At 39.6% G+C, this 576,716-nt stretch overlaps 8 protein-coding genes, 3 long non-coding RNA genes and 4 pseudogenes across 21 annotated transcripts; 9 read left to right on the top strand and 6 right to left on the bottom strand.

Moving 5' to 3' along the window:
* Window positions 1–15,701: 15,701 nt before the first annotated feature.
* Window positions 15,702–105,910, bottom strand: TDRD5 (tudor domain containing 5). Of its 3 annotated transcripts, XM_060142161.1 has the most exons (17): window positions 105,679–105,910; window positions 104,660–105,067; window positions 102,326–102,516; window positions 77,466–77,549; window positions 74,378–74,434; window positions 58,815–58,968; window positions 56,628–56,800; window positions 54,893–55,113; window positions 52,381–52,593; window positions 51,739–51,805; window positions 40,072–40,272; window positions 39,414–39,572; window positions 37,002–37,166; window positions 27,528–27,710; window positions 26,625–26,768; window positions 20,554–20,764; window positions 15,702–16,074 (listed from the first exon to the last, which is right to left on the bottom strand). In XM_060142161.1, exons 1-17 carry the CDS (start codon window positions 105,908–105,910, stop codon window positions 15,827–15,829), a joined length of 3,111 nt encoding a protein of 1,036 aa, XP_059998144.1. In that variant the 3' UTR covers window positions 15,702–15,826. The 3 variants fall into 3 exon arrangements, with proteins under 3 accessions (XP_059998144.1, XP_059998146.1, XP_059998145.1); XM_060142163.1 differs by lacking the exon at window positions 37,002–37,166; XM_060142162.1 differs by lacking the exon at window positions 37,002–37,166 and having other exon boundaries at window positions 104,642–105,067.
* A 9,918-nt stretch (window positions 105,911–115,828) lies between these two features.
* Window positions 115,829–134,192, top strand: NPHS2 (NPHS2 stomatin family member, podocin). 2 transcript variants are annotated; one of them, XM_060142164.1, is made up of 8 exons: window positions 115,829–116,102; window positions 120,005–120,108; window positions 123,576–123,648; window positions 125,249–125,331; window positions 127,690–127,893; window positions 130,841–130,896; window positions 132,238–132,316; window positions 133,369–134,192. In XM_060142164.1, exons 1-8 carry the CDS (start codon window positions 115,829–115,831, stop codon window positions 133,645–133,647), a joined length of 1,152 nt encoding a protein of 383 aa, XP_059998147.1. In that variant the 3' UTR covers window positions 133,648–134,192. The 2 variants fall into 2 exon arrangements, with proteins under 2 accessions (XP_059998147.1, XP_059998148.1); XM_060142165.1 differs by lacking the exon at window positions 127,690–127,893.
* Window positions 129,933–134,613, bottom strand: LOC132515810 (uncharacterized). The gene is made up of 2 exons (XR_009539192.1): window positions 133,256–134,613; window positions 129,933–130,860 (listed from the first exon to the last, which is right to left on the bottom strand). It is a non-coding gene; the product is annotated as an uncharacterized LOC132515810 (long non-coding RNA).
* A 6,323-nt stretch (window positions 134,614–140,936) lies between these two features.
* Window positions 140,937–218,537, bottom strand: AXDND1 (axonemal dynein light chain domain containing 1). The gene is made up of 26 exons (XM_060132423.1): window positions 218,455–218,537; window positions 217,904–218,093; window positions 216,283–216,455; window positions 215,757–215,860; window positions 213,028–213,148; window positions 211,915–212,000; window positions 209,739–209,795; window positions 207,939–208,041; window positions 206,563–206,684; window positions 196,449–196,589; window positions 195,648–195,752; window positions 192,165–192,285; window positions 188,121–188,222; window positions 186,799–186,962; window positions 185,198–185,273; window positions 182,723–182,957; window positions 181,520–181,721; window positions 180,624–180,717; window positions 175,121–175,320; window positions 174,171–174,267; window positions 157,961–158,071; window positions 152,683–152,796; window positions 151,109–151,213; window positions 145,182–145,264; window positions 144,089–144,297; window positions 140,937–141,237 (listed from the first exon to the last, which is right to left on the bottom strand). The coding sequence occupies exons 2-26, from the start codon at window positions 217,980–217,982 to the stop codon at window positions 141,167–141,169; spliced, it is 3,075 nt and encodes a 1,024-aa protein (XP_059988406.1). The 5' UTR covers window positions 217,983–218,093; window positions 218,455–218,537; the 3' UTR covers window positions 140,937–141,166.
* Window positions 218,538–226,764: 8,227 nt separating this feature from the next.
* Window positions 226,765–284,854, bottom strand: SOAT1 (sterol O-acyltransferase 1). Of its 3 annotated transcripts, XM_060132434.1 has the most exons (17): window positions 284,702–284,854; window positions 272,390–272,518; window positions 271,883–271,939; window positions 258,372–258,430; window positions 241,500–241,648; window positions 240,272–240,331; window positions 239,436–239,543; window positions 238,287–238,569; window positions 237,262–237,340; window positions 236,622–236,703; window positions 236,044–236,089; window positions 234,893–235,022; window positions 233,195–233,292; window positions 231,986–232,084; window positions 230,816–230,951; window positions 230,064–230,209; window positions 226,765–228,537 (listed from the first exon to the last, which is right to left on the bottom strand). In XM_060132434.1, the coding sequence occupies exons 2-17, from the start codon at window positions 272,508–272,510 to the stop codon at window positions 228,481–228,483; spliced, it is 1,710 nt and encodes a 569-aa protein (XP_059988417.1). In that variant the 5' UTR covers window positions 272,511–272,518; window positions 284,702–284,854; the 3' UTR covers window positions 226,765–228,480. The 3 variants fall into 3 exon arrangements, with proteins under 3 accessions (XP_059988417.1, XP_059988426.1, XP_059988435.1); XM_060132443.1 differs by lacking the exon at window positions 271,883–271,939; XM_060132452.1 differs by lacking the exons at window positions 233,195–233,292; window positions 234,893–235,022.
* Window positions 284,855–285,006: 152 nt separating this feature from the next.
* On the top strand, window positions 285,007–331,859 carry LOC132515811 (uncharacterized). Its single transcript, XR_009539193.1, has 3 exons — window positions 285,007–285,388; window positions 303,596–303,747; window positions 331,693–331,859. It is a non-coding gene; the product is annotated as an uncharacterized LOC132515811 (long non-coding RNA).
* LOC132516427 (transcription elongation factor A protein-like 8) lies at window positions 286,317–299,731 on the top strand. The gene is made up of 2 exons (XM_060142864.1): window positions 286,317–286,418; window positions 299,363–299,731. Exons 1-2 carry the CDS (start codon window positions 286,317–286,319, stop codon window positions 299,729–299,731), a joined length of 471 nt encoding a protein of 156 aa, XP_059998847.1.
* Window positions 331,860–343,026: 11,167 nt separating the features above from the next.
* ABL2 (ABL proto-oncogene 2, non-receptor tyrosine kinase) lies at window positions 343,027–443,488 on the top strand. The gene is given in 13 exon segments (XM_060132512.1): window positions 343,027–343,388; window positions 343,390–343,469; window positions 424,526–424,588; window positions 425,822–425,992; window positions 429,449–429,744; window positions 432,786–433,058; window positions 434,143–434,227; window positions 435,265–435,442; window positions 436,059–436,243; window positions 437,230–437,382; window positions 438,266–438,355; window positions 441,071–441,244; window positions 441,789–443,488. Coding segments are annotated over 13 exon segments (3,522 nt in total). The 5' UTR covers window positions 343,027–343,314.
* Window positions 443,489–454,284: 10,796 nt separating this feature from the next.
* On the bottom strand, window positions 454,285–492,031 carry TOR3A (torsin family 3 member A). Its single transcript, XM_060132580.1, has 6 exons — window positions 491,705–492,031; window positions 490,456–490,569; window positions 489,620–489,885; window positions 487,840–488,018; window positions 455,740–455,864; window positions 454,285–455,166 (listed from the first exon to the last, which is right to left on the bottom strand). Exons 1-6 carry the CDS (start codon window positions 491,970–491,972, stop codon window positions 454,916–454,918), a joined length of 1,203 nt encoding a protein of 400 aa, XP_059988563.1. The 5' UTR covers window positions 491,973–492,031; the 3' UTR covers window positions 454,285–454,915.
* LOC132510438 (uncharacterized) lies at window positions 473,415–475,852 on the top strand. The gene is made up of 2 exons (XR_009537303.1): window positions 473,415–475,162; window positions 475,196–475,852. It is a non-coding gene; the product is annotated as an uncharacterized LOC132510438 (long non-coding RNA).
* On the top strand, window positions 476,186–480,518 carry LOC132510434 (cytochrome c oxidase subunit 2-like; annotated as a pseudogene).
* On the top strand, window positions 477,690–481,441 carry LOC132510426 (ATP synthase subunit a-like; annotated as a pseudogene).
* On the top strand, window positions 479,951–484,048 carry LOC132516428 (NADH-ubiquinone oxidoreductase chain 5-like; annotated as a pseudogene).
* LOC132510420 (cytochrome b-like) lies at window positions 483,887–485,187 on the top strand (annotated as a pseudogene).
* A 3,833-nt stretch (window positions 492,032–495,864) lies between the features above and the next one.
* Window positions 495,865–537,513, bottom strand: FAM20B (FAM20B glycosaminoglycan xylosylkinase). Of its 6 annotated transcripts, XM_060132547.1 has the most exons (10): window positions 537,396–537,430; window positions 534,401–534,445; window positions 524,078–524,586; window positions 518,788–518,874; window positions 515,123–515,232; window positions 505,258–505,429; window positions 504,849–505,040; window positions 502,606–502,665; window positions 499,611–500,091; window positions 495,865–496,545 (listed from the first exon to the last, which is right to left on the bottom strand). In XM_060132547.1, the coding sequence occupies exons 3-9, from the start codon at window positions 524,452–524,454 to the stop codon at window positions 499,860–499,862; spliced, it is 1,230 nt and encodes a 409-aa protein (XP_059988530.1). In that variant the 5' UTR covers window positions 524,455–524,586; window positions 534,401–534,445; window positions 537,396–537,430; the 3' UTR covers window positions 495,865–496,545; window positions 499,611–499,859. The 6 variants fall into 6 exon arrangements, with proteins under 6 accessions (XP_059988530.1, XP_059988548.1, XP_059988514.1 ...); XM_060132565.1 differs by lacking the exon at window positions 534,401–534,445 and having other exon boundaries at window positions 524,078–524,369; window positions 537,396–537,513; XM_060132531.1 differs by lacking the exon at window positions 534,401–534,445 and having other exon boundaries at window positions 537,396–537,508.
* Window positions 537,514–576,716: the final 39,203 nt, after the last annotated feature.

Raw genomic sequence — 576,716 nt, forward strand, 5'->3', positions numbered from 1 at the left:
GGAGGAGAGCACAGCAACAGGGTGTGGAGAGCAAAGCGGAGAGATTCCCGCACAGAGGATCAGGGCCGACCGGCACTCACCTGCCTGAGAGGCTTGTCTGCTCACCCGCCGGGGCAGGCGGGGCTGGGAGCTGAGGCTCGGCCTTCGGTCGGAGCGCCGGGAGACGACTGGCGTTGGCGGCGTGAACACAGCAGGGGGTTAGTGCGCCACAGCTAGCCGGGAGGGAGTCTGGGAAAGAGTCTGGAGCTGCCAAAGAGGCAAGAGACTTTTTCTTCCCTCTTTGTTTCCTGGTGCGCGAGGAGAGGGGATTAAGAGCGCTGCTTAAAGGAGCTCCAGAGACGGGCGCGAGCCGCGGCTAAAAGCGCGGACCCCAGAGACGGGCATGAGACGCTAAGGCTCCTGCTGCCGCCACCAAGAAGCCTGTGTGCGAGCACAGGTCACTATCCACACCCCCCTTCCGGGGAGCCTGTGCAGCCCGCACTGCCAGGGTCCCGGGATCCAGGGACAACTCCCCCGGGAGAACGCATGGCGCGCTTCAGGCTGGTGCAACGTCACGCTGGCGCAACGTCACGCTGGCCGCTGCCGCCGGAGGCTCGCCCCGCACTCCGTGCCCCTCCCTCTTCCCGGCCTGAGTGAGCCAGAGCCCCCGAATCAGCGGCTCCTTTAACCCCGTCCTGTCTGAGCAAAGAACAGACACCCTCCAGCGACCTACATGCAGAGGCGGGGCCAAATCCAAAGCTGAGCCCCTGGGAGCTGTGAGAACAAAGAAGAGAAAGGGAAATCTCTCCCAGCAGCCTCAGAAGCAGCGGATTAAAGCTCCACAATCAACTTGATGTACCCTGCATCTGTGGAATACATGATTACACAACGAATCATCCCAAATTGAGGAGGTGGACGTTGAGAGCAAGATTTATGATTTTTTCCCCGTTTCCTCTTTTTGTGAGTGTGTATGTGTATGCTTCTGTGTGAGATTTTTGTCTGTATAGCTTTTCTTCCACCATTTGTCCTAGGGTTCTATCCGTCCGTTTTTTTTCTCTTAATAATTATTTTTTATTTTAATAACTTTATTATATTTTATCTTAATTTTATTTTACTTTATCTTCTTTATTTTTTTCCTTCCTTCCCTCCTTCCTTCCTTCCTTCCTCCCTCTCTCCCTTCCTCCCTTTCTTTCTTTCTTTATACTTTTACTAATTCTTTCTACTTTTTCTCCCTTTTATTCTGAGCTGTGTGGATGAAAGGCTCTATGTGTTGCAGCCAGGAGTCAGTGCTGTGCCTCTTAGGTGGGAGAGCCAACTTCAGGACACTGGTCCACAAGAGATCTCCCAGCTCCACATAATATCAAACGGCGAAAATCTCCCATAGATCTCCATCTTAACACCAGCACCCAGCTTCACTCAACGACCAGCATGCTACAGTGCTGGACATCCTATGCCAAACAACTAGCAAGACAGGAACACAACCCCACCCATTATCAGAGAGGCTGCCTAAAATCATAATAAGTCCACAGACACGCCAAAACACACCTGCAGACGTGGACCTGCCCACCAAAAAGACAAGATCCAGCCTTATCCACCAGAACACAGGCACTAGTCTCCTCCACCAGGAAGCCTACACAACCCACTGAACCAACTTTAGCCACTGGGGACAGACACCAAAAACAACAGGAACTACGAACCTGCAGCCTGCAAAAAGGAGACCCCAAACACAGTAAGATAAGCAAAATGAGAAGACAAAGAAATACACAGCAGATGAAGGAGCAAGGTAAAAACCCACCAGACCTAACAAATGAAGAGGAGATAGGCAGTCTACCTGAAAAAGAATTCAGAATAATGATAGTAAAGATGATCCAAAATCTTGGAAATAGAATAGAAAAAATGCAAGAAACATTTAACAAGGACCTAGAAGAACTAAAGATGAAACAAACAATGATGAACAACACAATAAATGAAATTAAAAATACTCTAGATGGGATCAATAGCAGAATAACTGAGGCAGGAGGACGGATAAGTCACCTGGAAGATAAAATAGTGGAAATAACTACTGCAGAGCAGAAAAAAGAAAAAAGAATGAAAATAACCGAGGACAGTCTCAGAGACCTCTGGGACAACATTAAACGCACCAGCATTCGAATTATAGGCGTCCCAGAAGAAGAAGAGAAAAAGAAAGGGACTGAGAAAATATTTGAAGAGATTATAGTTGAAAACTTCCCTAATATGGGAAAGGAAATAGTTACTCAAGTCCAGGAAGCATAGAGAGTCCCATACAGGATAAATCCAAGGAGAAATATGCCAAGACACATATTAATCAAACTGTCAAAAATTAAATACAAAGAAAGTATATTAAAAGCAGCAAGGGAAAAACAACAAATAACACACAAGGGAATCCCCATAAGGTTAACAGCTGATCTTTCAGCAGAAACTCTGCAAGCCAGAAGGGACTGGTAGGACATATTTAAAGTGATGAAGGAGAAAAACCTGCAACCAAGATTACTCTACCAGCAAGGATCTCATTCAGATTTGATGGAGAAATTAAAACCTTTACAGACAAGCAAAAGCTGAGAGACTTCGGCACCACCAAACCAGCTTTACAACTGCTAAAGGAACTTCTCTAGACTAGAAACACAAGAGAAGGAAAAGACCTACAATAACGAACCCAAAACAATTAAGAAAATGGAAATAGGAACATACATATCGATAATTACCTTAAATGTAAATGGACTAAATGCTCCCACCAAAAGACACAGATTGGCTGAATGGATACAAAAACAAGACCCATATATATGCTGTCTACAAGAGACCCACTTCAGACCTAGAGACAGATACAGACTGAAAGTAAGGGGATGGGAAAAGATATTTCATGCAAATGGAAATCAAACGAAAGCTGCAGTAGCAATTCTCATATCAGACAAAATAGACTTTAAAATAAAGACTATTAGAAGAGACAAAGAAGGACACTACATAATGATCAAGGGATCGATCCAAGAAGAAGATATAACAATTGTAAATATTTATGCACCCAATATAGGAGAACCTCAATACATAAGGCAAATACTAACAGCCATAAAAGGGGAAATCGACAGTAACACATTCATAGTAGGGGACTTTAACACCCCACTTTCACCAATGGACAGATCATCCAAAATGAAAATAAATAAGGAAACAGAAGCTTTAAATGATACATTAAAGAAGATGGACTTAATTGATATTTATAGGACATTCCATCCAAAAACAACAGAATACACATTTTTCTCAAGTGCTCATGGAACATTCTCCAGGATAGATCATATCTTGGGTCACAAATCAAGCCTTGGTAAATTTAAGAAAACTGAAATTGTTTCAAGTATCTTTTCTAACCACAACGCTATGAGACTAGATATCAATTACAGGAAAAGATCTGTAAAAAATACAAACACATGGAGGCTAAACAATACACTACTTAATAATGAAGTGATCACTGAAGAAATCAAAGAGGAACTAAAAAAATACCTAGAAACAAATGACAATGGAGACACGACGACCCAAAAACCTATGGGATGCAGCAAAAGCAGTTCTAAGAGGGAAGTTTATAGCAATACAATCCTACCTTAAGAAACAGGAAACATCTCGAATAAACAACCTAATCTTGCACCTAAAGCAATTAGAGAAAGAAGAACAAAAAAACCCCAAAGCTAGCAGAAGGAAAGAAATCATAAAAATCAGATCAGAAATAAATGAAAAAGAAATGAAGGAAACGATAGCAAAGATCAATAAAACTAAAAGCTGGTTCTTTGAGAAGATAAACAAAATAGATAAACCACTAGCCAGACTCATCAAGAAAAAAAGGGAGAAGACTCAAATCAATAGAATTAGAAATGAAAAAGGAGAGGTAACAACTGACACTGCAGAAATAAAAGAGATCATGAGAGATTACTACAAGCAACTCTATGCCAATAAAATGGACAATCTGGAAGAAATGGACAAATTCTTAGAAATGCACAACCTGCCAAGACTGAATCAGGAAGAAATAGAAAATATGAACAGACCAATCACAAGCACTGAAATTGAAACTGTGATTAAAAATCTTCCAACAAAGAAAAGCCCAGGACCAGATGGCTTCACAGGCGAATTCTATCAAACATTTAGAGAAGAGCTAACACCTATCCTTCTGAAACTCTTCCAAAATATAGCAGAGGGAGGAACACTCCCAAACTCCTTCTACGAGGCCACCATCACCTTGATACCAAAACCAGACAAGGATGTCACAAAGAAAGAAAACTACAGGCCAATATCACTGATGAACATAGATGCAAAAATCCTCAACAAAATACTAGCAAACAGAATCCAACAGCACATTAAAAGGATCATACACCATGATCAAGTGGGGTTTATTCCAGGAATGCAAGGATTCGTCAATATACGCAAATCTATCAATGTGATAAACCATATTAACAAACTGAAGGAGAAAAACCATATGATCATCTCAATAGATGCAGAGAAAGCTTTTGACGAAATTCAACACCCATTTATGATAAAAACCCTACAGAAAGTAGGCATAGAGGGAACTTTCCTCAACATAATAAAGGCCATATATGACAAGCCCACAGCAAACATCATCCTCAATGGTGAAAAACTGAAAGCATTTCCACTAAGATCAGGAGCAAGACAAGGTTGCCCACTCTCACCACTATGATTCAACATAGTTTTGGAAGTTTTAGCCACAGCAATCAGAGAAGAAAAGGAAATAAAAGGAATCCAAATCGGAAAAGAAGAAGTAAAGCTGTCACTGTTTGCAGATGACATGATCCTATACATAGAGAACCCTAAAGATGCTACGAGAAAACTACGAGAGCTAATCAATGAATTTGGTAAAGTGGCAGGATACAAAATTAATGCACAGAAATCTCTGGCATTCCTATATACTAATGATGAAAAATCTGAAAGTGAAATCAAGAAAACACTCCCATTTACCATTGCAACAAAAAGAATAAAATATCTAGGAATAAACCTACCTAAGGAGACAAAAGATCTGTATGCAGAAAATTATAAGACCCTGATGAAAGAAATTAAAGATGATACAAATAGATGGAGAGATATACCATGTTCTTGGATTGGAAGAATCAACATTGTGAAAATGACTCTACTACCCAAAGCAATCTATAGATTCAATGCAATCCCTATCAAACTACCACTGGCATTTTTCACAGAACTAGAACAAAAAATTTCACAATTTGTATGGAAACACAAAAGACCCCGAATAGCCAAAGCAATCTTGAGAACGAAAGAAGGAACTGGAGGAATCAGGCTCCCAGACTTCAGACTATACTACAAAGCTACAGTTATCAAGACGGTATGGTACTGGCGCAAAAACAGAAAGATAGATCAATGGAACAGGAGAGAAAGCCCAGAGATAAACCCACGCACATATGGTCACCTTATCTTTGACAAAGGAGGCAGAAATGTACAGTGGAGAAAGGACAGCCTATTCAATAAGTGGTGCTGGGAAAACTGGACAGCTACATGTAAAAGTATGAGATTAGATCACTCCCTAACACCATACACAAAAATAAGCTCAAAATGGATAAAGACCTAAATGTAAGGCCAGAAACTATCAAACTCTTAGAGGAAAACATAGGCAGAACACTCTATGACATAAATCACAGCAAGGTCCTTTTTGACCCACCTCCTACAGAAATGGAAATAAAAACAAAAGTAAACAAATGGGACCTAATGAAACTTAAAAGCTTTTGCACAACAAAGGAAACCATCAACAAGACCAAAAGACAACCCTCAGAATGGGAGAAAATATTTGCAAATGAAGCAACGGACAAAGGATTAATCTCCAAAATTTATAAGCAGCTCATGCAGCTTAATAACAAAAAAACAAACAACCCAATCCAAAAATGGGCAGAAGACCTAAATAGACATTTCTCCAAAGAAGATATACAGAGTGCCAACAAACACATGAAAGAATGCTCAACATCATTAATCATTAGAGAAATGCAAATCAAAACTACAATGAGATATCATCTCACACCAGTCAGAATGGCCATCATCAAAAAATCTAGAAACAATAAATGCTGGAGAGGGTGTGGAGAAAAGGGAACCCTCTTACACTGTTGGTGGGAATGTAAATTGATACAGCCACTGTGGAGAACAGTATGGAGGTTCCTTAAAAAGCTACAAATAGAACTACCATATGACCCAGCAATCCCACTACTGGGCATATACCCTGAGAAAACCATAATTCAAAAAGAGTCATGTACCAAAATGTTCATTGCAGCTCTATTTACAATAGCCCAGAGATGGAAACAACCTAAGTGTCCATCATCGGATGAATGGATAAGGAAGATGTGGCACATATATACAATGGAATATTACTCAGCCATAAAAAGAGACGAAATTGAGCTATTTGTAATGAGGTGGATAGACCTAGAGTCTGTCATACAGAGTGAAGTAAGTCAGAAAGAGAGAGACAAATACCGTATGCTAACACATATATATGGAATTTTAAAAAAAATGTCATGAAAAACCTAGGGGTGAAACAGGAATAAAGACACAGACTTACTAGAGAATGGACTTGAGGCTATGGGGAGGGGGAAGGGTAAACGGTGACAAAGTGATAAAGAGGCATGGACATATATACACTACCAAAAGTAAGGTAGTTAGCTAGTGGGAAGCAGCCGCATAGCACAGGGAGATCAGCTCGGTGCTTTGTGACCGCCTGGAGGGGTGGGATAGGGAGGGTGGGAGGGAGGGAGACTCAAGAGGGAAGAGATATGGGAACATATGTATATATATAACTGATTCATTTTGTTGTGAAGCTGAAACTAACATACCATTGTAAAGCAATTATACTCCAATAAAGATGTTAAAAAAAAAATCAGATCAGAAATAAATGAAAAAGAAATGAAGGAAACGATAGCAAAGATCAATAAAACTAAAAGCTGGTTCTTTCAGAAGATAAACAAAATTGATACACCATTAGCCAGACTCATCAAGAAAAAAAGGGAGAAGACTTAAATCAATAGAATTAGAAATGAAAAAGGAGAAGCAACAACTGACACTGCAGAAATACAAAAGATCATGAGAGATTACTACAAGCAACTCTATGCCAATAAAATGGACAACCTGGAAGAAATGGACAAATTCTTAGAAATGCACAACCTGCCAAGACTGAATCAGGAAGTAATAGAAAATATGAACAGACCAATCACAAGCACTGAAATTGAAACTGTGATTAAAAATCTTCCAAAAAACAAAAGCCCAGGACCAGATGGCTTCACAGGCGATTTCTAACAAACATTTAGAGAAGAGCTAACACCTATCCTTCTCAAACTCTTCCAAAATATAGCAGAGGGAGGAACACTCCCAAACTCATTCTACGAGGCCACCATCACCCTGATACCAAAACCAGACAAGGATGTCACAAAGAAAGAAAACTACAGGCCAATATCACTGATGAACATAGATGCAAAAATCCTCAACAAAATATTAGCAAACAGAATCCAACAGCACATTAAACGGATCATACACCATGATCAAGTGGGGTTTATTCCAGGAATGCAAGGATTCGTCAATATACGCAAATCATCAACATGATACACCATATTAACAAATTGAAGGAGAAAAACCATATGATCATCTCAATAGATGCAGAGAAAGCTTTTGACGAAATTCAACACCCATTTATGATAAAAACCCTACAGAAAGTAGGCATAGAGGGAACTTTCCTCAACATAATAAAGGCCATATATGACAAGCCCACAGCAAACATCATCCTCAATGGTGAAAAACTGAAAGCATTTCCACTAAGATCAGGAGCAAGACAAGGTTGCCCACTCTCACCACTATGATTCAACATAGTTTTGGAAGTTTTAGCCACAGCAATCAGAGAAGAAAAGGAAATAAAAGGAATCCAACTCAGAAAAGAAGAAGTAAAGCTGTCACTGTTTGCAGATGACATGATACTATACATAGAGAATCCTAAAGATGCTACCAGAAAACTACTAGAGCTAATCAATGAATTCGGTAAAGTAGCAGGATACAAAATTAATGCACAGAAATCTCTGGCATTCCTATACACTAATGATGAAAAATCTGAAAGTGAAATCAAGAAAACACTCCCATTTACCACTGCAACAAAAAGAATAAAATATCTAGGAATAAACCTACCTAAGGAGACAAAAGACCTGTATGCAGAAAATTATAAGACACTGATGAAAGAAATTAAAGATGATACAAACAGATGGAAAGATATACCATGTTCTTGGATTGGAAGAATCAACATTGTGAAAATGACTCTACTACCCAAAGCAATCTACAGATTCAATGCAATCCCTATCAAACCACCACTGGCATTTTTCACAGAACTAGAACAAAGAATTTCACAATTTGTATTGAAACACAAAAGACCCCGAATAGCCAAAGCAATCTTGAGAACAATAAACAGAGCTGGAGGAATCAGGCTCCCTGACTTCAGACTATACTACAAAGCTACAGTAATCAAGACAGTATGGTACTGGCACAAAAACAGAAAGATAGATCAATGGAACAGGATCGAAAGCCCAGAGATAAACCCACGCACATATGGTCACCTTATCTTTGATAAAGGAGGCAGGAATATACAGTGGAGAAAGGACAGCCTCTTCAATAAGTGGTACTGGGAAAACTGGACCGGTACATGCAAAAGTATGAGATTAGATCACTCCCTAATACCATACACAAAAATAAGCTCAAAATGATTAAAGACCTAAATGTAAGGCCAGAAACTATCAAACTCTTAGAGGAAAACATAGGCAGAACACTCTATGACATAAATCACAGCAAGGTCCTTTTTGACCCACCTCCTACAGAAATGGAAATAAAAACAAAAGTAAACAAATGGGACCTAATGAAACTTAAAAGCTTTTGCACAACAAAGGAAACCATCAACAAGACCAAAAGACAACCCTCAGAATGGGAGAAAATATTTGCAAATGAAGCAACGGACAAAGGATTAATCTCCAAAATTTATAAGCAGCTCATGCAGCTTAATAACAAAAAAACAAACAACCCAATCCAAAAATGGGCAGAAGACCTAAATAGACATTTCTCCAAAGAAGATATACAGAGTGCCAACAAACACATGAAAGAATGCTCAACATCATTAATCATTAGAGAAATGCAAATCAAAACTACAATGAGATATCATCTCACACCAGTCAGAATGGCCATCATCAAAAAATCTAGAAACAATAAATGCTGGAGAGGGTGTGGAGAAAAGGGAACCCTCTTACACTGTTGGTGGGAATGTAAATTGATACAGCCACTGTGGAGAACAGTATGGAGGTTCCTTAAAAAGCTACAAATAGAACTACCATATGACCCAGCAATCCCACTACTGGGCATATACCCTGAGAAAACCATAATTCAAAAAGAGTCATGTACCAAAATGTTCATTGCAGCTCTATTTACAATAGCCCAGAGATGGAAACAACCTAAGTGTCCATCATCGGATGAATGGATAAGGAAGATGTGGCACATATATACAATGGAATATTACTCAGCCATAAAAAGAGACGAAATTGAGCTATTTGTAATGAGGTGGATAGACCTAGAGTCTGTCATACAGAGTGAAGTAAGTCAGAAAGAGAGAGACAAATACCGTATGCTAACACATATATATGGAATTTTAAAAAAAATGTCATGAAAAACCTAGGGGTGAAACAGGAATAAAGACACAGACTTACTAGAGAATGGACTTGAGGCTATGGGGAGGGGGAAGGGTGAACGGTGACAAAGTGATAAAGAGGCATGGACATATATACACTACCAAAAGTAAGGTAGTTAGCTAGTGGGAAGCAGCCGCATAGCACAGGGAGATCAGCTCGGTGCTTTGTGACCGCCTGGAGGGGTGGGATAGGGAGGGTGGGAGGGAGGGAGACTCAAGAGGGAAGAGATATGGGAACATATGTATATGTATAACTGATTCACTTTGTTATAAAGCAGAAACTAACACACCATTGTAAAGCAATTATACTCCAATAAAGATGTAAAAAAAAAATAAAAAGCAGGAAGGAATCGCAAACAGGAAAACTAGAGATGAAACTAGGTGATGCTCACTGCATACAGTATCCTAAGTGGTTAATAAAATAACAAACGATGGAAGCATGACTGCTTCCCATCTACCACGACCCCTCCCTTAGCTGGGAATTGGGCATCTATGCCAGGCTATAAATAGTCTCCTGTTCTGGAACCTTCCCCGCAGCCCAAGCTCGCACCAGTTGCCAGTACGTGCCATCCAGTGGCTCTGCAGGAACACTCATTCTCTGAGGCAGGAGGACCTCAAACACTGGCCCCTTTCTGAAGTCCTAGGAGGGGAGAGAACTGGGTACCTCTGAAAAGGCATCAGGTAGTGGCAGAGCACTCCCCATGGATCCGAGGCAGGAGGAGTGTGCACTGGGTGAGACCCTAGGAGAATACACATCTTGGACACTCAGTCTATCTGTAGGTGCAGGGAGGAAGGAGCTGCCAGGTGTATGCATGTCACACTGCCACTTTTAAGACCTCGGTTTGGGCTGTTACATTCCCAGGAGCTACTCCTGCTTTGAAACCTTAAACCCTAATGGCCCTTCTCTTGAGTACAACCTGTCCTTTGTCTCCCTCTCCCCATCATTCTACCTGTACCTGTTCTTCAGCCTCAAATAGACCTGGTAACAGTCATAATCGTCATCACCACCATCATCATTGCCATCCTCAAGGCTACCACATACTGAGTGCTTACAATTCACCCAGCACTTCGAGAAATTATGTGGATTGATTCCATTAATCCTCCCAACAACCCTAAACCAATAATAATAGAGTTTTTAATCCCTTGTTCCCTCATTTAAAAAACATATATATATATATTTATTTATTTATTTGGCTGTGCCGGGTCTTAGTTGCAGCATGCGGGATCTTTAGTTGTGACATGTGGGACCTAGTTCCCTGACCGGGGATCGAGCCCCGGGCCCCCTGCACTGGGAGCACAGAGTCTTAGCCACTGGACCGCCAGGGAAGTCCCCCCTCATTTTCTTCCAGGCTCTTTCTGGATTCTTTTCCTTTCCTAACCAACTGTACTGCACAAGCCAAAGAGTTCTGAGTGCCTGCTTCCCCCAGAGCCCTCCTCTGAGGAAAGTGGTTACAATGGTGGGGGGCGGTTCTTGTTCTGTCTTGTGTCATATCACTGGACTACGCTTCTGGTGCCAGTGGTTTAGTCTGGGGGTGGGACCCAAGCCCAAAGTGGCTATGGATAGGCTGGACATCAGAATGACCAACCACCCATGATACGGGTCTGTGAGAGTCTGTCTAACAGAGATGCTCCATATTGGATAATGACAACGTCACCCAATCAGGTTTCCTCTGGAGGGATGAATGTGAGACGCACACCGGGACAATGAAAGGCAGCCTCCACAGAGATGACAAGATGACAGATGATAACCATGGTAACTATACGTACCTGGATTTGTGTTTACTAAGTGCCAGGTGCCCGGCTGAACGCTTCTCAAATTTTAGATTATCTTTCAGCAGTCTTACAACATAGATACTATTAGCACCTCCATTTTACAGATAAGAAGACAGAGGCTTAAGCAAGTTAATCCATTTGCCATTGGTTACACAGCCATGGTAGGGAGGAGATCCAAACCCAGGCAGCGGGACTGAAGATATTAGTCTATTTCTTTAAATAATAAACATTTTTAAGTTTTAAAAAGATTAACAGGGCTTCCCTGGTGGCGCAGTGGTTGAGAGTCCGCCTGCTGATGCAGGGGACACGGGTTCGTGCCCCGGTCCGGGAAGATCCCACGTGCCGCGGAGCGGCTGGGCCCGAGAGCCATGGCCGCTGAGCCTGCGCGTCCGGAGCCTGTGCTCCGCTGCGGGAGAGGCCCGCATGACGAAAAAAAAAAAAAAAAAAGATTAACACTTGGTTGTCAGGGGAAGGGGGTGGGGGAAGGATGGATGAATAGGCAGAGCACAGACGGTTTTAGGGCAGTGAAGCTACTCTGTATGATACTATAATGGTGGATACATGTCATTATAAATTTAACCAAACCCATAGGATATACAAAGCCAAGGATGAACCCTAATGTAAACTGTGGACTTTGGGTGGTAATAATGTGTCAGTGTTGGTTCATCGACTGTAACAAATGCACCACTGTGATGGGGGATGTGGATAATGGGGAGGCTGTGCATGTGTTGGGGCAGGGGGCATATGGGAAATCTCTGTATCTTCTGCTCAGTGTTGCTGTGCATCTAAAACTGTTCTAAAAAATAAAGTCTATTTTAAAAAGAAAAAAAAAAAAAGAATGGCAGAGTTTAAAGTATTCTGGTTCCAAAAGGCTAATGACAACAAGAACTTACTAGGCCAACTGGTGACTGACTAAATGAGACAAATGACACCTGTTAGGAACAGGGCTGCGTTCAAAGCAAACGGACAAATTTAGCTGACAGGCGCCTTGGTTGGCATCTTGGAAAACGTCAAGATCTGAACGAGCCATCAGAAATGAAATCTTTTAAATGTCTTAGTGATGGCTCCTGCAAAATTATGAATAATGTGGCACTGTATACATAAGTAAAATGAATTTAATTCTGAAAAGATACCAACAGTTTGTTAGAAAGGCCTTGCTACCTAGTATAAATGTTAATAGGAAGCCTCAGAAGGACTGCTCTGTAATATTTTAGTTTCTCAACCCCGAAGATGCCCCCCACCCTGATTGAGATTCTTCAGCTGTATAACTGGCCCACTGTTATTTAATCTATCCACATTCAAAAATATGAGATCTTTGTAAATCAATCCCTCTCCCCACCAACACCAGATAGCTGCTCAGCTATCTATCAGAACCACCATTCTTTTGGACTTATGCCCAAACTGTGTCTTCTGGCATCATATCATTTACATGACACAAGATGATGTTGCAATATTTTTCCTGTGGAAAGGGCCCTGAGGAGCTAGGAGTCAGCAGAAATGGGAATTTAAGCTGTGTGACCATAGGCAAGTCAGTCTTTCCAGGTTTCAAATTTCCTCATCTGAGGTCCCTTCTACACCAAAATTCTACAATTCTAAGTCTTTAGGTTAGACATAGTCTGACTGCAGGCAGAAGTCTCTAGTTATCCCCATACCTTGAAATGGACAACTGGCATCTCAAATGTGTGAGAGAGAGAGGGAAAAGGCATGGCTCACTCAGCTGGAATGGCCCTCTTTTGATACCCCACGGTGTGTTTTTGGATGGGAAAGGGGTACTGGCACAAGCCACTGGAGTTAAAACCTGAGTGGCTAATAGTAAAGCCGCTCTCTCTTCTACCCCTAAGCAGTTTACAACCAGGATTCTCCTGTGTGTTCTCACCCCCATTCCCTCAACACACACCTCAGGCCCCCACTTCCCAGTCAACATTTCTTGGGGACCATCACTACGTCTAATAGATCCTTAACACCAAAAATATGGGGGGGGGAGGGCCTGTTCTAAGTATAGTAGATATCAACCCATCTTTTGTCAATAAAATATAATTAACCCTTAACCACGAGCATCTCCCGATCTTTTGAACATTTCTTATTGTTATCTCTGCCCATATACAGAAACCTATTTATTCATTTTCAAATGATCTATTGAATTCGTTTGATGCTTTGAGCTATTTCAGTTAACTACCAAACAAAGCACACCTTCTGGGAGAAGGTAGGGAAACATATTGGCAGATTGGCTGTCCTAGTCAAAGTCAAGTAGTCAAAATGTACGAGCCTCCAAAGGTTCATTCTTTACTCTGCTAATTCAAATAGGATCTTAACTATTCGTTACTAAGTAGGCTTCTGTCAAAGTGTGTTGACACTCATTAGTCTGACATGGGTCTGTCTAAATGATTCTCTGTGTGGTCATTTGCAAATGGATAGGATTCTGAAAGAGCCTTATTAGCACAGTGATTCCATTATCCCATCTAACTGGCAAAGTGTGAAATTAGTTGCTGTCAGGTTACCCGGTGTTGGTAGAGTTCCTGCTGGTGGTTTTGTGCCATTATAGAGAGGGTTACAGTTTGACCTACTAAATATGTAAATACTGCTTCTACCAGATTCACCCTGCCGGAAACCCAATAATTGTCCATCTTGAGAAGTGATGAATATAACTCAATATTCTGGATTTTTTCTCTAAAGAATGAATTCTAAGAAGCATCATCCAAAATGAATTTTCTTCTTTAGAAACAAATTGTGGATAATTATCTAAACTTGTATGAAAAACAGCTTTTCCAGTTCATATCACGGTTGAGTATCACATACGAAATTTAACTGTCATGTGATATTTAACTGTTCATTGATCCTCCATATAACTATTCAACTGTCTTCTCCAATAAAGATGTCTGATGGAAAATCACAAAAACCCCAATGGGAAACCTGTTCTTTCCGGGTCAACTATCACTGACGTTTCCAGACTACAGTTTTTTGGTCAATTAGTATACCATCATTCTTATAGATATGTTGGAATTAAAGGTAAATCTGGATTTTAAAATTTTACTGCAGTTAACATGTTTTCTCTAAAGTTTTTGCACCAAAACACTCAGTAGTTAGAGACTTTGGGTTAAACTTTGTTTCATGATCACTTCATTCTAAGAAAGAAGTTTCAACCAGTAATACTCTACATTGAAATGCACTCTGATATTTACTCTCATCTCACTCCCTTCCTCAGTGGACATTTTGCTGATTAAGTAACTGAGAAGGAAAGAGGAGACATTCCTTACTGTAGAAAGAGAGAAAGGAACTAGGGGCCAGTTCTGCCATTTAACGCCCAAACAGGAGGCCTTAGAAGAGGGGCTAGAAGGGTGAGAACCTAGTCATAGGCAGCGTGCCAGTAATTCACACCTCTTTCTCTGATTTTACCACTAAGAAATGCTTCTGTATTGGATTTTTTACATTTGGGTATAAGTCTGGTATTTTATCACAAAGAAATTTGTATCACTCACATTCTTTAATTTCACCTTTCAGTCTTTTCTCCTGATGGTTTATACTATGAGCTAAACAGAATGTCACATAATAAATTGGACTTCAGAGGACATCATGTTATATAAATGCTTAAACAATACCACTGTTTAACTATTGTTACATTAGGCTCCAGGGAACTATGATGACTTACAGAGATGGCTCAGCTAAGTTTCAACAATCGGTCTCTATAATTTTGCTGTCAGTCTTCAAGAAATTGCCTACATTGAAAGATAGCTTAATTTTTTTTAAATGTAAAAGGGTTCACATGACCAAAGCTTCATGGTGTGGATTTTCTTACTGATCCTAGTATTTCAAAGAAATAATGATGGTAAAGATTGGAGCCCTTGATTCTATGATATAGAAGTTTTCAAATGAGAAAAGGCAGCCTTAAAACTCAGACATCCTTTTTCTGGAAATAGGGATGTGAGAATTTTTGTCTTACCACATATGGATCACAAAACATTAGTTTTTCAGTTTACCTTTATCAGTCATGATATATACAAGAAAAACATTTATACACTGTTATAAAACAGAAACTAACACACCATTGTAAAGCAATTATACCCCAATAAAGATGTTAAAAAAAAAAACATTTATAGAAACACAAAAACTCCTTTAAACTACTACATTGAACAAAGGTGAACAAAACCATACAGAAAAAGTAACATCCACAAAAATGAAAATTAACATTAAACATCAATACTTACACAACAAAGGGGACTGTTCGCATAACAAAGGTAACAAAGAGTCACACAGAAAGACAAAAGCATCAACTATCAAAATACTACTTTGTCTCAATACCTCCTTCTCTTTTGGCCTGGGAGGTCACCAGGCCCTAAGCATCTAGTTTATTTTTTCCTCCCTGCTCTCTCATGCTTCCATCCTTTTCACACTGGGGTACCAGTGCAGGAGTCTCCTGGATGTGGCCAGCCGCGCAGCAGCTCCTAAGGCAGCAGTGGCTGTGCTTCGAGGAATGTAGAGCTTCTGAGAAATCTGGTGCTCAGGAGACAAAATCAAAGACAGCTGGTCCATGGCTCCCTGACTCTTATCTTTGAACACTGTAATAGCATGGCTACTAGAAAAATCTTCATTCTCTAGGCTCTCTGGAGAGCTTTCCACTGAAAAAGAAAGAAAACACAGGTCTTTTCAAGAGGTTCTCACACTCTCCCATTCTAGATCTTTACTAACGTGTGTTACAACCATCTTCTGGTTAGGTGGTGCCAATTACCAATGGCAAATCAGAGAGAAAGAGACTCAGAAACCAGTCAAAAAATGGAAAGGAGATGAGGATGGGGGACCATGCACTGCGATAAAATAAATCTTGTCAGGATGAGGGCAAAGAAGAGAGGAAAAAATATCTACTTGTGAATAAGGAAGGGAAGATCTCTTTCTAGGACATCAAAAAAATAAATTGGATATAATTCCAATTCCAGGGAAGAATCCTTAAGCTCCCTTACTTCCTCCTCTCAGCAGTGAGCAAAATGGTGTCCCACGGGCCTTCTCTATTGCGAAAGTGGTCCCAATTCCAAGTCTGCCAGCATAAAAACAAAACTGACCAAACTGACCATAAAAATGAAAATTAACATTAATTAACATTAACTGTGTTTGCTAAGAAATTCCAAAAGCCAATTATTAGCCACAAAAAGAATTCCTTGGGAATTAGTTTAACTAAGAAGAAATAATCTTTTCAATGGAATAAACTGCTGGGAACTCCATGCTGAGAGTTCTTAATAGCCACGGGAGTGGATACTAGCATCCTCACATGTGTACTCTAGACCAGGGCTACTGAAGGAGCTGGTCTATGAATTGTGTGAACCTGCCTGCAGTGAGAGAAGGAGCTTTTGCCAACATATAAACCAACACACTGCTTCTTTCAAGAAAGTCCTCGTTTAGGAAAAAAAAAAAATCTAGGGGAGCTAAACAATGCGCTATTGTGTTGTCCATCATCACAAATGCTTCACAGACTAGTACCGGTATGCTGACTACATTCTGAAAAGCACCGCTCTAGACCTTAAAATTACAGATTTCAAAAATTCAGAAAAATATCAGGCATAATCCAATATCTTATTTTGCATCTTTAGCATCTAGCAGCAGTAGCATGTGGTACACGTGCCATATAGGTATGATAAATTAAATTAAGGAGAATTTTACAGGGTATTCTAAAAAGTAAAACTCTGACCGCAAGACTATAATTAATGCCCACTAGAGTGGAAAAGAGACAGTGAGTTCTAGTGAAGTAATGGGGCTTTACAGGAAGTCGTTGGTGAGCTCAGATTTTAAAAGGTATAAAAACATGAAAGCAGGGACACACGATGAAAGAATTTAAAAGAGTAGCAAAACTTCTGCTTCCAGACATGATGCTAATTAAACAGGGATTGAAAAATAATCTCTCCTGCTTTAAACAACTGAAAAACTGGACAAAGTATATAAAACAACAGCTTTCAGACACTGAACAACAAGCTCAGAGGACAGTGCTCCCTGAGAGACGGGAAACAAAGTGAGCCCTACAAGTGCCTGAGCTCACTGTCAAGATAAAGCCCAGGCTGCAGTACAGGGAGGGAGAGTCCACATTGAGCCTGGAGGTCTCCCTGTGCTGAGAAGACAGAGTTTGGAATTCATGGAGGCCAGGTGTCCGGAATTCGTGGGGGAAAAGTACAAGTGAAGAGGCAGCTGCAGAGGGAGAAGAAGCCGGGGAGACCTGCAGAGGTCGCTTTGAGTCTTAGGCTAGGTAGCGATCTGGCTCACGTATGTGAGGGGACCACCAAGGCCAGGGAGAAAACCAACCTGAAAGGAGTAGGCAGAACAAACACTAGGCATTTTATACTGGGGCAAAATAGTTTGTGTTCCCACCAGCTACAATGTAAAGACATCCTAACACATAGGACATCAAGTCCCATCAATACCCTCAGAAAGGTACTGCCTAGCAGGGCCAACAGACTTAAGGCTTTTCTAAATCAGCCTAATGAAACCTAAAATAAACACAGAAATAATCAAAGCAATTTCAGGTAATTTAATTACATTCCTACCCCCCCCCAATAAATTATACATAGACAGCAGGGAGGGAGGGAAGGAAGGAAGAAGGAAGGGAGGGAGGGAGGGAGGGAGGGAGGAAGAAAAAGAGATTCAGCCAACAATATATAATTCAGCATCTCCCATCCAATAAAAAATTACCAGATACACAAAGAAGCAGAAAAATGTGACTTGTAATTAGGAGAAAAACCAATCAGTAGAAGCCAATTCAGAAATGACAGATGACAGAATGCAGAAGTGATACATATGCTAGAATCACAAGACAAGGGTATTACAATAGCTGTCATAAGAACACTCCAAGTATTCAAGAAGTGAATGATGAGTATGCTGAAGAGAAAGATGGAAGATAGCAAAAAGACCCAAACCAAATCCTAGAGAATATAAATTGAACTTCTGAGATGAAAAATATACTGGATGGGAAAAGAACATATTAAACACTGAACAAGAAAAGGTTATATTATGCTCATAGATCAGAAGACTCAATATTGTTAACATGTCACTTCTCCCCAACTTGATCGAGAGAGTAAAAAAAAAAAATCCCAATAAAACTTTTAGCAGGCTTTCAGTAGAAATTAAACTAATCCTAAAATTCATATGGAATATGACCTAGAAAAGCCAAAACAATTTGAAAAAGAAGAACAAATTTATATGATTTCAAGACTTATTATAAAGCCACAAAAATCAAGACAGTGGTATAAAGGCAGACGTAATAGTAATAGAACAGAATGCAAGTCCAGAAATAGACCCTCACATATACAACTTAATTGGCTTTTGGCAAAGACATCAAGGCAGTTTAATGGAGAAAGGACAGTCTTTTCAATAAATCATGCTGAAACAGCTGAATAATTATATGTAATCAAAATAAACATTGATCCTTACATCACACCATACACAAAAATTAACGAACTGGATCACAGACCTAATGCAGGACCTAAAACTATAGAACTTTTATAAGAAAATGTAAGAAAAAGTCTTAGTTACTTGAGTTAGGAAAGATTTCTAAATAGGACACAAAAAGTTCAAACTATAAAGGAAAAAACCCAACAAATCTGATTTCATCAAAAGGAAAACTTTTGCTCTTCCAAGGATGCTGTTATGGAAATGAAAAGGCAAGCCACATACCTGAAATATTTGCAACAGATGAATCTGACAAAGGTTTTGTATCCAGAATAAAGAATTTTTACAAATCAATAAAAAGAAGATAATCCAACAAAAATGCACAAATACTTGAACAGGTAATTCACTAAAGAAGATATACAGATGGTACATAAACACATGAAAACATAGTCAACATCACTGGCAAATAGGGAAATGTAAATTAAAACCACAGTAAGATACCACCACACACCCACTAGAATGGTAAAATTTTAAAAGACTGGCAATATAATATGTTGCCAAGAAGATGAAGCAATCAGAACTTACGTATATCGCTGGTATGAATTACCAAATGGTTCAGCCACTTTGGAAAACATTTTAGCAGTTCTTAAAAAGTTAAACAGGGGCTTCCCTGGTGGTGCAGTGGTTAAGAATCCGCCTGCCAATGCAGGGGACACAGGTTCCATCCCTGGTCCGGGAAGATCCCACGTGCCGCAGAGTAACTAAGCCCGTGCACCACAACTACTGAGCCTGAGCTCAAGAGCCCGTGAGCCACAACTACTGAGCCCGTGTGCCACAACTACTGAAGCCCGCACATTTACAGACCATGCTCCGCAACGAGAAGCCACTGCAATGAGAAGCCCGTGCACCGCAACGAAGAGTAGCCCCCACTCGCTGCAACTAGAGAAAGCCCACGCACAGCAACAAAGACCCAACACAGCCAAAAATAAATAAATAGATGTAAAACAAAAAAAAAAAGTTAAACATGCAGTTAGCATATGACCCAGCAATTCCACTCCAAGGTACTTGCTGAATAGAAATAAAAAACATACGTCTACACAAAGAGCTGTATGTGAACACTCACAGCAGCTTTATTCATAATGGCCCAAATCTGGAAACAATCCAGACGTCTGTCATCTGGTGAACAGATAAACAAATTGTGGTATTTCCATACAACTGGGTACTACTCAACAATGAATAGGAACAAACTTTAGACACCAGCAACAACATAAATGAATCTCTAAAAATCACGCTAAATGAAAGAAATCAGACATAAAAACTACATACTGTATGACTCCCTTTATATGAAATTCTAGAAAAGGAAAAGTAACATGCCAGAAGCCAGAAAGGAGGCGGAGGGAATGACTGCAAAGGGATATGAGGAAGCCTTTTAGACTGGCGGAAATATTCTATTATCATGACTGTGGTGCTTCTTACAAGACTGTACACATTTGTCAGAACTCATAGCATTGTACACTTAAAAACTGGCAAGTTTTACTGTGCATAAACCTGACCCCGCCACCCCACAAATTGCAGAAAAAAAAGAAGAGTGGCAAAGTGAAAGGGAACAATTGGAGGAGTTCAGACAAATGCTAACATCAGCAATTTTTCAAGTCATGTTCTGAAAAGATAAATGAAGGTTTTTAACAACATGGCAAACCATTGCATTTGTCAACTGTATGTCAACCTACCTGAACCAGAGTGTTTTTGTGAGGAATCGACCACTGCAGGAGTTGAGTTGAGCGCTGCTGTGGACAGCTGAATTTGCTTTGGACAAGTCTCAATGCTGCTAGGCTCAAACTGGCCACCTTCTGCTGACTGCTGTGACTGGATAAGAGAGATGTAGAACTCCTCCAATTCGGGCAATGTGGGAGAATCTGAGGAACTCTTTAAGTTTGGTTGCTACAGAATGGGGAAAACGGGGCAAAAGCATGAAAAGTAACTGTTAGTTCAACAGTAAGAATTAAGTCTATTTTGTTTCCTTACTTATATACAATAGAATATTTTCATATCATAATTAATAAATAAAACTCCCCACTTTTAAAAATCTAGATACTCTCTGGAAAACAAGTCCTTCTCTAACTTAGTGACCATTAATTCAAGAAGCATGTATTGAATGCATATTATGAGCAAACATGGTACTGAGGGCTGCCAAGGAAGAACGGCAGGAAATGAGAGAAATAACATTCACTGAGCACTCATTGTCAGGCACAATGTTAGGTTCTTGGCATGTGTTTCTTCAATGAAACATCAGAACGTTTTTCTAGGTTAGGTGTTGTTACATCTTTATTACCGCTTCCTTTACTTAGCATAATGCTTTTTTACAAGAGGCTTACCAAGTTATCCAATGTCAACCAGTTAGTGACAAGGCAGAGAGATGAACTCAGGCTAGCCCATGTTCTCTCTGCTCCATCACACTGCCTCCCAGTAAATACGATCCCTGTCCCTAAGGAGCTCACAGTCCTCGGCTAGGGAAACAGTACACGTGCTGCAGGTGGCCACGAAGAAGGCATTAACTGCATTCCACAGCATCAAAAACATGTTAGGAGAACACAAAGGACTTAAAGGAGGGCTCCTCAGAAGAAGTGACAAAATGGAGTACTAAGAATCAGGGTTTGAGAGGAAAAGATGAACTTCCCAAACAAAGCCTCGATTTGGGCTAAAGCGAATGAAGTGCCAAATTGTAATCAATAGATCCTATATCCTACCACAGAGCCGCTGCTGAAATAGCTACAGTTTGCAGTGACTCAGAGAATTTGTCTTCTGTGATGCTAACTAACTGGCACTGACGATTAAGTGGGCCCCGTCAGGACCAGGCCGTAATGAACCAACCTAAGTGGCTTACAGCCTGGGATCTGCCCAGGGTAAACTGAAACAAAATTTATACAAACAGAAAATGTAGCTTTGTGTGTTCTTCAGGCTGTGGAGTAGACATTTAATATTAGCTGGCATTCCTTTTGCATTCCTTTTTTCTTCCATTACGAAACACCTTGTTCATTTTCAAACATGGCTGGCATGGATGTGACTGATATATAATTATGTCATATACAAATGGCTGTGCCCCTTTATTTGGCAGCAAAAATGAAAACTCTAAAAGTCCACATAGCTATCCTGCCACACAATATGCTACTTCAGGAGAGCAAAGAGCTGGATTCAATTTTTTGCTTAATTTATGCAACTTCATGTATGTGCTTTAGCTACCCTTTAAGTTTATTCTCACCGAAAATGAGGTTCTTTCAATAAAGCTTCAGTGATAATTAAGTAAATATTAATATGGCAAACTTTTAGAGCTGGAAAGATCATTAATCCAAATCAGTCCTTGTAGATGGATAAACTAAGGCCCCAAAAGCCAACTTGTTCAAACTTGTGGTAAAGACTAAGCCACAGATGACAGAACTCCCAGACAGGTGTTTTTTACACTAAGCCCTGCTGCCTATTTTCAGGAGTTTAACAAAATCAAAATCAGAAACAGTTTTTTTAAAAGCTGTATCTTTTTTTCTTTCCTGATAAATATGATTTTGAAGAAAGACAAATTGTTAAAACATATTTAAATGCATTCTGACAGCTTTTCACACTGGAAAAAAAGAACATAGGTGAATGCCTTCTAAATGTGTATGCCAGTACTGAAAGCAAGTACCTGCAGTCAACTTAAGCACTTAATTGAAAAGTAAGAGTCTCTTCCTCTAAACAGTGGTTTAGGGTGCTGCTGCTCAAAATGTGATTCACCATCAAGCAGCTTCAGCATCACCTGGAAGCTTGTAAGACAGGGAGAACCTCAGTCCCCATACCAGATCTGCTCAATCAGAATCTGCATTTTCACAAGATTCTCAGGTGATCTGTATGAACATTATAGTTTGAGAAGCATTGCTCTACCAGATTTATCCCTCTGTAGTTATCAACTACTGACTCCCTCGTAGTTGTCTGAAAATATACCTTTATGGAACTAGAGGTTAGTGGCAGATTTTCAGGAAACATGTTCATAATTTCTGAAACATTAACTTATGCAATCAAAAGCATAGCCCCAAACCACAACATACAACTTCATGCCCACTAGGATGGCTATAATTTTTTTTTTTTTTTTTTTTTTTTGCGGTATGCGGGCCTCTCACTGTTGTGGCCTCTCCCGTTGCAGAGCACAGGCTCCGGACACGCAGGCCCAGTGGCCATGGCCCACGGGCCCAGCTGCTCCGCGGCATGTGGGATCCTCCCGGACCGGGGCACGAACCTGCGTCCCCCCTGCATCGGCAGGCGGACTCTCAACCACTGCGCCACCAGGGAAGCCCCCTATAATTTTTAAAACTAGATAATAGCAAGTGTTGGCAAAGATGTGGACAAATTGCAACACTCTTATATTGCTGGTGGGAATGTAAAATGTTGCAACTGCTTGGAAAAGTCTGGCAATTCCTCAAAACACTAAACACAGAGTTAACATAGGACCCAGCCATTCAACTCTTAGGTATATACCTAAGAAAACTGAAAACGTATGTCCACATAAACACACATACACAAATGTCACAGCAGCACTATTCATAATAGCAGAAAAAACAGAAACAACTCAAATGTCCATCAGCTGACACATGGATAAACAAAACGTGGCCTATCCATACAATGGATTATTCAGCCACAAAAAGAAGTAAAGTACTGATACATGATACAACATGATGAACCTTGAGAACATTATGCTAAGAAGCCAGACACAAAAGGCCACACACTGTACTGATTCCAATTATATGAAATGTCCTGAAGAATAAGTAAATCAATAGAGAAAGTAAGATGAGGGGTTGCCTGGGGGGAAGAGGGTTGGGGAGTTTGGGTGGGGGTGACAGCTGAAGAATGCGTTTCTTTCTGAGATAATGAAAATGTTCTGAAATTCTTATGGTGATGATGGAGGCACAATATGCTAGTAAACTAGTGAATATACTAAAAGCCGTTGAATTGTACACTTTAAATGGGTGAACTGTATGGTATGTATATTATATCTCAATTAAGTTGAGGAGACAGAGGATGGAGTCTGAGCCCCACGAGTGCGGAGGAGCGTTGACAAACTCCTGAGGCTTTCAGCTGAGATCTCCAAAGAATCATGCTTTAGGAGTAAGAGCCACATTCAAGGACTAGGGACAAAAGTGAAATACAGCAGTCCTCACCAAACCTAAACCAAGCCTCAATATGTGTGAAGGTGACTGGCTGGAATCTGCCAGCCACTAGACAACTGAACCCTCTTTGGAGAGGAAGCTATTTCATCCAGAGCCTCTCTAAATTCCATAATGTTCAACATTCAATTAAAAAGAACCATGAGGTATGCTCCGCCTGTCTTTCCCCTCCCCTGAATGCCCAAAACAGGATCAAATGACAAGATCAAATAGAGAAAAAAGACAGTAAGAACACACTCAAAGGTAATTCAGATATTGAAATTATCTGCGAAAAACTTTAAAATAACTATGATTATTAACATGTTCAAGAAAATGGAAGTTACAGACAAAATTGAGGAAAATATGGAGAATTTAAACGGAGAACTGGAATCTATAAAATAAAGAATCAAATGGACATTCTAGAACTGGAAAATAATATGTTTGAAATTAAGAGCTCAACGTGTGGGTTTAACAGCAGACTGGATCCTGTAGAAGACAGGACTAGTGCACTGGAATAATCAATATAAAACCTCCAAACAGAGGCATTGCAAAAGAAAAAAAGAGAGCGAACAAGAAAACAGAGCCCAAGTGGGACTCAGCCAAAAGTTCTAACATACGTAGAACTGAAATGCCAGCAGGAAAGGAGAGAGATAATGAGGCAGAAGCAGTGTTTGATTAGATGAATGGACCAGAATTTTCTAAAACTGATGAACAGTATCCATCTGCTGATTTAATAAGCTCAGTGATACATATGCACAATAAATCCACAGGAAATCACATCTAGATAAATAATTATCAAAATGCTGAAAGCAAAAGACAGAAAAATCTTAAAAGAAGCCAGAGGGGGAAAAAAAAGACATACCTTCAAAGGAGCAATGGTAACTGACAACTGGCAATTCAACAGAAGCCAGAACATAAAGGAATGACATCTTCAAAGCATCGAAAGAAAACAGTGCCAACCTATTATTCAATACTCATGGAGAATATCCATCAGAAAGGAAGATTAAAGTCAGAAATATGGGAAATTAAACATCATACTCCCGAACAACCAATGGGTCAAAAAAGATCAAAGGTAATTAGAAAATATTCTGAGACAGACAAAAATGAAAACACACAGTATACCAAAATTTATGGGATGCAGCAAAGGAAGAATTAAGAGGGATGTTTCTAGCAATAAAACATTAAAAACACATTAAAAAAGGAAGGAAGATCTCAAACAACTCAATTTTACACCTTAAGGAACTAAGAAAAGAAGAACAAACTAAGACCAAAGTTAGCAGAAGGAAATAGTAAAAATCAGAGCAGAAATAAATGAAATAGAGAAAAGAAAAAAATCAATGAAACTAAGAGTTGTTTTATATATTGAAAATATAAACAAAACTGAGAAACCTTTAGCTAGACTAATGAAGAAAAAAAGACTCAAATGATATCAGAAAAGAAAAAACATTACAACTAATGCCACAGAATTGAAAAGGATTTTAAGAGACCATTACAAACAACTGTACACAAACAAACTGGATAACCTGAAAGAAATGGATAAATTCTTAGAAACATACAGTCTTGCAAGACTGAATTAGGAAGAAATAGAAAATCTGAACAGACAGATTACTAGTAATGAAATTGAATCAGTAATCAAAAACCTCCCAACAAAGAAAAACACAAGATAAGATGGCTTCACTGGTAAAATTCTACCAAACATTTAAAGAATAATTAATACCAATTCTTCTCAAAGTCTTCCAAAAAACCGAACACTCCCCAACTCATTTTACAATGCCAGCATTACCCAGATACCAAAGGGATAGTGGTTTTTTTCTGAAGGGGTGATGAAAATGTTCTAAAATGGATTATGCGGGTGGTTGCACAAGTCTGTGTATACTAAAAGTATTTGAATTGCATACTTTAAGTGAATTACATGGTATGTGAGTTATAGTTCAATAAAGCTATTATATCTTAAAGAAAAACTACCTGAGAAACAAAATATAAAAGTTTATTTTATCCTAAAGCTAAATCTGTGCTTTAAGTAACCTACGTTTCTGGAACAGACTGTTCTATGTAATGCAGCATACTTTTATCAATGATCCCATGCAAAGTAACCATATTCTGTAGAAAATATATCACTCAGAAGGTTCATCTTCCACAAATCTGCTTTTCAACAATTCTCCTAGACTTGAGTCCTTCATTTTCAATGTAATGCACAAAAGTACAGAGACCGTTAGCCAAATTTCACGATTCACACAAACAGTCCTGCTGTTTTCAGGATGGAGAAACACAAAACAAACGGATTTTGCTCCAGGGTTAGTGTTTTCTGCCAAAGCAACAAAAAGAAAAAAACTGGCCTAGATGATAGGACAGATACAGAACTTAAAATGTATGATTAAGTGAAAATACCTGTTTTCCCTATCCCTAATGTAGAGGCTTCATCAATCTTTTAATTCTAGTCTCAGCATTTTTTTCTGGAGAGATGAATAACTACAGTAAGTTAACTGAAATTTATTTTTAAATAAACATACATTTTTACGTATATGTATTGTACCAAATGCTAAGAGAGGGATCATTAACCAGAATTTTACTTTCTAAAAGTGAAAGTATTTCCTCATGAAAACTTGTAACAATAATATTCGTTAGACATTTACATTTTGAATTCCGGTTGTGCCAGTATTTTTTTCTTGAGCACCCAGTCCTTCTGGTTTTTCAACTTCTACTTCCTTCCCACTCACAAGGCCTGAAGGCTGCCATGAATCATCCCATATAGCTTTGGGTGTAGAAAAACACCAATCCTATAGAGAAAAAAATTGCAACAATAAACTGAGACATAGTGCCATATGATCCAAATGGAGGATAACTTGGGCAAGGTAAAGGCAAAGAGGCAATGTATACTAAACAAGAAAAGATATTTATTAACTTTCTATATCAGTGTGAGTTTTCCCCCTTGCTTCACTGGTCCATGCTCAATACACTGAATTCCTTTGAATACACAGATCACATTAAAAAAACACAACTCTCTTTGTAGTATTTTCTTCAATACTGTTTTCATGGTTAGATGATTTTCATGATCATCCAGTATTTAAATGGCACAAATAACAAGGGGCAACTTAAGTGTTGATAGTTCTTCTAAGAGCTGGAGGAAAATAAATTAAAATTCAAATATGTAGGGCCCAATATTAGTAAATATATTCACTGCAGAGATCCAGACATAATATTACAAGGCAATGCAATAAAAATTAAATTAGGGAAAACTGTTTATTTCTAGATCCTAAGGCTGTGACTGGGTGCCAATGGTAAAACAAAAATCATAATGATTGACAGAATAGATAGCCACAATAAGTCCATGGTTTACTCTCCCCTGCTTCATCCTGCCCCCATCCCTAACACTACCATCTTTGGTGGGGGGGGTGGGTGGGAATACATTCTTCTGAATTATTGTCTGATTAATCCCCATGAAATGCAGAATGCATAGCTTTTTTGAGGCTTGGACAATTACATTAATACTTCCTTTTGCAGTAGTGATTTGCTTTATGTTTTCCCAAGGATCTAACCTTCTGTGGCATTTCTTTACATGATGAATATGGTTTCTTTCCATCAAGCCTTGAGGTAGGTAAGTGGGAGGCAGCATCACTTCCTTCTCCCATTCCAGCCTGCAAAGGTATCCAGTTCTCATCCCATATATCATCATCTATGGTTACTGACTCCAGGCATGGCATTCCAGTGGGAATCTCATCCTAGAATGTATCAGGTGACAAATAAAACTTTAATTTATGATTCCTGTATGTATTTTGAAATTTAGGTTTAAAATTTTTCCTAACTCCAGGTAAAGATGGAAGTTTGAGTACATAATTTATTACTCTCTCTCCTGACACATCACCAAAATAAAATAATTTAAGGTATAAACTTAGGGTCAAAGAGAATGTAAAAGGAGAAAACATCACCTATGTTCTGGATACAGGAAATCAGACAACTGACAACTTATTATGCAGTCCTGAGAAAGTGGAATCCTGAGCCTGGAGCAGGAAAAACTGAGAGTCAACCCAAATTTATACCATAAATACTGCAAAAGTTCAGGAATTGCTCCTACAGAGTTTTTGGAATTGAGGGTGTAAAGTGGGAATGAAAACAAGAGCTCTCGTTAAAAGTCTGTGTAAGAAGCAGTTAGACCTCCAGGTACCCTCCCCTATTTAAAAAACCCAGGAAACTACACCTCTTCCTCCTGCTGGAAGACTAGAGGTCTTCTGGAGGGTAAAGCTGAGGACGGTGCAAATATATAATAAAAACAGTACAATTAAATGAAGGGTTGTTTTATACTGAATATAGAGCTCTGTCACTCTCTTTTTGATAGCAGGACAGAGATGAGAGTAAAGAATGCACAAACTTGAAGATAGATCCAATCTGATTATCCAGTCTGAACAACTGAGAAAAAAACTGGGAAAACAAACAAACATACATACAAAAATAGAGTCTCAGGGAACTATGGGACAATACCAAAAGGTTTAACATTTGTGTCGTCAAAGTCCAAGAAGAAGATGAGAAAGAATGCAGTGCAGAAAAGTTATTTGAAGAAATATGTCTGAAAACTTCCCAAATTTGGTTTGGGAAGACACAGACCTACAGATTCGAAAAGCTTAGCAAAACTCAAACAGGATAAACTCAAAGAAATTCGTGCCTACATAGATTACGATCAACATGGTGAAAACTAAAGACAAACAAATACCCTGAATGAAGCCAAAGAAAAATTACACATTATTATAGTGGAACAACAATTTCAACACTGAACATCTTGTATCAGAAAACATGAAAGCTAGAAGGAAGTGAAATGGAATTTTTAAAGGGTTGAAAGAACTGGCAACCTAGAATTCTACATCCAGCAAAAGCATCCTTTAAGAATGAAGATGAAATAAATACATTCTCAATGAAGAAAACAAAAATAATTTGTTTTCCACAGATTTGCCCTAAAAGAATCACTAAAGGGAGTTCTTTGAATAGAAAGGAGATGATACCAGAAGGAAACTTGGAATATCAGAAATAAAGGAAGAGCAACAGAAAAAGTAGATATCTGGGTAAATATAATAGACTATTCCCCTCTTGAATTTTTCAGAATGTTTGAAGATGGAAAGCAAAAAATATAACATTATAAATTCTCAATATACATAGTTATTATACATAGTAGAAAATAAAGAAGGTGGGAAGGGGTAAAGACCTATATGATAGTAAGATACCTACATTCCACTTGAAGTGGTAAATATTAAGTCCACTGTGAAAAGTCAAAGGTGTATATTGTAATTCCTAGAGTAATCAGTACAAAACCATACATATACAATGAAAATGTAATAAGTAAATTAAAATAGGCTACTAAAGAAGAATGCTAAATAATAAAAGAATACTACCAAAAAACAGGAATACTAAAAGAAGAAAGGAAGAGCAAAGGAATGAAAAGCTGGGGAAATGAATAGAAAAATAATAAAATGGTAGACCTAAAATCAAAACATATTGATAATTTTATTAAATGTAAATGAACTAAACATACTAATTAAAATTCAGATTGTTGTGCCTGGACCTAACCCTTCCCACCTGCAGGCTGGAACCAGCCCTGGGACACCCAGAACCATGCAGCCAGCTGTGCTGGAAACCAGCTCCACCACTAGCAGACTGGCACCGCAGAACCAGACGACCCAGAACCTGGCCCAAGCCACCACACAAGGCAGAGCCTGGCAACCAACCAGGCTGAGAGCCAGCCTTGACTACAAGTGCACCCACAGTAGTGGGCCCAGTCACAACAGAAGGGCCCATGCAGCCCACATGGGGGCATCCCTATAGAATATAGCTCTGGTGACCAAAGGGGAGTGTGCTGCTGGGCCCCACATGACGTCTCCTATATAAGGCCACTTTCCAAGAGCAGGATATGGAACAAACTAACCCAATACTTAGATATAAACACAGAGAATTAGGCAAAATGAAAAAGAGGAATATGTTCCACATGAAGGAATAAGACAAAACCCTAGGAAAGGAACTAAGTGAAGTGGATATAAGCAATTTACCTAATAAAGAGTTTAAGGTAATGATCATAAGTATGCTCAACAAATGCAGAAGAAGAATGCATGAACACAGTGAAAAGTTTAACAAAGAATTACAAAATATAAAGAAGACCCAAACAGAGCTGAAGAATACAATAATGGAAATAAAAAATACACTGGAATATCAACGGTAGATTATATGATACAGAGGAACATATCAGCAAACTGGAAGACAGAGTAGTGGAAATTACACAAACTGAACAGAAAAAATAATTTTTTAAAATGAGGATAGTTTAATAAGAGACCTCTGGGGCATCAAGCATGCTAACATTCACATTATACAGGGGTCCTAGAAAGAGAAGAAAGAGAGAGAAAGGGGCAGAGAACTTACCTGAAGATGTAAATAGCTGAAAACTTCCCTAATTTGGGAAAGGAAACAGATATCCAGGTCCAGGAATCACAAAGAGTCCCAAACAAGATGAACCTAGAGGTCCATATCAACACACATTATAATTAAAATGATAGAAATTAAAGATAAAGGGAGAAGCTTAAAAGCAGAGAGAGAGAAAAGCAACTAGTTACATATAAGAGAACTCCCATAAGACTATCAGCTGACTTCTCAGCAGAAACTTTGCAGGCCAGAAGGGAGTGGCATGATATATGTCTACAACCAAGAATACTCTATCCAGTAAGGCTATAATTCAGATTTGAAGGAGAGATAAAGAGTTTTAAAGACAAGCAAAAGCCAAAAGAGTTCAGCATCAGTTTTACAAGAAATGTTAAAGGAACTTCTCTAAGCAGAAAAGACCACAACTAGACATATAAAAATTATAAAAGGAAAATCTCATTGGTAAAAGCAAACATACAGTAAAGGCAGTAGATCAACTACTTATAAAGCTAATAGGAAGGTTAAAAGATAAAAGTAGTAAAATAATCTATAACCACAATAAGTAGTTAAGAGAGACATAAAACAGAAAGATGTAAAATATGATGTCAAAAAACACTATATGTGAGGTAGGGGGAGGGAGTAAAACTGCAGGGTTGTTACAGTGTGTTTGAACTTGAGATCAGCAACTTAAAATAACTATATATATGGGCTTTTAAAACTTTACATATATGTGTGTGTGTATATATATATACATATACACACACACATACAGAGAGAAAGAGAGGGATAGGGAGGGAGGAAAAGGGGGAGAGTTAGTTTTATATAAACCTCATGGTAACCCCAAACCAAAACTCTATAATAGATATACACAAAGAGAAAGGAATCCAAACATAACACTAAAGATAGTCATCAAATCACAAGGGAAATGAGCAAAAGAAGAAAGGAACGAAAAGAACTACCAGAACCAATCAACAAAATGGCAATAAGTATATATCTATCAATAACCGCTTTAAATGTAAATGGACTAAATGCTCCAATCAAAAGATGCAGAGTGGCTGAATGGATTTAAAAAAAAAAAAGACCCATCTAAATGCTGCCTACAAGAGACTCACATCAGATCTAAAGACACACACAGACTGAAAGGGAGGGGATGGAAAAAAGATATTCCATGCAAATGGAAATGAAAAGAAAGCTAGGTTAGCAATACTTATATCAGACAAAATAGACTTAAAACAAAGACTGTAACAAGAGACAAAGAAGGATATTACATAATGATAAAGAGATTAATCTAACAAGAAGATGTTACAATTGTAAATATATACACACCCAACACTGGAGCACATAAATACATAAAGCAAATATTAATAAACATAATGGATTTTATTATAAACAATAATAGTAGGGGACTTTAACACTCCACTTACATCAATGGACAGATCATCCAGATAGAAAAATTAATAAGGAAACAATGGCCTTAGATGACACAGACCAATTGGACTTAATAGAGATATATAGAATATTCCATCCAAAAGCAGCAAAATCACATTCTTTGGATGTGTACATGGAACATTCTGCAGGATGGATCACATGCTAGGCCACAAAACAAGTCTCAATAAATTTAAGAAGACTGACATCATATTAAGCATTTTCTGACCACAATGGTATGAGAATATGGAAGTCAACTACAAGAAAAAGCTGCAAAAAAACCCACCAACACATGGAGGCTAACCAATATGCTACTAATCAAAAATGGGTCACTGAAGAAATCAAAGAGGAAATTTTACAAATACCTGGAGACAAATGAAAATGGAAACACAATGATCTAAAAAATCTATGGGAGGCAGCAAAAGCAGTTCTAAGAGGGAAGTTTGTAACAATACAAGCTACAAACAAGAAAACAAGGAAACAAGAAACATCTCAAATATACAATATAACCTTATATCTACAGGAACTAGAAAATGAGAAACAAACAAAACCCAAAGTTCGTAGAAGGAAGGAAATAATAAAGATCAAAGTATTGTAGAAATAAATGAAAGAGAGACTAAAACAATAGAAAAGATCAATGAAACTAAGAGCTGGTTCTTTGAAAAGATAAACAAAATTGATAAACCTTTAGCCAGACTCATCAAGAAAAAGAGTGGGCCCAAATAAACAGAATCAGAAATGAAAGAGGAGAAGTTACAACTGATACCCCAGAAATACAATCATACAAGACTACTAAGAACAATTATACACCAATAAATTGGACAACCAAGAAGAAATGGATAAATTCCTAGAAACATGCAATCTTCTAAGACTGAATCAGGAAGAAATAGAAAATCTCAACAGACCTATTACTAGTAATGAAATTGACTCGGAAGTTAAAAAAAAACTCTGAACAAATAACAGTCCAGGACCAGATGGCTTCACAGGTGAATTTTACCAAACATTTAAAGAAGAATTAAAACCTAGCCTTCTCAAATTATTCCAAAAAATTGAAGAGGAAGGAATGCTTCTGAATTAATTCTATGAGGTCAGCATCACCCTGATACCAAAACCAGACAAAGACACCACAAAAAAAGAAAATTACAGGCCAATATCACTGATGAAGCACTAAACTTGTAATTACCATACAACTCAACAATTGCGCTCCTGGACATTTATTCCAGAGAACTTATGTCCACACAACAACCTGTGTACAGACATTCATAGCAGCTTCATCTGTAATAGCTAAAAACTAGAAATAGCCCAAATGTCCTTCAACAGGTCAATGATGAAACAAACTATGACACATACATGCCATGGAATACTACTCAACAATGAAAAGATCTAACTATTGATACATGCAATTACTTGAATTATACTGTGTGAAAATAGCCAATTTCAAAGGGTTACATACTATATGATTTTACATAGCTTTTTTTTTTTTTTTGTGGTACGCGGGCCTCCCACTGCTGTGGCCTCTCCCATTGCGGAGCACAGGCTCTGGACGCGCAGGCTCAGCAGCCATGGCTCACGGGCCCAGCTGCTCCGCGGTATGTGGGATCCTCCCAGACCGGGGCACAAACCCACGTCCCCTGCATCAGCAGGCAGACACTCAACCACTGCACCACCAGGGAAGCCCTTACATAGCATTTTTAAATGACAAAATTTTATAAATGGAGAACCAATTAGTGGGGAGAGGGGTGGTGGGAGGGAGTGGGTGGATGGATATAAACGGGGCAACACAGGGACCCTCGTGAAGACAGAATTATCAGAACCTTGACTGTGCTGTTGCATACATGAACCTGCATGTGTTAATACTGTAGAGAACTAAATATACATACACACACACACACACACACACACACACACACAAATAAGTACAAGTAAAACTGGAGAAATCTGAACAAGATTGGTGGATTGCATCAATGTCAATATCCTGATCGTGACACTGTACTACAATTTTGTAAAATGTGACCACTGGGGGAAGTGGGTAAAGATTACATGAGATCTTTCTGTATTATTCCCTATAGCCGCACATGAATCTTTTAGTTACCACAATAGAAATGTCAATTAAAAAATAAAAAAGAAATAAAACTAATTCAACATTATCTTTTCCAGAAAACAGAAAAGGAAGAAATGCCTCTAGACTCATTTTATGAGGCCAGCATTACCCTGGTACTAAAACCATACAAAGATAGTACAAGAAAACTACAGGCCAATATCCTTCAGGGAAATAGACATAACAATATTCAACAAAACATTAGCAAATGGAATCCATGGTGTATAAAAAGACCATGACCAAATGGGGTTTATCCCTGGAAAGCCAGTTTAATCCAATTTTTAAAGATCAATTAATGTAATATACCATATTAATACAATAAAGGAGAAAACATGATATCAACATATGCAAAAAAATCATTTAACAAAATTCACATCCATGCATGCATGATAAAACTTTTCATCAGGATAACAAAGACATCCTCTCTCACAACTCCTGTTTAACATCGTGTCTGAAATTCTAGCCAGTGCAATAATAAGGCAGGAAGGAAGATAAAGACACATAGATTGGAAAGGAAAAAATAAAGCTGTCCCAATTAGCAGACAACACTATTGTCTATGTAGAAAATCCCAAAGAAATCTACAAAACACCTCCTAGAACTAATAAATGAATTTAGCTAGTTCACACCATACAAGGTTAAAACACAAAAATCAATTTCTACATACTAACAATGAAAATATAGAAACTGAAATAAAAAGATAGCATTTATAATTGCTCCCAAAGTAAATTAAATAATTAGGTATTACCTAAGTTAGCTTAATCTTTGTTAGCTTTAAATACCTAAAGATAAAACATGTTCTGTATATTAAAAACCATAACACCTTGATAAAGGAATAAAAGAAAACCTAAATAAATATATATACTGTGCTCACAGATTAAAGATGTTAATTCTCCTCAAATTTACCTACAGATTTAATGCAATTCCAATAAAAATCCCAGATACAGATAAGTTGATTCTAAAATTTAAATGGAAAGGAAAAGGAACCATAATATTAAAAATAATTTTGAAAAAGAGTAAAGTAGGAGGAATCATACTACCTAATTTTAAGAGGTATGAATCTACAGTAATCAAGACAGTATGCTACTGGCAAAGAAAGAGACAGATCAATGGAGCAAAATAAAGTCTAGGAATAGTCTCACACAAATATGGACATTTGATTTTTGGAAGGTCTACAAAGACAATTCAATGGAGAAAGCATAGTCTTCTCAACAAACAGCACTAGAACAATTAGACATCCATATGCAATAAAATGAAACTTAATCTAAATCTCACACCTTATAGTAAAATTAAGTCAAGATGTCTTGACACTGAAAACACTGTACATAAAAGAAAAAACCTGATAAACTGAACTTTCTCAAAATTAAAAACCTTTCCTGTATGAAAGGCACCATTAAGAGAATGAAGTTACAAGTGGGAGAAAATACTTGAAAATCGCAAAACTGACAAAGGGCTATCCAGAACATATCCAGAACAAAAACCCAACAGTAAGAAAGAAAAAAAACAATAAAAAAATGGGCAAAAGACTTTAATAGGCATTTCACCAAGAAATACATGTGGATGGCAAATAAGCACTTGGTAAGATGGTCAGCATCATAGTCATTAGGGAAATGCAGAGTAAAACCACACTGGGATACTACTACACACCTATGAGAATGGCTAAAAATAAAAATTACTGACAATATCAAGTGCTGATAAGATATGGAGCAACTGGAACTCACACACTGCTGGTGGGAATGCAAAATGGTATACCCAGTCTGGAAAACAGTTTGACCACATAAACCAGCAATCCTACTCCTGATTATGTTTATAAAAAAACCTGTACACAAATATTTATAGAAGCTCTATTCATAATTACCAAAACCTGAAATAACCAAAATGTCCTTCAGTGCATGAATGGATATACAAACTGTGGTACATCCATACAATAAAATACTAGTCATCATCTAAAGAAATGAACTATTGACACATGCAACAATTTGGATGAAGGTACTATGCTGAATCAAAGAAACCCCTATTGGGAAGTTACATACCGTATAATTCCACTTATATGATAGTTCTGAAAAGGTAAAACTACAGTGACAGAAAACATAAATGGTTGCTAGGGCGTTAGGGATTTGGGGAGATGTAATTATAAAGGGGTAGCACCAGGGAGCTTTTTCAGATGATGGAAGCATTCTGCATCCTGATTGTGGGGGTGGTTACATAAATCTATACGTGTATTGATAGGACAGTACTCCGAATACAAAGTCAATGGTGTACTGTATGTTGATTTAAAGAGAAAGAAATATTAACACCAGAGAAAATAAAAGTTATGCAGGAAAGGAAAACTTGCCATAACATACTCTTGGCTGTAAATAGCATTTACAGAGTCATAGCAATAAAATATTGAATGGTGATCTAATGGAAAGTTTGATATAACTATATTAGTAAGATGATGGTGGGGGAACAGAAAGGATATTTTTGTGGTGGGGGAGAAGGGATGAAAGAGAACTAAACCCTCATCTCTAGTAGTAAGAAGGGCATACATACTTAAAACTGAAGAATCAGGAAATAACATAAGCATGCTATTTAATGAAAGAAATCGAGGTAAATTCCAAAAAAAGCAGCTAAAAGAGATGAAAATGGTTGCTCGGTGAAATAGGAAATGTAGGGGAAGGGGTTATAGGGAACTCTAAGCTGTGTGTACACAAACATTTGTTTGTTTTTTTTAAAGCTGTGAATACATAAACATTTGATTAAAATAAAGTATATCCTTCAAAAAAGTTGTCAACATTTTTCCTGATGGGTTTTCTTAATACCGTTTCTCAATACTAGTTTCCATTCACTGCATAATTCTTGAAGACTGTCCAGAGCGATGGGATAGTAAAACACATCGAAGTCAAATAATGGCGTTTCTTTTTTTGTGATCAAGGCTATATTGCTGCAACTTTGGTCTTGGTGACTGTTGAAGAATTTGTAATTCATCTGTGGGAGATGCTCTGATGGCACTGGAGCAGTAGGGTTTAAAGAGCTATGTTATTCCAGTACCCTTCACTTATGAATTAATTACATTACAATAATTACATTTAAAAAAACTACCTTCCCTTCTCCTACCTCATTTTCTTCCTTCAGATCTTGTAGCTCGGAGATGGAACACTTTGGATCGTCTTCACAGCTGTTCTCTTGGGTTTTCAAAGAACTGAATTCAGAATCCTTTAACGGCTGCTTTGAGGTGATTGACTTAAGGTGACTGAAAGCCTTTTCATCATTAATATCTCGCTAGTAGATAGGAAAGAGAAATTATTTTATTTTCTATACTATTTCTAAAATCTACTTGCCTATAAATTCTGAGGGGAATTTTTTGCTATGGTTCATGCATATGCCATATTATTTTCTAACTTTATGCATGACCCTAGGTCTTCCCATCCTACTAAACTAGTTCAGGCCGAAAAACATTTATGGAGTACAGATTACGTAATGTGTACATGGTAGCTCTGTGGATATAAAGATGAATGCAACAGGTCTCAGCTCTAAAGGAACTCAAAATATAGCAATGAAGACACACAATCAGATAATCACAGCACAACCTTCAGTGTAGAGCCAACACAGAGATATGACCAAAATATCACTGGGGAAGGAGGATGTCTGAGAATATGCAATAAAGGAGATAACACAAATTGTTAGGATGCCTAAAAGAAGAGTAGGAATTACAGGGAACTCGGTGTATAGAGGTAGGTGTATGTGTGTGTATCTGTGTGTGTAGCATATGGGAGTCTTGATATGTTAAAATATAGGCTGGGATAGGATAGAGGAGCTTTGGACCGTATCTTTTTTGCAGAAAAGATGGCCTTATTTCATTTTCAGGACTGAACTATGATTATTTAAAGACATCAAACAGTGACGATAAGATATTCTAAAAACTTTTAAGGTTGAATTCAACTCACTATTTAAGAATCAGGAAATATAACTGTTCTAATCAAGTAATAACAACTAGCAAAAATTCAGGTTTCAGAAAGCCAAACAAGCCCAATTAATTTTAACTAATTTTATTTTATTATTATTTTTAAATAAATTTATTTATTTATTTTTGGTTGCATTGGGTCTTCGCTGCTGTGCATGGGCTTTCTCTAGTTATGGCGAGTGGGGGCTACCGTTTGTAGCAGTGTGTGGGCTCCTCATTGCGGTGGCTTCTCTTGTTGTGGAGCATGGGCTCCAGGCGCACGGGCTTCAGTAGTTGTTGCGCACGGGCTCAGTAGTTGTGGCTCGTGGGCTCTAGAGTGCAGGCTCAGTAGTTGTGGCGCAAGGGCTTAGCTGCTCTGTGGCATGTGGGATCTTCCCGGACCAGGGCTCAAACCCGTGTCCCCTGCATTGGCAGTTGGATTCCTAACCACTGTGTCACCAGGGAAGTCCACTAATTTTAAACTAAAATGAAATCTAAAATGTTGACATCATTTTAAACATGCAGCAGTAAACATTCATACATATTTTTCAGAGTAGGTTAATCTCTCAGTAGTCAAATGGCCTTTTAAAACATTTTTTTAATTGAAATATAGTTGATTTACAATGTTGTGCTAGTTTCAGGTGTACAGCAAAGTAGCCTTTCCTTTTTATCTTTTCTAATAGTAAAAGTCCACTAAAAAAATAACATCATCTCTGTAATTTAAAAAGTCAGATATATAAAACATACTTACACAAAATAATATTTTCATATTTTATTCAAAGAAAAAAGCTTTGCTGTGTCCAAAAAAATAAATTTTGGGCTCTCAAAGTGAACCCAATCTATATTCTTAGCCCAGTATTTGTTGCCATGAGGAATATGAGACTCAGAGGACATGTCTATTTATCTGCTCATTTGTTGAAAAATCATTTAACTTATTACTTACTAACGTGCTTCACTTTACTTATATCTAAAATAGGGATCTTAAAGCACCAATCTGGTAAAGTGGCTGTGAAGATTAAATTAATTAGTACATGCAAGTACTTAGAACAGTGCCTGCCATGCAGTATGAGTTCAATAAGTGTCGGTTATTATTTTTTTATTATTGGTACTGTGGGATGGAATAATACATAATATTATTATTACTGTGGGTAGAAGTTGCCACAAGGTTTACAGAGAAAGTAAGAAATGAGAATACTTCAAGAAGAATCTAAGGAGTGTAGAGAGAAGAAAAGCATTTGGGTCAGTGTAGGTGAGGTCACAACTGCAGCAAGGCAGCGGTGGAATTCAGTGTATGAGAGAAATCATACAGGAAAAGCATGGCTGAAGTAAAGGTTTAAACCAGCAAATGATGAGAGACAAGATAACTGTTAAGATTACTGCATAGTTTCCAAACTCTCCTAGGTTAGGAATGCCTCAGTTTTGTCATCAGTAAAATAAGGTTAATTATAGTCACTACATCACAGGGATTTTATAAGTATTAAATAATATATTTAAAGTGCCTTTTATAGTGTTTGGCATATAGTAAGTACTCATTAAGTATTAACAATAATAAAAAGAATATGATGATGTTTGCAAAAACCTCTTACCATGGTATATACTTCTCTCTCTTTTGATTGTGGATTTATCTCTCGATCTTCATTAAAATAGTGCTGCTGGGAAGGAAAACCCAGTTCTGTCAGGACAATGTCCTCTGGCCCTGCACTGGATTTAGTGTATAAAGTTAAAGGGTTGAGGTCTCTGAAACCCTAGGATTAAAAAAATACGAAGGAAATTTAGTTTCTCAGAGAAAAAGTGAAAAAGTTAACACTTCATAATTTTCAAATGTGGAAATGCATTATCTTCTAAAATTTAATAGTCAGATTTTTTTCTATAGTGATAGTTTTTGCTAGCCACAAAAATTATCAACATCAATATTAATGAAAATGTAGACACTGCTATCAATAATTACAAAATAAAGAGACTGTTGCACTTCCCTAAGAAAACTTCAGAAAATTAAATAATTGGGGGTAAGACAGAATCCTCAATCAATTATTTAAAATAAAAGTATATTCTAAAGGAAAATAAGCCAAATGTAGTTTTTTGTGATCATGTGAAAATTAAGAAAGTGCTCTGCATTAAGAAGGCAGGAATCTCACAGATATCGCTAAAGAATAAATCAAATAACCTTCAGTATTAAATTCTCTTATACCTTAAACTGTTGAGATTAAATACAATACATTACAAAATACATCCAGACTGCTCCACCTTAGAAGGGACATTTTCTTGGCATACAATAGCATGGCCCTCTGTTCTCAAGACATGATGGAAATAGATGTCTTCATGTGAGGACGTATCACACAGAAAAATGTTAAGGATTCCATCTACATATTCATCCACTACCCCCACTAATGGCTTCAAACCACACAACTTCTGGAACTGCAAAATAGCTCCGGATGTCCAATGTTCCTGAAACACAAACAAGATATGAGATTCAGATGACAGATGCAAACATGAATTATAAAAAACATATACAAAAATGAATTCCTAATGAACTACAGATTTTAGTGGGAAAATCAAAGCATGAAAATACTAAAATAACACAAATCATAAATATCCTCAAATAACAAAATTTGAGGATATTTATGATTTGGGGATGAGAAAAGTCAGAATAAAGGAAAAATGATGAAAATGGGATAATGGGAAAAAATTTAATGTGATGAAAAACTTTCATGTTTGGAAATGTTTGAGTTAGATTATTGGAACAACCCTCCTACAGAAACTAAATATTCTAGATAAAACATTTTTTAAATATGTCCCCAAAGCATCAAAGAACTGACAAAAGTGTAACAAATTATCAGGCCAAAATTAAAGGGAAAGTGGGAACTATTTTTGCCTTCAGGGTATGTGCTAATCCAGGCAAATCTTCACTTCGGTTTTGATGGTCTCACAGGTCAAAGAGGACAGAAATCAAAGCCAGTAACCACCCAGAGTAGGGAGTGGAGAGGAGGACTTTCCTTTATTAAGCTGAGTCCCTAGGGGTTCATGCTCAGGATAAGGAGGAAAAGAAATAAACTAGCCTTCACATGGATTTGCAGCTCAATTTTCACATCACCTGGGTGATACACAAATCCTCAGGTTGTTCATTTAAATTAACATGGCTCCAGACTGGTCGTACTGCTAGATACCTGGCAGAAGCGAATGTAAATCTCTCTGGAGGTAGGCAATCTCAATCTGTATTCAACCATTTTTACAAAAATTTTTAAAAGTCAATGAGCAGTACACAGACAAAGATAAAAAGCATATAAAGAGGGCTTCCCTGGTGGTGCAGTGGTTGAGAGTCCGCCTGCCGATGCAGGGGACATGGGTTCGTGCCCCGGTCCGGGAAGATCCCACATGCCGCAGAGCGGCTAGGCCCGTGAGCCATGGCCGCTGAGCCTGCGCGTCCGGAGCCTGTGCTCCACAATGGGAGAGGCCACAACAGTGAGAGGCCCGCGTACCGCAAAAAAAAAAAAAAAAAAAAAGCATATAAAGAGACAATGAATCACAAGGAAGAACAAAGAGAAACAACATAACTAATACAAAACCTCAAAAACTTTAGATATTTGAATTTCCAGATGAATTATAAAAGAACTAACATACTATGCTTAAAATAAAAAAACAAAATTAATTTGAAAGCTTCTGCAGAGACCTGCAATCTATTAAAAATTGATCTAGCAGAATTAAAGAACCAAGAGAACTTTTAGAAAGTAACAATATAATAACCAAAATTAAAAACTTAATAGGTTTATTCAATAGCAGATTAGGTAGAATTAAAGAGTGTATCAGTAAAGTGGAAGGTGATTTGGAAAAGTTACCCAGAATGCAACACAGAAGACAGAAATATGTAACATACAGAAGAGAGGTTAAAAGATATGGAAGGTAAATTGAGAAGGTTTAACATACTTTTAATTATCATTCTAGAAAAAGAGAGGCAGAAACAGAGAGAGAGAGAGGGAATATAAATATGAATATAGGGAAATGACAATAATTGAAGAGATAATGGCTGGGAATTAGCCAGATTTAATGAAAAGTAACAATGCACAGATAAAAAGTCCAATGAACCACAAAGTAGGATAAGTAAGAATAAATCCACACATAATCATATTAAAACTGAAGAACACGATTTTCAGACTTCAGAAACATGTTAGAGTAGAAAAACTACCTTTGTCTTCCCCTTTCAATCTACATCCAATGAAACATCCACAACTCAACAAAGGTGTCTCCGCCCAACACAATAGGGCACTGGAGAATTCCACACATCTGCACAGCCAAAGCTGGGTGTACTGGAACGCACAGTGGGGGCGAGGGAACCTCAGAGCCCGTGCCTGCAATCCTGGCCCTCCAACTGAGGCAGCGGAGCCCATAGCTTCAGAGAACCCAGTAGCAGCAGGGAAGGTGGTGCACACACTGTGGCCACCTGACCACTCCCGGCACCCATGACCACAGGCAAGTGGGGAGCAGCGGCAGTGGGGTCCGCGACCCTGTCCCTCCAGCATCTGAGGCGCCCATGACCCCTCCTCCCATCCCCCTTTCCCCACAGAAGATCCTGTGTCTCAAGGGATCCCAGACACAAGGAAAGAGCCAACCGTCCTGCTGACGACAGCGGCTCTGGCAGAAGCATGGCAGCAACGACCCTGGTGGCACAAAAAGCAACAAAGAAGGCATAGAGCCACACCTATTACAGGGTAGGTGGAGGCTGAAAAGTGCTAACTCTCAAATATGACCAGAAGCAGCTCAAGGAAGAGAAACCGAAAACTTGTGTGATGGTGCCACCTACCGGAGGGAATTTAACTTCTAACCTGTCATTTAATACTAAATGCACTGGCTCAAGAACACTTCATCAAGCAACATGAAGGGCCACAGTGACATGGTACCACAAAAAGACAATGACAATTCTCCAGAAACCAAAGTTATGGAATGTTCCAATTTAACTGATAGAGAATGCAAAATAGCTGTTGTGAAGAAATTCACTGAGCTAAAAGAAAACTCAGAAAGGCAGTTTAATGAGCTCAGGAATAAAATGAATGAACAGAAGGAATACTTTACCGAAGAGACTGAAACTTTAAAAAAGCACCAAACAGAAATTCTGGAGCTGAAGAACTCAATAAATGAGATGAAGAATACATTAGTCTGGGACTAGAGCAGACCATATGGAAGAGAAAATTAGTGAGCTTGAAGATAGAAATCTAGAAATGATACAAGTAGAAGAGGAAAGGGAAGATATTTAAAATGAGGAAATCCTACAAGAGCTCTCCAACTCTTTAAGGACAGGCAATATTAGGATAATGAGTATCCCAGAAGGAGAACAGAGGGAAAAGACAGCAGAGAGATTATTTAAAGAAATAATACAAACCTGGGGAAGAAACTGGATATACAAGCCCATGAAGCTAAGAGAATATCTAATTACCCCTATGCAAAAAGACCTCCTGCAAGACATAATATTAAAATTGTTAAAAGTCAATGACAAAGAATTTTAAAGGCAGCCAGGGAAAAAAGGATGGTGACCTACAAAGGAGCCCCCATTAGGCTACCAGTAGATTCTCAGCAGAAACCCTACAGGCCAGGAGGGAGTGGAATGACATTCTCAAAATACTAAAAGATAAAAACTGTCAGCCATGAATACCCTATTTCAGCAAAGTTATCATTCAGATATGAAGGAGAAACAAAGACTTTCCCAGACCAACAAAAGCTGAAGGAGTTCATCAACACTAGACCTGCCTTACAAAACATGTTGAAAGGAGCTCTTCAACCAGAAAAAAAAATGGCAAAAATACAAAAAACTTTGAGCAAAGTAATAACAAGACAGAACTGGAAAACTGCAACTCTCTATCAGAATAGATTTTTAAACACTTTATTAATAAATAGTATAAAATCTAAAGGGAGAAAAAAAATAAAGGAGAAAAACAAATATAGCTCTCTTAGTTTGATAACAACTCACAACATAAAAAGGGGTAATTTAAGAGAGCAAAAACAAATTTCATAGGGGAAGAGGAAAAGGACGGCACTTGTATAGGTAAATGAATATAAGATGCTCTCAGCAGAAAATGGACTATTTTAATTGAGATGTCTCATACAAACTTCAGGGTAAACACAGAACATAAAAATAGAGCAGAGACACAAAAAACAGCAAAAGAGGAAGCTAAGAAAAATATCTTAGAAAACCACCAAACCAAAATGGCAGACAGAAACACAAGGAAAAAGAAACAATGGGGGAAAAAAAAGAAACAATGGGAGATTTAAAGCAACCAGAAAACAAAAGCTAAGAAGCCAACATCCAACTATCAATAATTGCCCTAAATGTAAATACACTAAATCCACCAATCAAAAGACACTGAGTGGCTAGATGGATTACAAAGCAAGACCCAACTAAATGTTCCCTCCAGGAGACTCGTCTCAGCTCTAACTACAAACATAGGCTCAAAGCGAAGGGATGGAAGATGATTCTCCAAGAAAACAGCAGCCAAAAGAAAGTAGATATAGCCATACTCATATCAGGCAAAATAAACTTCAAGTCAGAAAAGGTAACAAGAGACAAAAATGGACAGTATAATAAAGGGGAAAACACATCAAGGAGACGTAACAGCGATTAATATATTTGCACCTAATATAGGAGCACCAAAATATATAAAACAATTATTGACAGATCTAAAGAGAGAAATTGGCAGCAACATGTAATAGTAGAGGACTTTAATAACACCCCACTTACATCTATAGATAGATCATCCAGACAGAAAGTCAACAAGGAAACACTGGCCTTAAATGAAACAACAGACAAGATGAATTTGATAGATTTGTACAGAACATTCATTCCACCCAAATGCAGTAGACTATACATTCTTCTCAAGTGCACATGAAACTTTCTCAAGGATAAACCGTATGTTGGGATGCAAAACAAGTCTCACTAAATTTAAGAAGACTGAAATCATATCAAGTATCTTCTCTGATCACAATGGAATGAAATTAGAAATCAACTACAAGAAGAAAACTAGAAAAGTCACCAATACATGGAAACTGAGCAACATGCTACTGAACAACTATTGGGTCAATGAAGGAATCAAAGAAGAAATAAAAAATTACCTGAAGACAAATGAAAATGAAAATACAACATACCAAAATCTATGGGATGCAGCAAAAACATTACAAAGAGGGAAGTTTATAGCAATATAGACCTACCCTTAAGAAACAAGAAAAATCTCAAACAATCTAACCTTACAGCTAAAGAAACTAAAAAAAGAAAAACAAAGGGCAAAGTTAGTAGAATGAAGGAAATAATAAAGATCAGAGCAGAAATACATAAAATAGAGAGTAAAAGGACAGTAGAAAAGATCAATGAACTAAGTGCTGGTTCTTCAAAAACATGAACAAGGGCTTCCCTGGTGACGCAGTGGTTGAGAGTCCACCTGCCGAGGCAGGGGACACGGGTTCGTGCCCCAGTCCGGGAAGATCCCACATGCCGCGCAGCGGCTGGGCCCGTGAGCCATGGCTGCTGAGCCTGCACGTCCGGAGCCTGTGCTCCACAGTGGGAGAGGCCACAACAGTGAGAGGCCCGCGTACCACAAAAAAAATAAATAAATAAAAACCATGAACAAAATTTGACAAACCGTTAGCTAGACTAACTAAGAAAAAAGAGAGAAGGTCCTGATAAATAAAATCAAACAAAAGGCAGAAATAACAACAGATATCACATAAATACAAGATTGTAAAAGAATATTATGAACAGCTATATACCAACAAATTAGACAGCCTAGAAGAAATGAACAAATTCTTAGAATCATACAAACTTCCAAGACTGAATCAGGAAGAAATAGAGAATCTGAATAGACTGATCACTAGCACAGAGACTGAAACAGTAATCAAAAGCTCCCAAAAAAACAAAAGTCCAGGACCAGACAGCTCCACAGGTAAATTCTACCAAACAGTCAAAGAAGATTTAATACCTATCCTTTTCAAACTATTCTATAAAACTGAAGAGAAGGGAACATTTCCTAACTCATTTTAAGAGGCCAACATCACCCTGATACCAAAAGCAGACAAAGACAACACAAAAAAAGAAAATTCAGGCCACTATCTCTAATGAACATAGATGCAAAATCCTCAACAAAATATTAGCAAACTGAATTCAACAGTACATCAAAAAGATCATACTGCATGATTAAGTGGGATTTATTCCACACAAGAATGGTTCAATATTCACAAATCAATCAATGTGATACACCACATTAACAAAATGAAGGATAAAAACCATATGATCATCTCACGGGATGCAGAAAAGGCATTTGACAAGATTCAAAGCCCATTTATGATAAAAAATCTCAATAAAGAGGATACAGAAGGGACATATCCTCAACATAGTAAGGGACACATATAACAAACCCCCAGCTAACATCACACTCAAAGGAAAAAAATTGAAATCTATTCCCCTAAGATCAGGAACAACACCAGGATGCCCATTCTCGCCACTTTTATTCAACACAGTGTTGGAAGTCCTAGCCAGAGCAATCAGGCAAGAAAAAGAAATAAAAGGCATCCAAATTGGAAAGGAAGGGGTAAAACTGTCACTATTTGCAGATGACATGATTTTATATAGAGAAAACTCTGAAGACTCCATCAAAAAACTCTTAGAAATAATAAATGAGTGAAGTAATAGGATACAAAATCAATATATAAAAACGTTGCATTTCTGTATGCTAACAATGACCTAGCAGAAAGAGAAATTAAGAAAACAATCCCATTTGCAATTGCAACAAAATAAAACATTTAGGAATAAATTTAACCAAAGAGGTGCAAGATCTGTATATTGAAAACTATAGGGACTTCCCTGGTGGTGCAGTGGTTAAGAATCCACCTGTGAATGCAGGGGACACAGGTTTGATCCCTGGTCCAGGAAGATCCCACATGCTGCAGAACGGCTGGGCCCGTGGGCCATGGCCGCTGAGCCTGAGCGTCCGGAGCCTGTGCTCCGCAACAGGAGAGGCCACAACAGCGAGAGGCCCACGTACCGCAAAAAAAAAAAAAAAAAAAAAAAAGGGCAGAGGAACAGAATAGACATTTTTCCAAAGAAGACATACGTATGGTCAACAGGTACATGAAAAGATGCTCAACATCACTAATTACTATGGAAATGCAAAACAAAACCATAATAAGATAGCACCTCACACCTGTCAGAACGGCTATTATCAAAAAGGCAAGAAATAAGTGGTGGCAAGGATGTGGAGAAAAAGGGAAACCTGTTGGTGGGAATGTAAATTGGTACCTCCACTATGGAAGACAGTATGGAGAGTCCTCAAAAAATTAAGATTAGAACTATCATATGATCCAGCTATCCCACTTCTGGGTATTTATTCAAAGAATATGAAAACACTGATCTGAAAAGATATCTCAACCCCCATGTTCTTTGGCATTATTTACAATAGCCAAGATATGGAAACAACTGAAGTGCCCATCAACAGACGAATGGTAAAGAAGATGTGGTATATATGTACATAATGGAATACTGCTCAGCTTTAAAAATATATACATAAATGTCTTGCCATTTGCAACAACATGGATGGAATTTGAGCATTTTATGCTAAGTAAAATAAGTCAGATAGAGAAAGAGAACTACCACATGATGCCACTGATGTGGAGTATCAAAAAAGCCCGAATAAACAAACAAACAAAAATAAAATAATGTACAAACCAAACCAAACAAAAACAAATACATATATATGGAGAACAGAGTAGTGATTACCAGAGGGGAAGGGGAAGCGGGGAGGGCAAAATGGGTAAAGGGGGTCAGGCCAACTACGGTTACAGATGGAAAATAAATTTTTGGTAGTGAACATGTGGTAGGGTATCCAGAAGTAGAAATATAACGTTGTACACATGAAACTTATATAATGTTATAAATCAACATTACCTCAATTACAAATAAATAATTTTGTTTCCTAAAGAGTAAATTTACAAGTTTCAATTTCATTAGCAGATAGTTTTAATGCCATCCTGAAATTGTTAAAAGCATAGTATCCTTTGAAAAAATATCCTAGGGCTTCCCTGGTGGCACAGTGGTTAAGAATGTGCCTGCCAATGCAGGGGACACGGGTTCAAGCCCTGGTCCTTTAAGATTCCACATGACGCGGAGCAACTAAGCCTGTGTACCACAACTACTGATCCTGCGCTTGAGAGCCCGTGAGCCACAACTACTGAGGTTGTGTGCCACAGCTACTGAAGCCCGCGCGCCTAGAGCCTGTGCTCTGTAACAAGAGAAGCCACCGCAATGAGAAGCCTGCGCACCGCAACAAAGAGTAGCCCCTGCTCGCCACAGCTAGAGAAAGCCCGTGCACAGCAACAAAGACCCAAAGCAGCCAAAAATAAATAAATAAATATATAAATTTATGAAAAAGAAAGAAAGAAGAGATATCCTGGATTATTGAGGTCTTTCTTCTATACAGATAGCAAATATCTATAAAATAAAAATCTATCCTGCTTTTTAAAAAAGCTGAAGAACACAAGTAACAAATACAAAATTTTAAAAACAGCTACAGACAAAAAGGATATTGCCTTCAAAGGAACATCCATTAGATGGACAGCTGGCTTAAATATCATAAGGGAAACCAGAAGCCAGTGTAATGATACCTTCCACGTAATGAAGATAGTAACTACCAACCTAGAATTCTATACCTACTGAACATATCTTTCAAGAATAAGCACAAAATGATATTTTCAGGTGAACATAACTGAGTTTGCCATCAATAAACCCTTACAAAATGAAATCCTAAAAGATACAGTTCAAATAGAAAGAAAATGTTCCCAGAGGGTTTGAGCAGCAAGACTGAAGAGCTAAGAGACTGAGAAATACGTGACTAAATCTAAATGGATTTGTTATTATTACATGCAGTTATTTTCTTGAGGGGTTAAAAACAATAACGTTAATTACAAAACAAAAATAGATCAGAAGAGGACATTAAAGAAATTCGTGTTCTAATGTCCTTGTATTGCTACACACATATGCTGTACTTCCTAGAGTAATCACTGAAATAACATAGTGGAATGATTAAAAACCTCTTCAAAATAAGGCGTACAAGGTGAGAAAAATAATAGGTAAGCCAGTGACTTTTCACTAGGGCCACTGGGTTCTCTTCAGTGCTTGCAAAGTTTAGTTGTCATCTAAGGATTTGGGCGGATTTTATATCCGTACAATGATTTTGGAACGCATCCATTCTATGGCTCCCTCCCTTTAAGTATTACACCCTAACTTCTAGCTGTTTTGCTATTCCCAAACAATGTCCTCTAATCCTGCAAGCCAGCAAGGCTGTAGACTGGGGAGTGACCTCAGGAAAGAAGCTGAAAAATTCCTGACTCACCTATTGCGGTTTGACTTCCAAGGGTAGACTTCTACTTTTCTGCCTGCTTTAGATTTTGTATATGAGAGTATTAGCTCACCAAACCAGAAAAAAGATATAGAAATAAAGACATGAATGAGATACATTCAGTTAAAAAAATTTATTGAGCACCTACCATGCACCAAACATTGATCTAGGCACTGGAGACACAGTGGTAAATATGACAGACAATATCCCTGATCTCAGGAATTACAATGTTGTATGTGAACAAACAATTAAAATAATACCAGATAGTGTTATAAAGATAAAACAAGGGACTTCCCTGGTGGTCTAGTGGTTAAGAATCTGTCTTGCAATGCAGGGGATGCCAGTTCGATCCCTGGTTGGGGCACTAAGATCCCACATGCCATGGGGCAGAAAGCCCGTGCACCACAACTACTGAGTCCATGTGCTCTGGAGTCCGTGAGCCAAAACTAGAGAGCCCATGTGCCACAACTACTGAGCCCGCACATTCTGGAGCCTATGCACCACAACTAGAGAGCCCGCGTACTGCAACTAATGAGCCTGCACACTCTGGCGCCCGCACGCCACAACTAGAGAGAAGCCCACACACTGCAACAAAGAGCCCGTGTGCCTCAACTAAAGATCGCGCATGCCACAACTAAGACCTGATGCAGCCAATAAAGAAAGAAAGAAAGAAATATTAATGGTACAGATGAGCCTATTTGCAGGGCAGACATAGAGAATGCACGGGTGGACACAGTGGGCGAAGGGGAGGGTGGGATGAATTGGGATATTAATTTTGACATACATACACTACTATGTGTAAAATAGATAGCTAGTGGGAACCTGTTGTATAACACAGGGAGCTCAGCCCGGTGCTCTGTGATGGCCTAGGTGGGTGGGATGGGTGGAGGAGGGAGGTCCACGAGGGAGGGGATGTGTGTATTCTTATGGCTGATTCACTTCACTGTGCGACAGAAACTAGCACAACACTGTAAAGCAATTATAGTCCAATTAAAATAAATAAACATTTTTTTTTTTAAAAAAGATAAAACAAAATGATGATGAATGACTGAAGAGGAAGAGTGCACTTTAAATTGACTGGTCAAGGAAGTCCTTCTTGGGGAAATAACATTTGGGCTTAAATTTGAACGACAAGAAGGAGCCAACCATGAGAATTCTTTGAATAAGTTATTTCAGTGACCAGCATGGGCAAAAGCCCTAAGGCCAGAAGCAGTTTAGGAAGGAAATTGCAAAGAAAACGAAAAATGGAAGCCACCTGGCTGATATGAGAGTAACGGACATTGGCTATGAGTGGGTCACAAATTTAGCCCTGACCTCCCTGATGGAAGTACTAAAAAGAAACCTAGTCAGGGCTAAAATGCACCCTAGAAAACAATGCTGAGTAGTGACTCGCACAAAAACCATACTTTGCATAATTATTTATAATACTCAAAAATCAGAAGTGGACTGAATTAGTCTAACAATAAAGGGACAGTTAAACAGGCTACAATGCACGTTTAGCTAGATTACTTATGTACCTATTAAAATTGAGAACGATAACATGTAAATGTATTTATGCTATAATGTTGAGTAGAAAATGGAATATAAAATAATATGATTACTATTTTACATAAGCCTAAAAACCCTACAAAACCCTCATCCCCAACATCCAATAAACTAAACTGAAAAACTCATTTCAAATTTCTAAATTGAATGCATTTGAATGGTGGCATTACAGATAATGTTTTTTCTTCTTCTTTTCTCTTTATCGTGTTTTTCAGATTAAAAAAAAGTAAGGAATAATCCACGTATATGTTAGCAACTGATAAGTTATTTAGGTTAAACAGACAAATATGGTGTAATAAATGTGTATGGCATGTATAATTAAGAGTTCTGAGGGAAAAAACATAAAATTAGGTGCATAACTATAGCTACATAAACCAATGTATCTATATGGATGAAAATGCCTCCTGCTCCATCCCACTCCAATCATCTCCCACCACTAGAGAATTCTTTAAAAAACATATATCTGATTGTGGCAGTTCCCTTTAGTCGCTCCCCAGTCTGGACATTGCGTCCAGACTCCTGCACATGGCTATGGGTCTCCTCCTTAGTTTACTGTCTACTTCTCTGACATCATTTGCCATGCACCAATTCCAGCACATCCTCTATTATGCAGCCAAACAGAACCACTTAAAATTCCTCATATTTGAGATATTTCATGCTGCTCTCCCTTTGCCTGAAACGCCTTTCTTTTCTTGTCTGTCCAGTTGTAGAACTAATCTTCCTTCAAAGTTTCATGCAAATGCCACCTCTAGTATGGGGCCTTCTCTGATTACCCCGAACAGAGACGAGCGCTCTTCCTTTTGCATTTCTACCACACGCTGCAAAATGTTCTAGCAAATATGACACAGCACTATTATTTTTGTCTACGTGCCTATCTTTCATACTGTCTACAATGATTTCTTTGAGGGCTCATTCTATGTTTTATTTTTGTATTCTGAGAACCTAGAATTGTTCTTGGCATCAAATGTTTGCTGATTAAACAGGAAACAAGCAAACATACCTCTACTGGTCTCACCCAAGCCAAAGAACAGGGGATAGCCTGAGCTGGAAGCCTGGTGTAGCAGCACCTGCAACAGATAACCAAATATATGAATAGTTAATCATATTTCAAAACTGCATTTTATGGAATCTCTTATCCACTCCTTGATTTAAGCTTTTCACATCATTTCAGAGTATTTTACTCATGCATTTTAAAATTAATGTCTTACACTTTAAAGTAACCTAAGAAATACACTTGTAAAAACATAATAGTCCTTGAAAACCATGCAATTAAAATACAGGTAGGATATGTATAACTGAAAATAAATAAAATATAGGTAGGAACAGTTCAACCTTCATGCTATATAAATGCAACTCTTCGCATGACCCAAAGAATGATTTTCTTAACATAAGATTGAAATTTAGTCTCATGGTTCATTCAGATTCACGGTCATGTGAAAGAAGACGTGAGAGATTATAATCCAACTGTGATTATAATGACCAAATGACCATTTGCCAAACCTGCACTAAGATGAAAGGGGGTGGAATGGAGGGTAGGATGGAGGGAGAGAGGCAGGAGAAAAGGAAGAGAGATCCTAAGCCCACAGAGTTTCAGCATTACAGCTCAAAACTTAAGTTGTCCTTATTCAGTTTATTAACTCACTTGAGGAACCTCAGGGAGGACTTCTGAACAGTTCCAATATTTCCAAAGTCTGGATAGAACACTTCAACTTCCTGTTTCCCAAGAATTCGATGGATAATGACCCGATACCACCACTTATCCTCAGAAATCCTTACACAACAGAGACGTCCCGGTTGGATAAAATACTCTGGCATGGCATATCGATCAGAAACCAGCTGATTAGAATAACAGCGCCTGCGGAATTCCATAATACACAGAAACCCATAGGGAAAGAAAAAATTAAAGATCATTTTTATTGATGTATCAAGAGCAGCAATGTCTTGGCAAAAAGCAAAGAAAAAAACCCTCACTTTTTCTGATTTGGTAATGCTTATTATTAATACCAATTAATTTTCTTTTTCTTGTCCAAATCCCTTCTCTTTATCAACAAACTTCTTCCAATAGAAACTTACTAAGTGATTATTATGTAACATTATGCCAGGTGTTCTTGGGTGGTAGGTGAGTATATAATGTGGTAAAGTTAGAAAAAAACTTTTGGAGAGATACAAAGTAAATTATTCTTGTATGTGGCACCAATGTAAAAATCAGACATTTGTTGTACATGAATAAATCTAAAGTAACTGAAAATGTAAACATTTTACATAGTGTTTACTAACAAAGGACATGATTTTTCACTAGAGAAAAGATAATTTAGAGCAGTAGCTCTCTACGTGTAGTTCACAAATCCCTGGGACCCTGATACCCTTTCAAAAAGTTCCTAAGATCAAAGCTATTTTAATATTTTAGTAGTATTATGAAAATAGTTATTTGCCCTTTTCACTATGTTAATATTTGCAATGATGCTGTAAAAGCAAGGGTGGGTAAAATTCCCGGTGCCTTTGCTAAATCAAGGCAGTGGCATCCAACTGTACTAGTAAACATTTATTTTTCACTGCCATGCATTCACATTAAATAAAAAAGAAAGAAAAAAGAGGCTACTTTCACTTAAGAATATCCTTGATAGGGCTTCCCTCGTGGTGCAGTGGTTGGGAGTCCGCCTGCCAATGCAGGGGACGTGGGTTCGTGCCCCGGTCCGGGAGGATCCCACGTGCCATGGAGCGGCTGGGCCCGTGGGCCATGGCCACTGGGCCTGCACGTCCGGAGCCTGTGTGCCATGGCGGGAGGGGCCGCAGCGGTGAGAGGCCCGCGTGCCGGAAAAAAAAAAAAAAAAAAAAAAAAAGAATGTCCTTGATAAAGCAATAAAAATTATTAAGTTTATTAAATCTCAACCACTGACTATCTTTTCAATATTCTCTGTAACAAAATGCAAGTACAAGTAAAATACTTCCCAAGTTGTCTTAATGAAAAGCACTTTTGCATTTCAGTTGTGAACTGAATGAGCTGCTTTTTGTGTGTGTGTGTAGATTTACTTTTACTTGGAAGATGAACTAGACACTATTTTCATGGAATACCATTTTTGCTTGAAAGGCCACTCACAAACTATGTTTATTCAGACTTGCATATTTGCCACACATTTTCTCAAAAATGAAGCAAGCTTGCCACTTCAAGGAAAACATTGACAGTATTTATTGTCAATGATAAAATTCAAAAGCTTTCAAATGAAAATTAGGATTTTGGCAACGCTGCATCCACCACCGTAAACATGACAGCTTCCTAATACTTAATACTTTTCTGATGCAATCAGTGATACTATTAATGAATGTGATTTTTTAAAGATATATTGTGTGATGAAACAAGTCAACATCCGGAAGATCTATATAACTCAGTGAACCAGTATTTTCCAAAAGACCAACACATGATGTTTTAAAATCGTAGATGGTGGTAAAATTCAGGACCAGTTCCATTGAGTCCACACTGACAAGTTCCCTATGCTTACTTTAATGTTAAGCTACTGCTGTCTTGAAATTCTTAATACTTTTTAAACAAGGAGTCTTACATTTTAATTTTGGACTGGAGCCTGCAATTATCTAGCTAGTCCTGGATCCATTCAAAGTGCAAAGGCAGAAAATGTATTTTAACATAGTAGAGTTTGCAAAGTTCAAATTCCACACTGAAACTAACTTCAAGAAACTACCACTTGTCAAGTTTCAGTACACTATCAAAGAGTATTCACAATTTTCTGAAAAGGCTATTAAAATACTCCTTTTCACAATTATGTATCTGTCAGAGGCCAGATGTTTTCATATACTTCCACCAAAATAAAGTATTTCAAGAAATTAAAGACAGAAGCAGATACTGAAATCCAACTTTCTTCTAGTATGCCAGATATTAGAGATCTGCAAAAATGTAAAAGAGTACACTATTCTAATTTTCATAAAAGTTATTTTTCATAAAATGTTATTTATATTCAGAAAAATGAATTTATTGTTATTTTTAAACAATATTTTTTACAGTTTTAATTTCTATATGATAAATATTGATAAACAAAAGTTCTCTTCGGTCCTTAATTTTTAAGAGCCCTGAGACCAAAATGTCTGAGAACTGACTTAGAATGAGATACATGAAAAATACATTGAAAACAACAGATTCCTACCGCATTTCAATCATCATGTCTTCAAGTAACTCTGATGAATCCCTGCTATAGATTCGGATGTAGAATTGACTAGGAGAGATGATACACTCCACAAAGACCCCCACGAGGGTACTGGTACCTAATGGGGGTAGTTTGCATAATTTCTTGTCCCGTACAGCATCAGGTGGGATATCATGATTTGCCATTGCCAAGTTGAGCTGTGATTTGTTAATTTCTACTTGCTACAAGTTAAAAAAAATCAAAGAAACCACTATAAATCTTTGAGTAACATTTCAAACTCTATGACAACGTTTCTTTTTTTTTTTTTTATGACAACGTTTCTTAAAATATATTTCATGAGTCACCTTTATCAGAATCACCTGGCAAATAATAAAAATGAAAATTCTTAGGCTTTAGCCCAGACTCACTCACTAGAAGTGAGGCCCAAAATTATGCCTTTAAAAAAATTCCCTAGGTGATCCTTACCTACATTAAAATATTAAAAGTACTGTCTTACGATATTAGGTAAAGAGTGAAAAGTGTGTCACACAACTGCCCTATATAAAATTGAAAACATCGTACTTCAAATACTTAGGCTGAACTAAGAGTCTCATCCTACCCAGTTCTACCAACAAAGGCAACTTTAAAGAATGGATTAAATTTCAGGGCTTCCCTGGTGGCACAGTGGTTAAGAATTTGCCTGCCATTGCAGGGGACACGGGTTCGAGCCCTGGTCTGGGAAGATCTAACATGCCATGGAGCAACTAAGCCCTTGTGCCACAACTAATACTCAAAATTTTTAAGTACTTTATACTTTTAAGTCTTAATACTGAACCTGCACTCTAGAGCCTGTGAGCCACAACTACTGAGCCCACGGTGCCACAACTACTGAAGCCCGCGTGCCTAGAGCCCGTGCTCCGCAACAAGAAAAGCCACTGCAAGGAGAAGCCCGCGCACTGCAACAAAAAGTAGCCCCCACTCGCTGCAACTAGAGAAAGCCCGCACGCAGTGACAAAGACCCAACACAGCCAAAAATAAATAAATTTATTAAAAAAGAAAGAATGGATTAAATTTCAGACTAGTCTTCCAATCAAAAATACGGTTTCTCAAACACTCTCATTCTCAAATATATTATTTTCCTTCAGGCCTTTCTATTGTCCTCTAGAAAATATAGCAGGCTCTCCAAACAAAATGTTTTCCTTCCATGAAAGAAGCCAGGTGTAAAGGGCAGAAGGCAAGAAGAGTAAGCAATTAATTCCTTAGTAACTACAAAATAAGTAACAGGAGATGAGAATACAAAAAGGGAGAAGTGTGTGTGGAGATATAATAAAGGAGAAAAACAATAAAGGCACCCTCTAACTGAGGCTAGGTGCAGGGGCAACCTGCAGCAGTGCTGAGGCATCCAGCTACAATAGAGCTCCTCAATTCTTCCCTCAAAAGTCCTGGAGGGTTGTGAAGCCTACTGAAACACATGGACAGAGAATCAGCAATGTTATCCTGAAACAACTGTTAAATCTTCGAAGACAACTGAAAAGCCTGAAATGAGACTCAAGGAAAGCTAGTTATACAAAAGGCTGAAAACCAGAATAAATGCTGCATAAGGTGACTTCAGACCAAAGTTCTGGTCTAGCCTAAGAAATCATACATCTAGAAATAAGACCTTTCTCAAACAGAATTTTTGTCTAAAGAAACATTCATTCAGTTACTTTCCATAATGCTGAATCTCCAGGGCACAAAGCCATCAAACCTTACTCACCAGCTGTAAAGGCTTTACCACCAGATTAGGCTTCTTGCAAATCTTCTCTTCTGGCTCTTTGTGGTTTTCTGAAGGGCAATCCTGTGTAGTCTCCTTGATAACAGTAGTAGACAGTGAATTTCTAGGGGGACTGGACACACAAGCTTTGGCTTCTATTTTCTTATCTGATTGAACTAAACATGAATTTCTGACTGATGACACAGCTCCATCTGAAATGACCAATAGAGGAGCCTATGTATATCTATTAAAATAATTTGGAAACTGTTAATAAGCACATTCTATGTGCCAGGCACTGGGTAGATAATGAGAGATGAGAGATATGAACCTGTCTTTGCAGACCTTTCAGTATGGAGAGATGTAACAGAAGTTCCAGATGGGAACAAATCTTACGTTATTTATGTTGGGGGGGGCAAGTCTGATAAGGTTTTTTTTTAACTTTGGTGAAAGGTTTTATTTTACAACATCCTGATTTCAATTTATTTCTTGTTCAGCTTTAGCTGTGAACATTCATTTGTTGCTTAATGTACAACGTATGTGACCACTTAATAGTCCATAATACAATGCCTTAATTTTTAGGGAATTCCCAAACCAATCACATATTTTGACCATACAATCACACAAATTTACACGTGTATGATGATTATAGGAGGCTGACACATTAAAACAGACCCCAGATAGACATAAAACCATAGTGGCTCCTAAAGAAATAAACTAGTAACTGTACAAAGATGTAGGTACAAGAATATTTATCACTGTATTTTTTATAATGATAAAAAAAATGGATACTCTCTACATGTCCATTGACAGGAGACTGGTTAAATAAACTATAATACAGTTACATAAAATAATTATATGTAGTCAAAAAGGAAGAAATAAACTTGTATATGCTGTTATAGAAAATTACCTCTATGAAGTATAAAAAGCAAGGACTTATATAATGTTTATACAATACTGTTTTGTGGAAGAAAATTATACATATGATAAATAATTATAGAGAAGAGGTCCAGAAAAAAAACACTAAAACTATCACTACTAGTTACTACCTCTGCATTGCTGGAATTGTTTAAACAAGCAAATACTGCTTTTGTAATTTTTTTCTAAGTGCAGCTAGGCCCACATATACATTTTAAAAAGTCTGGAAGGCTATATAAAAATTCTAATGGCAGTTTTGGTGGGAGTAAAATGTAGAGAAATATTCACTTTCAACTTTTTACTCATCTGTGCTATCTGAATTTTTTAGAATGAATGTAAGTTATTTTAATCAGAAAAATCAATAAAGATACATTGACATTTTGTAAAAAAAAAAACCCACAGCTGTCCACTTTAGCCACTTGTAGAAACTTATCAAAATGTAAGTATCATACTGTACTATAGATGGCAAGACATTACCATTATGGGAATTGAGGAAAGAGTATATGGGATCTCTCTGTGTTCGTTCTTAATAACTGCAAGTGAACCTACAATAACCTCAATAAAAATTTCAAAAGAAAAAAACCACTAAGCCAAACAAAAACAAAAGTCAATTGCCCTAAATGCAATGTGATATCCTGGAGTAGATCCAGAAACAGAAAAAGAACAAAACTGATAAAATCGGAATAGACTCTGGAGTTTAATAAATAGCAGTGTACCAATGTTAATTTCTTAGTTTTGATAAACATATCATGGTAATGTAAGATGTTAAAATTAGGGGGAAACTGGATGAAGGGCATATGAGAACTCTGTACTTTCTTTGCAACTTTTCTATAAACCTAAAATTATCTCAAAATAAAATGTTGTTTTTTTTAAATTGCAACTGCTGAGTCTCAATGCACACCCATTTATTCTGAACGTCCATATATTTCTAAGAACCTCCATATATTTCTAAAAAGAGTTAAGAACCACTGAACTATCTAGAGCTTCCCCCTCAGAACACCATTTCAGAAAATTTATTTCTTCAGAATTATTAAAAAATCTGGACAATGAAGAAAGTAAACTTAAAAAACTCAGATTTTAATACAGTAACCTCATTGCAACATATATCACCAGAAAGGAGGTCATTATATACAATACATTTCCAAGGCTAATGTGTGATCTGTTTGGTTGATGTGGTTACAATAACGCCTATTTATATAACCAGTGCTTTCTTTTTCCTTGTTCTTACAGAGACAATTAAAAATCAGGTTTGCATCATATTGTAATTCAACTCACCAGGTGGTAGAGGCTTCATATCAGCATCAAACACCAGCAAGTCTTGTTCTCCTTCCCTGAACTCAACATGGAGAATGTCACTAAGAGCTCCAACAAGCTCGGTCACATTTAAGAAGCCCAGATTTTTGGGTGAAAGTTGCTCTTTAAAAATTACCTGTCACCAAAGCAAAACCAAAAACCAAAAAAAAAAACAAAACAAGAATATAACATATACAGATGCCCATGGACAATGCTTTAATTTGGACTTAGCCAAACTAAATTTGTAAGGGTGAATTAACTCAGGCATTACAACAAACCCTTGCTTCCATGCAAGTATAATACAAACCAAGAGACCTATAATCCCTCACCATAAACTTCTAGGCCAACTTCAAGTTCCTTTTACAGCATATGTTAAATTGAAAACAAAATTAAGGGACATTTTTACCTCTCATTTTACACAATGTCTGATTATAAAGCAAAAAGTCTTTTTTAAAAAAGAGGGGAACACACAAAATACAAAAATCATAATAAAACTTGATATTTCTCTATTTTCAGAGAAAGAGTATTCACTACCACTTTCCACATGCAATAAAATACTATTTTTAAACATTTCCTTAAAATTTTTGTTCATTATTTCACCCTGGAAGTTGGGATAAATAGGCAGGTGTCTATGTATTTCCTATAACTGTCTGATTTTCTCGCCTTGGAAAAGAAGAACTATACCAAATACAGATAGAAGAGAATATATATAAGATAGATAACAAGTATGTTTGGTTTAAACTGCACAGTGAATTGGTAAGTTTGCCCTTGTTAATAAAGACGTCCCATTAAAATGTCTGAATTCTTAAACTTTTGTCTCCATAACCAAGGTAAAGCAGTAGAGCTAACCGTAGTTCTTGCTCTCTTCCTCTTGACTAGGTGTTAGTAGGAAATAAATCCCTGCCCTGACTTAATCACCTTGGGGAAGACCAACAGGAACACAGAGGGCAAACAGTTCTAAAGGACTGACCCTTGACAAAGGGTGGGATTTCTGCACTGCATACTTCTTGTTGGTATAGTAATGTTCTGAGACCCAACTCAACTCTTTATTGACTTCTCCCAGGACACTTGTAAAACTGGGGCCCAGCGTCAGTCAAGTCACGGTTTAAAGGGTCATTAGTATCACATCTATAGCCAATCACAGATATCCCAAGAGAGAAAGAACTGGTAGAGGACAGAAGAAGGGTGGTGGTGAGTTATATTTGGTACTTCTACTTACTTCCTTGTACATTACACATTATGGCTTCTTTTCTTTTTATGTTCATCAGTCTAATGGCTTCTTTACCTTCTCGGTAAGTGCCCAGTACTATGAATGTGCAATTCAGCTGAACACATGACTAGGTTGGGAAGGATTCTTTTTAATGTAAGTTATCGATTTTTTGAATAAGTGATATTCAGAAGTTTTGAAAAGGTACACAGCAAAAACTTAGTCTCCAGCCCACTCCCATCCCTCAGCTGACCAGGAGATCACCTCCTTGGAGGTAACCATTACTACTAGTTTCTTATGCAAACCATCACCAGCAGATTCTTGTGAAACTTTCCAGAAACTGTCAAAACTTGAGCATGCATCATGCTTCAACGTAATAGATTACACCTGTTGTATTTTTTATGAATTAATACGGAGGTAATTCCAAATCCTTATATGAAACACAGTTGAGTAATCTTATCTCAGAAGCAGTTTCTTTTAGTAAGTTAGTTTGGTCCATCCATTGATATGTCAAATACACTGCCCTAGGTCCTCTGTTATGCTATCTTCTTTATATACTCCCAACCATAAGCAAGAAAGTAATTGGTGTGTATTTCTACTCCCACTCTCTTACTTCTCTTCCATCTCCAATCCATTCTGGTTGTTTTATTTTTTCCTTAGAGTTTATATTTATGCCTTCAAATGTATGTATATATCCTATTACATGATTTCATTTCCTCATGGAGTAGATTTTGTAGATGATACACTCATAGTGCAAACACTTTATTTTCTGCAAATTGGCAGCTGGACCCAGCGGCTTGATCAGACTCATGCTCCACCCCTATGACAAGACTATTGGTGATGCCATGTTCTAAAAAGAGGCACATATAATGTCTGGTTGTCTCTTTTTTTCTTCTTGGTGTTGTTAGGAGCCATTACTGGTCGATGCGTGATCTACTATTTTATTGAGAGGCTTAACATAGTGATATTCTAATTCTATAAATTCTTTTTTGTTATTTAGTTGGAATATTTTATAGAGATATGCTCCCCTCATCTGCTATTTGGTTAACCAGTCCTACCAGTTCATTCAGGAAAGTGAGGTAAGTGACTGGCTCTTTCTCTTTATTTACCATTTTCTAAGGTAATGCATTGGTTCTCTATCATCTTCCATGATAACCAATTAGCATTTTTCTTTTTTAATTAATTAATTAATTTATTTAGCAGGGGCTACTCTTTGTTGCGGTGCGCGGGCTTCTCATTGCGGTGGCTTCTCTTGCTGAGGAGCATGGGCTCTAGGCACGCGGGCCCAGCAGTTGCAGCATGTGGGCTCAGTAGGTGTGGCTCGCAGGCTCTAGAGCGCAGGCTCAGTAGTTGTGGCACACAGGCTTAGTTGCTCTGCAGCATGTGGGATCTTCCCGGACCAGGGCTCGAACCCATGTCCCCTGCATTGGCAGGTGGATTCTTAACCACTGTGCCACCAGGGAAGCCCACCAATTCGTTTTTAATATCATATGAACTCATAGAATTAAACATATTTGATGGGCTTCAAACCACTGCAATTATTATCCTTATTGAAACCTGAAATAACACTTCACATGGATTCCTAAGCCCTTCTAATGTGAACCTAGTCTTTAATAGTCCTTGCTGGTCTGGAATTGTAAGATGTTCCAGGTTCAATTTATGCAATTAGAAATCCTTGTACATACAATTAAAATTATCTCATAATTACCCCCATATATCCCATAATAATAATAATTATTATTTTTTTATTTTTTGCGGTTCACGGGCCTCTCACTGTTGTGGCCTCTCCCGTTGCAGAGCACAGGCTCCGGACACGCAGGCTCAGCAGCCATGGCTCACGGGCCTAGCCGCTCCGCGGCATGTGGGATCTTCCCGGACCGGGGCACGAACCCATGTCCCTTGCATCGGCAGGAGGACTCTCAACCACTGCGCCACCAGGGAAGCCCTCCCATAATTGTTAATATGCTCTATATCAGGGGTGCCCAACCCCCGGGTGGCATACTGGTACTGGTCTGTGGCCTGTTAGGAACAGGGCCGCACAGCAGGAGGTCAGCGGCCGGCGAGCCAGCGAAGCTTCATCTGCTGCTCCCCACTGATCGCATTACCGCCTGAACCATGCCCACCCCCGATCTGTGGGAAAAATGTCTTCTACAAAACTGGTCCTTGGTGCCAAAAAGGTTGGGGACTGCTGCTCTATATCACATTACTCAGTAGTCTCAGAAAAACAGTACTCACATTACCATCACCAGTATAATTAATAAAAGCAGTTTACATTTTTTTCCTATGCTCACCCCTTCTCTTTCTACCATTTTGTGTAACTGTCCTTTATATTGTCAGAGTATATAGCCATTATATACTATATTCTCTTCTTTCTAACCCTCATTTGGTCTTAGTTTTATAAGTGGTGCTCATGTTCAGTTCTTTTGTTGCTGTCCCTCAAGTGATTTTGGTTACCTGAAGTTCATTCTTCAGTAGACCCCTTGAGGTCTCATGGGAACAATGGTTCTTCAATTCTTGCATGGCGGCAATAGCTTGTCTAGTTCTGTATAGCTGAAAGTCAATTTTGCTAGCCATAAAATCCTTGGCTCACATTTTTTTTCCTTGAGTGTTTAAAATATGTTATTTTTTAAAATCCCTTTTCTTCTAAACATGAGAATGTTTAGAAGAACACTGAAGGGGGCTTCCCTGCTGGTGCAGTGGTTGAGAGTCTGCCTACCGATGCGGGGGGCATGGGTTCGTGCCCCGGTCCGGGAGGATCCCGCATGCCGCGGAGCGGCTGGGCCCGTGAGCCATGGCCGCTGAGTCTGCGCATCCGGAGCCTGTGCTCCGCAACGGGAGAGGCCACAACAGTGAGAGGCCCGCGTAGCGCAAAAAAAAAAACACTGAAAATGTTCTATAACCTAATTTTGTCTCCTTTATAGGTCACTTGTTCATTTGTTCAAAGGATTATTTTTTTCTTTAAGTCACTGGTTCATTTGTTCAAAGGATTATTTTTTTCTTTAAGTCACTGGTTCATTTGTTCAAAGGATTATTTTTTTCTTTAAGTCCAATAATTTGGTGTTTGTCATTCTGGGTTGATATTCTCAGGTATGCAGTGTGTTCTCTCAATATACAATTTCAAGTCTTCCATTTCAGTAAAGTTCACTCAAATTATAGTTTTCAACATTTGTTCTGTTCCATCATTGGTTTTATTTCATACGTTGGCTCTTCTCTGCCTGTTTTCAATGCCTGTTACTTTCGCTTCAATCTTTCCTGTTCATTTTTTCCTAGTATTTTCTTATGAAAATTTTTAAACACAGGAAAAGGTGAAAGACTTGGACAGTGCACATCCGCCACCTAGGTTATATAATTATTAGTATTCTGCTATATTTCCTTTATCATCTATATAGCCATCTACCTACCAAACCATCTTACCTTTTTTATGCATTTCAACACGAGCTGCAGACATCAGTACCCTTTACCCCAAAATATGTCAGTATGCACATAATTAACTGAGTTCAATATCTGTTAGTTTTTAAACATAAAATTTACATACACTGAAATGTATAAAACTTAAGTTTATCATTCAATTAGCTTTGATAAATGCACACTGTGTGCCGCAAACTCACATTTAAGATATAAAACATTTTCATCACTCAGCAAGTTCTTTCTTTCCCAGATAAAACCAACTCTCTTTTTCCACCATAAATTAGCTTTGGCTATCCTAGCAACTCAAATAGAAGGTATCCTACACTGTGTACTCTTCTGTTCAGCAGCAAGTGTTTCTCAAATTCATCCATGTTGGGTCATCTATCAGTAGTTGATTTATTCTTAATGCTGAATAGTACTTCATTGTAAGAATATACCACAGGGCTTCCCTGGTGGCGCAGTGGTTGAGAGTCCGCCTGCCGATGCAGGGGACACGGGTTCGTGCCCTGGTCCGGGAAGATCCCACATGCCGCAGAGCGGCTAGGCCCGTGAGCCATGGCCGCTGGGCCTGTGCGTCCGGAGCCTGTGCTCCGCAACAGGAGAGGCCACAACAGTGAGAGGCCTGCGTACCGCCAAAAAAAAAAAAAAAGAAGAATATACCACAATTTCTTTATTCATTTTCGTACTAATAAATAATAGAGTTGTCTCCAGTTGTGGCTATTAAGCATAAAGCTGTTACAAATATTACTGTACAAGTCTTTTGGGGGAACAGAGGCTTTGATTTCTCTTGAATAAACAATTCTGGATCAAAGAGTATAATTCTGGATCAAAGAGTAAATATACATTTATTTTATAACAAACTGTCAGAACATTTTCCAAAGTAGTACCATTTTATACTTGAACCAAAAACGTATGAGTTTACTAGCATTTGTGTTTATTAATCACTCATACATCTACATTTGTGAAGTGTCTGTTCAAATCTTTCTTTAACGGAGCTGTTTGGCTTTCTGTAATGGAGATATAGAAGGTTCTCTATGTATTCTGGATATGAGTCCTTTTTCAAATGTATGATTGTATATATTTCTTCCCAGTCTGTGGTCTGCCTTTTAATTTTTAAATGGAGTCTCCTAAATAGTAAAATTTTGATAAAGTCTCATTATCAATTTTCTTTTAAATGATTATTGCTTTCTATGTTCTAAGAAACTCTTAAATATCCCCAGATCGTAAATAAAGTTTTCTTCTAGAAGCTTTAATTTTGAATTTTTCCCATTTATGCCTATGATATATCTCTAATTTTTGTACATGGTGTGAGGTTGGGGTTGAGATTCTTTTTTTTTCCCACATAAGTAGTTGTTCCAGCATCATTTGTTGAAAAGATTTTCCTGTCCCCACTGAATTCCTTTGGCATCTCCATCAAAAATCACTTGAGTGCATAAGAACTGAACTCCTTATGTACTCTCATATATGACAAACTTATGGATTTGCCAGTATTTACAAATAGCCTACAAGAATTATGATGGAGACAATACTGAATCTATAGATTAATAACAATACTAAGCTTCTTACCCATGAGTGTTACAGCTCTCCATTTAGTCTTCTTTAATTTCTCTCAGCAATGTTAGTATTTTTCAGTACAGATGTCTTATGTTTCTTTGTTAGACTTATTTTCAAGTAATTTCACACTATTGTAAATAGAATTTTAAAAATTTCATTTTCCAATTGTTTGCTGCCTCCATATGGAAATATAACAGATTTTTATATTCATCTATATTTTTATTATTAAGCTATATAATTAATATACAACTTTTTTATATTCTTAACTTTGGCCTTAATAAATTCACTTATTAGTTCTAATAGCTTTTCATGGATTCCTTAGTACATTCTATGTAGACAATCATGTTTTCTACAAATAATGACAGTGTCACTACTTCAAGTTTTTGTGCCTATTTTTTTCTTATTTTATTACACTGTCTAGGACCTCCAGTAAAACACTGAATTAAAGCCATGCGAATGGACATGGTAGCCCTGATTTTAGGGGGAAAGTGTCCAGTGTCTTACTATTAAGTATGACAAGCATAGGTTTTTCATAGCTATCCTTTACCAGGTTGAGGAAGTTCTATTCTATTCCTATTTTTCTGAGAGTTTTGATTACAAATGGGTATTAAATTTTGGTAATTCTTTTTCTGCATCTACTAAAATGATCATATGGTTTTCTTCCTTATTCTGTTAACACGGTGAATTATGTTAATTCCTTTTGAAATGTTACTCCAACCTTGTATTGCTGGGGGAAAATACCCTCTTGTTCACATATTGCTGGATCCAATTTACTATTATTTTGTAATATTTTTGATGCTATGTTATGATAAACATGATCTAATTGGGTTTTTTTGTAATGTCTATGTCAAGTTTTGGTAGCAGGATAATGTATTCATAGAAAATACTCCCCAACTCATTCTATTTTATGAAAGAAACAATGTATGATTAATATAATTTTCTCCTTAAAAGTTTGACAGAATTCACCAATAAAACCATATGGGCCTGCAGTTTTTTCTCCTTCTCCCTTCTTTTGTGGAGAGGTGTTTTTCTTTCTTTTGTTTTTTTTAAATAACAAAAATCCATTTCTTGATACTTACAGGGATATTAAGATTTTCTATTTCATCTTGCCTCAGTTGGGTAATTTGTGTCTTTTGAGGAATTTGTCCATTCCATCCAAGTTGTCAAATGATAGGTACAGTTGTTCATAATATTTCCTTATTGTCCTTTCAGTATCTGTAGAATTTATAATGATATAATCTCTTTCCTGATATTGGTGTTTGTGTCCTCTCTTTTTTTCTAATTTAACTAGTTAATGGTTTACCAATTTTGGTGATCTTACAAAGAATCAATATTTGGCTTTGTTAATTGTTGCTATTTTATTAATGTCTATTCTTGATTTTCTTATTTCTTTTCTCCTACTATTTTGACTTTACTTCGCTCCTCCCTTTTCTAGACTTCTTAAGGTAGACCTTCAGGTCAATGATGATTTTATACCTTTCTTTTCTTCTAATTTAGGCATTTTAGAGCTATAAATTTCTCTTTGAGCACTGTTTTAGCTGCATCTCACAATTTTTGACATGTTATATTTTCATTTTCAATTGGAAGTATTTTCAAATTTCCCTTGTGATTCTGTCTTTAATAAGTTATTTAGCTACATTCAATATCCTGTAATAAACCATAATGCAAAAGAGTATGAAAAAGTACACATATATATGTATAACTGAATGACTTTGCTGTACACCAGACACTAACACAACATTGTAAATCAACTATACTTCAATTTTTAAAAATAAGTTATTTAGTAGAGAACTGTTTAATTTCCAAATTATCTAGAGGGTTAATTCTTAGGTAATTCATTGTATTGATTTTTAATTTAATTCCATCTTAAAGAACATACTCTGTAAGATTTCAGTATTTTGAAATTTGTTGAGACTTATTCCATGGCCAACTACATGGTCCATCTTGGCGAATGTTCCATGTGTACCTGAACAGAATGTGTATTCTGCAGTTGTTGGGTACAGTGTTCTATAAAAGTCAAACAGATCATGATGGTAGAGAGTGTGGTTCAGATTTTCTATGTCCTTATTCATTTTTTTTGACTATTTTATTAAATGCCAGAAAGAGAAAACCCCTATAATTGTGGAGTTAACTCATAATTAATTCTGTCAACTTTTAGATCATTTATCTTAAAGCATTATTAGGTGAATACACATTTGACTGTTGTGTCTTCCTAATTAACCATTTATCCTTATGAAATGTCCCTCTATCTCTGATGATACACTTTGCCTAGAATTCTGACTTTACCTGATTTTTTTTAGTCACTTCGATTCTTTTATGCTTACTGTTATGTATGATATATCTTTTTCATCTTTTACTTTCAACCAATCTGTATCTTTTTACTAACAATGTATTTCATGTGGACAGCATTTAGTTCCATCTCATAACTTCATTAATTGTAATATATACTCCACTACATTTGTGAAATTATTAATATAATTGGACTTACAGGTACCATTTTTTAAATTGAAGTATAGTTGGTTTACAATGTTGTGTTAGTTTCAGGTGTACAGCAAAATGATTGTTTATACACATATATTTTTCAGATTCTTTTCCTTATAGGTTATTACAAGATATTGAATATAGTTTCCTGTGCTATACAGTAGGTCCTTGTTGTTTACCTATTTTATATATATTAGTGTGTGTCTGTTAATCCCAAATCCCTAATTTATCCCTCCCTCCCTTTCCCCTTTGGTAACCTATATAATCTATGTTTGTGAGTCTGTTTCTGATTTGTAAATAAGTTCATTTGTATCATTCTTTAGATTCCACATATAAGTGTTATCATACGATATTTGTCTTTCTCTGACTTACTTCACTTGGTATGATAACCTCCAGGTCCATCCATGTTACTGCAAATGGCATTATTTCGTTCTTTTTTATGGCTGAGTAATATTCCATTGTATATACATACCACATCTTTTTTATTCATCTGTTGATGGACACTTAGGTTGCTTCCATGTCTTGGCTATTGTAAACAGTGCTACAATGAACACTGGGGTGCATCTATCTTTTTGAATTATGATTTTCTCCAGATATATGCCCAGGAGTGGGATTGCTGGGTCATATGGTAGCTCCATTTTTCGTTTTTTAAGGAACCTCCATACTGTTTCTCAATAGTGGCTGCACCAATTTACATTCCCACCAACAGTGCAGGAGTGTTACCTTTTCTCCACACCCTCTCCAGCATTTATTATTTGTAGACTTTTTGATGACTGCCATTCTGACTGGTGTGAGGTGATCCCTTATTGCATTTGCATTTCTCTAATAATTAGCAATGTTGAGCATCTTTTCATGTGTCTGTTGGCCCTCTGTATGTCTTCTTTGGAGAAATGTCTATTTAGGTTTGCTGCCCATTTTTTGATTGGGTTGTTTGTTTTTTTTATAATGAGCTATATGAGCTGTTTGTATATTTTGGAAACTGAGCTCTTGTTGTTCACATTGTTTGCAAGTATTTTCTCCTATACAGCTAACATTTTTGCTATTTAATTTCTGCTAATCCCATTTGTATTTTGTTTCTCTCAAACTCTGTTCCTTTGTTGTCCTTCAAGCAAAACAGCTGAACAGTAAACCCCGTCTTCCTTTGAGTTTACTATTTTTTTTTTTACTGAGTATTTTTATACAATTCCATTTTAATTTATCTATTGGCTTTATAGCTAACTCTACATTATTTATTGTTCTATACATCCTTAACTTTTCAGTCTTACTGTACTACTTCACATAAAACACAAGAACCTTGCAAACTATAGTTCCATGTACTGCCCCTCCACTCATTATGCTATGGTTTTCACAAATATTACGTCTACATGTTACAAACCCAATTATACAGTGTTATAATTTTTGTTTTAAACAGTCATATACTTAATTGATTTTTTAAAAAGTCTTTGATATATACCCACACATTTACCATTTCCTGTGCTCTTCAATCCTTCCTATAGATTCAAATACAATCTGGCATCATTTCCTTCAGCCGGAAGAATATTCTTTAGAATTTCCTATAATGCAGGGCTGCTTACAATTAATTACCCATTTTTGATTATCTGAAAATACCTCTACTTTACCTTCATTCTTCAAAGTTCTTGAAAGATACTACCAAGATACTATACTACTGGAAATAAAAAATTGGGCAGAGTGGAGTTTTTTTGAAAACTTTAAAGATGTCATTCCACTGTCTTCTAGCCTTTACTGTTCCTAATGAGAGGTCAGCCATCATATTTAACATTGTTCCCCTCTATGGCAATGTGTCATTTTTCTTTAGTTGAATGATTTTCTAATTACTTTGAGTTTTCTGCAGTTTGACTACAATGTGCCTGTGTAAGATTTTCTTTGTATTCATTTTGTGGGCTTTTCTGGGCTTCTTTTTTTTTTTTTTTTTTTTTTTCCTGGGCTTCTTAAATCTGTAAACTCTTTCATAAAATTTACAAAATTTTCAACCATTATTTTCTCAAGAATTTTTTCTCTTTTCATTTTTTCTCCTTACCATCTTTCTCTCATCACAATTACACATATGTCAGGCCACTTGGTATCATCCCACAGGTCTCTCAGACTCTGTTTTTTTTTTTTTTTTTTTTTTTTTTTGGCCACGCCACACGGCTCACAGTACCTCTCAGTTCCCCAACCAGGGACTGAACCTGGGCCACGGCATTCAAAGCACCGAATCCTAACCACTATACCACCAGGGAACTCCCAGATTCTGCTTTTAAAAAAATTTTTTTTCATTTATTTTCTCTCTCTGTTCTTCAGATTGGATCATTTCTACCAATCTGTTTTGGGGTTCACCGATGTTTTCTTCTGCCATTTCCAATTTGTTCTTAAGACACTGCAGTGAATTTACTTCAGATATTTTATTTTCAACTCTAGAAAATCATTTGACTTTATAATTTCTTTTTCTCCACTGAGGTTTCTTATCTGTTCATTTAGTGTGAACATATATTGCTTTACACTCTTTTTAATGTGGTTTTAAGAATTCTTTAAAACCTTTTTGCTAACTTCAACATCTGCATCATCTCAGGATCCGTTTCCATTATTTTTCTCTTCACCAAGGGTCACATTTTCTCTTCACCAAGGGTCACAACAAAAACGTGGGTTCTTGTTTCTTAATCTATCCAGTAATTTTGGTTTGTATCCTGGACATCATAATAGGTAAGCTGTAGAGACTGTGGAATCTTTTACAGGCCTTCTAAGAGTACTGCTTTTCGCTTAGTTTTAGCTGGGAGTTAACTTGACTAATCTTAAGTTCTGACTCCCTGTGGTGGGCAACAGCTGAAATAGATTCAGTTCTTTTAGCCTTACTAGGCTGCTTTGAGTCTGCCCCAGGCATGTGTAGTTCAACAGTCAGAGATTTCAGCAGAATTTATGTGCAGAATTTGATGCTCCCTCTCTGTAGCTCTCTCCATCCTATGATTTCTCCCCTCATTTTTCAGCTGCTTATGTAGCTCCAAATCAGAAGCCGGTAAAACTTCTGATTTCTATCCAATCTCCAATTCCAAACAATGTATGGGGCCTGCCATCAGGCCAAAATCCAGGCAAACAAAAAGGTGCCATTCCCTCCTCCAGGTGCTGACTCCTTTCCAGTTTCTGCCTGCTTTTGGACAATTTCTAGTACCTTCAGAGAGTGATTTTGCATATTTTGTCCAGAACTTATAATAATTATCTTCACAATTGTTCCAAAATAGGCTACTCAGACATAATATTACCTTAATTTGTTGGCATGCCTGGGTTTCTCACTAGATTTCAAAAACCTTAGTGACACAGCCTTTTACGCCTAGATCCCCAGTGCCTCCCTCATTTAGTTTGACTTTCAGAATGCTCCTCGTTTTTACCTACCGTTTTTCTTAGGGAATTAGCTGTTATATTTTTTGCTCTTGTAATCTTTGAAGTTTAATCTTCATTTCTGAAATGATTTTTCCTTTTATTTATAATTCTTCCCTGAGTACTGTTCACCTTATTTCCAAATTCGTGTAATTCAGATTTATGTTGTTCTTTCATGTTTTGTATCACTTTCTTAATATATTTTTTTGAAAAAGTAGGTTTCAATTTTGATCTTTATTAGGGACATGTCTTTCTGACATGCCTTTATTGTCAGTAGATACGTTATTCTGCTCCTTATTCTCTTTTTTTCTTAAGACAATGATGCAATTTGACCCTGATCCTCTTCTGTTGAAATTCACGGAATTGTGCAATTCATTTTCCTGACTTACAGGACATCATTCTGGATTGCTTTCTGCTTCACAGAGCTCCTCCTTCCATTGTTTTCATATACTGTTTAAAAATACAGTAGGGGGCTTCCCTGGTGGCGCAGTGGTTGAGAGTCCGCCTGCCAATGCAGGGGAAATGGGTCGTGCCTCGGTCCGGGAGGATCCCACATGCCGCAGAGCGGCTGGGCCCGTGAGCCATGGCCGCTGAGCCTGCGCGTCCACATCTAAGACTTCTCTTTTTCTACTGTCCGTATCCTGCTCAATTTTTCATTAGTGTCTGTAAGGGAGCTCTGGCTGGTCAGTTTCAAGAATTCACAGGAGCTATGATGCTCCAGCCCTATTCAACTCTTACCATGAAACATTCTCTGCTATTAGATAAGTCAAATTATCATCCAGTTTCAGCTGCTGTTTTCAGAATGGCTTGCTGTACATTCTAGTGAATACCTGATGGCTATTTTGCAATTCTTTTGTCCCTAGGTCCATCAGACATTGGCTCTCTTGCTTCCCTGTTTTCTCCTGGCACAGACATTGATATTATGAGGCTCTTGCGGCTGCTGCTGCTTACTCTCCAGCAATTCTTCATGGGAGACATATTACCCAATTTTGTTATAAATATTGTCTGTGGATTTTTTGTTTTGCTATCTAGTTTCTCTGACTGTTGTTACGTGGCACTTCAGGAAGATCCAAAAACTATGCTGCCACTGCACTATCTTCCCTTCAATTAGCAATTTAACAAAGGATCTTGAAAGAATGGCAGGCGGGTGCCCAGGTATTTCAAGAGGACAAATCACACAGGTAGCTTTTATAACATGTTGGATAAATGAAGGGTTAGTAAGTGTTACTACAAGTTAGAATAAAGGTTAAATTAAATCTATAATTATTATATATTTCTAATAATAACGTTGAATTTCTGCCGAAGTCTTTTTACTAAGAAGGGCAAAGAGCTTCCCTGTAACATTAAAAGCTTTGTTGATTCACAGACTTAGAGAATGAACTTATGGTTAGCAAGGGGGAAGGTGGGGTGGGGGAAGGATAGATTGGGAGTTTGGGATTGACATGTACACGCTGCTACACTTAAAACAGATAACCAACAAGGACCTACTGTATAGCACAAGGAACTCTGCTCAATATTCTGTAAAAACCTAAATGGGAAAAGAATTTGAAAAAGAACAGATACATGTATATGTATAACTGAATCACATTGCTGTACACTGGAAACTAACACAACATTGTTAATCAACTATACTCCAATATAAAAACAAATCCTATTTTAAAAAAAAGGTTTATTTTAATTTCTCCAAGATTGTTGACTTTTAATCTTAACTCCATGAATTTTTATTACAGGAAGCTACTTTTGCTAAAATGTTAGTTGTAGAAAACTATTCACTTTGAGTTGTGAATCTAGCATAGGAAGTTTATTTTTACTCATAAATTTTGTGACAATTAAGTCATATTCTATTACTTTATTACTCTATTTTACACTTTATTCTTTTTATTTATTTATTTTTGGCCGTGTTGGGTCTTCATTGCTACGTGTGGGCTTTCTCTAGTTGTGGCGAGTGGGGGCTACTCTTCATTGCGGTATGCGGCCTTCTCATTGTGGTGGCTTCTCTTGTTGCACTGCATGGGCTCTAGGCGCAGAGGCTTCAGTAGTTGTGGCACACAGGCTCAGTAGTTGTGGCTCACGAGCTCTAGAGCACAGGCTCAGTAGCTGTGGCGCGTGGGCTTAGTTGCTCCGATGCATGTGGGATCTTCCCGGCCCGGGGCTCAAACCCATGTCCCCTGAATTGGCAGGCAGATTCTTAACCACTGAGCCACCAGGGAAGTCCCTACACTTTATTCTATAATTTCATTTTTAGATAAGTGACTTGACTTGTTAATCCAAAAAACATCAAGACTCTTTGTTTTAGCTTTCTCTCATGGGCCTATTTGAAATAAACTTTTTGGCTCTAAAAGATTCATTTAAATTCACAATGTGAAATTAACTTTTCTCCATCACTGAGGGATGATATGCATCTTTTCTAAGTTTTCTTTTTTTTATTCTACTATGAGTTTTAACAGTTATCGAACAATTACTATGTGGCAGGCACTGTTCTAATTACTTTATTTTAAGCCATTTAAACTTGACAAAACTCTATAAAGTAGGTAATATTATTCTGACTTTACATATCATCTATGAAATAGCACATAGAGGTGATGTATCTTAACCATTATGCTATGTAGTATCTCACAACATCCGTGTTCATATGTACAAATATGTGATAGTGTTCATGACATAGTAGTTAAGAGTTAGGATAGTGAAGCCAGACTGCCAGGGTTTCAAATCCTGGCTCCACCCATTATTGGCTACCTGACCCTTAGGCAAGTTACTTTTCTGTGCCTCTGTTGTGAAAACAAATGAACTGCTATAAGAAAGGCATTCCAAATAGAGACTGGCACGCCTAACCATTTTTAAAAATTGGGTAGATGGCAGTATCTGAATTATCATTCTGCAATGTGATTTTTTTTCACTAAAACATAATTGTTCCAAAAATGATTCATGTTGCATGGATGAAATCTAGTTCATTTATTTTATCTGCTACATATTACTCCACTGTATAAGTGTCAATCTCAATTTATTTATCCATTCTCCTACTGATAGCCATTTAATTTGTTTCCAGTTTTTTACTATGCTGCAATGTGCGTGTCATGTGTATGTCTTCATGTGCACATGTTTCAGAGTTTCTCTAAAGCGTATCTGTAGAAGTATTAATAGAACTCCTGAACCATCAGGGGTGCACGTCCTCAAGCAAAGTGATATTGCCAAAATGCTCTCCAAAGGGGTTTTGTCCCACAAGCAGTGTATGAGTTATTCTGTTTCTCCATATCCCCACTGACACTTAGTATTATCAGGCATGAAAAATAACTTTTATTCTAATAATATAATAATAGTGGTAAAAATATTCTTCCTGTGCATAATGAAGTACTTATTAAGAATCAGATTCTTAACTCTTTTAGTAAAGAAGAGGCCACCAAAATGCAAAGCAAGATGTTTAAGTTCTAGAGCATAGACTTGGAGGATCCAAGGAATAGCAACAAAATTTCTATCAATCATAAGCAAGCCATAAAAAAACATGGCTGGTGAAAAAGAAAACACTCACCTCAAACTCTCCAAGAAGCTCAGAAATAAGTAAACCCTCTGGAAACTTGGATACAACCTAATAAATAGAAAATTGAAATACAATATAAATAGACAACACTGGAATGCTGGGTGACAAAATATCAAAATAAGAAAGTATAAATTTAAAAAGTAACAAGGCAAAAATAATATTATTATTGAGTGAATGAATTTAGGTCACAGTATTGTTGTAAAAATCAGTTTCCAGGTTTTTTTTTTTTAATATTTATTTATTTGGCTGCACCGGGTCTTAGTTGTGGCATGCGGGATCTTCGATGCAGCGTGAGGATCTTTAGTTGTGGCATGCAGGATCTTTTTAGTTGAGTCATGAGGGATCTTTAGATGTGGCATGTGGGATCTTTTAGTTGTGGCATGTGGGCTTTTAGTTGTGGCATGCAGGATCTAGTTCTCTGACCAGGGACTGAACTTAAGCCCCCTGCACTGGGAGCACAAAGTCTTAACCACTGGACCACCAGGGAAGTCCCAGTTTCCAGTTTTAAAAAAAGTTATAACAACCAAAAAAGGCAGTGAATTCCAACATTTCCAGAGTTGAGAAATCATTCTTGCATAATACTGCAATGCCACAACTCCCCAGAAATTCCTAGACATAGTTCTTTAGCTCAGCTAACATAATTAGCTTTAGCTCACATAAAATAAATATTCTATGGCATAATTTCAAGCATTCTAAATGGCAGAAAAGAAATACAATGCACACTATAGAAAATGTTGGAAAACATAGTTAAGCAAAGATAGTAGCCATTGTTGTCCATATGCACATAAAAATACCTTTACTGAATATGAAAATAAGGTCATTACTTCTCCAGCTTTTTAGTATCATACCACAGACTTCTTTCCATATCAGTAAATATAGATCAACATGTTTCCTAGTGAAACTGAGCAGGACCCTGTTGGGCTCCTGGGCACAGAAGCCTTTCCATGTCCCCCGTTGCTTGTAGGGAACAGACTCCAGCCTCCACGACCTTACTGAGTTCCAAAGGGCAGATATGAACAGCTGCTAATCCGGGAAGGGAAGGGATGCAGAGTCAAGGGAGAAACAGCCAAGAAAAAACAGTGCAGCCTTGGAACAGAGTCCTGGTTCTGCCTCTAAGGATACACATAACAATGTCTTTAAGCTCTTCATAGAATTAAAACATAACAAATGGAAGATGTCAGCATTCTTCATACCAGAGAAGACCACCTGAGGCCAGACTAAAGGAACCAGAAAAACTCATCAAGATTACCTGAGACGAGATTAAAGGAATGCAGCCCCTGCACACACCCTAATCTTATCAGCAACCCCACCCTTGAACTGTTGCCATAAAACTCCTCACCAAACTCCCCTGGGTTGGGACACATAGTTTTCAAGGCACGAGCCTGCTGTGTCCCCCTTTGCCTGGCAAAGCAATAAAGCTATTCTTTTCTACTTCACCCCAAACTCTATGTCTCCGAGATTCAATTTGACACAGGAGTACAGAGGCTGGGCTTTCAGTATCATTAGCTACAGTTTCTTCAAATAGTCAATATAATAAAATTTGTTTATTTAATTATTTATGGCTATTTCCTATTTCTCATCATCACAAATATTGCAACAATTATCTTCATACTTGCATTTTGCATACTTGTGCAAATACTTTTAGGATAAATTCCTAGAAGTGGACTTGTTCTATCCCAATAAGGTATAAAAAGCTTTGTGTTTTCCTAGACCTTTCCAGATATTATATCTTATTAAAAATTCTAATTCAAGCTTCAGAAAAATATAAAGTAAAACTTATTCCAAAATCCTATGACCCAGAGACAGTTGTTGCTGCATTTCAGAAAACATCCTTTCAGGAAACTTTTTATGCACATACATACTCACATTACAGTTTTTACATGAAAGGACAATACTAAACGTGCTATTCTATAAAACCTGTTTTTAAAGTCCAACAATATACCAAGAAGATACTTCCATGTAAATTAATCGAGATACACCTAAACCTTCTTATGAACCACATGATACTCCCTAGTTTGGGTAGATAATGTAAGCAATTCTTTTTTCAATGAATGCTTAATTTTTGTCTAGTTTTTTGTTACCATAAAAAAAGTCATATTGAACATCCTTAAATAAATAAATAATTGTTAATAAGTAAATAATTGTTGGACACTTTAGTCAAATGTCCAAACAAAAAAACAGGGTCTGAATGCACCAAGGTTTTTGCATTTCTCCCAGTAAAACCACAACAGCTGAAACAGAATAAAATAAGGCAGTAAGAGTTGTAACGATACTCTCGACCATTCAAATCAGAATTAACAGCTACCACCAAAATTTTAAGCATACATACCCTTTGGCCCAACACAAAACAGCCAAAGAGCTTTCACAAATTAATGAGGAGAAACAATAAATTAGGCCAAGGACATGAACATGCAATTCACATAAGAAATGTAAATGGCTATTAAGCATATGAAAAGATACTCAGTGTAAAAATCAAGAGGTATAAGTTAAAACAACATGATTGGATAGTGACATTTTACTGTCAGTGGGAGTGTAAATTTGCTCAAACCTTTTAGAGGACAATTTAGTAATATTTATCAAAACAAAAATATTCAATACCTTTGGCAACTCTACTTCTAGATAAATGTTCAAGGACATTAACTGCAGCATTTTTTAATAGCCAAGGCTAGAAATAACCCAAATGTTAATAACGGATCTCATAAGTGAAATACGGTATACCAACACAATGGGATACCATGCACTGTTTAGAATAATACTTGACATACATACATATAAAACTGGTATTGGAAAGATCTTTAACTTTTAACAATGATTTATTGGGGTGAGGGGAAGAAAAGAGAATTTTTGGAGGAACTTACATTTCCTAAATAATTTTGAGAACATTAAAAATGTTTAGGAGTATGAAATTTATTTTTTTCTAATCTTAAAAGATTAGCCACTCCATTTGTAATATATTTGAAAAGATCAGGAATAAATATAAAACTAAAATATTTGTAGGCAAATTAAAATTAACCACAAATGATACCCAAATGTATAATCAATTATTCTCATCCATTTCCCAGAAACAGCAAACACTTACAAGTTTTATCTTATGTTTTAGCTCTGGATTGATAGTCCCTCCAGGTCCAGTTTGTGCAATAACTGATTTGAAGGTATTCTCCAACTATGAAAAAAAGGGGAAAAAATTTTCAAGTTACAGTCAAAAAAAAAAATAGTCAAAGATAAATCTGAACAGTATTAAAGGAAACATCTATCAAAGGAAACGTACGTCAATCAAATGGAAGAATAGTGTTCTTAAGAGGCACTGTAACATTTCATACCCTATAAAATACATTTAGAGTTGATGGACTCTTTTTTTTAATATAGTTTTTTAAATTTTTATTGGGCTATAATTGACTTACAATGTTGTGTTATTTTCTGCTGTACAGCAAAGTGAGTCAGTTATACATATACATATATCCATTCTTTTTTAGAGTCTTTGCCCATATAGGCCATTACAGAGTACTGAGTAGAGTTCCCTGTGCTATACAGTAGGCCCTTATTTGTTATCCATTTTATATAGAGTAGTGTGTATATGTCCATCCCAATCTCCCAATTATCCCTTCCCCACTTCTCCCCTGGTAACCATAAGACTGTTTTCTACATCTGTGACTCTATTTCTGTTTTGTAAATAAGTTCATTTGTACCATTTTTTTAGATTCCACATATAAGCAATATCATATGATATTTGTCCTTTTCTGTCTGACTTACTTCACTCAGTATGACAATCTCTAGGTCCATCCATGTTGCTGCAAATGGCATTATTTCATTCTCTCTTTTTTTTAACATATAGACTTTTTAATGTAGAAAGGTTTGAGGGTTTTTTGTTTGTTTGGGTTTTTTTGGGCCACGCAGCTTGTGAGATCTTAGTTCCCTGACCAGGGATCGATTCTGGGCCCTCAGCAGTGAGAGCGGGGAGTCCTAACCACTGGACCACCAGGGAATTCCCTCGTCCTTTTTTATGTAGTTGGACTCTTTATAAAACTAAACACTGAAAATTTCCAGGATAATTAACATTCTCTGTAACAATTAGATTGAGTCTTCAATTACAAAATCCCATACTCTTTTTTTTTTATGCTTTTATTTATTTATTTTTGACTGCATTGGGTCTTCACTACTGCACGCGGGCTCTCTCTACCTGTGGTGAGTGGGGGCTACTCTTCATTGCAGCGCACGGGCTTATGTGGTGGCTTCTCTTGTTGCAGAGCACAGGCTCTAGGCATGCGGGCTTCAGCAGTTGTGGCTCGCAGGCTCTAGAGCGCAGGCTCAGTAGTTGTGGTGCACAGGCTTAGCTGCCCCATGGCATGTGGGATCTTCCTGGACCAGTACTCGAACCCACGTCCCCTGCACTGGCAGGTGGATTCTTAACCACGGCGCCACCAGGGAAGCCCCCAAATTCCATACTTTTACCCAGTAAAGATTTTTGTTACTAATTTTCTTCTGTTTATACAATTATTCAATGTTTATTAAACACATTATTTAATGCAGGTTAGAGGTGGGATGGTGGAAGGTCCCTGGGAGCCAGGAATGCGAGTGAGCCAGGGCACCGGTGGAATGTCTTGCCTTAAGGAGACAGGAAGGAGCGCTCTGCTGTTGTAGTAGAAATGAAGAAGGACCAGTAGGGATACAGAAAGGCTCTGTAAATGTGGGGTCAGCAGGTGGAGAGAGTTACTATCTGATAGCTTCAGTATTCTCTCTGTGAGTTCAGAAGCAAGGCCCACTCCTGAGAACAGCAGGAAAGGAAAGGGAGCTCAGACAGCTGAGAAAGTGGAAAAATAAAGTTGAGGAAAAAAATGGATGATTATCTAAACTCAACAGGTAGGCAGTAAAAATAGGTGAGGCCTGAGTTAAGATAGCAGGGGTCAGAGGATTTTAGTAGAGAGAAGCCAATGGCATAGAGAGGCCCCAATACGGTAAAAAGATGATGCATGGGAATAACTGGAAAAATAAGCTGGAAGCACAGGAGGTTAGGAGTAGAGAGTATCATGGAACATATCCAGACACCAAGAGCCACAGAGTGGAAACCTAAAGTAGAATGAAAGGGTGGGAGGGAGACACAAGAGGGAGGAGATATGGGGATATATGTATATGTATAGCTGTTTCACTTCGTTATAAAGCAGAAACTAACACACCATTGTAAAGCAATTATACTCCAATAAAGACATTAAAAAAACAAACAGGTGAATAAAATTTAACAGGAAAGCAAATAATAAAATTCAGGATATTTTTAAAATTATAAAAAGTAGAATGAAAGACCATGGAGTTATGTTTAGAGCTGATAAGTAAATGTAAAAAATATACATTAGAAAAAACACAAAGATATAAAGAAAAATACAAATTACCTAAAATCCTATCACATAGACATAATCACTATTAATTTATTCCTTCTAAACTTTCTATTTTTTAATATTTCTTCATATTGCCACTTGGCCTGTCATTACTTACAAACTGTGTGACCTTTTAGGTTTCAGTTTCTTCATCTGAAAAATGAAGACAATCTCATTATCTCCTAAGGCTGACATGAAAGTAGGATCTGAGAAGGGGGAATTAGATTCCTAAGGTTATATCACTAACTTTCACAAAATGCCTCAGCCCTTGGTCTTAGGTTCTTTACATTTCTTCTGGATCTGCCATGAGATAATTCCCTAAAGCTCTCCCAGTGAACAATGGGAGAACCTAAAGATAATTGATTTTTCACATCCCACCATTTGAAGATTCAATACAACCACTTATTACAGTAAGTCCCCTACATACAAATGAGTTCCGTTCCAAGAGCACGTTTATAAGTCCAAGTTGCTCGTTAAGTCCAACAAAGTTAGCCTAGGTACCATATAGTACTGTACTGTAATAGGTTTTTAATACTTTTCACACAAATAATACATAAAAAACAAACACAAAAAAGTAAAGAAAACATTTTTAATCTTACAGTACAGTACCTCAAAAAGTACAGTAGTACAGTACAACAGTGGCACACAGGGGCTGGCATAGAGTGAACAGGCAGGAAGAGTTACTGACTGGAGGAGGGAAAGGAGGTGGGAGACGGTAGAGCTGAAGGATCGTCAGCAATAGGAGACAGAGGGCAAGCTGCAATTTCACTCACACCGGACGCTGGTGGAACGCACGTTCGCATCTTTGAAAGTTCACAACTTGAAGGTTCGTATGTAGGGGGCTTACTGTAAATTACCACTGTGCTAGGTGTTTCAGGGGACAAAGAAAGGGTCACTTTTCACAGCTACACAAAAATTCACCAATTCTGATAAGTTTTTTTTTTAATGCACGTTGATATGACAGCTGTCACAATACAACCTAACAAAATTGTTTCAAATGAAGCTAAAGACAACTAGGTGCTACTAGAGCCATCTTATGGAAAAAACCGAACGAACTTTTTAGCCAACCCAATATTTGCCAAGCCTGGGTTAAGATGTCAAAACGATAGGCTCTTAGCTAGGAACAGAATGCATCTCAAGAAGATAAGAAAAAAATGTTTTTTGCCTCAAGCTAGATGAGTAAATCAAGCTGACGTTAAACTGAATGCGGTGAGGGAGATTTTTTAAAGTCCAAGTAATCCTGGGACTATCCAGATAAGTAGATAAGTAGAGGGTAAAAGTTATAATGTTGTGGGGGAGAAGTAGGAGTGGGAGATAATCAGTGATTGACATGAAGAAAGTAATCAAGAGGACACCCTGATTTCAACGATGCTTTACTGTCAGATGCCTACATACCAAATAGAAAAAATGGACAATAAATCAAGTGAACAAAAGATCATAAATAGGGGTATAAATAAAGATGGAAACTAACCCACTATATATATATATATGCCATATTCAGATAGGAGCCTACAGAACCAGAGAAGGGGCAGAGAAGAGCTTTGAATCAAAAAGATATACTCCTCAGAAAAATGGATGAAGATATGAATAGGCAATTGATTAAAAATTAACACTAGCTAGCCAATAAAAGCATAAAGTTCAACCTCTAATAAACAGACATTAATAGTCAGATATAGTTATTTGCCTATCAAATTGGAATATTATTTTTACAATAACGCTCATTTATTCATTTAACAAATATGTACTGAACACAAACTATGTGCTTCACATTGTACTCAGCACTGAATATACAGGGGTAAATAAACTAGGTATGATCACTGCCCTCATGGAACTTGCAGTCTAGTGATGGGAGACCCACATGAGACAGTCATATAACTACATAATTACAATTATGATAAACATTATGAAAAACCCACAGAGTGTCATGATAGAATACTATGCCTGAAAGTGTTAGGAAAGCAATGTGAGATCTAACTTAGACTAGGGTTGGTGAGGAGGGAGAGGTCAGGGGAGGGCGTTCTGAAGAAGTGTCCATTTATACTGAGTACTAGCAAAGGTACAAGGAAAGAAGCACATACACATGCATCTCATGTGAGTGTTAACTGAAACAACTTTTATGGAGGACAACCTAACTGCATACATGATAAGCTATAAAAGTACACATTCCTTTAGATGTAGTGATTGCTCCTCTAGAATTTTATCCTAGGGAGTAACAGAGATATCTGCAAATTTGATCAAGATTTTCATCAATAAGGTTATGTTTAATTGCAAAAATAGCAACAGCTTAAATCCCCAAGTTTATGTGGAATCTAGAAAAATGGTACAGATGAACCAGTTTGCAAGGCAGAAATAGAGACACAGACATAGAGAACAAACGTATGGACACCAAGGGGGGAAAGAGGGGGTGGGATGAATTGGGAGATTGGGATTGACATATATACACTAATATGTATAAAATAGATAACTAATGAGAACCTGCTGTATAGCATAGGGTTTCTACTTTGCTATACAGTAGAAACAAACACAACATTGTAAAACAACTATACCCCAATAAAAAATAAAACATTAAAAAAAATCCCCAAGTTAAAAAATTATGGCATATCCATAGTGCCATTAAAAATTATGTTGCATTACAATATTTAACAATGTGGGATGTTCATAATTCTGACTAAAAAATCACGTCACAAACCTGAACCAGAATGATGCTAAATTTTATTTTTTTAAAAAAGAAAAAGTCAACTTTTCTGGGTGATAAAAGAATATGTGATTTTAATTTTCTTCTGTGCTTTCCTGTATTTCAAATCTTTTGCAATCTATCTGTATTACTTTTGTAATAAGAGAAAAATTTTAAAAACATAGACACCTGGGTGATATTTAGAAACATGAGGGTGGAAGCATTTTGGAAGGAAAATACATGAAGCTAAAAGCAGAAAGGAACAGAAGTTACGTCTCAGAGGGATATACAGCAGACCTTTTGGCCATATGGTAAAACATTAATACATTTCTGATAAAGATCACAAAACTGGCACAGACACACATACAGGAGTGACGCTTTCAACTGCTCAAATATTTGCTAAGTATCTCATTTGACTAAAAACTAGGCAGTATGAAATTTGACTTGCCAAACTAAAAATTTCATCTGAACTCATGGGAAAATAGGCAGGGAACAGCTACTCTAAGTTGGCCAGAGAATGCAACTTCCAGAGAATTGCACTAAAGAACTACTGAAGGGCTCCTTTTGACAGTAATTGCTTAATAGATCCAGTTACTTGTTGAGGACACTCTTAATAGACACTGGAGCCAGGTCATCACGTGAAATTTAAAATCCTTCTTTTCTTATATTCAATACAAATCACAGCATCTAATTCATGTAAAAACTATCAATTATTTGAGTGAAAAAGTGAGTTGCAAACTAAGACCCAGCCCTGATTTTTAATTCATTTAAGACCAGAACTTCTTTTATAATTCCAGGTTTACCTACTTTAAATCTCATGCTGAATATTACAATAAATTTTCTAAAAGTAGGGTAGGATGGGGTACTGATGAAATAATGTTACGACAGGACAAGAAAAATTAAACATAAAATTCTCTCTCTGTGCATTTGAGCCACTACCTGCTTTACTGTGTATTGTGCATCTGCAGTATATATTAACTAGATCCCCTTAAAAGACACAGGAATGCCTACTTGCCAAAAAACAAAAATAAAAGCAAAAAAAACCAATTTCCTCCTGGCTCCAGCAAAGTAACTCCTTAGGAGATAAAATTCCTTTCTCAATCCTGTGGGGGGGGGGTGTCACAACAACCTACTAATTGCCTTGTTGAACTATGTAAACTGTCAGTATGTTACTTTGATGTATAACCCTTTGTCTCAAACACTGATGTAACTGTGTCTTGACCTCTAACAGGTGGAAGAGTTTTCAGAGCTTTCTGAAAGACTGCCTTCTGGGTTATAATTCTCAGGCTGGCTCGAATAAAATTTCCCATTTCTTTCTTAGATCGACTATTGATTAATTTTTTTCATTGACAGTACTCTTAGTTGTAAGGCTGGAGAACAAAGAAATGTCAGATCCCTGTTACTTTGACCAAACACTCTTATGGGCAATAACCTGTTAATGGGAAGTGAAGTAACATCACTGTTAGCTGTAGTCTAGGTCTACACACTAAGGCAGAGAATTCTGAAGAGCTGGGCTGGACAGTGTCTGAGGCTTCATTCATTAGAATGATAACAGCTAATCCATACTTGCCCATTCACATTTTCATCCCTCATCTAAACTTCCTCTGAAGAGGTCAAAATAAAGGAAATTGAATAGAATGTGGTAAATAGGTTATTCATGTCTTGCAAAAACAGGGTTTAAATTTTTCTAACCATTTGCTTTTGTGAAATAAAGCAGGAAAATGGGAAAAGGTAGGATACTAATGAACAAGCCTGCCTGTTCCTCTTGCAGGTGAAAAAGAAGCTCCAGTCCTCATTTTACAAAGGAGAAACTGATTGTGTTTTAAATGTTTTTTCTATGACAAAAATAATATACGTTCACTGAAAAAAAACATAAAATACAGATGATCAGATGAGAGGCTGTCTCCCAGGCTATAGTCCTCAGTAAGATCCCCAAATAAAACATAACTCACATACAACTTTTAGGTTGTGCATTTTTTTTCAGTTGACACAGTGTAGAACTGGCACAGAAACACAAAATTACACACCCCAAATTATAATCCAGCTAGATTAAAACTTTAAGTTTTCTTTTTAGCCATGAATCAAAGAGAAACCAATTTTTTTTAGAGATTAACTATGATGCTATCATTTATTGAGGGTGTACAACTATCAAGAACTATTCTACACACTTTACAAATCTTAACCCATTTATGCTACAAAAGTTATCCACACTTTACAGATCAGAAATCTGAGTTACAAAGAAGTTAATCAATTTGCCAAGTTTACATGGCTAAAAAGTGGCAGTGGTGAAGTTCGACTCAGTCAATCTAGTTCAAAACTTCACTGTCAACCATTCCCCTCTACCAAGTCCCACACAGGTCAACTCAAATCTCACTTTCCCCTGGAAGACAGTCTTGACTACTTTAGTCCTTTCTATATCCCACATGACAGAATTAGCACCTACATTACAGAATGTTCTATATTCTTCATTCGTATGCAGCAGAAAGCATAAGCCACCAGAAAACATGAGATGTGGACCTAGGGGTGGAAAATGTATTTTGGGCTGCCCTGTTCTAGCTGTTTGTCTTGGGTCAACTTAACTTCTCTGGGTCTAGTTTTCTGCCATAACAATATTTTTCTCTTGAAGTTCTCATGAAGGTCCAATAAAGAAACATAAAAGAACTTTGTAATTTTAAGGCACTGTCCCAATATTTTTCATGCCTCTCATTCTCTTTCTCTCTGAGTCTGTACCTAATTAGATTATGTCTCAAATTCAGGGCAATTCTTATCTCTTCCTTTTTTCTCTCACAGCTTTCACAATTTTTCTTTGCTTATGACCTTTGCTAGGACATTGGTTGCTAAGCAGACTTGCTGAATACTGAAACATTCAGGGTCCCAGTCTTTATTAACCTCCAAAGCTTTATTTCCCAATGGACCCCCAGCCCAAAGATGACTCAGGAACCCAACAGGTCTTCTGGCCCTGGAGACTTGCCTGGCCTAGCACTCTGAGAGCATTACACAGGAGGCACAGAACACCATTTATATTAAAGTCACATTGATTTAGATTCTACTTAGTTACATCATTTAGACATGGTAAATGTGCTTCTAACTCAGAATTTCGCCTTGGGCAACATCACAAGCTTGGCAAGTTTCTCTCTGGTGTCTAACCTTGTCACTTCTCTCCCCTCCAAATCAGCATGTAGAATTCCCATGATCCTTGGATCTTCTTTAAGGTAAATTAATCTTTTGATTTGTGTATATGCGTGTGTTACTATAAAATGGAGGTTTATGTTTTATTTATTCTTAGCGCAGATGAGCAGTTTAATTGAAGTCTTTGGATGACTATAATTTTGCGTAAGGCATTAGCACCAACAGTGGAAATGTTAGGCATTCCATTGCTGTTAGGGTCTTAGACGAAGGGAATTTGAGACAGATAAATATTTCAAAACTCATCAGAACGACTAGAAAACAGATAATGCCTACTCTGAATAATTATTTCTCTTGTGAACTTTCAGAATTTTTTCTGTACAAAAAAAAAAGTGAGCTGATCCTAATTTAAAGTTCATTGCTGCATTGCAATTTGAATAAAGCTTCTAAAGGCTATTATTTGAGACTTCAGCTGGAAAAATGACACATCTAGTTGCCATGTGTTCACTACAGTTAAATTTCCTAAGACTTATTGAGCATCTGCTTAGCACAGTAGGTTATTTAAGCTGAAAAAGATATGAGTTGTCTCCCTCTAGATGCTTATGCATATGCAAAACCATGAAGAACAATGCGAACGGACAAATCTGAGTTTAAGTTTTTGCAGTGAAACTTTCTAATTAAGAAATTATTTAACCTCTCACACCTCAGTTGCTTAGTCTGTAAAATAAGAATTGTAAGTCTAATATCCCAGATATCCTGTTTTATGAGTAACTTAAAATGAGACAATATAAGAAAGTGCAGGGCATATCATGGTCTCTCAAACAAATAACAGTTCCCTTTTTGTCTATAATATACTGCAGATTATGATGAGTGAGAAACCAATTTTAAACCTTCAAGCGGGGAAGAGCTTTGTAGGTATGAGATCAGAGGCAGAAGTAAAAGAAAAAGACTAACAGATTTGATATTCCTAACTTGTGAACTTCTATTTCAAAAAAGGAAAATGACAATTTAGAAAAATACATTTCTAGCCTATGACAGCCAAAATTCCTTCACTTCACTAAGCAAAAATTGACTAAGCAAACTTTCTTCCACTCATTAAGATGAGCATATCTCAAGAGAAAAATAGGCAAAGGAAGAGAACAGATAATTCATCAAAATAAATTAAAGTGGCTAATAAACAATTTTAAAAGCTCAACTTTGTCAGTAACCAAAAATGGATATGAAACAATTAGACTATGTGCAGCTTTCGGTCAGAGAAAATATTTTTGTATTTAACCCTGTTTCAAGAATTAACATTTGAGTTTTTAACAACCACATGAAATCCCATGGGTTATATAACCAAAAAGTATGGAGAAAACAGACACTAACATACCATTAGTTGTACAACTTTTCTGGATATCAGTTTGGAAAAAAATCATTTTTAAAAATGAAAATATTTTTTGATAAAATTAATGGGGCTTCCCTGGTGGCACAGTGGTTGGGAGTCTGCCTGCCGATGCAGGGGACACGGGTTCGTGCCCCAGTCCGGGAAGATCCCACATGCCGCGGAGCGGCTAGGCCCATGAGCCATGGCCGCTGAGCCTGCGTGTCCGGAGCCTGTGCTCTGCAATGGGAGAGGCCACAACAGTGAGAGGCCAGCGTACCGCAAAAAAAAAAAAAAAAAATTAATGAAAAAGAGTCCAACAGTTAGTTCATTGTAACCTTCTGAATTTCAAAGATAAAGACAGGAATTGACAAACATACAGTCAGTTTATCTACCAAGGAAGATGACCATGCTGGTGTCAGGTCTCTCCAGCACAGGAAATGTCAGGAAAAACAAAAGAAATCTAAACAACAGGGAAATCACTATGAAAGGAACAGGAGTGAAAACTATCTTTTGGCATTAGGACTGTGAGTAACTTTCTTAGGGCTGAGTTTTCTGTATTAAGAAAACTTCATCATTCAAAACAAAGTTATGGCTCCCACCGTCCTGCCATAAACAGGTGGAAAATAATGAGTTACAGATGTTAAATAACAGTGCTGCAACTGAGCGGTGAGTCTTAAACTGCCTCACCTGACAGCCTGGAGAGTTCAGTCTGTAGCACAGAAAGAGGTAATAGAAACAGATGAACTGAGGAGACAGATTCCAGTTTGGGGAGGAAAAGGATGCTAATACACAGGTAGGTATGGAGAGTAGGGACTGGCACAGAGAGATATAGCTCTGCAGGTCTGCAGAGGGACCCCTCAAGTTTCTGGATGAGTACTGATGTGTGCATAAGGCGGGGGAAGGGGATGTTCTCTGAGGCTGGGGAAACAAACGATAAGAAGCAAGAGGCCAAACAATACCCAGAGCTCACAGAGAGCTGAGAAACATTAAGTGCTCCCACTAAGGCAGACTGGAAGGACCTCTTAACACATCCAGGTGAATCCTCAGAAAGGTAATGCCTCAGTGGTGGAGCCAAATTAGCTCTAGGCTGAAGGTTTCTCTGGACTAGCAGTCTTAGCCTGCTAAGGGTTCTATAGCAAAATAACTTAGATTAGGTAGCTTTAAACAACAGAAATGTATTTTCTCACAGTTCTGGAGGCTGGAAGCCCAAGATCAGGGTTCCAGCTAAGAAATAAAATATCGCTTGCCATATCAGTAAATAAAGGATGTCGAAGTCATCAGCAATTGTAGCTACCCCAGATGGTGAGCCCTGATGGAACTCAGGATAAAAACAAGGAATGCCCACCATCTAGCAGCCATCGGACTGCAGCTACTTCCAACGGTGCAGCCTGAGGAAACTCAGGATGGGAAATCATAGGATACTGGCCCCAGATAGCTGAGGTGCATATCAAAGGAATTATTTCAGTGAACCCAGACTCTTGCATCTTCCCCTACATAAAAAAGTGCTAACTAAATTCCATAACTTGAGATATCTAGTTTTGTTTTATTTAGAGTAGTTCCAACTACCTGGTATTGTTATAAAACAATAAATTGTTATAAAACAACTACCTGGTATTGTTATAAAAACTCCTATATATCCTGGTTTCCCCCCCTTCCTCTTCAGAACAGTTTTCTCAGCGTTTATCTGAGAGGCTGTCTCCCAGGCTTGAAGTACTAAGAATGTGTGCTGAATAAAACATAACTCTCTACTTACAGGCTGTGCAATTTTTTTCGGTTGACACAGCATAGTTGGATCCTGGTGAGGATTCTCTTTCTGACTTGCAGATGGCTGCCTTCTTGCTGTGTGCTCTCACAGCCTTTCCTTGGTGTATGCACATGGAGGAGAGCAAGCTCTCTGGTTTCTCTTCTTATAAGGGCACTAATCCCATCACGAGGGCTCCACCCTCACAACTTCATCAAACTCTACTTCCCAAAGGCCCCACCTCCAAATACTATCACATTGGGGGTTAGGGCTTCAACATATGAATTTTAAAGGAACACAATTCAATTGATATTACCCGCCCTAACAAATCTTAAAAGCAAAACTCAAAATGATCGATTCCAAGTAAATTAACTGAGTGAAGCTCAACAATTCATAATGTCTAGCAGCTAATCAAAGTTACCAGCCATGCAAAGAGGAAGGAGAATGTGACCATATCAAGAAGGAAAATAGGGAATTCCCAGGCGGTCCATTGGTTAGGGCTCCGTGCTTCCACTGCAGGGGGCACAGGTTTGATCCCTGGTTGGGGAACTAAGAGGCCACATGCTGTGGTGCAGTCAAAAAAAAAAAAAGAAGGAAAATAAATTCAAAACCCAGAAATGATGGAGATGATAAAATCAGCAGTTAAGATCATTAAAAGTTATGATAAATCTTATAAATATGCTTATGTATATAAAGAAAGTATGAACATAATAAAGAAATAAATAAAGGACATAAAAAAGATCCAAGTGGAATATGTAGAACTTAAAAATATAATGTCTAAAATGAAAAATAATCTGGATGGGATTAAATGCAACAGAAGATCACTGAATGTGAAGACAGCAAGAGAAAGTACCTAAAATGAAGCACACAGTGGGGAGGTGGAGGGGAAGAGACTCAGAGAAAAAAAAAGAACAGAGCCCCAACAATCCACAAGGAAATAAGAAGCAGTCTAATATAGGCATCCTAGAAGAAGAAGAAAGGGGAAAAAATATTTGAAGACAAAAATTCTCCAAATTTTCTAGGAGGGTAGATCTTATGTTAAGTGTTCTTATCACAAAAATTTAAAAATAAATAAAAATAGGGAATTCCCTGGTGGTCCAGTGGTTAGGGTTCTGCATGCTCACTGCCAAGGGCCTGGGTTCAATCCCTGGTTGAGGAACTAAAATCCTATAAGCCACGTGGCATGGCAAAAATAAACAAATAAACATATAAGATAAATAAAATAAAATAAAAATAAAGAGGGCAGGTGATGAATATATTTATCGTATTGGCTGTGGTGATGGTTTCAGAGGTATATAATTATCTCCAAACTTATCAAGTTGTATATATTAAACATATACAGCTTTTTGTATGTCAATCATACTTCAATAAAGATTTTTAATTAGAAATAAATTTCCAGATCTCATGAAAATTATAAAACTCATCTGCAAAAAGCTCAGTAAATCTCAACCAGAACAAATAAAGAAAACTCTACCAAGGGACACCAGAATGAAACTGCAGAAAAACAATGATAAAGAGAAAATCTTGAAAGCATCAAAGGGGGAAAAAAAACCACATTATGTACAGAAGAACAAAGAATGACTATAGATTTATTGTCAGAAACTATGCAGACCAGACAGCAATGAAACTGTCTCTGAAGTTCTAAAAGAAAAAGAACTATCACCCCAGAATTCTATACCCAGAAAAAGTATCACTCAAAAATGAAGACAAAGACTTTTTCAGATGAACAAAAGCTGAGAATATTCATTGCCAACATATTTATGTTATAGGAAATGTTAAAATTTTCCAGGCAGAAGGAACATTATACTGAAGGGAAATTTGGGTGCAAAGGATTGGAACTTTTAAAAATAAATAGGTAATTTATTTTAATATTTTTATTACTTAAATGTTGCTTATTCAAAATAAATACTTTAAAGCAAAAATAAAAATGCATTAAGGAGCTTATAACATATACACAATTAAAATGTATCACAAAAATGGCACAAAGGATGGGAAGAGAGAAATGTAAATCTATTGTTCTAAAGTTCTTAATCTACATGAAATAGTATAATATTACATGAGGATCAACTGTGATAAATTAAAAACATATGTTGAGAACCCTAAGGCATCCATTAAAAATATTTTTAAAGAGTTATAACTAATAAACAAATAACAGCAACAAAACAGAACCATAAAAAATACTTAATCAGGAATAAGGTAAGGATGTCCCCTCTCACCTCTGCTTTTCAATACTGTTCTAGGAGTCCTAGATAATTCAATAAGATAAGAAAAGGAAATAGAAAGCACAGCTGACCCTTGAACAACATGGATTTGAACTGTACAAATCCACTTACACACAGATTTGTTTCAGTAAATATATTAAAAAGTTTTGGAGGTTTATGACAAGTTGAACAAACTTGTAGGTGAACCGCGTAGCCTAGAAATATTCAAAAAAATTTTAAAAGGCATGTCATGAATGCATAAAATACATGTAAATACTGGTCTATCCTTACATAGGCATAAGATGAGTGATATTTAATATAAAAATAATGTCTTCATTTTCTTACTGTTTTATAACTGTGCTTTCAAAGAATTATATTACTGTACAGTATGTCTCTCGTAATTGGAGAAACTGCTCATCAGCCTATCATCACAGGTAAGTGTTTTTTAAAAAAATGAAACAATGCTTCCAATACTGTATTATGAATATAATACTGAATGTCATAAAAATTTTATAAGTCATTTGTTAGTTAGGCTAGGCTACCATGAAGGAATCATATCGATTACTTTAGGCTATCATAAAGCAATCACATTGCTGCTTCTACAACATCAATGCATGAATCACTGTACCTGTAACTAATATTATTTTCTGTTTCACATTATCTTTTCATTTCTGATGTCTAGTGTTAGTAATATGTATAATATATACAGTGTTTTGTATCATATAAAACAATATTGATATAAGTACTGACAGATGATTCATCTTGTTGATAAATATAGTAGAGTTCTGTAAATGTATTTTTCTTATGATTTTCTTAACATTTTTTCTCTAGCTTCCTGTATTACAAGAATACAGTATATACTAACATATAATATATAAAATATGTTAATCAAATGTTTATGTTATCAGTAAGGCTTCTGGTCAACAGTAGGTTATCAGTAGTTGTTTTGGGGGAGTCAAAACATATATGCAGATTTTTGACTGTACAAGGGGTGAGCACCCCTAACCCCTGCAGTATTCAAGGGTCAACTGTATAATAATTCAGAAGGAAGAAATACAACTATCTTTGCTTGAAGATGACACATTTGTCTACATAGAAATCCCAAAGAATCAACCAAAAAACTGGAATGAATATGCAATTATAGCAACGTTGGAGAATACAAAGTTAATAATACAAAAGCCAATCACTTTCCTATATACCAGCAAGGAACAAGTGGAATTCTAAAGGAAAAACACATAGCCATTTACATTAGTGTCCCCAAAATGAAACACTTAGATATAAATCTAACAAAATAGGTACAATCTATATGAGGAACAATACAAAACACTGATGAAAGATATCAAAGAACTACTACTAAATAAATGGAGAGATATTCCATGTTCACAGATAGGAAGACTCAATACTGTCAAGATGTCAGTTCTTCCCAACTTGATCTATAGATTCAATCCAATCCCAATCAAAATCCCAGCAAGTTTTTTTGGGGGGATGTAGTGGGATAACTGAGGACATGGAAAGGAGACGTGACCCATGAGCCCCCCCCCAGCAAACTGGGGGCTGGCGAATAAGCCAGAACTGCAAACAGTCCTGATTGCTTTGAGCCCCCCCCGGCAAACCGGGGGCACGCGAATAAGCCAGAGTTGTGAACAGTTCTGAATGCTTCGAGCGCCCCCCCGCCCCCGGCAAACCGGGGGCCTGCAAAAGAAGCACTGAGTGCTTTGGGCACTGATCCATGAGATGTCCTCAGTATAATCAGAGTGGTGGGAACGCAAGGAAATGTCCTTGTGCTACTTCAGTATAATCAAAATAATGGTGGGAACTTTGTGCTGTTCTTGCGCTCAAGGACGAAGCACGGCAGGTGCTCACGAAAGCCAATTATTGCTTGTATAATTAATAAAAACATAGGTTGCTGCTTTGGCACTTCTGAAATGTTAAGAAAACAAGTCTTAAAGTGTAAATCTAGATAATGCTTTAATAAAAGTTACCACAGCAAGACAGACGGCGCTGTTTTGCCTGAGCGAGCGGCAGCCCTCTACTGCTGTGCTTTGGCACAATTCATCTCGTGTGATGAGCTTACTTTCGGCCCTGTCCTAAGAAACTACAACAGGGGGATATCAACAAATCAATTCGAAAGTTTATACGGAGAGACAAAAGACCCAGAATAGCTACCTCGATATTGAAAGAGAAGAACAAACTTGGAGGACTGACACCATCCGACTTCAAGATTTACTATCAATATAAAGCTACAGTAATCAAGGCAGTGTGGTATTGGCAAAAGAACAGACAAATAGACCAATGGAACAGAACAAAGAATGCTGATATAGATCCACAAAGATATAGCCAACTGATCTTTGACAAAGAGAAAAGGCAATACAATGGAGAGAAGAGAATCTTCAACAGTAGTGCTGGAAAAACTAGACATCCACGTGCAAGAAACTGAATCTAGACACAGACCTTACACCCTTCACAAAAATTAACTTAACATGGATCACAGACCTAAGTGTAAAACAGACTATTAAAACTCCTAGAAGACAACATAGGAGAATACATAGATGACCTTGGGTATGGTGATGACGTTTTAGATACAACACCAAAGATATGATCTATAAAAGAAATAAGTGACAAGCAGGACTTCATTAAAATTAAAAACTTCTGCTCTGTGAAAGACAATGTCAAAAGAATGAAAAGACGAGCCAAAAACTGCTTAAAAAAAAAACTGCAAAAGACATATCTGATAAAGAGTTGTCATACAAAATATACAAAGAACCCTTAAAACTCAACAGTAAGGAAACAACCTAATTAAAAACTGGGCAAAAGATCTGAACAGACATCTCACCAAAGAAGATATACAGATAGCAAAGTAAAAGATGTTTTACATCATATGTCATTAGAGAATTGTAAATTAAAACAACAGTGAGATACCACTATATACTTAGTAGAATGGCCAAAATCCAAAACACTGACACCACCAAATGCTAATGAGGATGTGGAGCAACAGGAACTCTTATTCACTGCTGGTGGGAATGCAAAATGATACAGTCACTTTGGAAGAGAGTTTGGCAGTTTCTTGAAAAACTAAACTAAACGCTTATCATACGATAGAGCTATCATGCTCCTTGGTATTTACCCAAAGGGGCTGAAAACTTACGTCTACACAAAAAACTGCACACAGATGTTTATAGCAGCTTTACACATAACCAAAACCTGGAAGCAACCAAGATGTCCTTCAGTAGGTAAATGGATAAACTGCAATATATGCACACTATGGAATATTACTCAGCACGAAAAAGAAATGAGCTATCAAGCCATGAAAAGACACAAAGGAACCTTAAGTGCATATCATTAAGTGAAAGAAGGCAATTTAAAAGGCAACATTTGTATGATTCCAACTATATGACATTCTAGAAAACACAGAACTATAGAAACAGTAAAAAGATCAGTGGTTGCTAGGGGCTAGGGAGGAGGGAAAGAAGAGCAGATGGAGCACAGAGGATCTGAAGGGCAGTGAAACTATTCTGTGTGATACCACAATGGTGGATATATGTCATTACACATTTGTCAAAACCCACAGAATTTACAATACCAAGAGTGAACTCTAATGTAAACTGTAGACTCTGGGTGATTATGATGTGTCAATGGAGGTTCATTAACTGTAACAAAGGTACCACTCTGCTGCAGGATGCTCATAGTAGAAGAGGCTGCATGAATGTGGGGGCAGGGAGTATATGGGGACCCTCTCTACTTTCTGTTCAACTTTGCTGTGAACCTAAAATTGGTCTAAAAGTTTTATTTTTAAAAATTAATCCAGGGCTTCCCTGGTGGCGCAGTGGTTGAGAGTCCGCCTGCTGATGCAGGGGACATGGGTTCGTGTCCCGGTCCAGGAGGATCCCACATGCCACAGAGTGGCTGGGCCTGTGAGCCATGGCCACTGAGCCTGCATATCTGGAGCCTGTGCTCCGCAACAGGAGAGGCCACAACAGTGAGAGACCCACATACCACAAAAAAAAAAAATAATAATTAATCCAAAAGAAAAAAATAGGAAAAAACCCCACAAAAATTAGACTTAAATCAAACCATACCAGTAATTACACTAAATATAAATGGTATACACACCCCCATTAAATGACAGAGATTGACAGATTAAATGAAGAAGCAAGACAACCAAATACTCTCTAAAGGAAACACATTTTAAATATAAAACAGGTATGTTAAAAATAAAAGTATATAAAAAGATACACAGTGCTAACATCTAAAGAAAGCTAGCATCACTATGGTAATATCAAACAAAGTAGACTCCAAAACAAGGAACATTATGAGCCATAAAGAGGGACATTTCATAATGATAAATAGGGCAATTCATCAGGAACACATATCAATCCTAAATATGTATGCACCTAACAGGGATTTATAATATCTGAAGCTGAAAGGTAAAATAGACAAATTCACAATTATATTTGAAGATTTCAACACTGATCCTGCGGTAATTAATGGAAAAAGTAGGAAAACATCAGTAAAAATATAGAATTCCTGAATGACACTATAACCAACTTTACTAATTGACATTTATAGAACACTCTAACCAAATATAGCAGAGAACACTCTACCCAAACATTCCTTCAAAGTAGATATGAAACATTCACCCACATATATATATTTTGGGCCACATAAGTCTCAATATATTTTCAAGGAATGAAATCAGACTATGTTTTCTTAACACAATCAAGTTAAATTATAACTCAACAACATCTCTGAAAAGTCCCCAAGTATTGGAAATTAAACAACATGCTGTTAAATAACCCATAAGACAAAAGAAATCACAAAGGAAATTAGAAAATATTTTGAACTAAATGAAAATACATCACATCAAAATTTGTGAGATACAGCTAAAGTAGTACTTAGGGAAAATCCATAGCCTTAAATGTTTATATTAGAAAAGAAGGACCAAAATCAATGACCAAATTTTCTTTTCTTGCTCTTAAGGTAAATATTAACCCAAAATAAACAGAAAGAAGGAAATAATACAGATAAGCACAGAAATAAATGAAATAGAAAACAGGTGGGAAAAATCAAGAAAACCAAAAGCTGGTTCTTTGAAAAATCACTGAATAAATCTTTAGCCAGACTGATCATGAAAAAAAGAGAAATTATCAATATTAGGAATGAAAGAAGGTGCTTCACCACAAATCCTACAGATCTTAAAAAGACAATGAGTGAATATTATAAACAAATTTATTTCAACAAATTTGACAACTGAGATGAAATGGACATCTTCTTGAAAGACAAAGTATCAAAGCTCATTCAAAAAGAAATGGATAATCTGGGACCTCCCTGGTGGCGCAGTGGTTGAGAATCTGCCTGCCAATGCAGAGGACATGGGTTCAAGCCCTGGTCCAGGAATATCCCACATGCCATGGAGCAACTAAGCCCATGTGCCACAACTACTGAGCCTGCATGCCACAACTACTGAAGACCACACACCTACAGCCCATGCTCTGCAACAAAGAGAAGCCGCTGCAATGAGAACGCTGTGCACCACAACGAAGAGTAGCCCCCGCTTGCCGCAACCAGAGAAAGCCCGCGTGCAGCAAGGAAGGCAGAACGCAGCCATAAATAAATAAATTTATTTAACAAACAAAGAAATGGATAATCTGAATAGCTCTTTATCTGTTAAAGAAACTGGGTCTGTAATTTAAAATCATTACCCAAAAAATCCCCAGGTCCAGACTGCTTCACTGATGAATTCAGTGGAATGTTTAGGGAAACCTAATACAAACTCTTGCCAAAAAAAAGAAGGAAAATGTCCCAACTCAGTTCAAAAGGCCTGTATTACCATGATTCCAAAACCAGATAAAACATTACAAGAAAACTACAGAAAAATATACCTTATGAACATTAACACTAAGGTCCTTAACAAGAAAACAGCAAATCACATCCAGCAATATATAAAAAGACATGATGACCAACATGCTGGATTCATTCAGCAACATAAGGTTCCTTTAATGCTAAAAAAAAAAACCAAATCAATGTAATTTATCATACAAAGAGATTAAAAAAGAAAAAGCTCTACAGAATTCTGACTCCAATTACAATGTGTGTGAGGGTGTTTCCCCATATCCAAGCAATTCTTCAACACAAGCTGGGTGTCCTACAATTCAACTCAATTCTGACATGGGCGATTGCATTCAGATTCCAAGGTTAAGGGCCAAGTTCTACAAGACTGAACCCCCACCCCATCCTCTGACTTCAGATGACAATTGCAAGTCCAGGTTGTTACCTGAGCTTCTGATCCAGTGGCTACAAATCAGGTTTCCACAACCCTTTCCTTGGGTTCAATTTAATTTGCTATAATGGCTCAAAGAACTCAGAGAAACATTTTAATTACTAGATTATGGGTTTATCATAAAAGGATATAACTCTACACCATACACAAAAAGTAACTCAAAATGGATTAAAAACCTGAACGTAAGACCAGAAAACATAAAAATCCTAGAAGAAAACTTAGATGGTGAGCTCCTTGACCTCGGTCTTGGAAATGATATTTTGAATTTGACACTGAAAGTAAAGGCAGCAAAAGCAAAAATAAACAAGTGGGACTACATCAAATGGCACAGAAAAGAAGACCTCAATAAAATGAATGGGAGAAAATATTTGCAAATCTTATATTTGATAAGGGGTTAATATCCAAAATATATAAAGGACTCTCACAACTCAACATCAAAAAAACCTAAATAATTCAATTAAAAAATGAGCAGAGGATCTGAACATTTTCCCAAAAACATACAGATGTCCAATAGGTAAATGAAAAGTGGCTTGATATCAGTAATCATCAGGGAAATGCAAACCAAACCACAATGAAATATCACCTAACACCTGTTAGAATGACTATTATCAAAAAGACTAGAAATAACAAATGTTGGCAAAGGTGTGGAGAAAAGGGAACCCTTGTGCACTGTTGGGGGGAATATAAATTGGTGCAGCTACTATGGACAACAGTACAGAGAAACACCATATCATCCAGCAACTCCACCACTGGGTATTTATCCGAAGGAAACAAAAACACTAACTCAAAAAGATATCTGCACTCCCATGTTGCAGCATTATTTACAATAGCCAAGACATGGAAACAACCTAAGTGTCCATCGAACGATAAATGGATAAAGAAGTTGTGGAATATGTATATCAGCCATAAAACCAGAAGGAAATCCCACAATTTGTAATAACAATGGATGAAACTTGAGGGCATTATGCTAAGGAAAATAAGTCAGACAGACAAATACTGTATGATCTCCCTTACATGCAAAATCTGTTAAACAAAAATAACAACAACAAAAACCCAAACTCTTAGAAACAGAAAACAGATGGGTGGTTGCCAGAGGCAGCATGCTGGGGGCGGGCAAAATGGGTAAAGGTGGTCAAAAAGTACAAACGTCCAGTTATTATCAGTCCTGGGGATGTAATGTACAGCATGGCAATTATTATTTATATACATATTAATTGTATATTAATAATAATATATATTCTATGTTAATAACAATATGTATTCTATAATTAAAAGTTGCTAAGAGAGTAAATCTTAAAAGTTCTCATGACAAGAAAAACAATTTGTAACTATGTGTAGTGATGGATGTTAACTACACTTACTGTGGTGATCATTTCACAATACATACATATATCTAATCCTGTTGTAATCCTGTTGTACTGAAACTAATATAATGCTATATGTCAATTATATCTCGACTTTTTAATGAATGAAAAATAAATAAATAAAAAGATATAACTCAGGAAAAGTCAAATGGAAGAGATACATAGGGCAAAGTATATGGGAAGGGGCAAAGAACTTCCATGCCTTCTCCTGGCATGCCATTCTCCCCAAATCTCTAGGTGTTCACCAACCTGGTAGCTCTCTAAACCCAGACTTTTGGGGTTTTCATGGAGGCGTCATTATATCAGCATGACTGATTAATCATTGGCTATGACTGAACTTAATCTCCAACCCTCTAATTACATGGCTGACTCCAACAGCAACCCATCCTTAGGTGATTTCCAAAAGTTACCTCATTAAAATAACAAAAGATACCTTTATTACTCTCTTTACTTAGGAATTTCCATAGGTTTTAGGAGCTCCGTGCCAGAAAAGGATGAAGACCAAATATATATTTCTTATTATAAATCATAGTATCACATCCTATAATCATCTCAATGGATGGAGAAAAATTCAATATACGTTCATGGAAAAAATTCTCAGAATCCAGGAATAGAAGAGTATTTCCTCAATCTAATATAGGGCATTTATAAAAATGCTACAGTTAACATAATAGTTAATGATGAAAAAATGAATGCTTTTCCCCTATAGTTAGGAACCAGGCAAGAATTTTTACTCTCACCACTTCTATTCATTATTAAACTAGAGAAACTAGCCTTTGTCATAAGGTAAGAAAAAAAAAGTCATATAGATTGAAATGGAAGTAAAACTGTCTTTACTCCCAGTATAAACTAGAGTTGAGTTTATCGAGTACCTTGATTCAAGGTCACAGGATACAAGGTCAATATACAAAAAAAATTGATTTTCTACATACAAGCAATAATTAACTAGAAAATAAATTGACAATACCCTTTATAATAGTATCAGAAATATGAAAAATGTAGCTGTAAGTTTAACAAAATATATGCAAGTCTTGTTTACTGAAAACTATAAAACAGTGCTGAGAGAATTTACAGATCTAAATCAATGGAGAGCTATACTGTGCTCAGGAATCAGCAGATTCAATATTGTCAAGATGTCAATTCCACCCAAACTTATCTATAGATCCAATGCAATTCTCATCAAAATCACAGACAGCATAATTATTTTTGGTAGAAATTGACAAGCTGATTTATATCAAGTTAAGTTTATATGGAAATTCAAAGAACCTAGAATAGCCAAAGCAATTTTTTTTTTTTTTTTTTTTGCGGTACACAGGCCTCTCACAGTTGTGGCCTCTCCCGCTGCAGAGCACAGGCTCCGGACACGCAGGCTCAGCGGCCATGGCTCACGGGCCCAGCCACTCTGTGGCATGTGGGATCTTCCCGGACCGGGGCACGAACCCACGTTCCCTGCATCAGCAGGCAGATTCTCAACCGCTGCGCCACCAGGGAAGCCCGCCAAAGCAATTTTTAAAAGAACAAAGCTGTAGGATCTAACCATATAATTTCAACATATTATAAAACTACGGTCATCAAGACAGTGTGATACTTGCAAAAAGACAGATCAATGTAGATCAGTGGACCAGAATAGAGAGAGAGAGACAGAGAGTCCTGAAAGAGACCTACACATAGATGAGGTCAACAGATTTTACAGAAGTGCCAAAGTAATAAGGTAGTCCAGTGAGGAAAGAGTGCTTTTCAAAAACAGTGCTGGGGATTCCCCTGGCAGTCCAGTGGTGAAGACTCCAAGCTTCCAATGCAGGAGGTGTATGCTGGATCCCTGGTTGGGGAACTAAGCTCTCACATGCCATGCCCCATGGCCAAAAATAAATAAATTAAATTAAATTTTAAAATAATAAAAAATTTAAAAATAGTGCTGGAATAATTGGCTATCCATATGCAGAAAACTTTGATCCATACCTGGTACCTTACACAAAAATTAACTTGAAATAGACCTAAGAACTAAAATCAAAAAACTTATAGAATAAAACATAGAAAAATATTTTTGTGACTCTGGATTAACCAAAAATCTATTAGGTAGGCAAGAACCAAAAGAAAAAAATAAATAAATTAGATTTCGTTAAAATTAAAGACTTCCCCACAAAAGACAGGATTCAGGAAATGAAGAGGTAAGCACAGACCAGGAGAAAATATTTGCAAAACATGTCTCAATAAAGGACTTGTGGGCTTCCCTGGTGGCGCAGTGGTTGGGAGTCCGCCTGCCGACGCAGGGGACACGGGTTCGAGCCCTGGTCTGGGAGGATCCCGCATGCCGCGGAGCGGCTGGGCCCGTGGGCCATGGCTGCTGGGCCTGCGCGTCCGGAGCCTGTGCTCCGCGGCGGGAGAGGCCACGGCCGTGAAAGGCCTGCGTACTGCCAAAAAAATAAAAATAAATAAAATTAAAAAAAATAAAGGACTTGTAACCAGCATACATAAATAACTCTTCCAACTCAATACAAAGAAAACTCGATTTTTAATAATGAGCAAAAGATATTATTAGACACTTCAAAGAAGATATACAAATGGCAAATATACTTACGAAAGGATACCCAATATTATTTATCATTAGAGAAACTTCAGTTAAAGCCATAATGAGATACTACTATACACGCACTCAAATGGCTACTGTTTTTTAAACTGATAACATCAAATGTTAACAAAGATGCAAGTGGAACTCTTATACATAGCTCATGAGAAAGTAAAACTGTACAGTCACTTTGGAAACAGTTCGGCAATTTCTTAAAAAGTTAAACTTACTGTCTGACCCAACAATCCTACTCCTAGGTATTGACCCAAGAGAAATGAAGTCAATGTTCATACAAAGTGTAAGCAAATGTTCATAGCAGCTTTATTCATAATACCCCAAACAGGAAACAAATATTATCTAATGGTGAAATAACAAATTGAGGTATATCAGTACAGTGGAATGATACTCAACAAGAAAAAGGAACAAAACACTGATACATACTGGATGAATCTCAAAAGCATCCTGTTAAAGAAGCCAGACACAAAAAGCTAAGCATTATTTAATCTCACTTATATGAAACTCTTGGAAAGTCAAAATTATACTTATAGAAAGCAGTGGTTGCCTGTAGCTGTAGTTGGGGAAAGATATCAACTACAAAGTGGCATGAAGGAACTTTGGGGAGCTGACGGAAATGCTGCTTCTTGATTTTGATGGTGATTACACAACTAGATACATATGTTAAAACTCAAAGTGTACATTTTCAATGGGCAAATTTTACTATATGTAAATTATGTTACTAAAGCTAATTTTTTTAAGTTACAGAAATCAAGCACTTTTATGTCTTTAATTTCCATGTGCTTATTTTGAGCTCTACTTAGGTTGTTATCTTGCTAACATAATCAGGCTTTTGTTGGCTTTATTCTAGTAGGTTTTACTCAAAGTCCTTCAGCATCATAGTCACAGAAAAATACCAGGATTGCAGTGCTCAGGGCCAGCCATTCAGGTGAAGATATTCATGAGTTAAGTTGCAAATATGCTTCTATAACTTTGGTGAGAAGCTGGAACTAGAGATACAGATTTGGGAGTCATCTGCAGAAAATAGTTGAAACCACGGAGTTGATAAAATTGTACTCTTTTTTCACTGCCACCTCTCACTTCTTAACTAATCCACAGAACCACAGAAAATGCTTAAGTTAAATGTGAAATAAGTGAACGACTTGAATTTTAAAAGGTCAGCTTTTCCATGAGAGCTAAGTAATAGCCACTGAATTTAAACACATTTTTGGTGTATTTATAACTCCAAAGTCGGATATCTCACCTGGTTTAATTTTTCAGTGTGATTCAGCCTTGAAGTCTCCACATTTGACCTAGAAGTATTCTCCACGTCCAGTATTTGCTTCAGTGGTTCCATGTTTGAAGTGGGTTGTGAAAAGCATGCCATTGCTACTGGGGAGCCTGTGGGATGTGACCCTTGTTGCTTCCTTCTAAAAGGCTGGGGAAAAATTTTACCTTTTGCGAATAAAAGAAGAGGAGAGAAAAATTATCACTAACAATTTCTAGTTTTCTGGTATTTATATATAGAGGCTAGGCCCTCAACTTAGAACTAAAAATTAAGTAAGCTTACATTTTTATATTAAGCCAATAAAATTTACATACAAGGGAATGATTAGTCACCTACAGAAGAAAACCAAAAGATCATAAGTGTGTTACTGAAAGGTTGGGGCTATCTAAAACTCCACTTAAGGACACCTGAATATAATTACAAAGAGGCAGGATTCAATAGGTATAAACCTAAAAAGCTGTATCCTGTTTAGGAGACCAAAAAGTCTTCAAATAAGGAATCTGCTTGAATTATGCTTTTCAAACTGGATAACCATCTAGTGGTATGGGGGGAGGGGTGGGGAATGAAAAGCTACAGAATAAAGGATATTCTTCTAGAGTATAGATTTTTTTTCTTCAAGATTTGTATGGAGGGGAATACTACAGGAGAGGTATATTCTGTTATACAACATGAAAGACAGATCACCGGACCCCACCATGGCCTAGCTCTTTCTTTAACCTAAGATCAAGCTCACACACACAAAAAAATTACTTCCAAGATATCCTGATGAGGAATAAGGTACCATGTATGGGGAAAATGAACAATTCAATCACTGGGAAGGAATATCCACCCCCCACAAGTCAATAAGTTGGCAAACTGCTTTATACAACTCAATCTCACGTAAGTTTAATAGCATGAGTTACTCTCCCAAAGTTTGAGCAGCGTAAGAATACTGATACAGGGAGTTCCCAGGTGGCCTAGTGATTAGGATTCCGGGCTTTCAAGGCCGTGGCCTCGGTTCAACAGCTGGGGGTCAGAGAACTGAGATCCCACAAGTCGCGCAGCAGGGCCAAAAAAAATTGTTTTTAATTTTTAAAACAAATACTGATACGGTTGAGGTTTAGACTCAAAACACTCAGTGGCCCCTACAGCCTTCCCTGACCAGAGTCTGTAAACCCCCTAGCATATTCTTGTCAAATTACACTTCCCACCACAATTTAAATATTGGTTTGTAAATTCATGATATTCTCACGGTTCACCTATATTAATCTAAATACAAATTTTGAGAAAAAAAGAAAATCATTGAAACAGGCATAGAATTCCCCAAATAGGCAGTGTATAGATTCTATACAGTCAAGGGTCTAGAGGGACACTATACAAATGATCACATCAGTTTTCTGAGCCCTTAAGGGAGACAGTGATTGGGTAGGAAAAGCTCACTGAATGAGCAGTAGTAAGAATTCAGTATCTAACTCTAGCTGTACCACTTTTCAAGTCATGAAATTTTCAGAAAGTCATTTAACTTTCTTGAGCTTTGGCTTCCTTAACTATAAGGATAAGATTGGGTTACTCACCCAACTTGTCTATGGTATGAGAATCCAAGGTAAATTGCTATACAAATAAGGTGGTTATCATTACACTACATCAATTACTACAATGCTTGCTAGGATATCAAAGATCAGTGTTAGCAAAGATCAGATGGCAAATGCTACAAACTAGTATTATTATTATTATTTTGCGGTACGCAGGCCTCTCACTCTTGTGGTCTCTCCCATTGTGGAGCACAGGCTCCGGACGCACAGGCTCAGTGGCCATGGCTCACGGGCCTAGCCTCTCCGCGGCATGTGGGATCTTCCCAGACGGGGGCACGAACCCACGTCCCCTGCATCAGCAGGCGGACTCTCAACCACTGTGCCACCAGGGAAGCCCTAGTATTATTTTTAAAACTTTTCATTTTCCATGTTATATCTTCTTTACCTGAACACATATAACTAATGTTCTTTTTCAGTACTCTAGAGAGAGCTGATCTTGTGTTTTCATAATAATAGCTACCACTTATTATGAGCTTACTAAATGCCAGGCACTTTACAGACCCCCATCTCAGCCTGACTCCAAGAGGTAAGTATTATTATTCCTATTCTAGAGATGAGGGAACTAAGACTTAGACATTTTAAGTAACTCGCCTGAGATCATATAGCTAGCAAGTGGTAGAGCCAGGATGCAACTTCAACAAACTGTTGAAGCTTAGCCATTACATACATACGTACATATGTACTACAACTGCTCCAAAGTCTGCTGATCTGCAATAGTTACCAGTGCTAATATGCTTACCTGCTGGCCATCCTCTCTGCTTTTCCTCAGATAGGCTCTTCTTCAGCATCAACAAAGAACCTGCTCTGGTCTGTTCTACAGAAATGACATCTGCAGCGGCATTCAGCGCCTCAAACATAGAGAAGAAGCCATACTGCACATACTGGAATGATCGTCCAAATCGCTTGGCAAATGCGTTCTCAAAATCAGAAAGGAGAATAGGAGATAACGTCAAGAGGTCTTTCAACTCACTCTTCACGACAGCTGGAAGAATAGGGGGCACCCTTCCTCGGTAAGGTACTCGCCGTTGAGATCTGGGCCCAAAGCGAACACTGGCCCTTCCCTTCTGCATGGAGTTTCGAACCTTATGGCTGCCCCTCTGTTTTGCAACTAAACTTGCTATTCCTTTGGTGGATTCATCTGGAATGGCTAAGGAGGTGTGAAAAAAGAAATCATATTTAGGTGAAAACTTACTTCCTTCTTTATTCTTTGCATCTGTGGTTATATAATTTGTAACTCTCCAAGGAGCTGTGTATATAGGTGACATGATAAACACGAACCCTTGCTTGCTCCTTTTCTTGCATTTTAGACAACAGCTTGTTAGCTTCTCTACTACAGGATGAAGAATGAACAGTAAAACCCAATTTATTATCACTGCTGCTAATTAACTCCTGAAAGATCTGAAACCCTGGAGATGAACAATAAACTTCCCTACAATTATGTTTCTGTGCTTTATGAAATTTTAAACGTGATTTCATAATTTGAAGTCCCATTGTTAAGTTTCTCCTGACTTAAGGTGCAATAATATTAAATCACATGCACAATGTAGTTTTTGTGAATGCACAGTATTCTGGGGAAGGTTTCTTGGTTGTGCTAAAGCTCTAACTCTGTCCACAACCTCTAAGGTGCCTATGATCCCTCTTCTCCCTCACAAAAGTAAAATCCCCTGCTGGGGATGCAGGATAATAGCAGAGCTAGAACAATTCTTTACTAAGTGATTATTATTGCAAAGTTCAAAGACCTTCAAATCTTAAACCTACCTTTCAGTATTACAGTACCGTCCCCACAGGGGTAGACACTGACAACATCAGGCATACCCAACACCAGCTCCATGGTGGACCGATACCCAAGGTTTCGGAGTGGTAAACGGTTGCCAACCATAAAAAGGTACTCCTTTTCCAACTGCTCTGGGGTCAAACCATCTTTGGTGGAAATGAGAAGTGACCTTATTTCCTTCCTCAGGCATTCCTGTATACGCTCTTGTTCAGACATTGCGCCCTACAAGACTTAAGACAGAAACACTGCTCGTGAGGAAAAGCAGGCAAACACAAGATGGAAAAATAAATACAATAAGAAGTCTAAAATGGCCAATAGTGGAATACAAACAACTGAGATGTGACTTCTACAGGTGATGAGGCAGAAGCAGTACCTCGAGGGTGCTCTGAAACTTCGTTTAGCAAAGCCCCCATACAATTCAGGCTTTATCCCAACCTGTGTTGCTTAACCCGTGTGCATCGCAAGAAATCCCTGCCACGGCCTAGTGTGTGAGAAGTCCGACTTCCTGGCTCGTTTTTCGGTGAAGCGTTAACTCGGATTGCTCGGGGTCTCACTCTACACTGCAAACTTCGTATCAGATAAATCTTTCGTCCACTCTTTGGGAACCAGGGCTGGGAAGGAGGCAAATGCAACACCCCTTTCCCAGCGCGAGGACAGGGCTCCACGTAAAGACGCTCGCACCGGAATACTTTCTCCACCCCAAACCTATGCGGAGGATGCCCGCGTCCCCTTCCGAGTCAACGACCTCATCGTTGCCCACCCCCTCCCTACTTCACTCGGGCGACGGGTGGAGGTGGGGTCCCCTGCCCCGCTCCCAACGTCTCTCAAGGGCGCCGGCAAAATGGGGACTTGTCCTTGCGCCTGCCCCGGGGACTGCCCACGACCCAGGGTAAAAGAGGCAGGCCGGAGGGAAGCAGGCGAACCGCCCCTCACCCTGGAGCTGGCGCCTGCGCTGCCGTTGTGGGCCTAGCAAAGTCAAAGGCGCTCCCTTAACTAGCGGCCACGTAAGAGGAGCTGCGAAGCGGCTTGCGCGCTTGCGCACTGGTGCCGGAGGCCCCGCGTGGCGCTCCCATGGCGCCGCGTTCCGGCCCCTCAGGGACGGACGGTCGGGCAGGTCCTGGCTGCTCCGGAGTCTAGCCTGGGTTCCGCCCCAGTCCTGGGGCCGGTTGGCCGGGCTCCCAGGCAGCGTAGGTGGCCTTCTGGGATATCCGGCGCCTGCCTCTTGCAACGTGTTTGGAAGACACGCGGTGCGGCAGCGCGCAAGAACCCCTCCAAAGACCTCCCAGCCAGGGTCAGGGAGGGTCAGTCCCGCCCTACGGACGGGCAGCCCGATAAGGAGGCTGCGAGGTTCTTGGCCTCGGTGTGCCTCTCATTCACCCGTGGAGCTTATTTAAGGAAGAAAAATGATGCCCAGGTCTGATCGGCAGAAATTCTGATTCAGCAGGTCTAGGTCTATTGGGGGAAATTTTAGGCAATTCTGGTGCTTGGTGGAGAATCACTGCTGAGCTAGATAGATGCAACGTAGGCTCCCGGAAGAGAGGAATGGGTGAGGCAAGGAGGGCTACTTTTTTTTTTTTTTTTTTTTTTTTTTTTTTTTGCGGTACGTGGGCCTCTCACTGTTGTGGCCTCTCCCGTTGAGGAGCACAGACTCCGGACGCGCAGGCCCGGCGGCCATAGCTCACGGGCCCAGCCGCTCCGCGGCATGCGGGATCCAACCGGACCGGGGCACGAACCCGCGTCCCCTGCATCGGCAGGCGGACCCCCCACCACTGCGCCACCAGGGAAGCCTGAGGAGGGCTTCTTGAATGACTGGAGAACATTCCAGGTGCCCCTGGAGATGAAAGAGCTGGGAAACTAAAGAAGAGGATGTATTTGAGCAAACAACCTGGGGGTGTAGTTATTGGATAGGTGGAAAGAGCCAGATTTATAAGGTGCTAGAAAACCAGAAAACAGTATATAAGAGATGTAGACTAGAGAGGCATAGTATGAAGACTTTTACCTTAAAATATACAATCTAATTAAAGGAACAAGACAAACCAAAAGATAACCAAGGAATTCGAATCAAGAAGGAAATCAGAGCACACACATCTACTTTAGCTTCCATCTAAAATCCCATGACATTAAAAAAAAAAAAAAACCTCTAAAAACAAAATGTTCCATCAATGAACCAGGAATATTTTCTAATCTCTGAAAGACAGAAAAGATTTATGGGCTGGTTTATAGCAGAACGGACAGGGCTAAATAGCACAAATTAACAAAAAGGAAAATTATGAGACATGAAGAATGGATCCAGCCAGACGTTCCAACATCTGAATGACAGATGTTACAGAAACAACAGAATGGTGGTGAGGGTTGGACGTTTAAAAAGAAGAAAATGTCTCAGATTTGAAGAAAAACACAAATTTTCAGATTAAATGGGCCATCTGAGTCCTTAGGATAACTAATGAAACTAAGATCCCATCCTAGACAAAACCTAGGAGAAAAAGAAGAGCTTTTATATAGAAATAGGTTACCTATAAAGCAATGGAAATTAGGCTGCCATTGGATTTCTCAATGGAACAATATCTTCAAAGCTGAAACTGGAATTCTTTACCAGTCAAATCAGCATTTAAGTGGAGGAAAAGACATTTCAGACACGCAGAAATTCTGAACGTTTATCATCTCGCTAAACAACTTGAGAATGACTCCAGCAAAATGAACAATGACATCCCAGATTTTCATCCCCAATTATCTAAGATAATAGGTAACACCTATGGAGCACTTACTACATGCTCTTTGCATAGATTATCAAGTTTTCTTCCCGATTACTCAGAGAAAGGTACAGTTATGATCCCCACTTTAAAGAGAAGAAACTGATAGAAATGAACAAGGATGTAAGAGTGATAGGCAATAAAAACAAAACTTTTGATTGAATATAGAAAGTTATTGGTGAGTAATGTAAAAAAAAAAAAAGGATTTTTTACAAAGATATTCTGGAGCTAAGTCCCAGATCAATAACTGCTGAGTGTCAGGGGCTGAGTTTCTTCAATAAGGAGACCCCCTTTGGAAGAGTAGCTACAACTGGAATTATCACTTGCTTGGGTTTACAATAATGCACTGTCATTCTCTGAGACCTGTCAGACTTCTGTGATGGCTAAACTGGGAAGTAAATGGGAATGAGGTGGGAACCATCACCCTAGCATCTTTCACGCCTTTGATGGTGACACTCACCTCTGGAATTCTCCAGGTATGTGGTAATGCTTTTGATCTACTATTTTGGCACTCCACTTGGCATTTTCTTCCAGAATAGCCCTTACTCAATGAGTGAATGTGCCCATGTAGGAATTCTAGCAGTTGCTAAGATTACCTATTCCAGCCATTTACTTGGCAAGTAGGGTACTAACCACAGGATGAATTCACAGTCCCACTAGCCCTGCCCAAAGGTGAACTTGGACCAGAATTTAATTAATTTATCACCTAACCCCTATAAGCTCAGAATGCTGACAGCAAACAGTGACGTTTGTGTTTGTTTGAAATTAGTGATAGTTACTGAAAAGTTTAGTTCCTCCTTTTCTCCAGATCAGTTATCCATAAGGGACTGCAAGACCTTTGGGGAAAGGCTGGAGAAAAGGTTTGCAGTCCTTAGGTACAGTGTTTCAGCAGCATCCTTCTTTAAGAATATTTAGGCTACACGCAAGATGCTCTGGGTCTGGGATCTGATTTAGTTCTTGGAATAGGATTGACAAGTCATGTCGCTCACTCACGAGAGGCCTCTGTTCACAAAGACCAAGAATTGTTTTGTTGGTTTGTTTGCTTTTGTAGTTACACAAATCAAAAAGACTTAGTGAGTCCTTTGTTGAGTTCATTCCTTGGGATCCTACAATTAATTACCACAACCAGAGAGCTCTGTGAGTCAGGCCAATGTGTTTGCTATCCTGCAGCCTATTATGATGACCAGAGCCCACTTTTCTTCTGGTAATTAACTGTCTCCATCTGGTCTCCTCCCATCCCTGCTTGTATCTGGGAGTATATTTCCATTGCAGCTGCTCCTACCAGCATTCCTGCCTTAGAGAACTGCCAGTAACGAGTTTCTGTGTTGTGTGTTTTAAGCCTCTGAAGCTTTAATATATGCCTCATGACAAGTATGAGAGAATCTTTTGAAAACACAGCAAAGGAGTAGGTGAGTTAGAAGCTCCTGATAGAACTTATACAGCATTCCTACCTCCCACAGTTTTTTAACATTATGCCCAATTTGGGGCCATGTGATGTCACCGTTCAATTCTATTTCCCACAGCAATTACTCTAAGCCTTTGCCATCCCTATTAAACTTTTTTTTTTAATTTATTTATTTTTGGCTGCGTTGGGTTTTCGTTGCTGCACGCCGGCTTTTCTCTAGTTGTGGCCAGTGGGGGCTACTCTTCATTGCAGTGCGCGGGCTTCTCATTGCGGTGGCTTCTCTTGTTGCAGAGCACAGGCTCTAGGCATGCAGGCTCAGTAGCTGTGGCGCACGGGCTTAGTTGCTCCGCAGCCTGTGGGATCTTCCTGGACCAGGGCTCGTACCCGTGTCTCCTGCATTGGCAGGCAGATTCTTAACCACTGTGCCACCAGGGAAGTCCCCTATTAAACTTTTACACACTCCTGCCTCACCACTAGAAAGTGACTTTGCTCCGACTCCCAGAGACACACAGAAAGAGAAAGGGAGAGAGACAGAGAAATACTTTCAGCCATTCCTTCCTGGCCAAATCCTTGAATAAACTGTCCACGCTCATTCTTTCCCACTTTTTCATCCACCATTCCCTACTCAATCCAAAGCAATCAGCCTACTACCCTGAACGTCTTAAGTCAGTCTTACCAAAATCATCAATGACAAATCTTCTAACTGACAAATCTTAAAGACTTTTCAGTCTTTTCATCTTAGATGATTTCTGCTGTTTACGCTTGGTGTCCCCTCCCTTTCTGAAAATCTCTCCTCTGTGGGTGTCTCGGATGCTGCTGCACTGAGCTTGGCACCTAGCTTTCTGCTCTTATTTCCTATTTCTCTTATTCCATTAAATGTCCATGCACACCAAGGTCTGTCCTTGGCCTTTCTCCTTTTTACTCTTTCCCCTCTTCCTGAGCAAGCTTTTTCACTCTCATGGCTTCAGCTTTGTAAGACGCCTTCCAAAACACGTGTTCTTTCAAGCAACAAATACCTTTTAGTTCCCACTATGTGCCAGGCACTGTTCTAAAATATGGAACTATAAGAGCAAAACAAAGTTTCTGTTCTCCTGAACCTTACTAAGGACAAACAAAAAGCAGATAAATATATATAATATCAAGTAATGATAACTGCTCTCAAGGAAAATAAACCAGGCTAAGAGGGAGTGAGAAGGGGCTGGAGTATTTAGAAAACACTTTGTTTAACTTCTATGAGAGTGATTCTCGACTTGTAGTTCCAGAGCAACAGAATAACCTAGGAACTAGTTAGAAATACCAATTATCAGACCCCATGCCAGACTTGCTCAACCAGAACCTGGGAGGAAGCGGGTAGAAGGAACCCAGCAATATGTTTTAATAAGCCCTGCAGGTGATTTTGATGCCCTCTAACGTGAGAACGGAGCTCCTCCTGCTTCATCTACCATGAATAGGTTACAGGTGCGGTCTAATAGACTGATTTTTCTTAGCCCATAAGGGTAGCTTGAGGGTTCGGGGAAAAGGAGGTGCTGGGGACCCTCCAGCCAAAAGTAACCTCCACCCACACTTTTCAGAAGGCAGCCAAGTGGGGTCAGCTGGCATGCCCACGGGCCTCCAGCGAGCCATTTGTTACTCACTGAATTTGCTGCGGGAAGCCGTGCGCTGCCAGGTATCGACTTCTGCCTCCGGGACCGCCCCTGCGAATCTTCGGGGGAAGTTCCCGTCTGGATGCGCACGGAGGCTGCGCAGCCGAAGGCGAGGCCCAGGGAGGGCGGGGCAGGGAGCCGGGTTCCTGCGCGGCGCGCTTCCGGCGCCTACAGCCGCTTCTGTACCTGAAGTTTCATCATTATTTTGAAGTACTCGTTAGGAAAAAGTTTGACTGGGTTTGAAATCCACTTGTACCATCAAAGGAAATATCAAAATCACATTTGTTGATGAAGGAAAAGATATTCAATTCTTTGTTCCACTGGTGTAAATTGTGTTGTAAAAATGGTTTTTAATCATTTCACAGTATATATATATACACCTTAAATATGTACAATTCTTACTGCGATAAAGCTTGAAAATCAATGACTAAATAAATAAATTTAAAACAAAACTGTGGGGCTTCCCTGGTGGCTCAGTGGTTGAGAGTCCGCCTGCCAATGCAGGGTACACATTTCGTGCCCCAGTCCGGGAAGATCCCACATGCCGCAGAGCGGCTGGGCCGTGAGCCATGGCCGCTGAGCCTGCGCGTCCGGAGCCTGTGCTCTGCAACGGGAGAGGCCACAACAGTGAGAGGCCCACGTACCACAAAACAAACAAACAAACAAACTGTGAACACGTTTCTCATCCACGGTAACAAAACTATTGAAAGCTTATCAAAAAGCCTTGATTAGGAATTTCATGTAGGCGTTTGATCTGACAGAAGGCCTAGTTCTTGAAGTCCATCTGAGGATCACCTGGCTACCTCTTAATATGGCTCGAACTGGGTCTCCTCTGACTCCACCCAGGTAGAATTACTTACCCCCTCCTCTGTGTCCTCGTGGTAACATGCAGATCTGTGGTTCTCAGCCCTGAGCAGTTTTGCCCCCATGGGACACCTGGCAATGTCTGGAGACACTTTTGGTCACTGCAGCTGTTGGGGAGGTGCTACTGGCATCCAGTAGTTGGTAGAGGCCAGGGATGCTGCTAAAGATCTTACAATACATAGGAAAGCCCCCTACAACAAAGAATTATCTGGTCCCAAATGTCAACAGTGCTGAAGTGGAGAGACCCTGCTGTAGGTCCTTCTGTCATAACATACACTTTATCACATCTATGTGTTTACATATCTGTTTCTTCCTGTTAGACTCTAAGTTCCTCAAGGGCATGTCTTACCTTTACATCCTCAGAGGTGAGCAGTGCTAAACGTATAGTAGGTGCTCACTATGTATCTGTGGAATGAATTAATGAGAGAGGAGTCAAGTCAGTTTTATCTGCACCTAACAAGTGGACAACTGTGTCTCCAGGCAAAGAAGGCCAGAACATAAAACGCTTGAGAGCAGTATAATTAGGGGAAGTGGGTCTGACAGAGATGCCTGCAGTTATGACCAACTGCTCAACCTCTAAAAGTCAAAATCTCTTAAGTCTTCTATCCCCTCACCATCCTCCCCCGCCCCTTCATAACCCCATGTGGTCACCAAATTCTGCTGATATTCTACCTCAGAAATATTTCCTGAATCTAACCCATTCCCATTGCCAAAGTCAGCTCTCATCAGCATCACTTTCCTAGACCACTGCTGTGCCCTCCTGGTTGGTTTCTCTGCCATCTACAAATTGAGAAAGTCAAATATAACTCCCTGTAATCTCTTCCAGCTTTCAAATGATAAGATTTGCAATTTCATCTAATGATAATGAATTCCAGTTTTTCCATTACATAAGTCATATAAATCAATATTCACTCTCTTCATTATGGATATAAAATTTCAAACCACTAAATGTGAATAAGTATATTAATTTAGAAAGCCTTGAAATCTATCGTGACCTTTGTTTTAGAAACAAACTCATAGCCAGCAACTTTAATTGGTCCTCCCCCTCTCCTAGTAACTCCGTTCCCACAGATGTCAGCCTCGTAACAAACCCAAACAAGGACTAAAGCGTTAAGAATTTAAAGATGTGTACATTAATATTTTCAGCAAAGGGATGACCAACACTTTCAATTAAAAAGGAATCTAAAAGAAAACAGCAACATCATTTTAAGAGTAGATGAGGCCAGCCAGCTAGAGACTCGTGCTGCTGCCTCAGCACTCCCCAACTCCTCCACCTTCGAGATGCTGTGTTGACTTTTTTAACATGGAATGTTACACATTTTATCAGATATTGTCATTGTCATTCATAATCCCAACAGACTTGTGTTATAAGCAAGTGCTTGTGTTACTGTTATAAATGGATATAGAAAATGAAGTAGTGATGATATAACAGCAAAGGAGATGAGAACAAGTACCCAACATGGGCTCCAACACCAAGTATGGCTTTTTCTCATCAATTTTTTTCCTACAAGAAATCCCTCTATCTTATTGGGAGACAGGGTACAGCTTTTTTTTTTTTTTTTTTTTTTTGCAGTACACGGGCCTCTCACTGTTGTGGCCTCTCCCATTGAGGAGCACAGGCTCCGGATGCTCAGGCCCAGCGGCCATGGCTCACGGGCCCAGCCGCTCCGCGGCATGTGGTATCTTCCCGGACCGGGGCACGAACCCACGTCCCCTGCATCGGCAGGCGGACTCTCAACCACTGCACTGCGCCACCAGGGAAGCCCCAGGGTACAGCGTTGAGAATGTCATTTGGCCAACTATTCTGCCAATTCTTGGATCAAAAATTGAGGTACAATTTTAGTTTAAGAGTTTATAGCTAGGACTCTAGATCAAATTAATTCATAACAGAATCAAAGGCTGAGAAAAAAAATCAATAAATGCTACAGTTTCATGCTTTTCCAAATAGAGAAATCTTTTCAGGATGATAAAAACACTAATTATGTTAAATATCAACTATTAATTTTGAGTGAATACTAAATAATCATGATACTTTTCCCCCTATGGGCCAAATGCAGCTTCAGAATTTTTTTCAGTGTAGTGTTCTGGGCAGGAACTATTAATTGAGTCAGGCCCTTGAGAGGAAACATTTGTTCTCCCTATAATAATAATCAGGTTTAGAGAGTAAAAAACAAATCTATTTAAGTTACTTTATTACTAATCTTTTCATTACTTTATTCCCAGTGGCCTAGCATGGCATATATGGAAGAAAGTAATGGAATGGTTTTTCCAGAGCCAACTTGAGTTACTTCAGGTCCTCATTCTTTAATAAAACTTTTTGAGAGGAGAAAAAGCTATCACTATGTGAACTCAATAAATACTGAAAAATTTAAAGTAAGTGAACAATACAATAATGTGATCTGAGCTATCTGAGTCATAAATCTCTACTTTGAATGGTTGTCTAGACCAACCTAGCATTCAGTGAGAAATTACTGATAGAGAATAAAAAAGAAATAGATCTATTCAATGTTTCAATTTCCTCAGATGCAGGTGGGGCAGCTACCCCAGTTTGCTGCTGGATGGAGCATGGCCAGTGAACCTTAAAAAAGCAACACTCCTGCCTTCATCAAAGAAGCATGGGAACAGAGCCTAGCCAAGGACAAAAGTGTTCCTTTCCTAAAACAGAAGTTAAATCAGATCCCTTCCCTTCTGATTCTTCAAGAAGTAACATCATTAACAGGCTTAAGCATTAGTAAAAATAATAATAAATTAGTAAAAATAAAGAAATATACATAAGAGAGAGAGAGAGCAGAGGTCTGGAGAGAGAGAGAGAGAGAGAGAGAGAGAGAGAGAGTTCTGGGAGAATTTTCCTCTCCTTCCCCCTTTTAAAATGTAAATGTTCCCAGGAGTAGTCAGTCAACACCTTTACCAGTGAAAATCTCAGCAGAAAGAGTAGGGCCAGGATATAAAATAAATTAGGAGAAAGAGGAAGGGTAACCTTGGGAAGATCTTAAGGGAGAAGACGGGGTTGCTTGGGGAGAAGTTTCTAATTTTACCTTAAAGTTACCCTAACTGGACGACCTTTTCTTTCCCGTAAGCTCTTTAGTCTTAAGCGAGGACCACATACCTCATTCTATACGATATTTACAAATCATAAAGCAAAATGCCATCGCACCTTCAGCGGTTTGCGGGCCTCCGTAGTATTTCAGCTCAAATTTTCGTCTCTAGAAACACATTTTAAAACGCCATAAATTGGCACATGGGTTTTCACAAAAACTCAGTGTTGAAGGTGGCACCAAGTCTCAGGGGTGGCGCGCCCTGTCCACAGCTCCCCTGAGAAACAGCTGCCGGGTTTCACCCCGAGCAGAGCCCCGCCTGCCCACCGCCCAGGTCCCGCCCCCGCCCAAGGTCATTATAGTCCCCCCGGGACGCGCCCCGCATCCCTGCCAGCGACTTTGCAGGAACGGCGCTCCTGGATTCGGTCGTTCTGAGGATGGAGAAAAGGGCTCGGAGCTCCTCCAGGGAGGCCCACGGGAGAGGCAGCGGGTCCGCCCACAAAGAGAACAAGAGGGCGAAGGCCGAGAGGGGCGGCAGAGGCCGCGGGCGCCGGGACGCCGGGCCGGAGCAGCCGGCCCTTGGGCGGGCAGGGAGCCCGGGTGAGCCCCGAGCGCCTGCAGCCACCGTGGTGGACGTGGATGAGGTCCGGGGCTCTGGCGAGGAGGGCACCGAGGTGGTGGCGCTGCTGGAGAGCGAGCGGCCCGAGGAAGGTACAGCGGTCAGGCTGAGGCCCCGGGAGGGGGTGCGGCCTTTCCAAGTGGTACCCAAGGGATGTCAATTAAGGTGCAATGAGGCACCGCACTGAGAGCTTCCGAGGCCAGAGCAGCCTGCTGGACCTGCTCAGCTTCCCAGGAAATGAAAGACGCGAGATAGGACCCACCGACCCCTCAGTGGTGGAGACCAAAATGCATCAGAAGAAATACAAATAACATCAGCTAAATACCACTGTTCTCAGGGGTCAGCCAAGGATGGGAGGTGGGAGGGAGTGTGATCCAGGTTGGGGACCAATCAACATGGTTCAGGGCAACTATGTAGCTTATTCTCCTCTCCTCATCAGACTTTCCTAAAAGTATTTTACACTTTGCAGTGATCATACTTTCTAAAAAGTAGAGGCAGCAGAGCCAAGTAGAGAAAAGCTAGATCTCAGTTTGAGTCTTAGCTAACTCTTTGATCATAGTCAGGGACTTAACCATGTATCAAATGGGGACAGCAATAGTACCCACCTCAGAGGGTAATTGTGAGGATAAAATGAGATAAGACACTCAAAGCACTTATCTTGCACAAAGCCTGGAGGGAAAGAAAAAAAACGCCCTTGCAAGCTAAAAGAGGCAAGTTAGACCAAAGGGAGGGAAGCACAGGGAAAGGTGTCTCTTTAGCTTCTGCAGGTGAAGGAACTCTTAGGAACAAATTTATCTGCTTCCAATCCTCTCTATAATGAGTGGAAGAAAAAACTCATTACACCTTAATTTCAGGGTGAGGGAGGTTTAAAGGAAGGTAAATAAGGAATAGTGTGTTATACTACTTTCTGCTGACTATGAAATTTTAACATTTCCTGGCTACCAGCACTGCCCTATATGCTGTAGCACTGAAAGATATGACTTGAGAAAGATTCCAGCAATTGGGATGTAGTTTCTGTTGACCATGTTAATGATGTTTTGCCTAACTGATGCCCTTTCATGGGTCAGAAACTTCTGGTCATTAAAGGGTTATTGGATTCACTGCTACAGTAGTGCTGAGGTTAGAGGTCTGTAAGTATTGTGCTTCAGACCACATCGGTGGGGTAGGGAAGGAAGGGAGCCCCATTTTTGGAGCTCCTACTGTGTGCCAGGCACATGTTAGGTGTTTTACTGAGTATTATCATTCCCATGTCACAGATGAGAAAAAATGCTGAGAAATTAAATAACTTGCCGAAGACCTACAGGTGGGAAGTGGAGAAGCCAGCATTCCAGAATAAAACAGTCTTATTGAAAAGTCCATCCTTGCAGGGTGCTGCCCCTGATTTCTGGTCATGGTTCCAGCACTGCCACCAACTAGCTGTGGCCTTGGGCTAGTAGCTTCACCTTGTGGGCCTCACTCAGTCTGTTCAGCTATAAAGTGACTAGAGCTTCAGGCCCCCCCAAGCAATGGATGAGCCCTTTAAGGATGAGACACCCTTGCTGAGCCCTTGTCTGGGAGGTTTGTGTGGCTCCCAGAGGAAAGGGGAACAGACACATCAACATCCCCTCTCCTCCTCACTAGTACCACACTCCCACAGCCAGGCTACCTAAGATTTGGGAGAAACTAAGAGAAGCTTCATTTTACTGAAATGTTGAGGATTCTCAGACTGTCGTATCTCAAGGCGCTTCCTGCTTTAACATGTAGTGTTTCACTATTCACTTACACTAAACAAATTGGATATTCAAGGAACTCATTCTAAGAGAATAATATTTTGTGAGTAAAGCTTCAAGTTAGATTTGGGTATACATATTAGTTTTCTGTTCACATCCCTAACTATGGTATGAAGGAATTTTGAGGACTTTCTTCACTTATAAAATATAAATTTTGTTGGTATGTGCATTTATCTATTTTTACTTACCGTGGTTACCACTGGCAAATGAAATATATTTATAAGCTAGCAAACATGGCAATAACACTGTTATTGCTCTTAGGGAAGAATATTGCAAAAACTAATATGATGTTGATAGAAACACCTCTCCCAAAACTGCATCTCCCAGAGTAGGTTGCATGAGAAATAAATTCCATAGAACATGAAATTGCTTGGAGAAGACATCGCCTGGTCAAATGTTTGGGAAATACTAGGTTAAACAAAACAAAGAATGCTTCTTTGCTGCAGGGATTCTCCTAGCTTCAATATGCCAGTGACTATTGGGAAGCTCCAGGAGTGGGATACAGTACACAATATTTCCTAAACTTGTTTGCTCCAGGAACACTTGCTTTGTGGAGCACCCTGGAGGATTAGTGTTCCATGGGACACCATTTAGGAACTGCCATACATTGGCATTTAGCACCGAATTTGGTTTTGTGCTGGTGCAGCTTGTATATCTGCCCTCTTCGAGTAATCTGCACATCAATTTGGTGATGACCTTTCCAGTTATTTTGCAAGCATGGAAATCAAATTTTCAGGCCTACTAATTAGTTATGCATTTCCTTCCCATCCCTTAAAAATAGACTTTTCACCATTTCTCATCTTTAGTCACCTTCTATTCCTCTATAAGATTTTTAAACTGACAAATAGTATCCCTTTGGCCAGTTTTCTAGTACCTGTGGATTAAAATTCTTGAGATTTCTATAACCATTACATTTAAATCATTTTCAGTATCCACTTCTCCTTCCTTCCTACATTCAACAAGTATTTATTGAGCACCTGTATGTGTCAGGCACTATTCCAGTCCTGGGACACGGTTTAAACAAGACAAGGCCCCAAGAAGCTTATGTCCTTGAGACTGAATTTTCCCTGATACCATTTCATTTATCACCCAGGCAACCTGGATGGCCTGAACTCCAGTTCCATATCACTTTTTTATAGGCACAAATGGGCTAATATTACCCCATATAGGTGATTTTCAAAGACTGTCTAAAGATCCACACCTGAAGCCAAAGGGGCTCTCATGGAGGAATTTCAGATATTGGGGCAAGTGGTAGATGGAGCTGTAATTTCAGGGAAGATGAACCTCTGGACACATGTGGTTTGAACCACTTCAAATAGAAGAAACTATGCAGAGAGGGACAAAGGGTCCTGTTTTTTCTCAAAATTATACTTCTAGAGGATACTAAGGAAATATCACCTAAGAATGGCTGTGTGTGTGTGTGTGTGTGTGTGTGTGTGTATGTGTATATGCCTTTTTGGCACATGCATATAAAAGGAGCACATCTTCTGTCGTCTAGTTGGAAATGGATAGCTCAAAAGTAAAGCCAATCGTGTCTAACAAACTTGACAGGAATCTGCTTTTCACACTGAAAAATAAAGACTTAAATGGAACCTTTGTAATGCTAAGAGCCTTTGGAACATAAATCTATTTTGTAGCAATTTTATTGATCGTGTATTTTTAAGGTACCTCTTTAAGAGGGGCTCAGATAGAAAAAGTACTTTTGTAGCAGTTACCACTAGGTAAACATGAGTTTAAAATGACAACACCAGACATGTAAAAAAACACAGTTTGGTGCTTTTATGTTTATATGTCATTTCATTCTTGTGCCAGAGATATGAGCTATTCCACGAGATAGTTATTATGAAATAGTTATGCAATAGCATTTCCTTGAATAGATGAGGAAACTGAGAGGTTGTGTACCTTGCTTAAGGTCATTTGGACAGAAAATGGTGGAGCCAGAACCAGAACCCAGACCTTCTGCCCAGATTCTGTGGTTGTTCCAGTGTACCCTCCACTGCCTTTCCAGGAGCCTGCTCCACCTTCCATCTGCCCACAAAGCCCTTCACACAGACCGCGCCCCCGACTCTGGGAACTGACCACGCTGATATCCAGCTCGTTCCATTATTTCCAGCAAAGTCGGCAAACTGCTCTGACCCTAATACCAAGGACTGGACTAGAGGTGCTAGTCAGTGAATATGGTGAAGTTCCAATATAATTATTCTTTTGCTTTTTTTTTTTTTAAGGTACCAAGTCTTCCAGTTTAGGGGCTTGTGAGTGGCTTCTTGTCCTCACATCCCTGCTCTTCATCATTGTGACCTTCCCTTTTTCTATCTGGTTCTGCATAAAGGTGAGATTCCATGAGGACCCAATAAGTAATTTCCTGGTGCCTCTCATTGACCGCACCATGTCCACTCTCATTTCTGTGTTTTGGTACATGCTGTCTGCTCTGCATGGAATGCCCTCACTCCCACTCACCCTCCAGGAGAGCTCTTACTCTTTATACCTGCTCAGAGATAACTGTGAAGCCTTCCTTGACTCCTCCAGACTGTCATTCCCTTCCTTGTGCTCTCGTGTCATCCTACTTTCACATCAATTCTAGCAATTACCACATGTATAATATTTGTGGATACACAATCGCTGCCATTAGACTGAGAGCCCCTTCAGGACAGGAGCTATGTCTAGTTCATCGACACTCTATAACACAAAGACCAGCCCAGAAGAGGTCATGATGCCTACTCCTGACACCTCCAGGAAACTTCTCAGGCAGCTTCTATAGACCACAGATGATAATTACCTTGGGCCCACAGGTGGTTACACATGGCTGTCCCTGAAGTAAATGAAGACCTGTGTCAGTTTGGGAAGCACATACCAAGATGGAATTAGAAGTGCAAGAGATTTATGGGGTGGCATTGTCTGTGAAAGATTAAGGGGAGAGAGAATAAGAGTAGGCAGGGAAAACCTTCAGAGGATGATGCAGATCTGACACCTGTGATATGAGAAGGGGAAGGAAGGATTGGACAGAGAGTGCCTCAGACTGTGGGATACCTCCTAGAAAGTCTTGGCCAGACTGAAAGGGAACTCCAGAGCAAAGTTTGCCTCACAGATGAGTCTCACAATGGGCAGAAATGGCCAAGCCCTTGTATCCCTGCCATTCTTAGTCATTGGCTGGAGCTGTCAGGGAAGAGCATGTCCTTGGCTGGAACACTACAGATGCTGCCGGGGCTGTGGCCGATTTCACTCCCCACACAAGCTCTCCTTCCTCTTCTTCTCCTTCGTCCTTGTGAAAGGGTGTTGGATTTTGTCAAATGCCTTTTCTTCCCCCATTGAGATGATTACATGGTATTTGCCCTTTATTCTGTTAATATGGTGTATTACATTCATTGAATTTTGGATGTTAAATCAACTGTGTATTCCTAGAATAAGTCCCACTTGGTTATGATGTATAATCCTTTTTATATGTTACTGGAGTCAAGTTGCTGGTTGTTTGTTGAGGATTTTTGCATTTATGTTCATGAGAGATACTGGTCTGTAGTTTTCTTGTCTTGTGATATCACTGTCTTGTTTTGGTATCAGGGTAATACTGGCCTCAAGAGAATGAGTTGGAAAGATTTCCCTCCTCTTCTATTATTTGGGAGAATTTGTGAAGAACTGGTATTAATTCCTCTTTAAATATTTGGCAGAATTTACCAGTGAAGCCATCTGGTCCTGGACTTCTCTTTGTGGGAAATTTTTAAACTACTAATTTAATCTTTTAATTCTGGATCTTTTTCATTTTTCTTTTTCTTCTCGAGTCAGTTTTGATAGTTTATGACTCTGTAGGAATTTGTCCATTTCACCTGTTATCTAATTGGTATATAGTTGTTCACAATATTTTCTTTTATAATCTTTTTTATTTCTGTAAGGACAGTAGTGATGTCTCTGTCATTCCTCTTTGACTCCTGATTTCAGCAATTTGAATCTCCTCTCTTTTCTCTTGGTCAGTCTCGCTAAGTATATGTCAATTTTGTTGATCTTGTCAAAGAACCAACTTTTGGTTCAGTTGCTTTTCTCTGATGCTTTTCTATTTTCTATTGCATTTATTTCCACTCTAATCTTTATTTTCTTCTTCCTGCTTACTTTGGGTTTAGTTTGTGCTTCTATTTCCAGTATATTAAGGTAGAAAATTAGGGTATTATTTTGAGATATTTCTTCTCTTTTGTTACAGGCATTTACAGCTATAAATTTTCCTTTAAGCACTACTTTAGTTACATCCCATTTGTTTTGGTATCTTGAGGTTTTGTTTTCATTCATCTCAAAGTGTTTTGTTTTTTTTAATAAACTTTATCATTGTGTTCTGAATTTACAGCATTTTAAAAATTTATTTACTTTTTATTTATTTTTGGCTGCATTGGGTCTTTGTTGCTGTGTGCGGGCTTTCTGTAGTTGCAGTGAGCCAGGGCTACTCTTTGTTGCAGTGCACAGGCTTCTCATTGTGGTGGCTTCTCTTGTTGTGGAGCATAGGCTCTAGGCACGCAGGCTTCAACAGTTGTGGCTCGCAGGCTCTAGGGCGCAGGTTCAGTAGTTGTGGCACACAGGCTTATTTGCTCCATGGCATGTGGGATCTTCCTGGACCAGGCTCGAACCCATGTCCCCTGCATTGGCAGGCAGATTCTTGACCACTGCGCCACCAGCGAAGTCCCTCAAAGTGTTTTTTAATTTCTTTTGTGATATCTTCTTTGACCTATCAGTTATTTTAGAGTGTGTGATTTGATTTCCATATATATGTGAATTTCCCAAATTTCCTTCTGTTACCAATTTCTAATTTCATTCCATTGTAATCAGAGAATATACTTAGTGTGGTTTCAATCCTTTTAAATTTATTGAGTTTTTTTTATGGCCCAGCATATGGTCTGTCCTGGAGATGTTTCACGTGTGCTTGAGAAGAATATGTATTCTGCTATTGTTGGGTGGAGTTATGCATAGCTATCTGTTAGGTTTAGTTTGTTTATAGTGTTGTTCAAGTCTTTTCTTTCCTTGTTGACCTTCTGTCTAGTTGTTTTATCCATGATTGAAAGTGGGATAGTAAAGTCTCCAACTTTTATTATTGAATTGTCTATATCTACCTTCAGTTCTTTTGGTTTTTGTTTTATATATGTTGGAACTCTATTTTTAGGTACATATATGTTTACCATTGTTATACTTTCCTAACACATTGGCCATTTTATCATTACACAATGTCCCTCTTTATCACTAATAACATTTTTGCATGTTTGTTTTAAACTTCATTTTGTCTGATATCGGTATAGTCACTCCTACTCTCTTTTGGTTACTCTTTGTGTGGTATATTTTTTTCTACCTTTTTACTTTCAACCTATTTGTATATGTAAATAGAAAGTGTATCTCCTACAGACAACATATAGTTGGCTACAGGCTCTTCCTGAAGGGTGATCTGAGCACCTGCATGGCTGCCGTAAGGTCTGTAAATAGGTAATGAGTGATACATGTAAAAGCTCATAATGCATCGATCACAGCAATATACAAGATTAAATACGCTGTGACTACTTTGATTTGGTGGAACCAATTATTTTTTAGATAACCATGACTCTCTAATCAAAATTCTGTCCACAGTCTCAAAAATTTTATACTTTTTCATTGGTTTCTGAAATTCTTCATTTACTAAGTATATATTTTAGAAATGTAAGTATTAACAGAAATTTTTTCTTGGTTCTCAAAGCCAAAAATTTCTGATACCTAGGATCACTCTCACACCAGGGTCTTCTGAAGACTTCATTTTAATCTCTTGGAGTGATTCAAAAGTATTAAATTTTCCGTTAGGTTATACAGGAGTATGAGAGAGTAATTATATTCCGACTGGGACATCTGCTTCCTGGAAGAGCCAAAGGCCCTGGTAAGAATGATCTTTTTTACCCCTCCAGAGACTTGCCAATTTCTTCAATCCATGCATGTTTGTAATACAGACCTCAGATTACATGAAGTAACTTGATTCATGATATCTTCATTTTTCAATCTGTTACTTGTAACACAGGTTATTAAGAAATTCTTCAGAGAGCATTACTACCAGGTCACAGTGACCAAAAGAGAGAGTGGATGCAAAAAGCTGAATGCCAGGGCCAGGCTGGCTGGAGTAGCAAGTAGGCTAGGACCTAAGACCAGGCACTGGTTTGAGTAGAACATGTAAGTGGTCTGAGTCCTGTGAATTCTCAGAGCAAAACTGAGCTAGTTCAGGATCCAGGGAATCAGAACACAGCAGGCTAGATAGGCAAAGTTCAGCATCCAAGTAACAAATTGGCCTTCAGTTCATGGAAATTTAAGAAACATAGATTAAGCACTTCCCGTGTTTCATTGTTTAACTACAAAGGATATGAAGATGGATGAATTAGACATGGTCTCTAGTCTCTAGGACCTTAAAGTCTTATAGAGTTTGTATCCAGAAGTCCAAGCTGATTATGGGGCACAGATAGAAGTATCGTTAGTCTGAAAAGTCTAATAGTTGGGGTTTGAAGAGCTAATCCAGGAAGACATGAGAAGAAGCAAAGTCCCACTGTGCACAGATTGGAAAGGGTCCAAGTTCCAAGCCAGCTCTACAGAAACAGATAGGGAATAGACACCAGACTAGGAGACACAAATCAGTTTGAAGATTCAGAGCCAACAGATTGGTTCACACAAAAATAGAACCAGACTCTGTAGTTCCAGAACAGGGACTGCCTTGTTCTGGTTCTAGTTTTTGGTATCCTTCTCGATTGGGTCTGAGAAGGGCTAGTAGCTGGGTGGCTCCTCAGGGAGATCATGGGTGCTTGAGGTACTGCTGATTCCAACAAAGCTTTGGCTCTTGTACAAGCCTACAGTGTCCAATGGTCTCTCAGAAAATCTCAATAAATCAGTCTAAAATACTGATTGCACATTGACCCTATACATTATATTGGGTGGGTGAGGACTAACTAGCCAACCAGAAGGCTGGTATCATGATGTTGCTATTCTGATTCCTTTGGGGCTCACATTTTAAGAAATACCACATGGAGGTTTCTGGCTCTAAAGTTCTTACACACGTGGATTCAAGAAATAGTTTTGCAGAGCACCTAAAAGGCACTAAGGCTAACAGGAATGCATAAGATGCTCTTGTTATAGAGTTTAAATCTAGTGAAGGAGACAGATGTGTAACCCAATATCTGGACAGGTCAGTACCATGACCAAGGTGACCATACAGCCCATTTTGCTGGGGATAATCCCTGTTTATGCCTGTTGTCCTGGTGTAAGTCATAATAGTGCTCTCCTTTCACCCTCAAAAGTGTCCCAGCTTGAACAACAAATTATTTGGTAGCCTTAGTAACAACAAACACACCATGGGTGGAGGTGGGATATGGGGAGGTCTATGGGCAGTTGGAGGCTAAGAAAAGCAATGCAACATGCAACTTGACGCCAAAAGAGTGAACCCCAAATGGCCTCCATGCTAGCCATTCACCTGTCACTTCCCCTGCCCCCTCTTCTAGGCCTTTTCTTCTTTTTGCCCTGCCTGGATACCTACCACAAGGTTGACCTTCGCCTCCAAACCTTGGAGATACCCTTTCATGAGGTAAGCCAAGTGGTGGATTTTGCTTTCTTTCTACATTTTCCCTGGCCGAGCTACCACTTCTGGCCCAGAGGAAAATGACTATTTTTGCTCAAAAGTAGAAAAGAAAAAGAGATATGGGCTACATCAAAATTTAAAACTCCTTTACAACAAAGGACACAATCAACAGAATGAAAAGGCAACTTACAGAATGGGAAAAAAACTGCAAATACTATATCTGATAAGAGGTTAATATCCAGAATATATAAAATCTTATAACTCAACAACAAGAAAGCAAACAATCCAATTAAAAATGGACAAAGGCCTTTGTGATGGTTAATTTTATGTGTCAACCTGGCTAAACCATGGTACCCAAATATTTGGTCAAATACATCTAGATGTTGCTATTAAGGTATTTTTTTTAGATAAGATTAATATTTAAATCAGATGACTTTGAGTAAAGCAGATTGTCCTCCATATATGGTAGATAGTATATATACTTGACTTGAATAGACATTTCAATACAGACTTGAATAGACATTTCTCCAAAGCAGATATACAAATGGCCAAAAAACACATGAAAAGATGCTCCACATCACTAATCATCAGAGAAATGCAAATCAAAAACACAATGAGATACCACCTCACATCTATCAGGATGGCTCTTATTAAGAAAAAAACAGAAAATAATAAGTGTTGGCAAAGATGTAGAGAAATTGGAACCCTTGTATACTGTAGGTGGGAAGGTAAAATGGTGCAGCTACTGTAGAAAACAGTATGACAGTTCCTCAAAAAATTAAAAATAGAATTACCATATAATCCACCAATTCTACTTTTGGGTATAAATGCCAAAGAATTGAAAGCAGGGTACTGAAGAGACGTTTGTATACCTATGTCCATAGCATCATTTTTTTTCACAATGGTCAAAAGGTGGAAGCAATCCACATGCCCATTGATGGCTGAATAGATAAACAAAATGTATATGCCGACAAAGGAATAATAATCAGCCTTAAAAAGGAAAGAAATTCCAGCATATACTACAACATGGCTGAACCTTGAGAAAAGTATGCCAAGTGAAATAAGCCAGTCACAAAAAGACAAATACTGTATGATTCCATTTATATGAGGAACATAGAGTAGTGAAATTCAGAGCAACAGAAAGTGAATGATGGTTGCGGGGACTGCCGGGAGGAGAGAATGGGGAATTGTTCACCAGTTTTCAGTTTTGCAAGATGTAAAGAGTTCTGGACGCTGGTTGCCCAACAATGTGAATGTACTTAACACTACTGAATTGTGCACTTAAAAATGGTTAAGATGGTGAATTTGATGTCTTGTGTATTTTACCACAATTAAAAGTTAAATGTAGAGATAACATCTAGACTTTCCTGTTACTGATTCAGATTTATAAGCCTTTCCTAAACTGTCTCCCACTTTCAGTCTGAGGTTATTTCTCATTCTTTCTTTTGGTAAATGGAAATGTGAATAAAAATAATATACTTTTAAAAGGCTTATTTTATATAATAAAATATAAAAAGGAGTAAAACTTATACCTAACCCTATCACCCATAGAGTTGATATTTTAGAATGTTTCCTTTCAGACTTTTCTATATATGTGGTTGTAGTTTCAGACATATATATGTGTGTGCATTTGTTTGTATATATATATATCACACCATACATACTATTTTGCAACATGTCTTTTTTCACAATCTATTGTTATCACTTTTTCATATATTACCTATGTTTCTACCTCTTTGTTTTAAACAGACACACAGCATTTCATTGTATGGATTTTACTCAACTAATTGAGTAACTGGAATTTACTTAACTAATTCCCTATTGTTGATATTATTTCTACTTTTTTTATTACAATAAGCAATACTATGAATCATATCCTTGCAGCTAAACCCTTGAAATATATCCTTGTGATTAATGTCTAAAAATGGAAATGTTGTGCACATACATCTTTTAGGGCTTTTGATATGTATCACCAAACTGCCCTCTAGATGCACACTCAATACATTTGAGCGCTTGTTTCCCAGAACATGTTGCTCTTTTAGGAGATTTTTTTGGCATCGGTTTTAAAAGACCTGATATACAATCAACTGAATGTTTTCATGTAAGAAAATTATTCCTGATTTTTTTTTACAAAAGGATTTATAAGATTCCTTGAAATTGTGAGTTCTTTAGTGTATTTAATACAAACTCCATAATTAAAAAAAAAAACCGTCTATTTTGATTAAAGGGCGAGCCAACTACTCTTTCTTCTTACCATCATCTTACGCTGAGAAAATACCCTTTGAACATATTTAGCTCCTCTATCCTCATGTGGGAAAGGAACCCAAGAATCAGGGTTGTCATCCAAATTTTTTTTCTGCTTAGGTTGTAACCAAAGACATGTTTGTAATGGAGATAGACGCCATCTGCTACTACCGAATGGAAAATGCCTCTCTTCTCCTAAGCAGTCTTGCTCATGTGTCCAAAGCGGTCCAATTCCTTGTGCAAACCACCATGAAGCGTCTCCTAGCACATCGATCCCTCACTGAAATTCTTCTAGAGAGGAAGAGCATTGCACAAGATGTAAAGGTACTTAGATGAATTTAACACCAAGTATGCTGAAGTATCCCTTTATCTTTTATTCCTTTCTTCATTGCCATTTACTGAATCTTCCATGTGCCATGCATTCAAAGGTACCGTCCTGTAAGGAGCTGACAGTTAAGAGGTTGCCAAATTGACCCTGAGCCAATCATAGGCACCAATCTGTGCTGATTAGTCAGTCATTGCCACAGTTTTTGTTCTCAAAACAAAAAGTGGCTTTAGACTCATTGTAAAGTGCCCACATAGCACAAGGTGGTGGGGGTGGCAGCTGGCAGGGGTGGTGGGGCTGGACAGGGTGGGTTGGTGGGACACAGAGATGATAAGGAATGCATCTTGGGACCTTACAGTCTAGTTGGGGAAACAAGCAAAGTTAGATAATGATAAGTTCAAATAAGACTTTCAGATGAAAAGAGGTAAGATGTCACAGACCCTTATGTGATTCATCACCCAATCCATCACCTAGGTTTGATTGAGTTGGAATGATAGGAGGGAGAGAAAAGCAAGAGCTGCCTCACAAGCAGCAGCGTCTAGGCCGCAGGCAGCAAGCTCAGCAACCTTGCCCACAACCAGGGTAGGCATCTTCACTTCTTACCAAGACAAGCTGGCAAAGGTATTCAGAAGAGAGATGAGAACAAAGCAGCATTCTAGGCAGCTGGCCAGTCGGGTGGCAATTACCACCAGTGACGGAGCCTGTCATTGAGGCCATGAGGCACCCAAGCCCAGAACTGAGTTCGGAGGCTATGACTCGAGTCTAGCTGAAGGAAGACCTCAATAGAAGGAACTAAGGATCGAAGGCATTGATAATGATTGTGCCTGATGGGGCCTGAGCAGACACAGCTGAGAAGATGAAGTATCCAAATGTTTGTGACATGTCCAATTCATCACTGATAAAACTGGGACTAGCATCCTAGTGGAAAAAGGAAGAATTCAGGAAATAAGAGAAGCTGAAAGGAGAAGAAGTTAGAACAAGAAGACACAGGGGAGTTGCTGCTCTGGAATTTAAAAACCACTCACGTTGGGCTTCCCTGGTGGCACAGTGGTTGGGAGTCCGCCTGCCGATGCAGGGGACACGGGTTCGTGCCCCGGTCTGGGAGGATCCCACGTGCCGCGGAGCGGCTGGGCCCGTGAGCCATGGCTGCTGGGCCTGCGCGTCCAGAGCCTGTGCTCCGCAATGGGGGAGGCCGCAGCGGTGAGAGGCCCGCGTACAGCAAAAAAAAAAAAAAAAAAAAAAAAACCACTCACGTTGCTCCCCTCTGCCTTCCCTTCAGCCTCTCTTCCTGTTCATCCCTCCCCTCCAAAGGATAAAGGATAAGGTCCAGACACTTGACATTCAAGCTTGCCCTTGTTATGTTGAATTATAATTTATGTATTTACACATTTTTCTTCCCATGCCATGAACTCCATAATGTCAGGGGTCATATTTTATTCATCTTTTGTCCTCAGTACCTGGCATGGGGCTGTTACACAGCAGCCAGATACTGGGTTTTTGGATGAGCGGATAAATGACCCAACTGTTGTAGCCTCACCTCTTGCTGTCCTTCCCCCAGTGTATCTAATCCTCCAGCGGACTTAGTGTTTCTCCAGTGTTCAGTGAGTCTATGCTTCCATGCCTGCTCTTAGGCTGTTCCTCTGTACCAAATATTTCCCTTTTCCCTACAGGCAAAATCATATTGTTCTTTAAGATGTCACCTCCTCTATGAAGTCTTTTTCAACATTCCTTCCTCCCATCAACCCCCTAAATTAGTCTTATCAGGGTTCCCAATGCACTATTTATCTAGCCACCAAGAAATCATCAGAAATAAGTTAAAAAGGAAAAAGAGTATGGCCCGCATATTGCTCCATGCCCTGCCCCCCTTTCCAGAACACACAATTCATTTTCTTCCCACTCCTGGGATGGGGAGGTGGGGAAGATGCGTGCCACCAACAAGAAGTGAAAGCACCTGTAAATGAATATCATATGGAAGAGAATATCATATGAGAGAGAGACTAAAGATTTTGGTTCTCTAATAAATGCATTTTAGAACAAATTTAACAAATATACCATCTCTATTATTTCCTATTGCTTCTGTAACAAATTACCACAAACTTGACAGCTTAAACCACCACCAATTTAACCTTACAGTTTTTAAAAAAAATATATCTATTTATTTATTGGCTGCATCGGGTCTTAGTAGTGGTGCGCAGGCTCTTGGTTGTGGCGCACGGGCTTAGTTGCCCTGCGGCACATGGGATCCTAGTACTCTGAACCCGCGTCCCCTGCATTGGAAGGCGGATTCTTTACCACTGGACCACCAGGGAAGTCCCAACCTTACAGTTTTGAAGGCCAGAAGTCCAAAAGAAGTTTTACTGGGCCAGAGTCAAGGTGTCAGTCAGCAGGACTGGTTCCTTCTGGAGGTTTTGAGAGGAGAATTCATTTCCTTGCCTTTTTCAGCTTCAGGTGACCACCTGCATTCTTTAGATCATGGTCCCTTCCTCCATCTTAAAAGCACAGCACTCCAACCTCTGCTTCCATCATCACACCACCTTCTCCTCTTCTGTAGCCAGATGTCCCTCCACTTCCCTCTTATAAGGACACTTGCAGTGGCTTTTAGGGCCCACCAGCAAGATCCAGGATAAACTCCCCATTTTAACAGCCTGGAACTTAATTGCATCTGCAAAGTCTCTTTTGGGGTAACACTCACAGGTTCCAGGGATTAGGGCATGGATGTCTTTAGGAGCCATTAGTCAGCCTACCACACCATCTTTAATTCCACAAATATTTGTTGAGTGGCACTGTGCAAATTAAACAACTTTTGCAAGGCCCTATAATGTTAAAACAAAACAGGGAAGTACATAATGAGAAATGTGCTTTCTCAGTGCAATGGCCATCGGTGCATAGGGGTGCTCTCCTCCCACCTGGAGGTTCTTACTGACATCTAAACTCTTCCCTCCACAGGTTGCCTTGGATGCAGTGACCTGTATTTGGGGAATCAAAGTGGAGAGAACAGAAATGTGGGTAGGAAATTAACCAGGAAGAACAATATGATAAAGGGAGATATTTAGGTTTTATTCAAAACTTCTATTTGAAAAATTACTTTCATTGAATGAGTACTGTAGCCATATTAGCATAAATTTGGAAGAAAGAAAAAAATTTACCTATTATCTCATAGCCATAACATAACCACTGTAACATCTGGGCAAATTACTTTCATATTTCTATGGATTTAAACATTTTTAAAAGATAAAATTCACATAACATAAAACTCACTATTTTTAACCATTTTAAATTACAACTCAGTGGTTTTTAGTATATTCACAGAGCGATGCAACCACCACTACCATCTAATTTCAGAATATTTTTATCATCTACAAAAGAAAGTCTGCATCCACTAAGCAGCAATTCTTCATTGCCTCCTCAACCCCTAGCCCCTGACAACCACTAATCTACTCTCTGTCTCTCTGGATTTGGCTATTCCAGAAATTTAATATAAATATTATAATCACACAATCCGTGGCCTTCTGAGTCTGGCTTCCTTCACTTACTTTAATGTTTTCAGCATCCAACCATGGTGTAGCATGAATCAGTACTTCATTCCTTTCTATGGTCGAATACTATTCTATTGTGCAGCTGGCTATACCACATTTTGTTTATCTACTCATCAGTTGATGGACATTTGGGTTGTTTCCACTTTGGGACCATTATGAATCATGCTGCAATGAACATTCATGTGCAAGTTTTTGTGTGAACGTGTTTTCACTTCCCTTGGGTATATACCCAGGGGTGGAATTACTGGATCATATGGTAACTCCATATTTAACTTTCTGAGGAACTGCCCATTTTTCTGTCTATGTATTTTTTAATAGTTACAATCAGGGGGAAAATACAATTTTGTATCTTTCATGCAATACATTAAGTATTGTTCTCATTTGGTCAGTTCTACCCTTTTCAAAATCAGTTCTCTTTTATAAACTTAGATGACTTCCCTCATTATTAATAGTACGGCTCTTCGAGGCTGTTCTTCATTATTGAAATTTAACAGCCGGGATTTAGATTAAACCTTAAGTGGGAAAATGTTCGTAGTATATCAACACAAAATTTGTTTCACTTGTAAAGAGAAAACCATAACTCTACTATAGCGTCAGTGATAAGCAAAATCAGCCTTTGAGGCACTGCCCTGAAGCTGCTCTTCCCTGCCCACTGTCTGCGCAGAGGTCGGGGGCCACACACGCTGCTAAATCAGGATTCGCTGTGCGTCATGAAATGACAGCAGGGAAGGTGGCAGCTCTGTACGAAAGCTCCGGCTGCTAAAAGCAGTGCTGCACACCTACCTACCCATGCCCTTTCTCTTTCAGTAAGGATGTGAGGCTGCCAGCCGGGCTGCAGCACTCGCTGGCGGTGGAGGCCGAAGCACAGAGACAGGCCAGAGTGCGGGTGAGCCAGCCCTGAGCAGGCCGTCCTCCTGCACGGCTGCTCCTTGAGGATCCCCAGAGAATCCAAAAGAAGGCCTCCTCATGGAGAACATTTCCCCTTCGCTCCTCACCTATTCATCCAGGCGCTGGGGGGAATCTGGCTCATACCCACACCACTCTATTAAAATTGCTCTCCTCAAGTGTGTTAACAGCCTCCTAACTGACCAACGTAAGGTCTCTTTTCCTGTTACTCCCTCTCTCTGAAGTTATTGGTAACAGTGACCTGCTCCTTGAATCTTGCCTTCTCCCTCTCTCCCTAAAGGCATCTCCCCGTGCTCCATCCCTCTTCTCTAGCACTGGCATTTTTCCCTGGGTAATATCAGTCACCTGTCACCTCTAGGTTAATGACACCCCGACCTGTATCCCTAGCCCTGCACAAGCTCTGGAGGGACAACCATGATCAGGGCCCAATTCCCTCAACGCCAGAGCTGAGAGAAGGCTGTGCTACTCATAGCCTCTACTCAGGCATGCCAGGGAGAAGGTGTGGCTGCCGGCAGCTCCTGAGGATTGAGGTGTGGGCGGGAACGGTGTTGGGAAGAGAAAATGAGGACTGGAGGGGAGGTGGATTTTCCTTAAAGAACAGAACGTAGGTAAAGAAAAGCCCCTAACTATGTAAGAGGGTGGATAACTTTGGAGCTTTGGTGGAGGAGGAAGGCAGTCCTCTGGGCAGAGTTGCTTCTGGATCTCTGAGTCCAGTGCCCTTTGCCCACTTTAAGGCGACACCTTTCCTCTAAATGGCAAAATCCTACTACTCTTCCAAGGCCCACCAGACATAGTAACTCCCCTAACACTTCCTCTATACTTGTCATGGCCCTTAAAAACTTCTACCCTAAATTACAATTAACAGTGTAATCTCTCTGCCTAAATCAAGATCCTTAAGAACAAAAGATAGTCTGCTCACCTATCACACAGTAGATACTAGTGCTTGTTTGTTGAGTCACGCTAAGTAGGATTAAAACCTTCATGGAGCGAAGAAGAAAAATCACTTTGCTTTTCTTCACATCCCTTGTCTAGATGATCGCTGCGGAAGGGGAGAAGGCTGCGTCCGAGTCCCTGAGGATGGCAGCCGAGATTCTATCAGGCACTCCAGCTGCTGTTCAGCTCCGGTACCTCCACACCCTGCAATCCTTGTCCACAGAGAAACCTTCCACAGTGGTTTTACCTTTGCCATTTGACTTGCTAAATTTCCTGTCTTCTCCAAGCAGTAGAACTCAAGGAAGCATCCCTTTACCAAATCCTTCCAAACCTGTTGAGCCACTGAACCCTAAAAAGAAAGACTCTCCCATGTTATAGGAGGAAACAAGGATAATGTGACTGCAAAGAGGGCTGCCATATAACAGCTACAGCCCTAAGCAAGGCCCTCTGTCCTCACTTCCTGCCCTTTGGTTGCCATGTGGAATGCCCTTGGAATGTATGAAGTCACAATGCACCAACACACGAGAAGACAGTGAAATCATGTAATGACAGAGAAGCCATATAACATGCTTAGGTGGATCATCTAATCAGAGTAATTATGGGAAAGAGCTTTAGCCAGCATTCTACTTTGGAAAGAATTTTGAGTCTATATGTGGCTAAATTTTGACTTCTGAAGATGTAGTTCAAACGTCCTTTTCTCTGTATGCCCTCTGGCCCCTTTGGCAAGGTCTTTGTTGCTCCCACAGCCCTTTCTACATGTCCCTATCATTATGCTTATCACACTCTGTTGTAATCTTGAGATGCAGGCTTCTCTCCAACTCTCCATGCAAGTGACACTTCCGTGTTTCTGAGTGAATGAAAGAAAAAGAGATGTATTTGGGCTGGATATAAAATTTACACCTAATTAAAGAATTTAAAAGGAATTATTTTTATAGAGACTCTTTTTTTTAAATAGAGAAATAAAAGGACAAAAACATTTATCTGGTATATGTGGCTTAAAATCTGAGGAAGCATCACTATAAATATGGGGCTGATGTATTTTCAGGGTTGGCCCATACCCATCCCAGTGTACTGGTTTATTGGAGTTAAGGTGGCATCAAGGGTTGCTGGTCACTTTTCACCCCCACATGGATGGTTCCTGATTTCAGGTTGGCAAATGTTGGCAAGAGCAATGAAGGAGGAGGTAGGGCCATGCTGGTTCAGGCATAACCAGAGGCAGGAACAGAACAATAAGTGAATGCCAGGGTAGTAATGCAACAAGGGCCTTTATGACCCTTAATAATTCCTTTTAGCAAGGTTCTTTCTGTCAAAGGCAGATTTGCCTATATATCTGAGTGTCTGTGGTATCACCCATTGGTTGGTCTCCTCTGATGTCTGTCTCTAGTCAACATTTAAATTGCTCATTACCTTGCAGAGGCACCTTCCAGATCTGCTTGAGTAGTCTACGGTAGCTTTAGGTACTTCCCAGCTGTTAAGGTAGGAGGGCTTAATGGGAAAGAATAATGGGGATAAGCTGCTATGAAACTGTGTGCTAGGTGAAAGGGTATAATGAATAGTCAAAGGCAAATTCTTCAGAGACCAGTTAGGTGAGTTGATAGTGTTGTCCACAAGGTCCTAGCAGCAGAAATCTTCTCTTGAGACCCAGGTGCTGTATTCCAACTGGTTACTGATCTTGAAATGATAGGTAGAGGACAAACTGAACAGTATAATCCAAATCTAGGATACATACTAGGGATACATACAGTTTTTCGCTGGAAATTTACAGAGTGGCAGTGTCTGAGTCAGCTCAGGCTGCTATAACAGAATTCCATAGACTGGGTGGTTTATAAACCACAGAAATTTATTTCTTACAGTTCTGGAGCCTGGAAAGTATAAGATCAAAGATGCCAGCAGATTTGGCATCTTGTGAGGGCTCACTTCCTGGTTCATAGCCAGCCGTCTTCTCACTATATCCTCACATGGCATAAAGGGGAAGAGAGTCCTTGGGGGTCTCTTTTATAAAGGCACTAGTCCCATTCACGAGGGCTCCACCATCATGACCTAATCACCTACCAAACACTAATACCATCACCTCCTAATACCATCACACTGAAGGTTAGGATTTCAACATATGAATTTGGGGGGTGGGGTGGGGGGAGGACACAAACATCCAGTCTATTGCAGGCTGTAAGCTGATAAAAGGGATAACATATTCTAACTTGGTATTGGAGTACACCACAACCAAACAACATGGTTGTAAGAGTGGAACAAGTCTATGACAGTGGTATTCCAGGGCATTTGGGGATTGACAGTGACTCTGGTCTAGACCTGCACTTATTGCGCAGGCATGTGACTTAAGGGCTGGTGTACTGCAGGTTTTTGGACTCCAAATCACCAGAAAGAGGTCATCCTTTTTGACAGGACTAGAACAAATAATCCTAAAATTTACATGGAACCACAAAAGACCCAGAATTGCCAAAGCAACCCTGAGAAAAAAGAACAACGCTGGTGGCATAACCCTCCCAGACTTCAGACTATACTATCAAGCTCCAGTAATAAAAACAGTGTGGTACTGACACAAAAATAGACACATAGATCAATGGAACAGGATAGAAAGCCCAGAAATAAACCCATGCACCTATGGTCAATTAACCTTCAACAAGAGAGGCAAGAATATACAATGGGGAAAAGACAGTCTCTTCAACAAGCGGTGTTGGGAAAGCTGGACAGCTACATGTAAATCAATGAAATTAGAATACTCCCTCACACCACATACAAAAATAAACTCAAAATGGTTTAAAGACCTAAATGTAAGACATGACACCATAAAACTCCTATAAGAGAATATAGGCAAAAAGTTATTTGACATAAATCATAGCAATATTTTCTTAGATCAGTCTCCCAAGGCAAAAGAAATAAAAGCAAAAATAAACAAATGGGACCTAATCGAATTTAAAAGCTTTTGCATAGCCAATGAAACCATCAACAAACTGAAGAGACAACCTATGGAATGGGAGAAAATATCTGCAAATGATGAGACCAACAAGGGGTTAATAACCAAAACATTGAAACAGCTCATAGAACTCAAAAAAACAGAGAGGGTCATCCTAGGGGGGCTTAGCAGGGCTACCTTAGAACTTCAAGGGCAACCCCAGCTCACCAGCATATCAGGGTAATGCTGGAGCTCTGCAGTTTGGACTCCCCTATATCTGGGAGGCCTAGCAGGTCATTCTGCCAATGCCTCTGTGTTCCATATTCTTGGGGATCATGTCTGGATGATAAAGTATGTTCCTCCTCATTAGATTGCTCCTGGCTGCTACAATGTTCTTTGGCAGAGTCTATCAGGACTGTGCAGGTTCTGATGTCCTCTAGAATTCTGCCTTGTGTGTCAATGCCATTGCTGAGTATTTGAGCTGAGCAATAAGTAGAGAATGTAGAAGTCAAATTCCTTCAAAGAGGGTTCATCAACTGCGCTTCTAGCTTTTCCTGAACTTGGGGAGGAAAAGTAGCACTGTTACTGAGAGCTTGGACTCTGCTGTCAGATATACCAGATTTGATCCAGACTCTGTAACTTATTAGATGTTTAACCTTGGACATGCAACTTATCCTGACATAAATGGGGATAAAAGTAGAACCCATCCCACAGAGTTGTTGTGACTAAATGCGATAATACATGTGAAGTGCTTAGCACAGTGCTTACATGAGGTAAATGCTCAATAAACCTTGACTATTACTATATTTCTGGTTTTAGCCCAGTAGCTCTAAATGACAGTAATTGGGCTCATCCAAATGGGAGCCTGGCCTCGTATACAGGTTGTTGTCCCCATGCTTCAAAGGTAGCCCCAATGGCTAGGAGCTCCTGTCCCCAGGGTTGTTGTTCTTGGACAGAACCAGCTTAAGAGTTTGTATATGAGGTCTCCTGTATTAGAATCCTCCCCACAATATTTCAAGCATTTGTTTCAAAGGTGTAGAGCTCTTTAGCATGATAGTAAAGCAAAATCTAGACAGAAGAGAAGAGTTTCTTCTCTTGATGAGCAATAGTTCCGGCCAGAAATCAGATACACTCTTCTTTCTTACCTGGGTTTGACTATTTGGGTGGCCAGAGTGGAAAATGGGAATGGATTACCAGCTGTACCTTGTGAACTTCAGGATCTGCTGGACATCTGGGATGGAAATATCTTGTCTGCCAAAGAGCAGTTTGCCTTGGCGAGACAGATGATGGGAACTGTTAATCTTATCTTCAGACTTTCAAAATTGTTTCTCACAGCTGGCCTAGAGATAGCCTGAAGTATGCCTCTGTCAGATCAGGGGCTCATGGAACCCAACCCTTGCAAGTACAAGAGGATGCCCTCCAAACAAAAGCCACTGCAATCCAGAAAGGCATGCAGGAGCCCTTTCACCAGCCATTCCAGAACAACAGGAACACTGCCCAGGCCAAATGACATTGCTGTGTACTGGGATTGTCTAGGGAGTGTCTGGAAGGCTGCCTTCACTGGTCTTGCTCTCAGATGCACCACCTAAGAAGTCCTGCTTTCTGAAAAGCTGTACGTGGCAGAGCCCATCTTTGAGGTCAGGGGGATTGGTGGACTTGCTCAACAGTCCTGAATAGGAGATTGTCTTGAGGCTGTGGCAGACCTGGCTGGAATGAACTCTCCATTCTCCTGAGGCAGAGGTAGAAGTCCTGATGAATTCTAGACACTGCTTCCCATCAATATGGCTACAGAGGACCTCAGCCTCAGGCACAGATAGCAAGCACTCCTGTTTTGGAGGTATGCAGGCCCTAGGCAACAGGGCTACAGCAGTTAGACTCCTAATTTTAGAGCAGCTCCTCTGCTTCCTGTGGGGAAATGTTTGCTGGTAGGTGGCACACTTATTTAAAATTCCAGAAGTGGGCAAATAGTGCTCTAGAGATTTGGGGCCTACAAGCAGAATTCTCAGCAGTCTTTGAAAGTGAAATGCAAAATGTAGGTTCCCCAGGCAATATCAGAGTCACTGATCTCCAGCTAGGAAAGGCCAAGAACAAGAGGAAAGCCCAGTCAATGTGTGCCAGAAAGCACCTGACAAGTGACCTGACCACAGTCAAGTCAGTAGGACCATAGCAGAGGACCAGAACTCTTGGGAGAGAATCACACAGTGCCCACATGCATGGAGTTGGTCTGGGTGCGTGATGAAGAACCAGGCCCGGTGGACTGGGGACTTGCTCCAAGTTCTAGGATTCCTAAGACACTACCACCTTGGCTTCCCAGGGACGTGGACCACATCACCACTGAGACTGGGGACTGGGACCCAGTGGAGTGTGATGAGGCACCTCCAGTCAGCACGGCTGTCTGGACATCTGAACACAGAGTGGCTGGTCTCCTTCAACACAAGCACAACAGCCTCACCTGGCAGCCCCACGGACAGAGAAGTGTAGCAAGAGCTCCTCTCTCCACTCTGCTCAGGAGACCACCTCAGGGTGACCTTGAGATGTGGTAGGACTCAAGGACTATCTAAAACTTCCCACACATCAGCTACTTGGGAAAGTGGAGGCTGCCCATGATAACTTTCAGGGAGCAGCAGTGCAGAGGCCTTCTCTGTAGCATACTTTTTTTTTTCTTTTTAACCACCTAACATTCATGATGCCTTCCTACCAGCCTCCTGATTCTCTTTGGGCATTTCCTTCCCCCAGACTGTGTTCTGTCTTGGTGGAACAGCAGAGCAAGGTGTCCTTGCTTCCCTTTAAGGAAGCTAAAGAGATCCCTGAAGTCTTCTCACCATCCCTGGTACATCCATGGGGTGGTCTGTGACTACGAGGTAGCCTTTCTCCCTCATGGGACTTTAAGAATAATGTAAGGATGGAAGAGATGACTGGTGTTCATTTGGTGGTAGCAACTGGGTGAGATGGTGAAGCAGTTCTTGCTTCTGAAATCTAAAACTACCTCATCCTATCTGTTCCTAGCCTGATTCTTTAAGACTTTCCTTCAATCTCCTGAGCTCCCCAACGTGCTTTCAATAAATTATCCTTTCGCTTGTGGTAAGAATGGCTTTTTGTGGCTCACAACCAAACCACCCCAACTAGGTCTATGGTACCAAACATCTCATTCTAATCGTAGTGGCACCAGGCATAACTCTGACCTTTAAGACAGCCTTCCACCCGATGGAGCGGACACATTCTGAGGGGCGAGACGCTCATGTTCAGGGATGGGGGCTGCTGGTTTGTATGGAAATGATGACTCATTCCTACAAAGTAGGAAATTAATTTTTTTAAAAGTAGGCTGAAATCCCACTAAAAAGCCCCAAATTTGCTAGAATCATTCAAGAATCTCTTCAGGAAAGTGAAAAGGGTAGGGCTGGCTCTGCCCCAGCAAGTGGTAACTGGAAGCACAAGCCAGTAGCCTGAGCTGTGGCTTTCAGCTGGGCCATGAGCCTAGTCAGCTGTCTGAAGAATTTCATGTTTTCTTTCCCCAGAATTAAGAAGTCATCCAGTAGGCTTAGACTGACCCCAAACATTTTGAGACCCACCTCACAAACACTTTGATATGTGTGGGCAAAGGCAGGCCTGACCAGTGGTTGGGCTTCAACAGGGCTGAGGACTCTGGAGTCAGAGGGTTTCTGAGGTTCAAGGAGCAGGCAAAGGCCTACAGTTCCAGGAGATAAATCCAAAGGAACACCAAGTATGCGGAGCCAAAGCAGGTGCAGAAAGCTCGGAGGTGTTTGGAGCCAGGGGGAGATAAAGCAAATGCAAGTGAGCCAGGAGCAGTGAAGTAGGAGGGGCCCCTGCTGAGCGACTGCCCAGACGTCCATTTGTCATTTGCAACATATTTTTGCAGCTTAGTCCATCTCTAAGCCTAGATGCATCCAGGGTCACGAACAGAGCAGACAAATGAGGCAACAAAAGTTAAAAATGGAGATTCTGGGTGAATCTTCAGCAACACTTAGCCCCTGTGAAGGAAGCCATCTGAGCAATGGCCTGGTGGCCCATCGCCATTGTCAAACAATCCAGACACAGGTCCAGCAAGCTGGGGGCTCTGGCACCAATCAGCTCTGTGACCCTGGGGAGTCTTATACCCATTTGGGGCCTCTATTTCATTCTGAGAAATGGGGATAACAGTGTCTCCTCCACCTACTTTGCAGGGTTATTGTGAAGACCAGATAAATCTTAAGAATGCCTGAAATAAGAAATCTGAAAATGCTGCAGAAACCTAAGGGCATTATCAGGATCCTCTCTCTCTCCCTTTTTTTTTAGTTTATTTATTTTATCTATTTATTTTTGGCTGCATTAGGTCTGCGTTGCTGCACATGGGCTTTCTCTAGTTGCGGCAGGTGGGGGCTACTCTCTTCATTGTGGAGCACGGGCTCTAAGCACGCGGGCTTCAGTAATTGTAGAACGTGGGCTCAGTAGTTGTGCCTCGCCGGCTCTAGAGCATAGGCTCAGTAGTTGTGGCGCACGGGCCCAGCTGCTCCGTGGCATGTGGGATCTTCCCGGACCAGACCTCGAACCCATGTCTCCGGCATTGGGCAGGCAGACTCCTAACCACTGCACCAACAGGGAAGCCCAGGATCCTCTCTTTAAATTGAAAAAATAATGCTTTTTATTTGCCACTCTTCTCTGCAGAGTTCAAAGTCCTCAAAAAGCATTATTTTCTTGACAGAAACTGACACTTTTCATAGACTTCTGCTGGGAAATCAATTGAAGAGGCTAGAAAACCTTTGCACAGCCTATTTTTAATCTTGGAAATAAGCTAATACACCGATTCCTTACAGCCATCACTGTGACTTTTAAAGAGAAGATGTCCCTGAGTTGTCTGTCAAGGCTTTTCTGGTAGCTGTTGCAAAGGGAGTCCCTTCAATCAAGCCACAATGTCCACTCAAAAGTGCAGAGATATCTGGGGTGGGTACAGTGACAGAAGCCATGGTGAAGCCTAGTGTCCTATGTTTGCTATTTGGATTTCATCCTGTAAGTGGTTTTAGTCCGAGTTCTGGATTTAGAACTCTCCTTGCGCTGTACCTCTGAAAAGACAAAAACAATTATTGTAGTAACAATATATTTACTGAGGACTTTTAACTTTATAAAGCATTTAAAAAATTCTGTTCTGCATGAGTAAGCCCCAAGCTACAAACTATTTGCCCAAAACTTGACTCTACATTGGTTATTGGGATTGAGAATGCATTTTCTCAAAGTTTCAGTATAGTCAGTTAGTGGGTCCTGGAAAAGAGCAGTATGTGGTCAAGGAGAGAAGAGAAAGAAGAAGAATATTTCTTCCTTCCAGTACATACCCCAAGCTTGGTGGGAAAAAAAAAAAATTCAAATAGAGCTAGTATCCAGAATCCTCCCAAATCCATCACTGTAGCCCTTTTGTATCTCCTGGTCCCTCCCTCCAGTGTCCCGTGCACAGACCCTACACAAGCCCCACCCTTGGGATGGGTGCAGGAGGACTTCTGCTGTCAAGCCTGCTCTCCCTGGCTGCTCCATGACACCAAGGTTCTCAGCTGGAATCCTTCCAACTGGTGCTGCCACCTTCATCCCACATTTGACAGTCACCTTGTTCATACCCTGTCTTGCCCCCATTCCTAAATCATAAGCCTCACTTTGATCAGAGACTAAGCCATATTCATCCGTGTAAACTTCCCTCTCGATTCGTTTCTTCATTAATAACTCAGAACACAGTGATTTACTAATTGTTAAAAATGACATAAAACAAAAATAAATGTCTTCCTACTCTATCCAAATCTCTTTACTCAGCATTCACAAGGCTCCTACCTTTGCCATATGATTTTCCATTCCTTCACTGCACAACTATCAGGAGAGAAGTGATCTCCCCGCACTAACTCATATAAATATGACCCAGTATATGCCATATGCATGTCAGATTGCTCCAGGGGTGTCTGCATTTTTTAAAGGAGCTGCCTGCTAATTCTAAGAAATGTCTAACTTGTGGGTTTTTCAGATAAATGTTCAGGTCACCGCATGGCATGGGGACTGCCTTGCTTAGCAGCCAGTTTCCCTAAGCTTTGGAAGGCTTCTCATCCTCTACTTTTGAGCCCCTGGCAATGACTTTGATGAGGGTGTGGAGGAGGGGAAGAGTGGCAGTAACCTAACCTTGTGTAGGTTATTGTTTGCAGGTTGGGGCCTAACTGTATATCGTTATCCTCTACCTAAAATTATTAAAACCTTTAAATTCTGGATTTAAACTAATCCCCAAGACTTTTATGGAAATGGACAAAACTAAAGTCACTCATTCCATGTTGAGGTAACCGCTCTAGTTTAACACATAGACCTTTTGTGTGGTTTGCATACAGTATTTAGTTTTCTGTAAACTGGAAAAAGTCTAGTTTCCAGATTATCAGGATAAAATTACACCACAATAGGAGAAGATACAATTTTTTTTTTTAATTCATGAAAACTCCCTCACATATATTCAGACGTAAAGCTAAAGGATTTTCACACCTGTAATGATTAACATTTTACCAGTTCAGAGTTAACAGAAGGGGAGAAAATGGGCTCACACTCCTCCTCCAACACTGATATGATATACCATAGCTGGGCCAGAGACTGTGAGGGGTTGGCTAACTTACTGCTTTTGCTGGGGGGGCATAGGTAGAGACAGGGGTGACAGAGAAAACAGAAAGTAGATATCTGCCCAGTACTACCCCTGGCACCAGGACTTGTCCTAGGAACTGACGCAGGTTGAAGATGAAAGCAAAAATCAAAAAATAGCCTCCAATATTGGGGATATTAAGAACTGCTTGAGGGCAGATTATAGATTAATTACAGGTAAGAAAATGAAGAGTTAAATTCCTTTTCCTATAGAATAAAGAAGATTATTTTCATCATAGACAATCCACTAAGTACTAAAAACTAAAGACAAAATTCCCCACAAACCTCTATCAACCAGAGACAATATATACCAATGTTTGGGCATATTTTGTTCTGGTTTTTTTTCTAGCTTTAAAATATTGTATCATATCCTGTTTCCTGCATTTGATATTTTAACATAAGAATTTCTCATGTCTTTACAAATTCCTTGTAAATACCATTTTAATGGTTGTATAATATTCAGGTATTTTAACGTAGCATAATTTATTTAATCTTTCTTCCATGATTGGAAAGGTAGGTTGTTTTCATTTTTTCTTCTTAGATACAATGATACACTGAACATCTTTGTGCATTAATTTTTGTTTCTGTATTTAGGATTATTTCCTTAGACTAGATTCTCAAGAGTGAAATTATTAAGTCAAAGTATATGTGTATTTTTAAGGCATATCCATACATACACTCAAATTATTTTCTGAAAGAGCTATATCTGTCTGTCCACCCACAAGTATTATTTGTAAAACTAATTACTTTGCCCCCTCTGGCCAGCATTGTATTCTTTGCTTTTAAAAAGCTTTGCCAGGACTTCCCTGGCGGCGCAGTGGTTGAGAGTTCACCTGCCGATGCAGGGAACGCGGGTTCATGCCCCGGTCCGGGAAGATCCCACATGCCACGGAGCGGCTGGGCCCGTGAGCCATGGCCGCTGAGCCTGCGCGTCCGGAGCCTGTGCTCTGCAACGGGAGAGGCCACAACAGCGAGAGGCCCGCATAACGCAAAAAAAAAAAAAAAATCTTTGCCAGTTTTATAAGTAAAAGTTGTATCTCATGTTAGTTTATTAGTTACCACTGTTAGTCATTTGGTTTTCCTTTTTGTGACTTGTCTGAACAAGATAATTATATAATTATATGTGTGCGCATTCCTAGGAGAAGTACGAACTAGTAGATCATCACTAAAGATATTGATACTCTTCTAAAATATTTATGACCCAATCAAATTTTTGCTCATAAATACAACCTAAATGAAGCAAAATGAGAAAGCAATCCTCACCTTTCTTTGGAGATTTTGAGGCTCTTTCTACTGGCCTGATTTCTTCTTCTTCATTTTCTTCTTCTTCTTCAGATTCCTTCTCTTTATACTTCATCAGTATTTCCTCTAGTTCTTTCTCCAGTTCTTTATTTCTTATAAGGGTATAATGAAGTTTTTCATTCACATCATCAAACTTCTCCTCTGCTTGTCTGGCTCTGCTTTCAACCTCTCTGATGTAGACAAAATCCAGAGAAACATAATAAAATGGAAAGGTTTGGAAAAGTGCCTTTCATATCTAGAAACTCATCCAAAAAAGGCAGTGGGATTAGAAGAATATATCTGAACAGTACAAATAAGGGAAGCAGCAGCATCAATGTTTAGCCAAGAATTGGGGGCCTAGGGGCTACTCTGGATGGTAATGTCAGAGTGCAGACATGGTGTGATTTAAGAATACAATATATTTATCATTTCTTAGTGAAATCTGACTTTTGGGTATTTGGAATTCTCCATCAATAGCCAAGGAACCCCTTTTCAGTGGTTAATCTTGGCTTCTCTTTATTGATGTGATCCAACAAACAAATAAAATAGTGTCCCTTCTTTTCCAGCACCTTTAAAACCAGATCTTACAATCAAGAAAACCAGTTTGAAGTGTTTCTTTTTTTTTTTCTGAAGTGTGTTTCTTAATTACTAGGGCACATGTTGTATGTCTATATTCTCTTCTCGTAGCTTTCTTAGCTATTTAACTCTGTTGTCATTCCTACAATTTGGGTTATGTAACCTTCTTTCCTGCACACAATAGCTTCTCCCAGTTTCATATATTTCTCTAGTTCATCTCTTAGAAACATACTGAGTTGGATCCCTCCTAACACTCTACTCCCACCCCAGATATACACATACACACTTGACTTCCTCCATCTTCACGGTGGCTGAGGACAGATGTCCCTCCTGGAGCAGTGTAGTTCTGCCTCTAGCAGAAGATTTGAAGATACCCATCCCACTTGTAAGGAAAAAGGAAGCAGGAGAACCAAAGGTAAGCCAAGAAGCGTGCATTTCTCAGCTAGACCTCCTGGTCAGCAATCTTTGTCTTCTTACCATTGTGGTGTCTCATACTTACATTAACTTCTCCTGCATGCGTTCAATTACAGCCATTGTTTCAAGATACCTTGGGGCCAATGTACCTTCATTAGCTGATTCTCTCTGACAAAGAAAGTAGTACTATGAATGAACTGAGAGTCCCAAAGATAAATAGCCTCTTTCTTCAGTATGTTCTGGACCAAGCCTTCTTTTTCTACTATTCATGTTTATATAGCAGATGATTAAGCACACTCTTTTTTTTTTTTTTTTTTTGCGGTATGTGGGCCTCTCACTGTTGTGGCCTCTCCCGTTGTGGAGCACAGGCTCCGGACGTGCAGGCTCAGCGGCCATGGCTCACGGGCCCAGCCGCTCCGTGGCATGTGGGATCTTCCCAGACCGGGGCACAAACCCGTGTCCCCTGCATCGGCAGGCGGACTCCCAACCACTGCGCCACCAGGGAAGCCCTAAGCACACTCTTAATACCAAAGAAGAATAGGGATTTCCTGTGGCCAAACACCATACCAGCTTGCAAATTATTCACACTCTGGTGGACATAAATTTGATTAGAGTTGTAAAGAAGAAGCAGGGAGAACAATATCAACAGAAAGAAGCAGGGAAAGAAGAAAAGGTTTAAAAAATAAAGAGAAGGGTTAACATGTTTCTTTAATTAAGTTAAAGATCAAGGAAATTAACTATATTTATCTTATTAATAATTTACTTCATTAAGCACATAACAAATTGCAAATTGCAAAATTCAATAAGATCTTTCAGTTCCTTAGGGAACTTCATAAATATCAAGGCAGAGAAAATATGAAAAAAATAAAACAAAACCTCTTTTACTTATTTTGACTCTATATTCCAGAAAACAAAATCAGAGGAAGACAAAAGAGAAAATTTAGAAGACAAAAACTATAAGCATATTTTAAAATGAATATTATGAGATATTTTCCTAGAACTGTGTACTTTTAAAAATCTCATTTATTCATGTTTCCCAAACAGAGGCAAGTAAAAGTTAAACCCCACCTTACAGATGGAAAGGGAGATCTAAGAGGATAGGCAGCCTGCCATAATCACAGAATGATCTAGCTGATTAAAGCAAAACCCTCATCTAGGCCTCTCCATCCTCAATCACACATTCCGTTGCACTATGCTCGCTGTTTCTAAAAGCGAACCAGCGAAAAGAAACTGTATCAAACATTTTCACTTTTACTCTAGCTCTTTTACTCTCTTCTTATTTTCCCAGTCACATATTTTCCTCTTTCTGTTTTGCTTCCCCTTTGGGCAGTTTGTTTGGGAAGTAAATGCTGTCATTGTTCAGCCTGGACCAGCAACCTGTGATGTGGCTGTGCCTATACAGCACATACTACTAATTTATTTGTTCTTTGAATCCAAAAGAAAGGCTTTCAGAGCAGAGGCATCTGGAAATGCAGTTCCACACATGATTTATATAGCTGCATGAAACAGTTTTAACTGTAGGTGGAAACCAAAGTAAACCAGGACTGTACTCTGCTAACTGTATACATTTGAGCCTTCCGACACTCTACTAATTCAACAGATAGATATTTAGTTACAGTGTGCGAGGAAAACATCCCTCTGTTTTGACACCAGCAAGTACAGATTAATGTTCTGTGGTCCATTTCAAACCCTCCAGCAGGAAATTCCCATGGTCCAAAATGCTGGACGTTGGGTTTCTAGAATTATGGCCTCCTCTATGTATGCCAGGTGACAACCTTCCCTGCATCACCCATGTACCGACACAGACACCTCAAGGCTTATCACAGATACTGCCTTGGGCCCTCTTCTCATATTTTGAAGCTTCCTCTGGCTTTTATGCTCTTTTACCTGCTGTATAATAGAGACAAACGTGGGCCGCACGGCTCTTGGAAGCAATCGCATTAGACCTTTCTTGTTCGTGCCAACCTGCTGTAGCTTGGAGCTAGTCTCTCTCTCTGACTCCAATTATGCCTTTGGCCTTCTTGGCTTGGTCTTCCTGAGGTTTGACTCTATTAATGGACTTTAGATTGGACTAATAGCTCTGGCTTGAGCCTATCGCAGGGAGGAGCTGGCTCTAGACCCAGTTGCTTGGAATCCAACACTCAGTACTGAACTCCTAGCCAGCCACAGTGGCCCTGTCACCTTTGGACATATTTTCTGGAACCACCAATTCCAAGGACTCTTCCCTGTTGCTGTTATAAGATGGGTAAGTTAGTTACTGCTCTTAATACCTATGCCTGGGGTACATGGTATTGTGGGAGGAAAACACAGGCTTCTAAGGGCCTCCTTCAGCTTGGTGAAAAAATACTGCTGATCCCCCAAGTCTGGCCCCTACTCTCCCTTCCAAAGGAGTTCATAGGTGATCCAGCAAAATCTCCCATTTTCCTCATACTTACAACTCTTTACAGACAGCCAGGACCTATGGTTTGAAGATAGGCCTAAAAGAGATGGTTTCTAACATCTTGCTTGTTAAAGTAGCTGAGCTGTAGGCAACCCAACTCATGCAGCCAGGCGGCAGTGCTTAGGGTCCACTGTAGCTCTGAGCACTTTGGGTAGCCTCAGGGAGAGCCTGCTGAATTTAGTCACCCCATACCTCCGCCATTCGGTTGCAGTGTTAGAGCTCAGCTGCTTCTCCTCCAGGGACAACTTTGGAATGAGTCCAGTTCAGAGAGGGCCACAAGGGGTGCCCTGCAACAGGATCTCAGACCTGATTAAACTGGGCTGCACCTGAAGGCAGAGCAGCCTTTCCCCAGGATGAGCAGAGGCAGAGTCAATGCTGCTTACTGGGGTCACTTGATTCACCAGTGAATCAGGCAAGTGTCAAATTGGGTATTGCCTGAAACAGGCACAGCAGGCCAAGCTTTGTACACGGTTCCTGCTTTAAGTATGGTCTTCAGGAATTCCCACAAAGTCCTAATTTCCAGCGAATTGAGGAGAGTTTGGAATAATTGATAGTTCACCCCTTCTCCTCCTAGTTATGGTGGACACTAGGGCATCAGGTAACGATATGAATGAGGCCCTGGTTTAGCAGGCCAAGCAATTAGCCTGTCCAAGGTGGTGGTGACTTACCACCACTACTCCTGTTATCACTCATATCTCAACCCCCAGAAAATCCTGAGCTGGAGTCATTTGAAGGAGGAGATACGAGGAGCAACTGGAATTCTCCATGCTCAGGTCCCTAGCCTCCCAGTGGTCTGGAGCTGCTTCTCACTAGAAACCCAGGACCCAGCTATCTCTTGGCGCTCTCCTGCTCTATAACTCAGCTCCCAGAGACAAGACAAGTTATACCTGCAAACCACAAGGTTTCTGCTTCCCTATCCCTTCCTTCCTTTTCTCTTTCCTTCCCCAGTGTCAATCAAACATACTGCCTCTTGGGAGTTGTTTTCAGACCAGAAAGAGAGAGTGCCACTGCCCAATAGGACTGGTGCCTTGGATCTGTATCCTTGCTAAATGGTTGCTTATGTTCTTAGGGCCAGAGGCTAAGTGTCTGTCAAAAAATAAATAAATTTTTTTTTTTTAAATAAAGGAAAAACAAACAAGCAAACAAAAGCAAAAGAAAATTTTACAGTGAAACTTTAAACTGCCCTCAGGGAGCCCCAATGTCTTTGTGAATGGAAGAAGCACAGAGCCAAGGCCCTTCCTGCCCCATGAAGCCTGCAGTACAGTCCAAATCAAGATAGCACTTCCCCCAGCTCCGCTTCCTGCCCCGAATCTATGACCTCACAAGCCAGGTCAAGGACTCTCCATTCTCTGGGTACCAACATCTCCAAAGATCAACCTTGTCTTCACTTGCCTAGCACAATGAGGGCCCCTCTGTTTGAGTACCTCGTGATCCCTTTCTACCTGTCCAGTGGTCCGGCCACCATCCCATAGGATGAATGTGATTCTTCTTTACCTCCAGGAACTTGCAAGTACATCTGGATGGCATCTTAGTCTACTCCCCAGGCCTTATGGTCAATGAGAACCTGGACAGTTTGGTCTTCAGTGATCTACAGTAGAACATTAGCAACTTTTCAAAGCCTAGAGATAGACTTTCTGGGCCCCATTGTCATCAGGTGAGCTAGCCACATAGCACCACACTGCTCCAGATGGAATTCTGGCATCCTGGAGCAGAAGTCCCACACCACCAAAGACAAGCACCACACCCTCCGTTTTGCCCCAGGCTACAGGTTCCTATTTTCCTGTCAGCTTCCTGACTCACTCTGGACCTGACCCTGATGCCTTGCCAGGATAGCATAGCAGGGTTTTCACCTCAGGGGAGCAAATCTGGGGCAGGAGGGCTTTGGGTGGGACTCCTGGGGGGTTCTCAAATAGTAAAGTGCTACCCTTTACCTGCCTTTTTTAAATATGTCTCATGACATTGCATTTGCATTGCTTACCCTTACCTCTTTGCCTCACAGTCTTAACGACTGACATATTAACATATCATTTTAGAAACTTGTTGAAAAGGCATTATTTTGGGAGAATGTGATCGTAGCCTCCCCCCACCCACATGTACCACTCTATCTCCAATGTTGGCAGCTCCTGCCTGACTCTCCACATGGTATCTCCCAGTTCTTCCTCCTAGAGTTGGAGTCTATTTCCTACAACCTCCCTGGACATACATCCCTGCAATCTGCCTCTACTTTGGACCATGCTGCCACTTTAGTGATCTAGCTGCCATCCACCAGGACCCTCACCACAGCTCCTTACCCCTACATGCACCAGTGCCTATTCAGATGCGTCAGACTCCTAGCAATGAAATGGTTCTTAACTTTGGGGTTGAGAAATTTGATGATGTCTATGGATTTCTGGCACATACCCCTCTTCCCCAAGAAAATGCACAGTATGAAAACACATACAAAATGGTGCATACCATTTCAGGGGATTAGTGGGATGAAGCCCACCCAGAGACTCCTAAAGTCATGGCATCCTGTACAGAGAGATACCAATCTAGAGCTGACTTCAGTGTGAATGGTCTTAGAACATTTGTGAAGGAATTTTAAATCTGCTTTCCTACTGAGTTTCCATAGCTACTGTCTAAAGGTTTCCAATTTCCCAATAATTCTTGTGGTATCCTCTCATCACAGTTATCAACAGAGCCTGCTGAATGAATATATTTAAAACTTGGTCAAATACTGACCAAGACATTGTTAAGTTAAGGAAAGGGATGAAATGCTGATTTTAAAGTGAGGTTTAGGACTTCCCTGGTGGCACAGTGGTTAAGAATCCGCCTGCCAATGCAGGGGACACGGGTTCAAGCCCTGGTCCAAGAAGATCCCACATGCCACAGAGCAACTAAGCCCGAGCGTCACAACTACTGAGCCTGTGCTCTAGGGCCCACGAGCCACAACTACTGAAGCCTGAGCACCTAGAACCTGTGCTCTGCAACAAGAGAAGCCACCGCAATGAGAATCCCACACACCGCAAGGAAGAGTTGGCCCTGCTCACCGCAACTAGAGAAAGTCTGCGAGCAGCAACGAAGACCCAACACAGCAAAAAATAAAATAAATAATTAATTAATTTAAAAAATAAAATAAAATGAGGTTTAAAGAAGAGAATGAAAAGTTTTTATAAAGCTAAGGTGAACAAATGAGTTTTTCCAAGGATGATGCTGGGAGAAAAAAATATCTGGAAAATATATTATTCAGGAGTTCCCTTGGAAAAGCTAAAAGTTATGTTAGATCCGTATCATTTTTACAAATGTTAAATTTCCTAGTTTTTTTTTTTGTTTGTTTGTTTTTTTGCACTATGCGGGCCTCTCACCGCTGTGGCCTCTCCCACCGCGGAGCACAGGCTCCGGACGCGCAGGCCCAGCGGCCACGGCCCACGGGCCCAGCCGCTCCGCGGCACGCGGGATCCTCCCGGACCGGGGCGCGAACCTGCATCCCCCGCATCGGCAGGCGGACTCCCAACCACTGCGCCACCAGGGAAGCCCTCCTAGTTATTTTTTTCTCTAGTTTTGAATTTCCTAGTTGAGTTTCAGCTACATACCCAAGAAGGCAATACATCTGTTCCAAACAGAGGTTGGGAATGGACATTTCCGTCTACTCCAATGACTCGAATGAGTTTTTCCTTCTCTGTAGATGTTGAAGGTTTCTAGGGCACAGAAATACCACAGACGTGTTAGTGAGCTGGTGTGTGACACAGTGGCCTGGCAAGTTGCCTGGCACCATGTCTGAAGCTTTCGTTTTCCATTTGCTTTAATCATTCAACAAGCATTTTTGAAGACTTACAGGAAACACTGTGGGAGAAATTAGTGGGGATGGGGAAATGGGGACAAGGAGAGATAACAGAAAAACAAAAAGGATTTCTTCCGGACCTCAGGAACTCACAGAACAGTGGGAGAGATAAGCAATAAAATAATTATGGTCTACATGATTACTTTTAGCATAGAGGTGTATTCCGAGAGCTATGTGCACCCAGAAAAGGGCCCTGCATTGTCTAGACACTCAGGGATTTTTTTACAGAGAAAATGATATCTGAATAGGAGTTTGTAAAATAGAGAGAAAAGGGCCTGAACTAAGGCCACAGAAGAAGGGAAGGAGGGGATTTGAAAGGTATGACAGATTTAGTGGCCAAAAAATAATGTTTTCCATTTATTTTGCCTTTTATATGCCAAGCACTGTACCAGAAGTAAAACAGAAGATGCTGGTGAAAAGAGGCTTCGGTGTTATATAATATTTTTGTTCTGTTGTACTGCATGTAGAGTGAGTAGAGGATCTATGTCACAGCCTGGGGTCATGCCAACATTTAAACTACTCACAGAAGAAACACCCCAGGGAAGTAAGTTAAGACAAAATGGAGAGTGATCATGAGTTCTGAAAGCTAAAGACAATAGTAGTCCACCCAGGAATTAGCAAGGGCTCTTATGCCAGACTGAACTAGGTTTGAATGCTGGTTCTGCAATTTATAGCTATATGATTTTCAGTAAGTCAGTCAACCTTTCTGAGCTTCAGTTTTCTTATCTGTAAAATGGGGGCAATAATACTTACCTTGAGGTTGTGTTGTATAGATAAGAGTTAACATGTGCAAAGCATATAGGTCATGGTAGGCACACCATTATCAGTAGTTACCATTGTATTTTCATTACTATTATTATTACAGATGCCCCAAGAAGGGTTGTTTTTACTACTAATGCCACAGCAGGGGTGGAGACAGGATAAGGAGAAGAGAGGTGTGGATGGCCTGGGGGGAGTGAGAAAAGGCAACTCAGAATGGGAGCTGAAGAAGTGGAGACAAGGAGTTTAAACAACTATTTGAAAAATATGGCAATGAAGGGATAAAGAAACAGCATCAGGGTGAGAGGTAGACTGTGTAGTTAACAGTACTATAGGTGAATGAGGCTAGTGAGAAATGACTGAATTTAGAAAGGAAGAGGAACATCCTATCCTTGGAAAATAGAGAGATAAGTGTGTCTGCAGGTATGATTAAACCTATACGAGGAAAGGAAAGAAGTTGAAGAGTTCACTCCAGATGCGCTATTTCTATTTTCAATGGTGTATATATATATATATATATTCATTCTTTAAAAATATAAAGGAAAAGGAAAAAAATACTAATCTTACCTCTTCTGCTTTCTCTTCTTCCTTTTCCTCCTCAAGTTTCTTATCCTCCATATTTTCTTCATCCTTTTTAAGAAGCTTGCCTGTTTCAGGAGTAGTTACTTCTTTTACAGTATCCTGTGAGACAAAACAATATTATATTATAGCTTAGTGGATATAAATATTTTAGCAGAATACTAGCAATGTTTCCATTCAAAAGTATTTAATGAGCATTAATTTTGCAACTGGGCACTGTGCTAGTGATAAGGATACAAAGGTTAATAATAATCCGTGCCCTTAAGCAGCTTACAATTCAGTGGACAAGAAAATGCTATGGCTACATATAGTCACAGAGTAGGAGCACTTAATCCAGATCTGGTATTGGGCAGGGGTGAAAGAGAGGGTTAATCAGGAAGGTTTCCTGGAGGACATAATGTCTGAGTTTCTTCTTGAAGGATGAGTGAGGAGAAAAAAGATGGCACAAGGGAGTTCCAGGCAGAGAATGTTATTTGTACATGATTGGCTCTGAGAACAAAAGCAGTTCAAGAGGACAGAAACTTAGAGGCAGATGGGCAGGGGCACAATCACAGAGGAAGGGCTAGAATATTATGCCAGGGAGATTGGATTTTATCCTGAAGGCAGTGAGATACCTATAAATCGATTGACCTGTTTTGCATTTTAAAACAATCACTCTAGCAACAGGCGAGTAGATTTAAAGAGGAGGAAAGAAGGGAAGGTGGGGTGATTGATTGAATGGATATGGAATGGTTAGGGAAAGGAAGCATCTTGAATGTCACCTGGTATATACACTATATACCACTACATAGGCCACTGCATAGATGATAATGCCATTCACAGAGATAGTGAACAAAGTTAGATAAGCAAGTTTGGGAACATAGATGAATTCAGATTAGGCTGTGTGAGTTTGAGGCACCACTAGGATAGCCAAGTGGAAATAAGTAAGTAGCTGAATTTGTGGATCTGAAGTTTAGATTGGAGGGATTTTGGCTAAAGGTAAAGATTTAACAGTTATCTACATTTAGTTAAAGCCAAGAAAAGAAATTATATCGCCAAAGAAGAACTTGTGAAATGACTAGAGGATGAGGCCTTAGGACAGGAACCTAGTCACATAAAGGGTCAGGGAAGAAAGAGGAGCCTGCAAAGGAGGGTAAAAGTTGCCTCAGAAATGTGAGAGGGCCACCAAGAAAGCCAAAAGAGAAGAGAGAAGGAGTAAACAGTGTTGAATATCTCAATGGAGTCTGCACAAATATTGACTGAAGACCATCCTACAGAAGTTTATTGAAGCAGTGTTTATAAAACAAAGCTAGATATAAGCTCAATGCCCAAGATAGGAAAATGCATTTAAAAATTATGGTATAAACCATACAACAAGTTATTTTATAGCAATTTAAAATTATGCTGTAGAAATTATATACATGGTATAGAAAAATATCCACAATATATTAGGATATTTTTCCAAAGTGAAAATACCTTGTTTTCATAACATACTACTGATGTAAAATATTTGAAAGCTACAGAGAAATTAATAATCTGAACCCTCACAGGTAACAACTTCTATCACTTTGCTGAACATTCTTCTACTCTGCTTTATATACATATAAACGTGTTCATACAAATGAAATGATAATATACGTTATGTTCCCTAATCTACTTTTCTCAATAACATATCATGGCTGATTCTTATTTCACTACATAATCATCTATTTTATCTGTACAGAATCTTATTATTTGAATGTACCATAATTTATGAAACCAATTCCCTATTGATCAATATTTATATTGTTTCTGGTATTTTGCAATTATAAATAATGTTGTAATTAATATTCTTAAACAGATATATGTTAGAATTATCAGATAGACTACATAGTTATACTTATACTTTTAAAGAAATAAGAGATCGAAACTGTGAAAGATTACAAAAATAATCAGACTTGAAAAAGAACCAAACAGAACTTCAACAATTAAATTTAAAACTCAACAGAAAGCTTTAATAGCAGATTAAACTCAGCTGAAGAGCAAATTAGTAAATTGGAAAGTAAGTCAGAAGAAATCATCCAGGATGCAATGCAGAGAGACAAGGAGATAGAAAATATGAAAGAAGGTTAAAAGACATGGGGGACAGATTCCAATATATATCCATTCAAAGTTCCAGAAAGAAAGGAGAGAGCAAATATAGTAGAGACAATAATTGAAGAGATGATGACTGAAAATTTTCTAAATCTAATGAAAGATACCCAGCCAAAGAGTCAGAAAACCAAGAGAATCCCAAGCAAACTTTGAAAAGAAAATCTTCACCCACATGTATCAGAGTGAAACTACAAAATGCCAAAGACAAAAAGAGTATCTTAAAAGTAGCCAGAGGGAAGAGATGGATTAACTTCAAAAGAACTGACAGGGCTTCCCTGGTGGCGAAGTGGTTGAGAGTCCTCCTGCCGATGCAGGGGACACGGGTTCGTGCCCCGATCCGGGAAGATCCCACATGCCACGGAGCGGCTGGGTCCGTGAGCCATGGTCGCTGAGCCTGTGCTCCGCAACGGGAGAGGCCACAACAGTGAGAGGCCCGCGTACCACAAAAAAAAAAAAGAACTGACAGCTGGATTTTCAGTTGTCAATTTGGTAACAATACAATCCAGAAAACAGTGGAAATAGTATCATAATACGTGCTGAGAGAAAAATCATCCTAGAATTGTATACCCAGAAAAAAAAAATTTAAGAATGAAGGTGAAATAAAGATATTTTGAGACAAACAAAAATTGAGTTTACCTCCAACAGATGCTCACTCATGAAAACGCTAAAGGTTAAGGCAGAATGAAAGAGAAGAATTATTCAATGCAATCAGACAAGAAAAAGCAATTAAAGACATAATAATTGAAAGAAAGAGGTAAAACTATCTCTATTTATAGGTGATTTGATTGAATATCTGGAGAACCTGAAAGAATCTATTGAAAAACTACTGAAAGAATAAAATAATTTAGTAGAGTCACCATACATAAAATTAAAATACAGGAATCAGTAATACATACACAGTTACCAATTAGAAGATATAATGGAAAAGAAGATCTTATTTAAAATACCAAAAAATAAAATAAAATACTCAGGCCTACCTTATAAGCAACGTGCAAAATGAGCAAACTATAAAACAGTACCGAAAGGCATAAAAGTAGACATCCTATATCTCATATTCTTCATAGAACAGCTCAACAGCATAAACATGTCTGTTCTAAGTTAATATATAAATTTAATATCATCCCAGTTTTTAAGAATCATATATTTTCTAGAGGTAGATTATATAGAAGAATAAGTAGGAGAGAATAGCCATAAAACACCTGAAAAAGATCAGTGAGGAAGGGCTGGCCCTACCAGATCTAAAAATGTATCATAAAGCCTCAATAATTAAAAGATTGTGGTGATGACTTGTGAATAGACAGATTAAATATAAAATAATAGAAAACCCAGAAATAGACTTAGGTTGAATATAGCTATTTTCAAATATTAGAAATACTGTAACAAAATAGATGGAAATACTATAATGTGGAAGACAAATCAGCCCTTTCATATCAACCCAGAAGACTGAACTAGGACCAGTAGGTAGAAAAAAAGCTACAGGGAAACAGGTATCATTTAGTTCAATAAAAGAATAATGTTCTAATAGTCACTGTTCACCAAAAACGAAGGGACTAACTCTGAAAGTAGATCTCCATCACTTCAGATACTCAAACATAGGCATAATGATCAAGCATAGGTGTTATACTAAGACTGACGCATCAGATGGTTGGTTGAATTCAACCACCTTTAAAATCCTTTTGTTCTTAAGTCTCTGTGATTCCGTATAGGTTTTGAATTTTTTCCTAGATCTGATGTGCAGCCAAGATCATGTCTATGGTACTTCACTAAGTTTCTAAAACTGTACTGTAATTAAGATGTATAATGTTGTTGAGATGATTCAGTGGTTAATTCAAAATAATTCTGGCCAAGACGTGGGCAGCAAAGAAAAATGAGAATTTGTTAAAGGTGTATAATTTAGAAAGGTGGTGTTTCTTCAGTGTTTAAATGTAAAATAAGGGAGTTCCCTGGTGGTCTAGTGGTTTGGATACAGAGCTTTCACTGCTATGGCCCGGGTTCAATCCCTGGTCGGGGAACTCTCACAAGCCATGCAGTGCGGCCAAAATTCAAAAAAAAAATTTTTTTTAATAAATCAATTAAATAAAGGTAAAATAAAAGTGCTTCAAGTGTGTAGATAGAACCTTCCTTCTTAGACCCAGGAGCATTGACATATATGCCATCAGATCATACCTATATAGTTTATGTCTCTGATAGCAACGGGAGCTTCTTCAGACTTTGCTGGAGGTGAACTTCCTCAAAGAGACTGAAGTAAAAATAAAGATTTGTGACTGCCATTAAGTACATGATATTCATTGACTTGGGATCCTCAGTAAACAGGTAGTTAAAACTACAGGATTAACATAGTAATATGGAGAGTGTAGAATGAGAAGGGAAAACAAGCCAAGGACAGAATATCAACATTTAAGAGGCAGGCAGAGGTCAAAGACTAAAAGAAGGAGTGTGAAAAGGAATAAAGAAGTAGGAGAAAGACGGAATTTTGGTCTTGCAAGGAGAGATTACCAAAAAAGTGAATGGTTAACAGGATCAAATGCTACAGAGAAGTCACGTTAAATATGGGATTGGAGATACTTAGATCTGGCAATAAGGTCATTAGGGACCTTATAGTAGTTTTAGAGTTTTAAGAAAAGTGATTGTGATAGGAAGGAGGGAAAGAAGTAGTAGTAAAGAAGAAGACAATATCAAGGGGCATATTTTTTCAGATGGGAGAGAGACCATGTTTATAGAGAGGAAGGCATTAAAGATACAAAAGAAAGAAGACAATGTGCATGGGATTAAGTACTCAAAGGAAGAAATAACCTTGGATGGGAAGACTGAGACTTCAGTGTGAAGGGAGGAGGGAGGGTGCGTGCAGAAGCAGAGAAGTCTGAGGCTATGACTCAGGAAGTGGCAGGTAACTCCCCTCTGAAAGCCATCCTTTCCTCAATAAAGTAGGAGGCAAAGTCACCCTCCAAGAAAGTGAGGAGAGACGTTTGGGTGATGATTCTCTTCTTTAGAAGGGAAAAGAGTTGCCAATGCTCTTGGTCACAACCAAAATTCTCTTCTCATAGAGCAAATGAATGAGGATTCAAAACATTGACTGGAAAAAGTCACAGTACCCTTATCTATTGAAATACAGAAAGAGCATGAATAATGACCAGTGCTAACACATGGCAAATACCTCTTCTCCAAGTAGGTGCCATTTTTCTTCACGTGTCAGTAACTTTATTTTCCTGCCTTTGAGACCAGAAAGGAGGTGAGAGCATGTGGTGATCCACTCATAACATTCTCTCTGAAAAGAGATAAAAGATAATCACTAAGCAGAAAAAATCAGATTACACCAACTCATTTATTCACTCACTCCTACTGAGGAACTGCTAAGAACAATTCCTCTAAATATAACTCCATTCAATTAACTTTGTATCAGTTCAGTTCAAAGATTTGTGCAGAAGTGATTTTCTATTAATATAGACCTAAATCATATCATCTCTTATTGACAGCGTTTGGGATCTGGGTTGAAATGGGACAAGTAGTGAAGTGCTATAAAACTAGATGCAGAAAGATTGTTGGATTTACTAAGGCCTAATGGTTTGCCTCAATAAATGTTATGCAACTGACCAGGGTCAACTATAATTGTATAACAACAGCAAACACTTACATGGCACTTTATTATATGCCAGACTCTGGTCTAAGTATTGTGCATTATCAACTCATTTGATCCTCATTATGAGACTATTACTATCCTCATTTTTTTTTTTTTGCGGTACACGGGCCTCTCACTGTTGTGGCCTCTCCCGTTGTGGAGCACAGGCTCCGGATGCGCAGGCTCAGCAGCCATGGCTCACGGGCCCAGCCGCTCCGCGGCATGTGGGATCTTCCCAGACCGGGGCACGAACCCGTGTCCCCTGCATTGGCAGGCGGACTCTCAAACACTGCGCCACCAGGGAAGCCCTCCTCATTTTTTAAGATGAGGAAACTGAGGAATAGAGCAATTAAATATCTCGCTCAAGGTCACATATATTACATTTATGCGCTGTGCTTCAATTCTAATCCAGGTGGCCGGGGCTCTTAACCACAACAAAAATATTATTTCCCCTGCCCCAATAAAGTGAATGAGTAAAGAGTTGAAGCACTTTTTTGGAAAAGGTGCTCACCCCTTATCTATTGAGATACAGGATTTCACCATAGCAGGTCTCATCCCTGCAAAGAGAATAGAAAAACTACATTTACTTTACCAAGATCTTCTAACAGCTAAGATCTGGTTTCAATGTTTAAAAGATGCATTATTCCTTATTAGTGAGAAAAAGCAGAGGGAACTAGGAAACATTATTTCCTCTGGGGAAGGTGATCTGTTCACTCACACCACCAAAAAAACTGTACCATGTGGTGAAATAATTACCCACTTTAGGTCCTTGAAATAACCCATAAAAAGCAGTAATACGTCTCACATTTTTCCCATGATTAGACGTATTTATTTATTTATTTATTTTATTGATTTATTTTTGGCTGTGTTTGGGTCTTTGTTGCTGCACGTCGGCTTTCTGTAGTTGCGGAGAGCGGAGGCTACTCCTCATTGCGGTGCGCGGGCCTCTCATTGCAGCAGCCTCCCTTGTTGCGGAGCACGGGTTCTAGGCACACGGGCTTCAGTAGTTGTGGAACGCGGGCTCAGAATTTGTGGCTCGTGGGCTCCAGAGCGCAGGCTCAGCAGCCATGGCTCACGGGCCTAGTTGCTCCGCGGCATGGGGATCCTTCCAGGCCAGGGCCCAAACCCGTGTCCCCTGCATTGGCAGGCGGACTCCCAACCACTGCGCCACCAGGGAAACCCTAAACTTATTTTTAATTGTGGAATTATTGTGAAATGTCAGAGCCAAAAAATTTTAAAAATCAAATCCAAACCCTTGTGTTATGGATAAGGAATGGAAGCCTCTATAGGTAAAATAAGTTTACCACAGCTCTGTTAATATCACTGGTAAGTTTAAATTCTGCATTCAAAGGGTTAGGTTGATGTCTTACTGCATATCAGAAAAGAGGGTCAAACAAGGGAGATGAAAGTGTTAGGTTCTAGTCCTAAGTTCAACTAATTGGTTGTGACTTCTTGAGTAAACTCTTAATAGTCTTCATCTATTAAAAACAAATGAGGTTGTTGGTTTACTCTAGATGACCCCTATGCACTGGGTAGCTGGTAAAAACATTCGCTGGCAGTGGGGGGGATTCCCTAATTTGTAGCATTTGTTGATTTCCATAGTATATACTTCCACTATGGCAATTTCAATGGTATTCATTAATTCAGTATGTTATCACTGAATGTGGAATTGGGAAGAGGTCTGCACGGTCAGCTCTTGTGAGCCAGCATGAGCCTGCATCATACCACTGCTCCTAAAGATCCTTCCAACTACAAAATCTGATGCATATTTTAACTTTATCGTGTGTAGAACAAAAGCATTTGTTAATTTTGCAAATAGTAATTATATTTTAAAAATCTTAGTTCTTCAGGGCTTCCCTGGTGGTGCAGTGGTTGAGAGTCCGCCTGCCGATGCAGGGGACACGGGTTCGTGCCCCGGTCCGGGAGGATCCCACATGCCGCGGAGCGGCTGGGCCCGTGAGCCATGGCCGCTGAGCCTGCGCGTCCGGAGCCTGTGCTCCGCAACGGGAGAGGCCACAACAGTGAGAGGCCCACGTACCGCAAAAAAAAAAAAAAAAAAAAAAAAAAATCTTAGTTCTTCAGAGTTAACTCACCATCCATGAGAAATAATTAAACTATTCTCAGCTGTATTTGCATTTTATGAAGCAGATCCTAGTCATTTTCTTATAAACTTATGAGACATTGAAAATACTACCATAGGACTTCTGATGGGGAAAATATCAGTGGGAGTCTTTTGATAAAAGTTTCATGGTAATCTATAGAGTCAAGCAAATTTTCCATAGAGGTAAGCAAGCTTTCCTTCAAAACCTTCAACATCACCTTTGACCAGCTATAGACAAGGATAGCTTGGTTGCCAATCAATACACGTGGATCTCCTTCCATCAATACTCTAATTCTGATAATGTCTGATTCAGGGCTGTGTTAATAAATGCTTCCTGTGTGAAGTAAAAAGACTAAAATTCATGTCTGGAGTGAAGGAGGATTTAAGAAGGGATGGTCCTAAATGTTAAGCCTATTATAGTGGATCAAAAACAGGAGAACAAAAGGTTACAGGGGTAGTCTTTTATAAGATGATGAGACTATGGTGGTAATGTAGTTATAAAGAATCCATCAGGAGTTCTCTGGTGGTCCTGCAGGTAAGACTCCAAGCTCCCAATGCAGGGGGCCTGGGTCCAATCCCTGGTTGAGGAACTAGATCCTGCATGCATGCCGCAACTAAGAGTTCACATGCCACAACTAAGAAGTCTGCATGCTGCAACTGAGAAAAGATCCCACATGCTGCAACTAACGATACCACATGCCCCAACTAAGACCCGGTGCAGCCAAGATAGATAGATAAATAAACAAACAAACAAACAAATTTTTTACAACTGTCTAAAAATGGTCCACATCAAAAAAAAAAAAAGAATCCAATCATCTCCAGGTCCCCCCAAAAGGGCAGGAAAGCTGAGATCCCTGAGTTTACCTGTTGGAACACTGCAAGAGGCAACTCCCCAGCACCACTCTTCAAAGTCATACTCCTGCTGGAGGGCCAAATCCTGAAACTGGCAGTAGTATCTTGGGCAACATAAAGGCGGTTACTGTAGCCCAAGGTGGATGGCAGGGTCTTGATAGATTACACAGGGCAGAGATGGGAAAGAATGGCATGGAGAGAGTCAATTGCAGCCAGAAGTCAGTTTGGAGGGCACCAGATAGAAGTCTTCTCATTTCCATCACGGTAGGTATTTCTCTGGCATTGAGAAGGATTTTTCCTTCCCACATGTTCTCAGCACTATCAGGTGCTGGTCAATGTGTGTCTTTTACCAGTCTTGGCCTGCTGAAGCTATCTCAAAAATCCTTCCAGGTAGTCTGCTGTTTGCTCAGATTATGACCAAACTTCAGGGCATTAGTGACTCTAAATCTAGACACCTGGCACATTATAGATGATCAACCTAAAGCACTTGGAAAAAGACATCTATCCAGCTTATTGGGGACTAAGCTTCTTCTAGGTTTTCAGCAGCTGCTTTGGCTGTAGCAGACCCAGTGTACTCTCACTGGATGCCAGGACTCTTTGACATAGTCCTTCTAAACCTCAAATGAAAACAAGCAATCCTCATTCCCAAGTGAAGCAGCTGGTATGCACTGAGATCAACTTCTTTCAGAAATAGGCACAGGGGTAAGGATCCCAAGAACTGAGTCCTCTTGGAAAATGATCTCCAGCATTTAACTGTAGCACAGCTGTGTGAGGTCAGATTGAATCTGCCAGAATCAGGTGGGAAGTAAATAGGGTCATTAGTTACTGGACTGCCTTCATGGTCTTAGGGAACTAGATAATCCCCAAGACTTCATGAAGAAGTAATTTATCTAGGTGGTTATTATGGAAGAGTGGAGTTAAGAACCATCAGTAAGAGTAAGCAAGCTCCAAAGGATGCTTACTTAAGAGGCCTTCCACTCCAGAGCCCAGTCCAACATCATGCAACTCTCATTTATCAGAAAGGAGCCCAAGAAATATTAGGTTGTAGGAAACCATCACTAATGTCATTCAAATATCAGTCCAGTATGTTCACAAGATGTTCTTCAGGTGCTGGAATGTAGCTGGGGTGTGCCACAAGCCACACAGCACGTGGGATACAGATCAGGCCATACAACTCCCAGAGTCTGATGTCGTAAGGATTCACATACCACACAGGTTGTTCAGGAGACCAGGGGAAGACAGTAGTAGTCAGGATGCGGATGACTTTGAAATGAAGATAGCCCTAATGAAAGGGAAGCTAACCATTAATATTTTTTTTAAATAGAGAGTACTGAGGCACTCCCAGGGCAGGTGTGTGGCCTGTTGAGCCATAAAATAGTTTGATGTACCCTTGAAAGGCCTCAGCCTCAGGCTTAAAGAGAGGACATACGCATTTGGTAGGAAAAAAGGCCTGAGAATGGGACCAATTAGAGTGTTGCTTCTGGTGCGAGAGCAGATCCTCGGCCTCCTCTGATAACACTTCCCCAGTTTATTGATCTGAAATTGCTAGCAAAGGGTTAGTAAACGGGAAAGAGCTTAATAGAAGACCTAATTAGCCTGGTGGAAAGTGTAGGTTTCTCAGAGATGGTCAGGTCATGGACCTCCGGTCAGGGCCTGGGGTGGAGCAGGCAATGAATGGCCCACTGCACAAAGCTGTCACAAAATCTCCTAATACAGATGGCTTTTTTTTTTTTTTTTCTGGCCACGCCCGCAGCTTACAGGATCTTAGTTTCCTGACCAGGGATCGAAACTGGGACCCCAGTGGTAAGAACACTGGGTCCTAACCACTGGACTGCCAGGGAATTCCCTGGATGGCTTTATATAAGTCCCCAAGATCCCCTTAGGAAGGGTCCCTCAAAATAATGTCCCCCCATGTTGCTATAGCTTTAACTTTAATGGGGAGATACACCTCAAAGCACCCTGAATCCTCATTCTAAAACTGCTCTTATCTGAAAACATTGTCTCACCACATAGAGATCTATCCCCATTTAAGTAAATGAGGACTAAGGTGTATTATGGAATGGGCCAGTGAGTCCCCATTACCATCTATGGCAGATCCAGTCTACCAAAACCAGGATATCCACTACATCTGGGGTGGGTAGCAGTAGGCCTGAGAAGATGAGAGCACATTTCCAGATGCACAGTAAGGGTTATAAGCTCCAACAGACTGTTCAGTTCAGAGGCACTTTAGTCTGTTGTAAACAATACCTCTGAGGTCTTCCCAGAAACAAAACTAAAACTGAGACAAACTAAAACTTCTCCTAGATGAGAAGTGAAATATACCTATAAGAAGATATTTTCGCAGAGTAAAATATTCTTACTCCTCTTACATGTACCCTAGTCATTCATAGTGTTTTATTATTTTAATGTTTTACAGAATGGAATTGCTATTTTAAAATTTGGATTCAGCATCTATAGTTATGAGTTTATTTCTCTTTTTTCTCTTTTATTTCTCTGGGGCTAAAAAAACTTTGCCAGCTATATGAAATAAACTGGGAAATCTTTCAGTCATTACCTATATTCTTAAACTATTTATATAGCATGGGAACTACCTGCTCCTTGAAAGTCTGAACTCACTTATCTATGGAGTCCAGGCAAAATTTTGAGGTATTTTGTCTGTTTTTTACAAAGGCATCAATTTCTTCTCTGAAAATTGGCCAGTTTTTTCCTTCTAAAGTTAATGTTACTTTATATTTTCCTAGAAAAGTCTCCATCTCCTAGATACTTTAAAATTTATTAGTAAGATATTCTACTTAACAATTTATTAAAATCCACTTTTTAAAAATGGTGAGATTGGGCTTCCCTGGTGGCGCAGTGGTTGAGAGTCTGCCTGCCAATGCAGGGGACACGGGTTCGTGTCCCGGTCTGGGAAGATCCCACATGCCGTGGAGCAGCTGGGCCCGTGGGCCATGGCCGCAGAGCCTGCGCGTCCGGAGCCTGTGCTCCGCAACGGGAGAGGCCACAACAGTGAGAGGCCTGCGTACCACAAAAAAAAAAAAAAAAAAAAAAAAAAGGTGAGATCTATCACATATACAGAAGAACATAAAATACATATGTAGAATTTAATGATAACAGTCATTTAAATATCGTACAGGGCAAAGAACAGAAAATTGCCTGCATTCTACATACCACTCCAGATACACCACAATATATTTATCCATTCCACTGTTTATGGGCAGGTCTCAAAATCATAAGCTCAGCTATATTTTATGAAACTAAAAAAGAAGAGCAAATTTAAACACAAAGTAAGTAGAAAAAAAGGAAATAATAATGAGCAGAGTGGAAATTAAGGAAACAGAAAACTAGAGAAAAATTAGTGAAACAAAAAGCTGGGCTGTTGGGCTTCTCTGGTGGTGCAGTGGTTAAGAATCCACCTGCCAATGCAGGTGACACCGGTTTGAGCCCTGGTCCGGGAAGATCCCACATGCCGCGGAGCAACTAAGCCCATGCGCCACAACTACTAAGCCTGCACTCTAGAGTCTGCGAGCCACAACTACTGAGCCCGCATGCTACAACTACTGAAGCCCGTGCACCTACAGCCTGTGCTCCGCAACAAGAGAAGCCACCACAATGAGAAGCCCGCGCACCACAACGAAGAGTAGCCCCTGCTCACTGCAACTAGAGAAAGCCCACGTGCAGCAACAAAGACCCAACGAAGCCAGAAAAAAAAAAAGCTGGGTTGTTGAAATCAAGAAAATTGATAAATCTTTTTATAGACTGATGAGGACAAAAATATAAAACACACAAGTATTCAATAACAGGAACAAAAGAGTGGATATCCTATAATTATTAAAAGGATAATGGGAGAATATCGTGAGCAACTCTATGTCAATAAATTAGACAGATGAAATTACAAATTCCTTACAAGACCATAGTTAATGAGGTCACTCAAGAAGGGATAATAGAACTACAATCCTGCAGCCTGTGGAACAAAAACCACATTCACAGAAAGATAGACAAGATGAAAAGGCAGAGGGCAATGTACCAGATGAAGGAACAGGATAAAACCCCAGAAAAATAACTAAATGAAATGGAGAAAGGCAATCTTCCAGAAAAAGAATTCAGAATAATGATAGTGAAAATGATCCAGGCCCTCGGAAAAAGAATGGAGGCAAAGATCAAGGAGATGCAAGAAATGTTTAACAAAGATCTAGAAGAATTAAAGAACAAACAAACAGAGATGAACAATACAATAACTGAAATGAAAAATACACTAGAAGGAATCATTAGCAGAATAACTGAGGCAGAAAAACGGATAAGTGATCTGGAAGACAGAATGGTGGAATTCACTGCTGTGGAACAGAATAAAGAAAAAAGAATGAAAAGAAATGAAGACAGCCTAAGAGACCTCTGGGACAACATTAAATGCAACAACATTCACATTATAGGGGTCCCAGAAGGAGAAGAGAGAAAGAAAGGACCTGAGAAAATATTTGAAGAGATTATAGTCAAAAACGTCCCTAACATGGGAAAGGAAATAGCCACCCAAGTCCAGGAAGTGCAGAGAGTCCCATACAGGATAAACCCAAGGAGAAACACGCCGAGACACATAGAAATCAAATTGGCAAAAATTTAAGACAAAGAAAAATTATTGAAAGCAGCAATGGAAAAATGACAAATAGCATACAAGGGAACACCCATAAGGTTAACAGCTGATTTCTCAGCAGAAACTCTACAAATCAGAAGGGAGTGGCATGATATACTTAAAGTGATGAAAGGGAAGAACCTACAACCAAGATTACTCTACCTGGCAAGGATCTCATTCAGATTCAATGGAGAAATCAAAAGCCTTACAGACATGCAAAAGCTAAGAGAATTCAGCACCACCAAACCACCTCTACAACAAATGCTAAAGGAACTTCTCTAAGTGGGAAAACAAGAGAAGAAAAGGACCTACAAAAACAAATCCAAAACAATTAAGAAAATGGTCACGGGAACATACATATCGATAATTACCTTAAACGTGAATGGATTAAATGCTCCAACCAAAAGACACAGGCTTGCTGAATGGATACAAAAATAAGACCCATATATATGCTGTCTACAAGAGACCCACTTCAGACCTAGGGACACATACAGACTGAAAGTGAGGGGATGGAAAAAGATGTTCCATGCAAATGCAAATCAAAAGAAAGCTGCAGTAGCAATACTCATATCAGATAAAATAGACTTTACATATGGCAACTGCTAACAGCTATAGAAGAGGAAATTGACAGCAACACAATAATAGTGGGGGACTTTAACACCTCACTTACAACAATGGACAGATCATCCAAAATGAAAATTAGTAAAGAAACACAAGCTTTAAATGACACAATAGGGACTTCCCTGGTGGCGCAGTGGTTAAGAATCTGCCTGCCAATGCAGGGGACACGGGTTCTGGGAACCCTGGTCTGGGAAGATCCCACATGACACAGAGCAACTAAGCCCGTGTGCCACAACTACTGAGCCTGCACTCTAGAGCCTGCGAGCCACAACTACTAAGCCCGCGTGCCACAACTACTGAAGCCCGCATGCCGAAATTTAAGTACATTTAATTTCAGTAAATTTAAGAAAATTGAAATCATATCAAGCATCTTTTCTGACCAAAACACTAGAGATTAGAAATCAATTACAGGGAAAAAAACATAAAAAACACAAACACATGGAGGCTAAACAATACATTACTAAATAACAAAGAGATCACACAAGAAATCAGAGGAAATCAAAAAACACCTAGAGACAAATGACAATGAAAACACAATGATCCAAAACCTATGGGATGCAGCAAAAGCAGTTCTAAGAGGGAAGTTTATAGCAATACAAACCTACCTCAAGAAACAAGACAAATCTCAAATAAACAATCTAATGTTACACCTAAAGGAACTAGAGAAAGAAGAACAAACAAAACCCAAAGTTAGCAGTAGGAAAGAAATCATAAAGATCACAGCAGAAATAAATGAAATAGAAACAATAGCAAAGATCAATAAAACTAAAAGCTGGTTCTTTCAGAAGATAAACAAAATTGATAAACCATTAGCCAGACTCATGAAGAAAAAGAGGGAGAGGACTCAAATCAATAAAATTAGAAATGAAAAAGGAGAAGTTAAAAGAGACACAGCAAAAATATAAAGCATCCTAACAATACTACAAGCAACCTTATGCCAATAAAATGGACAACCTGGAAGAAATGGACAAATTCTTAGAAAGGTATAACCTTCCAAGACTGAACTAAGAAGAAATAGTAAATATAAACAGACCAATCAGAAGCACTGAAATTGAAACTGTGATTAAAAATCTTCCAACAAACAAAAGTCCAGAACCAGACGGCTTCACAGGTGAATTCTATCAAACATTTAGAGAAGAGCTAACACTCATCCTTCTCAAACTCTTCCAAAATATTGCAGAGGAAGGAAAACTCCCAAACTCATTCTATGAGGCCACCATCACCCTGATACCAAAACCAGACAAAGATACTACAAAAAAAGAAAATTACAGACCAATATCACTGATGAATATAGATGCAAAAATCCTCAACAAAATACTAGCAAACAGAATCCAACAACACATTAAAATGATCATACACCATGATCAAGTGGGGTTTATCCCCTAGATGCAAAGTTTCTTCAATATATGCAAATCAATCAACGTGATACACCATATTAACAAATTGAACAATAAAAACCATATGATCATCTCAATAGATGCAGAAAAAGCTTCTGACAAATTCCAACACCCATTTATGATAAAAACTCTCCAGAAAGTGGGCAGAGAGAGAACCTACTTCAACATAATAAAGGCCATACATGACAAACCCACAGCAAACATCATTCTCAATGGTGAAAAACTGAAAGCTCTTCCTCTAACAAGACAAGGATGTCCACTCTCACCACTATTATTCAACATAGTTTTGGAAGTCCTAGCCATGGCAATCAGAGAAGAAAAAGAAATAAAAGGAATACAAATTAGAAAAGAAGAAGTAAAGCTGTCACTGTTTGCAGATGACATGATACTATACATAGAGAATCCTAAAGATGCCACCAGAAAACTACTAGACCTAATCAATGAATTTGGTAAAGTTGTAGGATACAAAATTAATGCACAGAAATCTCTTGCATTCCTATACACTAATGATGAAAAATCTGAAAGAGAAATTAAGGAAACACTCCCATTTACCATTGCAACAAAAAGAATAAAATACCTAGGAATAAACCTACCTAGGGAGACAAAAGACCTGTATGCAGAAAACTATAAGACACTGATGAAAGAAATTAAAGATGATACCAACAAATGGAGAGATATACCACGTTCTTGGATTGGAAGAATCCATATTGTGAAAATGACTATACTACCCAAAGCAATCGACAGATTCAGTGCAATTCCTATCAAATTACCACTGGCATTTTTCACAGAACTAGAACAAAAAATCTTAAAATTTGTATGGAGATACAAAAGACCCAGAATAGCCGAAGCAGTCTTGAGAAAGAGAAACAGAGCTGGAGGAGTCAGGCTCCCCGAGTTCAGACTACACTACAAAGCTACAGTAATCAAGACACTATGGTAGTGGCACAAAAACAGAAATATAGATCAATAGAACAGGATAGAAAGCCCAGAGATAAACCCATGCACCTATGGTCAACTAATCTATGACAAAGGAGGCAAGGATATACAATGGAGAAAAGACAGTCTCTTCAATAAGTGGTGCTGGGAAAACTGGACGACCACATGTAAAAGAATGAAATTAGAACACTCCCTAACACCATAACAAAAATAAACTCAAAATGGATTAGAGACCTAAATGTAAGACCAGGCACTATAAAACTCTTAGAGGAAAACATAGGAAGAACACTCTTTGATGTAAATCACAGCAAGATCCTTTTTGACCCACCCCCTACAGAAATGGAAATAAAAACAAAAATAAACAAATGGGACCTAATGAAACTTAAAAGCTTTTGCACAGCAAAGGAACCCATAAACAAGATGAAAAGACAATCCTCAGAATGGGAGAAAACATTTGCAAATGAATCATCGGACAAAGGATTAATCTCCAAAATATATAAACAGCTCATGCAGCTCAATATTAAAAAAACAAACAACCGGGCTTCCCTGGTGGCGCAGTGGTTGAGAGTCCGCCTGCCGATGAAGGGGACATGGGTTCGTGCCCCAGTCCAGGAAGATCCCACATGCCGCGGAGTGGCTAGGCCCGTGAGCCATGGCCGTTGAGCCTGCGCGTCCGGAGCCTGTGCTCCGCAACCGGAGAGGCCACAACAGTGAGAGGCCCACATACCACAAAAAAACAAACAAACAAACAAACAAAAAACAACCCAATCCAAAAATGGGCAGAAGACCTAAATAGACATTTCTCCAAAGAAGACATACAGATGGCCAAGAAGCACATGAAAAGCTGCTCAACATCACTAATTATTAGAGAAATGCAAATCAAAACTACAATGAGGTATCACCTCACACCAGTTAGAATGGGCATCATCAGAAAATCTACAAACAACAAATGCTGGAGAGGGTGTGGAGAAAAGGGAACCCTCTTGCACTGTTGGTGGGAATGTAAATTGATACAGCCACTATGGAGAACAGTATGGAGGTTCCTTAAGGAACTAAAAATAGAATTACCATATGACCTAGCAATCCCACTACTGGGCATGTACCTAGAGAGAACCATAATTCAAAAAGACACATGCACCCCAATGTTCACTGCAGCAACCTAAATGCCCATCAACAGACGAATGGATAAAGAAGTTGTGGTACATACATACAATGGAATATTACTCAGTCATAATAAGTAACGAACTTGGGTCATTTGTAGACACGTGGATGCATCCAGAGACTGTCATACAGAGTGAAGTAAGTCAGAAAGAGAAAAACAAATATCGTATATTAACGCATATATGTGGAACCTAGAAAATGGTACAGATGAACCTGTTTGCAGAGCAGAAATTGAGACACAGAAGTAGACAAAAAAATGTATGGACACCAAGGGGGGAAAGAGGTGGGGGGTGGGGGTTGTGGTGTGATGAATTGGGAGATTGGGATTGACATGTATACACTGATGTGTATAAAATGGAGGACTAATAAGAAAAAATAAATAAAAAATAAACCTTAAAAAAAAGAGGAGATAATAGCCTTATATCTAATAAAGAAATTTCCTTAACTCCCTTAGAGAAACTGGATAGCCTTATACCTGAATAGCTCTATCTTTGTAATTTAAAAGAAACTTAAATGGCTTCACTGGTGAATTCTACCAAACATTTAAGGAAGAAATAATATATAATTCTAAACAAATTGCTCTATAAAATAGATGAGTAAAAAACACTTCCCAACTCATTCTAAGAGGATAACATTACCCTAATACCAAAACCAAACACTGATATTCAAAAACAAAACAAAACTACATAATCAATATCCTTCATGAAAATCAATGTAAAAATTCTACAAAGAACTTCAACCAACTGAATTTAGTAATATATAAAAAGATAGTACATCATGATCAGGTGGGGTTTATGCCCAGAATGCAAGGTTGGTTTAACATTTAATTCAAAAATCAGTCAGTGTAAGTGGTCATATTAAAAGATTAGAAAAGACAGCTTATTGAACATCTCAGTAGATGCAGGAAAAGGATTTGATAAAATCCAACATTCATTCCTGACTTTAAAAAGTTTTTCAGCAAACATGGAATAAAAATAAAACTTCCTTAATATGATAAAGGGCATCTATGAAAAGCCTATCCCGCCCATTATACTTAAAGATGACAGAATAAATACTTTTCCCCTAAGATGTAACAAGGCAAGGATATCTGTTCTCATCACTTTTACTCAATCTGGTACTGGAGAGTCTAGTTAATACAATAAGGTAAGAAAAAGAAATTAAAGGCATATAGATTAAAAAGGAAGAAATAAAACTGTCCCTATCTGCAGATAACATAATTATGTACACAGAAAATTCTAAGGAATCTGAAAAAAAAAACTTCTTAGCAGGAATAAGTGAGTTCAGTAAGGTCACAAGATATGAAAAAATATATTTTAAAAGTCAGTGATTCAATGTTCATTGCACCACTATTTACAATAGCCAAGACATGGAAGTAACCTAAATGTTCATCGACACAGGAATGGATAAAGAAGATGTGGTACATATGTACAGTGGAGTATTACTTGGCCATAAAAAAGAACAAAATAATTTGCAGGAACATGGATGGACCTAGTATCATACTAAGTGAAGTAAGTCAGACAGAGAAAGACAAACATCATATGATATCACTCATATGTGGAATCTGATTTCTAAAAAATGATACAAATGAACTTATTTACAAAACAGAAACAGTCTTACAGATATTGAAAACAAACTTACAGTTACCAAAGGGGAAATTTGGGGGGAAGGATAAATCAGGAGCTTGGGATGAACATACACAAACTACTTTATACCAGATAGATAACCAACAAGGACATGCTATATAGCACTGAGAACTCTACTCAATATGCTGTGATAACCTATAAGAAAAAAGAATCTAAAAAAGAATGAATACATGTATATGTATAACTGAATCACTTTGCTGTACACCTGAAACTAACACAACATTGTAAATCAACTATACTCCAATAAAATTTAAATGTTTTAAAAATCAATGATAGTTCTGTGTTAGCAAAGAATAATCAGAAATTGATATTACAGCAGAATATAATTTGTAACAGTACCAAAATATGAAATACATAGGGACAAATCTTACAAAAGATATATAAGACCTGTACACTGAAACTACAAAATTTTGTTGAAAGAAATAAAGAAGGACTTAAGTAAATGAAGAAATATACCATGTTCGCAGACTCAAAGACTCAATACTGTTAAGATGTCAATTCTCCACAAACTGATCAATAGATAAAATGTAATCATAATAAAAATCCCAATAGGCTTTTTTTGAAAAATTGATAAGCTATTTTAAAAACTTTAAATATGGAAAGCAAAGGACCTAGAATAGCCTGGTCAAACTTGAAAAAGAACAAATTTGGAGGATTTACATTACCTAATCTCAAAACTTATTTTAAAACTACAGTAATCAAGACAGTTTGATAATGGTGACAATGTTGACACAAAGATCAACAGAACATAACAGAATGTCCAGAATAATATGCACATGTATACGGTCAATAGATTTTCAACAAAGATGAAAAGACATCTTAATAGAGAAAGGATAGTCTTTTCAACAAACGGTGCTAAAACAATTGGATATCCAAATGCCAAAAACTGAACTTCAACCCATACCTGTCACCAGATAAGAAAAAAAATAGGTCACTCAAAATGGGTCACAGATCTGAATATACAAAACCTAAAACTGTAATATTTCTAGGAGAAAATCTTCATGGTGTTACTATACAAAATTTTTCTTATCTACAACATCAAAAGCAAGACCCATAAAAGAAAAAAATGATAGATTGAACTTCATCAGAGTTAAGAAGTTCCCCTCTTTGAAAGATGTTAAGAGAAGAAAAGGCAAGTCACAGACTGAGAGAAAATATTTCTAAATCACATATCTGATAAAGGACTTGTATCAAGAATATATAAAGAACTCTCAAATTCAATAATAAGAAAACAAGCAAACCAATAATAAATGGCCAAAGATTTGAGCAGACATTTCACCTTTTTTCCATAAATAGTTTGTTAATTTTATTTCACTTGTAATGGTTTAAACATCTCAATTATCCACTACCCAAATTATAAAACAATTGCATTTCTTTTTCTAGCATTTTTCCAGTTTTATTGCGATATTATTGATGTATAACATTGCATAAGTTTAAGATGTACAACATAATGATTTGATATATGTACGTATTGCAAAATGATTACCACAACAAATTCAATTGTTGTGGTAACATCCATTACCTCACATAGTTACATCCATTACCTCACACAGTTATAATTTTTTTTCTTGTGATGAGAACTTTTAAGATCTACCCTCTTAGCAACTTTCAAATATAACTTTCACCACAGGAGATGTAATGACAAATAAGCCCATGAAAAGATGTTTAACATCATTGATCATGAAGGAAATGCAAATTAAAACCACAATGGCATATCGCTACCCACTTATTGGAATGTCTAAAATTGAAATCACTGACCATATCAAGTGTTGGTGAGGATGTGAAGCAACTGGAACTCTCATACACTCCTGGCAGGAATGTAAAATGGTTTAACCACTTTGGAAGACAGTTTGAGTTTCTTAAGAAGCTAAAAATACATGCCATATGACTTAGCCATTCCATTTCTAGATACTTATTTAAGACAAATGAAAGCAATACACATGTACAAGGATAAGCGTTGAAGTTTTGCTTGTAATAATTAAAAAATTGAAATTCAAACGTTCATCAATAGAGAATGGTTGATAAATAAACTGTGTATATCCGTAGAATGAAATACTGCTCAGCACTAAAAAGCATGAACTTTTGATAAAAGCAACAATATGTGTGAATCTCAAAATAATTATGCTTAGTCAAAGAAGTCAGACAAAGTTTACATTCCATATGATTCCATTTATAAAATGAAAACTAATCTTTGGTGTTAGAAAGTGGATCAGACATTGCCTCAGGACAGGACGAGGCTGCAAGGAGAGATTAAAAAGGGGTACAAGGAAACTTTGAGTTTGTTGGATATGTACTTTTTTTAATCATAGTGATTATTTTACAGGTGTACGCGCAGTTTGTTGTAAATCGATTAAACCTAAAAAGTCTACTTAAAACAAACAAAACAAAAGTAAGGGGAATACAGAGTTATTACCTTCATCTTATCCAGTTCATTAAGTTCCTTAGTAGGATTTTTTCCTAAGTGATCTGCTTTACTCAGAGCCATAGCTGTTACCATCTCTTTGCAACAACTGGAAAAAAAAAAAAAGAGCACACATACATTTTATTGTTGGTTCCTCTCCTAAGTCCAGATACAGTGGAAGTTTACCATAATAATTAAGCTACTGACTGACCAGAGAATAATTTTGTTTCTTGCTTGGTTTCTCACTCTTGTCCTCTTCCTCCCCTCCCTTCCTGTCACTCTTGACCACTGGTAACACTGAATGGAAATGAAGGGGAAACTGGCTAGATTGTAAAAGCTACTTCCCAAATTTGAAGTAATCATAGTGACAGTATGCTTCCTAGTTAATGAATTACAATTTTTATAGACATCTTCTTGATTTGACAGGAATCTTCTAGCTTTTCAGATATAAGACTTTTTTCAGTTTTTGTTTTTTTAAGAGATGTTTTGGTTGGTGTTTAGTGAAATATGTAAAAGTATACCTTTAACTTTGCATGGAATTACACATGCAAGTTATACCTACTCCCCCACCGTAGGTGCAAAAACGCAAGATGCAACTTATTTATGCAAGTAAGTGATTTGTTTTGTTTTGTTTACTAATTCTCACTCCCACATACATATACACTTCCCATCCTGCCTATGCTAACATTGTTTTCAAAGGAATTCTAAAGCCATTAAGAAAACACCAAAATCTCATATTCCAACATGGTAGTGTTGAAGCTAGTTTAAAAACTGAACTAGCATTTCTTTCAAGGTTTTAAAACAACCTTTTATTGCTGCTACTTAACTGACCTTCTTTCCTCTGCTTTTTTTTTCCTTAATTTTTATTATAGTTGATTTACAATGTTGCTTTAGTTTCTCCTCCATTTTATGTCACATTTAATCTTCAAAAGGAAAGTAATAAAATCACCAGATAGTTTCACCTGCTCAAATAGATGGAATATCGGGACAACATTTTTGCCAGGGCAATCGCATCTAGCTCCAACTTGGCAATTTCTAGGTCACGTTTTTCAGCACTTTCCTCCTCCAACTTTATGAGAGTATCTGGATCAGGAAAGTCAGGTACCATTAAAATCAGAAAATTTACCATCCATTGAACCATGGGTATATGCAATTCATCCATCTGTTTAAAAAAATGATTATAATACAAATGACCCATTTAAAATAAATCGAACAGTAAAAACCATATAAAAACAGAACTGATCATACCTGTGTCCAATTTTCAACAACACTATTATTCTTAATGAAATCAAATCATCACTACTCAACTACTGTAACCTTACTTTCTTTTGCTCACTATACTACATTAAACTACCCTCTTCTTTAGCTTGGTGAAGCATATTAACCAGTTAAGGCCACAGTTCCCACCAGTGTGCACCAAGGCATCCCAGGGCTTCACAGTGAGCTCTCAAGGATGCCATGGGATTTTAAATTCTTGAGGGAGATGATAATGATATGTGACACCTGTCAGACATAGCATGAATTTGACATGATTCAGTTTCAACCTTAGATACACTATATCACTTTTGATGACACCGTATCTTTGAAAGTTGGTTTTATTGGTGGTTGTGTGATTAAAAACAATTACTGTGTGAAAATCAAGGTGGGACAGGAAGTGAGGATGGCAATGTCCAATCTGATTTCAAGGTTAGAGAGGTTTTACAGTGCAAAAGTATATACATTCCATTAGTAAGTAATTTTGATTAAATGAGAATAAAAGGATTTTTTAAGTGGAGGCGGGGAGATGAGTGAAATAGATGAGGAAGATTAAGAAGTAAAAATTTCCAGTCATGAAATAAATAAGTCACGGGGATATAATGTGTAGCATAGAGAATATAGTCAATAATATTGTAATACTTTGTATTTTGACAAATGGTAACTGAATCTATCATGGTGATCATTTTGTAATGTATAAAAATATCAAATCACTATGTTGTACACCTGAAACTAATATTTTAAGTCAATATACCTCAATTAAAGTTTAATTAATTAATAAAAGGGTTTTTTATTTCAATGAAGTTAAACTGAGACACATTAAATTTTACAAAGTATCTTTGGGCAAACAACAATTCCAATTAGGCAGTGCCAAACCCCAAAAATGGTTAGAGGCACTCTGTAGGTAGGAGCTAGGACAGAGATTTCTACAGAGAAGACACTAAGCAAAGCAAAGCAATTATTTAATTGGCTGTAACTTCAATGTTTGCCTTATTTAGGAAAATTTAGTTATCTGGCTGTTATGAGAGTTGTTCTTGAGTTTCATGTTTTCATATTCGAGAGGATCTAGCTGACTGTTTTAGAATTAGTTTTCCTTGAGTTTCGTTTTCTTGGATTCGAGTGCATCGACTCTGGCTTTGGTTTGTTTACACAGGCTACTAAAAGCACTAAAGCCATGTCCAATGGTCTCCTTGTTTACCTATTTTAACACGTATTATAATATTTTTCCAAAAGTTATACTAATATTTAGGACATAAATATTTAGTAAGCTGTTTGAACCTCCCTATGTAATAATAAATTGGACTGTGTGGTAATTTTTTTGGCTTAGGAGTGTGAAAATACTGGGGCACCCTTAGGCACTGAGAAGAGAGAAGTTTGGGACCCTTCGCAAATGGCTTTTGCTGAGGCTGCGTCCCAGAAATAAGATGTAAAAAGCTTTATGAAATGCAAATGTCAACCATTCTCTTCAATGCCCTATGTAGTCCCTTTCTCTGGTGAGTTTCTAAGTGTTCTTCTTGGCTTAAATATAATCTACTTTGAGAAGAATTTTTAACTTTCACTGGACTTAATTTGCTCCTTATCCTATGTTGCTATAGTACTTTGTACATATCTCTATTATAATTGTTTGCATATCTGTCTCCTCATTTAGTCTGTGAGTCTTTTTAAGGCATGGACCATCATTTTATCCCTCAATACCACACACAGTACTTAGCAGGGAGAAAGTGCTTAATAAATGTTTGTTAAATTAATGAATAAAAATGAAGCTTGGTAGTCTATCCTTGTACTAAAACCCAAACTTCCTGCCTCAAAAGAAAAGGCCATAAACGACCTAAAGCAATCTTTTTATAAAAATAAATTTATTTTATTTATTAATTTTTGGCTGCGTTGGGTCTTCATTGCTGTGCACGGGCTTTCTCCAGTTGCAGCGAGTGGGGGCTACTCTTCGCTACGTTGCACGGGCTTCTCATTGCGGTGGCTTCTCTTGTTGAGGAGCACGGGCTCTAGGCGTGCAAGTTTCAATAGTTGTGACTCATGGGCTTAGCTGCTCTGTGGCATGTGGGATCTTCCCGGCCCAGGGATTGAACTCGTGTCCGCTGCATTGGCAGGTGGATTCTTAACCACTGTGCCACCAGGGAAGTCCCTAAAGTAATCTTGATTAGTGTATTTTTACACCTGAATTAACACATCAGGAAAAGGGCAACTCTTCCTGAGAAAGAGTTTAAAAAACCACTACCTTCTTTCCACAAGCCAAAGATATTTTCCCCACTAAGCCCCTGCTGCTACTCAATTACATTAATTCTTCTTAGAGAATTAATTAATTCTCTAAATTGTTCTTTCATATACCAATGGCCTGGATGATACTGTCATTGAAATAACTCTCATTTTCGCTTACAAAAAATATTAATAAATCCTTAAACCACCCCTGTGAAATAAACACAAATATGTGTTATCTTCATTTCATAGTTATATTAGAGAGATTAAATGGTAGAGTCAAGGTCATGCAACAGGTCATAGGTGAATTTAAAATTAGAATCAAAATAAACACACTTTCACTAAGATATGGAATCATTCTCTTTAATTAGATGGAGAGTGAAAATGATAATTTATAAACCAGAGATTTACTGTGATTCTGATATAAAATTCTTAAGAGAAACTTTAAGATTAAGTGTTTTTTTATAAAACGGCTTGTTTCAAATTTACTAATCTTTTCAGGGATGGCAAGTGGCAACACAGCCATCTCCTAGCTGATATAAAAAAAAAATCACACTTAATTTTTCCCTTCAAAATACAATTGATGTTTAACAATGAGTAAAAGAAATTTACATTATGGAGCAGTCATTTTGAAAATGGAGAGTTGGAAGGATTTCCATCTTGGTATGATTTTGTTGCTGAAAATGATATATAGCTCACTTTTAAAAACTCTCAAATTTATACACTTGAAAATCTGGAAATATGTTTCTAATTCTTTTAAAATCTTACAAATAAAGTGTATCAACTGGTTGGGGATCTTTTGTTAGAAAAAAGAAATGCTACATTGCCTAATGTTTATAAGAACAACTGATTGACATTATGGTAGATGGAAGATTTTACTAAACAATTTGTTTTAAATCTTTACATAACTGATTGATGGAATTGAAAAATGAGCATTATTTAATAAATACAGCCAATAATAAACTTCTTCAATTTGCATTGTTCTTTTGTGAGCTATTATTTCAGCAATGACAGTCCTTAAAAACAAGTAACAAAGTAAACTGAACTTAGGAGCAGAACTTCAAATGGCTTTATCACTAAGTATTAACCTGTGATTGTAAAACAATTATGAAGCCTGTTCAATCACATCAGTTTTTTTAAAACCATTACTAAAAATTATTTTAAATATTATTCATTTCATCTCTTTTGACTATTTGTTTTTATTTTATAATGTACCAAAAAGGTTAACAGAGAAATTCTCATAAGTAATTTAGAAATAACTTGTTCAAAGATTTTTTGCTGATAGAGATACATGATAAAAAAAATATTTGAAGATCACTGTTTTAGACTGCCAAGCAGCACAGATTAGATGGAGTAAAGGTATAAAGAAAAAAACAAAACAAAACCAAAAAATCTGGAAGAAAATGGATCAGACAGGAAAATGAATGGTGGGTTAAAAAAAGATAAACTTTTCCATTTTTAAATACTTATACCAGTTAATATGGATACACACAGTTCCTCAAGGAATGTATAATCTTGCAAGTTTTCTAGGCAGCTTAACTATATTATAATGCTGTAGTGTTAAAATACAGAAGTATATAAAATATAAAAATGAGAAGTATATAAAGGTACTTTCTAAATAATTCTATATTATAAAAATTGAATTCCACAATATTAAAAATTGAGAATATGATTCCCCAGAGATAATCCCCAATGGTTAGCTGAGTATCCAATGGTAAACTTACCGAAGAAGGGGTTAATGTAGCAACACCATAAAACATCAACAATGCTGGAATGTTCTTTGTTACTTCATTCGAGAAATATTTATTGAGTTCCACTATGTGAGAGGCACTCTCCTACCCTTTTTCTTCTTAATTTTGGTTGTGTTCTAAGTCATAGAAATTTCTCCCAAGCCTGGGGATCCCCTGGATCCATACTTCCAATCTTAACATATTTGCTCCTCAACTCTTGATGTCTCTATGTTCACAACGTGCTCATAGACGGTGATATAATGCTTCATAAGTAGTATTCCCATACAACATGCTGATCTCTGCCTTTCAAATTCCCAATTTAAGCAATATTAAAATTAATTAAATTCATTTTATCAATTTTGTAAGGTCAAATATTTGCATATTAAGTTTACTTATAATAAGAGATTCCTGTATAAATTTAGATTATAATTAAGACTAGGAAGTGGAAGTAAACGTAAAAAACTAAGACATCCTTTGGAAATTATTATTTCATGATGTGCTAGTTAAGAATTCCACAGGTTTAGTTCTTCAGAACTGCAGGACAATTCCCTATTTGTTCAAATAACTGTAGACCAATAGTATTGTAGCATCTTGTCTTTCTTCTTAGAAACATGTTTCTGTCATTCCTTCAGCCAGTCAAGGGCACCAACATAAATTCTTAAAATGATTAATGCTATTGAGGGAAAATTTTTTTGGTATACCGAGTAAAGAGTAAAGATAATAATTAGATCTCAAAAACTTTTGATCATCTGTGAAGCTTCATTCCAAAGGCAGGAACATACTGCCGTTAAAAATCCACTGAGGTTTCCCTGGTGGTGCAGTGGTTGAGAATCTGCCTGCCAATGTAGGAGACACAGGTTCGAGCCCTGGTCCGGGAAGATCCCACGTACTGCGGAGCGACTGGGCCCGCGTGCCACAACTAGTGAGCCTGCGTGCCACAACTGCTGAAGCCTGCATGCCTGGAGCCTGTGCTCCACAGCAGGAGAGGCCACGGCAGTGAGAAGCCCACACAGGGGAGAGTAGCCCCCGCTCGCCACAACTAGAGAAAGCCTGCGCATAGCAACAAAGACCCAACGCAGCCAAAAATAAATAAATAAAATGAATAAATTCATTAAAAAAATCCACTGAAAATCATTTCAGTAATTATATAAGTTCCCATTTTTCCCTCCCAACCTCCTGCTTCAATTGGATAGGCATGACTTGGTTTTTCCTTGAAGAAAACTCCCAGCCAAGGCAAAAAATAATCTAACAAATTCCTACAAGTACATACTTGGCGCTGAAGTTCCATGTTACCATTGTTAACTTCATTGCCTATCTTCAAAAGCCATTGCTGAATCATGTTAAATATATGTGCTTGGAGTACCCTGAAGGAAAAAGCAAGTAAAATAAAGATAAGTGACTTACTTAAGAGTATGAAAGTAACTATTGGATAAAAGAAAGGGTTTTATTTGGCTGGGGCTAGTAAACTTCAGTGTGTACAACTGTTTGAGAGCTCAGAGAAAGGTGAATCAAATCCCTGAATTATCTTGTAGAATGGCTACTCACTGACAGCCTTCCTAACCTCACGAGGGTTAGGTGTAATGCACTCTGGACAATGCAGACCTTACTTTCAGTGTTAGACCTCTACTGTAAAGACTTATTACACTCACTCCCTTTACATTTACTTCTAGACCACTGAGGCCACAAAATGAGAAGAATGAGTTTTAAAATCCTCTCAAGAGATCAACTTCCAACATGACAGTGGGAGGAGAAAGGTGACCCACTCTCCAGTGAAATTAGTGAAAATTACTAAAACAAAACAAAAACCATTGAAAGCTTCTGGAAATGGTTCTAAGGACAAACAGCAACTGAAGAAACTTATATTCAAGACAATTTATGAAGATTCAGTAGGAAAGGCAAGAGTCTATGGTATTTGAACCGAAACTACTCTCGCTCTTCCCCTTTTCAGCTCAGGGAGGCAGAAACTCCACCCTAGACTGCTGTAGTTAAGAACCCAGGACTCCCTCACCCTCCAGCTCCCAGTCAGATGGCTTTCTTACTTGGAGGAAGAGGATGTCAGAGTTTTTTATCTGACCCCAAATACCCATTGCTGAGGCGAAGTACTGAGAAAATGCAGTTGAGACGTGGGGATTCCCTTCTACCCAGCAGAGAGCTATGGGAACTTACGAGCCAGAATCCACATCTATGTACTGCGGAACAGTACCAATAACGGTTAACGATGCATCCAACTGAGATTTCATTTCATTAATTTTTTCATTAAGTCCCTCCCATTCTTCAAGAAGCAGTTCAGGAAACTCCAGCAGCCTTTTCAACTTGAAAGAACAGAATTCAAGAGAACTAACCAAACTTGGAAGAATTTTAGAGATACCTGGAAAAGTGAGAAAAGCATTAACTTTTAGAAGTATTTGTAAGTCTACTATCAATAATAAATTATGAAATACTCATGGGCAGGGGCATATCTTTTTCCATTTTCTTATTATCCTACAGCTTGCCTAGCAGAGAATCTTGCAAAGAGTAGTTCCTAAATAAATATTTAGTGAATAAAAACTATGTAATCAGTGCTTTTCTGACTGATGGACTATTTCGTTGATAACAGTTTTTACTCTGTCTTCTCTTCTCAGCTGAGAATGAAATGCATTAAACCCAGAAACCATGAACTGCAGTTTCTGTTAAAGGTATTAATTCACTGAGTTATCCTGTTAAGAAGACAATGATGAAAAACAGCTTCTTCATGATTATAAGATAGTTAATAACAGAAACTAGAACAGATATAGTTCTTGAGTCATTTTTTCGGTCATTGTTCAGGTTTACATGAAGTTTATAGTTTTGGTCTGAATAACTATCAAGTTTGGATTCTAATTTTTGACTGATTCACTGTGAGATCATGGCAAAATACCCTCTCTATACTTTTGTCTAAACTCATTTGCAAAGTAAGAAATGAAAATGCTCCCATCTCAGAGATATATAAAGAGAAATAATTTAAAAACAAACTTTTTCTTGTCCTTGATGAAAATATTCTCACTACCTTCATCAGTAAACTTCAGTCTTTCAGGAGTATTCAAAATGATTTGTTAATTTCACTCTCATTCATCATTTTGACTTCCTCTTTTATTTTAAATCATTTACCACCTGGTTGCATATGTCTGTGAATATACTAAAAATCATCGAACTGTATAAATAGATGAATTGTACTGTATATGACTTATATCTCAATAAAGTGATGCTCCATGCTTTATTTTCCTTGATTTTAAAAACTATATGTATTATTTTGTTTTTAATATTAATTGTATTGAAAATAATAATTACTATTAAAATGCTTTCTATTGTCAAGCCATCTCATTATCATTATCATTGTTTTTTTTTCCTTACCATTATCCCCATTTATTCTTATTTCAAATTCTTTGTAGAGTCTTCCTGTACTTTTCACAATTTCCTCCATGTGCTTCTGCTCTGGTGGTAACTTTCCCTCCATACTTTTATGGCGACTAAATATCCCAAGCCCAATATCTGCCCAGCTTTCCTGTAAATGTTTAATTATCTTGAGACAATCATATTTTGACATTAGAAGATCCCCAGAAAATTTGTCTTTTTCTTCAGTCAACATCTAGAGAGTGAAAGGGGGATGAAGAAATAAGCACATTATTCACTGATTTCATCAAAGTCTACTCAGGTGACTCCTAAATATTTTGGAATTACATATCTTATTATTATTTGTCATACCATTTCTTCATATGACATATATTTTATTTTCAAAGTTAAATTTAATCAATTTTGATACTCTGTAAGATAACCCATAGTTTACCAGGGATGAAAATAATTATATTAAATCCTATATAGGTAAAAAAATTAGTGATAGGCAATTAAGTCTCACAGAGCTGAGCATTTTTAATTACTATTTGCTTTGGTAAGGGTGTAATATTTCTGTTTACATGATCCCCACTAAACTGGGAAAGTTCATAGAATGTATAGGTTTTCATTTATCTTTTTAATCCCAAGCCCAAGTGCTATATCTGACATATCAATAAATATTTGTGGAAAAAATAAAGGGCAACCTATATATAAAGCCTGCCATTATTTATGACTCAGATAATGGAAACAAATCACCCACACTTATCAGTAATCAGTATAGGGAAGCACTGTAGCAGAGCAATTAAGGGTAAGAATTTTGGAATTGGAGAGACATGGACTCAAATTCTGACTCAGCCATTTACCATTTACAGATAACTAAGGCAAGTTAACATTTCTAACCTTCAATTTCCACATCTGTGAGATGGGGACTATAAAACCTGCCTCATGTGGATGCTATGAAGAATATGTAAAGCAACATGTGGAAAGCACCTTCAGCCTGACAAGTTAATGAATGAGAATTATTATTATTCCTACTAAAAAAAGAAGCATGATTTTTTTCAATTTTATCTATGCAATGTCAAACAGATAAACAGTAAAAAAAAAAAAGTCACTAAACTAGCTATGTTTTATATATGACAACAAACATCTTCAATTCTTAGAATATTCTGCTCAAATCATTCCAAAAGAAAAGAAAATGGTTTCTGGGATCTGGATGTGATTTCATTAGGTCATGAGTTTGATGTTCACATTGGAGGATTTCAGTATCATATATTTTCCCTTGTCAGACTACTATAACATGATAGTAATTTGATTAATGAAACCTATTTTCAAAGTTTGAACCCTTTTAAAAAGATGTTATTAATAAACAAAGTGTGATATATACATACAATGGGATATGATTCTACCTTAAGAAGGAAGGAAATTCCGATATATGCTGCAACATGGATGAACCTTATGGATATTATGCTGAAGGGAATAAGTCAGTCACAAAAGGACTAATTCTATATGATTTCATTCATATGAGGTTGCCTGGAGTAGTCAAATTTATAAAGACAGAAAGTAGAATCGTGGTTGCCAGGGGCTGGGAGGAGGAGGAAATGGGGAGTTATTGTTTGTTTAATGGGTAGAGTTTCAGTTCAGGAAGATAAAAAAGTTCTGGACATGAATGGTGGTGATGGTTGCACAACAATGTGAATGTACTTAATGCCACTGAACTGTACTCTTAAAAATGATTAAAATGATAAATTTTATGTTATGTATATTTTACCACAATTTTTTTAAAAGATGTTATTAATTTTAAAAGTCCAATTTGTCCTAAAGAAAAAAGCCAGGTAGGGACTTCCCTGATGGCTGGGAATCTGCCTGCCAATGCATGGGTCACGGGTTCGATCCCTGGTCCGGGAAGATCCCACATGCCACGGAGCAACTAAGCCCATGTGCCACAACTCCTGAGCCTGTGCTCTAGAGCCCGCGGGCCACTACTACTTAAGCCCTTGTGCCTAGAGCCCGTGCTCCACAACAAGTGAAGCCACCGCAATGAGAAGCCCATGCACCACAACGAAGAGTAACCCCCGCTCGCCACAACTAGAGAAAGCCTGCATTCAGCAACGAAGACCCAAAGCAGCCAAAAACAAATAAATAAATAAATAATTTATTTAAAAAAAAGAAAGAAAAAAGCCAGGTACATGAGAGGCACAGATGTTACTTATGTCCGACAATTAGATGAGAGAATCAGAACTACCCTAACTGCCACCCAAGTGTCTTTTCCCAATTTTTTTCTGGCAGCCTAACTTTGACTCGAAAATCTAAAATAGAACAGAAAATAGAATCTTTAAGAGTATTTTTAAAAGCCCCTGTAGTCTTGATGCTTTCCTTATCTTTCGTAAAACCTAGTACGGCATTTTTAAAGGATGAGATGTGACTCAGTTGTAGGTGAAGAGTGACAAGTTTACAAACGGCATTTTGATTACCAAGCTGTTTACTAGAAAGTCTTACCTTTTGCCACTGCTTGAAGTCTTGAACAACTGATTCAAATCTATTTTCTTTACTAGGGGATAGAATGTCTTTTCCACTGAAAGAAGGAAAAAGAGCAAGAGCATGGTCTCATAACAATATATAAACAAAGAAAATCATGAATCCACACATTTATAACAATTAATAATGTTTCTCCCTGATGATTTTCCCAAATGCCTTTCAGGTTCAGCCTCTCCCTCATAGGCACTTATTTTTAAATTTACAAATATAAATATAAATTCAGACACTAATCAGATCTGAGTAAGCAAGTTACAGGGTCAGAGGCCATGACAGTATTAAAAGAGTGGTCTCTGGGTCCTCAGCACCCAAAATTAGGTCATCATAAGAATGATTCCTGCTGAACACAGCAGCCAAAACAATATATAAATAGAAAGGAAGCCTAAAGAACAATTAAAACTCAACATTTAGGTCAGGAGCCCCAACTTCTGTTAAGAGTTTCCTTTAATATCTTTTGAAGCCTCACAAGGAGAAAGCTCTTGATAAAGAAGTTCCTGAGGAGAAAGGGAGAAGGGAACCACTGCCACCTGTGCTCCTCTCCCAGCTGAACGTCAACACACAGTAGAAGTGGACAATGGCAGCAGCAACCAGCTTGGATATGTACCAGCTTCAGCTTCCACAACTTCCAAATCTACTCACTGGGAAACCTCTTAGAGCAGGTTTAGATCCAGAGAGGTTGGGTTTAAATCCCAGCCTCCAGGATCTAATGCCTGATGATCTCAGCTGGAGCGGATGTAATAATAATAGAAATAAAGTGCACAATAAATGTAATGCTCTTGAATCATCCCGAAATCATCCCTCCCAACCAGTCCGTGGAAAAACTGTCTTCCACGAAACTGGTCCCTGGTGCCAAAAAGGTTGCGGACAGCTGTCTTAGAGGATATGAAAAACTGAAACCGCTCTTCTCAATTCGAAATGGAAATGGTACCTAAATGTGTTTCCTCAACAGACGAAGCATCTTAAAGTTAAAAAAAAAAAAAAAACTTTAGAAATCACTGAGTCCAGCCTGCATTCAAAGTACGGATTCCCACTAACCTTGGCTGTGATGTAGTCATCCAGCCTCCAATAAACTACTTTGTTAATTAACAAAGGAAGGCAGCTTCTTCCATTATCAAATTTCTCTAATTGTTACAGGATATGATATCCAATCAGAATCACCCTCCTTATAACTGCCAGTCATTGATTCCACTTCTCAGCACATACACTATGCTACAGAATTTGCAGATGGATCCAGATATTCAAGTCTGCCAAGAGTATGACATAAGTTGACTTGATTTTAAAAAGAGAGTAAAGAGAAGAAAAGAAAGAGTTGGACTTAAGTGGAAGCAGCAGCAGTTGGGTACAGGGATCAAGATGATCAGAGATGATTTGCACCAGAAACTGCAAGACCATTCAAGCTCCTAGCAGGATTGTGCCCGTGTAAGGGCAGCTGGTTACCTCACCAAAATCAATGTTAGAGTAATTACAAGGTAAAAGAGAAACAAGATAAAAAGAGAGGAAGAATTGGACTGAGTTATCAAACATGACGTCATATAATCAGAAAAACAAGATTCTTGGAGACCCACGTATTATTTCTGAAGAACTGCTGCCATTTGACAAGGCCATCCTTAACACTTTGCAATTTTTCTCTTGTAGACTCTTCATTTTCTTCCACTTCCTGTTTAAATTTATTCACTAAGTTTCTCCATTTCTCTGTCAACTTCTGCAACAGTGCAACATCTGCAGTGTCCTAGATAAAATGCATGGAATTAAACCACTTATTCATTTATTCATGTAACAAATACTTATTAGCATACACCAGGCCATTATTAATATTGCAATACTAGAGTCATATGTAGGAAATGGATCCAAAAATTGAAAAGATATTCCTTTTTCAAAATATCAGTGACACTATTATACAGTCCCTTTGGTGGTGAATTTTTCCACAATAAAAAAAGCATTAGGAACAAGATTTTTTCCTCTGCAACATGAGCCCAGTTTCCTCATAGGATTTGGCAGGCAGTGCAGTACATTGGAAAGAACAGGAATTTCAAAGCCAGACAGAACCAAATGTAAATCCTAGCTATTGACTGGCTGTATAATCTTGGGGGATATTATTTAACTTGAAATTAATTTTTCTTATCTATAAAATAAAGACTCTAATATATATCTCACAGGACTGTTATAAGAATTAAATGAAATGAGTAGTGTAAATGGTTTGGCTCTAGAAACATACTAAATGCCACTTCCTTCCTTTTCAACCTAGTGTGCTCATTGAATTGTCCCATAATATTGCACAGAATGCATCAATAATGCAATTATTTCAATGAACACAGTTACATTTTTGTTTAAGCACTATAACTCTATAAGTAACATCTGCAGTGTTATTAACTTAGACAAATTGCTTAAATTGCTCTAATTATTACAGACAAATGTAAAGAAGGGCCTTTATTCACTTTTCCTTAGATTTTTCATTTTGCCCCCAATAAAGTACAAATATAAAACTGTATTTAAAATTTAGTCTATAAATTAGGGACTTCCCTGGTGGCGCAGTGGTTAAGAATCCACCTGTCAATGCAGGGGACACGGGTTCGGCGGGGGGGAAGATCCCACATGCCGCAGAGCAACTAAGCCCGTGCGCCACAACTACTGAGCCTGTGCTCCAGAGCCCATGCTCCACAACAAGAGAAGCCACCGCAGTGAGAAGTCCACACACGGCAAAGAAGAGTAGCCCCTGCTGGCCACAGCTAGAGAAAGCCTGTGCACAGCAATGAAGACCCAACACAGCCAAAAGTAAATAAATTAATTAAAATTTTTAAAAATCTATAAATTAACAAAGGCTTCTTGTAGTTTCAACCCTCAACAGTTGAAGTCTCTTTTCCCATGACTTAAGTGAATTGAGCTTTACCTTAGTTGACAGCAGTATGATGAAATGCTTAGTATATTTATTCCAGCCTTTTTCATTGAGGTAAAGTCTTTTAGCCAACATGACTTTATTTCTTTCAATTACCTATTTTTAGAAAGTACTAAAATTAGGAACCTAAAACATTAACAAACCATTGTAATTTATTAAACCCAAACCAATATCACACACCAATTTTTCACTGAATCATTAATTCAATAACAATTTCTTATTTAAATCATGAACTAGGGGCTTCCCTGGTGGCGCAGTGGTTGAGGGTCCGCCTGCCGATGCAGGGGACACGGGTTCGTATCCCAGTCCGGGAAGATCCCACATGCTGCAGAGCGGCTGGGCCCGTGAGCCATGGCCGCTGAGCCTGCGCATCCGGAGCCTGTGCTCCACAATGGGAGAGGCCACAACAGTGAGAGGCCCACGTACCACAAAAAAACAAAAAACAAAACAAAACAAAAAAATCATGAACTTCAATCATAAATCATGTTTTCTAAAACTACTGAACTGGAACCAAATTGAACAAAGTATATAGCAGAGGTTCTCAATTTTATCTCAAAACCCCTTTATACTCTTAAAAATTATTGAAAACTCCGAAGAGCTTTTGTTTATATGGATTATATCTATTGTTATTTATTGCATTGGAAAACTGAAATTATTTAAAATATGTATTTGTTAATTCACTTAAACATTAATAAGCTCATTATATATTTAACATAGTTTTTCTGAAAAATAACTACATTTTCTAAAACAAAAAAAATAGTGAAAAGTACACGCAGTTTCACATTTTTACAAATCTCTTTAATGTTTGCTTTAATAGAATAGAGCTGGATTTTCATTTGCTTTTTAATTCAATCTGTTGCAATATCCCATACCATGTAGCTTCAAGAAAAATCATATCAGAATGAGAATGAAAAAGGCAGAAGATAACTCAGTGTTACAATGACACTAGTTTTCACCTCATGAAGGGTTTTATGGACCTTCAAGGAGGTCCATGGACCATACTTTGAGAACCACTGATATCCTGAATCAATTATATAGTCATTCAGTGAATGACTGACTGTTCAAGACACTGTGCACATATCGGTAAACAAAGTCCTTATTTTCAGGGAGTTGACATTATAGCTGTTATTTCCTATTAGGGATGATCCAACACAAGGCCCCATTAATTCAAGGTATTCTTCTACAGAAATCTCTTACCACTGGTCAGTTAGTTCTCTACTGTTTGAATACTTCTAGAGTGAGGGAACTCACTTGTCATCTTTTTTTCTCCTACTGAACATGCTAGCTCCCAGATTTGTTTCTTTTTTCTTTTAAACTGAGGTATAGTTGATGTACAATATTATATAAGTTTCAGGTGTACAACATAGTGACAGTTTTTAAACGTTATATTCCACTTATAGTTATTATAAAATATTGGCTATATTCTCTGTACTGTACAATGTATCCTTGTAGCTTATTTATTTTATACATAGTAGTTTCTACCTCAATCCTCTACCCTATCTTGCCCCGCCCCCTTCCCCTCTCCCCAGTGGTAACTACTAGTTCGTTTTCTGTATCTGTGAGTCTGTTTCTTTTCCAGGTTTGTTTCTTATGTTATATATTTACTTTCACAGTTGTTTTCTCTGGACATGTCAATGTCCCTTTTAAAGTTCTGCATCAGAATGGAACATCTGTGTCGTAGGTGAGGTCTGACTATTAAAGAGGAAAATGGTATAAAAATTTGAATCTGTTGAGGGTCATAATTTATTGTTAATATTATAATTTCCAGATGTGAAATTAGGCAACCAACCAGCAAACATTTTAGAAAAATAGAACACTGTATTGTGGGACATTACTACTTTCCTAAAGCATCACTATAATTGTCCACAGGCTGCCATATTTCAAGTCAGTTGTCATCTTGGGTACCAAGGTAATAGAACCAAAGAGAGTTATCAAGTGATCGTAATACAGTTACATTATGTAAAAAAAATAAGAACCACTTTCCCTAGTTTACTAGTGTATAATTAAAGTTGAAAGTTTTAACATGTTCACAAACAACAGAAATAGAATTCTGGCTCATACTCATAGGTTCTGGTGGAAAAAAGAGCCCTTAATTGGACAATAGCCAGCTATCCAATAGAGAATAAACAAAAGAAAACAATGTAACTTTTCCTTTTCAAGGCCCATAATAGAATAGCTGCATTATTCATCAATTAAATATACATCTTTGGGCTTCCCTGGTGGCGCAGTGGTTGAGAGTCCGCCTGCCGATGCAGGGGACACGGGTTCGTGCCCCAGTCTGGGAAGATGCCACATGCTGTGGAGCGGCTGGGCCCATGAGCCATGGCCACTGAGCCTGTGTGTCCGGAGCCTGTGCTCCGCAACGGGAGACGCCGTAACAGTGAGAGGCCCGCGTACCGCAAAAAAAAAAAAAAAAAAAAAATATATATATATATATATATATATATATATATATACACACACATACATATACTTCATTTTTTTAAATTTTGTCTACACGGAAACAACCTAAATGTCCATAAGCAGATGAATGGATACAGAAGGTGTGGTACACACACGCACGCACACACACACACACACACACACACACACACACACAGTGGAATATTACTCAGCCATTAAAAAGAACAAAATAATGCCATTTGCAGCAACATGGATGGACCTAGAGACCATGTGAAGTAAGTCAGACAGAGAAAGACAAACATCATATGACATCACTTACATGTGGAATCTAAAAAAAAAAGTACAAATGAACCTATTTACAAAACAGAGATAGAGTCAAAGATGTAGAAAACAAACATGGTTACCAAGGGGGAAAGAAGGGGTGGGAAGGACAAATTGGGGGATTGGGATTGACATATACACACTACTATATATAAAACAGATAATGAGTAAGAACCTACTATATAGCACAGGAAACTCTACTCAGTACTCTGTAATGACCTATATGGGAACAGAATCTAAAAAAGAGTGGATATATGTATAACTGATTCATTTTGCTGTACAGCAGAAACTAATACAACATTGTAAATCAACTATATGCTAATAAAAAATTAATTAAAAAAATTCAAAAATTTTTTTAAGATATATATATATATACACACACACATACAATGAAATATTACTCAGCCATTAAAAAGAATGAAATAATGCCATTTGCAGCAACATGGATGGACCTAGAGATTATCATACTAAGTGAAGTAAGTCAGAAACAAAGACAAATACCACATGATATCACTTACATGGGGAATCTAAAACATGACAAAAATGAACATATCTACAAAACAAAAACAGACTCACAGATATAGAGAACAGACTTGTGGTTGCCAAAGGGTAAGGGGGGTCGGGGAGGGAATGATTGGGAGTTCGGGATTAGCAGATGCAAGCTATTATATATAGGACAAATAAACAACAAGGTCCTACTGTATAGCACAGGGAACTATATTCAATATCCTCTGATAAACCACAATGGAAAATATGAAAAACAATGTATATATATGTATAACTAAGTCACTTTGCTGTACAGCAGATATTAAACACAACATTGTAAATCAACTGTACTTCAATAATAATTTAAAAATAAAATAAAATTTTGGGAACTTCCCTGGTGGCGCAGTGGTAAAGAATCCGCCTGCCAATGGAGGAGACATGGGTTCAAGCCCTGGTCCGGGAAGACCCCACATGCTGCAAAGCAATTAAGCCCATGCACCACAACTACTGAAGCCTATGCACTCTAGGGTCCGCATGATGCAACTACTGAGCCCACGTGCTGCAACTACTGAAGCCCACACACCTAGAGCCCATGCTCCACAACAAGAGAAGCCACCACAATGAGAAGCCCGCACACTGCAACAAAGAGTAGCCCCCGCTCACTGCAACTAGAGAAAGCCCACATGCAGCAATGAAGACCCAATGCAACCAAAAAAAAAAGTAAAAAAAAATTAAAATAAATAAATAAAAATTTTGTCTAGATTATTGAAACTGTAAAATGAAACTTTATCCAGCCAAAAAATAAGTTACGATTTCAGATGAACCAACCTTTACGGACAATTCATATGTGGCTGAGCTCCAGATATCTCTTTCTGCCATTAACTGTTTAATATCACTCTCCATCCTTCCTCTTTGTAACGTATATAAGTCATGATATTCTTCTACAATTCTAAAAGAAAAATTTAAAAACAGCTATATAACTACATATTTAAAAAATAATTTTGTTCTAAAGTAGGCAGTTTGTGCCTTTAAAACTCATCACAAGGTAATTATGGTATAACTTCTGGATATATTAGTAACACTAATATACACTGAAATAGAAGAAAAAATACTCACATTTCATGAATAAATCTTACAAAGGTCCTAAAGTAAAATGTTCAATGTATTGTTCCCTGCTCTAAACACTTTTCATCATATTCTTCTTGATTCACTAGAATTTTCACACCATGGTACTCCAGTGGTATAACAACACTATATCTAATGAAAAATTCTGAATACAAGTAGTAGTAATATAGCTGTTTTTCTTTTTTTTTCTCACAGAATTTAGGATTCTTTATTAAGAAGAGACCAGCGCACAAAGCCCAATAATTGTGAGCTACATTTTAAAATTATATATAATTAGTATAAGATTTAAAGAAATTCTCCACCAATCAACCAAAAGCTTAAGTATAATTAAGTACATTTTTCTTAAATCTTTTTTCTTCTTGTTTACCAGAACATACCTTTTCCTTCTAACTTACACTGAAGCTTCTTTTAGAATTAAAATCCCTTCTGAGGTTAAATACAAACACAGAAGTTAGAAAGTGACTGGTAGCCTTTCACAAACCTTTCGAAAACACTTCCTCCTAAGGAACATTAATTTTTCTGTAAGAATAAAAGGTCAGTGACACAAAATTCTTCTAATTTTGTTGAAAGCCATTAATCGCCAACATCAGTTCCTAAAGCCTCCTTCTATTTGGAGGCATTCACTTGTTCAAACTGAGAAAAAATTAATCACTGTAGGTGGCACACAGATGAATGTACATATAAAAATTCAACAAGCAATAACCTTAAGAGTTATGCACTTTACTATCTAAAAGACCTCAATTTTAAAAAGGGAATTAATGACCCTTATTTATCTTTTTTTAAAATATCTTTATTGGAGTATAATTGCTTTACAATGTTAGTTTCTGCTGTACAACAAACTAAATCAGCTATATGTATACATATATCCCCATATCCCCTCCCTCTTGAGCCTCCCTCCCACCCTCCCTATCCCACCCCTCTAGGTTGTCACAAAGCATCAAGCTGATCTCCCTGTGCTATGCAGCAGCTTCCCACTAGCCACCCATTTTACATTTGGTAGTGTATATGTGAATGAGTCTTATTTATAACAGTCAAAGAAAAAATTCAGAAACAACTTTAATGTCCAACAACAAGGGACTGGCCAAATAAAATATATAATGCAGCTCTATGATGAAAATACTCTGTAGCTAATTAAAGATCATGTTCTTAGGACTTCCCTGGTGGCGCAGTGGTTAAGAATCTGCCTGCCAATGCAGGGAACATGGGTTCGAGCCCTGGTCCAGGAAGATCCCACATGCCACGGAGCAACTAAGCCCATGAGCCACAACTACTGAGCATACGCTCTAGAGCCCACGTGCCACAACTACTGAAGCCTGCACTCCTAGAGCCCATGCTCCACAACAAGAAAAGCCACCGCAGTGAGAAGCCTGCGCATCTCAACAAAGAGTAGCCCCGGCTCACCGCAACTAGAGAAAGCCTGTGCGCAGCAATGAAGACCCAACGCAGCCAAAAATAATTAATTAATTAATTTAAAAAATAAATAAAAAATAAAGGTCATGTTCTTAATACTCTGGTACATAGGAAAAATTTTTGTGTACAACATAAAACAAGAAAACCCAAATGACAATAGTACATATTCAGTTTATATCATTTTTATAAAAAATATATAGAAAAAAGAAAAATATATTGAAATATTAATAGTAGTTAACTTTAAGAGAATTGTGAATGTTTTTAATTTTCTTATTTATGTGTTTCTGTATTTTCCAAATTTTCAACAAAATAATTAGTCACTAAAAGAAAAAAATATTACCTACAATATCTAATCACACACACACAAAATGAACCATCCTACTTCAGAACCATCAATGTTTAAAGAAAATGAGATTTTTTTTTCTCTCTTTTCTTCCCCTTCTCTCTGATTTTAGATGTTTTGTTCTGATAATCGACATTAGCACAAAAGAAATTCTAATTTATTTATTTTTTAAAGATGTATTTTTTTTAATTTTTTTTTTTTATTTTATTTTTAGCTGCATCGGGTCTCAGTTGTGGCACATGGGATCTTCATTGTCGCGTGTGGGATCTTCATTGAGGTATGCAGGATCTTTAGTTGTGGCATGCAGCATCTAGTTCCCTCACTAGGGATTGAACTCAGGTCCCCTGCATTGGGAGAGTGGAGTCTTAACCACTGGACCACCAGGGAAGTCCCGAAATTGTGATTTTTTTAAATTTATTTTTGCTTGTCTGTGTTTTCTAATTTTCTTATAAGGCACATGTACTGCTTCTATGATAATATAATAATATTTTAAATCAACTAAATAAAAATTAAATGCAATCATATATATCTTTTGATACATACCCAAGAGCTTCCTAGTAATCAGAACTCTAACAGAAAACGAAATAGAATATGAAAATGAAATAGAATAGAGGTTAGCAAACTACAGCCTGTGGGTCAAACCTGGCCCACCACTTGTTTTTATATAGCACATGAGCTAAGAATTTTACTTTTTTTATTTTTTATATATTTGATTTATATTTTTAATGGTTAAAAAACAAAAAACAATAGGAGAATAGTATTCTGCACAAGGAAATATTATAAATTCAGATTTCAGTGTCAATAAATAAAGTTTTATTGGAACACAATCATGTTCTGGTATTGTCCTTGGCTGCTTTTGCACTACAGTGGCACACATTACAAAGGAACAGTTGATTGAGTAGTTGCATCAGAAACCATATCTCACCATCTGGCCCTTTACAGAAAAAGTCTGCTAACCCCTGAAATAGAATAAAAACATTAGGACCACAGCAGAGTCACTAAAATCTAAAAAAGAACTACACTCACACTACTAACTAGGAAAATGCAAACAAAAACCAGGTACCTTTCATATCTATCAGACTAATAAAAGATATGAGCAAAAGGGAAATCTCATACACTGATTAGAGGATATACTGGTACAACCACTTTGTGGAGTATCTGGTAACATCCAGCAAGACAAGGCTATGCATATCCTATGACCCGGTAATTCCACTTCTAGGTTTACCCCCCTGGAAAATTCGCACACAAGGAGACACAAGATGTGTATTACAACAGTGTGTGGAAGAGTTAATATATACAATGAACTTTAACATATATTAACTCCTTTAAGCACTGTTGTAATTCAAAAAACTTCAAATGCTTCTAAACATTTTTATTTCTTGAAATAAGGTGTGAAGCAAGTATGACATAATGGCTAACATTCGGTAACTCACCTGGCATTCTTTTCAGCGTCTAAAAGAGCTTGTGCCAAAGCTCTGTGGGCCTTCTCTGCTTCCTTTGTTAATTTCATATCATGTGCCTGAACCAAACACAGCTCCCTGAAATAAAGGAAGCAAATTTTGTATTCATAGTTGAAGATTTTGAAAACGTTTCTACCTAGGAAATCAGATTTATACTCAGGAATCTTCTCAGTTATCATGTGTACATCTCTTCCTAGTTTTTCTACCTTATAAACCAAATCAAGAAATCTAGTGTTCATTCAGGTGGACTCTTACCAGGTTTGGCAATGGAATCAGACTGGCTAGAAAAGGCAGAAAGAAGATGGGGAGGATTCTCTAGAATGGAGTGAAGGCAGATGCTGGCAGGCAAGGCCTTAAGGCTGCTCTGTCCTACCCTCTGACATGCCTATCCTATCCTCTTCATTCTTGTCACTAATCATCTGGCCACAAGGTTGGTTGATCACTAAATGTGATTGCTATTATATATAATGCTTATTCTCTTTGGGATTTGAACCTTAACATCCATAATCATGGTGCTGCTCTGTAAACCAAGCTAAGATAAGCATCTCTATTTTGGAAGGAAGAACAAGAGTCTTTTCCCTATCAAACATACAACAGACCCCTAGTTTTGTGTTAACCTGTGTAACCCATGTCTCTACAGTTACATCCAGGTCTTTCTGGTCTCTTGCAAAACACGAAAAGAGAATCAGAGAGTCCTCACCTTTAATCATTCTACTTTCCCTGAGTATTTTTTACTCTCTTTAGAGACAGGGCTTTGATAAGCACAGTTTTTACCTGATCAGTTCCTCAATAACATTATTAAAATTGTACAGTTCTTCTAAAATGCGCTGGTCCATCACTCGCTGAGTTACCATGTCTTTGTAGAAGTCAGTCATATGCCAGGCAATTTGATCAAGCATTTGTACATACCGCTCTCTGTATGAGAAAGAAGGAAAACAAGACATCATGCAGAAGAAAAGGAAAAACAAGCCAGAAAATATGTGAGAGAGAAAGTAATGTTAGGGAAAGAAATAGCGAACAGATACTCACAAAAGATATGTGGGGAGAAAAAGACAGAAAAAGAAAAGGATCTAGGCTGTGAATTCCTGCCATGCTCATGAATGAATGCGCATTCCAAGTGAATGAACTGTGGAGAATTTTAATCAGAGTCATATTTGGAATATAATGTCTGAGATGTAAAACAAAATAAGGACTTTTTTTATTTCTTCTTCTAAATTATAAACTCTATCAGGATAAAAACTATGTCTTACGTATTTACAAATTTACAACATCTAACAGAGTGCCTTGAATATAGTGGAATTTTTCTAAATAGTTTTTTTTGTAAATAGTTGAATTCATGAATAAAACCACTTTCTCAAACTGACCCAAATGTAAAAAGACACCAACTGTTTAAAAATAAACAAAGACAAAGAAGTCTTTAAGTGCTAAGAAGTAATTTCTCTTGCTTCTGAATAAAACCAAACAAAATATTTGGAAATGATCACAGATGATAAATTATAAATACTATAACTAAGCAGTCTTCATTTATTTTAAAAGTGATCTAGGTATTGTATTCTAAGCCTGAGACCCTAGAATTTTAATATCTTTGAGTTGAAATAATCATTTAGCTTGATCTCTCACCCACTGACAGAAAGAATTATCCAGCCCTTGCTTAAACACTTAAAGTGACAGGGAGTTTATCAGCTCAATGTGCAGCTCATACATTGGGACGTATCAATTTTTAAAACACCTTCTTTAAGACCCTCCCTCATGGCAATATAGAGACAAAATATTCTGAAGGGCCCTCCCATTACAACACAACTATATCCATGATAAAGCATACTTCTTGAAGCATTACTGGGCTCACAGAAAGAAATAGAAGTCTCTAGGGATGAAAAAACAACAACAAACTAAATACGGTAAGCTAACAATGGAGTGTGAAGTGGTAACCAGTATTCGCTAGGAAAACCCAAGGTCAGAGGTGGCCCAGTAAAAATACCAACATTGGGTCCCAGAGGCTAAGTCTTGGGCTTTCTTCAAAGTGGGCAACCTGGGAGTAGGGCTATTGGATGGAGCCAGGATTCCAGAAAAGAAAAAATACAAATCATCTCTTCAGGAAGCATCCATGATTTATACCCTGAGGATTTCATGATTAAGATTAGCCAAATATTAGTCACACAAGCAAAGACTGGAAAATACTCATGTAAATAAACCATCATGAATGAGACACAGAAGAAACAACACACAGTAGATTTAGATACCAATGGTCTTCATATATTAGAATTATCAGATTTAGAATACAATACTATGTATGAAATGTCTGAGAAATAAAAGATGGAATTTAAACATGAAGAAGCAACAAAAAACTTATCAAATATGATGAGACAGATATGGACACAAACCAACAGAACTCTCAGGGGAAAAATGTAATTATCAAACTGTAAAACTCAATAGATGAGTTACAGCAGAATAGATGTAGCTAAAGAGAGTATTAATGTCCTGGAAAAAATACCCAGAATGCAGCACAGAGACAAGGAGGTGGAAATTATGAAATAGAGATAAAGAGACGAAGAGCATAGAATGAGAAGATCTAATATAAGTCTAATCAGAGTTCCAGAAAGAGAAAACAGAGAGAATAGAGAACAGACATTCATCAAAGAGATCATCACTGGTACTTCTCCAAAACTTATGAAGGACATTAATTTATACATAGGATTGTGGTACAGATATAGGTGCAAGAAATAAAAAAAGAAATCCAGAGGAAACAAATACACTCTCCTTCCTAAAATAACAATGACAACAACAAAAAAAGACACAGTATGTGAAACAATTTTTGAGACACTGGGTATCAAGCAATGAAAGAAAGTGATTCCTGAGACACCAGAAATAAATAAGGTAAGCACTATGATTGCTCCAACTTGCTGGCCTGAGAGAGTTTTCAGGCCATGCAATAAGGAGATGGAACCCATGAGGACCCCACTGGACTCCCTAATTTAAGGAGACAGAGCTAAGAGTCTAGAAAGATGAAAGTGGCTAGAGTTCAGAGGACAAGCTACCAGGGAGAAAAGAGCTGCACAGAGAGCTCTGGAGGTCTACAGAGGGTCCCCCTCAAGTATTCAGCTAAGTAATGATCAGGGCATAAATGTGAAGAAACTTTCTGAGACCAGGGAAAGAACCATCTGAAAGGATCAAAGGTAAGAGTGCCTGGCACTCACACATGGCTCAAAATCATGCCTGTTCCACCTAGCCAAACTGGAAAAATTCATGATTCATGGGGCAGTGGATAGAATACAAAGAAAAGTCTAGTCTCAGTATTCAGGAATAATTAGCCCTAAATTGAGCACTGTTCTGGTCCTGCCCAAAGGTCCCAAAAGGTCAAACTGTTTTCAAGTAACAGTTGTGTCCCAGAATAAAGCTCAAGAATATTTTTAAGAGTACAAAAATACATAGTATCCAATAAGGTAAAATTCACAATGTCTGCCGTTCAATCAAAATTACCAAGCATGCAAAGAAGTAGGAAAACACAACCATGAAGTGAAAAATCAATCAATCAAAACTGACCCAGAAATGGCATAAGTGTTAGAATTAACAGATAAGGACATTAAAAGTTATCATAACTATATTCCATATGTTCAAAAAGTTAAGGAGCATAACTGATTCACTTTATTATAAAGCAGAAACTAACACACCATTGTAAAGCAATTATACTCTAATAAAGATGTAAAAAAAAAAAAAAGTTAAGAAGACATGGATAGTATTTTTTAAAAGACCCTAACTGAGCTTCTAGAAATGAAAACTACAGTGTCTCAGATGAAAATACCACTGGATGGGATTAAAAGCAGATTAGATACTGCAGAAGAAAAGATTAGTGAAATTGAAGATACAGCAATAGAAGCTATCCAAAATGAACAGTAAAAGAGAAAAAAATAAAGATTTCAAAACACCAGTGACCTGTGGGATAATTTCATTATTAGTGGCCTAATATATGTGTAAATAGACTCCCCTGAAGAGGGGAAGGGCAGAAAAAATACTCGAAGAAAAATGAGCCAAAAAATTTCCATATTTGATGAAAAATATAAATTCACAGATCCAAAAATCTCAATGAATACCAAGCATAAGAAACATGAAGAAAACTACACCAAAACACATCATAGTCAAATTGTTCCAAAGCATATCATTGTTCCAAAGCAATGATATTCTGGCATTAAATGCCCAGAATTTAATGAATTCCACAAAATAATGGTCAGGAAATTTTTCATCAGATTAAAATTCAAGTGAGAGTAAAGAAACCAGTCTGGAAAGACCACATAACATATTACCTCAACTGTATGATGTTCTAGAAAAGAGAAAAAGGATAGAGACAGTAAAAAGACCAGTGGTTACTGAGGGTTCAGGGTGAGGGGGGATGGGAAGGGAGGAGGGATAAATAGGTGATGCACAAGGGTTTTTAGGACCATGAAACTATTCTGTATGATACTGTAATGTTGTGATACCGACTGATACCATATTTTGAAATCAACATGGACAAATTAGTGTGCTTTCCATGTGTAGTATATTTCACTAAGAAAACTTGAAAGAACTGGGGATGTTTAGCTTAACAGAATGCATAAGAGGAAGACAAAAAGCCTGTTTTCAAATATTTAAAGAGCTATAAGATGAAAGGAAGAATGGACTTCTTTTGAGGATTTTTAGAGTACAAAATTAGGATTAGCAGGTAGAAGTTATAGGAAGGTAGATAACACTTATATAAAAGAGGTGTTTAAATTTTTTCTTATGTGAAATTTGATACACAAAGTAATATCGGCAATGTAAATGAGGAATCACAATGATGAGATGACTACTAAGGAACACTTCGTAATTTTGATTAAGATATAATTTACATGCCATAAAATTCACCCTTTAAAAGTGTACGATAATGTGTTTAGTATATTCACAAAGTTGTGAAACCCTCAACCTATCTAATTCTGGAGTATTTTCATCATCCTCAAACACCTCTTAACGGTACCCGTTAGCAGTCACTCTCCATTCTTCTTTCTCTCATTTCCTGGCAACTACTAATCTACTTTCTGTCTAGATTTGCCTCTTCCGGACATTTCATATAAACTGAATCATACAGTATGTGATCTTTTGTGACTAGCTTCTTTCACTTAGCATAATGTTTTCAAGGTTCATCCATGGTAAATCATGTATCAGTACTTCATTCCTTTCTATGGTTGAAAAATATGCATTTGTCAAAACCCATAGAATTGTATAACAAAAGAATAAACCTTAATGTAAACTATGAACTTCAGTCAATAATATTGATATATTGTTTCATTACTTATAACAAATATACTACATTAACACAAGATGTTAATAATGAGAGAAACTGTATACAGAGGACAGAGGGGTATAGGGACACTCTCTGTATTATCTGTTCACTTCTTCTGTACATCTAAAACTATGTTTTTTATAAATTTATTTTATTTATTTATTTATTTTTGGCTGCGTTGGGTCTTCATTGCTGCACGTGGGCTTTCTCTAGTTGCGGCGAGCGGGGGCTACTCTTGGTTGCGGTGCATGGGCTCCTCATTATGGTGGCGTCTCTTGTTGAGGAGCACGGGCTCTAGGTGTGCAGGCTTCAGTAGTTGTGGTGCATGGGCTTAGCTGCACCATGGCATGTGGGATATTCCCGGACCAGGGCTCAAACCCGTGTTCCCTGCATTGGCAGGTAGATTCTTAACCACTGCACCACCAGGGAAGTCCTAAAACTATTTCTTTTTAAACTTTTTATTTTTTAAAAGAAAGTAAGGTGAACACATTTTTTAAAAAATGAATAGGTAAGTAACAAGCTGGGTGAAAATATTAAGTATAGTCAATCCTTGAACACTGCAGGGGTTGGGGTGCCCACTCCACTGCAGTTAAAAATCTGTGGACAGTCATCCCTTGGTATCTGTGGGGGATTGGTTCCAGGATCCACTGTGGACACCAAAATCCAACGATGCTCAAGTCCCATAGTCAGCCCTCTGTATCTAAGGTTTCAAATCCACAGATTTAACCAACCATGGATCATGTAGTACTGTATTTATTAGAAAAAAAAAAAAATCCATGCTTAAGTAGGCCCATGCAGTTTAAACTCACATTGTTCAAGGGTCAAATGTATGTATGTTTTAAAATACATTAAAATATATGTAAATATAAAATAAAATTATATATATAACAAAAGACTAGTTTCTGAGATGTATAAAGAACTCCTAAAGCTCAATAATAAAAAGACAAACAACCTGATTTAAAACTAGGCAAAAGATTTGAACAGACATTTCACGAAAAGAATATATGGTCAAGAAGCTCATGAAAAAGTGTTCAACATCAAAAGTTGGCAGGGAGGGACTTCTCTGATGGTCCAGTGGTAAAGAATCTGCCTTGCAATGCAGGGGAGGTGGGTTCAATCCCTGGTCAGGGAACTAAGATGCCATATGCCATGGGGCAACTAAGCCTGTGTGCCACAACTACTGAGCTTGCGTGCCTCAACTAGAGAGCCTGCATGCCACAAATTACAGAGTCCATGCGTTCTGGGACAAGCACCACAACTAAAGAGCCCACCCGCCCTGGAGCCTGCACACCACAACTAAAGAAGAGAAGAAAAAAAAACCCGCATGTCACAACTAGAGAGAAGCCCACGCATCACAGCAAAGAGCCCACGTGCTGCAACAAAAGATCCACATGCCTCAACAAAAAGATCCCACGTGCTGCAACTAAGACCTGACACAGCCAAAAATAAATAAATCTTAAAAGAAAAAAAAAAGAGTTGGCAGGGAAATGTAGGTTAAAAGCATAATAACATACTATTATACATCCACCATAATGTCCAAAATTAAAAAGAACTACATAACTAAATGTTGGCAAAAATATGGAGCAACCAGAACTCTCACACACTGTTAGCAGGAGTATATAATGGTATATACTGTATATAATGGTACAAACACTTTAGGGAAAAGTATGATTATCCTCCTGCATGCCGTGAGGCGTGGCCAATAAATAAATAAATAGATAAACTTACTTTATCATGTTTTGTACAACATGGGGAATATAGCCAATATTTTTGAATAAGTGTAAATGGAAAGTAATCTTTAAAATTTGTGTAAAAATAAACAATTTTTGAAAAAAATTAAAAAAACCAAACTTATGAACTAGCAATCCCATTTCTACATATTTACCCAAGAAATGAAAGCACATGTTCACAGAAAGATTCTTACAAGAATGTTCACAGTAGCTTTATTCATAATAGCCCCAAACTGGAAACAGTGCCCATCAATAGGAAAACAGATAAACTGCATTTTGTTCCATTCATACAATGGAATACCACTCAGCAATAAAAAAGAACAAATTGCCCATACATGCACAATGTGGATGAATTTCAAAAACATGCTATGTGAAAGAAGCCTTACATAAAAGAGTATATACTGTATGATCCCATTTGTATGAAGTTCCTAAATAGGCAAAACTAATCTAAGATTCAAAGAAGTCAGAACTTCTGGAGAAGGAGGGGTGGGCATTTCCAGGGAAAGAGCATTAAGGAACTTTGTGAGGTGGCCGTTATACCCTATATCTTGATAAGCGTTTGGGTTATTTAAGTGTATGTATCTGTCAAAAGTCAACAAATGCAGACAAGATTTGTTCTTTTTTTTTTTTTTTTTTTGCGGTACGCGGGCCTCTCACTGTTGTGGTGGCCTCTCCTGCTGCGGAGCACAGGCTCCGGACGCGCAGGCCCAGCAGCCATGGCGCACGGGCCCAGCCGCTCCACGGCATGTGGGATCCTCCTGGACCGGGGCACGAACCCGTGTCCCCTGCATCGGCAGGCGGACTCTCAACCACTGCGCCACCAGGGAAGCCCTGTTCATTTTATTATATGTAAATTTTACTTAAAAAGGAAAAAAAGGCAAATAAATAATGCACTCTGATTAATGACAGACACACTGAAGTATCTGAGGGAAATACACTGATGTCTGCATTTTACTTTGAAGTACATGAAGTTGGTGGATAAACAGAAGCATGGCTAGATGGACAGACAAGCAATAAAGTGAGAACAGTATAATGTTAACGGCAGAATCTAGATATATGTGTGCTTACAGTAAAATTCTTTCAAATTTTATATGGGTATTTGGAAATTCCCTTAATAAAATATTGGAAAAAATGAAAATAACAATAACTGAAAAATGTCAGATGCCTGCATCCAAAGATATTTATAGTGTCAACCAAAAATAATTACTGCAGTAGCCCTACTTCTGTGTAATCTGAGTCTTATTCAGCTTATAACCAATCTGTCATTCTTCCCTCTATAAAAAATGGTTATTATGAACCTCTGTTTCATATGAAACCCTCCTTCTACAGTAACAGGCCTAAGAGACAGTCGCATGAAAAGCAGAGACACACACAAGCTGATCAGAAAGACACAGAGCAGGGACTTCCCTAGTGGTGCAGTGGATAAGAATCTGCCTGCCAATGCAGGGGACATGTGTTCGTTCAATCCCTGGTCCAGGAAGATCCCACATGCCATGGAGCAACTAAGCCCATGTGCCACAACTACTGAGCCTGCGCTCTAGAGCATGAGAGTCACAACTACTGAAGCCTGCGTGCCTAGAGCCCGTGCTCTGCAACAAGAGAAGCCACTGCAATGAAAAGTCTGTGCACCACAACAAAGAGTAGCCCCTGCTCTCCTCAACTAGAGAAAGCCTGGGCACAGCAACAAAGACCCAATGCAGCCAGAAAAAAAAAAAAAAAGACAGAGCAGAAAACTATAGTGACAAGCAAATGGGGCTGATATAGAGTATTTCCAGGGCATGCATGGTGTTACCATTTATTGGGGACAGCTACTGGATCCTCACAACAATCCTGTGAAACAGGGAGGACTTTAGAAGATACCAGGCTCAGGACAACAGAAGTCTTCCTCATTGAAGGTAGGCCCTAGACCTTCAAAGAGCTCCTAACACAACAAAATGCCGGACAATAGATCATTCTGGACCTACTGAATGTTTCACCATTTCACAAACACATCATGAATGTTTGCAGCAACCACCCTGAAACCTCATTGCTTATCCCCACGTACTGTGTATCCTTAAACTCCAACTCTACCCCATTCTAAAATCTTAGCTTTGAAACCCTATTCTGATCCTAACTCTGGCACTTTAGAGTTAGTATTTTTGTCTCCCTAGTGTCTGGCTCAATTTTTCTTAAAGAAATTTGGCTTTGACTTGCCTGCCTATCTCTTTCTGTCTAGACTTCCTGGAATAGGGCCCCACCCTATTTTGGCCCCTAGAAGCTAACTCCTGAAATCAGCTGGAAGAGTCCCACTCACACCAATTCCTCATTAAAGGAAGGTTTGGATACACAGTTAGTTATCTACTTCCTCTGCAATGATTCCTCATCTATCTCTCCTGGCTTTGTTCTTAGAGTGACAACTGAGCCTTTAGTTGCCCCTATCCTCATTCTAATTGGGCCTTCTGAAGCTCTTGATGGTGTTCCAACAACTTACCCCTTAGTATCTATTCTTGACCAGTCTCCTATTAATGGCTTTGCTCCTAGTTTCTCAGCACTGTCAGATAGGCAGACTCTGTTTCCACAAATCAGATAGTGGCTAATAGGGCAAGTTCATATTATTAATTCCCATTCAGGAGAAACAGATATTCAGAGAAATCTAATAATTTGCCTATGGTTTCATGGCAAGGAAGCTACAGATGTGTAATTTGAACCCAGTATTCTAATTCTACTATTCCTTTCTGCTTTTGGAAAGTGCCATAGTCATAAGGAAAAGAATTATAGTAATAATAGTTATCATCATCATCTATAATAATTATCGTATTGAGCACCTACTTCTGTGCTTGCATTATTCTATGAAGCATCTTAATGCCTGACACAGAGTAGAAACTCAGTAAATATCATTTAAGAATGGAAAATTTTCACATAGTGGGACTTCCCTGGTGGCACAGTGGTTAAGAATCCACCTGTCAATGCAGGGGACGTGGGTTCGACCCCTGGTCCAGGAAGATGTCACATGCCACCGAGCAGCTAAGCCCGTGCGCCACAACTACTGAGCCTGTGCTCTAGAGCCCACGAGCCACAACTACTGAGCCCACGTGCCACAACTACTGAAGCCTGTGTGCCTAGAGCCCGTGCTCCACAACAAGGGAAGCCACTGCAGTGAGAAGCCCACACACCACAATGACGAGTAGGCCCCGCTCACCACAACTAGAGAAAAAGCCCGTGCATAGCAATGAAGACCCAATGCAGCCAAAAATTAACTAAGTAATTAAATTAATTTTTTTTAAAAAAGAAAAATTTTTACATAGTTATTGTCTTCATTTACAAATAAGCAAACTAAGGGGTAGACTTTTACCAAGGTCACACACCTAGATGATGATTTAAAATCAGACTGGTCTGTCTCCAGAATCTATACTGTTTCTACTTTTCCATGTAGCACTTCACTCCCAATCAAAAAAGAATATGGTGCCAAACATCCCAACAGAAATCACCTTAAGGAAGTTCTCAACTAATATATTTTTACTATAGAAAATATAATAGAAATGCACTTAGGTCCCTTATTATCAATAGAGAAATTACTTCTGTGATTTTCTTTTTTTTTTTTTTTTTTTTTTTTGCGGTATGTGGGCCTCTCACTGTTGTGGCCTCTCCCTTAGCGGAGCACAGGCTCCGGACGCGCAGGCTCAGCGGCCATGGCTCACGGGCCCAGCCGCTTCGCGGCATGTGGGATCCTCCCGGACTGGGACACGAACCCGTGTCCCCTGCATTGGCAGGCGGACTCTCAACCACTGCGCCACCAGGGAAGCCCTGTGATTTTCTTAAAAGCAGATATAAATATAATTCTAATATAAAATTCAGGAGGAAACTGGGGTACTCCAATAACAGCTCTAACCTGATTTTGGATAGTAGTTCTCCTCTATCTGCACAGTCCACACTGACTTGTCGAATAAGTTCATGAAATACTATATTATAAATGGTCTGTTCCTTCTTCAATATATGAAATAGTTTGTGCATCTGGCAAAAGATAAGTAAGATAATCAGTATTTATTACAGTCTTGCCAGTAAAAAACATCTTAGGAGGTAAGCACTCAATGTGAATAAGTTTTAGAAACACCTTGATTAATTTGTTCACTTACATTTTCCTTTATAAACATATATAAAAAATGATATATTAAAAAAAATCTATGTCTAATCATGCACCTCTTTATATGATGCACTGAGAAAGTCACAATATCACCACTATGTTATACCTGCCAAAAATACAAAGCCTGAATTGAATAAGTACACATCAGACAAACCAAAATTAAGGAACATTCTACAGATATTGAGGTCAAGAAAAACAAAGAACAGTTTCAGATTATAGCTGTCTAAAGGAACATGACAACTAAAAGCACTGTGTGATCCTAGGATCCCAAAATGGAGGGGAAAATAGCTATAAAAGCCATTACAGGGACAATTAATAAAATTTGAAACTTGAATATGAACTATATTAGATAATACTATCATATCAATGTTAAATTTCCTGATTTTGATAACTATATTATGGATGTATGAGATTGTCCTTATTTATAGGAAACATACCCTAAAATGTTTGGTGATAAAGAGGCATGAGGTTGCCAGCTTACTCTAAAATGGTTCAGAAAAAAACCATACACATAGAGATACACAGAGAGGGAAAGAGAATGACAAAGCCAATAGGGCACAGTGTAAACAATTACCAAACCTGGGTAAAGGTTACAGGAGTGCCTTATATTGACCTTGTCTATAAGTTTCAAATTCTATAAAAATAAAAACTTATAAAACAAAAGAGAAATAGCCCCATAAAGAAAAACATCTGTATCTATGTAAGACTGAAAGAGCTCTTTCATTAGGTGCAAAATAAAAATTATAAGTGATAAGAAAGCATGGTTTAATTGGCAATGTTTTTAGTGGTACATAAAATAATAAGGGTCTTATAATCAGTGGTGCCTTATATTCAATTAAATACAATAATAATGACTAAAAATTAATTATACAATGTTTACCACATGCCAAGCACTGTCCTAAGCAATCTACATTCATTATGTCATTTAATCTCTACAACAACCCTATGAGGTAAATAATATTATTATCTGTAATTTACAGATGAGGAGATCAAGGTACAAATACATTAAATGACCTGCCCAAGGTCGTCAGCTAATAAACGGCAGGGTCAGGAGTCCAATCCAGGCATTCTACCTCCAGAGTGCATGCTCTTAACCACTGGTTTACATTGATCTTTGTAATTACCTTGGTTGGCCCTGTATATGCCTGATTTTCCACACCAGCCCTCTCTAGCATAGCATCCATCACATCATTCAGCTGGACCACTTCTACTCTTTTATTAGGTTTCCTAAAAGATTAAGATGGCAGACATATATAATTAATGTTACAATAGGTCATGCTCAGATGGCAAAAGGAACATAATATGTATAAAGAAAATGTACATACTATGGAATATTAATGGTATTTTAAAGCATTATACCTATATGTACAATACTAATCTAGTGGGATATCAATAATACAGTAAAACAAAATACAAAAACAAAACAAAACAAAAACTAACAAAAATGCAAATAGTATGATCCTCTTTTTCATAAAAGAAAATAATGTTCCACCTCCCAAAAAAACTCTATACCCCTATTGTGTAAGATTGTAAGAACACAGAAAAATGTGGAGTAATAAACACCAAGCTGCTAAGATCCGCTACTTCACAATATAAAAGAAAAGGGACAAGGGATAGATAAGAAAAGAAGCCTAAAAAAAAAAAAAAAAGAAAAAAAAAGAAAAGAAGCCTATAGCAAAATGGAGAAACACTAATGGTTATATTTAGAATATAAAAGTATTTAAAATATGATCCAGCAATCCCACTTGAAATCAGGATCTTGAAGAGAGGGACTTCCCCGGATATCCAGGGGTTAAGAATCCATGCTTCCACTGCAGGGGGCACGGATTTGATCCCTGCAGGGGACTATGATACTGCATGCCGCATGGTGTGGCCAAAAGAAAAAAAAAAAAAAAAAAGGATCTTGAAGAGACATTAACACTCCCAAGTTCACTGAAGCACTATTCACAACAGCCAAGATGTGGAAACAACCCTTGATCCATTGATGAATGGATAAAGGAAATGTGGTGTGTGTGTATACATATATATATATGTATACACACACACACATACATACATACATACATACTGGAATATTGTTCAGCCTTAAAAAAAGAAGGAAATTCTGCAATATGCAACAACATGAATGTCCCTAGAGGACATTATGCTAAGTGAAATAAGCCAGTCACAGAAAAACAAATACTGTGTGATTCTACTTACATGGGGTATCTAAAATAGTCAAACTCATAGAATCAGAAAGTGGAATGGTGGTTTGCAGGGGCTGAGGGGAGAAGGAAATGGAAAGCTGCTCATCAATGGGCATAATATTTCAGTTATGCAAGGTTCTACAGTTCTGCTGTACAATACTGTGCCTATAATTACAATATTGTATTGCACACTTAAAATTTTATTAAGAGGATAGATCTCATGTTAAGTATTCTTACCACAATAAAATAAAATTTAAAAACAAACCCAAAAAAACCCATTTAAAATGGTAAAAAAAAAAAGTGTTTTTAGCACTTTGATATTATTATAAATATGTAAAAAAACAACATGCAGGGCTTCCCTGGTGGTGCAGTGGTTGAGAGTCCACCTGCCAATGCAGGGGACGTGGGTTTGTGCCCCCGTCCAGGAGGATCCCACATGCCGTGGAGCGGCTGGGCCCGTGCGCCATGGCCGCTGGGCCTGCGCGTCCGGAGCCTGTGCTCCACAACGGGAGAGGCCACAACAGTGAGAGGTCCGCGTACCACAAAAAAAAAAAAAAAAATCAATATGCAGTTGGACAAATGAAAACACTGATTAAATGATAGAATTGTAGGCAATTATTGTCTTGGCTTTCTGCAGTAATTTTAATATTTTTGTGTAATAAAGTACCAATAAAAAGAAGAATATGTGTATATAGTTATTCCTTCTTAGAAACACTCTCAAAAATAAACAATACTTACATGGATGGGAAGAGCAATAGTCTATTTTCACTATCTGTGAGGAGAGTAGTATATTTGCTGCAATAAATAAGACAGGTAAATATTATTGTAAGAAAACTGTCTGGCCTATTTATCACATAACAAGACATGAAAAACTTAAGACCTCACAGAATTGAGAAGCTTGGAGACAATCAGACAGGTCCATCGTTTTACACACAAGAGGATACTTAAATAGCCTTAGACATCTACAGACACAGATATAATGATACTTATCATATTTTAAAAAATTTTAAGTAAAAGAGCTTTAATCACATTCCTCAGTGTATCACAATACAAAAATTTCTTTGATTCATTAAGAAAAATGACATTTCAAAGGTGGAAGAATGTTTTAAGACCACTGAAGTCAACAAAGTTAAGTGACTAAACAGGTTATAAAATTAATAAGCAGAGCTGAAACTAGAAGCCAAGCTTCCTGATGCCCAGCATATTTATCTGTCCTCTGGAAGTACTTGCTTATACCTAAATGGGTATCACAATGAGAATCTCATGGTAATTCTTCAAATTCATTATTATTTATATATCTTTTTTCTTCCCCTAGTTAAAAAACACTTCCTTTGGTTCTGCCCCCTACTGGAACACAGTTGGTTAATAAGGTCCACTTTCAGAATTTAGATTAGTGAAAAATATTCAGGGAATATAAAGACTCAAAAACGTTTCAAAAATGAGTATGTGAGAGGGACTAGAAGCAATGATACCCCAGGAGCAATGAGTACACCTAGCACCCAGATCTTGGTTTCTAAGAACGCTTCTACACTAAAAGGCAAACAGTACTCCGTGGAGAAGTGACTCATAGCTCACTCCAAAGCTGGAGCTGGGAAATACAAGATGAACCTGAAAATCTTATTGAGCCAGAAAATAAGAGAACATTCAAAGAATGATGGGGACATGCCTAAAGAACACAAGAGCCAGCTCAAAGGATCTGGCATTAGCAAAATCAGGAAAAATTTGAACATCAATGATAGCAAAGAATTATAACTCACTGAAAAAAACAGAAATCTATGAGTCTATATTGTAAAATGGCAACTAATATATACAAGAATGATGGAGCTAAAAAAGTCATCAAAAAGATCTATAAATAGTGGGTTACAAGGAAATACACACTAAAGTATTTGGTGGCAAAGGGTCATGAGGGACTCCAACTTACTCTTGAATAGTTTAAGTGTGTGTGTGTGTGTGTGTGTGTGTGTGTGTATTAAAGCAAATAAGGCAAAATGTAAACACTCAGTGAGTCAGGATAGAGGGTATACAGGAATTCCCTGTCCCATTTTTGTAACTTTTTTATAATTTTGAAATTACATAAGAATTAAAAGTTACCCAAAAAATGAGTTCCGTTTAGTTCCCTTTGGCAAAATATTGTTCTGAAACCCACCATCATAAGGAAATGCCACTTAACATACGTATTGGATAAGGTAAAAAGAGTGACAGCTTCTGGGTATTTTACTATAAAACCTAATCCAAAGTTCTAGTTTTTTAAACCATGAAACATTCAAGTGTTGTTTCAGAAAATAAAAGCAAGATCCCATTTTCAATCCCATTAGCAGAAATCAAAGAAAACTTGAAATGACTAGTCTGAAGTCTGGAGCTAAGCCCTAGAGTGTGCATTATAGATTCCAACTTAGAGGGCTACTTTCCTTTGTCATTGCTCAAAACCATTCCCAAAGAGGCATAGCAAGCGTTCAGAACAAAGATCTATTTTTTTTTTAATTCAAAATTAAACAGTAGGAAAAGACAGAGAACGATTTAATCTAAACTAAAATCTCAAACTCTCTTTTTAAATTGAAATATAACTGATCTACAATATTATGTTAGTTTTAGGTATACAGCAAAATGATTCAGTTATATATTTTTTCAGATTTTTTTCCATTATAGGTTATTACAAGATATTCAATATCTTGTAATAGCACAGTTCCCTGTGCTATACAGTAAATTCTTGTTGCTTCAAACTCTTTTAAGTAAGACTTTTTTCATTAGTTTTTGATACCTTTCTTAAATTGTATTAGGATGGTAAGCCAGATGTTTACTCACTTCAGTGTAGATATTGCTTGGGAACATGAGTGAACTGCTCAGGTTCCTCTATGTCTGGGAAGTAGGAAACAGTTCAACTTGTCAGATATTCAGTATATACCACAGTACTCACTCATCATAACACTCCAAACCTGAAACTCCTGTATTTGACACAATATGAAATTCTTCAGGAATCAAAGTATCTGTTAGTTTCTTTGGCTTAAAAAGAAAGAAAGAACAACAAGAATGAAAACAAGCAGATGAAAAAAATTGAGTTTCACAAATCCTAATTTCTATACCAAAGGGATACTATTTATTAAGAGATTTTGATCAGAGAAATAACAATATTAGTAATATGGGTCATGGCAAGGAGTAATAAACTTTTAGCAGAGCACAAATTAAAAAATTAGCCAAGGGGTTTCCCTTGTGGCTCAGTGGTTAAGAATCCACCTGCCAATGCAGGGGACGTGGGTTCGACCCCTGGTCCAGGAAGATGTCACATGCCACCGAGCAGCTAAGCCCGTGTGCCACAACTACTGAGCCTGTGCTCTAGAGCCCACAAGCCGCAAATACTGAGCCCATGTGCCATGAAGACTGAAGCCCGCGCACCTAGAGTCCGTGCTCCACAACAAGAGAAGCTACCGCAATAAGAAGCCCATGCACCACAACAAAGAGTGGCCCCCGCTCACTGCAACTAGAGAAAGCCCACGCACAGCAACGAAGACCCAACGCAGCCAAAAATAAATAAATAAATGTTAAAAATAAATAAAATTAAAAATTAGCCATGAATTAAAGAACAATCTTGGTTTTAGTATTAATTACACAAAAATCTATTGACTTTAAAATTCAATAGGAATGTAAAATTTACCTTAGCAACAAGCCAAAAATAAGAATTCTACAATTCTTTTTTCTGCCTTTTTTAAAATTGAAGTACAGTTGATTTACAATGTTGTGTTACTTTCAAGAATTCTACAACTTTAAACTGTTGGTTTCTTTTAAAAAAAATCTAGTCTCCTACACTGTATTATCCAGATTAAAGTAAATAACTGTAGTTTGGAAAATGGCTTAAAATAAGATATGTTTGATCATCTCCCACTAAATGCCCTTTTCTAGAAATAATTAGAAAGTGCTATGAAAACATAAACAATGCAGGTTGTTATAGTATGACATGGCTTTATATTTGGGGGAAATTTTTTTTTTAAGTAGAGAGAGGGAGAGGAAATTATTTGTCAAATACTTTATTTACCTTATGAGGCACAAGGACACCATCACGTGACTGTAATGAACGGTCCATTTGTGGGGGACAAACTGTGCTCTCCCTAGTCTCTCCTTTAACATATTTAACATCATACAGAAAAGAAATATCCCTAAAAGATAAGAAAAATATATTTACAAAATAAATTTTGTCTGGCTACTGGATAAGAGTGGGTAAAGTCCATACACATCCTTCTAGTGGATACAAAGGGACACAAAACTGGTCTCCTTACCTCATACTTTACTAAGAAGGCTGAGGCATTTTTCCCCCCCGCACTCTTCCTCTTCTCCAGGTCAAATTTCTCATTCGCCTTTCCTTCAGCCTCATGTTAAGATATATTCTCTTCCCCAGGATTATTTCCTCCACTTAAGTCCTTCATTTCATCTTTGCCCACATCCTTGGGGACCTCATTCCATCAATCCTAATTTCTGTGTATTTCCTTCTCTCTTGGAACATTCCCCCTGGTCTATAACTCAAGTCTTCTCCCCTTCTAAAAATCTTCCCTTGACCATACATTGTTGTCAAGTTACCTTGATCTATCTATCTCTCACTTTCTGCTAAACATCAGACTTCTTAAAATTTCCCTGCAGTTGGGAAATCATTCTCCAGAAAGCTGAGGATGACTTTCTACAGCTAAGTCATCAGTTCTCATCTTCCACTATTTTCCTGGAATATTTTCCAGGGTTGATCACCTCTCTTCTTAAAAACACTCTCCTCTCCTCTGTCCTCTGTATGACTGGACTCTCCTGGTTCTCTCATCCTACCTACCCCTTCTTGAACATCTCTGTGACCTCCTGCCTACCAAATGGAAATGCTCCACAACGTCCTGTCCTCATCCTTCTGTGCTCTCCCTATACTTTCTCCCTTGGCAATGCTATCAAATCTCACCTTATCATATTTGTTACCTCTAGATATGACTGAATAATTCTCCTTCATTCTCACTTTTCACCCTTCTATATTCACTAATTCTGTCAGTTAGCAGCACCACTCTACTCATCAAAAATCTCAGCATCCATAATTGATTCCATCCCATCCTTTGTCCTCAATATCTGTCACTAACACTTATTAATTTTACAGTCACCCTCCTCTTGTCTCTTGCCAATGCCAAATCAAGGTAACTTTTGCCATGTAAGGTACCTTTTGCCATGTAAGGTACGTATCCACAGGTTCCAAGGACTGCAGTGAGGACATTTCAGGGAGGTCATTATCCTGTCTATCACACTACAGATCTTCACATTTTAAAAAGTTCCAACTCAGATGTCATTTGACATTAAATGTCAGTTTATTGCTGCATTCAGATATAGCTAATTGTTTTTTCAAAGTACTTCAAACATCTCATAACTACTAATTATTATATAGTAATAATTATAGCCATGGTCTGATGGCATAAAATAAAGTACCAATACTTATGACACCAAAGCCCCAGGACACAGGAATGAAGAGCCTAAATTTCTACCACTTTTTCTAGCACTGAGACATAGCTGAGTAATAACACCTTATATTTACATAGCAGTGTATAGTTTTACAAGTGCTCTTGCATTCATTATCTCATTTGTGCTTTCTATATCCCTGGAAGGTACACAAAATGGAGCAAGTCTATTATTCCCTTTTTACAAGTGAGAAAATGGAACTCAGAAAGACTAAATAACCTACCCAAGTATTAGTAACTGTAAACTTACTATTAAGTGATATTTCAGTAAGGAGCATGGAGGGAGTAAATTTTTTTTTGGAGGGAGTAAATTGATAAATTAACCATACACAGAAAATTAGCAGATTACAATCTTCACAGGGAAAATGTTGTAATTTTGGATATTTTTAGGAATGATATAAAAACAACAAATATAATTTGCTGATTTGATCTAAAACAGCGTAAAGGTTAAGGGTTCGCTTTGAGGAAAAGCAGGGATTAAGCACTTGTTTTTCAAGGTTTTGCAGGTCATGAAGCTATGTTACCTAGCTCTTCTCAGATGTGCAAATAAAAGAGGCCCTAAAGGTCTTCTGCCTGATATTTTCCCTTCTACTAGGGTACAACAAAGAATAGGAGAGTAAGGGGACAAGTACCTGAAGGCATGCAAAAGCAAATTTAAAACAAGTGAAAAGTCAACAGAGCCAGCACGTATTGCCATCCTCTTGATAATCATCATACACAAAAAGGTAGACCCATGTCCTCTTCAGATTGTATTCTGGTTCATTAAAGATACTTCAAGCGGGCTTCCCTGGTGGCACAGTGGTTAAGAATCTGCTTGCCAAAGCAGAGGACACCAGTTCAAGCCCTGGTCTGGGAAGATCCCACATGCCGCGGAGCAACTAAGCCTGTGCGCCACAACTACTGAGCCTGCGCTCTAGAGCCCACAAGCCACAACTACTGAGCCCGTGTGCCACAGCTACTGAAGCCCGTGCGCCTAGAGCCCACAACAAGAGAAGCCACCGCAATGAGAAGCCTATGTACCGCAACGAAGAGTAGCCCCCGCTCGCCACAACTAGAGAAAGCCCGCGCACAGCAACAGAGACCCAATGCAGCCAAAAATAAATACATGTATTTTTCTAAAAAAAGATACTTCAAGCTTTGAAATCTTGATTCTATGATTTTATTCTCTGATTTAAAATCGATGATTCTATGATTTTACAATTTTTCCGATTCTGCTCCTCCCAAGGAAATCATACAAAATGAGATAATGATTCTATTCATCTGCATCTACCCAACTATCTTCCTTCTTTACCTTCCAGCTCCCGTTAGGGAAACGGGATGGTCAATCAGATATTTGAACTTATTTCTTCGAATAGGGTTATGCCAAACGTGGTCAACAGGGCGTGGAAGAGTACCCTGGGAAAAAGAAAAACATGAATACACAGCAGAGGGCGCTCTAGTCAAGTGAAATCTATTCTTAATCATTTTTGAGTATTTACATTAAAGGCATTTGAATATTCTATGGAAAAAGAGAGAGCAGAATTCTTATTTAATACCAAGGAGAAAGACTGAAACTAGGACAATTCAATAGTGAAAGAAAAATATCAAGACTAAGAGTAGTAATGATCATTTAGGTAAATCACATAAAAACAGGTTAATGGAAATACTCAAGTATTTCCTTGAAAATATGCAAAAGAGTTTAGTTTTCAATCTAGGAAATTAATTTTAAAATATTCTTAAGACAATCTGGATTACATAACATATGCTAAATAAATACTTAATGAACCGGATACCAAAAGATAAATGTTCCCAAGTACTTTATATATGTATATACACACCTTTGGGGTTTTAATTTTCTTAGGAGGCAGTAAGTTTTCAGGACAAGGACCAGCATTGGCTGTATAGGTCAGAGAAAGTAGAACTTCCTGAGGGATGAACTCATTCTGAAGGGAAGTAGGAAGGGGTTTCGACGGATCCACCAGACTTTTTTTCTCCCTTAGTTTAGGAAGTCCTAAGAAAATAATGGGAAAGAAAAGCTTACTGTAGTTTTTTTGAGAGTTAATTAGAGATTCCCAGGCTACCTCATCAATCCCATATATATGTTGCTAACAGAGAGAAACATTGCTTCCGGTTGCCAAGAATAGCAGCAATATTTAAAACACTGAAAGTCAACTGGTCAAGAAAAAGGAACTCATATTGTCTGCCCTACTCACACTTACATCAGACATGAGTTCAAAAACTCAGGTACAAAGATGAACCTCCATTATTCCAAATTCAAAGTTGAAAATTAAACTCACTTCGCTTGATCAACTAACCGAGATAGCATGAAGATGATGGGAATGTCTATTTTCCCTTTGATGTGAAAATGACAAAAGAAATCTCCTCTCCTCAAAACTGTCCAATTATTTAGTAATTTTTTCTATATAAGTTCAAAGGTGAAAATTAAATTGGAATATTTATAGAGTGAAAGCTATCTGAGTTGGATTTAAATGTAGAATTGGGATCCTTAGAAATGAAGAGAGTAGAATAATCTGAGCAAATTAGTGCAGTAAAACTCAGTATAAAGAGTGTTCTACTCAGTTTGACTAGGTCAGAGGAGTTATAAAGGTAGGGGAGTAGGCCTAATATAGGAAAAGGTCTCCTATACAGTCAGCAAGGAGGGGTAGGTTGTCAATCTTCTTAAAGAACTCTCAACTAATCTATGCCCCTCACATAGAATGGTTTGTTAATTTCTGTAAGGATGTATCATGCTTTGATCACCATCAAAACCTCTGAAGTTCACATTACCAAAAGTCTATCTCTTGAAAGTTTGGGATGGAGTCAGAATATCGGAGGAAATAAGGAAAAAAAAAAAGTTAGGTGGGACTTTAGCAGAATATCCCCTAAAAACAAGATGTAGGTGAGTTGGAGGAAGCTTTAACATAATGAGGGGTAGGAATGAGTCTAGCAGATTCTTTTTTTTTTTTTTTTTTTTTTGGCATGCAGGATCTTAGTTCCCAGACCAGGGATCGAACCCGAGCCCCCTGAAATGGAAGCGCGGAGTCTTAACCACTGGACCGCCAGGGAAGTGACTAGCAGATTCTTATTCCAGTACAGATCTGCATTTAGCTATATATGAATGAAAATCTTATACAAATAATTACTTTCATTCAGAATAATTACTAAAACCTGATACAAATACCCCAAAAAAGTACTGTTTCATACAACCATTGGTATTTAAAATAGGTTGAATTCAGAACAATATAAAACTCATTAGCATTTGAAAAAAATTACAAACACAGTCCTTACGCAGAGCAGTGAAAAATATTATAAAAGGAATGGCTTTTGATTTTATTGAAACAAATGTATTGGAAAAACGAAACTAATTAAAGTATCCTGAAATCTCAAATTAAGGAAAATAGTGAACGTATTGTGATTTCTGACTATGGCCATGATTATTTATGCCTTGAAGAACTTTACCTGTCTCTTCCTTGGATGCAGAGATTTTCACATTTTTGCCCTCAGGTGTTGACGTTGAGGGCGTTTTCGGGAGCGACATAGTAAGCAATGCCTCCTATCACTCTCTAGTAATTTGAAATACCCCTCCAGAAAGCTAACCTAGAAACAAATCAGCGGCATTACTGGGATTTGGCAGGGCTGCCACATTGACCTGCAGGAAAGAGAGAGAAAGAGAGAGAGAATGAGAGAGAGAGACCCGTTAACTGTTTATGTTAAAATTGGAGTTTACAATTCATCTAGCATGGGTTTCTTTGAGGAGACTTCCGGGCTCTAAAGTCCTCTGATGCGACTAAGAAGCCTGTGGGTGGATCAGAGTCTGGGCCCAGGTCCGGAAGTACACGCTCGGCCCACCCCTCCGACCACCGGCACCACCTGAAGGCGCCCCTCGCTCGAGGTCCCGGCCTCCCCACAGGCAACGCCTGGCGCACGCAGCCCCACCGACTCGCGGTCGGGCAGAGTTCGCACCGTTTCTGCATCAGGAGTGATGGGAAACCGACACTTGCAGCCCATACCTGTAAACTGTGCTTCTCGCCAGACGTCTTGTAGCCGCACCTTTTCCCAAACGCCTGCCTGTCGTCATAGAAACCGAGGACCCCGGGCCTTAGCAACCCTCAATGGCGGCTGCCTTCGGCGGTGCCTGCGGAGGACTGAAACGGCTAAGAAACAGTCTCTCGGGGATCCCATGTGTTTTAAATCTCAACATAGATTCAACAGCAATGAAAAATAAAAATGTTTAATCGGGCCGTTCTCACGGAGTCAGAAAGTGTCTGGATCCAGGCGCTTCCGCGGCAGGCGGTCGCTCTCCCCCTGCCCCGGGAAGACTTCTTAGGCTTGTGACCAAAGGCGAGGTAGGACTTGAGCAAGTTTCTCGCATCACTCTGTCCCACTTTTTTGTTGTTTCCTCTGTTATTCTAAAAGCCACATTCAGGGGGAAATTGGGTAAACAAAAACTCTGTGTTCCCATCGGTTGAGGCATTATTGCAGAAGCTGCTCCTGTCCTTGGCATTTCCATCGAGTCTTCCTTGGATTATTAAGCACCGCCCGCGCCCCCCTCCCCATCCTACTCTTAACTTTCCGTGCAGGGGGAAGGCATTCCTAGGTCTAGACTTTTTTTGGCTGGAGGCAGGTGAGGAGACTGCACTTCAGGCAGAGCCAACCCAAGTCAAATCGTTGGGTCTTACTGCTTAAAAACCTGTTCTCAGGAAGTAATGGGATAAACACATTAGAACGGAGGAGCTGAGAGCCCGCCTCTTACCACCACCAGGATTAGCCAACCAAACTTGGGTCTGCTCGCCCAAAGCATAGCCTGGTTGTGATGAAGGAAAATAGAGTTTATTGCAAGGTGCTAAGCAAGGAGTATAGGCTCAAAAGACCTGAACTCCCCAGTGGCTTTCAGGGAAGGGTTTTTAAAGGTAGGGTTTTTAAAGGGTTTTTAAAGGAGAGAGTCGCAGGTGCCTGATCAGCTTGTGGACATTTTTCTGATTGATTTCTGGTTGTTGGGGAGATAGCCAGGTGGTATTTCGGGAGGCAACATCATCAGCCTTATGGTTCCAAACGGTCTGGGGTCTATGTGCTTTTGTTAGCATGCAGTCAACTTCTTCCATTTGGTGGGGGAGTTAGTATATGTAAAAAACTCAAGGATATGGCTCAGAATATTATCTATAGCCTTTGGGTAGGAACTAAGGGCCATTGACTTTTGCTTTATAGCTAAACTATTATTTTATTTGACTGTTTTCCTTTCTTTCTGCATTTTCTCACTTCTCTGAATTTGCTCTTTGGAACTTGGGGAAGGCCTAGGAGGCTGAAGCTTTTCTGCAAACAAGAGGCAGGGGATGGGGGTGTGGGGCAGTGTCTTTCCCCCGGAAGGCTTCACAGGGTCCTACTGCTTGGTTTCAGGATCATTTTGCATTAGGATGAAACCTTAATGCCAAGTAATGCTGGTGGATTCCTAGCATCTAGATGCCTCTAGTCTGAAAAATAAATTTCAGGAGGGAAGAAAACTTCTCTTGTTCAGTCATCATATTCCTTAGTACCAAGCATAGTGCCTGGCACAAACACCTTCAATACATGATGTTTGAAAATCAGCTGGACAGTTCTAATGCTTCTGTGTTTATATGCTTAAGTCTCTGGGTTTTGGGAGACTCATAATAGCTCAAAGAAATATGAGCAAAGTGTTGAAAACAAAAACAGTACAATCTCTATGCCCCTTTTAATTCTTCTAAACACCTTGGGTATCTAAACATTTTAGCCTTTAGCCCTATATCCCATCATCCTAGGTTTTTTCTAGATTTTCCAAGAATTAAAATACACATAGCACACACATATTTCACCTTAAGGACTGGCAACCATCAAAACAGGTGAGGGGGCAGAAGCAAGGCACAAGCAGGTGGAAGGTAATTTTCCTCCAAAGTTTGTCTTCCTCCCTCCTCACTGGTGTCCTGACTCTACATTAGAGTTTGGAACCATAACCAGGATACTCAACTTCAGAGGTCCCAAAACTCCAGCATCAGTTTATACATGGTTTATCAAGCTTTTACATATTAGAAGAACAAAGTAATTCATCTTTCACATTCTTAAGTTTTAAAAAATCTAAAGTAGGGCATTGATAAGATGGGGATAAGTGAACAGATTCAAGAGATACATAGAAAGTAAAATCTAGGGACTTCCCAGGTGGCGCAGTGCTTAGGAATCCACCTGCCAATGCAGGGGACACGGGTTCGAGCCCCGTCCGGGAAGATCCCACATGCCACCGAGCAACTGAGCCCGTGCGCCACAACTACTGAGCCTGTGCTCTAGAGCCTTCGTGCCACCACTACTGAGGCCCGCGCGCCTGAAGCCTGTGCTCCGCAACAAGAGAAGCCACCGCAATGAGAAGCCCTTGCACTGCAACAAACAGTAGCCCCCGCTCACTGCAACTAGAGAAAGCACGCATGCGGCAACGAAGCCCCAAACACAGCCAGAAAAGAAAGTAAAATCTATAGGATTTGGGAAGTGATTGGATCTATGATGTGAAGAAAAAGACATCAAATGTTACTTCTCATTTTCTATCCTGTGCAATGGTGTGGTGATTACACATACCAGTTCCTGACCAAAGGTCTGGGTTAAAGTTGTAGAAGTATATGAAATATAACTACAAGAAAAGATAACATAAGAACATTACAATAAGACCATAACTATTGAAGAATACAACTGCTACTCTTGGGAAACTCCTCTCATCATTGTGAATTATACACAATGATGAACGCTAAAATGTTGTTAAGATAAAGTATTACTGAGGTCTTTGATGGAAAATACCATAGCAAAATGCAAGCAGATAATAATTTTCCTAAATAGAAAATTTCAAGACATAGTAAAAGTGACACAGTTATAAACAGGGCTAACTGTGCTTCTTGATGTTGGCTGACTTCTGTGGCAGCTTTATACCACTCAGCAGTAGGGTCTTCCAGGGCTTCAGGTGGACAAAACAATATCTCGGAAGAGAGCCAGTCAGTGAAATCACCAAACATACCCTGAACTAGGACCAAACAAACACAGCGTGTGCTTATGCACCAATCTTTACCAACTCATTTCCTAAGTGTGAACAAGGGTGATACACACATCCATGTGTGCTTAAATACAGCACGCAAAGCTCCCTGGAGTCTGAGTGGGAAGTAGGCCAGTATCTGTATTTAACATAACAGAAAAATGAAGGTATCAATCACAAATGTTTAAAAGGAGACGGTGAGAAAGAAACCTGGACACTGCTCAGCAAACACTACCCAGGGGAAGAGTAGTATGGAAGAGTATTGCTTCCATAAAACAATGGCATCTGTAAAACTGAAATGATGCTTCAGTCTGTCTTAGTTTTTATGTCTTGCAATTCACCGAAGTACCCTCCTTCGGATTTCACCTTATAATAGAGAGACCATTAAGGCGGGAGGGTTAGACCCGCGATAGAGGTTCCTGCTCAGCCATTGGTCGGCGCCACAGGGGGCCCCCTTCAGCCATTGGTCGGTGCCACAGTGGGCCCCTCCCCCAAGCGAGCCAGCGTCAATGGGCGACCCTTAGAGGGGCTGCTAGAGTGGTGGTCGTCAGGTGGAGAGTAAGAGGCAGATTCCAGCCTTCTCCCTGGGGCCCTCCAGCTCCAGCTTCGGGCTCCACAGAGGCCTCACCAGGACCGCCCACTGGCCGGGCCCCGGCCCTGAGGCGGCAGTGAACCTCTCCCCCATCTGTGCCTCTGCAGCCTAATGGCAGCGGCCATCTGCATGGGACACAGCCTGGGGCATCTGGCCCCCACCGTTTGGGCAGCCTGAGGAGCCTGAGGGCCAGCTGGGTCCTGGGCGCCTGGCTCCCTCAGCCATGACAGCTGGGCAGTGTCTGGGGACCTGGCCCTGAGGGAGCCACCAACTGAGATCTGCCTCTTCAGCCAGGCCTGGGCACTGGGAGGACCCAGACTGGGTGCTAGACGAATGCTCCGGGGCACGGTAACCACCCACCCTCCCCGCGCCCCACCTCGCAGGGACTCCCTTCTCTTAGCCAGGCCTGGACCTCGGAGGGCGAAAGTTGAGCCTTGGAACCTTGCCCTTTCCTGTCAGAACAAAGGATAACGTTTATTTGTTATGTCCCTGTAAACCTGTCCCTGTTAAGTCCCACGATGTTACAGGAACATGGTGACCTGACCATGACCGGACCTCAAGAACAAAGGATCTGACACCAAGAAGTTTGCAACAACTAACCATGCCCCTCCCTCATCTTTCCTGTAAAAGGGCTTTGCTGAAAGACTTCAGGGAATTTGGGGTTTTTTTTAAGGCATGAGCCACCCATCTCCCTGCATGGCCCTGCAATAAACCTTTCTCTGTCCCAAACTCCAGCGTTTTGGTGGTGTTTGGCCTCACTGTGCGTCAGGAACACAGTTGCGTTTCGGTAACAACATGGCTGTGCCTTGAGGAAGAAATAGGCTTTTTGTCTGGTTCACAGCCTATCTTCAGTGCGCATCACATGGTGTTGATGCCATCTAGGCAAAAAAAAATCATCTTTCTCATTGTACAGTAAGCTGGGCTTCTGCAAGAGAGTAAATTTAGTGACCATGGCCAACCTGAGTATGCCACCCCAAGTGCAGTTTCTCATGCTACATTTACAAACTGGTGTTCCAGTTCTATAAGTCAGATTCATGAATGCAGTTAACTTGGGTCCAAACACAAGCTCAGCCTAAAAGGACAAGATCCTAAACTTTAGTAAATTCATCAAGGAAAATTGCCACACTGTGGCTTCACCCCCAGTGGCAAAGAACAGTCACTTGATCCAAGAATCAGGGGCACATCTAATTTCCGAAGGGACTTCCCCCTTCCCACTCCTCTGGCACTGCAGAGGCAGGTTGGTAGAGCCAGACCATGGAGGCTAACTCAGTACTTCTTGGCTGTTATACTATGATATATGCTTCTATGTATAGAATGTTGTGATGTCAAATCCTACTCATAGTAGTTTCCTATTATAAGGAGATTCTTTGGAGGGAAGGGAAGCAACGTATCTTGCTTCAAAATTAGTTTTCCCAAGTCTTGTTTGAAAAGGCACACTTCCCAGTCAACAGATTTTCTCTTTTCATTAGAAACCTAAATCCATTTCTACCCACTGGGGAGCGGGGTGGGCAGTACACTTTTAGAAATACCCATTCACAAGTTTTAAAAGGCCAACAGGAAAAGAAGTCAAGCAACAAATAATGACCACAGAAAGAAAGGAGGCTCAAGAACCAGGGTCACTGCTTTTCTTGATGCAAATACAAAATCACAACTGGGCCCCATTATTTCTTTGTAATCTGTAACGTGGCTCCCTCCATTATCCTGAAAAAGAAAAGTCTAACAACATTGTAAATCAACTATACTCCAATAAAAATTATTGGCTATATTCAGCATATAAAGCTGTGTGCTATTAAGGTGAAAACCATTTATGAACATGAAACACATAGTTAGTATAGGGTTAATATCAAACTTGAGTTACTTTTAAAATGAGACATGGTGTTTTTCCAAATTTATTTACCACATTCTTCACATATGCAATTATTTTGCCCTTTTGTATGTATTCTTTTTAAAGTTTAAAAAATGTTAATGCTAATACAATGTGTGCTAAACAAAGTGATGATACCAGTGATTAGACAAAGATATAGGGGGTGGGGGAGGAGGAATTGTAATTCAGGAAAAGAGCAAACAAGAACGAATTAGAAAAAACATCGTTAATTACAGGATAACCCTTATAACAACTTCAGATTCCAGGGACTTTTCTGCAGCTCTTAAAACACTATGGGTTTAATGCACATGCTGGAAAGGTACCAACACATGAAGGAAGCTGCCTTACTGGCCCCAATGGCAGAGCCTTGGCTAGGGCTTCAGCTCTCTTCCCACCCAAGTGGCATGTTTGCACATGGGAATTCAAACTGTATCCCTAAGAGAAGAGAAATACACCTACCATCTCATTAAGACAACTAAAAGAACACCACAAAGCATGGTGAAGTATCTGCTAGCATAAAGGCTAGAAGAAAGCATTTAGAAAAAGAATACGGAGACAGTTTTAGATTTTTTAAAAAACTGCATAACTTCTGAAATTAAGCCTTGATTTTTCTCAAATCCAAATTAGCTATTTAAAAGTCTTTATACTTCACAAGAAAAGAAGGAAACTTTATTAAGGGTTTTACAGATTGTACAGCTTTCCTACTAACCTAAAGCTTATGAATTTTATCAGTATCTACCGATTTTCACACTGGACATTAAATTCAGGGTGGGGAAAAGCACGGGTGGACCAAGTAAGGACTCCTCTCCACTGCAACCAGAGTAGCTGTATTCTACCTCCTTCATAAACTGGCTTCCAACACTCTGTGACCTGATAGAGACTTTAGTGATGTTAGAAACTAATCAAATACTTACATAAGCTTCACTAACAATATTCATTTTATTCCTCAAAACATTTACGTCCCAGTTCCCTCCATTTCTGAGCCATAATCATAAAGCCTAGAGATAAGATATGTGAAAGAATGTCCAAGGCAGGTCTTTCTTTGATAGTAAATATATATACACACACACATATATAACTATTATATAAATTACATGAAATTTTGCATCAGCAAGCAAGTCATTGAACTATCTTCCATTAAGAAATTCATTCTGCCTTCCAAGACTAGAAGCATCCTTACACTGGCAGAAGTAAGGCCTCATTAGCTTCCGTCCTCTCCATAATTTCTAAAACTTAAGTATAAAGTATACACACTAGTTCTAAACACGATTTAATACTTAGGTAAAAGCATTTCTTTTCAGAAGCTTGCCACTCTACCCTAATGCTAAACAGATAAATCTGAAAGTATCAATAATTTTGGAGAGCTGGAAACAAGAATGCTTTTAGCAATCCTGTTAAATTCTTACCAATTCTATTATGTGAGAGCCTGTATCTATCAAGGTGCAAAGCCAATTCAGCCTGAGAGTCTATTTAAAAGTATATATTCTTGGGAGTGTGCAGCATTTGAAACACCCTCCCGCCATCCCAGGTCTTTTTTTAAGGATTCCAATGAAATAATAGTAAGGATTTAGGTTTGGAATTTATGGAGAGTAAGAAAATAACGAGGCCCTATTTCTGCCTGGGCTAGTGGTTTGCAGCAACCGAACGAGGTAGTTATTAATCCCCATTTTACAGATGAGGAAAACTGTGGCTCTGATAAATTAAGCAACTTTGGGTGCCACTGCTAGTAAGTATGGGGCTATCTTAATCACAAGGCTGTGCATGGACTTTTTTCACCACACCAGTGGTTTTCAAACTGGGTATTTGGGGGTAAGAGGAAATGGATATAACCAAACAAGGGCTCCAGCCCTGCATCCCTGTCTCAACCAGAAGCAGCATGATTTACATGCTGGGCTTAAGCCTAACAATTTTTTTTTAAAGGTTTCGAAAGTAACATGTATAAATTACTATACCACACCAGGCCACCTGCTTACTACAGCTATGTTAGTTCATCTCCGTTATTTTCCTCCAAAGAAAACAATGAACTTTACTCAAAATTACTTATGACCGCACAAAACAAAAATATTTTTGCATAAAAGACTTCAACAATTCATGCTATGTAGCCCACATGACCAACTTCTAAAACATAAATGTTGTTAGGTTTCCTATAAAGACTTCAGGATTCAATTTTTCAGGTAAGTATAATTTTTAAACTATGATAAAAATTGCCTATACTAAATGAATTACTTCTACAACATAATCTGTGTATGCAAATATAGAATACTTACTTTACACACTTGTACTTTCTTAACCTGCAAATATTATCCACTTTCACCCTGTAACTATTGAAAATGGAAAAAACATTTCCACTACTCCTTTTGCTTCCAAATGTTGTGGTTACCGAGAGGGGTAAAAGCAGCCTCAATTTTCTAATTAAGCTCTAACATGAGGAAGCAACTTTACCTAGGCAATTGCAGTAATTAATCCACCAAAAACAAACAAAAAACCCCTCCATTTTTCCTCACTACCCAGAATTGAGAATAAGAGCTTCTAACAAATTTATGACAAAGTTAGAGATATTAGTTGTTCTCTTAGATAACACACCCAAACTAATGATTACTATCATTAATACTTTATAGGAAAGAAATTTTAAACTCATTACTTTTCTTTTTTTTAAAAAATTATTTATTTATTATTTTATTTTGGGCTGCATTGGGTCTTTGTTGCCGTGTGCGGGCTTTCTCTAGTTGCGGCAAGCGGGGGCTCTTCTTGGTTGTGGTGTGCGGGCTTCTCACTGTGGTGGCTTTTCTTGTTGTGGAGCACAGGCTCTAGGTGTGCGTAGTTGTGGCACGCAGGCTTCAGTAGTTGTGGCTCTGGGCTCTAGAGAGCAGGCTCAGTAGTTGTGGTGCATGGGCTTAGTTGCTCCGCAGCATGTGGGATCTTCCTGGACAAGGGCTCGAACCCGTGTCCCCTGCATTGGCAGGTGGAGTCTTAACCACTGCGCCACGAGGGAAGTCCTGGAATACCCTTTTAAAAATAAACTTCTTTGAGGTACACTTTTGTCTGTTGAGGTTGGATTTGCCCAAACTCAACTGGACCAAAGGTATGGGAAACTTAGCTGAGACCTTGCGGTATAAATTAAGTTGTGACTATTAAGAAACTTTACTTACCTTCTTGTGAGATTCAAACTAACTTTTTGAAAACAATTTGAAAAAGATTTCTCAAAACTTTCTGGATAGCAGTAGGGCTGCTAGAATACCAAGATAGTTTCTCAAGTTGGCTGCTTCTCAAATTTTGGGTAATTCATAAGCCTCCCTTCTTTGGGTTGAACCTACATGGTCTTCAAAAACCCTTCCAAAGCTCAGTCTTTACCAACATAATCATGTGTCATTCAAACAACCAAAATAATTCCTACACACCACACTGTATTAGCTATAGGCATCTGATAACATGGAACATCACACAATAAAGTACATTTTCTTGAAAATGATCACCTATTAATTTATTGCAACTAAAGTACACTACCATTAGAAGTATAATAATTGAAAAAAAAGTATAATAATTGAGCAAAGGCAGAAGCCAGCTTCTGTATCTTTAATATTCCCTTTAATATTAATGGTGGTGATTAATACTTATGTAACAGACTTACTAGTTTGAAAAATAATTCATGTCAGTATTTATTAGATAAAATAACTGTACCAAAGGTTACTTCTAAATAACTTCAAAGAAGTTATTACCTGAAAGTTTAAACAACAAAAGTTATCTTCCACATAAGTTCCACAATAAAATAATTTAAACACATTATTGACTCTGCAAGTTCTTTTAAAAATTACTTTAGAAATTAAAAGAGGAAATATTTTTCTTTGTCCTGTGCCACTTCTTTTTCCCTTCCTACTTCTGTCCCCTTCAATATATAATATTATGGATGCAAACTCAAGAATTCAAGGTGAAAGGGATAATTTTGCTTCACAGATATCACGACCTACACTGTATAGCAAAAACAAGATAAAAATAGAACTGAACTTTAAAAAAAAATACAAATTACGATATATAACAAGATTATCTTTGGAAAAATAGATATTTTCTCTTTACTAGAAATAGCAAAACATTCCACATTATTTTCTTTCCCAATTGCATGGTTAATGAGCATACATTCCAACAATGCACATGAAAAAATTTCTAAGCCAGGGGTACTTAAATGATTTCTTCATCAATGTTTTGGCTAATTCAGTGGCCAAGAAAGCATGATGTTTAGTCTCAAATTAGATGCAATCAAGAAACAAAACAGAATTTCTGATGTTTAAGCTGATATGACCCAGCAAAAATCTGTCATTATATCAGCTACAAGTCTCCCTTCTCCCAAAAAGGAAAAAATTAAGAACTGCTTAAAAGTGTACAAGCTTCCAGGAAACTTCTAACAGCTCAGCTTCAGGTGACCTAGTAATGGAGTGAGCCATCTGTAAAGCCTGGAGTGGTCCAAATAACACAGATAACTTCAGTAACGGCTGGAAACAGATGCTGGCCCCAAATCAGGTAGAATACCCAATCTTCAGTCAAGGAAGGAAACAAAGTCCAAGCTTCTAAAACACATAACGACAAGTCCAGGAACGTGGCCGGATGTAATCCAGAAATGTGGGCTTTAAGGGGAAAAAAAAGAATGGAAGAGTATAGTTTATTTGTGTGCACTGTACGTATGAGATATGGGGTAGATAGGGGGTGTTGATGTTACACATGGCACGTCTCTAAAATGCCTCCCAGCATTTCAGTAACCTTCAAGCTATAAGCAGCTCACTAATTCAAAAGATGTTCATCATTTTTATCTATAGCACAGATTTACTTGATTTAGAAGCTTTACATGAAGCTAAGTCCAGTAAACTCTACACAACTGCGTGGACTCCTGACCAAATTCTAAAGAGGCACTACCTTTTTTCTGTATCTTGCATTTTGTTTTAGCACAGTCCTATTTTTAGTAGCCCTAAATCTAAATGGTGGTAGGTTAAGGATGATAATATACACAAATTACTATAATACAAAGCTTAAATTACTGAATTATCTAAACGAGGAACAGATGAAATACTATGAAAGTTCAGAAATAGAAAAGAGACTAGAGCAGGAATTTTAAAAAGCTTCATGGGGACTTCCCTGGTGGTGCAGTGGTTAAGACTCCATGCAGAGGGCCTGGGTTCGATCCCTGGTCAGGGAACTAGATCCCACATGCATGCCGCAACTAAGAGTTCGCATGCCACAAGCAAGGAGCCCATGTGCCACAACTAAGGAGCCGGCGAGCCGCAACTAAGACCCAGCGCAACCAACCAACCAACCAACCAAATAAATAAATCAATAAGCGTCACGGACGACACTGCATCCTAATCAGATCTTGATAAAATCTGACAGGTGAAATCTGAGTGCAAAGAGCAGAGTGACCAGAGACAGAGTCCAGAGTCCAGAGCAGTTAGTTCAAATGCACAAAGGGGACTCATAGGAAATAAGGAGGGGATGCGAGGGCAGCATAGCAATATCAGGGTGGACAGAAGCTTTGGGAGAGAAACTGATTAATTTGATTTTAAACATCTTCAGTTATAGGTATCCATGAGAAATACCCAAGCAGATGTATCAAGAAGCCCCCCACCCCAAATATTTGGGAGTTTTCTACAAGCAGCCGAAAACTAAAGCTCTAAGAATGAGACTCTTACAAAATTACAAACAAGAAAAATACAACAAAAAAAGGGAAATGGGCTCCTAGGCATATGAGTCTAGCTGGACATTTTTATAGAGTTTATTACTTCGGGAAGGAAGAGGTAAAAGATGCATATTTGGGGGTGGGGGTGGATACACATGCCACTGGGAAAACCTTGGAGAAGACCTACATTTTCAGGGCACAGGAAGAATATTAGAAGGAGCTAAACAAAAATCAGATAAAGAGAAAAAAAAAGAGAGAGAGAACCAAGAACTAGGAGAGTTCAATGGGAAGAAAACCAAAGAAAAGAAAAAGTTCAAGGACAGTGCAGTAAGATAAGTTACTGCTTTTACTCCACATTTCCCTCCCCTTAACATTAATTTATCACCATCTCCACTACTCCCTTCCCCTTAACACTGCCCACCAACCCTCACAATCAGGGGACAAATAGGTTACTTCACCACTCCAGCCTGATTGATGACTCACATTTTTCAAGGGGCAGTGTTGACGTGCATACCACTCTTGAGAATAAAAGCACAGGAGGACTCCATTGCCCGCGAAAAGGGAAGTCCACATCAGAACATTCCAAATTGGCCTTTTCCGACTATCATTGGCAATGAAGTTGAAAGCCACTGAAGTTAGGAAAACAACAAAAAATATATATAGTCATCAAAACAAAATCTACCAGGAGATGAGGGGCCTCAGATATCTGCTACAATCATTTAGTTATCATAAACAGCATCAACTGTGTATACACACGTTCTATGCTGGCCATTGGTCCCATAAGTACAAATGAAGCTTCACTGTTTAAATTTATTAATCAGTGATTATTTGGAAAGCAATCAGTATTCAGAACAGGTGAAAACATATTTCATGGACGCATTCCTATTCTAACTTGTCCCTCTCCACCCCACCCAAAAAAGGGTTAGTTTTTTTCAGAGAGTGAACACTGAACAAAGTTTAAGAATGGCGAGGTTGTTTATAGTTTTTATGAGCTACCAAGTCAGTGTTATCAACAGTCTTCAAGAGCTTATTTAGTTCATTTCTCTACATCAAAGTGTAAGCATCCTGCAACAGAGTTGTACATAATTACTCAAAATTAATGTTCTTACTATCTGATAAACAAACATTGCCTTGAAATGGTATTACTATGTAGTTTTCTACTTTGATTTTATATTTTATTTTCTAAATTTCTTTTAGCATAATACTCAGTACTCAGGAGATGCCAAGATACTTACTTCCAAAGAACATGAAGAGCACGAAAAGCACTGGATAGAAAAAGTTCAAGCAAACAGCCAAGGCATATTCGTGCACTACAGCAGACACAGCAAAGACAGCTAACATGGCAGCTGACTTGAACTTCTTTGTGAAAAACTAGGGTAAAAGGAAAATATTAGAGGCAATTTTCAGAGAGTAAGTAATTAAACATGAAGTACATAAGACTTATAATTAACACACACTAAAGGCACCTATTATATTCATATCTGATTTTCTAAGTCTACTTGGAGTAATCCAATGTACTAAAATAATGACAAAAACAACTATGCTTAAAAATCCTTACTTTACTAAATGACATATTTTCAAAACCATTAATGTTGAAAGATCGAGCATATTTTCAAAAACATTAATAACTTATATTTGTAACTCACTATGGTTGACAAAACATAGTTTTCATTGCTAAACGGACACATCAAATCTAGAGTAGCATTGTACGGTAGATTGGGCAGGTACCATTTTTACAGGTAACAAAACTAAGATTTAGAAACAAGGGACTTGCCTCCATAAGTCAAATTACATTTATAAATGAAAGAACATTCGAATACTGTGCTATTTGCACCACAACACACTGTCATTTAACCAAATAGTGCCCTTATTTAACAATTCAAACCTGCAATCCAGAGATACCAACGTTAATCAACCATGAGACTCAAGACTACGTTTCTTCAGTCTAAATAAGTGATGCTCTAAAGAATGTCTCAAAGACATATATTAATAATCTATATCGGAGAGCTGTAAATCCGAACATAGGTGGTTTCTCCACTTCTAACAAAGGAAGAAAAACAAAAAAACAAATGGAAAAAGCTAGGGGAGATTATTTGCTGGCAATGAGACTCCAACAAAATGATCCATTACTGGTGGATCATTTCAACTTCTCCAAATGCCTGCACGCATTCTTACTTTGTAGTCATGTAAAATCAAAATCCAGAGCAAAAACATGGTCTTAGTCCTAGTAACTGTAGATACTGGTCTCTAAGCAGTGCTATTCAAAGCAGAAGGTTTAAGACATTAACGGCTCACAAGAGCATTGAAGACAACTAAGTATAACTTCCTCCAGCTGCACAATAGTAATACTTTCTGGGAAAGAATCTCCATTTCTTAAACAACATTAACTAAATCTCGCTGCTTACCCAGAGAAAGTCCTTGTAAGCATAGTAATATAGCCAGTCATGGACCACCACATTCCAGGTCCTGTAATAGTTAGAGTATGATGTGGAGTTCCACCAGTCCTAAGGAAAAAAGCAAAGGTATACATATACACAGAACCAAAGCAAAACCTACTCCCAGGGAATATACACACATAATATAACACCTAGAGTGTGTTATGATAAATTGTTAGTCCATACACTGATGTCAGAAAAATCTTCAAAGGCATTTTGGTTATTAGTGTTCAATGTGACATTAATCCTAGTTCTATGGATGATTAAGTTCCCAGGTTCACTATCTCTTTATCACACAAGTTATGATGGAAGATACACAACATAATCATTAAATCTAATGTTCATCTAAATAACAATCAGTAAATCCCCCTTACGTTGCTAAAACACAATGAGAGAATTCTAAGGTCACACAGACTTAGATAGGGTGATAACCCTCAGAGCAGTTTGCTGGTATCATAGACAGCAAAATTTAAGTTGTACCACGAGTGAGATGGGGGCTACCTCCAACTCCTGGTGCTCCTTTATATATATCCTGTTTCTTACTCTAAGATCAGACCAATGGAATAAGACATAAAATTTGCAACACACACTCGCTGCTTCTTTGAGAAAGGAGGGGTAGGCTTGGAGTGTTGCCAAAACATGAACAGACAAAATTCTAGAGGGCTTCAGGTGGGATTACAGAACACTGTGAACCACTCTGCCTCTACTCTACAACTTAATTCCAACTTTGGAAGTGTAAGAATACTATCTGAAGCAGAATTAATGCCTTTCAAAATAAAGGAGGGAAAAGTTACTTCCTTCATGAACTGTTCAACAATCTTAAATAGAATAATTTGCTGAGATCACTCCTACAGCACCAGACAGCCGATTTCAAATGAATAAAAAGTCAGCAAAGTCTCAGAATGCCCTCTGGACACCTGCTTTCCCACTGTAATCACCAATAAAGGATCCAGCAGGAACCAAATGCGGTACTAAGGGAGATTTAGAGGTAGAAGAAAAGACAAGACTACGTCACTTAAATCAGTAATAGAATTTCAGACTTAATATTGGTAAAACCTGTGGAAGAAAACGATTTCACAACATTTATGTTAAAAAGCTAGTAGCTAACAATGCTCAAATACTTAACAACGAGTACACAAATAAAATGTGAAAAGGAAGATGAGTCCAAGTACACATTACCTTATAAAACATCCTGTCACCAAAGCGTAACATCTCAGCAAAGGCATTGAGCCAGCAGTGCAAAAAGGCAAAAAAACTAAGGAACAGTATCAGCACAGCTAAAAATAAGATGAACAATATTAAGACTCTTTCCAAACAGCTCACATACCAATCAGTTAATTATATGTCGTCATTTGCTTAGCTGGAATTATTTTGTAAAATAAAAGCTATTATTCCAGCTTACCCATTCCAGAAATGATACAGTGTATTTTGAAAGTTAATTATTTTAACCTAATAAAGAAATAACTTTCTTCCAAGTGGGTTTTATAGACAAAAAAATATTTTCCCAGCCTGTTTTTAATGGAAATGCCTAGATGTATGGCTTAACTTGGTGGTAAAAGCCCTTTAAAATCTGGCCGTGTATTCCTCTAAACCAGCTGTTTAAAACTGGGAGAGATTTTGCCCCCAGGAGATGGCTGGCAATTCTGGAGACATTTTTGGTTATCACAATTCAAGAAGCGGGCCTTGTGCTATGATATCCAGTTGTTAGAGGCCAGGATGTGGCTAATATCCTACAATGCACGTGACGGCCCCCCAAAGAAAGAATTATCCAGCCCAAAATGTCAATAGTGACAAGGTTAACTTATCTCTGCCTCTACTCCCAATGTAGCAAACATCATCCGCAACTGAACTTCTGCCATTCCAAAATACTCCATGCCTTTGAATCCACCCCACTACCTGGAAGCAACTTTCCACCACCCCTCTGCCCGGCAAATGCCTATTTATTTTTCAATACCCAATGTTAAATGTCATCTCCACTATGAGACAAAGTTCAACAGCACCTTAGTATATTATATATTACACTATATTTTAAAATACCCATTTACATGCCCATCCTTTTCATTCACTTGTTTTTTCAAAACATATTAGCCTACTATGTATAAGACAATGTAGGAGAGACTATGATAAGATACAATGCTTAAGCTTATGGAATTTGCAGCTTAGTGAGGAAGACACACATATGTAACACATATCCCATCAGAGGGACAGATAAAATAATTTATTGGAGTAAATCTTGAGGGGCAATCAGGGAGGATTACTAGCAGATGTCTGGGAGAGAGGGAGAGGAAGAAAGAACGTGATGGCAGAAAACAATACCAACATATAATGGGTAGAGGAAAGAGAAAGAGTAAGTAAAGGAAACTGTAAATATAACTAAACTGCAAGCTTCCAGAGAATAAAGAGTATGTATGTCTGGTTCACTGCTATGTATGGTATGGCCAGAAAGACAGGAGAATAAGTGGCAAGACAGACTTCAAAATGTGGTCAACAGCACCCAATGTTTCATGGAGATCAAACAGAATAAGAGCTAAGCCAACTACTGGAGGAGATTAGAGATTTTAATAAAGGTCATTTCAATGGCCTGGTCAGATTAGGAGCAAGATTACAGTGAATAGTGAATGGGAAGATAAAGCATGAATACAGACTATCCACAGTCAGAGAAAGCAAAACTTGAGTGAAAGAAGACAAATGGAAAGACTGGCCAGGGACTGGAAGGATGCTTCGTCTGTCAGATAGATGGAAAGAGGTTAAAGATGGGTATAGATGCATAGATGAGTTTATAGCGAAAAGCAGGTAAATCAAAGGTGCTCACACGCAATGGCTTTCTATTTTCCTTGCAACTTTATGAACAGCCAAATTAACCAGTACCCATGTTACCTGGCAAGATGGAGTTAAATATACATAAGACCAGAACACGAGCGCTGAAGGGCTCCTGTTTGATATTCCGAAACAAGGGGGTGCAGAGCCTTTCAAAGACGTAGTATACATAAAAAAAGCAACCAAAAACCTGGAACACAACAAAGATAATTATAATAAAGACAGCTTGATCAGGAACGATAAAAAGTGATTTTTTTCCTTCAAAAGAACATATATACGTGACCTGTAAACTAACGTTTACACATATATTCCATTTAACACTAGTATATAAGATTGCTGAACTGTAATCCTTCAGAGATAGTACTCAAGCCTAATTTCTACCATACCTATTCCCAACCCTTTACCAGATGGCATTTTTAAAAGATCAGACTCTGGAATCTCTTTTTCCTGCTACATGAAACTCATAACAAAAGAACCTATTTCATAAATGGGTATTTGATTGACACAAGATTTTAAAATGGGATCTTCTGGGATTTATGATTCTGATAAGGGGTTGAGGGAGTGTCATACCACATCCACACAGATATACATCCAAAAATAAAACAAAAAACAGAACGGGAGGGGGAATTTAATGTAGATGCATACTGAAGTAACCAGATGGAATTATTTTACTTAAAAAAATTTATTTTAATTGTAGAAAATTAGTTTTGATGTATTGGCAAAGCAAACACCATTTACTGAACTGGGAATAGTTTAAAGACTTCAGTAAGAGTTCTAGGGCTTCCCTGGTGGTGCAGTGGTTGAGGATCTGCCTGTCAATGCAGGGGACACGGGTTCGAGCCCTGGTCTGGGAAGATCCCACATGCTGCGATCCCACTACATCCCTAGTAGCAATTAGGCCCATGAGCCACAACTACTGAGCCTGTGCGTCTGGAGCCTGTGCTCCGCAACAAGAGAGGCCGCGATAGTGAGACGCCCGCACATCGCGATGAAAAAGCGGCCCCCGCTCGCCGCAACTAGAGAAAGCCCTCGCACAGAAACGAAGACCCAACACAGCCAAAAATAAATAATAAATAAATTTTTTAAAAAAAGAGTTCTAGAGCTCCCAGGAGACATGAATTAAACAACACGCTAAATATATTAAATTATTATTATATTCAAATCCCCGTCTCCCACCAGCCAACAAACCTTAGGCACAAAAAAAAATTTACCTGTGCAAACTGCATAGCCACATAACCCCATCTTACAGTGGGAGTCCTAAAACGGAAGAAACAAAATTACTTTCTAAATAAAGTAAATAAATGAACTTTTAAAAAGGTCCTCACAGTATCTTCCCACACAGAATATCTTTTTTTTTTTTCTGTTATTTTTTTTGCGGTACGTGGGCCTCTCACTGCTGTGGCCTCTCCCGTTGGGGAGCACAGGCTCCGGACGTGCAGGCTCAGCGGCCATGGCTCACGGGCCTAGCCGCCCCGCGGCATGTGGGATCTTTCCAGACCGGGGCACGAACCCATGTCCCCTGCATCAGCAGGTGGACTCTCAACCACTGCGCCACCAGGGAAGCCCCCAGAACATCATTTTTGACATAGGAAATACTTGTACAATTCTGTCAAGAATGACTGAAATAAAATCAGATTGCTAGAATCACGATTTGGGGTTTCCCATGCCAGCAAGAAAATTAAAACCCATTCCAACTGCTCTGTAGCCCTACATGAACTGGTCTACCTACCCCACCTCCTTCCTGGCACACTCCTGGTGCTACCCCATTTCTGCTTCATAATGCCATTACCTGGGATAGTTGTCACGGTAGATGAGGGTAGGAGCAAATAAGAAGTACAAGTACTGGTTGACTGTGGGTACTGGAACAGTGCCTGGAAAAGGAAAACTATGCTTAGACTAGAGGCTCTTCAATTTCTTTCAGCAAAACTGAAAGAGGAAAATAAGCACAGAATAGGGAAGACAAAAAGCTACCTCTCCTTAGCTCATGTTGTTTCTTCCTGCTCTCCCCAAATGATGACTTCTTATTCCTAAATTAATTGAATATTACCAATCCCTCTAAACTAAGTTACTCCTGTGACTTAGACATAACTTCTAGAGTTTGAAGCAGCAATTCAAGAAAAGTAAGCACACGGGGTGTAATGACTCTATTAACATTCTATACAAATAACGCAGAAGTTGCAAGAGTCTAATGATCAATGTTTTAAATTTGGGGAACCAAAGGTAAAACAGGGACAATCAGGAAACAGTGAGAAGGTCTTTCAGATCATATATACATTTTTTTCCTCCCCTCCCAACAGGTTTCTTTTTTTTTTTGGATCCTTGTATTTAAAATCAAACATAAATGTCTACAGAATGTAATATGCCATCCCAGTAAACACCAAAGGTTGAAATACCCTGTGAATAATCCTTTGACTTATGGAATTACATACTTGATTTCTCCTTGGCTGAATTGAGTACCCGAGGCACATTCTCTCTGACAAATGAGTGAGCCTTCATTATCAAACGAATCTACAAAGCAGGGGGGGAAAAAGATGAATTTTCTTTCACTGTCTTGTCTCTTATAAGCAACCACAGAACAGCACTAGATTATAAACACACGAAGAACTTAATTTTGTATATACCAACTCAAACTCACTTTTATGGACTAAAACAAATGAAAAACAAACTCCAAAGAGAGACATGTTATTACTCAAATTATTTTGCAACTAACAGCACCATCTGTTACAAGTATATTACAAATTAAGAAATTAAAAGACTGTTCAAAGAAAGTCTCCTGAAACGGTCCTTTCCATCAGTCAAACAGAGCATTACAGACAGCCAAACCGAGCATTACAGATAGCCAATAAAAGTCAGAAAATTCTGAAGGGCGTACAAACAAAATAAATCTTTTAGATGGCTCTATGACAAAACAATGCATCTGACACTTCAAAAGTAGAGTTTTTAATTACAAAAATATTTTATACTTTAGATGGCTTCTACAAAAAGTGTTCAAGAACAAAATTTGAATTCATCCAGAACAGTTCAGTGTAATTTATTTCAATTATCAAGAATCAGAGAACACTGAAGGTAGAACGAATTTTAAAAGACAAGATGATGGAGCTTCCCTAGTGGCGCAGTGGTTGAGAGTCCGCCTGCCGATGCAGGGGACACAGGTTTGTGCCCCGGTCGGGGAGGATCCCACATGCCGTGGAGCGGCTAGGCCCGTGAGCCATGGCCGCTGAGCCTGCGCGTCCAGAGCCTGTGCTCCGCAACGGGAGAGGCCACAACAGTGAGAGGCCCGCGTACCGCAAAAAAAAAAAAAAGACAAGATGATGTAGTTTAACACTTTAATTTTATAGATAATAGCACAAAAAACCAGATATGAAAATTTATCCAACTAATACAACAAAAAATAACAATTATTATTATTATTAACTAAGCATAGCATTGTATTGAGCAACACTCAAAACCTTACCTGTTCGAGTATAACAATGAATCGGGAAGCTGGTGGTAGTGTATACACTAATACAACATAAAGTGGTCCCAAACCTAGAACTCCAATCTGGAAGACCACAAAAAGGAAGCAATGCAAGAGAGAATGGACTACTGGATGAGAACTCCTGTGATAGCCTCTGGCCCAGCGTTGAAACAGGAAATAGGGAACTGTAAGTGTACATAAGAACATGGTGCACCACGTCCACATAGCAACAGTAAGTTTGCCAAAAGCGTAAGACATGAGATTGAACTCAAGCACTAGCCTGGGGGAAAAAAGCACAGAGAAAGAACACATAAGTGGATTTTTAATAAGCACTGATTTATAAAATTAAAAACTTTCAGACCCAAAACTTTCAACTTTAGGAGACACAACAACACTAATACACAGAAGTCATGGATGTAACACATGTGCTCCTAAGCCTCAGCTTCACAACTTATTTATCTATTTTCTAAAAGCTCTAGGATAATATGGTCTTTGAACATAAGATACCTAAACTACTAACCTAAGGTAACAAGACTCTGAATTTCTCAAAGATTAGATTCTCACATTAATACATTTTAAACTCTAAAATACGCTATGGCAAAGTAAATACTGAAAATATTTAAATAGCAATAATTTATGTACAAAAGATGATTTTGCAGAATGAAATAGTACAATTCGAAAATCCAATACACTGTTTATCTCAAATTTTAATTTACTAATAAAGCACATAATTCAATGTATGATTATCACACTGTCATTTTTAGTTATAATTTGATTTTTATATTAAAAACATCACGTTTTTCAAACGTTAAATTCCAATAACTACCTATTTTTAGAAACAACCTAAAATGCATACCATAGCAGAAAAATTGGTAAGTCGTATATACAATATTCTCTCATTTAGGAAAACTACCTAGAAACTACTAAGATGGTCTATTAAAATAGACCATTTTAAAAATAAAAGTCATAAAACTTCTAATATTCTTTATAGTTGTACTTTTCAGGAGGGAGAACTCTCACCCTCAAATCAGCTGCTTTGGGATTTTCTGAAGCAATTTAACCAAATCATCTTTTTTCAAAATTTAAATATAGTGAAAACTCCCAACACCCCATGCATCAACTAAGCAAACAGATATACTGTCTTACCTTCCTTCATCAATGTAATCTACTACAAGTGTGCTGAGAATGAAGAGAATGAGGAGGGCAATGAACATGTGATATATCGTTCTGATGTGGTCCACCTCAAACAGCTCACTGTAAATGTAGTTCCAATAAAATTAATCGATATTTAATTTTAAAGCACCATATATTAAAGACTTTACTTCAAAGCAGTTCAGAAGATGCTTAATCCACACTCCAAAAACATCTCAAACAGTAATCACAGAACATTACTCATGAATATCAGTATTCTAATGAAGAAATCAATGATAAAAAATCAACTCAGACAACATTTCAAAAGACACATTCATTACCTACTCAAAATGCACCTTTAATTTTCAATTCACAAATGAAGTTGCCACAATTAATTTACACTTCCTATTTTTTCCCCCATAAAATCTACACCATCGGGGTTCTAAAATAAGTAAATCTGAGAAAACTATCAAGTCGCAAAGTTGGCTAGCCAAAGAAGAGATGAAAAAAATTTTATGTATCAAGAAGACAGCACCACCGAAAACTCTCTTGAAGTGCTTTACCTAATTAGAAAATTTCTGTTCTAGCAGCACAACTTCAAGGAATTTATCAGAGGACCAATAACCATTCTTACCTCCAACTCCTCCTTTGAAACTAGATACAGAACCAAAAGTTCAGAAAGGAGGAGCAAGAGATGGCAAATGTACAAGAAGAAGTATCAAAACCAATGTATTACATGAATACAGAACAAACCTATTAAACATTCATAGAGTACTCAGTGATTCTAACCATCAGAACAGTTTGATTTTTTTTAATGCAAATAATTAACAAAAGCAACTAAAAATACTCACTCTAAGAGAGATCGCCTTATAACAAAAATCTTTCCATGTTCTGGAGGTGCTCTCAGATCTCTGGGAAGAGCAAAAAATTAAAATATGAGTACTTCAAGTATTACAAGAAATTTAAACCTATGGACAAGAAAAGCAATATTACCAACTACAGCGTATAATATTAACAGCCTTCTCACTATGACCCAGGTACTGTGTTAGGGTTTTATGCATGTTTTGTCTTTTGCTTCTTCTGAACAATGCTGTGAGGTAGGTGCAGACATATCTGATTAGGAAGGAAGAGATGTTAGACAAACCTAACTAGAGCAGCACTCAAAAAGACCCCATAGCCCAGCCCCTATGGAGATGCATTCCTGGCATCACAGGCTGACAACCACTCTTCCTTCTCCTAAACACCCCTAAGGACAAGCCTCCAGCCATACTTTCCTCAGTTCACATACTATTTTGGTCTGTCCTCCAAAACTGCACTGATGTTTATGATACCCTCCCCTAAGGTCTTCCAACAATCCCTAACAGCCTCCTGATCTAAAAGGTTACCTCCAGTTACTAAAACCTCACATTTTAACATCTAACATTATCACCTTCTTTAGGGCTTCTTGCAGTACCATTAGCACTTCTGCTATGGTTAGCTATTCTGGTCAAAACAGTTCTCCAGAACAGGACAGAGACCAAAGAGGCATAAAACCAAGGAAAGTACAAAATGGCAAATTAGCACGCACTGGCCTTTGATAGCCTTCCCTCTACTGCTCTGGATGACTGACCAATTAAAATAACGTATACTAATTGCACTGTACTTTATTACAAGTACTGTATAGGGTACAATAGAGAGGCAGTATGAGACATAGTGAAGAGCACAGACACTGGGTTCAAATCCCCACTGTGTAATCTTGGACAACATTTAACTGCTTCGTGCTTCAGTTTCCTAACCTGTAATATGCAGTTATATTACGTGCCTCACAGGGTCATTGTTTGGTTTAAATGTAAAGCATTCAACAAGCGTTAGCTATGTTATTTTATAAGTCAGCATGGTCTTAAATGAGGTATGCATGGTTGTTATAATCCACGTATTAAGATGAAGAAACCCAGCCTTCAACTGTTTAAAATAGCAATACATGGCTAATAAAAGGTAGTGCGGTGTGAATCCAGGCTTTTTTAGTGCAATCCACATTGAGACCACTGAGCTGTGCTAGAGTAGACTTGTGCATTAAAAGAAACTATTACTCATACTTACTTAGCTCTGTGGCTGTTCTCTCCTTCAAGAACAGAAAAGGATGTGAGGGTACAACCACCATTGTCTAATGATGCGGATTTTTCAATGAGATTGGTCACAAAATCATCAAAGTGACTGCCAACTTCCTTCATAAAAAAGGGCTTCAATTCCTAGAATTTTAAGACAAATAAAGGAAAGCATTAAGAGCTAACTAGCTTATGAGTTGTTGACATTTTTTAAAGGGTTCTCCTAAATAGAGCTGGATCAAAAGGAATCCATGATAAGTGAATTTACAGGAATAAAAACAGAAAAGTGATTTCTACAGCTGACCTGTAGTTTCAGAAACTGCTACTGAAAAAGCAACATGATGATTTGTCTTTTTAAGAATGTATACCCTTTGGACTTCCCTGGTGGCACAGTGGTTAAGAATCTGCCTGCCAATACAGGGGACACGGATTCGAACCCTGGTCCGGGAAGATCCCACGTGCCATGGAGCAACTAAGCCCGTGTGCCACAGCTGCTGAGCCTGCACTCTAGAGCCCACAAGCTACAACTACTGAAGCCCATGCACCTGAAGCCCATGCTCCGCAACAAGAGAAGCCACTATAATGAGAAGCCCACGCACCGCAACGAAGAGTAGCGCCCACTTGCCACAACTAGAGAAAGCCCACACCCAGCAACAAAGACCCAACGCAGCCACAAAAATTAAAATAAATAAAAATTTTAAAAAAGCATGTATACCCTTTTAGGCATAAATCAAAGTAATCACCTACTAAATGAACTCCTATGAATGATATACAAAAACAAAATAACAGAAATGCTACAAATGACAGTATTTTTCTCTCTTCAAATTTTTATATGGAAAACAAAAATCAATATTGTCACCATTATGTAATCTTAAGCCCCCTTTCTTCTCAAGCAACCCCTTCAGTGCCAAGTGTCCAGTGTTTATATTGAATATTTTAAGTCATGCCATTTCTCTGTGATACCAACATTTATACAATAATGTATACTCCTACCTCCACAGCTACATATTTATCTAACTATAACACACACTTTTATAACACAGATTATACATTTTAACACTTTAAAACTTAGTTTTTGAAAAGTATGAGGCAAAAAAAAATTTTTCTTCGAATTATAATGGGCCACCTACTGTGGATGCTCAAATTGTAAATTGTGGTATTTTAAAATTGGCAGGGGCTTCCCTGGTGGCGCAGTGGTTGAGAGTCCTCCTGCTGATGCAGGGGACACGGGTTCGTGCCCCGGTCCGGGAAGATCCCACATGCCGCAGAGCGGCTGGGCCAGTGAGCCAAGGCCGCTCCGCAACGGGAGAGGCCACAACAGTGAGAGGCCCGTGTACCGCAAAAAAAAAAAAAAAAAAAAAAAAAAAAAAAAAAAAAAAAAAAAAATTGGCAGGACTCATCTACACAAAGGAAAACAAAGTGTTACTTACTAATTTTTCAAGAAAAAAAAAAGCTCTCTCCTCTAACTATATTATTTAGGTTGAACCTAAAATATCTGAAGTAGCCTTTTTTCTGGATTCTGTTTCTGTTTTTGTTTCTCTGGACTGTTTTAACAAGAGCTTGGCCAAGTCTTTTAAAAGTAAAGCCTGAAAATATTAATGTATCTAATGGAACTATATGAAGGCTTTTCAAACTACTTCCTTCCAGAGTTCCCAAACGTTTTTGGGGTCCCGGGCAGTGAGAACTGGGCACAAAAGGCTTTCTGTGTTCCCCATTTCTTGTTTGTAGGAAATAGGCTTCATTCAGCCTCCTTGACCTTCCCTGAGTTCCAAAGGGAAGGTTCAAACAGCTCCTTATCAGGGAAGGGAGGGGATGCAGAAACAAGGGCGGAGCAGTCAAGGAACAATAGTGCAAGCCTTGGGACAGGGTCCTGGCTCCTCCTCAAGGAATATACTATATCTTTGAGCTCTTCTGCAGAACAAAGGCCCCCACCCAGATGGAGGATGGCAACCTTAGGCTGAGTGCAAGATTCCTGGAGCACTGCCCTGTTACCTCACCACCAACCAATCAGAAGGAAGCCATACACCCTACAGCCCTCACCCCAAATTTTGCTTATAAAAACTTCTACCTCCAAACTGTAACAAGGAAGAGCCAATTCTGACTCCAAGTTGGATCTGTTTCTTTTACTTTAACATTTGCGTTTCGTTGCTTCTGTTATAATCACAGTCTATAGCTGTAAGCATACATAATGGCCTGCCACAGGGAACCCTGTCCCTCTGTCTGTTAAACTAAAAGGCCTTCGTTCAGCTTACAGAGAGACATTCTGACCCTACCCACCTTCATTCTGAAATTTTTCAATAGGCATGATGCTGTTACCGAGTCCAAGCTCGCTCTGCTCGCCACACAACAGGCCAATAAATCGGGAGATGAGGTGTTGAGGCAAAGAATATGACTATTCGGAAAGCCGGCAGACCGAGAAGATGGAAGACTGGGGTCTCCAAAGAACCATCTTATCGGGGTCTGGATGCCAGTTTCTTTTATAGAAGAGATGCGGAGGAGGTGAGGAAGTAAAGTAAAAAGGCCATTCATCTTGCAAAATATGAGGGGTTGTGTTAATTTCTTCTTTTCTGTAGCCATTCACAGGTGGGCAGGGTCAGATTGTCTCCCTATGAACTGAACAGAGGAACTTTAGTTTAACATTCAGGCAGAGGGGCAGGGTTCCCTGAGTCAGTCCATTATGTATAATGACAAAAGCAACGAAAAGCAAAAGTTAAAGTAAAAGAAACAGATCCAATGTGGAGTCAAAATTGGCTCTTCCCTGTTACAATGCTTCCCTAACCAAAAACAAAACAAACACCCAAAAAAGTGGCACTTGAAAAAAAAGGAGCGGGAGGTGGTGGTGGTGGTGGTGGTTATTTTCTCATTAAGCTCTAGCACTGGACTGCTTAATAAATGAAGGTTTTTTTCAGGTACAAAAATGCTGTCTCGCGTAGAAATATACTAAAAGAGAAGAAGGGAAAGAATTTGTTCATTCCACTAAGTGCTAGGTGTAGTTCAGGGCACTGCTGCAGGCACTGGAAATACAACAATGAACAAAACCTAGTGCCTGTCCTCATGGAACTTAAAATTCCAGTCGGGCTAAACAGGACAGACAGTATGACAGATGGTGTTAGGGAAAGAAATAAAGAGAAGGGTCTGGGGGAAAGAGGGTGCTATTTTTCATAGAGAGGTCAGAGAAAGCCTCAAAAATAAGATGACATTTGATAAAATGTGAAGAAAGTAAGAGGGCAAGTTAGTCGATAACTGTGGGAAAAGTACCAGAAGAAGCATAAGGGTAAAAAGTCCTGAGGCAGGAACACCCTTGACGTGTTTGAGTAATAGCAACGAAATAGGACATTATAGTTGAAGCAAAAGAGTGGTAAGAGTTGAGGTCAGAAAAGATGGGGGAGGGTGGCAGGAGAGGGGCTAAACCATGTAAGGTCTTAACACTTTACCCCCTATTCACATTAGTCCACTGAAATTTTATTCAACACTAAAAAAGGAGCCTGGAATCTTTTAACGAGGATTCCTCATACTCTGGATCTAGCACCCTTCCCAATTAAGTATCGGGTCAAGTAGACCAGAAGCATGGGGAAAAAAAACAAGCCATAATATTGTTATAAAAAAATCAGTAAAAGCTGATATTTATCTACCCAACTCAAATTAAAAATACTCAACTTCTCACGGCACAAGTTCTTGTGCCTTTCTCACTACTCGCCCACAGATGAGCCGCTGCCATACATGCCCCAACACTTGCAATTTCCAAAGCCTACAGCAACCTCCTTATCCTCACCCTCCTCATCAATTGAACCATTCTCTTTTCCCCTTCTTTTTCTCCCCATATTCCAAAACAACTACTGTAAGCAAAGAATGTTGCCCACCATTTCAGTTCTACAAGGATCAAGCCACTGCTACTGCAGTCACCCACCCTTGAGGGGAATTCAGGATGGAGAAAACAAGGAAGCATTCTGTGCTTTGGATATACTGACCCCCAGACAGTAAATTGCATACTAAGGAAAATTTTCAAATGGCCCCAGATTCTTGCATCTTCCTATACATAGAAAAGCACTAAAATCATTAATTTGAGATGTCTATTCTTTGTGATTAGCAGTAATCCTTCTATGCTTGACTACATGTTTTTCCCAGGCAAAAATCTCATATATATCCTGGCTCCTCTCCTGCCTCTTTTGAACAGTCTCCTCAGAGCCACTAAGAGGCTATTTCTTGGGCTATGAGGTCCCTGAATAAGGTTCCTGAATAAAACTTAACTCACAACTTTTCCCTTTTGAGTTGTTCTTTCAGTGGACAGTGAAACTGAGCAGGAACCTGCGGGGCCCTTCCAGGTATAAAAGCCTTCGTGTTTCCTGTTTCTTGTTTGTAGGAAAAAAGCTTGAGCCTCCTAGACCTTCCCAGAGTTCTAAAGGGCAGATTCGTAGAGTTACTAATTAGGGAATGCAGAAACAAAGGAAAAGCAGTCAAGAAAGATAGTTCAACAATAAAACAGAGTCTTAGATCCTCCTCAAGGGATATACATGACAATCTGATACATATCTTCAAATTGTTCTAAAGGAACAATTCCAGGTGGAAGATGGTAACTGCAGGCTCGGACCCCAGACTGGTCTCAACCAGAAGGGTGATTTGAGATTCCTGGAACAGCACCCTGTTACCTCACCACCAACCAATCAGAAGAAAGTCATACACCCTACAGCCGCCACCCCAAATGTTGCCTTTAAAAACTCTTCCCTGAAAACCACCCGGAGTTCATGTCTTCTGAGCATGAGCCACCCATTCTCCTTGTGTAAGCAGATAGGGTAGGGGGTCCCCGGAGAAAGAAAACTAGGCATGGCTTTCTTGACATATGAGAAGCCATTTTTGGCCTGAGTAATATTGTGATCTAAGCCTGGTCACAATGCTTGCCCTTGAACAGATCTCATAATTCATGATCTTAAGGGAAGTAAGGGAATGCAGAACAAAGGAAAAGGAGTCAAGAAACAATAGTCCTAGTTCCTCCTCAAGGGATATACATAGTATCTTTGAGTTCAGCAGAAACTAAGGCCTTCACTCGGGTGGAGGATGGAATAATGACGTTGACCCTCATGACTTCAACTAAAGCTTAGACTCTGTGGACCTTTGGCCCAATTCTATGCTTCTCAGCTCAAGCCCCTTCATGAATATGCATGTACCCTTAGCTTAAAAATTCCCCAATTTTGCTGTTGGGGAGACACTGCTTTGGGAAAGATCCCCAGTGTTCTCAAAGGAATAAATCCTTCTCCCGCTCTCTGCCTTGGTTGTGTCTTTTGGCTTGACACCCACCAAGCAGTGAACCCAGTTTTTCACGTAACACTTGCTTGGTCCTTGCAATAAACTTTTCTCTGCTCCAAACTCTGATGTTTTGGTTTGGTTTCACACTGCACCAGGCACACAAAGTTGGGTTTGACGACAACAGCATGAAGGCACTTCTTAATGCTGATGATATAAAATTCACATTTTATGGCAAGACGAGAAAGATTTAAACATAATATTTTTCTTTGCCTGTTTGGACCTCCTCCCTCCCCTTTAGTGTGTATTGTGCATGTGCATTAACCAGACCTCCTTAGGAGATAACATTCCTTCTTAATCTCATCAAGGGTCACAACTCCTTAGGAGATAACCTTCCTTCTTAATCTTGTAAGGGGCCCCAAAGACCATGACCTACTACCTGCTTTGTACCTCTAGATCTGGATTGCGTAAACTGTCAATAATCTGTCATTTAAAGTACAGTCCTCTATCTCAAAAACTTAATATAACTGACTATGACCTCTCACAGGCAGACAGTTCTTGGAGCTTTCTGAGAGGCTGTTCCCAGGTTATAATCCTCAATTTGGTGCGAATAAAATTTTCCACTTCTTTCTTAGAAGGACTTACTAATTTTTTTCATCAACGATGCCTTTGTCTTCTTTCTCTGTTAGGAATTAAAGTTGATTGAAGCTGCTGCCACTGGGACGCAAGGAAGAACTCTATTGTGGACACTATTAAGTTTCCTTAGCCTCCTCCTTTCATGTATCCAAGTACTGATAGAAATAAAGAGTGACTGCTTATTACTGTCATTCCCTTTGTAAGAGGGAAACACAGTACAAGAAGTGCTCCACTTCTGCCTTCTAATGAGTTCTTCTATTGCATGAAACTCGTGTTAATTAGAACTTCAAAACGTGACAATAAATCTGTCTAAAAATTTCTATCAGTAACCTGAAAAGGAGACAAGTCTTATAGGCTTTCTAATTTACTTATCTTCTCAATCTCATCTCTATTAACATTAATTTCATCCAGCCCATGGACTATATGATTGTCCCAGCACAACAGATAGACAGAAGGACAACAGAAGGAAGGAGGCAGGCAGTTAACTAGAAACTAGAAAAGCAAGGTGCTTAGATAATCTATCAAAGAACCTCATTTTTCAAACAAGCAGCTAAAGGAGACAACCTCTAAGATTCTAAGAATGGGGAACCACCACCAAGAAGCAAAGATTCTACGGGTGGAACGCAGTGAAGGCACCACGAGTGATCAGAGACGAGGCTGGAGAAGCAAACAGGGTCTACAGTTCATGCAGGTCTTTTAAGGTTTTTTTTTGCCATGTCACTCGGCTTGTGGGATCTTAGTTCCCCAATCGGGGATTGACTGATTAATTGATTGATTGATTTAGGCCGCACCGTGCCTTAGTTGCGGCACACGGGATCTTCAATTGCAGCATGCGGACTCCTTAGCTATGGCATGCAGGTGGGATCTAGTTCCCCAACCAGGGATTGAACCCGGGACCCCTGCATTGGGAGCATGGAGTCTTACCCATCTGACCACCAGGGAAGTTCCCCCAACCGGGGATTGAACCTGGGCCCTCGGCAGTGAAAGCAAGGAGGAGTCCTAACCACTGGACTGCCAGGGAATTCCCCCATTTTAAGAATTTTTCATTTTATCCTAAGGGCAACTGAAAACCAATAATGTTTTAAGCACAAGGTTTATAAACATATTCAGATTTGCACTTCAGAAAGAGAACATTTCTAAAAAGCCTTCCAAACAGAGGTTGCTTTGGACTGAGTCTTAAAATGTGAAAAGAGCAGGGTCGTTTATGGATAAAGTAACCCTTACAGAGGCATGAAAAAATTATAAAGTAGGCTGAGAGAAAGAAACACAAAATAAACATGTATACTCTGAGTAGAGTATAAAATATTATACTCTGGAACTTCTGGGTTGGTGAACCCATGGTGACGCAGGGAGAATGGCTCACTCAGAGAGCATGGAACCTCCGCACCCTTTCCCCATACTTGCCCTGTGCATCTCTTCCACCTGGCTGTTCCTGAGCTATTATATCCTTTTATAATAAACTGGTGATCTAGTAAGTAAACAAAAATTAAAAAACAAAATATTATACTCTGGGCTTCCCTTGTGGCACAGTGGTTAAGAATCCGCCTGCCGGGGCTTCCCTGGTGGTGCAGTGGTTGAGAGTCCGCCTGCCAATGCAGGGGACACGGGTTCGTGCCCCGGTCCGGGAAGATCCCACATGCCACGGAGCGGCTGGGCCCGTGAGCCATGGCTGCTGAGCCTGTGCGTCCAGAGCCTGTGCTCCGCAATGGGAGAGGCCACAACAGTGAGAGGCCCACGTACCGCAAAAAAAAAAAAAAAAAAAAAAAAAAGAATCTGCCTGCCAATGCAGGGCGACAGGGGTTTGAGCCCTGGTCTGGGAAGATCCCACATGCCGCGGAGCAACTAAGCCCGTAAGCCACAACTATTGAGCCCTCGAGCCACAACTACTGAAGCCCGCGTGCCTAGAGCCTGTGCTCCACAACAAGAGAAGCCACTGCAATGAGAAGCCCGAGCACTGCAACGAAGAGCAGCCCCCGCTTGCCGCAACTTGAGAAAGCCCACGTGCAGCAACGAAGACCCAACGCAGCCAAAAATAAATAAATAAAATAAATTTAAAATATATATATATACTATACTCTGACTCCACAAGGTCATATCACTAGTTCATGAATTACTTGTTTCTCTGATTTACCGTCTGGCTTTGCACAGAGAATCTTTTAACCTCACAGTGGCATGGAACCAGAAACCTGACCTTTTCGGGCAAAGCAAGTAACACAACAGAACAGGTAATACAGTGTTTAAATTGAATCCCCAAGAGAGGGCTCCCCTAACAATTCACTCTAACGTATACTGCATCTTATTCTTTTCCATCATTGTACTTAATACAATCTAAAATGCTTTATATTTCTATTTTTTGGTGTCTTAATGTCTATCTCCCCCACCTGACTTTAAAACCATGTCTATTTGTTAACCACTCTACAGTCACCTCTCAGCAAAACAACTGCCAAGACTGTAGGTGTTAAATATATTTCCAAACAGCTTTTGATATCAACTCCTGCCCCCGAAACCCCTACTCATACCACTGCTTGCTTTATTCAGTATCTATTATAGAGCAGAAAGTAGGTATCTAAAACAAAACAAAACTACATAGCCCTGATTTCTCTGTGGAAAATATAAAGGGAAAGGGACTAAAAATCACTACTGTTCTTATTGTTGATAATGGCTGTTAATAATTGAATGACTGCTTTATGCTAGATACTCTCTTAGGGCCTTTTAAATATTATTTCTAGTCTTAAAACAGTCTTTGAAGTAGGCAATAGAATTCCTATTTTACATATGAGAGATCTAAGCGTGAACAAGTCAAGTGATGTGACTTACCCAAGGTCACCACTTGTAGGCTATAGAACTAGGATCAGAACTCCAGTCTATCTGACCTCAGAGTTCGCATTACATTATATTGCTTTCCACTGTACTTTATATAAAATAGTTTCTATATGATTAGCACCATAAGCCAAAAAAGTAAAACCTAAAAAGTCAATGATGTACATACATGTAGCCTGAAAATGGTAGGTAATCTAGTAAAAAGGTGTTGTTTGGCTTAGTTCTATTACAAACATTTCATTTGCAGGCATCAATGTAGAAGAGGTTTAAAGTCCTAAACAGTGCACTGTAATAAATTCCTCCTACATAGTCAAAAAAAGTCTTGAGTATAACTGTTACATAATCCTTAATACAGGAAGCCAAAGGTTCAAGATAAACCAGGAACTAATCAAATTAGAGCTCTGAATTTTAATCCCTTTTTATTTAAAATAAAATTCATCCTGGGCTATTTCCCAATTTAAGTTAGACTACAATATTCTTGATATCATATTGTTATCAGTCTAAACTGAGCTGAAACACATTTATTTACCTTAATCTACTTAGGTAGCTCCTGCATCTTAACTATCCAAATGGTATACATTACAGTTTCTCATCATCACTGCCTACCTCCTTCACTTCATTAGCCATTATTAAATACTAGAAAACCAGAAAGGAGTAAAAATATTACATTCCCAGTAGTTACCATATGATACATCTGTACAAATGACTATCATGAAATAATTTTTTAAAAATCACATTTTCAAAGAATATTTTAACACAAAAAAAGCCACAAAATGATGTTAAGAAAAATATACGACTGAATATATAAATGGATGCTGATTTTGCTAATGTATCTGACACACATGCCTGCATGTGTCTACTTGGATCTGTGCATACGATATAAGAAGGAAAACAAATTACGGGAGAAAATAAACCAAAATATTATCTCCAAGTGGTGGGCATATGGGTGGTGAGTGTTTCCTTTTTATACTTTGTCTCATAAATTTTCTGCAATCAGAAAAAAAAACTACATTAATTAAGAAAATATATTCCTCCTGTTCTTGAAACAATCCTCCTGTTGTGATATGGTATCATAACATTAAAATAAAATCTTTTAAACCTTGCACTTTTTTCCTAAAAGAAAGTACCTTATCTAAGATGCCACTGATCTTTGTTTGGCACTATGGAAAAAAAAAGCTGCCAAGTGAATTACACTACACAGCACAGTGTTTTCTTGTTTCCAGAGACCTTACAAAACAGAGAGTAACCATCACCTGTAAGATCTTCAACAGAGCTCTAAAATCATGTAATTTCTTACCAAGAATACCAACTTACAGTGACATCACCTTATAGCTTTCAATGAACCTTTTAAAGGTATCTAACTCAACTGCTGTTCCTCTTGCTTATCCATTTTATACATAGTATTCTCGGCTAGCACGAGAACAGAAACGACGTCTTCAAAATCTCAGCACCTAATGTAGTGCCTGACAGACAAAGGAACCAAGTAAGTGTTGTTCGTGCAACTAAATTACTGATCGTTCCTAAGGGGCAATGCGGCAGGTACATTTCTTCATTTTGTAAATAAGTGATGAAATCATAAAGAACAATGAACTGACTTTCCCAAGGTTCATCAAAGCAGACTAGAGACTAATACATTTATTTATGTATTTAAGTACAATGAGAAAAGGCAGAAAGGGAAATAGAAGAATGCAGTCACACTTACACAACCAAAAGAAGGTAAGATTTGACCAGAAGATCAGGGGTAGTAAACTACAATGGATAGTTATTATAGTGACTGTTAATTGTCAACCTATCGTTTCTCACCCCCTTCCTTAGTACTAGAACCCCTAATTTTTACCTGGGCACCTAAATGCCCAGAATCAATAAATTTCCCAGTCTCCCTTTGCACCTAGATGTGGCCAGGTGACTAAGTTCTTGCCAATGAGGTACAAGCAGAATCGGTTTGACAAAACCTCCAGAAAAACTTCCTTAAAAGACAGCTGGGGGGCTTCCCTGGTGGCGCAGTGGTTGAGTGTCCGCCTGCCGATGCAGGGGACATGGGTTCGTGCCCCAGTCCGGGAAGATCCCAAATGCCGCGGAGCGGCTGGGCCCGTGAGCCATGGCCGCTGAGCCTGCGTGTCCGGAGCCTGTGCTCCGCCACGGGAGAGGCCATAACAGTGAGAGGCCTGCATACCGCAAAAAAAAAAAAAAGACAGCTGGTACCTGTTCCTTGCCCCCTTTCTTCCCCTACATCAATTCTGCTCTTTGAAACTCAGATGAAATGGCTGAAGCCACTTGGACAATGAGAAGACAAATCACAGCCTACAAATGGTGAGGCAGGGAGGTAGAAGGAGGAGTCGCTGAGGACCAGAGTCACCATACCAGCTGTGGACCTCTCACCTCTGGATCATTTATACAAGAGGAAAATGCACTTCTATCTTGTTTAAGCCACAATTACTTGTGTTCATCTTGTGTTGCTATTACGGCACAAGCTAATCTCAACTTATACAAATGATCAAAGAATTTCTGGGCAGAAAACCCTTCGACTTGTCTTTCCAGCAGTCTGCCAACAAATCAAATAAGTTGGCACTATCCAAAAACTTCTTACTTTACTTGAACAAGTGATAAGCCATGAAGAGGAGGCCTCGTTTGCAGACATGCCATTTGAGTCGTACTCATTACAGATTGCTCATTTAATGGTCAGGCAGCTGCACTAGATACTAATATGAAAAACAACACTAGAAATGCTATATAAAAAGCAAGCGAAATATAAATACTTATTTTTAAGAAGAATAGAAAGTAATTTTTCATCCCTTCAATTTTCACACTAGACCTAACATTTCCTCTATAAAATTGTGTACATTAATAAAAGTTCTACAAACATCAATAGTAAAGATATCCTCTTTTCTCTTCTCAACATACTCACTTTCCTCTGGAAACTGTCCGCAAAGGTGAGGACAGGCACCCCATGTCCAGGTTGGGGCTGTACTATATGGCCCTGCCCTTCTGAACAAAATTCAATTCTCTCTCTCATAGACCTAAAACTCTGAGCTTAAAAAGCGTGACTGGAAACCTTATTAACTGAAAAATTCAGAAATAGCTGAACTCTTGCCATTAAAATAAATATCCTTTCCAAAGCCTGAGTGTGTTTGACTTCTCCTAGGATTCTGTGAGATACATTAATCTTTCAAATACACTTCCTTTTATGCTTAAATAAGGCAAAGTAGGTTTCTGTTATCTGCAACCAACAGAAAAAATATAAAACAATGTTAAACAAAGCTAATTTCTCTACTAATGTAGAGAATGTAGCTCTGATGTAGCTGGTTGGAATCTAATCATTTGAATCTCCCTTGGACTGCTCCAAGATCTTTAAAGGCTTGTTACAACACAATTCTAAGGATTTCAAAAGGTCATGATTCAGAGTTACACAGTGCTCTATGACCCCGCTAGCACCATATTTTTTTTTAATTAAGTACTTCAAAGTTTTTTTTATGACAGCATTTAGACCTAGAAGTGACCTTAAAAAATTCAATCAGTTCAACCCACTAATGTCATCACCTCTCTCATTTCTCTTCCCTTAGGACTAAAGAGCTTGCTCAGTACTTGACAACCTTCTTCACACCTTTCCTTAATAGGAGCTCCTCTATCTGTACATATAAATTTTCACTGAATTCTTTGTAAGTTGCCATATTTAGCAAATAAAAATATAGGAGACACCCCCCCCAATATATATATTTAGGACAGTTGGTTAAATTTGAATTTGATAAACAACTAACTTTTTTAGTCTAGGTATGTCCCGAATATTGCATGATGACCAACAAACTATCTGTGGTTTGCCTGAAATTCAACTTTAACTAGGCATACTGTATTTTATCTAACAACTCTAGTGCCATGGAGCCGAAAGAGTTGCCCAGTAAGAGCTATAGGCTATCTATTCCCTTTACAACAGGAAGTAGAGAATTAGGAGCAAAAGTTTAAGTTAGCTACACAATGATGACACAGATTGTTAGAGCTGAAGGGGACCCCGGAGATAACTAGTCCAGTGTTCTTACTTTAAACATTAGGGTAAGAGTGGCCAGCTGGGTTGGAACATGACACCAAATTACAAATGACTAGAAAGATTGTTCATTTTCATTTGTCTCTAAAATTATTTCTAAAAACCCACAAGGGAAAAGAACAAGTAAATTTCATGGTTCTGAACAATATTCACATACCTGCCACTCAATGGTCATTGCATATTAGTAAATGTTACTAACAAAGCAAAACAACTAAAGAATATAACCAGTTAGACATCACTGTTATGAATGGTAAATAAGATTACATACATAAAGCACCTACCTAATATAAGTAAATAAGATTAAGTAAATAAGTAAATTTAAGTAAATAAGATTTAAGTAAATAAGATTTAAGTAAATAAGATTTATTTACTTTTAAGTAAATTAAAAGTAAATAAAGTAAATTTAAGTAAATTTAAGTAAATAAGTAAATAAGATTTAAGTAAATAAGATTACATACATAAAGCACCTACCTAATATAAGGCCTAGCCCATAACAGGACTTCTAAATGCAGTTCCCTTCTCCTCCCTGTCCCTATTTACTCAGTCTAGAATACTAAAATATTACAGTAGCTTCCAATCTGGTCTCAGTGTTTCCAAACTCTATAGAATATCTCCAACTTTGATATCAGTATAGCATTCCTAATATATCTCCCTCAAAAACGCTGCAATTAATAATGGCAAGATGTTCAATCTCTTCAGATACCAAATTGCCAATTAAAACACTCCTAAGTCAAATCGTCCATAAGTTCCCCAAAGGAATTTTGGTGATTCACTCAGAACAAGCAGTGTATAACAAATAGAGTATATGCTAAGACCTTAGAAGTATAAAAGGGAGGACATCATTTCAAGCTGGGGTATTTAGAAAACTTTAAAATTTTTTTAATTAATTAATTAATTAATTTATTTATTTATAGCTGTGTTGGGTCTTTGTTTCTGTGCGAGGGCTTTCTCTAGTTGCGGCGAGCGGGGGCCACTCTTCATCCCGGTGCGCGGGCCTCTCACTATCATGGCCTCTCTTGTTGCGGAGCACAGGCTCCAGACGCGCAGCCTCAGTAGTTGTGGCCCACGGGCCCAGCCGCTCCGTGGCATGTGGGATCTTCCCAGACCAGGGCTCGAACCCGTGTCCCCTGCATTGGCAGGCAGATTCTCAACCACTGCGCCACCAGGGAAGCCCTAGAAAACTTTAGAAGCAGCAGCATTTGAGTGAGAATTTGAAGGATATACAGTATTTTGATTGGTGAAGGTAGGAAGTTAAAGGAAATTTCAAGTAGGAAGAGCTTCATGAACAAGGGCATGAAGATAGGAAAAAAAAGGCTTACAATTTAGCCCAAATTTTATTTTTCTTTCTGTCATGCTCCACCAGGGGCACAGATGCTAATCAAGTGTAATTTCCAAGACACAGTTTAAGTTTCTTTCCTCCATACCTCTGTTCAAGCCATGCCCTCCTTCAATGACCGGGAACAAGTCTTGCACAACACAGAGTAATAAATAATACTAGCTAAACCAACCTCTACCTTTCCCTCCGCTTCTATTCCCTTACTTCATCCATTTCTTTCTCCCTCCTTCAAATCTTTCCAACTGACCAAACTAAAGAATAATATTATTCACTGATTCATATATAAAGTAGAGAAGTAGAATATTCTCTTTAAAAACAAAGTTTCAACTTAAATCCTTGAAACATTCCCTCCATTCCCCCTCTCCCCTCCCCTTTTTCTTCTCACTCTACATTCCCTTTCCTCTTTGGGTTACTGATGCTATATTTTTTTAAAATTCCCCTCCCACCTCAGATTTTTTAAATAAATAGCAATGACAGCAGGGATGGACTGCGCTTTCAGGAATGTGAAAACGTTCCCTCACAAGCAGAGCACAATAAGGGCTTTGTGTTCTTTCTGGGAAGGGGACAAGGAGCAGAAGAGGAACAGAAGGGGAATCTGAAAAGGAATGGAAGGTGTCCAGCCCGTCTAGAGGAATAAAGGTCAGGAATACTCTGGTAAGCCATAAAAACAAAATTTCTTCATTGTAATGACTAAATTTGCAAGAATGGGCCCTTCAAAATAGCACATATGCCTACAAACTAAAGAGTTTTCTTTTGTTAGCCAAAATTATAAATTAGCCCTCAGAGAAGTGCAAGTTACCAAATCATCAAGTCTTCAATCTCTTATAACGGGACAACAAATTTTTAACTGGAAAGACTCTCAGTTTCAAGTATAGTCAATATACCTTTTGAATACCACTTTATAAAGCAATGTAAAGTGCTTATATTGCAGAAAACACATATACACCTCCGGAATTGGCGGGGGGCAGGGAGATATCACAATGTTAAGCAAATAGGTACTTGTAGTAAAATGTCTAGTGAGAGCACCATCCCTGGACTCAAAAAGTGCTGGATCTCCAACAAACGAGATGACAGTGAAAATACCCCAGGACTGGAAATAACTGAAAAACTAGCTCTCACAATTACAAAGACACTAATATCAAAGTGAATGCAAACAATCTTGCATATACTGTTTTATGAAACAGGATAAAAATATCTAAATTTTCAGTATTCTATATAAATGCATATATGCATGCATGCATACGTAACTAAATTAATAAAAACAGGGCTATTTCATCCACATCATTGGATGTTTATATATTCAAGTTGGCCAATAATTTTTTTTCTTTTGCTGAGCACTTATGTATTTTTGTACCATATAAGTCATTTGCTTCTCAGGTTTATTATTTATTGACTAATCTCCTGTGTTAGAATGTGAGCTTCCTGAAGAAAGGGCCCTTTATTTTGATTAGTTATGTATCCCAGGGCTAATAACAGAGCCTGACATGTAGAAGGTGTTCAAAACAGTGTCAGGGAATGAATAAACTGATAAGCAAATTGCCTAAGTTCACAAGGTAGGTTATAGAGGTGGGTCTGTCTGACTCCAAAACCCAAGCATTTCCACTAAGCCTATGTTAGTACAAGTTATTCACATGCTTGGAGGAAACCATTCACTGAAATAAATTTTTAAAAAGAATAACAGACATGTTGTATTTCAAAGGACTCTTAAAAACCTTAGAAATTTTGGAAGTGATCTTATTGGGAAAACGAGAGGCTGCCTTGGATTTGAAGTCAACTTACATTTGGTACACAGAGTATTAGATTGTTTTTATATAAAATTATTTATTTTTTACATTTATTTTTGGCTGCATTGGGTTCTTGTCACTGCGTGCGGGCTCTCTCTAGTTGCGGCAAGTGGGGGTCACTCCTCACTGCAGTGTGTGGGCCTCTCACTGTGGTTGCCTCTCCCACTGCAGAGCACGGGCTCTAGGCGTGCAGGCTCAGTAGTTGTGGCTCGCGGGCTGTAGAGCGCAGGCTCAGTAGCTGAGGGGCACGGGCTTAGTTGCTCCATGGCATGTGGGATCTTCCAGATGAGGGCGCGAACCTGTGTCCCCTGCATTGGCAGGAGGACTCCTAACCACTGTGCCACCAGGAAGTCCCAGTTTTTTTTGCCGTTTTTTTTTTAAGTGTTCTTTGTCCTCCAGAATTTCCTGAGGTCACTGCTGAATTCTAACTTGTAGAACTGTTTGCCCTGCTTGAAACGTCTATTATTTAGTTATTTTTTGGCTGTGCCGCACAGCTTCCAGGATCTTAGTTTCCCAACCAGGGACTGGACTCGGGCCACCACAGTGAAAGCGTCAAGTCCTAACTGCTGGACATCCAGGAATTCCCTGAAATGTCTTGATGTTGTTTGTGAGTTGATATTTCTATTTCTTCTATATCCATAACAGGGAATCTACTTCTAAATTCAGATTCAATGTTTATTGAAGGCCTATTATTTACTATGAAACATGACAGATACTTTCATAAAGCACCTACACAAGCACTTACACAAGCATTCAACTGTATCATGTTTGCTAAAATTGAGTTTTACTGGTAAAAGCCAGAAAATGAGAGTGACGGATGATAGTACAGAAAGAAAACAAAAAACAATCTGGTTCTTATGTAGGAAGACGAGATGGCAGACCTTATTTTCCTGTTTCATGTCGACTGCTAAGAAAGGTAAATAACTCTTTACACAGTTTAGCATTAAAAATTGTACTGAATAAAACTCTTTACCCTAAAACTCTACATTTTTGTTTCTGGAAGAGGGAGTTACTTACCTCTGCCTCTGCTGTCAACTGTATCTTCTTTGCTATCAGCTGTTTTAAATCAATCCGACCTAAGGAAAAAAAATATATAACTTTTAAGTTGATGGAGATAGTTACCTATCAGCATTATTTAAATCGTGAAGTTGAAAAACAAGCAAAAAATGATGACTATGTAAACTATGGTACAACCACAAAACATGACACAACTCTTAAAAATGAAGCATGGGCAATATAAATAGAAGGAAATTTATACATAAAAATGCTAAGTTGAAAAAAAACAAAACTACTATATGTACACACAGTACTTACAACTATATTAATCATAGGATCCTGCAGTATAGGAAATTCTGACAGTAGAGGAAATTAGTTTCTGTGAATGGATCCTGCAACTATGAGTAGTAAAATGTACAAGCAACAATAGAAAAACTAAATAAATCGGACTTGGTCAAAAATTAAAAAAAAAAAAGTTTCTGCTCCAAAGAAGTAAAAAGACGCAAAACGGGGAAAAACACTTGCAAATCTGATCCGGAACCTGCATCCAGAATATGTAAAGAACTCCTACAACTCAATGGTAAAGACGAATAGTCCAACTTAAGCATCTGAAAAGACATGTCTCCAAAAAAGATATACAAATGGCCAATACCATCTGAAAAGATGCTCAATATCACTGGCCATCAGGGAAACGCAAATCAAAACCACAAAGAAATATCATTTCATACCCACTAGGATGGTTATAATCAAAACACATAAGTGTTGGCCATTGTACACCTTAAGCTACTACAATGTTATGTGTCAATTATCTCAATAAAGCTAGAAAAAGAGTTGTACAAGCAGGAAATTTTGAGAAGAGCATTATTTCAGGGATTGGATGTGATAGCTTTTCTGTAATACAATTAGAGAGTGTTAATAAACACTTGTAACAATGATGTTTATAAGCTTGGTACAAATAAAACAAAGTTTATTATTTACTATTTTTAAAATTTTGTTTGTGTTGGGTCTTCGTTGCTGTGTGTGGGCTTTCTCCAGTTGTGGTGAGTAGGAGGTACCCTTCGTTGTGGTGCACGGGCTTCTCATTGCAGTGGCTCCTCTTGCTGCGGAGCACAGGCTGTAGGTGCACGGGCTTCAGTAGTTGCGGCACGCGGGCCCTAGAGTGCGCAGGCTTCAGCAGTTGCAGCACATGGGCTCAGTAGTTGTGGCTCATAGGCTCTAGAGCACAGTCTCAGTAGTTGTGGCCTATGGGCTCAGTTGCTCCAGAGACCTGGAAGCAACTGAGAGTTGTGGGATCTTCCTGGACCAGGGATCGAACCCACATCCCCTGCATTGGCAGGAGGATTCTTAACCACTGTGCCACCAGGGAAGTCCCAAAACAGTTTTTTAAGTGAGGAGAAAAAAGCTTTGACCAGAACATGGAGAAATTAAAACCCTCCTACATTGCTGGTGAGAATGTAAAATGACACAATGCTTTTGAAAAAGTCTGGAAGTTCCTCAAAAGGTAAACACAGAGGTACCATTTAACCCAGAAATTCCACCCCTAGGTAAATACACAAGAGAAATGAAAACCCCCCTCCCATTTATAGAAAATTAAAAATCCAAGCCTCCAAAAAACGATCTAATAAGATTGCTCATTATCCTATGATATGCAAGCAACTAATTTTAACATTTTGGTAAATATTATTTGTCCTTTTACTTTGGCAAAAATTAAATAATAATATTAAATATAATATTATAAATATACATACTATAAAAACAGAGTCATTATGAATACTGTTTGGTAAACTGTTTTTATTTAACATATTGTTAGTATTTTTGCATATCATTATATATTCTTCCACATAATTTTTATTGGTCTACTATTCTATTTTTATGACTGAAATAGAATTTATTTAATCCTCTATTGGACATTTTGATTCTTTATATCGTTTCACAATATTCCACTTGGAAAAAAGGCATGGAGAAGGTCCAAAATGCACCTAATGAAAGCTCTATAAGGAGAGGAAAAATTTGAAGTAATAATGGCCGAGAACTTCCTGGAAGTGTTAAAAAAGAGCCAATCGTCAAAGGAAGATCAAAGAATCCCAAGCAGGGTAAAGAATCATCATAGTGAAACTGTGTAACACAGAGGTTTATTTAAAAACAAAACACAAAAGGACTCTTAAAAGCACCCAGGAAGAAAATATCACCTTCAAGAGAATTGCCATTATGCTGAGTGTCTGACTCATCAACACCAACAACAGAAGCCGGCAAACAGTGAAATAATATCTTCAACTGTTGATAATAGTGAAGTTTATGACTGGGAAGGAGGCTAGAGGTCATATCGCAGAGAGCCTGTGCGTATCACAACAAGGGCTTTGAGGAAACTAAGAATTTTAAACAGAATAGTAACTGATCTGATATTGGAAAACCCCACTCTCTGGCAGGAGAGGAAGAAAGGACCACATAAGAGAAATGCAATAAATCCTGACAAGAAATGATGTCGCCATAAGCCAAAACAATAGCGCTGAGAATGGACAGGAGAGGATAAATTTTGAAAATATTCCCAAATTGGTAACTTATTAGGTAAGAAATATGAAGGTAAAACAAATATCCATTTGATTTTTCCATCAACTGTAAAAATACTTTTATTTAGTTCTCTACCATCTATGATCAGACCATGGATTCATAAATAAGCTATTTACTTCATAAATAAATGAATACAGAAACTTCTTTCCTTCAACTAATTACCATAGGGGGATGGGGAAGAAGATGCCAAAGATTAATTCTCACTACCTGTGCATCATTCCCAAAAGTAATCTGTCTATCCATAAATAACCTAACCACCATTCAAACTGGCTTTGAGGAGTCAGGGTCTGGAAAGCAGGGAAAGAGTTTTTTCTCACTTAGACTAGAATCTCTAAAGGCCCCGCTCCAAGTGACAGTAAAGTTATATAAAGTCAAAGAAAAATATATTAAAAATCCAATTCAATTCATTTTCTTTCACCTTAAAACTACCCTCACACAATATTCAAAATTACTTTCTTGCTACCCACCCAAACTTAAATGTCATAAAAATCAAAAGAATAATACTCTAAAAGCTAACATCCAGTGATTTAAAGAACTATATACAGGGACTTCCCTGGTGGCACAACGGTTAAGAATCCACCTGCCAATGCAGGGGACGCGGGTTCCATCCCTGGTCTGGGAAGATCCCACAAGCCGCAGAGCAACTAAGCCCCTGCGCCACAACTACTGAGCCCGCGTGCCACAAATACTGAAGCCCGTGCACCTAGAGCCCATGCTCCACAACAAGAGAAGCCACTGCAATGAGAAGCCCGTGCACCGCAACGAAGAGTAGCCCCCACTGGCCGCAACTAGAGAAAGCCCGCACACAGCAACAAAGACCCAACACAGCCATAAATAAATAAATAAATAAATGTTTAAAATATATAAAATTAAAATTAAAAAATAAAGAACTATGTACAGACACCCAACCACATAAGTCAACTCAAGGTTTCTAAATTTCTAAAACATTGACCATGAAATAGGGATAAGCCAGGACTGAGGGTCATGCAATTTCTGAAATACCTGCCTAGATCTATTAATATCACTAACTGATAACTGATCATTAACTGATAATACCTATTAGTAGACCCAAAGATAAATCCTTAAAGAAAGCTCCTCTAGATTTTGTTTTTTCCTAACCCTCTTATCTCTAAGAAGTCAGGCTTGCGACATTTATCTTCATGAACACTACCTCACCCTTGTAAAGTCTACAACATTGAATTGAGTATTTAAAAATTTACTCCTTGAAGTATCAAAAATCTAATTTGAACCAGTTTTGACAAAGACCTTCCTAAAATTATTACATGCTTTACCACCTTAAAAAAAAAAAGAGAGACTGTACATAATCTTTATGTCGAATAAAAGATCATTTATTGCACTGTGCTATTATAGTGACACCTTTAGTAGGACTGAAATGAGAGCAACGGAGCCCACACTAAACAGCTCCAGAAAGTTGTGCCTTTCTACTAGGGTTGCTTCTTCATGGCTCTTCACCAAATCTGATTCCTATAACAATCCTATACTTAACGCTACTATGCCAAATTTACTGCCCATGTTACCCAGAAGGAAAAGATAAATAACCAAGCTTATTAAATTAGTAACGCACTTATTCATTCAATTATATACTCACTCACTAAATAAAAACCCTCTGAGAACCCAATACATACGGGGTACTAGGCATGTATTCCAAACCCCTCCTTTAGGATCGCAATAGAAGTATGCAAACATAGATAATTACAATACACAGAAGGGCTGTGGGATCATCAGGGTGGAGAGAGCTTTTGCAGAGCAAGTCAATATTTGAGCTGACTCAACTGATAAAGAAAAATCACAGTGCACAAGGTATTAGAAAGATTATTTCAGGCAATGGAAACAGCATGAAGACTTGTAAGGACTTGGGTTTTCTGGGACTTGACCCTGAGTCAAATGCCTCTAAGTGCCAAGCTCTCTTTGCTTTACAATACTGTACTTAATATAGGCTTTTGCCTAAGGGCAGCTTTTAACTCCTTACCTTCTAGGTTACCAGTTACTTTCTAGATCAGTGCTGCCCAACAGAAACATAATGTGAACCACATTATGTAATTTAAAATTTCCTGGGAACCACATGAAAAACTAAAAACAGGTGCAAAGTGAGTCTTTGAAATGTGGTATGTATTTTACAACTTTGGTGTTATCTCAATTCAGACTAGTCACAGTTCAAGTGCTCAACCGGACCAGACTGAACAGTGTGGTTCTAAATCAGGGGTCAGCAATTTTTTTCTGTAATGGGCCAGAGAGTAAGTATTTCAGGCTTTGGGGGCCATATGGTCCAAAAGCACTATACAGCCATAAATGAATGAAAGTGGCTGTGTATGACAACTCCTGTTCTAGATGGCTGAATTTACTGTGAGTCTGGCTGACAAAACTGACAGGTATGCACAGTTATTTTTTATAATCTCACCTGACTGTGGTGAACAACGCTGGTTGCTTCCGCCACAAGGGCATGTGTTTCATTCCCCTTGCCAGAGACTGATTTAAGAATGGGCACGAGCACCAGTCAGATATGGCCCACTCAGGTTTAACTGAGAAGAGTGTAAAGGAACTATTGTATAAATGTGTGGGCAAATTTAAGAAAAGCAACAAAGGATGGTGTAGCATTCTAGGGCTAGTAACAAGCAACAGGAAAGCTGTTACTATCCTGAAAGGGCAAAGGAGGGAAATGGCTTAGGAAACCCAAAGAGAACTCCCTGGAGAGAACTATTAGATAGAAGAGATGGTTACTCAGCCCAGAGGGAACCTATGTTATAAACACACACCTTACTCTCTACCCTTGGACCTCCTATCAATGCCGCCCACCCCAACCATGACCGAACCCTACCAGAAACCAGAGGGCATGGAAGCCATTTGATTGTGCCCGGGGAGGCTGATGCTCTGGACTCTAAGTAGGGTAGAAAAGAGTAAAGAGGTAAAAGGAAGACAGCATAACTTGTAATCTAGTTCTGGCCAGTGAGACATGAGAAGTCTGTTGGGCAATTTCTAGGAAAGATTTCATTGCTCTAAAGAGAGGCACAGGGAAACGGGGTTCCTTCTGATGGAAATTATTCTTTTGCTTTCCCAGTTTTCTTACCCAGCCTACAGTCACTAACCCTCTGTCATTATTTCTATCCTTCCCTCATCAACGCCACTAATTTCTTGGACCCACCTAGCCACAACCCAATCCCAGATATTGCCTGCTATCTGCTTTCTCTGATTTCAAACTGCCATGCACTGCAGAAATATAATACAGAAAATGGGCCCACTATAAACTGTTGCTGTCTAGCGTTAACCAGGCCTGCAATAAAAATGAAATCTTTGTCTCTGCCTCTTGATGAATTTCTATAATATTCCTCCCAAGCGTAGTTCCAAACATTTTCCACCTTCAAGTCCCAGCCTTACAAAGCAAACTTCAGTTGATCATTTTGGGGACCAACTCCTGAAATGTCTTCTATCTTAATTTTCACTATCTTTAATCCTCTTCTCCACTGTTCCTTTGTCAGAGGAAGGGGTAGCCCATCTCTTTTTCAAGACTACCCCTTTAAACTATATTGCCTTGATCCTTTGAGAAACTGTTCAAATCATTCAACACACTAAGCCATTTATTTTGTCCACATTACATTCAGCACCAAAGTAGTCTTTAAAAATTTTCTGAAATTATGATATTGATGTCATAAGTGGTACTCAAAATTTATCTGTGAAGTATTACATATTTACTTAACGTTTTGGAAACAAATATGTAACTGAAACAAACTATCACTTCATAGAATTTACTGCTTAGGATGAAGATTCTTCTTTTTAGTGAAATTTTCTTTAAATTACATAATAATAAATATGGTACAGAGATAATGGCAAAATTAAATAACTGAAATTTTGGAAACAATGTCCTTTGGAAACAAACAACAGCCCTTTCCAGTGAACCTCTTATCTTTCAAGACCCAACTCATGCTGTCTTTTCCTTTTAATATAAAATGTCCTGGAAAAGTGGTTTGTACTTCCTATCTTCACTGTCTCACTAGCAATTCATCCCCAACATGTTTCTGCAACTCCTCCTTTTCTGGAGTCACTATGGCCTGCAAATTTCTAAATTCTCATCCTCATTAAACTTGCTGCAAGGAGTTCCCTTGGTGGCCTAGTGGTTAGGATTCCAGGCTTTCAATGACAGGCCCCCAGTTCAATCCCTGGTCAGGGAACTGAGATCCCGCAAGCCGTGCGGGATGATATCATATATCGCTTATATGTAGAATCTAAAATGTGATACAAATGAACTTATTTACAAAACAGAAACAGACTCACAGACATAGAGAACAAACTTCTGGTTACCAAAGGGAAAAGGGGGTTAGGGAGGGATAAATCAGGAGTTTGGGATTAGCAGATACAAACAATTATATATAAAATAGATAGGGAATTCCCTGGAGGTCCAGTGGTTAGGACTCGGGGCTTTCACTGGTGTAGGCCCAGGTTCGATCAGTGGTTGGGGAACTAAGATTCTGCAAGCTGTGCAGTGCAGTCAAGAATTTTTTAAAAATAAGAAAAAAAAAAAGATAAACAAGGTCCTACTGTATACCAAAGGGAACTATATTCAATATCCTGTAATAAATCATAATAGAAAAGAATATGAAAAAGAATATACATATATATAACTGAACCACTTTGCTGTACACCAGAAACACAACATTGTAAATCAACTGTACTTCAATAAAAGATTTAAAAATTAATTAATTAATTAAATTTTAAAAATCAAGGCCTACTTATAGTGACTAAATTCCTAACGATGACTAAGGCCTACTAGGCAGTGATGAATCACCATTTTTCAAGTTCCACTTCTTTTAGTTTCACTTCTTTTAACTAGCATTTCTTTGTCTCCTTGTGGTAAGTACAAAATTAGCTAATGTGTAGGCACTGACTAGCAGGTTTTTACTGCCTAGAGAAGTTCAAACTCATTTTAAAATCCTGATAATTTTCTAAAAAACTCTCATTGACCATGCCTTAGAAGATCTTCATCCCAGCTTCACCTTGCTCTCCATAGAGATATAAGTAATCCAAAAGAGTCATGTGAAAGCCATCTTTATGTCTAAGGATGGTTGGGTTTAGGAGTAGTCCTTGAAAGAACCAATCATTTATCAATCTTAGAAGCAAAAGGGGAGATACAAAAAAAAAAAGTATAATCCATCTATAGGGACTTCCCTAGGGGTGCAGTGGTTAAGAATCCCCCTGCCGGGCTTCCCTGGTGGTGCAGTGGTTGAGAGTCTGCCTGCCGATGCAGGGGACATGGGTTCGGGCCCCGGTCTGGGAAGATCCCACATGCCGCGGAGCCGCTGGGCCCGTGAGCCATGGCCGCTGAGCCTGCGCGTCCGGAGCCTGTGCTCTGCAACGGGAGAGGCCGCAACAGAGAGAGGTCCGTGTACCGCAAAAAAAAAAAAAAAAAAAAAAAGAATCTGCCTGCCAATGCAGGGGACACAGGTTCGATCCCAGGTCCAGGAAGATCCCACGTGCCACTGAGCAACTAAGCCCATGAGCCACAACTACTGAAGCCCGCGCGCCTAGAGCTCATGCTCCGCAACAAGAGAAGCCACTGCAATGTGAAGCCTGTGCACAGCAACGAGGAGTAGCCCCCGCTCACCGCAACTAGAGGAAGCCCATGCACAGCAACGAAGACCTGACACAGTCAAAAATAAATTTTTTTAAAAAAGGTATAATACATCTAAATCCTCTATTGCTCCATCAACCTCAAAAACCTTTCAAAATTGTCTACTAATCACATGTCTACACTGCTACAGAGAAAGGAACCTGAACTAGAAATGAGGGTCATTATATAAATATCATACAGGAAACGAGATTTCATAGATAATGTTGAAACAACTGGCTGGCCATTTTGAAAACCTGTCAAATTAGATCCCTAGCTCACTTATTATTCAAAATAAATTTCAGATGGATCAAATATTTGAATCTTAAAAAACCCAGGGCTTCCCTGGTGGCGCAGTGGTTAAGAATCCACCTGCCAATGCAGGCAACATGGGTTCGATCCCTGGTCCAGGAAGATCTCACATGCCGCAGAGCAACTAAGCCCGTGCACCACAACTACTGAGCCTGAGCTCTAGAGCCCATGTGCCACAACTACTCAAGCCCACGAGCCACAACTACTGAAGCCCACGCACCTAGATCCCATGCACCGCAACAAGAGAAGCCACTGCAATGAGAAGCATGTGCACTGCAAGGAAGAGTAGCTCCTGCTCGCCACAACTAGAGAAAGCCTGCATGCAGCAACAAGGACTCAACACAGCCAAAAATAAAATAAATAAAATAAAATTAATTAATTAAAAAAATTTTTTTTAAGTTATCAAATTATCAGCTAGTAACTCCCATTTCTTTTAACTAATCTTCCTAAAATGAACCAAGATATCCAAACTCATTCTTTTGACCTTAAAAAGTACAAAAGGTACTAATTAATATTCAATAACTTTACTGCTGCTTTTAACTATGTCTCATTGTATAAAACCTTTTTCAAGCAAAGTGGAATCTGTCATCTCTCAAAATGCCATAGAGTTTATTCAAAAGGTCACATCATCCATGACTGAAGAAGGGTGAAGAAACAGGCACTCTCATATGGCTACTGAGAGTGCAATATTTCCAGAGGGCAATTTGGCAATACCCACCCAATAAATCTTATGACCTAAAAACAATTTCTTGGAATGTAGCCAAGGAAAAATCATAAACACTTGAACGTTTGCTTATCTGCACTTTCTAAAACAAATATGTTTTGCTTTTATTCTAAGGGGAAAAAAAATGTGTTCTCAACCTACTCAGTTGATCAAAGCTCTATGTAGACTGGCCAGTTTTATGATTAGATGCATAAATTGGATGAAGGGGCTAAATTACAGAACAACAATGATATTAACTTTTTTTCATATATTTTTGCCAAGGGACTCTCAATCTTTACAAAAGGCAGGTTGTTCTCTCTGTTCAAATACTTATGTACATATCTCAAAGAACACTGAAATTGAATAGAATTAGAAGTATATTAACCAAGTTAATATTTGTTAAACACTTAAAACAGTGCCTGGCACATGATAAACTGTTAGCGGTCATTATCATATTTACTCATTAATTAGCTATCAAATGAACAATGCAGCAAAAAAAAATGGTAGTCAAGAATAGGCATTACCTGTAAATTAAGAGAAAGGTAGAGAATGTCCCCAACCTGATAAAGGGCACCTACAAAAATCCACAGCTAACATAATTAACAGAAAAACTGAAAATTTTCTCCCTAAGATCAGAAACAACACAAGAATGCCTAATGTCCACTCTTGCCAATTCTGTTCAACATTTTACTGGAAATTCTAGCAAGGGCATTAGGCAAGACAATGAAATAAAAGGCATGTTGATTGAAAATGAAGAAATAAAACGAATTCTTATGTGCAGATGGCATGATTTTGTATATAGAAAATACTACAAAACACACACACAAAAAACTCTTAGAGCTAATAAATGAGCTCAGCAACGTTGCAGGATACAATATCAATATACAAAAACCAGCTACATTTCTACACATTAGCAACAAATGATTGGAAAATGAAATTAAGAAAATTCCACTTACGACAGCAGCAAAAGGAACAAAATATTCAGAAATAAATTTAACAAAAAAAGTGTAAAACTTATCAACTTAAAACTATAAAACATCGTTGAAAGAAATCAGAGACCTAAATACAGGCATACCTCGTTTTATTGCACTTTGAAGATATTGCAGGATTTTTTGGTTTTTGTTTTTACAAACTGAAGGTTTGTAGCAACCGTGCACTGAGCAAGGCTATCGACACCATTTTTCAAACAGCATCTGCTCACCTCATGTCTCTGTCATGTTTTGGTAATTCTCACAGTATTTCAAACTTTTCATTAATATATTTGTTATGGTGATCTGTGATCAGTGATCTCTGATGTTACTACTGTAAAAAGATTACAACTTGAGGAAGACTCAGATGATGGTCAGCACTCTTTTAACAATAACGTATTTTTTAATTAAGGTATGTACACTGTCTTTTTTAGACATAATGCACACTTGTTTACAGTAGTAGCATAAACATAATTTTTATATGTACTGGGAGACCAAAAAATTCATGTGGACTCACTTTATCGTGATACTCATTTTATTGCGGTGGTCTCAAACCGAACCCACAATATCTCCGAGGTATGTCTGTAAATAGAAAGACATCCCATGTTCATGGGTTGAAAGACTTAATATTGTTAAGATAGTGTATTAGTTTCTTGCACCTGCTGTAACAAATTACCACGAACTTGGTGGATTAAAACAACAGAAATTCTCTCTCAGTTCTGGAGGCCAAGCTGAAATCAAGGTGTCACAGCAGGGCCCCACTCCCTTTGGAGGCTCTAGAATCCAGTCCTGGCTCTGCAGCTTGTGGTAGCTAGCAGCATTCCTTGGCTTTTGGCCATTGCACTTCAATCTTCAAAGCCAGCATCTACAAATCTCTCTCTGCTCCATCTTCAAATCACCTTCTCCTCTGTGTGTCATCAAATCTCCCTCTGCCTCCCACTTATAATATACAGGACTGCATTCAGGGCCCAGGTGGCTATTCAAGATAATCTCAAGATTCCCAACTTAATTATATCAAAGACCCCTCTGCCCCCTTTTCCTGCCATATAAAGCAGCATTCACAGGTTCCAGGTTTTAGGACCTTTTGGGAGAGGGGGCATTTTCCAGCCTACCACATATGGCAATACTCCCGAAACTGATGTGGATATCCACATGCCCAAGAAAGAAGTTGAACCCTTAACTTATACAATATAAAAAATAACTCGAAATGGATTATTGACCTAAATGTAAGACCCAAAACTCTAAAACTAGAAGAAAACATAGGACAAAACCTTCATGACACTGGGCTTAGCAAAGATTCCTGGATATGATACCAGAAGCACAGGCAATAAACACAAAAATAGACAAATGGAATCATATCAAACTTAAAAACTTCTGTGCAAAGAACACAGTCAACAAAGTGAAAAAACAACCTATGGAACGGCAGAAAATATCTGCAAATCATATCTGATGAAGGGTTAATATTCAGAATATTATAATATTATAAAACTCCTACAACTCAACAACAAAAAAGCATATAACCCAACAAAACAAAATGGCCAAAGGATATGAATAGATATTTCTCCAAGGAAGATATACAAATGGCCAACAGGTATGTGAAAAAGTGCTCAACACCACTAATCATTAGGGAAACGCAAATCAAAACCACAGTGAGGTATCACCCTACACCCATTAGGATGGCTACTATTAAAAAGACAAACCAACCACCACCAACAAAAACAGAAAATAACAAGCACTGGTGAGGATGTGGTTAAATTGGAACCCTTGTGTGCCACTGGTGAAACTGTAAAATGGTGCAGCCGCAATCAAAAACATTATGTCAGTTCCTCAAAAAATTAAAAATAGAACTACCACAGAATCCAGCAATCCTACTTCTGGGTATAGATCCAGAAGAATGGAAAGCAGAGTCTTGAAGAGATATTTGAATACCTGTGTTCATAGCAGCAGCAGTATTCACAGTAGCCAAGAGGTGAAAGCCAAGGTACTCAGAAGTACGTGGGCCTCCAGCAGAGAAACAGTAAAACTGTGGGACTTCTCGGCCTCCATCTGAGCCAACCCTTCATAATAAATCTTTTTATATATCTATATATATATATCCTATTGGTTCTGCTTCTCTGGAGAACTCTGACTAATACACATCCCAAATGAGAACTGTCACTCTAAGAGCTGTGTCTCAAACTTTAACCTGCATATGAATCCCCCAAGAACTTATTAAAATGAAATTTTTATTCAATTAAGTGTGAGGTGGGTCATTTCTAACAGGCCCCCAAGAGGTGCAGATGCCCCTGGGCCTGGCTGGTAGGCCACGATGACTGGCATGGCGTGGTGTCCTTTAAGCCCTCACTACTCAAAGGTCACATTTTACCCATCTGCTTACTCCCCCAAAGTGAACCAATGTTAAAGTAAGTGGAGAAACACATGCAATTTTCAGATCAGCGTTAGTTACATTAAACCAAGGAGGAGGTCAGACTTCTTGTTTTAGGCTAAACAATTCAATTTTTATTATCTGCATTAAAACCTGGAATGATTAAAACTTAATGAACTGAGGCTATAAGGAGTACTGAAAACATGTGGAAATTAGAATAGTCTAAAAGCTTTTCTCTAAAAAATGGGACATAGTGAGAAAATCATACTGGTAACAGAAAGTTTCAATAAAAAGACAATGTGAATTAGCACCCAGTCCCTAAATCAAGGAAGGGGAAAGTTTCTACCCAATGTTGGCGTACCCTTTTGCACAAATTTCACATTTTATATCACACCGAAACTAGTCCATATGACAATATAAATATTTCATAAATAGCTAATTAAGAGTCCAACAATCAATAAACTACATTATGCAAACTTAAGCAGCAACATTTATATTCCTGGATCCAGCTGCTGTATTTAATTTACAATTAAATTTAAGTAGGAAAAGCAAAAGCTCTTCTTTATGAAAGAAGTCTCAGGATGCCAAAGACAACCTGTCTCAGAAAGTTCCACACCTATTTGTTAACCAAACAAGCCTCAAATTTCAAATCCTCATTGAAATCAAACCTATACAAATGTCACCGCAAAAATAAATAGCCTGATTCAATAGATGACATCAGTTGAAGTTGTGTTTACAGGTCTATCAATCTTAAGCACAAACCTTGACCTTAACAAGTACTGTGTCATAGTCTTCTTTGTATTCATGTTAAGCAAACTTGGACATGAGGACTAACAAAACTCCCCCAAGATTTATAACTTAGTATTGAACTAACTAAGTTAGGTACCCTGCTAATGACTCTCATTAAGCTCATTACACCTATTAAAAGAGTAATTAGTAGCACTTATTTATAATAATCTAATTATGCTAACGGCAGGAGAGGGGTTCTCATTCACTTAACTTGGAGCTCCATGAAGGCAAACACATCTGTATCAATCACTGCTGTAGCCCCAACACCTAGCAGGACACCAATAATTATTGACAGGTTAGGTAGTTGAAGGAATGAATAAATGAATGAATGATGTCGAAAACATAGTAGATACCCCAAAAATGTTCAATGAGTTAATTTAAAAGGGCTTACTTTCTAGTTTCTTCGTTACCAGATATATAAAACTAAATTAAAGCATACATTGCAAACTCCACTTACATCAATAAAGCTCACCTCTGTGAGAGGTGCAGCAATTTACACACCAGTGTCACCAGCAGTATCTAAAGCAGCTGTGACTGGCAACTAAACCAATGTGTTCCTTTCTATTCTTTTAATCAGTTTATTTTTCTCCCCTGCACTTTACAGTGCCTACCAGCATATCCATTTATAAGAGAGCTAAAGAGATGGCAATCCTTGCTCTAGAACACTGAATTTGTTGCCTATTTCATTAATTCACCTCAGAAACAGAAAAGCCTCACCGTTACTAGGTGTCTCTTGGCACTCCTCTGTACAGTCTCTCTGGCCTTCTTCCTTTTCCTCAGCATGTTTACTGGACTTCGACGGCCGTTTTCTTACAGACATCTTCTCTTCGCCCAACATCGTGCTGTCTAGGAAAGAAGATATAAAAAGCTTTAAGTATCCGGCTTAGGCAAATTTCACAATATCACCATATTTTTAGGGGAGGCAACAAATGATATAGTCTCTTCCTTTTGTTTTACTTTAATCACATTTAAGCATTTTCCGAGTACCAGATACTATAACAAATACGAAGAAATTGGTCTTTATAAAGTAATTGGCTGGTTTCAAAACACAGCCCCCATTCTTAAAGAAAATTTAGTTGAACAAACAAGGCGTAAGTACATGAAAAATTAAGAATTAAATAAAAGTTAAGAACAAAGATGCCACAAGGTAGAGCACAATCAGTAGTCAAGTCAATGGTAAAAACAATACATACCTGAAGTGCAGAGACAGAAGAGATCATTAAGAGGTGCAAAGGTTTCACAGAACAGAGGGTATGTGACCTGAGTCTTGAAGGACGAGAATGGAGCACTTCACGGGTGAGAAAGGATGAAAACAAGGTCCTTGTAAGCCCTGTTCAGGGGACCATGACTGATCAGACTACTTCACTAGAGGACAAGAAACAAGCTTTCGTCGAGTAATTACTAACTACCAGGACTCTGCTAGGTGCTTTAAGTTTTCTCCTCTAATCTTCAAAACTCTGCAGAAAACTTGTTATTACTCCTGGTTCCTATATGAGGAAAAATAAGGTTCCAGGTAGTTACTGCCAATGCCTTCCACCCACACACCAGGAGCATACCAATGGCTGAACAAGCTGAGTTTGAACAAGCACATCATGGGAAACTGTGGGGCATCTTGGTAAGAGAATATTAGAAAGGACTTATTTAGGATTTGGATTTGACTACGTGATTTTGGGGGAGAGCCCAAAGAAGCGGGGGTTCACTCTGGCTTGAGTGCTGGCCGAAAGCGAGGACAATGTGATGATTGGGTATACCAACAAATCTCTGTAGGGAGGCAGACCAGAGGGAGGCTAAAGCTGTAATTGGTAAAGCATCAACAATCATTCCCAGTAGCCTGGAGAGGGGAATGTTGGATATTTTGTGACTTGGGCTACATGCATGTCTTTACCTGTGTTAAGACATGATTATAACATGGTCTTCTGCTTGTCTTGACCCATCATATTCAAAGAATGGCTTTGTGTGATGCTGATGTTCAGTGAAACCGTTTGTGTTCAACAGGACACCCAGAAGGCCTAGCTCTCAAGTTCCAGGCTAGGTCACAGCAACACCACGGCCTAGCTGACTGCACCAGGGCAGCTCCAGGACACCAAGGACTGTTTGCTTCTTCTCATTACAGTAACTTGCCCAAGTCCACAAAGCTAATGGCAGGGTCAGATTTGAACCTGGGTCAGATCCAAACTACAAACACCACCCACTATTTGGATTTTTTTTTTTTTTTAAGTTGGTAACAGAAAAGTGGTGAGGGAAAAAGACTTGAAAAAAAGAACTGGGGTCAAACTGTAAAGGCCTAAAAATTAGGACTTTTTTTCAGTTAGGCAGTAGTGAGACATTTTAAAGCCCTGAAAAATATGATCAAAATCAAATTTTAGGCAGATCAATATCGGGACAGTACAAGGTTTACTCCAAAGCAGTGTTTTACTATGTAGAAGTTTTCAGCCGTCTGAAAGCAAAACACAATGAAGTACTCACTACATTACTTTTAAAATTCTAAGATTATGGTCTTTTTAAATGGTTATGTTTAAATGTCCTCTTCTGTATGCAATGGAGTACATGGTGAGCTTGATTGTTTTCTTAAATATCACTGCTTGGCAAATTAAAAATCTGACAAATCTAGATCAGTTTCCTTCTATTTTTTTCCGAAATCAAATGAAACAGAATTATGGAATAGTAAATGAATATATCAAGTAGAAATTTTAGGAGACCAATAAGATCCAGTTAAAAAGAGGAACCTAGGAAAGAGGTCAGGGCAACTGGTAAATTTTAAAATCATTTGTGTAACAGTGACAGAGGAAGCCAGAAGAACATCTAATTCTCCAACAGAAAAGATTAGAGAAGTGAGAACTGACAACTAAACTCTGAGGGATGCCCTCAAGTAAGACAACAAGAAGTAGACATCAGGGACAAAAACAGAAAAATAAAAGATGCAAAAAGAGCAAAGATGTTTCAAAAAGGAATTATACAGGAGTTAATAGTGTGGAATTAAAAATAGGGACTCCACTTCTGAGCGCTTATGTGCTTTACGTGTATGATTATTTTAATCTCTACATAATCTTTAAAGTAGGTACTACTACTTTATTCCCCCAATATTGTCTTTGGTCACCATGTCTTCCCATACACTCTTTCCTGTCTCTAGAAAGCTGTTTCTCCTCTGCCCTTTCTAGCTAATCTTACTCACCATTCAAAGTAACAGTCCCAGCAGCAGCAGTAACAACAACAGTTTTGACTTAATGAGCAGCTGTTTTGTCCCTACCAGGCACTGTGCTGCTAAATCCTTTAAATTTTCTTATTCAACCTTTACAATTTTAGAGGTAGGCATTAGCTCATTTTACAAGTGAGAAAAATACAGGTTAGGGGGGGTGATTGAATTTGCTCCAAATCATATAATTCTCCAACTGCAGAACAGGGATTCAAAACCAGAACTACTGGATTCTACAGCCTACACTGTAATCACCAGATAGCCTTGATTCACCTCATCTGCTAAGGTTTCTTTGACCACCATCTCTCACCTCACCGTCCTCTGTGGTCCAACTGCACCCAGTACATCCTGTCACACTAAGATACTCAATGAGCAATACTATCTGCCTCTTACACTCAGCATAAGCTTCTTAAAGACAGGGACTAAATGGTATCTTCTCTTTGAATTCCCAGAATCTAGTGGGGCGTATCTGGAATATGATAGGTATATATTAGTACAGAAAGTGATGTACCAGTTAATACCACAACCAATTATTCTGAGTAATAAGTTCTCTAAACTCAGAGGAAAATGTATGCTGGCAGAATGCCAATGAGCATCATCTTCACTGTTAACAGCTTTATACCTTCTACTCAACAATAAGACCTACAACAATCGTTCTTAATTGGGGGTGCGGGGGCCCCCTAGACTAAGGGTATGCAAAACCTACTTTGAATATTTCAGTAACTGAAATAAACAATTATACATTTATCACATAAAGCAAGCAATACAGGCTAACTAAAATAATGTTACTTTGCTTTTGGCTGAGACCGTATCAACTCAGTGAGAAATCAGTTCTCTCTTGCTGATCAGAAGGTGAAAAAAGGGCTTCCCTGGTGGCGCAGTCGTTGAGAGTGCACCTGCCGATGCAGGGGACACGGGTTCGTGCCCCGGTCCGGGAAGATCCCACGTGCCGCGGAGCCGCTGGGCCCGTGAGCCATGGCCGCTGAGCCTGCGCATCCGGAGCCTGTGCTCCGCAACGGGAGAGGCCACAACAGTGAGAGGCCCGCGTACCTCAAAAAAAAAAAAAAAAGCTAAAGCACAGGTACTGAGTTTGCACAATTACACTGCCATAGATCCATCGACATTTTAGAAGTGAGCCAAAGAAGAAAACACTAACTCTTCATAAAAAGCTTTATGTCATAGTCTATGGTATTTGGCCTCAATTTCCTCCGTTAGCAGGAAGAGAGAACCATAACACAGTGGGGAAAGCACAAGATTTGGTATCACAACACCAAGAGGTAAGTTAACATCTCTGCTCCATCATATTGCATCCTCAGGTAAATCCTCCAACCTCTCAATCTGTTTCTTCATCTAGAAAGTTTAAAATACTACTGCACACACACACACACACACACACACACACACACACACACACACACACAAAGATAATACACACTAAAGTGCCAATATTCTATTAACAACCTAGCTTAAAAAATTAAGTGAATCTGATCCCTACATATCTATGCCCTGTACGCTAAATGACACAGTCATATCATCCCTCAAATTCTACTTGTTTGCTCTTAATATGTGCTAGATGAGGGTAAATAAAGTTCCATAATTATACACTTTCTCAAATGTAGCTCAAACACCACGTGGCTTCCAAGAAAGCATTACCAAATTTTGTTACTGTCACACATACAGATGTTAGGAAGGATAACTATTACTTACGCCTCACCTCAATTTTAACCAAATCCTCATATCATGTAAATCATAAGATTATGAGATGATGTCTGAATTGAGCTCTTCCTGCCATGCATGTCAGTAACAGTACATGGCTGTTGTGGCAGAAAATGGAGGGAAATTACAGTAATGCTCAGTTCAACTGTTCCTTCTCTACACAAATGGATCACTTTGGCCTCTGTGTGGAGAGCAGACCACAAGGAGGGCAAGAGCGTAAAAAAGGGACACCCCGGCAATCATCCTCCTAGCAGACTCCTGCAATCACCCAGGTGAGATGAAGGAGAGCTGAACGTTCTGACCACTCATTCAGGACTGTGAATCCACCCCCTTACCAATCTAGACACTAGCTAGCCAGACTATTTTAGCTGTTGCAAAGTCAAAAATTCAAACTGTAATTAATTCTAAGTGGTTTCTAGGTGCTGACATGGATCACTGCCCTTATATGTGAGGTGTACCATAGTTTTTTCTTGCCCTCCTATTAACACAGGAGGGGAAGTTACCCTCCTCGTTTCCTCTTACTTCCAGGTCGCCGTTCCTCGTTCCCTTCCTTAAATACCTCAGCCAGATTACAGCTGATACTTCTCTTTGTTGTATGTTCTGTCTTCCTGATCACTCCCCTCCTTTACTGAGGATGTGAACACCTCACTCACTCCCCCTTTCTCCCTTCCACCAATTCTTCCACACTTCTTTCACTTCAACATTTATGTACTAGATCCAAGCTCCTGGCCTCCAAGCTCCTTGACTTCTTCCTTTCTCCAAAAAGCTGTTCTTATGTCCCAGTCACATCTTCCCCTAGAACTTACTGTTACCAACAACTGCACCATGTCCATAATTTTCATTTCTAGCGTCTAACGCTCTGATCACCACCAGTCACTTACTGTGATACCCTCCTTTCCTCAGCAGGTCCAGACCTCCCTGAGCTCCAGACTCCTATCCAAAGGCCCACCAGACACCTTTATGTAGGTAGATGTCTTACAGGCATCTCAAACTTTAACATGACCAAAACTGAACTACTTATGTTCCCTCCAATTCCATTCTTCTGTCTTTCCTAATTCCGTTAATGGAACTAGCAGTCAGTCTCTGCCCAGATTAAAAACAAAAAACCCAAAGTTATCCTTGATTCTTTACTTCCCTTTAATCAATCCAACAGCAAGTCCATTTTACTCTGTCTTCAAAATATATATCACATTCTAAACTTTTCACCACATCCATCACCTTCACCACAGTCTAAGCCACCGCCACCTCTCACTGTAGTAGCCTAACTGGTCTCTCCTCATCTTCTCCCTTCTGGTCACACAGGGCCCAGAGTACCCTTTTTTTTTTTTTTTTGCGGTATGCGGGCCTCTCACTGCTGTGGCCTCTCCCGTTGTGGAGCACGGGCTCCGTAAGCGCAGGCTCAGCGGCCATGGCTCACGGGCCCAGCCGCTCCGCGGCATGTGGGATCCCCCCAGACCGGGGCACGAACCCGCGTCCCCTGCATCGGCAGGCGGACTCTCAACCACTGCACCGCCAGGGCAGCCCCAGAGTACCCTTTAAAAGGTAAATCTGAGCAGGTCATTCCCCTGGCTCAAAATCCTTCAGGCACTGAATTCTGTTCCAAGCCCTCACCATTGTCTAGTAACTCTTCCATGATCTGCCATTCACCTCTCGACCCTCCACTTCCGACTACAATTCTCATTGCTCATTCTCATTACTTTGGCCTTCTGCCGTTTCTTGGTCAAGCCAAGTTCACTCCCACTTAAAGATGTCCGCTATTTCCTCTATCTGGATTATCTCCTCCAGACACCCTCCCTCAAGGATTTCCCCCTCACTTCATTCAAGTTCTCAAATGTCCCCTCCCCAGGGACTCCCCTATCTACCCCAACTAAAATAAACACTCTCACACCCTGTTAGTCTTATCCCTTACCCTGCTTTATTTTTCTTCAGTGCACTTATTTCCCATTACATTATAGTTTTAATTGTCTACCCCACAAGACTAATCCCCATGAAAAGCAGAATTTTGACTTGTTCACCATTTTATCCAACTATCTAGAACTTTGCCTGGAACAGTCTGTACTTAATACATGAATGAATGAATAGTTATCAAGCATTTTCATACACAGTAAGGAAATAAAACAACTTCCCTTCACATGTTCATGCAACAATCATCAAGAGGATAGTATGAGAGTTGGAACTCATGTTCATTTCTAACTTTACCTGTTAACACTAAAAGATAAACATAGACCCCAGTTTGAGGTTTAAGTTGTATGGATGTACATAAAAATGATCCGTTCTAGAGCTTAAGACTTTTCATCAGCATCTGCCATTCTGGACCCAATTATAAACTCAGGCTGTCAGACTTTGAAAAACAGTTTGGTAACAAATGCCATGACTTTTATTTCCCTGGAAAATCTCTCAAACTTGAGAGATTTTTCTCCTGAAACAATTCAAATAATTAGAACAAACATTATTAGAATTGCTGGTAAGTTCCTTTTAATGTGTACTTACCACTGGCTACAATTTCTGATAAGATCTTTGTATACATTACCTCCTTTAAACTTAACAATAACCCTGTGAGGTAGGTAATCCTGTCCCCAATTCACACAGAAAAAAGTAGTGACAACCAGAAGCATAATTATAGACAACCGTAAAGAAAGAAAACTTTAAAAGTAGGAATCAACTTTAAAAAAGAGAAAGCAACCATAGGTCTTTTCAAGTAGGGTTAAAGGGCTTATGTTTCTTATGAGTCCCCCAACACATTATTGTATCAAAGCAGACCTGCAGGGACTTCCTTGGTGGTCCAGTGGTTAAGAATCTGCCCCCCAATGCAGGGGACATGAGTTCGATCCATGCTTGGGGAACTAAGATCCCACATGCTGCACGGCAACTAAACCCACGCCTCCACAACGAGAGAGTCCATGCGCTCTGGAGCCCGTGGGCCACAACTAGAGATAAGCCCGAGCACGGCAATGAAAGAGCCCCTGTGCTGCAACTAAGACCCGACGCAGCCAAAAAGAAAAAAAAAAAAAAAAAGCAGACCTGCTGAATTCATGCTGTTTTTTTTTGTTTTTCGGTTTTTGGTTTTTTGGGCCATGCCACGTGGCTTGCAGGATCTTAGTTCCCCTACCAGGGATTGAACCTGGGCCAAGCAGTGAAAGCCTGGAATCCTAACCACTAGACTACCATGGAACTCCCCTGAAGTTCGTGCTTTAATGACCCTGGCACATCTTGTAAAACGCTATGGTACTTTAAACATAGAAGGCAAGGACAAAAATTTTAATTTGCCTTGAAAAACAATTTTTTTAACTTTTGACACTTAAAACGTACGTGTCAATTATCTGAAAATCCATGTATTTTAAACACCTCTTTCTACAATGATGTTAGATGTATTGTAAATAATACAGAGGTCTACCCCATTAACTGTTCTCACACACTTACGCACACAACCAACCACTTAGAGAAGTTGCATAAGTCCTCATGGAGGTGACATTAGAGCCAGAGTTCAAAGAAGACATAGAAGTTTGCCAGGCATCAAAACAGAACCAGATGAAGAGCACTCTGAAAACATGAACATGTACAGACCTTGGTGACAGATCCATTAGTTCAAACATTTTATTGACATCTACTACATGCCAGGCCCTGGGATACAAAGATGATTAAACAGTCTGAGCCCTCAAGGAATGAAAAACTACTAAGAGAAAGATATAAAAACATAATTATAGGAGTATTACAGAACAGTAATTTAGATGTATGTACATGAAGGGAATACAGGCCTGATGCCCAATAGAGCTTAGGGGCAATTAGGAAAGGTTTCGAGAAGTAGGTAAAATCTAGGTTAAATCTTAAAGGAAGAGAAGGAAAAGGCTGGAGCACAGGGTAAATGGAAGGGCAAGGACAAAAGGTCAAGGGTCCTTAGGGGCAATTCTAAGGAGTTTGGAACTTAACACACAAAACAAGGAGCTGATAGAGGCTTTTAAACAGAGGGTGACTTATATCTGTCTGACTTGATATTTGTCTTTTAGTAAGAACTCAGGTAGCAATGTGGGGATGTGCTATTGGCAGTGATGGGGCCCAGGGCGGGCTGCCCCAAAATATGCCTCAGTGGCATACTGACTATTTTGAAGAAAACAGCAGTTGCAAGGGGGAGACTGTGACCCTCCTCTCTGTCTCCCTGAAGACAGGAAATAAATCTCCCACATAAAAGGTGCCCTTCCTGTAATGGAAGGTAGAAAGACACCCTTATCACCAGAGATGGGGAGTTCAGGGTCCAGAGACCTGTATAAGGAAACATCTGCCACTTCTTTGCTAATTTACTAACCAAGCCCAAACTTTGCTTAAGTTCCTTACTAATTAAGCACCCAAACCTAAGCTTCTTTGTCCTGTCAATTCCTTTCTAATTTATTGTTGGTCTAAAACATATAAAAGCTGCCTACTTTGGCCACTTCTTAGGTCTTGTTTCTATGAGACCTCCATGCACACGAATCAAAGATTCTTTTTTCTCCTGTTAATCTACCTTGTGTCAAGAATTCAAGAGGGGTTAAATCAACTATACTCCAGTATAAAATAAAATTGTTTTTAAAAAGGTTAATTTTATGATATGTATATTTTATCAGAATAAAAAAGCAAATACTGGGGGGGGGAAGAGAACTCAAAAGAGGGGTAAAGGGGGAAATTTTGCCCTCCTGGATAACAGGGAGAACAATGAGCTCTCGCAAATGATAAGGGCCTAAAGTAAGGCTCAAATGACATGTATTTCTTAAATGGACAAATGATTTCATGAAGAAGAAATAAGAGAGATCGGATAAATTTACAAACATTAAGCTGAGGCATCTATGAAATATGCAGGTGCCTACACCCAGAAGGCAGTTGGAAATACAGATCCCAAGTGAGTTTCCTAACTAAGCCTACGGGTGTGCCATTAAGCTAAGTAACTACAGGAGAAGAGAAATGAGTAGATAAGTTCAATATGATATACCGGTGAGTCAGCCAAGTGATTATCGCCAACAGGCAAATGAATATACAAATCTGGACTAAAGAGAGAGATGTGGGATTCATTGGTGTATAGGCAGCAGCTAAGGCCAAGCACAGGAAGGAAGTCTCAGGGAAAGGCCATAAGTCAAGAAAAGAGATTACTTAGGAAATAACAAAGCTAACATTTGCCTAGTACTTACTTTGGCTCATTTAATCCTCACAACAATCTATGTGGCAGATACTATTAACCCTTTTTTCTTTTGGCCACGCCACATGGCTTGAGGGATCTTAGTTCCCTGACCAGGGTGAACCCAGGCCACAGCAGTGAAAGAGTCCTAACCACTGAACCGCCAGGGAATTCCCACTATTATCTCATTTTAGAAGTGGTTAACATTTTCCAATATTACAAGGCAATTAAAGAACTGTAAAAAAAAAAAAAAAAAAAAACAAGGCCTAGGAAAGATTAGAGGAGAACCAGGAGCAAGCAATGTTCCAAATCAAGTTAGAAGATACAAGAGGTAACCTACGGTCAATACCATGGAAAATTCAGGTAGGACCAAAAAAATACAGGAAGAAAAAAAAAAGAGCATGGGGCACTGAATATTTCACAATCTGGGGACATTAGTAGCTACAATTTACATGCATAATTAGTTTCAGGAAGAAGGAAGTTTCAGGAAGAGAGAGAAAGAAACATATTGAATTGGGTTGCAAAATGAGTTGAGGAAGTGAAAATCATGATCATAAGACTAGTCTCACAAGAGGTGCAGCAAAAAAGGAAATAGGCACTCATGTTTATCATGTCAGTAACATTTAAAGTGCTGGGTGCCAGGGTCAGTGCATCACATACCTCACTTAAAATTTCCATTTAAAAAGGTGCAAAAGATTCGGAAACACTACTAAACTCAGTCACATGACAGTAAGTGGCAGCAGAAACATTTACACCCAAAGTGGCATAAAGTTGACTAGCTATTTTAAAAATACAACACACTGAACAATTATTTCTTAAGAATCCAACCAGTTCACTGGTTTTGGAACGTTCAGTGTGGTAGTATCTAACTTGCCTTAAGAAAGCGAAACAAAAAGAATTGGATTGAACCACTAAAATGAATCACGTTGGAAAGAAGTGTTCACTTTAGCCTGCCTGCAGTGTTCCTTATTAATAAAGCTTTCAAAAGCACATTTAAATCTATTAAAAAAAAAAGAAACATTGAACAGGAACACCTACTCTAGGTGAAGACTTTGTTACATCACTCCCAGGTTCAGTAGGGGTAAAGAGAAACACTTTACAGATACAATTCAAAACAAAAGAATTCAAAACAGATACAATTCAAATTCAAAAGAAGGTTCCCTTTCTTCTTTCCAAATAAAGGTTTGCCCTAGTACAACCCTATATTTACAAATCAAAGAACTGGCTTATCAATTAGCAAAACTAAAGAACACAAATTCTCATTTACACCTGTATGGTCACTATAATCATTTATCCTATGTGATAAATTCCAAAAATAAATTTTGTTAACTGGCCTTTGTTAAAAACTTTTTCCTTTTCCTTCCCAAAGGAAACAGGTAATCTCTGGTTAATATTTTTCATTCAAAAGTTCCCTCCTTGGGACTTCCCTGGTGGTGCAGTGGTTAAGAATCCGCCTGCCAATGCAGGAGACACAGGTTCGATCCCTGGTTCGGGAAGATCCCACATGCCGAGGAGCAACTAAGCCCGTGCGCCACAACTACTGAGCCTGCGTGCCACAACTACTGAAGCCCACGTGCGTAAACCCCATGCTCCGCAACAAGAGAAGCCACCGCAATGAGAAGCCCGCGCACCGCAACGAAGAGTAGCCCCCGCTCGACGCAACTAGGGAAAGCCCACGCACAGCAACGAAGAGCCAATGCAGCCAAAAATAAAATAAATAAAAGCAATCATTAAAAAAAAAAGAAGTTCCCTCCTCTGTCCTCCAACTCATTCATTCTCATTGTGCCAGGTGCTGGGCCAGACTGCGAACTAAGACCTAAATAAGATGGACTAGCCCAGCCTTCATGAAATTTACATGCTAGTAGAAGAAACAAAGCATCTAAGTAACTAACGCAGCTCATTACAATTGATGATTAACTGCAGCTAAGAAAAATAGAGCGCTAGGAGGGTTTAACCCCCCACAGGATGGGTTTCCTGAAAAAGTGATATTAGGGCTGATATTAGAGGAAATGAGCCAATTAGAGGTGAAGGAAACCCCTAAAGACCAGGAGATAGTAAAGAGAAAGAGGCTTTCTTAGAAGAACAAAAATAAAACCGGTGTGGCTGGAGCCCAGAGAGCTCAAACTGAAATGGAGATAAGAGTGGAAGCAATGTTTTGATCTTTATCCTAAGAATGTGAAATCTTGAGAGTTCGCAGCACATGATGCAATGAGACACGTGCATTTTTAAAGGAATAGTCTTGAATGCATCAGAGCTCCTTCCAAAATCCATCCTCATGCCTAAACAACACACAACTTCCCTAACATCAATACCGCCCAACTTAAAGCAAGGGGAAAAAAAGAAGAATGCTTCGAGTTGAATTCTACTCGAATTCAAGGGCCTCTGGAAAAAAATTAGTTTAAACAGCACCCACCTGAGAGCTTATAGGTGTTTCTCGCTTACAAATAATTTCTAAACATACATATCATTTAAACTGCATGGCTATTAACATTTAAGAATGACAGAAACTTAATCACATCCTAATACTTCAAAATAAAATGAGTTGATTAAAGGTTTTGGTATCCAGATTTCGATGTCTTTAAGTACCACCTATTCCTTCACACTTTTTTCCCCTAAAATCAGTCAGAAGCTGACACTCTGAGTGCGTTTTTGGTTTCGCTTTTTAAGGAATAAAATGTATTCTAATTCATAACTTTCTTTACTACTGGCTTGAGAGATGTCACAGGATTTGGGGGGTCACCAAACAAACCTCCAAGGTTTAAAAGGCTGCCAGCCATACCGGCGCCCGAAGGTAACTTTCCCGCCCGCCCCATCCCCCAAACTGCCCAGGACTCGCGGAGCCTCCCCCTCCCCTCAGCCCAGGACAAGGCCAGGCCCCCGGGCCAGAGTTGCAGCCGCCACTTCTCTCCCCTTCTTCTCCGGCAGAGGCGGGTGGACCCTGGCAGGAAGTGAGGAGGGGACTGGGGAGCATGGGCATTACCTGGGGCCGGAGCCTGGCAGCGGGGACCTCAGCAAGGAAGGCAAAGCCGAGAAGCCGTCACAGCGCGGCTGGCAAGAAGGTCGGCTCCTAGCCGCTCGCTTCCCGGCTGCCCCAGGCCGCCAACGCCACCAGCCCAACAGCAATCGAATGTAACGCGCCCGACTCCCCAGCCCCTCCGCCCCCAGCCTCGCAGCCCGCTACGCAGCGTCATGCGCACGGCCAGCGCCGGCTGAGGCTTTCATTGGTGCTCCTGCCCGCCGTCAGGCTCCGCCCACCGCCCACGGCCGCCCCGCCCCTCCCCGAGTGCGCGGGGTTCCCAGGGCTAGAGACCCACACTGGCCTTGGCCCACTAAGCGGGAAGCTTTGCGCGAGTAGACCTTGATTCCCGCGACAGTAGCTTGCTTTCCATTTCTACCCCAGCGATTCAATGTTCTGCAGAAATGGGACCGAGGCAACTTGCTGCCTGTCCGAAAAGGAGCCCTGCATGGTAGCGCAGAACTGACGAGTCTAGTGCCTCTTCCAGAGACTCGCAGAATCCGCCTATAGAGCTGTGGAATATTGCAGTTTGAACTGACCCCCTAGGACAACTAGAAGCGCTAGCCAGAAGCTTTTGTCATGGGATGCTTTAATGCTTCGAAAATTGTTCTCAACTGTGTCCTTCAGCAAACTAGATAAAGAGACAGTAAGGTAAGTGAAATACCGGGGCAATGAAGTAATTTAAAAGAGGACTTCACAATTAAAGAGAAAATAATGATGCAGAGAGATTAGGACATTAGATACAATTAGATTGTATCTGTTTAGATCGCTTAGATTTTATGAAGGCCAATACGTAGGTAAAGGTAGGTGAAAAGGGAATGATGTGGGCAACAGGGACTGACGGGCCACACTCTCAGCCTGCAAACCAGTACGAGCTAACCTAGCCTGTCTAGTCAATCCAACCCTACACTATCAGGTTGAGATGGCCACCCATGACCCGGTCAGGCTGCCCTGAACAAATGCATCAAGGTTACCTAAACTGATTACTCTCGGTGGACCTTTTAACAAAGAGATTTGTATAAGTTCCCCTGGCCGCCCAGAGCACCCAGCATTGTTCACCCCGAAGCAGAACCTGGCTTCAGCGTTCAGTCAATTCAGGACTGGCAGTCATTGGCAGGCACACCCAGTTTACCTCTTCTACAGTTGTGATTGCTAATTCTGCCACCTGGATGACAATAGGATCTGATACATCACCACCCCCTCCTACCAGTTTAAGAGCAGTAGGAACACAGGGACTCCTTTCTTTAAGACTGCTCACCACTATATACACATACTAAAAAGGCTCGTTTTTTTCCCTTGTTTCGTTTATTCATTCAAAAAATATTGTGTTTTGTTCTTGGTGCTAGGGATACAGGAGTGAATATAACAGAAGCCCAGCACTTAGATGCTTATCTTTCTAGTGGAAAAGATAACTTTTTAAAAAAAGGTAAATAAAATAATAGCAGGTAGTGATGTGTTAAGAAAACAAAACAGAGTGGTCAAGAAAGGACTTTTTGAGGAGATGATCTGAACTAAGCCTTAAATGAGGAGGAGCCAGCTATGCCAATTATGGGGAAGAAGAGCATTCTAGACCGAGGACATGGGTGCGGAAGTGCTAATGCTGAACAACGTTGGCTTGTTTGAGGAACAGAAGGCCGGGAGGCCTGAAACACCTTGTGTGGAGGGTATGAGACTGAGGTTGGCAAGTTAAGCAGAAGGCTAATCCTATTGTTTGGATTTTTTGTTTGTTAAGTTATGTCTTGTCTTGTTTTTTAAGTCAACCTATTTTGTAGAGAATGACTTGCAGGGGGTTAGAAATGGAACAGGGAGAAGCCAGAGAATGATAGAGAGCTATTGGACAAGTCCATGCAATATATGATGGTGACCTGGATTAGGGTGGTTGCTATAGAAACAGAAGTTGAAGGATCTCAGGATATTTTCCTGAGGTGCAGGTGTTAAGAAAGGTGGTAAACAAGGTGACTCCCAGGTGGTTTTCTTAAGCAAGTAGGAGGATGCCATTTAGTTCAAGGGGAAATATCATTTAATATTACTGGAGGGACCCTGAATGCCTCTGCCCAAACTCCAAGCCTCTCCCACCACTGACCTGAAAATCTCACATCATTCACTCCTTGGGATCAAGGCTTGGTTAAATATGAATGTTGGCTTTATCACATTCCAAAAACCACACGTACGGAACTTGTATTAGTTGCTAGGAATCTAAAGATGAATAAAAACAACTGTCTATTGGGGAGATTGACAATAAGTTAGCCATTTCAAGACAAGTAGGACAAGTATTATAATAAGAAGGGATAATAAAAGTGCCTACCTTGGTGGCAGGGGTTGGGGGGGTGGGGAAAGGAAGCTGGGACAAAGTGAGAGAATGGCATGGGCATATATACACTACCAAACGTAAAATAGATAGCTAGTGGGAAGCAGCCACATAGCACAGGGAGATCAGCTCAGTGCTTTGTGACCACCTAGAGGGGTGGGATAGGGAGGGTGGGAGGGAGATGCAAGAGGGGGGTGCTATGAGGATATATGTGTACATATAGCTGATTCACTTTGTTATACAGCAGAAACTAACACACCATTGTAAAGCAATTATACTCCAGTAAAGACATTAAAAAATTAAAATTAAAAAAAAAATTTTTTAAGTGCCTACCTTACAGGGTCACTGTAAGGATGAAATGAGTCGATGCCTACAGAGCTCCAAGTACAGACGCTGGCATATAGAAGTAGTCAATAAATATCAGCAGTTATTTTACACTTTTCTACACTGAGGTTTATCATTATTTTTGATGTTGTTATCTTCTGGATTCAGTAGGAGCAGACAGAATGATTATCACAGCCTGCTACTCTAGGAGAGGGAAGGTTGAATGGAGGAAGTCTACCTGACTCTAGCTTTCTGAACCAGTAGGAAGAAAGAGAAATTTAATTGGCAGGCAAGGGAGGAGGGACATTCTAAGCCAAAGAAAAACAAGGTCAAAGGCTAACAAGACAAGAGGGAGCCAGAACTAGAGCCAGAACTATGCAAGAGACTGGAAAGTAGTTGAGTATTGTTGAAGTGTAGGTTACTTACCAAGAAGTGGCAAGAGATAAAGTTGGTGTCAGGGCTTAAGAAATGGGAAAAGAATTTGAAAAAGAATAGATACCTGTATAGGGATAACTGAATCACCTTGTTGTACACCTGAAACCAACACAACATTGTTAATCAATTATACTCCAATATAAAATAAAAACTTAAAAAAAATATGTAGACCATGCTGAGACATTCTGACTCAGACTCCCATAGACAGTGGGGAGCCAGTAAAGGATGTTAAGTAGGGAAGAGTCATGATTTAGGAGACTGTACTGTACTAGAGGAAATGAAACTGAAGGTGGAGAGACCAGTTAGAAGGGCATTATAGTACTATGGATGAGAGATGATAAGTGCCTAAACTAGGGCAGTAGCAGGTGGGGTGGGCATATTTGACAGAGATTTAAACAGACAATTAACAGAATTAGAGAGTGTTTGGATGTGGTGGTTCAGGATGTATCCAGGATTTTCAGCATAGCAGGCTGGGTGGCTGGAGTTAATGCTGACTGAAGTACAAAGAATAAGCTTTACTCGGGTTAATATTTAAGCTGCACTAGTCCATCTCCAACTGAGACCTAAAGAAACTGAACAAGAAGCAATCAAGATTTGTTTAATTTTACAATAAAAATAGCTCTAACTTTTTTTGCTGGTTGTGTCAATAATGCATACTTACTGCAGAAAATAAAATCAGGTACAGAAAAGCACAAAGATAAAAGCCATCTAAAGTCCTACCACCCAGGGATGCAGCTAAACTTTGATGTAGAGAAGGAAGAGAACAGTGGTCTCAACCTGGGGACTGAGCCATATCACAAGAAGACACTGGAGTCTACAGGGAGCCAGAACGGGAAACTGAACAGGAACCAAATCGGGTTTTAAAATACAAACATCTCAATTCTTTTTTTTTTTTTAAGAAAGGTTGTTTTTTTTAAATTTAATTAATTTTATTTTTGGCTGCACTGGGTCTTTGTTGCTGCCTGCTGGCTTTCTCTAGTTGTGGCCAGTGGGGACTACTCTTCATTGTGGTGTGCAAGCTTCTCATTGCAGTGGCTTCTCTTGTTGCGGAGCACGGGCTCTAGGCACGCGGGCTTCAGTAGTTGTGGCTTGCAGGCTCTAGAGCGCAGGCTCAGTAGTTGTAGCACACGGGCTTAGTTGCTCCGTGGCACGTGGGATCTTCCCGGACCAGAGATCGAACCAGTGCCCCCTGCATTGGCAGGTGAATTCTTAACCACTGTTCAGCCAGTGACGTCCACATCTCAGTTCTTCAAAGAGTCACATCTCCCTTAATGATACCAAACAAGCAACAAATCTTTATCCCATTTCAAATATGTGTAATTTCTCCATTGGCACTCAGGCGTAGTGAAAACATAGACTCATCCGGAGTTAAGGTTTTGTGACTAAGTTAGTACGAGGCAAGAGTGTAAATCAGGACAACCTTGATTGGTATGTCCCTGAAAACTCTTGGAGAGTTGGACTCCTCTCTTTTTTATGTATTCTGGAAGCATCCAGCAAAATATGTAAGAGCCACCTGAAAAATATATTGAATGAGTTAATGAAGCCAACTGAAATATAAGATTGTGGGCAAACTAATGAGAGGTCAGACACAACTTCATTCCTTGTCTTAGTGATTCAGTCATCTTGCATGCTGTCATCACTTGTTTTTCTACAAACAGATTTCTTTATATACAGGGAAGAGTGCCACCTATCCCTGTTAAGTAGACTGCAGCTTGACTCGATAGACTGCCTCTAGCTCTAAATAGCAAAGTATTACATTTTAGGCACTGCCATAGATGTAATAATAGTTCAGGTAATATACACACGTAAGAAAACACCCTCAAGATTTCCTGAGTCACCAGATGATTTTTTTTATCTTACTGGAACTAAGTTGGTATAAATCTAAAGAAGATTCTGGTCAGTTAAGACGATATGGTAAGACCTAGAGAAACCACTAAGAAAATAACTCCAAAAAATATAGGGAAAAAATCATTAAAGAAATTTAAATGTTACGCTAAGGAATATTCAATTAAAGAAAAAAAGAGTAAAGTAGGAAGAGATGAACAAAAAAGACATGAGACACAGAAAACAAAAATTATAATGGCAGACATAAATTCAACTATATCGATAATAATAACATTGTGTGAATGAATTGAACAGAATACATTAATAAACAAAATCCATCTATATGCTACCTATAGGAGCAGTTTAGATTCAAAGATACACAGAGGTTGAAATTAAAAGAATGGAAAAACATGAATCATTCAAAAAGCAATCATAAGAAAGCTGGAGTGGCTATATTAATACGGATAAAATAGACTTTACAGTAAAAATATTTAAGTGGTGCAACCACTTTGCAAAACAGCCTAACAGTTCAGCATATAATTGCCATATGACCCAGTAATTCCACTCCTAGGTATATATCCAAGAGAAACATTTGTCCACACAAGAACTTGTGCAAAGTATTCATAGCAGCATTATTCATAATAACCAAAAAGTGGAAACAAACTAAATGCTTATCAACTAATGAATGAATAAATAAAACATAGTATATCCATATAATTGAATACGATTCATCCATAAACAGAAATGAAGTACTGACGTATGTTTCAACGTGGATAAAACTTGAAAATATTATGCTAAGGGGAAATAAGACTGTCATAGAAGACCACATATTATATGATTCCATCAATATGGAACGTCCAGGATAGGTAAATCTGTAGAGACAGAAAGAACATTGGTAATTACCCAGAGCTGGGAGAATTGAGTGGAAATTGGGAGTGACTGCTAAGAGATACAGTTTCTTTTGGGGGTGATGGAAGTGTTCTAAGATTGATTGTAGTGATGGTTGTGCAACTCTGTGACTACACTAAAAACTATTGAATTGTACACTTTAAATGGGTGAATTTTATGGTATGTGAATTATATCTAAATAAAGTAATTTTTAAATACAGAAAAAACTAATATAGAGGTCTGATTGGTGGTTACCTTTTGCCAAGTTATCAATTAAGAGAAGGCATGCTGCTGTGTTAGAAATATTCAGTGTCTTGATCTGGGTGGTGATTACATGGGTGTTCACAAATGTAAAAGTTCTAACTATATACTTAAGTCTGTGTACTTCACTACATGTAATACATCAGACAAAAAGAAAAACATTTTTAAATGCCAGTTTTATTTAAATAATATGACTTAAAATATTGATATTCATTAATTATATTTTATTTTTCCATTTTATATTTATATATATAAATTATATATAAATATATATAATTTATATTTTATAATATTTTATAAATGAAATAACTTAAAACATATATTAAAATAATTTTTATTTTACATTTTACATGTACTTTCCTAATGAAAATATATTCAACACATTCAATTTTTGTACACTTTAAATTCTACTACATTTTGTATACTAATACTTTGAGTCATTACTGTAGATAGTGCACAAAAAATGAAAATCTTGATGATAACATAATTAATGATTTTGTTGATGATGGCAAGATAAAAGTTATGAAATAAATACATGATAATATATGAATTACATAGGTTTTAATTTTATTCCCCATCCAGATATCATTAGATCATCAGCCCAAAATCTAGACACATGCAATAATATTTAAATTGTAATATTTGACATTTTACTTCTCTTTCAGTCATACAAAAGTTATCGCTTTAGATATATTTTCCCATTTGATTTTTATAAAGGTTTGTTGTTGATATAAGAAGATATATTTTCTTTGATAGTCCTGTGTGAACTTGATTTATAACTTTTAAAGACTTAAACATAAGGCACGTGGGCCTCAATTTATTCTTTGGTTCTCAATCCCACAAATGTTATTGGTGGGCCTACAAATAGCATGTGTGACCTGCCTTATTTACAGTTATCTATATACTTTTTTTTTTAATGTATATACTTTTTAACCACCTACTTCAACTTCCTGTATACACACACAAACACAAACATACACACACACAAAATTCTCTGTTGTTCCTGAAGAACAGAGATGGTCTTACCCATTCTTGATTCCCCTGTGTAGTGTGTAACACAGTAAGTATAGGAAACAATTAATAGATTTTGAATTTAACTGAATCACATACATAGGAAGTGGGAGGTACACCTCAAGAGATTTCTTGAGAAATCATGGATTTAAGAAATCCAAAAATAGACAGGAGTGATAGGTGTGAAGAGTCAAGACTTTTGCCTTCAAGACATCAAAAGCATACGCAATAGAGAGCAAGTTTACCCAGTTTGCTTCACTAATGTACATCCTTTGGCACGATGAACAATCTATGGAGGTGAGAGGTTCACTGACTCGGAGTCGGGCTGGGCAATGTGTGGTAATGAGACATGTCTTTCGGTATATTGTTTTAGAAGAAGACGTAGGAGCACATTAAACTTCATACTCAGGGATGAAAAGCCACTCTGGAACTATATAATATCCTCTATGCAATGTTCTAACAGTCCACCTTTAATTTCCACTGGAATCTAACTCTGCAGAAATTACCAGTAAAAGTTCAAGAAATAATTGTGGTGGTTTTAGCAATATAGTAAATAGCCATCTGTTAGAAATTTGACTAAGATTCCCTAATAGGTTTTCAGGGCTGAATGAATTTTAAATAACAAAAATAATGTCAAGCAACAATTAATTTCACCAAACTGCTATCAGCTGGAAACAATCGCCCTTATTGGCTGAGTTTGTACAGTTGCAGCGTCAGTATGAAACAATGGATCCAGGTCTTCAAATTTTAGGTCATAAGGCAGACTTGCACAAATGTTAGAGGATTGTTTCCCTTCTGTAGGAACACAGAATGTAGATCAAATCGTCCTGGTTCTGGACAAGAACAAGTTGGCTTTTTACCTCCTCTCTTTTACCAAGTAAATTTTGTGACTTGAAAGGTTTGGCAGGAGCCAAAGCACGAAGTCAGAAGATACAGGATGTGTTCAGGAAATAATGAGTAATCAAGTTGGCCAGGAGACTCAGAGCTTCTCAAAACTTTTCTGCCAAAATATCTCCTTACAGAGAAAGAATAAACTCAAATGTCCCATTCATCAAGAAATTTAAGCGTTCGTCCCCATATCCCCACTCAATGTCTTTGAAATCTCATGTTTTAGCTTTAAAAATCAATGCAAACTTTGCATACCAGTCTATCATATCAATGGTGCTATGTAAATATAATGTTTCAGATGTCTATTATCAGATGAGAAAACAAGTTTCCTATTTCTAAACTTGGCTAATATACTTTCTTGGGAAAGGAGGTTCATTATACATGTGGCAAAGCCCTTTATATAAATACATATTTTTTGAATTTTGTGAGAATTGTCACGAATATATACATTTATTTTAAATATTATTATTAAACTGTTCTGTTTTCAAACCTAATTCAAATGCAAAACCTAATAAACAGTTTATTATTAAACTGAACAGTAAGTAACTACCACTCAGCTTAAGAAATAAAACAGCCCAGAACCTTAAAGCTCCCAGTATACCACTCCCACACTATTCTCTTTCTGCTTGTTTTCCCCCCAGGAAACCACTATCCTGAATTTTATGTTACTCATTCCTTTGCTTTTCTCTATAATTTACTAGTTTACCACAAATATAGATACTCCTAAACAATATAACATAAAGTAGCATAAATAGCTTTACTTATTTGTGACCTTGATATAAATGATATATATATTCGACAATTTGCCTTTTCAGTTCCACATTGTTTTTGTGATTCTTTCATATCAATATGTGTGGTTAGAGTTCATTCACTTTCACTTATGAAGAATATTGCCGTATATTTATCCATTCCAGTGTTGCTGAACATGTTGTTTTCAGTTTTTTGTAATTACAAAGTGTTGTGTCTCCAGATGCATATGGGAAGGAATTGCTGTAAGGTAAATATCCAGGAGTGAAGTAAATTTTAGTAAATAGTGCCTATGGCACATAACATTTTCTAAAGATAGCAACAAAAATATCTTCCATCCAAATGCTCTTTTTACAATGTGACTTTGACATATCTCCCATCAAGACGTGGAGTCTATGTCCCCTTTCTTTGATAGTGGGTGAGCTTTTGTAACTTTAAATCAATAGAGAATGGTGGAAGTTACTCTGTGTGACTTTCAAAGCTAGTTTATAAAGGGCCATACACCTTCTATTTTGTTAGCTCAAATACTTGCTCCTAAAAGATTTTAGCTTCCTTATAAGGACTCTGACCAACCAGAGGCCGGAGGCCACCATGCTATGAGCTCAATCTAGCTGCCCAAGTGGAGAGGTCCCAAGGAGGGATGCTGAGACAATATGAAGAATGATTCCAGCCAGTTCCTAGTGGCCCCAACTCCCAGATGACCCACTGGAACTGAATGAATGATTCCAGAGCTGCCCAGCCAAGCCCCTTCCAATTTGTGACCCACAGAAACTGTGGAATGTTATTTTAAGTCACTAAATTTGGGGTGGCTTGTATGCAGCAATAGAACACCAGAAAAATACCAAATTGTCTTCCAAAATGGTTGTACCAACTTTCGCTGGTAGTAAATGCGAGTACCTGTTGTTCTACATCTTCATCACCCTTTATGTTTTGCCTGTACGGTACACATGATATGAAATATGATTATAGTTTTAGATTGAATTTCTCTGATTACTAGGGACTTTGAGCATTTTCATATATTTAGTGGCCATTTGTGTTTTTTCTTTCATAACATCAAGGCTTTTGCTTGTATTTCCATTAGATTTTCTCTGTAGAATTTAAAAATATTATGAGTACTAATACTTTGTCAGTTATATACATTACAAGTCTCTTCTAGGTTGTTTATTGCATTTTCCACTCTTTTTATAGTGTATTTTGATGGACAGAAAGTAGCAATATTTTCTTTTATGGTTTCACCCTTTTCTGTCTTAAATTCTTTCACCATGGGATCACAAAGAAGGTTTTCTGTAATTTATTTTAGAAGTTTTACAAGTTTTGTTTTTCATATTTGAGTCTTTAATCATCCACTTGGAATTTATTTTTGTTTGATACAAGGAAAAAACTTTAAATAGGTCCAATTAAGCATCTTTTCTCAACTGAAAACTCTATTGTATGTCAAGTTCCCAAAGTACGGTCTGTTTCTGTGCTTTCTTGTCAGTTCCATAGACTTATTAATCTTTTTGTCAATACCACATTGTTTCAATAATTACAACTGAATGTTAAGATTTTTTTCAATCTAGTAGGGCATGACTCTCTTGCCTGATTTTTCTTATTCAAGAATAGGCTATATCTCACTATTTATTTAGCCTTCCTTAATGTCTTTCAATAAGCTTTTATAAATTTCTCCACTAAGATCTTATACGTTTTTTCCAGATTATTTAACAGTTTTTGTTGCTACAGTAAGGCTATCATTTTTAAATAAATGTTCTTTTTTGCTGCTGGTATAATCATATCTAGAAGTTTTACTAACTGCTCTCATTAACTGTTCATAGATTCTTTCTCAGTTTTTCATGTAGGAATCATATCATCACCAAAGAATTACAGGGTCATGTCTTCCTTTCAAGTTCTTTTCTTGTCTTGCCTTATTACACTGGCTAAGGCCTGTAATACAATGGTGAGTAGAGTGGGGAAAGTGGGCATTTCTGTCTTTGTCCTGGTTTGAAAGAGAATGTTTTTAATGTTTTGCCAGTAAACATGATGATTAGGGTAAGTATTTTGAAACTAGCCTTTATTAGATTTAGAAGTCTGATTGTATTACTAAATTACAAAAAGCATATATTTTTATACATCCAGATAATAATTACATGGTTACTGTTATGTTGTACCTTGCCTCCAAGATGTCCCCAAAGGATTCTCACCTCCTGGTACTCAGAGTCTTACGTAATTCCTCTTGTATTGTACCAGAGTAGATCTGTGTAATCCACAGAACATGGCAGAGTGATAAAATATCATTAGATTAGGTTTTAAAAGATATTATGGCATAAGGTTACAAAGGATCATAAGAAACTATGAACAATTATATGCCAATAAAATGGACAGTCTAGAAGAAATGGACAAATCCGTAGAAATGTACAATCTCCCAAGACTTAACCAGGAAGAAATAGAAAATATGAACAGATCGATCACAAGTACTGACATTGAAACTGTGATTTTAAAACTCCCAACAAACAGAAGTCCAGGACCAGATGGCTTCACAGGCGAATTCTATTAAACATTTAGAGAAGAGTTAACATTTGTCCTTCTCAAACTATTCCAGAAAAATTGCAGAGGAAGGAACACTTCCAAACTCATTCTACAAGGCCACCCTGATAGCAAAACCAGACAAAGATATCACACACACAAAAATTACAGGCCCGGGCTTCCCTGGTGGCACAGTGGTTGAGAGTCTGCCTGCCGATGCAGGGGACACGGGTTTGTGCCCCGGTCCGGGAAGATCCCACATGCCGTGGAGCAGCTAGGCCCGTGAGCCATGGCCACTGAGCCTGTGCATCCGGAGCCTGTGCTCCACAACGGGAGAGGCCACAACAGTGAGAGGCCCGCGTACCGCAAAAAAAAAAAAAAAAAAAAAAATTACAGGCCAATATTACTGATGAACATAGATGCAAAAATCCTCAACAAAATATTAGCAAACTGAATCCAACAATACATTAAAGGGATCATACACCAGGATCAAGGGGGATTTATCCTAGGGGTGCAAGGATGGTTCAGTATCCACAAATCAGTGTGATACACCATATTAAAAACTTGAAGAATAAAAACCATATGATCATCTCAATAGATAAAGAAAAAGCTTTTGAGAAAATTCAACATCAGTTTATGATAAAAACTCTCATCAAAGTGGTTATAGAGGGAACATACCTCAACATAATAAAGACTATGTATGATAAGCCCACAGTTAACATACTCAATGGTGAAAAGCTAAAAGCATTTCCCCCAAGATCATCCTTGTTCCACAAGACCAGGTTGCCCACTCTCGCCACTTTTATTCAATACAGTATTGGAAGTCCTAACCACAGTAATCATACAAAAAAAAAAAGAAAAGAAAATGAATCAAAATTGAAAAAGAGGAATAAAAATGTTATTGTTTGAAATGATATGATACTACACGTAGAACATCCTAATGACCCCACCAAAATACTACTAGAGCTCTTTAATGAATTTGGTGAAGTTGTAGGACACAAAATTAATATACAGAAATCTGTTGCTTTTCTATACACAAAGAACTAATTAATGGAAATTGAGAAAACAATCCCATTTACCATAGCATCAAAAAGAATAAAATACCTAGGAATAAACCTACCCAAGGAGGCAAAAGGCCTGTATTCAGAAAACTATAAGACACTGATGAAAGAAATAGAAGACGACACAAGCAGAAAGAAAGATACACTGGGTTCACAGACTGGAAGATTTAATATTGTTAAAATGATCGTACTACCCAAGGCAATATACAGATTCAATGCAATCTCTATCAAAATACCAAAGGCATTTTAAATTATTTATTTATTTATGGCTGTGTTGGGTCTTCGTTGCTGTGCATGGGCTTTCTCTAGTTGCGTTGAGCGAGGGCTACTCTTTGTTGCGGTGCGTGGGCTTCTCAATGCGGTGGCTTCTCTTGTTGCGGAGCACAGGCTCTAAGCTTGTGGGCTTCAGCAGTTGTGGCATGTGGGCTCAGTAGTTGTGGGGCATGGGCTCAAGAGTGCAGGCTCAGTAGTTTTGGCACACAGGCTTAGTTGCTCCACGGCATGTGGGATCTTCTGGGACCAGGGATAGAACCCATGTACCCTGCATTGGTAGGCGGATTCTTACCTTTTTTTTTTTTTTTTTTTTTTTTTTTTTTTTTTTTTTGCGGTACGCAGGCCTCTCACTCTGTGGCCTCTCCCGTTGCTCCGGACGCACAGGCTCAGTGGCCATGGCTCACGGGACCAGCCGCTCTGCGGCATGTGGGATCTTCCCAGACCAGGGCATGAAGCCGCATCCCCTGCATCAGCAGGTGGACTCTCAACAACTGCGCCACCAGGGAAGCCCGGTAGGCAGATTCTTAACCACTGTGCCAAAGACATTTTTAACAGAACTAAACAAATAATTTTAAAGTTCGTGTGGAGACACAAAAGACCCCAAATAGCAAAAACAATCTTGAGAAAGAAGAACAGAGCTGGAGAAATCACGTTCCCTGACTTGAAATTATGCTACAAAACTATAGTAATCCAAACAGTATGGGGGAGGTGGGGGTGGCAGGATGAATTGGGAGATTGGGATTGACATATATACACTAATATGTATAAAATAGATAACTAATAAGAACCTGCTGTATAAAAAGTAAATAAATAAAGTAAAATTCAAAGAAAAACAGTATGGCAGGACTTCCCTGGTGGCACAGAGGTTAAGAATCCACCTGCCAGTGCAGGGGACACAGGTTCGATACCTGGTCCAGGAAGACCTCTCATGCTGCAGAGCAACTAAGCCCGTGTGCCACAACTACAGAGCCTGCGCTCTAGGGCCTGCGTGCCTCAACTACTGAGCCCACGTGCTGCAACTACTGAAGACCACGTACCTAGAGCCCTTGCTCCACAACAAGAGAAGCCACCACAACGTGAGGCCCATGCACCTCAATGAAGAGTAGACCCCACTCGCTGCAACTAGAGAAAGCCCACGCACGGCAATGAAGAAGCAACGCAGCAAAAAAAAAAACCAAAACCAAACAAACAAACAAAAAAACCAACCATTATGGCACTGGCACAAAAACAGACACATAAATCAATGGAACAGAATAGAGGGCCAGAAATAAATTCACACACTATGGTCAATTAATCTATGACAAAAGAGGCAAGAATATACAATGGGGAAAAGATGTCTAATCTCTCCAATAAGTGGTTCTGGGAAAACTGGACAGCTACATGTAAACGAATGAAATTAGAACATTTTCTCATACCATATACAAAAATAAACTCAAAATGGATTAAAGACCTAAATGCAAGACCTGAAGCCATAAAACTCCTAGAAGAGAACATAGGCAGAATATTCTTTGATGTAAATTGTAGCCATAGTTTTTTGGATTTGCCTCCTAAGACAAAGGAAACTAAAGCAAAAATAAACAAACGGAATCTAATTAAGCTTAAAAGCTTTTGCACAGCAAAGGAAACCACTGACAAAATTAAAAAAGGATCTACTGAATGGGAGAAAATATTTGCAAATGATATGACCAATAAGGGGTTAATATCATATATATATGTATACATATATACACACACATAGACACACAGACACAGCTCATACAACACAATAACAAAAAATGAACAACCTGATTAAAAAATGGCCAGAAGACTTAAATAGACATTTTTCAAAGAAGACATACAGATGGCCAACAGGCACGTGAAAAGATGCCCAACATCACTAATCATCAGAAAAATGCAAATCAAAACCACAATGAGATATCATTTCACACCTGTCAGAATGGCTATCATCAAAAAGACCATAGGCAGCTCCCTATTGCTGGAGGAGAAAAGTGCCCCGGATCCTTTCAGGACTCTTGGTCTTTTGGAAGCGACCCAAATAGAGTGAGGGAAGAGGGAGGAAAATCCCCTGGATCCCTGCAGGGTTAATTTATTCAAAAATGAAATAAGAGAAAAATACTCAACACGCAAAAGTCTTGTGAAGAAAATGAAGGAAAAGCACCGAACATGCCAAAGGCTGAGGAAGACCGCCCTATGGAAGCTGTACCACAGGAGGCAGAAAGAAATCCTCAACCTTCTGAAGAAGGTGTAAGCCAGGAAGCAGAAGGAAACCTTAGAGGAGGGCTGACTCAGCCTGGTCAGGGATATAAAGAGGACACTCCGGTTAGGCATTTGGACCCAGAAGAAATGATAAGAGGAGTAGATGAGTTGGAAAGGCTTAGGGAAGAGACAAGAAGAGTAAGAAACACGTTTGTGATGATGCATTGGGAACAAAGACACTCACGCAGCCGTCCTCATCCTGTGTGCTTTAGGCCTTGAATTTTTTTTTTATTTTTTGTCTGATATTAAAATCTGGTGCCTGCTTTCTTTCTGTTAGCATTTTCTGATGTATCTTTGACTTTTGTTTTATTTTTAATCATCTGGTGGAGTTTTGCTTTAGGTAGTGTCCTTATTACCAGCATCTGGATTTTGTATTTTGACACATTCTCCAGGTCTGTTTTTCAATTGGGAAGTTTCACACATATGCATGAAAATATGTTCATTCCATATTGTAAAGTAAAACATAACAGGTTACAAAGTAGCATATTTAGTATCAGCTCACATATGTAGGAGAAAATCTCAAATTGCGTGTGTGTGCGTGTGCATGTGTATATATAGATACATATATCAAAAATTTAACTGTGCTTGTTTCTGTGTGGTGTGAGTTTTTTTCTTTTTGCTCATATGTATTTTTTAATGAACACGTCACACATACAAAAAGAATTAAAGTTTTTTTTTATAATTAAGAGTCAATCAAATAATTTGCAACCAGCTTATAAGGGCAATGGGGGCACCTAAATTCTTGAAGAAAGAACTATTAAAAAAAATGTAAACCTCAAATTACCTCTGGATCTCTTAGCCAGGGGAATAAAACTGGCAGTTATCACAGAAAAAAAAAAAAAAAGACCACAAATGACAAATGTTGGTGAGCACGGGGAGAAAAGGGAACACTTGTACACTGCTGGTGGGAATGTAAGTTGGTGCATCCACCAGGGAAAATAATATGGAGGTTCCTCAAAAAACTAAAAACAGAACTACTTTATGATCCAGTAATTCCACTCCTGGGTATATATCCAAAGAGAATGAAAACATTAACTTGAAAAGATACATGTACCCCAATGTCATAGCAGCATTATTTGCAATAGCCAAGGTTTGGGAGCAACCTAAGTGTCCATCAACAGAAAATGGAGAAAGGAGATGTGATATATATGCTCAATGGAATACTCTTCAGCCATAAAAAAGAATGAAAATTTGCCATTTGCAACGGTATGACTGGACTTGGAGGGTATTATGCTTAGTAAAATAAGTCAGAGAGAGAAAGATAAATACTGTATCTTAATCTAAGAAATAAATGAATGAATATAACAAAAATAAGCAGACACAGATATAGAGAACAAACTAGTGGTTACCAGTGGGGAGAGGGAAGGGTGTAGAGATAAGATACGGGTAGTGGATTAAGAGGTACAGACTACTATGTATAAAATAAATAAGCTACAAGGATATATTATACAGCACAAGGAATATAGCCAATATTTTGTAATAACTATAGGTAGAGTATAATTATAAAATTGTGAATCACTCTGTTGTACACCTGAGGTTAATAATATTGTAAATCAACTGTTCCTCAATTAAAAAAAACCAGAAAACCATATTATGGTATAAATTTAGACATATAGATCAATGGAATAGAAGTGAGAGTCCAGAAGAAAAAACAAACCCTACATTTATGGTAAATTGGTTTTGAGAAGGGTGGCAAGTCACTTAAATGGGGAAAGAATAGTCTTTTCAACAAATGATGCTGAGTCAACTGGACAGCCAGATGGAAAAGAATGAAGTTAAACATCTATCTCAGATCATGTACAAAAAAGAAAAAAAACCTCAAAATAGAGCTAAAACTATAAAACTCTTAGAAATACAACATAGGCCTAAATCTCTGTGACTTTACATTAGGCAATGATTTCTGAGGTATGACACCCAAAGTACAAGCAACAGTAGAAAAATTAGACAAATTATACTTTATCGAAAGTACTTGTATTGAAAATATATAAAGAACTCTTAATTCAACAATAAAAAGATAAAAACCCCAATTTTAAAATGGGCTAAGAAATTGAATAGACATTTCTCCAAAGACCTAATAGCCAATAGCACATGAAAAGATGCTCAATGTCATCAGTCATTATGGAAATGCTAATCAAAACCACAATGAGAGGGACTTCCCTGGTGGCGCAGTGATAAAGAATCTGCCTGACAATTCAGGGGACACGGGTTCAAGTCCTGGTCCAGGAAGATTCCACATGCCACAGAGCAACTAAGCCTGTGCGCAGCAACTACTGAGCAAGCGCTCTAGAGCCCGTGAGTCACAACTACTGAGCCTGTGTGCCACAACTACTGAAGCCAGCACACCTAGAGCCTGTGCTCTGCAACAAGAGAAGCGACCTCAATGAGAAGCCCACGCACTGCAATGAAGAGTAGCCCCTGCTCACCACAACTAGAGAAAGCCCGTGTGCAGCAACGAAGACTCAATGCAGCCAAAAATAAATAAAATAAAATAAATTAATTAAAAAGAAACAAAAACCCACAGTGAGATACTATTTCATACCCACTAGGGCAGCTATAATAAAAAAGACAAATAGTAACAAGTGTTGGCCAGGATGCAGAGAAATTAGAACCCTCCTATATTGTTGGTAGGGAGGTAAAATGGTGTAGCCCCCTTGGAAAACAGTTCAGCGGTTTCTCAAAAAGTTAAACAGAGTTACCATACGCATGCTCATATTCCTTGGGGTGTCTCTGAGGCCTAGGTTTAAAGTGCATTTTCCCAGAGAGTATTTGAATTTGCTCTGCAAGTTTCTTCTGCCAGGTGGAGAAGTAGCCATCCAAGCCCACTTTAAACTACATTTTTAGTTGGAATCTTTTGTTTGTTTTTTACATAGTTCAGAAATTTTGCCAAAGTCATGTTTTTCCTCCAACAAAACTTAAGTTGAGACAGACAAGAGTCAATGATAAATCCTTCTGTGTGGTATTTTCTTCCTTGTTTATAAGCTGAAGTAAAGTACTATATCTTCTTGGGGTTCTCAGATCCATGTAGGGATTTCCAACCAATCTTCCACCATAAGGGGACAAGCCTTTAGTTTTCTCTCCTGCTCACTGCACCTGTTAGAACTCAAGCTTTAGGCCATCCATGTAGACAGATGCCTCCAGAGCAAACACCAACATTTGATTATATATATATATATGTATATATATACATTTTTAGGTGTCCTATACCAGGAGAGTTTCTCTAGACACCTAATCCTCCATAATGCCCGCAATGAAAAATCTGACAAAGCATATTTGTGCAGAAGTTCACATTCCCCATCCACCCCCATCTCTAAGAAAAAGTCTTTAAGTAAACACTAGTCTCTGGGAAAATGTACCTTGTTCATTCTGTGACTTTTTACCCTCTGGACATTCTCACATCAACTATGGTTTCAGAACACAGTGTAGGAGGGAAAGATTAGATTGAAAAGTTAAGTTGCAGTCACATTAAAAGTCTTAAATGCAAAGATAGGAATATTTGGATTTCCAAATTATCACTTTTTGATTCAATAGGTTGAAATTCCATGACAGACATACTTCCAACTAACAATATATATATATTTTTCAAATAGGTTCTTTCATTCAAACTATTGATGGAAGAAATTTTTACATACTAAGGTATGGGGAAATAATTCTAGCTTATACACAAATTAACTTGAATTTTATGCTAACTAAAACAGCCTGTTTGTGGCCTATCAAACATACGTTGTACATCTGCTTTAATTATTAAAGAAAAGGGTGCATTGACCATAAGTAAAGAATGCACATGTTAAAAATAAAGATTAAATGCCTCCCTTCCTGGGACACCAATACTGGTATTCTTTCAATGATAAAGACTCCCTTCCTAGGTACCAAGGCCACACTGACTCACTGTGTACATGGTGATCTGGTTTTTTGAAGATTTGAAAGAATGTATCCCTTATTTGACGTTCTTTGTTCTTATAAGATATAATACTGCTGAAAACCATGCTTCTCTGGAACAATTCCTCAGAGTTATCTGAGAGGCTGTCTCCTTGGCTATAGTCCTCAGTTTGGCTCAAATAAAACTCTTTTCTATTCTTATTACAGATTGTTTATTGATTATTTCCATCAATATTGCTTGGCATAGTTGGCAGGATATCAGAAAAACCCATCTGAGGTTACCTGAAGTCTATACTGGACCAGCGCCTTGGTACCAAGCACAGCCCCTTGAGCCCCCCTGGCTTCACAGAACCCTTCAGGTGCATTGGTGAGTTTTTCCTGATATCTAGATCTCCTTGTATTAAGTGACAGTCTATGACTTTTATTTGAGCTGTTATCTTAAGACTTGGAGTCTTAAAGGGGTACTGTTACATTTCCTAGGTGAAGAGAACCTAGGGAAAGATCCTAGGCAGAGGGTCTAGGAGTATAAACTTTAAAAATTGTGAATCACTATACTGTACACCCATAACATATAATGTTTTATATCAACTATACTTCAATTTCAAAAAAATAATGATTATATTTTATGGCCTGTCTACCTAAAAATAGTTTCTCCAATTTTTGGTAACTTGAAACTTCAGAGTTTTGCTAAGTTAAATTGAATGATGAGAATTCATTGAATATCCAGATCATTTCTCATTAAGATAAAATACTGAAACATTAATTGCTAAGCAAGTCTAAGTTTACCTACTTTTCTTACTAAAGAAAAACTAAAGATATTTGGATTTATTAGACCTATGTCTTATACCACATAGAGGGAAGAATATTATAAGAAAATGTACGTTTCTAGAGGTTATAAAATGTGTTCACAGATTTACCAATCAGAAAGTGCTGATATGACAGTTTACAATAGCCTGCTTCTCAAGAGATTAAGGTTTTTTAAGGGTTAAAAATTATAACATAGGTGTAATTAAAGCTACTAGAAGTAATAAGGGAAGCATTTCAGTATACAAGGAAAATAAGATGTGTGTTTTCAGTAAAAGGAGATAAGAAGAATGGAAATGCATTTTGTTAAGGGAAAAGAAATTTTGTCCTGAAGCACCTCAAAGAGAGATATTAAACTAATTAGGCTTATTTTGTATATTAAATTACATGGGAAGCATTGTCAAATAAAAGGTAACATTAAGCCTTCTTTATGTTGTGTTTATATATAAGTATTTGAGAAATTATATGAAATTCATATAAATCTTATATGTCCTAACATAAAATGTTATTTGTCATCAAAATTTAGGCTCACATGAAAGGGACTGAACCTGAGTATTAGGGAAATACCCTAGGTGACTTTCATACAAAAACAACAACGACAGGGACTTCCCTGGTGGTCCAGTGGTTAAGATTCCACGCTCCCAATGCAGGGGGCCTGGGTCAGGGAACTAGATCCCACATGCTGCAACGAAGATCCCACAGGCAGAAATGAAGATACTGCATGCCACAGCTAAGCCCTGGTGCAGCCAAATAAATAAATAAATATTAAAAAAAAACAAAGACAACACCAACAGAATCTGTAAAGATTATGGCACATGTAGATAAAGTCCATTCTGTTTTTGCAAAAATTTACCCCTCATTGTCAGACTTTTGCCATCCTGATGTCCTGGTAACATGGCAAGAGTCTGCTCCTAGATCAGAGAAATTAAGATGGGTAAACAATAGCTGTGAATTATAAACAGTCAGGGCTATGGGAAACCCAGAACAGCTTGGCACTTCTTGGCTCCCTGGCCAACTCCATCTTTTTGTTTGAAGGTTAAAGCCTCCCCTTGCTGCAAGCTGATGCCCTCACCATGAAAAAGAAACTTAGAAAATGTGTTTTCCACTTGGGGTATAGTTCTACAGTCTCCAGTGATCAAGGCAGCCACTTACTGGGCAAATCAACAAAAACCTCACAAACTTCTTGAAATTATCACTGTCAATACTATCACCCTCAATCATCAGGCAGTGTGGACAGAACTAATGGAAAAAACTAGACTCAAGTAGAACAAAAATTAATTACATGGCTTTGAATGAACTGATAAATATGATTATAATTTTACAACTTTTTGTCTGAAATATTACTAGCTTTTAATCTTTGTTGTCCAGATGCAAGGGAAATTTTCACCTTAAGCTAATTATGACTTACAGCAATTTAGTAAATTATACCCTTGTTAAGAGAATTGAAGCATTTACCTTTTATCTCTACCTGATCCCTCCAGAATTTGGAAACTCTTAGGTTCCCAGCAGGAGCTTTCCAGGAAGGAAGGAAGGCCACTTCCTGGCAGGTGTAGTAACCTCAAGATATTTTGGACCTCAAGAAGAGAGATATCCACCTAAATCTGTAGCTATTGCAGATGGGATCTGATGACAAGTCCTTGGCATGGCTCTCCTGGCCTTGAGAGGTCTTTTAAAAGTTCAGTTTGAGATTCCTTATGAAAAGTTCCAGCAAAGCAAAATTTAAAAGAACCTATACGATCAATTATACTTATGTAAATAATCAGGCCAAATTTACTGAAACCAGACTTATTTAGCAAACAAACTGGTTTTAATTTAACTATATTTGATAGAAATAGGATAAGTTTAAAGATAAAAAATTATGTTTCAACAATATACCTTTATGGATATTAAGTTTTAGTGTTACTGTCTTTGAGGTTTGGTATTTTCTGCCTTCTACTCCCTAGTTGGCTTCTTGTTACTATGTTACATTATAATAAAATTTAATTGAATTATTAAAAGGATATTCGAAGCTTGTTTCTGAAGCTGATCACAGTAATGTATCTTTGGATGAAGATCAGTTGCCCCATGACCCACAACCAGGGGATTATACATACTGGAGAAAGACATGAATTAAAGGACTCTCTCTCCAACCTAGATGAAAGTGCCCTTATCAGGTATAGTAGCATATGCACAATAAAACCGAAGGGCATTGACTCTTTAATTTATATTTTCTACTTAAGAAGGGCCTCTGCACTGGACTGGTCTATGGAAAGAACTGCTGACCTCCAACAACACTCACACCAGCATAAGAAAAAGATGACAACAGTAGTAAACAGCTTACCCAAGAACCCAGACCAGGACTGTGAGACCCATTCTACTAGTTCAGTTGAAAGCTTACCAAATGTTTGTCCCCCTATCAAAATCTAAAGTTATTGTTTTACTTCTAGCGATACTTTTGACCCTGTATTCAGGATGGCAAAAAAAATTCTTAGTAAATTTATCACAAAGTATACTTCTGGGGCAATGTAACCAATTGTTGGATCTATCATCAAATTCCTCAGTCAACATAAGACCAATATAGGCCCCTCTTAATACCTATCACTGACTTTCAGATGTACTTAATATTGCCATCCCTCTAGACCAACCCCCCTCTGGCCTAACCTTTCACGTTCAAATTCTTCAACATACTAGATGGACACATTAGTGTGTCCATCTAGTATCCTCAGATACTATCCTCAGTCCTCAGAGACTGAGCACAACTTACCCCAGGATCCCTTCACTCTGTCTCTTACTCTATTGAAAAATGTCTTAAAGAGAAAAATGCAAATAAATTATGCCAGCAACTCCCATATGTTAAATACCATGCAGATGACTTTTGGAAAGCCTACAAGAGGAATGACCCATAGTTTAATATTGTGTTGACAAAACTTCCAGTTAATAAGGCTATCAATGAGAGCACTCTGGGAGGGATCACTTGTGCTCCCCCAGGTTTTGTCTTCATATGTGGTACTGGAACTGATCCACTTTCCCAAGGATGGGCATATAAACGTCTTAATAACTGGTAAATAGAAGATTTATATTTATAAGGACATTATGTTACCCCATTTTCTGTACATAAGGAAACAGATGAACTTCCTTCCTTTCTTCATTACAGAGTCAAAAGATTCATGTTAGCAAGAAACCAAGATACCTGGTGGCAAAATCTTTTGGGAATCCTAGTTCCTAATGCGAGAGTATATGCAAACAAAGAGATGATCAGAAATCTATCAGCCACTATTGGTCAAATAGCCAAAAGGCTGTAAAAAGCATTTTAGCAATAGACACCCCTAAATTCCTTAGCCCAAGTAATATTAGATAACAGGGTAGCCTTAGATTTTCTTTCATTTTTTTCTAAATTAATTAATTTATTTTTGGCTGTGTTGGGTCTTCGTTGTTGCATGTGGGCTTTTTCTAGCTGCGGCGAGTGGGGGCTACTCCTCGTAGCCGTGCGTGGACTTCTCATTGTTGTGGAGCACAGGCGCTAAGCGTGCGGGCTTCAGTAGTTGTGGTGCGTGGGCTCAGTAGTTGTGGCACACAGACGTAGTTGCTCCGCAGCCTGTGAGATCTTCCTGGACCAGGGCTGAACCCATGTCCCCTGCATTGGCAGGTAGATTCTTAACCACTGCGCCACCAGGGAAGTCCCTGCCTTAGGTTTTCTACGGGCTAAACAAGGAGGTATTTGTGCTATTACTCATACTACTTGTTACACATATCAATACCTCTGGAGAAGTTGACACACCCAGAAAAAATTTCCCCAAAAGCAAAATGGTTACAAGATGTAAGAAAAACTAACCCTTTAAATGATCTGTTCAGTAGACTCCCCTCAGGAATAGACAATTTTTTCTGTTTTGCTTTACAGACGATGATCATTGTCACAGTATGTATTAGTATTCTTTTCCTAGCTATCATGACATGTATCACTGCTTGCTTTAAGCCTACTGCTAAAAGCATGTGTACAATGTTTGTGTGACCATTCAATGCAATTGCTAAAGTGTACAGTCTCTAAAATATTTTCCCATTCGCATACCTGTGTGCTTGTTCACTATATCTGATTAGTTTACCCTCAATGTGGATAACTAGCAAATCTCTATACACATATAAACAAACAAACAAAAAGAGGCCTAGCCCTGAGGGACATGATGGACCCAGGGCAAGCAGCAATCACTCTGGCATCAAGGGACAAATATTTTGATCATCAAAGCTTTCTGTTGAAAGATTTACAATCTAAAGGGGGAAGTGATGAAAGAAATTTTCACATACTGAGGTATGGGGAAGTCATTCTGGCTTAAATGTGAGTTAACCTGAATTTTGTACTAACTAAAACAGCCTGGTTTTAGCTTACCAAACATACATTATACATCTGCTTTATTTTATTTTTTTTTAATTGAAGTGTAGTTGATTTACAATGTTGTGTTAATATATCTGCTTAAATTATTAAAGAAAAGTATGCACTGACCAGAAGTAAAGAATGTCCATGTTAAAAATAAAGATTAAGGAATTCCCTGGTGGTCCAGTGGTTAGTACTCCACGCTTTCACTGCTGAGGGCCTGGGTTCAATCCCTGACCGGGAAACTAAGATCCCACAAGACACGTGGCATGGCCATAAAGTAAAATAAAATAAAATAAAATAAGATTAAATGGCTCCCCTCCTTGAATGCCAATGCTGGTATTCCTTCAATGGTAAGACTCCCTTCCCAGACACCAAGGTGATACCAACTCATTGTGAACAGGGTGATCTCTTTTTTTTGAAACGTTGCAGGAATGTATCCCTGACTTGTTTGATGTTCTTTGTTCCAACAATATATAAAACCGTGTGAAAACCATGCTTCTCCAAAGCAGTTCCTCACAGTTATCTGAGAAGCTGTCTCTGGGGCTATAGTCTTCAATTTGGCTCAAATAAAACTCTTTTCTATTCCTACTATAGATTGTTTATTGATTATTTCCATCAACACAGCTAACTGGTTCATGTGTGCCTGACACTGGTTTCACGCTGTATGGAGTAAAAGAAATCATTAAAGACAAGTTCTGTCCTTAAGTAGTTTATAAGGAAACGTGTATCTGGGAAACATTTCTTGTATGCAAATAATTACCACATAAAGCAAAAGAAGTGCTAAATTAATGGTGAGAGTTCAGACAGCTAAACAGGTTCAAAGTAGGGAGTAGTACTTCCAACGTGGGCTGGGGGGAGGGTGACCAATGATCCTGGTTTGCTGGGGACTGAAGGGCTTCCTGGGACACAGAACCTTCAGAGAGAAATGCAAGATAGTCCTGGGCAAATAGGCCAGCTGGTTACCTTAATAAAGGCAGTGTTATAGGCGGAGTCAGAGAAGGCCTTGTGGAGGACAGGAGATGGAAATTGAAAAGAACCCTGTAGAATTAGTTGGATTGGATTGGCTACCTTCATTAATACCTTTTACATATATACAAACTAACCCCCTTCACCACTCTTACCAATAGCAGTCCTAACAATTGTGCAGTGATTCCATTTTCGTGAGTACTTTCTTTTGATTGTCATGTGGGTTGAAATCTTTTATCAAACATTGGCTTCTACCTTCACTATTGTACCTGTGTATCCTACATAGTTTTCTAATTACCAGTTGCTCTACTTCCCTTCAATACTGTGTTAAATGAGAGCTTTTTGTAATGCCTCCTCCTCTCCAAATGTATTAAATTACAATGGAGTCTGTATGGGTGGGTCAAAAATTAGAAAGAAGGCTGCTTAGAAGCAAAAATGGGTCTTCATTTGAATACAGATTCTCATAAGCAAGAGTTAGCTGACCTTAAACCAGAGAGGGGAAGTGTCCACCTATGTGAAATACTGTAAACGAAAGCTTATCAAACTTTAATGTGTAAAGAAACTACCACCTCCTCCTCCTATCCTGTAAAACTTGCAGATTTTGACTAGTAGGGCTGGGAGGGCCTAGGATTCTGAATTTCTAATAAGCCCCCAGGTGATTCCATTGCTGCTGGTCCTAGTACCATACCTGGGGTAACAAGGCTGTAAAGCAGAAAGGCCCTTTCTGGCACCTGTACTTGCCCAAATTTCCCTCCACTCCCTAAAATTCTTTTACTTTGCTGCTGAGTATGAAAGTCCACCAATTATACTTTCTGAAACAAGGTGCAGATATATTCACTACTTAACATTAACTTGTTTAATCAGATAGTTTTCCTCATTATACCCACTGAGTTAGGAACTTTAAGAATGGACATTGATTATTGTGGGTAAGTCATAAAGAATTTAGTAATGAGTCACTGTATTAAAGGGTGAGCATAAAGGTGGAACATGAAGAGTTTAGGAAGAAAGGTGGGTATTGGGCACCTGCAGAGTTCTGTGAAAGCAGGGGCACTTGGGGTTCTGCCAAAGGCCATATTAGCAAATAGGAGGAATTGAAGAGGCCAGAGGCTATTTATAATGAACCTCATAGTTTCATAGCTTTGCCTTGGGCCAGTCTGAGGAAACCTGATCCTAATAAAAATAGCAAGTCTAGTCCTTATTTTGTATAGAAAGATAATATGACGCCTGTATATATCAGTAAAGATTCACTGTTTTTTCTCAATTTGCTTATGCAGTTGTGAAATTCAAGAAGTTAGTTTGGTAAATGCACATGCTAGTTGAAACTGTAGGAAATGTCTTCTAATAAATATGTAAGATTTCAAGATAGGATTTAGAGCTAAAATTATGACCAGTGACTGACAATACAGAATAATAGTGCTTAAATGAGTCAGAGATCACCGAGCCTTTTTATCCTATGGATGCAGAAACTGAAAACAAGCAGGTTTAAATGGATTTCTCAACTTCGTTCAGGTAGTTAATATAATAGTGTGGACTTGACTACCATGACTGTTGACTTTTAACCAAGGGCTTTCTATAATACTATGTACAAGTTAAAAAACCCAGGTTAACATTTCCCAAAAGGTTTCACATTTTAATGTAAGGTTTTTTTTTTTTAATGTATATAAGTGGTTTTTTTTGTTTTTGTTTTTTTTTTAGGCCACACAGCATGTGGGAATCTTAGTTCCCCAAGCAGGGATCGAACCCATGCCCCCTGAATTGGGAGCGCAGAGTCTTAACCACTAGACCATCAGGGAGGTCCTATATAGAAGCATTTTTGTGCTTAATGATCTTGTACTTAATGGTTCAATTACTTTTGACAAATTTCCAATTTTTTGAAACTTTTCTTTTCTTTCTTTCTTTCATTCTTTATTTCTTATAAATCCTGTGTCATGAGCTCCATTTAAAAAAAAATTTCTAGGAGACCTATGCAATTTATTATAAATGAGATCAACACCAAGATAAACCCATTTATTTTCTGAACATATTCCAGGTGTCACCAAGAGCCCTCCTTTTTTTTTTAACATCTTTATTGGAGTATAATTGCTTTACAATGTTGTGTTAGTTTCTGCTTTATAACAAAGTGAATCAGCTGTATGTATACATATATCCCCATATCCCTTCCCTCCTGCACCTCCCTCCCACCCTCCCTATCCCACGCCTCTAGGTGGTCACAAAGCACTGAGTTGATCTCCCTGTGCTATGCAGCTGCTTCCCACTAACTACCTATTTTACATTTGGTAGCATATATATGTCAATGCTACTCTCTCACTTCGTCCCAGCTTACCCTTCCCACTCCCCGTGTCAAGAGCCCTCCTTTTGATAAAACAGTAAAATCTCCTCTCTTATCCTGAAAGGAAGCCTGGTTTTCTTCTGAAATTCCTCCACCTACTATACACATATTTCCATGTCTGAATTTGGATAGCTAAAGGCAGATGCGAAGTAGACGTTAGAGTCAAATGAGATATACATGTGGGTCCTGACCTCTGATGTTACCCCACCTGTCAGCTTAGCCTACTTGGTTAGGACACACCTTGAAGCAGTTGGAAGGTAAATATTAAACAAATAAAGGTTAGTATGTACTACTTCACAATGGAGATTGTAAAGCAGTGAAATTTCTCACCAGGAAAGTCACAGACTAATATGTTACTTTCCCAGGCTCCACCTTCCCCCTTGTCAAAAATGTATTATGATATCAGACTTTCATACTCTAATGTGAGTTTTTTTGTTATGTTTTTTATTTTTTTTGTGGTACGTGGGCCTCTTACTGTTGTGGCCTCTCCCGTTGTGGAGCACAGGCTCTGGACGTGCAGGCTCGATGGCCATGGCTCATGGGCCCAGCCGCTCCGCGGCCTGTGGGATCTTCCTGGACCGGGGCACGAACCCATGTCCCCTGCATTGGCAGGTGGACTCTCAACCACTGCGCCACCAGGGAAGCCCTCTAATGTGAGTTTTAACTCAACTTATTGCATTTTCTAAAACAATTTGGATCTTATACCTCTGTGCTACTCTACGCAAGAGTGACAAAAATGTGAGGTCTCCAATCTTATCTGTTACTGACATTGGTAGAGGACAAGAAAGCATTGTTTTAGTGGAGAAGGTTTTCAGAACCCCTGAAATCTCACTTGGTAGAGAACAGACTATTCTGGCATTATGGTTCTGGTGCCCGCAGGTTAATTCATTAGGTAATAAAGCACAGAGTTCACTATAGTTAGCCTAAAAGGTGAATGCAAAATTTTGGATTCAATGCCTCTGAAAACCTTTTTAGAGAAGTTCTTCAAATACAAGAGAACTGAATTTATGTTATGCCAGCAGGACTTTCTTTTTAGTGCCCCATTCAGTGGAATTTTATTTGGAATACTTCTGGATGTTAATTTATAATGTCTTCAGGACTTATGTTTAAACAACATGTTTTTAAATAGATTACTTTAGAGGCTGATGAATCAGAATAATAAAAATAAGAAATATGTACATTCATTTCTCAGAGGAAAGACATTAGATAAACCCAGAGTAATATTGGTATTTATTGTCTTAAGATTGCTCTTTCTTTTCCTAGTTCAAGAAAATGTACTTAATAATTTTCTGAATGTCTCTAAAAGTCCGGATATCATTTCTCTATGTTGAAATTTTGTCTGTTTTAATGAGATTTAATTTATATACAGCAAAACTCACCTGTCAGAGATATTTAATTGTCCTGTAAATCGATCCAATGAACTAATCACTGCTAATGTTTTAACAGGTATGGACTTATCAATGTGTTCTCTAATAGAATTACACTCTGGGAACTTTTTGAAATAGAGTCTTACCCAAAGTCAAGATTCTTCTGGAATGATTCCAAGGATGCTTGCAAATCTGTGGTCAGAGTATTTTGGAACAGACAGTTCTCAAAACAATCTTACCACATAGACCCTTAACTAGCAGCCCAATCCTTTATAACAGTATGGCTGGACTGCCTCTATAAAAATTTTCCCTATAATTACAGAGCTAAATGAGAATTCCCCTTTCTGATGTGTAGAACCTTTTTACAGGTCAAGAATGAGATAGTATAAAGTAAATCCCTTCAGTGTGAGAGACAGAACATAGCATGTAGAAATCTGTGCTTTCCTTTTTTAAAAAAATAAATAAATAACTAGCACACATCCCTCTAATACCTTTTTTACCAGAATACCTTTAAACACAATCATTTGGCAAATGAATAAATATTTACTGAGCACCTACTATGTGTCAGACACTATGCTGTGTGGTTTTTTTTTTTTTAATTTTATGTTAATCACAATTTATTCAAAAATATTTTCATTCTATTATTGATACTGTAGTTTCTTTTTTTTTTTTTTAACATCTTTATTGGGGTATAATTGCTTTACAATGGTGTGTTAGTTTCTGCTTTATAACAAAGTGAATCAGTCATACATAAACATATGTTCCCATATGTCTTCCCTGTATGCTGTGTGGTTTTAAACGTACACATTTCATTTTTCTTACTATACTCATTCTTCCCTTTTATAAAGCCAATCCAGTGTTTACAATGCTTACAATCAAGGCTCTAAATTTCACATATGTAAATATAAATAAAATGGTTATATGATTTATATGTCCATTAGACCATATTACTTGAGGTAAAAGACTACCTGTTCACTTTTCTACCTCTGAGCCTGAGCCTAGTCCAATGCCTGCCACTTAGTACGTAGGATCTCATTAAATCTTTTTTGAATAATTCTTTTTTTGGGGGGGGCTGGTCCTGTGGCTTGCTGGGTCTTATTTCCCTGACCAGGGATCGAACCCAGGCCATAGCAGTGAAAGGGCCAAGTCCTAACCACTGGACAGCCAGGGAATTCCCTGGAATAATTCTTAAAGAAATTGTGGAATGGTTTGTTGGACAGATCATTGTGATTAGTTCTTCATAAGTGTATTACTGATATAAATGGTGTTTCAAGTTACTAGGTAAAGGGGAGTAATATGTGAACTTGACCTTCCTCAACAGTGCTTTGTACGTAATGGGTACTCAATAAAGATTTAATTAAATGGGGAATTTTAAAAAGCATTGTGAGGGGTACAAAGCTCTATATGACATGGTTTTATAAAAATATATGTAATCAGAGACTCCACTTCCCTAGTCCCCAGGCTTGGGGTTTACTCATGCCCTAGTTTTTCCTCAGAGTGTGAATACTGGATCCTTGTAGTCTAGGACGCTTGGGGAATCCAGGGTAACCAGTGCACAGAATTTCTTGCTGCTATCATGAAATGGAATGCTGATAGCAAATGGCAACTGGCCTCTACAGAATGCTGGCTGGTCCTCTGTTCTGGCTTCTGCCAAGGCACTGGCAGGATACTTGTTCATAACAATATCCTCTATCCACATGCACTGCTGCCTTATGGGCCATAATCTGATTCTGGACCCAGAATCAGGATGTGCTCAAGTATTTGCTACTTTATGGACCCAAGGCTCTGGCTAATTTTTCTCTTTTCCTCTTTGGAAGCAGGGCAAATTACTGTTAAATTTAGCTCCAAACGGAAAGATACATTGTTTTTCTAGCCTGAAGTTCCAGCCAAGCCTTCATCCTCAGAGTTATGACCATCTTCTAAGTCCCTGGGCCCCACAGAAGAGAAGAAATAGCTCTTTATTTGTATTTATGGGCCCTCCTTCCTGTACTTTTCTTGGTTCCTGCCATGGGATTCAAAGAATGGACAGTAACTACCTTTTAGGCAGCCAAGTGGGCGATGGTCTTGCTTGGACGTGGCCAGCCCCCATACTGCCTATTTTCTGTTGTTTTGTGGGTATTCCAGCCTCTTCGCTCCATCTTGGATCCTTTGCTACCTATGAAAGGAGAAAGAGCTTCTATCAGCCTTGGGATCCTCTTTTCTCTGGGTTCACCTTTGTTTCTTGAAAACTCCAAAACATTCCTTAGCTTTTATGGTTCTCCTTTGTGCAGCCTTCTATAAATACCCATCTTTTCCCGAGCAAATAAAAGCAAGGACATAGCTGGGCAGTTCCTTCTGGGCTTAAGAGTCTTTGATGATTACTCCCAAACAAAGCTCAGCTCTGCTAACATTCCCAATTGACTGTAGGGACCTTAGAGAGGGTCTTGATGGCTCTTTGAAAAGGATTAAGTCTTCTTTTCCTCTTTCAGAATTAACCTCCTTAATTCTAGAAATCTTGGAGGCAGTTTCACAGCTTTAGCCTATGTCTCTGCCCTTCATTAAAAGCAATGTCTCGGGCTTCCCTGGTGGCGCAGTGGTTGAGAGTCCGCCTGCCGATGCAGGGGACGCGGGTTCGTGCCCCGGTCCGGGAGGATCCCACATGCCGCGGAGCGGCTGGGCCCGTGAGCCATGGCCTCTGGGTCTCCGCGTCCGGAGCCTGTGTTCCGCGGCGGGAGGGGCCACAGCCGTGAGAGGCCCACGTACCGTAAAAGCAATGTCTCTGATAACTTGATTTCTCTATGGCATCCATTGGAGATAAGTTTTTGGAGCAAAGCCCCTAAATGTGTATGATGTCTTAATAGTTTTGAATTTGGAGCTTCCCCTTTCTCTGAGTCTAGTCTTAAAACTTTTGACCAGAGAGATCTGACGATTCTCTATATTCTCAAAAAAATTTTTGTTTAAGTCTTAAGGTCCTAAATCCTAATACATGCAACAACATGGATGGATCTCAAAAGCATTATCCTAAGTGAAACAAGACAGACTCACAAAGTTACATACTATATGATTCCATTTATATGATATTCTAGAAAAGGCAGAGGTCATAGGGACAGAAAACACATCAGTGGATGCCAGGGACTGGCAGGGGCTGGGGGAGGGGTTGATTACAAAGAGGGCAGTTTTTTAGGAGATAGAAGAACTGTTCCATATCTTGATTTTGGTGATAGTTAAATGACTCAAAACTCACAGAAATGTACTAGTGTACAGTGTTAGTAAAGAGTGAGTTTTAACATATATAATCATAATTTTTAAAAATGGAAAAAACTGTTTCACCTAGATACTTTTTTTTTTTGGTTTTATTTTTGGCAGAGCTGGGTCTTCGTTGCTGCTTGAGGGCTTCTCGTTGCAGTGGCTTCTCTTGTTGTGGAGCACGGGCTCTAGGCGCATGGGCTTCAGTAGTTGCAGCACGTGGGCTCAGTAGTTGTGGCACACAGCCTTCAGTAGTTGTGGCGCACGGGCTTAGTTGCTCTGTGGCATGTGAGATCTTCCCGGACCAGGGCTCGAACCCGCGTGCCCTTGCTTGGCAGGCGGATTTTTAACCACTGCGCCACCAGGGAAGTCCCCCGGATACTTTTAAGAACCTACAAACACTTGGGGGTGGGGTGGGTGATGGTGGTGGGATGACTTGGGAGATTGGGATTGACATATATACACTAATACATATAAAATAGATAACTAATAACCTGCTGTATAAAATAAAATAAAATTCAAAAAAAAAAAAGAACCTACAAACACTTCACCACATTTATAAAGATATTTTCTACACGGGGTCATCAATAACTTTTAGGGCACCATCACTGGAACACTATATTGATATCTAGTCCCCTTCTAATATCTGCTGCTTTTGTAGGACTTCAGCAATTTGTCCTAAAATTTTATTTCTTTCTTTCCCGGGGGTGGAAAGGTCATTCCAGATAATACCCTCAGGTCATTCCAGATAATGATTCTGGAAATCATTACTTCTATCACAGGCTGAATGCCCTTTCCCACAGACTATTGCAACATAACGCGTTAGGCATGTCTCTGATGGCTTATCCAGGCTTGGGGTAATTTGCGTTTTCTTGAACACCAAGACGCCACAGTCCTTGCTTCAAGAAGAGTGCTGTAATCTTTTAGAAAGTTTTGGAGTCTGAGTTAGAAACTTAATAAACTACCTTCTATATGTCTACATTACACAAAACTCTCCAGGGATGGGGATCACAAAGAAGAAATATCATCATGTCCTCTCTCCTGCATATTCTGCCAACCACTCTATATCTGCCTGGTTTTGAAGCATAGTTTAGAATCCTTTCAAGCTCAGACTCACCACAGACTCTAGTCTCTATCTACCACATTAGCAGGGACTTTAAGCATCTCATCCATCCATGTGCCCTAGCCTGTCTGTAGCGTCATAGCCATTGTCTAAAAAATATTCAATACTTCCTACTTTGGGAGTTTCAATTAGTCCATACTATAAGTATGTGCTAGAAGGGAATTCATAGATATCCTGGATAAGGCCCCTGGTAATGTAACATTGTCTCCATGAACACATGATACAAATACTGTCCCACCTTTTCATCTTCCCAAATAAATTGCACTAGTCCCAAATCCACTTATCAGGAAGTCTAGAATTGCTGTCTCTTCAGGTTCCTTTCCTCCCCCTGAATTTTCAATTAACTCAAGGCCTTAAGCAGTTCAAAAGTTCAGTCTGACATCCTGCCTGTGACAAAGACTGTCAGCTGATCACCAAAGCTAGGATTGTTAGATTTAGCATGTAAACATACAAGATGCCCAAATATTATATGGAACATAACTTATACTAAAAAAATTGTTTGTTGTTTATCTGAAATTTAAATTTAACTAGGTGTCCTATATTTTATCTGGCAATCCTACACCAACCATTTCTTCTCTCTGGACATACAGCTCTACTATATTTCCCAGCTTCTCTTGCAGTTAGGTGGGGTCATGTCACTGAGTTCTAGCCATTAAAACCTCTCAAGCACAATCCTCCCTTCTCTTTTTCTTTCTAGCTGGATGGGGAATCCATCTGGTAAAGATGATGGGGCCACAAGATGGAGGGATTCTGGGTACCTACATCATCACTGGAGTGGGAGATGCCCAGGAGAATCACCCAGGACAGTCATGTGCCATGACCCATGAACACTGCATTAAATGTTATTTTTATTGTTAAGCCACTGAGATTGAGCATTAATTTATTATAGCAGATAGTTTTACCTTAACCAATACAGGACATTTGTATCTTGAAATGGATGGAGTGCTGTTATCTTAGTCTGTTCAGCTGCTGTAACAGAATACCATACACCGAGTGGCTTATAAACAACAGAAATTTATTTCTCACAGCTCTGGAGGCTGGGAAGTCCAAGATCAAGGTGCTGGCAGATTCTGTGCCTGGTGAGGCGCTGCTTCCTTGTGCATAGATGGCCATCTTTTTGCTGTGTCTTCACATAGCAGAAAGGAGAATGGTTTTCTCTGGGGTCTCTTTTAAAATGGCAAAATCTCATTCATAGAGCTCTGCAGCTAACGTAGACAAAACCCTAAAATCTGTGACATTAGCATAGTGGATCAGCAGTGGGAAGTAAGGAAACAGATATCCAAACTTAGAAAAATGGAGACGCGTATTATGTGCTAAAAAAAGATTTGATAAGACGTCACTTGAAATAACTTAGAAGGATGACTGTGTGCCTAAATGCATTTGTAATTCTAGGGCAGAGAGGTTAATCTTTTCATCTCTTCTCTTTCTTTTTTCCCTTCCTTCCTTCCTTTCCTTTTTTCGTTTTGGTACCATGTACCCCTATGGCAGTTTGGTGAAGCTGACAGACCCCATTTCAAAGTCATATTTTTAAATGTATGAAATAAAATGCGTACCAGAAAACCAACTGTACTGACAAATGCTTAGGAAAATACTTTTAAAAAGCAAAGATGTGGGGGCTTCCCTGGTGGCGCTGTGGTTGAGAGTCCGCCTGCCGATGCAGGGGACACGGGTTCGTGCCCCGGTCCGGGAGGATCCCACATGCTGCGGAGCGGCTGGGCCCATGAGCCACGGCCGCTGGGCCTGCGCGTCCGGAGCCTGTGCTCCGCAACGGGAGAGGACACAACAGCGAGAGGCCTGTGTACCGCAAAAAAAAAAAAAAACAAAAAAAAACAAAGATGTGATACAGTAACATATATGCATTTTTATTAATCCATTAAATAACAAGATCTAGGAATGTGTGATAGTTAATTTTATGTGTTAACTTGACTGGGCACTAGGTGCCCAAGTATTTGGTCAAACATTCCTGGTGTGTCTGTGAGTGTGTTTCTGGATGACATTAGTATTTGAATTAGTAGACAAGCAAAGCAGATTGCCCTCCCCAATGTAGGTGGGCCTCATCCAATCCATTGCAGGCCTGAATAGAATAAAAATGCTGAGTAAGGGAGAATTCATTCGCTCTCTGCCTGTCTTCAAGCTGGGACACTGGTATTCTGTCTTGAGGCTCAGACTTGGACTAAAACTTACATCATTGGCTCTCCTGGGTCTCAGGCCTCCAGACTCAGACTAGAACTATACCATCAGCTTTCCTGGGTCTCCAGCCTGCCAACTGCAAATCTTGGGACTATCATAATTTCAAAGTAGTAATGATTATATGAGTGTAAACAGTATCTTGAGGTATGTTACAACATGTATACAACAACTATAATATTATATGAATATACCTGGGACATAATTCACAGGAGCTGCTAATACTACTGTGATTTGTTGCCTACATTCATAACTAAATAAAGGAAATATTAACTTTCAGTTGGGGTTAGTGAAAATAAAGACGTAATTTGTTTCCCATGTTGGTTCGAGAACACTGTTGGTTCTCTGCCTGATCTCCTCAGATCCTTTGTAGGGGTTCCCTCTGCTAATCCCACAGTTTCTATTACCTTTGCTTTACCAGCTTTCACCTGAGACATTTCAGAGCACTGTCCTTGGGCTATGGGAGCCCTTTGTCTACAGATGTAGAAATTTGGAAATGCATGGGTGTTTAAGTCCAGAGGGCAGCCATGGCCAGTAAGTGACTGGTGAGGATGTATGACAACCCAGCTTCTTTGCTTTGAGGTATAACATATGCTCCAGAGTTCCCCTGTTGGATCAAGCTGAGGTTGGAACTTTGCCTAAAATTGCATCCTATCATTATTCTGTTTTTCCCTCATTCCTGGTTAATCCTTAATAAGTCACTTGCACATGAATCCTCATTTCAGTGTCTGCTTCCAGACAACTTGACTTAATACACCATCCAAGTTACAAATCCTTAGGTCAAGAATCCCTGCTCTAGGAAAGTGGTTGGAAAGAGTTTGAATACTAGTGTATTTGAGTTTTAACTTTCTGCTCTCAGCAAGTTATTCTTGAAAGAGATGAGTGTAGGCTAGAATTGAGCTGGACTCAATTCAGGCAGAGATCAAAGAGGATGAGGAAAACCCAGAGATCATGAGCCTTATAGGGCTGGGAAATCCTATGGCTTCTGGATTCCAAATATTAAGGGATAAGATTAAAAAAAAGCCTTGAGAGAAAAAGTCTCAGCAAGACTACTAAGTAAACAAAATGGCAGCTGTGCGGCAATTAGGCAATTATGGATGTTTTGTTCTCTGCCAGCCCTTAAGGTAACCACTTTTTAGGTGAAAGAGCAAATCATGAGGTAAAGAAGCAAAGAATTAAGATGACCCTGAGAAATGGATCTAGATGTAGCAAATAAAAATACAGGATACCCAATATTTTATCTGGCAACCCTAGGTCTAGTAAATAACTTTGGGAGTAGTTACTGGCACCTGAGTCTCAAAGCAAATAGATGAGAAAAGCCAAGTTCTGGAACTTGGAATTGTATTGATAAAGAACCCACGAGCCTAGTCTATAAAGCTTTTGCCTATCCAGGAAATTTTAAAACAGCTCTCAAGCCTCCACATCTGCATGGGCAGGGAGCACACTGTGAAAGCCCCCAAAGATGATGCACTCTCTGACATTGGCTTCAGATGTGGCCATGAAGGATAATGGAAAAGGAAGAGCCTCTTAGAAGAGGGAGCCAGGGACTGCAGAGAAAATTGGGAACAGAAATTCTTCCCAAAGAGCAGGACCATGGTCTAATCAAGGAAATTCTTCCACCCCAAGACAGAGGTCTTCACAGTGCCTGCGCAGCTGGTTTTCACAATTGCAAAGGACTGGCAACTGTGTGTTACCTCCTGTTCTTCTTGTTCCTGAATGGGGGTTGGTTTGTTTGTTTGTTTTACTGTGGATAGTATGTCCTAGCTCTGTCATTGAATGTAGGGGATGGGAGAGGACAATTTACAAAAAACTTGTTCTCCTAATTCTAAAGTCATCAGACCATGAGGAGCTATACCCAGACCTAGTGGAAAATACTGTGTCACCCAGAGATCCTGGATTTTGAGCTTGATGTAATGACTGGAAGAGACTTTGAGTTGTTTCCCTTGGTGCAGAAAGAGGATTGTGTTCTGTATATGGTAAAAAGGGATGAAATGGATATTTGATGGCCAGGAGAGAAGACTGTGGCAGAGACCAAACCCATGTTCTCTTCTTCCTGGGCACATAGTTTGACAACAGTTCCTAGTCTTTCTTGCAGTTAGGTGTGCCCATTTGTCTGAAAAATATAGTAACTTCTAGGCCGGGTCCATAAAAACTTCCCAGGATTGGGGAATTCCCTGGCGGTCCGGTGGCTAGAGCTCAGTGCTTTCACTGCCAGGGCCCAGGTTCAATCCCTGGTCGGGGAACTAAGATCCCACCAGCCATGCAGCATGGCCAAAAACAAACAAAAAGCTTCCCAGGAGTGACCCTTCATGCTTGTCCCCTATCCCCGACTTCTGATCACTGGAAGGTAATGATCCCCAGAGCAACCTTGGGAACACAATATTGAAGGTGGCAGAACCACACGGAGGAACTTGGGTACTTGAGTCACCATTCAGAGGAGAGCTGCCTAAGAGAACCACCTAAACAGAAACACACACTTTGGACTGTTGGGTGAATGAAGATTATGCTAAACTACTGAGATTTTGCTGACTCACCTAATATTAAGGTTAAGCGGCTCTCAAAATATGGCCCCAGACCATCAGCGTCAGTATCACCTGGCAACTTGTTAGAAATCCAAATTTTCAGTCTCTTACCCAGATCAGAACTCCAGAGATGGGGCCCAGCCAGCCTCCAGTTGATCCTGATGCACACTGAAGTTTGAGAACGACTGACTAAGGAAACAGCTGGTGTTAACTAATACAATATCCAAGTGGGCAGTCCCTAAAGTGGACCAGTTTACTGTTCCTATTGTTTCACAGTGATGCTACTGACCACTGGTCTAACTCTACTGACAGAAGATACTGGTACCCTTCTGACCCTGATCTCAGCACAGGCCATGATAGAACCTTGAGGGAGGATGGTCCTTTTCATTCAGTGATAAGCTCATCTAAGGTTGATTTTCAAAGGGGTTTCATTGGTGCTCATTTTTCTCAGACCCATTACCTCATAGACCAGGCACCACAAGAGCACTGTGTCAGTTAGGATGATCGACTTGTCCTGGTTTGTCTGGGACTTTCCTGGTTTTAACAATGAAAGTTTCTTGTTCTAGGAAACGATCCCCTGTCTCAGACCATCTGGGACCGTAATAGGGAAGAACCTTCATATTCTATTACAAGTTAATCACTAAAGGGATGCTGCCTATAAGCTTAAATTATACAAAACGGCCCATCTCTGGGAACCCTGCCTTCCAGGTAATAAGCATTAAGCTAAAATACCTTTGTTTAGCTCACAGGAATCATCCTGACCAGGCCCACCTGTGAATGACTGCAAGCAGGAAGAAATGAACACATCCCCTCTGGAGGCTGACCAGAACCAGAAAATGTTTGACTTTACTCCCTTCCCTTTTAGTATAAAAGAACCCTGAATTCTGACTCAGGCAAGATAGTTCTTTGGAACACGAGTCCACCATCTTCTCGGTCTGCCAGCTTTCCAAATAAAGTCGCTAATCCTTGCTCCAATGACTCGTCTCTTGATCTGTGGGCCTGTCACACAGCAAGCAGTATGAGCTTGGACTTGGTAACAGGATGTTTGGCCACCTTAGTCAATGTGGGTTGAAATGTTCACCATTTGTGACCCAGAGCCTTTTCTCACAAGGGTGAGCCATAACTCAACAAGTCAGGAAACTTTATTTTCAACTCCCAAACACAGAAGTCCTAATTACACTATCTTTCCAAGATAATTGACCTACTCATCTTTGAAGCTAGTTACCCTGTCTTATAGTTCTCTGCACACCTGCTTTTGTGGATGTGTGATTGCCGGGGTAGGGGTGGGGGATCTCTTTCATGGTCAATGGATAAAGATGACCAAGGTAACTTTCAAGTGCTTATCTCACTAAAGGGAGGGAGGAAGGGTAGGTACATTGATGTGTACCCCAACTTTATTTTTTATTAAAAATTTTTTTTGCATTTTATTTTATTTTTTATTGAGGTATAGTTGATTTACAATATTATGTAAGTTTCAGGTGTACAACATAGTTAAAATTTTTAATGTTATTAAAAATTTATAGTTATTAAAAACTATTGGCTATATTTCCTTTGCTGTACAATACATACTGTAGCTTATTTATTTTATACTGTATCCCAACTTTATAATGCAAGGTAGAATGTTAACTTTGCTGTGAATAATACACAAGATAAGGATTTCTTGGGACTTCCCTGGTGGTGCAGTGGTTAAGAATCCGCCTGCCAATGCAAGGGACACGGGTTCAATCCCTGGCCCAGGAAGACCCCACATGCTGCGGAGTAACTAAGCCCGTGCTCTAGAGCCCACAAGCCACAACTACTGAGCCTGCATGCCACAACTACTGAAGCCTGCACTCCTAGAGCCCGTGCTCCGCAACAAGAGAAGCCTCTGCAGTGAGAAGACCGTGCACTGCATTGAAGAGTAGCCTCCACTCGCCACAACTAGAGAAAGCCTACACACAGCAATGAAGACCCAACCCAGCCAAAAATAAAAATAAAGAAATGCACATCCTCTATTAAAAAAAAAAAGATAAGCATTTCTTCTTTCCTTAATTTCTTTAGGACTCATTCAGAGCACTGGTTTTCAATGGTGGGTGTGGGGTACATATCTAAGTTAAGTGGGGGAGATTTTTTTTTTTTTGCAGTATGCAGGCCTCTCACTGTTGCGGAGCACAGGCTCCGGACGCGCAGGCTCAGCGGCCATGGCTCACGGGCCCAGCGGCTCCGCAGCACGTGGGATCTTACCGGACCGGGGCACGAACCCGTGTCCCCTGCATCGGCAGGCGGACTCTCAACCACTGCGTCACCAGGGAAGCCCTGGGGCGATATTTTTTGAAGTACAAATCCTCCAGTGATGTGGAGTGCTGACTGGCCCTTAAATCCTGCCTGCTTCAAACTCATTAAAAACCTGGGGTTGGTTCCAGGACCATCTTCGGATTTGGGGTCCAATTCCATTTTAAATAAGACCCTTAATGTTCAGGCTTATGTACAATTACATGAAGTTTTAGCAACTTAGGGAGGGAAATTCTAAAATGCATTCAAATGGTTTGGGTTGATCCAGCACATGAAGATTAAGTGACCTCTCAACTGTTTTAATCCTACATTATGACCTTGTAGCAGTAACTATCTGTGAAGGAAAAGAATGATGACAAATGAAGATGAACTCATTATTTTATAATGGCTTGATAACATCATCATTACAGGAAGAAGTCCATGGACTTTGGAGCCAAACTACCTAAGTTTGAATTGTAGCTCTGCTACTTACTAGATATGTGACCTTTGGGCAAGTAATTTCATCTCTGCCTCAGTGTCCTCATCTGCCCATTTAACCGAGCAGTTATAACAAAGGCACAATATTGAGCAATAAAAAAATCCTTTTAAAAAGGGATGGAAGTGGGGGAAACAAGTCTGAATACTTACGCTGGTTTATTTGTGCCCTGTGACTTTATTTATTATTCTCACATCTCCCAGTTTGCAACCTAGTTCACGTGTGCCAAACGTTTGTAGAATCATATAAATTGAGCTTATTTATGTTCTGTTTAGAATTCTGAGGCATGATTAGACTCTTTGATCTATGTTGACCAAAGAAAAATGTATGTCTTCAAATAATGACTGCTCTGGAAAAGTCCTCGGTAGCAAATAGCGACAGATTTCTTCTATCCAAAGAGGACACCTAGAGGTTACTTTTGTAACGTGGTTGCCTATCCTGAAATGCTTTCCAAATTCTGTTCTTCACAGATCCAATCATAAATCATTCATCACAGATCCAGTAAGTCCAAGTAGAATAAATGTTAATGTGTAGCTAATCTTTAAGGAGAGGAAATAGACCCAAAGAGGTTACATTTGTTTTCCAGGCACAGTAGAAGTACATTACAAGGTACAGAAGAGCTTTCAAATGTGATAGGTGGAGGGAACAGTTATGAAGGTATGTTTGGGGGACATTTGGGGAAATCTGAGTATTGACTGAATGTTGGGTGATGTTATTGAGTTCATAATGATATTTTAGGTATAGTTAGGGCATTGTGCTCCTGTAGGAGAATGTTTCTGTTCTAGGAGATGCAGGCTGACATATTCAAGGGTAATGTACAGTTGTCTGAAACCTAGTTTCAGATGTTTTGGCAAAAGGGAAGTGTCCACACATGGAGAGAGATGAAGCAGGTGTAGCAAGATGTCAACAGTTGGTGAATCTAGGTGGGGAGGAATATGAAGCTTCATTATACTGTTCTTCCAGCTTTTCTGCACACTCAATTTTTTTCCAAAAGTTTCAAATTATAATGAAACATTGAGCTAAATCACTTAAAATGTTAACTGAATTTGTATCTTAACTTGTGACATCTCTTCTGCTGTTTTGTTCCTGTGTTGATATTTAAATTTTTAAGTCTTATATTCCCACTGTATTGTAATCACTCACATGATTATCCACTGCTCTTTGTATCTCTCATAGGAGACACAGCAAACACTCACAAATATTTGCTGATGCTTGAAAAAAACCTGATAGAAAACTTCATAGCTCCCCACTTGCGCCCTGCTCTCACTGACCTTATTTAGGGCCCGGAGGATGTTTCTTTCTGCCCTTTCTCCAACCCCCAACTTCCCCTGGCTGACTCACGTTCATCTTCCAGATTCCCATTCTAGTGGAAGCCTTCCTTGCCCCGCCTCTGTGCTCTTAGGTCATTTCCTGTCTCTTAGCACTTCATTATATTATAGTGTCTGTTATCTCAGCTGAATACCCCATTATAGTTTTCTTGAGAAGGGATTTTTTTTTTTTTTTTGCCTTTTTACAGCTGTAACCTTAGCCCTGACACAGTATCTGGCACATAGTAAGAAGTTAATAAATATTTAGTGACTGAATGGCCAATGCTACAGTGGCCAACTTTTTAGAGAGCCAAACTGGAATACTGCCCTACCAGATGGCCCCCCTCCCCAAATATATGTGTGTGTGTGTAAACTATACACATATGTGTTATTAATTTCATATAAAACATTTTTAAATAAGTGTTTATTTTGTATCAAAGTTTTAGGAAAAGATACAATAATGCGTGTTAATCCATGTTAACTTGTTTGGTATGGCCTAACTAATTCAGTTCAGTCTATTTTAGACTGAGTATTGATGTCTTTGGGGGAGAGGAGAAAACTTATGATTGATTTAGAAGTACTTGCCTTTCTCACTCTGGATTTGTGAGATTCTCAGAGTCAGAGCTTTCACTTCCCCTTCACAATGTTCAATTCCAAATTCTTTTCTGCAGATTGTGTAGTATGCTCTGTTTTGGTTATTTACTTTCTTAATTGTGCTGCATGGCTCCTTCCATCTACCTCTCATTAAAATAACACAGTTGTCTAACTTTCTTTTTCATGTTTAGATGATGCCGGTGTAGGTGTTGTAATTGTTATTTTTCATTACCTGAATTCTTAGAAAATTCACAGTATTCACAGTGTTAATAGTTAAACTAGTACTATCTTGATACAAAGCATAATAGTTAATCCATAGGCAAAGCCAAAAATGGATTGTTACAAGGCATTTAAATTGCCCACTTAAATTGTATCACTCCTGGCAAGGCAACAATGGATGATTCATTATTGTGAACTGGTAATTAAGGTTGCCAACATCAGCTTCAGGAGTAAAAACGGCAACCAGTGACTACACAGGTGGGGTAGTTTGTGTTGGGAGCCATTTGACTCGAAAAACAGTGTTGCTTTCAGACTGTATTTTTGTGGGCTGCCACAAGGCTTTTGCAGGTTTCCCCCAACCTGTTGCACCAGTGTGGAAACTTTGTGTCCTGTGGAGGGGTTTCCCATTAAGTGGGACTTTTCAGTGCTACAACCCTGGCAAACTAGGACCATTGATCACCCTAGTACTGGCAGCAATCCCTAAAATGTCAGAAAGACATAAGCAAAGAGAACGTCAATAATCAATTTTCAGAAATATGTTCCTCTGAGACTGTAAAATCAATTCTTAACCAAAAGCTAATTAATAAGTAACTTGTCAGCATATATCAAAAAAAGCAGTAACCACTGAAGACAGCCATGGTTCATTAAAAACAATTCTAATGTACTGTTGTTCATTTTAAAGTACCCTTGTTTCAGGACATACTGTGTAGCACAGGGAACTCTACTCAATATTCTGTGATAACCTATATGAGAGGAGAATCTAAAAAAGAATGAATATATGTGTATGTATAACTGAATCACTTTGCTGTACACCTGAAACTAACACAACATTGTAAACTAACTATACTGCAATAAAATTAAAATATGAAAAAAATAAAATACCATTGTTTCTTTTCTCGATAAGTTTATTAGATTAGTCAATGAGGGTAAATTCATAGACCCATATATGTTGATTTTTTTTTTTTTTTTGGTAAGGCATTTAAACTGTCAACTGAAAAAAAATGCACAACCTAAAAGTTGAGAATTATTTTTATGCAAGGACATTACTGAGGACTATAGCCCGGGAGGAAGCCTCTCAGACAGCTCTGACGACTGTTCCAAAGAGGTAAGGGAGGAGTCAGGATACATAGAAATTTTTGCTGAAAAAAAACCGTAGTCGAACATCAAAAGATTACTGCTAATCACACACAAAAAACAAATGTCTCAAGTTAATGATTTTAGTGTTTTTCTATGTATGGGAAGATGCAAGAGTCTGGGCTTGTTAAATTTATTCCCTTGATATGCATCTTAACTATCTAGGGCCAGTATCCTGTTTTTCTCCATCCCAGATTCCCCTCAGGGTGCACCGTTGGGGGTGGCTGCAGCAGTGGCTGATGGCTTTATGGCCACAATATGCTTTGTTTACTGAAGAGGCAGGTGACATTCCTTGTCTACAGAACTATTTGAGAGTACCTTGCTGATGAGATGTGCCATTATTCCTTAGTACATTAGTGTGTAGTTCCTATAAGCATTCTCTTGTATAATCACAATACAACTATCAGAATCAGAAAATTAACATGCATACATAGGTACCTTGTACTTCAGACCCTATTCAAGTTTTGCGAAATGTTTCTTAGAATAAACAGACCAATCCAGGATGATGTCTTTAGATTGTGGTGCCTCTTTAGTCTCTCTCATTCTGAAATAGTTCCCCAGTCTTCCCTTGACTTTCATGATGCACTTTTGCAGATTACAGAATGTAGAATATCTCTCATTTTGGGGTTTCAGTGTTTCCTGATGATTAGATCCAGACTCATTTTTGGTAGGAATATCCATGTTCTCTCCTTGCAACCTATCAGCGGGACCATGATTTTGATTAGTCATGGTGACGTTATTTATTTTGATCATTTAATTAAGATGGTATCTGCCAGTCTTCTCCATCGTAGTGTCTCTTGATTAATAATTACTTATGAATAAGTATTTTTTAGGGAGGTTCTTGAAACATGTACATAACTCGTGACTTATCAAACTTTCAAATTATTTATATATTCATTTATATAAATATGGACTCATGGCTTCCTATTTTATTCAATAGTTTTCTCCCTTTCCATATCTCTAACCTCATTCTCAAATAGTGAGAAACCTGGATTCCATTATCCTGACTATATTTACTTTTTTCCTAATTATTTATTTTGATGCTTGTATTTTCCAGATTTGTAAATGAGAGCCCGTTTAAGCTAGCCTTTGCGTTCTTTTGACATGCCCCACCTTCTCTGAGCATTGCCTTCTGGCATAGCTCTAGAGTCAGCTATTTTCCTGCCCCAGACCTGTTTCAGACCATTTCTCTAAGAAGTTCTGGTTCCTTTTAGTAGAGAATTGTATTTAGAAGCCAAGATCTAGGCACTAGATGTGCTATTGCTATTGGGGTGTTTCTGATCTCAAATCTTTTCATGGATAGAGTAGGGAATATTATATATTTTAAATTACATATCATATTTCATAATTAGTAATAAAAACAGATGTACATTTCCATCTATGTACATGAATACACCCAGGGCTGGCATCGTGGGCGTGAGATCTGTGTGGTTGCACAGGGCCCCTCACTTAGAAAGACAGCTGCACTTGGTTTAATGCTCTGCTCTCACCATCTTGAAATTCTTAATTTTGAACAATGGACCCCACATTTCCATTTTGCACAGAGCTCTACAAATTAAGTAGTCAGTTCTGAATACACCATAGGGTTCCTTTTAGTTTTTTCTCTTTCTATTTCTGTAACTCCTTTCTCTGATAGTAAGAAACCTGGCTGAAATTATGAATAAATTTACTTATTTGATTATGCCCCTTCTAGGTAACGAATTTCCCATAACTACTGCTTCCTCCCTGATGTGGATACTCTCCTCATGGCATCTAGGCTATGACACCCCATGCTGAGCCACCACTTCCACATGGTTGCACTTCCCACAATATTCAGGTTCTGACAGTTCATGCAAGACTGCTTCTCCATGGAGATGCCCTGCTCACCCCACTTGGACTCTGACACTCTCTTTCCCCACTGGCTGGCTGTCCTCCCCACACAAATTCTCCTTTACTTTGCTGGGCCTCTGACAACCCATTCCAAGCTGCCCCTCTGTAGGTATAGTGTTTATACAAACGAAGAAACAAATGGATATAGACTAGCCTAGAATAGAGAATATGAGTATATCACAAGAGTAAGCACTGTTTCCTGAAACTTTTTAAAGTTCAGTCATATATCAATGTATGTGTGTGTATGTGTGTGAACATACATGCATGTATGTGTGTGTATAACTGAATTGTATTGTAAAATATACTTTTTTACTATGGAGCAGGGTAAAATAAAATTCAAAAACCACTGGTACATACAGTATGATCCCAATTTTGCTTGAAAAAAGCAGACCCTGCCTCTATACACAAAGTAACAATATGAGGTGATGGATGTGTTAACTAACCTTATTGTGGTAATCATTTCACCTTGTATACCTTAACCTTATACGGTGCTATATGTCGATTATAACTCAATAAAGCTGGAGAAAAAAAGTGAACCAACTTTTAACAACTGAGGGGAGGCTTAAAGGACAATTTTCATTTCTTAATCTATGTTCTGTATTACTTTAATTCTTAGGACAGAGGAAGTTGTGTATTATTTATTTTAAAGATAAAATTAAAAATGTGTGTGTGTGTATATATATATATATACACACACACACAAACAAAAGAAAAAACTGAAAGGAAAAACACCAAAAATATTTATATCTGAATGGTGGTATTATAGACAACATTTGCATTCTTCTTTATAATTTTATACATTTTCTAAGTCTCCTGAAATGAGAATTTATTACTCTGGTAGTTTTCCATTTACATTTTCAAAAGAAATATATTTGACAAATTATTTGTAGAAATGATAGAAAGTAGAGATTTCTAATGTTCTATTAATAAATACTTAATGGCCACTTTGTGTATACCAGGCACTGTACTAAGTTGTTGGGAATACGCTGGTAAATGAGATCAACCCACTTCCTGCCCTCATGGACTTAGAATCTAATGAGGAAGACAGCTATTAAACAAGTAATTACAATAATGTGGGATAAGTGTTGGTAGCAGGTAGTGAATTTCTTGGAAAGTGCGTAGCAGCGTGAAGGTGAGGTAATCTAACCTAGACTAGGGTTTGGGAAGTCTTCCTAGGGGAAGATTTAGGCTAAGAGCTAAGAGCTAAGTAGGAGTTAGCCAGGCAACCTGAAAAAAGGACTGCATTTTAGGCAGAGGGAATATTGAGAAGTAAGTTCAGCTTGCTTCTTTTGCTGAAAGCAGACTCACAAGAGATGTAGTTGTGGAGCTGGAGAGGAAACAAGGAAGCTGAGGAAGGTCTGGCAAACCCTCTTAAGGGAAACATGCGAAAATGTCTTTGCAGCTTCTTCCATCTGCACTTGCAGCTTTTCTACATAGCTCAATGGAAAATATAGTAGTTCTTGAAGCCACTAAACTAGTCACTTATTCACTAAAGGGAGACACTTGTGTGTACAATAAAGGACGGCACTTCTATGAGATTTTCAGCTTCTTTTTTTTTTTTCAGGTCTTCATTTATTGCTAAAGGTTTCTCTTCAATTGTGAGAAAGTTTATTACTGATCACTTCAAAACATTAACATGCTGGGAAAGATCCTAATGCAGTAGCACAACTTACGTGCTCTACAGACATCATTCTCCAATTTGCCATTTATGGATGAGTAATATGCATTAAATAAACATGGTATTTTATGGCATTTGTATTGACTGTATTGATTAGGATTATAACAGAAAAACAGCTCAAAGTAGCTTAAGAAAAAAAATGGATTATAAATATAAATGCTTGTTTTTTCTCCCTGCATATCAATTCCCTCCTCTTCTTTGCTCCAAATGAGGGGAAACATGGCTGCCAAAATATCTTGCACTTTACATCTCACAGTCCAAGTTCTCAAAGAGGGGCTGGCCTCTCTCAATTCCAATTCCAAAATGTCCAGGGGAGGATTGTAATTGGCCAAGCTTGGGTCAGCTGACCATCCCTAGACCCATCACTATGGCTGGGGGTTTGAGAGTGAGGCAATTTTGTGTTGTTCTGAGAGCTTCACATACATTAACTCCTCATACAACCCTTAAAGGTATACATTATTATTAACCTCATATTATAGGTAAGGAAATTCAGAGAGGAGTTTTCAGAAGGAAGGCATAAACATTGTAGCAAATGCTGAAGTTTGCCCAAACAAAATGGTAGCACTTCTGGTATTCCCCTTCCCGCCTTTTCTGGTATTCCCCTTCCCCCCTTTTCTGGTAACTCTTCCCCATTACCCCATCCAGAGAAGTTTTCATGTTCTTCTGTGACTTGCTGTTTTATTTTTCAGTAAACTTTGGAGATCTTTTTAAGCCCTATATACCTATTTCATTCTTTTTTTTTCAACCAGTGCTTAGTATTACGTTAACTATTCCTATGTTGATGAACAGTTACTTTGGGTTAAATTTTTCACTATTAGAAACAATACTGTGGGATGAATTGGGAGATTGGAATCGACAGATATACACTAATATGTATAAAATAGATAACTAATAAGAACCTGCTGTATAAAAAAATAAATAAAATAAAATTAAAAAAAAAGTAGAATTAGGAATAAAAAAAAAAAGAAACAGTACTGTGTGGAACTTTCCTGGTGGTCCAGTGGTAAAGAATCCACCTTACAATGCAGGGGACGCAGGTTAGATCCCTGGTCAGGGAACTAGGATCCCACATGCTGCGGGGCAATTAAGCCCGTGCACCACAACTACTGAGCTGGTATGCCTCAACTAGAGAGCCCGTGTGCTGCAAAGTACAGAGCCCACCCGCCCTGGAGCCTGTGCACCACAACTAGAGAAGAGAAAACCTGCACACTGCAACTAGAGAGAAGCCCGCGCGCTGCAACAAAACATCGCACATGCCTCAGCAAAGATCCTGCATGCCACAACTAAGACCCGACGCAGCCAAAAATAAATAAAATAAATAAATAATAAATAAGTCTTAAAAAACAAACCAACAAACAAAACAATACTGTGGGAATTCCCTGGCGGTCCAGTGGCTAGGACTCCAGGCTTCCACTGCAGGGGGCCACGGGTTAGATCCCTGGTCGGGGAACTAAGATCCTACAAGCCATGTGGCGCAGCCAAAACAAAACAAAAAACAAAACAAAACAAACAAAACCAATACTGTGACCATACTTGAACATGTATCTTTGTGTAAATGTACAAGTAATTTTTAGGAATTGCTAGGTAAAAGAATATATGAATTGTACACATAGTATGTATATTGTGTTTACAAACTGAGTATATGTATTGATAGATACTGCTACAAAGACTGGTTTCAATTTACACATGGGCCAGTTTGTCCTTCATATTAACCTCAACAACTCTGAACAGGTAACTTCAAAAGCCTGGGGCATAGATAAGGGTTAATGTGGGCCCAGAGAAGGGACATCTAATCCAGCATGTCAGTTAAGCCTTCTTGGAGGAGGTGACTCCTAAGCTGAGTCTTAAAAAGACAAATAGGAGTTAGACAGTAAAAGAAGTGTGAAATGGATTAAAAAGTTAAAGGATGGAAAATATCTGGTGTTAGTGAGGATTTAGAGCAACCAAAACTCTCCTACATTACTTGTGAGAGTAAAATTGGTGAAGCCACTTTGGAAAACCATTAGATAGTATCTACTAAAGCTAAACATCACGTATCCTTTGTTCCAGAAAAATACCTAACAAAATGCATATCTATGGTCACCAGAAGACATGTACTAGGATATTCATATGAAAGCCATGCTCATCAGCAATAGAATGGATAAGTAAAGTATACTATAATCTCATACAATGAAACACTATACAGCAATGAAAAATAAATGATCTGCAAGTATAAATGAAAATATGAATGAATCTCAAACACATAATATTGGGTGAAAGAAGTCAGACACAATGATTACATACTGTCTGATTCCATTATATAAAGTACAAAAATATGCAAAAATCAATGTATGCTATTAAAGTCAGTATAGTGTTACCTTTGTGGAGTTGGGAGGAAATGCGTAGACTGAAAGGGAGCATGGAGAAGGCGTCTGAGGTACTGGTAATGTTCTGCTTTTGGACCGAGATGCTGATGACATGGGTGCATTTTAGTTTGTGAAATTCATCAAGCAGTACACACACACATGCTTTTCTATATGAACATTATGCTTCAATAAAAAGATGGAAATAAAAGAAGGGGGTATTTGCTTTCAAGACAGAGGAAACAGCGTAAGTACAGACACAGAGGCTTGGTGAGTTCACCTAGGAGCAGCCCTTAGAATGGAAAGAGAAGGAGACCTTGGGAGTGGGAAGGAGACAGAGGAAATTTACTCAGTAGTGGGAATAAGATTGGCCTGGGTCCCTTCTGATTCTAAGAATCTATGCTTTTATGATTAGCCCAAGGCCATATAGCTAGTTAATTGTCAAAAATTATAAGACCCTATGGAAGACTGAAAACATGACCATAATATTTTGCTGGTCCTCTTATTAAGAGGTGGAGCCTATTTCTCCATCTTTTAAAACTGGGCAGGCCTGTGACTTACCTTCATTAATAGAACGTGGTGGGAGTGATGTTGTGAGAGCCTTGGAGACTAAGACTCAAGAGATGATACAGCTTCCGCTCTTGCTCTCTTAGAATACTGAGCCACTGTGCTTTAAGGAAGCTCAGTGTTATGGCTTGAATTTGTTCCCCAAAATTCATATGTTGAAATCTTAACTCTTTTTTTTAACATATTTATGAGTATAGTTGCTTTACAATGAAATCTTAACTCTTAGTACCTCACCATATGACATTAAGAAATAGGGTCTTTACAGTACACACACACACACACACACACACACACACACACACACATACACGGAGAATGCCATGTGAAGATGAAGCCAGGGATGGGGTGATGCTATGCACCAAGGAACACCAAAGATTACCAGGAAACCACCCAAAGCCAGGAGGGAAGCAGAGAACAGATTCTCCATCACGGTCCTCAGAACGAACCAACCCTGCTGACACCTTGATCTCAGACTTACAGTCTCCAGAACTATGAGAAAATAAATTTCTGTTGTTTAAGTCACCCTGTGGTACTTTGTTACAGCAACCCTAGCAAACTAATATACCTCTTGTTCTCCAATAGGTTAGACTGTTTACATTAGCTTGCTAGGGCTGCCATAACAAAGTACCACAGATTGGGTGAGTTAACAGAAATTTATTTTCTCAATGTTCTGGAGACTGTAAGTCTGAGATCAAGGTGTCAGCAGGGTTGGTTTCTTTTGAGACCTCTCCTTGGTTTGTAGATGGCTGTCTTCTCCCTCTGTCTTCACATGGTCGTCCCTCTGTGTGTCTGTGTCCAAACTTCCTCTTCTTATAAGGACATCAGTCATACTGGATTAGGACCCTCCCTTAGGGCCTCATTTTAACTTATTTACCTCTTTAAAGACCCTATCCTCAAATACAGTCACTTTGTGAGGTACTGGAGGTTAGGGCTTTAACATATGAATAGGGAGGTGGGTATAATTCAGCCCACAAGAGGCCAGTGGAGGAGAACCAAGACAGCAGCACCAAATGCCAGATATGTGAATTGCCAACCTTTCATCTCAGCTGAGCCTCCAGCTGAATGCTGTTACATGAGTGAGCCTAGGTGAAATCAGCAGAAGAACTATTCAGACAATCCACACAATTGCAAGAAGGGATAAATCGCTATTGTTTTAAGCCACTAGGTTTTGGGATTGTTTCTTATTCAGCAATAGATAACTGAAAGAGAAACCCATTTCACATAAATTCTAAGCCAGTCTCAGTTCCACTACACTAGTTAGTGGTAGGCTACATGTTAAATGGATTGTTTAGTCAGCTATTTCATTATTACCATAGAAAAGGAGTGGTACTAATTTATTTTTTTTAATTAAAAAAAAATTTTTTTTTTTGCGGTATGCGGACCTCTCACTTTTGTGGCCTCTCCCGTTGCGGAGCACAGGCTCTGGACACGCAGGCCCAGCGGCCATGGCTCACGGGCCCAGCCGCTCCGTGGCATGTGGGATCTTCCTGGACCGGGGCACGAACCCGCGTCCCCTGCATCGGCAGGTGGACTCTCAACCACTGTGCCACCAGGGAAGCCCTGGTACTAATTTATTAATTTAAAATGAATAGATATTATTGCTACTAGTAACATTTATATAGCACTTTGCCAATTGTTTGAAATAGTCTCTTAATAATTTATAAAGTTTTTTAATCCAAGAAGTATTGAATCATAGACCCTTGGGGCTAAAAGGAACAAGAGGTCATTTAATCCATCTCCTTATCTTCAAAAAGAATGACTTATTCTATGCCGGCCAGATAAGAATCCTCCTTCTCACTGTCATCCAAAGAAACTTTAAAAATATCGCTCTGTAAATGGAACTGTATTTGGCCCTCTATAGGCCTTTAAAGATTTAATACAACAACAGTTCAAAGACAAACCATACATAAAACCCAAAGTACTGCATGTGCAAACAGCTTAAAAAGAATGGCTAAAAAGGATATGGTATGTACAGGCAATACTCGGACATACTATGGCTTCATTTCCATACCATTGCAATAAAGCAAATATTGCAATAAAGTGAGCCAAACAAATTTTTTGGTTTCCCAGTCTATGTGAAAAGTTATGTTTATACTCTACTGGAGTCTATTAACTGTGCAATAGCATTGTGTCTAAAAAAACGCCACAATATACAGACTTCAATTAAAAAATACTTTATTACTAAAAATGCTAATCATCATCTAAGCTTTCAGCGAGTCAGAGAAGTAACATCAAAGATCACTAACCACAGTGGCTCAGTGGTTAAGAATCCACCTGCAGGGGACACAGGTTCAAGCCCTGGTCAGGAAAGATCCCACATGCCGTGGAGCAACTAGGCCCGAGCGCCACAACTACTGAGCCCACGTGCCACAACTCATGAAGACTGTGCATCTAGAGGCTGTGCAACAAGAGAAGCCACAACAGAGAAGCCCATGCACTGCAATGAAGAGTAGCCCCCGCTCGCCGCAACTAGAGAAAGCCTGCATGCAGCAGCGAAGACCCAAAGCAGCCAAAAATAATAAAATAGATAAAATAAATAAATTTATTAAAAAAAAGATCACTAACTGGAGATCACCATAACAAATATAATAATAATGAAAATAATAGTGAAAAAAGATTGAAATGTTGCCAGAATTACCAAAATGTGCTACAGAGACACAAAGTGAGCAAACACTGTTGGAAAAATGGTGCCAACTGACTTGTGTGAAGTAGGGTTGCCACAAACCTTCAATTTGGTAAAAAATGCAAAATCTGTGAAGCTCAATAAAGCAAAGTGCAATAAAATGCGGTTTGCCTGTATATACAACAGAATTTTATTCATGAGAAAGAAGGGAATCTTGCCATTTGTAACAACATTTGTGTTAAGTGAAATAAATCAGACAGAGGAAGAAGACTACTTGTATGATTTCGTTTATATGTGGAATCTTAAAAAGCCGAACTCATAAAAACGTAGACTAGAAAGATGGTTAGTAGGGGCTGAGGGGGAGGAGGGGGAGGAGGATTGGTATTGGTCAAATGATACAAACTTCCAGTTACAAGATGAATAAATTCTGGGGCTCTAATGTACAGCATAGTGATTATAGTTAATAATACTGTATTACATACTTGAAAGCTGCTAAGAGAGTAGATCTTAAATGTTCTTACCATAAAAAGAAATGGTAATTATGCGCCTGCTAGAGGTATTCGCTAACTCTATGGCAGTAATAATTTTGCAGTATATAAGTGTATCAAATCAAGGCACTGTACACCTTAAACAATGTTATATGTCAGTTAAATCTCAATAAAACTAAAAAAAGTGCTGGTTGGCCTGGGGTGACCCAGCACTGGAGCCTACAGGCCCTTTGGTGGGGTTGATGGCAGACTCTGGGAGGGCTCACGCCAGGGAGTGCCTCCCAGGGCTTCTGCAGCCAGTGTCCTTGTCCCCGCGGTGAGCCACGGCCACCCCGCTTCTGCGGGAAACCCTCCAACACTAGCAGAATAGCACACATGATTGCAAAATGTGGTAAGCTTCATGACATTGGTCTTGGCAACGATTTCATGGATATGACACCAAAAGCACAGGCAACAAGAACAAAAATAAACAAGTGCAACTACATCAAACGAAAAAGCTTCCGCACAGCAAAGGAAACAATCATCACAGTGAAAAGGGAATGAGTGTCGCTATACTGGGACCCACATTTCAAGATTTGGCAACAAATGTGGATCGCAATATCAGCAGTCTTTCTCTGATTTTTGTGGGCCGTGACTCTGGATATTTGGGTGGCTCTGTGATTGGTGGAGTTCTTTTTGACAATATGAATCATTTTCTTCTTTTGGGGGTGTCAATGTTCGCTACCACAATTGGTCTTTATCTTGTTCCATTTTGTAAGACTGCGGTGTTACTGATTGTCATGATGTCCATCTTTGGTGTTTCAATTGGCATTCTGGATACAGGTAATCCTATTGCTGGGAATAAACCTAACAAGGAGAAGACAAGCATACAAAGCCCAGGGACATTACTGGATATGTGCTGGCCCATAAAATGGTATAAGTTTTGTGAAAATTGTGAAACCACAAAGCAGTCTCAATAACTGATGACTAGTTTAAAAGTTTCTCTGTTTTATATAAATATATAAAATAGAAAGGATAATAAGAACAAAATAAAGATTAACAGGTATAGAATTCAATGCATTCCTCCTTCAGTAAAAAATTTCTGGGGCTTCCCTGGTGGCGTAGTGGTTGAGACTGCCTGCCGATGCAGGGGATGCGGGTTCGTGCCCCGGTCCGGGAGGATCCCACATGCCACGGAGCGGCTGGGCCCGTGAGCCATGGCTGCTGAGCCTGTGCGTCCGGACCCTGTGCTCCGCAACGGGAGAGGCCACAGCAGTGAGAGGCCCGCGTACTGCAAAAAATTCTGTACTTGTACCATAGAATAAAACGTTGAGTTTAAAAAATAAATAAATAAAAATAAATAAAGCTAAAAAAAGAAGAAAAATGCTACATATGAAATTACATTTTTCTTCCAATTTATCTACACAAATATTTTGAGCCCATGTAGATAATATAGACAGAGATTAACATAACTATACAAACATATGCATTATATAGGTAAAAGAAAAGATTTTGAGAAACATGACAGCTCCCAAATATTTGAAGGGCTGTTGTGTAGAAGAAAAGTGAAATTTATTCTGTGTAGCTACTGGGTGGAACTAGGACCAGGGGTGAAACAGATGGAAGTTTCAGGGTGGCATGTGTCAGTTTACCTTTAAGAAGAACTTTCTGACAATTAGAACTCTTCAAAATAAATGGGCTCCCTCACTGGAGTTATTGTACAGGGAATTCCAGAAGATTATCCTAGATGACCTCTAAGGTTCTTTCTAACCCTATGACATTGAGCCGTATGTCAAAATTAAACACATTTGGGGGATGTAGAAGGAGGTAATTGACTTTTATAGGCAAATAATTGTTAACCAGCTGTGGTTATTTTAGGTAGGGGCCAAGTAGAGTACAGGGAAACTATTATGTCTCTATGGATAAGTCTGAGATTTTCCTAAGAGGGAGGCAGGATCTGAGTAGAACCCTGAATACTGTAACGGGAGTCATTTGGGCACCATATTGGGGAGAATCTGAGTATTGCAAAAGTCAGAGTTAAAAGGAAGACATCCTAGAAATAGGCCTATTGGATAAAACATATATGCCTGCTATAGAAGGGGTGGGTATTTGAGGAACAGGAGCTGATGAACATTAGGCAATTATAATCCAGTGTATCCTGGAAAATAATTTTGAAACATCAGGTGAAAAATTTAGACATTGTACATGATGAAGGGGAGGGGAAGCACAATCAAAGCAATGAGAGGAAGAAGTATTTTTCTTTTAGTGAATTGCTTGGTGAGGAACCTAGAAAGAAAAGGGTAGCAGCAGGAGAATCCAGCAGAGAGATGATCTGAGTCTAAATGAACACTGTATCCATATAGACAGAGAGAAAGAAATATTGACTAATATGGGAGAAAATGTAAGGATGTGGCAATAGCCTGGAAATCCAGATGGGTAAAGACAGGGACCAGTGAAGCATTGCTTACCAGTTCCCTGCTTCTGGAAATAGTGGTATTACTCCGATTATAGGGAAGGTAAAGATGATGAGCATCTATGTCTTCATTGTGCCTTGTTGGTGTTGACGATGGGTTTGATTTTTGGGGCCGTCCCCTGGCCACTGCTCGGGTGAGGCTGTCCCTGTGCTACTGTGTACCATCCCTGCTCCTGTTTTTCATCTGGTTTCTGCACCTGCCTGGAGTTCACAGCTGCCCTCATTTCAGCTTGAGCTAATACTACTTGGGATTGTTTTAAATGTTTTAATCGTTTTAAATGTTTAATTGTAATTCTCAGGTGAGTCACTTGGGCTTGGTTACATTGAGATGAAATAGTGTCCTGCACCTAAGTAAGTAGGTTTCTCCCTGGTCTTTCAACACCCCCCCACCCCAATTCTGAAAATTCCCATTTCACTTTGAAAAACATCTCCACTTACAAGATATTTGCTTCAGTCTAGGCAGGATCTTAAGACTCTCTGGTAGAGGAATATTCATATGCTAAACAAAGGTAATATTTCACATGCAATAGTTCACATGTGCAGGTAACTGGTGATGACCAGGTAGGAATGACTAATAAAGTGATATATGATTCCACCTGTTTTTATTGGTTGATTGGTGTTTTTGTTTTTAGTTAAATAAAGGTGGCAGGTGGTGGATAGGGGCTCACATGAATAAATACTGTAGACTTCGTTCTATTATCTAAGCATATACCACTTGAAAAAAATTAGGCCTGGAAAAGTTGATGGATTTCTGAAAACATTACATTTTTTGTACTAATAGTAAGTGCTTGTATGACGCTTTGACGCTTTTTATATGCCAAATACTTTTTTTTTTTTTTTTTTTTTTTGCGGTACGCAAGCATGTGGGATCTTCCTGGACCGGGGCACGAACCCGTGTCCCCCGCATCGGCAGGCGGACTCTCAATCACTGCGCCACCAGGGAAGCACCCAAATACTATTTTAAGTGCTTTATGTATATTAACCAATTTAATTCTCACAACAGCCCTGTGAGGTAGGTACTGTTGCTATCATCATCACTTCACAGATGAAGAACTGATGCACAAAGAGGTTAAATATTTGTCTAAGAGCAAACGAATATTGAGCCCAGTTTTGACCTCAAGCACTTAAGTGCCTCCCTTAACCACCGCACTATACTACACTTACCCATTACATACTATGAAAGAAAGAGAAGCCAGACCATTATCCCCCAAATTAAATTCTCTCAGATAATGAAAATCAAACAACAAACCAAATCATGGCTCTATGACCACCTTTATCCCTTGTCAATGATTTTTTTTTTCAGTAGTTGCAACACTTCAGGAATTAAAAGGAAAAGACAAAGTATTTAAACACAGGAAAACTTTGACCAAATGGAAAATTCATATTGTATCCAGTGCTAAAGCATAGTGTTTCTGTTCCCATCTGGTGGGCAATTTCAGTTATTTCTGGTCATACCCTGGATGGCAACGGAATAATTTCAGAGGACTTTCATAGTAGTGAGTATTAATGGTTCATCTAAGGTCAGCCCGGTTCTATGAAAGACATGTAAAGGAGAGCTGTATCCACCTTTTTCCCTGAAATTTATCTTCCCAATGGTTGTTTCGTTGCTTCTTTGCAATGGCTCCCACATCCTCTGCTTTAAAGCAAATTTTCAGTGTGGTACCTCCAATAGTTGATGCTTTTTATAAAGGAAATAGGGAAGCTAAATGAATAGCTAAAGAATAATTATCAAGTTCTTTGAGAATGTAAAAAACTGGATCAATATTAACATGCAAGAATGCTCAGTAGGGGGGAGATGATAAGTGAATATTTATACATGTATATGTATGTGTGCGCGCATTAAAAACATTTCTGCTTGAGTCACTGTCTTTAGACAACATAAGTTAAAGATAAGTTCTCATTCAGAAACAGGGTCAAAGGTAGTTTTATTTTTCTCCTTTGTCATCAAAGGAGACCTGACCACGTGCACTATATATAAAGCATGCCGGTAGGAAGATTAGCTTTACTGTCAAGCAATATAAGGGTAACAGAAACACACGTGGTTACACGGTAAAGGAGTTCAAGAGGAATTCATGGTAATACGATAGGAGGAACCGGGTCATAACTGCTTCTCCAATGAGACTGTAGAGTGCAGACAACCGAAGCGAGTGCAACTTAACATTATGAAATAGTTTCAAAAAATTACAATGAAATAATGTACCTTTTTATTAGCTTCATGTAAATTTTATATCATTTACTTTTGACTGTAGGTCGGCTTGGTGACGAGGGTATTTAAAGGAATTCTCCCGGGCATTTTAGGGACCCTCACCTGGATGGCAAGCACCAAACGCCTTGTGCTTTTCTGTCCCAACTGTGCCTGCTAAAGAGCGAGCTGTGCACCTGGGGCGCTCAGCGCGACTGATTGATTTGACAGGTGGAGGTGGGACAGGGAAGGCTCTAGACCGACCAACCCTAAAAAAGGCGGTAGCATGTAGAAACGAACGTGGGAGGAGGTGGCTAAGGCGGATTCGGATGTGGGAGGCCGAGGTGCCGCGAACGAACCGAAGGGCCGAAAGACTTGAAGCAGCTGTAGGCGTGCCAGTGAGGTAGGTACGGGGGCGAACCCACCCTCCGAGGAGAAGGGAGCGCGCGGACAAGCCGGGGCCGGGGCGGGGCGGGGCGGGGCGGGGCGGGGCGGGGCCGGGCCGCCGGGAAGCCCTCCCTCCGAGTAGCGGAGGTGACTGGTCGGGTGGGGGGCGGGAGACGCTCTGTCCCACGCTCTCCTAGTGCTCGGTGGTTTAAAGATGGCGGCGGCGGCAGCGTTGAGGGCGCGGAGCCGCGGAATGGGGAGGGAAAAGGAGAATCTGTGAGGCGTCGAGAGGCAGCGCGGCGGCTGCTGTGAGGAGTCGGGTGGGGAGACGCCGGTGGCCGGACCGCTCAGGGCCGGGGCCTCGACTGGGAAGGAGAGGCCGGAGCAAGCGCCTGGAGCCCGAGGCCGGAGCCGAGGAGGAATGTGACCACGGGTCGGCGGGGGCGCGGGAGTACGCAAGTGCAGGGATGGGGCAGCAGGTGGGCCGCGTCGGGGAGGCTCCGGGGCTTCAGCAGTCGCAACCCCGCGGGATCCGGGGCAGCAGCGGCCAGGCCCTCCAGCCGCAGGCGGGACCTGGCGGGGCGCACCGCAGAGGCCGGCTTCAATATCTTCACCCAGCACGGTGAGTGTGTCCGGGAGCCGGCGTGAGGGCGTGGGGAAGGCCGGAGGTGGGGTTGAGGCGGGGTGGGAGGCAGACAGGCAGCTCTAGGGGGTCGAGGGGTGCCCAAGAGTGGGGGCGGAATCTGCTGCCATCTGGGCCAGTCACGGGAGGCGAGTCACACCCCTCCCCCCCTCCCGTCTCCAGCCTGGCTGGCAGCTCCCGGGGGCGGAGGAGGAAAGAGAAGTGGTCTTAGGGACCTTGGATGGGCTGTCTTCTGCACTGGGACGCGACTGTGGGGCTCGGGGAAGACGGTGGATAGTGTCCTCAGGGGAGAGAAGGATGAAGGGAGGTGTGAGCTCAGTCCAGGTGTTAGTAGAAGTCGGTCGTTAGCGAAGGGAGCATGAGTTGTGCCTCGAGGGATTGGGAAATAGGAACTGAATCTCAGCAGGTAGTGGCCTTTGAAGTATATACGTATAAATCAGGCAATGAGCAGTGTCAGGATAGTGAACAGTGTCCTGAAATACCCTTCTACGGGAAAGATAAGGGTAGTATCTTAGCACTTTGAATTTCTTTTTTTTTTTTTTCAAACTGGAAATGAAGGGCTTTGCCAAACCATCCTCTGTTCTGCTCTTTTGAGTAGGACACATTTCTGAGATGGCTGGCAGGGGTTAGAGGTTGGTGGGCATCGTTAGGACTTTGGATACAAACAAGAGTTTTTCTTCCTACCAGGTGTGCATATATATATATATACACACACACACACACACACACACACACACACACACATACATATTTACATCCTCTATATGGTCTGGAACCTATTACTTTGTCCTTATTATCAAGGTATTTTTAAAACAGTTGTCTCCAGACTTGTGATCACGTACTCCAAGAATTTATGTATCTTTATTACTGTACTAATGGGTAACTTAGAAATGTACACAGAAACAGAATTTAAGAAAGGATGCAATGAAAAAATAAATATAACAAGAGTTCTAATAAATTTTTTCCAGCAGCCCAGTGGATCCTTTTGCACTTCCTCTGAGCTGCACCCACACCACTTTTGAGGCCACTTGTCTAGAGGAAGGAAGAATGGAGAAGGGGGAAAAAAACCAAAATTAACCTTCATGGAGTTGAGATACCCTAAGACCTGAGAGAGGCTGAAGAGATAGATGTGACTTCTGTATAAAGAACTGGCTAGTTGAGGTTGGATGAGAGGTAGCAAACTGGACTTTCACTGAAGAGCCATATGGAAAATAATAAAAGATAAAGGAGGGTATTCTATACTGTGTAGTGTAGGGAAGACGAGGAAGGAAAAGAAGTGTGAACTAGTCCTCAGAAATGGAGTTTTGGAGGAAGTTAAGACAAATGATAGTATACAGAGAAAGAGATGAACCTTAGAAGCTGTGGCTGCTAGGTGAGTTGTATCAGAGTTCTGGGTTTGGACTTTGTGAACAACCTGAGTTTCCTAATGGAAGAGGTATAGGTGATTTGGGCCATTCAGGAGTTACGTGTCTACTCTAAAAGATGTGAGTGAGCTTCTCTTCCAGGTATATAAACATTTTATGAAGGTGCCATATAAGTTAGTCTGTATCGAAATCACTTCCAGAAACATAGGAAAGAATGGGTAAATAGTTTTCAGGGAAGAAATGATCCAAGTAGCTTTGCTTTGTGGGACGTGTTAGTTATGTATTAAACTTGGCCCAGTAATGGTGATCCTCTTCCTCTAGCATCTATTCAGGATGTAAGATTTTCTGAGAAGGAGGAGGTCATGAAGAATGGAATAGGAGGAGATTTTGAAGGATGAATAGGATTTGGATCTATGGAGCAAGAAAAAGAGGGCAGGCTGTGCAGGAGAAACAAGTGTGAACAATTGAAATGAATGTAATTTGTTGATGGACTAGTGAGGAGACACATCTGTCATGAGTTAAGCAAATCCTCTAGGAGTGAATCCTAGAGCAGAAATTGCAAGAATCAAGTTCTGGTCTTGGCTCCACCTGGCTGGGTGATTTAGTCACTTAACATCTTTGGGTTTCTTTATCTGTTAAATGTTGGATTGGATGATCTCTAAGGTACCATCTGACTCTTAAGATGTTACGATTCTACTGATAATTGAGAAGCAGTGGGAAGAAAACTTTGAATACGTTGGGTTATGGGCTGGGTTATTGAAAATGTGGCAGAGGAGTTTATATCCATTTACCTGATTGGTTAGTTTATAGGCTATGTAAAGAAAGCCAAGTGTGAGGTGCTGAAAGCCTTGGCCTTGAGTGGAGGCAATGGAAACAGGTGGGGTGAGTTTGAGGGATATTTCATGCATTCAACAAAGAAAAGTTTTTTGAGCACCTATTATGTACTGGGCCCTGGGGATGTTGCTGTGAGTATAACAAGGTCCCTGTCCTTGTGGAACTTAATGATTTTATGATTTGGTTTAGAGGATGAAAGAAGAAAGGACGACTTTGGAATACTTAGGCATTCTGCCTGGATTTGAAACCTGGCTTGACTGCTTATTATCTTTGTGACCCTGGACAAGTTATTTAACCTTTTTGTGCCTTGGATTCTTCATTTGTAAAATGGGGATAATAAGAATACCCGGTAATAATAGTACCTAGATTAATGAGTTAATATGTACAAGGCACTTAGGATAGTGCCTGGCATGTAGTAAGGGCTAAATATGTGTTGGCCCCGGCCATTACTACTACAACAACTACTACAATTAAAAATAGGGATGAGTCAAAGATAATAGGTTTTGAAATTGGCTGTATTGACAAGTTTGGAAGTTAGAAGCTGATTGAAAGGATGGGAATAGGGTAAGTTTGTTGCCAAAGACTAGTATGTAAAGAATAGAATTGGCAAATAATATAGGAAACAAAGGTTAAGTGATTACTGTTTTTAGACAGATGGGTGTTTATAAACTTTTATAGCTCAGAGTTTCTCAACCTTGGCAGTTATTGCCATTTTGGGGTGGGTCATTCTTTGTCGTGGGGGTCTGTCCTATACTTTGTAAGATGTTTAGCAGCATCCTTGGCCTCTGCTCACTAGATGCCAGTAGCACCCCTTTCTGGCAAACTACCTCACCGCCCCCCCCCCAGTTGTAACAACCATAAATGTTTTCAGACATTGCTAGATTGCCCCTAGATGAGAACCACTGCTTAGAAACACATGATAAATTCTGGTTTGAATGAATAAATTCAATTAGATTCAAAAGCTTCTCAGTGGACCTGTTGTTTGACATTTACACAAAAAACCTGGCAACTAGTGTACAAGTCACTGTCTTGAGTTTCAGTATTGAGGTATTAGCACATAATTTCATATACGAAAGTTAGGTTTGACTGTTGAGTTTACATGTAGGTTTAAATATAGATTAAATATTGTATGTAGTCAGTAAAAATGTATGTACGTTACAGAAATGGGTTTATCAGAGTCCATGATTTTTCTTCTGTAGATAAAAGAAATGGTGTTTTCTCATTGAAAATGATATTTTTTATTAATATGTAAGTTGTTATAATAATTTGCTTTGCCAAAAATGCCTTTTGTGAATGTAATTTAGAAGGAATAAAAATAATTGGGCTGTTTTTTGGTATGAAAGAGGTGAGTGCTGTGTGATTTTTCTGAAATCTGCTATTGAACCTTTTTGGTGAGCTGATGTTTTGTGACTAGTAATCTAGGGTTAAATACCTCCTTGTCTTTTTAATATCTGACATACATTACAACAGTTCAGTGATTTCACTTCAACTTTACTTCTTTCTCTCACTCATTTGCTGTAAATGCTATTAAAAATTAACCTTAAATTGTGAATTTTTGAGTAATAAAACTTTTCCCTTAAACTCATCAGTTTAAGTGGTCTGATTTCTTTATTTAGGATTTGTAGTTCATGTTTTAGTCTTTGCAGAATGAAAGATGTCGGCACCACAGGTTGAAAATGATACTGTAGAAAAGAACAGGAAGGCCGTTGCAAGGGAATTTTAATTATGGTGACCTAGTATAGTGGCTACTGATTCTTATGAGAACCAGACTTGTAAAAAGAAATCAGCTATTAGGTTTTTGCTAACCTCCAAATCTGTGTAAGTTACAGGTATCTGGGTGTGTCTGTATTTTTAGAAAAGTGACAAAATAATTTGTGGTACAGATTCTTTTATCACAGCCCAATTGACAGTAAGGTCTCAGGTAAATTTTGAAGTCTGAAGTTTCTCCTTAAGGGTCTTCAACTTGCTTTAAAAAGAAAAACCAGCATCTTTTCCCCTTGCAATTACTATACTATATCATTTTTTTTCTCTTTACTCTCTCTGTCAAAATCAGTAATGATGACATTTGTGTAGTTTTTTTCTTGAGTTTATGAACACCTTTTATTTCCTTTATCTTATTTGATCTTTACAATTACAGTTGGCCCTTGAACAACATGGGTTTGAACTTTCAGGGTCCACTTACAGGCAGATTTTTTTCAATAAATATGTACTATAGTTTTATCACAGTTGGTTGAATCCAGGGATGCCAAACCTGGATATGGAGGACCACCTGTAAAGTTATAAGAGGATTTTTGACTTCGTGGAGCATTGGTGCCCCAACCTCCTAGTTGTTCAAGGGTCAGCTGTACTCTGAAATAGGTGGGGACAGATACTAATCTTCCCATCTTATAGATGAAGAGTTAAGAGAATTAAGTGACTTCCCAAGGGCATACAGCTGTTAAGTTATGGGCCTGAAAACTCAAGCCTTTGTCTCCAAATCTTGCCATAGTGTAGAGATTTAGAGAACATGGGTTTTATTTTATTTTATTTTTTAAAATGCATTAAAAATATTTTTATTTGGTTGCATTGGGTCTTAGTTGTGGCAGGCAGGCTCCTTAGTTGTGGCATGTGAACTCTCAGTTGTGGCATGCATGTGGGATCTAGTTCCCTGACCAAGGAGCGAACCCAGGGCCCCTGCACTGGGAGCGTGGAGTCTTAACCACTGTGCCACCAGGGAAGTCCCAAGAAGATGGGTTTTAAAATTAGATACAATTGGGTTCAGATCCTGCCTTGTGTCTGACATTAGTAAGTGGTTTACAACTCCAACCTCAGCAGGTTGTTGAATTAAATGATAAAATTTTGTAAGGCTCTAAGTGCTCAGTAAATGTAGTTTTGTTGTTGTCATTGTTATTTACCTCAAGATGGTTGTCAAGATTACATGAGTCTAATGTGAAAATGTTTTGTAAACTAACTCAAACGCTGCTATTGTCATCACGATAGCATGCTAAAGTGTAGAATTGTCTTAGTATTTATATATATATATTAAATTAATTAATTTATTTTTGGCTGCGTTGGGTCTTCCTTTCTGTGCATGGGCTTTCTCTAGTTTCGGTGAGCGGGGGCTACTCTTCATTGCGGTGTGCAGGCTTTTCACTGCGGTGGCTTCTCTTGTTGTGGAGCACAGGCTCTAGGCGCGTGGGCTTCAGTAGTTGTGGCACACGGGTTCAGTAGTTGTGGCTCGTGGGCTCTCGAGCACAGGCTCAGTAGTTGTGGCACACGGGCTTAGTTGCTCCGCGGCATGTGGGATCTTCCTGGATCAGGGATCACACCCTTGTTCACTGCATCGGCAGGCAGATTCTTAACCCCTGCGCCACCCGGGAAGTCCAGCATTTATATTTTAAGTCTCTGTTTTGTCTAAGTCTCTATTTTTCTCTTAAGTGACTCTTGATTATTAAAGGACTTTCAGAAAGCAGCAAAAAGGTAGGGAAATTTTGGGGATCTGAAATCACCTTAGACCTGCCTTCCTTGAGGGTAAATGTTATCTTCTTAGGATTATTTGTCTTATGGGTCTTTCTTACTCTTTTCATACTGTTGTTTTTCTTCCTTCACAGAAGTTGAACTAGAAACACAGGCCAAGGCATATGTAAAGTTTAGGTTGAGACCTCATTCTAAGCTGGCACATTTGTTTGCTAGTTAATATTTAATGATTTTTTATATTGTAATCTCCTTCATCTGACATCCTTTAAGAACTTTTTGTGCCTCCTTGTATTATTTTTACCTCTGGTTATAAAGTTTCTTGTTAAAAGCATTTTTTTTTTTTCGCAGTACGCGGGCCTCTCACTGTTGCGGCCTCTCCCATTGCGAAGCACAGGCTCAGCGGCCATGGCTCACGGGCCCAGCCGGTCTGCAGCATGTGGGATCTTCCCGGACTGGGGCACGAACCCGTGTCCCCTGCATCGGCAGGCGGACTCAACCACTGTGCCACCAGGGAAGCTAAAAGCATGTTTTAGTAGAACTTTTATATTCTTAATTTTGTGAGTCAATTTGGGCTTTTTCTCATATACTATGTGTATAAGATTTCAAAATACGTAATGTTAACCTCATCAATCTTAACAGATTTCTTCTGGAATAGATAAATTTGGAGTGTCACTGTTGATACTTCACCAGATCATATAGAACAATTCTCAAATTTTAGTGTGGAGACCCAGATTGTTGGGTCCCATCCCCAGAGTTTATTTAGGTCTGAGGTGGGATCTGAGAATTTGCATTTTTGATAAGTTTTCAGGTGTTGCTGTAGGCTGCTGGTTGGGGCCACACTTTGAGAACTGTTGGTAATGTGAGATTAAGAAGAGTGGTGGATTGAAAGTAATTCAAAGATTGTCAGTTGTCAGAAAACATAATGTATTAACTCTTCTACTTAAAACTGGTTCAGAAGTCCATTTGTTGCAAGTCTAGTGTCCACATGCAGGTGTCCACTGTCTTATGCCACTTTTTTTGCGGCAGGAAGAGATGCTTTGGCCTCAACTTTTTTTCTTAAATCTCTAAAAGTTCATATGTAGAAGGTCTGTTGAGAGGTGCACTTTTGAAAGAATCTTGTGTCAGGAAAAGGGAGTTAAGACACACAGAGTTCTGCTGACAGACTTAGAGTGGGCCTTAGTCCCTGGAAGAAGCTGTGAAGAAATAATTGCCACTTATTGAGTGCTGTGTGCCAGGCATGTTCTGAGTACTTAATTGCAGGGTTTTTTTCACTTAAACCCCATAAAACCTTGCTTGCTCAAATTGAAAAAGATAAAGAGACCAAAGAAATTGGGATACCTATTTGTGATTCTGTAGTTATGTGTGATGATGCCTAGTTTCCTTTTGGAGCTTGTGTATATGTACATATGTATATGTATGTGTGTGTATATAGGAAGATTTTTAGTCTTTTTTTTTTACCCTATCTCTCTTGAGACCAATGATGAGGGTTTCAGAATGGTAGACCAGGGTTAGATCTATATACTTACTCTGTGGCTATGGATTGAGACTTAGATGTTATGGCCTAACAAATGGAGCAGTAGGCGCTCACAGTGCAATTTGAAATCTCATGGTAATGTTGAACTATTGGCTTAACCTCTAGACTTAGTATTACTAATGTTTCTTATTTAAAGACTTTATATCCCCCACTCCTTCTTGATAGATTACAACTCTCCTTTTCTCCTTGTATTGGAATCTATGTAGCCACTTAAAGTGATCTATTTAGTTTATTAATATGCAACTTATAAAGACATTTCTTTTTCCTTTTTAGGTAGTATGATAGAATTAAAAAAAACTAGTTTAACACTTGAGTATTTTCTATGTTTCTTTATTCAGTTATTTTACAGTAATTGCCTGTGTTAATATCTCAGAATTTTTAGGTATAATTTAGAATTGCTGTCCAAAAGAATGATGTTGCTTAAGTAGATATTGATGAACACTCTCATGAAACAGTTAATAAACTAGTCTTGTGTGTCGGTGAGTGGGGAAGTGTGATATTTTGTATAATAACTGTTGGTTACTAATCTCTGCCTTTTTGGGTTGAGGGCATAATTTCAGTATGTAAATTTGTGATCATTGTACTAATTAGAATGATTTCTCAGTTCTTTTCTTTTTTTTAAATAAATAAATTTATCTATCTATCTATTTATTTATTTTTGGCTGCATTGCGTCTTCGTTGCTGTGCACGGGCTTTCTCTCATTGCAGCGAGCGGGGGTTACTCTTCGTTGCTGTGCGCGGGCTTCTCATTGCGGTGGCTTCTGTTGTTGTGGAGCACGGGTTGTAGCGCACGAGCTTCGGTAGTTGTGGCTCGCGGGCTGTAGGGCACAGCCTCAGTGGTTGTGATGCACGGGCTTAGTTGCTCCGCGGCCTGTGGGATCTTCCCGGACCAGGGATCAAACCGTGTCCCCTGCACTGGCAGGCGGATTCTTAACCACTGTGCCACCAGGGAAGTCCCAGGTCAATTATTTTCAATTGAACTCTCACTCAAATAAATGCACAGATAAATGCACGTTAACTATAATACTGTGACAAATTTTATTTTGGTCGCTTAAAAAAATGAGACCTATATTGAGCTTCTTCTCTGTCTTTGCTTTGTTCTGTAAATGTGCGGAGTCTATGGTGGTGGTACTGCGGGCTCCTCTGTAGTGAACTCTGCCAGTATTGGCTTTTGATCCAGCAGAACACAAAGCTCAGCAGGCCCAGGCAATTTATATTCCCTGGTTTGCTTTTCCAAGGAGAGGGAGGATTTAGAAAACCTTTCACTTGATGTGGTCAAGGTCAAAGAAAATTTTCTGTGGCTTAATATAATATACAATATGTACATATACAGTTTTGTTAACATGTTCCTTTCTATATGCTATTTCCAGCAAGTTAAAATAACAATACTGAGTTAGTACTAAAGATTGCCACTTAGCATTTTGTGGTTCCAGATAATTATTAAGAAAACTTGGTAATTTTCTTAGGGAAACTTAAAAATTTTCCTAAGACTAGCAGTACTAACAGGCATAATTCATATCACCGATCTTTTTCTTATAGGAAAGAAGCGTTGACACTTGAAGGTTTTTGTTATAGTAACTTTCTTTTATTAATGTTGAAATTTGCATTTTTTAATTGTGTGAAAATATATAAAGGTATCTCAATGTAAAAAAAAAATAAATCAGTACAGAAGCATGTAGATTAGACATGAAAGTCCTCTTTGATGTTCCGACCCATGATCCATATTCTCTTGTTAGAGGAAACTACTGTTCATGGTTTGATATGTTATTTTCCCAGAACTTTTTATGTATTTATATTTATGTGAGTGCACATATTAATACTTCTCTTGCCATTTCATAAATGCAAGTAAATGCATTATACAGTATGAATTTTTTTCTCTCAGATTTGTTTTTTGCATTTAATATGTCTGGAAGACCTTTCTATGCCAGGATGTGTACATTTCTCATTCTTTTCAATAGCTTTATAGTGTTCTGTGCTCTTGATATATATTTTAACCATTTTGTTTAGATGTTAACCATTTTCTTATTGACGAATATTTGTTTACAAGATTGTTAAAGATCTCCTGTTTTCCTCATATTTTTCTTATTAGCAGCTTGAACCTTTCTGAAATTTATATATACATATTTGAGATTGGAACCAACTTAATGTTTTTCCATTGTACTAATAATTGAATAGTTCATCAATTTCCACTTCTTTGAAGAGCTGTATTTCTTATATATTTAATTCTCAAATGTCCACATATCTTTTTAAAACTCTTTCCATTGTTCCATTCATCTTTATTTCTTCCTGCACATTGTTAACATTTTAATTATGGTAACTATATTATAAGCTTAAAGTATATATGTTTACCTGGGTAGCTCCCTGTTACTGTGTTACTTTTCAGAGTTTATTTGGATGTTATTGCATATCATATCTTCCAAAGATTCTTAGGACCAGATTGTTAAGATTCAGAAATCTTGATGGGATTTTGATAGTGATTGTACTGAATTATAGGTTAATTTGAGGGTGAATTGACATTGCTGCATTATTGTGTCCTTACATCTAAGAATATGGTGTCCCTTTGCCAGTCTAGGTCATCTTTGTGTCCTTAAGTAAAAGATTTTCCATTGATTTCCCATTGTTTTTGGACATTTCTTGTTAAGCTTATTGGTGGGCTTCTTAAAATTTTTGTTGTGATCATAAGTGTAATTCTTCTGCATTACATTTCCTAATTGCTAGTATATGAGTAGTGATTTTTGTTTGTCAGTCTTGGGTCTGGTCGCCTTACTGTATTCGTATTGCATCTAATCATTTTCCCTTTAATTCTCTTTCTAGGAAGGCAACCAGATTTTCTGTAGTAGTAACTTTCTACCAACACTTTTATTTTCTTAAAACTTATATTCCTAGAGGCCTTTTTTTAAAAAATAAGGAAGAGTTTTAAGCTGTTATTACTATTCATTCTTTATCACACTTCTGTACCGTAAGGCGTTTGATTGGAGGAGGCATGGTGGAAGTAGGAGTGGGTTGCAGGGAGAGAGACCGTCTATCCTTTTTCTTAATGAATTCTGGTTACTATTATTGGTGGTAACAATACATGTTTCATCCATTTATTTTCTACAAAATAGCTAAGGTATATATAGTACATATATCTAAAGTATATATATAATAAATGTATATATACACATAAATATCATATATATATTATTAAGTGTACCTTCAGAGAAATTGCCTGGTGTGTGTGTGTATATATATATATATATATATATTTTTTTTTTTTTTTTTTCGGTACGTGGGTCTCTCACTGTTGTGGCCTCTCCTGTTGTGGAGCACAGGCTCCGGACGCGCAGGCTCAGCGGCCATGGCTCAGCGGCCATGGCTCAGCGGCCATGGCTCACGGGCCCAGCCACTCTGCGGCATGTGGGATCCTCCCAGACCGGGGCACGAACCCACATCCCCTGCATCGGCAGGCGGACTCTCAACCACAGCGCCACCAGGGAAGCCCTGCCTGGTATATTTTAATACGGCAACTAGAGAAATTGTTTCTCTACATTTTGCATTAAGAAGTGTCATTATTGGTGACTAGCGTCTAGACTAAAGCATACAATTTATGTTTTTGCACCGAGGGGAATATTAAGTTTGGTAAATACATTCCTAATGTTGACAATTCATAGTCACAGTGCTACATCAGTAGTTGAGACCTCTGAACATTGATTTTTGGTAAACGTAAACCTTTTAGCTATGAAAAAGATGTATTCTGTGGATACTATAGAGGAGTTCCGGATTCTCTCCAGTTAGCATCTGGACTTGTGTTTAGCTTCTGAATCAATATATATATTTTTAACTATGCCAATAATCCATTAGCTAACTCGAAGACCAGATTCGGTGTGGAATGATTAATTCTGTGAAACTAAGAATTAACTTTAAGGAGGTATGAAAAAAGAATATTTTCTTTTATAAAAATGTATATTTATCAGAAGTTAAGTTTCTGATACCAGTAAACTCTTGTCTATTCTTCAGAAATAGAAATAAAATGTGAAGAAAGCATTTTTTTTAAAAAGTATTTCAAACATACAGAAAAGTAGAGCACATAACAGAATGTCCAAGTACCCGCCACCCAGATTTAACAAATGTTAATGTTATGTCACATTTTTTTTTAAAATAAATTTATTTATTTATTTATTTTTGGCTGTGTTGGGTCTTCGTTTCTGTGTGAGGGCTTTCTCCAGTTGCGGAGAGCGGGGGCCATTCTTCATCGCCATGCGCAGGCCTCTTACTGTCGTGGCCTCTCTTGTTGCAGACCACAGACTCCAGACGCGCAGGCTCAGTAGTTGTGGCTCACGGGCCTAGTTGCTCCGCGGCATGTGGGATCTTCCCAGACCAGGCTCGAACCCGTGTCCCCTGCATTAGCAGGCGGATTCTCAACCACTGCGCCACCAGGGAAGCCCGTGTGTCACATTTTTTAAAAAAGAAAAGATTATAGAGACAGTTGAATACCCTTTGCAGACCTTCTCAAACCCATTCTTCTCCCTTCCTATCCTGAGTTTTATACTACCCTGATGGTGTTTATCCTTCCCTTCTACATAGTTGCATTTTATATTCCACTTGTAATTATCTGTAGAGGGTGTGTGTGGGGCAGGCGCCAGTTTGTAGCTTTGTATGTTTGAAAGATTTACATAAATTCTATGCCAGATGTATCATCTTGCAACTTTCTGTTTCTATCCTGTGTGTTTCTGAGATATATCCATTTGAAATATTATAGTTCAGTATTCCACTGTGTAACTATACCACATTTATTCAGAATTTTTCATATTGATGGTGGGTTGTTTCCAGTTTTGCATAAAATAGGTGCTTGGAGTTGCTATTTGCTCTGACCAGAAAACTCTTTATAGTTATTTTTATCAGAGATATATGTGGAGAGTTTATAAATAGTCAAAGAATATGACAAGATTTGAAATGGAAAAAAAAGAAAGCAGGGCTTCCCTGGTGGCGCAGTGGTTGAGAGTCCTCCTGCCGATGCAGGGGACACGGGTTCGTGGCCCGGTCTGGGAAGATCCCACATGCCGCGGAGCGGCTGGGCCCGTGAGCCATGGCCGCTGAGCCTGCGCGTCCGGAGCCTGTGCTCTGCACCGGGAGAGGCCACAACAGTGAGAGGCCTGCGTACAGCAAAAAAAAAAAAAAAAAAAAAAGGAAAGCAGCCCCGTCCCTCTTCCTAGGTTGACACTGTCCAGTATAGTAGCTAAAATGTCCTTTGTCCTCATTGAGAAGAGCTGTATTAAAATACACACTACATTTCAAAAACTCAGTATGAAAAAAGAATGTAAAATATCACATTAATGTTTTTATGTTGATTACATGTTGACACGATAATGTTTTAGATATGTCAGATTAAATAGATTTTTAAAAAAATAAATGTATTTATTTCTGGCTGCGTTGGGTCTTTGCTGCGCACGGGCTTTATCTAGTTGCGGCGAGCAGGGGCTACTCTTTGTTGCTGTGCATGGGCTTCTCATTGCGGTGGCTTCTCTTGTTGCGGAGTACGGGCTCTAGACGTGCGGGCTTCAGTAGTTGTGGCTCCCGGGCTCTAGAGCGCACGCTCAGTAGTTGTGGCGCACGGGGTTAGTTGCCCCATGGCATGTGGGATCTTCCCGGACCAGGGATCGAACCCATGTCCCTTGTACTGGCAGGCAATTCTTAACCACTGCACCACGAGGAACTCCCTAGAATAGATTGTTAAAATTAATTTTATGGATTAAAAAATTTAACCTAGCATCCAGAATATGTAAAATGACATATTTTTGCTCACATTTGTGGCTTGCATTTCTGTTGGACAGTTCTGCTTTAAATGGTAAGCTCTATGAGAGCAGGAACTTGATTGATCTTGTTCACCACCGGAGTCCCTGTACCTTTAACAGTGACAGGCACAAAGTTGACCCTCAATAAATTTAAATGAATTGATACATTCAACAAGAGAAGTTATTTTTTGCATTGTTCACTTAGGAATATTATACCTGGCATGTTACAGTGCAGAGTTTATTCCATAGAGGTGCTTTGAGTTTTCTTTGCAGTTACTGATTGGAAAAAAGTTACTTTAAATTTGGCTTTATTATCCAGTGTGTGTTTTTCCTTTTACTACCGTATTTTTAACTTAACTGCACTTTTAAGTCTTAGGATTTCATAATGTTTTCATTCTGTCTTTATCATTATATTTTTCATTTTCTATTTTATTCTGTTATTAATCCTGCTGTTTGGGAAAATTCTAATGGATTTGTAAGTTGTTTGATCTAATTATTTCAAGTTATTTGTTCCTTGAAATTACTAGCTGTCTTCAAAGAGAAAAGTTATCTTGGCCATGGGCTGTATCAGGATGGCTTTAGCTCTGGCAAATTTTCTACCACACTGTTACTTTTTCAAGTCTGAGGTCATGCTTATCCTTTTATGTTTATCTGTTTATTCTTTTTTCTTGGCAACATATAAAATCTTTTTATTTTAAAAATTCTTCCTCTTTTTTTTCTTCCAGTTTATTGGGATATAATTAACATATAACCTTATCTAAGTTTAAGGTATACAGCTGTTGATTTGATACATTTATGAATTGCAGTGTGATTACCATCATAGCAATTAACTGACACTTGCATCAAATCACATAATTACCATTTCTTTTTTGTGGTAAAAACATGTAATATCTACTCTTTCAGCTACTTTCAAATATATAGTATTGGTATTATTAGGTATAATCACCATGCACTATATTAGATCTTCAAAACTTGTTAATCTTATAACTGGAAGTTTGTACCCTTTGACCAGTGTCTCCCCATTTCCCCCGCTTCTTAGGCCCTGTTAACCACCACTCTCCTCTCTTGCTTCTCTGAGTTTAGGTTTTTTAAATTCCACATATAAGTGATATACAGTATTTGCCTTTTTTCTGTCAGACTTACTTCACTTAGCATAATGCTCTCAAGGTCCATCCAAGTTGTTGCAAATGGCAGGATTTCTTCTTTCTCATGGCTGAATAATATTCCATTTTGTGTGTGTGTTTGTGTGTGTGTGTGTGTATCTCCCATCTTCTTTATCCATTCATCTCTTGATGGACACTTAGGTTGTGTCCTATCTTGGCTGTTGTGAATAATGCTTAGTGAACGTGGGAATGCAGATATTCCTTCAAGATGCTGTTTTCATTTCCTTTGAGTATAAACCCAGAAGTCGGATCACTGTTCATATGGTAGTTCTATTTTTAGGTTTTTTTTATTATTATTATTATTTTTTTGTGGTACGCGGGCCTCTCACTGCTGTGGCCTCTCCTGTTGCGGAGCACAGGCTCTGGACGCACAGGCTTAGTGGCCATGGCTCACGGGCCCAGCCGCTCCGCGGCATGTGGGCTCTTCCCGGACCGGGGCATGAACCCGTGTCCCCTGCATCGGCAGGCGGACTCTCAACCACTGCGCCACCAGGGAAGCCCTATTTTTAGTTTTTTGAAGAACGTCCATACTGTTTTCTGTGGTGGCTGCACCAATTTACATTCCCACCTACAGTGCAGAAGGGCTCCCTTTTCTCCACACCCTTGCCTGCCAACCCTATCTTTTTTTTTTTTTTAAATGATAGTCATTATAACCAGCATGGGGTGATACCTCTTTGTAGTTTTGATTTGCATTTCCCTTGTGGTTAGTGATGTTGAGCACCTTTTCATGTACCTGTTGGTCATTTGTATGTCTTCTTTGGAAAAATGTCTATTCAGATTCTCTGCCCATTTTAAACTCAGTTTTCTTTTTGTCTTTCTTTAATTTTTGGCCACACCGCGCGGCTTGCGGGATCTTAGTTCCCTGACCAGGGATTGAACTGGCACCCTCAGCGGTGAAAGCATGAAGTTCTAACCAGTGGACTGCCAGGGAATTCCCTGCCCATGTTTTATTTATTTATTTATTTTTTTGCGGTACGCGGGTCTCTCATTGTTGTGCCCTCTCCCGTTGCGGAGCACAGGCTCCGGACGCACAGGTTCAGCGGCCATGGCTCACGGGCCCAGCCGCTCCGCGGCATGTGGGATCTTCCCGGACCGGGGCACGAACCCGTGTCTCCTGCAGCGGCAGGCAGACTCTCAACCACTGCGCCACCAGGGAAGCCCCCTGCCCATGTTTTAACTGAATTGTTTTTGTGTTATTGAGTTGTATAAAATTCTTCCTCTTAAAGCTTAAGAGCTTGGTAGGTAGATGTTTGAGGAGTCTGTCTTAAATGATTATTTCTCAGTCTTTATATCATATACCTACCAACTGTCTTTGGTTGTCCTTCTAGTTCAGGAAATTTTGACTCTTTCCCTGGTTTCCACATTATTTACCTTTTCTATTTCCTCTGTTGTCCTTATATTTATAGATTAGTTCTCATTGATCTTTTTTCTGTACCTCACCATTGGTTTCTTACTATTATAAAGTTTCATCAAATTTATTTTTGATTTACTTGTGTTGAACTATTACTCTGCTGTAGTCGATTCTTCTATCTTAGTAGTTTTCTGTGGGTAATGTGTGTGAGTAGGACTCTTAGTTACAAGTAGGAGAGACCGACTCCACATTATGTAATACCTAGAAATTTATATGGAGATAGTGGAGGCTCAAGAACAGGAATGCAGCCAGGCTGGCCCAGAAACAGGATGTGGAAGGCTGCTAAAAACTCAGGAAATATTTATTTTCTGTCTCTTGTTTTGACTTCTGTTTGCTCACTTTATTCTCTCTTAGACATTCAATTCATACCATACTTGCCTTCTTTTTTTTTTTTGGTAGTCTCTTCTCTGACCAAAAGGATGGTCTATATTAAACTTGAATTTCTTAGTCTCGGTTCCAGATTCCCAGGAGAGTAGCTGTGTCCATAATATTGACATTTTGGGTTGAATGGTTCTTTGTGTGGGTTATCCTGTACATTGTAGGGTGTTTAGCAGGATTGTTGGCCCCTGTCAACTAAATGCCAGTAGCGCTCACCTTCTAAGTGTAATAACCAAAAAATGTCTCTAGATATTGCCAAAATCCCCTTGGAGATAAAATCACCCCTGGTTGAGGACCACTGATCTAGAATGTATTTAGCTGCTCTGGGCCTACCACTGTGTGAGATTGATGTTTCAGGAGAGTCTTTGCGAGCTAGGCAGGTACTCAAAATGCTATAATTATTTTCTGTTTTTTGTAGCAACTATAAATTAGCACTGTTTTTCATTATTTTTAGGTGTTCCTTTTTAAAATAATTTTTTCTTATTTAAAGTATTTGACATTAACATGTTTCTTATTAAAATATTCAACTAGAGGGACTTCCCTGGTGGCACAGTGGTTAAGAATCTGCCTGCCAGTGCAGGGGACATGGGTTTGATGCCTGGTCCGGGACGATCCCACATGCCGCGGAGCAACTAAGCCCATGCGCCACAACTACTGAGCCTGCGCTCTAGAGCCCAAGAGCCACAACTACTGAGCCCGTGCTCCACAACTACTGAAACCCGTGCACCTAGAGCCCATGCTCTGCAGCAAGAGAAGCCACTGCAATGAGAAGCCCGTGCACCACAATGAATATTAGCCCCCGCTCGACGCAACTAGAGAAAGCCCGCGCGCAGCAATGAAGACCCAATGCAGCCAAAAATAAATAAATAAAAAAAATAAAATCTTCAACTGGAGTTGTAGTGCTTACCATTTTCGGCCATTTCCCTGAATCTCTAAATTTTTCAATCTGCTACAGGTTTATATTTTTTTTCCTTGAGGGTGAGTGTATGTATATATGACGGTGTTGGTTGTTTTAAGATAAAATTTATGACTTTGGTAGCCAGACAGACAGAGGTATAAAAATTTAGAACTGGAGTAGACCTTAGAAATTATGTATTCTGGGACTTCACTGGTGGGCCACTGGTTAAGACTTCACCTTCCAATGCAGGGGGTGCTGGTTGCATCCCTGGTCGGGGAGCTGAGATCCCACATGCCTCGTGGCCAAAAAACCAAAACATGAAACAGAACCAATATTATAACAAATTCAATAAAGACTTTAAAAATGGTCCACATCAAAAAAGAAATTATGTATTCTGATACACTTTTTTTCTTTTTTTTTGGCTGTGCTGCACAGCTTGCTGGATCTTAGTTCCCTGACCAGGGACTGAACCCCAGGTGCTTGGCAGTGAAAGTGCAGAGTCCTAAGCACTGGACTGCCAGGGAATTCCCAGTATTCTGGTACCCTTGATTTACAGATGAATAAACTAATGCTTAGGCAGATGAAACAAGTTGATCATGGACCCATAGCTTAGTAGTAGAGCACAGAAAGATTAGAGTCTAACTTTTATTATTTTTCTAGGTTTAGTTTCTAGTTACCTTTGGCACCCATTTTTTGTTTTTGGTAGTCTTACTTATGTAGTAATACTTATTCAGCATTTATATGTTAGTCTACTTCAGGTGTTATCTCATTTAATCCTTGGCAAATAAATGATGAAAGCGGTCTCACAATAAGACATGTCTAACTCTAAACATTTTGCTCTTAACCATTGTGCTTTAGCAGTATAATAGCATTGGGAAAGGATTGGTTGCTGTGTCCTGGACACTTTATTCTACCCTATCACTTAATCCTCAACACAACCCCAGAAGCTATATATATTTCCTGGTTTTACAGATGAAGATGTTTAGCTAAGAGAGAGTAAGTCTCCTACCTTAAGGCCACATAACTAGTAGGAAGCAGAGCTGGACTCAAGTTTTGTGGTTTTCCCAAGTTTGTGCTGCACCTAGGGGGAGATGTTCTGCACTGATGCTCCACTGTCTTCCCAAAGCTTTCATGGTAATAAAATAGAAGGAAAAATACAATATAACATATACAATTCACTTTATTAAGGATTAATAAATATTACCATTTTATTTTGAGACTAGCCTTCATGTACTTGTTTTGTGCCTTCTTAGATATTTTTTATTTTATTTATTCTTTTTGCCACGCCGTGCAGCATGTGGGATCTTAGTTCCCTGACCAGGGATCAAACCCCCACCCCCTGCATTGGGAGTATGGGGGTCTTAGTCACTGGACCACCAGGGAAATCCCCTTAGATATTTTTTAGAATTGAATTTAAAAGAAATACTAATAAAAGATAGCTAGATAATTACTATTAACAGGAAAATATTTCCTTAAAAAACTATATTTAAGAGATTACTGATCTACCAGGAATGACTGTGTTTGTTACCTAATCTTGATGTAAACAGATTTTTCACACTTGCAGTTCTTGAAGCTTTTGGGTTTTCTAGTTGAGTGCTTTCAATTATAACATCAGTCAGTGCCATTTATAAGCATGCTGTTAATAGCTATGGACTCTGGTGTTAGACTATGTGGGTTTAGATCCTGGATTGAATTTATGATTTAGCATACCAATATCTTGACATAGGTAGAAAATAAATAACTTGCATGGGAATACATAATTTCGAAGGTCTCTTAGGGTTCTGAATTTTTTATATGTGTCTGTTTCCTCATCTGTAAAATAGTCATGCTAATAAATAGTACCTGCCTCATACAGCTGTGAGAATTAAATAAATATTACATGTAAAATTCCCAGAGGGTGTGTGCTGAATGGTAAGTACTCAAAAAGTGATAGCTATTAATGTTTTTTTAAAGTTGCCTTTCTAACATGTTTATTGGTTAATGTACTTAACAATTACGGTAGCATTAAGGCTGAGATAATCTTGAGACCTTAATACAAGATAGTATGTTGTATTTAGGCTTCTGTCCCTTGGTTTAATTCCCAGATTTCAGTGCTTCTGGATATATAGTTAAGTATAATGTATAGTTTTATTTTGGTACAGTTATCAGCATTCTGATTGGATATTTCTAGCACTTCACTTAGGTAGATCACAGTCTTTCTCTATCACAAAGGGTACTTTTCTCTCTCACAAAGGTATCATCCTGAAATACCTTTCCATTCGTATGAATAGAAAAGTTAGTTGTAGGGGCCTTAAGAAAAAGGTGGGGAGGGGAATGGTGAACCAGTGGAGCTAACTCCAGTGGAAGCGTGTGTTGTATGTGTGTACACTGGAGATCATGACACTCCATCGGTAGGAGTCGTGGTATGTCTGGGCCTCATGGAAACTGGAGCTAGTAAGCCATTAGAAATTAAGACTGCATACTCCATCTTTCTCTTTTAGGGGCTGCAAGGTTTTGGCATCGTTTTTGCTCTCTGTATCTGTTCAGTTTTCCTTTCTTCCAGCTGGCTTTCTCGGTTTCAGCTTGTAGTACATGGAGTGTAATGGCTGCTCAGCTTCTTTATCATGATAACTCTCAATGTATTCTTTTGGCATTTATCCCTGCTGCTAAATGGCTCAGTCTTTTTCTCTTGTAAAATTTAAATCATTTATTTATTTATTGAATGCTCAGTATCTTTGCATAGTTCAAAAATCAAATGGTATAGGGACTTCCCTGGTGGCACAGTGGTTAAGAATCCACCTGCCGACCCAGGGGACACAGGTTTGATCCCTGGTCCAGGAAGATCCTACATGCTGTGGAGCAGCAAAGCCCATGCACCACAACTGCTGAGCCTGTGCTCTAGAGCCTGCAAGCCACAACTACTGAGCCTGCGTGCCGCAACTACTGAAGCCTGCACACCTAGAGCCCGTGCTCTGCAACAAGAGAAGCCACCGCAACAAGAAGCCTGCGCACCACAACAAAGAGTAGCCCCCAATCGCCACAACTAGAGAAAGCCTGCGTGCAGCAACGAAGACCCAGTGCAGCCAAAAATAAATAATTAAAAAAGAAAAATTTCTTAAAAAAAAAAAATCATATGGTACAGAAGTGTTTCTGCCATCCCCTTTCCCTGGCCACTCAAATTTTGGCAATCCAAATCACCAGTTTCTTATGTATACTTCCAGATAGGTGTGTGTGTGTATATATACACACATATATATACGTATATATACACATAACATACATATATGCATGTGTATCCCCCCAGGCTTTTTTTTTTTTTTGAGAACAATGGAAGCATATATACTGTTTTGCACCTCACTTTTTTTTTTCACTTATCTTGGAGATTCTTTCATGTTAATAAGTAAAGAACTTGCTTTTCTTTTTGTTAATGCATGACATTTCATTGTATGGATGAATTATATAATTTGGTTGTTTCAAACAGTGCTGTAGTGCAAAATCTATGTATCATTTGAAACATGTGCTAGGTATAGCTGTAGAATAAATGCCTTGAATTGGAATTGCTGACAGAAAGGATATAGGGATTTCAAAATAGCCACTTATTGAATAAACTATGTTTATTCACCTTTTTGTATAGTAAAATCCTGTGTGCATTTGATTCTGTTTCTGGATTTTCTGTTCTCTCTGTTGATTTGCCTAATTGTGTGCCAGTATCACACTGTTTTAGTGTATTTTTATATTGTGTGGTATAAATAAGAATATATAGACTTTTGTGCTAAACTGCCTTGCTTTAAATCTTCACTTCCTTAGCTGTGTGATCTTGGGCAAGTTACTTAACATCCCTATAATTCAGTGTCCTTATTTGTAAAATAGAGATGATAATACCTATCTAATAAGGTTGTTATTAGGAGTAAATGAGTAAATTTATATAAAGTGCTTAGAAATAGTGTTTGACATGTAATTAGTGCTTTATAGGTATAAGCTCTTTGTTGTTGCTGCCATCCAGTAGGACTAGTTCATTTCTCTTTATTTTCAGAATATTCCTGGCTATGCCTGCTTGCTTATTTTTTTATATTAACTTTAGATTCAGTTGGTTTGTCTAGTTAGATTAGGTTATAGGTTGGTAACAACAGCACCCCACCCCAATCTTAGTGCATTAACACATCAAAAGTTTGTCACTCACACTACCTGTTCAGTGTAGATCAGTGTGTGTTGGAGGAGGGGGTCTTGGCAGAGGTGGGAGAGGGATTCTGCCTATCTTTTCTCACCCAGAAACCCAGGCTGTTAGTCTTACACCGTCATTCTATGCTGGCGGTTGCATTGCAGAGGGAAAGAGAGAATGGTGAATCAAGTACTAGTGGAAACTTTAAAAACCAGAAGAGATGCTTGGCATCACATCATGTCAAGGGGATGGGGAAGGTGCCGTTTTGTTATGAGCCTGGGAGGGCAGCTAGAAATATTTGATGGAGAGCAGTAATGACTACCTTAAGTTTGTTCTGCTGGTTGCTAAATATTGGGTCATTCTTTGTGTTGTATGCAACACACTAACCCCCTGCCTTAGAGAGAAGACCCAAATTTCTATCTAGTAACTATGTTGAGCTCAAACTCTAGAATCTCTGAGTCTGTCAGATTCAGAGGAGGTTCCTTTAGGCCCAGAGAGCTGTGAATGAAACAGATGTTATCAGCTGGACTATTAGAAGAGCATCCTATTAGTCTCAGGCTCCTTGGTGGTTGTGGGAGGAGAGAGATGAAAGGAACTTCCACTTTCAACTCTACATATGTCTATATTATTTGAAAAACAATTTTTTTTTTTTACAGTTAGCAGGTGTCGTGTAAAGAGAAATATCTTAAGACAACCTACCACAAAAGAATCCTCTTATCTCCTATTTACACTAAATTAAATAATGTATAATAAGTGGCACAGTCAGAGCTGGACTGTAATGTAAGACTTACTTCAGCCCACTGTGCTTTCCATTATACCAAGCTGCCTCTCTTAATGCATGAGCTTCTGTGTTATAGCTTTCTTTTTTTTAAAGACTATTTTAATGTTTTATTTATTTATTTATTTTCTTATATTTTTTGGCTGCATCGGGTCTTAGTTGCAGCATGCAGGATCTTCGTTGAGGCGTGCGGGATCTTCCGTTGCGTGCGGGTTTCTCTCTAGTTGTGGCCTGCGGGTTTTCTCTCTTTAGTTGTGGTGCGTGGGCTCCAGGGCGTGTGGGCTCTGTAGTTTTGCGGCATGTGGGCTCTCTCGTTGAGGCGCGGGAGCTCAGTAGTTGTGGCGCGGCATGTGGGATCTTAGTTCCCCGACTAGGGATCGAACCCGTGTCCTCTGCATTGGAAGGCAGATTCTCAACCACTGCACCACCAGAGAAGTCCCTAGCTTTCTAACAATAATATAAATGTAGTTTTTTTTGTTATTTGCAATGAACATAGAAAGAGAAAAAGCAGTTTACTTTGAGGAGGATAATTTTGGGGAAAATAATGGAAGTGAAGAATGATCTAAGGTCTAAGGAGGACCTCAATGAGAGGACAGTCTGTACTAATAGGGAGGGTGATGGTGCATGTTAACTGACTTCTAACTTGAAGATCTTTCCTGGAGTATTTTATTTATTTTTGATCACTGAGTTTTGAGGGGACAGCTTACAAAGCTAACAGAAGAATGGCCGGCCAAGTGTGAAATGTTTGTTTTTTGTATTATTTGTACAAGTATAAAATGTTTATTACACAGATCTTGCTTCATCTTTAGAAAAAGGGGGAAAAAAGCCATATATTTACTACTCGTTTCTTTCATTTCTTTAAGGGGAAAGGAAAAGAATTAATTTTTTCTTATTACAAAAGTGGTATATTTCATTATAAAAAAAAGAAATAACATAACAAATAACATAAGCAAAAAGTAAAACAAACCCCAAACCCATCTTCCTGTTTGGGGACAACAATCATTAAAGTTCTCGTGTGTAATCTCTTAAACCCTCTTTTCATAGTTTGTGTTGTTAATCAAAAAGTATATAAAACATACATGCAATTTTTGTTAACTGTCTTTTTTTCACTTCATATATTTTGAAACTTTGTAAATCTTAAAGGAGAAAGGGGTTTTTTCTTTTTGGTCCTCTTAAAACTTCTTTTGCATTTATTCTTCCTCACATTATTTAACACCCATACTTTTGTCTTACACTTTTGTTATTCCTGTTTCCTTAGTTAGATAAGTTCTTCATTGAAGGCTTCTGTATTCTTCATTCTTCTGAGCTCATTATTAAGTTTATTTAAGGACAGGATACATTAATGGGAGAGATTGTAGGGGAAAAAAGCAGAAGACATTTCAGCAATTATTTCACGGTACAGATCAGTCACTAATTCAGTCCAGCATTGTTTAATTTGCTGATGTAACCCCAAAACTAAGAAAGTACGACCTTGTATATGTATATTTAAAAACCTTTCCTTTTTTTTTTTTTTTTTTTGCGGTACGCGGGCCTCTCACTGTTGTGGCCTCTCCCGTTGCGGAGCACAGTCTCTGGACACGCAGGCTCAGCGGCCATGGCTCACGGGCCCAGCCGCTCTGCGGCATGTGGGATCTTCCTGGACCGGGGCACGAACCCGTGTCCCCTGCATCGGCAGGCGGACTCTCAACCACTGAGCCACCAGGGAAGCCCAAAACCTTTCCTTTTTTTAAGTTGAAGTAAAATATTCCTATGATGTTAATTTTTTAACATGACCCTTTGAACAGAGCATACTTAGTCTGAGGCATTAACTCAAAAATGTGGAGGAGGACAGCAGGGTTGTGTTCTATTCCTTTTAAAATGTCATGAGTTGTTTAACTTCTTTCAAGAAGAAGGAAGTGTGGGTTAACTGTCTAGTTTTTTTAAAAAATAAATTTATTTATTTATTTTTGGCTGCATTGGGTCTTCGTTGCTGTGCACAGGCTTTCTCTAGTTGTGGCAAGCAGGGCTTACTCTTCGTTGTGGTGCGTGGGCTTCTCATTGCAGTGGCCTCTCGTGTTGTGGAGCACGGGCTCTAGGTGCGTGGACTTCTGTAGTTGTGGCAGGCGGGCTCAGTAGTTGTGGCTCACAGGCTGTAGAGCACAGGCTCAGTAGTTGTGGCGCACAGACTTAGTTGCTCCGCGGCATGTGGGATCTTCCTGGACCAGGGTTTGAACTCATGTCCCCTGCATTGGTAGACGGATTCTTAACCACTGCGCCATCAGGGAAGTCCTACTGTCTAGTTTTTAGGTGGTGATTTATAAAAGGATAGCGCTCCAACAATGTTAACAGCTAATTTGTAAATGTACATATTAACTAGAAATGTATAGAAATGTAATGGAAGTGAGGTCCCCTTTTTTCCTTTTCCTTAAAGAAGCATTATAGTTATTGAGTCTGTTGCAGTATAAATGATCAATAATATCTATTAAATTGCATCAAATGATTTTATCCCAGTGTGCTAAGATTAATTTTTTACTGTCTTTAAATCTTAAAAGGATTTTTTTCTCACAGGTATTCTCCTTAAGGTTAGATACAGAATTTAATCATAACATTGTGTATCTAGTGTATTTGTGGCTTGTAAAAGAGTTTTAAAAGTTGGGCATAAGCAGCTGATAAGTTATAAAAAAACATATAAATCTCAGGAAAGGAAACTTTAGTTAAAATGACAGGAAATGGAGACACTTTTTTTTTAATGTTTGGCTGTGTTGGGTCTTTGCTGCGCGCGGGCTTTCTCTAATTGTGGCAAGCGGGGGCTACTCTTTGTTGCGGTGTATGGGTTTCTCATTGTGGTGGCTTCTCTTGTTGCGGAGCACGGGCTCTAGGTGCACGGGCTTCAGTAGTTGTGGCACGTGGGCTCAGTAGTTGTGGCTCTCTGGCTGTAGAGCGCAGGCTCAGTAGTTGTGGCACACAGGCTTAGTTGCTCCGCGGCATGTGGGATCTTCCTGGACCAGGGCTTGAACCCGTGTCCCCTGCATTGGCAGGCGGATTCTTAACCACTGTGCCACCAGTGAAGTCCCTGGAGACACATTTTGGATAGAAAACAGGGATCACCAAAAACAAAACAGCAGCAGTATGTTGTTTCCAAAGAGAACATCTCAGCGGTGCAGAAAAGACTGAACATAAGCAGGCTTGAGACCGATAATCCTTAGAACCCCCTGCTTACAAGGTTGGCCCTTGGCTGGTGTCTAGGAACTTTGGTTTCCACCATTCTCAGAACTGTGAAGAGTGGCTCACTGTGTCTAAACTGTTAGTACAAACAATGTGGTTTATGCTCAGCACCTACTTTCCTTCTGGGAGTCTGGAATTTTGCTACGTGGTAGGTAGAGGGTGCCTACGTGACCAGCCCCTAAGAAAAACCTTGGGTACCGAACCTCTGAGGAGCTTACCCTGTAAACAGCATTTTACACATGTTGCTAAAACTCATTGCTGGAGGAGTTAAGTGTGTCTTTTGTGACTCCCCTGGGAGAAGTCTCTTGGAAGCTTGTACCTGATTTCCTGCAGACTTTTCCCTTTGCTGATTTTGCTTTGTATCTTTTAGCTTCAGTAAATCATTACTTAAGTACAACTGTGTGCTCAGTCATCGTAGTGAATCATTGAACCTGGGAGTGATCTTGGGGAAGCCCCCCAACACAACAGTGGATCAGATAAAATTATAACTGGAATCTACCATGCTCATGGAAAAAGCCTCTACATGGAAGTATTCAATAGGTAGATGTCATTTTTTTGGTTTAAGTTATGTCTAAATAGGGTAGTAGATAGAATAAATGAAACTAAAAGTAGTTTTGGGGTCTATAGGAGAGGGGAGAAAGCTCTTAATCTGTGACTGAGAAACTTCTGTTCAAGGTTCTATTTTTGTGAAGCTGGATCTTGGTGTCAGGCTATCTGCTAAGGTTCTGTACTTTATAAAAATGTTATTCTAAAAGGAGAACTTGAGGCAACAAATGTGACTCAAAGCACTATGATGTAGAAAGTACAGGGCTTTTGGAGCTAGACAGATTTGCGTTAGAATTGTGGTGTATTAACTATGTGAATTGTTTGAACTTATTTCCTCATTATAAAATGAGGATAATACCTGCTGTATGGCTGGCTTGATTATTAAACAAGATAATGTATACAAAGTTTCTCCCACTGTCTTGCACAGAATTGTCTTAAAAATTGTTAGTATACTTTTTCTGCTCTTCAAGATATAGAGAGATTGGAGAAATTGAAAGGGGAAGAAGGAGAGAACGTGAAGCTTGTGTTTCTCTTCTCCTTATTGGTTTGATGTGAGGTTGGGTGTGAAGGTTAGTGAGGAGAGAAGAATCATTAAGTTTTAGAAAATGGAATTTTAAATTTATCTCCAAAATCACCCAGGGGAACTTTTCATAGTTTAAGAGCTAAGAATATCATTAAGTACAAAGGCAAGAAGGGGCTAGGGAAGGCATAGAAACTTGATGAATGTTTTTCTGTACCTTTATGGTGAGGTTGTCATGAATTAGTTGACACCTGTGTGTTACCAGGTTTCAGTAACTGATTAAATACATCCAACCTCTATTCTCCCATGATGAATACTCCCAGGTAATAATGGGACAATTTGGACTAATTTATAGGCATGATTTCCTATTAGAATTTTTAGAATCAGTGTTTAGAAATAGTGGCATCTTAAAACAGGATTTTATAATTCTGATGTATGTATGTGTTTTTGTTCTTTTTATAACTTTATTTTTAAAATTTATTTTTATTTATTTATTTTTGGCTGTGTTGGGTCTTCATTGCTGTGTGCGGGCTTTCTCTGGTTGTGGCGAGCAGGGGCTACTCTTAGTTGTGGTGCGCAGGCTTCTTATTGTGGTGGCTTCTCTTGTTGCGGAGCACGGGCTCTAGGCGCCCGGGCTTCAGTAGTTGTGGCACGTGGGCTCAGTAGTTGTGGCTCACGGGCTCTAGAGTGCAGGCTCAGTAGTTGTGGTGCACGGGCTTAGTTGTTCTGCAGCATGTGGGATCTTCCTGGACCAGGGCTCAAACCCTTGTCCCCTGTATTGGCAGGCGGATTCTTAACCACTGCGCCACCAGGGAAGCCCTATAACTTTATTTTGAAAGTTAACATTATAGAACAGTTGCAATAAAAAAATTAAGAACTCTTTTACTCTTTGCCTTGTTTTCCCAATTGTTAACATTTTGTTTTGTTTATTATGTTCCCTCCCTCTCTTTCTACCTTTTCCTCCTTTGCCTCCTCTGCTTAACCAGGAGTATGTATCAACATCACCTGTAGAATATTAAAAAGAAAAAAGTGTGTTCCTACTGAACCAAGCAGGTGCATTTACTAGGCTAAATCCCACAGCCTTGAAGTATATCTGCTTTAGTGTTCACTTTTCTCAGTATATTATTTTATTATCCCCTGGGTTCCATTACTGCTATTGAGAAGTTAGCTGTCATCATAATTATTCTTCCTGGAGACAGTCTATCATTTCTTTTTGGTGGTTTTGTAAATCTTTTTGTCTTTAGTATTTAGCATTTTCACTACACAGTAACTACTAGGTATAGATTTCTTATTATTTATCCTGCTGGTAATTCTTTGTGCTTTTTTTTTGGCCTTGCTCCATAGGTTGAAGGATCTTAGTGCCCCAACCAGGGATTGAATCCTTGAGCCCTTGGCAGTCAAAGTGCCGAGTCCCAACCATCGGACAGCCAGGGAATTCCCTCTCTACTCTTTTCTTTTTCAACATTGTTTAGACATATGTTGGACCTTTTGTTCTATTCTCATGTTGCTTAACATCTGTTCTGTATTTTCAGTTGTTGTATCACTGTGCTACATTTTGTGTGTTTCTTCAGAGTGCTCTTTACCTGATCTAATCAGCTGTTTAATCCATCAAACTTCTAATTTCAGTGATTATATTTTCCATTTCTGCAAGTTCTATTTGATCCTCTTTAAATTGTCTTTTTAAAAACTGTGGTAAAATACACATAATATAAAATTTACCATTTTAACAGTTTAAGTGTACAGTTCAGTGGCATTAATTACATTCGCATTGTGTAACCATCGCCACTATCCATCTTCAGAGTTCTTTTCATCCAGCAAAACTGAAACTCTGTACCTATGAAACAATAACTCCTCATTTACCCTTCCTCCAGTCCCTGGCAACCACCATTCTACATTTTCTCTATGACTTTGGCTACTCTAAGTACTATAAGTGGAATCATACAATATTTGTCCTTTTGTGGTTAGCTTATTTCATTTAACATAATGTCCTTAAGGTTCATCCATGTTGTAGCATGTGTCAGATGATATTTCATTGTATGCATGTTCCACATTTTGTTTATTCGTTCATCTGTTAATGGACCACTTGGGTTGCCTCCACCTTTTGACTACTGTGAGTGCTACTGCTATGAACATCGATGTACAAATATGTCTTCGAGACCCTGCTTTAATTTCTTGGGGGTATATATCCAGAAGTGGAATTGTTGGATTATATGGTAAATCTATATTTGAGGAAGTGCCATACTGTTTTCCATAGTGGCTGCATCACTTTATGTGCCCCCCAGTACTACACAGGGGTTCCAGTATTACCACATAGTCATCAACATTTATTATTATTATTGTTTTTTTTGGTGGTAACCATCCTAATGGATATGAGGTGGTATATCATTGTGGTTTCAGTTTGCACTTACCTAGTGATTAGTTGAGCATCTAATTAGTTGAGCAAAGATGTTGAGCATCTTTGCATGTGCTTATTGGCCATTTATATATCTTCTTTGGAGAAATGTCTATTCAAGTCTTTTGCCCAAAAATAAATCAGGTTTATTTTTTTGTTGTTGAGTTGTTGGTCTTTTTTTTTTTTTGCAGTACGCGGGCCTCTCACTGTTGTGGCCTCTCCCGTTGCGGAGCACAGGCTCCGGACGCGCAGACTCAGCGGCCATGGCTCACGGGCCTAGCTGCTCTGCGGCATGTGGGATCTTTCCGGACCGGGGCACGAACCCGTGTCCCCTGCATTGGCAGGTGGACTCTCAACCACTGCGCCACCAGGGAAGCCTCTGTTGGTCTTTTTTGATAGTGTCTTTTGTTTCTTCATTTACTATCATCATCCTCTTTTTCTTTAAACATATACAATACTTTATATATATTGCAGAGTAACCAGTTATTCCAGATTTTAGCAGCTTGAAACTACCAATATTTATGATCTCACATAATTTCTCAGTGTCAGATATCCAGAAGTTTCTTAGCTCAGTGGTTCTGGCTCAGGGTGTCTTGTGAAGTTTCAGTCAAGCTGCCAGCTGGAGCTGCAATCATCTGAAGGCTTGTATGGGGCTGGAGGATCTGTTTCCAAGATGGCTTATGCATGTGGCTGCTGGTGGGAGGCTTCAGTTCCTTGCCCCATGGGCCCCTCTGCATGGCTGTCTGAATGTCCTCATAGTATGGCAGCTGGCTTTCCCCAGAGCAAGTAATCTTCGAACAGAATGTCATAATTCCTTTTATGACCTAGTCCCCAAGTCACACGACTTTACATCCATCTTACTCTATTTGTTAGAAGTGAGTCCCTAATTCTACTCCAAGGGTAGGGAATTAAGCTCTGCCTCTTGAGGAGAGGACTATCACTTTGACAAGGAATAGATGAGAACAACTCTAGTACTGTGTTAATGCTAGTAATGAAGTAGTTTTTAACAACAAACTAAAACTCTAGAGAATAATCTTAGATGACAGAAGCAAAGTTTACCTCTTACAGGTTTAATGGGGCCAATACTAAATAGTATTTACGTTAAGCAATACATGTGGTTTACACATGTATTGCTTAATTTTCACAGCAACCTAATAATAGAGCTAATGATAGAACTCTCTAAGTAACCTAATAAAATGAGCAGCCATTATTTAAATAAGTCAATAAAAGGTGAGATACATAGTGCTATGAGAAGCAATAATAGTGAAATTTTACCTAGTCAGGGAGGTTAGTGCTGATTTAGTTGAGATCTGAAGGATGGAGAGTTATTAAATATATTAGTAGATAGGAGTGGGGAAGAGTGTTTCAGATAGACGGAACAGAATGTATAAAGACCATGTGGATGGAGAAAGCATGGTAGCGTTATTTTCAATGTGTTAAGTATAATTGAAAAGGCTTTGTATACTTGTATTCTTCATTAGATTTTGCTCGATTACTTGGCATAAATATGAAATAGTCTATTAGTTTTATGTATATAGAGTGTCTTAAAAATTTGTTTTTAAGTTATTCTTCTACATATTATCAGAAATTACGTGGTATGTAAAAACATTTTCAAGCCTTTGTCAGTAGTTTCTCAAATTCATTTTTTGTAACCACTAGCTCTTTAAAAGTATTCTGCTTGATATTCATAATTCGATTGTTCACATTTAGATCAGTGAGGTAATTTGAGTAATTTTCTTTTAATATTCTCCCTTTATCTTTAAATTTTTGTCATTTTGATTATAGTGTGTCTTGATGTGTTCCTCTGCAGGTTAATCCTGTATGGGACTCTCTGTGCTTCCTGGACTTGTGACTGTTTCCTTTCCCAGGTTAGGGATGTTTTCAGCTATTATCTCTTCACGTATTTTCTCAGGCCCTTTCTCTCTCTCTCCTCCTTCTGGGACCCCTATAATGTGAATATTAGTGCACTTGATGTTATTGCAGAGGTCTCTTAAACTGTCCTCATTTCTTTTCATTCTTTTTTTTGCGGTGGTGATTTCAACTACTCTGTCTTCTAGTTCACTGATCCATCTTGGCTGCTCTCCTTTTTATGGTATTTTGAGTTACATTTGTCATATGTTGAAATGCCCCAGGAACACTTTGGCCATATCCTGGGTTACTCCCATGGAACCACTGCAATACCTCCAGACACAAAGCCTGAGGCTTCGGGCACCGTGGAGATTGCCACGGGCTTGGCAATCTCCTTCTTCCACGTAATTTTCCTAGTAAACTTCCTTTGCTTTAAATTATATTTTTAGGAAGCTGTTAAAGAAGATTGATTTTACATTTCTAAATTCATGCTCAGTTTATATAACAATTCTTGGAAGAGATTATATTTGAAACATTGGAAACAGTATTTTTTCAAGAAACAGATTTGGTTCTGTCTTGCAGGGCCCCTACTGACTTCAAAATTATGAAATTAAAAAAAAAATGTTAACATTGCTTTGACCTTGGAAAAAATCTGCTTTTCAGGTAAGAGTTTTAGTGAATTTGTCATGCTCAAATACTTAAAAGTTCAGTTTAATAACCAAAACGTTCCTCACTAGTCCACTAGGGGAGACTCCAGTACTTAGGAAGAAAATACAGTTGCTACTATAGTTTATCTCTTGCTTAATAAAATTATTACTTTTCTGCTTGCTTACATTAAAAAAAAGTATACTTTTTAGGACTGGTTTGGGTTATTAATTTGACAATATTCATCTGTGGAAGAATTTACAGCATTTTTTTCAGCTTTATTAAGGTATAATTGACAAATGGCAATTGTGCATATTTAATTAAGGCATCAAGTTGTATGTTTGTTATGTTTTGATATATGTCGATGATACAACAGGCATGATGTTTTGATGTGTATACATTGTGAAATGAACACCACAGTCAAGTGAATTAACATATCCATCACCTCACAAAGTTATCATTTTCTTTTTTTTAACTGTCTCAGCAAATTTCAAGTATACAAATACATTATTATTATTATTTTTAGCTTTGAGGCATTTTATTATAAAAAGCTGGTACTCATATACATAAATGAGTAAGAACTTAAATGCTGCTTCCCGTTTTGTCATTTTGGGCTCAAACCCACCTCTGTAATAGCCACCACTGAAGGAGATTTTGGTAGACTTTGAAAAACTTGTTTTACTTGAGGCTCCATATGCTTCATCCTTGCAAAGCATAATGGCCTGCAAATCCTGCAGCAGCATATGGTTCCCGCTCGGCTCCTCTGCTTCCACTGGGAGCGTGGTTCCTCCCACCCCACCAACTCTATGCCTCTACCACAAAGCGATGCTGCCACCACCAGCATGTGCAAAACATTATTTTTAACTCCAGTCACCATGCTGTACATTAGACCTCCAGAATTTATTCACCTTGCATCACTGAAACTTTGTACCCTTTGACCAACATCTCCCAGATTCAAGAAAGCAATTTAGGCTCTTGTGCTTACTAGGAAAAGGTTATCACACTTAATGTTTCAGAAAATACTTCAGTTAGCCAAAAATATATTCTTTATTTATTTTTCCTAAGCCCTTTTTTGATTTTGTCTATGATATGATTGAATGAATTTTCTACATATCATGGATTTCATTCCTGTATGCCTTGAACATAGATTCTTAAAGTGACTTTGTCAGATTTAACTCATCAATTCATCTGATTTCTGCTATTTATAAGTACAACAGATGGGTGAAATCATGTGCCATGATGATAGCATGCTTTGAAAAATGTTTCCATTTTTCAGACAGTCTGGGATAAGAGCAAGTATATATATTTGTCCATTGAAAATAAAGGTGGTATAGGAATTACTGAGAGTTTGTTTTAATTTGAGCTTGGGTGATGATTTTATAGGATAGTACGGTGATAACAGTGTTGGGTAGAAGGGCTGTGTTTGACTTTCTCATATTGTGTTTTTTTTTTTTTTAATCTCTATCTCCCTAGCAAAATGGGGAAAGAGCTAGAGAGTGTTGGGATAATCAGGCCTTTTAGTTATGCATCTGGTTAGATTGACTAGCATGACCTAGATACCAGCTATGTATACCTATGGTAGAACGAGAGCCAGAGTATTCCTATGAACCGTTTTTCGTAACTAGTTCTGTAACTGCTGAGTATGGTTAAGTTCCCTGCTATGTACAATGATTAATCAATAAATGAAATGTGACTGGTTCATGTTTTGTTGTATTTTGACTAGAGGAAAGGCAAAATGTCACAGTGTCACTGTTAGACTCTCTTGCTTTTAATACTTTTTTGTTTGTTTGCAATGTGTTTTTTTTTTAAAGTAAACAAAACAAAAGAAAGACCATTGATAGTGTTTTTGCTTAGGTCCAAACTTAATTTTTATATGACAGGTTCCAACTGATTGTCATTTTTTTCTCTGACTTCAATTGAGGGAGTAATTAATTCTTCTATCTTTCATATAACACTATATAAACTGTTTCTTGGTAGTTTTGGGAAAACTCTTGGGTTTTAAAAAAATTTTTATTAAGTAGAGATTACTTAAATGTTGTGGGAATATGTGTACATAGTTAAAATGGTTTCATACAGGAAGATTGTCGTATCACGTAACCCCTAATATTTTAATATACAGGAGTTGGAAAAGTATTCAGCATTATCTGAATTTGAAAATTAAGTGCAGTGGTCTCTTATGTTATAGCTGGCAGAAATCAGTGTTTATTCTTTCAAGTATGGTTTTATAATTCTGATCCTTTGTGATATAATACAAGTATAAAGTCCTGGGAAGGTCGTTAGGTCTAGTGTTGATCTGTGAAGGATTTCATTACTATCGTCATGCTGGGTTTTCTCTTCTGAAGATGACCTACTTCACATGGCCTTCATGTCAGTTGAGAGGAGCAATGTTTTCAGGAGAACTGGGAGTAACTTCTTGTCTAACTTGGGGATTAGCTGTGGTTAGCGTAGATAACAGGAAGTGACTGAACAGCTGCTTCCACTTTTCCCTTCCCAACCTTCTCACCAACCCCATTACCAGGGCTAGGACTTTAAATTCTGGCTATACTGAAGCATATCTTAGAATATTCTTTGTAATTGCTGTCTTTGGTGACAAAATTTCTGATAACAATGTCCTTGGCAAACAACCTCATAATTAGTTAGTAAAGGTATTACCACACTTGGCTGTTTTACCCTACCTGAATGAACTAGTGAATGTAGCTAACAACTTGTTAGTGACTCTTACAAGAGTAAGAGAACTAGTTAATATGATTCAACAGTAAGGGAACATTTAAGAAGGGAACGTAAAAGTTCTTGTGCTCTGAGAAATTCCTGAAAAACCTTATTAAACTATCCCAGGACATGAATAATGTCATATTTTTACCAGTAGTGTTCCACATCTTGAAAATGCAGAATTGAACTGGGAAGTTTATGTAATTCCAGCATCAATATTACTATCAAATTTTAAAATGTTATTAAAATTAATAGAAAGTTAACACAATATAATTCAAGATTGAAGTTAGCACATTAATATAATAAATGAAAAGTTAACACACTAATATAGTGTTAACACATTAAATAGTTCAAGATTTAAGAGGTACGCATTTAATTATCCCGTATCTCTCTCCCTTTAGCCATCCGGTTCTCTTCTCCAGAGGCAATATTTCCAGTTTAAATATACTTTGAACATTTATTATTTAAAGGACTTCTTTGGTATGTGTGAATAATTAAAGTTGATAGCATGGATTTTAGAGTCAGATGTTTAAACTTCTAATTTACAGTTGTTCCTCAGTATCTGCAGGATATTGATTCTAGGGCCCTCTGTGGATGCCAAAATCTGATGATGTTCAAGTCTCCTTTAAAATGGTGTAATATTTGCATATAACCTACACATGTCCTCTGTATACTTTAAATCATCTTGTGATTACTTATAATGCCTAATACAATGTAGATGCTATGTAAATAGTTGTAAATACTGTGCACAGTATTTTCGCCCTAAGAATCTTTGCTGCAAAGAATTATGCTGGAAGCAGTTTCACTGCACAACTACTTGACCATAAGACAATTTTGCCTTAAAAGATAAAATAACAAAAGTAAAAGAGAGACTTTAAAAAGGACCTGATGAAACATGAAAAATTGAAAACAAAAATTTAAAAAGATCCTATTGTGAAAAATGAAAGTAAAAAACATACTTGAATATATTTAAAGTGTTTGGAGATTCATGGTTATAGTTGTATTCGGCTGTATTGGGAATAAAGTGATACTTCTTTCTCAAAGTCGAACATTGAGGATTCAGGATCTAATGCTGGATGTCAGTTCTTTACAGTATAAAAAAAATTGCTGTTAAGTGTCTTCAGCTCTCCCTAGAAGTAAAATGGAAAAGGGATGCTGCTATTTCTTATCAATATATGTAATGTATATAACTGGTAGTACACATCTCGACTACATTTAAGTGTTCCATCATGTGCCCAGTCCTTATATTTCATCATATCATCTAAGCCAGATTCAGTGCTAAATATCAAAATTCTGTCTACATCATGTTCTTCACTATTGAATAGCAAAATATGTTCACCATTTTCAAGAAACTTACACTCATCAAGAATCACGTGGACTTCCCTGGTGGTTCAGTGGTTAAGAATCTGCCTGCCAATGTGGGGGACACGGGTTCGATCCCTGGTCCAGGAAGATCCCACATGCCGCAGAGCAACTAAGCCCATGCGCCACAACTGCTGAGCTCACGTGCCACAACTACTGAAGCCTGAGCGCCTAGAGCCCTTGCTCCACAACAAGAGAGGCCACTGCAATGAGAAGCCTGCTCACCGCAACAAAGAGTAGCCCCTGCTCGCTGCAGCTAGAGAAAGCCCGCATGCAGCAACGAAGACCCAATGCAGCCAAAAAAAAAAAAAAAAAAAAATCATGTAACCATTTCTTTTTGGGGGGATAGGAGGAGCTTGAGTCTTCTTTTGCCTCCAGCTTCTTATGTCGAGTGATAAAATTGGTAAAAGATGGCATTAGAGAACAAGCTATTGTGTCTGAATTAGCTAAAGAATCAATAATTAATGCTCTTGAAGGCTTGTGAATTATTAACTGCCTCTTTTGTGTTTGCTATAGCTTGGTAAACTTTTGGTTTTGTTGGGTGGGAAGGATGACTGTGCCCCCCAAAAGATTTGCAAAAACTGATAGGTTATAGGCTTCCCTGGTGACGCAGTGGTTGAGAGTCTGCCTGCCGATGCAGGGGACACGGGTTCGTGCCCTGGTCTGGGAGGATCCCACATGCCGCGGAGCGGCTGGGCCCGTGGGCCGTGGCCGCTGAGCCTGCACTTCTGGAGCCTGTGCTCCGCAACGGGAGAGGGGAGAGGCCGAGAGGGGAGAGGCCGCAGCAGTGAGAGGCCCGTGCACCGCAAAAACAAAACAGAACAAAGAAAAACTGATAGGTTATCATTTTCTAGTGTAATGAAACCTAAACTGTTGATCAGTTATTTTATCTTTTATGCAAAACGGTCTTATGGCCAATCCGTTGTTTGGCAAAACTGCTTGTGGCTAAGTGTCTCATGGTGAAAATACCTAGATCCTGTAAATACAGTATAAATGCTATGTAGATAGATGCTGGCATGCTGCTAATTGAAGTTTTGCTTTTTGGAACTGTCTGGGTTTTTTTTTCTTCCCCTGATTATTTTCCATCTGTGGTTGGTTGAATCTGCCAGTGTGGAACCCACGGATATGGTGGGCCAACTACATTTTAATAGTTGCGCTTTCTTGGTACTGGGAATATGGCATTGAACAAATGAAACCACCTACCTTCATGGAGATTATTTTGTAGTGGGTAGAGACAGGCTCTTTTTTTTAAATTTACTGTATCTTGTGATGAGTTCTGAGAGTAATATAAAGCTGGGTAAATTAGAGTGATAGGGGAAATGCTGTTTTGGATTGGGTGGTCAGAGAAAGCCTCTGGTAGGGTGACATTTCAGTTGAGAATTGAATGATCTGAAGGAGTGAGACTTAAGACTTTCAGGAGAAAAAAATATTCCAGGAAGCGGACCATCAAAGGCAAAATTCTGGAGAATATTTGTAAAGCAGAGGTTTTTATCCTTCCAGAATGGCAGAGGAGGCTGGACTGGATAGAGAGGACTGGCTCAGGAGGTGAGTGCTAGGAGATAATACAGGGAGAAAGAAGGTAAAAGTTGTGTGTAGGATGGGGATCTATTGGTGTAGGGGGGTTATATTTTAAAAGGTTCAGTCTGTCCACTTTGTGGAGAATAAACTCTTGGGGGCCAGAGGTGAAAGCAGAGAAACTAGTTATGAGTCTAAAATAGCCATAGGATATGCAGCAGTGTACTGGATACAAAGAGCTTTATCAAAGTTAGTTTGGTGTCGGGCTTCCCTGGTGGCGCAGTGGTTGAGAGTCTGCCTGCCGATGCAGGGGACACGGGTTCGTGCCCCGGTCTGGGAAGATCCCACGTGCCGCAGAGCGGCTGGGCCCGTGAGCCATGGCCGCTGAGCCTGCGCGTCCGGAGCCTATGCTCTGCAACAGGAGAGGCCACAACAGTGAGAGGTCCGCGTACCGCAAAAAAAAAAAAAAAAAAAAAAAGTGTCACCAGTCAGCTTGATTGTGTGTGTGTGTTTCTTCTCCATCCATATTGATTTTAGGAGTAGGAGAATAGAGAATTTAATTTAATCAAGCTTGTGATTTTGCAAAGTGAGTGTATCCAAGTGAGAGGGGAGCGAGTGATTATGTTTATGGATCATGGAACTTAAACTGGGTAAAGAGAGAAGAGGGGACTTCAAGGGGTGATGGACAATGAAAAAATAGTTGAGTCGGTAGGTTTGAGGTCCTCATGGGATCAAATTATGATAAGAGTTCATGTACTGGAAGGAATGAGTTAGTAAGATAGAATATATATTCAAAATGGGTTGCGTGAAATTTAGATTATTGAGAAGGGTGCATTGCAGTGTGTGGCTGAGGTAAGGTTAAATTTAGTTCTCTGATCTTCACAGCAACCCTATAATGTAGGTAGTGTAAGCATCATTGTTCATGTTTTATGGATAAACAGACTGTAGCTCAGAGAGGTTGGACAATTTCCCCAAGGTCACAAAGCTAGTAAGATGGCTACCTAGGACTCAAACTCCATTACTCTCTCAGTACTCACTCCTCTACTATACTGTATCAAGTTTCTGAAAGATGGTGACTTGTTATCTTCTCTTTGAACCTAAATGGCAGTCTCAAGTCAAGACTTTGAGAAATACACATGAAAAAAATTGTTTTCCTCTTCAGGAATCTTCAGAGACTAACATAGTGATGAGGGTGATGTTAGAGGGGTTCATTGCTACTGTTATTACCTAACTGATCTTACTTGAACACACACACGCCCACACACACACACACACACACACACACACACACACACACACACACATACATTAGATGCTTAAATAAGACAGTTTTTTGTTTAAACTTCCTTTTGTAAGGAGGCTTAGGGTGGGTGGGGGACAGGACAAGTAGGAATGTACTATTGTTTCAGCAGCATGCCTGGACAGACAGCTGTGCTGTTAGAATGTGTCTGCCCAAATTCATGTGCATTCTTTATGGTGGCAGTTTGCACCATGGCAAGTCTCTAGGAAAGGATAGTGGGCTACTGGATGGTGTCCATTTGGGATATGATTCTCCTCTCTCCCCCAGTAAGATAGTAATTATCATACTTTTTCTTTGTGGTTTTAAACATTTTGCTTTGTGATAGGAGGCAGACTTTGAAGAGTTCTTTAACTGTGAAGGAAGAATGAGTGAATTATAATTAAGTATAGTATGAACTAATGTGTTTACATTTTTGTAAAATGTTTGCCAGAGTAGAAAAAATAGGGTGCCTAAATTGCAGTTGTTTTTTCTTCTCTTTTTTTAAAATTGTTTTTAATTGTGGTAAAATACATACAACATAGAATTTACCATCTTATCAGGTAATGTTTTAATATGCTCTAGTTTTATTTTGTTAATATAATATTCTGTTTAAAATTAGTAGTTCCCTGTAGATGGCTGTTATGAATTTTGGTCAGAGGAATTCCTCTACATTACCACTCTTCTATCTTCTACCTGCTACTGGTATGGAAACTGTACCCCATTAGAGTGGAGTCTGGTGACAGAATAAGAGAAGTAGTAGACTTTAGCTGCTGATGTTCATACAGTATCTTTGAAACATGGGTCATATCAGCTCCTTCCTTCTTTTCCCTTTGAAGCCTTCATGCCAGCTCCTCAGAGAGATTGTATAGGAAAGCCTGAATCACAATGTATTGATCTTGATCAGAGTGTATCTGATCTTGTCATTTCCTTAATAGCTTTCATTGATTTCTTACCATCTTCAGGATGAGGTCTAAACTCCTTAGCAGAGCATCCAAGGCTTTCATAATCTGGTGCCTGCCTAGTCTCAGACATGCTCTCTAGGCTTCAGCCATACTAAAATACATGTTGTTCTCTAAACATGGTCTGTGCCTGGCAAGTAGTAGGTAGTCTAGAAATATTTCTTGAAAGAATGAAAAAAAAATACATATATGTATATATATGTATGTATCACAGTTGTACTTTTTTACATGCTAACATGCTGACTTTTATTCCACAGCTAACTCTTGGCTTTCCTTTAAGACTCAGGCCAAGAATCCTCTTTTAAGAGGCCTTCTCTGCTTTTGGCTATACTAGTTGGCACTCTTGCTCTATGATACCAAAACATTCAGGCCACATGTCTGTATGTAACCATGATAATTACTTTTTTATTTCTCCCACTAGTATGTGAGGTTCTTGAGGGCCAGGGATCATGTCTTATTTACCTCGGTACTCCCTAGCTCTTGGCCTATTCTTCAAAGATACTTTCTATTACAGAAAACTTTTAAGATAGCTGTTCCTCTTGTTTCCTAATATTTACATTATGTAGCATTATATATTGAATATTCCTGGCTTTTAAATTTCACTTCTTCGCCTTCCCAAAGTGAAAATTGCTTCGACACTTGACTTGTGAAATAATCAGTATTCCAGTGAGTATGTTTCATAAATCAAAATCAGTATAATATGATTGCTTATTATGGGATTGGGATGTTAGGTAGGAAGATTAGAATTGCAGACTTCATCTTCATGTGGAGGAATTATCTGAGCTCTTTAAATAATTGAACAAGATTATGTAAGTCTTACCCTTCTAGATCAGTACATCTGAGTTTGCACATTTTAAATTGGTGATTCATTAAATTGTTCCTACTTAAGATGTAACTATTGTTAATGCATTTGTGTTTCCTAATTTCCACTCTCTTTTTGTCAATCTTGCTTTCCTTCCTATTCTTGACGTCAAAAGTTGTGTCATCTGGGTATTCCTTAGAATTAATGACCTAGTCAGTGGGTGATACATGTTCTTACAAGAAGGCTTTATGATAGATGTTCTTCCTTTTTAGAGTCCAGAATCTTAATCATTTTACTTTAAGTTTTTACTCTCTCTGTTACTAAATCTAGTTGTGAAATTATTAGGTGAAACAATATTCAAGGAGAGTATAAGCATACTAAAAATGTCTTGGATTTTTTGGCATGAATCTAGGTACCATAAATACTTATTATATAAACAGCAACTGTGTGAAAACCTGAATTTATTTAGATTTACTTAAATTTATTTATTTATTTTTGGCTGCATTGGGTCTTCGTTGCTGCACGCAGGTTTTCTCTAGTTGCGGTGAGCGGGGGCTAATCTTCGTTGTGATGCACAGGCTTCTCATTGCGGTAGCTTCTCTTGTTGTGCAGCATGGGCTCTAGGCGCACGGGCTTCAATAGTTGTGGTTCGCGGGCTCAGTAGTTGTGGCTCGCGGGCTCTAGAGCTCAGGCTTAGTAGTTGTGGTACACAGGCTTAGTTGCTCCATGGCATGTGGGATCTTCCCGGACCAGGGCTCAAACCCGTGTCCCCTACATTGGCAGGCAGATTTTTAACCACTGCGCCACCAAGGAAGTCCCTAGATTTATTTAAAATAATTTTAAAAAATTAAAGTGTGGGATTGAAGACATCTCTGTTGTGTTTTTTCCTGGGGTAGACCAGCTTTTCCGTGCCAGAACTACCTGACTCCAGCTCAGCTTTTATGGGATTTACTCTTAAAATTTTTTTGTAGTGCTATAAAATATATATAGCAAAGTTTGCCGTTATAACCACTTTGAGTGTACAGCTCAGTGGCATTTATTACATTCACAATGTTTTGCAGCTATCACCACTATTCCCAAACCTTTTCTAACAACCCAAGCAGAAAATATCACCAATAAGCAATAACTCCATTCTTCCCTCCTCACAGCCCCTAGTAACCTCTAATCTACATTCTGTCTCCATGAATTTGCCTAGTCTAGATATTTCATGTAAGTTGAATCATACAATATTTGTCTTTTTGATTCTAGTTTATTTCAATTAGCATAATGTTTTCAAAGTTCACTGTGTTTGTATCAGAACTTCATTCCTTTTTATGGCTGAATAATCTACTGTATGTATATACTACTTTTGTTTATCCATTCATTTTTTCTTTCTTTTTAAAATATTTATTTATTTATTTTGGCTCTGCTGGGTCTTAGTTGCGGCATGTGGATTCTTAGTTGCGGCATGTGGATTCTTAGTTGCGGCATGTGGATTCTTAGTAGAGGCATGCATCCGGGATCTAGTTCCCCGACCAGGGATTGAACCTGGGTCCCCTGCATTGGGAACGAGGAGTCTTACCCACTGGACCACCAGGGAAGTCCCTCCATTCACTTCTTGTTAGGCACTTGGGTTTTTTTCTACCTTTTGACTATTGGGAATAATGCTGCAATGAACATTGGCGTGTTAAGTATCTGTTTGAATCCTTATTTTCAGTTTGTTTGAGTATATACCTGGGAGGGGAATTGCTGGGACATGTGATAATTCATGGGAGGGGAATTGCTGGGACATGTGATAATTCAATGTTAAGTTTTTTGAGGAGCAACCAAAATGTTTTCCGCGGAAGCTGACCATTTTACATCCTTACCTGCAATGTACTGGGATTCATTCTTAGAAGATAATTCTACGTATAAGGCCTTTAACTAGTTATATATTACCTTGGATGAGTCTGTTAATTTCTCTTTCTATTTCAGTTACTTCATCCTTAAAAATGGGGCTTGAATTAGATAATCTGTAAAGTTTCTCCTGTCTCTTAAATTCCATGGCTGACATTACGATGAATTTCCATGATGTTTACATTCCCAGTTCTTTTGTCCTCTCCTCCCCTTTTTTAAAAAAAAGAGCAGTTTGTACAGTGGGAGACAGAACCTCTATATGCCTGGTGGTACAAGTATATTCAAGTCTCCAAATACTTTCTAATTCTTATTTGTTAGATATGTTCATAGTTCAAAGTTAGTTTATTGAAGACTTTTCAAGCACATCTACATTGAAACATCATAAACTTTTATTAAATTGTATTCTGTGGCTATGAAAATCATAACTTGGGCAGAACTTTACTTTTTGCACAATTTATGTCAAAAAAGGTTTTGATACACACCATTCTACATTAGTGATATATATATTGTATTTACATATTATATGTTGTATATATTGTATATTGAATCACATAGTAAAATACTTACCACTTATAAGAAAGTAGGTTACTTTTAAGAGTGTAGCACCATTTGCATATAGATAATTATCTCTAGATACTTAATGAAAACTTGAAATAAAGGGGAGAAAACCATCAAGGATAACTGCAAACTTAAAACACACACAAGTATATTTACATATAGCACTTCAATTACATACCAAAATGTATTACACATATAATGAGTAGAGAGACCAGAAGTCTTGGATCTTGTGTTATGGGCATTCTGTTAGAAGGCCATGACACTCCAATAGGCCATAATGTGTAAAGGTAAAGAAGTTTTAGTAAGAATTTTTTCCTTGGCTACTGATGACTGAACAGGGAGAACAGTATGAGTAGCTCTTATTCCCGGACCAAAAACTCACTTTTAAACTGGTTATGTAACTTGTTAATATACAGTTGACCTCAGCTTTGCAGGAAAAGGGCCATCTTTTATTCTTAAGTATTTAAAAAGTTGATTTTAGCACCTATTGTTTTCCAGGTAGCCCCAGAAAACAAGATTTGTGAAAGAGGTAACAGTTTGTCTATTCTTGCTGTCCTCAATGAATTACATGAAGTAATTGCCATTCAATTAAATGAATTGGGAATTCCCTGGTGGTTCGGTGGTTAGGACTCCGCGCTTTCATTGCAGTGGGCATGGGTTCGATCCCTGGTCGGGGAACTCAGATCCTGCAAGCTGTGCAGTGTGGCCATAAAAGTAAATAAATAAATAAAATTAAATGAATTAATTGCTATTAAATCCAAGGTTCCTTATTTTCTTATTTGGGTTTCAGTGGCTAAAGAAGGAAGCAGCGATAACAGCTCATTGACCTTCTGATAGTGCCTTTAGACCCAGGGCAAGATACTCCCAAAGACCGACAGTCTTCCTGAGGATGACTGTAGTTGGAAGGGGATGGTATGTCATGACTATTCTTGGAACTTGACTTGGCTGTTTCTATGCTTCTTTGGCGGAAGCCAGAAGGGTTGGGTTGGATCTCAGGGCATCTTTGGAATAATCAAGATGCTTAGTGTAGCAGCCCAGCTTGCAACCAGTTTTTGTTTTATTTTGTTTTACAGTGTTTTTGTTTGTTTGTTTTTTAATCTCTTACAGTGTTTTTAATCCTTGTTCTTCTTGCCAGTAACAGACACCTGTGCCTCACTAGTCCCTCCCTTTCCCCTAGGCTAAGGTGTTAAGTTAAAGTTGATTTTTTTCTATTGATAAACTCCCTCTTAAGTTGGGCTCATCAAAGTCTAGAGTTTTACTTTGAAAAAATGATCAACTACTTGTATTTTTTTTACCATAGGAAAATGTAACAACATTAAAAACTAGTTGCTGTTACCGCATAGCACAGGGAGATCAGCTCGGTGCTTTGTGACCACCTAGAGGGGTGGGATAGGGAGGGTGGGAGGGAGACGCAAGAGAGAGGAGATATGGGGATATATGTATATGTATAGCTGTTTCACTTTGTTATAAAGCAGAAACTAATACACCATTGTAAAGCAATTATACTCCAATAAAGATGTTAAAAAAAAAAAAGGCTGACAGCACCAACAGTATATCAACTGAACGTGGAAAAATGGAACTCACAAATGCTGCTGATTGTAGGGCAAATGGTATAACCACTTTGAGAAACTGTTTAGCACTTATGCTTTTACTGTTAAGAATACACCTATCCCATGACCACCATTTCATTTCTAAGTATTTACTGAAAAGAAATGAAAGCGAGAATAAAAAAGCAAAAAAAAATGGATGTTCACAGCAGTTTTATTCTTTTTTTTTTTTTTCCTGGTATGCGGGCCTCTCACACTGTTGTGGCCTCTCCCGTTGCGGAGCACAGGCTCCGGACGCGCAGGCTCAGCGGCCGTGGCTCATGGGCCCAGCCGTTCCGTGGCATGTGGGATCCTCCCGGACCGGGGCACGAACCCGTGTCCCCTGCATCGGCAGGCGGACTCTCAACTACTGTGCCACCAGGGAAGCCCCCAGTTTTATTCTTAATAGCGAGAAACTGAAAACAGCAAAATTGCCAATCAGGTTAATGTATAAGCAATCTGTGGTATATTCATATAATGGAATATTAGTAACAATAAAAACATTTCTGATATACAAAAAAAACCCCAAAACTAGCTGCTGTTAATAACGGCCTAATAAGGCTTTTGTTTTCTTGAATAGCACTTGACTATCCCAGATATTTGCCTTCATCTCCCAAAGTGAGTGGCTTTTAGAACTTTCAGAACTCTTTTACGCGTATAGTTAAAAAGGAGTGATAATTGATTTGTGTCAATTTCTTGCAACCTCTTTTGATTGTGGAGAGAGTGGTAAGAATTTTTCTAACCAGTAATCTCCTTTATTAATTTACTTCATATTCCCTTTCATCAGCCTTAATGTCTTACTGGCTAGGGCATGAGCTCACATTCTCATTTATTAGACTTACAAGACAGCATGCCAGACAGTAGTAAAACTTCCTAGGATATTTGTCTGCTGAGAGATTAAAATTAAGAGCTAGATGTTTATTCCTTTTTAAAAAATAAATTTATTTAATTTTGGCTGCATTGGGTCTTTGTTGCCGTGTGCGGGCTTTTCTCTAGTTGCAGCGGGTGGGAGCTACTCTTCATTGCGGTGCGAGGGCTTCTCATTGCAGTGGCTTCTCTTGTTGAGGAGCACGGGCTCTGGGTGCATGGGCTTCAGTAGTTGTGGCACGCGGGCTCAGTAGTTGTGGCTCATGGGCTGTAGAGCACAGGCTCAGTAGTTGTGGCGCACAGGCTTAGTCGCTCTGCGGCCTGTGGGATCTTCCCGGACCAGAGCTAAATCCTGTGTCCCCTGCACTGGCAGGCGGATTCTCAACCACTGCATCACGAGGGGAGCCCTAGATGATTATTCCTTAAGGACATCTATTTAAGGAGAGTAGCTTTCCCCTCCCATCCTACTCCTCAGATAGCTAATTTATTTCCTTTAGGTAGCTTCAGACTTGTCTGTTCTAATATTCTAAATACGCCACCAAATATTTGGTAAACTTTTACTATTGTGAAGTATTCTTGGCTGTGGAAGTCTAGTCTTTACCAGCTCCAAGTGACTGGTGGTGGCTTTTCTTTTTTGAGGCTGGCCAGGGAACAGAAGGCCAATTCAAGTGGTAAAGGGAATAGAGTAAAGGAGCTAGCTCAACATCCAATATCAGCCTGGTCTTAATATTCTGCCCCTCTTTATTTTCTTTCTGGTTTTGGCATCCCTAATTTCCTATTCCTTCTCTGCCCATGTACATTTTCCACCTTGCCTATTTGTGCCCAAACCCAAAAACAAACAAAAACCCCAAGAACCCCCTATCTTATATATTTTCTCCTGTTTTTGAAATAAAAAGTGCTCTGAGAAATTTCACAGGGAGTAGCAAAAGGTAAAGGCACTAAGAGGAGGTCAGGGGATAATCTCTCTTTTATCTTTCTCTACCTTCTCTTTTTTCGCTTAGAATCAATAGAAAAGTTGAGGGATATTAAAAAAAAGTTGTAGAAGGTTTTAAGACTATACTGTGGACTGAATAAAGTGTAATCATATATATTTCAAAATATTTCAAACTAATTCTCAGGTGTATATACTGGTAGAGGGGATTTCAGCAAAGAATATCAAAGAAGAATGAACTATAGTACTGGAACGGCTTTGGGTGTCTGCAAGTAGTAGGGATGGGGTAAGCTTCTTATTCCTTGATCCGAGGCGAGGAGGTAGGAGTAGGGGAGTAATATGTTCCCAGGGCATGCAGGGGAGGGGAGGGAAAGTCAGAGACAAAGGAAGAGAACATGTTATGAGTGAAGAGATGCTCCACAGCTGCTTTTAAGGCATATACATACATAGGTCAGAATACAAAAAAGTGGAATTTTTTTCTTCTTTACCTGAAATTTGATATGAATACACACATGCACACACACAAATAGTTAATAAGGGGAAACTGTAATAAAAATGGTGGTTTACCAATATATTTGAAGCTTTTTTTTTTTCCCCTTGCAAGCATGAAGTGTCATGCTTCAGGGTTTTTTTGAGTGTTATTGTAATTTATTCTTTTAAAAAACATTTGTTTTGCTTCTGTATAGTCATATCCACTTAGGTTCAAAAGTCATTCTCTTCTGAATTAGTATCCAGATAAGACCTATTTATCACAATGACATTTTAAATAGCTGATATAACATTTGATATCATATCTAATGGAATTGATATGTATCTTAAATCTTCATCTTTAGGTTCTCTCCCTTCACTCTTTTTTTTTTTTTTTTTTTTTTTAATTTGGCTGCGTTGGGTCTTAGCTGCTGTGCGTTGGCTTTCTCTAGTTGCGGTGACTCTAGTTGCGGCGAGCGGGAGCTACTCTTCGTTGCGGTGTGCGGGTTTCTCATCATGGTGGCTTCTCTTGTTGTGGAGCACGGGCTCTAGGCGCGTGGGCTTCGGTATTTGTGGCTCGCGGGCTCTAGAGCTCAGGCTCAGAAGTTGTGGCGCACGGGCTTAGTTGCTCTGGGGCACGTGGGATCTTCCCAGATCAGGGCTCGAGAGAACCCACGTCCCCTGCATTGGCAGGTGGATTCTTAACCACTGAGCCACTAGGGAAGTCCTTCCCTTCACTCTTAATATTGTTTTGTGCAAAGGAAAAGGTTATTATTTCTAAAAAGACAGTGAAGGCCTTTGTAGCTTTAAAATTTGTTACTGTGTTACTCTAATTATATCAGCTATTTCCTAGAAAATGCTTCAAAATATATCTTGACGGTTTTGGAAGAATGTATGGAAGTTTTTTTTTTTAACTAAAACTTTTCTTTATAATTTATGATTTTTAAAAAAGTTTATTTATTTATTTATTTGGTTGTGCTGGGTCTTAGCTGCAGCAGGCCGGCTCCTTAGTTGGGGCTTGCGGGCTCCTTTAGTTGTGGCTCGCGGGATCCTTTAGCTGCGGCTTGTGGGCTCCTTTAGTTGTGGCTCGTGGGCTCCTTAGTTGTGGCACCTGAACTCTTTGTGGCATGCATGTGGGATCTAGTTCCCTAACCAGGGATCGAACCCAGGCCCCCTGCATTGGGAGTGTGGAATGTTAACCACTGCACACCAGGGATACATCTTGAAGTCCCTAATTTATGATGTTTAATACAAGTTTCTAAATGTCCAAATAAGGTTTGTTATATACGTATTTTACAGTGCAGAGTTCCCCATAATATTCTGGGTAGACATTTGTCTGACCATTTTAATTTAGTATTTTCAGAAGAGATTTGCTTGCTTTTTGGCCAGGGTTGAAACAGAGCTAGTCCATGTGTATTTTTTAATAGGGATAGAAGAATAGGCTTTATGGCATGATTTTAGGAACACCAGCAGTATCTCTCTGTCTGCTAGTTAATGGCTAAAATTCTTTTTTGGGGGGAATTTCTTTCATTTTTCACTGTGTAACCTATTAAGATGTAGATATCATTATAGTTAGGGAGGTGGTGGGATTCAGTGCCATTATATGTGCATTAACATCTTAGTAGGGACTTCTGTGGCGGTCCAGTGGTTAAGGAGCTGTGCTTCCAATGTAGGGGGCACAGGTTCGAACCCTGGTCTGGGAACTAAAATGCCACATGGCCAAAAACAACAACAACGACAACAACAACAGAAATCTTAGTAGAAGTTACTTATTATTATTATCCTTAAATTCTAAGGGTCTAAAGCACAGTTTTTTTTTTTTTTTTTTTTTTTTTTTCATCCGGGTACTCCAAGCCTAAAGCACAGTTTTTCTGGAGACCTTGCCTGGAGGAGTAACACCTTATCTCTTGTGTAGTGAAAATAAATGGAGTCCATTCTCCTCCCCCTAATACCACTCTCCAATCAAAGATAAAATTACTTCAGTCTTTCAGATAGAAAAAGATTGACCTGGGACAGTGTGTATGTGCATTCATGTATGTGTGCATATAGAGGGTAGTAGGAGTATCGTGAAGGGTGAAAGTCCTTGGGAAGTAAGGAGACAAATTCATAAGAGAGGTCAGGAAAGGAGGGTACCTGTCCATCAAGGCCTACTTTATGATCTTCCTTAGTACAAGACCTGATTAAGGAGTTACTTTTTCTTGAAGTGCAGCATATACCAACTTTTAATTCTAGTGTTTGCTATTTGAAAATGCTGATAACCTCTTATTATTTTTAGGATGATTTAATTTTCTTTTTACTTTGCCATGAATTATTTTAAGCTCTTGCTTTGTGATCAGTTTTAGTGAGGAGAAAGGTAGTTATATGTGGTCTCTATTGGGATTTCCCCCACTGTGGGAGTGTCTCATAGCATCAGTAAGGAACATTTGTGACCAGTAGTTAGGTTTGATGATTTTATTGTTCTTTTTCTGGGTACATGAAAACTCATTCTGTGAAGTCTGACAGAGTTCCTTACAGAATTTTATGTCCATTTCCTTGTATTTAGGTGTAGCATTATTAAGTACATGTTGTACTTTAATTTCATAGCAGTGTAAAATGAACCTATTCTAACCAAATCTCTAACTTAGATGTTAAGCTCTGAGAGCAGTCTCTATATCTTTCATCTTCGTATCCCCCTTAGTATCTTGCTAACAGTAAAACCCTGCTGTAAGTGGGTTCACAACGTGGTGTGTTATGAAGAGGTTAGTAGAATTATCAACGAGCTTCTGCACAAATGGCCCATCACCAGTCATGTTATATCACCATTATAGTCCCTTGAACAGAGTAGTAGTTCAAAAATTTTTGAGTGAATGAGGATTTCTGTGTGTATTAATTAATGCTAACACAGATTACTGAAGCTTACACTTTCCATTTATTTCTTTTATTCTCAGATACAACTGTGTTGGGGATTTGTATTGTGTATTTTTTTTTAGAGAGAGGTATTATTTCATGTTTGGTCTTAATGACTAAAATAACCTACCCTGTTAGCAGGTTTTTCTAGAGTTGAATAGAATGAAAACAGTGTTCTTAATTCAGCAAGAGCTACTTTAGGTTATTTCCTGTATTTGACTTTCCCTGCTTATAGTTTATATAATTGTTTAAAGTCCCTTGATTTTGACTTTCAATGCTTCTCCTGGTATGCTTGGTGTTTTGAGAGACTGGTTAGATTCCTTTTGTGTGCAAAAGGGTTTATTCTTGTTTGTATTATACTTTGATGATTTTCATCTGGAATTGCTCTTTAGACGTGATATTTATCTAAATCTCAACTTTCTGAAAAATTAAGGCAAGCAGAAAATGGGAGGAAATTCTAACTCAGAGGTCTTTTAATACTTAATCAGTATAACCAAGCAAACCTGTTTTAAAGATAAGAATAGTTTCCAGATTAAGTTCATCTATATCATCCTCTGTGAGTATTGTGGAGAAACTTAAGTTTCGACTGTAATGAACTCTGAGTCAGTAAGTATATTAACCAACTCAGTTTTGACTGACTTGAATATATTATTTGGCCCCCAGAGTAAATTTTACCATTACTTATTGGATATTTTTGGCATTATTAATATTACTAAATGAACTAGAATTTGGCTGAAAATTTGAAGCCTCAGTAACTGGACAAGTAAGTCATGCTAGTTAGTGTCATACAGCAGTGTTTTTCATACTTTTTTGTTCACATATTTCCTAAAAGGACTTCTGGAAGATCTAGGTTAGAAGAGGATGTAACTGTAAAGGTGTAGCATGAGGGAGATGTACGTATCTATTTTGTATCTTGTACAAACAGGTGGTGATTACATGAATCTATACATGTATTAAATTCACAGGACTGTATACACCAAAAGAAAGAAAATAGATGTGTACTCTCTTGCACATGTTTTTGGTGACATCTAAAAACTTTTTATCATAAGTTTAAATAATTGCAAATTATGTAATTTTTTTAAAAAATATTTTTATTTATGTATTTATTTGGCTGCACCGGGTCTTAGATGTGGCATGCAAACTCTTAGTTGCAGCATGTGGGATCTAGTTCCCTGACCAGGGATCGAACCCAGAGCCCCCTGCATTGGGAGTGTGGAGTCTTAGCCACTGGACCACCAGGGAAGTCCCAAATTATGTAATTTTTGATGTGTTATAAATAATGATATTTTAAAATAAAGCTCTTATATCATTTTAAAAGAAAAAGTATCCAGGAATCTAAATACCGCAGTGATTTATCACTTATCATTACCATTTAACAGCTGAAAGTTGTAAATTATTCTTGTTTTCTTCGGATTTGTATTTCTGCCCTACTTCCCTCATAGAATTTTATCCTAATGCTGCATTATAGTGACTCCCCAAATACCATATCATAGTTCTCTGCACCTAAGATAGGTAGATAAATTGAAATTGGATATTTTTTAGTTTCTCTGTGTTTAAAAATTTTATGATTGATTTAGGATTTAAACCTGTTAGTACATAATCAAAACAATATGAATATATTTTTGATAATTAAAAGTAAGATTTTATCGGAAATGCATTATATCAGCTATTGCTGCAAAAATGCTATGTAGTAAATAATCTGAAATTTGCAGTGGTTTAAAACAATGTTTTTTCCCTCTCATGAGTCTCTGGGTCAGCTGGGTTTTGGTTGATCTCAGCTGAGTTTGACTGGGTTCAGCTGGATTTGACTCCAAGCTCATAGGTCTGCTCTGCATGTCTCATAATCTTCCTGTGGAGAAAGTGGAAACACAAGAAGGGTGAGAAACAAACACACATGAAAGCTCTTAAGGCTCTAATTCAAAATTGGGGGACTTCCCTGGTGGTCCAGTGGGTAGTACTCTGCGTTCCCAATGAAGGGGGCCTGGGTTCGATCCCTGGTCGGGGAACTAGATCCTGCATGCATGCCACAACTAAGAGTTCACATGGCGCAACTAAGAAGTCTGCCTGCCACAAGATCCCGTATGCCACAACAAAGATCCTGTGTGCCACAACTAAGACCCGGCGCAACCAAAATAAATAAATAAATATTAAAAAACAAAACCAAAATTGGGCAGAGAAAGTCATATGACCACGCCCAACATCATTGAGGCCAGGAAACATACTTTCTCTATTCTAGTGGTAGGTAACTGCAGCGTCTTTTGGCCAAGGATTTGGATGTATAATTCTATAACAGGGAGGAACTGAAAAACTGGGAATAAGAGTCCAACCTATTTTGTGCATCTTTTAATGAGCTGCTTTCTCTCATGTCCATGGATATTATTTACTAGAATGAGATACCTAAATTGAGATCTGAAGCAGTAGGAGTTAGCCAGGAAAAATCTGGGTAGGGGCAGTGGGGCACAAAATATTTGGGGGTGAGGGAACAGTATTTGCCAAAAAAAAGAGGGTTTGGGGAATTATTGAGTATGTGCAAAGCATAAGATGAGAGGCCAGGTGTTTACCAAAAGGAGAATGGGTAGGAGAGTAAGGCCAAGGTCCCTGCAAAAGAACGTTTTATGCCATGTGAGGGAGATTAGACTTTAACTTGAATGCAGTGGGGAAATCATTGGAAGGTTTTAAACAGAGTAGTGATGTAATCAGATTTTCCTGTGAGCTAGAAGAAAAAAATCATCTTTGGCTGTTTATGCATATTAGATTGATGTTAGATAAGACCAGAGGCTGAGAGACCAGTGAGAAGACCACTGCAAAAACCCAGGTGAAGAATGAAGGTGGCCTAAACTAAGGTTGTGGAATTAGGGCCAGAAAGAGGTATTGTTGAGCCACAGAGAACTAATTTGATCTTTTCTTAGCCAGCGAGCACATTGGTCACATTCTCCCATTTATATGTAATTCGAATGTTAGAACAAGGGCAGTTTTTCAATTAACATATGTCCTCAATCTTTAATTTTATAAAATGGTGTGAATGTTAGCAATATCTGTTAAAAATGATTTTACTATTTATTTAGTATTTGTAAATAGTAAAGTTTCATACAAATGTCAATTATTAATATTATGCAGGATGTTCTTCATTTGAATTCCTTGGGAAAATAGTTAAGTGAATATGTTGTTCTGTTGAGGCAAAGAGAAATACTATTTAACTATTAGCTCAGTGACGTAGTGTGTATTGTGTGTATTTTCTATTTCCTTGGTTTAACTATTTGTCCCTTCCTCCATAATCCAGAATATTCAAAATACGTATTTGAAAGAAAAACTCTTGAAATTGTTACTGCTATTAATGGCTTCTAATTGCCAACAAGATAAATCTGAAATTCTTGGTGTGGCATTCAAGGTTCTCCAAGATTTGGTCCTTGCTTACCTCTCCTACTTTAATTTTCTTAGCACTTCATTTCATGCACATACGTGCCTCCGCACAAAGAACAAACAGAAATCCTGGGGCCATACTAAGTTTTTTTCCGTTTCCATCATGTGCTATGCAGTTTGCTGTCATTGATCTCACTTTACTTCAGATGGTTGATATAAAAATGACTTGTATGTCTTTAAATTGGAGGTGATGGATGAGGGCCAGATTTCATCTTTCCAGTTTACAGATATATCCCAAGTGCTTGTTATAGTGTTTGGTACAAAGTGGATGTTAGATAGATATTTGAATAAGTAATAAATTGATGAATTAATACTGAGAGTTAGGCATTTTAGAATTTCCTATGGATTGAGTTATATTGTTTCTTTATGTGGGCACAGACACATCATATACATTCCATGCAGAAATGTGTGTGTGAATGTGTATGTGAGTATATGTAAGCAGTTGTTGCATGCTTCCCTAGTCTCAGTGAAACAGCTGACTGCTTGGATTACAGAGGATTGTATTGTAGATCTTTAGGAATGATCTAGGTTTATTTGTGAGTCCGTCCCTAGGAATGTCAGCTCTGAGCTTGCATTGAGGTCATTGTACCAGGTGCTAGTTACATTGCCTTTGAGAATTCCATGAGGGAAAGAGGATTGGCACATTCCTTTCATCCCTTAGATATTTCATTATCTTTTGCCTAAACAACATAGGCAATGATGTGTTTCTGCCAAGATGCAAAGATCTTGGAATGCTGAATTGCACACATTTTATGTGTTTAGGAAGGCTATTACTTTCCTCTAAACTTTTGTCACAATTCTGAACAGAAGGGTATTTATATCTAAAATAAGTGTGGAAATTTTAGATTGTCAGGTGAAGCTGTAAATTCTCATCTGTAGGTATTACTAAAATTTAGTGTTCTGTGATATGATATTTACGGCATGACTTTTTATTATTTTCATGTAACTGATGTGAAAATGTGCTTCAGCCCCATTTTTTTCTTTTTTCTCTTTATTTTTAAAATTATCATACAGTAAAATTGATTTTTCTGTTTGTTTTACAGTTCTTTGGACTTTAACCCCTGCAGGTCTGTGTAATCCCATAATCAGAGCAGTTACATCATTCCAAAAAACTTTCATGTGCAATCCCTTTGTAGTCACATCTTTCTTCTACCCCTAACCCCTGGCAACCTCTGGTCTGTTCTCTGTCACTACACAATTGACCCTTGAATAACGTGGGGGTTAGGGGTGTCAGCCCTGTGAGCAGTAGAAAATCTGGATATAACTTCACAGTTGGCCCTGGTGTCTGCGGTTCCACATTCATGGATTCAACCAACCACAGTTTGTTGTAGCACTGTAGTATGTATTTAGGGAAAACTTACGTATAAGTGAACTAGCACAGTTCAAACCCATGTTGTTCAAGGGTCAACTGTAGTTGTGTCTCTTTAAGAATGGCATATAAATAGAAGCGTACAATGTGCCTGTGAGACTGGCTTCTATTGTAAATTTAGCAAAATGCCTTTGAGATTCAAGTTGTTGTGTGTATCAATAGGTCATTCCTTTTTAATTGCTGAGTAGTATTCCATTGTATGGATGTACCACAATTTATTTGTAAATCTGTTGAAGGACATTTAGGTTATTTCCTGTTTGGGGCAGTTATGACCAGAGCTGCCATAAATGTTTCTGTATGGGTTTTTGTGAATACAAGTTTTCATTTCACTAGGATAAATACCTGTGAGTGGAATTGCTGAGTCATATGGTAAGTGTTTGTTTTACTTTATAAGAAACAGCCAGGCTGTTTTCGAGAGTGGTTGTATCACTTTGCATTCTCCCTAGCAGAGAGTTCCACTTGGTCAGCATCCTCAGCACTTGGTATTGTCAGTGTTTTTCATATTAGCCATTCTAATAGGCATGTAGTGGTATCATTGTGGTTTTAATTTGCATTTTCTTAGTGGCTGCTGATGTTCAACATCTTTTCATGTGCTTATTCACCATTTATATAACCTCTTTGGTGAAGTGTCTGTTCAAGTCATTTGCCTGTTTTTTTTAATGGGTTGTTTTCTTAGTGTCTTAACCCATTTTTGTTTGGCCTTTGTATATCCTAAGTAATGTTTCTTGTTCTTATCAATTTTCTTATTAAAAGACAGTGTCACAGGACTTCAGAGAAAGACTAGCAGCCAGGTTTTAGAAGTGGGTTACTCTAGGGACTTCCCTTGTGGTCCAGTGGTTAAGAATCCGCCTTCCAATGCAGGGGACGTGGGTTCGAGCCCTGGTCAGGGAACTAAGATCCCACATGCAGCGGGGCAGCTAAGCCCATGCGCCATAACTAGAGAGCCCGCGTGCCACAACTACTGAGCCTGCACACTCTGGAGCCCATGTGCCACAACTAGAGAATTGCCTGTGTGCTGCAACGAAGAGCCCGCTTGCCACAACAAAAGATCCCGTGTGCCGCAACAAAGATCCTGCATGCTGAAACTAAGACCGGATGCAGCCAAATAAATAAATAAATAAATAAATTTAAAAAGAAGTGGGTTACTCTGTAAGTCATCCTGCGATTTTGGCTACATTATTTACCTGATAAGATTATTATAAAAATTAGATAATTTTAATTCATGTGTATGAAGTGCTTGACATAAAGGTGTGTTCAAACCTTTCTCATCCCTCTCAGTTCATATTTCAGAGTGCCTTCCCTGGAATACTAGTTGTTTGTTTGTTTGTTTGTTTTTTAATATCTTTATTGGAGTATAATTGCTTTACAATGTTGTGTTACTTTCTGCTGTACAACAGAATACTAGTTTTTTGAGATGCTTAAAAATAGCAGACTGAGGGCTTCCCTGGTGGCGCAGTGGTTGAGAGTCCGCTTGCTGATGCAGGGGACACGGGTTCGTGCCCCGGTCTGGGAGGATCCCATGTGCCATGGAGCGGCTAGGCCCGTGAGCCATGGCTGCTGAGCCTGTGCATCCAGAGCCTGTGCTCCACAACAGGACAGGCCATAACAGTGAGAGGCCCGCGTACCGCAAAAAAAAAAAAAATTGCAGACTGAGAAAAGAAATCTGAGATATGCTACGTGCTGTAGCTGCCTTTTGGATGGCTGCTATAAACATGAGTATATTAATGACTCTAATAAGTTAGATATTTCTTTGTTGTAAGACTTGTTTTATTCAGTATTGTGTGACATCTACTCAATCTACTTTCATGGAACATACTTTGGGAAATACTGACTTATTAGTATGTTACCCCAAATAGTGTGGCACATGATAAACACTCATTATTTGTTAAATATATAGATACATGATTTCATTTAGTTTTAAGTCTTGAAACAAGCATTTAAAAAATCATATGCTTTTAAAAAGAAATCTCTTTTTATGACTCATTTATTCCATTTCTAAGGCAGTTCTAGGCAGTAGTTTGAACATTTGATTCCTATACCAGTACCATCAATTTCACCTCTGGGTGATAGTAGAAATGCAGATTCTCAGGTCCCACCCTAGGCCAACTGAATCAGAAACTCAAGAGTGTTTTCTCAGAGGAAAACCTGTGTTTTCCAACAGGTTCTTCAGGTAATTCTTGTGTGCACTAAGGCTGAAGAACCCACTCTGGGGAATCACTCAGTTTGGGGTTTTGTTAGCAGAGGAGCAACAACTGAGAAGAGAAGATTCAGATCATCTAGGTCTGACTAGGATTAACCAGAATATCTTTTTGTACTATCTACTGATGTTGAAAAACTTTATAAAACACATTAGAAAACTCATACAACAGATTGACTCGTTTTATTGTCTTAGACAGTAGTTTTCCAATTATGGGTTGTGAAATCAGTCCAGTGGGGAGCCACCCTAGCAGTTGAGATGGTAGAGAGGAAAAGAAAAGGGAACATAAGAATGCGTCACATGTAGTAAAAATGTTTTATGACCGTTTCATTTGTACATGTTTGTAAGCAAGGTCACACTATCACATATTTTCCTTGGATTACGGGTTGGGAGCATATAAGGTAGAGCAGAAGTGCTGTAGAGGGAGGAGCACTAGATTCAAAGTCTGAAAATGGGCTTGAGTACCACTCAGGATTTTTGTCAAAGCCCTATATATTGTAGGATTGTTGTAAAGATTAACAGTGGGGCAATTTGCCATCCAAGGGACATTTGACAACCTTTTGAGGCATTTTTGGTTTTCACAGCTGGGGATGGGGTGCTATTGGCATTTAGTGGGTAGAAGCTAGGGATGCTGCTAAACATCCTACAATGCACAGGACACCTCCCCAAAACAAAGAATTATCTGGCCCAAATGTCAGAAGTGTCATGGCTGAGAAACTCTCAATTAGATGATTCCATTAAAAAAATTGTGAATTGTCATAAAAGGTACGTACTATTTTATTAAAAATTTAAGTATTTTAGGAACACTTACGTTTCAGTATTATCTTTCAAAGGTGAACTTTTATTATAAAGTATAACATGTAAGGAAGATGAAGGAAATTGGAGCAAATCTGTGTGATCTTGGATAAGTTATTTACCTGACAGGATTATTATGAAAATTAGATAGTTAGATGTGCACTAATTAGATACATACTAATATGATAATTATATATATATTTATACATGTTCCAAAAGGTTGGTATTCAATTTAAATAGTGTTTTTTAAGTTGAATTTTGTTTTATTTTTTTGTGTCTAGAAAGACAGTAAACAAAGCAATATTTCATTTTTAAACCATACGACCTCTTTATTTTATTTTAAAAAATACATTTATTTATTTATTTTGGCTGTGCCGGGTCTTAGTTGCAGCACGTGGGATCTTTAGTTGCCGTATGTGGACTTCTTAGTTGTGGCATGTGGGCTTTTAATTGCAGCATGCATGCAGGATCTAGTTCCCTGACTAGGGATCAAACCCTGGCCCCCTGCATTGGGAATGTGGAGTCTTACCCACTGGACCACCAGGGATATCCCTTAAACAGTGTTTTTTTAAAAATTTTTTAAAACTTCTTTATTAGAGTATAATTGCTTTACAATGGTGTGTTAGTTTCTGCTTTATAACAAGTGAATCAGCTATACATATACATATATCCCCACATCTCCTCCCTCTTGAGTCTCCCTCCCACCCTCCCTATCCCACCCCTCTAGGTGGTCACAAAGCACCGAGTTGATCTCCCTGTGCTATGCGGCTGCTTCCCACTAGCTATCTATTTTGGTAGTATATATAAGTCCATGCCACTCTCTCATTTCGGCCCAGTTTACCCTTCCCCCTCCCTGTGTCCTCAAATCCATTCTCTACATCTGCATCTTTATTCCTGTCCTGCTTCTAGGTTCTTCAGAACCATTTTTTTTCTTTAGATTCCATATATATGTGTTAGCATACGGTATTTGTTTTTCTCTTTCTGACTTACTTCACTCTGTATGACAGTCTTTAGGTCCATCCACCTCACTACAAATAAGTCAATTTCATTTCTTTTTATGGCTGAGTAATATTCCACTGTATATATGTGCCACATCTTCTTTATCCATTCATCTGTCAGTGGACACTTAGGTTGCTTCCATGTCCTAGCTATTGTAAATAGAGCTGCAGTGAACATTGTGGTACATGACTCTTTTTGAATTATGGCTTTCTCAGGGTATATGCCCAGTAGTGGGATTGCTGGGTCGAATGGTAGTTCTATTTTTAGTTTTTTAAGGAACCTCTATACTGTTCTACATAATGGCTGTATTAATTTACATTCCCACCAACAGTGCAAGAGGGTTCCCTTTTCTCCACACCCTCTCCGGCATTTATTGTTTATAGATTTTTTGATGATGGCCATTCTGACTGGTGTGAGGTGATACCTCATTGTAGTTGTGATTTGCATTTCTCTAATGATTAATGTGTTGAGCATTCTTTCATGTGTTTGTTGGCAATCTGTATATCTTCTTAGGAGAAATGTCTGTTTAGGTCTTCTGCCCATTTTTGGATTGGGTTGTTTGTTTTTTGGATACTGAGCTGAATGAGCGGCTTGTAAATTTTGGAGATTGGTCCTTTGTCAGTTGCTTCATTTGCGCATATTTTCTCCCATTCTTCGGGTTGTCTTTTCATCTTGTTTATGGTTTCCTTTGCTGTGCAAAAGCTTTTAAGTTTCATTAGGTCCCATTTGTTTATTTTTGTTTTTATTTCCATTTCTCCAGGAGGTGGGTCAAAAAGGATCTTGCTGTGATTTGTGTCATAGAGTGTTCTGCCTATGTTTTTCTCTAAGAGTTTTATAGTGTCCAGTCTTACATTTAGGTCTTTAATCCATTTGGAGTTTATTTATTTATTTTTTAATTAAATTTTTTTTTTTTTTGCAGTACTCAGGCCTCTCACTGTTGTGGCCTCTCCCGTTGGGGAGCACAGGCTCCAGACGCACAGGCTCAGCGGCCATGGCTCACGGGCCTAGCTGCTCCGGGGCGTGTGGGATCTTCCCGGACCGGGGCACGAACCTGTGTTCCGTGCATCGGCAGGTGGACTCTCAACCACTGCGCCACCAGGGAAGCCCTGGAGTTTATTTTTATGTATGGTGTTAGGGAGTGTTCTAATTTCATTCTTTTATCTGTAGCTGTCCAGTTTTCCCAGCACCATTGAAGAGGCTGTCTTTTCTCCAGTGTATATTCTTGCCTCCTTTATCAAAAATAAGGTGACCATAGGTGCGTGGGTTTCTCTCTGGGCTTTCCATCCTGTACTGTTGATCTATATTTCTGTTTTTGTGCCAGTACCATACTGTCTTGATTACTGTAGCTTTGTAGTATAGTCTGAAGTCAGGGAGCCTGATTCCTCCAGCTCTGTTAAACAGTGTTTTGATAGGTAGGAATGGTGCAGAAAATAGAGTAGTTGTATAAAAAAATGATTCTGTATCAATACAAGCAGCTTCAGAGAAGCTTATATTTAAACACATTACATCAATCCAGTTCAGGTTATTTGAGAGATTAATATAATCCTATGTTAGCCAAGTATAAGAAAGTGTAGCTACCCATGGCTTTTAATCAGAATTCCAGGAAGGCTGCAAGGTAATGATATTCAGCAAAACAACCCAAAATGGCAAATTTTGAAGGGATAGGCAGAGGTTCCACCATATTCTCTAGCCTCTTTCTTTTTTATTGAAGTATAGTTGATTTACAATGTTGTGTTAATTTCTGGTGTACGTCAAAGTGATTCTGTTTTTTGTATATATATGTACAGACACATGTGTGTGTGTATATATATATATATATATATTCGTATATATTCTTTTCAGATTCTTTTCCATTATAGGTTATTACAAGATACTGAATATAGTTTCGTATGCTATACAGTAGAACTTTGTTGTTTATCTGTTTTATATTATAGTATTGTGTATCTGTTAATCCCATGCTCATAATGTATCTTCCCCTGCTTTCCCTGTTGGTAACTATAACTTAGTTTTCTAAATCTTTTTCTATTTTGTAAATAAGTTCATGTGTATCATTTTTTTAGATTCCACATGTGATATCATACGGTATTTGTTTTTCTGTCTGATTTCACTTAGTATGATAATCTCTAGGTCCATCCATATTGCTGCAAATGGCATTATTTCACTGTTTTTTATGGCTAATATTCCATTATGTGTGTGTATATATATATATATATATATCACGTCTTCTTTATCCATTCATCTGTTGATGGACAGTTAGGTTGCTTCCATGTCTTGGCAGTTGTAAATATTGCTGCTGTGAACATTGGGGTGCCTGCATCTTTTGGAATTAGAGTTTTCTTCAGATATATGCCCAGGAGTGGCATTGCTAGGTCATATGTTAGCTCAATTTTTAGTTTTTTAAGGAACCTCCATACTGTTCTCCATAGTGGCTACACCACTTTACATTCCCACCACCATTGTAGAGGGGTTCCTTTTTCTCCACACCCTCTCCAGCATTTATTATTTGTAGACTTTTAATGATGGCCATTCTGACTGGTGTGAGTTGATACCTCATTGTAGTTTTCATTTGCATTTCTCTAGTAATTAGCAATGTTGAGCATCTTTTTATGTGCCTGTTGGCCATCAGGTATGTCTTCTTTGGAGAAATACCTATTTAGATCTTTTGCCCATCTTTTGATTTTTTTTTAATATTTATTTATTCTTTTAACTTATTTGGCTGCATTGGGTCTTAGTTGTGGCATGTGGGATCCCTCGTTGTGCCAGGCGGGCTCTTTGTTGAGGTGCGTGGGCTTCTTCTTAGTTGTGACGCATGGGCCCCAGAGTGCACAGGCTCAGTAGTTGTGGCACATGGGCTCTCTTGTTGTGGCACGCTGACTCTAGAGCACTCAAGCTCAGTAGTTGTGGTGTGCAGGCTTAGTTGCCCGGTGGCATTTGGTATCTTAGTTACCTGACCAGGGATCGAACCCGTGTCCCCTGCATTGGAAGGTAGATTCTTAACCACTGGACCACCAGGGAAGTACCGGGATGTTTGTTTATTGATATTGAGCTATATGAGCTGTTTGTATATTTTGGAAATTAATCCCTTGTCGGTTGCATTGTTTGCAAATATTTTCTCCCAGTGCATACGTTGTCTTTTTGTTTTGTTTATGGTTTCCTTTTGCTGTGCAAAAGCTTGTAAGTTTGATTAGGTCCCATTGGTTTATTTTTGCTTTTACTTCTTTTGCCTTGGGAGACTGACCTATGAAACATTACTATGATTTATGTCAGATAATGTTTACCTATGTTCTAGGAGTTTTATGGTGTCATGTCTTATATTTAAGTCTTCAAGCCATTTTGAGTTTATTTTTGTGTGTGGTGTGAGCAAGAGTTCTAGCTTCACTAATTTACATGCGCCTGTTCAGTTTTCCTAACACCACTTGCTGAAGAGAACATCTTTTCTCCATTGTATATTCTTGCCTCCTTTGTCAAAGATTAATTGACCATAGGTGTGTGGGTTTATTTCTGGGCTCTCTATTCTGTTCCGTTGATCCATGTGTCTGTTTTTGTGCCAGTATCATGCTGTTTTGATTACTGTAGCTTTGTAGTATTGTCTGAAGTCTGGGAGGGTTATGCCTTCAGGTTTGTTCTTTTTCCTCAGGATTGCTTTGGCAATTCTGGGTCTTTTGTGGTTCCATGTAAATTTTAGTATTATTTGTCCTAGTTCTGTGAAAAATGTCATGCGCAACTTGATAGGGATCGCATTAAATCTATAGATTGCTTTGGATAGTATGGCCATTTTAACAATATTAATTCTTCCAATCTAAGAGCATGGGATATCTTTCCATTTCTTTGAATCATCTTCATTTTCCTTTATCAGTGTTTTATATTTCTCAACATGTAAGTCTTTCACCACCTTGGTCGGGTTTATTCCTGGGTATTTATTTTTTTTGATGTGATTTTAAAAGGGGTTGTGTTTTTACTTTTTCTTTCTGATATTGCACTGTCAGTGTAAGGAAATGCAACTGATTTCCATATGTTAATCTTGTACCCTGCTACCTTGCTGAATTCGTTTATCAGTTCTAGTAGTTTTTAAAAATTTATTTATTTATTTTTTATTTTTTTTAGTTCTAGTAGTTTTTGTGTGGAGTCTTTAGGGTTTTCTATAGATAGTATCATGCCATCTGCATATAGTGACAGTTCTACCTCTTTCCTTCCAATCTGGATACTTTTTATTTCTTGTCTGATTGCTGTGGCTAGGACTACCAATACTACATTGAATAGAAGTGGTGAGAGTGGGCATCCTTGCCTTCTTCCAGATGTTAGCAGGAAGTCTAGCCTTTTTCTTAAATAGATTAATCTCTTAAATTCATAGGCAGAAAATCAAGAAATCACCTGAACCAGAAACCCCATCATAAACAGCTGTTGCTGATAATTTATGAAACAGTTTGTCAGTACATTTGAGGCACTGTCTTGTCTAGGACTACTTACCACTCCTTCACCAGCAAGATGTGATAATCTTCATGTGCTCTGTGACTATTACACTGTCTGTTACCTTAGTTGTGAGAAGAAAAGAGTTAGCATAGATCCCCTCTGTGAACTGGAAAATTAATTGATCTTGGACATCATGTTCTAAGGATTCCAGATTAAAGAGATTATCTGTTCTTAGAGTATGCATCTTACCCACATTAAAGTTGGATGAAACCAGCTTTCATCTGATCATCCAGTACAGTCTGATAGAAAAGGCAGAAACTTCATTGCTAAGGTCTGAAGATAGTGCTTGGTGTACACTCCTTCTAATTAGCCTTTTCATCTTCACCAACCAAATAACTAACTTTTTATACAGCTCTTATTTTGTATCAGCCACTGTTTTAACATCTTTACATACAATAACATTTAATTCTTATGCCTCTTCTATAACAGTAGGTACTATCATACTGTCCATTTTTGGTTGTGGAAACTGAGGCACAGAAATGTTAACTTGATGAAGGTCACACAGTTACTAAGTGTAGAACTAGGATTCAGACACAGGGAATCTGGCTTCAGAGTCTATGCTCTTAACTACTATGCTCTACTGCCTATTTATACTCGTAACAGCTGTCTTGAAGGGCAGTTTTAATTAAATCAAATTTCGTGTGCCTAACACTTCACATGTGTAAGGTACTCATTAAATCAGTCATGATATTATATATTCTTGTTAAACACAACTAGAAAGAATTCTGCAAAGCATGCCTTCAAAACGCCTCTTTTTATTTTTTTAATAGCAGTTGTCTTTTTTTTTTTTTTTTGGCTGCTCTGGGTCTTCGGTGTGTTGCTTGCAGCGCATGGGCTCTTTGTTGCAGTGCACAGGCTTCTCTGGTTGTGGTGCATGGGCTTCTCTAGTTGTGGCGCGTGGGCTTAGTTGCCCCGTGGCACGTGGGATCTTAGTTCCCCGACCAGGGATCAAACCTGTGTCCCCTGCATTGAAAGGCGGATTCTTTTTTTTTTTTTTTTTTGCCCGCACCGTGTGGCATGTGGGATGTGGGATCTTAGTTCCCTGACCAGGGATCAAACCCGTGTCCCCTGCATTGGGAGCGCGGAGTCTTATCCGCTGGACCACCAGGGAAGTCCCAAAAGGCGGATTCTTAACCACTGGACCACCAGGGAAGTCCCTAAAACATCTCTTTTTAAAAGCTAGAAATTATATATCTAAATAGGAATGCTTTAGAAAAATTTCCCCACATAATAAGGAGTTATTTTGAGATGATCATGTGTTTTTTTCCCTTTAGTCTATTAACTTGGTGTATTGCATTGATTGAATTTTTAAATATTTATTTATTTATTTATATTTGGCTGCGTAGGGTCTTCGTTGCTGTGTGCGGGCCATCTCTAATTGCGCGAGTGGGGGCTACTCTTCATTGCAGTGTGCGGGCTTCTCATTGCGGTGGCTTCTCTTGTTGTGGAGCGTGGGCTCTAGGCACGCGTGCTTCAGTAGTTGTGGCTCGTGGGCTCTAGAGTGCAGGCTCAGTAGTTGTGGCACACGGGCTTAGTTGCTCCATGGCATGTGGGATCTTCCTGGACCAGGGCTCGAACTTGTGTCCCCTGCATTGGCAGGTGGATTCTTAAACACTGTGCCACTAGGGAAGTCCCGCATTGTTTGATTTTTGTATGTCGAATCAACCTTACATTCCTGGGATAATTCCCACTTGGTATGGTGTATAGTCCTTTTAATATGCTCCTGCATTTGGTTGGCTAGTAATTTATTGGGGATTTCTGCATCTGTATTTATAAGATGTATTGATCTGTAGTATTCTTGTGGTATCTTTTTCTGGCTTTATCTTTTCTTTTCTCCTCCTTCATCATGGAAAAGACCTTGTTTTACTCAGCCATTTCCACCTTAGATCAGAAGTCAGTTTTACTGCATAAGTACAGAAGGCCAAACAATCAGGTGATTGTAGAGGTCCATAAAACATTCTGGTTTAGGCAGTTCAGGGCACATGATCCTTGGCATAGGAGGATATTTAATAAAATGCATATGACTTTGTAATACTATCATGGTTCTGTTGTGCCATGCTGTAAATAGGGTGGCTTTATTTGTTTTCAGAGTTATTTATTTATTTTTATTGTCTTATTTATTTATTTATGTTTTCAGAGTTATTAATTGCCCACAATTTCAAGGCTTATAAATGTTAGAGGCAGAATTTCAAATCTTACTCCAAAATTGTCTCTGGTTATAGTCATAAATTAAGATAAAAAATACATATAGTTTGCATTATGTGGTCTGTTTATCTGAGAAAAGGGATATTGTATTTTTATCATTGTTAAGATGAGGATTAGTGGTAATAGATATAAGTGCTTGGTAATAGATGTAAGTGCTTGGCTTGATACAAGTACTCAGCAACTGTTAGATGTTAATTTTCTCCCATTCTCTGTCTTCTAAATTGCTCCTAAATGATATGGTGCTCAAAAGTCCAGAATTTAAGTTTTGCTCCTGTGGGGTTAATATAACATTGCTTTTTTTCAGCCTCTTAACTTATTCTTCCCTGTCCCTTATTTCTTTTCCTCACAGTCTGGCTTAGCATTTAGGAAGAGTTTTGATATCTGATTTATATTCTTCCTCAGTCTGTCCTGTAAATGTTACTAGTGAGCACAGTATTCTGCCCTTCCATCATCAAGATATAATCAGTGGAAATGTAGCAAAACTGAAAGGGGAAATTGAAATTTGTAACACTTTAAATGCACAAAGCCACTGCTCTCTTGATCTGGGCCTCTCAGATATCCTGGTGAAGAAATTCTACTAGCTCCTGCTCTTAAGGATTCCGTATTTTTATCTTTTGGATACCTCTAAAGTATTCTTTTTTCCTCCTTTCCTCCCTCCTCCCTTTTCCTCCCCTTTCTTCCCTTTTCACCTACAACTCTCACCTGGATATTTGAACTAGTGACCTGGAAAGACATTATTGGCAGTGGTGGTGGTGTTAAAGCAGAGTTTTTTTTGCTGCCCTGTATGATTTTACCCCACATCATAAATTAAGCCAGTGATAACAGTGAACTTTGAGTCATAGTACACAGTTACATAATACATAGTATTTATGTAGTACTTATAGTACTGTGTATTCTCAGACAGATCATTTAGTAAAATAACTCTGAGAGCTTTATTAACTAAGATGTATCTTTAAAATTTTTCAGTAATTTCGTAATTTCACTGGTAGTCTTGTTTTAAGCTGGAGAGAAGTACAGAGTTTAGCAATGAAATTATATGGATTGAATCCTGAGCATGTTTTTATAGATTATTTGAACAAATATATATATATATTATTTTGAGCCCTAGACCAAAAGAATTTTGTAATTTGAAGTATGTTTTCTTTCCTTCTTACCTCTAACACTCGTGCTGTAGGGAAGGTTCTATTGCTTTGGACAGCCATTGCTGCTGAAATAAGGGTAATGAATCAGGTCTTTGTTTCTTTTAGTTAAGTCCATTGGAAATATCTGAATTCAGCCAGCAGGAAATAGCTTGCAGCCAGGACCCAAGTATAGAGAGTGTAGTATATACACATACACATGCCTCTTCATAGACATTGGAAAACTAGCTCCACCAGTCGGAAACAGGAAAGACCAGCTTTTTTGACTTTTAGCATCACATGAAAGGATTATGTTACTAAGTTATCTGCAGAGCAGTGACAGGTGTCCTAGAGGGTAAGGTTAGAGGACCTTCAGAACTATAAGAAATATTTCCTAATGAATGCCCACATATACAGTATTTTTTTGTTTGAGATGTTTGTGAGATGAGCCGTACATTAAGGGAAGCCTTTTGTTCAGCTCATTGTTTCATATTTGAGGACAAATCAAAAGTAAAGACACAGTGTTTTGTTTTGGTCTAATAAGATTCTTCAAAGAAGAGATGAAAGTTGTCAGTTAAAGAAAGGTTATATTTTTGGATGCATTCTGAGTTCGGGCATGACCTACACAAATTTTTAAAAGTCTTCTGAGTCATTGTGCCTTAACTCTGGAAAAATTTGTAATTACTCTGCTGCTGGGAGTAAATTCCAGCAGTTTCCAGTTTCCTTTGATGGAATCCATTGGTTGGTGAGCACATGTATATCATTCTGATTAGTCTCTTAGGTTTGACTCTTAAATGTCATCCTATGTATGGACAGATGAATCAAGTTCATTCCACTTGGGGAGTCTGGCTGTCTTAAAATTCTTCTCTAGAAGGTAAGAAGAAAACATTTCCCAGTAGTTGTTTTTGTACCGCTCTCTATTGAGGCAGCCTTGAATAGCGAAAGGAGCATGGGCTTTGGAGTTATACATGACCTATGGTTTTGAATCCTGGCTTCACCAACTAGCTCTGGAGCTTGAATAAAATACTTAGCATTTCTGAGCATTTGTACATTGGTGATAATAAAGCCTGTCCTTCAGGGCTATAGTTAATAATATTATAATTTGTAATATATCAATTAAAGTGTGTAAAGTGCCTGGTTTATATATGCTCCATAAGTGGTAGCTATTATTATAATCAAAGTGTAGAGAGAGCTAAAATCGCTTTGAGTCATTTTTAATTTGCGTGGAAAACTCATGCTGGCAGAGTTTTGTGAACACTAATTAAAAAATACTGAGTGCCTACTATGTGCAAGGTACAGTGATTAGTATAGAGGAAAATTAGTGATCACGTTGTTGAAGGCAAACAGCTATCTGTTTAAATAATCTTATCTGCAAATGGCTGGGTGACTCTTTCCCAAATGCAAATATTTTAATACTATCTTACGACAACTATACCTTCAAAAAGAGGACAAATGATAGTGTGAGAAATAATGAGAAGGGGGTACTATTAGAGGATGATACTAAATAATTCTCTTAGAGACAGCACAATCCCTAAGTTCCCCTTACATCGCTCCTTTAAACAGGATTCTCTTTCAAGAGTGACATCTGCACATGGAACTAATAAGCAAGGCAGGATACACTTTGTTATTAGAAGGAGTTTTTGCTTCAAGCCTATTGAAGAAATACAGTTAGCTAGGACCAAGTTATAGATCTTACCTCTTTTGTTTCATGAAAAGACCATACCTTCTAAAAAGAAGCAGGAGAAAAACACAGTAGACAGAGAAAATGTGGCCCAGTCAACATCTCTGAATATAATAAATTATAGCAAGTTCTCCATTTCCTTGAGGGTGGAGTTGAAAGTCAAGATTCTAATTCAGTTTTGTGAGGAGAATAAAGATATGCGAATGGTGAGGAGACATCATCTTCTCTTTTCATGGAGACCAATACATAATTAAGTATGGCATTTGAAAATAATCAAAATTATAAGCTCATTACAATAAATTTCTGAAATATTCAGACTTTGAAAACTTTGCTATTTGATTTTGGGAACATGTGAGGACTATTTTGACTTTTGGGCAGTTGATATTTTGGCCACAAAATGGGTAAAATACTTTAGGAATAGATTATAACATATGTTTCATTTTAAATTTTGTTCATCCTTGAAAATTAACATTGTTTATGCTTTATAAAGATATAAAAACTACTTACCTATTGATAAAGTTGCTTTGAATTTCTTTCTAAAAAGCATATTGCTTTTATAAATTTTGGATCTTAGGAATCTGAATATGTAGAACAAAAATCTAAATGAAATAAATAAAATTTGCACATGTCCCAAACAAATCTATGAACTAAATTCTTTCTATTGCCAAGTTCCAAATCTTAAGTTATAGGAATTGGTAGATTATATATTAATTTTAATCTCAAGGCTAAAAATTGATGTAAGAGTATGTGTTAGAGAACATATTTAAGAACAAGATAAGAAAGAGACTGGTTATAAATGTATGAAAAATATTATCAGTAGTTATTTCTGAGTGATGGGATCCTGATTGCTTTTAATTGTCTTCCTTCCTTTGTGTTTTGGATTCTAGAAAATGGGCAAGTATTGCTTCTATAATTAGGAAAAAATGATATGTCAACAGATATTAAATACATATTTTAGGAAAATTAATGAGTAAGGCATATAATTTGCAAATATTTTCTCCCATTTATAGCTTATCTTTTCATGCTCCTAACAGTATCTTTCAGAGAACAAAAGTCTGGTTTTGCTTGTTTTTTTTCACCTTTTATGCCTTATTAAAAACTTTATTGGGACTTCCCTGGTGGTGCAGTGGTTAAGAATCCGCCTGTCAATGCAGGGGACATGGGTTTGATACCTGGTCTGAGAAGATCCCACATGCTGTGGAGCAACTAAGCCCGTGTGCCACAACTACTGAGCCTGTGCTCTAGAGCCCGTGAGCCACAACTACTGAAGCCTGCTCACCTAGAGCCAGAGCTCCGCAACAAGAGAGGTCACCGCAGTGAGAAGCCCGCACGCCGCAATGAAGAGTAGCCCCCACTCTCTGCAACTAGAGAAAGCCAATGGGCAGCAACAAAGACCCAATGCAGCCAAAAATAAATAAATTTATTTTTAAAAAAAGAACAACTTTATTGACTTTTTTCTTTTTCTTTTTTCTTTCCTTTGTGTAAATGAGAGTTTATTGACGAAGACAAAGTCAAGCTTCCCCAACTGCCACCCTACCCAAGAACAGATCCCAACAATAAAAGAACAGTAAGCATTCTTAGGGCAATACTTGCACCCCCCTCCCCAACTCCATAGTTCCAGGGTTCACAACACAGGCACATGAAACTCAGGCAAGGACAGACACTTAGGGAATCTCTGACCAGCAAGAGTTCTGGGTGTGTGTGGGCTTCCCTTTCCCTTTGTAAGACACCAGCTGATGTTATAAAGACATATTGAGGCAGAGGAAAGGGGAATGCAGGGCAGTCTCCACTCTGTTCCCCAGTTGGTTCCCCAGTTCGGCCAAGCTTGAAATGAGCCCAAAGGGAAGCTGTGATGGAGGCAACAGACTGTGTCTCTTTAGGAGAGAGGTCCTTTTCCATGGAGCAGAATCCCTCCCTAACTGCTCAGGGGCAAACTGGGATGCAGCCTCTTCAAGGAGTGAAGAGTTCACAATTGGCTCAAAAACTTTATTGACTTATGATTTACATTCTATAAAACTTACATTTTAAAAGATGTACAATTCCGTGATTTTTAAAAAATGTACGTAGTTATGCAGCCGTCACTACAATATAGTTGTTAGAACATTTCCATCACCCATAACGTCCCTTGTACTAGTTTGTAGTCAGTCAGCATTCCTAACCCAGTCCCAGGTAACCACTAATCTCCTTTTCTCTACATATGCTCTTTTTGGAGATTTCATATGAATGGAGTCATGCAATATGTAGACTTTTAATCTGGCTTCTTTCATATAGCATGTTTTTAATGTTCTATGGAGATATAGATCCACATATCATAAAATACACCCATTTAAAGTGTATAATTCAGTGGTTTTTAGTATATCCACAGAGTTCATCAACCATCAGTACAATCTAAGAACATTTTTATAAGGCCCCCAAAGAAACCTTGTAGCCATTAGCAGTCATTCCATATTCCTCCCCACACCCCCACTCCTAGGTTACCACTAATCTACTTTCTGTCTCTATGGATTTACCAATTCTAGACATTTCATCTGAATGGAATCACAGAATATATGTTCATTTTGACTGGCTTCTCTCACTTGGCTTAATGTTTTCAGGGTTCATCTATGTTATAGCATGTATCAGTACTTCATTCCTCTTTATTGCTGAGTAACTTTATCCATTCATTAATTGATGGACATTTTGTTGTTTCCACTTTTGGGTGTTATGAATAATGCTGTGAATGTTCATGTACAGGTTTTTGTGTGGACATACGTTTTCATCCTTTTATTTTTAACCTACTTATGTGATTATATTTGGTTTTTGTTTTGTTTTGCGGTACACAGGCCTCTCACTGCTGTGGCCGTCTCCTGTTGCGGAGCACAGGCTCCGGATGTGCAGGCTCAGCGGCCATGGCTCACGGGCCCAGCCACTCCGTGGCACGTGGGATCCTCCCGGACCGGGGCACGAACCCGTGTCCCCTGCATCAGCAGGCAGACCCCCAACCACTGCACCACCAGGGAAGCCCCTGTGATTATATTTGAAATGAGTTTCTATTAGATAGCCTATAGTTGGATCATATATCTGCCATATGTCTGTGTTTAAGCTATTGTCCTTTAATGTAATTATAAATATGTGGATTTAGGTCTACCATTTTATTTATTTTTTTATTTTTTTAGCATCTTTATTTATTTTTTTTTTCCTTTGATTTCCATTTGCATGGAATAACTTTTTCCATCCCCTCACTTTCAGTCTGTATATATCCCTAGGTCTGAAGTGGGTCTCTTGTAGACAGTGTATATATATATATATATATATATGTCTTTTTTTTTTCATTTTAACATCTTTATTGGGGTATAATTGCTTTACAATGGTGTGTTAGTTTCTGCTTTATAACAAAGTGAATCAGTTATACATATACATATGTTCCCATATCTCTTCCCTCTTGCGTCTCCCTCCCTCCCACCCTCCCTATCCCACCCCTCCAGGCGGTCACAAAGCACCGAACTGATATCCCTGTGCTATGCGGCTGCTTCCCACTAGCTATCTACCTTACGTTTGTTAGTGTGTATATGTCCATGCCTCTCTGTCGCTTTGTGACAGCTCACCCTTCCCCCTCCCCATATCCTCAAGTCCGTTCTCCAGTAGGTCTGTGTCTTTATTCCTGTCTTACCCCTAGGTTCTTCATCACATTTTTTTCCCTTAAATTCCATATATATGTCTTAGCATACGGTATTTGTCTTTCTCTTCCTGACTTACTTCACTCTGTATGACAGACTCTAGGTCTATCCACCTCATTACAAATAGCTCAATTTCGTTTCTTTTTATGGCTGAGTAATATTCCATTGTATATATGTGCCACATCTTCTTTATCCATTCATCCGATGATGGACACTTAGGTTGTTTCCATCTCTGGGCTCTTGTAAATAGAGCTGCAATGAACATTTTGGTACATAACTCTTTTTGAATTTTGGTTTTCTCAGGGTATATGCCCAGTAGTGGGATTGCTGGGTCATATGGTAGTTCTATTTGTAGTTTTTTAAGGAACCTCCATACTGTTCTCCATAGTGGCTGTACCAATTCACATTCCCACCAGCAGTGTAAGAGTGTTCCCTTTTCTCCACACCCTCTCCAGCGTTTATTGTTTCTAGATTTTTTGATGATGGCCATTCTGACTGGTGTGAGATGATATCTCATTGTAGTTCTGATTTGCATTTCTCTAATGATTAATGATGTTGCGCATTCTTTCATGTGTTTGTTGGCAATCTGTATATCTTCTTTGGAGAAATGTCTATTTAGGTCTTCTGCCCATTTTTGGATTGGGTTGTTTGTTTTTTTGTTATTGAGCTGCATGAGCTGCTTGTAAATTTTGGAAATTAATCCTTTGTCAGTTGCTTCATTTGCAAATATTTTCTTCCATTCTGAGGTCTTGTTTATGATTTCCTTTGCTGTACAAAAGCTTTGAAGTTTCATTAGGTCCCATTTGTTTATTTTTGTTTTTATTTCCATTTCTCTAGGAGGTGGGTCAAAAAGGAGCTTGCTGTGATTTATGTCATAGAGTGTTCTGCCTATGTTTTCCTCTAAGAGTTTGATAGTTTCTGGCCTTACATTTAGGTCTTTAATCCATTTTGAGCTTATTTTTGTGTATGGTGTTAGGGAGTGATCTAATCTCATACTTTGACATGTACCTGTCCAGTTTTCCCAGCACCACTTATTGAATAGGCTGTCCTTTCTCCACTGTACATTCCTGCCTCCTTTATCAAAGATAAGGTGACCATATGTGCGTGGGTTTATCTCTGGGCTTTCTATCCTGTTCCATTGATCTATCTTTCTGTTTTTGTGCCAGTGCCATACTGTCTTGATTACTGTAGCTTTGTAGTATAGTCTGAAGTCAGGGAGCCTGATTCCTCCAGCTCCGTTTTTCGTTCTCAAGATTGCTTTGGCTATTCGGGGTCTTTCGTGTTTCCATACAAATTGTGAAATTTTTTGTTCTAGTTCTGTGAAAAATGCCAGTGGTAGTTTGATAGGGATTGCATTGAATCTGTAGATTGCTTTGGGTAGTAGAGTCATTTTCACAATGTTGATTCTTCCAATCCAAGAACATGGTATATCTCTCTATCTATTTGTATCATCTTTAATTTCTTTCATCAGTGTCTTATAATTTTCTGCATACAGGTCTTTTGTCTCCTTAGGTAGGTTTATTTGTAGATATTTTATTCTTTTTGTTGCAATGGTAAATGGGAGTGTTTTCTTGATTTCACTTTCAGATTTTTCATCATTAGTGTATAGGAATGCCAGAGATTTCTGTGCATTAATTTTGTATCCTGCTACTTTACCAAATTCATTGATTAGCTCTAGTAGTTTTCTGGTAGCATCTTTAGGATTCTCTATGTATATAGTATCATGTCATCTGCAAACAGTGACAGTTTTACTTCTTCTTTTCTGATTTGGATTCCTTTTATTTCCTTTTCTTCTCTGATTGCTGTGGCTAAAACTTCCAAAACTATGTTGAATAAGAGTGGTGAGAGTGGGCAACCTTGTCTTGTTCCTGATCTTAGTGGAAATGCTTTCAGTTTTTCACCATTGCGGACGATGTTGGCTGTGGGTTTGTCATATATGGCCTTTATTATGTTGAGGACACGCTGCTATATTTAAAATGGATAACCAACAAGGCCCTACTTACTGTATAGCACAGGGAACTCTGCTCAGTGTTACGTAGCAGCCTGGATTGGAGGGGAGTCTGGGGGAAAATGGATACATGTATATGTATGGCTGAGTTGTTCTGCTGTGCACCTGCAACTATCACAACATTGTTAATCGACTATACTCCAGTATAAAATAAAAAGTCTAACAAAACAGTTTTACTTAAGAATTTCCTTGATTAAGCAGTAAAAATGATTAATTTTATAAAAATCTTGATTCTCAGGTACATGTCTTTTTAGTATTCTATGTGACAAAATGGAAAGTATGCATAAAGTACTTCTGCTGCTTGCCAAAATATTGTGGCTGTTTTTAGAGAGAGCCATGTGCAATTTTTGTGTGTTTTGAGCTGAACTAGCTGTTTTTTTCATGGAACACTATTTGCACTTGAAAGATTGAACGAGAAACTATTCAGATTTGGGATTTGGTAGACATTTTCTCAAAAATGAATGTAGTGAGTTTGCTCTTTCAAAGAAGACAGGTATTAATTGTTGGAAATGGTAGAATTTGAGCTTTTAAGCAAAAATTAGAATTCAATAAAATTAGTAACCATCATTCTGATCATGACAACTTCTTAAAACTTTTGTGATGAGGTTGATGGTGATAGTAATGAATAGGATGTTTCAATGTTATATAACGAAGTATGTCAACATTTAGTGAAGCATGATTTCCAGATGATCAATGCCTGATGTTAAAAAAAGCAAAGTACAGAATAGACCCATTCCAAGTACAAGATAAACCAACAATTTTTTTTTTTTTTTTGTGGTACATGGGCCTCTCACTGTTGTGGCCTCTCCCGCTGCGGAGCACAGGCTCCGGATGCGCAGGCTCAGCGGCCATGGCTCACGGACCCAGCCGCTCCGTGGCACGTGGGATCCTCCCAGACCGGGGCATGAACCTGTGTCTCCTGCAACGGCAGGCAGACTCTCAACCACTGCGCCACCAGGGAAGCCCTCCAACAAATTTTAATTTGACAGATTATGAAAATTTTGTCTGTGTGGTTTGAGATTTCAATTTACAGTTAACCTTTGTTGGGTTTTGGTGTGGTATCAAAGAAGAATATCCATAATAATCTGAAAGAATGTTAAAATATACCTTCCTTTTATACCTCCATATCTGTGTGCAATAAGATTTTCATATACTTAAACAAAAATAACATCACAGCAGATCAAATGCAGAATGAAGATTCTACTATCTTTTTTTAAGCTAGATATTAAGAGATTTGCAAAAAATGACAATGTTACTCTTAATTATCTTTTCAAGGGTAGTTATTTTTAATAAAATATGTTAACATGAGTTTATTGTTATTTTAAAATTAATATTATAGTTTCTCAGTTTTAATTTCAAATATGATAAATAATGATAGATGTAACCCACATAACAGAGGTCTTTGGAGACGTCAGTAGTTCTTATTTTTTAATTAAAAATTTTTAATTATAAAATATACATAACATAAAACTTACCTTTTAAACTATTTTAAGGTGTACAGTTTAGTATCCTTAAGTACAGTCACCCATTTCCAGAACTAGAACAACTTCTAGGTATTTCACATAAGTGGAATCATACAATATTTGTCCTTCTGTGCCTGACTTATTTCACTGAGCATAATGTTTTCAAGGCCCATCTATGTTGTAGCATATATTAAAATTTTATTCGTTTTTATGGTTGAATAATATTCTGTTGTATGTATCACATTTTGTTTATTTGTTCATTCTCTCTGTACTCCTGGTAACAATATAGGAGCCTTAAAAATGTAACTATTAATTATTGGTAATTTAAATAGCAGATTTACTGATTAAATAGTAAATCATATGGTATAGAATGTAGATATGTATAAAATATGAATTATGGAGCTCCTTTGCCTTTTATTTTGTGTAATTTAGGGAAGGAGAAATTCAACCCAGTATTTGAAATTCTGAGTCATTAATTTGAGGTAACCCATTAGTCATTTAACTCTTGCTTTCCCCATGATGTTAACAGTACTGGCTTCATAAAAGTTAATTTCTTTGAGTGCATAAGGTTTTTTTTAACACTGTTAATAATTACCTACATCAAAGTCATTCTTTCTTTAAGTTTACATTATAATTTTGTAACATCTTTATTGAAGTCTATTTCAGTTTTGCTATCTATAATTTTACCATTACCTTTATTGACCTGGAACCAAGCACAGTGGCTGGTACATAGTAGGTACTTAACAAATATTTCTTGAATCAATGAGTATTCTTAGGTGTACAGTAACACATTCTTGTATTATTTTTGTAGTTTATACCACTAAAGTCATCCAGTATTTGTAGATTTTACTAATTTCCTATAAGGTTCTTAAGTTTTATTTAACTTTGTTCCTATGTATTAACAAAGATTAGGCTTTCACTTTTAAAAGTTATAATACTCAAAAGTTTTCAGCACTATCATGCCATGTTTTTAACCTTTATTAAGCTATAATAGAGCCAAAATTTTACTGAAGGCCATCATTTCCTGGCTTCTGTGCTTATGAATCAGACTGTAACTATTTCTTTGACTTTGGATTTGTGGTTTCGTGAACTAATTTAAGTGATGCAAAAGATGAGTCTTGTTAGGGGTTTCCTCTCTTAAAAGTGTAAACACTTATGTAAATGCGTTTTCTTCAAGGAAACTTTTCTCTACAGTCTCACTTCATTATCACTTAGGAATGAAATCCCATCTATATGTACTAATCCCTACGTGTTGTATTATTTGTTACTCGTGTGTCGGTTTTTACTTATTTTTTCAAAATGTTCCAGAGGTTTTGAAGTATCTCCATTCTGACTCAGTGTTTTGCTAATTACTAGACATTTTCCTTTATGTAACTCTTCACCCACTTTGGACTTGTAAACGCTTACCCTTCCATTGGTTCCTTCTGGCTACTGAGAACATGAATGAGTGTCACATGCTTATGGTATTGCTTGTCAGAGAGTGGAATTCCAAGACTTCCTCTGTACATAGATCAGTTAAACTTTTGTGCTTCTGGGCAGAGGAATGGTCTTTGGGACAGCTCTGCTTCTACCTAATTGTTATGGCAGAGATCAGGACACATCGCTTTGCTGCCTGTGCAGTGAGGCCTCAGAAACTGCTCTACCCAACTTGACAGGTATGATATAAGAGTGATAGTTTGGGGAGGGTACATAATCACAGTAAACAAGCATGAATGGAGATTTCAAAAAATTAATATTATCTACTATTATCATCTTTATTCTTGGCCAGTGAAGCTTCATGTGTTTTTTTCCCCTGGTATTTCATAGTAGGGCCTTAGTAAGTACCTATTGAATGAAAGAAATGAATGACATATGATATTTTGTAGTTTTAAGATACATATGGCTTGGTATTGAGAGCAATTGATTTATCTAACCACCTTACACGTTTTTAAAAGAGGCGTTAAAAAGTATTAGTTTCTTAGGGACTTCCCAGGTAGTCCAGGGGTTAGGACTCTGCGCTTTCACTGCCATGGGCCTGGGTTTGACCCCTGGTTGGGGAACTGAAATCCTGCAAGCTGTGCGGTGCAACCAAAAAGAAAAAAAAAGTATTAGCTTCTTAGAGAATATGCAGTCAGACAAAGTAGAATTCTAGCAAGATAAGTGTTCGTAAAAATGCTTGGAAATGCCTAAACTGAAATTTTTGAATATTAATTTCTCCAATTACTACCTGACAAATTTCTACCTAGAAATTTCTTAAACTTAGAAATTTCTGCTAAAAGTTATTGAATGACTAATTGGTAAAAAGTGTTTTTAATAAAATTAAACATTAATTTTAATTAAACATTAGACATTATTTAAACAGTAATTAAACATTAAACGTTAAATTTAGGAATTATCTCTGAATTTGAGTTTTATTCTGGATTTTAACTTGTTTAATCCTGATAATTTACTTTGTACAAGCTGCTACTTCTATGTTTTACCTTATTTTTATTGTTTCCTACAAGTGTATTAGTAGAAAAAAGTAATAAAATTACATTTTCTTAATAGTCACAATGTATTTCTGCTACCTGGGTCCTATATTCCATAAGTAAAAATTAGAGTCTTCTGTTGTGTCATCTTAAGTCCATGATATACCTCAACAATAGTGAGTAATGAAAGATAACTCACTATCTAAGTTACCTCATGTATAGTAGTCACTTGACATTGTTCAAAAATAAAACATTCCCAGCCTACACACTTGTATTCTGAATCATCCAGATTTGACTGTTTTAAGCCCATGAGGAAAGTAGCATAGACTAGACCTACTGGATAACACGGTGGCATTTACTTCCTATAGGTCCTCCCCCCTCTTTTTGTCTTCATTCCTTAGCTTGCTCTCCCCCATTTAGTTCTTTAACTCTTTATGATTTAAAACATGTTCATTCCTGGCCTCAGGAAAATGTTAGGATGTTTCTTGTCTTTGGAAAATTTCCCCTTTTGTTTGGTGCTAGTGGGTAGGATGGTGTTTAAGTGGATATCCTGTGCAGGCGGATTGTACAGGAAATAGAGCCTTAGTACTGTGAGAACAAAAGAGTGGGAAGAAAGAAGAAACGAAGGAAATAAGATCTTTTTTTTTTTTGCGGTACGCGGGCCTCTCATTGTTGTGGCCTCTCCCGTTGCGGAGCACAGGCTCTGGACGCGCAGGCCCAGCGGCCATGGCTCATGGGCCCAGCCGCTCCGCGGCATGTGGGATCTTCCCGGACCAGGCACGAACCTGCATCCCCTGCATCGGCAGGCGGACTCTCAACCACTGTGCCACCAGGGAAGCCCGGAAATAAGATCTTTTGACTTGACCAAAAAGACTGTAAAACCAGAGATGGGAAGAAGGGGATTGGGGGATAAAAAGGATTGTTTTCCAAGTTGTGGTTCTTTTAGTACTTTGGTCTCAGAATTGACTGTTTTCCTGTATTTATTATTTTTTATATATTACAGAAATGTACGGTATTTTTTAGCCTGTATATATGTTTTAAGTTTTCATAAAATTGTGCCACAGGTCTCATTCTCTTTTCTCCTTTTGTCAAATAACATGGTTTTAAGAAGCTGACTTGCCTTTAAAAATCCTCCTTTGAGCTTGATGGAGTTCCTCTCCAGTACAGATGAATCACATGTCATAGACATATTCTTGCACTTTGACAGTCTGTCATTCTACTATCGTCAGAGCAGAATTCCTGCTCATCCAATTTAAATGCTTTCTCTTCTCTGAAACCTTTTCTGACTGCAGAGTTTTTTTTCTTATTCTGTCCTCTCATAGCATCCTCTGTGAGTATAGCAGTATGCATGGTTCATTTATTCAACAAATTGTTTTCAAGAGCCTCTTATATGCATTCACTGTTTGGGGTGCTTGGAATTTATTAGTGAACAAAGCAGGCAAGAATATCTGTCCTCCTGAAACTAATATTCTAGTGGGGTGAGGTAATAGTTGATGTGAATGTGATGATAAATAAATTACATATTTTATGGTAATAAGAGTGATGGAGGGACTTCCCTGGTGGCACAGTGGTTAAGAATCCACCTGCCAATGCAGGGAACATGGGTTCGAGCTCTGGTCCGGGAAGATCCCACATGCTGCGGAGCAACTAAGCCCATGTGCCACAACTACTGAGCCCACTCGCCGCAACTGGAGAAAACCCGCGCACAGCAATGAAGACCCAACACAGCCAAAAAAATAATAATAAACATATTTAAAAAAAGTGATGGAGAGAAATACATTAGGAAAGGAGGCGTGGGGGATGTGGAAGTGTTGTCAGGAGTAGATGCATTTTAAAATAGGATGGTCAGAGAATGCCATACCAAGAGGGTAACATTTGAGTGAAGTGTCATATGGATGTCTTGGGGAAGAATGTTTTAGGTGGATGGAAAAGCCAGTACAAAGGCCCTGAGGTAGGAGTGTGCCTGTCTTGTTCAAGCAACAGCAGGGATGCCAGTAGTCAGAATGAGGTAAAATGGGAGAGGAATAGTAGGAAGATGAATTGGGCAAGGTAAGTTGCAAAGGGCCTTGCAGGCCCCTTGTAAGGACTTTAGCTTTTATTCCAAGATAAGGAGCCATCAAAGAGTTTTGAGCAGAGGAGTAAAGCAATCTGACTTATGCTTTAAAAGCTGGTTGGTGTGTTAATAGTCAGTAGAGAGCTAGGATAAGAAGCATGGAGATCAGTTAAAAGTCTAGTGAAATAATCTAGCTGAGAGATGATGCTGGTGACAGGGCAGTAGTAGTGGAGGGGGTGAGAAATGGATAAATTCCAGATATATTCTTGGAGGCAGTGCCAATAGGATTTCCTGATGGATTGGATGTCGTCGTATTGGAGAGCAAAAAAGGAGTCATGAATGATTCCAAGGTTTTTTGTTTTTCTTTCCCCACCTTTATTGATATAATTGACATGTAACATTGTGTAAATTTAAGGTATAATAATACATAAGTGTTGATTTGGTACACTTTGGTAATGCAAGATGATTACCATCATAGCATTAGCTAATACCTGCATCATGTCACATAATTACCATTTCTTTTTTTTGTGGTAAGAACAATTTCAGTCTAGTCTCTTAGCAATTTTAAAATTTATAATACAGTATTATTAGCTATAATTACTGTGTTATACACTAGATCCCCAGAGCTTATTTATCTTACAGTTTGTACTCAAACTTCCAAGGTTTTTGGCCTGAGGAACTGAAAAGATGGACTTGCCATTAACTGAGGTGGAAAATTCTGTGAGAGCAGCACATTTGGGGGAAAGAATGGATGCTAGTTTTTTATAGTAAGTCCAAATAATGTTATTTGTGATTTTTAATCTATATTCTGAGGCCCAACATGGTGCGTACTGTATAGTAGATGTTCACTAAAATCATTAGTTTTGTAAATCTTAGATTTTAAATATACTGGTTTTCACAAAGTAAGGTATAAATATACAGTATTTGTTGTTTTGGGCCTGATAGGATTTAAGAGTTGGCTTCAGTGTCTACTTGATTACTGTTTCTGACTTGGTAGTACAGAAGTTCTTGTTGCCCTTGATTTTTGTTCCTCTTATAATGTCAAACAAGGGGCACTTTCTTTTATCTAAAAAGAAGGAAATATACTTGAACTGTTTGACAATCATTAAACCAAATAATAATCATAAAACATTGTAATGTGTTACCACTATCACTGGCAAGAAACATCATTGTGGATGGAACATGTGATATTCAGTATAGAACCTAAAAAATATTAGAATATTCTCTGTACTTCTTTTTGGCAATTCTTTTCATTTTAATAAAGTAGCCCAATGGAAATTCCATTAGAGTAGATAATATTTCATTAGAATGGAGAAAAACATAGTACCTGAGACCAGTTTGAAGCATGTTTTATATGATATAGTATTTTGTTTGTTTGGTAATCCTAATTTGTTATCTTAGTATATATAATACAGCTGTTCCTATTCACTATAATTCTGCATTTAAACAAGAAGCAAGGTAATCTATTTCAAATTAACTTTTCAGGACATATGGACATATCTTCAGATTTGTTGTAACATTCTTAATGTAAAACAATTTAATTAGCTGTGAAATTTTTAAAATATACTCTTTTTAAGAGGAGGAAGGAATGTGAAGAAGTGAAATAAACTGTTAGAAGAACATCCAACCTATAAGAGGAATTTCTGCCTATATGATACAGATGGTTATGAAGTCATTTTAAAAACATTGGTTAATGCTATTTTAAGTTTAAAAGGCATCTCACTGTTTCCTGTCACTTATATTTTTGTGTAATTTGGTTATTCATTCAGTCAACAGTTACTGAACACATATTATGTGACTCTTGCTAGAAAAGAGATACAGTTCTTATGCCAGGGAGCACATTGTGAAGTTGGGGAGACGAACATAAATTGAGGATAAAGATAGGAGGTGTTACTGCAGCAAGTGTAATGCTTTTGTGAGCACAGGGAGGAGGAGCATGTGAGGCTTCCAAGCGGAGATTATATTGGAGTTGAGTGTCATATCAATAAAATGAATAGGACTTCCCTGGTGGCTCAGTGGTTGAGAGTCCGCCTGCCAATGCAGGGGACACGGGTTCGTGCCCCAGTCCGGGAAGATCCCACATGCTGCGGAGCGGCTGGGCCCGTGAGCCATGGCCGCTGAGCCTGTGCGTCCAGAGCCTGTGCTCCGCAACGGGAGAGGCCACAACAGTGAGAGGCCCGCGTACGGCAAAAAAAAAAAAAAAAAAATAGAAGTCAGCCAGTCAAAAAAAAAGGGTGGAATGAGTTCGCATTCTAGGTAGATAGGACTATGTGAACAAAGGCAAAAAGGTAGGAAGCATCGTGGTGTATGTTCAGATGTAAAATTTGAGATGTGGAATGGGGGAGAGGTGAAGCTGGAGGAATAGGTAGAGATCTGATAATAAGAGACCTTGTAGGCCATGTTAAAGAGATTTTAGCTTGATGGTGAACTATTAAAGAATTTTAAGCGTGACATCGTCAAATTTTTGTTTTAAATAGATCACTTTGCCAGCTGTGTGGAGGATGGATTTGAGGGAGACAAGACTGGAGGCAGTAGTCCAGGTGAGAGATGATGGGAATCTGAACTAAGACATTGGCAGTACAGAAGGAGAGGAGGGAATGGATTGGAAAAGAAATAAAATCACAGATTCAAGGGTTTTTCTTCTTCATGTATGAAAAAACCAAGTTTAAATTAAAAATGAGTGGAAGGAGAGGGAGAGAGAGACATACTAGAAAAGTGTTGTTTTTATGACAGAGGCAGTTGGATAGTGGCAGATTGCCACAAAAACCAGTTTTTAGTGATTAAGAACATTGCTACTGAAAGATGAGTGTATTTTTTGTATAATCATCCTGAACTGTGAGAAGCAGGTGATCTTTAACTAAGATGGTATAGGGATCACCTGTTTGTGTAGTATAACTAAATCTAAGAACCACAATGCCTTGAGGAAGAAACCAGGTGTTACAAGGCTTCAACCAGTACACATGATAGAAACTCAATAAATCATGTCCACTGCTGGCAGTATTTTCTAGAGCCCTAAGTTAGTTATTTTATAAAAATGTACCACTTAGGAAAAGAAGATAGGGTAAAAAAATTTTTTCATTAAAACAGTTAACAGTTGAAAGCTGTTACATTATAGACAGTGCATGGTAACACAAATGTATTTTGGGATGCCAAAAATATTTTGTATTAAACCAAAATATTTTTGTTATTTAATAGATAATTTTAGGATTTTTTTCTAAAAGCACTATTTCTGTAATTTTCTATATGTAAATGGAAGGTCTGGATTAATACAATCTGTACATATTTCTTAAAATCTCTGTTATCTTTTCCACAATTTGTTTTATATGGAGAGAGTAAGGGGAGAAAGGTACTTTGGGAGGACTTATAAAACATAACTATTCCTTCTTAAAACCACTGTCACCTAGACAAAATATCTTGTGTGTTTTATAAAATGAACTGCCATTTCTTTTTGAGATTTCTTTTTTTATTTTGAGGAAACTGTGCCTTTCCTATTCATTTATTTCTGATTTTGGTTAATGCAGATAACAGCTAAATGCTCGTTTTGTGTTCTTTTCTCTATCTTGTTGTATTTTCAACAAGTAGACTTCTCTCCTGCTTAGGAGATGGTGCTATTTTGCTCTTTCTTTATGACTCCACAACTATGTGAACAGTTTTGTTCCACCCTGGAGCCATCAGTATAATGCCAGCAGCTAAAATATTGTGTATGTACTGAATTCAAATGAATTTCCATCTCCTGGACTTCCTGTGAACTCCTTTCTCTTTATGTCTTTCAGAAGCCTTGCACCGCCCCTATGGTTGTGATGTTGAACCCCAGGCCCTGAATGAAGCCATCAGGTGGAGCTCCAAGGAGAACTTGCTTGGAGCCACTGAGAGTGACCCTAATCTCTTTGTTGCACTTTATGATTTCGTAGCAAGTGGTGATAACACACTGAGTATCACTAAAGGTGAGCTTCTATGTAACATCCTCTCACTTTTCAGTTTTTATTAGTGGTTAAGAAATAAAGGGGTGTATTCTAGATTCTGCCTCTGACTAAAATTAGCTAGGCAATTTGGGCCCAGATACCTTTGGTTCATTCTTTTTTTTTAAACCTGTGTAGGGGATAATGCCACTTTATTTACTTTATAGGATTTTTATTAAGGCTAAAATGAGACGAAGTACTTTAGAAAAAACACCACACAATATATACATAGACTTTACTCATTCTCAGAATTCTGTACTATACGTAATATGCCAGCATTCACCTGCCACAAAGGTAAGGTTTACCGTACACCTCTTCTCACTGGACTGTGGCTAAGATGACATGTTGCCAGACCCCAGTGCTACTCTAAGCGTTGTTCGTGGACTGACTGCCTACTTGAGAACCATTCGTTACCAGTCTGCACTGAGATTAAGAACTTTCACTCAAAATGTAAAACAACTGCATTGCTAAGTACACTATTTATTATTTAGTTCAGCTGACATTTTCCTTTTTTGGAACAAGACTTTCAGCAGGAAGAAAGTAATCCAGTGATTCACATTCTGGCACAAGCATCTTGTTGTGGACCTGCTTTGAGTAGCACTGGCCTAGACAACTTACCTCTCATTTGTGTTTATATGGGTTAGTGAAAGGACTAGTAGGAAGGGTTTCTATAGTAGTAACACTCTCAACAGAGTAGTAGTTTATTTTCAGTAGTAAATTCTTATCAAAGGGAACATCGAGAACATGTCCAGGTAAAACCAACCATTATTGGTTTTTTGAACAAGGACAGAAAAAGTGAAACTGTTTTGAGAAGGAAATAGTATAGGACATTCTCATTGTGTACGTGAGTTGGATTGCTAATCTGCTTAATCTTTTCTTGTCTTTTCATTTATGAAAGCTTCCTACTGGGAAAAAATAAGATTCAGGATAATTTTTAGCTAAATGAAAATGTAACTTCAGTGATTATTTGTCGAACATATTCTTTTTATTTGTAAGGGTTCAGAATGAGGTATTAAATGGGAGTGCGTATACCAAATTAAGAAGACAGGTCTTCACTCAAGGAATGTTACCGTTAAAATAAAATTTTTATATACATCAATTTTTAAAATCCAGCCAGATTCTTCAAAAACAGAAATCCTTAAAACTGAGTTTCTCAAACTGGGGTATAGGTATCTCCCAGAGGTACATGTGCAAGGAGGTTTCAAAAGTACAGGAAAAGTAAAGCGCATTATTATCTCCTAACATCAATTTACTTAAAGATTTTGGGTAGTTTTGGGGGCAGCAGGTTGGTGATGGTATTTGTACATGTGTGGGGGGCTGTGTTTTATGATGGGAGGAAAATTTTACACAGAGGTTTAGGATAAAACAAAGGACTTCAAAAGCATTTTATACTGCGTGGTAGGTAGTCTCTTTGGGCTACAACACACTCTTTTACCTTAAGATGCTTCAGTGGAGAAGTTGGTGAAGTGAAGACTCAGAACATTCTTTCCTAAATATAATTTTCATGTCAGTTATTTTCCAAGATAGCTCAGTCACCAAGGAAACATTGATAAAGAAAGCCTGTTGATTCATCAGTTACCAGTAATGGCAACTACTAGTGTGCAGCCCAAGAAGTGTGATTCCCGTTATCTTATGACCAACAGTGATTTCTTTTAAAACCTACGAAATGCCAGGTTTTTATCCAGGTTCTTATTAATATAAAACAATGTCATGCTAAAGCTAATTTATGATTTTAAAAGATAAGAAAAATATTTTAAAAATAAAATAGCAATACTTGTTTTAGTTCCTTCTTCAAAGATGATATTTTGCTTGAATTAAAAAACAAAGTTCTCCCAGGATTCCTCTGGCAATAGGGCCAATGTTTATATCCATTGTCAATTTCCATGGTATTCAAAACTTCCAGAGTGGAAAATTCTCCTCCTAACTGCTAAAAAGAGAAAAACAAACAACCAAAAACCTAGGGAGTTTGACTGTATCCTGATTATGATGACATGTCATTATCATTTCTTTGTAAGGAAGCAACAGTAATGTACTTGGTAAAGAACTTAGTCTGTAATTCTCATTCTCTTAGAGTAGTGGAGAAAAACTACAGACTGACAAGTCTTATTTAGCTTTTCTGGCAGCAGTAAGATTTTTTTTCCTCTGCCGATTTGGTTGGGGAGTATTTATCAGTACACATGCATTTCCACCACCACATGCCCGTACACTACTATATACCTATATGTATATATATTTTTTGTATGTATGTGTGTGCATGTGCACATGCATATACTCATGTTTTTTCTCATTGAAATGTCTCACATCCCAGGGTTTTGGGTGAGGTGGTAGGGGCTAATAGAAAGTTATCCTATGACAAACATTTCTGTAGACTGCTGAAAAAAGTTAGATGGCTGCCAGAATAGTAATTTTGAGTTGTTCCTCAACAGCCTTTGCCTGATAATTACTGAGCCATATGCTTTTGATTGCTCTGGAACTCTATAGGAAAGCTTGCATCTCTCAGATATGGGAGCCTAAGGCCTTATAAGGATTCTTTAAGTTATTTATCACTAATGATACCTCTTTCACCTTCCCTGTTTTGCCTGTGCTGCAAGTACAGGGGCAGGGTGTATGTTTGGGGAGTCTAAAGTTGATGTTCACAGCTTTATTAGATCAAGGACATTGAAGTTGATAGCAAAGATAACTCCGAGTAACTTGTGTCTTGGGTTCCAACTTCAGACTCAGCTTCCCTTTGCTGCACACTAATTTGAGAGGAGCAGATAGGGGTGATTAATTCATCATGGGGAATGGGAGGGAAATTGGGAAATTCTGTTTTAAAACTTGAGTCCTGGAAAAGATTGTGCTTCGGCAGTCCTCACTGCCCACCTCCACCTCCAAGTACTTTTCTTTCTGAAAATGTTGCTGAAAGCTCTGTGGTCGGTTCCTTTTTGTTCTTTGTTTTTTTTACATTGATGGTTTTTGTAGCCTTTGTGCCAACTGAAATTTAGAAGTAACTTTGTATTTTACATGTCTTATCCCTAATCCTTGATTGTGGTTAACACTGAACCATATATAAGATACATTCCCTGACAGACTGTTTTGAGGAAAAAATTAATTTCATTTTTTTGAAGAGTGAGACTGTGTCATTTTCCAGACATTTGAATAACCTTTTTATCTTTATATGCTACCTTAGTTGCATACATGGAGTTTCTGGTTAAAAACCTTTAAAACTCTGTAGGTAATGTCAGAAAACCATCTCTTAACTATGCTGCTTTTGTTTAAGCTATGAGCTAAAGATATCAATCAGGCTATGGTGACAGCCAAGTTTTCATTATTTTTAAAAATTTTGTTGGCTTAAAAGTTCTTGATTCATTTTTCAGTGAGTTTTAAGTTTGACAGTAGACTGCTTCCATTTGAGGTAGTCTTAACATCTTTTCTTTCATTCTGTGATGACCTCCTGGCCAGGTGAAAAGCTACGAGTCCTTGGTTACAACCAGAATGGTGAGTGGAGTGAAGTTCGCTCTAAGAATGGCCAAGGCTGGGTGCCAAGCAACTACATCACCCCAGTGAACAGCCTGGAGAAACACTCCTGGTACCATGGACCTGTGTCTCGCAGTGCAGCAGAGTATCTACTCAGCAGTCTAATCAATGGCAGCTTCCTGGTGCGAGAAAGTGAGAGCAGCCCTGGGCAGCTGTCAATCTCGCTCAGGTATGAGGGGCGTGTGTATCACTACAGGATCAATACCACCACAGATGGCAAGGTAAGACTGGCTGGCAGCCACCTCTAGGTGTGGACTGGCTGCTCTTTAGAAACAGTATTCAGAACGACTAAAGAATATAGTTTTATGTCTGATATGAAATAAACTAATCACTGACGTGAGTTTGAGCTATTTGGCATGTGAGAGAGAGCTTACTCTTTTCAAAAGAATATGGTAATGGAAATTAAAAACAGTATTATGTTAATAGTTTAATGATGAGCTAGATTTGAAGGTGAAGAATGAAGAAAACAGCTGTATAAGTTAACTGTTCTCATCATCATCAGTGTATAAGTATGCATATATGCATCCAGTACATTATGTAGAATTTATAAATTAAACCTTGTATCTATGAAAATTATAATGATCTCTACCAGAAAGTTTACCGAGTAAGAATTTAGGCTTCTGAGACTGATGTTGATCATTAATGTATGTTAATATAAATATTTCAATCAGTCATTTAGCAGTTTATATGTTAGAAAGGCCAACCATATAGAAATGGCCATATTAGAATGGAACTGTTTTACTTTATAAATGGTAAAGTATAGGCTTATGTCAGTTCTTCTGTTGAACAGTAAATTTAGATTGAATTGTTTCTTCCACTCTTTCTCTCTTTGTGATATGCATAGTAGGGGAAAAGCACACAGGCTTTAAAGCAAGCAGATCTGGTTTGCTGGGTAACTCCATCATTTATTAACGTTGTGACCTTACTTAAGCCTCAGTTTCCCATCCCATATTATTGGATTCTTGTGAGGATTCAGTAAGATAATTTCCATAAAACATAATGGCTGGTAAAAAGTAGGAGATAGTAAGTTATTAATTTTCTTTCTCTTTTGCATCACCTTACAGACGTATTTTTTCTTGATGAAACCAAATAGAATCAGATAAGTGATGATATAAGAGAGACTCAACAGATCTACTTCTGGTTGTATACCCAATAAAAATGAGTGCATATGTGTACAGAAGACATGTACAAGAATGTTCACAGCAGCATTATTTATAGTAGTCAGAAACTAGAAACACCCAACTGTCTAACCACAGTAGAATGAATTAATACATTGTGGTATATTCATAAAATGGAATCTCGTACAACAACAAAATTAACATAGTACTGCTACACACACTCTCAGGAAAAACTGTGACCCACCAGCTGCCTACTTTTGTAAATAAAATTTTATTGGAATACAGATACACCCATTTGTTTATGTATTGTCTATGGCTGCTTTCTCAATATTACGGCAGATTTGAGTAATGACAGAGACGCTATGGCCACAAGCCTAAAATATTTACTATCTGGTCCTCTAGAAAAGTTTGCTGACCCCTGTCATAGATGAATCTCATACACATAAAACTGAGCGGAAGGGGTTAGTGATTGCCAAGGGATGGGGATGAGGGGAGTGGGAATGACTGCTAATGGGTATGGGGTTCTTTTGTAGGGTGATGAAAATGTTCGGGAATTAGATAGTGGTAGTGGTTGGACAACCAGTGAATATATTGAAAAACGCTGTATTGTACACTTGAAATCATGAATTTTATGGTGTTATATATGAATTATATCACAAAAAAAAAGTTGAGTGTGAAAGAAAGCAGGCACAAAACTACTTATTGTGTGATTCCATTTGTATAGGTATAGTTCACAAGCAGGCAAAGCTAATCTAAGGTGTTAGAAGTCAGCAGAGTGGTTACATTTGCAGGGGTAAATAGCTGGGAGGGCACGAGGGAGGCTTCTGGGTGCTGGTAATATTATAATGCTCCATGTGGGAGATGTTTACATGGGTGAGTTCACTTTATAGAAATCATCAATTCTCCATTTATTAATTGTATACTCTTCTGTATACACTAGAAATTTCTTCTTTTAAAAATAAGCAAGCTCCCTTGGGAGATAAGGCCCAAAGAGTGCTATCTTACTTTATACTTCTTACTGCTTATCACAAATTAACTACTATTTTGTTAACAACTCTGAAATAAAATTGTGGCTTTTTGTAAAACGGCCTAGACACTCAAAAGCACATCTTAATGAAATAAAAATTATAAGATATTTGAATACCCTCTCCCTACCAAAAAAACTGAAATCAGTGTTTTTCAAATTATGTTCTGTGCAAGATTCTGAGGTGGTATTTCATAAATTTTTACAGGAAGCCAGTCCCCTCTTACCTACTTTAATCGGCGTTTCTCTTCCTTTATCTTATATATTTGGGTTCCGTAGTCTTTTTGCATAAAAATATTTGAAGACCAGTGATCTTGATGATCCAGAGAGAGATTTTGGAAGCTTTTCTCCCTCAAGACTAGAGCTACTTTAGGAACCATAGGAAGAGTGGTTTAAATGAGATTAAACTGAAGTTCTGTTTCTCCCTGCCATCATGGTTTAATTCTTCCATTTACCTCAATAAGATAATTCCTTATTTTCATATTTTATTAATCAGTATTTTTAAAACTGAAGTATAATTGGTATATAATGTGTTAATTTCTGCTGTACAGCAAAGTGATTCAGTTATATATATATCGACATTCTTTTTTTATATTCTTTTCCATTATGTTTTATCATAAGATATTGAATATAGTTCCCTGTGCTATACAATAGGACCTTGTTTATCCATTTTATATCTAAATCTTACATCTGCTAACCTCAACCTCCCACTCCATCCCTCCCCCAGTCCCCTCCACTTGGCAACCACCAGTCTGTTCTCTCTGTCTGTGATTCTGTTGCTATTTCAGAAATAAGTTCATTTATGTCATATTTTAGATTCCACATATAAGTGATATCATATGGTATTTGTCTTTCTCTTTCTGACTTACTTCACTTAGTATGATAATCTCTAGTCGCATCCATGTTGCTAGAAATGGCATTATTGCATTTTCTATGGCCAAATAGTATTCCATTGTATATAGGTACCACATTTTCTTTATGCATTCATCTGTCAATGGACATTTAGGTTGTTTCCATGTCTTGGCTATTGTGAATAGTGCTGCTTATTTTCGTATCTTAAGACCAGTGAAATAATGACCTCTTTTAGGTTGGTTTAGCTTTTCTCCACTCTCCTCACCAGGTTTATGTAACTGCTGAGAGCCGCTTTAGCACCTTGGCCGAGCTTGTTCACCATCACTCCACAGTGGCTGATGGACTGGTAACAACACTACACTACCCAGCACCCAAGTGTAATAAGCCTACAGTCTACGGTGTGTCCCCTATCCATGACAAATGGGAAATGGAACGAACAGATATTACCATGAAGCACAAACTTGGGGGTGGTCAGTATGGAGAGGTTTACGTTGGCGTCTGGAAGAAATACAGCCTTACGGTTGCTGTGAAAACATTGAAGGTGGGTTGCTGAGAATTACAGTTTTCAGGCATCTTTTTCTTTTGTGCTGAATCACTTGGAAATATCAGCTTGCCCTTCTTTAGCTTTGGAATGCTTTCCACCCACTGGTGCCAAGCACATCAGCAAATTGTGATGATTAACCCTGGTGCCGTTGCTGACAATGCAGGGGCAGATTATTCACTGAAATGCAGTGAAATCCACATGTGGGGAAGGTTTGTCTCTGGAGGCTGTTGATGTAGATCTTGGTGGGAGGTTAGAAGCACATTATTACTTGTAAAAGCAAAGCAAGCTGCTTTCCTTCCTCAGGACAACCCCTGCTGGACAGAATTCTTCATGCATTGTTGGAGAATCATGGGCACTGTCTTTTCTTGTTCTGTCCTTTATCTCCCTGCTGCTTGTTCCTCCCATCTCCATGAGATTAGATCACTTTTTCTTGTTCTTCATATTCACAGAAATCTTTTTCCTGATGCCACCCTCTTTCTCCTTTAAGCATCCTGGTATCGAATTACAAGTTTTGTCACTCATTCCATTCTCTGAAGATTTCTCATATGCCTCAGTAGCTCTGGCATGTCACTCGAAAGGACTGCTCTTCACCTATGAGTAGTAGTCAGTTCTTTTGCAAGCACTTATTAAGTGCTTGTTCTGAGTGTGAAACAGTATGTACAGCCTTGCAGATATGCTTTGCTCCTTAAGGAATTTGTCAGGAAGATAAATGTGTAAACAGCTAACTGTTGTCTCCTCTTTCAGAGGCTTGAGGTATCTAGGGAAGTAAACTAGCAGAGAACTGAGTTATCTATCCAAGTCTTTTGTGTTTCACTTGTGATAGGACATGATTGCTGAATTTTACTCACCCTACTAAATTTCACTCCAGTTTCAAATACTGCATAAATTCAAGGAGACATTTTCTTAATTGGACTTGTATAGAGCATATTATTTTGTGATAAAATTTCTTGAAGTAAGTGCTAAAATATTCAAAAGATACCACCTTTTAAAGCTGAAGTTTTAGGATTGTGAGTTGACTCAAATGATTAAGATGGGGCTTGTCCCTTTCCTCTTTTTCTTTCTTATCTTCCCCCCTTTCCAGGAAGATACTATGGAGGTGGAGGAATTCCTAAAAGAAGCTGCAGTGATGAAGGAAATCAAGCATCCTAATCTGGTACAACTACTAGGTGAGGACGCTTGCCTGAACCATAGGTTTCTTCAAAGATACTTGTCCCCCAATACCCTGTTATCTCCAAATCCTTCTTTTGAATCACCATGGTGGAAGCTCCTCGTACAAATCTATTTCAATAAATGGTTGTTGTTTTAATCAGCAGTCTCTGTGTTTAAAAATTACCCAACAAACAGTGACCTGGATTGATTGCAATGTATAAAACTGCCCACCTTATGGTAATTGCCCCTGACTAAAGTTCAGAATCATTCAAAATGATACTAAACCAAAAACTGTCCCAAAGGTTTTTGCAAAATAAACAGGCATTAAGCAAAGGTCTATGATTAAAGTCCTTCTTTTATCATAGTCATAAAGAGGCATTAAGCAAAGGACTAAGATGAAAAATTGTGACCGCCCATCAGTTTACCTTTACAAGCAGAAAGTGCTGTGCTGTGATAGATTGGCTTCTCACCTATTCAGATCACAGAGAAACCTTTGACTGAAACCATTGCCTTTTAAAAATAGGGCCACTTTCTTCGGGTGTTCATTGCACCAAACTATCCCAAAGGAAGCAGTTTCTTTTGGTTTTTTACAAGGAGTCCTCCATGTATTAGTGAAATCCTTAACTATGGAAACAGTTATAATCTTTTTAAAAAGCATTATTACAGTCTGGGCTCACACAGCCTTCAACATATGCACAATTGCTATTACTTTTAGATAAACATTGTTAGCATGCAGTTGAGGATGGGAATTGTGGGCATGTACAGAACTCTAGAAGTATCAGTAGTCCTGACCCCTTAATACAAGTAACTGCTTTTGCTCAAACAGGCATATACTCAAAATGCATGTGAATTTCCAGAGTGTGATATCAATGGAAGCAGAGACTTCCAATCAGCCAGCTTCTTAACTTCGCTGCATTATTTTTAGAGAATGACATGGCAAGAAAGGAAAAGATTACGGCTGAACTAGACTTTAAAAATTGTCCATTTTTCTTGCCAAAGTGGTTTGGAGTGTTTGAATATATACTAATAAAGCAAGCTCTATTTGAACTATCAGGTGTATGTACTTTGGAGCCACCATTTTACATTGTGACTGAATACATGCCTTATGGGAACTTGCTTGATTATCTCCGAGAATGCAACCGAGAAGAGGTGACTGCAGTTGTACTGCTTTACATGGCCACTCAGATCTCTTCTGCAATGGAGTATTTAGAGAAGAAGAATTTCATCCATAGGTGTGTAAAACCTGATTATCGCCTATGATTAACCATGAAGCTGCCTTGCCTGACATGCAAATAAAGGAAAGAATATGAGAACCTTCCCAGAAATTTTCAGATAACTCAGGAAAGTAATTTTCTCTTTCACAGGGACCATTGTAATGTCATTTCCTATAAACCTACTGTGTATTCTGATTAAAGTATTAATGCGGGGCCTTTGCTGTTCTCAGAACAGAAAGCTGTTTATTTTGCCCGAGGCTATATCCAAGATCTTTTTGCTCCATCTAGCGGCTTAAGTTTAAAAATAGCTTTCTGTCTTAGTAAAGAACTTGAAACCTTGTAGAAGAGCATATGTTACTCACCTCTGAAACCTATCCCACTGTACTTACAAATAGGAACCCGTTTTCTGAAGCCTGCTTTATTGTGGCATCACATAACCGCCTCTTGATGAGTACTCTACAAGTGATGTATAATTAGTGGCTTTCTACCATGTCAGCAATTTTCATAAAACACTGTATCTGTCAACAGTTACTTATCAATTCTGCTTGTAGCACAAAGAACCGATAACAGAGCATTCATGACCATTTTCCAGAACCATCTGATTGGAATCACATTTGGCTTCTCTTTCCCACAGAGATCTTGCAGCTCGTAACTGCCTGGTGGGAGAAAACCATGTGGTAAAAGTGGCTGACTTTGGCTTGAGTAGATTGATGACTGGAGACACCTATACTGCTCATGCTGGAGCCAAATTTCCTATTAAATGGACAGCACCAGAGAGTCTTGCCTACAATACCTTCTCAATTAAATCTGACGTCTGGGGTAAGGTTGGAAGGGACGTTTTTCTGTGTTTTGTCATTTTCTTTATAAGTAAATGCTTAATTCTTTAGAGGTTCTCTTTTATATGATCAGTATCCTTTGCCTTTACACCCGTCCTTCTTCAGTCATTCAGCAAGCATTTATTAAATATGTACTATCTGCGAGGCACTTACCATAGAAAGAAGTTGTAAAGAAAAAAGTTAAAAAAGTCCCTGCCTTCAGAGCACTCACAGTCTAGGTATTATATTGCACTGAAGTTCTAATGATCCTCTCTGTGAAGCTCCCTGTTTTCCACATTAGGCTTTATTGCTTGTTTCTAGAGCACTGTGACACAGAGTAGCAACCTCTTTTCAAGGAAGGCATGAAGTTTCATCTAGAATTTGTCCTTGTAACTGATCTTGTTTCTACTGACCTGAAAAGAAATATGATTTAGTAGAGACTCGGGGGAAAGAACAAGTCTAGAAGTTTGGATTGTGGGCCAGTGGAAATAGTTGAGGATTCTAGGTCATATTTTACCAGAAATCTCAAACTCAGGAATAACCTGTGAGAAAATCAAGCAAATTCTTTTTTCACATGTGAATTTTATCTGATTTTAAATGAGTCCATTTTTATATTATTCCTCTAGTATTAGCTGACTTAAAAATTCTGAAATTCATTAAATAGATCGTAAATTGCTCTAAGAATAGTTTGCTTATGCCCCAGACTTCTTATATGGTCATGGTTTATTTTCCCTCATTGAAGTAAAGGAAATCCAAATAAAAATTGGGAAATCTAAAGAAAACTGTCTTTAAAGTGAAGTGTTCCTTCAGTGAAGTGTTCCTGTGGAAGATATCTTCGAAGAACAAGTCATGTTGTAAGAATTATAAGAGTATACTAATGTTGTAATAGTGTGAATGTTACCCACAATTTGAAAGAGAAGTTACCTAATGGTATAAAATAAATAATAAATCAGAAGAAATATAAAGCTCTTTTTTTCATCCCTTTTGCAGCTTTTGGGGTGCTCTTGTGGGAAATTGCTACATATGGAATGTCACCATATCCAGGTATTGACCTGTCTCAGGTCTATGATCTGCTGGAAAAAGGATATCGAATGGAACAGCCTGAAGGATGTCCCCCTAAGGTGTATGAACTTATGAGAGCATGTGAGTATTTTTGCATATTTTAATTTTGAAGGTTTAAGTGAGCAATTCAGGATGATTAACAAAATTGAAAACATTTTTTCCTCTCAGTGTTGTAAGATTGTGTCCAGCCTCATGACATAGAGTTAGTCAGTGATCAGCCTGTTGGGATATCGTATGCTCTACCAGTGAGTCTTATTGGAATCCAAAGAGTCATTCTCTGTGGCCCAAATATTCACCCAATTTTCCACAAACATTTGCATATATAATAGGATAATAAGAAATTGGGTTTGGAGATTAGGTAGGGGAGGGCTGCTTTCAGCTACATAAAATGATTGTTAAAGACTATGGAGAATGCATGAAATTGACTTCTGTAATGAATAAAAGCATCTGACTTCTTAAAGATGAGAAAGTAGGAAGGTGAGTAGTGAATTAAACTGCAGTGTGTTTGAATATGTCTTGTTATTTTCCCATTGAGCATTGTTGTTGCCTACTGCCCTGTCTTTGTCAACTGTGAATTCCAAGCTCCGCCTTTGATATACTGTTATGTTTCTGAATGTGTACAACTGATTATTTATAAGAGTGAGTTTAAAGACAGGTTTTACTACTTTTCATTTTTCCAGTGGAAGAAAACTTGTCATTTTCTAAACCATCTCCCCACCCTTCTGCATCCCTATAGTAGAGGGAATAGGAGCTGAGGCTACATAGAAGGATTGGCCCTAGGAAGTGGGTTCATCACACCTCTGAGTCTGGAACTAAGAAACAGCTGCCTCACTATCATTGTGAACTTGCTGTAACTCTGCTTTAACAAGCATGTGTCCTAATGCATGGAACTCACCATCAGGGTGCCCCTGAATATTTAATTCCTGCAAGAAGCTTTTAATACTGTTCTTCTTTTGTTACATAGGCTGGAAGTGGAGCCCTGCCGACAGGCCCTCTTTTGCTGAAACACATCAAGCTTTTGAAACCATGTTCCATGACTCCAGCATTTCTGAAGGTGAGAATCTGGTGATTTACTGTCAGTGGTGGCTAGTTCTAAGTGCTGGGGATGATAAAAACATTTCAAAAATTATAGATTCTTATAATTTGGGACTCCATTTCAAGATACTGAATTCTTGGCCTTTATTATTCTTGTTTTGCTTTTTTTTTTCTATTTTAAGATGTATATTTGTGTCTCTAGCTCATATTAATTAGAAATTAATTCAGTCTTTTCAGGAAGAGTATAAGTTCAAGTTCAGCGGTTAAGCATTAACACAATGCAGGAAAGAGAAGAGGAAAAAATGAGAATGAAAAATATTTCAATTCTCTAAACCACACCTATAAAGACAGAACCAAGTCATAAAAGCAATATCCAGAAATTCCATTTCTGGAAATAGATCTTAAGGAAATAATTAAGAGTATGAACAAAGATTTAGCTGTAAGGATGTTACATCAGAGTCTAGTTTATAATATTGAAAAATTAAGAACAATCTAGATAGTGTGCCAATTATTATATCCATGTAATTGAGTAGTTAAAATGATATTCTTAAATATATTGACACAGAAAGTTTAGAATGAGAATGTTAAGCTATGAATAGTGAGAATCTTTTTCTTATCTAAAAAACAAACAAGTATATGGACACATACAGGAAGTTTTCTACTTCTGTGTATAATGTCTCTTTAAAATTATCTGCAAAAGTGAAACAATAAACTTGTTATAAACAGAGGGAGACTATTCCTAGAGAGCTAAAAACAAACAATTCTTAGTTATACTTGCCTGTTAGACATTTTGGTGTAGTTCCAGAATTGTATACATACTTTTCAAATTTTTCTTTTCCTTCATAATTGAACAGAGAACTTACTGTTTAAGTTCAAGTTAAAAATGTTAGAAGAGGAAATCAGCTAAGCTGATTTTTGTCTGCTTCCTTAGTGATTTATCATGTCTAGGTAAGAAGAAAGGAGGAAGTACAACACCAAAGTTTAATGAAAAGTATTTTCATCCTCGTCCTTTAATGTATGGAACTTCCGCAGCTTGGGGAGGGCACAGCTTGCCCTTTGGGCCAGATTGAGCAGCTGCCTATCACAGCAGTCTTCTTTCCTCTGTTGCTTTATATCCTATGCAGTCAAAGTGGTAGAAGTCGTAAATATTGGTCAAAGAATTGGGTGCTTCTGTGTAAACGTTTAACTTCTGTTGAATCCTTAGCTAAATATTTCTGCTTCTCTTGAAAATGTTATATTCTTTTAGAAAAGCAGCCGTATCAATTTTCAAAGCTAATTTCAATTAAAAATTGCTAAGCAAAAAATTTAACATTATTTAACACACATTTTATTAAGTATTTAATCTGTGGTAAGCACTATACTAGGTCTGAGGACATAGAGATAAGACACAGTTCTTACCTTAAAAGGATGTATATTAGTTGTAAGTGAAAGAAACTTAGCTCAAACTTTTCTTAAGCAACAAGAGGAGGATTTATTGCCTCATAACCAAACCATGGAAAAGCAGGGATGGCGCTAACCTCAGGGTCACTTGAAGCCATGGACTCAAATAGCTTCAGGTCTCCTTCCCTCTTCTCTTTCCTTCCCACACCTTCACCCACCCAATATCTCTTTACGTTTGTTTCTACGTTAATCTCATCCTCCAGGTGGCATAGAACACAGTTGTCAGCATCCTCATGTCTGTCTCGCAGCTGCTCTGTAAGAAAGGAATCTCACTGGCATGGCTTGGGTTATGTGCCGTGTACCCACGCTTGTGGGGGGTCAGTTTTGAAAAATAATTACCAAAAAAAATTGTAAATTAATTACAAAAATTCACAATTTAATTGATCCATACTTCATTTTTGTTCAGGAATGAATAGCAATGTCTGCCTTATTAGTAAAAGCTGCAAAACCCATGACTGCTTTTAATCAGCTGAGGCTTACTAATGGGGTGAACACATTTTCAGGAGCCTCATTTGCTTCACTGGCATGAAATGGAATGGATTGTATCTACCTTCCTTTTTATGCAAGGCGCAACCTGAAAATAAAAATATGTGCAAACATCCGTTTGCTTTGTTCAACCTCTGAACAAGCGCTTAGTAAACAAGGATATCCAGATGACCAATGAGCACACAAAATCACCCATCATCAGAGAAGTACAAAATAAAACAGTGAGATGGCCATTACACATCTATCCCAGAATGGCTAAAATTAAAATCAAACAAAAAAAACTAACATCAAACTTTGGTAAGCATACATGGTAACCAGAACCTTCATACAAGTTAGTGGGGATGTAGATTGGTCCAGCCAGTTTGGGGAGGTTTGGCAAGACCCAACAAAGCTGAATTTATGTGCTCCCTGTGACCTACCTGCTCCTATACCCAGCAGACGTGCATAACACTGAAGCCAAAGACACATAGTACAATAGGATGTCCCTAGCACTATATTCATAATAGCCAAAAACTAGAAACAAATATTCATGAAGAAGAGAATGGATGAATTTTGGTGTATTCATGCATTTGAACAATACACAGCAACAAGAAAAACCCTTGCCACATGCAGTAACAGGGATGAGTCTACAGATAGAATGCTGAGCAAAAGAAGCCAGACACAAAAAGTGCATAGTGTGTGATTCCACTTACATATTTTATACTCCATTCTTCAGTTCTTCTCAGTTGTATGCCTTTCTGAAAAGAGAAACTCCCATTTTTTGGTCATGAAATTGTTCTTTTTATTATTCCCCTTGCCTTCCTCACAGAGGTAGCCGAGGAGCTTGGGAGAGCTGCCTCCTCCTCATCTGTTGTTCCATATCTGCCCCGATTACCTATACTTCCTTCTAAGACCCGGACGCTGAAGAAACAGGGGGAGAACAAGGAGAATATTGAAGGGCCACAAGATGCCACAGAAAATTCTGCTTCCAGTTCAGCACCAGGTATGAATGAGTCCGTAGGCAGGTAGAGTCAAACTGCCTTTTTTAAAGAGCCTTGGGGTATGATGCCTTTATTTCCACTTTCCTGCCCATTTTCCCTGAGGAAAGTGTGGCTGGCTTCTGTTTTATTTACCACTCTAGTCCTCGGCTCTGCATTGCCAGTGTTAGTAGTCCTGATCTGTCCGTCCAGCATACAACTCTGCCTCCCACTCCATCTCCTAAACTCCTGATTCCCAAATAGTTACTGTCTTTACAGTTCCGGCAAAAATTTCTTCATTGAGTCTGATAGATGAAGCCAGGTTGTGCTGTAGTTTCTAGAGAAAAGTTGAATGCCGAGGTAAAAACCAGCGGATTATTTCTTTCCGTTTATATCCCATATTGCATTTGGAACAATAGCGTGAAATGATAATGTATTTATTAGTTTCCTCTGAGTCCTGCTAACACTTGACATTTAATAGATGCCAACAGCACTCTTACAGTTCAGCCTTAGTAACTCAAATGAGTCACTTCTTATTTTTCACATTACTGATTGGCCGTTTTTTATCAGGCTTCATTAGAAGTGCACAGGCCCCCAGTGGGTCCCCAGCACTGCCTCGAAAGCAAAGAGACAAGTCCCCCAGCAGCCTCTTGGAAGATGCCAAAGAGACATGCTTCACCAGAGATAGGAAGGGAGGCTTCTTCAGTTCCTTCATGAAAAAGAGAAATGCTCCCACACCCCCCAAACGCAGCAGCTCCTTCCGAGAAATGGAGAATCAGCCCCACAAGAAATATGAACTCACGGGTAACTTCTCATCTGTTGCTTCTCTACAGCATGCTGATGGGTTCTCGTTTACTGCTGCCCAGCAAGAGGCGAATCTGGTGCCACCCAAGTGCTATGGGGGTAGCTTTGCACAGAGGAACCTCTGTAATGACGACAGTGGCGGGGGTGGGGGCAGTGGCGCTGCTGGGGGTGGGTGGTCTGGCATCACAGGCTTCTTCACACCACGCTTAATCAAAAAGACACTGGGCTTACGAGCAGGTAAACCCACAGCCAGTGATGACACTTCCAAGCCTTTTCCAAGGTCAAACTCTACATCTTCCATGTCCTCAGGGCTTCCAGAGCAGGATAGGATGGCAATGACCCTTCCCAGGAACTGCCAGAGGTCCAAACTCCAGCTGGAAAGGACAGTGTCCACCTCTTCTCAGCCAGAAGAGAATGTGGATAGGGCCAGTGACATGCTTCCCAAAAAATCAGAGGAAGGTGCCGCTCCGACCAGGGAGAGACCAAAAGCCAAACTTTTGCCCAGAGGAGCCACCGCTCTTCCTCTCAGAACCCCCTCTGGGGATCCAGCCATTACAGAGAAGGACTCTCCAGGGCTGGGGGTGGCTGGAGTGGCAGCTGCCCCCAAGAGCAGAGAGAGGAATGGTGGGGCACGACTTGGCATGGCTGGAGTCCCAGAGGATGGCGAGCAGACAGGCTGGGCTGCCCCGGCCAAGGCTGGGGCGGTCCTCCCGACCACTCACAACCACAAAGTGCCAGTCCTTATCTCACCCACTCTGAAGCACACTCCAGCTGACGTGCAGCTCATCGGCACAGACTCTCAGGGGAATAAGTTCAAGCTCTTGTCTGAGCATCAGGTCACTTCCTCTGGAGACAAGGACCGACCCCGCCGGGTAAAACCAAAGTGTGCCCCACCCCCGCCACCAGGGGTGAGACTACTGCAGCATCCGGCCGTGTGCTCAGACTCCACGGAAGAGCCCACGTCAGAAACACAGGAGGGAGGGAAGAAGGCGGCTCCAGGGGCAGTGCCCATCAGTGGGAAAGCTGGGAGGCCTGTAATGCCTCCACCTCAAGTGCCTCTGCCCACATCTTCCATCTCACCAGCGAAAATGGCCAATGGCACAGCAGGTACTAAAGTGGCTCTGAGAAAAACCAGACAGGTGGCTGAGAAAATCTCAGCTGACAAAATCAGTAAGGAGGCCCTGCTGGAATGTGCTGACCTACTGTCCAGTGCAATCACAGAACCTGTGCCCAACAGCCAGCTGGTGGACACTGGACACCAGCTGCTCGACTACTGCTCAGGCTATGTGGACTGCATCCCCCAAACTCGCAACAAATTTGCCTTCCGCGAGGCTGTGAGCAAACTGGAACTCAGCCTGCAGGAGCTGCAGGTGTCTTCTGCAGCTGCTGGTGTGCCCGGGGCAAACCCTGTCCTTAACAACTTACTGTCATGTGTACAGGAAATCAGTGATGTGGTGCAGAGGTAGCCACCGTTAGCCGGGTGGGAAGATGCACACATTTCTGAGGGGAGAGGAAAAGGGACTTGTTTTCCTGTGTTCTCGTTTCAAAAAGTGGAAGACTGATACTTGAGTGTGTTTCTGTGAAGTACCTCAGATCTCTGAGTTCTCACGTTTACAGGTTCATCTCAAAAATAACAAAAAGCAAAACCCATAGGAGAGGGAAAATAGATGGGGGCAGGGCAGTTGTGGACCGGATTGGAAGCTGCACTGGGACATCAGGGAACATGCATATGTCGTGCCATGAAGAACCAAATCCAGCCCGTTCTTACCTGGAGTGATGTGAGCTGGTTAGGGCTGCTCCAGCAGGGCCGCAGGGACTGTGCCCAGACAGTGCGTTGGCTGTGGCACTCATTCTGCACCACACAGAAGGGAATTGACTTGGGGCCCCAGTAGGTACTAATGGTGATTATGCTCCAACTCATCTAACTTATTGGGTGGGACAGAAGAAAGCTGGGAATGTGCCAAGAGAAGTTTTGTTCAAGGCTGTTGGAAGCTACTGTTAGCCTCGCTTCCACAGGTCACTGCTGCAGTAAGAACTGCAGATCAGATGGCTAGATGCAAAACTGGGAAATGTGGTTCTGTCAGTATGCTTCTGTCCTGTTTTCCATAGGTGTATTAATTGGTACAGGAGGTAAAGAATGCTAGGAAGTATATTTAGGGAGATTGAAGCCTTCTCCTAAAATCTTACATTACTTAGCAGAAGCCACTTCTCCCAGGCTAGTATATTGTTTCCAAATGGATCAGGATTGGCTTTCTGCTTGTTGGTGCCTATCTTGTAAACCATAGGCATAGGAGTCTCTTTGGTAATTCTTTTCTCCCCCTTGCTGGGCAGGCTGTCTTCCTTTATTCCTGGCAGCATTCAGGGCATTAACCAACACTGAACATTATTGAAAACAATGGTCATGTACAGGTCTCACAGGGGAATCCTTTTCTGTTACAGTGCCCCTGCATACTGACATACCGGCAAAGGACTTGAGCAGCTGTATGTTTCTTTATCAACTAAAATGCCAGGGAAAGGGTGTCTTCTTGAAATCCAGTGGTCAGCCTAGAGGTCTGTGACTGAGTGGAGAAGCTGGCTTGGTCCTAATGGCTGTTTCCCCTCCCTCCCTTATCACCTTAGACCCAATCTAGGTGGAGAATAGGGAGAAGCATTCTCTCACTCTACAGTTTCAAATGAATCACCCTAAATTATTCTCACATGCTTTTCTCCTCTCACATACTCCCCCTGCCAATTGTTGTGCTTGTTTGTAAAGATCATATTGGGAATATTCTTTGATATTTATTTTATCATTTCACCTCTATTTTAAGAATGCATAGTTGAAGGAGCAAGTTATTTTCGGGGGACACCAATTAGATCCCAGAAACCTAATGATTCCTTTTCCTTCCCTATTCAGTTGTTGTTATGGAAGTTAATTAGGATCACTTCTTTATTTAGAACCAAGTCTAATTGGTTAGATATTATTAATACTTTCGACATCAGGTCTAATTCCAGTGACCACTTCATTCTCTTCTTAAAACTTTATGCCCTCTCCATTCCTGCCTCCAAGGAGAACGCAATATAAAAAAAATACATTATTTTTTCCTCCCAAAGAAATATTAACTTAGGAAGATAGGAATTCAACATTGATGAACAGTGAGTTTTCTTCCTGGCTCTGTCATCGATCCATTGTCAGGCCATAGCCTCATCTCTTAATCTATTAAATGGAGGTAATGATACATGTTATCAAGGGTGTTTTGCAAATAAGTGTATAGTTATCCCTTTGAGAGCCTCTCTGGAAAGCTCTTCAGTGCAGTATTGTTATATATGAATACAAGTTTTTCATTCTCTTCTTTGCTCAGCAGCAGATAATGAAATTTAAAACTGCTGAGATTATACTAATTGGGCTAGAATACTAAGGGGGGAAAAGCGTTTTGGATAGAGTTTGGCATCTTTGACCAAGGAGGAAATTTAGTTTTCATTAGAAAGAAAGGAACTGATTCTTACTGTGGGTGTTCCAGAGGAGTCCCAGGCCAAGAGAAGGATAAGAAGGGAGGAGACAATACCGGGCATTCCTTTCAGGGGTTGGGTGATCCCTGTCTGTCTGTTACCTACTGGTGGAGCACAGGCAACTAGTGATCTGGCTAATCTCCTTATAATGGTTGGAAGAGTTCCCTTTAACTTGGATTTAAAAACCAACAGTCCTCCTACCTTCTTCTTCGCCACTCTCCTTCATCATATATTTCCATAAACTTGAAATCGTTTTAGCAATTAGCCTTTTAAGGGTGGGGCAGGGAAAGCTAAAACTTTGGAATATTGTTATGCTGCTTTTTAAGTTTATCCCTGTCATTGTGGATGCAACTTGAGGGATTCTAATTGTTTTTCAGGGGATTTTTTTTTTTTTTTTTTTTAAAGCAAGGGATCTTTCCTTGAGTGCTCTGAAAATAAGCCTTGGAGGAACACTACTGAGTGTATTTAAGCTCCCTGGTTTTCTCATCGAAGAACAGTCTTTGAGGGTGGGGGCTGGGTCTTTCTCAGGTGCCGCACCTGGCTCTGCCTCTTCCGCAGTAGGTGCTCAGTAAGTTCATGAACAGAATGGATTTTTTTCTCATCACTGTCAAGAGTAGCATTGACTGTTGTAGCACACCCAGCCACGTGATGCTTTAACTGTGTAACTTCAGGAGTTGAGGGCTCAGGGTTCAGGTTAAAGAGGCACTGTCAACTTACTATAAAAGTGTAACTTAGGTTTTTTCCATTATCTACTTGAAAAGGACCAGATTTTTTAAATAACCATAGGTAAATTTAAAAGTTTGAATTCAAAGCAGAGAAAACTGCTTTTAGAAACTAAAAATGTAGTTTAATTCTTATCTAGTTTGAAAACAAAGCAGATAGCAAAAGCCCTTCTACAAGGTGTTGAAAACTTTCTAAAGTGGTTATACGTATTGTATACCTTTGGGGTTACCACACCTTCAGTCTTTTCATGCACAGATAATATGATTTCAGTTTAGATTTACTACCTTAAAATGCAGTGTTTAGAATACATCTTGATTGTGCTTTACGTGAAGTATTTTCTTAAAAGGCTTTGTGTAAAAATGTGTATATTTTCCTACAGATCTCCATCATGATTTTCAGAGATATAGCCTTAAAAAAAAATTGGCCCTGAGAAATTTATTCAGTGTTTCTCCAGATGACATTGAGGTTCTTATAGTGGAAACCCTTTCTCAGCTGAATTATGGGGTTTAAGTTAGAATTTTCTTACAATTCAGTTGCAAGTTAGCTAGTAAAATAGTGCCCAGTTAATAAAAAGCTGACTTTCCTAAGGCACCACCCATATTTATTTAACAAAATCATGGAGATTTTGAGCTTCAAGGATACAGTTTAGATAGTGGTTAAGAGTTTAGACTCTAAAGCCAGTCTAGAAGGCAAGTCACTTAACCTTCCTGGGCCTTAGTTTCCTCATTGGAAAACAGGGATAATAATAGTAACTACCTCAGGGTTGTTGTAAGGATTAAATGAGATAATGTGTGTAGAATAGTTAGCTTGAGTGCCTGGCATGTAATGAGTACTCCATAAATGTTAACTACTACTACTATTATTATTAACGCTTATTCCAGTGAGTCTTAGCCAAGGATGTGCAACAAAATTTCCTGGGGTTTAAAAAAGAAAAACAACAAAAAACCTGATGCGTCGGCCTCACCCCAGATCAAGAATTCCCTGTGGGGTTGGGTCTCAGCCAGTGTGTTTTCCAAGAATCTCTCCAGGTGTTTCAGACACCCAGCACTGTGTGAACACTAGCAATACCCCAACTCTTTTTTTTTTTTTACAGCTTAAGAAATTGGAAGAGAGGATGGTTAAGTTACTTGCCCATATTCTCAGAGCAGTTAATTAGTGGCAGAGCCAAGGCTAGAGTTGGGTCTTATTCACTTTCTCATTGTGGGGTCTTTCCACCATTCCTGTTGCCTTGTGAGACACTGCAAAAAAAAAAAAAAAAAAAAGGCTCAGACAATCAGTCTGCACAGTGCTGCACACTTTCTAAAGCACACCTTCCTGGCATTCCCTGACCTTAAGGGACTTGAATGTTGAGTAATGGCAACACTAGCAAAGCAGGCATTCAGTAGAACTCAGTAATTTAAAAAATTATATGGGGTCATTCTTTTGGACAGACCTCAGCGACACAGCAATCTGCACTTTGTAATAAAGAAATAACAACTTAAGTTTTAAAAAACCTAGTCCTACATTCCTTTTTCTTAAAAAAAAAGCAAACTTTATTGTTCCATATCATTTTGATAGCTATGAGGTAATGTATATGAAAGCACTTTGAGAAAAGTATCAAGTGTAATATAACTATAAAGTTGTATTATTAATGTCTATTGAGAAGTTAAAACAGTTAATTAGATGTTGATTGACTTACAAGCTTTTGCCTGTGGGGGACCTGAAAATGCAGATATATGAACAATCAGCTCTGTAATTTATCACATTTTTAAATATGAAACTGCTAAATGAATATGTGCAGGTATAGTAAGTGTTTTGCTAAAATTGTAGCTCAGTGCTGAATAACTTCAGAAAACTAGGGACCAACTTTCTGGTTTAATCTTTAAAAAATAGTAACATGTACTCACTCCAGAACAAAGAAGCTCTTCTAGGGACCTTGATTCAAGAAGAGTGTGGCCCTCTCATCCTTGAACGTTTGTCCAGCACATGCTCAGCCATTTAGTACCCTAAATGTGGGAGCAGACTCGTTACCTGTTCATGTTGACAGTGTCTTTTTTAACCTATGTCCTGCATAGTTTTGTTGGGTTTTTTGGGGGTGGGGTGGGGTGGGGGCAGAGATGGGATGGCTGTAGAAGCAGTGCACTTTGGGAATTACTTTTCTGGGATTTCCTACCAGATGTAGATGAGCTTGATATTCATCATCCCTGTTTAGTTTTTTTTTTTTTCCCCCTAAGAGGAGTAGCTGAACATAGCTCACCTATTAAATTATTTAGAAAAAGAGTAAATTGCTTTGGTGGCCACATCTGAGTTTGTAGCTCTACTGCATTCTGACCTCTCCCACTCCCTTCCATTTTTGCTACCGACGTCATCATTACTATCAGGCTATGCTCCCACAGGAGTCCATGTTGAGCTGACAGGGTTGTCTACATTTTTATTCTTGATGATTTTGGGGTTTCATCATCTTGCTTACATTAACTTGTTCTACCTGGATTTGGGGGCCATCTCTGTGCTCCAAGCATCTGTTATGACCAGTCATCTTTAGGTAAGTTTCTCTGGATATAAGTTTCTTCGTATGTATTGATGGACTTCAGCTATCTATATCTCTGTCTTAGCTTCTGTCAAGCCAGTAGCTCAGTTCTTTTGTAAATTCCTGCTTCAGTCTGGGATATGTGGGAGCAGGGGAGAAATAGGGAAAGGCAGCCCTAAGGTTGCCTGTACCTTCCACGTGACAACACAGGGAAATTGCTGTAGGCCTCACTGGTCAGAGAGGAGAGGCCTTGGGCTGGTTCTGAAACTTGTCCCACTCTTAACAGTCAGGATAGAGTTCCAGTTTTCCAGCTATCAGACTTTTAAAAATATAATACAAGGCTAGCTTTTTTTGGCAAGCTAACAGTGCCTGGAGTAACAATTACTGTTACCTGCTTTGTTGCAGCTCTGTTACAGCCAGAACTTCACTGCCATCCTCTGCCCTCCTGTATTACTTGGCGGGGGCGGGGGGTAGATTTCAAGGCTGTGGAATGAGCTGCACCCTGCTCCAGAGCATCTACCCAAGTGACTTGTCTTAGCTCCAGCCTGTCTTTTGTGAAGTTTACTGCAATGTCCCAAAAGATGAGTTTCTGCTCTGGGGCTGCTGGTTTTCATGCCACCCACCTGAGGTGTATATGTTCTATTGTATCTTGAGATAACAAGTGTGCAAGATGATATTTCCTTCACTTCTGACTCAATATCCTAGATCCAAAGGACAGGAAATTAGGGAAGATTCCACCCTGTGATAATCAGGGTAAGAAGATCCAATGTTTCTCTCCGGGTGAGAAGGCCTGGGCAGGTCATCTTGATTCTGGGCTGACTTGGAGTGGTAGAGATCATTCCTAGAGGATTGTGCCTTCAAAGATGGGTTTCATGTGTTTTGCAGAAGAAAAGATTGTCAGCTAGGTTGATGTTGCACAAATATCAGACTATAACTGGTGGAAATGAACTTTTTGGTAGCAGTGGCTCAAAGCCCCCGTCAGTGAGATGTTCTCTCCACATGGGATGCTGATTTGGTAAATTGCTGCACTTTTCTCCATCCCCTTGGTGAGCTGGGAGGAGGACGCTCTAACTGGACCCTTCCCACCCTCCAAGTGCACTATGTACAATTATGAGTTTGAAATTGTTTACCTCTCCTAGAAAAATTATATCCTTTACCCTCTCCATTGCTCTGTGACCTGAACACAGTAGCAAGGCCCTGTTACCTCAGCCTGAGGTCACAGATGGCGTGTGAGCAGATCTTCAAACCTGCAGACCATCTAAGGGAAGGGACATCTCCTTGTAAGTTGAAAGGCCAGGCCCCACACACGTGCACACCGACTATGTCCGTTCTTTGAGATTCTTTGTTCATCATTGTACTCGAAGCAGCAAGTTTCCGGATCCTGCATGTCATTCCAAGCTGCTGAGCTATGCGCACAGGGCTTGAGGTCTTGGATCATTCTACTTAACTCTAAAACACGGTGGAGGTGGACTGTCAAATGCCAGCAGGCTTTAAGAAAGGAGATACCAAGGGTGGGTATGGTTGGAGCTCGCTTAGATTTGCTTCTGAGCCTCAGGAGCTTTAAATCATGTCATAAACTTTAGTTACAGAATGGGACTTTTGGTTAGTAAAATTTTCACATATAAAGGCAATTAGTCTTCAGCAGTTCTAACAACAATAACACAGATATGCCACATAAATTTATTCTTGATTCGGAAGGTACTGCAGGATCCTGCAGTGCTTTAGGGTCATTGGTGGAGAATCCAAATTCTGTACAATTCTGAAGTACCGTACCGTGTGTTGTAAGTGGCAAGAATGCCAAGAGGCAGATGTTTCCGGTAGATGAGGGCCAGATAACCAGCCTTCCTCCATTTTGACAAACCAGTTTTCACTGTGACCACTCTTCTTGGGACTTCATCATGAGGGAAATTTGCTGAGGTCTTGAGAAATCACCCTGATTAGGCTGATTGTCCTTCAGAGAAATGAGTATTCAGCAGCTAGAAGGAACAATGAGGTACTCATCTTAACAGTTCTCTAGGGCATATGTTTGAAAACCCTCATATCTCAGATCTGTGTAGAGGGTACATGCGATTGAGTCCACATTACGTACATACACTGTTGTTGTGCTCACTAAGGAGGGGAGTGAGAGAGGAGTTAATCAGATCTTTCCCTGTGGTGAATGGAAGCTGTGCCCTGGTTAGTGTGTTTGCCATGAACAGGCCGACTGAGCTGTTAATGCATGCTCAGAACCCCGTCTCCTGGGTAGACCCCACGCTTTTCCTTCTTTGCAGTCTGATTCTGTCATGACTATCAGTGGAGAAACCCCGGTTTTGTGCTTGCTTGGCAAAAATAAGTTTGAACATTTCAAGGTGGTTGATGGAAGTTTGTCCTTAAAACGTATGATTCAGATTCTTTAAAACTTGTTTAATATTTATACCAAAGGTCACGCTCTGCAGGTGTATGTGTGGTGGGTGCACAGAGGGGGAAGTCTGGAGGGCCTACCCCTGTGTGCATTGCTAAGGGGACACAGTGAGACAATATGGGATTTAATTGAAAACACATCAATCATGGGTCACACTACCAGTGTTGTCAGGTATTTGTTCTTAATTGTTATTGTAATATATTTTCAGGTGTTTTGTTTTTCTAATTTAATACTTTCACCCTGTTGTCTGACTGTGAACTGCTAACAGTGTTAAACTTGATGTAAATAATGAGGCCCTTGAAAGGGGAATGCTGTCTGCCTGTTGTCTCACAAGGCTTGCCAACTTGTGTTTTATTTTAAATAAAGGTTGCAATATTTTATTGGCAATGTGGGCTTGTGATTGGAGTGTTTCTCCTATAATTTTAACTGATGGGTAATCTAAGCATAATTTCTCTCTCTCTCTACATAAAATAGATATCTGTAAGGTAAAGAAGCTGATTTTAGCAAGCATCCCTCTGGCATATTCTTTAGAATGGTCCTCTATGGGGGTGGCTACTCACCCTTTGATGGATTACAGTTTTGGAAATGGCCAAAGGCATCATCTGGAACCCAGCTGATACATAAGGTGGGTGATGTGTGTGTGGGTCTGTCCATCCATCCAACATGAGGTGACTGTAAAATGAGGCTTAATTCTCTCAAGTTCATTCTGAGGACAGTTTGAAATAAGTTGTAAAAATGTTTTGAGCCAAAGCAGCATTAATGGAGTAAGTGTAGAACCTCACAGGGAACGTTCTAGTCTTGTTTGACTTGGTCTTCAATTTAAAAAAAAATGAATGACTCATTGCTTTTAGAAGTAACGTTTTAATTCAGGATGAGTAGGATATACTCAAGCGATGCACACATACAGTCCAATCAGAATGGCTGTTGTAGGGGAGCAGAATTTGCCACCCCAAAATATGCCTCTTTGGCATAAGGGTTATTTTAAGCTGGTTATCTTTAAGAAACTGCAGACACAGGCGAAACCTGAGTAACTAAGTTACCCTTTTGTAAGAGATTTACAGTTGTGAGGGAAATCTCCATTTGTAAGGGTGTCTCCCTTGCTCTACCGAGAAGAGGAGGATGAAACTCTAGAAACTTATCAGTGGAGGAGGTGAGGACGTAAATTTGCATAACAACCTCACAATTGTTTACTGTGCTTTTCCTGGTAACCGTCCATAACTGACCTACCAGCCCCAATATCTGCTTTTGTCTTTAGCTGAAAATAGTAGTTAAGGTGATAGTTTCTGCCATTTTGGAGTTAGTTTTCCTGGGTCTCTCTCATGTGTACATTTTACTAAACTTTTGTTTTTCTCCTGTTAATCTTACGTCAATTTAATTATTAGGCCAGCCAAAGATGCTAGAAGGGGAAAAGGAAAAACTGTCCTCCCTGACCCTGTAAGCATCAGTTTATACACCTCCTTAACATGCCACTTTCGGTCCTTTTCTCCCATGCATTTCTGGTTTAGTTTAGGAAGGCTTGTTTCAGAGTCATTCAAGGAGAACCTCCCATTGTTTCCACCCACTTTCCAACCTCCCATTGTTCCACACACTTTCCACACCGGAGGCTATGGCATTTGCCAAGAAAATCATTTTAGAAACATTGTCATTAATGCATAGGAATTGGAGTTGGACTGCCAGGGTTGAATCCCACTCCTTCATTGACTAGCTCTGTGACTTAACCCAAGTTATTTAACCTCTCAGAGCCCCAATTTTCTCAGTCATTAAATGGTGATTAAATTGGTCCCTAAGTGTTAAGTATTACATGAGGTATCGACTAGGCTATAGAGCGCTTAGCACGTAGTATGACACATGGTATGTTTGCAAATGTTAGTTACCTAAAACAAAACTTGCAGGGTTCCAAGAATTAGAATGGAGGGAAAGGCCCAGCCTGGGCTTTGAGTATGGTGCCAAAACTGACAGCAGTTTTACTAGGTTTTATTATTCTTAAAACACCTAAAGTTCTGTGTGCTGAGTACTTGATAAATATTAATTCATTTAATTCTCACAGCCCTGTGAGGTGGGTACAGTTATGCTCATTTTTACAGAAGTGGAAACCAAAGTTAAACTGAAGCCAGTAGCTTTCCCCGTGGTCTCAACAGCAAGCAGCAAGTGGCGGAGCCGCTGAGCAGAGGAGTCTGGCTCCAGAGGAGTGTTCGGAACCACTGCAGCCTGCTGCTTGTTTTGGTTCCCGAGGTATGAGATTCAGACCCAATGTTTATGACATCAAACATGGCTGGCCAGTGCTAAAAGCATGTCAGCTGCTCTGTGGCTCTGAGACCTAAAGCTATAGAACATACCTTTTAAAGTGTGTATTTACAGAGTTTAGATCTGAGTATGTTACAGGATTGGGTGGCTGCATGCTGTTCCTGAAATGCTCTAGAGTGAGACAAGGAGCCAGCACCTAAAACCAGCCCCCATTTTATTGTGCAGTTAGGCCAGGTTTACGTCTGTCCCATGGGTGGTGTAAAACTAAGTTCCTTTAATTCATGTGAGTATTGATTGGGTATCTAATATTGCTCAGGCTAGGTACTGCCTAACCTAGAGGTAAATGAATTCAAGTAAATGAATGTAATAAAGTGTTAAACAGGAGAGAAGCAGAAGTGTTCCATTTTACCAGGGCTAAAGGTGAGAGGGTTGGGAGGACTGTAAATAAGAGGGCCACGTGAGGTGATGACACATATAAAAGAGCCGTGTGTAATTCCGTAAGTGTGGTAGAAGGGAAGAATCAAGGGAAGGGGAAAAACACATAATGAGCACCTCCTGTGTATAGAGGCACAATGTACACATTTACACATGGCCATTCAATCCTCAACGATGACTGTTTTTCTTTTTAAAGCTGGGAGCACAGGAGTGCTGTTTTCATATATATAAGGGCAGTATGCTGTGGATGCCTCTTCAGTAAGAGGTTGAGATAGCCTGGCTCAGCTGATGTGGTTCCAAAGCAAACTGAAGTAAACTGGCAGACGAGGCAGTCACCCTGTCAGCTCTGTGAGTGCCAGTATATGTCCCCCGTCTCCACCAGTCCCCATCAGTGTTACCTGGCATGTGGAATTTTGCTGAGTGAGCACGATTACTAGGGCTCAGTAAGAAGGTAAGTAAGCCGAGGGTTTTAGAAAAATACAAAATTTTAATCTTTACATATGATAAAATCATGTCAAGGTCCCTAACTTAAAAAAAATAATTTTAATTGATTTAAATCTGCAGAGCAGAACAAGGCTTAGCCTACACTGACCTGATTTAAAAAAAAAAAAAATCTTCCTCTGTGCACTTTTTCCTTCAGCCTGAGGCTCTTTCCTGATCTCACAGATAGAAGCTGATCAGCTTCCCTCTGGGAATAACAACTTGAAAGCTAACCCACCCAGTTCCTGCCACTGGTAAGCAGAAGTTAATTTTTCCCTTCTCTGTCACTGAGGATACTGCAGCCTCAGGCCCAACCCCCAAGTCCAGGCATCTGCAGGCAGGAGCTGATATGCTAATAAATCCTTGGGATTTATCTCCCACATGACTTTCTCCAACCAGCTGGCCCACATTTTGGAATGTGGCTCTGTAAGGCACCAAGTGATTTTAAGAATTGGCTCTGTCTCTGATTTAAGGCCTCCCTTTTACACACCACTTGTGCTTGTGGCTGCTGGATGCTAGCCTGCCCCTCCAACCCGTTACGTCCTGGACAGTGTGCTGACAGGCCCCAGGATCCTATTAGTGGAAGGAAGGCAGCTTTGGGAAGTTGTCATCTAGCTCTCAAGGCATGAAATAGTTAATTCTCTGGGAAACAGATTTGCATCCCTGGGAAGAGAAGAGTTGTTCCTCCTTGGGGACGTACACCATCATCTTGGCGATTTCATCTAGTGCCTCTTCCGTATACAGGAGCTCCTGGCTCAGGAAAGCATCACGTGCACACAGCCTCACGTGACGGTACTCCAGTGGCAGGAAGGGGATGAAGAAGTCAATCAGGTTTTCCTTCACAAGACAGCTGTGCCCAAAGCCACTGTCTAAAATCAAGAGCAAAGTTATATGGAGTCTGACCTGGGGCTGAACCCAACTGGAATTATGAGGTGTCCCCCCACCCTTAGGCCTGGGCAAGGTTTGTTCTTATATGCCAACTCCAGGAGGGCTGTCTGAACTTTATGTCAAGAACTATGCAACTGTGTCTTCCTTTAGGGAAACAGGGCCATGATTAACTGGGTGTGTGAGAGGGGGAGAGGGGCTATGCCTGCCAGGTTATGGTTTCATTGGATGGCAGAAAGCAGAAGGTGGAGTGACCCTACCGATCCAACTGGAGGCTGAGCCACTGAGGCTCTCACAGTGAGACTTTCTTCCTCAGGGTCTGCATACTCCATAGACCACTGCCTGTATGGCCACGGCCAACTACTCCCTTACAAAGGACTTTCAGAAAAGGACTTCAGCTTTCTTGGCACTTTTCTAGTGCCTATCTGAAGTTGACAACGAGATGATTATATGACGCATCCTCTGTGATCCTGAATGCCCTATCTCATGAGTACACCTTCTAGTACATACGCATCACCCTCCTCCTCCCCTCTCAACAGAGGCTGGGAGTCACTTACCTGTGGCTTCCACAATCCCAGCCTGGAGTTGGGGCTCCAAGTGCTCCATCCCAATTTCTTCCCGGGACCACCCAGCCTTAAGCAGGTTCAGGACTACCTCATTGATGATATTGCCCGCAAGGTTACTGAAAGAGACAAGCCCGGTTAACAGATTCTGTTGTTGATTTTTTTAAATTGAAGTAGAGTTGATTTACAATATTGGGTTAGTTTCAGATGAACAACAAAGTGATTTAGTTTTATATATATTTTTTCAGATTATTTTCCATTATAGGTGATTACAATATTGTTGGGAAAATTTTCCATTATAGGTGATTATAATATTGTTGTTGGGAATATCGTTCCCTCTGTTATACAGTAAATCCTTGTTGCTTATCTATTTTATATAGTATCTGTAAATCCCGTACCCCTAATTTATCACCCCCCCATTCCCGTTTGGTAACCAGAACTTTGTTTTCTACGTTTGTGGATCTATTTATGTTTTGTATATAGATTCATTTGTATTATTTTTTAGGTTCCATATATAAGTGATATCACATAATATTTGTCTTTTTCTGACTTACTTCACTTAGTATGATATTCTCTAGGTCCATCCAGCAAAGGCAATATTTCTTTATTATGGCAGGTTAACATTCCATATTGTGTGTGTGTGTGTATACCACATCTTCTTAAACAAATCGTCTGTTGATAGGCATTTGGGTTGTTTCCATGTCTTGGCTATTGTAGAGTGCTGCTATGAAAACTGGGATGTTAAAGAACAGCACACTAGTGCTGCTAAAGAACACTGCATGTATCTTTTCAAATTAGAATTTTTATCATTTCTGGATATATGCTTAGGAGTGGGATTGCTGGATCACATGGTAGCTCTATTTTTAGTTTTCTGAGGAACCTCCACAGTTTTCCATAGTGGCTGCACCAATTTACATTCCCACCAACAGTGCAGGAATGTTCCCTTTTCTCTACACCCTCTCCAGCATTTATTATTTGTAGACTTTTAGATGATTGATAGCCATTCTGACCAGTGTGAGGTGATACCTCATTGTGGTTTTTTTTTTTTTAATTTATTTTTGGCTGCGTTGGGTCTTCGTTGCTGCATGCGGGCTTTCTCTAGTTGCGGCGAGCGGGGGCTACTCTTCATTGTGGTGCACGGGCTTCTCATTGCAGTGCCTTCTCTTGTTGTGGAGCATGGGCTCTAGGCCTGTGGGCTGATCAGTAGTTGTGGCGCACGGGCTTAGTCACTCTGCGGCATGTGGGATCTTCCCGGACCAGGGATCGAACCCGTGTCCCCTGCATTGGCAGGTGGGTTCTTAACCACTGAGCCACCTCATTGCTTGGAATTGTGAGGGGACAAGGGAAGTCCCCTCATTGTGGTTATGATTTACATTTCTCTAATAATTAGCAGTGTTGAGCATCTTTGGATGTGCCTGTTGGCCATCTGTATGTCTTTGGAGAAATGTCTATTTAGGTCTTCTGACCATTTTTTGATTTTTTTTTTTTTTTGATATTGAGTTGTATGAGCTGTCTGTATCTTCCGGAAATTAAGCCCTTGTTGGTTGCATTACAAATATATTCTCCCATTCCGTAGCAGGTTGTCTTTTCGTTTTGTTGATGGGTTCCTTTGCTGTGCAAAAGCTTTTAAGTTTGATTAGGTCCTATTTGTTTATTTTTGCTTTTATTTCTTTTGCCTTGGGAGACTGATCCAAGAAAATATTGCCACAACTTATGTCAGAAAATGTTTGCCTATGTTCTCTTCAAGGAGTTTTATGGTGTCATGTCTTAGATTTCATTATTTTTTATTTGGCTTCCAAATGGATAAGCTGACCACTGAGCTTTTACTGAGATTTTACCTGAGGCCATAAGCCCCCAGCTAGAGAGGCTGGGGGGTTCCCTGCTCAAGTTCAGCTGCTCAGCCAGACTTCCCCTGGCATCTATAGCTGGGGAAGCTGCTTATGACGACACTCTTCTACTTCCTGAAGCTGTGGCCCGACTCCTCCTCCTGCAGGAAGGCCTGCCAGGCAGGTCATCTGTGTACACGCAAGACCACAGTTGCATCAGCTGAGGCAAGACCTGCCCACTGCCAAGGGATTGCCCAATCCTGCATTCCTCACAGGAGGCAAAGGTGGGTTTACCTTTCCATGGGCTGCAGGACAGGCATCCAGGGTGAAAGGGAGAGGAAGAGGATTCACTTGCTCAGCCCCAGGGGCACAGACTCCAGTGCCTTCCCCATTTCTGCCCAGAAAGCCACCTGACACTAAGTTTCTTGAGAGCATAAGCTTAGCCTGTTTGTGGTAACCCAGTGCCTAGCACCTATCAGGCACTCAATAGTTATTAAATGTTTACTGAATAAATGGACATCTCTGCATGTTTATCTACACTGTCTCCACCTCCCTTCTGAATTTCTTCCTCCACGTTACAGGCTTTATCTCACCCACCAAAACATAACCTGGGCCCCTTTTCTATTCCAACCCCACCCCTAGTCTTCAGCTCCTCAGGCACCAACAATTACACCTTTAAACAGATGTTGCCTTCCCGGAACACTTCAATTCCCTTGCACAGCCTCCCAGGTTGCCTGCTGACTGGGAGGTCTGAAGGGATCAAGGGACAGAAGGCACCTCTAGAAACTAACTCTCTCCCCTGGCTCCGGGACAGGACGACATGAAATCTCACCACAGAGGAAAGAGGCTCAAAGACCTCTCCAGAACTGTGATCACAAAACTCAGCCTTAACTGCTAAGTCTTCCCTGAAGAACAGATACAAACTTGACTCTCTCTGAACCTTAGTTTCCTAATTTGTAAGATGAGAGCCTTGAAGCAGACAATTTAAGAAGCCCTCCTTAGGTCACCTTGGATTCAGTGGTCAGTCAAAAAATAGACACTTCTGTGAGCACCTGCTGTGTGCTGGGGTACAAGGCCTTTGATTCCATGAGTAACTGACATTTGTATAGTTCTCTGCATTTCTCAAAGCCCTTTCTATCCATTCTTTTTCTGACAGCAGCCCAAAGAGAACAGGCATTAATTACCCTCTTCACTTTACAGTTTCAACGGCAGAGGCCAGTAGCTCTGATCCCCAGAGTTCCACTGTGCCTGTCCTGCCCCGTGACTCCATTCCCAGAGCCTTCTGTACTTGGTAGAAATGGGCAAAAGTAGTCAATGTTAGTAGTTAGTTAGTCAATGTTACTAACTACTAACCAAGTAGTTAGTTAGTACTTGGCCAGGGGCCCCAAATTCCTCAGGCCCAGATGAAGGACTGGCTGAGTGCTGGGGCAACTCTAGCCATAGCCCCGCTCCCCACTACACCCCCGGCTTCAGCTGCCACCTCCTCCTTTCCGCCATCCAACACCACCACTTTGCAGGGGGACCAGCAGAGCCGCTAGGACTTCACTTCAAATAGCAGGTTTAGGATTTTTTTCAGGATTAAACCACTGGATTTGTTTACACCATCAATTTGAATCAGCTGTGCTTTTCTTTTAACTATAAGAGTCCTCACCACACAGGTAAGGTTATTGTAGAAATCAAGTCCAGAGACACCATCTTCCCCCACCTATCACTAGACTAGCTGAAAACTTTGGGGTTTAGAGGTGCTACTTTCTGGCTGCCCGAGGCAGGGGTGCAAGGTGCTGCACCGCACTGACAGCCTGGCTGGCCCACGGTCTCCAGACAGTCCACCCAGGCCTGTTGGGGACCACTGGCTCTCACAGGCCGGGCCCACACCGGGGCCACTGGAACTGGAAGCCATGTCCTTGCCTCTCAGTCACCAGTGTGCATCTTCCTCCCTAGGGGCTCAAAGGCTCCTTCAGGGCCAGTGCAGCCTCTGCATCCCCTGCCACAGTAGGCCCAAAGGGTAGCTTGTCCACAGTGGCTCTCTTCCTGGCCCTGCCTCCACTCTGCCAGTGTCTGCTCATCAGGACCCCGTGGCCTCAGACAGTGCATAGACGCCGGGTCACTAGGGGGAAAGGGCAGGTGGTGGGACAGGGGCACTGCCAGCAGGTCAATGACCAAAATACTACAAACGCAAATATTTGCCTAGAGATAGCAGGGTCACCTGGGTCGCATTAGGAAATCCTGGCAACAGCAAGGGTGAGGTTTTCCAAGCTGAGAACTGGTAGGGAAGTCAGTGCCCTGGCACCTCAAGCCAAGCTGGGGAAAGGTCGGCCACAGCCACAAGGCAGAAGCAGGCTTGGCCTGGTAGGAGGAAGGAGGGAGGAAGGAGCCAGGCAGTGGAGGGGGGAAGAAGCCACGCACGAAGTCAAAGGATCCCTGCAATAGAAAGGGCGTCCTGAGGTAGCTGGGCACTAGGCTTCCTTCTGTTCTGGGAAAAGGACTCTGCCTGCAGGAGTGGTTCCAGGGGTCCCCTGCCCCCACCCCCTGCCAGGGCTTGGGTGGAGAAGCCTTGGTGAACCAAGGTGATTCCTTATTTTGCCTCCTCTGCATTTTGGAGCCCCTACCTAACTCACTGCAACAGGAAGAGATCTGCACTTCTGGGCTACCTCAGAAGGTGATAAGTAGTATCACAGAATTTACTGTCCTTGCCTCCTAATTCTGATCACTCAAGTCATATCAGAAAGTCTTTCTCTGCTTTTCTCTGAAAATCACCTTTGGGGGCTCCCAAAGGCCCTCCTTTGCAATGCATTGTAGCATCCCGTCAGCCTTATTTACAGACCAGGAAGGACTTGCCACTAACACACCAAAATCCCAACCCAGCAACAGTTTAAACTGGTTCCACCTTGTCTTGTGGGTCCACAGTGAACCAAGATCTGCCCTCCACAGCTCACTCCTTCACACATTCCAAGCCTGGATGAAAAACCAGACTCCTTACTTCTCCTCACAGGGTGTACCCTAAAGCTGGGGGAAATCCCCTAGCAAGCATGTACTGGCCTGCGGGAGGCGGGTGACAGTGGGGAGGAGTGGTTTGGCTTCCACTGAGTGCAAGAAGCTGCTTGTGAAGCATTCAAGTTGGGCCAACAGGGACCCAAACTTGACTGCTAACAGACCTTAGGCAGGACTTTCTGTTGGAGCTGCCATAAAAAGATAGGATTGGACAGCTTGATTTCAAAATTAACTTTTTGCAAGCCATTTCTAGAGCCTGTGGCACACAGTAAGAGGGAACTCCTAGTGTGTACATTTCCAACTATATTACAAACTTTAGCAATCAAAGCAGTATGGTACTGGCATACAAACAGACACACAGATAAATGTAACAGAATAGACTCTGGAAATAAATCCATACATGTATGGTTAATTAATTTACGACAGAGCTATAAGTATGCAATGGGGAAAGGACAGTCTCTTCAATAAATGGTACCGGGAAGCTACATGCAAAAGAATGAACTTAACCGCAAAAAAATGCTGGAACTGACCAAACAAGATATCCTACAACCAAAGACAAAGAAGAAGCCACAAAAAGACAGTAGGAGGGGCATAACTGTGATAAAATCAAATCCCATACCTGCTGGGTAGGCAACCCACAAACTAGAAAATAATTATATCACAGAAGTTCTCCCACAGGAGTGAAAGTTCTGAGCCTCACGTCAGGCTCCCCAACCTGGGGGTCTGGCAACAGGAGGAGGAGCCCCAAGAGAATCTGGCTTTGAAGGCCAGTGGGATGTGAGCACAGGAATTTCACAGGACTAGGGGAAACAGAAACTCCACTCTTGGAGGGTGCACACAACGTCTCATGTGCATCAGGACCCAGGGAAAAAAGCAGTGACCTCCTAAGAGCCTAGACAAGACCTACTTGCTGGTATTGGAGGCTCTCCTGTGGAGGCAGGGGGCAGCTGTGGCTCATTGTGGAGACAAAGACAATGGTGGCAGTAGTTCTGGGGAGTGGTTATTGGCGTGAGCCCTGCTGGAGGCTGCTATTTTCTCACCAAGACCTGGTCCCACAACAGCCTTCAGGCTCCAGTGCTGGGACCTCAGGCCGAACAGGGCAGAAACACAGCCACACCCATCAACATACAGGGTGCTTAAAGTCTTCCTGAGCATACAGCTACCTGCTAAACACACCCCTTGACATGGCCCTGCCCACCAGAGGGACAAGATCCAGCTCAACTGCAATCACAAAAAGTTATACAAAATGAAAAGGCAGAGGAATGTGTCCCAGATGAAGAAACAAGATAAAACCCCAGAAGAACAACTGAATGAAGTGGATAGGCAATCTACCTGAAAAAGAATTCAGAGTAATGACAGTAAAGATGATCCAAGATCTCGGAAAAAGAATGGAAGCACAGATCTAGAAGATAACAAGAAATGTTTGTAACAAAGACCTAGAAGAACTAAAGAATAAGCAGACAGGGCTTCCCTGGTGGCGCAGTGGTTGAGAGTCTGCCTGCCAATGCAGGGGACACGGGTTCGAGCCCTGGTCTGGGAAGATCCCACATACCGCGGAGCAACTAGGCCCGTGAGCCACAACTACTGAGCCTGCGCGTCTGGAGCCTGTGCTCCACAACAAGAGAGGCCGTGATAGTGAGAGGCCCACGCACCACAATGAAGAATGGCCCCGCTTGCCGCAGCTAGAGAAAGCCCTCGCACAGAAACGACCCAACACAGCCAAAAATAAATAAATTAGTAAATTAAATAAAGAAAAAATCTGTTAAAAGGTGAGGAAGGCAATCCTCATAAAAGTAAAAAAAAAAAAAAAGACAGATGAATACATAACTGAAATAAAAAATACACTACAAGGAATCAATAGCAGAATAACTAAGGCAGAAGAATGGATAAGTGAGCTGGAAGACAGAATGGTGGGAATCACTGCCATGGAACAGAATAAGGAAAAAAGAATGAAAAGAAAAGAGGACAGTCTAGGATACCTCTGGGACAACATTAAATGCAACAACATTCACGTTATAGGAGTCCCAGAAGGAGAGAGAGAGAGGACCTGAGAAAATATCTGAAGAGATAATAGCTGAAAAATTCCCTAACATGGGAAAGAAACAGTCACCCAAGTCCAGGAAGCACAGAGTCCCAGGCAGGATAAATACAAGGAGGAACATGCCAAGACACACAGTAATTAAACTGACAAAAATTAAAGACAAAGAAAAAATACTAGAAGCAACAAGAGAAAAACAACAAATGACACACGAGGGAATTCCCATAAGGTTATCAGCTGATTTCTCAGCAGAAACTCTGCAGGCCAGAAGGGAGTGGCATGATGTATTTAAAGTGAAGAAAGGGAAGAACCTACAACCAAGAATACTCTACCCAGCAAGGCTCTCATTCAGATTCAATAGAGAAATCAAAAGTTTTACAAACGAGCAAAAGCTAAGAAATTCAGCACCACCAGACCAGCTTTGCAGCTTCTCTAGGCAGAAAAGAAAAGGCCACAACTAGAAACAAGAAAATTATGAATGGAAAAGCTGACTGGAAAAGGTGAACATACAGTAAAGGTAGGAAATCACCCACACACAAATATGATATCGAAACCAGCAATCATGAGAAAAGGTGAGTACAAATGCAGGATATTGGAAATGCATTTGAAATAAAAGACCAGCAACTTAAAACAATCTTGTTTATATATAGACTGTTATATCAAAACCTCATGGTAACCGCAAACTGAAAATCTACAATAGATACACAAAAGAAAAAGGAATCCAAAAACAACACTAATGTTAGTCATCAAATCACAAGAGAACAAGAGGAAAGGAAAGAAAAAAGACCTACAAAACGAATCCAGAACAATTAACAAAATGGCAATAAGAACATACATATCAATAATTACCATAGGACTTCCCTGGTGGCGAAGTGGTTAAGAATCCGCCTGCCAATGCAGGGGACACGAGTTCGAACCCTGGTCCAGGAAGATCCCACATGCCATGGAGCAGCTAAGCCTGTGTGCCACAACTACTGAGCCTGCGCTCTACAGCCAGAGAGCCACAACTACTGAGCCCACGTGCCACAACTACTGAAGCCCGTGTGCCTAGAGCCTGTGCTCCACAAGAGAAGCCACCGCAATGAGAAGCCTGCGTACCGCGATGAAGAGTAGCCCCCACTCGCCACAGCTAGAGAAAGCCTGAGCACAGCAACAAAGACCCAACATAGCCAAAAATAAAAAATAAATAAATTTATTAAAAGGATTACCTTAAATGTAAATGGATTAAATGCTCCAACCGAAGTACACAGACTGGCTGAATGGATACAAAAACAAGACCTGTATATATGCTGTGTGTAAGAGACCCACTTCAGACCTAGAGACACATGCAGACTGAAAGTGAGGGGATGGAATAAGGTATTTCATGTAAATGTAAATCAAAAGAACTCTGGAGGAGCAATACTCATATCAGACAAAATAGACTTTAAAATAAAGACTGTTATAAGAGACAAAGAAACTACGTAATGATCAAGGGATCAATCCAAGAAGATAAAACAATTATAAATATATATGCAACTATATATTTGAGCACCTAGATACACAAAAGGAGCACCTCAATATATAAGGCAAATACTAAGAGCCATGAGAGGAGAAACTGACAGTAACACAGAAGAGTGGGGGACTTTAACACCCCATTTTCATCAATGGACAGATCATCCAGACAAAATCAATAAACATAGGCCTTAAATGATACATTAGACCAGGTGGACTTACTTGATATTTATAGAGCAATCCATCTAAAAACAGAAGAATACACATTTTTCTCAAGTGCACATGGAACATTCTCCAGGATTGATCACATGCTGGGCCACAAAGCAACCCTCGGTAAATTTAAGAAAACTGAAATAATATCAAGCATCTTTTCCAACCACAACACTGAGGTTAGAACTCTACAGGAAGAAAATGGTAAAAACACAAACACGTGGAGGCTAAACAGTATGCTATTAAACGACCAGTGGATCACTGAAGAAATCAAAGGGGAAATAAAAAAATACCTAGAGAAAAATGAAAATGAAAGCACGATGATCCAAAACCTAGGGGAGGCAGAAAAAGCAGTTCTAAGAGGGAAGTTTATAGCAGTACAATCTTACCTCAGGAAACAAGAAAAATCTCAAACAACCTAACTTTCTTTATACCTAAAGCACTGGAGAAAGAAGAACAAAACCCAAAGTTAGAGGAATGAAATAAATCATAAAGATCAGAGCAGAAGTAAATGAAAGACAAAGAAAACAATAGAAAAGATCAATGAAACTAAAAGCTGGTTCTTAGAAAAGATAAACAAAATTGATAAACCTTTAGCTAGACTCATCAAGAAAAAAAGGGAGAGGGCTCAAATCAATGAAATTAGAAATGAAAAAGAGAAGTTGCAACAGACAACAGAGAAATACAAAGGATCATAAGAGACTACTACGAATAACTATATGCCAATAAAATGGAAAACTTAGAAGAAATAGGCAAATTCTTAGAAAGGTACAATCTCCCAAGACTGACCCCGGAAGAAACAGAAAATATGAACACATCAATCACAAGTACTGAAATTGAAACTGTGATTAAAAAACTCCCAACAAGCAAAAGTCCAGAACCAGATGGCTTCACAGACGAATTCTATAAAACATTTAGAGAAGAGTTAACACCTATCTTTCTGAAACTATTCCAAAACAATTGCAGAGGAACGAACACTCCTAAATTCATTGTGAGGCCCCACCACTCTGATAGGAAAACCAGACAAAGATACCACAAAAAAAGAAAGTTACAGGCCAATATCACTGTTAAACATAGACACAAAAATCCTCAACAAAATACTAGCAAACCGAACCCAACAATACATTAAGAGGATCATATACCATGATCAAGTGGGATTTACCCTAGGGATGCAAGGATTTTTCAACATCTGCAAATCAAAAAATTCTTCAACAAATTGAATTATAAAAACCATATGATCATCTTGAAGATGGCAGAGTAGGACGTGTGCTCACTCCCTCTTGGAAGAACACCAGAATCACAATTAAATGCTGAACAATCATTGACAGGAAGACACTGGAACTCACCAAAAAAGATATCCCGTAAGCAAAGACAAAGGAGAAGCCACAATGAGAAGGTAGGAGGGGCGCAATCACGATAAAATCAACTCCCTTAACCGCTGGGTGGGTGACTCACAAATGGGAGATCAATTATACCACAGAAGTCCACACTGGAGTGAAGGTTCTGAGCCCCACGTCAACCTGGGGGTCCGGCAACAGGAGGAGGAATTCCCAGAGAATCAGACTTTCAAGACTAGCGAGGTTTGATTGCAGGACTTTGAAAGGACTGGGGGAAACAGAGACTCCATTCTTGGAGGGCACACACAAAGCAGTGTGCACATCAGGACCCAAGGGAAGGAGAAGTGACTCCATAGGAAACTGAACCAGACCTACCTGCATGTTGGAGGGTCTCCTGCAGAGGCAGGGGCCAGCTGTGGCTCACTGCAGGGACAAGGACACTGGCAGCAGAAGTTCTGGGAAGTACTCCTTGGAGTCCACCAAAGAGTCCACCATTAGCCCCACCAAAGAGGCCACCATTAGCCCCACCAAAGAGGCCGTAGGCTCCAGTGCTGGGTTGCCTCGGCCCAAACAACCAACAGGGAGGGAACTCAGCCCCACCCATCAGCACAAAAGCGGATTAAAATTTTACTGAGCTCTGCCCACCACAGTAACATCCAGCTCTACCCATCACCAGTCCCTCCCATTAGGAAGCTTGTACAAGCCTCTTAGATAGCCTCATCTACCAGAGAGCTGACAGCAGAAGCAAGAACAACTACAGTCCTGCAGCCTGTAGAACGAAAACCATATTCACAGAAAGACAGACAAAATGAAAAGGCAGAGGACTATGTACCAGATGAAGGAACAAGATAAAACCCCAGAAAAGCAACTAAACCAAGTGGACATAGGCAACCTTCCAGAAAAAGAATTCAGAATAATGATAGTGAAAATGATCCAGGATCTCGGAAAAAGAATGGAGACAAAGATCAAGAAGATGCAAGAAATGTTTAACAAAGACCTAGAAGAATTAAAGAACAAATAAACAGAGAAGAACAATACAATAACTGAAATGAAAAATACACTAGAAGGAATCAATAGCAGAATAGAAGAATGGATAAGGGACCTGGAAGACAGAATAGTGGAATTCACTGCTGTGGAACAGAATAAAGAAAAAGAATGAAAAGAAATGACAACCTAAGAGATCTCTGGGACAATATTAAATGCAACAACGTTCGCATTACAGGGGTCCCAGAGGAGAAAAGAGAAAGGACCGGAAAAAATATTTGAAGAGATTATAGTCGAAAACTTACCTAACATGGGAGACGAAACAGTAAACCAAGTCCAGGAACACAGAGAGTCCCAGGCAGGATAAACCCAAGGAGAAACATGCTGAGACACATAGTAATCAAATTGACAAAAATTAAAGACAAAGAAAAATTATTAAAAGCAACAAGGGAAAAATGACAAATAATGTACAAAGGAACTCCCATAAGGTTAACAGCTGACTTCTTATCAGAAACTCAACAAGCCAGAAGGGAGTGGCATGATATATTTAAAGTGATGAAAGGGAAGAACCTACAACCAAGATTACTCTACCCGGCAAGGATCTCAATCAGGTTCGATGGAGAAATCAAAAGTTTTACAGACAAGCAAAAGCTAAGAGAATTCAGCACCTCCAAACCAGCTCTACAACAAATGCTAGAGGAACTTCTCAAAGTGGGAAACACAAGAGAAGAAAAAGACCTACAAAAACAAACCAGAGCAATTAAGAAAATGGTAAGAGGAACATACATATCGATAATTACCTTAAATGTGAATGGATTACATACTCCAACCAAAAGACACAGGCTTGCCAAATGGATACAAAAACAAGACCCATAGATGCTGTCTACAAGAGACCCACTTCAGACCTCGGGACACATACAAACTGAAAGTGAGGGGATGGAAAAAGATATTCCATGCAAATGGAAATCAAAAGAAAGCTGGAGTAGCAATACTCATATCAGATAAAATGACTTTAAAATAAAGAATGTTACAAGAGACAAGGAAGGACACTACATAATGATCAAGGGATCAATCCAAGAAGATAGAACAATTATAAATATATATGAACCCAACAGAGGAGCACCTCAATAAATAAGGCAATGGCTAAGAACTATAACAGACGAAATTGAGAGTAACACAATAATAATGGGGGACTTTATTGCCTCACACCAATGGACAGATCATCCAGACAGAAAATTAATAAGGAAACACAAGCTTTAAATGAGACAACAGACCAGATAGATTTAATTGATGTTTATAGGACATTCCATCAGAAAACAGCAGATTACACTTTCTTCTCAAGTGCACATGGAACATTCTCCAGGATAGATCACGTCTTGGGGCACAAATCAAGCCTCAGTAAATTTAAGAAAATTGAAATCATACCAAGTGTCTTTTCTGATCACAACGCTATGAGATTAGAAATAAATTACAGGGAAAAAAACGTAAAAAACAAACACATGGAGGCTAAACAATACATTACTAAATAACCAAGAGATCACTGAAGAAATCAAAGAGGAAATCAAAAAATTCCTAGAGACAAATGACAATGAAAACACAATGATCCTCAACCTATGGATGCAGCAAAAGCAGTTCTAAGAGGGAAGTTTATAGCAATACAAGCCTACCTCAAGAAACAAGAAAAATCTCAAACAATCTAACCTTACACTTAAAGGAACTAGATAAAGAAGAACAAACAAAACCCAAAGTCAGTAGAAGGAAAAAATCATAAATATCAGAGCAGAAATAAATGAAATAGAAACAATAAATGAAATAGCAAAGATCAATAAAACTAAAAGCTGGTTCTTTGAGAAGATAAACAAAATTGATAAACCTTTAACCAGACTCCAAGAAAAACAGGGAGAGGACTCAAATCAATAAAATTAGAAATGAAAAAGGAGAAGTTACAACAGACACCGCAGAAATACAAAGCATCCTAAGAGACTACTACAAGCAACTCTATGCCAATAAAATAGATAACCTGGAAGAAATGGACAAATTCCTGAAAGGTATAACCTTCCAAGACTGAAGCAGGAAGAAACAGAAAATATGAACAGACCAATCACATGTAATGAAATTGAAACTGTGATTAAAAATCTTCCACCAGGGGCTTCCCTGGTGGCGCAGTGGTTGAGTATCTGCCTGCTAATGCAGGGGACACAGATTCGAGCCCTGGTCTGGGAAGATCCCACATGCCGCGGAGCAACTAGGCCCGTGAGCCACAACTACTGAGCCTGCACGTCTGGAGCCTGTGCTCCGCAATAAGAGAGGCTGCGATAGTGAGAGGCCTGCGCACCGTGATGAAGAATGGCCCCCGCTTGCCACAACTAAAGAAAGCCCTCACACAGAAACGAAGACACAACACAGCAAAAATAAATTAATAAACTCCTAAAAAAAAAATTTTCCAACAAACAAAAGTCCAGGACCAGATGGCTTCACAGGTGAATTCTATCAACCATTTAGAAAAGACCTAACAACCCATCCTTCTCAAACTCCTCCAAAAAATTGCAGAGGAAGGGACACTCCCAAACTCATTCTACGAGGCCACCATCATCCTGATACCAACACCAGACAAAGATACTACAAAAAAGAAAATTACAGACCAATATCACTGATGAATATAGTTGCAAAAATCCTCAACAAAATACTAGCAAACAGAATCCAACAACACATTAAAAGGATCATACACCATGATAAGTGGGATTTATCCCAGGGATGCAAGGATTCTTCAATATACACAAATGAATCAATGTGATACACCATATTAACCAACTGAAGAATAAAAGCCATATGATCATCTCAATAGAGCAGAAAAAGCTTTTGACAAAATTCAACATCCATTTATGATAAAAACTCTCTAGAAAGGGGGCATAGAGGGAACCTACCTCAACATAATAAAGGCCATATACAACAAACCCACGGCAAACATCATTCTTAGGTGAAAAACTGAAAGCATTTCCTCTAAGATCAGGAACAAGACAAGGATGTCAACTCTTGCCACTATTATTCAACATAGTTTTGGAAGTCCTAGCTACAGCAATCAGAGAAGAAAAATAAAAGGAATCCAAATTGAAAAGAAGCAAAACTGTCACTGTTTGCAGATGACATGGTACTATACATAGAGAATCCTAAAGATGCCACCAGAAAACTACTGGAGCTAATCAATGAATTTGGTAAAGTTGCAGGATACAATATTAATGCACAGAAATAGCTTGCACACCTATACACTAACAACGAAAGATCAGAAAGAGAAATTAAGGAAACAATCCCATTCAACACTGCAACAAAAAGAATAAAATACCTAGGAATAAACCAACCTAGGGAGGTAAAAGACCTGTACTCAGAAAACTGTAAGACACTGATGAAAGAAATCAAAGATGACACAAACAGATGGAAAAATATATCATGTTCTTGGATTGGAAGACTCAATATTGTGAAAATGACTATCCTACCCAAAACAATGTACAGATTCAGTGCAATCCCTATCAAATTACCAGTGGCATTTCTTACGGAACTAGAACAAAACGTCTTTAAATTTGCATGGAGACACAAAAGACCCCGAATAGCCAAAGCAATCTTGAGGGGAAAAAATGGAGCTGGAGGAATCAGACTTTGACTTCAGACTATACGACGAAGCTACAGTAATCAAGACAATATGGTATTGGCACAAAGACAGAAATACAGATCAGTGGAACAGGATAGAAAGCCCAGAGATAAACCCACACACTTATGGTCAACTAATCTATGACAAAGGAGGCAAGGATATACAATGGAGAAAACACAGTCTCTTCAACAAATGGTGCTGGGAAAACTGGACAGCTATATGTAAAAGAATGAAATTAGAACACTCCCTAACACCATACACAAAAATAAACTCAAAATGGATTAAAGACCTAAATGTAAGATTGGACTCCATAAAACTCTCAGAGGAAAACATAGGAATAACACTCTTTGACGTAACTCACAGCAAGATCTTTTTTGACCCATCTCCTAGAGTAATGGAAATAAGAACAAAAATAAACAAATGGGACCTAATGAAACTTAAAAGCTTTTGCACAGCAAAGGAAACTATAAACAAGACGAAAAGGCAACCCTCAGAATGGGAGAAAATATTTGCAAATGAAATCAATGGACAAATGATTAATCTCCAAAATATATGAACAGCTCATGCAGCTCAATATTAAAAAAACAAAAAATCCAAAAATGGGCAGAAGACCTAAATAGACATTTTTTCAAAGAAGACAGACAGATGGCCAAGAGGCACATGAAAAGCTGCTCAACAGCACTAATTATTAGAGAAATGTAAATCAAAACTACAATGAGGTATCACCTCACACTAGTTAGAACAGGCATCATCAGAAATCTACAAACAACAAATGCTGGAGAGGGTGTGGAGAAAAGGGAACCCTCTTGCACTGTTGGTGGGAATGTAAATTGATACAGCCACGGTGGAGAACAGTATGGAGGTTCCTTAAAAAACTAAAAATAGAATTACCATATGACCCAGCAATCCCACTACTGGGCATATACCCAGAGAAAACCATAATTCAAAAAGCCACATGCACCCCGATGTTCACTGCAGCACTATTTACAATAGCCAGGTCATGGAATCAAGCTAAATGCCCATGGGCAGATGAATGGATAAAGAAGATGTGGTACATATATACAATGGAATATTACTCAGCCATAAAAAGGAACGAAATTGGGTCATTTGTAGAGATGTGGATGGATCCAGAGACTGTCATACAGAGTGAAGTAAGTCAGAAAGAGAAAAACAAATATTGTATATTAACGCATATATATGGAATCTAGAGAAATGGTACAGATGAACCTGTTTGCAAGGCAGAAACAGAGACACAGAAGTAGAGAACAAACGTACAGACACCAAGGGGGGAAAGCAGTGGCGGGGTGGGGTGGGGTGGTATGAATTGGGAGATTGAGATTGACATATATACACTAATATGTATAAAATAGATAACACGGGGTCTACTCTTCGTTGCAGTGTGCGGTCTTCTCATCGCAGTGGCTTGTCTTGTTGTGGCGCACGGGCTTAGTTGCTCCGTGGCATGTGGGATCTTCCCAGACCAGGGCTCGACCCCATGTCCCCTGCATTGTCAGGCGAATTCTTAACCACTGCACCACCAGGGAAGCCCCCTCATTTTTGCCACTTTTATTCAACATAGGTTTTGGAAGTTCTAACCATGGCAATCAGAGAAGAAAAAGATATAAAAAGAAAAGGAATTCAAATTGGAAAAGAAGTAAAACCATCACTGTTTGCAGATTACATGATACGATACACAGAAAATCCTAAAGATGCTACCAGAAAACTACTAGAGCTCATCTGAATTTGGTAAAGTGACAGGATACAAAATTAATACACAGAAGTCTGTTGCATTTCTATACACTAACAACAAAAGATCAGAAAGGGAAATTAAAGAAACAATCCCATTTACCACTGCATCAAAAAGAATAAAATACCTAGGAATAAACCTACTTAAGGAGCCAAAAGACCTGTACTCCAAAAACTGTAAGACACTGATAAAGAAATCAAAGATGACACAAACATATGTAAAGATATACCATGTTCTTATATTAGAAGGATCAATATTGTCAAAATGACTATACTACTCATGGCAAGCTACAGATTCAATGCAACCCCTATTGCATTATTGTACCAATGGCATTTTTCCACAGAAATAGAACAAAAAATGTTATAATTTGTATGGAGACACAGAAGACCCCAAACAGCCAAAGCAATCTTAAGAAAGAATAACAGAACTGGAGGAATCAGGCTCCCTGCCTTCAGACTATACTACAAAGCTACAGTCATCAAAACAGTACAGTACTGGCACAAAAACAAATATAGGTCAATGTAACAGGATAGAAAGCCCAGAGATAAACCCATGCACCTAAATGTCCATTAACAAAGGAATGGATAAAGAAGATGTGGTACATATATATAAAGAATGAAATATATATAAATAAAATATATATAAAGAATGAAATAATGGATGGACCTGGAGATTATCATACTAAGTGAAGATAGAGAAAGACAAATATCATATGATATCACTTATATGTGGAATCAAAAAAATGATGCAAATGAACTTATTACAAAACAGAAACAGATTCATAGACTTAGAAAATAAACTTATGGTTACCAAAGGAGAAAGGTGGGGGGGGAAGGATAAACTGGGAGTTTGGGATTGATATATACACACTACTATATTTAAAATAGATAACCAACAAGGACCTATCATATAGCACAAGGTACTATGCTCAATATTGTGTAATAACCTAAAGGGAAAAGAATTTGAAAAAGAACAGATACATGTATATGTATAATGAATCACTTTGCTGTACACCTGAAACTAACACAAAATAATCAACTATACTCCAAGGAGCCTTAAAGCTCCTTCACTCTATCTACACTAAACACTACACAAGAAAAACTATGATTACTCTTCCCTTCATGACCACTAGCCATAATATGATTTATTTCCACCTTAGCAGAAACTAACCGAGCCCCTTTCGACCTTACAGAAGGAGAATCAGAACTCGTATCTGGCTTTAATGTAGAATATGCAGCAGGCCCTTTCGCCCTATTCTTCCTAGCAGAATATGCTAACATTATCATAATAAATATATTCACAACTATCTTATTTCTAGGAGCATTCCACGACCCCTACATACCAGAACTATGCACAACAAACCTAATCATCAAATCGCTACTATTAACAATATCCTTCCTATGAATCCGAGCATCCTACCCCCGATTCCGATATGACCAACTAATACACCTCCTCTGAAAAAATTTCCTCCCACTGACACTAGCTCTCTGCATATGACACATCTCACTGCCCATTATAACAGCAGGCATCCCACCCCAAACATAAAATAAGAAATATGTCTGACAAAAGAATTACTTTGATAGAGTAAATAATAGAGGTTTGAGTCCTCTTATTTCTAGAATAATAGGAATCGAACATACCCTTAAGAATTCAAAATTCTCCGTGCTACCACACTACACCATAATCTATAGTAAGGTCAGCTAAATAAGCTACCGGGCCCATACCCCGGAAATGTTGGTTCATATCCTTCCCATACTAATTAACCCATTCGTCTCTATCACCCTACTAACAACCATCGTCCTAAGCACAACAATTGTAACCATTAGCTCCCATTGACTGTTCGCCTGAATTGGACTAGAAATAAATATGATAGCCATCATTCCTATCATAATAAAAAAACCTAATCCTCGAGCCACAGAAGCCTCAGCCAAATACTTTCTAACACAAGCCACAGCATCCTCATTACTTATACTAGCAATTATTATTAACCTAATACACTCCAGCCAATGAACCATCATAAAATTATTCGACCCAACAGCATCCATTCTAATAACAATAGCTTTAGCCATTAAACTAGGATTATCCCCTTTTCACTTTTGAGTACCAGAAGTTACACAAGGTGTTCCCCTAAGCACAGGACTAATCCTACTTACGTGACAAAAACTCGCACCCATCTCAATCCTTTATCAAATTTCACCATCAATCAATCTACACCTAATAATTACTATATCCTTCCTATCAATTCTAATCGGAGGCTGAGGTGGACTAAACCAAACACAACTCCGAAAAATCATAGCCTATTCATGAATTGCTCACATAGGATGAATAACCGCTATTTTATTATACAACCCAGCCCTCACCCTACTAAATCTATTAATTTACATTGTAATAACCTTCACCATATTTATGCTACTTATCCAAAACTCCACTACCACCACACTACTACTATCCCAAACATGAAATACAATACCTGTTATAACAACCTTTACTATGCTTACCCTACTCTCCATAGGAGGACTTCCTCCACTCACAGGCTTTATACCCAAATGAATGATTATTCAAGAACTAACAAAAAACGACACCCTCATCCTACCCACCCTCATAGCCATCACAGCTCTACTCAACCTATATTTCTATATACGCCTTACCTACTCCACAGCATTAACCCTGTTCCCCTCTACCAACAACATAAAAATAAAATGACAATTCCACTCCACAAAACAAATAACCCTTTTACCAACAGCAATCGTACTATCCACAATACTCCTACCTCTTACACCAGCACTCTTTATCCTACTATAAGGGTTTAGGTTAAATAAGACCAAGAGCCTTCAAAGCCCTAAGCAAGTATAATTTTACTTAACCCCTGCCCAATAAGGATTGCAAGACCATATCTCACATCAATTGAATGCAAATCAAACACTTTAATTAAGCTAAATCCTCACTAGATTGGAGGGATACATCTCCCACGAACTTTTAGTTAACAGCTAAATACCCTAATAAACTGGCTTCAATCTACTCCCGCCGCGAGAAAAAAAGGCGGGAGAAGTCCCGGCAGGATTGAAGCTGATTCTTTGAATTTGCAATTCAAAATGATTATTCACCACAGGACTTGGCAAAAAGAGGACTTTACCCCTGTCTTTAGATTTAGTAGTCTAATGCCTACTCGGCCATTAGATTTAGTAGTCTAATGCCTACTCGGCCATTTTACCTATGTTCATAAACCGATGACTATTCTCTACCAATCACAAAGACATTGGTACTCTGTATTTACTATTTGGCGCCTGGGCAGGAATAGTGGGTACTGGTCTAAGCTTGTTGATTCGTGCTGAATTAGGTCAACCTGGCACACTTATCGGAGACGACCAACTTTATAATGTTCTAGTAACAGCTCACGCCTTCGTAATAATTTTCTTTATGGTTATACCTATCATAATTGGGGGATTTGGAAACTGACTAGTTCCCTTGATAATTGGAGCCCCTGACATAGCATTCCCTCGTCTAAACAACATAAGCTTCTACTTCCCCCTTCCTTTCTACTACTGATAGCATCTTCAATAATTGAAGCCGGCGCAGGAACAGGCTGAACTGTATATCCTCCTCTAGCCGGAAATCTAGCACACGCAGGAGCCTCAGTAGACCTTACTATTTTCTCTCTACATTTAGCCGGTGTATCTTCAATCCTTGGGGCTATTAACTTCATTACAACTATTATTAATATAAAACCACCCGCTATAACCCAATACCAAACACCTCTCTTCGTCTGATCAGTCTTGGTCACAGCAGTCTTACTCTTACTATCACTACCCGTCTTAGCAGCCGGAATTACTATACTATTAACCAATCGAAACCTAAACACAACCTTTATCGACCCAGCAGGAGGAGGGGACCCAATGCTGTATCAACACCTATTCTGATTTTTTGGCCATCCCGAAGTATATATTCTAATTCTGCCCGGCTTCGGAATAATTTCACATATCGTTACCTATTATTCGGAGAAAAAAGAACCTTTCGGGTATATGGGAATAGTATGAGCTATAGTTTCTATTGGTTTCCTGGGTTTTATTGTATGAGCTCATCATATATTTACAGTTGGAACAGACGTAGATACACGAGCATACTTTACATCAGCCACTATAATTATTGCAATTTCTACAGGAGTAAAAGTCTTCAACTGACTGGCAACACTTCACGGAGGAAGTATTAAATGATCTCCCGCCCTAATATGAGCTTTAGGCTTTATTTTCTTATTCACAGTAGGAGGTTTAACCGGTATTATCCTGGCTAACTCATCCCTAGACATCATTCTCCACGACACCTATTATGTGGTTGCCCATTTTCACTACGTGCTTTCAATAGGAGCTGTCTTTGCCATTATAGGAGGTTTCGTCCACTGATTTCCACTATTTTCAGGCTATACACTTAACCCAACATGAACAAAAATCCAATTCATAATTATATTCGTAGGTGTAAATATGACATTCTTCCCACAACACTTCCTAGGCCTATCTGGAATACCTCGCCGATACTCCGACTATCCAGATGCCTACACAACATGAAATACCATCTCATCAATAGGCTCCTTTATCTCACTGACAGCAGTCATACTGATAATCTTCATTATCTGAGAAGCATTCGCATCTAAACGGGAAGTATTAGCAGTAGACCTCACCTCCACAAACCTTGAATGACTAAACGGATGTCCTCCACCATACCACACATTTGAGGAACCGGTATATGTCAACCTAAAATATTCAAGAAAGGAAGGAATCGAACCCCCTCTAATCGGTTTCAAGCCAACATCATAACCATTATGTCTTTCTTTATGAGCGAGATATTAGTAAAGTCTTACGTAACTTTGTCAAAGTTAAATCACAAGTGAAAATCCTGTATATCTCCATGGCATACCCCTTCTAACTAGGCTTACAAGACGCAGCATCACCTGTTATAGAAGAACTCCTACAGTTTCATGACCACGCATTAATGATTGTTTTCCTAATTAGCTCCCTAGTCCTCTATATTATTACACTGATACTTACAACCAAATTAACACACACTAGTACAATAGACGCTCAAGAAGTAGAAACTATTTGAACTGTCCTCCCAGCCATTATCTTAATTATAATCGCCCTACCTTCTCTACGAATTCTCTACATAATAGACGAAATTAACAATCCCTCCCTTACCGTAAAAACAATAGGACATCAATGATACTGAAGCTATGAATATACCGACTACGAAGACCTAAATTTTGACTCATACATGATTCCAACCTCGGACCTAAAACCAAGAGAACTACGATTGCTAGAAGTAGATAATCGAATGGTCCTACCCATACAAATAACAATCCGAATACTAGTTTCCTCAGAAGATGTACTACACTCATGAGCTGTTCCTTCCCTAGGTCTAAAAACAGATGCAATTCCTGGACGCCTAAACCAAACAACCCTAATATCAACACGACCTGGCCTGTTCTATGGACAATGTTCAGAAATCTGTGGCTCAAATCACAGCTTTATGCCAATCGTTCTCGAATTAGTACCCTTAGAGGACTTTGAAAAATGATCTGCATCCATATTATAATTTCATTAAGAAGCTAAACTAGCGTTAACCTTTTAAGTTAAAGATTGAGAGTTATAAACTCCCCTTAATGATATGCCACAACTAGATACATCAACATGACTCCTTACCATTCTCTCTATGATCTTTACCCTCTTCACATTACTTCAACTAAAAATCTCAAAGCATTTTTATTCTCTTTCCCCCAAACCAATGTGCACTAAATTACAAAAACAACAAACCCCTTGAAATCACACATGAACGAAAATCTATTTGCCCCTTTCATAATCCCGATTATACTAGGTATTCCTATCACTACTCTAATTATTATATTTCCCACCATACTATTCCCAACACCAAATCGATTAATCAATAACCGTATAATCGCTATCCAACAATGACTAACCAAACTCACATCAAAGCAACTGATAGTTACACACAGCCTCAAAGGACAAACCTGATCTCTAATACTTATCTCACTTTTCCTATTCATCGCTTCCACAAATCTTCTTGGAATATTACCCCACTCATTTACACCTACTACTCAACTCTCTATAAATTTAGGCATAGCTATTCCATTATGAGCTGGCACTGTCATAATCGGTTTCCGTAACAAGATAAAAATATCCCTAGCCCACCTTTTACCACTAGGCACACCCACCTTCCTAATCCCTATATTAGTGATAATCGAAACTATTAGCCTATTTATTCAACCTTTAGCTCTAGCAGTACGGCTAACAGCTAACATTACAGCAGGTCACCTATTACTACACCTAATCGGAAGTGCAACTCTTGCATTAATAAATATTAGTCTATTCACAGCCCTCATCACATTTACCATCCTCATTCTATTAGTCATCCTCGAATTCGCCGTAGCCCTAATCCAAGTCTACGTATTCACCTTACTAGTGAGCCTATACTTGCAGGACAATACATAATGACCCACCAAACCCACTCCTATCATATAGTAAACCCCAGTCCTTGACCACTTACAGGAGCTCTCTCAGCATTTCTTATAACATCAGGCCTAATCATATGATTCCACTTCAACTCAATAATCTTACTGACTTTAAGCTTTTTGACAAATACCCTAACAATATACCAATGATGACGAGATATTGTCCGAGAAAGCACCTTCCAAGGCCACCACACACCAACCGTTCAAAAAGGACTTCGATATGGTATAATCTTATTTATCTTATCAGAAGTCCTATTCTTTACAGGCTTCTTCTGAGCCTTTTACCATTCAAGCCTCGCCCCTACTCCTGAATTAGGAGGCTCCTGACCACCAACGGGTATCCACCCTCTAAATCCACTAGAAGTCCCACTCCTCAATACCTCCGTACTATTAGCTTCCGGTGTATCTATCACTTGAGCCCATCATAGTCTCATAGAAGGCGACCGCAAACATATACTCCAAGCTCTTCTCATCACAATCATACTTGGCCTTTATTTCACCCTACTTGAAGCATCAGAATACTATGAAGCCCCATTTACAATCTCAGACGGAGTCTATAGCTCTACCTTCTTCGTAGCCACAGGCTTCCATGGACTACACGTCATCATCGGATCCACTTTCCTTATCGTCTGCTTTATATGCCAAATAATATTCCACTTTACATCAAATCACCACTTTGGCTTCGAAGCTGCTGCTTGATACTGACATTTCGTAGACGTTGTATGATTATTCCTCTATGTATCAATCTACTGATGAGGTTCATAGTCCTTTTAGTATTAACAAGTACAACTGACTTCCAATCAGTTAGTTTCGGTACACCCCGAAAAAGAACAATAAACCTTCTATTAACGTTACTGACGAATACAACCCTAGCCTTACTACTCATACTTATCGCTTTTTGACTCCCCCAACTAAACGTCTATGCAGAAAAAACCAGCCCTTACGAATGTGGCTTTGACCCAATAGGATCTGCTCGTCTACCCTTTTCCATAAAATTTTTCCTAGTAGCAATTACTTTCCTCCTCTTTGACCTAGAAATCGCTCTCCTACTCCCCTTACCTTGAGCAATCCAAACAAATAACCTAACAACAATACTCCTCATGGCCCTATTCCTAATCTCCCTACTGGCAGCTAGCCTAGCCTATGAATGAACCCAAAAAGGCCTAGAATGAGATAAATATGATACTTAGTTTAAAATAAAACAAGTGGTTTCGACCCACTAGACTGTGATCTAAACTCACAAGTACCAAATGTCTCCAGTCCACATTAACATTTTAATTGCCTTTACAGTATCCCTCACAGGTTTATTAATATACCGATCCCACCTAATATCTGCATTACTATGCTTAGAAGGCATAGTACTATCATTATTCATTCTAGCAGCCCTTACAATCCTAAACACACACTTCACTCTGGCCAACATGATACCAATCATCCTCTTAGTATTTGCAGCCTGCGAAGCAGCTATTGGACTAGCCTTATTAGTCATAGTTTCCAACACGTATGGTACCGACTACGTACAAAACCTTAACCTCCTTCAATGCTAAAATTCATTATTCCTACTATTATACTTATACCTTTAACTTGACTATCAAAAAGTAACTTTATCTGAATTAACACTACAACCCACAGTTTACTAATCAGCTTTACAAGCTTACTTCTACTTAACCAATTTAACGATAACAGCCTCAACTACTCTTTAACATTTTTCTCTGACTCCCTTTCCGCACCACTCTTAATATTAACAATATGACTTCTCCCCTTGATGTTAATAGCAAGCCAATCTCACCTCCTAAAAGAACCACTTGCCCGAAAAAAACTCTACATTACAATACTAATTATACTACAAATCCTCTTAATTATAACCTTTACTGCTATAGAACTAATTATGTTTTATCTTACATTTGAAGCCACATTAATTCCTACTCTCATTATCATTACCCGCTGAGGCAACCAAACAGAACGACTTAACGCAGGGCTCTTATTTTATACACTCATAGGATCTCTCCCCTTACTAGTAGCACTAACGTATCTACAAAATACAGTAGGCTCCCTAAATTTCCTATTATTACAATACTGAGCCCAACCATTATCAACTTCCTGATCTAACACTTTCATATGATTAGCTTGCATAATAGCCTTCCTAGTAAAAATACCCCTTTACGGACTACATCTTTGATTACCCAAAGCACATGTAGAAGCCCCCATTGCAGGTTCAACAGTCCTTGCAGCTGTACTACTAAAGCTCGGAGGCTATGGGATACTACGAATCACATCAATTCTTAATCCCCTAACAGAACACATAGCCTACCCTTTCCTTGTACTATCCCTATGAGGAATAATCATAACCAGTTCTATCTGTTTACGCCAAACAGATCTAAAATCACTAATCGCATACTCCTCAGTCAGCCACATAGCACTCGTCATTGCAGCTATCCTTATCCAAACCCCTTGAAGTTACATAGGAGCTACCGCCTTAATAACTGCCCATGGCCTTACCTCCTCCATATTATGCTGTTTAGCAAATTCAAACTACGAACGTATTCATAGCCGAACCATAATCCTAGCACGAGGCCTACAAATTTTTTTCCCACTAATAGCTACCTGATGACTATTAGCATGCCTAACAAACCTCGCCCTACCCCCTACCATCAACCTGATCGGAGAACTGCTCGTAATTATATCAACTTTCTCGTGATCAAACCTCACTATCATCCTTATAAGAACAAATATTGTAATTACAGCCCTCTACTCCCTATACATACTAATCATAACACAACGCGGCAAACACACACACCATATTAACAACCTTACCCCTACTTTTACACGGGAACATACCTTAATAGCCCTACACATTATCCCCCTCCTACTCCTGTCACTAAACCCTAAAATCATTTTAGGGCCTCTCTATTGTAAGTGTAGTTTTAAAAAACCGTTAGTTTGTGAAACTAAAAACAGAAGACAAAAACTTCTTACTTACCGAAAAAGTATTGCAAGAACTGCTAATTCATGCCCTCCACACTTAACAATGTGGCTTTTTCAAGCTTTTAAAGGATAGTAGTTATCCATTGGTCTTAGGAACCAAAAAATTGGTGCAACTCCAAATAAAAGTAATAAACTTATTTACTTCTTCCGCCCTACTCACACTACTCATACTGATCGCCCCTGTTATAGCATCTAGTACAAACCTCTACAAAAACAACAAGTACCAACATTATGTAAAAAATATAACCCTCTTTGCTTTCATCACCAGCCTGATCCCAATAATAATATTTATCCACACAAATCAAGAAATACTCATCTCAAACTGACACTGAATTACTATCCATACCCTTAAACTAACACTCAGCTTTAAAATAGACTACTTTTCACTTATATTTATGCCCATAGCACTATTCATTACATGGTCTATCATAGAATTTTCAATATGATACATGCACTCCGACCCTCACATCAACCAATTCTTCAAATATCTACTTATCTTCCTCATTACCATACTTATCCTCGTCACAGCTAACAACCTCTTCCAATTATTTATCGGATAAGAGGGAGTAGGAATTATATCTTTCCTATTAATTGGCTGATGATTCGGACGAACAGACACTAATACAGCCGCTCTTCAAGCAATCCTATATAATCGTATCGGAGACATTGGATTCCTTCTGTCCATAGCCTGATTCCTACATAATACAAATGCATGAGACTTACAACAAATCTTCACACTCAACCAAAATCCCCCAATCCTCCCTCTTGTAGGACTCACACTAGCCGCAGCTGGAAAATCAGCCCAATTTGGTCTACACCCCTGACTACCCTCAGCAATAGAAGGTCCCACTCCAGTTTCAGCCCTACTCCATTCAAGCACAATAGTCGTAGCGGGAATTTTCCTACTTATCCGCTTCTACCCTCTAACAGATAATAACAAATTTATTCAAACAATAATACTTTCTCTAGGTGCCCTCCCCACCCTATTCACAGCTATCTGTGCCTTAACCCAAAATTATATCAAAAAAATCATTGCTTTTTCCACCTCCAGTCAACTTGGCCTAATAATAGTGACATTAGGCCTCAACCAACCACACCTAGCATTCCTGCACATTTGTACACATGCTTTCTTCAAAGCTATGTTATTCCTATGTTCTGGCTCCATCATTCACAATCTAAACAATGAACAGGACATTCGAAAGATAGGAGGACTATACAAAATCCTTCCCTTCACCACAACTGCCCTAATCATCGGCTGCTTCGCACTAACAGGAATACCGTTTCTCACAGGATTCTACTCTAAAGACCTCATCATTGAAGCCGCCACTTCGTCTTACACCAACGCCTGAGCCCTACTACTAACACTAATCGCCACCTCCCTAACAGCTATTTACAGCACTCGCATTATTTTCTTTACTTTACTAGAACAACCTCGCTTCCCTCCTCTCATAAACATTAACGAAACTAACCCCATACTAATTAACCCTATTAAACGCCTATTAATCGGAAGCATCTTCGCCGGATTTATCCTCTCCAACAGTATACCCCCAATAACTACCCCTCTAATAACTATACCTTTATACCTAAAACTAACAGCCCTTATAGTAACAACCCTAGGCTTTATTCTCGCATTCGAAATTAACACCTACTCAAAAAACCTAAAGTATCCCTATCCATCAGACTCTACTAAATTCTCTACCCTGCTAGGTTATTTCCCTACAATTATACATCGCTTACCCCCTCACCTAGTCCTAACAATGAGCCAGAAATTTGCAACCTCCTTGCTAGACCTAGCCTGAACAGAAACCATTCTACCAAAAACTATAGCTCTCATTCAACTAAAGGCCTCCACACTAACTTCAAACCAAAAAGGCCTTATCAAACTCTACTTCCTATCTTTCCTCATCACTATAACCCTTAGCATGCTACTATTTAATTACCCCGAGTAATCTCCATAATAACCACCACACCAATAAACAAAGACCATCCAGTAACAACAACCAACCAAGTGCCGTAACTATACAATGCAGCAATCCCTATAGCTTCCTCACTAAAAAATCCAGAATCCCCTGTATCATAAATGACTCAATCCCCTAACCCATTAAACTCAAACACAACATTCACTTTTCCACCCTCTAAAACATACAACACCACTAAAAATTCTACCACCAAACCTAAAAGAAATCCCCCTAGTACAACTTTATTAGAAACCCAAACCTCAGGATACTGCTCAGTAGCTATAGCCGTTGTATAACCAAACACAACTAACATTCTTCCCAAATAAATCAAAAATACTATTAGACCTAAAAACGAACCCCCAAAACTAAAAACAATTCCACATCCCATAGCACCACCCACAATCAACCCTAAACCACCATAAACAGGTGAAGGCTTTGAAGAAACCCCCACAAGACTAATTACAAAAATAGTGCTCATAATAAAAACAATATATATTGCCATTATTCTCACATGGACTCCAACCACGACCAATGACATGAAAAATCATCGTTGTAATTCAACTACAAGAACCTTAATGACCAACATCCGAAAAACACACCCACTAATAAAAATTCTCAATGACGCATTTATTGATCTTCCCACTCCATCTAACATCTCCTCATGATGAAACTTTGGCTCCCTACTAGGCCTCTGCCTAATCATACAAATCCTAACAGGTTTATTCCTAGCAATACACTACACGCCAGACACCTCAACTGCCTTTTCATCAGTCGCACACATCTGTCGAGACGTTAACTACGGTTGACTCATTCGATATTTACACGCAAATGGAGCCTCTATATTCTTCATCTGCCTTTACGCCCACATCAGACGCGGCCTATACTATGGCTCTCATATATTCCAAGAAACATGAAACATTGGCGTACTCCTACTATTAACAGTTATAGCTACTGCATTCGTAGGCTATGTCCTACCCTGAGGACAAATATCATTCTGAGGCGCAACCATTATCACTAACCTCCTATCAGCAATCCCTTACATTGGCACTACCTTAGTAGAATGAATCTGAGGTGGATTTTCCGTAGATAAAGCAACACTAACACGTTTCTTCGCTTTCCACTTTATCCTCCCATTCATCATCACAGCATTAGTAGCTGTTCACCTGCTATTCCTACACGAAACAGGATCCAATAACCCCACAGGAATCCCATCCAACATAGATATAATCCCATTCCACCCCTACTACACAATCAAAGACATCCTAGGCGCTTTACTATTAATCCTAACCCTGCTAGCACTAACTCTATTCACACCTGACCTATTAGGAGACCCCGATAACTATACCCCAGCAAATCCACTAAGCACCCCTGCACACATCAAACCAGAATGATACTTCCTATTTGCATACGCAATCTTACGATCAATTCCCAATAAACTAGGAGGAGTACTAGCACTACTACTTTCCATCCTCATCCTAATCTTTATTCCAATACTTCAAACATCCAAACAACGAAATATAATATTCCGACCCTTTAGCCAACTCTTATTTTGAACTCTAATCGCAGACCTCCTAACCTTAACATGAATCGGAGGCCAACCTGTAGAACACCCATACATCATCGTAGGCCAATTAGCATCTATCCTATACTTTCTCCTAATCTTAGTGCTAATACCAACAATCAGCCTTATTGAAAATAAACTCTTAAAATGAAGAGTCTTCATAGTATAACAAAATACCCCGGTCTTGTAAACCGGAAAAGGAGAACCCCATTCCTCCCTAAGACTCAAGGAAGAGACATTAAACCTCACCACCAACACCCAAAGCTGGAATTCTACATAAACTATTCCTTGAAAAAGCTTATTGTAGAGTTACCATAACACTACAGTACTATGTCAGTATTAAAAGTAATCTGTTTCAAAAACATTTTATTGTACATATCACATACACATATACACATGCATATTAATATTTTAGTCTCTCCTTGTAAATATTCATATGTACATGCTATGTGTTATTGTGCATTCATTTATTTTCCATACGGTAAGTTAAAGCTCGTATTAAATTTCATTAATTTTACATATTACATAATATGCATACTCGTACATATCATATGTCCCCTAACAATTTTATTTCCATTATATCCTATGGCCGCTCCATTAGATCACGAGCTTAATCACCATGCCGCGTGAAACCAGCAACCCGCTCGGCAGGGATCCCTCTTCTCGCACGGGGCCCATACTCCGTGGGGGTAGCTAACGGTGATCTTTATAAGACATCTGGTTCTTACTTCAGGACCATTTTAACTTAAAATCGCCTACTTGTTCCTCTTAAATAAGACATCTTGATGGACTAATGACTAATCAGCCCATGCTCACACATAACTGAGATTTCATACATTTGGTATTTTTTATTTTTGGGGGGGCCTTTAAAAACTTAAAAAAGTTTTTAAAAATGGATTAAAGACTTGAACTTAAGACCTGAAACTATGAAATTCCTAGAGGAAAACATAGGTGGTAAGTTACTTCACATTGGTCTTAGCAAATATTTTTTGGATTTGACACCAAAAGCTAAGGCAACAAAATCAAAAATAAACAAGTGGGACTACATCAAACCAAAAAGCTCCTGCACAGCAAAGGAAACCATCAACAATACAAAAAGGCAGGGACTTCGCTGAGGTCCAGTGGTTAAGACTCTGCGTTCTCAATGTAGGGGGCCCAGGTTCGATCCCTGGTCAGGGAACTTGATCCCACATGCTGCAACTAATAGCCTGCATGCCACAACTAAAAGGGCCCGCATGCCACACCTAAAGATCCCGCACACAGCAACAAAGATCCTGTGTGGCACAACTAAGACCCAGTGTGGCCAAATAAATAAATAAATAATAAAACAGCAACCTACTAAATGGGAGAAAATATTTGCAAATCATATATCTGATAACGGGTTAGTATCCAAAACATATAAAGAACTCATACAACTCAATAGCAAAAAAATAGTCCAATTAAAAAATGGGCAGATCTGAATTGACATTTTTCCAAAGAAGACATACAAGTAGCCAACAGGTAGACAAAAGGTGCTCAACATCACTAATCATGGGGGATATTATGGAAATCATAACAGGTATGAGATACCACCTCATACCTTTTAGAATGGCTATTATTAAATAGACAAGAAATAACCAGTGTTGGTAAGGCTGTGGAGAAAAGGGAACCCTTGTGTATTGTTGGTGGGAATATAAATTGGTGCAACCACTATGGAAAACAGTATGGAGGTTCCTCAAAAAATTAAAAATACAACTACCATATGATCCAGCAATTCCACTTCTGGGCATTTATCCAAAGATAATGAAAACACTAACTTGAAAAGATATCTGCACTCCTATGTTCACTGTAACATTATTCACAATAGCCAAGATAAGAAATAACCTGTGTCCATCAACAGATGAATGGATATAGAAAAAAATGTGTGTGTGTGTATACATACATACATACACACACACACACACACATATATATAATGGAATATTATTCAGCCATAAAAAAGAAGGAAACCTTGCTATTTGCAACAACATGGATGGACCTTGAAGGCATTATGCTGAGTGAAATAGGTCAGACAGAGAAAGATGAATGAGACAAATACTGTACCAACTTCAATAAATAAGTCATGGGGATGTAATGTACAGCATGGTGGCTTTAGTAAATAATACTGTAGTGCATATTTGGAAGTTGTTAAGAGAGTACATATTAAAAGTTCTCATCACAAGAACAAAAACGTTTTGTAACTAGTATGGTGACAGATGTTAACTAGACTTATTGTGATCACCTCACAATATAAACAAGTAGCTAATCACATTGTCCACCTGAAACTAATATGTCAATTATACCTCAATTAAAAAAGAACACTTAATGTCCTTCTAAGAGGGAACTCCCAGTGTCCCTCTCTCAGGAGGCTATGTACTAACTGGGGAGTCTGAGGGGAGCCTCCCCATCTTAAGAGAACCACGGAGGAGGTCAGATGAGGGACAGCTTGTCCTCCCCAGGCTGGTCCTGGGAGCTAGTTAGCTGGCCTGTGCTGGGGGAGGGGACGTCAGAGTCCTTCAGAAGTGCTTGGCAGAATCAAGGCAGGAGCAGGGAGACCTAAGGCTCTCCGTCCCTGCTGCCACCCAGTCAGCTGGGCTTCTGTTTTCTCTCCCGGAGTTTGTGTTGGTCTCCCTTGTGGAAAAGGGTGGGCAGCCTAGAAAAGCGTGGAAGCCCTCCACCGCCGGCTTACAGGCCAAGTAACAGCTCCCAGGCCTGGCACACACAGCGCCTGGACAGGGTTCTTCCTCCCCTCACCCAGTCCTCCTGACTGTCGTTCCCCAGACCTTACCTGAGAAAAAGAAAGATGGTTCTCGGGGACTTGGCCCTCGGGTTCTCGGGGGCCTGGCGTTCCAGGTGTGGCCTGAGGGCCTCTAGCAGTCCTGGGTGCAGCTTCTCAGCCTCATCTAAAATGAACAGGGTCTGGTGGCAGTGCTCCTGCGTCTTCCTGATCTGGCCTGCCAGCTGCTCCTGCACAGAATACAGGGAGCTGCTGAGGTGCAGTGGGAGGCACCTTCTACCCCCGCGGGCCCTGGTGAGGCACTGGCTTCCCCAGGGCGCCTGCAATGGATCACCTGGAGCTGGCTTCCACCGCAGAACCACCAATCCAAACCTCTGGGGGTGGAGCTAGGGCATCTGCCTCTAATGAGCTTCCCAGGTGATTCTCCTGAGCCCTGAGGTTTGAAAGCCAACTAGGTGGAGCCAGCCTGGGGAAAGGGAGAGGGCCTTTGGGAAGTGGCCCCAGCCATGCTCCCTCCCCTTCAGGATGAGGTTCCATCCCAGAACTAACCCTAACTCACCCTCCCCAGGGATAGGATTCAGGCTCTCACAGGGGGGTGACAGGCAGAGATAGGCTTGAATGCCCACAGGTGCCGTCTTGAACTCCCACAAGCAGAGCACCGCTGGCACCAGGCTGGGCTCTCGGGGAAGAACCCAGGGGAGGACCTGTTTGGGACCCAGCCAACTCAAAACTGGGGTTCCCCACCCCAGGCAGGATTGTAAGCCCTCTAGTGAAAAGATGCTGCTCTACAGGGTTCAGGAGAACAGGGCCAGCTCCTGCCCCAGGGTGGGGTGTTTTAGCAGAGCCCACACTCACCATCCACCTCTAGCCTTCCTGGATTCTGACTTCAGCCCCATCTCCCCATAGTGTGTGTGAGAGGATGGGCAGGGATGAGAGTGATTTTCACAGCGAGGAAGCTGAGATTCACAGCTGTTTTACTGCAAAGCCAGCCAGTTCTTTCTGGGAAGGCCCGGCTGACCAGCTGCCTGCCCTTAGAACACATTAGCCTACCCCTGCCCTCCCGGGCTGCACTGAAAGATTGCCAGGCAATCTGTCCTCAAAGGCTTACATAATCTTCCCAGGTTAACACACTACAAATATTGGAACTAAAAGCCAAACGTAGACACAACCACCTCTGTCATGCTGCAGTGGGGTCTGGTCATCGTCTGGCTAACATGTCTGAATGAAACCCAAAATAGCAGAGCAGCAGAGACACTTTCTGCTCTCCACTTGTTGACATATAATGAGTAGTTTGGGGAAGACATGGAAAAATCACTTTCGATAAGCCTGTTTAAAAAAACAGTGGGATATGCAACTTTCTGTCCAATATAATTACAGTGACATAAAAGAGCACAGGGGAATGGCCTGAAGGAAGTACACCAAAATGCTAACTGTGGCGGTGTCTGTGTGGGGAGATCATGATAAAGTTTTTGCTTTCTCTGTTCCACACTTCCTGAGCCCTTTCCACTACTCCTGTGACAGAAAAATCAACACACGAAGTCTCTGGTTAAGCTCAGTGTCTGGCCTCTCCTGTATGGCTGGGAGGGCGACAGCTCGGGACGAATAGCGTTTGGGACATCACTCTTTCCTCCACATGTTCAGGGCCTCATCTGTGTGGAGTGGATGCCTCTGTGGGTTACAGGTTCCCTTGCAACTGCGCCCCCGTCCTCCAACCACCACACCCAGGGCTGGCTTCAGCCCCCCTCCCAGCACGGGGGCCTGCGCCTCAGCTGCCGGAGCCTTAGCCGGGCTCGGCCCCACTAGCCCAGCTCCCCGGCACGGCCGGCCTCACCTGGTACAGGTCCACATACTTGTGGTGAGGAAAGTGCAACGTGGCGATGAACACCTTGACACAGTCGCTCCTCAGCCCGTCCCGGTACAGGTTCTCTGCCAGCATCCGCGCCACGAAGTTCTTGCCTGTGCCAGACCAGCCGTGGAACGACAGAGCCAGGGCCTTGTCTGGCTGGGGCAGCTCCAAGTAGCCCCTGGCTGCTGTCAGGACCAGCTCCCGGGCCAGGTGCTGGCCGTGCAGGCGCACGCGCAGATCCGCCTCTAGGCCTAGGGCCAGGAAAGAGCCATGCTGAGAGGTGCCCACAGGTGCATCCCCACCAGGCTCGGCGACAGCTGAGGGACTGAGCGTCTATGAGGTGGGAGCCATCCTGTTTGGTGGCCTCAGGACAAGAAGCCACTGGGCAGACCTTGCAGCGGAAGAGATTCAGGGCTATTTTCTGAAGAGTATGAGAAATCAATGTTGACTTCACCCTTTCTGAAGGTCCTGAAGACACCCCAGAAAGGTTGGCAGAATCCCATCCGGATGAGGAAGTTGCTCCCACCCAGAAGTTTCAGGACCCCCTAAATATTTTATGGAGACACCCTCATTTTATTCATTCTAATTCAATTCAGCAAACACCTAGTGGAGGCAGCTAGTGTGTGCAAAGCCCTCCTCCAAGGCTTTCCTTCCTCTCAGCCATGAGGTTGCAGGGTTTCGATCAGGAGCCGTGGTGGAGACAGGGAGGGTGTGCTGCCAGCTGTGGGCAGGCAGAGGTTGGGTCCCTTCATCCTAGTATTTTCCTGAATTACCTCCCCTCCCCACAGATTCCTGGGCCTGAGGGTCATGTAAGGTCCAACCTGTGAAGTTATTGATGATCCTGCAGTCCCCACTGTCACAACAGTCCCGGAAGCTGCAGTACCAGGTGGTCAGGATATCCAGGTACTGCTGGCCCAACAGGGGAAGGCTCCAGCCTGGAAAAGGAGGAGCTGTGAGACAGGGACGGAGCCCAGGGCCCGGGGAGAGCTGAGCACTGCCTCCCTTCTCCCGTCCTCTCTCCAGAGCCACTCCCTGCTGCTCTGCCCTGGGCCTTCCTTGTGCCGCACTAGGGAATGGGCACAAATGGGCACCTCCGGCTATGAGGAAGTAGATGGCCTTGCTATATATAGATGCAGCTCCGGCTGCAGCAAAAGCTCAGTTTACTCAACAAATAAGCCTTAAGCATTTGTGCCAGACGTGTAAGAAACCCAAGCCCTGCCTGCAAGGAGTTTGGAGCCTAGGAGGGAGACACATAGTAACTGGTGATTATCATTCTTCCTACTTGCTTTGGATTGCAGAATCATCTGATCACGGCCAACCCCAAGTGTCTCGATTCTTTTCTCAAATGTCAATTTGAATATGCCCAGCATTAGCAAAAACGAAACAAAAACCATTCACTGGAATTTAGAACTCTCGATTTAAATGGAAGATGTTTCTAGCACCACTGCAGCATTACCGTTACAGTACTATTACAGGACCTAGAAGTAACGACATCGACTGCAAGGAGCTTCGGAGATCACTGGGTCCACGACCGTGACGTGACAACCCTGCCTCACAATTTGTCAGTGACAGAGAATAAATCAGAACTCAGGTCCGGTGGACTCACAGCCCAGCCTCCGCCGCCATAAGCAGCAAAGGGGAAGAAGGTACTTGGGGGTGTATCCAACCGGGGACTTTCCTTAAAGCCATCAAGAAGGTGGGCAAGGGCAGCTCCTTGGAATGATGCCAGGGCAGGTTCGGAGACAGCAAGGAAGTGTGATCCGTCTGGAGGAGTCAAGAACGGGTGACGTGGGGGAGCGCAGCCAAGTCCACTCGTAGGCACTAGGGCGCTGCGCCAGGGCTGGGAAGGAGGGCAGTGACGGGCCTTCCTGGTCCCGCAGAGGCTCCCTGCCCTCAGCCTGGCCCAAAGGCTGGGCGGAATAGTAAAGCCGGCGGCTAAGGCGCCCGCCTCGTGACCCCGGTCACAATGGCCCAGAGCAGGCGCGAGGCTCTGACCTCCGTGCCCAGATTCCATCGTGCCTCGCGCACCCAGTCCGCGCTCTCCCGCCCTCCTGAGCCGGCGGGTCTTACCCAGGGGCCGCGCCGGCTCCTCCTCATCCTGCCTGCATCCCTCGGGCCACAAGCGGCAGCTGAAGAGAGCCCAGTAGCGTCTGCAGAGGGCGCCAGCCGCCCTCAGCCGCTCCCGCAGGCCCTGGAAGGCCGGGCAGGACCCGGCCTCACCCGCCTCCTCGGCTCCCTCCCTCGGCCTCGCGCGGCCGCCGTCTCCCCACGTGCCCGGGGGCGGCAGCAGCAGCAGCAGGAGCAGGAGCCAGAGCGGACTCCGCGGGCCGCGAAGCATGGCCGGGTCAGCAGCCGGTCCCTCCGCCGCCCGTCCTCCACGGCCCTTTCCAGCCCCGGGTGGGCGGGCTGCGCCGGCACTTCCGAGGCCCGGATTGGCCGGGGATTGGCGTTGCCACGGGAACCGCAGGCGGGCAGAGCTCGCCTCCCATGTGACCCAGGGCGAGCCAGACGCCGGCCGGGAACCGAAACCCGGATGGTGCCCCGGAGGGCATCCCGAGGCCGCTTGCAGGCGCCGCCCACCCACCGGGGACTCGCTGCCAGGCAGCAAGCAGTCTCTTCTGGGTGATTGTGGTTGCAAAGAAGTTGAAGTCAGGCCTTAAGATGGCCAGTCAGTAATCACCCAGATACTTCCGGGCAGCTCTGGTGGCCCATCTGAGGCCTACTTAACACGGGCACCCACTTGTGCCCTGTCCCGTGTCTGCAGATCAACTTCTTGCCAACCTGTTAGACGAAGTCGGGCAACCATCTCACCCAGGAGTTTGAGTTGGCCAGGGCAGTCAGCCGGGGCCTGGCTCCTCTACAATGGGAAATGAAACAGAGTAGCAAATAATCAGCAGGTTTCCACAGCTGGAGTCCACCAAAAGCAAGAGGAAGCTGGTGGGCTCCAGTCTGGAGTTATTGGGGCTTTGGAAGCTCCCAGGGCCATGGGAAAATCACGAGGTCTCATATCAATGTTATCATAGCCCATTAAAAACAAGTTAGGCCGAGTACTGGGTGCACTTCCTTGGCTTTAAGTTTGCAACTTTCAAACGCTTGTGGCTGTGAGCAGCTTCTCAGACACCACTGGCAAAAGACCTTGGAGCCTCTTTCCTGGGACTCTGTTCTCATAACCTGAGCAGGTAACAAGGTCGCTACATTTTGGAAGAGCTTAATGCATTTTTCAAAATCACCTGAGTTACTGAAGCCACTGGCCTAAGAGCCGTCTTGTCCTAGAAAGAAACTGCTGTCTCGAAATCATGGGACTTGACTAATTTCATAGGCTCAGTGGCTTTGAGGCTGGCCTCTCCATACAATAAGGTGAATCCTAGCACCAGATCTGTCACAGCCAAACTGATTCATATGTTCATCCCAGTCTCTGAGATAACACTCAACGCCAGGTCTGTTCCTTCCTCAAGAGCTCACCAAATGTGCTCCTGCCTTTAATTCAAACAGCAATAGAGAAAGAAAAAGACTTACAAAAACAAATCCAAAACAATTAACAAAATGGCAATAAGAATATACATATTGATAATTTACAAAAGAGGAAAGAAAAAAAAAGACAAGACAAACAGCTGCATATATCAGATAAGCACCTGTGTGAGGATACCAAGAAAGTGAAATTGAAAAGCTACATTATGTATGCATATTGTATGTTTTAGTCATTCAGAGTGACGTCAGAACTGAACTCAAACCTTCCACAGAGCAGTTGCTAGTACACCAGCGCTGAGTTGTCTGCAGTCAAGCTCGTGAAACCCTTGGAAGGACAGTTAACAAGGAACACACCATTATGCTTATTTGGAAATTGAAAACATGAACTCATTCAATAAATGTTGTTTGAGCATGAATGGCAATCTAGTATAGTGATTAACTGAATGGCCCCTTTTCTGATATGTCACTTTGGGTGTTACTTAACTGTGCTATGCCTCAGTTTCCCCACCTCTAAGAGGGGATAATAAAATGGTCACTTCATAGGCATGCTGTGAGGGCTAATGAGCTTATTCAGTTCTACATTAACCTTTATTATTGTAAATGCCCCCGCCTTGGAGGAGACTGGTCTACACAGGAGGCTTTGGAAGACTTTATTTACACTTGTGAGTTTCACAGGTGAATTGATGGTGATAAAATTACTAGTATTTACCCTGGCTTCTTTTTTAAAAAAACCCATGTTTTAAGACTATGGAAATAATTCTCTACTGGTAACTTTCATGTAGGTCTGATAATTTTTGAGATTGGATTTTTATTTGGATTTCACATTTCATGGTAAATAAAGCAGGTAGCTTGGAAGTTCTTGGACAATTTGATTTCAAGACATCTTTTTCCGGAAAGAGTAAACTTTTTTTTTTTTTTTACCAGATCAGTCCCACATAGAAACAATGAATCCAAACACCAGTTTTAAGCTAAGCCTCTATTTCAAGTAAATTGCTAATATTTCATTCTCAGTGCTTGGAAGCTACTGGTTGTAACTCTAGGAGCAAGATCTCATAGATGATGGGGACATCTAGAGGCTTTTGTGAAAACTACGGGTAGCTTTGATTCCTTAGTGCTACTCATGAATGGCCCAAGGACCAGTGGCACTGGCATTGCCCTGGAGCTTGTTAGAAATGCAAACTCAGGCCCCAAACCTACTCAATCAAAATATGCATTTTAGCACAGCCTTTCAAAGAGAAAATGGGCACACAGCACCTTTATTGAGGTCATCTGAATGGGACCTAGCTTTGCAATTAGACAACTTCCCTACCCCGCTGAAGGCCGTCAGAACACCATCCGCCTTGAAAACAACCTTTGGGTAAAAATCAAGTCTTGATCGCCAAATAAATTTGGCATGTAATAAGCAAACTCTGAAAAGATACAATGAATGTTTCACAGCTAATCTATAAGCCAATGGCTCCTTTAACACCTATGAAGAGCAACTGAAGCATCACAGTGGACTGAGACTTCCTCTCAAGAGGCAGGGCACACCTGATGAAAACCAAAGGAAACCCCTGAAGGGTTATTTCTGGTGACCCACGTACTGAAAACAGAGTACAGGCCCAGGAAGCTCTGTGTCTTCCACACACACGGCTTTGCATTTCTGGAGTCGGGTTCTACACACACCACATGTCAAGCCTGGATTGATCTCCCCTTCTTCCCCAAGGTAGGTCTGCCTACCTCTCACTCTCAACCTCCTGTGATTCTTTCCTGCTCCTTATTTCCACTCTAATTCACACGATTCCTGAGGCATTTGGTACTTCACAAGTAGTCTCTTCTGCTAGGACTATGGGCTCCTTGAAGGAAGGGACAGTCATTATCATCTTGATGGCCTCCAGCACAAGGCCCAAGTGTCTACTGAAGACCAGTACTTTACACACTGTGACTTCATTCTCTAATTCCCTCGGATTTATAAAGTGGCTTATCTTACAGAATTCACCCATGCTAAACCAGTGGTTATGACCATTCTTGTCTATTTTACAAAATGAGGGCTGCTAAAAATCAGTTTTTATAGGCAAATACAGTGGGTAAAATGAGCCCATAACAGAACCTCTCCCTCCTTACTCCCAGCTGCCTTTTCAGGCTTTAATACTGGTCTTCCTGGTATGCTTGAGAAGAAAATGAAATCTCACCTGGAAAATGATCGTATGAGGTGAGTCAGCGAGGAACCTGTTAACTAGGCTTTAGCCTCCCTTTGGTATTCAAGTGCAAGTGACAAAAACGGGCACAAACAAAAATGCTACAAATCAAGTAAAAATCTTGAGAACTCTGCTCAGTTGTTTGGTTGAGGTTTATGATGCTGCATTTCCATTTCAAAATTTAAAAGTCTGGGTGTCCTAAGAATTATAATCAGGGCAGCTGGTCTCTTCTTCCAGGCCTCTATGATACTGTGCTGACAAGTTCTTTGGGATTCATAATTCTTTATCTCTAAAGAAGCTGAAAGAAAGAAGTTAACTATTAAATAAACAAAAAGCACCTAAGAATTATCCTACTGAAATTCTCGGTTCAGTCACAACCTGATATGGGCCTTCTGAAGACTAGTGAGAAGTGTAAAGGTCTCATCCGTAGATTCTGTGAAACAATCCCTGTGGAAGTTTATGTGGATGAAGAAGATGTAATCTTCTGTCCCCTAACAAAACAGGAAATCGCAATTGAAAACAATGGAAGTATCCCGAACCGGGGTGGGGAGGTGGGGAAAGAATGAGGAAAAGATGGTACATCAGTACTTATTAAAATCTTTATTCATTTTCTTTCTTTCAGAATTGAAACCCACAGAACACATTAGAAATTTAGGTGCATATCTGTCTTGTTTGGTATCTTACCAAGCACAACCTCTATTTGTGCAACAGCTCTGAGAGGAAATCCTTGGCAGATCAAAACAGAGGGTAGTGGTTCCTACACCTCTCTTTGAAGCAAATAAATTAACTTCCCAGTAAGTTATTCCCAGTTCCCCCACAGACATTTTGTATTTGTGAGTAACCCTGTGGCAGTAGAGTATCCAGCCCTCACCTTTTCAACCCAGACTTGAGGCGTCGAAGGGGGAAAGCTGGCCTTCCCCTGTACAACAGTCTCATGAGGCTGGTCTATGTGCCTCGGGCGTCGGCCCTGGCTAGCACAGGAGGTGTTTGCTGAACGGATATCTTTATGTCACTTAGATTCACTCTCAGAGACTAAGAGAACCTTTTCCTAGCTTCAGGTTCTTCAGCAACAGTGTTTCCCTGTGTCAAAATAAATACATTTTTTCTTGTTAGAATACATATATGACTATATATACACATATACCTTGACTCATGTTTCCTGAAGCCCAAGCTCACAAGACGACTCACATAAGACAGCTCACTGATAGATGCTGTTTACCATCATTTGAGGTGTGGTCAGGTAATGGTCAAACAAGAATACGGAAGCTGTGGAGAAGGGAGAGTGAAGGAACATGGTGGATGGGAGGGGAAGGCCAAAAGCCTTTTTTTTTTTTTTTTTAAAGAAAGGAAAAGATGGATTTCTTTGGAAGAACATGTTGCCTTCAGGTGACGTGGAATTTCTGCCATGTATAGGATGCATCTTTCCCAAAATAATAGGATGTACCTGAATTCTCCCATTTCCTTATTAGATTTCATTTGACATATTAATCCTGAGTGCAAATAGGGAGAAATGCCTTATTAATAAATTATTGAGCAATACTCTGAGTAAATCAGATCCTATTAATGTTTTGCACAGAAAATTATTTACCCCCAAAACCCAAAATACAGCTTCATATTAAATGACACTTCTTGAATGAAACCTCTATAACCATATTCGCCCAAACTATGGAATAAATATATTGGGTTGGCCAAAAAGTTCATTCAGGTTTTTTGTAAGATGGTGTGGAAAACCAGAATGAACTTTTTGGGCAACCCAATATTTAAGAAGTGGAAGAAGGAGGGTAGGAAATGGTACTCAGTTCTGATTTTCTTAGTTTTATAATATTAAAATGTACCCACATCTACCTTTAGATGTTAGCTAGGCACGCCCAGGTTAGGACTGATCAAAAACCCTTCCAATGACCCCTGTTTGATTATAATAGCCCTCGATTCTAAAAGATAAACCATCAAGAGGACAGTGTTACAAAACTTAAAAAAAAAGATATCTACCTCTTTTTTGAAACAGAATTTAGTGTTTATGAATTTTAAGGCTATAAGCTTATGGTTGGTTTTTTCCAAGATTCTAAACGTACTTTTGCAGCTTAATCCGATCCTGCCTTAGAACATAAATTTATATTCTAAGCATCAGTTCACACCACTCTATTAGCATAATTCTAACTTTAACCACTATACATTTGAACACCTTTTAAGATCATGAATTTTAAAATAGGGAAAGAGAATGAGATTATACATTTTCTGCAGTGTTTGGGAAAAAGAATGAGGCATTTTTCAAAGTAGCTTTTCCTCCTACTTTTTTCCTTAGCAGAATCTTCTGCCTTCAACATCATGAATAAAGTTCCCAGTTTGGGAACAGCTCTTATTCATTTCACTGGGGCATACTGAAGGTATCACATGTTTGCAAGAAATTTAGTTCAGCTAACATTTACCAAGGAGAGCAGCGTTGACTTCCTTCCCACTGTCCCTCCAGCTGGCTCCCTGATGCTCTGAGGTAAGCACCATCCAAGGTATTCTCAAGTTCAAATGTGAACTTCCCTGGATGCACATAGTAAATGAGTTTAAAATTGGAATTAATGCTTCCTTTTGTTAACACTAGCTCAGTGTTTTGTGCTGCTACCTGTCTTCTTAAATTCAATACCTTTTTAAAAATAACAGCCCATTCTGTGTACATCGCCAAATGTACATACTAAGTACAAAAACGTCCTAATTTCATGTTACTTTAAGTGTTGTCTTTTTTTTTTTTTTTTTTTTTTTGCGGTACGCAGGCCTCTCACTGTTGTTGCCTCTCCCATTGCGGAGCACAGGCTCCGGACGCACAGGCTCAGCGGCCATGGCTCATGGGCCCAGCCGCTCCGCGGCATGTGGGATCTTCCCGGACCGGGGCACGAACCCGTATCCCCTGCATCGGCAGGCGGACTCTCAACCACTGCGCCACCAGGGAAGCCCGGTCATGTTACTTTAAAGTAGTTTTGGGGTACTCAGTTATCTTTCAATTTGAGAAAATTGGGGCATAAATTCTAAACTATTTTTGAAAGGGTGGCTACCTAAAACTGGTCTCCAATAGCTGGCAGTAAATTTGTTTAACCACACTGTTTAAATATTAGTGTGTGTTTCACAGAAGTCAAAACCGCAACAGTCCCCAGACAAAATGCAGGAGAGAAGCACCCACCTCTGAGGGCACGTGAGTGGGCACACCAGGCCTAGTTTCCTCTGCCCTGTATTTTAATGCAAGTGCTTATATGTCAAATCGCTTTGGCAGAACACAGAACTTAGCCTGTTTTAGCAACTTGAAATTTGAAAGTGCTAATAGGAGACGGAAGGACAATACTACATCGTGGGTTCAGAACTCCAAACAAGATTAAATGATGAAATCAGGGTTTGACATAAATCGAAATCTTAAGGCTCTTCCTGGTAACCACCTTAATTTTAAGGCTCAGAAGGCTTAAAATCTTTGTTTCCAGCCTTCCACATGGCCCAAATCACAAGATAGGTCCAGCCACCAGCAGGATCTAAACTATATTATCCGTAGGTGCGAGCTGGCTTTCCTCACAAGAAAGGCACAAGTAGGATCGCCAATCTCTTGGGAACAGCAGCTTTAATGACCAAATGCCTTGAAGACAGAAGTGGAAATTCATTTTAGAAATCAGGATGGCAGAGAAGACAGGCAACCTAACTCTTATTCAAGCTGTTATTTCAGTTTGCTTTGATAATTTGCAAAGGATTTCCCTGCTCTGGGCAAAAGGAAAAAAAAGTCTCCATAACAAAATTGTGCTTGGGTTGTAATGGTAGGTTCTCCAGGGACACTTTTTTGGATTAATTTGGACACGATTATGAGAATGCAAATCTTACTTAGGTACAAGTCATGCTTGCTTTTATATACGTTAGAACTTAAATACAGGGGAACCTGTTTTTCCCTAATTCAATCACCGCCTTGATTCTGGTTCCACCAAGTAGGTCTCTCTCTCTTCTTCCCTCCTTTAAGAATCATCAAAAGCACCACCTACTCAGTTAAAAGCCCAAACATCTTTCTTGCTTTTGTCTTTCCTCTAATTCTATCTTAAAAACATAGTCCCTCCAACAGAGCATGCTACTTTGGCTCAACAGAATGCTGGGTTACTTGCTGCCACTCCTTAGGAAGCAGTAAAATTTCCAATTTGACTAGTCCTGGTAAGAAAGGACTCAAGAGATTACAAAGTGTTTTCGGAAAATCCACAAGTGTGGAGAAAGGATTATAAGGATGGACTCAAAACACATACTCCAGAACCAACCCCAACATTAATCTATTCAAATGTCACACCTCTAATTTGTCCTTTGGCATGAGAATTAATACTGACCAACCATGACGCCCACTGCTAGAATGGGCATACGCCGAGGAAGTCAGAAGGTGGTTCAGCAGGTACAGCTCCGTGGTCTGAAACTTGTAGTCTTTGCTTCAACTTCTACTACAGCAAACACCAAGGCCACCCTGTCCCCTATCACCAGAATGTGCTGCTGGCCATTTCCAATCCACCTCATACCATTCGGAATTGATTGTGCTGTTTCTCTATCTTTGTAAAAAGAAGTTTCACTTATTTTGTGGAGAATTACAAGTGGGAGAGAGGCATCCTGTCTTCCACCAGCACTGCGTCCATCCCAAACTGGTCAGTGCACTGCTTCACAGTGGCCAGGACACTCAGGAGCCGCTGGTCCACAGCGTCTAGGTGAGGATCAGAGAGCACTGGGGAGATGGGGTCATGGGCCATGGCAGATCTTAAGGCAGACTTCAGCACACCATTCTTCAGGGAGTTCAGTCTGTTCCAGGTAGAAACCCGAATGCTGGGAGAAAAAAAGTTTTAGGACAGGTTACATAAAACCTCTCACTATCAAATGGAGATTAAAGTCCGCATAGCAGATGAAAGTAAAGAAATAATTATGTAAAATTTCTCAACTAGAAAAATAATTTCTGTTTTAGAAGTAGCTCTACATTATGAGTAAGTAACATTACCACATTTTGATATTTCTTTCTCAGTAATTAATGAGAAATATATACAATATTTACACATGTTCACTGCAGTGCTATTTGTAACAGGAAAAATGTGAAACAATCTGAACGTCCAACAACTGAGAAATAGTTAAATAAATTATGGCTTATCCATTCAAGGGAATACCATGCAGCCATTAAGCAGTTATGAAAATTCAGTGGCATGGGGAAATGCCCATGATATAATATTGAGTCAGGGAAAATAGTTGGAGGGAAAACACTCTTTTACTCCAAACCTGTGGGGAAAGAAAATGTGTGTATAAGCATACATACAAACATACACACACGATTACAATGAAATCACTAGAGTGTTAACAGGAGTTATCCTTACCTCTTAATAAGTAATTTAATTTCCTTCTTTTTATGTTTCTTAATTAAAAATTCTAGCAATATTATAAATAGAAAAAGTTTAAGGATACCTATTTTTCTCAATTATTTTACCAACTAAAGAGGATCTCTTGTTATCTTAGAAAAAAAGTATTTACCTCCCTGTGGGTAATGTGGGAATTACTAGGTATGCATTAAAGTCTGACTCTGCATGAGGCAGGCAACTTGTTCTGCAACCATTTAAAAAGTAAGAAAGCAAGGATCTTCGGATAAAGCATGGCAGGGATGGACAAGCACAGAGTCAGCGTGGTTTTACTCTTCTGAAGAATACTACAAGTGCCTAGAGCATTAGAGTTCCCCCGTGTGATGAAGGTATCACTCGATTGCCTCTCAGCTCCAAGTTCACTCTTCATATATGCCCTGCTATAATGGACAGAGGTCCTTTAAGCATCTCTCCTCTTAGGCTTTCTCGGTAGAGGACACTGGAAGGAGACTGCAGAAGGAAGAGGTTCTCCAGACGCTTCTGGCTGCTGTACAGTGAGTGGGTCAGTAGTGTGCGGGGAAGGTCAGCAAATGAAACTCTGCCTTGGCCACATTTCCAGAACAGGTAGGCCCACCATGATGTTGCGGCCTTGGCCTGGCTTGGTGATAATTTTCCTAAGGCCCTCTCGACATGGAAACCAGAGCCCCCAAAGCCACGCACCCATGCTGGTGCCCCAATTCCCTGTGCAGGCCCACAAATAAGCCTTGCCTGCAGCCTGGAGGGTTTCTACTGAGTCGTTGCTCTCTCGGTATGTCATGCTACCACCTGCTGATTGCCTGTACCCTGCCTGCATTCTGGAGGGCTGCTTCCTGCACTCCCAGCACCTGCAAACTAGCACACTTCTCTGCTATTCAGTGGGCTGAACTATACCTTCTCCACTGAGGTCAAAACCCCAGGCTTGGGGAGGGGGATCCCCTTCCAAGTTTGTTCTTCCTTGGGTACTCTCCCTCAGCTCTAGTTTTCTTTTATAGTCACTCTTGTATGAAAGAGTTTAATAATTCTTATACTAAACTTTCCTGTTTAACCCACCATGTCTTTTCTATCTCCTGACTGGACCAGACTGATAGCACTATTAAAACAAAAACATCTTCCTTCACAGATACAGGTTTTGATTGGATGTATCACTGCTTCCCAATATTAATGAAGATAATTAAGGGTTGCCTAGGTAAACACTTTCTGCAGAATATTGTTGTTATGAAAAAAAGAAAGAAAAGTAAAGTAAAACAGACCAGTCGCCAGAAGAGGCAGTCTCACATGATCAGTGTGTCTCTGGGAGCCGAGCAGTAGGAAGCGACTCTCCTGGACCTGCACTTCTGTGTAGCCAAGCAAGGTGGGTCCCAGCTGATTCTTAGTGTTCATGCTTTTAAATCATACTGGCAACGAAGATCTGAAAAGGAGCTCCCGAGAGCCCAGTCTTTATCTCATTTTCTTGATTTACTTTTTAATTTCTTTGTTATCTAATACAGACTTTTAAAAAATCAATTACTAAATACCTACGGAGAAAGCTACTTTTGGTTTACACAATTTCAAACTGAGATAAGCAAACCACAGGTGGGTTGTGGTGTTGAGTGAGAGGACTTGAAACCACAAGGTAAACATAGTACAGCAACTAGGGGCATGGGTTGCACTAGGTTTTGGGTGGGGGGGAGTAAGGACTATATTCTGATATTAAAACAAACATGGATATACATTATTGGATAAACTGAAAATTTCTACTCATACAAAACTCAAAATGCATTCTGAGCTTTGGGCTACACTGCTGTGGAAACCTTTCCCTGATCCCCTACAGCTCAGGATCTCCAGGAGGTTCGGGGTTAGAAAAGCATGAAAAGCGCTGCTCAGGTATTAGAAAGTTTTAAAGCCAAGCAAACTGATGTACTGTTACCTGAGCCTGGAAAGGAAGGCAATGCAGGCAAATGTACTTGACTGCATAACTTACATGCAACACTGATAGAGAGGGGCAAGAATGCTTCTCTCATCCAGCGAGGGGTTCCCAAAGCTGAAAATTAAATGAAAAGTTAGTGAATTAGGTGGAAGCACCCGTCCCCTTCTTAGCATCAAAGCAAGAACAAATTCCATATGAAACCTGAATGTGATCCTGGATAATTTCATGCTCCCACAGCTCAAATCACTTAAATTAAAAATAAACAGGGCATGACCAATTAGACACAGGATTCCTAACAGCTTGTACTAACAGCATCAAACAACAAATATACTCCTTTACAAGGATCCTTTCTCCTGCCAGGATATTGCAAGGTGTTGAAGCATAACCCTCCTAACACGGTATGGAGTCCACAGACCAAGGGAGAACCTGAAGACCCCCAAACCCGAGAAGGTTTTAAGGGTATGTAGAGCAATAAAGGCTATTGATATTAGGTTCTCGCAAACAAGCAGAAGGTCATTACCTGTGAAAAGAAGTTATACTTGTTCTACTTTAATATTACCAATCAGAAAAAGACTTAGATTATTGTATTCCCTACAAGAAAGTATATGGTCAGATTCAAACTGTAAAAACTGCTCACAGAGGCTGGGAAAACAGTGATTCAAAGCAGATGTAAAAATGCTCTTAGTAATTCCGAGTTAGAAAAGGAGAACTGATTCTGGAAAAACTGTCAACCTTCCACTCTTTTCCTGGAAGCTCACCTTAATAGCTGGAGGGTCTGGTAGCCCTCAGCACAGGGCAGGCCCACAAATAATAAAAGGCAAAGGCAATTATTTCAATGTGTATTTCCACAGCACATGATCAGTTTTACAAGTAAGGATAAAGATATTCAGGAACTGAAAATATAGTATAAATGAAAATGAAATACATAGCACTGGTCACTACCTGCTTTGCTGGGAATGGGAGAGGCAATGTTCGCTGGCCTGTCATTCTCTGTAGCTGTCACCCCCTTTCATGGAGTATGAGGCACCTGGTGCTCAGTATGAGGTGGTGGCCTCCTTAGCAAATGCTGCCTAAGCATTCTTCGCTGAGTGTCCATGTCTCAGCTTATTCTCAGCAACCAACATTAACAATAGTGACTCATCTTCTTTATCCATTCGAAAGAACATGTGGTACATATATATAATGGACTATTACTCAGCCATAAAAAGTAATGTGGATGGATCTAGAGACTGTCATACAGAGTGAAGTAAATCAGGAGGAAGAAAACAAATATCGTATATTAACGCATATGTGTGGAACCTAGAATAACGGTACAGATGAACAGGTTTGCAGGGCAGAAATAGAGACACAGATGTAGAGAACAAACATATGGACACCAAGTGGGGAAAGCGGCGGGGGGTGGTGGTGGTGGGATAAATTGGGAGATTGCGATTGACATATATACACCGATATGTATAAAATAGATAATTAGTAAGAACCTGCTGTATAAAAAAATAAATAAAATAAAATTCAAAAATACAAAAAAACAACCAAAAAAACCCCCCAAAAAACCCAGTAGTGACTCAGAGCCTGAACAATTCCAGCTCCAAGGAAGTATTCTATTTAGCAAACATTTATTATGTGTAACTAAAAGTGTGGCACTTAACTGGGTACCATGAAGAATGCAGAGTGCAAACTGAAAATACAATGTGCTCTTCAAATAGCTCAGGCCTAAATAAGGACATTCCATTTATTCAAAATTAATAAAATTGTTTTATTCAAGATAAAAGTAACTTGTCTTTATATATAATTACTAAGCAACTAACTGCTCTCCTACTCATAATAGAAAAAATCTGGGCCTAGACTGCCATAAAAATAGCAAAAACATCCTATCAAATAAACTAATTTTTTAAACTGTATGAATCTTTGGATAGAATAATTTAACAACAGCTAAATTTCATGTTCCGTTAACGATGTATTTCTCAAGATTCTGAACAACCTCGTCAAGAAAGAATGATGTAAATAGCAATAAATAGAAGACCTTGGTTTCCAGTTGTCTGTGAAGAGAATCATACTCTTTGACTCTTTGGAAAAAGTGAGTTTTCCACTTTTTTAAAGTCCTCAGATCCCTGAAGGTGAAAGGAGTACAAACTCTGAACAAGCTGGAAGGATGGGTGCCAATGGCAAAGACTCCGAGTGGAAACAAGAAGGATGCCTTCTGTTGAGCCTGTTCTGGAGGTTTTCCAGGATACCCCAGAAAGCATTCTTCTTGTATACACAGGACCCCTAACTGACAAGGAGAGTCCTGCTGGTCCTACCTTTTGGCATTATCGAGAAGGATGAGCATACTAGCGCCCTCATCGTCTTGAAAACTCTCGTAGTGATGGCGGTCAGCATTGCCAATCAGGTAATCAAAGACAGCTGTATCAATGATGTCCAAGAGGCGAGGGCCAGAGTCATAAGGGGACGTTTTCTTCACAGCGTCACAGTAGCTCTCATCATACTCCCACCTGGAGGGAAGCAGCATCACCAGGGTTGTTCACTGAGTGCCAGCACCACACGTAACATTGTTTAAAACACAGAGAAGAGAGAGTCCCTGACTAGCAGGTTTTCCCCTGAACCCCCCATAGTCCTTTTTAGTCTTGGACAGAACCCTGGCTCCTACACAGGGTTGGCACCTGTCCAGGCACAGAAGAGAATGAAGTAGTGGCTCAAAGGAGCATTTACCTGGCTAATTTGCCCTCTCGGTAAGTCCTGCCCCATGGGTGTCGGTGTTTCTGTAGAGGCCACACATCTGGAAGCCAAAGCGTGACAGACCCCTCCATCGTGTCTCCATCAGCACAGGCTGGCTCTGTTTCTCGGCAATAATAACACTTCCCATAGAAACAAGTATTATTTCCTAAAGGAGAGAATGGAACCATATACACTTACAGAAAAAGGATAACTCCAAATTCTCCCCAAACAATGAAGAGAGCAGCTCTATGTGAAAACAAAGATCCTGAGCTTATTTTTAAATCTTTATTTATTTTCTGTATAGGAAATAAAAGCACATGGTGTAAAAAAAATTCAAAAGGTACAAAAGGATATATACGAAAAAGTTAAGTCTCCCTTTCCCTCTCTGTCCCTTCTACCCAATCTCTCCCAGAAGTCAACTACTGTCACAAGTATCTTTCTGAACTCACTTTAAGTAATGTCCTCTTCTCCTTCAGCAGGACTGACATTTTGGCCAGAATGCCCAGGGGAGGGAGAGAGGGCATGTACGAGGCCAAGCCATGGACCAGGACTTTGGTTACATGCGGAGTGGGGAGTAGGGTCTAGAGCAAATGAGTAAACAGACTGAGGATAATGGGAACCAGGTTTCTCATAGATGGAGAAGGGAGTTTAACATATAAAAAGAGAGAAGGCCAGAGTAAATCCTGCAGTGTTGAATTAGAACTGGAGATATTGATTTGAATTGATGGTTTTAAAACACAGAGATATAAAAGAAAGTACAAATGTTTGTGTGTGTATATGTATGCATATACATATTTTGCCCCTTTAGAAAACCTGGAAACAACACTCAGGTAGTAATGAACACACTCACATATCAGTTTCTAAATATCATTTTAATACTATATTAAAAGGAACCAGGGCTCCCTGGAGAAACAGATGACCCCTAGGGCAGGGGCAGGGAAAGTACAAGATGAGCCTGGGTCATACTGCTATGCCAGCTGTAAGGAGGCACTCAGAATGACGGGGACATTCCAAATAACACAAGAGACAGTTTGTAGGGGTTCCCACTGGCCAAATCTGGGATAGTTTGAGCATCAAAATAAATAATAATAGTAACAAATTGTAACTGGGTAAATTAAGAGTCTACGTGTTCATAGTGATATAAATAAATAAGTAAACAAAAGTGGAGCAGGGCGACGGGAGCTCTACTCATCAAAAGAATGGCAACCAGTAAGTCTAGAAGAAATGACAGAATTAGCAAATCACCATTTGGCAACTATCACATTAGTAACTGATTCGGGTAAGAATTATCAATGAATTCTAAAACTGGTGGGCAAAAGTTTCATGAGGATAGAATATTTATATAGTTTTGAGTTTCTCCCTACAAAGTACTCAGTAATTATTTATTAGTAAGTATAAAATACTGGAGAAACCTTGCAGACACTCACCATCTTAATCATGCAACTGAATGCAATATCCTAGATTGAATCCTGGATGTACATAGGCCATTACATGGACAAGTGGCAAAATCTGAATAGGATCTATGAATTAGATAGCAATATTGGATCAATGTTCATCTCTTCATTTTGATGGTTGAATGTTGTTGTGTAGGAGAGTGTGCTGGTAGTTGGGATATACTCACTGAAGTCTTAAGGGAGCATATAATGCTGTAATGGATATTCATGTCTGCAACCTGTTCTCAAATGATTCAGAAGTATTAACAATTGAGGAATCTGGATCATTTCTGCAACTTTTATGTAAATCTAAAATTATTTCAAAATAAAAAGTTAAGGAAAGTAATGCTTTCTTTGCTCTCTACCTCTACAAAATAATAGCCATCAAATGAGCTAATTCCCTACACCCAGAAAACCTCACATGCTCCTTTAATGATTGTTTATGTTCTCATGTATATGTGTCCTTGAAGAGACAAACAGCACTCAAACTTTTTAGTATTTCCAATCGCTGGTATAGTACACACTAAATAGAAACTAATCCACTATATACCCACCCACAAAGCTGATTCTATCACTCTCCATTACTTTACAAACTTTTCTAGGTAAAGAAGATTTGAACACTAGTTGAAAGATATACCACATTTATTTTTTAATTATAAAAATATAAACTTGTAAGTTTAACTTGATCCATCAGAAATACCAACGGATCTTTTAGAGGGTAACTAGGTATGACAATTTTAAAGGTCATAAGAAAAAATAACTAAGAACTGCTAGAAAATTGTTAAAATAACTGCAAAGAGAGGGGACTAGACCTACCAGATATCAAAACACAGTATAATGCCTCAATAATTAAAACATTATAGGGGACTTCCCTGGTGGTCCAGTAGGTAAGACTCCACACTCCCAATGCAGGGGCCGTGGGTTCAATCCCTGGTCAGGGAAATAGATCCCACATGCATGCTGCACCTAAGAGTCCGCATGCCGCAACTGAGAGTCTGCATGCCGCCAGAAAGATCCCGAGTGCTGCAATGAAGACCCAGAGCAGCCAAAATAAATAAATAAAATAAATATTAAACAACAACAACAGCATTATAGACCAGCTCATAAACAGATTTAACGTCCAATGGAGCAGAACAGAAAGTCCAGAAACTAAAGCTAAATAAAGAAACTAAATAAAGAAAATTTACTACAGGGAAAAACAAGAGACTCTTTAACAAATGCTATTGGGACAACTGATAGCCATCTGAAAAAACAACAACAACAGTGGAGCCATACTTCATTACATATACCAGAAGAAATTCCAACAATATCAAAACCTTAAATGCAAAAAATAAAACTATAAAGGTACTAAAAGAAAAAAAAAAGCAGAATTCCTCCATAATGTTGGAGTGAGCAAGGCTAACTATGATTCAAAATCAGAAAATCTATCAGAAAAGATGGACTGATTACATTAAAAACAAAAAGCTTCTGTAAGGCAAACACCCCCCCAAAAAAATAACAAAACAAAAAACTATAAGCAAAGTCAAAAGAAATTAAAGAATTGGGGAAAATATTTATATCTCATATCACAAAGGGCTATTATCCTTCTTATGTATGAGCTCCTGTAAATTGATAGGACCAATGACAAAGCTAAAAATGAGCAAAGGGGACTACCTGGGTGGTGCAGTGGTTAAGAATCCACCTGCCAATGCAGGGGACACGGGTTGGAGCCCTGGTCCGGGAAGATCCCACATCCCATGCAGCAACTAAGCCCATGCGCCACAACTACTGAGCCGGCGCTCTAGAGCCCATGCTCCATAACAAGAGAAGCCGCCGCAATGAGAAGCCTGCGCACCGCAACAAAGAGTGGTCCCTGCTCGCTGCAGCTAGAGAAAGCCCGCTTGCAGCAACAAAGACCCAACGCAGCCAAAAATAAATAAATACATACATAAATTTATTTTAAAACATGAGCAAAGGATATGCAAAGACAAAATACAACAAATAAACAAATAAAAAGATGCTACATGTAAAACAAACAAAACCCAAAGTTTGATAATACGTTGTTGTTATTGCGGGCTAGCGGGGAAGAGGCATTCTCATACATCACTGCTGAGAATGTAAACTGATTAAACACCTATGTAAAAATGTATGTGCCCTTTGACCCAGCACTTGCACTTCTGGATATATTTGATCATGTATGAAATAAAATATGTACAGGGTAATTTTGAGCAACAGTGGTTGTAAAAACAAAATACTGGAACTTTTATGTCCAACAAGGGCCTGGTTAAATGAATTATGGTAGATCCATACAATGGAGCATGATGTCCTTTCGATATTTTTTAAAAATTGTGAGCTGTGGGAATGTATTACTGATTCAAAAAACAGAAAAACAAAACAAAACAAAACATTGCTTGGTGTAGGAAACCTGTTGCCTATGTGACAAAATCCAAACTTCTGAGTTTGGTAAATAAGACCCTTTATAACCGAATGGAGTCAGGTGTACTGGCTAAAAGTGCAATCTAAGGTCAGGTTTGTGGGATCAAAATATAAACTCTAAATAGTCATTAGACTGCAAGACATTGGGCATGTAATTTCACCTATCTAAGCTCCCTCTGTAAAACGGAGATAATGTAACAGTTCTTCCCTCCTTGGGTTGTGAAGAGTGAAAGAGACAATCCCCAGTAATGCTCAGCACAGTGCCTGACACATTGTCAGAGACCAATCAATGCCAGCTATTTATTATGAATAATCTGGTTCCAATCTACCTTTCCAGACCTCAATATTCCGGTTTTATAGTCATGAACCTGAGGCTCCGAATCTTTCACTATTTCCTGAATGCGCCAAACTTTTAAAACTGGTTTTCTGATGACCTCGATCTCCATGCTCTCCTTGGATGAACTACCACCTATGATAATAAAATCTACAGCTCCAGCCCACACTTCTCGCCTAAGCTACAGATTTTAGCTCCTAAATAACTAGTCGACATTTACTCCTGGATGTTCCTGTCAAGGTGAGATTCTGCACCCAATTTCACTGTGTGTGGGTTTTCCCCCACCACCAAGCAATTCTTGGACACCAGCTGGGTGTCCTACAATTTAACTTAATTCTGACACTATCTACCCGGAGATAGCATCAGACTCCACAGGTTAAGGGCTCAGTCCCATAGGACTGCCCTCCACTTCAGATGGCAATTGCAAGTCCAGGTTGTCACCTGTGCTTCTGACCAGCTGGCTATAAATTAGAGGTCCCTATGAGCCCCTGTTTGGGTTCGATTAATTTGCTAGGGTAAAGAATATACAACAGGGAGAGGACAGTCTCTTCAATAAATGGTGTTGGGAAAACTGGGCAGTCACATGCAAAGGAACGAAACTGGACAACTATTTTATAACATATGCAAAAATTAACTCAAAATGGATTAAAGACTTGAACTTAAGACCTGACACCATAAAACTCCTAGAAAAAAACATATGCGGTGAGTTCCTTGACATTGGTCTTGGCAATTATATTTTGGATTTGACACCAAAAGCAAAGGCAACAAAAGCAAAAATAAACAAGTGGGACTACATCAAACCAAAAAGCTTCTGCAAAGCAAAGGAAACCATCAACAAAACAAGAAGACAACCTACTGAATGGGAGAAAATATTTGCAAATCATATATCTGATAAGTGGTTCATATCCAAAATATATAAAGAACTCATACAACTCAATAGCAAAAAAAATAATCCAATTAAAAAATAAGCAGAAGATCTGAATAGACATTTTTCCAAAGAAGACATACAAGTGGCCAACAGATACATGAAAAGGTGCTCAACATCACTAATCACAAGGGAAATGCAACTCAAACCACAATGAGACATCACCTCACACCTGTTAGAATGGCTATCATCAAAGAGACAAGAAATAACCAGTGTTGGTACGGCTGTGGAGAAAAGGGAACCCTTGTGCATCACTGGTGGGAACGTAAATTGGTGCAGGCACTGTGGAAAACAGTATGGAGGTTCCTCAAAAAATTAAAAATAGAACTGCCATATGATCCAGCAATTTTACTTCTAGGTATTTAACTGAAGAGAGAACAAAAACACTAATTCAAAAAGATATCTGCACCCCCATATTCACTGCAGTACTATTTACAATATCCAAGGTATGGAAACAACCTAAGTACTCAACGTATGAATGAATAAAGAAAAAAAATGTGGTATAGATACAATGGAATATTACTCAGCCATAAAAAAAAGAATAAAACCTTGTCATTTGCAATAACACTGATGGCCCTTGAGGGCATTACACTAAGTGAAATAAGTCAGAGAAAGATAAATACTGTATGATCTCACTTACAGAATCTAAAACAAAATGAAACAAAACAAACCCAAGCTCACAGATACTGAGAACAGATGGGTGGTTGCCAGAGGCTGGGGGGTCGGGGGGTGGGAGACATGGGTGAAGGGAATCAAAAGGTACAGACATCCAGTTATAAGATAAGTCATCAGGATGGTGACTATGGTAAATAATACTGTACTGCATATTTGAAAGCTGCTAAGTGAACAGATCTCAAAAGTTCTCTTCACAAGAAAAAAAAAATTCTGTACCTGTATATGGTGATGTTTGTTAACTAGACTTATTGTGGTGATCATTTCACAATATGTACAAATACTGAATCATTATGCTGTACATCTGAAACTAACATAATGTTGTACAATTATACCTCAAAAAAAAAATTTGCTAGGGCGGCTCACAGGTCTTAGGAAACCAGTTTACTCCCTAGATTACTGGTTTATTACAAAGGATATCAATCAAGAGCCGATGAAGAGATACATAGGTCGAGGTCCTGAACAAAGACGCTTCTGTCTTTGTGGAGTTTGGGGCCTGGAATGGTGGCACATGGAAACTTTTGGTTCACCAACCTGTAGAGTTCCCCGAACCCCGTACTGTTGGAATTTTTATAGAGGCTTCCTTACGTAGGCAAGATCAATTAGTAACTCCAGCCATGATCAGTTATTTCCAGCTCCTCTCCACTCTCTGGAGAAAGGGCAAGGGTGCGGGGCTGAAAATTCCAAGCTTCTAATTATGGCTTGGTCTTTCTGGTGAAGAGCCTCCATCCAGGAGGCATCCAGGAACCAACTCAGAATCACCTCAGTAGAATAAGATATGCTCCTAATGTTCCTACCACTTAGGAATTTACAAGGGTTTTAGGAGCTGTGTGTCAGGAACTGGGGACAGAAACCAATGTATCTATTTCTTATTATTTTACACAAGGAAACAAAATATCCAAAATTAAATTCATTATCTTCCTCTGCTCCATCTCCCTAAGTCTGCTCCTTTCTATATATTCCTAAGATAGCTAACAGCTTCATTATACACTTAGTCATCCAATCCAGAAATTTAGGAGTCATTTTTAACTTTTTCCTCTCTCTCAATTGTCTCACTCAGCCCAAATGTTCACCAAATTCCTTCCATTCCAGTTCTTGAGTATCCCCTAGATGTCCAGGTTTTAGTTTGGACTCACTGCATGTGCATTTACTACAACAGCCCCCAAGGGCTCTCATCTCAGCTTGCCCTTCCAAATTCATCCTCCACAATGCTGCTACAATTAGTTTTCTAAAACTCAAATCTGATCTTTCCACATTCAAAGTCTTTTCCATGGCCTCCCAGTGCCTAAGGAGAAAATCTTTACTTCAGCTCAACTACACAGTCTCCTGAGCTTGCCATGCTCTTCTCTCATTTCTTGTCGCTGTTAGCTCTGCTCTGTCCTCCACCTAGAACAGGGTTAACTCAGGGAGCCCGTGAACTGGATGGAAACAAAATTACCTTTTTATTTTCACTAACTTCTACCTGAAACTTAGCATTTCCTTCAGTTACGATGGTAGGCAGCAAACCATATTATTAGCGTTACCTGTGACTTTCTTAACAGAAGAAATCAATAAATTTTTCGTATCATATTAGCATTGCTGCAGATACTTCAAAGTGTCATTTATATTTATGGTCTGAAATTATGGTAGTTACTAGACCACTCTAAATCTTGTTATTTAATGTGTAAATAACAAAGCACATGTTACTCTATCACAAATTAGCTTTTTGTAATTTTAGGTTAAAAAATATATACTTCAATATTATTAGTTTTGTTTATAAGTCTACGTATTTTAATTTATGTATTTAAAAACATTATTTTGAGAAAGGATCCAGAAACTTCTCTAGACTGCCAAAGGAGTCACTTGCACAAAAAAAGGTTAAGAGTCCTTTTCCAAACCTAGGGTGTTCTTTCCCACTGTATCTTCCTGCAGGATTGCTATTCTCCCTTTAAGACTTCGTTGAAACTATCACCCCAGCCCTAACTTCTAGACCCCCTCCTCTTCCCCTCCACATTTCCACAGGCCCTCTGTATATGTGTGGCTCCCCCATTAGATAAAGCTCCTTGAAGGCAGGAAGGTGTCATTCATTTTTGTATATTCAACACCTAGTTCAGAGCCTGCCACACAGAGTGAAACAAAATTTTGTTCAATAAATAAATGAATGAATATAGAAGAATATACGCAGATCAAATATTTTAGTCTCAAAATCTGGGTTTGAATCCTGGCTAACAATTAGTAGCTTTGTGAATTTGGGAACATCATTTAACTCTTTTAAACCTCTTTCTCAGGTCTGAAATGTGGATAAATCTTCCCTACTTATTGCACTCTTGTCAAGAGGATTAAATAAGGTAACTGTGTGAAAGTCAAGTTGCAAGGGCTATACAAAATTTAGCTATCATTATACCAAGTTATCTAGTAATACATTTTAAAAATTGTGCTAAGGTCAGTCCATCATTTAAAACCAATCTCCAGCCAATCCCTCTACCTGCCTGCTATGGACTGAATGTTCATGACCCCCCTAGAATTCACACGGTGAAGCCCCAATATGGTGGTATTTGGAGGTGGGATTTTAGGGAGGAGTCCTCATGATGGGATTAGTGCCTTTATAAGAGACATGATAGAGATGATTCCTCTTTCATTCTTTCTCTGCAATGTGAGGATGGATACAGGAAGAAGACTGCTGCCTGTGAATCACAAAGAGGGCTTTCACCAGAACCCAACCATGGTGGCACCCTGATCTTGGATTTCTAGTAACCAGAACTGTGAAAAATAAATCCCTATTGTTTAAGCCACACAGTCCATGATATCTTGTTATAGCAGCCAAACTAAGACACTGCCCTATGCTGTAGAGTGTATCTAGAAGCTTTTCTCTAAATGTACCAGTGCTTTGTACTTTCAGGTCTTTGTGCCCTCATTTCCATTATACTTCCTGTTATTGTGCCCAATGCCCTTCCCTCTTTGCAGCCTGGGTAGCGTCTATGGATTCTTCAATACTCAGCCCAAGTGTTAATAACCTCCTTACAAACCTTTTTCTGGCCTCTCCCTTCCCCTGCACCTTGCACAATATAGGAGAGTTAACCTTCTCTGAGTCTCTAGACAGCAGGCCTATTCTTCCCATCCATCAGGAATGCATGTTTGCCTAAGCATAAAATTGGACAAGCAGAAGTGATTAGAAAATATATGAAACAAATCAGTGACAGTGTATGCTTTTGGTTATTTGCAAGAACAGCAGAGCCCTAGCCTGATAAGTTTAAATTCTGAATGATGAATCTGTCAAAAGTGCTTTAAATATTCAGTTTCACCTCATTATAAATGTAAATCCATTCACTCTAGCAAAGCAAGTTGAAGTTCATCTTGCAATGTCTATTTCAACAGTTATATCAACGCAGAGTACTGTGTCATTGAAAATGGCACCCTGAGGAGGCTCAGACAAGAGACCACAGCACCTCTGAATTCCTCCCATTTTCATTATGTCTGCAAGGAGAACAGGAGTGAGAATTCCAGCCCAGACCCCCTACCTCAGAGTGTGACAACGGAGAACAGAGGCCAGAGGGATGGCAGTCAATTCCACACACAAAGAGTTCCATAGGCTAACCTTTGCAGAGTGGGAGGAGGCAGTGGTGATCTTCCAGGCCCAAGGGCAACCCTACAAGGGAATTTCTGACCCTCTTATAGAGTTGCCTTAAGGTTTGCTCAATTCTCAGGAGATAGGAAACAGTTCCCAAGAAAGTACAGGAGTATGAAAAAAACCACCAAGGCAATGATACACAGACAGTAACTGATTCAGACCAAATTTTGAGTTTGAGATTTAGTTTAAGATCAAGCAGAAGGAAATAAAGTTATCCCCTAATTACACTGTCGTAAATGATCTCACTTCCTACTTCAGAGACACACAAAGCGTGCATTAGGGAAAACTTTCAATTTCCTGCCATCCACCTTTAGATCTATTTCCCCCAGTACTGTGAGAACAAGTTGCCTGATTTGCTTTTGTAGTCCCTTGAGTTCTTCAGTTCCTAAAAGTCATGAGCCAGCTTGCTCAATGATGCCCCATTTAATTTATTAACTATTCCCTTACCTAAACGTCCTCTATAACCTCCTTACCTACAGTTAGGAAGGTGCTCAAGAGCTGCTCCGTGGCAACAGGCTTGATCTCTGTCCGCAGATTAACAAATCTGCCAACCACCAAGGGGGCTCGGCGGAAACCCAGAATCCTGGTTTGGAAGGTTGAACAGAAGAGAAAAATCTTTGGGGATATATTTTAAACAGTAGTCTTTTTTTTTTTTTTTTTTTTTTGCCTGCATTGTGCAGCTTGCGGGATATTAGTTCCCCAACCAGGGATCGAACCGGGCCCCTGGCAGTGACAGCGCAGAGTCCTAACCACTAACCACAGGACTGCCGGGGAATTCCCTAAACAGTAGTCTTAAAAATCATGGTTAATCGTGTTAGGTGTGTAAAGGTATTGCTGATTGCTGGTAAGTATTTTTTAGAGGTACATATATTTGTGAATTTAATATCAAGATGTAAATAATTTATGTAAGACAAATCTAGCAAAATGTGAGCAATTGTTAAACCTAGGGAGTGGGTATATGGGTTCACTATACTATTCTTTCTACGTCTGTTAGAAATTTTTCATAATAAAATTTTAAAATTTAACAAAGCATTAAAAAAAATTGGGCCTAAACCCATACAGGGCTTCAAACCTTTACATAAAACATTGACAGAAAACTACACAGATTAATCTAAAAGGATGAACTCACAGGACAACTTAAATATAGATACATTTGAAGATGCTTCTAACGGTCTAAAAGTGCAACCTTATCGTTGAGCACCATCATTTTTTTTTAAAAAGAAATTTTCTGGCTAAAAAATACACACTCGCTGAAGAAAAGTTGGAGGGGCAGGATTTGGAACACACAGAAAATTTATGGGAGAAAATTAAAATCATCCATAATTCCACAACTGAGAAGTAACTACTACCATTTCGGCATAAGACCAGTTTTTCCTTCACACGTATATATAAACACATACTCACTCTTGTGTGTATATACACAATTGAGATTATGCTATATGCACTTCTGTCTCCTGCTTTTCACTCATCATTGTATCATGAGCCTTTTCTCATGTTATTAGAAAAGCCTTTAAAAATGTCTGTGCACATGGGGCATATGTATATGTATAACTCATTCACTTTGTTATAAAGCAGAAACTAACACACCATTGTAAAGCAATTATACTCCAATAAGGATGTTAAAAAAAAATTGGCTGTGCAATAAATAATCCGTTGTTCAGGGCTGCTGACTGACTCTGTCCTAAACTCATTTTTAGAAAAGCCACAAAAGCAAGGAGATCAATAGATGTCAAAATATCATAAAAAATGAGAGAACTTCCTGAGGCCAGAGGAGGTGGTTAAATCCTAATGTAATGGAGAAATAGCAACCCAGAGCAGAAAAGTATAAGGTGGGAAAGAAAGTGGGGAAGTATTTTTTCTCCCCATTGACTGTTGTCAGACCTTCAAAGAACAGCAGCCACTTAGTGCTGGGAAGCTGTGTCCAGTGGCACCTGAGCTTGGATGGGGCAGTTAACAAAAGGGGTAGGGGGACTGGCCACAGAATATCTTTCAGACTTTGAGGGAGGGAAGGGCTTTAAAATACAAGACCCCCAAAGCGCAGGTGATAAATTGAAACGTTATAGGGACTTCCCTGGCAGTCCAGTGGTTAATACTCGGTGCTTCTACTGCAAGGGGCACAGGTCAGATCGCTGGTCAGGGAACTAGGATCCCACATGCTGTGTGGCGAGGCCACAAAAATAAATAAATAAATAGAAACATGATTATATTTAATTAACATCAAAAGTAATTTCCATACAAAGACCACTTCACTCTAAGCTAACAAACAGGTGTTGTGCTGTGAAAAGGAGGTACTAATCTCTACCCATAATTGGGGGAATATAAAATAACAATGAGATACCACTTTACATATATTAGATTAACTAAAATTAGTATGTTGGATAATATAAAATATTGGTATGGATATGGGAAAAAGATCTTCATGAACTGCTGGTGTCCATTAACAGAGAAACAGGAAGGGGTTTAGGGATGAAGAAAATAAGGAAACAAACGAGGTCTTGGAAAGACTGATTCTAATGTGCAATTAAGTGATGAGTAGGATTTATCCAACTCTTTCCCACTAGGCCTTAGAAGAGGCAGTGAAAATTCATGGTTGTGAACAAACATTTATTTAATTCTTCCCTTTCATTAGATATTTAGATTGCTTCCATATTTTCACTACTGAAAATGCTACTAGCTAAGATCTTGGTGTACGTATCTTTGAATTTCTGATTCTCTAGGGTACTTCCTAGAAATATCTGGGATGCTTGCATAAAAAGGTAGTTACTCATTCAAAGGGTATGAACATTAAGGTTTTTGATACATAATACAGGAGTTCTTAAAAGAATGACTGAACCAATTAACAATGACACAAGCAGTATACGAATGTCAATGTATTCCTGCCAATAAAGTATTATCTTTTTTCTAATCTTTGCCATTTTCAGTAGGAGAAAATAGTATCCCATTGTTTCAACTGGATTTTTTTTTTTTTTTTGGCCTCGCTGCACGGCTTGTGGGATCTTAGTTCCCTGACCAGGGATTGAACCCTGGCCCACAGCAGTGAAAGTGCAGAGTCCTAACCACTGGACCACAAGGGAATTCCCTGGATTTTATTTTATTACTGGTGAAGATGAACTCCCTCTGTCATATTTATTAGCAATCAATAATTTCTATTCAACCGTGTTCTTAGACCATTTTCTACTAGCGTTTTAGAGAATGTGTAAGATTTTCTAAACATTTATATATTAAGGCTATTAATGCTTAGATTATATTAGATTCAAGTATTTTCCTCCTAAGTTTGTTTGCTTTTAAATTTTGTTTGATGTTTCTTGACATATGAGTTAATTTTTTTTAATTTAGTTGAATCTATTGAGTTTTTCTTTGTGATTTTTAAATTATTGCTTTTATGCTTAGAAAATCCTTCCTAATCCAGAAAAAAGACAAAAATTCACCTTTATTTTCTTCTGGTTTCCTTATAGATTCATTTAAAAAATATTGTCAATAATTTCTTTTAAAGTCTACCAATATGCCCTGATTAAAGAGCTGATCAGAGGAGCAACTGGGATACTAGACAATTCAGTTACAAGGATCCTGACTAGTAACTTGCTAAAAAAGTATTAATTTTCCCAGTTAACTTATACATTTAGAATTCACATCTATTTTCCTCTTAGAATTATCCTGGTTATTGAAGCTGTGCATATTTTGTATGAAGGACAATAAAATTCACATATATGTCATGCTATATGTTTCTAGCATATGAGGATAAGTGAGTATTATTTAAAACAAAACAAAAATCAGGACTGCCAGGCCCAATTAATGACCAGTTCAATTTAGGGACTTGAATTCAAACTCTGGTTTTCTTCCTGCCATTTTATTTACCAAGAACATCTTCACTCATGCTAATGAGAGAGGGCATAACAGAATGAAATGACCTAAAAAAGCCTGGAGTTAAGACATTTACTTTGGTATTCCTAGTACCACCCAAATAATGAGGAACTCATACAAATTTAATGGAATTAATCAGTTATCTAAAGTAGGTAACAAGTTAAAGTTATTAGATTTCGTTTTTTTATTACATTCCTTTGAAAGGCGTCCACAAGTCCTCTCCAAGATATTTCTAAAAGGAAACAAAACGAATGTAATCCACTGTGATTACACATACCTGTCCAAATGAAAGGCTGCTACCTCTGCATTGTGTCTATCATAACCAGCATAAGGTTCCCCTTCTACCACATAGTCTCGGTTATACCTGCAGAGTGAACGGGAAGCACAGATGCAGACATGAATTACATCAGTACCAGAGGCAACAGCACAAGAGGCAGAATAGAAATCTGCAAGCCTGATTTTGCTCTAGAAAACTTCTCTGTCAATCCTGAGAACAGTCATGGATCAGCATAGATCACTGGTTGATGTGGTGAAGATGAAGTGGAGAAGAAAACTAGAATTATACATCTACCTCTGCTATCATTCTATGAATAAAACACAGATGTTATTTTTACCCCTCTAAAAGACTTTCAATGTAGCTTAAGTAAAACTATAAGGTACTTTTCTGGAAGGTGAGGACCATCTTTGTATCTTCAGCACAGTGTTAAGCCTATAGTTCATGCTTAATAAATGTCTACTGAAATGTTTATTAGACTAAGCTGAAGTAAAAGGAAAATATGGCAAGGCTTACCAGAATGGCTATGGCAAGGCTTATTAGAGAAGTTTAAATTTCATGGGGAAAAAAATGGTCCGGATATGCCTCTGTTTTTGTTAACAAGGAGGCAAAGGTACATTTGCCTTCCCTGTTAATGGGAAGAACTAGATGCAATTCACCTATGACCTCTACTGTTCACTTGCATTTCCTCAATCAAAAGGAGACCTATCAGGCTTTACAAGACAGAAATAAGTTGAGAATGACGTGAAGAGGAGGCACTCCACTAAGGACACTTGGATCTCCAATGCTGAAAAGGCCATGGGGAATTTGGAAACAGTACTGTACAAGGCAGTGACCTTCAACATAAATGACCACAGAGTACAAAGTAAAACCATGTCCACCAAACACATTTTCAAATCAAAGTGATGAAACATTTATGTTAGAAGACAGACACGCAAAAACACCTGGTTGGACACCAGTTTCTTCCTAGCATGGTCAATATACTCAAACGTATTTTTTTGTTTCTAGTGTCAAAGCATCATTTAGGCTGCCAAGGATTACACCTGTTACCTCCAAATTAAAAGTCTCAGTTTTTAAACAGGACTGCAGCAAAAGCTGACACTATTCAAGCACTTCTCTCTCCACTACAGCTGCAGGCTGTCCATAAAGCTGGGCGACAGTCCTTGAATACCTTATTTCTCAGGACTCCAGAGGAGCCACAGGAAGATTTGTGGTGCTGTGCTGTCCACTCCTTTCAGTGAAACATTAGAGAACTTTCCAGTACATAGAAAGGCTGCTTGGAGTGAAATGTAAAACCCTAGAAAAATCCGGGAACTTTGGGAGTAGGCTGGAGAAACAGGGAGGGAAGGAAAAGGGAAAGGAAGAAAAATCAAAATGAAAGAACTGCATTGGAGTCCGAAGGTCTGAATCCTTAGTTCATGCTTTGGTTATGAGAAAGAAGGAAAGTCAGAACCCTGGATTTCATTTTCCCCAGCTGTAAAATGAGTAGTTGGACTAGTTGCTCTCCAAGGTCCCTTTCAGCACTTCCTAAGATCAGTCACTGACTTCTACCCACCCCCAGGCCCTTGCCGTCTTGTTCCTTTCCCACCATAACTGCAGTTTTTCCCTGTGAAAATCAATTTAGTTCCAGAAAGGATACAGCTATTGGGTTGGCCAAAAGGTTCATTCAGTTAGTGAACACGTTGTTCAATAAAGATCTTCGTGAAAGTGAAAAATGTCTTTTTTTACTTAAAGCCCCATTAACGTTTTGGCCAACCAAATATACTGAAAAAAATCACTTTTATAATAATGTAGTAAGGAAAAATGTGCAAATAAAGGCATCACTGTATTCCTATATATTTCATGTACTATACAAATCTTCCATCTCTGGCAGGAGGACATGGACAACCAGGCTCCAGAAATGCTTAACCACAAGTGGCTGTTAAAGAAAGGTGCACGTCTCGACTTAGCAGAAAGGTCTTAGATCCTCCTCTCAACAAAGCAATCCATCTTAAGTCACTGACAGAGCAGCAAAATTCATACAGTAACTGCCAATAAATCACTCCTATCCTTCTGGTGAAGGACATCAGAATGTGACCAAGAACATTAATTTGCACTTACACTAGGACTAAATAGCCTCAGAGGCCCGCAGGGTCAGAATAGCAATTTGCTGGGTGTTTGGGGGCTGGAGTCAATTCCTACAAGCACTTAAATGTGCACCCACTTTCCCCACCCCGGGAGAGTGCCAGGTGTAATCAGCCCAGGTCAGTGTGTGCAGTGACTAGAGCGCTATCACCTACTGCAGGTGCCCGACAGCTTGCGGGAGGTGGGGCAGGAGCATCTCTGGAGCTGGGCATAGACAAGGGCTCTTCAGAAGGTGATGGGGGAGGAAGGGGCCGCACTGACAAGAATAAAGAGCTGGGTGTAGAGAGGAGGACCAGGCTGTGAGGGGCTGGCCACTAGGCTGTGCAGGCTGGGTTTTGTCTGGTGAGCAGTGGGAATCCCTAGACGTTTTAAAGTTGGGGAGCACAGTGATTATATGGGTATTTGGGAGAAGAATGAAAGTGGATTTCAGGATGGTCTGGAAGAGGAAAGTAATGGGAAGGCTTCAGTGGTAGTAAGAGATATGAGATAAAGCAACAGTGACTAAGGTTAGCTTATGCATTTATCTGCTGCCACGTCCACTAGTCACCAGTCTGGCCTCTTCCTCCCTCCAGTTATGCTTTGTCTGAATACCCCAGTCCTATCTGCAAAGCACCTGGACTAATACTAATGTTGCACACCATCAGTAATATCTGCCTTCTAACACTTCCTGCTGTCCCATCTCACCTTCAATTCTTAGTGTACAAATAGTGGGTGTGGAGAGGGTATCCTTTTATTTAAACACAAAATGCCTGCAACTCATCTCTTTTTACATGAATTTAATTTCTGTTTTTAGTCTGTCTTCTTTCCATCACTCTGCTTATGCTGCGATCTCTCAGGCTACAAATCAAGAGGTCAAAGATCATATTTCAAAAGGAAAGTAGCAAATTTTTGATGATGGGTGATCCATGTCATTTCTCTTACAGGAAGGCAAACAAATTTAAGAGAATCACACGTGTGTCGCAGAACACAAGCTGCTCACACTCTGACATCTCCATTAGTTACTGCAGGGTGATCTTGTCAAGTTATTCTTTCTCAAGTTATTCTTTCTAAGTCTCAGTTTCTTACTCTGGAAATAAGAACTGTAACTGCCCACAGTTGTGACAAAGGTTAAAAGCATTAACAGATACAAAAGTACTTAGTGTAATGCCTGGCAAATGGTGTGCATGCAACAGAAATTAGATCCAAGTCCCACATAACTATGCTTTTTCCTTATTACCTGCCAATCAGACTTTCTATTCTCCAAAAGTCTACTGCATTTTAAAACTTTCCTAATTTCCACATCTTCCACACACCATACTGCCCAGTTCCAGGCAAATGCAGATCCCTTCCATTTCTGGAATTCCAATAATATTAGCTCTCTGCTTGCCTATTATCTACTGATATTTGAGCCATGAAGGGAGCTAAGCCAACTACTCTGGTCACAGTTGGTTTTTGCACCCCTTCACCCCATATTTCTTCTCCCACTCCAGCAAGAGACCCAAAGTTATGTGTTACAATTTTCTCAAAAGCTCTACTGAGGAATGAAAAAAATGTTTAGTACACAGAAAATTTTCGACATTACAAATTTTGAGAAAATCCACTAGTAACTAATACCTGTCAAAAGAATATAAATCACCATCATGTTAACCTATTTCAAATTCATATACAAACAGAAAACTTTAAAAAAACTAATTATACTATAGAATGGCCACACGAATTATCTCTGTAGGTCCTTAAAAAAGTCCAAAGGGATCACTGTCTAACAACATATGATCTAGCCCTCTCTAGTTCAAATTTGGACTGAGGCAACTAAAATGGCCCAGTTCTCTGCTTAAAACAGGTAAAAGAAACAACAATGAGATATCACTACACACATATTAGAATGACCAAAATCCAAAACACTGACAACACCAAATGCTGTTGAGGATGTGGAATAACAAGAACTCTCATTCGCTGCTGATGGGAATGTAAAACGGTACAGCTGCTTTGGAAGACAGACTGGCAGTTTCCTACAAAATGAAACATACTCTTACCATATGATCCAGCAATTGTGCTCCTTGGTATTTACCCAAATGAACTATGAACTTACATCTACACAAATCCTGCACATGAATGTTTATAGCAGCTTTATTCATAACTGCCAAAACTTGAGTAGGTGAATGGATAAACAAACTGTGGTACAGCTATACAATGGAATATTATTTAGAAAAAAAGAAAAAGAAAAAAAAAGCTATCAAGCCACAAAAAGACATGGAGGAACCTTAAGACACAGAGAGAAGCCAACCTGAAAAGCTTACAAAAGGTATGATTCCAACTATATGGCATTCTGGAAAAGGCAAAACCATGGAGACAGTAAAAAGATTAGGGGTTGCCAGGGGTTCAGGGGGAGGAAGGGAAGGATGAATAGATAGAACACAGGGGACGCTGAGGACAGGGAAGCTATTCTGTATGATACTGTAATGGTGAATACTTATTATAAGTTTATTGAAACTATCACAGAATGTACAGCACAAAGAGTGAACTTAATGTAAATTATGGACTTCAGTTAATAAATTAATATTGGCTCATCAACTGTAACAAATGTACTAATTTGATGGAAGATGTTAATAATTGGAGAGACTGGGGAAGAGAGGGGAGGGGATATATAGGAACTTTCTGTACTCTCCCCTTGATTTTTCTGTAAACCTAAAATTGCTTAAAAAATAAAATAAAGCCTATTAATTAAAACAAAACCAAAGCTCAAGTGAAAGAATCACAGCTTTAGTGCTAAAAAGGACTTAAGTCACCCATCCAAAACCTACTCCAACTCTGGGGAACTCCTACTCCACAGCATCCCTGACATGTGGTTGCCCAGTCTTTAATTGTACACTTATGGTGACAAGTTGCTTATTTCCTAACCAATTCATTTTGTATCTCTAACATCTGGCACATAGTAGATACTTGACAAATTTCAGAATCAAGGATAGCTCTAACTGTAAAATGTGCAGTCTAATATTGAACCAAAACATATTCCTATAAATTTCCCTTACTCAAAGAATCATGGAACATTAAGAGCTAGAAGAGACTTCAGAGATCTTCTAGTCTCTCCTTCCCATTTTACTGAAGAGAATACCAAGAGAGGGAGATGAGCACTGATATAAATCCCAAGTTACAACTAAACAGCACAGATAACTTCAAGATGAAGACTTACCGCTTAGGTTTGAAGACAACTTTCTGTCCTCCTTCAAGTATCAGTAAGGCTTTCAGTTGTGTCCCTTTATAACCTACATCAGCTTTAATGATTTTCTTGGTGGCCATGGCATGCATGATTGCCCCCAGCTCTGGTGTCTCTTCAGGGTACACTTCCCGGGGAACCACCCACTGGGCTGCAATCTCCCAGGGAGACTGCAAGGTGTGGTCCAGCTTGGACACCAGCTCTACCCGCAAGCCAGCCATCATTCGGTGAAAGGCCCTCTGGTCCTCCCGGTTGGCAGCTGATGTATCTAAGTTGTCAATCAGGAAAACTTTGGTGAAGATAAAGATGACAAGGAGAATTGCTAACAGCACGACTCGCTGCTTTAGCTTCATGGTGACCTCTTTTCCTTCTCCCCTGACTACTCTCTCTCACTTATCAAGGAGAGCAGGTGGTGATTGTCAGCAAGGAGATTCCATGATTATACACACTGGTCCATTTCTTCACTGAGGTGCCTCCCACAATTCCTGCAAGCCCAAGTATAAAGCACAATTCAATCAGAATTCTGTCCTTCCATCCCTGAATCTTTTGCAAGCCTCAAATATATTACTCACCATTTTAGCCTTGCTAATCCTATGCCCGAGAAGACCCAATAATTTAAAATGAACTGGTCCAAGGAAGGACCTAATAGTTAAGAACCAGGTACATTGAAAATTTAAAAGCAAATACTACCGTTTTAATAGGGTGCAGAGCCATCTAGGAGGCATTTGGATGGCTACCAATTCCTAGAAACCAAAACAATAGGAAAAAGCACAAAAAAGTAGAACATTGAGATATGCATAACTCCTTAACTTTCATTTTTACCTTTCAAAATCCATAAAGGACTTTTGAATATCCAAAACCACCAGTATTTGGTAACTTTTCAGTTATCTCCTCCAAATATAAGTTTTATGACACGTTATAACACAGGAACTCCTAAAAATGCCAAAGAGGGTACAGAGGAGAGTAATAACTCCCTCTCCAAATTCAAATACCTAGCAATCCTGGACATGTCATATCTGCTATTCATGTATTTAAATACAACAAACACCCAGATATATATCTCTACTTAATCAGTCTTCTACTAATTATTTTTCAAAATTAAAAACCCTGTAAAATATGGATAATCAAATCTGGATAAATTAAGCAAAGGAAAAACATATCGCTATACCATCTGGCTATTAGTAGAACATGACCAGAAAACTAATGAAACCTGGTACTAGAGCAACACCATGAAATCTGGACTGGTCAGGCACATAACAAAGATACTGATGCCACAGACATAAAGAAGTGCTGCTTCCAGTGTGGGGCACAACACCCTCTGGTCAATTCTGAAGCTAAAAGATTCCAAATACAAGATTTTTGCAAGGGTGTCAAGAACATACAATTCAGCCTCATTTGCATGCTGACAGGTTGCTTTCCACTCCACAGGGCCATTTAAAAACATGCCCAAGCTCACTTTGCTACATGCCTACAGGCAGCATGCACTGGGCTAAGACAAAGATGACAAGAAGATAACAGGGTGTTGCTTCACTCTCCAATTCATTTAACAACTCAAACCATTAATTGAAGAAATAAAACCAATACAAAAGATAGGACAAACGATTCAGGCTGAGACACTCCCACCCAAACTGGAGACTGCTCCCCTAATATCAGCTGGAAATACATCCAAAAACAGTCTACTAGAGCAACAGTGTGTTCTAAGGGCAGCACCTTGCTCAGAGCTTGCTGACATGCAGTTTATTCGTGGTGATTAACCTCTCTTCCCATTCATTTTCATACAGATGGGAAAGCCAGAGTCACATTCAAATTCTAATTATCTCCAGCCACCTGATTTGTTGCATCATCATCTCCCAGGGAGTACATAACGCTATTAGCTGAAACACAGACAACTCAAGTACATCCAAAATGTAATTGTGATGGTATCAAGTTTGGTGTGAAACTCAGTAAAACAATTCCCTGTGATTACTGATAACAGCAATGCTAGTAGAGCAGATTTCAGAGATTTTTGCTAGTTCCAACATGACCTAAGCCACACAACTTCTTCAATTATTTGTTCAGCAGTACACATCTCTGGCTGCAGTGGTAAAAGGTAGCATGGAAATCTCCCTGGGTCAGCAATCATTTCCTCAGCACCTCCAGCTGCAACTACCTCCTGCTGAGGTACAATTCTGGCACAAAGGGGTCAGATGAACAGCCTTTCACTTCCTATAAAACCCTCCTCGGGACTAAAGTCTGGTTAACTCGGGAACTTCTAATGATGCTGCTCATTTCATTTAGAATGAAGAAATTTCTCCCTTATGCTATATAAACAAATTATATCTAAACATTTAGCACAAAGGTTAGGGAGAGTGAGGGCTTTTTGTTTTTTCTTTAAATCACCAATGCAATAGGAAGTTCTAGTAGCTCCAAAATTCAAACAAAACAAAGTGAGTCTGTATGCTTTTCAATTTTGAAACCTCATTACCTTCTGATGGGCCTCAGAAGAGCACATTCATCAGTTCAGGGCTGCAGATAATTCATCCACTCAACTAGGACAGAAATTTCTATTAAGTGAACTGAAGAGTTCAACTGTTACCTCACTTCACTATTTACTTCTGCAGATTAGTAGTGAGGGCAGGTTTAACGAAGGGGCTGAACAAGTTTTCTTGTTTGTGATTAGTCACCACATCCTGGTAGAACAAGAAAGATTGCAATTTGACACTGTTCTCTACAACTGCCCGTCATGCCCACAGCCATCACCTTCATTTAGTGCTCAGCACCTTCTACTGGATCCCTGAAAGAACTGCCTCTGGGCCTCCAGGTTCTCCAATCCAGACTAGATAATGCAGCAAAATCATATTTCTAATCACACACCATTTTCGAGTTCTATAAATCCCTTAGCAAGGCATTAAAGCCCTACCCTAAATGACTTCAGCCAATCTACATTGCTAGGCATCACTCTCATTCTCTTCACTCATCACTTGTCAGCTTCCACCACAAACATGGTCCCCTAAGTCACTCCTCACTGGAACTCTCTCAAAATTCCTCTAGCTCTTATCTTTTCTTCCCATCTTCTGCTTAAAGCCTAATTAAGCTTTCAAAGGCCATCTCCAAAGCCATTTCTGGTCTCTCCTCACACTATAGTAACTAACCTCTCTCACCTTTAGACCAGTACTTAACTACATTCTGCCTTATCCAGTGTCTTCTTGTATGTCGTTCTCAATCCCCCTCTCAGAATCCTGGCTCCTTAGTGGTCTTAACTACCTTTGCACTCCCTGCAGTACGTAGCATAGTAAGGGTACCTGCATTATTCACCTAAACTGAACAAACTACTGCAAATGAGGCTATGCAAGTATCTTAGGACTCTGCTGTTATTTTCCTCGGTATTAGGTATCAAATGAGTGTGTATTAACTGGCACCTTAATGTTGGCTGTCCTTAATTAGCTCTCCTGTTTTTGGGAATCTACTTCTCTACCAACACTCTACTCAATTTAGTTGGTGGTTTCAGAGTACAGTCTCTTTTTCTAAGTACTGACAGTTCAGAAAGAGGTTTTCCTTTAGCTGGAAAGCTGCTACTCCTTCAGCCTACAGGGCAAGCACAATGATCTTCAAGAAATCGACAATGTAGAGGTTTTAGCGGAATTTTTACAAAAAGTCTATGAGTTTGCAAGACTCCTATTCCAGAAAAATGTATTAGATGCACGATACAGAATAATTCCATCCTCTAATAATGGCAGACTCTTTTACTCTTTACAATTGATCCCCTTCTCTCCTGTATGCTTGAGAGGGGAGGGTACCCAAGTTTCCATGCTGTATTATCTTCTTTTCTTACTTGAGATAACAGCATACTATGCACGCTCTGCAAACTGGGTTTCTAAGAGGATCCCCCCTTTCAGATACTAAGAAAATGAAAGCAAGATCACTGGGTATATCCCAAGTTATTCATGAAAACTTCTCTTGCATTCCCAGGAGCCTGCCTGCTATATTTCATGCCCTCACCTCCTGTATAAATGCCTCCAACAGTGTAACATTGTCCAGTTATATTATGGTCATTTATTTTAATGTTTCGGTTATGTGAAACAGAGCCTACCTCAAAGAACAGTCTCAAGGTAACAACATAACTCAAAAAATGTTAAATATAAAAAGGCAAGTGTGTAAGTCTTCACACTAAAAGCTGGTATAAATTCCAAGACTGGAGTTCTGGAAGGTAGAAGCTTATTAAGGAATTTTCGTACTGAACCCTGGTTCCACTCTCAGCTCCATCAGTGAAATGAGGCTTGATATGGAAGCTAACATTTCATTCCTGTCTCTCTCTCTCTCTCTCTCTCTCACACACACACACACACACACACTATCCTACACATTTGATAAGCGTTTCATAAGGATAAACTTATGACTAAAAATTGTTTTGGGAGAAATAGGTTCACATAGGAAAAGAAGTCTTAGATAAAGACTAGAATCCTCTGTTCAAGAATCTGGCTGATGTCTGGAGGAACACATACAGAAATACACATCAGTGCAGAGATCTGTTAGTCATCAGCTGATAAAATTCAATATATGTGGCTGCTGAGGAACATGCAAAGACCACACCCCAACACTTACTATAATACCAAGGGCTCCCACAAGCCACCAGTGAGGTTCCAAGTCTTATCAGTAGCAGTGCCACGTTGAATCGCCCTCTGATCAAGTGACAACCTCACGCTACTTCTCCGAAGGTCACGGAGAAGAAATCCCAACTTCTGCTCATAGCAACTAAAGTGAAGCCTTCAGTAATACTCTTTTTTTGTGCTTCCAATTCAGCGGTCAAATCAAGTTCTTACCACATGAAGGGAATGTAACGTGCTTTGTGAGTGTCAAATACCGGAAGAAAACATTCTGTATGAACATTTCATGCAGAGGGCTATTAACAAAGGAGATGGTGAAGTGGGTAGGATTTATTATATAACTAGTAAAATATCTTATCATGTTTACTCACACAATCTCCTCACCCTTGATCCTGAGTAGAAATTACAAGGACACTTTTACAAACTTCTTCTTTGGTCACTGTTGGTCTCAGCAAACCTCTGAAGGTTTGGTTAGTATAAAAGGTAAGACCTGAATTTAATTAAGAGTTTTTGGTTGACTGTCTACAAAGACAGACACCAACAATTCCTCCCATCAGGAGGTGGAATCTATTTTTCCTTCCCCTGAATCTGGGCTAGCTTTGTAACTTGCTTTGATCAACAGAATGCTGTGGAAGTGGCTGTGTGCTAGGTGTCTTAAAAGACCTAGCAGCTTCCATTTGGGGCCAAGCTACTATGTAAAGCAGCTCAGGCTAGACTACTGAATGATGGGAGACCTGGCCAGCCCCTAGTTATTCCAGCCACTCCAGCTAAGTGCCAGACACAGAAGTGAAGCCATTAAGGGCATTCCAGTTCCAACTGAGGCCCCAGCTAAATACAGCCACCCATCTGACTCCAGCCTATATCATTTGGGCAGAAGAACCAGTCAGCTGGGCACAGGTGATCTATACAGTCATGAGAAACAACAAATCATTTACTCTTAAGCCACTACATTTGGGGGTAATTTGTAAAAACCCAGCATTCTCACATCTATTCTGTCCATATCAACTATTTGGGAGACATTAAATTAACCATTAATACAAATAAAGATTGGATTAATAAATAATTAAGGTCTCTTAAAGGTAACACAAGAAAAAAACAGAATCTCAAATGGATCATTTACTAAAGTCCCTTTACATATTTTAGAGCAATCAAGGCTAACCTTACACACTCACAGACTCACACAACTATACACACCCAGTTTATAAAGCCTAACCTTTAAACTTCAGCCAAAATTACAACCCTTTAGTACAACAACAAAAATTAAAAACACACATACTTTCACCTTGGGGTAAGTCTGATATACTGCCCTTTTGTTAATTGGTGGTGACATTAGAGCACTGTGCTACATTCTTACTAGCTGCCCCCTAGAAATAAATGCAGTCTCTCCTGATGGTTAATGACAATTATTGTAAGTAAAATAAAGAGCATTCAGAAATCTCGCCACTTATCATTGTGTGTTTCTAGCTAGGAAGTCAAAACCTCTAATACCAAATGGCATCCAGTTTTTATTACATGAATAAATCCCTATTATCCTCAGAAAACCAGCCTACTCCTGCACTGCCACCACTGCCCACAACAGCGTAATACTGTTCTTTTTCACGTTCAATTGGGAGTCTTCAACTAAGACAAAATCTAACAACAAGTAATATCATTAATCAGTATCTACATAGTTTTCCTTTCCCTGCTAATTCTCCACTTAAGAAACAGCTTAATTCACCTTCTTTCTAAATATAAACTCTTCTGTAGCAGAGGGGTTAAGAATATGTGCTCTGGATTCAGAATGCCTGGGTCTGAATGCCTGCTAACCTCTCTGGGCCTCAGTTTCCTCATATGGAAAATGAAATAAGAACACTATTACCTGACTCACAGAATTGTTAAAAATGAATGTCATTACCACGCGTACTGTGCTAAAATTAGTGCTTGGACAACATATAGTAATTCTTGTTGGTCATTATTACCGTATCAAAAACCCAAAGATGACTTCCTGAGGAGAAAGAATGACAAAGAAAATAACCCTCATTGGTTATGTTGTCTTCTGGTTTACACAGTCAGGGGCTGGATACCTATGTTGCATTACCAAGAGTTCTAGTAATCTTATATTCCTGAACTAAATCCTTTCCTAAATTTGAGGAGTAGCTAAGGCTGGAAGCAAGTAGGTTTCTTCAGAGTGGGTACCAAGTGAAAAAGAAGACTGGGAGGTTATGTCACTAATTTGACCAACCTGTTTCTCTTCTCTACAAAGTTCAATTCTACCACATTCAATGTAAGTGAAACAGATGGGGAGCATGAACTTTTTCTATTTCACAAAAACAGCTGAATAGAATGCCCTTCACAATATTCTTCAGTTTGGAAAATTAAATCTGTGTTTTAAAGATGACAGCTTTGCAGGTCCTAAAGCTTTTAAGATAAGCTCTGAAGTAACCTAAGTTACAGGTACAGAAAATCAAATCTCCATATAGTCTGAATTGGTTCAAGTGTTATATATTTCTCACAGTTTTCACTTCCACTTAAATATTTATTCACATATGTAAACTTTTTTTTTCGGTAAAACCTCTAACAGTTCCCTGTGAAGGAAGGAACGAAAATGATCACCAGGCATTAATGAAGCATAAAGTAGCCTTTCTTCCTGGTGTGAGAGTAAAACTGAAACAGGCTATGGAGTATTTGTTCCCTCTTTGAAAAAAATTCAATTCCTGCAACCTGTCCCATTTAAACCTTGATTTAGGGCAACCCTCTAATGCTCTTCCTTGAAAAATGAAAAGAAAAAACCTTCAGCTCATACTGCTAGTGAGATTTGTTCTAAAAAACCAACACATGCAGTGTTCACCGATCTAGAAACTCTAAGGAAATGCCTAAGAATTTGCATTCTGTTTCAAATGGGCCAGGTATAATGAACTTTCCTAAGTTCCAGGTATTTCACTGCTCAATTATCGGTATCTAACAACCATTTAAGGCTATATAGAATATAATTACTATATAGCATAGAAATATGGAATTTCAAATCATATAACATTTACTTCAGATTTTCATGTTTTCCATCTTTATTGTTCAGTTCACTACAGTTCTTGAAAAGGTATGTAAGCTTTATTCAACAGTGACACCTCACACTTTTAACTTTATGTTCTAGGGTCTGTCAAGCTGACAGGCCACAGATCACTTTAGAAATAGGAACCCCAAGCAGGTCTGTGCTGAGTTATGGCTGAGTGGCTCCAGGCACGATCCCTTGTTATATATGAATATAAATGCACACACACACATACATACACACATATATTTTTTGGCATGCCTATCTCCTCTACCCTACTGTAAGTTCCTCAAGGACAGGGGATATATTTTACTCTCTTTGTAGTTCCAAGTAACCTAGCACAGTGCAGGGCACATGAGAGGTACTGGATAAAATGCTTATTGAATAAAAGGAGTGAAGAGCACGGGAGAGGGACCTTTACGGTTATAAGAATTTCTTCAACTCTTTGGTTTAAAGATGGCCTCTTTTTTTTTTTAACAGACATAAGGAAACTAAGGCACATAATGAATTCAGATATACAGTACAGTAAGAATGTTGAAATGTCAAATATGTATACCAACTTTATATACTCAATTTTAAATTGCTGCCTTCTGTATACCCTGCTTCCATCTTTCAAGGCAACTGCTATTGCCAAGCTGGTGTCTGGTGTTGGTTGGGACTGGGAGTAAAGATGATCTGGAAATGCTAAGAGGAAGATTGGAGATGGTCCAACATTGCCCAAGAATGATACAAGACAGGGCTGGAACCAAATTTTCAAGTGTTATTGGCAATGCTTTCTGAAACGAGAACCAAACACTGGTATTTCCGTATCATTTTCTTTTTTCTACAGAAGGAACTACAGGGACATAAATGCACCTATACAGAGGGCAAATTCACTATCTAAACCAAGGATAAGAAACAGGAAATGAACAAAAGGTCTTTGGGCAGCCAAAATAACGGTCACAAAGTTCATCCACTAATACAGAAGAGGCAGGCAGACCCTCACTAAGCCTATTTAGCTGTTTTGCATTCAGTTTCAGGAAGCAGTGTTATCTGGGTTGCTACTCCACAGAAGATCAGAAGCTGCAAAAATTTTAAAAAGGGCAGCAGGGATGCTAACAACAGCAAAAGTACAGCTTCTTCACCTCTGAAAGAGACAGATTGCCTACTGAAAGCAAATTCAAGAATTCAAAAAGCAGAGGGGACTAACAACTTACATATTTCAATCACCTCAAAGCCCTACAGGATTACTGTCTGTAACCATAACCTCAAGTCTATAAAGGTTTCTCTATATTACTTAAAAAGACAACAAAACATATAATACATTGTAAAAAATTCTTCACAAAAATATAGCTAAAATAAGAATTTTTGCACCCAATATCTTATTCCCACACTGCTATATAAAGCAGAAAGTTAGCATTTAAGAGCATGGAATGATCAACTTCACTGTCTCATCCTGTACTTGGTTGTGTTTCACATTCATAATTTCATATTCCTTGACCTCCTTTTAAAATGTACCCAAATTAACACCTTCCCCTCCATTGGGTAGTTACCTTGCCAGAAAGTAGTCTGCTGAACACACACCAAAGCTCAATACCTTTCTGCATCAGCCTTCATTTCTTATCTCATACTGGGATAATAGATGCAACCCCCCAAACTCACCAGGTCCAGAGCTAGGCCTTCCCTCTTCTGATTTTGGATATGAATGACTAAAGTCACAAGTGAGAGCTTTGCATTACATTCTCTCCTAAATGGCTCTAGCAGTCATGTTGACATTATAAGTTGGTCAAAAGCTAGTTTCAGTTGCAAAGTAAGGTCTTCTGTTCTGTACCCCAGGTCTGTGTCAATGAATTCATTACTCCCTGAGTGTTACAGAGGCAGCTCAAGGAAGGAAAAGAGGGAGAGATTTACAGGTGTGGGAGAGATTTACAGGTGTGGAATGAGGAGCATTTCGGGGAGGGATAACTCCCCTCTCCCACCCCCAATATGAAGGACCAGAAGACGGACACAGTCGGGTCAATGATACTGGCATGGCCAATACCAAGAGCTCTAGTTCTTCTATTAGTGCAAAAATATTGTCTACCAATCCAACTGCTCGGTGAGCCTAGCCAGAGAAAGGTGCAGGAGCAGGTCTGTGAAGCTGCACCCAGGCTGCAGGTGGCTAGAACACCACCCAATCACAAAATTAGATCTCAAGGCAGCTCCAGCAAGTAACATCCTTTACAGATACCCATCTCAACAGAACTATTTTCAACAGGAATCAGAAACACAATTTCTTGGCTTTTTTTTTTCTTGTAAAGAGGAACTAAACAATTTATCATCTGCCTAGAATATTTCCTCCTCCCGCATACTGTTTTCCATTTATTCATTCAACCACCAAACATTTACTGCACACCTACTATGCACTATGCACTGTTAGGTGCAAAAAGAAAAGTACATCAATCATCATCACTACTACACCAAACTGTAGTGCCTCATTGTAACTGTGCTTCTCACCCCACCACTACCTGGCCCTTAGTCCCAGAGTGGCCTGACATCACCTTCAGAAGACAGTCTCCTTTTTACTGTTTCCAACTATGGCCACAGAATACAAAGAACAGCCTCCTGTTTCTATTATGAGATTGTAGCAGTCACTGAGAGACAACCACTGTGGTTGCTATTTTAAAAAGTTGTCAATTCAAGAGCTGAAGTATCTGGCTTCACGGTTTATACCATTAAAATGATGGTCATACAAAGTGTAGGAAGCTGAAGTCTGCCCTGCAAATAGAAGAAACAGAAAATTTCATTTAGAAATTCAAAATTCAGAAAAGACAAAAAGCAGAGGCTTTACACCAGTCAGAATGGCCATCATCAAAAAATCTAGAAACAATAAATGCTGGAGAGGGTGTGGAGAAAAGGGAACACTCTTGCACTGCTGGTGGGAATGTGAATTGGTTCAGCCACTATGGAGAACAGTATGGAGGTTCCTTAAAAACCTAAAAATAGAATTACCATATGACCCAGCAATCCCACTACTGGGCATATACCCTGAGAAAATCATAATTCAAAAAGAGTCATGCCAAAATGTTCATTGCAGCTCTATTTACAATAGCCCGGAGATGGAAACAACCTAAGTGTTCATCATCGGATGAATGGATAAAGAAGATGTGGCACATATATACAATGGAATATTACTCAGCCATAAAAAGAAACAAAATTGAGCTATTTGTAATGAGGTGGATGGACCTAGAGTCTGTCATACAGAGTGAAGTAAGTCAGAAAGAGAAAGACAAATACCATGTGCTAACACATATATATGGAATTTAAGAAATAAAATGTCATGAAGAACCTAGGGGTAAAACAGGAATAAAGACACAGACCAACTAGAGAATGGACTTGAGGATATGGGAAGGGAGAAGGGTAAGCTGTGACAAAGCAGGAGAGTGGCATGGACATATATACACTACCAAACGTAAAATAGATAGCTAGTGGGAAGCAGCCACATAGCACAGGGAGACCAGCTCGGTGCTTTGTGACCACCTAGAGGGGTGGGATAGGGAGGGTGGGAGGGAGGGAGACGCAAGAGGGAAGAGATATGGGAACATATGTATAACTGATTCACTTTGTTATAAAGCAGAAACTAACACACCATTGTAAAGCAATTATACTCCAATAAAGATGCAAAAAATTAAAAATACATCTTAAATATTTAAAAAAAAGCAGAGGCTTTAACGCTGTGTGAAAGAACTGGAGTCTACAAATGGAAGTCAACAGAATGGACTAAAAGTCAAGGAATTATCAACTCAACATAAAGAAATTCTATGACATAAAGGATTAGATGATAGAAACAGGGATCTGTTTGTTCCTATTCAAAGAACCCAGGGTGTGTGCTTTCCAATTTTCATTCTTTAACTAAATCATGGCTATTTTCCTACTAGCTCCAGAGAAACAAAGAGAACAAATCAATCTCACATTTTTACCAGTCACACTGAAGAAAAGCTATGAGCTCCAAGATTTCCTGATCATCTTTTACCACCATTCATTTCTATCACTGCACTTTAATGTAAGTGAGGCTGACTCTGAATTGCTTGCTTATGCCTCTTAATTCTCTTTTGACAAGCACTTTCAAAGGTGGAAGGCCCTCCTGTTGATTGATTCCACTGAACAGTTCTAGGGGCCAAAGTCCAACATCTCCACAAACTTCAAGTTATTAATTTAATGCAAAACAATTTTAAATCTACCTTAGACTGGCTCTAAGTCTAGGCAAATAACTTAGCATCTTTAACATCTGTATCTCAGTTTCTCAAGGACATGTCTTGATGATAAATAACAATGTATGTGGAAGAGCTCTAAGGCTTAGCTCAAAGGTCCTGCATAAATTTCAGGACTGCAATACATAGAGCACACTGAGGTCTCTAACCCAATTTAAAATAATCAACCCCATGGGACTTCCCTGGTGGTCTAGTGGTTAAGACTGCGCTCCCAACGCAGGGGACCTGGGTTCGACCCCCGGTCAGAGAATTAGATCAAGTAAAAAGATCTCGCATGCCGCAACTAAGACCCGGCACAGCCAGATAAATAAATAATAAAAAATAATCAACCGCAATGAAATTTATGCATTAATTTACAACACAAGGAGGATAGGAATAATTAGTAAACAGTAATCATAGTTATCGTTTTACATAAAGTCCTGCAATTTAAAAGCTAAAAGACCCACATTCCTGTTCCTTCTTTTCAAGGTGAGAAATCAAACCTCTGAAGGGAAACTAGCTGGGTGGGGATGATACTGATACTTGGTCCTAAACTCAAGTCACTGTACCCAGCATCCCTCGTTTTCCCAAATTATAAACTCCTCACCCTTCCAAATGACGATATGGCCATTTAAAGGACTAATAATTCCCTAACAACCAATCACGTCCTGTCCCCTCCACTTTCACTCCAACATCCTTCCACCCCTTCTCTTCCTACCAAGAGACTTGCAGGTAACAGAAGCTTGATTAGAATGAAACTCTTATCAGATCCCACAATCAAGGACGCAACTTGACAACTGCTCACGCTCATCATTAATGGCAACGTTTCGGTTCGCTTTTAATTGCGGGACCACAGCACCCGGAAATGAAATCTCAAGCGCAACCCACTTGGGACAACCGTATCATTTCCTTAAGTTCTGCCCGACTGCGAGCGCGGGGTGCACGACCCCGAGGAGACCGCGGACCCCTAGGCACGGTTACCCTGCCTCCTGCCTCGGGCCTGGAAGTCACTCGCACTTCTCGGCCACGAAGTGGGCCCGCGGGCGCGCGATACAGTTGCCCCCCCGGGCCGCCGCAACGGGCACTCGGCGGGACACGAGGGCGGCACCAGGGCCAGTCGCCTCTGGGGACCGCGTCCGGGCGCGAGGGTGGGTCACTGGACTGATCCCGGGCGGCTCAAGGCGCCCCCAGGTAAGGCCCGCGCCTCAGGCGGGCAGAGGAGGCGACGGGCTCGGCCGCGTCCCTCCAGCCACGACGGCCGGTAGGAGCCCTCTCGGGGTCAGCGAGGCGGGGCGCGCGGCCCGAGCCGGTCTCTGAGGCAGCCACCGTTCGTTGACCGCTCTGGGCACTGGTGCCCGGCCCCTCAGGGAGGCGCCCCGCCCCCAGACGGCCCCAGCCCGGCGCGCGCCACGCACCGCGCCCCGCCCGCGGGTGGGCCTGCACTTTCCCGCCCGCCCTCCCGCCACCAAGCCGCTCACCTGAGGCGCCCTAGGCTCGCTCCATGGCCGCCCGCGCGGTGCGGTGCGGCGCGGCCCCGGCCGCCCCCGCCACCTCCGGGAAGGGGCAGCCCCACGCGGCGCTCACCGCCCCCTGCCGCCGCTACTGCGGCTCCCGCCCACACCCGGCCCGGCCATTCCCTGGCCACCTCACCCCGCGGTCCCACACCCACCCCCCCCGCCTCCGCGGCTCGCGACCGTTGGTACCTTCCTAGCGTAACGCCTTCCCCGCGGCCAATCCAAGAGCTTCTTCCGCGAGGCCCCACCCCCCCGCCCTCCGGTGGGCGGGCCTACCGGACCTGATCCGGACCGCCCGCCTTAACCTTTTGCGTCCCGGGCTGGTCCGCTGAACTCTCTTGACGCAGGCTCACGCCTCTTCTGCTTCTCCCTGCCGCCCCGCCCCGCTTACGTAAATGGACCTCTAACTTCTCTCTAGCCTTAGCTTTTTCTTTCCTGGTTTTCGTGAGCAGCTAGGCAGCCAGTCAGCGGGACTGGAAGTAGGGGTCCCTTAGGTCAAGTTCTGTTTGTGAGAAGCAATTTCCGTCCTCCTTTTGCCCTTTTCATTTGCCTCGGCTTCTGCTTCTGCCTATATAAGTGTAACCCCTTGCCCAAAAGAGGCCAGCCTTACCATAGTGAGCGCTCTTACTTCGGACCAGACCAAAGCTCCCTGCTACATTTTGTAGCATTTAATAAAAGTGTGACTAATTTATTGTAATAGTTTCTTAACGTCTGTCTTTTGCAATGGACTGTAAGGCGCATGAGGACAGGGCAGTCGTGTCTGGGTCTCCAATGCCTGACACTCAGTAGACTCCCTATAAATTGTTTTGTTTTGTTTTGGCCTTGCCGCGGGGCTTGTGCAATCTTAGTTCCCTGAGGAGGAATCCAACCGTGCCCACGACAGTGAAAGCACCAAGTCTTAACCACTGGACCCCCAGGGAGTTCCCTCCTTATAAATAGTTTGAATTAAAGATTCTTCCTTCTCTTAAACTGTCTCCTTTCCACTGACTCCCTACGGTGCATCCGCTGTATAACGCATCCATTCACTTATTCATCATATACTAAACTTGGACTTCGTGTGCCTGTCCCTGAAATATTATAATGGACACTGATCCATGCGATGTGTGACGGGAGAGCCCTGGCTGACACTTTTTTCAGGCTCCATAGTTCATTTAAGCAAAGGAAAGAACTCCTTAACTGGCTGTATGATATCAGGTGTGCCACTTAATCTTTCAGAGTAGGTTTCCTTACCTGGCAAATGGGAGTTTATCATAGTACATACCTCACAGGGTTGTTGTGAGGACTAAATTAGGAAATGTGTGGGGAGAGTACTTGCAGATTATTGTATAATGTTAGTTATTATTCATTTGTGTATTTGTTGAGCACTTAGTATCAGATGATCCTAGAGAAATAATTGGTCTTGATATCTGCTCCAGACAATCTAGTTAGGGAGGCAGCCCCTTTGCAGAAAACATTACGTCATTGCAAGAAGGAGTACACAGTCAAATGCAGGAGTTGTATCAGCCTTTCACTGGATGTATTTGAAAATGCTTGGCGGTCGTTTTCTGACCATGGAACACATAATTCTTGGGGCAATGAGCTGGATAGTAATGAGAGTCCACTTTATTTCTCTACACAGTAACATTGGTCTGCCTGCAGTCAGCGAATCCTCCTAAACCTTGTTCATTACATCCGGAGATCATAAAGCAAAAGGGCAAATCAAGATTTCCTCTAAGATGCTTTACCCTCAAAGGACTCTTTCTTACCTGTAACTCTGATAAAGACAGCAAGGATGGACTGCCCAACTGGTACTCCTCAGGAGGCCAGTCAGTGCAGCCTCAGTTTCCTGGTGATCCCTTTGTCTTTAGGGACATTCAGAGAGAGGGGTTCATGACCTCTCTAGGCAACCCACTTCAGTGCTTAATTTCACATCCATCAACTCCTTCCATCCACCCCACATGCTGCAGGACAGACACACCTTCTCTTCTTCTGTCCTCAGAGAAGGAGAATCATGGATTTGGGGCCTCTGTGTCAGAGGCTTTCAGAGAGCAAAACTGTTTGGTCCCCCAGTTTTCTCTCCACTAGGTCCCATTATCCAGGCTCTTTGTGCATGCCACCCCAGGATGTGTTTCTGCCCCTCCCTCCTGTAATGGGCCTTATTTCCCAACCAATCAACAGTCAATATATTCTAGGTATTATGGGGGATGCAGTCATTTAAGAAAGGGACTCTGCCTTCAAAGAGTTTACATGACTAGCACACAGGAAGCAGCTGCAAGGAATACGGAGTACTTAAAATTATGCAGCACAGACTCTGTGATCACTGAAGGAATTGAGGTCCAGGAAGATAGTGTGGGCTGGTATTGTCAGCCCACACTAACAATAAGGGAGGGAGGATTGAGGTGAGCAAAATATGGGTGGGAGCAGAGAGGGACAGTAAGAACCAAAGTTAGGCAGTGCTATGTGAATTTAAAGCCAGACTTCCTCAGCAAATGATGGGAGAATTGTTCCTTCCTTCCCTCCTTCCTCCCATCCTCCCTCCCTCCCTCCCTTTCTCCCTTCCACCTTCCTTCCTTCAATGAATGTCTATCAAGGGCCGGACACTGAGCTATATCCAGGGCATGCAAAGACAAAGAAGGCCTGGTCCTCCCCCTTGAGAATTTTACAGTCTAATATTGAGAAACAGAATGGAAGGTCAGGCAGAGCCTCCGTTATTTAGGTCGGAGCACTTTGCCAAGGCTTCTGTGATGCTTCTTTTCACAACGCATGTGATATCTTGTGGTACTAGGTATCTTTGTCTAATCTCTCCCTTTGCCTTTCTCTTCCCTGTCCTTGAATTGCAAGGCTTTTGAAGACACAGACTGACTTTACTTCACCTTTATTTCCACCTGTGAACTGCCTCACGCAGGGTAGTGTCTCTGCACTGATGTGTTGAAGTGCATTGAGTTGAAATCAGAGCAGGGATCAGGCTGTCCCCCTCCAGCCAAGGGCAGCTCACTTCCTGCGGGACTCCCACCTCATCCCACCCCGACCTTCATCTGTGAAAATGTTACATATCTCTCTAAAGTCATTTGCTCAGGAAGGCTCTCCTGACTTTTCTAATTGTACGTGTTTTCCTGGGCTTCTGAGACTCAGTACTTTGTACCTCTCTCGCAGTATGGTTTGTATTGATGTCTTTGGGGATATGTCTGACCTCTTCCCCTGAACAGTAAACCCTTTGAAGCTGAGGACAGTGTTTTATTCACATCTGTATCTCCCATAGCACTAACCCTGTACATGGCGCTTGGTAGATCCTCAACAGTTGAAAGAGCTTTAGGAGAGCAGGTCCTGCAGACCTGGGGAATCGGGATCACTGGAGGTTTCTTTCCTGGCCCCTTCATCACCGTAAGCATTTTCCTTCAACTCTTGCAGAATTTCTAAGTCTCTGACAATCTGTCAAGCCCTAGGTATAAGGGGAACATAAGAGTCCAGCAATCTCAAGGTATGAGGGGAGTACTGTCTCAAGGTGCCTGCATACACGAACACAGCACACACACTCCTTTTCAGAGAATACACCCACAGTGATGGATCCTAATGAAACGAATTAAGTCAATTCTGCATCAAGAAAATGGAAGGGAGCTGTAGGAGAGCTCACACTGGTCCAAGGTGCTCCAGCCTGGGTGGAGGTGGCGGGAGGATTAGTAAGTGAAGGAGCACACGTGTCCTTCTGTTCCTTGCTAGGAGGTGTGCTGTGTCTCGTTGCCTCCGGGGCAGGTTTGTTCCCTGCATGGGGCTCTCTATGGATGCTGCTTCTGCATTTCCTGGGCAACTCCTTTCTCTCATTTTGCCACCGGCTCTGCAGAGCTACTCCTAGCCCACCCCTTGCTTACAGCATCGGGACTGCCCACTTAACCCTTCCTGTGGCACCTCTGTCAGTGCCTTCTGAGGGAACCTCTCAAGTCCCAGGGACAGCATCTCTCATACACACACACACACACACACACACACACACACACAGCTTCTTTGCCAGGAAATTCAGAATTTATATTAACTGTTTTCAGTTCTTTTTTTCAACCCTAGTATTATGGTTGTTTTTTTTTTAAAGAGCAGCTTTATTGAGCTATAGCTTACATACCATAAAATTCACCTGTTCAAAGTGTACAATTGAATGGTTTTTATTATATTTAGAGTTGAGCAACCATCACGTAATCTGATTTTAGAACATTGTCATCACCCCAAAAGTAATATATGCTGTTTTCTCTTTTATTCTAAATATATATTTATTTAGTTTAGGTTTTTTTTCATCTGCTCATTAAAAGAAAAAAAAAGACATTAAGGGGAAAGTGAAACTCCTAGAATTACTAAGAATGCAAAGGAGTTATAACTCACAAAGAGTGTTTCACTAAACTGCCATGTATGGCTGAAATGATTTAATTAGCCCGGCCAAGATGCACACTTTGTTGTGGCGTATGCTCTTGAGTGCATGTCCAGGGCCACATCTTTGAACGTTTTCCAGTTTGTTGTGTCTTTCTCTAATGCCACTGGGCTCTTCTGTGGGTTTGGCAGAGGCAATATTGCAAAATCCAGATTGCTAATTCTCACAAGGCAGTCATTTCGTAATGCGCTTAGGATGGTACCACATGCACATGTGTATTTAATACACTTTTTTCTTTTGCTGTGATGGAAATTCTTTAATTTTTATTAACTCAATTTAACGCATGAAGTAATTGCATTAGTCGCTGCATGAGGTAATTGCAGCCACATGGAAGCTCTGGGCTCCTAAAACTCAGCTCCCATCGCCCACAGGTAATATGCTAAGGAGTTGAGCTGAAGACTCTTTTTGAGCCTCTCTCATGACTGACCCAGTGATGTGCTAAAGCTGCAGTCCTTAATCTGGCTGCACAGGAACTTTAAAAATATCCCTGTGCCTGCCCCCATCCTCAAACATTTGAATTTAATTGTCTTAGGGGGAGGTCCTAGCAAGGGTGGTTTTAAAAAGCTCCCAGCTTATTCTAATTTGCAACCCAGGCTGAGAACCACTGTTCTACTAGTGACTAAGTCAGGATCATGTTAATCAGTTGAACCATGTGAAATTACCATCTTCGGGGGGCAAAACCAGTTCAATATAGGCAATTTCATACAATTCAGTCTAATACATGGGCAATTGGTTTTTATTTTTGAGGGGGAGGTAAGATTGTCCTCCCAAAGGCATTCTACAGGAAACCCCTGTCCGGTGACAGGGAAGCCAATGACCTATTCTGTCAAGATGCTGCCCCTTGATGGACAAGACCCCCTGCATCTCCCCTTCCAGTGGAGCTTAGTTCAGAAGGCTGAAGCCGCCAGGCATGAAGGGAAATGAGCTAAGCAGGCCAAGGGTGAGACAACCAGAGGTTTCCAGGGAACATGACAGAGAACCTTGGTCCCTCCTTCAAAGGCATTTACATCTAAGAATATAAATATTTTAAATACAGGGCAGGCCAAATAAAACACATGGTTGAGGGAAATCTGGTGCTCAGGCCTGTAGTTTGTGACCTTGTCCTGAAAGGTAGATGTTCATAGAAGAGGGAGGTGGCCCAGAACAGGAGAGGACACAATACTCAACACAGCAGGCCTAGGAGCCCAGGAAGAAAGCAGCCAACAGCTCACTGCCATGCCTGGTGTGCTCTGGGGGACCCTGCGCGAGAAACAGGGAGGCAAGACACGTTGGCACGGGGCCCTTTGGGGAAGGGAGTGCAGGGGATCCATGAGGGGAGTGTGTAAGCGTTTCGAGAGAGGTTAGCACATCCCTGGCAGAAATGGTACTACCAGGATAGCATTTCCTCCAAGACAATGCACAAGAAAAGGGGGAAGAGAAAAACAGTTTAAGACAATGCCCAGACACCCTCTGACCTGTTTCTCCTCTGGCATTCTGGTTTTCATTCACCGTGGCGAGCACTCACCCAAATCCAAAACACTGGGTGTCCTAGGCGCATCGTCCTCACCCACCTCCAATCAGTACCAACTTCCACCAGCCCTGGCTCCTAAAGACTCCTCGAATCCAGTTCCTTCCCTCCAGCCTTACCACTACTGCTCCTGTTCAGGTTCAGGCTCCGTTTTCTCCCCCTGGATTATGGCAGTGATTCTTTTTCCAGCCTCTCCGTCTCCAATCTTTCCACCTTGACTCCTTGCAATCTGTTCCAGAATATCCACATAGACAATTCCATCTGGAAAGATCTTTCCAAAAGGAAATCTGAACCACATTATACGCCTGCTTATAACCTTTCAGTGACCCAAAGAATAAAGCCGAAGGTTCTCAGCAGAGCATATAAAACCCCCAGGGTTGGGACCCACTTGCCCCTACGGCCTTCTCAGCCTTCTTTGCCACGCACTTTACATTCTGGAAATACTGAACTGTGTAAAGCTCTCCTGCATACCCCATGCTAGTTCATGCCTGTGTGCTTTTGCTCAAGTTGTTCTCTGTTTGTAATTCCCTTCCCACGTTCCTCCAGCCTTACTCATCCTTTAAAATGTCATCTTTATGGAAAAGCTAAGTACCCCATCTCTCAGCTCCCCTAAGCCTCTGCACATCCCTCTATCTTACAGTGATTTAAGATCTTTCTTCTGTTTAAAATATAGGCATTTACTATATGTTTCCCTCTAAACTTCAGATACGTCCTATAAATTTTGGTATCTTGCATTTTGTTTTCATTTCCTAATTTCCCTTGTGATTACTTCTTTGATCCATTGGTTTTTTAGGAGTATGTTGTTTAATTTCCACATGTTTGTGAATTTCCCAAATTTCCTTCTGTTATTGATTTCTAATTTCATTCCATCATGGTTATAAAACATACTTTGTATGACTTTAGTCTTTTTAAATCTGTTGAGGCCTGTATTATAGCCTAACACATGAACTATCCTGGAATGTTTCTACTACACTCAAGAAGAATGCACATCCTGTTTTTGTTGGGTGGCGTGTTCTGTAGATCTCTAGGTGTAGTTGGTTTATAGTGTTGTTCAAGTCTCCTATTTTCTTGTTGATTGATATTCTGTATAGTTGTTCTTTCCATTACTGAGAGTGGGTATGCATTAAAGTCACCAACTATTATTGTTGAATTGTCTATTTTCCCTTCAATTCTGTCAGTTTTTGCTTCATGTATCTTGCGGCACCATTATTAGGTGTGTATGTGTTTATAATAGTTATGTCTTCTGGACGGATTCTGACCCTTTATCGTTATAAAATGTCCTTCTTTGGGACTTCCCTGGCCGTCCGGTGGTTAAGACTCCGCATTTCCATTGCAGGGAGCATGGGTTCGTTCCCTGGTCAGGAAACTAAGATTCCACATGCTGCACGGTGCAGCCAATTTTTTTTTTAAGAATAAAATGTCCTTCTTTGTCTTTAGCAACATTTTTTTAAAAGTCTACTTTGTCTGATATTAGTATAACCACCCAAACTCTTTTTGGTTACTCTTTGCATGGAATATCATTCTCCACTCTTTTTCTTTCAATCTAAAGTATATCTCTTGTACATATCATACAGTTGGATTGTGTTTTTTAATCCATTCTGGCAGTATCTGCCTTTTTTTGCGGGGGGGGGCGGTACGCGGGGCTCTCACTGTTGTTCCCTCTCCCGTTGCGGAGCACAGGCTCTGGACGCGCAGGCTCAGCGGCCATGGCTCACGGGCCCAGCCGCTCCGCGGCATGTGGGATCCTCCCGGATCGGGGCACGAACCCGCGTCCCCTGCGTCGGCAGGCGGACTCCCAACGACTGCGCCACCAGGGAAGCCCATTTTTCTCCTATTTTTTAAACTTCTGAAGTATAACATATATGTAGAAGATTATAAGCATACAGCTCCATGAAATTTCACACATTGAGCACACCTGTGTAACCAGCATCTCCTAATCACTACCTTCCCCCAAGGGTAGACACTATCCTGGCATCTAACATCATAGACAAGTTTGTCTGCTTTTGTACCTCATATAGATGGAAACTGATTGGATCCTGACAAGTCCTTTTCTGAATGCACAGTATTCTTCTGCATCTGGTGTCTTTCACTTAACATTACATCTGTGAGATTCATCCACGTTGTATGTAGTTACAGATCATTCATTCTCATTGCTGAATAGAATTCCACTGGGAGAATATGTTACAATTTATTTATCCAGTTTTATTCTTGATGGACATGGGGATAGTTTCCAGATTTTGGCTGTTACAAATATTGCTGCTATGAGCATTCTTCTGCCATGAAGAGTGTTTTGGTCACCTATGAGTGGAGCTGCTCGGTAATCGGGTATGTTTATATTCAGACTTAGTAGATAGTGCCAGTTTTCCAAAGGGATGGTACCAATTTACACTCACAGCAGCAGCGCATGAATGGCAGTAGCTGCACATTCATGCCACCTGGATCCTTTCTGAGCCACTGAATTGACCTGACCTGGAATGGTCTACTTCCAACTGTGTGAGTGTTCAAGCAATGGCTAGCCAGACTCTCTGTTACCTGCAGCCCAGAGCTTTCCAACTAAGGCACACTACTAGGGTAGATCCTGTGCTTTGCTCTGAAGACATCTTTCCTTAAAGACAAACCACTTTCTGACCTGGTGGGTCACCCACTGCCATGGCTGAGGCCTTAGTGTTTCTTTAGGGAGTGGCACCACCCACCCAGACCCTCCTCATTTCTTTCCTAGGCTATTGCAATTCTCTGCTAATGGATTTTCTCATCAATCTCCTCACTCCAGTATATCCTCATATATTGTCACATATACCTCACAGTTGAACTCCTGAGGTCTCGTGGATAATCTAAAAAGAACTGAGGGCTTCCCTGGTGGCGCAGTGGTTAAGAATTCACCTGCCAATGCAGGGGACACGGGTTTGAGCCCTGGTCCGGGAAGATCCCACATGCCACGAAGCAACTAAGCCTGTGTGCCACAACTACTGAGCCTGCGCTCTAGAGCCCAAGAGCCACAACTACTGAAGCCTGTGCACCTAGAGCCCGTGCTCCGCAACAAGAGAAGCCACCGCAATGAGAAGGCTGCACACCGCAGTGAAGAGTAGCTCCTGTTCGCCGCAACTAGAGAAAGCCCGTGCACAGCAACAAAGACCCAACACAGCCAAAAATAAAGTAAATAATTTTTTTAAAAAAGCTTTAAAAAGAACTGAAATTGTTTTCTTTGATAATCCATTTAGCTACCCAAGAATACACTGAAAGTGTTCTTTGCTAACAGCCAACTAATCGCCCAGCAGAGTAACTACCATTAACAGAGAACTCATTTTATTTGCCAAGCCCTGTGCTAAGAGCATCACATATTGTATCTTATTTTATTCTCACAATAAACTTAAAAAAGATCTTTGTGCCAGTTATCAATTTATGGCCTCTCACCTCCAATCTACCCTTCATTGCCTGCTCTGTGAAAATCACATTGGACCTTTTAAATACTTTTCCTTTGCTGGGTGGCACCATGTTAAGGCCCGTCAGTAGCAGGTGCCGGAGAGACACTGCAAGAAGGAAGGGGCTTTCCATCTCCATTCTACTGTGCCCATCTCGGATGGCCAGGCTCCTGTAGTGCACAACGGCCAGGGGCTTCCCTAATTCCCCTTCTGGTGTCTCTAGTGAGACACCTCTCCATAAATGGTTTTTTCCAGAACCCTAGAGGGTGGGTTTTAAGCAAGTTTAGAGATTTCCAGCAAGTCCCTCTGTCGCAGCTCCACGGAGACTTCTCTGCTACTCAGTGAGCTGGATCTTAGTCCTAGGAAGGGAGGGGCTTCCTTGGTGCTTTATCTCAGCTGGAGGGGCTGGTGGCTGCCCCTCGTGTCTGCTTTTTTTGAACGCTATAGTTTTCTTCACTTTTTACCAGCCAATCCCTCCTTACTCCGATCCACTATTATAGTTAATAACTCTTTCAAATTACTGTATAATTTCTATTTCCTGCTTGGATCCTGAAGGATTAGTCCTTGTCTGATTACCCTTTTTTTTTTTTGAGTTAATGATTGTTTTTCCTTTTTATTTGTTTAGTTGTCCTTGTTATTATTATTATTTCAATCCCCAAATCTCTGCCAGTTGCCTATATCTCCTCTCTGTAAAGTCAAACATATTAGTTATTCCAACAATTTCACCTTCCTTAAGAAATCTTTCCTTGGAGGCTTCTGATTCACTCCTACACAGACTTTTTGCCCTTTTTACTTGGTCTCCCTTCAACGTCAGGTTGGGAATCTCCTTGGACTCTCCTGTGTGGATCACTCATCCATGTGCTTCCAAATTTTGTCACTTTCTTTTTTCCTCCCTATGTTTGCAAGTGTATGCCTTTAAAAATACCCTTTGAGGCCATAGTTACAGGCCCAGGTTTATGTTCCTTTAGTCTGGCTTTACGCAAATTTTCACTGTTTGCTATCCGTTTTAGAGAATCTGTGTTTATTAATATCACTGCTAAGTTTCTAACAAAGAGCTCATTTCATTTAGGAAAAAAAATCATTTTATTGTTGTTTTAGCAGGGTTTGGGGAGGAGCCAAAAAAATACACGTGTGTTTATTCTGTTATCTTTACCCAGAATTCCCTGTAGATATTCCTTTGAAATCTACTTTTTATTTTTAACTTACCGGTATATCATTAACAACTTCCCACACTATTACATATTCTTTTATTACATTTTCTTAGATTACTAAAACATTTAAAAATATCTTTGGTAACCTCTGCTGAAGACATGCTATAGTTTATTTAGCAGTTTTTCCTTTGTTGGACATTTAGGTTGATTGCATTTGTTTGCCCCTGAGAAATTTTTATAAGGGTTGTGGGGTAGACCAGCACAACAGAGACGGGGGTGCTCACCCAGGACCCTGGCAGACATGACACAGAGACCGCTTGTCATGTTCACAGCCCAGTTATACTCCCAGGGGCTCTGGAGAATCCATAAAAGACTAGAATTATCTTCTTTGATGACCCATCCAGCTGCCAAGGGCAGAACATCCTGACCTCCCTCTTTGCTAGCTGCCTGCTAATCAACAGCTCCTCCGAGAAAAGGCAAAGTTCATTATTTCCAACTTGTCTTCAGTTTTTCCTTCTCCCTTTTCTCCTCTATTTTGCATTTAACTCTTAATTTTGCCTTCAATGTATGAAATAGGTCTGCTATTGGCTTCCCTTGAACACAAGTACGTAGTGTGCTCTTAATTAATTTTCTGTCTTTGAGTTAATATTTGACACTCTAACCTACCATGTTTCTGTGCTCATTCTCCTGGATAAATCAGCGTGTTCATCCAGGACCATCTTCCATGGATAAATGAGGCCCCGTCTAACTTCTGGGTGGGTCTAGATTCTGTGGCACCATCTTGGCTCATCTGACTTCAGCACATAAGTGGGAGAGGACAATTTTAGCATCTCTGGTTATAAAATGCATCAAATAATGGCATAATTACACAGAAATAAATATAGGATGCTCGATGAAAAGCTAAGTTGTGGAGAAATTTACGGGGAAACTGAAAATAATTTTGACCCTTCAAGTCTTTACCCTCCTCTATACATAAACACAGACTGGCAATTCACAGGTAAATGCAAGGTTTTCAACATCCAGCAGTTTGGAGTAATGAAAAAAAAAAAAGGTCAGAAGTAAAACACTTTACACAGTGCCTTTCCTTGTGCTTTTTAAAACGCGAAAGAGGCTCAAGCAACAACATTCTCCTTCTGAGTTGAAACCCACAGGGACTGAGGCAGCCCTGGGACAGTGCTCCTTTCATGAACTATGAGTGAAGACTGGGCTTATTCATAGAACTCGTTGGGCAGTTAGACCACACCCTTCCTAGGCTGCTGCTTTTGACCCAGTCTGTGGTGTAGGCTGGGCCTTGATGGCATCACTGACCTCCAGAGGGCAAAGCGGGACCCTTCTGAAGTGGCCTTTTTGGGGAAGCATGCTGAAGGGGGAGCTTTAAGGTCAGGTAGGATCTGTTGCTCTTGGTAGTCAGGCTTTCAACCCGCATTTCCTGAGCTGTTGCCCCGTGCAAGGCCCGGGAACAATACAGAGCGCCAGTCTGGTGGGGAGACAGACACGTCCAGCTAGAATCACAAGACGGTCTTTTCACACTCCTTGCTCAAATAGCAAACCCCTAACCACCAGCTGTGTGTACCAGCTCCACAATTTCAATAGAGAAGAAGTTTAGGGGAGCCTGTCTGGTTGGAAGGGCATAGCCAGGGAACTGGACGGAACAGTTTCTTCTTAAATTGTATACTGCCACCAATACATATGGCAAAGTTTTCCGAAGATGCTTTTATTTGTGTATATAAGATTGAGAAAATGTCAGTTTTCCATATTTCACATTTTAAAATGTTTTTCTTACTTTGTTATTATGCAAGGAGGTAGGGGAGCCATGGGTGGAGAGGGTAGGAGGGCAGCTAAAGCCCCCAAGCCCGCCTTGTGCTGCCTGTAGCCAGGCCCTGCATTAGGCACAAAGGACGTTATCCAGCACTGTCCCCACTGCAGAGGTTACTGTGTCCAGGAGACTCTATGCAAATAAAAAAGGCCAGAGAGGGTAATAAATGCTGCAGATCATTCTTCCACTGTTTATTGAGTACCTACTACAAGCCGGCCACAGGATTGGGCCCTGAGGATACGAAAGTCCTTGTTCCCTGATCTCACGGGGCAGGGAGACCCTAGGAGTGGGGTTGTCTGATTTAATACAGGACAGCCAGTTAAATTGGAATTTCAGAGAAACAAAGCACAATTTTTTTTTTTTTTTTTTTTTTTTTTTTTTTTTTTTTTTTTTGCGGTACGCGGGCCTCTCACTGCTGTGGCCTCTCCCGTTGCGGAGCACAGGCTCCGGACACACAGCCCCAGTGGCCATGGCTCATGGGCCCAGCCTCTCCGCGGCATGTGGGATCTTCCTGGACCGGGGCACGAACCCGTGTCTCCTGCATCGGCAGGTGGACTCTCAACCACTGTGCCACCAGGGAAGCCCCAAAGCACAATTTTTTAGTACAAGTTATGTTCCATGCAATGTTCTGATTTGCTAAGTCAGACAGCAAATAGGAGAGCCCATAAAGAACACAAAGTGCTCAGGAACGCAGAGGGAGAAGAACCTCCTTCAAGTCCCTGCCTATGTGGCATCTCCTCAGGGAGGCCACCGCAACCGGCCCTGCACCTTCATGGCTCTAAAATTACAGTACGTGTGGGTGTGTTTATCATCAGTCTCACCCGGGAGAATGGGAGCTCCCCCAGGGCAGCGTCCTTATCCATCCTACTCACCGTTCTGATTTCCAGCAAGCAGGTGTTCAGGAAATACTTGTTGAATCGATGAATGTCCCTGGGGAGATGGAAGGAGGGCATGGTGCTCAGGGGAGGTGGGATTGGAGTAGGGTCTTCGCTAAATAGAGGGGTAGGAAGGACCTTCCAGGTAGGGGGACCAGTGTGAGCAGGAATGTGCAGGGGCCAAAGAGTGGGTGGCTGTGTTTTACGGGTGTGTAGGGGATGCGTCTGGGAAGGAGGTGGGAATGAGAAAAGTAGCAGGGGTCTGGCCGGGGCAGGATCTCGTGTGCCTACCCCACTGAGGGGGAACCATGGGAGGTTTTAAGGTTTAAGGGAGAATCGGAGAAGTGTGCGGTCAGAGCAGAGAAGGTGGCCTGGAGGCTATCTCAGCCTCACGAAGGTCTGAGTGAGAGGGTCTGAACTGAGGCCAGGATAGTGCTGGTGGAGAAGAGGGGACCATTGGTGGGTATTTAGGGGAAGAATCAGCAGGACTTGAGTATGCAAAGTGCTAGAAGACAAGGTAACGGATTCTGCCTTGGTTGGGGGGAGAGAGGGTGACGTTTCATCAGATTCCTGAACACTCCGGGGGGGCAGGGGCAAGGTCTTGGGTTGGGAGGAAGGAATTCTAAGTAGAGCCAATCATCACAAGTACATGTGCCAAGGAGCGATGGGACCCGACCTTGTGGGGAACGGTGGGCACTCTATAAATAACCAAGAACAACTGACCTGCAATTCTCTCCACGTGGATAAATAACAGCTCACACCCTGGCCCCACCAGCTGGGAGGAGCCCTGGGTTATGGCAACGACGAGTCTAGTACGTGATAAGTTTTCCCCCAAAGGGCCATGACCTCAGAGAACAAATTCTCCCTTGGAGAGTCATGTGGGTAGCTCAGCTGTTTCTGAGTGGTGAGGTCTAAGGATTAAAAAGCAAACACGCGGAGATGGACGGTGAGCTAATGGCGTTTCACAGGACAGCGATGATTCTAAAGCCATGTGAGCGGTTGGATAGGAAATTAAGATCATGAATATCTGCTCTGAGCCAGGCCCAGTCCTAGTCCTGAGGTCTCTGCCATCTGCCCTTCCTGCTTGGGCTTAGAGTGAAGGTCAGGGTCGGTGAAGAGAGGATAGGGTTTTATTGTGGATCTTTGTTTTTATGTATAATTTTATCTTATTATTTTTATTATTTATTTATTATTTATTTATATTTTGGCCATGCCTCGTGGCTTGTGGCATCTCAGTTCCCCGACCAGGGATTGAACCCAGGCCATGGCAGTGAAAGCCCGGAATTCTAACTAGTAGGCCACCAGGAAACTCCCTTGTTGTTTTTTGCTTTTACTAAATTGTTTTTTATTTGCATACAGTGACAGTCACTTTTTTTTGGTGTATAATGTATGCATTTTTACACGTCTATAGATTCTTGTGACCTCAGGATATAGAACAATTCCAACACCCCAAAGGTTTCTCTAGTGATGCCCCTTTTGTATTCAGACATTTTCTCCCATCTCTAGACTCTGGCAACTACTACTCTGTTCTCTGTTCCTATATTTTTGTCTTGTCCAGAATGTCACAGAAATGGAATCATGTAGTAGGTACCTTCTGGAGATTGGGTTTTTACTCAGCACAATGCCTCTGAGATCCAACCACGCTGATGCAAATGTCATAGTCTATTCCTTTTCACTGCCCAGTAGTTTTCCGTGTATACATGTAACAGTTTATCCACTCACTGTTGAAAGACATCAGGTTATTTCCAGTTTGGGGCCATCATCAATGATGCTGGTATAAACATTCATATACAGGTTTTTGTGTGAAATACATTTTCATTTCTTTAGGATAAATGCCGAAAAGTGGATTGTTGGCTCCCATGGAGATGAAGGTTTAACTTTTTTTTTTTTGTGGTACGCGGGCCTCTCACTGCTGTGGTCTCTCCCGCTGCGGAGCACAGGCTCTGGACGCGCAGGCTCAGCGGCCATGGCTCACGGGCCCAGCCACTCTGCGGCATGTGGGATCTTCCCGGACCGGGGCACGAACCTGCGTCCCCTGCATCGGCAGGTGGACTCTCAACCACTGTGCCACCAGGGAAGCCCAAAGGTTTAACTTTTTAAGAAATTGCCTGTTTTCCAGAATGACTGTACCATTTTGCCTACGAGAGGGCCAAGTTTTGTTGTTGATTTTTCATTTGTCTCTTCCTTTTTTTTGTTTCTTCTTTCTTTCTTTTAAATTTTTATCGAAGTAGAGCTTACATGCCATCTTTTTTTTTTTTTTTCTTTTTGGCCATGCCATGGAGCTTGCGGGATCTTAGTTCCCTGACCAGGGATCAAACCCCGGCCCCCTGCAATGGAAGCATGGATTCCTAACCATTGGACCCCCAGGGAATTCCCTACATGCCATCTTAAGTGCAACATGTGTAAAAGTAGATGAACTTTTATCTATATACACACCCATGTAACTACCACCCAGATCAAGATATAGAACCTTCCCAGCACCTCCTCCCATTAAATATCCCACAATCCAGCAGGGGAATTGCTATCCTGACTTCTACCACGGTAGATTAGTGTTGCCTGTTTCAGAGCTGCATTTATATGGAGTCATACTGTATGTAATCTTGTGTCTGCCTTCTCTTCACTCAACATCACGTGAAGTCCATCCAGGTTGATGTGCGCGGCAGAGTGTCTGTCTTTTTTGTATTGCTGAGTAGTGTTGCAGTGTATGACAATGCCTCAATATTCACTCTCCTCTGATGAACATTTGGGTTGGATCCAGTTTTGTGGCTGTTAGGAATAAAGCTGCTCTGAATATTATTGGGTGTTTCTGTATGTTTTGGGTAGCCACAAGCACTCATTTCTGTTGGGTGCACACCCAGGAATAGAATTACTGGGTATGTTTAGCACTAGTAGAAACTGCCCAAGAGTTTTCCAAGAGGGGGACCAATTTACAGTCCCACCAGCAAGGTAGACGTTTGCCCTGCAACCGGACACTTGGTGTCGTCAGGTCTTTTCATTGTAGCCATTCCAAGTGGAAGTATAGTCGTATCTCATTGTGCTTTTAATTCTCATTTCCCTGATAACTAATGATATTGAGCATCTTTTCACATGTTTCTTGGCCATTTGTATATCCTCTTTTGTGAGGAGCCTGTCTAAATCTTTTGTCCATTTTTAAGGTTGGGTTATCTTGTTGACCTGTCTTTGCAGGAGAATGGAGGCCCTGTGAAGTATCTGAACTTAGCCAGTGATCACCTCAGAGAGAAAACTGACATTGGCCTGGGGGCAAAGGATGTTTTTTGTGGTGTGAGTGGGAAGAAGGGAGAGGGGAGCTGTCTCCTCTGAAATCTTGCACAGCCTGGGGGGGTTCTATGTAGTTGGCTCACCCGGCCTCAAAGATCTGAAAAGCCCCTTTCCCACTCCTGGTCTTTCTCACAAGCCCCTTTGGTAAATATTGGGAGATTGGGGTCTGGGGAGGGACCAGCCTCTCCTCCCAGATCACAGTGCTGACTGCTCTGCACAACAAGCCGGGCCTTTGATTGACTGAGGACCATTCTGGAGGGCAGAGTGAGACAGGGTGCTGTCTAGTGCTCCTCTATGCAGTGAGACACCCTGAGAGAGGTGTCACCGTGGGCCCCTGGCAGTGTGTCCAATGGGGCTTACGGGACAGCCGGAAGCCTTCACCTACCACACCCCTGGGCCTGTGACTGTATCTGACTGTGTAAGTTATACCTACATCACTTGTCTTTTGGGGAATATAGTCTAATCACTGAAACAGTTTTTTTTTTTATTGAAGTGAAATGTGTTTACAGAAAAGTTTAAAAATCAGAAGCTAACAGATAAATTATCACAGAATGAACACACCCATGTAACAACCACCTAGGTCAAGAAATAGAACATTTCCAGCATCCCAGGAGCCCCACCTACCTTCTCCCAATTGCTGTCTTGTTTGTCTTTCTCGAAGGTAACCACTATCCTGGCTTTTAACAGCAGAGATAAGTTTTGCCTGTGTCTGAATGGACGCTGTTTCTGGATAGTGAGAGGGGTGTCAGAGCAAACCTCTCTTAGGGATACCCCTCTCTGTGCATACTGTTTCAGAAAGTGCTGGGCGTGCTCATTTGTTTAGCAATATTATAGCATTCCCTCACTGAGTTATAAACCACATGTGGTCAGGAATTTTTCCTACCTTGTTTACTGCTATATTCCCAATGACTAGAACAGTGCTTGATACATACTGGGAGCTCCATAAATATTTGCTGAATGAATGAGCATTGTTGAGAGAGCATCAGTGTGTCACTGCTCACACATATGAAGTCCATAGACCTGGATGTGGAGAGGAAGGAACATGGCTGGGGGCTAGAGAAGCAGCAAAGTCCAGAGAAGAAAGGGAACAAGCGGAACCAAGAGACTTGGGAGGGAGCGGGAATGGAGTACGGCGCAGCTGGCCAGGCAGACTCATGCCCATGTCTGATAGGTCACAGACAGTTGAGGTCTCCACGGTGAAGTTTACCCTAATGCCCTCTCCTCCTCCTAGCCCCAGGGTCTCCCCTCACTTTGAAAAAAGCCTAATCCCAACATCGGAAGCCCCTCTCCTCTCTGCTTATTTTGCTAAAGTCTGCTCTGCCCACCTAAAATCAGGCCCTAACCAGACAGAGTCTAGATGAGACTAAACTTCCTCTTAATGGAAAGACAGGGGGGTCTTTTTCTCTAAGGTCTGGATCTAGCAGGCCAAAGGAAAACACAAAATCCCTTCAGCAATGAGGACATCATAGAGGCCACCAGATGTTAGCTAAGGTTGACTTCCCACAGAAAACAATCAAGTGGAAATTTACCTCATTACCGAAGCTTCAATTTCCCTGAAGTTTGGGAGGAGAAGGGAGTTATAAAATGCTGTATAAACACAGTAACCAAGATAATAATAACATAGAGTGTGAGTGAGCTAGATTAATCATTCCAGCTTGGGGGCAGAGCAAAAATCAACACCATTCCAAGCACATTCATTTCATTCATTGATTTTTCAAACATTGGCTCAGCACCTGCTTTGAGTTAGACATTATTCTAGGGCTGGTTGTACAGAAATGAACAAGATGTTGGGTCTGTCCCCAGATTTTATGGTTTAGTGGAAGTCAGCCAACTTCTGCACCTGAGATCATACGTGCGTAAGTTTTGCCACTCTGGGTCAAAGACGTGCCGTCAGAGAACTCCGTCGTCTTTCTTGTTGTTAACCTCAGAAGTTTTGAACTTGCAGTGATGCATCCTAGTTCCCCTACGCTCTGTCTCTCCTAACTCTCGGACCCACCTGCCTTTTGTGATCCTGCCTCTTAGGGTAATGAGTCCTGGAATCCCGTTCCCTGTTGGGGGAACTGGGTGACCTCCTCTTTTGGTTTCATAAGCTTATCTCTCACACTTTAAGGGGGATCCTCTAGTGAACAGTTTCCATGTGTGAACTCACCATGTTTCCTTCAGGCTTGCTCTTCCCACTGTATTTCTCATGCCTTTGAAGGGCATCACCGTTCACTCCATTCTCCAAGTCAGAAAACCGAGATGATGCTCTCTTCTCCCGTCCCCCATTGCTCATGGCCACCATGCGACATCAGAGCGTTAAAGCAGCACTGGGTCCGAGCAGATGGGGGTAGGAAATGGAGTGGGGAAGTGGTTCATTGGCTGTGTTGATGCCTAGGCCCGGGACAGGAAGAGGCACATGGGAGAGGATCCTAACCCAGGCTTTGGTTTTTCAACCTTTTTCTTTTGGAAACTTCCAAACATATACAAATGTTGTGAGCACAATGAACTCTCATGTAGCATCTATCATCCAGCTTCAACAGTTATCAATAAGCTGCCATTCTTATTTCATCTGTCTCCTGATCCCAAATTTTTCTTGAGTATTTTAAAAACCAACCCCAGATATTATATCATTTCTCCCATTTTGATTTTCTGTTTGTAGCTCTAACCGATGAGGCATGCCCTAACCAGTCTCAAAGGGGACAGGAAGGCTCCCTGGAGGCAATGGCATCTAATCTGAGGTCTGGAGGAGTAGAATTGGCAGCCACGTGGGTAAAAGTGACAGGGCAGGAGGAGGAGGGCAGGAAGGGGCAAACGTTTCAGACTGAAGGAAGAGTTTGTGCGGAGGTCAAAGGTGACGGGAATGTGACGTGTTTAGCACTTTGTCACTCACCTGTGGTCTATGGACCAGCAGAATTGGCATTATCTGGGAGCTTGTTAGAACTCTAGAATCTAGAGCCCCACCCCAGGTCTAGGGAATCAGAATCTGAGTTTTTATCAAAGTCCCCAGGAAATTCATTTGCACATCAAGTCTGAGAGGTAGTGGGTTAAGGGACTCTCTAAGGATCAGTGCAGCTAGAAATTAGAACGGCATTGAGGTTGGAGCAAAAGGGGCAAGGTCGGCAAGGCCCCTAAAGCCAAGACAAGGTCTTGGCGTTTGCCCTGACACCAGAGGAGAGCTGCTGACAGAGTTGAGCAGGGAGTGATGTGGTCAGATTTGCCTTTTAGCCGGCAACTCTGCTGCAATGGGGAGAGTGGATTAAGGTGGAGGAGGTGGGAGCCCCGGAAATGCGTCAGGCTTTTGTTCCCTTCGAAGCTACAGGGTGCAGGGGCTGGACAGGGACTCTGGAGCCCAACAGCCTCGCCTGTGTTGTATTTTCATTGTATTATTCAAACCCCAACCTGGCTTCTTACAAACAGAATAGCTGTGGCTTGAGACAAAGCTACTTGACTTGTCTGAGCCTCTCTTTCCTCATCTGTCCCAAGCATGGCATTTTCTTTTTACGGGACTTTGATCGCAGCAGCAAAGAAGAGTGAATGCTTAGAAATAGAGCCTGATTTTGACATGGTTGGAATTCAAATAGCCACAGAAATGCTACAACTGCCTGCCTCTACACCCACCCCGCCTCTAGCCCAGACTGCAGCATTTGGGCCCCTTCCCTTCCAGAAAGCCCTGTGGTCGGGGAAAGACCACAGAATTGGGGCTGGAGACTCAGCTTCTAGAGCAGTCAGTTCAGAGCTCCACCTATCCTGGAACCTTTGCTTCTTGAGAGGCAGCGCCCCTGGCCAGCCCTCCGTGCCTGTTCTCACACCTGCCTGCCTGCCTGGGCTCAGGCCAATTCTCTCACCTGGAGTGCAGGTGTGCGGGCATCTGCTTATTCCTCACTATCAAGTAAGCCACTATGTTTGGGACATTGTGCTCTGTGCTTTGGGGACCTGAGGATAAGTGAGGAACAGAACTCTCCTCCCCTCAGCCTGTCAGAACCCTTCCAGTTCTTTGAGCCCAGGTCCACCCCCTCAGTGGCACCTCTCCTGCCCATGTTGAGCTCAAATGGCCGGTGAAACTGCAGCCCAGAAACAGCATGGAGGTGAGTTCCTGATAGGGACATGTCACCAGAGAACAGTTAGCAGGCCCTGAGGGGCCCGGATCACCCCCGCCCAAAGGTCATGTGCTGTGAGTAGGGATCAAGCTTGGCTGATCAGGGAGGGCCTGAAGGGGTCATTTGCCTGAGGTCAAAGGGCCAAGGGACCACACCAGTGGGTGCCTGACTCCCTTTCCTTTCTCTCCTGGTGCTGCACCTCCACCAGTGGCCACACGGGGTCAGTGTCCTTTCATGCTTGGGTTGGCACAGTTGGCTGGGAACTGCCCTGGACCCCACAGCTCTCCGTAGCATCTCTCGGCAGAGAGTTCTGGCTAACTGTGCAAAAAACTTCCCTAAGGCTTGGAGCAATGTGGTCAGAGGCACCCAGTAGTCTGGGTGAGGAAGAAGAGCAGCAGGTTATTTGCACAGTCACGTTGTTTCACTGAGAGGAGCCACAGGACCCTGCCCAGATGCCCTGCACAGGCTGGCTCCATGCTCTCTGACTGTATAAAAACAGTAGGCACTCGAGACTTCCCTGGTGGTGCAGTGGGTAAGACTCCGCGCTCGCAATGCAGGGGGCCCGGGTTCCATCCCTGGCCAGGGAACTAGATCCCACACGCATGCTGCAACTAAGAGTTCGTATGTCACAACTAAGGAGCTGGCGAGCCGCAACTAAGGAGCCCACATGCTGCAACTAAGGAGCCCGCCAGCCGCAACTAAGACCCGGAGCAACCAAATAAATAAATAAATAAATAAACAAAACAGTAGGCACTCACTTGGGCCGATGTGGGGTGAGCAGGAAATTGTGCAATAGCAGGCGAAAAGCCTGAATTACGCAAGTTTAGGAAGATGGAGTGTCATGCCCCTCAGGAACACCTGGGGATTCCAATCAACTGCAGCCCACCTCTGCTGGTCCTGTTTTTAACAGCTACAGGACACCTAGTCTCAGGTAGTTCTGGTTGTTCGGGTCTCAGGCCAGGCCATGAGGCCCGGGGGGCTCACTTGTAGAGTGTGGTGCGTGCTGTGTGTGTGCTGACACAATGGCCAACCACCCTGCCGACAGGGCTTTCTGAAGGAAAGTCCCCAGAGGCCTAATCCAGCAGAGGCATGTCTCACTGGCTGGCAGACCCTCCCACTCCCCAGAGGGGTGAGGTGTTCCTCGGCTTCAAGTTGTTGATGGCTCTCACGGCCTGAGAGATGAGGCCAGGATGGAGACTTTGGAGGTGGAGTGCGCTGCGGACCCCAGGGGACTCTGAGGACCGAGACTGGCCCCAAACCTGGGCCCAGGCCCAGATCTAGGCTTTGTGGGTCTGAAGCTTTTACCATTTGGGTATCTCTTTAAGAAAAATAATATAAAATTACAAATACAAAATTGTATTTGTAAATACAATTTTATAAGTATTTACTTAGAATGAGATTTTTACTTAGAATGAGAAATAAATATTTACTTAGAAATAAATATTTCCTTAGAATGGGACAATAGGTGACATCAAATTACAAATTTTAAAAAACTGACAAATAGCACAAATATCACAAAACCTAGAAAAATAACCTTTTTGTTAACTGACCACTACACCTCTACAGTATCTTTCCAGGTGTTTTTGGCTGCATACTCTTTGATAACCACTTCATTTGCCAGCAATTTTATAATATTTTCTATAGGAAGAATAGGAAGATAATTCAATCTTTACTATGGCTGATCAAAATTTTATGTAATATTGCTACAGGTTTATGCTTACAAACTCAGGAATTCATACATTCTATTTTGTCAATCCCAGCAAAGAGAGAAAACATGTGGCGTGCTTACAATTGTAATATGCTGCATTATTAAGTATATTCTTAGACAAGAGAGAACCTCCCGGCAGAGGAAAACTTTGACTGGACATTGCTGAGAACCAAACTCGGTCTTTTACATTTATGATGACTGGAGGAATTTTCCACACACTAGCTTCTGATTCTGTACATTTTGAACCTTGTTTCTCTCACATTTCCCACCTACTTCCGGTACTAGGTGCTGCAGGTCACATTCATATTGCAACATGGCCTTTGGTCATGAGTCGTGAGTGGACAGGAGGAACATTGCTAGGAGCCATTCCTACACTGGGGAAAGGGTGCTAGACATTATTTAACTATACTAGGAAGTCACTGCAAATCACATATATAAATGCACTCTGGGCTCAATTTCCCCTTAGCCAGATACTAAAAATGCCCATAGCCATTCCAAACACAGTCCACCATGAAAGGAAGTGTGACCAAGAGATGTCAAATTGGGAAAAGACTATAGCCTTTTTTTTTTTTTTTTTAGGTGATGGATATTTTAATTAAGTCAAAGGGGGAATCTTTTCCCAATGTATACATATATCAATCATTTAAGATGATGGTCTTAATTGATAATGGTTAATATATCTCATTCTTCCAAATTTTACAAATTTTAAGCAACTGCTAAGGGCCTCTCCCAGGTCCTTGAAAGTGAGGGGTCCTGAAGCTTGTGCTTCATTAGGTTCATGCTAAATCCACCCTTGCCTAGAACCCATCACTCTCTCCCCGCTTCTTCCCTCTTCCAGGAATTGGCTTGCCTTCTTTGCTCTCCACCGCCCAACTTGTGTTCCTTCTGGTGGAGGAATTTCTTCCCCTCCCAGATGGAAGCCAGAGCAGATCTAGGTCCCCAGCCTCTCTAGGACCTTGCTCTTCCTTCCAGTAAATATACGACCCTTCTAAGCTTTCCACTGATTTGACAAGTAGAGACAACAGACATAGGAAATAAAACAAATCCTTCTAACTTGCCTTCATCTTCTTTCCACTTGGGTGTCCCAGAGAGACAAAGGCACACCTTTGATGGTATTGATGGTGCACCTTTAGCTGTGACCAGAGGGCTGAAGTGAGTAATCATATTTCTGAGGAAAACATATCTGGGATCTCCACAGGCTTTTCTCCCTGGAGTGAGGGTTGAAGCTCTAGGTTGACAAGATGAGATAGAGGCTGGGGTAACTGGTGGCTGTTGTTGGGGTCATTGCCATTCCCCCCCCAAGGCCCCACAAGACCCTACCCTGAATTGTCCTTGGATGAGACCAAATTTCCTGATGGCAAAGGCTGTGTCTTACTTATCTACATGTCCCCTGCGCCTAGCATGCTTCTTGGTATGTAGTTGGTGCTCAATGAATTTGAAGAGCAGAATGGGGTTGGGGGATCTGACTGCTCCCAGGAGGACCCTGAGGGCATAATAAAGGCTGTTTTGTGCCTGAGTGGCCATGGGTGTAATGAGGGTCAGGGGACAGCCCATAAAACGCAGCTACCAGGTAACCGGGGCCAAACCAGCTGCCTTCCTTCCCTTTGCCCACCTTCTCATCTACAACACTATTTTGTTTAACAAGGTTCTTCCTTCAGAAATCAGGCAAAGACCAACTGCAGCCTAGTGTTTATATGCAGGCATTTCTTGGAAAATTAGTATGCTTTAACAAATCCTGAGAAAAATCAATCTGGGAAACAGGGAAAAGTATTATAATTCTCCTGTGAGAATCAAAGCTTAACAGTCAACACAGAGACATGACTGGTTTGAAGGATTCCACTGACATCTAGTGAAATCAGAATCAGAAAGTGCTGATAACTCGGAGTTGAGGGTTAAGGTAGACATTTTTGGGAACAGTGATGGGAGCAGAGATGTGGTCACCATATAATCGGTCTTGCTTAAAGCTGTTATGATATTATGAGTGTGTGTTTATGGCCCTGTTTGGTGCTTGAGTTACTACTGCAAACAACATAAATATTAATAGGGTTATATACTTTGTATACTTTATTCAAATCCCATGAGTGGTGTTCCAAGAAATAACAAGCTCTGAAAGCAAAAATAAGTTCCTAAATTGGCAATTCTAACACAATTCTGTATAGCACTGTTTACTTTGTTAGAAGATCCGAATGTTACATTATCCAAATATAACACAACCCAACAACACACGTTGTCTTCCCATGTTTGCATACTCACTATAGGCCGTGATTCTTTGTGAATACCACTAATGTTAATATTTCTTATATATTAAACAAAAATTTTTAGATATACATAATAATGAGTAAAGAGTATCAAGAATGTTGAAAGTGTTTTAAGAATAACTTATGGCTTTGGAAAATTTCCAAGAATTCCCAGGAATTTAACTTCTTGTTCCTGAATCCTAAAGTTAGATACCTGTCAAGAATTTGGAAACACTATTCCAGCCTCCGTGAGGATCGAATTTTGAGTTAGGGGACTGAATGAATCAAGTTTTATGGATTAGGACACTGGCTGGGGAGCTGTTAGGGTCACCGCATTGTCTCCTGATAAACATCCAGGTGGAAATCTCAGCCCAGGGCACATAATTCGTGTTTGGGTCAGTGGGTTGCACTGAAGTAAGGAATTAAGAATCACAAGGGATATGGGGGGTTGTCCAATGACCTTGCCCTGGGAGAGCACCCATGACAGACAAGCCTACACCCACTGTTTCCTTATCCATGACCCCCCAGGCTCCCCACAGCCTCCAGCCCTGCAGAAGGGAGCACTCACCTTCTCCCAAGGGAAGTAATTTTCTTTTATGCTGCCCAGGTCAGGGATTTGGAAGGCAGTACGATCGCCCCTCGTCCCTCAGTATCCATCAGGGATTGGTTCCAAGACCCCCAGGATCTCAAAATCCCCCAATCAAGTCCCTTATATAAAGTGGTGCTGTATTTGCGTATAACCTCCTCCTATATACTTTAAATCATCTCTAGATTACTTAGCATACCTAATGCAGTGTAAATGCTAAGTAAATTCGTTGTAAATACAATGTAAATGCTATGGAGATAGTTGCCAGCACACTGCAAATTCAAGCTTTGCTTTTTGGAACTTCCTGGAAATTTTTTAAAAATATTTTTATCTGCGGTTGGTTGAATCCACAGATGTGGAACATGTGGGTACAGAGGGCCCACTGTATATGATTCTTTAACTTGAATTCTCATGAGGAAAGAGCTCTGGGTCTGATTCGATAACCCAGATTTGAGTCCCATATCTGTCAAGTACAAGCCTTATCACGCTGGCCTCTGTCTGTTTACATGAGTGTTCCACCGGGCTCTGAGGCTGGGATACTGAAAAAATACTGGTTAAATAAATGAATAGATAAGCAAATAAATGAGTAGTTGGGAAGGCATTTGTGAAGGAGCTGGAGCCTGATAGGCACAATATCTGGTCATCACAAAAGAAAAATGAGAACTTTGGGTTAAACAAGATGGATTGAAAACATATGTATATCTCTCCTCCCTCCCTAAACTCCATTTAAGAAGAAGTTTTATTAAAAAACACTGGGACTTCCCTGGAGGTCCAGTGGTTAAGACTCTGCGCTTCCACTGCAGGGGGCACGGGTTCAATCCCTGGTCAGGGAACTAAGATCCCACATGGGACACGGCATAGCCAAAAAAAAAAAAAAAAAAAAAAAAAATACAAAAGGTGTAAACTCCCAGAGACAAAGATAAGAGATGTCAACAACTGTTTAAAAGACAGAATAAGTGGAACTGGCCTGTCCGGGCCAAGGAGGCTGCAGTAGGTGCCAGCTTCCTCAGAAGGTGGGGGGCGAAATGGGGCAGAGCACGCAGGGAGAGTCGGAACCCACCTCTCCTGTCCTCACCCTTGTGGGAGATGGGAAGTTTATTCACCGCAGAAATAGATCAGACAGACCACCTTCCAGGTCACAAGGCCCAGTGGACTGGGAGGCACCCACTGAAGTCAAGGCAATGGAGTACAAGGCCTCACACTATCCTCTGAGGCCCCAGGGGCCCTTTTCCACCCTGATCTGCGCAGCCCAGCAACTGTAGGTGCTTCCAGGTTGGCAGCTGGAGGGTTCTTCTCTGGAAAAACTGACCAGCTTGACAGAAAAGACCTACAGCTTCTGAAATTTGGGTCCTCCCAACAAAATAAGCAGGTCTCAGCCTGGTCACTCTGTAGAGAGCTCCAGCAGGCCCGATGCCTGGTCCAACACTCAGAGAGGCCCACTCAATCACTCCCAGACAGCCCAGGGTCACCAGAGTGGGAGAAAATCATTAGTAAACCAACAAACACGAACTTGGCCTTGTATTCAAGTTTTAGGGGAAATGCTCAGAAAACACTATCCAGGCATAGCTTGGAGATATTGCAGGTTCGTTTCCAGACCACCACGATAAAGCAAATAAAGCAAGTCACATGAATTTTGTTGTTTCCCAGTACATGTATTCGTTATGTTTACACTACACTGTAATCTATGAAGTGTGCAATTGCATTATGTCTAAAAAAATAATGTACACCCCTTAATTAAAAAATACTTTATCACTGAAAAATGCTGACCATCACCTGACAATGCAGAGTTGCCACAAACCTTCAATTTGTAAAAACCTCAATATTTGCAAAGCGCCATAAAGCAAGGTATGCCTGTGAATATTTAAAACAACTACCACTCTACTGCAGAAGTAAGAGAACAAGTAGAATTATCCTGATCTGCTAGGAGTTTACATTGAGTTTTGAAAACCATGCTTTTTATGAAAAAAGGCTTATGTGAACTTCAAACCATTAATATTATTCACATAGTTGTAAATTTATGATTAACATAATTATCTAAATAAGGTTTCACAAATCTGATGACTAATTCAAGAATAGGAGGTGTTTTCTATGTGTTTCTTATATTAAAAACAAGTTTTAATGCAAATAAAGTTTCTTTTTTTTTTTTTTTTTGCGGTATGTGGGCCTCTCACTGTTGGGGCCCCTCCCGTTGCGGAGCACAGGCTCCGGACGCGCAGGCTCAGCGGCCATGGCTCACGGGCCCAGCCGCTCCGTGGCATGTGGGATCTTCCCGGACCGGGGCACGAACCCGTGTCCCCTGCATCGGCAGGCGGACTCTCAACCACTGTGCCACCAGGGAAGCCCAAGTTTCTTATTTTTTATTCCTTAGGTGTCAGGAGTTTTAAAGAACAGAAAATACAGTGTACAGTAAAATGCAATCTGATTTGGGATTTTAAATTTTACTCTAGTGAGTTTACCTGGCAAAGCATTTTATTGAAAAAAACCCTAATTTCTTTTCCTTAAGAGGGGAGCTTATATATATTTTTTATTATATTTTATTTCTAAAGGGAGGCTTATTTATGTTTTGCTTTTTTTGGCTTATGTAATTTTTATCCATACCAGACAACCCCCAATGTTAAAGATGGAGACAAAACAAGCAAAAATAAATAAACAGAAATCAAAAAGAAATTCAGGAAACAAAGATAATGTAATGTACAGAAGAAAACTTAAGCAATTATAATGATGCTCAGAAAGATCAGGAGCCGTAAAAAAGAGGGCAACATATACACCCAGAGAACAAAAAATAGTTCTTGGAAATATGATAGTCAAAATAAATTCAGGGGCTTCCCTGGTGGCGCAGTGGTTGAGGGTCCGCCTGCCGATGCAGGGGACACGGGTTCGTGTCCCAGTCCGGGAAGATCCCACATGCCGCGGAGCGGCTGGGCCCGTGAGCCGTGTCCGCTGGGCCTGCGCATCCGGAGCCTGTGCTCCGCAACGGGAGAGGCCACGGCAGTGAGAGGCCTGCGTACCGCAAAAAATAAATAAATAAATAAAATAATTCAGTAGGGGGGTGGAATGTAAATTTGTGGAAATCTCTCAGAAAGTAGAACAAAAAGAGAGATGGAAAATAAGGTGGTCAAATATCATATACTAGAGAAGTTTCAGTGGAAGAGACCAGGGGAAATTGAGGAAGACACTATCAATAAACTAATACAAGAAATATTTTCAGCAGTTTGAGGCCATAAATCACCAGTCTGAAAGGTCCCACAGGGCACCAGCAAGAAGAATGAAAATAGAGCCAACCCAAGGTACTTAATCTTGAATTGTCAGAACATCCAGAATAAAGAGATGATCCTATCGGCTTGTGGAGTCAAGGAATAAAGTCACAGGCAAAGATCAATAGTGAGAAAGGGATGAGGTTTCTCACCAGCAGCGCTGGGAACCAGAAGACAAGGAAATGATCCCTTCAAAATAATGGGAGAAATGCCTTCCAGTTTCAGCTTCTATTTCCAGCCAAGCTCTTAATCTTGGGAGGACAGACTAAAGGCATTTCAAACCTGTAGGGTTTAAAACAATGTACCTCCCATGCACATGTGTCTCAGGAAGCTACTGGAGCAGGAGCTCCAGCAAAATGAGGGAGTAAACCGAGAAAGAGAACTCCAAAGGGAGATGAGGGGAATCTCCAGGATAAGGTTGAAGACAAGTCCTGGATGGCAGCCCTGAACTCCCTCAGGTCCAGGTCAGGGCCGAGGCTGGGAGTTGGGGGACGGGGTGTATCAGAGGAAAAACAGACGTGGCCCATTACCTGGGTGTCAGATCACATAGAGAGAGAGGGGTTTATGGAGAAAAATTAATGATAGGTACATAGAGAAGAAAGCAAACAAAAAAGGCAGTTCTGAATGCACGGGTGGGGTAGAGGTAAAGAAGCTGCACCGGAAAGAGAGTGTAATCTGGAGCCAGGAACCTCAGCTGGGAACAGTATTTACTTAGTAATAATACAAATACTGAATATTGATTTTTAAATACTGCCATACAACTTACCGTGAGGTGGGAGAGTAGAAGTGTGTGTATGTGTGTGTTTGGGCGGGGGTGGGGGTGGGTGGGGCGTGTAAGAGAGATAAATTCTTATCTTTTGTGGTAGAAGTCAATAAAGGATGTCTAGAATGAAAAATAAATAGCCTTTTAAAGATGGAGATAAATGTTTAAAAATAGCTACAGGAAATAAAGGTGGCTTCCCCTGGGGTTGGGGCTCAAAGGGGGATAGGAGTGGTGGAGGACCCTTGTTTTTTATTACAAGCCTTGAAATACCATTTAGCTGTGAAAACCATGTATCTGTATTAGTGTGCTAAAAACAAAAACTGATGGCAATTCCCCAAACTTCTGCCCTCCCCCCTCTTTATACTACAACCCAACCAGGCCCTCTGCACTCAGAAACCAGGTCTCCATGCATCTAAGAAAGGGCTTCTCAAGTCCCCTGAAGCCCACCAGTCACCAAAAGCAGAAGCAGCCTCTGTGTCCCTTCGTGAGAGAGAGAGAAACTCAGCCAACAGCGCAGCAGCCGGTGGAGAGGGTTTATTCCCTCACCTTCCCTCTACGCTGCTGGGCTCCTGCCCAGACTTGATTCTTTACTAAATCAAACCCTAAATCTCCTGCCTCACCCTCACACCAGATCCAGCCAAACTAACTTTGCAGCAGGATTTATTAAACTGGAGGCACTTACAAAGGGGGAAAACACACACACACACACACACACACACACACACACACACCCCTCAAACCACAAGGCACCTTTGGTTGCTATTGTCCTCTTGAGAGAGCAGGATGGATGGGCTGCCCTGGGAGATCCCGCAGATCGGAAACTCATTACAGATGTGAGACTCAGAGTAACAGGGACACTTGGAGACCTGAACGTTTCAGGAGTTTGGGGGTATTCACGTGTTGCCTGGAAACCAGAGACCAAATAGGAAACAGGAAGCCCCAGGAGAGAGAGGCTTAAATATTTCAGCATCATTTCCAGAGTTGAAGGCTGCCTGCCAGGGCCTGAGGGCAGCTGTGGTCCTTATTTTTCCTCAGTCTCAGATCATCAGAACTCCTCGCACCTCATGACCCACCCGGCCCAATCTCACTTTGCACCTCTTAGAGGTAGAGGTTAGATTCTTAAAGGGCCCACGTTGGAGTCCATGTGTACACACACACGCACACACACACACGGCTGCAAAGCCATTTTCTGGCACTGGCACTGGTTTTTATGAAGCTGGAAGTTTAACAGAAATGATGGCTCACACCTCCAGGCTTCCTGCAGCTGCAGTGGTATCTTGTTCAGGGGGCTCTGACTTACTGCTTCCATTTGTGTGACCCTGGGTGAGGCTGTGTCTTTCTGAGTCCATCCCAGAATCTGTAGCGGGAGCAGAGTGTGGCCAAACTTGGAGACTTCCTGGGACACAAGGGAGCCCAGAGCATGAAACTCAAGTAGCCCCCATCTGAACACACCAACTGTGTCTTTCTCTGCTGCAGACACAGACCGGGCCAAAGGCGTTCCCTTCAATGTGCCCTGCCCCTTACGCTCTGTGTCCTTCTCTGTCACTGCAAACCCGTGTGGAATCCCCTCCCCACTTCCCACCTGAAGACCTCCTTGGGAGCTCTGGCGTTTTGTACTCACCCCTCCTCCACACTCTGCAGCTCTGACTGCAATTCTCATTTGGCTCTAGCATCTGCACACTTGGATGTCTGGGGCATGTGTGTGGTGTGAATTTCAGAGTCAGGCAGACCTCGTTTTCCATCACCAGTTGGATCTGGGGCAACCTAACCTCTCTTAGTCTCAGTTTCTTCATCTATAAAAACATGCACAATCCTTTCCTTTCCTTTCAGTTGTGAGGATTGGGGATTATGAAATATCTGGGTCCTGAATAGACCTTTCTCCAAAGATATACAAATGGTCAACAAGCACATGAAAAGTTGCTCAACATCATTAGTCATTAGGGAAATGAAAATTAACCACAATGAGATAACACTCCACACCTACTAGAATGGCTGTAACAATAAAAAGGAAAATGAAAAATAACAAGTGTTGACGAGGATGTGGAACAATCGGAACACTCGTACGTTGTTGGTGGGAATATAAAATAGAGCAGCTGCTGTGGAAGACAGTTTAGTGGGTCATCAGAAAGCTAAAAATAGACTTACCATATGACCCAGGAATCCCACTGTTAGATATATACCCCCAAAGAATCAAAAACAGATACTCAAATAAAAACTTGTGCATGAATGTTCATAGCAGCATTATTCACAATAGCCAAAAGGGAGAAACCACCCAAATATCCTTCAACTGATGAATGGATAAACAAAATGTGGTCTGTCTACCCAATGGAATATTATTCGGCTATAAGAAGGAATGAAGTTCTGATACATGCTACAACATAATAAACCTATGCTAAATGAAAGAAGCCAAAAACAAAAGGTCACTCATGTGGTTCCATCTGCATGAAATATCCAGATTAGGTAAATCCACAGAAACAGATTTTTGGGGGGCTGGTAAATATTTTATTCAGTGGGGTCCCTGTTACTATTTCTGGTGCAGATCTGACTCTTCTGTAAGGGAATTTCCAATGTGAATGTGAGAAAACAAATCCACAAAGAAGCCCTGGTAAATACGGTAAATAGGATAAATAGCAGGACGTGTGCACAAGGTTTCAAGGGAAATTGGATGACAGAGTGGTTCATTCCACTTTGAAGACTGGGCACCTTGGCTAGTCTTTGAAATCACCAGGTAAACGTGAGCAGAAGCCCCCTCCAAGCAAAGGACATGGCATGGGTAGAAACAGCAGACTAGCACTTGCCAGGGGCTGGGGAGAATAACGGCTTAATGTGTACAGGGTTTCCTTTTGAGGTGATGAAGATGAGCTAGATAGAGGTGGTAGTTGCACAATACTGTGAATGTAGTAAATGCCATTGTATTGTACACTTTAAAATAATTAATTTTATGTTATGTGAATTTTACCCCAGTTAAAAAAAAAATCTCTACTACAGGCCCATGTTTGATGATGGATGAAGATCTTTGGTTTTCAAACATGGCTGCACATAGGAGCCACCAGTCAATACTGATGCCTGGGTCCCACACCCAGTTTTCTAACATAATTGGCATGAGGAGAGGCGTGAACACAGAGCTTTATGAAAGCTGCCCAAGGGATCCCAACACCCAGGACCTTCCCTTCTATTTCCACTGGGCTGGCACCTCTTCCTCCCAGCTTGCAGGCTTGCAGAAGGCTCCAGGGCAGCTAGACAAATTGTCCTTTGCTGACCTTGGTTGTGCTACATCATAATTGTGTAACAGGGTCTGACCTGGTACTTGAGCATGTGAATGTGGGAAGCAGTGGAACGTTAGATTTATATGTGAACATGTAAAGAAATGTACAAGGCCTCTGGGGTGTGAGATCTGTGTCTATGACGGTAAGCGAGGGTGGCCAGCCACGGCCTTAAACCCTTCTACCTTGAAGGAGGAGTTCCAGTATTTCCTATGCAAGTCACCTGTGGAGCCAACCCCAAAATGGCACAGTAAGCTATGGGAGGAGCATGTCTGATTCTTCTGGAAAAAGGTGTTGGGGAAATTTTCAACATGATTTTCCAACTTAACTCTGACCAAGCACAAAAAATTGGAAAGTACAGATGGTAGATCTTATGGGGAGGTCACTGTGCCATCTTAGAGCCAATGGTAACTAGACAGCCAGGGAAGCACCAGGACTGCAAACACAGTGCCTTGGTTATCCACTGCTGCATGATAAACTAACCCAACACCTCACAGCCACTGAGATGTCTACTCTTAAACAAAAACCTGAAGAACAGAAAACAGTAAGTGTTGGTGAGTATGTGGAGAGATTGGAACACTTGTGCACTGTTGGTGGAAATGTAAAATGGTGCAGCTGCTATGGAAAATAGTATGGCAGTTCCTCCAAAAATTAAAGACAGAATTACCATATGATCCAGCAATTCCGCTTCTGGGTTTATACCCCCCAAAATTGAAAACTTGAAGAGATATTTGTACCCACATGTTCCTAGCAGTATTTTTCACAATATCTTAAAGGTGGAAGCATTCCAAGTGTCCATCAATGGATGAATGGATAAACAAAATGTGATATACACATACACACAATAGAATATTATTTAGCTTTAAAAAGGAAGGAAATTCCGGGACTTCCCCAGTGGCACAGTGGTTAAGAATCCGCCTGCCACTGCAGAGGACATGGGTTCGATCCCTGGTCCAGGAAGATCCCACATGCCGCAGAGCGACTAAGCCAGTGAATCACAACTACTGAGCCTGCGCTCTACAGCCCACAAGCCACAACTACTGAGCCCACGTGTGGCAACTACTGAAGCCCGCGTGCCTAGAGCCCGTGCTCCGCAACAAGAGAAGCCACCGCAATGAGAAGCCCACGCACTGCAACAAAGAGTAGCCCCCGCTCACCGCAACTAGAGAAAGCCCACGCACAGCAAGAAAGACCCAACACAGCCAAAAATAAAATAAATATTTAAAAGAAAAAAAAAAGGAAGGAAATTCTGACACATGCTATACCATGAAGACACTTAAAGACATTATGCTAGGTGAAATAAACCAGTCATAAAAGGACAAATATGATACAATTCTACTTGAATGAGCTACTTAGAGTAGTATTGGGTTGGCCAAAAAAGTTCCTTCGGTTTTAAAGTAAAAATAAAAGACACATTTTTCATTTCACCAAGAACTTTATTGAACAACATATTCACCCTTTTGTTCCACTGCCTTCTGCCATTTTTCAGGCAACTTCATAATTCTATCTTCCCTAAACTTTTAATCTTTTTGAGCAAAGAACTGTTCCAGGTGCCTTTTACAGTCTTCCAGGGAATTGAAATTTTTTCCATTAAGAGAATTTTTAAACACCGAAGTAAATGGAAATCCAAAGGTGCAACGCCTGATGAATATGGCGGATGAATCAGAACTTCCCAGCCAAGCTGTAACAGTTTTGCCTGGTCATCAAAAAACATGCAGTCTTGCGTTATCCTGATGGGAGATGATGCATTTTCTGTTGACTAATTCCAGATGCTTTTTGTTGAGTGCTGCTTTCAGTTGGTCTAACTGGGAGCAGTACTTGTTGGAATTAATCACTTGGTTTTCTGGAAGGAGCTCATAATAGAGGACTCACTTCCAATCCCACCATATACACATATACACAACGTCACCTTCTTTGGATGAAGATCGGCCTTTGGTGTGGTTAGTGGTGGTTCATTTCGCTTGCCCTGCGATCTCCTCCATTCCATATTATTGTACAGTATCTATTTTTCATCACCCGTCACAATTTGTTTTAAAAACGGAATTTTTTTTTACATTTCAGTAGAGAATCACATGCGGAAATATAGTCAAGAAGGTTTTTTCGCTTAACTTATGTGGAACCCGAACATCAAAGTGATTAACATAACCAAGCTGGGGCAAGTAATTTTCAATGCTTGATTTGGATATTTTGAGTATGTCAGCTGTGTCCCATGGAGTATAACATTGATTGTTCTCAATTAATGTCTCGATTTGATCGCTATCAACTTCAACTGCTCTACCCCACCGTGGAGCATCGTCCAGCGAGAAATCTCCATCGTGAAACTTCACAAACCACTTTTGATACATTCGATCCGTCACAGCACCTTCTCCATACACTGCACAAATCTTTTCTTGCATTTCAGTTTAGTTTTTACCTTTCTTGAAATAATAAAGCATAATATGCTGAAAATGTTGTTTTTCTTCCGTCTTCAATATTAAAATGGCTACACAAAAATTCACCAATTTTGATGTTTTATTTATTTATTTAATTTTATTTTTTTGGTTGTGTTGGGTCTTCGTTTCTGTGCAAGGGCTCTCTCTAGTTGCGGCGAGCGGGGGTCACTCTTCATCGCGGTGCGCGGGCCCCTCACTGTTGCGGCCTCTCCTGTTGCGGGGCACAGGCTCCAGACGTGCAGGCTCAGCAGCTGTGGCTCGCGGGCCCAGCCACTCCGCGGCATGCGGGATCCCCCCAGACCAGGGCTTGAACCCGTGTCCCCTGCACTGGCAGGCAGACTCTCAACCACTGCACCACCAGGGAAGCCCATAAGTTTTTTTTTAAATGCACGCTGATGTGACAGCTGTCACATACAATCTAACAAAATTGTTTCGATTGACGTTAAAGACAACTAAGCGCTACTAGAGCCATCTCACAGAAAAACTGAATGAACAGTTTGGCCAACCCAATAAAATTCATAGAGACAGAAAGTAGAATGGTGGTTGCCAAGGGCTGGGGCAACAGAGTTACTGTTTAATGGATACAGAGTTTTAGTTTGAGAAGATGAAAATTATTCTGTGGATGGATGGTGGTGATGGTAGCACAACAATGTGAATGTACTTAATGCCACTGAACCTTATACTTAAAAAGGATTAAAATAAATTTTATGTATTTTTACTCCAATTTTACAAAAAGTTTATATACTACCCCCCCACGCCGCCACCAAAAAAAAAAAAAAAAAAACCCAACCAAGACCCATTTTATTATCTCTCATGATTCGGTGCATTCTCAGGGCCTGCCTGAGAGGTACTTTTTCTCCATGTGATGTCCGCTGGGGCTGCAGTCATCTGGGGCTTGGCTGGGACTCACTCACATGGTTGGCACTCTGGGGGGAACACCTGGAAGGTGGGCTCAGCTGGGACACTGGGGTGACTGCGCCTCTCTCTCCTTGCAGACTCAGGGCCTCATCCTCCCCAAGCGGCCTCTCCAAATGGTCCCTCCAGCAGGGTAGCCAGACTTCTTACATGGCAGTCTGGGGCTCCCAAAGGTGCAAAGCCAGGAGATGCCAGACTTTCTTACGGCTCAGGCCCTGACCTGACACAGCATGAGAGCCACCACATCCCAATGGTTAAAGAGACCCATAGGCCCAGCCTGGATTCAAGGGAGGGTCATATACTAGGTGGTGAATACTGGGAGGTGGTGGGTCCTTGGGGACCATTTTTACAGACTCACTGCCAGGCTCAGCATGTCTAGAACTGGAGTTTATCACCTCCTCCATTCTCCTCTACCCCCATCTCTGTCTGCCCAATCTGCCCCTCTTCTTGGGTTCCTCATCTCGAGGAGGGGCACAACCATCCAGTCCCCTAACACTGAGCCCAGACTCTCCCCTGAAGTTCCCCTCTCTTCTCTGCCCCTCCTCCAACAAACTCAGTCACCAGAAAGGCCTGCTTGTCTGTATCCTAAACACCTCCACTCTCCCCCAACCCCCTGTCATGGTCTTCCTCTAGGACACTGCCATCCCATGCATGGGCTACTGAAAGCACCCCTCTACCTGACTCGCCTCCTGGACTGGCCCCCTCCATCCCTCCCCAACACTCCCCCAGAGAGAGCAAGCTACAAAGTCAGTGGGTCCTGTCCTCTTGAAGTCTTCCCCACCTTCCTGAGTGTTCCCAGGGCACAGACCTAGCTCCTGTGCAGGACACCAATCACCTTCCCTGGCGGCTCAATCTAAAGTGGCTCCCAGGTGCTCTGCCCGATGGGGCTGGCTTTTACGTTCGTGACAGAACTTCTCCTTACCCACTATCCTTTTATTTATTTGTCCCTCTCCTCCCTGATGCCTCTTCTCCTTGCTTCTGCTTCCTGTTGTGTATTTTCCGTACTTGTAGTTATTTACATGTCTTCTCTTTCCTTAGGTTGAACTGTATGGAATTATTAATGATCTCGACTTTTTTAGATCTTAAAAAAAATTCCAGTTTCACATGGTCCAGGCCGATGGATTATGAGCTACGTGTAAGTGAGTGACTTTGTATCTTAACTAGTCATTCCCATGTATCAGGCCTCCCCATGTATTAGGGAAGGATTTCAGAAAGTCCAGAGGAAAGGCAGGCATGACCCCAGAGACATGAAAAAGCAATACAATGTGAGAGGGACAGGAAGTTCTAGAAAAGAAAGTTCTGAGAGTTTAACCAGGAATAACCTCAGTGAAGAGAGGCATGTCTAAATAAATGGAACAGGGTTCTCTTTAAAAAGCTCTTTATCTGAAAGAACACACATCAGTCCTGGATGGGGGACAGAGAAGCAAGGACAAACTGAAGGGAAGAGCAAGAATACTTTCAGAATAGTGTCAGGAAAGGTAAAGCTGAGCTTTGAAAAAACAGTTGTTCTCGTTTGGTTGTTTTTGTTTATTGTTTGTGTATTTGTTTCCTATTGCTGCTGTAACAAATTACCCCAATTTTAGTGGCTTAAAACAAAACAAATTCATAATCTTACAATCCTGGAGATCAGAAGTCTAACACGAGTCTCAATCAAGGTGTTGGCACTCTGTATTCCTTCTGGAGGCACTAGGGGAGAATCTGTTTTCTTGCCTTTCCAGCCTTCTAGAGGTTGCCCACATTCCTTGTCTAGTGGCCCCCTACTCCATCTTCAAAACCAGTAACATCGGGCCATGCCTGTCTCATGCTGCCATCTCTTCTATCTCCCTTTATTGCCTCTCTCTTCTACTTTTAAGGACACTTGTGACTTCCTTGGCCCACTAGGATAGTCCAAGATAATCTCCTTATTTTACAGGCAGCTAATTAATAACCTTAATTCTATCTGCAACCTTACATTCCTTAATTCCATAGATATCCTCTTTGCTAAGTAACATAACACATTCATAGATTCTCAGGATTAGGATGTGGGCATCTTTGGGGGACCATTCTGTCTGTCATAGTTATTTTAGTTTTGTTTGGAAGAGTAAGAAAGATTAATTAGAAAGGGGTAGACCCACTGCTTGGTGGTAAATGCTGATGGGTGTCAGAGCCCACTCAGATGCTATCTGCTCCATAAAGGGGAAAACAAACAATTTTAAGAGGAAATTGCAACACGACATGGAGTGAGATAGTGTAGCCCGTGAGAATCTTGGTTCACAAATTCAAATGTGCAAGAAAGGTCACATTTCTCCATTTTCTTCAAATTGGCAAGTTCCTATCCTGCCAGGTTGGCAGGAAACCCAATTTGAATTATTACCCAAGGCTCCTCCTTTCCCTGGAATTCAGAGGCTGCACCTCTGAACAATCAATCATTACCATCGCTACAGTTCTACCTGCCAGGCACTGCTCTAAGTATTTACACATGTGAACTCATTTAATCCTCATAACGATCCTGACACAAGTAATACTAACATCTCCATTTTACAGGTGAAGAAACTGAGACCCAGAGAGGTTCAGGAACTTGTCCAAAGTCACACAGCTCTAGGCTCGTATGGTTGTGGCTGATATCTTCCTTGTCTGAACTCAGAGTGATCCCTTGAAGGTTTTCTCTGTTTGAATGCCACGTGTGGGTGTGGAAATCGTTGATGAGATGGGGCACCCTGGTACCGGTGCTCTAGCCTCTCCAGGGGTACCAGGCAGCCATCGACCCAGGACTTGCTCCTTCCTGTCTTTTTTTTTTTTATGAGGTCCATCAAGGCACTTACCCCGCATCCTTCCTCTCTTGATTGATGTCTATTTTTTTTTGCCTCAGGGAATTCTGTCCCCTAATCTTCCAATTGCCATAAAAATATTTATCATAATCTCTTCAACCAATTCCAGAATAGACAGCCAAGTGAGTACTTCTATTTGGGCCTCATTGTATAAAACTCCCATAGAAGGTAACACATAAGGACCCAGCTACCTTCACCAATCTGGGCACCAGGACATTTATTTTTTTAAAATTTTTATTTATTTGGCTGCTCTCTTAGCTGCAGCACGTGGGATCTTTGTTGCCCGGGCAGGATCTTCTTTGCTTCACGCGGGCTCTTAGTTGCGGCATGAGGGATCTAGTTTTGACCAGGGATTGAACCCGGGCCCCCTGCATTGGGAGCACAAAGTCTTAATCACTGGACCACCAGAGAAGTCCCGGGACCAGGACATTTAAAGGAGAAATTATCCAGTTACACAAGGAAGGGAGTTCCTGGCACCTTTAACCTAGTTCAGATACATCCCAGAGCATGGACAGAACCTGCAAAGAATATCCCCAAATTCTGATTGGTCCTAGTTGAGGAGTCTATGGGAGATAATTAGATGAAGTCATGAGGGCGGGGTCCTAATGGTGGGATCAACGCCCTTATAAGAAGACGGAGAGACACCAGAGCACCCTCTTTCTCTCTCTCTTCACCGCGTGAGAACACAGTGAAAAGGTGGCTATCTGTAAGCCAGGATGGGGTGTCTCACCAGAATCCGACTCTGCTGGCACAGTGATCTTGGACTCTCAGTCTACAGAGCTGTGAGAAAATAAAATCTCCATT

Source organism: Lagenorhynchus albirostris, chromosome 2, assembly GCF_949774975.1.
Source record: "Lagenorhynchus albirostris chromosome 2, mLagAlb1.1, whole genome shotgun sequence".
Taxonomy (NCBI): domain Eukaryota; kingdom Metazoa; phylum Chordata; class Mammalia; order Artiodactyla; family Delphinidae; genus Lagenorhynchus; species Lagenorhynchus albirostris.

What these genes read in the sequence shown, in the direction of transcription:
- TDRD5 (XM_060142161.1), bottom strand. Translation starts at nt 105,910, where the DNA reads ATGTCTGAACAAGAGCGTATACAGGAATGCCTGAGGAAGGAAATAAGG. An exon ending in AGCTTCTTGGAGAGTTTGAG is followed by an intron (nt 58,969 to 74,377) that starts GTGAGTGTTTTC and finishes CTTTGGTGACAG; the next exon opens with GTAATTTTTAAAGAGCAACT. An exon ending in TCCTCCCTGAGGTTCCTCAA is followed by an intron (nt 51,806 to 52,380) that starts GTGAGTTAATAA and finishes TATCTGTTGCAG; the next exon opens with GTGCTGCTACACCAGGCTTC.
- NPHS2 (XM_060142164.1), top strand. Translation starts at nt 115,829, where the DNA reads ATGGAGAAAAGGGCTCGGAGCTCCTCCAGGGAGGCCCACGGGAGAGGC. An exon ending in GCATTGCACAAGATGTAAAG is followed by an intron (nt 127,894 to 130,840) that starts GTACTTAGATGA and finishes TTCCCTCCACAG; the next exon opens with GTTGCCTTGGATGCAGTGAC. An exon ending in AAAGTGGAGAGAACAGAAAT is followed by an intron (nt 130,897 to 132,237) that starts GTGGGTAGGAAA and finishes TTTCTCTTTCAG; the next exon opens with TAAGGATGTGAGGCTGCCAG.
- AXDND1 (XM_060132423.1), bottom strand. Translation starts at nt 217,982, where the DNA reads ATGTCGCTCCCGAAAACGCCCTCAACGTCAACACCTGAGGGCAAAAAT. An exon ending in GGTTTGGAGTGTTATGATGA is followed by an intron (nt 209,796 to 211,914) that starts GTGAGTACTGTG and finishes TATTTATTGCAG; the next exon opens with CAAATATACTACTCTCCTCA. An exon ending in CTATTGCTCTTCCCATCCAT is followed by an intron (nt 208,042 to 209,738) that starts GTAAGTATTGTT and finishes TTAATCTTTTAG; the next exon opens with GAAACCTAATAAAAGAGTAG.
- SOAT1 (XM_060132434.1), bottom strand. Translation starts at nt 272,510, where the DNA reads ATGTTGGGCGAAGAGAAGATGTCTGTAAGAAAACGGCCGTCGAAGTCC. An exon ending in TCATTGTTATACTCGAACAG is followed by an intron (nt 237,341 to 238,286) that starts GTAAGGTTTTGA and finishes CCTGCTTTGTAG; the next exon opens with ATTCGTTTGATAATGAAGGC. An exon ending in ATTTAACTCCATCTTGCCAG is followed by an intron (nt 233,293 to 234,892) that starts GTAACATGGGTA and finishes TCTTATTTTTAG; the next exon opens with CTGTGCTGATACTGTTCCTT.
- LOC132516427 (XM_060142864.1), top strand. Translation starts at nt 286,317, where the DNA reads ATGGGTGCGGAAGTGCTAATGCTGAACAACGTTGGCTTGTTTGAGGAA. An exon ending in AGGGTATGAGACTGAGGTTG is followed by an intron (nt 286,419 to 299,362) that starts GCAAGTTAAGCA and finishes AAATGAAATAAG; the next exon opens with AGAAAAATACTCAACACGCA.
- TOR3A (XM_060132580.1), bottom strand. Translation starts at nt 491,972, where the DNA reads ATGCTTCGCGGCCCGCGGAGTCCGCTCTGGCTCCTGCTCCTGCTGCTG. An exon ending in GATCATCAATAACTTCACAG is followed by an intron (nt 489,886 to 490,455) that starts GTTGGACCTTAC and finishes TCCTGGCCCTAG; the next exon opens with GCCTAGAGGCGGATCTGCGC. An exon ending in TGGGATTGTGGAAGCCACAG is followed by an intron (nt 455,167 to 455,739) that starts GTAAGTGACTCC and finishes TCTTGATTTTAG; the next exon opens with ACAGTGGCTTTGGGCACAGC.
- FAM20B (XM_060132531.1), bottom strand. Translation starts at nt 524,454, where the DNA reads ATGAAGCTAAAGCAGCGAGTCGTGCTGTTAGCAATTCTCCTTGTCATC. An exon ending in GCAGCCTTTCATTTGGACAG is followed by an intron (nt 515,233 to 518,787) that starts GTATGTGTAATC and finishes CTTCCAAACCAG; the next exon opens with GATTCTGGGTTTCCGCCGAG. An exon ending in CCTCTCTATCAGTGTTGCAT is followed by an intron (nt 500,092 to 502,605) that starts GTAAGTTATGCA and finishes TTTTTCTCCCAG; the next exon opens with CATTCGGGTTTCTACCTGGA.